Here is a 422,756-nt window from a genome sequence, read left to right on the forward strand (position 1 = left end):
TGACCCTATCCCCTCTCATGTGTTCTCTCTCTCTCTCATTCTCTCTCTCAAATAAATAAATAAAATCTTTAAAAAAAAAAAAAAAAAAAAGAGGGTTTTTTTCAACCTTTTTCCTGGCCCCACACAGGTTGTCACAGAGAGGTTCTGTCCATTTCCCCCGCTTCCCTCGCCAGCTGGAACCAGTTGCCTCCTCCACCAGATTCTGCCCAAGATCGCACTAGCACACCTGCGCCCCACCCCCCATCCCACCATCGTAGCTGGTGTGGGACCTGGAGAATTTGGGTTGCATTTGTTAGAAGTTCAGAGGAAAGGGTGTTCGCTCTGCAAATCAACTGTGTTAGCAGAGCAGAAAGTAAATGTTTAACCTGCGGAGAAGATAACTATTTGAAAACACTTGGCTACCCTTTTCTGCAGACAAGCCTCGTGCTAATTGTAAAGAATTACATGAAAATGGGCCCCACCTGACCCTGGGGCCTGCGGGAGCACCTGACAGGGAGCCAGCGAGGCAGTGCGGGGCTGTGAACACGGATCTCAGTGCGGGAGGCGCTTCACCAGCTTTCCCATAGTTACTTCCAACGAGTCGGGTTTTATAGAACATCTGCAAAGAGGAGCAATGGGTCCAGTCCCTTTAGGTCATTTTATTAGGGGACAATGGAGCAGGGCTAGGGCAACAGAGACTTTGTGGCTTTGTGACCGGCCACTGACCAGGAACGCGTCGCTGCCCTGCCCTGAAAGGCACCAGCTCTGGCGTCAGTCTGAGCCACCACTGAGGTAAGAGCCGGAGAGACCTCTGGAAACACCCTTTTCCCTTGATCCTTCCGAAGGGGGTGGGGAAGGGGATGGAAAAAGAGAACAAAAGGGCAATGTGAGCAGCCTGGGCCCTCAGTGACAGCTGGGCACAGGTGTCCTGTCCCCTCGCCGCTGCTGGTCAGAGCCGTCCTCACCCTTGGGGCTCGGCACAAACCTGCCCCCTCCCAGTCTTCCGCTGTCTCCCCAGTTCAGGCGTCACGGCCTCCAGCCCCTTGGGCAGCCCCCACGCCCTATGGCACTGGCTCCCTGAGTCTCAGCCAACCACATCGGCTGCTTGGGTCCGTGGTCGGCGCTTGGAGGCAGGACCCACTTCTTCATTTGTCTCCCCTGCCCTCTCCCCACCATCTCTGAGCTCAGGGACAGCGCTGAGCCCAAGGTAGATGCTCAAGAATGTTTGCTGAGGTGGAGACAATGAGAGTTTAGAACCATAGGAAAAGACATGCGAGAAATCTGCAGGACTGATGTGTTGAAGAAAGTGTGATGTACTCTGTCAGGGTCAGGGTCAGGGCCAGGGATTCCTATGAAAGCACCTTGTTTGGAAGTTGGAATGGTACCTTAATTGATTCAGTTAAGCATGAGTAACTTCACCTGCTCTGTGCAAGTCACCACGAGTGCTTCGGTTCTCTAGAGCTGGGTAAAACTACCCAAACCTAATGGCTGAAAATCCAGGTCTGGGTGGAGAAAAGTGAGGCCCCCCCAGGGCACAAGGCCTAGGGAGGTATTCACTCTCAAGGTCAAGCAAGGACAAGCTGGGTCCCTGAGAGCAGAGCGCCTCCTTACATCATGTGCCCTAGGTGCCTTCTTGCCTCATCCTAGTCCCCACCCTGCTTAAAACAACCATTTCAACAAGCCTCGTGGTCCTGCGGGTTGAAAGGGCTCAGCTGGGCAGGGCTGCTGGTCTCACCCGGGCGGGGTCTCGGGATCTCCTGAGGTTGCAGCTGATTGGCAGCTGGGGCGGGAGTCACCTGGAGGTCCTGCCAGAATGCACCTGCAGCTGCGTATGGTGCACGTGGTCTCTCCAGACGGACAGTCCGTCTCACGGGGCGGTCAGGCGTCCTGACAGTAAGTGCTCTCAGAGGGAGGAAGGCGAAGTTGCCAGTCCTCTTCGAGGCCGAGCCTGGAACTAGCACAGCCTCCTTTTGGGGGATGCGGTCTCAGGAGCAGCGCAGATCCGAGGAGGGCCAGGGACGCACCACCTCTCCACAGAGAACGTGATAAAGACGTTGCGGCCGTTCTGACCCACCATGAAGAATTAGAATAAACCATTTCCTAATTTCAAGAGGGATTATAGAAAGAGGAAGGTTGGATGACCCTGGTCGGAAGCCAGGCTTTGTCACTTTCGCTGAGTCTCATTCTTGTCATGTATAAAATGGAGATACAAATACTTGCCCAACAAATATCTATTAAATGCCCGCTATGTGCCGAACGCTCCGGCAGGTACTGGAAATACGATGGTGAACGGGGCAGTTGACCCGACTCCTAGTGCAATTTTATTCTGTGAGAAATGGATTGTTTAAAAAGGAAATATATAAATGGGACTAAGTTCTATGAAGGAAAGGAAAAGGGTGTGGAAATAACAGATTGGGGAGGAGGGGCAGTGACCTTATCCAGAATGATGACAAAAGGTCTATCTCTTGGAGGTGACATTAAGATGAGATCTGAATGCTGAGAAGGACTAAGGACTGAAGGGAGCTGGGAGCCAGGGAAGGAGCTGAGGGGCTGGGAAGGACCTGGGGGGGCAGGAGAGGAAGGGAGGAGGCGGGGGGCAGGGGAGGAGCTGAGGGGCAGGGGAGGAAGGGGGAGGCGGGGTGTAGGGGAGGAGCTGAGGGGCAGGGGAGGAGCTGAGAGGTAGTGATACTTTGAACTGAGAGGGCGTGAGAAGGCTTGCGGAGGGAGCACACTTAGTCATTGGTTTACCACTAACCCTGAAAAGTAAAACAAAGCATCAAACAATCAATTTGCAAGTACATTATGAGCACAGAATGCCAAGGAGTAATAGCTCTGGGACTGAGAAGTATTTGGTATTGACTATTCTTATTGAAGGCTTGAGTGATGGGGCAGAAATAATCCCCCTGATGTTTTTAAGAGTAATAGAGCTGAAGCTTTGCTCTCCCCCAAAGCCCTGATCTCTTGAGGGTGTTCGTTCTGCATGTGCCCACACCCCAGGGACGAGGGTGGTGGGAGTAGGACTTCAGAACCATCTCCCCTTTACCTTCAGGTCACCCCGTTCTTGTGGAGCCCTCAACATCCGGCTGTACCAGCCTCCGGCACGTGTCCTCACCATCAGCTCCTTCCCCACTCACTGCCCCACTTTCGTCCTGTGCTGACAGCTGGATCCAGCGGTCCAGTCTTTCTCTGCACCCCAGACCTTTCCACGAGTCCATCATCTGCCTGTGTGCTCCATCCCGCTCAGGCCTTAAAGGTCCTTATTCTTCCACCGGGCTTCACCCACCTTGCCAGACTCCCCACGGCTCCTCCTGAGCCTCTTCATCGCGAAGAATGGCTCCACGGAGGAAACAGCAAACATCAGGGGCCCTCTCTGACCTTCTCACTCCTTCCTCCCACCTCACAGGCTCTTCCCTGGTTCAGGGACCTTGCAGCCAATCGAGATTTTTTCTGTGAGTTTCTTTCTGGCTTCCTTTTCATCCCAAGAAATTCTTGGCATCATGCACTTTTGAGCACCGCCTTGATGATGCCCTCATCCTGATCCTTACACCAACTTGCCGAGAAGCCACTTCTAAATAAACCCCTCTGTATCCCCAGTCCCCACCCCCAGTTCTCTCTCAAACCCCACCACCCAGCCAGGTTCTCAGCACCAGCATTCAGGATTGCCCATTCTCAGGTCCCACCTTGCGGCCCTGTCGGGAACATTCCCTCCCTCGTGATCCATTTTCTCAATATGGCTTTCAGGGTACCACTCTTGGTGCCCCCCCCCCCTTACTGACTACTGCTCTTGCTCTTTTGCTGGTTCTTCTTCTCCCAGCTTCATTTTGGAGCGTGCAGGGCACAGTCTTTGGTTTTCTCCTCGGTGTCCACGCTCCCAACTATCTCCCCTAGTCTCATGGCTTTAAATAAAATTTGTATGTTTGTTGCCAAGATGTAGCTCTTTGCATATCAGTGACCTACTCAGCAAACATCTCAAACTCAACATGTCCAAAACTGCACTTCTGGTCTACCCTCCCCCCAAAATTTGCACCATCCTCAGTCTTCCCCAGTTCAGTTGGTGCTAACTCTGTCTTTACAAGTTTCCAATGAAAACTCCTTAGAAACCAAAATTCTCTTAAGCTCCACATTCTAACTTCAAAAATATATCCAGTCCTGGTTATTGGGAGAAGTTCCAATCAAATAGACTCTTGTGCAGATGATAAAATATAAAAATATAACTGCCTAAAGGCACTGGAGAACAACCCAGAGCAGACAGGTTTTGGAGGAGAGTAGATGCCTGAGAGAAGGGAAAGATGGGTGTTCTCCAAGGGAAGGCTCAAATGTACACCAGGTAGGGCCGCTAAAAGTCCAATAGCAAACTTTAGTCTTGTTTGAAGAACTAAGAGAGAGCGTTCATGCATGTATCCAATACCTTCTATGATGAGGCACTGTTCTCAGGGCTGGGGATGGCAGTCAGTGAATGTCCAACTCTCAAGGAGTGTGGGGAAGGTTGGCAGAAAATAGGGAACAAGTCTACTTTATACAGAGAAGTGCTATAAAGAAAATAACACCTGGTAATTTGATAGCATATTTAGAAGATTGGAACCTAGTAACAAAAGGAGTAGGACATGAGATTTATAAGGTATACAAGGACTGGATTCTGTTTGAAACCCTGTAAGCAGGTTGGATTTTATTCTAGCTGCAATGGGAACATAGTGGATGGATAAAAGCAGAGAAGTGACACGACTAGCTACAGATGTTTTTCAAGACCTCTCTGGTTTCTGAGCGTAGGATGGGTTGTGAGAGCACAGGGCAAGAGGGGAGGCAGGGAGATGAGTTGGGCAGTTACAGTAGTCCAGGCAAAAGGAGACCATGTCTGGGACAAGGGTAGGGCAACAAAAATGCAAGAAGTTCTTTGAATTTTGATTTTGTATGAAGGTACCACCAACAGGAATTGCTAATATATTGGATGCCAAGGGTGAGGTAAAGGGAGGAATCCGTGGTGAATATGGTCTTGTGCCTGATGTACCACGGCATGGTGACTCAATTCACTGAAAGCCTCAAACACCCATACCAACCAGTCTTCTAGAATGTGTAGGTGCTCCCCCAAGAGGTGTCTCCAGATTCCCATCCGTGGGGCTTCTGTAAGAAGCACCATGTAGCATGTGGGTAGCAGGCTATATTCAATTCTGCAGTTAGCAAGAAAGGAAAATTACAGGCCAATATTCTTCATAAACATAGATGAAAAGACCTAAACAAGTATGAGCAAATCAAATTCAGTGATAACTTTCAGCTTCTAGTTCCCCGTATCAGGGGCTTAGAAGGGGCCACTCCATCCCAACAGGTAAAAAGCTAAATAGAGTGAAAAATGAACAGCTCTTCTTGAGTCCGTAAGAGAGGGGAGAACACATTCCACTTTCTCCCAAGGCTGGAGGAAAAGGCAGATACAGCGAGTCACAGCTAACCAGAGCCGAGACTCACAAGCAGAAACCACAGAAGCAACCAGGGCCAGGGAGGAAATTCTGAGCTCTACTTGACAGATGGCTGGAGGCTCAGTGTGGACAAGTATGAAGTTGAAAACTCCAGGGGGATTCAGTCCTAAGAGAGCCTCCAAAATATTGAGATTGACTTCCAGGAGCTCAACCGCATTCCCACAGTAAATATCAGAGGGAAAAATATCCCCTCAGGCTTCCAGCAGGGGGAGTGGAAAAGGAGCCCCATCTACATATGTCAGAGAACCCTGTTCTTCCCTGCCCTCAAGGGAAACTAGTTACCTAGAACCTGACTGACTTGAGGGGAGGGAAATACCCAATTCCATTCTAGCCCTGGTGTCCCACTTAAAGGGGAGAAAAAAAAACTGAGAAATACTTGTGAAATTTACAGCCCAGAGGCAGAGCCTCACTAGAAAACTGAGACCTAGTCCTGGGACCATAGAATCCTTCCCTTCTCCCTACACCTCACCTCACATTACTAAAGGCCTATTCACCTGGTACATTCCTGGTACCAGCATATCATGTCTGAATAATAATTTAAATTATAAGGCATACTGCAAGGCAAGAACCACAATCTGAAGAGACAGAGCAAGCATCAGAACCAGACGTGGCAGGGATGTTGGAATTATCGAGCCTGGAATTTAAAACAACCATGATTAATATGCTAAGGGCTCTAATGGATAAAGTAGACAGCATGCAAGAGCAGATGGGTAATCTAAGCAGAGAGCTGGAAATCCTAAAAAGAACCAAAAAGAAATACTAGAGATCAAAAACATTGTAAGAGAAATGAAGAGTGGCTTTGATGGACTTAGCAGTAGACTGGACAGAGCTGAGGAAAGAATTTCTGAGCCAGAGGAGAGATCAATAGAATCCTCAAACACTGAAAAGCAGAGAGAACAAACACAGAATATCCAAGAACTCTGGGACAACTACAAAAAGTGTAGCATATGCACAATGGGAATTCTAGAAGAAGAAGAGAGGAAGGAACAGAAGAAATATTTGAAAGAATAACGACTGAGAATTTCCCCCAATTAATGTCAGATCCTAAACCACAGATACAGAAAACACAAAGAAAATCCAGTGGAGTAAATGTCCAAAAAACCTACACCTAGGCATATTTTCTTTAAACTACAGAAAATCAAAGATAAAAAAAAACTCTGAAAGAAGCCGGGGGGTGGGGGGCGGCGAGAAACAGCTTCCCTAGAGAGGAACAAAACTAAGAACTACATCTGACTCCCCCTCAGAACCACATGACCAAAAAGAGAATGGAGTGGAATATTTAGCGTTGAGAGAAAAAACCACCAACCTAGAATTCTGTGCCCTGTGAAATTATCCTTCAAAAGTGAGGGAGAAATACTTTTCAGACAAACAAAAGTCGAGGACAATTTTTTATAGTAGTTCTGCCTTGCAAGAAATGTTAAAAGAAGTTCCTTAGAAGGAAAAAAATATTGATCCAAAACTTGGATCTACATAAAAGAAAGGAAGAGCATCAAAGAAGAAAGAAGTGAAGGTTAAATAAAAAATTTATTTTTCTTAATTGATCTAACAGATAACAGTTTGTTCAAAATAATAATAGCCACAATGTATCCAATCATGTTTGGTTTCGTGTATATCATATATATGTATACTATATTAGTATATACATATAGACTAGTATATGTTAATATATAAGTAAAATGAATGACAGCAATGATATAAGGGATGGCAGGGAGGACAATTATTTCATTACTATAAGGCAGTCACACAACCCAGGAAGTGGCACGGTGTTATTTGCAAGTGGATTTGGATACATTATAAGTATATATTGCAAACTCTAGGGCAACCACTAAAAAATGTAAAAGGAAAAGTATACCTGATCTGCTAAGAAAGCAGAGAAAATGGAATCCTGTAAAATGCTCAATCCGAACAACAAAAGGCAGGAAAAAAAGAGTGGAAGACAAAAATAGGAACAAAGAACAAGGGTAACAAATGGAGACTAGAAAACCCTAATATCTAATGGTAGATAATAATCTACCTATATCAAATTCAGTGATAGATAAAAAGGGTAATGCATCATTATTAAGTTGCATTTATTCTAAGAATGGAAAGTTGTTCAACCTTCTAAATTCAATCAAAATAATGTACTACATTATCAAATTCTGCAATCATCTCAGTAGATGCAGGAAAAGCATTTAATAAAATTCAATACCCATTCATAACAAAAGTATGAATAGTAGGGAACTTCTTTAAACTGAGAAAAAATGCCAAAAAAAGAAACAGAACAAACATCATAATTTAGTGGTGAAATATTGAAATCTTTCCCCCCCCTTGAGATTAGGAATGAGACAAGACTGCCCACTATTCCCTTTATACGACATTGTGCTAGAGGTCTTTGCTAGTGCAATAAAGTAAGGGAAAAAAATTAAGGATAAAGAAAGAAAGTAAAAAACTGACATTAGTCACAAACAACATGTTTGAATATTAGCAACTGAAAAGATTTACAGCTAAATGAATTCAAGGTCACTAGATATAAGGTCAATATACAGAAATCTATTGTACCAGCCACATACACATAGAAAATTAAATTCAAAAATGATATCATTTACAATAGCATCAGAAAACAACATGTCCAGGAATAAATCTAACAAAAGATGTTGTGAAATCTATACACACAACAAAATGCAAAACAGTATCAATGGAAATTTTAAAAGACCTGAGGGAGGCAAGGAAGGAAGGACACATTCATGAATTTGAATAGTCAATATTATAAAGATATTCCCAAACTGAATTATGGATTCAATGCAGTCCCAATAAAAATTCAGAAGTTGTTTTTTTTTTTAATGTGTGTGTCTGAACTGACAAGTTGATTTTCAAGTTTATGGGGAAATGATGAAGACCAAGAACAACCCAGACAATCTTAAAGAAGCACAAAGCTAGAGGTCTTATAAGACCAGATGTCAAGATTTATTACAAAGCCATAGTAACCAAAGCAGCATGGTATTGGTGCACTTACAGGCAAACAGAGCAGTGGAGTGGAACACAGGATCCAGAAAGAGATCCACACGTATGGAGTCACTATATTCATAACGAAGGTGACACATCCGTGCAATAAGAAAAGATACCCCTTTCAATAAATGAAACAGAGTCAATAGGATATCCATGCAGGAAAAGCGAATCCTAGCCATTAACAAAAATGAATTCCAGATTAATTGGAGATCAGCTTGTGAAAGGAAAAACCAAAAAAGCTTTTAGAAAAAAAAGTACAGGAGAAATATCTTCACGGCTACAAAGTAGGCAGAGAGTTCTTAAACATAACGTTAAAAGCATTAACCATGAAGGAAAAAAATTAGAATTGTTTTTAAGATTTTATTTATTTGGGAGCGAGAGCTCAAGCAGGGGGCGGGGGGAAGAGAATCTCCAGCCGACTCTGCCCTGAGCACAGAGCCCAATGTAGGACTCAATCTTGTGACCCTGAGATCATGACCTGAGCGGAAATCAAGAGTCAGACTCTTAATCGACTGAGCTACCCAGGTACCCCCCAAAATTAGAATTTTTTTAAATTTAAAGAGGAAAATTTTTAACTTAAAAAATAAAGTTAGACCACTACAAATTAAGAACTTCTGGTCATCAAAAAAGACAAAAACCAAAAAAACCCCACCATTCAGAGTGTAAAAAAAGGCAAGCCATGAAGAGTGACAAGGGAGTCATTTCCAAAATACATAAAGAATTCCTATGAATCAATAAGAAAAAGACACAATCTGGTAGAAAACTGAGCAAGATACTTGAGCAGATGTTTCACCAAAGAGGCTACCAAATGGCCCAAAACATATGGAAATTTCCCAGACTCATTAGTCATTAGGGAAGTAGAGATTAAAACCACAATGAACACTAACACGTATCCACTAGCGTGACTACAGTTTAAAAGACTGATCTTACCAAGTGCTGGTGAGGATGTTGAACTGACCTCTCATACGCTGCTGGTGGGGGTTCATCGGTATCAGCCGTGGCTGAACATATTCTCTGGCTCAGAAATCTATTCCCCGTTAATGGTTATGTACACAATATGTTCTTTAAAATGTGTAAGAATGTGTATAGCAGTGCCATAAAAGTTGGAAACAGCTTTGATGGAATTATTAAATAAGTTGTGGTATATTCGTGTAAAGGAATAATATTTAGAAACGCAAATGAACCACTGATTACTACACGCAAGCATAATATTCAGTGAAAGAAATTAGACACAAAAAGACACTGAATGGCTCCATTCTGATAAAGCTCAAAATTAGAAGTCAAAGTAGTGGTTACCTTTTGGTTGGTAATCTATGGAAGTACAAAGGGGGTTTTGGGGTGCTGGTCATTTTATTTTTCTTTTGGTTGGTTACATGGACATGTTCCCTTTGTGAACATTTAGTGAATTTTACGCTTATGATTTGTGCCCCTTTTTGTACTTGTGTAAAAAGCTTACTTAAAAACGATTATTAAATCCATAACAAAATAGCTGATCCATCTGATGAAAAGAATAACCAGAGAAATAAAGTTCTTAGAAATTCAGGGCGCCTGGGTGGCTCAGTGGGTTAGGCGTCTGTCTTCAGCTCAGGTCCTGATCCCAGAGTCCTGGGTTCGAGCCCCGCATCAGGCTCTCCGCTCAGCGGGGAGCCTGCTTCTCCCTCTGCCCCTCCCACCCCCACTTGTGCTGTCGCGCATGCATGCCCTCTCTCTCTCAAATCTTTAAAAAAGAAAAAGAAATTTAAAATATCATTATTGATGAAAACATTCAGTGGACCACCTGAACAATAGAATGAGCATGGTTAAAACCCCCACTGGTATTCTCTAACAGGACTCAGCAAACTTTCTCTGTGAAGGGCCAGACAGTTAATATTTGAGGCATTGCGAACCATAGTCTCCACCACAGCGGTGTGACTGTCATTACAGCCCGAAGCAACCGCGGACAATATGTAAATGAATGGGCGGAGCTGCATGTAAAAATCTAGCTCGTAAGCCATACAAAAGCAGGTAGTGGACAAGATTTGCCACGTCAGCTGTAACTCGCCAATCCCTGGTCTCGAAGATCAGCCGAGGAAACCCCCTATCATTTAGAGCAGACACAAGCGGAAAATTTAGAAAAGGTGAAAAAACAAGAATGATAGACCCAGGAGGTAAAATATTAGTTCTGTTAGACTTCCAGAAGCAGAGGGGGGGAAAAAAAAAAAAAAGAGGCAATAAACATGGAAGTAAAGGTTTAATATTCAGACTACAGTGCCCACCGAGTGCCCAGGGGGATGAACAAGAGAAGGTCCACACCTAGATATTTGGGGTGCAGTTTCAGACCTCCAGCATTAAAGAGGAAATTCAGAACTGTTCCAGAGAGAACAAAACATTTTATCAGGCTCGGCCTGAGAGTCGGGCTTACCTCAGACTTCTCTGCAGACACATCGAGTGCTGGAAGGTGCTGGAACAGTACCGCAAAGTCCTGTGGGAAAGTGCTTTTGATTTGGCGGTGTAGACGCAGGCAAACCCACAGTGAAATGTAGGGGCAAGTAAAGGTACCTCTGCGTATGCAAGGAGTCCACAATGTATCCTGTGTAAAATGAAGATCTCCAGAAAGTTTCCTGGAAATCCGGATAGTCATGTATCTCAGGTACGCTGTTGTAACCAAAATGTGGGGCTACAGACACGGTTAGTTGCTTGTCCTACAACCATTTCTCCTCCTTTTGCTAATAAACCCCAATTTTCTTCAATACAAGATGGCTCAGATTAAATATTAGTCTGAACCATTTGCAGTAAATGCATTCTCTTTGCCACTGATCAGTTAGGGGTGGGTGTATGATGAAATTCTGGCCTGTGAGATATTGGGGAAACTTCTAGAAAACTTCAGAGCAAGCTCTTCCTTCCTGATAAAAGGGAACACACAGGAGAAGACAACTCCTCTTCCCTGCTGCTCACGTCGCTATGTCTGCCCAGGGAGCTGGGCACTGGGGCTCCGATCTCTAACATCAGGGAACAAGCCTGAGAACAATAGACAACATGAGGGCTATGACAGAGTGGAAAAATAGAAAGCACCTGGGTCTCTGATAATATCTGAGCTGCTTAATTAACCCAGCCTGAACCAGTCTACCTCCAGAATTCTTGGTACATGCGGTAATAAATACTCTTTTGTTTGAGTCACTCCTAGTTGGAGTTCTTTCCCACCAACTGGCCTCCAATTGATGTAAGTAATGAAAAAAGACTGGACAGCATTTACCTATCTACATGTTTGTAAAACTGTGCCTCTGGGGCCTAGGCAGGCCGCCCATGGAAGGACCACGGAAGTCATGCTGAGGCTGCTGAGGAGAATGGGCTGCAGGCTTGGGGCCTCTTTGGTCTAGACAGGCAAAATCTCGGAGTAAATACTATCAAAATCCACTAAGGATAAATATCATTGATAAGATCGGGGTGGACTTGGATGCCACATTCTGAAATGTTGGAGCAACAAAAGCATAAATGTGAGGCCCTGCATTAGTGGCCTGAGCTCTGGGGAGACAGTCTAGCTGAATCACTAAGACCTCTCAGGACTTAAGACTGTTGCCATCCAGCCAGGACTTAGAAGAGCAATAAATTTCCCTGCCCACTGTTCTATAAGCACCTGGGTAACATCATCTACAATACAGGAGCTATGCATTATTAAATTCTGCAGAACTGGAATAAGGTGGGCAAGTGCCAGGCCATTGTCATTAGACCACTAACTATTCTGCACCATTCAGGATCCAGTGAGTGTACAGACACGGACAACCCCAAAGCCATTTCCTCAAGGGCCTTCTACTGAACACTGAAGCCATTAGAAACATTTTCTTAGACAGGTAACTTTGATTTTCCAGTGATGCCCCTTGAGGACTCGCCAAAAGGTGTGTCTCACGCATGGCCATGAAGTCATTTTGTGTTTGTACACCTACCAGTACAGTGATTCTCAACCCCGGAGGCACAATTGAATCAGATGGAAACTTTTATTAGTTGGGGGGTTGGGGGCTGGACAAAGCTCACTAGGTGATATTGATGGGCTTCACAAAAGAAAATCCCTTTGCTAGGAAATAGGTTGTGTGAGTTAAGCATGTGGGCCCAGGTACACTGAGGTTAAGTGTTACTGGGAGAGCTGGGTCCTATGGAATTCCTATAGTTGTTTGGGTAGGAATGGAGATCAGATCTTGGGTCTATTTGCTTGCAAAGCCGACGGGCTCAACAGGTAGGATACACTTCTTCCTTGCATCCTCCTCAAACTGTCTCTATTTTGTTGCTGTTGTTTCTGTCCTTGATATTTTATGTGGACTGGTATAGAACCCAAAAAATCAGGCATAGCTGAGAAATACAAGCAGTTCCCATGTCAGGAACAAGGTATTTTCTAATATTTCATTTGTGAGTTGGTGCTTTGTTGTATATAAAGGGTCAGCAAATGGAGGACTGCCCTTTCGTTTTTAATTGTTGCTTTTTCTGCTTCTCTCAACTTGACCATGGAGCAGGCCTCCCACACTTGCTGCGTCCTTCATTGCTTATTATTCAGTTCACACACAGGGATGTGTGGCAACTGGCGTGTACCAGCTCATGGGAGCTAATTGTCTGTGTCTCTTCCCAACTCTGCATTCAGTGACATTACATTGGGAGCCTGAAATTGGCCATGGTGGCCATATTTGCACCATGAAAATCAACAAATGCTACAAATCAGGGCTTTTTCCCCCGTGAGAGCCAGTTATTCCGCATTCCCCAGCATACCACTGAGTTCACGTCTTCATATTTCAGAAAGCACATAAAACAAATGAAGAAAATACTCTCCATGGTGAAGAGTTGACTGTGTGCATTTATCTTTCCTGTTTCCTGTCACCCCTCCTAAATCATGGTAAACAACAACCAAGAAAAGGTGTAAGTCAATGACAGAAGAGGCAGACCACTGGCCAGAGTGGTGCATGGGATACCTCTTCAGCACCACTTCAAAACTCCTTGTCCTAGCCACAACAGCACCAAGCCAGAGCCGGGAGGGCTTTAGCCAACTTCCAGCCCGCAGCACCTGACAAAGTCTTACCTCCTCCCCAGTCTTCCCTGAGGCACGGGGTACCGCAGGCGCTCCTGGGCTTCTAGACCCTGGCAACCTGCAAGTGTGGGGCGTTCAAGCCTCATAAGGTAAACCTTTGACTAATGAGAGAGATGGGGCCGTTGGACCCCTCACAGTCTGGTCCCGCTGTACTCAATGGGCCGGCACATCCTCGTGTGGGTTCTCCCTCCTCCTGATGTCCCTCCCCTGTACCTGGAGTTCCACTTTCTAGTAAAGTGGTAGCTCATTAGCCTTTGCCTCTCTCAGCCTGGACTAGGACAGAATTTATGGAGGCTGGTGAATAGATGGTGATGAGGTAGCTGCTGAGGTCCAGCTGACAGAGCTTAGCAGAGAGCATAGCACAGGGGTCGGAACCCTGTGGAGGAGGACTGGTCTATCCCCAGGGACCCTGGATGCTCAAGAATAAGAAACACTGTGCCTGATGGAAGGTGGGACAGAGAAGTAGACCAAAAGGGTGGTGGAGATGGGGGCCATTTAGTGCAGTCTGTAGCTTTGGCCATGGGTCAGCACTCTACTCCAGGCAACTCAAGATAAACATGTGGTCAAATGAGACCAGGGAGGATTAATCCATGGTATATGAGGACATTCAACAAAACAGCTAGCCAGGACTCTTCCAAAGGTCACTATCAGAGGGAAAAGTCTAGATTTAAAGAACACAAAAAGAAATGACAATGCAATGCATAAAACTTCATTGGATCCTGGTTCAAAAAATGAAAGAGAGTGAACATATATATGCCATTGGGATAGCTGGGGGAAACTGAATATGCAATGGATATTAGATGACATGAAATTTGTGTACATTTTTTTAGTTATGATAATAGTATTGTGGATATGTTGGGGAAATGTCCTTACTTTTAGGAGATACACGCTGAAGTGGTTAAGGATGAAGTGACATTATGCTGCAACTTGCCTTCAAATAATTCTGAAAATAAATGTGTGTACATAACACAGATATATACATTATACACACAGGCACACACCCTTAGAGATAAAACAAATAGATTAACCTGTTATCAGCAGTTGAATCTAGGTAAAGGATATCCAAATGTTTATTGTACTATTTCAATTTTTCTGTTTTTTAAAATTTATAATAAAATGGGGATGGGGAGGCAGTAGACTGATGGGTTCAAGAATCTGAAGAAATGTTTTCTTTGTAAAAAAGAAAAGCCTACATATGTACATACACATATAACTTCACACAAATACATAAATATATCATCAGTGCTTTTTTAAAAAGGATTTCTTTATTTAGAGTGCATGTGAAAGCGGGGTTGTGGGGGGCAGAGGCAGAAGGAGAGAGCGTCTCAAGCAGGTTCCCCACTGAGCAGAGAGCCCGATGTGGGGCTCGATCCCAGGACCCTGAGATCACGAACTGAGCCAAAATCAAGAGTCGAACATTTAACCAACTGAGCCACCCAGCTGCCCCATTATCAATGTTTTTTAAAAATACTGTCTTATTTTTTGCTTTCCTTTCTCATTTGACTTACTTTTCTCCCTCTCCTTTTCCTTCCCACTTCCCTCCAGCGCCAACATTAGTAACTTATATTAGCAATCTACAGTAAAGCCTGTCTTAATTTTCCATGCTCATAAAATCATATACAGACCAAAAAATGCACATGTAAGTACACATTTGCATATATACACATGTAAGAGGTTTTACACTTTATTTCACACACATGGTGTTATTTTCCTCTTAAACATTCTTGTGGGTTTAAATGATATTACATCGCTACTTTAATGTGAAATTTCCTTACCACTGGTAAACTTAAGGCCCTTTTCCTGTTTGCTGGTCTTTCTGATTTGCACTCTCATGAACGCCCTACTCACTTCTCTATTGGATTGCTTCTATCAGCTTTTTATTGTCAATTTATAAGAGCTCTTTTTATGTAATAGATAGAAATAACTTTTGTCATCTCTATTGAATATTTTTTTCAAAACTATTGTTTGTTGACTTTGTTTATAAATCATTCACCATACAAAGGTTTTTAATTTTTATATATTCAAATATGTCTATCTTTTTCTTTTAAAGTTTTTGAATTGTCAGTCTGGTAAAGAAAGTCTCCGCACTCCTAGATTATCCACAGAGTTTGCTAGGTTTTGCTTCTTGTATTTATTCTATAATACAACTGTAATTTGTTATTAAACAGAATATAAGACAAGGATTCACTTTTATTTTCTTCTAGATGTTGGGTGAATTGTGCCAGCGATATTTATTAAATAATCTTGTCCTTTCCCAAAAATTAACCACCACTGTTGTCATATGTACGTTCTCTTCTGGCTCTAATTTCAGATTCACTATTCTGATTCACTTATCTATTTGCCTGTTCTGAAACAAATAACCATATTATTTTCACTGCAGTACCCTTATTGTGTGGTCTACCACCAGATAAGACAAATTTCCCCTCATTAAGCTTCTCTTTTTACACATTCTTTTTTTTTTTTTTTTTAAAGATTTTATTTATTTATTTGACAGAGAGAGACACAGCGAGAGAGGGAACACAAGCAGGGGGAGTGGGAGAGGGAGAAGCAGGCTTCCCGCGGAGCAGGGAGCCCGATGTGGGGCTCGATCCCAGGACCCTGGGATCATGACCTGAGCCGAAGGCAGACGCTTAACGACTGAGCCACCCAGGCGCCCCTTTTTACACATTCTTGACTATCATCTAGGATTTATTCGTTCATAGAATTTTTTGGATTATTTTTGTCACTATAAAAATTCCAATGGCATTTTTTTTATAGAAATAGAAAAACAATCTTAAAATCATTTGAAGCCACAAAAGACCCTGAACAGTCAAAGAAATCCTAAGAAAGCACAAAGCTGGAAGCATCATACCTCCTGATTTCAAACTATATTACAAAGCTGTAGTAATCAAATCAGTGCAGTATTGCCATAAAAACAGGCACAAAGAGCAATGGAAGAAAATCAAGAGCCCAAAAATAAACCCTCACATCTATGGCCAACTAATATTTGACAAGGGAGCCAAGAATATTTAATGAAGGAAAGATAGTGTCTTCAATAAATGTTGCTGGGAAAAGTGGAGATACACACATAAAAAAAAAAATTAAACTGGACCCCTATCTTACACCACTCACAAAAATTAACTTGAAATGAATTAAAGACTTAAATGTACAACCGTAAAACTCCTAGAAGAAAATACAGGGAAAATATCCTTGACGTTAGTTTTGGCAATGATTTTATAGATATGCCCCTAAAAGCACAAGCACCAAAAATAAGTAAGTGGGAGCTCCTGCACAGCAGGGAAATCATCAACAAAATGAAAAGGCAATCTACAGAATGGGAGAAAATATTTGCAAACCATACATCTGAAAAGGGATTAGTATCTAAAATATATAAGGAATTTATATAACTCAACAGCAGAAACAAAATGAAAAAACAAATAATCCAATTTAAAAATGGGCAAAGGACCTGAATAGAGATTTTTCCAAAGAAGATATTCAAATGGCCAACAGGTACATGAACAGGTGCTCAATATTACTAATCATTGGGAAAATGCAAATTAAAACCACAGTGAGATATTACCCTGACCCTGTTAGAACGGCTATTCTAGGGGCACCTGGGTGGCTCAGTCGTTAAGCATCTGCTTTCGGTTCAGGTCATGATCCTAGGGTCCTGGGATCAAGCCCCGCATCAGGCTCTCTGCTCGGCGGAAAGCCTGCTTCTCCCTCTCCCACTCCCCCTGCTTGTGTTCCCTCTCTTGCTGTCTCTCTCTCTGTGTCAAATAAATAAATAAATAAGAATGGCTGTTCCAAAAAAGACAAAAGATAAGTACTTCCAAGGACATGGACCAAAAGGAATCCTTGGACACTGTAGGTGAGAATATGAATTCATATAGACACTATGGAAAACAATATGGAGGTTCCTCAAAAAAATTAAACAGAACTACGGTATGATCCAGCAAGCCCACTTCTGTGTATTTATCTGAAGGAAATGAAATCACTGTCTCAAAGAGATATCTGCACCCCCACGTTCATTACAGGATTATTTACAATAGCCAAGATCTGGGAACAAGCTAAGTACTCATTGATGGATGAATGCCTAAAGAAAATGTGCTACACATATACATACAGGTTTCCTTTTGGTTGTATCTGCTTAGTATTGCTTTACCAACCCATTGCTTTCCACCGTTTTTTGCCATTTATCTTTAAATATGTATACCTTGTATTTAGCTGGCTTTATTGGTTTTTTTTTCCATTTTTAAAAATTCCCATATAGTTAACATACAGAGTTATATTAGTTTCAGGTATACAATACAGTGATTCGACAATTCTATACATTCCTCAGTACTCATCATGATAAGTGTACTCTTGATCCTCTTTATCTATTTCACTCATCCCCCCCAACCCACCACCCCTTTGATAATCATCAGTTTGTTCTCTATACTTAAGAGTCTGGTTTTTTTTGTTGTTGTTGTTTTTTGTTTTGGCTTGTTTCTTGTTTTTTGTTGTTTTTTTAAATTCCACATATGAGTAAAATCATATGGTATTTGTCTTTCTCTGATTGACTTATGTCACTCAGCATTGTACTCTCTAGCTCCACCCACGTTGTTGCGAATGGCAAGATTTCATTCTTTTTTATACAGCTGACTTATATTCCATTGTATATATAAACCACATTTTCTTTATACTAGCTGAGTTTGGTTTTAAACACCGAATATGACAACCTCTGTCTTTAGTGGTAGGATTTAGTTCATTCATATTTAATATAATGACTGATATACTTGATATTATTCCTTCTGTCTTTATTATTTAAAGTGTTGGTCGTCCTGTACATTTTTCTTATTTTTGCATGTTTGATCAAGTTGCTAGGCATTTCATCTTTCCTCTTAAAATTGTTTCAACTTTTTTATTTGCCATTGTCAACTTGGGCTGCTATAACAAAATACCATGAACTGGGTGGCTTATAAATAACAGAAATTTATTTCTCATGGTTCTGGAGGCTGGAAAGTCCAAGATCAAGGTACCAACACTTCAGTGTCTGGTGAGAGCCGGCTTCTGAGTTTATAGATGGCTGTCTTTTCATTATGTCCTCACATGGAAGATGGAGCAAGCTAGGTCTCTGGGGTCTCTTTTATTAGGGCACTAATCTCAACTGTGAGGCTTCACCTTCGTGACCTAATCACCTCCCAAAGGCCCCACTTCATAATATCATCACCTTGGGGATTAGGATTTCTATATATGAATTTTGAAGGGATATAGACATTCAATCTATAGTATTAGTATAAAATGAAACACATACCAAAAATTACATAAAATGAGTATATGACAATGAATTTATACAAGTGAACACCTTGTAACCACCACCTCAGTCAAAAACTACCCCACAAGTCTCTCCAAAAGGCCTATTTCTTTTAGTGTAAAGGACCAGACATTGGGCAGTAGAGTTGCACATTACTATTGAACTAGGTTGGTGTTAGGGGCTGAATTGTGTTCCCCACAAAATTCATATGTTGAAGTCCTAATCCCCAGTACCTCAAAATGTAACTGTATTTGGATATAGGGTCTTTAAAAGGATAATTAAGTTAAAATGAGGTCATTAGGGTTGACCCTAATCCAATATGGCCAGTGTCCTTTTAAGAAAAAGAGATTAGGATACAAACAGAAGAAAGATCGTGTGAAGACACAGGAGAAGGCAACCATCCACAGGCCAAGGAGAGAGGCTTCAGAAGGAACCAACACCTTGATCTCAGAATTCCAGTCTCCAGAACTGTGAGAAAATAAATTTCTCTTGTTTAAGCCACTCAGACTGTGACCCTTTGCTGTGGTAGCCCTAGCAGACTAATACAGTTGGTCATTATATCTAGACCTTTTCAGCAGACAGAGCTAGAAAATAAAAAAGCAAATACACACACATTTTATTTCCTTTTCTCTATTCCATTTCTATCTCCCTCCTTCCCCACTGAAATCCCTGGTTTTCAAAGTCATAAGGGATGTTAGAATTAGAATGGCCTATAATTAATCATTTATTTTATCCTGTGTTATATGTACAACAACCCCAGAATAGTAGTATTATTAGGCTTACTAAAAACATTAAATATTTTTATATCCTCTCCCACCCCACCCCACCCCTCCCCCCGCCATCATGGTAGTTTGACTATATTGTCAGAGCATCTGACCATTATGCACTGGATGTGTTCTCTCTTTCCCCTCAGTGGGTCTACATCTTGTGGGTAATTATATTTAATGCTTACCTGGTGAACCTCCCATTATTTGAGGTGTCTGAAGTTTGCTTTCTAGTAGGTTCTCAGGAAGGGCTCATGGGATCAATAGTACAATTTATCCATGATCCTTACACTTGAAAGTTAGTTTTGCTGAATATAAAATCCTTGGCTCATATTTTCTTTCCTTGGATTGCAGGTTCCATCTGTTTCATGGGCATGTCTTTCTTGAAGATTTCCATCGGGTATTGTTCTGCTCTTTATTCTCTCTCTCTCTTTTTTTTTTTTTTTTTTCCCCAATATTTTTGTATGGGCTTTGGCCTTAATGCTTTTCTGTTATTTATTTTTATGGGAAATTAGTTCTGAACTTTAAGAACGACAAAGGGGTTCAAAAAAGTTTTCCTGACTTCACAGAGTTCCCTCTTTTGTTTTTTGCAAGGTGCCCAAAAGTACCATGTCTCATTTTCTGGGCTTTGCTGCCTATGTTCCTCTGTCCTGCTTTGACCTGGATCTTTCTTTCATTCCTTTCTCTTGTTCCTTTCCTGCTCAATCTTTAAATTCCCAGCCTTTTCTCCCTCGTGTGGGACCCCTTCAGTTCTTCTTACCACAGGCCTCTTACGCTTACCTCTTTAGAGAGGGCAGACCCCATCCTGGTATCAGCTGTTGCTCTCCAGTTTTCCCACCTTCTTTCCAGTGGGTACTTCCTGGCATTTGGGGTTTGTCCTGTACTTAGATTCATTAAATGCTACTCCATCTTTTCCTCCTCCTTCTTCCTGTGAACTGATGACAAGCAAGTCTTATAGTTCTTGGTGTTTCTCCCACTCAGGTTTATTTTGGGGTAGATAGAAATGATTTAATATTGCCTAGTTTTGTTGTAAATGTTGTCCATGGATTTGGGGTTTTGCTATATAGTTTCTCTCTGTTTTCACATAGACTTAGAGAAATTGATAAACTCATGTATTCATGAGTCCATACTAATAAAAATGAATGGATCAATGAATAGTTGGGGAAGAATAGACAAAGCTTCTAGGCAGAAGTCCAGATAATTTATGCAGAGGCTCCACTTTCATTTATATACCCTTGCCATATTATAATCAGAGTGACGCTTTACCTCTGTAATCTTCCTCCCCAAAACCCATAACCCTATCCAGTCGTGAGAAAAACATCAGACAAATTCCAGTAGAGCAACACCCTACAGAACACCTGACCGGTCCTCCTCAAAACTGTCAAGGTTCATTAAAAACAAAGAAAGTCTGAGAAACTGTCCCAGCCAAGAGGAGCCTGAGGAGATATGATAACTAAATGTATTGTGGTTTCCAGAATGGAATCAGAAAAAGGACATTACCTTAAAACTAAGGAAATCTGAATAAAGTATGGGCTTTAGTTAATAATGATGTATCAATATCTGTTCATTTATAGTGACAAATATACCACACTAATGTAAAATGTTAATTACAGAAGAAACAGCATGTGGGGTATATGGAAACTCTCTGTACTCTCAATTTTTCTATAAATCCAAAACTATTCTAAAATAGAAAAGTTATTTGTTTAATCCAGGGGCAGGAGAAGGGTGCAAATGTATAAGAAAGGCGTTGCTCAGATATGAAGAAAAATCAAATGTAACACAATTTTAAGGAATTGACAGAAGGCAAAAATGGGGAATCCATTTGAATATTCCCTTTTCCCTTTGAGTGGTCCAGGAAAAATGATGGTGGAGCTATAGAGAGGGAAATACAATCCTTGTACCAGACTTGGTTCTTTCATGAAAAACATTTGCATCGTCATGTTAACTTAAATGCCGTTTACAGATTTCAATCCTATAAGTTTATGTGTGTAAAATGTTAGCGTTTTTTGCAAAACAAAAGGAAATCTACAACTCAGAGAAGTTGGAAAATAGAAGGAAGCCGGAGCAGTGGGAGATGAGGTAACCATCTCATCCCACAAAGAAGGAAGTGGACAGCACTGTTTCTAGCTGATAGAACAAGAAATAGAGAGTTCTGTCATTTTATTTATTTATATATTTATATATTTAGCAGCCCTCTTGAGGTATAATTTACATACCATAAAATTCACTCTTAAGTGCACAATTCAATGATTATTAGTAAATTGACAGATCTGTGCAACATTTCTCTCAGCTCAGGAGAAGCCTTCATGCCCATTTGCAGGTGCTCCCCATTCCCACCCTCCAGCTCCTGGAAACCACTCATATTCCTGTCTCTATTCATTTGCCTTTTCTGGGCATTTTGCATCTGGGGAATTATACGGTATGTGGTCTTTTATGTCTGGCTTCTTTCACATGGCATATTTTCAAGGCTCCTCCGTGTGGTAGCGTGCGTCAGTACTTCCTTTTTATTGGTGAATAATATTTTTGTCTGAATATAGCATGCTTTATCCATTCATAAGTGAATATACATATAGGTCCTTTCCACCTTTTGGTGATTATAGATAGCGCTTCTATGAATGTTCTCGTGCAAGTCTTTGTGTGGACATATGTGTTTGTTCTTCTTGGGACATGTTTAACTTTTGAAGAAACCTCCAAACTGTAGATAAGTAAGTATATGTGTATCGATACAAACTATAAAAAAAACTAAAAATAATATAATTATGGGGGGGGGACCATAAAGCTACTAAACAATGACTTCATGGTTAAAGGGATTGCCTGTGAGGAGCAGGACTGGGATGCAGGTGGCGAGGCACTTGATCCCTCTGTGCAGCTTTATTTTCTGCCCTTGTACATGTGTTACCTCAATTTGAATTTTAAGTAAAAGATAAACAAGTATGTGCACATAGACCAGGAGGGAAGCCATGGGAGCTGTGTAGGAGCAAGACAATGGATCGGGGTGCTCCTGCCAGAGATGAGGGAAAGGAGATAAATTCTAGTGGTCTTCAGGGGGAATATCTGAAAAAACTAGAAACTGTTGAATGTCATCCTATGCTAGTGGTGTTGGAGTCACACACAGTCATCGTGATCATTCACAGTCAATAGGTAATGTCAACACTGAGAAACCTCTATGTTTAGGATTCAATTTTCTAATGGCCTGAGTTAATTAGAATTCTCTAGACTGAGACAGCTCCTCTGTCTCATATCGTATCATGTAAAATGACAGGCTTTTCGGTAGACTTCCTTTGTGTGCTTTTTAATCACTGCATTATTTAGATATTTTCAACCCAAGGATGCATATTCAGGTAAGAGTAACTCAGATATGGGGTTTATTTTTCCCCATCCCAAAGAGTGTAGGGATAAGCAGTTTTCCAAGGCTCTGGGGCCAGACCCTGGCAATCCTCTTGGCCTTCTCCAAAGAGTCTTAAGATGGCTGCAGCAGCTCCAGGCTTCACATCCTCACATGACAACATTCAAAAGCAAAAAGGAGGTGAGAGTTTCTTCTAACATGTCTCTCTCTCCTATCAGAAGGAAAGTCTTTTCCAGAAGCCCCCAGCAGACTCTCCTTTATCTCTCATTGACTGGCATGGGTCACATACCCATGCCCAAGCTGCAGAGGATGAGTTGGCATCTGTGGATGGACAGATATAGTAGTCTTCTGGGGCTGCCATTACAAAATAGCATAGCCTGGGGGGCTTATGCAACTGAAATTTATTTTCTCACAGTTCCGGGGGCTGGAAGTCCAAGACCAAGGTGCCAGCAGGGTTGGTTTCTGGTGAGAGCTCCCTTCCTGGCTTGCAGATGGCCATCATCCCACCTTGTCCTCACACAACCTTTTCTCTGTGCATATGCACTCCTGGTCTCTTCTTATAAAGACATTAGTCATATTGGATTCGGGCCCTACCGTTTCGACTTCATTTAACCTTAATTGTCTTCTTAAAGTCTCCATTTCCAAATACAATCATATGGGGGGGGGGTTAGGGCTTCAATATCTGACTGGAGGAGGAGGAGACACAATTTAGTCCATAATCATGGACAACCAGGATCACCTGCCCAGTTACCAGATTGTGGGAGACGATTCTGGCTATGGTTCTTCTCTGAAATAGTCTTTATGTATACACACACTTGTGCTTTTCTTTGTTTTCATTTTATAACAATAAAGATCTTGAGGGGCAGGCAGTGTTTCTGGCTTTCTCCACCAGAGCTGTGAACTCTTCCCACTGTCTTCTCTAGCCCAGAAACCACCCTCTGCCTATCACTTACCACTGCTCACGAGGGTCTTGACTTTTAAGCAATGCAACATCAGTGTGTATTTAAATGCCATCCATTATCATCAAACAGTGACATTTACTTCATTTGTAATTCGGAAAAAGAAAACACATCTCCAAATACAGCAAAGAGACACTCATATCAAAGATAATGGACCCAAACAATTGTCGTCCCTTGTATTTCAAGTTTGAAGAACAGAGCTAATAAAAGATTAAAGAGAAGGCCCAGGAACTGTAGGAACAAGTTGGAGCAATCACTTGTCACTTGAGGTTAGCACAGAAGTTATTTTAACAAGATATTACTTGCAGAATTTCCACCATAAATCTTTTATTAAGTCCAAGAATCTCAGTCAAGACCATTTTCCATGCAGGGTTGTCAGAAATAATGCTCCTTCATCCTTCCCTTTAAAATCTGAGGATGAGAGAAGCTAAGTGCTGAACCAGCTGACCTTCACATAAACCTAATATTATTATTGATTTTCCTCTACTCAAAGAGGCAAAATATATTTTTTGGAAGCGCCCATTAACGAGGCTGTTTGGATAAGCCTGGACAAAGCCAATGAGTATTTATTTTGCACTCCGATTTGCTTGGAGCAGAAGCCCCTGGTTGGGTGTAATAAGCCTCAACACATTTTGATTGCTCTGTATCACCCCTGGGCACGGTAAAGAAAGGGCAGCGGAGACAGCCTAGTCAGAGGGTGAAAAATACTGTAGAATTCCAGCAACCTTAGCAGGCCCTGCTGACCTTCCCAATTAGGCAGGATTGTTTATTCTGAGAGATTTTAAGAAAGAAGTCCTGGGTGCCTGGGTGGCTCAGATGGTTAAGCGTCTGCCTTCGGCTCAGGTCATGATCCCAGGGTCCTGGGATCGAGTCCCACATCAGACTCCCTGCTCAGCGGGGAGCCTGCCTCTCTCTCTCTCTCTGTCTCTTATGAATAAATAAATAAAATCTTAAAAAAAAAAAAAAAGAAAGAAAGAAGTCCTTACTCCTGCTCGGTAGCCCCACTCTGGCATTTCATCTAACATTTCCTCCCCCTCACACCTAAAAATCTGGTTCTGTCCACTGCAAATGTCTGGATTCTTTTTTATTTTAATTGCATGAGGATGTCCAGCTGCTGTAGCACCATTGGTTGAAAAGACCATCTTTCCTCCATTCTCTTGCCTTTGCTCCTTTTTCAAAGATCAGTTGACTAGTTATGTAGGTGTATTTCTCTCTAGTCTGTTCCGTTGATCCATTTGTTTATTCTTTCCCCAATATCACACTGTCTACAGCTTTATAGTAAGTCTTGAAGTCAAGTAGTGTCAGTCTTCCAGCTTTGTTCTTCTCCTTCAATATTGTGTTGGTTATTCTGGGTCTCTTGCCTCCATGTAAATTTTAGAATCGGTTCGTTGCTATCCACAGAACAGCTTGGTGGGATTTTGACATCCATTGCAACTGGAAAGTTCTCTCTGCATCAGTCATGTTTTTTGCCTTTACTTACATCCTTTTCATGTTTAAAAAACAAAACAAAACACACTTTCGAAGAAAGTGCCAGACTTCCCATTTCTTTTCAAAGCAGGAAGTTTTATTGGCCTTGATTTGGTACAACAAAGTCTGGGACCAAAACTTAGTCCCCAAAGGCCATTGTGTGGTTGTCAGCTTCACTGAGGGAGGTGGGCTTGTAGTTTATTATCAGTCAACTGCCAACATCTTCTTATACATTAGGATCACTCTCCTGGAATTTAAGACTAATTAAAATAAAAATCCATCATTTAGACACTGGGGATATTTGAAATGGAGCAGAAATAAACACTCTAAAGAAATCTTATGTGTAATATATAATTGATAGTTATCTTCTTGGCCTTTGGTTTAAAAAAAAAATACCGCTAAATAAGTTGTTAATGTTCTGACACATGCCAATTTGTTTAGGTTTTTCCAAACTCTGTAAATCGGATAATTAAAATACATGGTATATTAAGGCAGTTATTGGGGGGGCACTTTCAAAATAAACCAGTGGAGACTGGAGTAGGTAATAGAATGCTTATGTTATGCTACATAAAGTGATTTTAAAATACTTTAAATTTTAACACTGCGGGTACTTAATGTGGACTGAAGCCCAGCAAGAACAAAATTCATTAGCCATAATATTTACCTAAAACGTGCCCCATCTTCTGCTGTCAATGCCTGCCAATTCTGAAAGCAGATACGCGTGATTCCTACAGGTCTCTGCAGTTCCTAGGACTCAAAACTTACGGATTGTTTGAGTTTTGTTCTGTTTTAATGCTTTGAATAACACAAACTTTTGCACCTATCATACTGATAATGAATACAGTTTCTCATACCCTGATGGTGGGGGATAAGTTGGAATGATCTCTATAGAAGACAATTTGGTGCTATCAGTCAAAAATGTAAATGCACACACCCTCTGACCCAGCGGTTCTGCCTGTAATGATTGCTCCCACAGATCGACTCACAGACATGCCCAAAGATGTATGGACAATGGTATTTGCTGAGACACTGTTTGTAATAGCAAATAATTGGAAGCAAACTCCATGACCATCAATAGGAGCCTGCTTAAAAAAATTATGGTACATTCATAAAATGAAATACTGTTAACCTTTTATTTTAAAAAAAAGTGCAGAATCTCTGTATGTACATAGAACTATCTTTAAGATGCTCTGTGAAGTTTAAAAGAGTAAGTTATAATGTGTGTAGAATGCTACCATTTGTGCAAAAAACACACTGTGTAAACTTAGACTCTATCCCTGGAAAAATTCCTAAGAAACTGCTAACAGTTGTTGACTGTAGGGGGAGAATCTGGGTGGGGGTGGGGAGGATCTTCCCTTGTATAACTGTTTGTAGCTTTGAGTTTGTATAGTGTGCCATTTCACCTGGCATAAAATAATCATTTGGTTAATAAGATATAATTTAAGTAAATTTATAAATTTAGAGTAAATTTTAAAATATAAAAATAAATAACATAAAAACTAAATCTAACATGATCAATAATAAAAATAATTATCACCCCAGATCCCCAGCACCCAGAATTAACCACTTATTTATATTTTGCCATATTTGCTCCCTGGTTTTTGCCTGTTTATTATTGTTAAAGATTATACAATTCATATGAACCCATTGTCCTTTTTAAAAAAATTAAACCATCCCAGATAAAGCTAAACTCCTTTGACCTTCAACACATCCAGACACGCCCTCGTGCCTCACCAGGGGAGAAGCTCCTGCGGGTGGTGCTCAGCGTTGTACTCCTAGGTAGTAATACTCTTACCGACCTGTCCCTCTATAGAAAACATTTTGTACCTTTAAAATTTTACATAAATGATGTCATGGAATAGTCCTCATTCTCCAACTTAATTTTTTTTACTGCAGTTCTATCTTGTGAGGTTCATCCATGTGAATGGATATAGATCTTGCTCAGGGTTTGCTTTTTCAAGATAAAAATTTCCATTGCTAACTTGCCTTCTAGGTATGTTCTGGTTCTATTCATCATAATGAGCTTCCATTCATTCATTTCTTGAGCACACACTTACGGTGCACCTGCTAGGCATAAAGCACCATGGGGATAGGAAGATGCAGTTTCAGAGGATGGGACAGGAGGTCAGGATGGGACAGGAGGTCAGACACGGACCGCACACCTCTCCCACGATGTGGAAAGTGCCTTCAGAGGAGGCATGATGCCTTCTGTCTGAATAAAACTACCGATTGCTTCTGGTTGGAATAACTGTTGTTACTATTATCATTATATGCAGTGTCCTGGGCCTTGTTTGTACGGTTTATGTGGATTTTCTCAGTTAATCTTTCCAGCTCTGTGAGGTGGTGCTATTACTCGTCCTGTTCTATAGACTCAGGAAAAGAGCCTCGGAGAAGTTTAAGTAACTTGTTCATGGTCACCTGGCTAATAAGTGGTAGATTAGCTCTAGTCCTTTCAAGAACCCTTCAAAGTGGATATAATTCTCAATTTACAGCTGAAGAATCAGAGGCTCAGAGAGGTTAGAGCGCTCCCCCTAACCAAGTCACTCCACTAGTGTTTCGTACGTCTGTTCCCTGAGTCTACACTGTCTCCTGAATCGAGTATACTTGTCCTGGCATTCAAGGCTTGCGTTGATGAGGTCAGGGTTAGCAAGCCCTGCCCCCACAGTGGGTCTGCCAGAGGTACAGGACAAAATACAGTGCTCTGTCCTGGTCATAGGCAGGCACCCGCTCCACCTGCTGCACTCAGGTCCTTGCACGGTTTATGATCCCTGACACCCAACCCCTCACCCTATTCTTAAACTTTCTTCCCTTTCCATGTGTTTAGTCACATGACTTCTTCTGACTTGAGTTTTTCTTTCTCCCTGCCTGTGAGTTTCACCTTCCAAATGTCTTTGTAGTGGCCAAAATTTCTCTTTGAATGACATTTTACATGCCGCGTGGTGCTCAATCTCTATCTGCATCCCATTGCTCCCTCTGCAGAGCCATCTTTCTGTCCCCCCATAGATAGCCTGCACAATCCATGTGGTCCCAGGGGCAGCTCTTGTTCCCTCACACCCACCAGAGACCCAAGACAAGTGCGCTGAGGCCAGTGGGAGAACCCCATATCCCTAGCCACTATGGTTGGTTCAAAGATGGACACTTCATCTAAGTCAGGCCAATTAGAGTCTTTCCCAAACTTTTCTGTCTTTGGGATCAGGAGCTGTAAGGAGAATGTAAGTTCAGCGGCCAGCTGCCATTCACTACATGGAAAGAACACGCTTGGGAATAAAAGCAGCTATAGGCAAACAAGTGAGAGGGAGAAAAAGTGACAGAACTCTAATACCTTTATTTGAACTCCTGGATCCAGCCATTCCTGATTTCCCCCAAGATTTCCCAGTTACAAATGTAAATATATTGCCCCCCCTTTTTTAGTTGTGTTTTATGGCTTGCAGCCCAAAGAGTCCTGATATATATATATATATATATATATATATATATATATATATATATATATATATAAATACTTTATAAATTCAATTTTTATAATATTTTTTTAAGATTTTTTTATTTATTTGACAGAGAGAGACCCAGCGAGAGAGGGAATAGAAGCAGGGGGAGTGGGAGAGGGAGAAGCAGACTTCCCGCGGAGCAGGGAGCCCCATGCGGGGCTTGATCCCAGGACCCTGGGACCATGACCTGAGCCGAAGGCAGACGCTTAATGACTGAGCCACCCAGGTGCCCCTATAATATTTCTTTTGAAATACAAACAGCAAGACTTTTATAATCACACAGAAATTAAAGCCAGGAGCTATAGATGAAGATTGCAGTATCAACAACAGCAATCAATTGATTTCTTTATTTTGGGTTCTTAATATCAAGAGAATCCTGAGTCAAACAGTTAAGTAGCTACAAATGGTAATACTTTTAAGCAGGTTACATAAACACCTCAGGCTGGTCCCCTAATTTCAAAAGCTTGAAAGAGGAGGAGGTCAGTTTTGAGAACCATCAAAAGTATAATACAATCATCCCCACAGTGGTGGAAAGTTTAAACCGGTGAGAGCTGAGTGTTAAATTTTGCGGAATTTTGTTGCCAATTCTTAAATCAGTACAGCTTGGAATTGGCTATGGTGAGAATATTTACACCAGGGAAATTAGCAAACACTAGAAATCAAGGCAGGGATTTGTTTTTCCCTATGGAATTGGTTGTTAAACATTTGCTAGCACGCTGTTGGCTCCTGTTTCTTTTACATTTTTATTACAGTGTTACATACATACAATACAGTACGCAAATCTTAAGGATTCTCTTGATGGATGGATTTTTACTATATATGCACCTAAGTAACCATCATTCTGATCAAGAAATAGAATGCCTACAACACCCTAGAACACTCCCACACTTGTTGTTTCTTGTGTTTTTGATTCTAGACATTCTGAGACAGATGTGTTTTGATTTGCATTTCCCTGATGATGAGTGATGTAGAACATCTTCTCGTGTGTCTGTTGTCCATCTGTATGTCATCTTTCGAAAAATGTCTATTCGGGTGCTCTGCCCATTTTTAATCAGATTTTAATTAATGGGTTTTTTTTGGTGTTGTATAAGTTCTTTGTATATTTTGGATACTAATTCCTTATCAGATGCATCATTTGCAAATATCTTCCCATTCAGTAGGTCACCTTGTTTGTTTTGTTGCTGGTTTCCTTTGCTGTGCAAAGGCTTCTTATTTTGATGTAGTCCCAATAGTTTAATTTTGCTTTTGTTTCCCTTGCCTCAGGTAACAGGTGTAGAAAATGTTTCTACAGCTGATGTCAGAGAAACTACTGCCTGTGTTTTCTTCTAGAATTTTATGGTTTCAGGATTTATATTTAGCTATTTAACTCATTTTGAGTTTATTTTTATGTATGGTGTAAGAAAGTGGTCCAGTTTCATTCTTTTGCGTGTAGCTGTCCAGTTTTCCCAGCGCCATTTGTGGAAGAGGCTGATTTTTCCCCATTGTATATTCTTGACTCCTTTGTCAAAGGTTAATTGACCATATAAGCCTGGGTTTATTTCTGGGCTCTCTATTGTGTTCTATTGATCTATGTGTCTATTTTTATTTTTTTATTTTTTTATTTTTTTAAATTTTTTTTTTTTTTTTAAGATTTTTTTTATTTATTTGCGAGAGAGACAATGAGAGACAGAGAGCATGAGAGGGAGGAAGGTCAGAGGGAGAAGCAGACTCCCTGCTGAGCAGGGAGCCTGATGTGGGACTCGATCCCGGGACTCCAGGATCATGACCTGAGCCGAAGGCAGTCGCCCAACCAACTGAGCCACCCAGGCGCCCTGATCTATGTGTCTATTTTTATGCCAGTACCATACTGTTTTGATTACTACAGTTTTGTAGTGTATCTTGAATTTGGGATTGTGATACTTCCTGTTTGTTCTTTCTTAAGATTGCTTTGGCTATTTGGGGTCTTTTATGGTTCCATACAAATTTTAGGATTATCCTAGTTTTGTGAAAAATGCTGTTGGTATTTTGATAGGGATTGCATTAAATCTGTAGATTGCTTTGGGTAGTATGGACATTTTAACAATATTTGTTCTTCCAATCCATAAGCACGGAATATCTTTCCATTTGTTTGTGTCCTCTTCAAGTTCTTTGATCAGTGTTTTATAGTTTTCATAGTATAGATCTTTTACCTCCTTGGTTAAGTTTATTCCTAGGTATTTTATTATTTTTGGTGCAAATGTAAATGGGATTTTTTCTTAATTTCTCTTTCTGCTACTTTACTATTAGTGCACAGAAATGCAACAGATTTCTGTATATTAAATTGTATCCTAGATTGTTTCCAGTTTTTAAATAAAGCTGGTATGAACATTTTTGTACATTCTTTTGGGAGATAGATAAACTTATGCCTTTGGGTATGTCCCTAGTCACAGGAGATATGCTTGCACAACTTCAGTAGATTATGTCAAATAGCTTTCCAAAGAGATTATAGCAATGAACTCTCCACGAGCAATGTGTGAGGGTCCTTATCCTCACCAACAGGATTAACGACCTTTTTGGTCTTAGTCATTCTAGAGAGTGTACGGTGATGTCTTATTATGATTTTAATTTGCATTTCCTGGTGAGTCGAGCATCTTTTTATATGTTTATTTGCCATCTGAACAGTATTTTTTGTGAGGTAATTGTTCAAGTCCTTCCCTTATTGACTTGTAGGGGCTCTTTATATATTCTGGATACAGATTCTTTGTCAGATATATATGTTGCAAGTATCTTCTCCAATCTTTGTTTTGCCTTTTCACTCACTTAATAGCATATTTTGATGAGCAACAGTTCTTAATTTTAATTACATCTCAGTTTTTTTAAGTTCTTAATTTTAATGAAGTCAAATTTGGCAAGCTTTTCTTTTGTGGATAGCATTTGTGAGAGTGTGTGTATCCTAAGATATTTTTGTCTAACCCATGATCATGAAGCTATTCTCCTCTGTTTTCCTTAGATAATACATTGTTCTATCTTTTCAACTACCTCCATGTTTTGTCAAACATGGGTCAGACAGTAAACACTTAAAATTCACTAGTTCCAAAACCACCATAAGACAGCATTATCATAATATAAACTGTAACTGCCCATTTGACTAATTTTGTAGTCTAGGAACATGTATCAGGTAGATGCACTTGAATTTGCCTAGCCTTTCATTGGGTACAACATATGGGTTGTGTGATTCAGAAAAAGGCCAGTGTATAGCTATAGTCTCCCTTACAGAAAACACATTTATTAGAAGTTTATACCTATCCACAGGAATGATCCCAGAAGCCTTATTCCAGGCTCATCCTGTGTGACTGAGCTGGTAGCCCCACCTAGTTAAAATTGGACTATTGCACATTTGTGTGGACGTGATGGGTTTTAAATTAAAGCCCTATAAAACTTGTCCCTAATCTATTCTAGACGTAAATTTTAAGTCAAATACTTGATACACCATTGGTGATTCTAGCTTAAAACCACTGCCTGATATTTAAGTTGTATAAAATTCAAAAGAAATCTGCTGCAGTCATCCACCCTTGGAAGCTCACCAAAAGCCCCTTGACCAGCCGGAAAATCCCTTTTGATGACAAAGCAGATATTACACTCCACTCTCCATGACCAATGGAAATCATGCCTGCCTTCTAATCATGGGGAGATCTGTCTTTCTTCATTGTGATGATGTACATAAATTTATAACGTTCAATAAACCATGCAGCAGCAATCAATACCGATTTACAGCTGCATTCTCAAGGAGTCTTTAAATATTTATGCCATTGCTTTACTTAAGTTACTCACTGAATTATCCTGTATGCAATCCTTATGCATTCAACCAAACGTTGATTAAATATCTCCTACTCTGTTTAGTGCTTCTCTATTAGAAAATCACATTCTTTGAAATAGCAAACAGGCAGCGAGCAAACCAACCCCAGGGAAAGCAGGATGAACAGAAGGACAGGGTGCTGGTCTGATGTTGTTCTCAGTGCCCGCACATATGCTGGGGGGCAAAGAGCAGTAGAAAAGGAGATGAAAGTGAGATGTACTAGTCACCCAATCTTACGAGAAGGCTCTTTTACTCAGGAGGAAACTGAGGTTTTGGAGAGTTTGAATAACTTGTGCAGGATCACACCACAACTTCTGGGAGGTGGGAGGTGGAGACTGGGATTCAGATGCAAGGTTCCGTCACTCCAGATCTGTGCCTTGTGCATCCCGTGGTGGCCACGTGCTGGGAGAGGGGAGCAGAGCCAAGGCTGCCTGGGACAGCTTGTCTCAGGTCAGGTGTTTCTAGGTGGATTGCAGTGGATTTAAGTTTGAATATACCTAAGGAGCTTTTGTTTGTGTGTAGGGATCCATAGATTTCTCTCTTGCTGAGTTTTATGGTGTAGGCTAGTGTTTTTGCTGATAAATGTGTGTGGACGGGCTTTTCAATTTCCTTTTCATTCCTGGAGATATTATTTAGTACATTTCTTTGATGGCTGGCGATGCACAAATCGGCTTTAATATCAATAATGTACCATTTGGAAAACATTCAGTTTCTAGGCCTGCCAAAAAAATATCCCTCCGTGTCAGAATTTATTGAATCCAATCCTAGGAGGCTGTGGGAGAGTGGAGTTCCTTAAGCAGAAGAGTAAACAGATGGTCTTTGGAAAGCGCTCATGTTCTTAAGCACTGAATTAGTTTTGGACAGAATGGAGTCACAGATGCCAATGCTTGTTGGCCAGCAGAGTGGTAGCAGGGAGACATCAAAACTATCATGACATTCTTCAAACCTTTGGGCTTAATGTGAGCCTCAGTGATCTGAGAGAAATGGTCCCAAGTTGCCAGGTGCCCCTTGGTTGGATAACTCAGGGAGAGAATGCATGACTGGCACACAGTAATGGGACACCCCAAAGGTGCTTAGAGCAGTTGAGAGCATTTGATGCCCAACACATCTTCAGGGCCACCTCGTCTTTGGGCCGGAGATCAGTAAAGCTGTGACTGCTAGCTGTTGGCCTCATCCAAAATGGTAACCCCCAAAATGAGCCCACTGGTACAGCATGGCCTGGATTCAGAAAGCTCTAGTTGCCACTTCATTCAAGGCATCTGCCTCCAAATTAACCCTTCCCTCTCTGGCTCCTTCATTCTCCTCCTCTTTGGGGCTCTTTCCCCTCCATCGTCAATGATCCCCTCAATCCACCTTCTTAGCGTGGACATTCTCACTTGATCCCGAGGCCCTGTCCAGTTCCACCTCTAGTCTCTTGTCCCTCTGTATCCGGTGCTTCCATTTCCTCTCCACACATCCCCACCCGAAACACCTAAGACCTGGCTTCCCTCCCCAGCACTCCACTAAAACCACTTCCTCAAAAAACACTGAAATCCCCGTAACCAGTACGGAGCCTGGCAGACCACAGGAGCTCGGTAAATATATGTCGGATAATTCAGCCAAGTGACCTTTCTACAACTTCTCTTTCTTCACCTGTTCTACCTGGCTGAGCGCTGCTGGCCACCTGTGTCCCACTGATAACCCATTCCCTGGCTCCTGGGGCCCTGAACCTCAGCATTCTTCTACGTCTCTGGCCAATCCTGGGCTTCCCATTCAGGTTCCCCTGATCTTTCCAGATCTCTGACCACTTCTCTTCCCCAATGCTCTCTTGACAGGAGCCATCATCATCCCCAGGCCAGGATTCCCAAACTCCACCTCCTTCTCACTGATTTTTATTTTTTTTTTATTGAGGTGAAATTCACAGAACATAAAAGGAACTATTTCAAAGTATACAGTTCAGTGGCATTTAGTACATTAACAGGGCTGTACACCTACCCCTTCTACCTCTACCAGAAATTTTCATCACCCCCAAAGGAGATTCAGTGCTCAGTAGGCAGTCATTCTCCATCCTGTCCTCTCCCTTGCCCCTGGCAACCACTAATCTACTTTGTGTTTCTATGGGTTTACCAATCTGGAATACATCATATAAATGGAATCATACATGTGGTCTTTTGTGTCTAGTTTATTTCACTTGGCATAATGTTTCCAAGGTTCATCCATGTTGTAGCGTTTGTCAGGACTTTGGTCCTTTTTAATGGCTGCATTATATTCCAATGTGTGGATAGATCACATTTTTTTATCCATCTGTCGATGGACGTTTGGGCTGTTTCTACCTTTGGACTAGCTTGATAGTGCTGCTGTGAACATGGTGTGCAAATTTTCTTTTGAAACCTGTTTTCCATTCTTTGGGGTATATACCTAGGAGTGGAATTGTGGAGTCATATAACAATTCTATACTTAACTTTTGCAACCCTGCTCTGGTCACTTAGGTCTGCCTGGGGAGGTGTGGGGCACGTCAGCACTTCTGGGGAGATCAGTAAAGCTGTGACTGCTAGCTGCTGGCCTCATCCAAAATGGGAACCCCCAAACTGAGCCCACTGGCACAGCATGGGCTGGTTCAGAAGGCTCTAGTTGCCACTTTGTTCAGGGCATCCCCCTCCAAATTAACCCTTCCCTCTCCGGCTCACTATTGTCACTGCACAGTGATGAGTCCAGGGTTGGCCTTGCACCCTCTGCCCCAGCCAGGCCGTGCTCCTGCTGGTGGTCCTCTTGCCAGCAGGGGCCACCATTCCTCCAGTTTCCTAGGCTGAAACCCCTGCGGGAGCCAAATTTTCCTGAACCACTGCTTTTGTGGTCATTCTGGGTTTTTTCCCACCCCGTGCTCCAAATTCTAACCCTCAAGACCATCCCAAGGGGATCCCTATTTTATTGACTTGTTCCCTCACCCATTCATTCAACCACCCTCTATTAAGACCACACCATGTACCAAGAGCCACAGAAGGTAAAGTTGTAGGAAACTACTACTAAAGGGCAGACTTTCTAGAGGCAAGAAAGAAGGGCCAGGGAGAGGCAAAAGGAAGGCTGTGAACTGTGTGCTTCCTGAGCAACAACATGCACCATCCACGAAAAGCACTCCCCAGCTCAGAAGGTGCCTCTTGAGGTCGGAGAATGAAGACCCTGGCTGAATGGAAGTGGAGACTTCCCTTGGGAAGTATGGGGAGCCGATGAAGGTGTTGAGAGGAAGGATGGCGTTGTCATGGCATGCTCCAGGAGGGCTCGTAAGCAGTGGTGTGGAGCATGACTCTGGGAGAGCCCACTTGTTGGGCCAGCATTTCCCACTGTAGGTTCCTTATGACCTCAAAAGTGTTACATGAAAAGAGATGCTGAATTTTTTTTTAAACTCTGAAATAGTATGACAAAATGTTAAGACTGAACGCGGGGTGATAGGCACCAGCGTGCTTCTGCCGGACTCTATGCTTAACGTGTGCTTGAAATGCATCACAGTAATCATTTTTAAATATAACTCCAAAGAGGGATGATTGTGTATGTTTGGGACACACCGGAGTGAACAAAGTTAAATTGAGTTATTTACAGCAAGCTTTCTCAGGGCCTCTGGAATTCAAATGTGGACTATGAATTTCCATAAGATGACTGTCATTCTCCAACAGAAATCTTCTTCCAGATCCTAAAGCTGATCTGCCTAGACCAGTGTTCTGCCTGTTCAGAGCTTTACATATGTCCCCCAATATCTGGGGATATTGAAAGTTAAGGCATTCTTGGCCTCAAGGATCTTAAAGTCCAGGGGGGAGGGGGTGTTTATTAACAAATAATGAAAACCCAGAGTCTATCAGGATCCAATAAAGACACGTGGCTTACTTGGTGCAGGCTACTTCGTTATTTGGCCTCTCCTTCAAAACAACACATTTTAAATATTTAACAGTTGGAGAGATGGAAGAAATTCTTTTTCTATTAATAGGAAGAGGATAGCCTTTCTTTATGGTTGAAATAAGCAACTCATTGCATGTACTGAGCATAATGTTAGAGTCTATTTGGCTCGGTCTTTCCTTCAGCAGGTTTTTGAGACCCCAAGCTGGAGAACATTAGTCCCTCATGTGTACTAAGCATAGAGGTGTTCTGCATGGAGGTAGCCAAGGAGTCTCATTCAACACGCACTGGAAAGTTCTTGTTCTTTCTTACATTGCTGTAGTGCCTATTTGCACTTTAGTTTGGTTCTGCGATTTACCTAACTGGGCAAGTAGTATTGAGGAAGTGGGGTCATATTAGACTGTGTGAGATGTAGATAATGGGAGAGATCCCTCATTCACGGTAAATGGAGCCACGCCACACACTATTATGGATTCAGAATGTTGGTGTCCTAAGACTTCCAGGTCTAGGTAGCTGTCACAGGTGGGTCTCACGTAGAGGGTGTGGCCTAAGGTTGCTCTGGGCCTTGCTTGGGCCAGGTGCAGAAATCACTCAGTGGGTTGGCACAAGCAAGAATTTTTCCATTGCACTGGGTTTCTCTTTTAGTGAAAATGGAACCAAGTTATATTTCACCTGTTGGGTAAGGAGTCTTATAACTAACTAGCACTGATCTGTGATTGATGCCAATGATATTTTATAGAAACTGGGAGTCACTCCTATACCGAATCCCTCCTCCTTCCACTGTCATCAGACTTTTCCCTGGACACACAACCACTGAGAAAATAAAAACTACACTTCCCAGACTCCTCTGTAGCTACCTGAGGCTATTTAAGTTCTAGTCAACAGAATGTGATTAGAAGTAAAGTTGTACCCTTAAAGGGAAGGGACAGGCCCTCCACTTTTCCTTTGTCCCCTCTACTGGCCAAAATAAGGACATGGTGGTCAACTATCTCGACCATGGAGACAAGGGCAACGCACCCCAGGGGCTGTGGAACCACCGGAGAGAAAGAGCTCATACCCTAATGACTCCATGGAGCAGAGCTGCATTCCTGCTCAGACCTTGACATACATGAGAATAAATACCTGTCTTGGTTAAGCCACTGGTGTTAGGTCTTTGTCACACACAGCTGGAAGCATGTCCTAGTAATGCTGACCTCTTGGAAGCTGCCTGGCTTGTGGCCCCCTTAATCCCTGCACAATGGAGACATCAAGGAGGGTGTGAACGACCCTCCTCTTGGGATTCAGGAAGCCTCTTCAGAGAAATGATATTTGACCGGGTCTAGGAGGATATGGAGCTCAGACGATCTGAATAGGGGAGAAGAAATTGGGACACCCAGGAAGGAAAAGGGATGATTCCCTCATCAATTTTTTTCAACAGTTCTGGGCAGATACACAAGTCCCCAGAGAAGGCCAGAAAAGATGTGGAGGAATTTGTGAGCAGCAGAATGCCTGTTCAAGCTAAACCAGTGGAAAGAAGTCAGGTGGGTGTGGTATCAATTAGGAGGCTTTTGGCTGCAAAAAACCAAGACCCCTTCACAAACTGAAGTCACTGGGTCATAAGACACCAGAATCAAGGTAACTAGGACATCAGGCCTGGTTGACCAGGCAGCCCCATGCCACCAAGATCCAGTGTCTTCCCATCTCTGTGTCCACATCTTCATCGTGGGTTTCCTCCTCAAGCTGGCTCACTCATGATTGTAAGCAACTTCTTTGCTCACCTTCCAAGGGAAAAAGTCCTGGCTCTCTTCCAAGGGAAGAACTTTCTCAGGAGCTATCAGAAAAACTCAAGTCTCAGTGGCCAGAATGGAGTCTTCAAGGTGGGGAACGGATTACCTTTCGGTGGGTGTCGGCCACCCTTGATCTGGGTCAGTTCCTGACACGGCTTGCTGTTGCATGGAGCGAGGGGCTGGTGTGCATGGGAGGGGGGGAGGGGGTAGTCAGCCCCAATGTGCCCCTAACATTTGCTTAAAGGATATGGGGCCAGAATTTTGAAATAGTTCCAGCTAGATAGCTCTAATCCTCTGAGACAGGAGAGAAAGTCTTCAGCTCAGAGTCAAAAACCAGGAACTTCACAATTTACCTGCCATTAGGTCCCTTCTTCCATTTCAGCTGAAAATGTCAGCTCAGGGAGGGAGAGGAGAAGGGAGAATTAAATGTGTAAACAAGGTAGCCCTCTCCTGGGGCCAGGGAAGATCAGGCATTCGCCTGGAGGTAATGTTGAAGGTTAAATACAGAAAGAAAAAAAAAAAAAATAACACAGTACACAATTACAGTTGTTCATTCTTCTGCTTAAAATGGAGACTAAAGGTCACAAATCAAATCACCACATTAAGTGCAGGAGTCACCTGCCTCCAATCACCTCAGTCCCTTTGTTAGCTCGTGACAAAGGCGTCCCTGTTCCTGTTAATTAAGAAGGCCAGGGCTCTCTGTGGCTACAGAGTCTAACAGGTGAGAGACTTGGGGCCCTCTGGTTAATTGCCCCATTTGAAGCCATGGGCTCCCAGGCTGTGAGCCAAGGTGGCCACGAGGCCAGGGCATCTGCCACACTGGGTGAAGTTGCATTGGTTTGAAGCAGGAAGAGAAACAGAAGTGTGCTCCCACCAAACTAAATATATTTGGCATAAAGCATTGTCCTCCCTTCTGAGGTTCAGTCCTTCCTGTTGCACAGTGGTGGAAATGCCCCTGTTTTCTGAAAGGATGGGGACTGGAGAAGGTGAGTTTGTGATTTGTAAATGTCTTCCCGACTTGAATAAATAAATGTCAGCTCAAGGTCAGTGCCTAATATTCTGTGTCCCTGATCACACTAGCCTGTGAAATCCATGTCTGGAGCCACTAATCAGGTCTGCCCTTGATGTGGGAGAGACTTCATCTGTGCCCCCCTCTCTGTCCCCATGATGTTCACTTTTGTTCTCCTAGGCGTGGCTCACAGTAGCAGTTTATCCAACCAAATCCCACACTCAGCCCTTCTACAGACTAAGTAATTCCATGCCCGGGACCAATTCCCCCGCTCCTTGTTGACTAGCCTTTCCCCTGTATTCATCTTTGGCTTTTCCCCTCCATCAGCCCCCCAGAACTAGAACACCCACAGAGCTGAGCCCAGCACAGGCACCACGAGGCAGTGCTGCCTGGGTACCCGGCTGGCCAGTTGTCCCGCTCCTTCCCTGCCACCTCCCGTTGTCCTCACCATCACCCCCAGGTCCTTGCTGGCCTCGTGCCAACTCAGCCTCCTGAACGGCCCCTTCTCAACCAGGAGACCGGCAGCCCCAGCCCCACCGAGCTGTGCCCCTCCGTTCTGCTCCTCTCTCCACCCAGTATCCCCAGCCATCCTGGCTGTGAGGAGAAGCGGTCTTCAGTTCAATTCTGTTTTTCAGGGCAGTTTCCTCCCAAGTTCTTAGGACGCAGATACAGTATCTCAGTTTTAAAAACAGCCCTACGGTCCCAAGAAAATGTGCTATGCACGTTTGCAGTGAACGTGCTATGTCCCCAGCAAGTATCCAATTTATGCGGAGGTCACATACATGTGGATTCTGGATTTTCTGCTGCTTCATCTGTCACCTGTCACCTGTCAGCTGCCGGTCACCCAGTGCTACAGTGCCACTGTAAACCACACGTCTTCCATTCATCTCAATTCCACGTCTGGCAGGCAGAAAGCTTTCTGTGGAGCATATCTATAAAACTTGGGGTGAAGAAGAGAGGAATCAGTCCGTTAATTTGATCAGCAGAGGCATCTGTAAGTAACCCTGAGTTACTGTGAGCTACAGCTGTGAGTAACTGAAAACCGACCCAGTACGTGACACAAATCTAAGTGTTGGGACGGTGTCTTCTGGAGTGGCCTCCTGAGCTCATCAGATCTCCTGGAAAATGGCCAGATGTCTACTTCTCTTTAAACAGCAGCTCCGTGGTTGAGTTTGGTTTTAGATAAATCAATGCTGGGTTGAGTAAATGAGATGATATTAAAGAAGAATTAGAAAGCATTCTAAACCCCATTTCCCTATGAAGCTCATGAAAGTTGACGCAGGGAAGTTACTAGGAACCTCCATTAATGTCACAGACAATACCCCGGCACATGCTAAATCCTGTCCCCCAACCCTGGGGCCACTCCAGAAAAGACACCTGATTTCAATACGACCTGAGAGGATGTTGGTCGTCTTGCCCAACATAAGAAATAATATTTTGGAAATGCCAAACCTGTTTTTTTAAAGAAGTTGCAAGAGCGCCGTGATAAGCACTCGTTCACCCTTTACCCGCACACCTGTATTCATCATCTTAGCCACATTTGCATGCACGTGCATGCTCTCCCGTTCTCTCTCTCCCCGTCTCATGTGCTATGGACATGTTTTTTTGCGGAACTAATTGAGAATAAGTTGCAGAACCATGACCTGTCACCCTTAAGTATTTCTGCATAGATTTCATAAGAACAAAGACATCGTCTTCTGTAACCGCAGTATAATTATCAAATTCAGAGAAGTTTACCCTGACACAGTGCTGCCATCATAGAATCCATACCCAAATTCCCGATCGTCCCAAAAATGTCTTTTAGAGCAATGTGTTTCTAACCCAAGATCCAACCCACAGGCACGTGTTGCATTAGCTATCTTGGCTCTGGTTTCCATTAACCTGGACCGCATCTGCAGCCTGTCTGCCTTCTGGGACGCTGACAGCTTTGAAGACAACAGGCCAGTTGTTTTGTAGTGTGTTCCCCGATTGAAATTTGTTGGATGTGTTGTTAGATTCAGGCCATGCATATTGAGCAAAACTGCCATACGAGTGACAACTCTCCTAGACACACGTGTTCATCCCCCTGTTGGTGACGTTGGCTCTGATCACTTGGTTAAGGCACTGTCTGCCAAATTTCTCTACCGTAAAAGGTACTTCTAAACAACCTTTATGAAAAATAATGTGTGGGGAAATTCTTTGAGACCACCATTCAGAGTTCTTGGTTAAATACTGGAAGGAATAAGCGTAAGTTAAATAGATCACAATCTCTGCCATTAAGTTCAGTCTTGCAGAAGACAGAGATAAACACCACATATGATGCAGCCTGCAGTCTTCTGAGGAAGGAAGCAGGAAGTGAAATGAACAAATTCATGAGTTTCCCATATACAAAACCAAACAAAATAAATGTTCTGATAGAGGCCTCAGCTAACTGCAGGTACCAAGGGACCAGGCATCTAATTCCAAAAGTCATGACTGAGAAAGACTTCCCAGAGACATACAAAAAAAAAGAGAGAGTCTGTAGGCAAATATTTGCAATTATAACAATCAAGTCACAAAAGAAAAGGTGTAAATGAGCAATAAACATGAAAAGATGCTCATCAGTGTTCAGAGAAATACGCATTAAAATAATGAGTTTTAACCCATCCCAGCGTCAAAACTTAAAAATGTCGGTAGCACCAGTGCCAACAAGGGCTTAGGGAGGCTGGTGGGAGTGTGAACTGCTACCTCTTTGGAAAGGAATCTTGCAGGTCTACTAAAATGTTGAACATCCACACATTTTGACCGAGGTCTCTATTTGAATCATTCCCTGAGATCAAGAAAGATGTCTGAAAAACAAGTGTAGGCACTAGAAGTTTAGTCCATAGAACAAAACTCGAGAAATGTCAATCTTTTATTTTTCTGAGTGAAATCTAATTTTGTCAGCGCCCTGTGGATCAAGTTGGCCCGTGATTCAATTCCAGTTGTTTTGGGAGTTTCACACCCTTCCTAGAGTCACCAAGGGCACTAGAGGTCTAGCATGATCCAGAACATTCCTAGACTAATCATCTGGTCTCCAGACCATGTTGGTCTTCACGGTGCAGATCATGGCCCAGGAGGACAGAAGCTCCTCTGCTTCTCTGCTTGGGCACAAGGGCTTTATATGGCCTCCCCAGGCATACCCACAGCCGTCGGAGGGAAGGGTCCAGGTCCCAGCACAAACCCTTCTGCCCTCCAAGTGTCAGAGGATGCTCCCAAATGCTTTTACCTCCCAGGAAGTTTCTTTCCCATGTTCCTACAGAATCTCTCAACCAGGGCCCTCCCCACATCCCAGAAAAACCTGGGTGGAGGGCCTCAGGTTGCCATGTGGTTACTAGGCCACACCAAAGCTACCAACAGTCCTTATTTGTGTGAGCGATGGAGGCAACCTAGACTGTGAACTCCCTAGGGGGGGCTGTGCCCTTTTCGTGGCACCATTCAAGTGCAGGGTCTAGAAGTTGTAGATCCCCAGTCCCTGTTTGTGGAATGAAGAAATAAAAGGATGGATGGAGAGAGAGATGGAGGATGGATGAGTGCACGTGTGGATGAGTAGATGGCAAGGTGGATGGTGAATGGCTGGATGGATGGATAAGTGTTCATGCGAGTGAATGGATGGGCAGATGGATAGGTACGTGAGCAAATAAATTTGGATGGATGAACAGATGTATGGGCTGGTAGATGGGTCCATGGATGTGGGGGTGGGTGGATGGGTAGATAAGTATATGAATGAGCAGTTGGATAGATAGATGGAGGGATGGGTAGGTGGGTGAATGGATGTTTGGATGGGTGGAGGGATGGATAGATAGATGGAGGGATGGGTAGGTGGGTGAATGGATGTTTGGATGGGTGGAGGGATGGGACGGAAAAAATGTGACTTAAAAGTTTTCAGCGCACACTATCTTTAGGAAGGCCAGAACAAGGACTTCCTTCTCTCTAATCCCTTTAGAGTAAGCAGTGATCCACCTAAAATTCCCCCTGGCTTTGGCCAGTCTAGTGTAGCACTTGTTCCCTGAGGTCTGGCTCATTCACTTTGGGGCTCTGAGGGATTCTCAGTGTGCCTGGGGCCCCTGCTCTGAGCAGCTCACAGGTAGCACAACAGACCTCATTTAGAACATGCGACACCCAGGCCACACCTTGCTGACTACATGCTGCTTCACAGAGCAAGATAGGTGAGATGCACTTGTTGGATAAATGAAGGAATCTCTTGGTGAAAATGTAAATAAATCACCCCTAATTCTAATTCTGCCATCCAGAAACAGAGTTATAGTTACCAATTTTGTGCATAATTTTCCATTATTTTTTAAGTAGGCTCCACGCCCAGTGGGAAGCCCAACACAGGGCTTGAACTCATGACCACGGGCTGAAGACCTAAGCTGAGATCAAGAGTCAGGTGCTTAACCGACTGAGCCCCCCAGGTGTCCCTATTTTTCCATTATTTTTAATTAGCACGTGTATTTCAGTGCAAAATTATATACCACTCTATCATCAATTACTTTATATAACGTATTTTGAATAATTCATTTCATTCAATGTTCTTCAAAAACATAATATGCCATTACATAAATGTACCATAATTTTTTGAGCCAGCCTCCTTTTTGTTGTTTTCAATTATTCGTTATTATAAGCTCTACAATGATGGACACGCTTACAACTCTATTTTTACAAATATTCAGAATTATTTCCTTAGAAGAAATCCCAATTTGCAGAATCATGCCATCAAAGGATATACAGACTCAAGGCTTTTCTTGAATCGTCCTCTAGAAAGATGGTGCTAATTCACACTCCTACCAACAGAGAGAGAATCCGTGCATCTGAGCCCTAACCTGGTCTGGTTTTTAAGCACAGAAGCAAGTCGCAATGTAAGATCTGCCTCTTTTTTACAGAGTGCAAGAACCCTTAGTTGGCTTGCTGGTGCTTCTCAAGAGTAATTTTCATTTCTGAAAACACTCCTAGTGTTTCAAATGCCACCACCAAGGGTGTGGTTCCTCATTAAGAGTGATAACGTGCTCCACGTGTTGCAGATTGATTGGTGTCTGAGCAGGGAACAGAAAGGAAGGGAACTGAAGTCTGCTCTCAGATAGGTCTGCACAACGGGGGTGGGAAGGCAGAACTGGGCTGGGCGGTTGAGGCAGTTTTACTGAAGGCAGGATAATGAGCATCCACCCATTTCTTATTTCTAATAAATTTTCTCCAACATAAAAGTAGTAATCTTCTCATTAGAGAAAATTAAGGACATAAAAGGAATGGGGGCATGGGTTCTCACCCGTAGTCCCACTCCCTAGGAACAACCAGTATAACATTTCATCGAAATTCCTTCCAGGATTTTTTTCTGTGCATAGCTTATTTCTTTTATGTGGTTGCACTAATACGGTTTTCATTGGCCAACACACTATAAGCATGTTTCTATCTTATTACGAACTCCTAGTAAACCTAATTTTAGTAAGTGTATGATATTCCTTCAAGTGGTTGGGACATAGCGTAACCCTTTCCCCACTGGACACACAAGTTACATTCGGTTATTAACAACGTGGCACAAATGTTGGCATGCGTCCATATATCTATAATGTCCTTGCTTTAATCACATCTGATGATAATTGGAGAATTTATTTTGGGGGGGCAAAAAAGGAACATCTAGAGATGCTGAGTGCTTGGCAAACAGTCAAACAAGGGTAGAAGTTGGTCTTTATCCTGTCCACCAATGGGATGCCATCTTGGGCACTTTTCAGCAGAGTATTGTCAAATTCTTGGGGGCCCGGTGCTATAGGCCAGTAGGTTAAATCCCGCCCGGGGAGTCCCACATGGCACTTGAACGCAGTGCAGCCACCAGAGCCGTAGGGACTGTGCTTTCATGAGACCACGTGCTTCCTATGGATGCAATTAAAAGAAAACACTCCATCTGGTTCTGCAGCAATTCCTCATTTCTGCTTATTAACTTCTTTGGCAACTTTGACTTTCCAGAGAACCAGCACTGTACTTTTGATGACAGTCATTGGGTTCAAGTGCATAACTGGTGTTTGACAGCCTTCCTCTCCTCCAGAAGTGTGCTAATGGGTGGGGCAGGAGCGCCTAAGGAAGTGCAAATCGTTCTTCTGGAAGGTTGTTCCTACCCACTCAGCATTGCTTTTAATGTGAAAAATAAAAAATGCATGGGCTGAAGAACAGAAGTTTAATACAAATGACAAACATAAAAAAAAATGGCCAGTCTCACTAATAATCAAAACAAGGAGGGATGCCTGGGTGGCTCGGTTGGTTAAGCATCTGCCTTCAGCTCAGGTCACATGATCTCAGGGTCCTGGGATCGAGCCCTGTGTCGGGCTCCCTGCTCAGCAGAGAGCCTGCTTCTCCCTCTCCCTCTGCTGCTCCCCCTGCTTGTGTGCGCGCTCGCTCTCTCTGTCAAATAAATAAATAAAAATCTTTAAAAAAAAAAGAAAACAGTAATATCTTTATTACAGTAATACTGTCACATCAGACTAGTAAATACTAACAATGTATATTGTGTCGTGAAATGGATACTTAGACCAGACTTAGGCTAGTTTAATCTTTCTTTTTTTCTCAAATATTCTTATTTATCACCAACTACATACATATAAATGAGCGTGAGTGGCAATTCATATGAAAAATGAGTAGCATAGGGGCGCCTGGATGGCTCAGTCAGTTAAGCGTCTGCCTTTGGCTCAGGTCATGATCCTGGAGGCCCTGGATCAAGACCCATGTCTGGCTCCCTGCCCAGTGGGGATTCTGCTTCTCCCTCTCCCTCTGCCCCTCCCCTTGCTCATGCTCTCACTCAAATAAATTAAATTTTTAAAAAAGAAAAGAAGGAAAAATGAGTAGCACAAAGTAGCATAAACTCACTGTGTACCAGAAAGGTAATACTCTCACATTCTATGCAGGTCCCCAAGAGATGGTGAAATGACCAAGGCTCTGGTTATAGTCCAGCTCCAGCGTCCCTGAGAACCAGTTAGAGCCTCTTTGGGGATGTCAGTGGGAGAAGCCATGAATGCTTCATGGGAGTAGGACTCACCCCAGTCGGGGTATCAGAGTGTGGTGTGGGCACATATTATGGGTCCAGCAAGAATGAGCCTGGGGGAGTGGACTGCCCTCTCTTTTCTGCCATAGAGCTCACCATAACTCACCCCTAGCCATCAGGGACAGGTCAAAGAATACCTCTGTGAAGTGAATTGAATATTCTGAGCCATGAAGTGCAACGAATACTCAGAGCTGATGCAGGGAGCAGAGACCTCATCAGCCCATGACCCAAGGAGCCAAACACAGGAAAGACTCATGCAGGCATCATCAGATTTACAAGGATAAGGATCCACAAATGAAGGGATCCACAAAATAGGGAACAAATGGAATATTACTCAGCCAAAAAAGGGAATGAAGTCTGACACATGCTACAACATGGTGAAACTTGATGACAGTATGCTAAATGAAATAAGCCAGATGTAAAAGAAATGAATATTGCATGCCTCCACTTATATGAGGTTACCTAGAATACTCAAATTCATAAAAAGTAGAATGGAGGTAGCCAGGGACTGGGGGGAGGTGAGAATGCAGAATGACTGCTCAAAGGGTACAGAGTTTCTGTTCACAGGGACTCTGGGGTGGCTCGGTCAGTTAAGGGTCTGAATTCAGCTCAGGTCATAATCCCAGGGTTCTGGGTTCGAGCCCCACATCGGGCTCTGCACTTAGCAGGGAGTCTGCTTCTTCCTCTCCTCCCCCCCGCCCCCCTCTCAAATAAATAAGACTAAAAAACAAAGTTTCTGTTTACAGTGGTGACAAATTCTGGAAACAGTAGGGATGGTGGCACCGCATTGTGAAAGTATACTTAATTGTGCCACTGAATTATACATCTAAAAATGGTTACAATGGCAAATTTTATCCTATATATATTTTGCCACAATTTTTAAAATATTTTTTAATGCAGAAAATAAAAAGGTAGTGAAAGAGCACAAGGCATCTTGGTGGCGACAACCCTGCACTCCTGTCTCAGCTCCCACTGCTCTGATCTGTGGTCCTCCACATTCAGTACTTAGCCGGGGTTCACCCTCCACCCCCGTCTTAGAGGACCCCTTCACCTCTCCTCTCGTTGCTCGTCCAGTTTCTTGTCTCTCAATCTTCTTTTATGTTAACTTTGTTATTTTGGTAACATACAAACTATGAGAACTTTCTGAGAAATGTGTGTATGGGATGTAAATTTTCTAAGACTTTGCAAGCATGAAAATATTTATTTTCTCAGATTTGATTGATAGGTCAGCTGGGTAGAATTTGGGGTTGAAAGTCATCCTTCTATATTATGAAAGCATTGCTCATTGTCTTTGAGCTTCCAGGTTGCTTCTAAGCTAAGAAATCCAAAGCCAGTCTGACACCCATCCCTGCGAATATGACTTATTCTCTTGTATTGGGTTTATTTTATTTCTTTTCTCTGTGATGGCTCATAGTTTGTCCTCAGTGCCTTGAAATTTCATGATGTGGCTCTATCATGATTCATGGTAAATTTGTGAGCCCTTTCAACCTGAAATCTATCCTTTCATTTTGAAATTTTTTATTGGATCAGTTCACTTGTTATTTTTTTCTATTTTCCCTCTTCCTACTCTCTGAACTGGTCTACTAATTTTCTAATCTTTCTTATTTTCCATCCTGTGATCTTTTCTCTTTATTTTTGTGAGATTCCTCAACTTTAGATCCCTATTCTGGGTTTTTCATTTCTAGAAGGCTTTTAGTCTTCAAACAATCTTTTTTTATTGGCTGGGTTTTTAATTATTCATTTGTAGGAGTTCTCTATATAATCTGAATAGAAGCCCTTTGTGTAAAGGTGGATATTTGCAAATATCTTGTCCCATTCTGCGACTTACTTTTCCATTCTCTAAATGGTGTCCTTTGGAGCGCCTGAGTGGCTCAGTCAGTTGAGCATCTAATTCTTGATTTCAGCTCAGGTCGTGATCTCAGGGTCTTGGGATCAAGCCCCATGTCAGGTTCCACACTCAACAGAGAGTCTGCTTGTCGCCCTCTCCCTCTGCCCCTCCCCCTGCTCATACACTCTCTCTAAATAATCTTTAAATAAATAAATGATGTCCTTTCAAATTAATTAATCTTTTATTTTTTAATTAGTGGGTTCTATATGTGTATGTCCTGTTTGTTTATTTTTTTAAGATTTATTTATTTGGGGGCACCTGGGTGGCTCAGTCATTAAGCTTCTGCCTTTGGCTCAGGTCATGATCCCAGGGTCATCGGGAAGCCTGCTTCTCCCTCTCCCACTCCCCCTGCTTGTGTTCCCTCTCTCACTGTGTCTGTCTCTGTCAAATAAATAAATAAAATCTTTTAAAAAGATTTATTTATTTGAAGGGGGAGGAGGGGCAAAGAGAGAGGGAAAGAGAGAATCTCAAGCAGATTCCCTGCTGAGCACAGAGCCCAATGTGGGGCTCAATCCCATGACCCTGAGATCACGACCTGAGCTGAAACCAAGAGTCAGACGCTTAACTGACTGAGCCACCCAGGCTGTTTAAAAAATCTTTGCCTACTTCAAAGTCATGACAGTTCCCCTGTGTTATCTTCTGGAAGCTTTATTATTCATTGTTCCTTTTATATTTAGAATTATGGTCCAACTGAAATTGGTTTATGTATGATGTGAGGTAGGGGCCAACATTTCTGTAGTTTGCTTTGGCCTCTTTCTGCCATGTTGGAGACTTTTTTTAGACGTCTGGTAATCCTTGGTTACCTTTACATGCTTAAACATGAGGACCTAAAAATCTGCTTAGAAATTCTGAGTGTGAAGGTAGGGAATGTCAAATACAAACATCCTGGAAGTTGATCTAGAAGTTCTGCACAGTAGTATCTTTATAGTCTTACCTCCCATGCTGGACAAACTCCCTAAAGAAAATTCCTTCAGTCTCCAGCCTGGAGGTCCCTGCTTGGCTGTCCATGTCCCAGGAGTCTGGGGAGGGCCCCAGAAGCCACCCTGCATAGGTTCACTTAGACTATTATGTGTGATAAACACCCCATCCTACCTGGATCTAATGGCCTGATGCACAGTTGCTCAGCTTTACCTTCTCTAGAGAATAATGTCCAAATGCATGCAAGGTGTAGGGCAGTGTGGGACTCACTCCATGCCCCACCAACAGAGCACGGGAGGAAATCTAAGGTTCTAACTGCTTCTGGAACAACTTTCAGCTTCCCTGAGACTCACTTGGTGCCACCTACTCTTGCATGTTTTGAGGATCCGGCTGCATATGCACCGAATGGCTTTTCTGCTTTCTCCACCACCGGCTGCAGATTCAGTCTTCCCAAATCTGCTAAAGCAGCTACCACTTGTCCATCTGTCTCCCAGATTCCCAGATTGTGCTGCTGTGCTCCTCTCATGTTCTTGCAAGTTTATGCCTTTTAAAAAATATCTTACTGTAGTGGGGGCAAAGGGGGGGGCAAAATTAGTGTCTTTCATCTGCCATCCTTACCTGGAAGTTGGTTTAAACTCTCTTTTAAAGAAAGCAATGAATGATGGACACCAAGAACCTTAGACATGTTCATACCTTTTCATTCTACTTTTTTACTTCTAGGCATTTGTCCTGAAGAAATCATCAGAAATATGGACAAAAGTATTTATCTTGATGTTCATTGCAATATTATTTATTTATAAAGCCAAACATGGAAAACAAACTAAATGTCCCTCGAGAGAGTATGGAAACCGATGGTCCATCCATATGACGAAATAGTAAAAAGTCATTAAAAATAGTATCTATGGGGCGCCTGGGTGGCTCAGTTGGTTAAGTGACTGCCTTCGGCGCAGGTCATGATCCTGGAGTCCTGGGATCGAGTCCCGCATCGGGCTACCTGCTCAGCAGGGAGTCTGCTTCTCCCTCTCCTGCTCCCCCCCTCTTGTGCTCTCTCTCTCACTCTCTCTCAAATAAATAAATAAAATCTTTAAAAAAAAAAAATAGTATCTATGAAAACTATTTAATGATAGGGGAAATGTTCATAACATAATCAGTAAGTGCTAGAAGGATATAAAACTATATGTTCAATTTCATCCCAATTCTGGAGAGGGAGATAAATGAACAGAAAGAAGCCCCCCGCCCCGCCCACTGAAGAGGGGGGAGGGAGGAGGACACGGAAAAGGAGAAAATACAGGAATACCATAATTTTAACCACAGTTCTCTTTAAACATTTATTATTGCTATAATCAGAAAAGCTTAATTGTTTTAAAATTAAAATAGGGTCCTGCTTCGTTTCAGCCCTTTCTCGCCCTCAATTTGTAATCTGCTCGCGTGTCTCCAGGTGGTGCCTCAGCCCTCCTGCCTAGAACAGACACTTGCCTTCTGACTGACTCCTACTTACCCTTCAAGCGCCATCCTCTCTTAGATTCCTGTCCATTGCAAGCTGGCCTGTGAATCCGCTCTCCAGTTCCTAAGCCCCGTGGGCACATCTTTATCAGAATGCCTTGCACATTGTTATGACCAATGGTTTTATTTTCTACAAACTCCCAAAGGGGGGAAGCATGTCCCGTTTCCCTCTGTGTCCTTGGCCCCAGGCCAGGTACCTGACACTGAATAGGGCTTCACTAAATGGCCATCACAAGTCTTTGAATGGAACAGAGTTGATCAGATAGAGTGAAGGAATAAACAGCATTTTCATGGACTGTTATCTTGGCCTTGAGTGTGCATTAGTCTCCACGGCTATGAAAAGCCTAACCTGCTGGACCTTGCGTGCCACACGCAAGATATCTATGTTCATCTGGGGACACCTACCCAAACTACAGTTACAAAGTTTAAGAGGAAATAATCTGCAAGCATCTGTAGACTGGCCTTACAAACTAATCTCAGAGAGAAATGGCAAACCCCACAGGCCCCAGCTGCAGTTGACAAGAGTAGCTCAAAGCACAGGGCTCTGTAATAATTATCATTATTTAACGTCATTCCACAAGGAACCATTAGAGGAACAAGGCTTGAAATTAGAGTCAAATGATTCCCCCTTCTCTTCAATCTATACACACAAGACCCCAGCAGCACAGCAAGAGGGGTGGGAAAGCTATGCTCAGTTATACTGTAATTATTTCTAACTCTATCTCCAACCCCAAAATACCATCTTGTCACATGGCTTGTCATTTTTGCATGGCTCAGTCTATCATAACTTGTCATATTTTCCCAGCTTTTATTGCAGTTTTCATGAAGCACATGTATTCCTGGTAGAATAATGACTTACGCTGGGAAAGTCTTTTTAAAAGCTGCTGCAACTTCGTACTGCCTTTGCTCCTGCAAATTGGGAACAGATCTTTCCCCCCGATGTGAATCTACTGTGGCTAGGACATGAGCTTTCTGTAGTGTCGGGGCACTTGAACAGCCTTGCCTAGAGCCCAGTGCCATCAGCCAGTATGAGGCACATGGACACTCTGAGGGTCACATTGAAGGGCAAAGGACAACAGTCTAGACAATCAGGCATGGGCCACAAATTCTCCAGGCAAGTATGCATCTCTAGCGGGCTCTGGTGTGGCTCAGGGCCACCCACCCCCATTCCCTCTCCTAATAGCATTCCAGTCTTCTTGTGGGAACTTACTCTACTTGTGGGACTGTAGGAAGGCCTTGCCTTCCCTGAGCCAAGGGGAAGACAGGTGGCTCATGCTAGGCTCTGAGGCTGAGGCCTTGCTGAGTGCAGATCTTGAGCAGGTAGACCAGTTGTCCAGGAATGGAGAGCTTCCCAGCATTCCTGCCCATTGCCACAGTTCTGCTTCCATCCTCCCACCCCTCCAACAAATGTCCTTGGTTTCTGGCTATTTCTGAACCAGGTCTCCAGTCTTCCCATTGATTCTGGATACTTTTCCAATAAATTCTCCATAAGTCCAGAGTTAGTTTCTGTTGCTTGCAGCCTGGGCACCCAGGCTGACCCACTTTTTCCTCCTTTTTCTCAAGGCCCTCAGAGGCTGCTGAGAAATCCTGAGCCAGGGAAAGGCTGTGATAAAGCCTTTTTCCCCTGGATCAGAACTGCAGGGTCCCATCGCCCTAGACAAGGACTCCTTAGGAGCCTTCTGGACCTCCAAACTTTACTAACCCTCCCTCTTCTCCCATCTCATCAGCAGCCCCCTCTGCTGGCTGATGGTCACTGGTCTGGCCAGTGAATCTTGCTCAAGCTGTACTCACCAACTAGAATGACCACCCCAGATGATGTGGGACACATGCCCCACAGAGCCGTTCCCTTTGACCCCAAAGGGACACAACTGCCCCTGCACAGCCCTTTACATACACCTCTCGGGGCACTTAGCACGTTTGACCTTCTGTTACAGCTGTGTCCAGAGATGTCCTTTCAACTCCCCAGCAGGAATGATGTGTCAGCGAGCTATCGGAGAAGCCAGGATCTCCCCAGCTTTGTGCTGCTGCCGGCCGTGTTGGTGTAGTCATTTGGCCGCATCTACAGATAGACTCAGCCAGGCACCGACAGAGTCCCTGAAACAGAGGCCAGACCCATCCACTCCAGTTCCAGGATGTCTCTGTTAAGAACATGTGCCCATCTTGCTCAACTTCTCTTACAGACCTGGACGTGGTTTTCCATTAAATGTCAAGTCCAGTGGTCCATCTTGATCAGAAAGGGCAGGCTTTCACTGCCATTAAAAACATCTTATTGAAAAGATGGACAGATTCAATAATAGAGTTAAAAGGTGATTCAGTTCAGAGCCTGCACCTGGGAGATAGCACCACTTTCCACATAATAAAACTCAAAAGGGCTCAGCTGAGCTTTCAGCGCCCCCCTCCCTGGCCCCTCTGGTGCACGCACACACAGACATGTGCGCACATGCACGCACACACGTGGGCACACACAGGGAGCCGGCGCCCAGCTGCAGCTCAGCAGGACCCCATCCCTCCCACGCGTCCTAGCTGTCCGCCCTCCACCACTGCCTATGCTCCATCTGAGACACCTTCTTCCCATCTCCACCCAGCAGCATTCCTCTGGTTTTTCAAGGTCCCCTGTTGAAACCCACCACTGCCGCAAAGCCTCCCCACCACTGCTTATCTAAGCGAGTCCTGCCCCCCTTTCTTCCAGTACCTTTTGTAGCCCTTTGATGGTGCTTACCAGCCTGCTGTATTTATGGGACTGGTGGTGTCTCCTGCCAGATCACAGGTTCCTCACCTGCAAAAAGGGTAGAATCACAGCCCCAGCATTGCTGCAAGAATTAAATGAGCTGATATGGACAAAGCACTTAAACAGCTGCTATACACGGCAGTGTTCTCTGGCTCCTGGGCGCCCCTGAGAGCCACTTGTCTCACCTACATGCTCTCGGTCGGTTCTCTTGGGCTGGAGAGAGGAGGTCACTGAGGCACGCAGAGATCACATGCATGCCCCAAAGATGAAGAGTCAGGGGGCTCACAGGCCTGGCTAGCTCTCAAGTACACCTTCTTCCCTGCCCACTTCTCCACCAGGGCTAAGACCATCTCTGACTCTACCCAGCGTCAGGCCCTCAAGGGTTGCCTTTGTGAATTTTGAGGGAAGAAATGATCATGCCAATCCACTTTTTTTTTTTTTTTTTCAAAGAAATCCCCCCCAGTTTAGGAATGCATGCCCCAGCTTAGCAGAGCTCCAGGAGACTTTCCCACCTCTGTGCTCCCACCGCCAACTCCAAGCAGCTTTTGGTACAAGATGGGCCAAAGGAGATCAGGCAGGGGGTGAAGACCAATCTGGATAATTGAAAGCACTGTGGAACTTTCCAGAGTAGGATGGAAGGAGGCTTTTTTCTCGCAGAAGGAAAGCCTTCTCCAGGAACGGGCACCCAGGCATCCCTGGGACACGAAGTCGAGCTCCCCGGTCCAGGAGACGTCCACCCTCAGCAACCCCTGCCAGAGACTTCACAGACTGCAGCGCCCGCAATGGGAGGGACCTGCTGCAAGGTTGGCCTTCCTACTCTCCTCTGCAGTGGAACATGCTGAAACACGTTTGACTCAAAGCTTCCAGAAGCTGTTTTGCCTGCATCGCCTCAGGGAGGATGAAGCCAGGCAGGTCCTGGGAACATGTGGATGTGCCCCAGGGCCAGCTTTGCCAGGACGCCAACACACTGCCGACTACCCAGCAGGATTCTGCTCCCACTCGTACAAATTACACACGCCTGCCCACGGGAGACATTATGTGGGATCCCCAAGATTGCTGACTCTTCCTCTGGATGCCAACAGGGACAAATGAGGCAGCTGGAACAGGGGAGCCAGGCGTTCATCGGCATCTGGGTTCTTGTAGTTAGAACAGTGCATGTGACAACAGCTCATGGGACAGAGGAGTCCTGTAAGCCCACACACTGTCCAGTGAGCGGGATTGTTCCAGCCGGCCAGGCTGGCTATGGAGAGAGCAGCTCCGTGTCCCTTCTGTCAAGACAGCTTCAAGTTCAACTCGTTCAGAATTGTTGCTTCCATTCCAAAAACTAAGATATGACCTACCTCTCTCTTTCTCTGTCATTCTCTCTCTCTCTCTCTCTCACACACACACACACCCCCTCACAGAAACATTATTTCTTAGGACATGACTAGCAGCTTCTTCATATCAATTGTTACCAAAGATTAGGATTGCCAGGTAAAATAATAGAACATTGAGTAAATTTGAATTTCACACAAGCAACAAATAATTTTTAGTCTAAGTGTATCCCAAATATTGTGTGGGATATACTTATACTACAAAATTAACCTTTTTTTTTTTTTTTCCTGAAAATCGAATGTAATTGAGCATCCTGTACTTTTCTCTGCTGAATCTGGCAACCCTATCAAAAAGCTATTATTTCAACCACAGTGCAGATGTGGCCCCAGAGGAGGCAAGGGTGCTGGGAAATTCCACCCTGGAGCCTAAGTCCATTGAGAAATACTTGCCATTCATTCATAGCCTGTCCCTTTGGGGGTCACCAAGCCTTGGTTGGATCAGAATAGGAAAGATGCCATGGAAGGGTGGACAGGTCCTGCTGCTAAAGTGCTCCATCCTTAGCCACCTTCCCTGGACCCCTTTGTCACCGCCACCCCCCACTGCCTCATTTGCCCAGTCCTTACCCATGTGGAAGCCACCATGCCCTCCCATTCGAAAGACCCCATGCTGCTCCCAGTGGTCGTCCCTCTCATCCCCGTCACACCTTCATCTCTGGGCATCTCAGCACCCTCCTGGGGGGTCTTTCCCTTATGCCTCAGCCCGATTTTTCTATCCCACCACTGCTGCTCTGCTGTGCTCCCTGAAGCACAGCTTGCTCTCATCATGCACTCCTCTGCTCAACAACCTGCCTTGGCTCCCCACTGCCCACTAGATAAGATGTACATTCCTGAGCCTGGCACTCAAGCTCACTCTAGCCCCACTGCCCACCTGCTGTCTTCTCTCACTCTTTCATGCCCCCATCATCTTCCAGTGCTGTTCCCTCATGACACTCTGCCTGGAGTGCCCACCATCCTTTTCTCCAAGGACCCAGTTCTACACATTCATCATGGCCCAGGACATCTCCATTCTCTGAACTTACCACTCTCTGCAAAGTGTCTTTCTGTTTACTCGTTGGCTTGTTCATCATCTGCCTCTGCGCCTCACCTCCACTATTATGTAAGCTCCATAAGAGCAGGGACCTTCTAGCCCAGGCCTTATGGCAAGTAGGGAAACTTAGGAGACATGCTCAAGAAATGCTTGTTGTTGAATGAATACAAAGCCACCTCTTCCAAGAAGCCCTCTTTGATTTCTCCCAACTGTCTTATGATCCCTCCATTCTCAGAACCCAGGCAGCACTGGAGCAGGCCTCTCTAATTCAGTGATCATTTCTGACTTGGATTACAGAGTGTGTCTTATTCCTCCCACTGGACTGCAAGTTCCAGAAAGAGCAGAAACTAAGTCTTATCCTATGCATTCTGTGCAGATTGTGGGTACCCCATATTTTGAACAAATGCATCTGTGAAAATGTGAATAAGTACAGACAATTGGCCTAGGTCTCTGGGACCCATAGGATACGTTGTGCAAGGACGTCAAGGCTCAAGCTCTCTGCCCCAGTTTTCCCCAAACAAATCACTACTTCTCCCCCCAGGCTGGCTGGGATTCCAGACCTTCTGGCTTCACCTCCTAGTGTTTTTGATCTGCCCTGGCCCGTGTCCCGGCCACAGGCAGCAGCAGTACTCTGGGAACAGGGAATCCTTACACATATGATCCACTCAGGGGAGAAGAGCATCTGTGTTTGAGGGGGGTATCACCACCTGATTCACAGGTCACAGCTCCCTCAACCCCAAAAGTCCTGGGTGAGACGCAGCGGGAGTGGGAGGGTGAGTGATGGGGGTGGAGAGCAGCACTTGTGGGAGCCCTGGAGAGGGTTCGGCGCCCACGGACAGAGAGGCCTTGGGTTGCACTTGGTAAATGCATGCATCTCCTGGTGAAAATGAGCACTCTGGGCTGTCTCTGGTACCCGTTCTGGAGCGTCGATGGAATGCACACGCAGGTCCATGCAAATCCACACCCACACCCCAGACCACCCAGCAGTTCCACTGCTAGAACAACACAACCATCCCAACCACTGCAGTCAATGTGCCCCTGTACTGGGGAATCCAAGGGGAAGATCACCAGGAGATGTGTCGATCTTTCCCCAATTCATTCATTCAACAAGTATTTACTGAGCAATTACCCACCAGGGATGGAATGCCATCCTACGCCCACACCTTCCCTGTATGATGGCGATTCACACCCCCGCTTATTCTATAGAAAACTGCTGATTGAAAACGATGCAGTGTGCCCAAGGCCACATCGAAAGTATGTCCAGGTCTACCTGATTCCCACATGCTTACTCAGTGTCCACCATGCCTCTTATTAGTCTCTCATTGTGTTTTGTATAAGAAAAATGTGTGCTTCGATGTGCTCTCCAAGTGTATCTAGATGCAGGTTTTAAACTCAAAGGAGAAAGCTCCTTTCTTTCCATGATCCGTTTGGCAAGCACATCCTCACATGAGGTCCCAGGAATAGCCTGCTGGGGATACACATGAGCAAGACCTGCCCCCTCCTCCAGCAGCCCACACGCCATTGGTCTGACCCCTGGACTTTTCTTCTAACCTCTCTGCAAGATTGGAATAAAAATAGGAGTGAATGATCTCCTAGCAATAGTTAGTGAATAAACCCACATGTCACCCACACAGAGAGATCTCGTGTGCACACACACACTCAAGGAAATGCAATGAGCATCATTTTGTTTTCATGCCTCTGTTTTGGTTTCAGTCGTCACAGGCTAGGATTTTCCTGTTGTCTTTTTTTTTTTTCCCTCTCCCTTCCTTTCTTTATTTCCCTGCTATGACAACCCTCTTAGAAAAGCATTGGAATATCAGGGTGGATGAGAGGTATCATTAGAAGTGCATTGATATTATTTAAGACAGGGCTCATTAAAACAAAATAATAAAGATCCAGATGATAGCAAGGAAAGCAGGTTGTCTGGGTGCCATGGCACAAAATACTTCGTTAGTGTTCCTAATTAATACTAACAACTGTCAGGAAATAAAAATATCACACCCTTTAAGATATGCCTGCCTATCAGGCGCTGTTCTAGCTGAAAAGCCCCCGTGTCTATTTCACCGTGATCCCGTTCAGAAATAATTGGTGTGGTTTGATTGATAATGTGGATTCCTCTTTAAAAGAAAACACACTATTTTTCATAATCAGAGCCAGAATGCATAATGAGCAGGCGGGTGATGCCTTCAGCATCAGGTCTGTCAAAGCGTGCGGTTATTTCCATATTGATGCAAACTAAGATATTACACTCCCTCATTACGTTGACGTGGCACATCTTTCAACAGTCAGCTCCGAATCATACATTCCTTGCAAACAAAATTACCTTCATTTTCTCCTTTGGTTCAGCGGAGCTAGCAGTTAAAATATGCCCTAACAAGCTAATCAACTAATTTTTAGAATATGTTGGTACCGTTTAATATTCTAAAAGAAAACAAGAAAAAGTTGCTAATGGGTCTGCAGGCACAAACAGAAATAAATAGACAACTGGTTCATTGAGCATTAGCATACTTAAGTTTGAGCCAGTCACGGTGGAATTCATTTTGCAAGTCAAAAAAGCAGTATCTATTTGTATCCATAAGCCAAACAACCTCATTTACTCCATACATACTTGAGCAGATAACCTTGGCATGAGAGTAACAAGGAGAAAGCCTTCTTAAAGAGTGGTGTGTTCCCTGAGGGGGAACCAGCCCAGGAGAGGAGCTGGACTTCACAGCCTGGGGTTGGCCTCCTAGCTCTGCCACAAAGAGCTCAGAGGAACCCCAAGGCCAGGTGCATCCCAAGGAAGAGGATGAATGGAACTTTTTATGGTGATCATCAGTGAAGGAGCCTGGGGACACCTGTCAAGGGCCCACACCTGGGGTGGCCCCAGATTGGCCGAGAGGAGTCAGCAGGCCCAGACAAATCTAGTGTATTAGCTCAGGCTTCTATAACAAAATACCACAGACTGTGGGGTTTAAACAATAGATATTTATTTCTCACAGTTTTGGAGGCTAAGAAGCCCAAGATCGTGGTACCCCCCCACACACACACACACCCAATTCTGTTCCTGTCTTCCCTCTTCCTGGCTTGCCTTCTCACCGTGTTCCCACATAGTGGAGAGAGAGCAATCTCTCTCTCTTTGCTCTTCTTATAAGGGCACGAATTCTATCATGGCGGTCCCACCCTCATGACCTCATTTAACCCAAATTACCTCCCCAAAGCCCTATGTCCAAATACCAACAGGTTGAGGGCTAGGCCTTCACCATATGAATTTGGGGGGGACAATTCAGTCCATAGCACCTGGATTTAAATATCAGAGTCCTTGGGATCTCACCAGCTGTTTGACCTTGAGCAGGTGCCTCAGTGTTCTCACTGTAAAGTGGGGGAGGGGGGGTTAAATGGCTCCCCTCCTGGGGCTGGAGCAAGGGTTAAGTGTAGTAATGGATACAAAGGGCTTAGTACATGGGATGCCCCACTTGAGTGTTAGCCAGGGTCTCCCACTCCTCCTCCTAGTACCCTGCTCTCCGGGCAAACTTCACCCCCATCCCATCCCCAAGTGTGCCCAGAAGGTCCCACCTTCCTGCCTTTGCTCATGCATGCCTTCCTCTGAACTGTCTTCCCTTCCTCCTCCCCCATCTTCCACCGACCTGAATCCTGCCCATCCTCAGCTTTCAAGACACCAGTGCCCCAAATCCTTCCCTGGCCCCCACATAACACACGCACCAACAAACACACATCTCCCCTGACTTTGAGCTCTGATAGTATTTTCACAAAGATTGAGTGAGTGAGTGACTGTCTCCATCCCCTGAGCTGTGAGGTCTTGAGCATGAGGACAGTCTTGGTTTTTTTGGCATCAACATTGGACATGGTGCCTGGCACGGAGTAGACATTCGGCCCATGTTTGCTGCATAGACAAAGAACGGGCAGACAAACAGGTGGGTGGATGAAGGCATGGTCCTTTATGTACATTTTTATTATGGTGCTCCCTTCCTTCTCATTGGCTGTCGGTCAATAGTGTCTATTTTCATCCCTTTCACTGTACTGTCCTCAGGAGGCCCCTCCCACCCTGCCCAGTCTACACCCGCTGTTCCCTGAGCCCAGCATGCCCCCCGTTTCCACTGAGTACCTGACACTATTAGAATGTGGCATTACCTACATGTGGGGAGATATCCAACATCTTCAACAGTCCTTATGACACCAGCGTGGACAAATAGGACAGACACGGGCAGATATGCCAGATGGAGGCGCACCGGCAGCATGCTAACCATGCTTCTGGGTACCTCCCCCAGTGAGGCCCAGGCAGGGCGAGGGTCAGGCCTACCTCTCTGTCCCCAGCACAGTGCCTGGCACAAAGTTAAGTGACACTCCATGGAGGCTGGATGGAGCTCACTTGCCCCATGCTGGCCAGGCCACATGGAGATGCCGGGTGCCCCTGCCCCTCCTATGGCCACAACTGGCCAAGACCACCCCCAGACCACACAACAAACCCTTCTTGTCCTCAGCCAGCCCAACCTTGCTACATAGCAAAGATCAAGGAGTGGCACTTTCTTTCTGTCACTGATCCCAAAAGCTACTTTTTACAAAATTCTGAAATGACATATAACCTGCTAGGCAGTAGTTCATCATTTCCCCCCAGGGATCTTACTATGGTTTATGACTCAGTTATATGAGAGTAATATGCCTCCCCCTTTGCCTGGCATTTTGCAGATTCCACAACACCCGCACATCCATTCCCCAATGGTCCCATCATGCTTCACCTCAGACCTGGTACTAATATCCCTACTTTCCAGATGGGGAAGGCTGACCTACTTGATGTTGCGTGAAGAACTTTGGCCAAGAACTTTGCTAGGAGGAGCTGGGGTCAGGACTTAAACACAGGTCTTGGCAACTAAGCACACATGCTCACCTACCCCCCAAGGGCTTCTCTGGGTTCTGTGAAGTCTACTCATCACTTAGCAAATAGCTTCTGAATATCTACTCTCTGCCAAGTCCTGTTCTGAGAACTGAGGGGAGAAAGAGCCCCTTGGGCAGGAAGGAGACTGATATGTTCACAGGGAGAAGGGGGGTTCGGCTGCTGGAGCAAGGACCACAGAGAGATAGGAGGGGAGTAACAGGGAAGAACCCAAGTTGACTTTCAGATCAGAAGACTTTTAGGAGATTTGCGTAATTTATGTCCTTTTGAGAACCACCATTTAAGTTTATAGATACAGCCATGAATTCTCCTCTTTTGAAGAAAACCAATAGGCAGAAATTGCTAACCCATAACCCACAGTCAAGGAGAAGTAAGAACCTCATGCACTGGCTGGAAAAAGTAATTTTCAGAGCTTATCACTGCAACCACGGTTTCAGAAAGTGTTTGTTTTACATAGACACACTTGTAAAGCTATGCAGGTGTCACTTTTTAATAAATTGGCAAAGACGAAAGGGGATGAGAACATGCCTTTGGCAGGGAGGTGAGAAGCCAGGGGTCAGAGGTGCACAGGGTCAATACAGGAGGTTACGGGGAAAGCCTGTTTTCTTCAGCAACAACAGAGAGCCCCCCCTTCATCCCAGCTCCTCTCAGAAATAGGCCCTCTCTGTGAAAACCGGGAGCATCATTTAGAAGGATTCTATTTCATTTGGTCACCTCACTAAGGCAGGGAGGTATCATCCTATTTTCACTTTTCTGAATCCTAAAAAAAAAAAAAAAAAAGGACCAAGCTTTAGTTTTCTAGATAGACATGAGAAATTGTTATAAATAGCCTCTCTCAAACTGCATTTAGAGGTCCGAAGACACCGAAGTTGCTGGAGCTGGAACACCAGCAAATACACTTTCGGATGTTATGGCAACAAAACATGTTGCCGACGCAGAAAACATACGTGGCAGTGTTGCATGCAGGCTCACTCCGTCCTTTGTGCAGGCATGACCTCAAATACCCACGTGTGAAGGGTTGTCAAGGAAACGGCAGCTCACCCTCTGGACCAGTGAGACAAAGTGGCCCCAAGCATCTGAACGACCAGCTGGGTGGGTGAGGGTGAAGGGAGGCAGAAACCCGGGTAGGAACAATGCGGCCCACAGCACCCACGGGGACGTATCCGTCCTGAGCCCCTGTGTGAGGCCCTGGAGCCGGGGTGACCATAATGGAGACTGGGGCTCAGCCCTCAGGAGGCTCCCAATCCAGCAAGAGCCCCTGGAGTGAGTCCAAGTCACCCCACTCAAGGAGGTGTGGCCAGTGCCGGGACAGGGGGAGCAGAATGGGGGGGGGGTGGTCAGAGGCAGGAGCAGTGACCCTGACTGAGGAGCGCGGGGAAGCCTTTCTCAAGGATGTGGACTCTCAGTTAGGCACTGAGGGAAGCACGGGACTCTGCATAGGGATGGTCCAGACAGACGGACCATGTTTCGCTGCACTGGAGTGTGTTCGTGGGGTGGGGGCGGGGGAGTGAAAGACACACCTGGAGAGGCAGATGTGAAGTTCAACCTCGATCAATAGCTCCAGGACACAAACTGTACAGATTTGTGTCTAGCTGATAAGATTCTTTGCAGAGATAATGCTTTTTTAAAATGCAGGTTGTAGCTTCTTGAGGGTTACTACAAATCTTAGAGATTCTGATGTTGCATGTTTCTAAATATTTTGATGGTCCCTTTTATTTCTCGACTTGTATATGGCAGCACAGCAAACGCCTGAAAATCAGCATCCATAGTAAGCTTGGGGAGTTTTAGTATGCAGCATTTGGGGGTTTTTTGTTTGTTTTATAATCAAATTATGCTATTTTTTAAAAATCCAGATGGGGTGGGGATGAGGTATTAATATAAGAATCACAGGTTCATTATGGAAGGGGAAGCACTGGACTCGGGCATCACAGAGAGAACCTCCCCCATGTCCTGGCTATGCAACCATCAGCCATGTGTCTCCTCCCGGGTTGTAGAGATGCTCGCAGTGACCCTCACGTGTCATCTCAGAAGCCATGCATGTGTCTCTCAGTAACAATCACTCCAGACAACTGGAAGATGTTTGAGCTTGATCCAGATTACATGTCAGAAAGATAATGGGACTGGATGTCAGGTAAATCAAGGTGAAAAGAAACAGGTCTGCCCTGGGCTCAGCCTTCCTGGGGTCTGGTCAGGTTGAGAGGCACCTTGGGCGAGTTTCGGGCTGGGGATTTGTATGCTTTGGGAGCAACCTGGAGGCAGCCACACTCACGTCCAGACCTTGGGGCCCCAGTTGGGACCTCGAAGCTTTTGCTGCAGGAGATGAAAAAAATGTGCTCTAGCGGCCGGGGCAGATAGGTGTAGGGGTGCCATCTTGGGCACAAGTGGAGAGAGTCACCGAACATGCCCAGTGGCAGCCAGGCCCTGCTCCTGCCTTACTCCCAGAGCTAGTTAAGTGTCCACTGGAACAGACCCACCCAACAGCATCTGCAAACTCGCCAAGGGCTCCCACCCTAAAGCACTGTGGCTGCTTTGCTCAAAGTATACTTATTGACTATGGCATTCTGTCTTGTTTATTAATTAGTTCATATTTTCAAAATGCTTTGATGATGAAAAGAGCTACTTAGGAGTTGAGTTTCTATGGTTATTTCTGCTGTTATTTATATAATGCCACACAGACAATACTACGCAGCCCTGTGGATGATGGTGAGCTTCAAACAAAGAGCAAGTCCTGCCCCAGCAGAGTTGGAAGATTCCAACACAATAGCAAAAACAAAATGAAACAAAACACCAACAAAATGGAGTGCGGATGAATCAGACTTTTCTGAGCATGATGACTGGAAATCAGCAGGCAATTGAGGGATTACACAGCTTCAGGCAGTCCAGAAGCTGGTCCGAAGAGCATTCATTCCCTGGACAGCAAGGCGTGGGAAGCATCTGAAATGAGAAGCCCTTTGTTGCTCTTGAGGCTGCACCCGTGGAGCCCATGAGGGACCTCACATACCCCAAGGTTCTCATTCAGAGCTTCATTTGTCTTGTTCCCATTCTTAGGGATGGGAAAACTGAGGTGAGCCCACACAAGAGAGCCCCTTTCCTCTCCCCATCTTGCCTTGACAGAATGACCTTGGTGTTAACCCAGTATAACGAGGTGGAGAAAATAGTCTCCTGCGATAAATTAATTGACAAATCCAATTGGAACAGAAGCAAAGGTCCCAGGAACCTGAGGGGTGTGAAGCTTCCCTGCAAGGGTGGTTGTTGGAGGGGCAGGGAAAGAAGAGGCAGGACAGGGTAGGCAGGCAAGAAGGGGGCAAAAGGCTATGCAAAGCACAACGGGGTGTTCTAGTAACTTCTGAAGTTGCCATATTCATCAAGTGCTTGGTGCAAATGAATCTTTAACAGAAACCAACAAAGGAGATTGAGCTTTGCATATAGGTGATAGGGAAAGAAATAAAATGCAATGTGCCAGTTCACACAGGAGCACATGAAGGAAGCTAAGGAGAAGATGCCACATTCTCACCGGTATGGTCTTAGGGGTTCAAGCCAGGTTTACCTAAATTCCTGCCTGATGGAGAGGCCCAGCCCTCATCAGGTGACACCAGAATCTGAGCTCCAGAGAGCAGGGGCCACATCTCCGAAGGGGGATTTGCCAAGAAGCCAACAAAGCTTAGCTTCAGGGCCTCTCACTCACATAGGCCCATTCAGAGGCAGTGGGAAAGCCCTAGCAATTTTGTATTTGTGAGTGTGTATTCTTTTAAAGAGGGACCCCCAAATTGCCTGAGCTTTGGATCACGTAAACCTAGGGCCTCTTCTGCTCAACCACCTTATTCACCACTGTATTCTCAGAACCTACTACCACTGTGCATGGTACACAACAGGTGACTTAAATCTGTGTGCTAAAGGGGTACGTAGATGGAAGGAAAGAACATGAATGGATAGATAGTTGGATAGAGGAAGAGAGGGAGGAAGGAGACATGAATGAACCATAGATGGTTGGATGGAAAGAGGAAGGAAAGGACAGATGGAAGGAGAGATGGACAGATGGATGGAAGGGAGGAAACATGGTTAAAAAGATGGATGAAGAAAGGAGAGAGGTAGAGTGGGAAGGAGGAAAGGATAGATGATAGGAAGCTTGGCTGCATGGACAGTTGGATGGATGGGTGGGTGGATAGATGGATGAATGGATGCAGAGGTAGGCAGATGGGTAGATGGGTGGATGGGTGGGTGGGTAGATGGATGGATGGGTAGATGGATGGATGGGTGGGTGGGTGGATGGATGGATGGATGGGTGGGTGAGTGGATGGATGGATGGTGGATGGATGGATGGATAGATGGATTGGTGGGTGGATGGATGGATGAGCAGATGGTGGATGGGTGGATGGGCGAATGGATGGACAGATGGATAGGTGGATGGATGGGTGGGTGGGTGGGTGGATGGATGGATAAATGGATGGATAGGTGGATGGGTGGCTGGATGGGTGACAGATGAGTGGATGGATGGGTGCACAGATGGGTGGGTGGATGGACAGATGGATGGATGGATGGACAGACAGATGGGTGGATGGGTGGGTGGATGGGTGGATGGATGGATGGATAAATGGATGGATAGGTGGACGGATGGGTGGATGGATGGGTGGACGGATGGGTGGATGGGTGGTTGGATGGATGGATAGATGGATGGACAGACGGATGGGTGAATGGATGGATAGACAGATGGATGGATAAATGGATGGATAGGTGGACAGATAGGTGGATGGGTGGCTGGATGGGTGACAGATGAGTGGATGGATGGGTGCACAGATGGGTGGGTGGATGGACAGATGGATGGACAGACAAATGGGTGGATGGGTGGATGGGTGGGTGGATGGGTGGACAGGTGGGTGGGTGGGTGGGTGGACAGGTGGGTGGGTGGGTGGGTGGATGGATGGATAAATGGATGGATAGGTGGACGGATGGGTGGATGGATGGGTGGACGGATGGGTGGATGTGTGGTTGGATGGATGGATGGATGGACAGATGGATGGGTGAATGGATGGATAGGTGGACGGATGAGTGGATGGATGGGTGGACGGATGGGTGGATGGGTGGTTGGATGGATGGATAGGTGGATGGGTGGTTGGATGGATGGATAGGTGGATGGACAGATGGATGGGTGAATGGATGGATGGACAGATGGATGGATGAATGGATGGGTGGGTGGATGGGTGAATGGGTGGATGGATGAATGGATGGGTAGATGGATGGATGGATAAATGGATGGATAGGTGGACAGATGGGTGGGTGGGTGGATGGATGAATGGATGGGTGGGTGGACAGATGAATGGATGGCTTCATGGACATATGGGTGAATGGGTGGGTGGGTGGATGAATGGCTGCATGGAGGAATGGGTGGACGGATGGTTGGGTGGACAGATGGGTGGATAGGTGCTGGGTGGGTGGGTGGATGGAAGGGAGAGAGGTGTAGATGAAACAGTGGTGGCCAATTTAGAACTGAAGAGAAATTGAAAGCACTGACTAACATGCCATTTTAATTTGACTTGTGTAATGCCAAAAAATATCTTAGCTGGAAAGGTCCTACAAAACCATGTAGCTCACATTCCTCCATTTTTATACACGAAAATACTGAGATCTTCATATAATAGAGAATTTCCAATACAGAACTACCCACAAAGGAAGAAGTGCTTACAGAGAGGCCTCCACAGCCACAGATAATATCAGCTGATATTCAGAGCAGGGAGAACAAGCTACAAGTTCTGTTTATATTCCTGGATTCACGGTTTGCTGTTTATTTTTAAAGTTTCCATCTTGATGAGTTCATTAACCACCATTAGCAAATTTAGAAATGCTTGAATTTCAAGAAGAATGTTTTCTCTCTCTAGCCTACCATGACATAGCAGGGCCTTAGGAGCAGCAGGAAGTGTCTTGTGTTGACATTTCTAATGGAGTTGTAACCAACAGCAGAGGGTTCCTCATTCACACCCACAGCTCCATGAAGAGGTGAACCAAAGGTGCTAGGGTGCTTGAATACTCTTCTCTGATTATTTTGCCCTTTGTTCCTCGGTCTTGAGAGGAAATAGGAAGGCTCCGAGAGAGGGGAAAGACCCCCATTTGCTAAGATTTGGCATTTAACAAAGTGTTAATAGTGATCAGCCATCCATAATAACCTTCAAAAGCTCTATCTGGGAACTTGTGCTTTAGTGGATTGAATTGTGCAACCCCCCCAAAAGATATGTCCACAGATCCTCAGAATGTGATTGTATTGTGATTGTATTTGGAATAAGTGTCTTTGCAGATGTAATTAAGGTAAGGATCTCCTGATTAGATCATCCTGGATTGGGGTGGGCCTTAAATCCATTGAGTGTCCTCTTCAGAGACAGAAAAGGAGACACAGAGACACAGGGGAGCAGCCCGCGGGAACAGGGAGTCAGAGATGGAGCCATGCGCCATAGCCCAGGAATGCCTGGGGCCACCAGAAGCTGGAAGAGGCGAGGGAGGATTCCCCACTTTGGAAGGAGCGCAGCTCTGCCGACACCTTGACTTCAGAGGTTTGGTCTCCAGAATCATGAAAGAATAAATTTCTGCTGTTTTGAGCCGCCCAGTTTGTCGTATTTGACGCAGTAGCCCTAGGAAGCTCGTACAGATACTTTCTGTACTTTCTGTAAGTTGACTCAAATAAAAAACCTCTTTCCTCCTCCCCTGCTTCCTCCTTTGGTGATAAAATGTCTGTCTAAAGGAAATGGAAATTATCCAAGTAAAATGGTAATTGTGATCAAATTCCTTCTTCCTCCAAGAACTAAAATCCCAACTAGCTAGACAGATGTAAACATTTGGAAAAGATGGTTCTGTTCCTGTCTTTGCTGGATGTTCCCTACAGCCTTGGTCCCTTTCCATGTGTGCACAATCAGCCTGACACTTATTTGAAATGTACATTGGTGTGATTGTATCTAATAAAGCATACATTCTTAATAGAGTACTACCACGCCACATGGTACCTTGTATGTGGTAATTATTCAATAGTTCTGTATTCTACCAGATATGGTTCAAGTGACAGTCACTTCGGAAAAGGTACCTGCCCCCTCCCCTTATTCACCAGGAACATAGAGAAGCCAAAATTTTAATTTAAAACTTAGAGAAAATACGTATTCCTCTGGAGGAAAATAATCCCATTTTACCAGAACCATGATTTCCAAGTTCAAAATTAAATACTTTGATTTGGAAAAAAAAAAAAAAGAGAGAGAGAGAGAAGAAATCTGGGATAATTCCCAAGTCATCATGCATTAGGTACATTTAGCAATAGCATTAAGCTTGAAAGCAACTGTTAGAAGATTCTGACCGCAGTAACCAGAGACAGAATTGTAGCCACTACTGGTTGAGTATGGGCTCCTCAAAGTACAACACTGAATCCTCTCCCTACATAAGGGTTCACAATCGGGAGGGACTCTGCCCCGCAAGGGATCTTCAGCAATGTCTAGTGACATGTTTGGATGTCACAACTGCAGGTCGGAGGTAGAGGGTGTGCTAGTGCGTACAGGCCAGGGGTGCTGCCAAATCTCCTGCAGTGCACAGGACAGCCCCCCACACCCCGGAATGATCCAGCCCACAGTGTCAGTTGTGCAAAGGTGAGAAACCCGGCCTCCCTGTGTCGTGTAACTCCTGCACAGACCCACCAACGGTCCCCAACAGGCCCAGCCAACAGCTAAGGACACTGAGTTTCAAGGACAATAAGGGGCGCCTGGGTGACACAGTTGGTTAAGCTTCCAACTCTTGGTTTTGGCTCAGGTCGTGATCTCAGGGTCTGAGATCAAATGTGGAGTCTGCTTAAGATTCTCTCTCCCCTCTCCCTCTCCCCTGTCCGCTTGTGTGCTCGTGTTCTCTCTCTAATAAATAAATACATCTTTAAATAATAATAATAATATGCCCACATTCCCATGGCAAGTTCGGAAATTCATGGTTTACTCTACAGGGATAGATAACAAAATAGCAATTGTTTACCAATCATAGGAACCTGGAAATGGATTAACGACAGCAAGACTCGACAGGGATCTTTGGTTAAAGAGACACAGTAATTTTCATGGCTGTACATGTTTCTGGGTGTTGACCATGAGCAGATCCTGGTACCAATGGGGGAACGCGTTCTTTATAACCTGCCGACCCATGTTTGCCTCTTCTCTGATTTTTTTTCTCTGCTTTATCATCCATAATTGGATAACTTTTCTCCAATTTTCTCCTTGGAGCAGTGAAGATAAGGTTTCTGTTTAATCATCCTCCTCGAAGCACTTGCAATCAGGCAGGATATTGCTGCTTTTAAAATAAGACAATGACATTTAATGACTTTCATTTTTTCCTATACAAAAGATTAATTTATATGCTGGAGCCATCGTTTCATTGGAAAACTCACCCTATTCTTTGTGAAATGCTGCAATATGATTAACAGCTCAATCCCACCCTTATAATTTTGTGGCTTTCTCTGCTTCTATTTACCTTCACAGTCTAATTGAGCCTTTGCTTTTGCATTAGGATAAACTTAGCCAACGGAGCAGAGCAGTGGGTACCTCCAGGGGGCGCCACAGGAATCGGCCTTCCCGTCTCCAGGCATTGCTGGCGGGTCGCCAAGACAGGATAGTCACGGTGAGTGAATGGGACGCTTGGGACCTTGCCTGGAGGCCCGCTTAGCCCAGCCTCTATGGTCTGACCCTAACACCCCCACATGTCTGTTGCTTCGTTCCACACACCCTCAGCTCTGGCCACACCAGGCAGCTCCTTTTCCCCAAAACATCCAGTGCATCCCCATATTTCCACATCCCTTTTCAAGATTTTCCCTTCTGCCTGACCACTTTCTCTCTCTCTTCCATTAAAATCCTGTCTACCCTTCAAAGTCCATCCCGAATGTCCTGTGCCCAAAGCCTTCACTGGTTCCACTGTAGAAGTGACTCACTCCCTCCTGGACCCACACAGTCCTTTCTATTGAGGATCCTGTTTCCTTATGCCTTTTATCATGGTGCAAACAGCCAGCCACCATTTGGGGATCTCTCTCCTGGTGGCCAACTACCATGTTGTCACAACAGCCCTGAGCTGCTGAATCATCCGTGTCATGTTACAGATGAGGAAGTCAAGAGTTAGAGAATGTCAATGTTATGTTCTCGTTCACACAGTTATTAAGAGGGTGTGGTGAGCTATGGAGTCAAACTCTGAAACTTTTTTCCTTATAAAACTCAAGAGCGGGGCGCCTGGGTGGCTCAGTTGGTTAAGCGACTGCCTTCGGCTCAGGTCATGATCCTGGAGTCCCGGGATCGAGTCCCGCATCAGGCTCCCTGCTCGGCAGGGAGTCTGCTTCTCCCTCTGACCCTCCCCCCTCTCATGTGCTTGCTCTCTCTCATTCTCTCTCTCTCAAATAAATAAATAAAATCTTAAAAAAAAAAAAAAAAAAAACTCAAGAGCCCCTCGCAGTACCGAAAGAGAAGAGTCTGAATGAAAGTTTCCCCAACAGAGAGAGATCAACATGGCCACAGTCCGATGTCTCGTGTGGGCCACCTCTCCCAACACACTGCAAAGGGTGGGCCATAGTCCTCCCCAGCTCTCCCCCCAGTAGACCTGTTTCCAATTAGAAATTACCACATTAAACATGCAGTGGAAAACCTTCTAAAATGGTGCCATGAATCAATGTTAGTAAAATGTGTTTATCTCTCACCCACAACGAGATTTTCCCCACCAAAAAATCACATCACTTCATGTCTCAAGCAAAGAGAAAGGGTTCAGCCAATCCTCAGGCCAAGTTCCAGCCTCAGAAACTTGCTTCTAATTCTTCCTGATGTTAATGGTTAGTGTGACCTGTTTCCTAAGAGAAAAGATGCCCTTTTGGGATGGAGTCTTACAGTTCTGGTTGTCCCTAGTGCTCATAGATGACTTGATTCTTTGTGACAACTTCTTGGTGCCCCCAAAGCTACACATTACAGACACTAAGAATTCTTACTGCAAATTGAGTAGATGCTGTCAGGAAAAAGACATCAGAGTTGTAACAGTTTTGCCTAAGAGTGACTGACTCATCTCTGGTGCAGAAAGCCCACACCCGCCTCTCTGTGCTCATTCCCGGATATGACATAACCCAGTGATTACAGATAGACGAGTAGTCCCATCTTGCCTTCCAATGCCCCCCCACCCCCCCCGACACAGAGACAACTTTAACTCCACCCTGGCTTTCAGCTTAGTGCCACCCAGTATAAAATACGCCCTCCACCAGATTGCCTGTGACCCAGAAAATCCTGACAGGCAAAGCTATAGGAGCCTTGGGGATCATCTTTTCAGTAACTCTTGACCTTTTTTGGGTTCCAGATGCCTTAAAGAATTTGGTAAAACAAAGCTCTGGCCTTCTCCCCAAAAGCACACATACACACAGGCTTACAGTTTCAAGGGGTCTCCAGACCTACAAAGCCCAATCGTGGAGCCCCATGGTTGAAAACCCATGATCCAGTCCAAGAGAGACCCAGAAAACCATCACAACTGGCCAAGATCTTGCAGCCAAGGGCAGAAATAAGGCAAAAATTCAGATCTGGTGTCCCTGGGGCAGTACTAGTGAAGCTGCTCCAGGCTGCCCCCAGTCTCCCCCCATGGTCCCTCCCAGCACCATCCCCCATCCTCGGACTCCCCTCTTCCATGGTCATGGACCCCAATGACATGGGGTCATTTATTAAGTTTCTTAAAGTAAGCTTTTTAATGAAGAAGGACACACATGCCAAAAAGTACACAGCTCAGTAAATGTTCACAAAACAAGCACACCAGCGAAATCAATGCATAGCACACTCTGAGCATCCCAGAGTCTTCCTGACACCCCCTGGCAGTCACCCCAACCGGGGGGAAAAAAAAAACACTATCCTGATGGCTATCACTCTAATTAGCTTAGCTTGTTTTTGAAGCTTTATATCAATGGAATCAAATAATATGTGCCCTTTCGTGTCTGGATTCTTTCCTCAAAATCATGTTTGGGAGAGTCATCCATACTGTTATATATAATTATAATTTGTTCTTTCTCATCACTGTAGAGTACTCCATGGTATGAATATGCCACAATTTAATTTTCTGTTCTATTGTTGATAGACATTGAGTTATTTCCAGTTTGGGCTATTACAGATTGTTCTCCTGTGAACTTTCTCATGCATGTCTTTTGATAAATAAGTGTACTTAACTGTTTTGAGCATATACGTAAGGTATCGAAGCACTGGGTTATGGTCTATATATATGTTCAAATTTAGTAGATAATGCCAAAAAAAGTGGACGCCCCAATTTACATTCCCACCAACAATAAATAAGAATTCCAATTGCTTCACATATTCTCTAACACATGGTAGTATCGGTCTTTTTTTTTTTTTTTTTAAGATTTTATTTATTTGACAGAGAGAGACACAGCGAGAGAGGGAACACAAGCAGGGGGAGTAGGAGAGGGAGAAGCAGGCTTCCCGCTGAGCAGGGAGCCCGATGCGGGGCTGGATCCCAGGACCCTGGGATCATGACCTGAGCTGAAGGCAGCCGCTTAACGACTGAGCCACCCAGGTGCCCCAGGATCGGTCTTTTTAATTTTAACTCTTCAAATTGTTATTTCACCATAGCTTTAAAATGTATTTCCCTGGTGATTAACACAGTTGAGCAACTTTTTAGATATCTATTGGTCACTTTGATATTTATTGCTTTTTTGTAAAACATTTATTCAAGTCTTTTTGCTCATTTTTCTATTGGGTTCTTATTGGTTTGTGAGGTTTTTAAAAATATATTCTAGTATGAGTCCTTAGTCAGATATCTATATGGTAGATATCTTCTCCTGCTCTGAGACATGACTTTTTAACCTTTATTAGTGTCTTTTGGTGACCATAAATTCTTAAATTTTAATGTAGTCCAACTTTTTAACCCTGTTCTTTATAATTAGTCCTATTGGTTTCATGTTTTAGAAATCTTTCCTAAGGCAAAGGTCATAAAGATATCCCTAAAATTTCTTCTAGAAGACTTATTAATTTATTTTTCATATTTAGATGTATAATCCTATCTATGGAATTGTTTCTGTGTACAGTATGAGATAGGAGTCAGGTTTCTTTTTCATATGGATACCCAGTTGATTTAGTATCTCTTGTTGAAAAGACATTTTTCCCCTAGTGTACTGCAATGCATTCACCTTTGACATAAACCACTAACCTTAAATGTATGGGTCTATTTCTGAACTCTACTCTCTTTCATTAGACAATTTTTTATCCTTACACCAATGCCATGCTCTCTTAATTATTGTAGCTATACAGTGAGTTTTGATATCTAATAATATAAGTCTTCTAACTTTGCTCTTCTTTAAGATTATCTTAGCTTTTCTGGGCTCTTCCATATAAGTATGAGGATCAGACTGCAATTTCCACAAAAATCTTTCTAGGATTGGATTCAAATTGTGTTGAATCTATATTTTAATTTGAGGAAGATTTAGTATCTTTATAGTAGTGAATTTTCTAATCCATGAACATGGTATATACCTTCATTATTTGTCATTTTTAATTCCCTTCAGTAATATCTTGTGCTTTTCGGTGTTGAAGAATCACATATCTTTCATTAGATTAATTCCTAGAAATTCAATGTGGGTTTTTTCATTGTATGAGGTGGGGGGTGGTGAAAGGGGCTGGTGCTACTGGAAGTGATTATTTTATTTTATTTTGTGATTTTTTTGTTGTTGCTGCTGTAAAATATTACAATTTATTTTTATATATAGCCTCCGTATCCAGATCTTGCTAGGCTAATTTATTAATTCTAATAATTTATATATTATTTTGTGTTTTCTACACTATTATGTTGTCTATAAATAAAAATAATTTTGTGTGGGTTTTTTTTGCCTTTTTTTCTTTTTCTTACCTTATTATGCTAGTCAGGACCAACCAGTAAAATGCAGAACTTGTGGTAGTGGACATCCTTGTCACTTAGACTATTTCAGAGAGAAAGATGTTTATATTTTACCATTAAATATGATGCTTTACTATAGGATTTTTATTCAATGTAAGAAGTTCTGTTCTTATTCTCGATTTTTACTTTTTGTCACATGCTTTTATTGCATTTTGTTTTTCTCCTTTATTCTCTTAATGTGGTGATTACAGTGATTAATTTTATATTGACTTTGCATTCCTGGATAAAACCGACATAGCTTTTATATATCGTTGTATTCTATTTAGAATATTTCGTTTAAGATTTTTATGTTCACAAGAGAAATTAAGCCATAATTTTCCTTTTTTGTAATGTCTCTATCAAGTTTTTGTGAGATTATGCTAGCCTCCTAAAGCAAGTTGGGGAGGGATTGCTTTTTCTAAATTTTGGTACAACTGGTTGGCTATATCTTCCTTGAATGCTTGAAAGAATCCACCAGTGAAGCCACCTGAATCTGGAGCTTTCTCTGTGGGAAGAATTCAATTACAGAATAAGTTTCTCTGATAGACATAGGACTATTCAGATTCTCTATTTGTTTTTGAGTAATTTGTAGTTAAGTGTTGTTTTGCTGATTTTCAAATATTTGGGAATAAAGTTCATAATATTACCATTAATATCTGTAGGATCTATAGTGGTTTTTTTTCAGTCAAGATTTTGGTACCTTGTGCTCTCAGTATTGCTAGAGGGTTGTCAATTTTATTAGCCTTTTTGAAGAGTGAACATATGGCTTTATTCTGTGTTTGTTTTCTATCTTATTAATTTCTGCTGACCTGAGGCTAAATTATCGTCTTTGTAAATCTCTGGTTTCCCCTAGCTAAGGGTGTCGCCTTCCAGGTGTCCAGTTCAGAGTCTGGAGTATTTACTAGGGCCCCTCCTCCTGCATGTTTCCTGAATACAAACGTTTCCCACCCTAGTACCATAAAACTGCCAATAACTGGCTATTTTTTCAGCCACTTCATCTTTGATTCTTAGCATCTTGCTCTATTTAACTGCGCCCTGTGTAAATGCCTAAAGGTGAGAACCATCAAGTATTGGGCACACTTCTGTTCACTTCTCTTCTCTTCTCTTTGTGATCTTGACTCCTTGAGTGCCAGCTGCCTAAGCAATCTCAACCTCTAATGTTTGCTTCCCCAGCCCTGCAGGATTGCCAAAATTTCTGCTGGCTTCTCTGCCTCTCAGCAAGGGCCTTTTAGCAAGCATCTCAGCCTCTTGTCACAACCAAATATCAACAAAGCACCCAAAAGGAAAAGAATGTTGACCTGCCCTCAATGATCCCTTCATCCTGAGACCTTTCCCCTCAATCCTGGCTGCCTTCATAGCTTTATGATGCCTTCAAACAGATGCTTTGGGGGCTCTTTTTTTTTTTTTTTTAATTTTGTGTTGTTTTTCTAGTTGTTCCCATGGGTCTTTTGGTCTGATAAAAGCAACTCCAACAAACACAGAAGGAGAAATCTTGTTTTTATTTCAGCCTGGAATTCAGGATCCAAACAACCATCCAAGGCCCCCACTCTTCCTTCTAGTTTTATCTCCTAGCTTCTCCCAAAATGTGAAAGCACTCTACTTTCCCTCTCAGCACTTGGTCCTGCTGTGTTCTTTATCAGAAATGCTATCACTTGCCAATTCCACCTGTCAAATTCTTGGTCATGTTCCAAGACTTGTCAGAAATGTCACTTCCTCGGCATCTGACTCTTGGTTTTACCTCAGGGTCATGAGATCGAGCCCCACATAGGGCTTCGTGCTCAGTGTGGAGTCTCCTTGGGATTCTTTTCCCCAGCCTCTCCCTCCCTTTCTGCTCTCCCCCTACTCACACGTGCTCTCTCTCAAATAAATAAATAAATAAAATCTTTAAGAAAACAGAAATGTCACTTCCTCTATGAATCCTGTCCTTATCCTGCCAGTTAAATGTGATCTTTTCCTTCCCTGACATCCATCCTGCCACTGCGTTGTCTGTGGGACACTGAGATCCTACCCTAGACTACAAGTTCCTTGAGGGAAGGACTGGGACTCATTTACCCACCTGCAGTCAGTGCTAAGCAGGGGACTTAGCCCATTCACGTAGACTCAATGGCTACATTATCCCATTTAGATCTCTAAATTGAGTTGAAATTTAGTATCACGTAGTAGTTAGGAATCATGTATCTAAGTGGCAGAAACCCAAATCAAACTGGCTTTTACAAATGTACATATTTAGATACTTATATATATATTATATCTAATTTATATGATATTACATTACATTACATTATATTACAACGTATGCATGCCGAGAAGGCAGAAACCACAGACTCCTGTTGAGGTGAGAGCCCAGAAAGAAATACATTGTCAAAACCAGTTCGTGAGTTACACCTGGGGACACAGCTGTTCTCTAGTGAATTGAAAAGAAACACCTTTGCAGCCAACCTACTGCTCACTTTCTAGGGCTGGTATCCCACAGAATTCCACTCAGTGAAAACCCAACGCTCTGTAAACTGCCTGACTGAATAAAGCTTCTGGAACCTTCTATGATCATGATTCCTGCCCCAAGGCCACCACAATCAGCTCTGTACAACAGCTGTTTCTTTCATAAAGTTCCGAAGCCTATTACTCTATCTTGACTGAATCAACTTCAACAGATAAAGAGTCTTGGCTGTCTGCCCTCCCCACTGAGCATTAGCTGTGGTCTGGGGAGGATTGGCAGTTTCCTCCTCAGGGAGCTGTGACTCCAGGGTCCTTTGGTCATTTTCTGTTCCTGCTCCTGGGATGGGGCTGGTGCCCGCACTCACCTTTAGCCCTTCTTACCAAGAAGATGTTCTACACGAATATTACAAGTGCAGCAGATTTGTCTCAAAGCAATTTGCTTCTTTTACCAAGGAAAATGCTATTTTTAAGAGGAATGAATGATAATGTCTATGTGCATAACCTTTAACACAGTATCACCATATCTAAGAATTTATCTTAAGGAAATTATAGTAGATGTGGGCAAAGATGCATGTACAAGGATGTTCACTGAAGCCTCATCCTTAATAGCAGAAAGAAAACAGGCAAAGAGCCTAAATTTTCATCAGTAGTGAAAAGACTACAGAAATGGTGGTCTCAGCTGAGTGATAGAATCTTTTGCAGCCACTAAAAGTCACATGCTGAGATAGTTGCTGACCTGGGCAAGTGTTCAAAGTAGAGTAAGTGAGAAAAGGGCCAAAAAGCAATAAAGTCTAGTTTGCTTTTTAAAGGATTAATCTTTATGTATAAAATACACGTTGAGCTGGTCTAAAAAAACACACCAAAATATTACTGCTGGTTATTGCTGCGAAGCATAGCAATGGTTGACTTTAGGGTTTTGTATACAAAGAACTATCATTTCATTTCCTTCTTAGGGGACAGGGAAACTTCTACACCCATCCAAATAGCCAGTGCCCCAATCACTTCACTGGACCACAGACACATCTGTTTTAAAGAATCTGCTTCTGTTAACTGGGCTCCTAAGCACAATTGTATTTTTTAAAGCATTAATATTAGCCTTGAACGTGGTTTTATTGGCAGCAAAAAAAAAAAAGTAATGCTATAATGTTGGGAAGGGACCAACTTCCAAGACCAGAAGCAGGCTTTTGAGGCCAAGAGTCCCAGCTTGGACATAAAAGCCAGAGGCAGGCCTCCCATCAGGCTAGTATTTGAGACAGCTTGTCTTCAGCTGCTAGAGTGATGGGTGATTTCCCTCCTGTTTTCCATACTCTGAAATACAGTTCCATTGTCTCTACAATAATACATTTCCAAAGGATAAAATATGTGACCTAGATGAGGCTCCAAAGGTCCCTTCCAAGCCCACAGTCTGCTCCGAGGTGATGCAAACCCCAGAGAAGTTTGGCCAGAAAACCAGAGAAAGTGGAGAGGGACTCAGACTATCAAGACAGCTTTGTGCAGGAACCCACAGGTGATGAAAGGCACCAGACGGGAATTTTCTCCTCATTTAAATATGTGATTTTGACTCTCCCTGGATCCCTTTATTTGTTTTTCCTGCTTCTTGCTGCATCTTAAATTTGAGCATTATTTTAAGCAAAGTTGTTGTGTGTTAATTTACTTTACCAAACGCACACGGAGCTGTCTCAGGAGCTGGCATGATAGATGGTAACTGCGCTGGCTATTGGCCCCAAAGGCAGTAATTTGTGTTTTGAAATTCCTTAATTATATATGTACACAGCAACTCTAATAGCCCCCATAGAAGCACTGGGCCCGGCCAGAGTCCCTAAACACTGTCGCAGAAACAGGAATAAAAACTTATAAAGGAAGAGCTTTAAATCAGTAATGGGGATAAATTGTATAAAAGAAAATCTGTAATGTAGTATACAAGACATTCTAACCACCACATCTATAATTACAAAGAAGAGTAAATCACTAAAGATTGAGTGTCCTTGATACAATAAAGAAGAAGAATTTACTTTTAACTCGGAGCTGCCATCCTGATGTTGGATGACCCCCCCCACCCCAGCTAACCCTTGGGAAATGTAAGAGTGACAATGGAATTCAAGTTTCAGAACTATGAGGAGAGTGCGGGTAGCTTCCATGGGGGTTCATATCTTATTTTTTTTAACACAGCAAGACAAATAAATGAGCCACTGAAATGATCGTTAATATGAGAGTGCTTCTAGGTAAATACCCGAATTTTAAGAATAAAATAGCAATCCCATTTTACAATGTACACAATGTACATACAGTGTAGCGTGTATGTCTCTTCACAATGCACAGAGCATTCTCACATAGAGCTGTTGGTGTGGGCTCACCACAGCCCCATGGGCCCAGCTGGGCAGACAGCATTGCCCCATTTTACAGAAAAAAGGAAACCAAGGCTCGGTAGGTCAGTGCCAGGCATATGGTCCCATGGTCAGAAGTGATGGAGCCAAGGCCAGAAATCAGGTCCTGTGAGCTGTTCCCCACTGTGTAAGGGCCTTTGATGCAAAGAACAGGAAAGAAGCCATGTAGGGGTCATCTGTGCCACTGGGGACTGGTCTAGGCAGGATGGCTGGCAGGGAGGCCCTCAAAGACTGCAGTTGAGAAACTGGCTAGCCCAGTGAGAAGGATCAAGCCCCTATTCCTGTTACTGGTCCCATGTCCTCCATGGAAGTGCGGACAGATCCCAGTCTTGCCACATGGGTGACACACTTAACACTTTTCTAAACAACAGTTTCCCCTTCTTTGCAGGCAGGTAACTCATAAAATTGTTGCCCTGCATAACTCACAGATTGCTATAAAGATGACACGTGAAAATTCATGCCTAATATGTAGGCCCAGCTGAACTGTTGGTTCCGTGGGAAGAGAAATGGTGGGTCTTGAATTAAGCATGTGGAGGTGCTTGTGAACCACAAAATCTTCACACAGCTGAAGGGCTGTTGTTATCATTTCTTCAACAAATAGCATTGAGAACATATCACTCACTCTGCACTGTGCTAGGTACTCTGGGGGATGCAAAGGATCAGGTGAGGTGCATTCCCCATCCTTGGGGAGAAAAGCGTAAGGCAACGAAACAAAAATGTCCTTAGCCTGTGAGTGTCGACAGCAGCAGAAACCACAATACCAAGTTGTTTGTCAGGGATGCAGGAAATGATCCTCAGAAAGAACTTTGGAGATGAGTACAGGGTGAGGTCCCAAGGGACTGAGGAGGAGTTTGGGGATGAGGTAGTCCCTCAGAGATTATCCAAGCCCTCATGACTCAAAGGTGGGCCAGCAACCAGCAACAGCATCATCTCCTGGGAGCTTGTCAGTGATGCAGACTCTCAGGGCCAGCCCAGATGGAGGAACTGGGCTTCAAGAATGTGTTTGAAAATACCAAAAGTGCCCACGGTGAGATTTTGCTTTGCACCCATTAGGATTGCTATTCTGAAAGTAGAAGAAAAGAGGAGAAGGAGAAAAGGAAGGGGAGGAAGAAGAGGAGGAAAAGGAAGAAAACAAGAATCGGTGAGGATGTGGAGAAATTGGAGCCCTTGTGCACTGCTGGTGGGGATGCAAACTGGTGCCACCCCTGTGGAAAACATAGAATTATCATATGATCCAGCAATTCCACTTTTGAGTTCGTTCCCAAAGGAATTGAAAACAGGGTCTCAAACAGATGTTTGCGCATCCATGTTCATAGCAGCATTATTCACAATAACCAAAAGGTGAAACAACCCAAATGTTCACTGACAGGTCAAAAATAAACAAAATATGACATCTACGTACAACGGAATATTATTCGGCCTTAAAAAGGAATGACATTCTGGCACAGGCTAGAACATGGATGACCCTCGAGGCCATTACACTGTGTGAAATAAGCCAGTCACAGAAGGACAAATATTGTAGATTCCACTTATATGAAGGACCCTAGAATAGTCCAATTCAGAGAGACAGAAAGTAGAGTGGTGCTGGCCAGAGGCAAGGGATAGGGGTCATGGAGGGTTGTGTTGAACGCGTCCAGAGTTTCAGGTTTGCAGGATGGAAAGAGTTATGGATTTGGGTGGTGGTGGTGGTTGCACAACAGTGTGAGTGTCCGTAATGCCACTAAAGCCTACACTGAAAAGTGGTAAATTTTAGTTATGGATACTTTACCAATTAAAAAAAAAAAGACATTCTATAAAAACAAATACCTAAAAGATCCCCAGTGCCATATGTAAGGAGCTTGGAAGTTGCCACTCCATCCTCACAACCAGCAAAAAGATGAACAAATTGCATGATCCACAACTCTTCTCAGCTCTGTAAGAGAAGTGAGGTCATAGAGCAAACTGCTGCCCCCCAAAATTGGAGAGACAGACAGGTGGATGCGGAGAATCTCAACTGAATGTAGCAGAAACTGCCACAGAACCCAGGGCAGGTAGGGAAACAGGAACTGTGCTCGACAAACTGCCGGAGGCTCAGTGGGAACAGGACCCAGAGTTTAAAAGTTCAGAAGGGCCCAATCATAGGAAGGACCCCACACTTTCATGAGTTTTATGTCCAGGAGCTCTGTCAGGTTCTCACCGTAAATATCAGAGAAAAATCCCCTCGTGTTTCTGGTGGGGGGAGGGGAAGATGAAGTTTTTTGAAATACGCCAGAGCAGGTGGCGCCTGGGTGGCTCAGCTGTTAAGCGTCTGCCTTCGGCTCAGGTCATGATCCCAGGGTCCTGGGATCGAGCCCCGCATCGGGCTCCCTGCTCCACAGGAAGCCTGCTTCTCCCTCTCCCACTCCCCCTGCTTGTGTTCTCTCTCTCGCTGTGTATCTCTCTCTATCAAATAAATAAACAAAATCTTTAAAAAAAAAAAAAAAAGAAATACGCCAGAGCACTCTTAACAAGGCCTGCCTGCAGGAGAAACTAGCTAACCAGAACTTAACTTGCTGGGGTTTATCAGAGGCGAACTGACCTAGAGGAAGGGAAATACTCAACTCCAGTCCATTCTAGACATCCTCGCTCACCTAAGCAAGGAGGAGAAAACGAACCGAGAAACACTGTGAAGTTCACAGCCCAGAAACACAGGCTCATTAAAGGGCCCTCCCCCACCACCACCACCACCACATTACTAAAGACCTATTTACAGCAATTCCTTTTACCCAGTACATCACATCAGAATATCAATTTAAAAATTATAAGGCATACTAAAAGACAAAAAACACAGTTTGAAGAGACAGAGCAAACGTTAAAACCAGACATGGCAGGGATTATCAGACAGAAAATTTAAAACAGCTATGATTAATATACTAAGGGCCATAATGGATAAGGTAGACAGCATGCAAGAGCAGGTGGGCAATCTAAGCGGAGAGATGGAAATCCTAAAAAGAACCAAAAACAAATGCTAGAGATCAAAAACACTGCAAGAGAAATGAAGAGTGCTTTTGATAGACTTAAGAGATTTAACATGGCTGAGAAAAGAATCCCTGATCTTGAGGCTATGACAACAGAAACTCCCAAAACTGAAAATCAAAGACAGAAAAAGACTGAAAACAGAACAGAATGATCCAAAACCTACAGGACAACTACAAAGGTGTAACACATGCACAGTGGGAACAACAAAAGGAGAAGAGAAAGAGATAGGAACAGAAGGGATATTTGAAGCAATAATCACTGAGAATTTCCTCCAAATTAACAATAGACACCAAACCACAGATGCAGGAAGCTCAGAGAACACTGAGCAGGAAAAATGCCAAAAAACTACACCTAGACATATCATTTTCAAATCACAGAAAATTGAATATAAAGAAAAGACCCCAAAAGAAACTAGGAGTAAGAAAACCTTGCCTACTGACAAGAAAAGTTAAGAATTGTGTCCAACATCTCCTCAGAACCATGCACGCCAGAAAGAATGGAGTGAAATATTTAAGTGAGAGAAATGAGAGAGAAAAAAAAAACACCAACCTAGAATTCTGTACCCTCTGAAATTATCCTTCAAAAGTGAAGGAGAAATAATTTCTCCTTTTGCAGACAAACAAAAATTGAGGGAATACCTGCCTTGCAAGAAATGTTAAAAGAAGTTTTTTAGTGAGAAGGAAAATAATATATCAGAAACTCAGATCTACATTAAGAAAGGAAGAGCATCAAAAAAGGAATAAGTGAAGGTATAATTAAAACATATTTTCTTATTCTTGATTGACCTAACAAATAGCGGTTTGTTCAAAATAACGGTAGCAACAATGTATTCAATTATATATCCTTATGTATATATCTAATATATCTATTACCATATATCTACTATTTGGTAATCAAAAGGAAGCTGGAGTAGCTACAGTAATTTCAGACAGAGAAGACTTCAAAGCAAGGAAAGTTATCAGGGATAACAAAAGCATTACATAATGATAAAGGAGTCAAATATCCAGGACCTAACAATCCTTAATGTGTATGCTCCTAACAACAGAGCATCAAACTATGTGAGGCAAAAACAGATAGGACTGCAAGAAGAAATAGATTAATCCACTGTTATAGTTGGAGACTTCAACGCCCCTCTATCACAAATGAATAAATCCCACAGGTAGAAAATTAATAAAGACATAGTTGAGCTCAACAACACCATCAATCAACTGGATATAATAAATGTCTATTGAGGGTCACCTGGGTGGCTCAGTCATTAAGCGTCTGTCTTCGGCTCAGATCATGATCCCAGGGTCCTGGGATCAAGTCCCACATCGGGCTCCCTGCACAGTGGGAAGCCTGCTTGTCCCTCTCCCACTCACACTGCTTGTGTTCCCTCTCTCGTTGTGTCTCTGTCAAATAAATAAATAAAATCTTTTTAAAAAATAAAATAAAAAAATAAATGTCTATTGACTATACTATTTCATTCAACAACAGCAGAATACATTTTCTTTTGGAGTTTTTTGGGTTTTTTAAGAGAGAGAGAGCAAGAGCATGAGCAGCAGGGAGGGGCAGAGGGAGAGAGAGAGAGAGAGAGAATCTTAAGCAGGCTCCACATTCAGTGCAGAGCCTGACACAGGGCTCAATCTCATGACCCTGAGATCATGACCGAAGCCAAAATCAAGAGTTGAATGCTTAACTGACTGAGCCACCCAGGCACCCCCAGAATACACATTCTTCTCAAGCTCACATGGATGATTCACCAAGACAGATTGCATTCTGGGCCATGAAACACACTTTAACAAATTTAAATGTATAGAAATTATATAATACCTGCTCTCAGACCACAATTGGATCAAACTAGAAATCAGTAACAGAATGACTGGAAAATCCCAAAATGCATAGAGATTTAAAAACATACTTATAAATAACACATGGGTCAAAAAAGAAATTTCAAGAGAAATTTGAAATAGTTTTAACTAGATAGAAAGGAAAACACAACTAATCAATATTTGTGGAATGCAGGGAAAGCAGTACTTAAGAGGGAAATTTATAGCATTGAATGCATATACTTTGGCAAGAAGAAAGATCTAAAATCAATCAAGCTTCTACCTAGGAAACTAGAAAAAGCAAATTAAACCCAAAGTAAGTAAAAGAAAAGAAATAATAAAAACTAGAGCAGAAATCAATGAAATTGAAAATAAGAAATCAATGGAGAAAATCAATGAAAACAAAAGCTTATTCTTTAAAAAAGATCAATATAATTGATAAGCCTTTAGCTAGGCTAACCAAGAAAAAAAATGACTAAGGACACAAATTACTAATATCAGAAATGAAAGAAGGGACATCACTACAGATTCCATGGACATTAAAAGGATAATAAAGAAATACTATTAACAACTCTATGCCCACAAATTTGATAACCTAGATGAAATGGACCAATTCCTTGAAAGACATAATCTGCCAAAACTCACATAAGAAGAAATAGGTAATCTGAATAGACCTATATCTATTAAAGACATTGAATCAGTAATTAAACTTCAGAAACAGAAAGTACTAGGCCTAGATGGGTTCAGTGATGAATTCTATCAAACAGTTAAGGAAGAAATTATACAAATACTCTACAATCTCTTTCAGAAGTTAGAAGCAGAGGGAATACTTTGTAGCTCATTCTGTGAGGCCAACATCATCCTAATACCAAATCAAAGACATAACAAAAGAAAACTACAGACCGATACCTCCCATGAATGTAGAAGCAAAAACGTCCCCAAAAATATGTATTAGCAAATTAAGCCCAACAATATATAAGAAGAATTATACGTCTATACATTCAGTTATCAGCTGTGCAGTCACAAATGTGCCGAAGCCTGGGGAGGAGAAGCCCAGATGATCAGACCTGGGCCAGCTGAGGAGCCAGAGAAGAGGGACCGCTGAGGAGGTTCTGGAGCTGGGGCCAGGACAGACACTGAGGGAGGTCCACCAGTCACTGAGACCCTGTTGGCGCCCAACCTCTGAAGGGTGCCACTCTGACCTTCCCACCTAGACTCCCCACCCTCAGCTCTACCTCTTTCGACCCAGACTGCGCGCATGGCAAAGCCAAGCCGGGGGAACCATGGAAAAAGCAGTGGGTGTGGCCTTGAGGACCTGGGTCTGCAGGCCAGCTCTGTCCTGGGCCATCTCTGAGCTAGAAATGTCAAGGCCAATGCCAAGGTCACACTCAAGTTGGTGCATATACCAAGATCCACCCAGGGTGGACCCCAGAATGGACATCTTCCCTCAGATTGCACAACAGGCCACGCAGGCTCCCTCGTGTGTGCTAACCCCTTGCACTGTGGGGCCTGGGCCCACTCCTCTCGGACTCCCTCAGACACAGCCGCGTGCCCACAGTTCCTTGGTAAACAGAGGCAGGATGACCTATGCCCGAAAACAAGAATGCTGAAACAGGACAGAATGGGGCCCAGCCGGCCACAGAAGTTGTCCCATCCCAAGGCTCCATAAGCCCCGCCCCACCAGCCTCTTCTCCCTTCCCACCAAAGCTTCCAGGGGCCCGGCTCCCATCTGACCCAAACCCCAAGACCCGGTGGCCCAGAAGGCAGGAGGTGCCGATCAAAATCGCTATCACAGCTCATTTAGCCTAATTGTGAGTCTTCACAGAGAAGAGGGGGGGGCTGAGGCGGGCGCTGACGTGCACAGTAAATCTTTTCTGCAGAAAGGGGAGAAGCTTCCCTTGGAAATTAAGGGACGGCTGTTGACAGGCCGGACCATCAGAACGCCAGCTGCCTAATGAAGCAATAAAGGCCTTTGTTCTCCCCACTCCTCGCTGCCCTGCTCTTACATGTACAATTATTACAAAAATCAAAGAGAGGAATGTTGCCTTGAGATATGATTTCCATATTGGTATGGATTTTATTATACAAGCCATACAATACGCGCTATTATCATTTTGATTATATGTGCCTTTCATTTGCACTATTGGACCATTATCTGCAGTACATTCATTACATTATAAGAAACTGGAACTCTATCCTTAAGATGAATTGTAAAAAAGGATTTCTATTTTTGCAGATTGATATTTCAGGGGAGAACATTAAACAGCAAACATTATTTGTAAAGTTTGGTTTTTTTTTTTTTTTTAATGTAAACTCTTAAAAGAAGGAAATAACCCTGATATTTCTAACAGACAGAAAAGCCCCAGGCTAGATGCAATAAATGATTGCAATTTAGAATGCGTGTACTATTAGGGACTCCTGATTAAATTGTAAGTTCCTTGAGAGAAAGGAAGTCAAACAGATGAAGCTGGGGATTCAGCCTAGTGCCCGGGTGAGAGCAGATCTGGTTCTTGGAGAACAGAAAGATGCTCTGGCCTCCGGACCGGGAGGTCAGGTCCACAGAGAGCAAGGGAAGTTTCAGGGTGGGGTGGGGGAACGGTTATCCCCGAGTCTGGGTGGGACGCTTGAGGTCACCAAGTTCATTTCTCCTGATGGAGATGCCCAAAAGAGGGGTCATCTTGCTGTGATACAGGAAAGCCAGGTGAGATCTCTTGGAGGGGCTCACATGCCCCCCAAGGTGCCCAGAGCATCGGCCAGAGAGGCACCAGAAGGAGAACTGGGGAAGGGAAGAAAGAGCTAGAGAGGAAAAGCAGAGGAAAAGAGCCGTGTAAGATTGGTGCTGGCCCCTCACCCCATCAACCAGAAGTGAAACAGAGCCCAGCCTGGTGCTTCCAGCCAGGGGCCCAAGGGGGCTGCAATCCAGCCAGACTCAAGCTCAGACTGGGCTCTGCTGAAGTCTAGGAGCTGTGTGTCCCCGGGCAAAATCCTTTACCTCTCTGACTCTGTTTTCCCTATCGATAAAAAGCAGCTATGGGGCACCTGGGTGGCTCAGTTGGTTAAGCGACTGCCTTCAGCTCCGGTCATGATCCCAGGGTCCGGGGATCGAGCCCCACATTGGGCTCTCTGCTCAGCCGGAAGCCTGCTTCTTCCTCTCCCACTCCCCCTGCTTGTGTTCCCTCTCATGCTGTCTCTCTCTCTCTCTCCCTGTCAATTAAAAAAATAAATAAAATCTTTAAAAAAAAAAAAACAACTGATATCTAACTTGGTCAAGGGTTTGCTAGGATGATCCAATAAAGCTATAGGTTTGGAAAAGCCCCTTGAGAAGAATGCTGTTTACTACATTAATAATATAATTTATACACTATTACAAATGTAATTACTCTTTCCAACTCAGCTTTGTCTAAATTGCAAGCACCATCCGTTATTCAGGCCCCAGCATGAATGCCACCTCCACCTTGGGGCCCTCCTTGATTGCCCAGCCAGAAGAGCCCTGCCCTCCTCCCCCACACATGGCACTTTCTTTCTCTTCAATCACTTCTCACTTCTGCCCTCGTCTTAGATCAGAATTTTCAAACTTCAGTTCACTGTGCATTAGTAGTGGGTCATGAAATCAATTTTGAGGGTAGCAACCAGCACTTACTCTTTTTCAATAAAATAGTCTAGAATAGAAAATAAAGCACATCACACAAAGTGAAAGTGAATATTGCTTCATGAATTTTTTTCCAGACAGTACATGAATGTGCGCTGGGTCACATGTAGTATGTGTTTCTTCTGAGGGGCACAGTTAAAAAGTTTGAAAGCCACCACATCAGAGTCTGAGCTCCCTGAGGGCAAAGCTCCTTCCTCGTCAGCTTTCTGTCCATCCAGGTAGCACAGGGCCCAGCCCCTGACTCACTCACGGCACAAGGCCCACACGTTTGTTGAATGAATCTTCGTTACTGTAGTTTCTGTATTACTGAATAATGTACAGACTGGACCTGTGTGGGGTCAGGGAAAGTGCGCGATTACTGTCTCAGCTGATGGGAAGGTCCAGCTTTTTATGATCTGCTCCTGCACAGGCAATTAGAACTCTTTAGAAACGGTTTTTCCACGTGCATCAGGAATCACCCAAATACTCCCGCCTCATTAGCTGCACGCCAGAGAGGATTAAACATTCTCCTCTTCTGTTGCTTACTGCAGCCCACTTGGCTATGGATGGGGCTGACTCAATCTTTAGAAGATCCTTTTATACACCGTTATATTGATTTTTAAAACATTTTTAGTCGACACAATGAAAAGCTCACCCAGGGGTCTTCCTTCAACTCTGAGTTGAAATCCATACCTTAACCCCTCACTGCCCGGATCCCACCTTGCCGTAGAGTGACTCTGGGGGCTGCTGGAGGATGAGACTTTACTCATGTGGTTCTGTAACCCCTTTTAGGATAAATATATTGATTTTTTTAATAAACATTTTCATTTCCCCGTTCCCTCCAGCTTCCTAATTGCTTGACATGGAGCCTCTTGGGGTGTGTTGCGTGTTGATCTTTACCTAATTTAAAAAAACAAAAAACAAAAAACTGATTTTAGAGCTCATAGCTCTTTATTTATGTGAACGTATGTCTCAAGTACAAGTTCATCAATTACTTTAATTCCCAGTAAATGTGGAGCTGGGTTTCCAGTGGTGCCGGAAGGTCAATGCACCCTTTTACCTTGCTTTAAATCTTGATGGGGGTTGGAAGTAAAGGTTCTCACCCTTCCTCTGCTTTAGCCCACTGCCAGGCCCAGGGCCCAAGCCGGCATGGCTCCCTAATTCCCCAGGGAGGGCAGGCCAGCCTCAGGGGCAGTCAGGGAGAAGGCGGTGCTGTGGAACCTCTTTACCTTTGGGACATCTCGTGCAGCTTCAACCTCTGCCCAGGGGCTCAGGACATGTGGCAGCCTTGCATTTAGTGTCCCCAGCCCTCCACCCTGTGCAGATGGTGTTCTGCCCACACCATCTACATTGAGTGGTACATACCACCTGCCCAGCTCCTAGCCCTCCCCTGCTCTCCCGAGCCTACCTGACAACCTTCTCTGCCCCACCTGCACCTCCATCCCCTGGGCTGAAACCCGGAAATCTTAGACAGCTGGAGAGGGGGAAGACACAGCAGCATGCAGAGGAGTGAAGCTGGAAGCCCCCAACCATCCTGTTACTGAGGGCCTACCACGTGCCCTGCTGCAGTGGGGCTGGAAGGGTGAGATGGTCATGGGACCCCTGAGAGTAAGAGCAGCGTTCAGGCAGAGGTAAATACAGGACTCCAATGTAGGGTTCGGGGGGGCTTCTGGAGATGGTGACCCTGAGCTAAGGGTTGAAGGGGAGTGCAGGATGGCAGGGGGATGCATCAGAGCCTTTTAGACACTGCCAGTGGGATGCTGACTCAGACAGGAGGGTGCCAAGTCTGTGGAGTCGGGGGGGGGGGGCAGTGGGAGGCTCGGTAGACCAGCTGGATCTCAGAAGAGATGGTTGGACCCTGGACTTGGGCTCATCTGCGTGGAGGAGGTCCTCCCAAGGGACTAAGCAGAGGGAGCTAGAAGAAGGATTCAGGACAGAGGCACGAGGGGCCCAACTTTAAAGGGCCAGCCTGGGAGGGGAGCCTGGGAAGGGGCAGCCACGGAGGCGGGCAGCCTGGGGGAGGGAGGGCAGAAGCCAAGGAGAAGGAACACTAGAAGGCTGCAGGCCTGAAATGGCACAGACAGGTCAAGGGACACAAGAATGGAAGAGTGCCCTTGGGTTCAGCAATTATGAGGCAAGAGCGGACATCATTCACAAATATCTCTCCCATTCAGCAGGTTATCTCTTCATTTTGTTGATTTCCTTCGCTGTGCAAAAGCTTTTTGGTGTAATGTAGTCCCAGTTGTTCGTTTTTGCTTTTGTTGCCCTTGCCCAGGGAGGCAGATCCATAAATCCTTTGCTAAGACTGATGTCAAGGAGCTTACTGCCCACGTTTTCTTTCAGGAGTTTTATAGTTTCAGGTCTCACATTTAGGTCTTTAATCCATTTTGAGTTTATTTTTGTTTATGGTGTAAGAAACTGGTTCAGTTTCATTCTTCTGCATGTGGCCATCCAGTTTTCTCAACACCATTTGTTGAAGAGACTGTCTTTTCCCCATTATATATCCTTGCCTCCTTCATTGTAGATTAATTGACCATATAACTGTGGGTTCATTTCTGGGCTCTCTATTCTGTTCCATTGATCGATGTGTCTATTTTTGTGCTAGTACCATGCTCTTTTGATGACTACAGCTTTGTAGTATATCTTGAAATCTGGGATTGTGATTCCTCCAGTATTGTTCTTCTTTCTCAAGTTTGCTTTGGCTATTTGGACTCTTTTGTGGTTCCATACATATTTCAGCATTACCTGTTCTAGTTCCGTGAAAAATGCTGACAAGGATTGCATGGAATTAGATTGCTTTGGGTAGTGTGGACATTTTAACAATATTAATTCTTCCAGGGACGCCTGGGTGGCTCAGTTGTTAAGCATCTGCCTTCGGCTCAGGTCATGATCCAGGGTCCTGGGATCGAGCCCCGCATCGGGCTCCCTGCTCCACAGGAAGCCTGCTTCTCCCTCTCCCACTCCCCCTGCTTGTGTTCTCTCTCTCGCTGTGTCTCTCTCTGTCAAATAAATAAATAAAATCTTTAAAAAAATATTAATTCTTCCAATCCATGAGCATAGCATGTTAATATCCAAAATATATAAATGACTCATACAACTCAATAAAAAAGCAAACAATCCAATTAAAAATGGGCAGAGGACCAGATTAGACATTCTTCCAAAGAAGACATACAGATGGCCAACATACCAACAGCATTTTTCACAGAACTAGAACAGATAATACTAAAATTTGTAAGGAAGAGCACCTGGCTGGCTCAGTCAGTTGAGCATCCGGCTTTTGGTTTCGGTTCAGGTCATGATCTCAGGGTCATGGGATCGAGCCCCACATCAGGCTCTATGCTCAGCAGGGAGTCGGCTTGAGATTCTCCACCACCACCACCCCCACTCACTCTCTATCTCTCTCTAAAACAAATAAATAAATCTTTAAAAAATTTTTTGTTTAGAACTAGAAAAGACTCCAAATAGCCAAAGCAACCTTGAGAAAGAAGAACAAAACTGGAGGAATCATAATCCCAGATTTCAAGATGTACTACAAAGCTGTAGTAATCAAAACAGTATGGTACTGGCACAAAACATGAAAAGATGCTGAATGTCACTCATCATCAGGGAAATGGAAATTAAAACCACAATGAGATAGCACCTTACACTGGCCAGAATAGCTAGTATCAAAAAGACAAAAAACATCAAGGTGAGGATGTGGAAAAAGGGAACCTTCATGCACTGTTTGGTGGGATTATAAATTGGTGCAGCCATTGTGGAACATAGTATGGGTGTTCCTCCAAAAATTAAAAACAGAATTACCATATGACCCAGCAATTCCACTTCTGTGTATTTACCCTAAGAAAATGAAAACACTAATTCAGGAAGATATAGGCACCCTGTATTTATTACAGTGTTATTTGTAATAGCCAAGATATGGAAGCAACCTAGGTGTCGATGGATAGATGAGTGGGTAAAGATGTGGTATATATACAATAGAATATTACTCAGCCCACAAAGAAGAATGAAATCTTGCCAACATGGATGGATCTAGAGGATATTATGTTAAGTGAAATAAGTCAGACAGAGAATAACAAATACTACATAATTTCACTTACATGTGGAATCCAAAAAATAAAACAAATGAACAAACAAACAAACAGAAACAAACTCATAAGTACAGAGAACACACTGGTGGTTGCCAGAGGGCTAAGGGGTGAGGGGATGGGTGAAATAGCTGAAGGGGAGTAAGAGGTACAAACTTCCAGCATTTAAATAAATAAGTCACAGGGATATAAAGCACAGCATAGGGAATGTGGTCAATAATATTGCAGTAGCTTTACATGGTAACGTATGGTAACTACACTTATTGTGGGGAGCATGTCATAATGTACATAAATGTCAGATCAGTATGTTGACACCCGAAACTAATATAATGGTGTATGTCAACTACAATTTTTTAAAAATTAATTTAAAAAAGAGACAATCGTGACCCTTGACCACAGTTATTTGACCAAAGCAAGGAGAGCAAAAGCCATGTTGTTGTGTTGGAGAGAAGATAGAAGCAATTCAAGCTGTTTCTAAGGGTGCATCAGGACAGCTGACTCTCAGGGCTCCCGGTCACCAATCATTGAACCCCCACTGAAAGGAAACTTGACCTGTGATTTGCCCAAAAGATTGGCTGCTGCACCAGTCCCCTGGCTGGCCTGGGTCATCCTCACCCTCAGAACTCTGCCTTCTTGCCTTCATTCATTCGTTCTCTCAACCAATATTTGGTCATTTCCGCCCATGTGCCGGGCAGCAGGGAAGGGGACAGACACATTCGTGCCTGTACAGAGCCCACAGGGTGTGGGGGCTGCCGCTGGGGACTAAAGCCAAGTCAACAGGACCATAGAGAGAACCCAGTGCTGTGACAGGGAGGCAGGCCATGGAAAAATAGGGGGCACCCACCTCCAACCCAGGGGCTCAGAGGAAGCTCCCAGAAGACCAGGTGCATGAGCAAAGGTGGAAAGAGTGCATGTTGGCCAGGGGGGCATGGCTTTGGGGAGGGCTCAGGCAGCGTTTTGACATCCTAGGAGAAGTTCTGACGGCAGAGTGGGATGGAGAAGGTAGCTGTGATGAGGTTGGAGTGGGGAGCAAGGGCCTGGACCCGCTAAGGTTTGGATTTTGTCCTTAGAACATAAGGAACCAGCTAAGCGTTTTAAGATGCTAGGTGACATAGTCAAATGCACATTCTTTAAATGTCATGTAGACCAGGGGTCAGCAAACTTGTTCTATGAAGGACCAGAGAGTAAATATTTTAGGCTTTATGGGCCAAGAGGCAAAATCAAGGTTATTATACATGGATATATATAACACGAAAAGAAACAAATTTCCACAAAATGTTTTATTGATGAATGTTTGGTATATTTTTGTAGCACGGGTCTACAACTGAGAAGAATGGAATTCTTTTTGGGAGGATAGCATTTTGCTAAATTGAGGTTCATAGCTAGCGTTCCCTATCATATTGATTGCATATGTTCATATGTGAAAATCATTCTCAGCTCCCACAGTAACAGGCAGTGGGCCCAGTGTTACAGCTCGGGCAGTGAAAGATGTGAGAAAGTCCTTGGCCCTCTAGGGAAAAAGGGCCCATGAAGCTGCGATCCTGGGTCAGGGAAAGTCAGCCTGAGGAGGTGTCCAGGAAGGCTTCTCAGAGGAGGCAAGATTCAAGCCGAGGTTCAAGGTCAATGAGGACAGTGCAAGGCCAAGGTGGGCAGGGGGATTGGGGGTAGGCAGAGAGAAGGGACAGTCTGCTACCAGGTGGAGAGTAAGTTGGAGGTTGTAGCTAGAGCACCAGGGGCTCATGAAGAAGGGATTGGCTCTGCAGAGTTCACAGAGCAGGACGGGGACCCAGAGTCCCCCTAGGGCTGAAAAGCCTACCACCCTATTGTAAGCAGGGAAAGAGTCTGCTCAGATGGACTTCTTGGAAAGATCTCTGGGGCTCCAGGATGGAGCAGGACCTGAGGGGGCTGGGGTCAGGGTCCAGGTAAGCAGCTACAGTCTTAATGGCGACGGGCGGCCTCGGGCTGCAGAGGAGGTATGTGCGCCCAAGGGAGAGAGCAACGCTGTCTAGGGTCTAGCAGCTCAGCGGGTCCCGGTGGACACGCGGCCATACAGGGCTGAAACTCAGAGGAGAGGACTGGACATGAGACACCCAGCTGGGGGCCTTCAGCAGAGAGGTGACCAGTGACCCCTCAGGAAAGGCATAGGGCATGGAGGCAAGAGGGCCAAGGAAGGAGAGCTGGCCCTCAGAGAACAGGAGGAACTGGGAAGGGAGGTCAAGGAAGGAAAAGTTTGCCGGAGGAAGGAGCACTAGCAGGGGGCCCAGGCCCCACGAACAAAGGAGGTGCACATGGTGCCCAGCACCCAGGAGCTGCGCGAGACGGTAATGTCTCCAGCGGGAGGGAGTGCACAGAATCACAACAGGGGGCAGACAACTATTTCCAGAAGCTTGCCTTTGAAAGTAAATTAAGATTCTGGTGTGTTGAAGGGCAGGTGTGGGCGCCGGCGATAAGCCAGGAGAGGAGGAAGAAAGGTGGTGGAAGAGAGATGTGCCACACTTTTTTCTTTTTTTAAAAAAATTGATTGATTGATTGATTGATTGATTGATTTAGAGCAAGCAAGAGGGGGTGGGGCAGAGGGAGAGAGAGAATTTCAAGCTGACTCCAAGCTGAGCATGGAGCCCAACACGCGCTTGATCTCACAACCCTGAGATCACAACCTGAGCCAAAATCAAGAGTCAGACGCTTAACTGACTGGGCCCCGCAGGCGCCCCTGTGTGCCACACTTTTATGTTAGACCCTCATCTTATGCCAGATGCCCAAGTGATCCGCAACCTCAGCACGGCTGTATGAAGCTAAAGAACCAAATCTCATGAGATTTGTTTCTCCCAAGTAGCAAAGGAGTATGCCCTCCTTTTTTTGTTGTTTTTTTCTTTTTTGAGACAGAGTAAATTTTAAAACTTAAAATGCCCCTCTTTTTGCTTTGGCCACCAGGAAGCTCAGCGCTGAGTCTGTGGGACAAAGTAATAGTATGTGGAAGAATGAGACCTGCAGATTAAACCTTCCCCGCCTTAGCCTTATCACACACTTCTGCCTGTCATTCTCTGTGGTCTCTGATTTCATTTTTTTATTTTTTAATTTGTGTCTATGTTCCATTGTTTCCTTCAAGTCGGCTGCTTCAGATGTTCTGTGGAACAGGGCAATGTACCTGTAAGGGATTTTGTTTTTACCAGGACCCCTCCCAGAAACCCTGGTGGCCGGGGAGTGAGCCGAGGCCCTGAGCTTTCCAGGCTACTGCAAGGTGCACCGGGGACGGGGCTGTCTGAGCCCTGCTTGCATCCCCATGACCCTCCCGCTCTCTGAGCCGAGCTGCTGTTCTTCTATTGCCGCTTACATGTTGCAGAGCAAAAAGAGGGAAAAAGCCAGCACGATTTCTAACTAATCTTCAATAAGTCAGATATAGGGTTTTTTTTCCCCCCACCTCTGGGAAGATTGTCAAATGAAACAATGTGGCTTTGAGCTTCTGACAGATGCTAATGAATTGTTGTTTACATTTTTGATTTACTGCCTAAACAAAGATAAGACATGCTCTTGAAAACACATTGAATGCACAATCCAAACACATCCATTAAATCTGTCACAATAAACATGACAGCTTTCTTCTAACCTAACAACTGGCATGCCTCATTTGCATATTAATGAGAAAACTGGGATCAGCCTGCACAAATTACTTATATCTCATGAAGGGGCTGCTCCTGATGACAGCGAAGCACTTGGGGGTGTAAATACACCAAGTTAATACCTTTGCTGTTTTGATGCCTTTCCCTGTTCATTGCTTGGGCAGCCCTGGAGTCCGGGATTGGTTACCTCAGGCAGCTCTGTGGGTTCAGGGATCCGTGATGAGCCTCAATGTGGGCTCAGAAAGAGCTGAATCCACCTCTAATTCTGTCAGCACTCCAGGGACATTTACTGAGCATCTACTATGAGCGGGTCAGCGCTTTCCGACTGAGGTGCAAGTTTGACCATCAGTTGTATGAGGATGAACCAAAAGCAATATATTAAATGTTTATTGAGCACCAACTAGGTATGAGGAGGCTTCACCTGCATCATCCCATTTAAACCTCACAGGAAGCTTTCACGCAGAGTTGACGGAAGCAAAGGGGCACATACCCCCCACTACCCTCCCTCACCGGCCATAGACATGACTAGTCAAGACCAGACCCCTCCAGCAGAGTGTCCAATCAAACTCCTAGTCCATCCACACAAGACTCCAGGAGGCTGCCGCCATCTGCAGTGGTCTACACAGGCAATGAGACCCATCAGTATCAGCCTTCCAATGGGTATGACTACTGCCTTTAGAGAACTGAGGAAAGACGAAGCCAGAAAGGTTAGGGGCTTGCCCAGGTCACCCAGTTGGTAAGAAAAGTTGAGATTCAAGCCTGGATCCTCCAGCTGCCAGCCCCGTTCTCTCGTCACTGATGGCCCACAGTTTCCACAAGCACCTCACATTCCCACTCTCTACATGGCTCCACCTGGCCCGTGCTCTCTGGTAGAAATCAAGTTGGTTATGACTGAGATATCAGCAACAAGATAACTCAAATTTAAGTGGCCGGGAAAGAGGATCCTTCCGGGGAGGGGAGTCCAGGTGCCAACACGACACCCTGCTGACTTCTTCAGTGTCACCACTGCTGAAAGTCTGCCCTCCCTGCACATCTCAGACAGACTTTGGTTTGCAACCTCAGTCTCGGTGACCTTGGGCAATTTACTTCATTACTCTGAGCCTCACCTGTAAAAGGGAAAAAACAGCGCACTTTCTACCGCTGTTGTGAGCCTACAAGAGATCTTGTTCTAGAGAAGGGCCTGGTACATAGTACGTGCTCAATACCTAATGGCTAAAAAAATGCCAAACCATCAGAATCTACTGACAACAAGACCCCAGGTTACAAGGTGGAGCAGGCCAAAGGCATTCCATAAGAAAGGGATTCTCTGGGGCTACTGCCACTGGGCATTTAATTCCAGATTATTCTATCCATTTCATTTCACAAGGGGAAAAAATTATATTCCAATTAAACTAAGATGCAAATGGAAACATATCTAGTGCTGTTTCTCTTCCCCTTCATTACTTCTCTTTACCATTTTTTTTTAAGATTTATTTATTTATTAGAGAGAGAGAGAGTGCGCATGCGAGCAGGGGAGGGGCAGAGGGAAAGAATCCTAAGCAGAGAGCAGGGAGCCCAACACAGGGCTCGATCTCAGGACCCTGAGATCATGACCTGAGCCGAAATCAAGAGTCAGAAGCTCAACTGACTGAACCACCCAGGCGCCCCTTCTTTTAACTATTTCTTGAGGTTTGTGTACTAGACTCTGCACTGGGTGCAACATGTTATAGAAGGAAGCTCCTACAATGGACCCCAATGCCCCCCACCTCCTAGTTTTCACACCCTTATGTAATAATCTCCTCCCCTTGAGTGTAGGCTGGACTTGAAAGCTTGCTTCTAACAAATAGGATATGGCAGGGGAGGTGAAACCTCACCTCCAGTATTAGGTCATAAAAAGACTGTGGCTTTCATCTTGGACTCTCTCTCAGGTTGCTCAGCCTGGGGCAACAGCTCCTGTGTCATGAGGCAGCCTTGTAGGGAAGTCTACATAGTGGGGAACTCAAGGCAGCCTCCAGCGAACAGCCAGTAAGGAATTGGGCCCTCATTCCATCAGCTCCTACCAACAGCCACAGGAGAGAGTCAGTGTGGCCGCAGAGTGGTGGGCTCCCCTCAGTCGAGTCCTCAGATGAAACTGCAGCCCTGGCAACAGCTTAGCTCAGCCACACCTGGGTCCCCGACTCACAGAAACTGTGAGATCATACATGTTTGTTGTCCTCAGTTGCTAAATGTGGGGGTAATTTATTATGCAGTCATAAATAACTAATATATATTAAGAGGAACCACATGAAATTGCTGTTTATTAAGTTTAAAAAATAGTTAAATATCAGTAATTTTCTATAGGTCAGACTAAATGCTTTCTCCTATTTACTGCATGTAACATCCTGCAAGCTGCAAACGTGCTATTGAAACTCACTCCAAAAATATGGAAATGGGCTCTGAGAGGCTAAGTGATTTCCCAAAAGTTACAGTCTCTATGGGCTGCAGCCAGAATGCAAACCCATGACGTCACGGCCCATCTTTGCAACTGTACCGCTGATAGAGGGACACAGACCACCTCCTCTGTGCCGGGGACCCTGGCAAGCGCCAGGGGACAAATGAAAGGGCCACCCTCACCCCCATTAACAGAGGGGCTTCCCAACAGGCTTTAAACAAAGAGAAAGCCAGAAGCAGTGGAGCAGAGTTGATTTGGGGGTCCCTGCAACACCCTCACGGACCGAAGGGTAGACATGAAACACACAGACATCTCAGTGTAATTATCTTGAACCGATCAGACCTGTGACATTTCTGCAAGGAGGCCAGTCCTGCCTCGATCCCTCCCATCTATTACTCACTATCTCACAATTATTTTGCCTTTTCTAATCAGCAAGCAGGCTTTTGAAGCCCGTTCTTGAACACATTTATCATCCAATACTATGTGGAGAGAATCAATTTTATTTTCCCTTGCTGAGCCTACCAGCATCTCGTTTGTAATTAGAGAAGTGCGAGTGAGGAAAAGGATTTGTTGTTGCTAAATTAGGTGAAATATGCTCATCCTTGGAGTGTCTGGCGTGTTTGTGACGTGCCCTGGATTGCTGGCCATGGGCGGGCTCAGGCTGCCCATCACCTTCCTTCCCTAAATCAATATCCGTCATCATTTTTCCTATCCAAGTCACTTCTGGAATTGTCTTCTCAGCCCTCAGCCTGTCAGAGGGATCCACCAATGGAGGGAGATGGTTCCCAATCCGTGAGATCAGATTGACTGGACATTGATCCTGCCGAACCCTAGCAGAAGCTCTGCTGCCAGGAAGAAATCAGGCACGGGTGGCAGAAGCAGACTCAGTGACACCAGGCGAATGACAAAACGCTGGGAAGCAATGCCACTTGGAATGCTCCACCCGTGTCCGAATGGGCATTTCCATGGGGAACAAGAGGGCTCTTCGAATCACAGTTGGGTCCCCTGGGGAGCAGAAAGGAGGTTCCATCGCCTTGACTCTTGGTGGCAGGAGAACTCCTCCACTTGGCCTTGAAAGGAACTGTAAAGAGCTGCTATGTTTGAGGTCAGGGTTGACCCGCAATATGACCCAATCTGTCTTCTTACTGCCCTCTTTCTCACCCCAACTTCCCCATAAAGAGTGGACAGCTGGGCTCGGGAACCACACCTCTTATGGGCTCTTTATCTGGGGAGTGTGGCGGAAAGGAAAAAAATGGGAAACACGTCCTCAGACATCACAAGAGAGGATGATCCGGCCGCAGACTTCCCCAACCCCCGCCTCCGTTTCCACATTAAAGTCACACCTGACAGCTTGCCCCACGGAGAAACCTCATAAAAATTAAGATATTCTAGATATTCTAAGGAAAATGAAATATTGAAGAATGGCTCCCTGAGCTGATAATGGTAGCGCATTTGAAAAATAGACCAGAGCACCGTGTTTAAAAGCCTAAAGTCATAAAAGGTATTATGAATGGATGGATTGGGAACCTCTAGAAGCAGACTTCATTGATGTCACCATAAACGATGAATGCTGTCACTCTTTTTTATATATAACAAGAGGATATGCTGCTGCATCCAGATCTCATTGTAGAAACTGTCAGACTCACTGAAATGGCATTGCATAAGCTATTTATGACGATATGCGGGAAAATACAAGGTTAAGAGATCTTTATCTGCTGTCTATGGAAATGTGCTTCCACACTGAGGCGGGTACATGAAATAACCTTCGGGAGAACCCATGACATTGGGGGGAACTGACAAGTGACTTTAACCATCCGAGACACAGCTGCATCCAAATTATGTTTCTGCTCACCCTGATGCCTTAGTCTCAGGAACACGAGTGTTCTAGCTTTTCTCTATGCATCCCTCTCTTGAAATTTTATGACATTCGTTGGTGTGACAGATTCACAACAAAAAGTTCATGCTCCCCCCTTCCAGAAAGTAGAGAGGTATCTGGGAAGAGCTGCCCAGTTGGGAACCCCATTTCCTGGCCCCCCTCGCCTCAGGCATGACCACGGGGCTGGTTTCCACCAATGAAATGTGAGTAGAAGTGTGTGGGAGTCGCTTCCAGGCCACCATGTTTTAGAAGCAAGTGTGCTTCGGGGCGCCTGGGTGGCTCAGTCGTTAAGCGTCTGCCTTAGGCTCAGGTCGTGATCCCAGGGTCCTGGGATCAAGCCCCGCATTAGGCTCCCTGCTCGTGGGGAGCCTGCTTCTCCCTCTCCTCCCTGCTCGTGCTCTCTCTCACTTTCTCTCTCTCTCTCTCCCTCAAATAAATAAATAAAATCTTTAAAAAAAGAAAAAAAAAGAAGCAGATGTGCTTCTTCCAAGGTCTCTCTCCCCTTCCAATGCCTGCAGGCAGAGGATTCCCAGGCCCTAAAGGCTAGTGCAATTACAACACCAGAGAACCCTGAGCCTCTGGATCACCCCATGAAGAAATGGCCCCAACCAACCTTGGGCCACCCACATTGTCCTTTACATAAATGAGAAGTGAACTTGTATTTCGCTGCTAAGCCAAATGAAATTTAGAGTCTGTTTGTGACAGCAGCTAGTGTTGTCCTTACTGATAAAATTCAGTCCCTTTCGAAGGGTCTTATTCATCCAACGGATGGGAGGAACCATGGTGTGGCAGTTCCAACAGGCATGGAGTTAAGACCTGCTCCTGCCACTGAGCAGTTCTGTGACTTGAGGTACCTAGGGGAAATTGCTTACTTTCTCTCAACCATCATATCCTTTTTTGTAAAATGAAGATTTAAAAAATCTTGACCCTTATTCATAATAGCCAGAAAGTGGAAGCAACCTAAGTGTCCACTAACATGTAATTGGATATGGGGCGCCTGGCTGACTCAGTCAGTGGAGCATACAACTCTTGATCTTGGGATTGTAGGTTCAAGCCCCATGTTGGGTGTAGAGATTACTTAAAAATAAAATTTAAAAAAAAACAGGTAAATGGATAAACAAAATGTGGTATATTTTCCTACAGTAGAATATTATGCAGCCATAAAAAAGATGAAATTCTGAAACATACTACATCGTGGAAAAACCTTGAGGACATTTATGCTAACTGAGATAAACCAGACACAGAAGAACAATATTGCATAATTCCGCTTACATGAGGTCCCTAGAGGAGTCAACTTCATAGAGACAGAGAGTAGAATGGTCGTTGTCAGGGGCTAGGGACCAGAAATGGAGAGTTACTACTTAATGAGTACAGAGTTTCTGTTTGGGAGGACAAAGAGAGTTCTGAAAATGGATGGTGGTGATGGTTGCACAACAATGTGAATGTATTTAATGCCACTGAACTACCCACTCAAAGGGTTGAAATGCTAAATTTTATGTTATGTGTATTTTACCCAACCGTTTTTTAAAGTCTTAAACTTCTTAGGGCACCTGGGTGGCTCAATTGGTTGAGCTTCCAAGTCTTGATTCAGCTCAGGTCATGATGTCAGAGTCGTGGGATCCAGTCCCTCACCCCCAAGTCGGACACCCCACTCAGGGGGAGTCTGCTTCCTCCTTCTCCCTCTCCCCCTGCCCGTCCCCCAGCTCCCTCGTGCACACTCTCTCTCTCAAATGAATAAATAAATTTATTTTTTTAAAGATTTATTTATTTATTTATTTATTTATTTGACAGAGAGAGACAGCTAGAGAGGGAACACAAGCAGGGGGAGTGGGAGAGGGAGAAGCAGGCTTCCCGCTGAGCAGGGAGCCCGATGCGGGGCTCGATCCCAGGACCCTGGGATCATGACCTGAGCTGAAGGCAGAAGCTTAACGACTGAGCCACCCAGGCGCCCCTGAATAAATTTTTAAAAAAAAATTTTTTTAATGAAGTCTTGAACTTCTGGGGTTAATGTGAATATAAATCAAATAGTATATGTAAGGTGCTTGCCACAGAGTGTGGTCACACAATTAAAGCTTTTTTATAGTGGTGATTATTGTATGCATTAAGAGCCTACTACCTGCCTAGCACCATGGTAAATTCTGGGAACACAACAGTGAAGAAGACAGAGATGCCCCCACCTTCACAGTGCTGGGGGAGGGCAAGGCCAGGTCAGCCCCAGAGCACCAGCAATGTGGCCTCGTTGGAAAAAAGCCAGTACTGGTAGGAGGGGCCCCAAGTCAGCCTTCATGTCTGGGAAGGCTTCCTGCTGAGGCCTCAGCATGCATGGACCTGGGAGCACTGCGGAGACAACAAGCAGCTTGCTCAAGGGCCCCCAGTATGGTTTCAGATATGCACCTGCCACACGTGCATCCTTCTCACCCAGGGTCCCCAGCTCTGGCCCAGCTCCAAGGACACAGTAGGCTCTCCGAAGTGTTTCTCACCCTCTGTTTACTTCTCTGTTGCCCTCAGAGTTCTCAAGATTTCTATTTTCAAGTTCTAGTCTTGAAAAGCCAGATAAATATATAGATATACAAATATAACACACAGCAACCATCGCAAACAAACTTCCTAACTCAGGACTCAGAATTTTCTGGGAGGAGAGAGAAGTGCCACCACTAGAAGGCCTGTCCCTGCCATCCGCCAGGCCCTCCTGGGCTCACACGGTGGGAGGAACGATTAAAATTCCGTAGGAAGATGCTTCAAAGGGAAGCAGAGGAGAGCGCCCGGCCCAGGCTGGGTTGGACCCGGATGGGGGTGGGGGAGCAGAGAAGGCAGGGTTCCCTGGGGTCCGTGCCTGTCCCGCATCCTCACTTCGCCAGTGATCCCTGAGGACGCCCCTGCCCGCGTGGCCAGCCCTCCTGGAGCCGCTGCGCCCCAGGATGCGGGAGTCAGGGACCCAGGCCGGGAGGGTGCAGAGGGCCTCCTGCCACAGGGGGCGCTGTCCTCGCAGGGATGCGAGCAGCCCGAGGCTGCGGGCAGCCGGCCGCCCCCCCACCCTCACCCGGCCAGCCCGAGACCCGCGAGAGGCCTCCACCGAGGCTTACCTGAAACGGTGAACTCTCCCGTTTACCCACGACTATTTAAATCGAGTTTCCATAACTTCCCAAATCCTGTTTCTTCACCACTGGGAGCTAGCTCAGAGAACATGGAGTTAGGAAGCATCGCAGTGACTTAATATTCTCATTTGTGGGGTCACCCCCCCCAACCCGACACACACACACACACACACACACACGCCCTGCTTTTCCTGGGACTGAGGGGTATCAGTGGTAAAGCCAGGCCAGTCCCGGGCACACTGGGCCGGTTGGTCCCCCTGGATCACTCCCCACCTCCCCTGCACCCCCATTCCCAGCCGTGGCTACACCTGCTCTTCAGGGACTGAGGGAGTCTCTGGCCTCCCCTGTCACTCACCCTGCTGCTGAGAGCGCTCAGTCGGCCACCCTGTCTGAGCCCTCACCCTCCTGGGGACCCACCCGAGCTTCCCAAGTGCCGGCTGGGGGGCGGTGGGAGCACAGGCAGGGCGGGGTGGTCATTCAGCAGGAACATTCCCATCCACAGATGTGGGCGCTCTGCAAGGGGCCCCTTACCCACATTTTCCGTCACGCCACTGGCCTTTGCATAAGCAGTGAGTGTTGGGTTTTTTTCTGGTGATGCACTATTTGCAACTTAATATCAAAATAGAAAAGGTGGTGGGCAAGAAGTTTCTAGAAAACACGGTGCTTTCTGCCTTCCTGTTCTACCATCCTCCATTAGGTCTTGTTGATTGTGGTACAAGGGAAACAGTTCATTTCACATTCTCTTCGGGATTCTTAAAGCAGCTCCCCCACCCACCGCCTCCCCCAGAAACAACAGGCTGGGCCTCCGTCATATGCCCAGGGAGTCAGCCTCTCAGGGCCCGGAGACAACTTGTTTAAGGGGAGAAGGAGTAAGAAGGGGCAGATGCTGTTTTAGCAAGCGGACAGGAAATGAGTGTGGATTTCCTGCTGGAAACCTTTGCAGGCAAACGGAGCTAAACTCTCCCACTTTCAACGATCTCTTTCCCTTGCTTTCTCTTTCTGTCAATATGCTATTATCTTCAGTGACTCCTGCCCTCCCAAGAAAAATGAGGCAGGAAATAGACAATATAATGGGAAATATGGCAAATGCACGTTTCCTGTCAACAATATGCCTTACTAATAGATCGTCAGATGAGTATTTTATTAGAACAATGATTATGACAGCTACAGTATTTCCAGAGACAAACTAGGGCGGGTCTGGGTTAAAGGAACGTGGTGGGGCTTTGCCAAGAAACAGCATGGGTTTGGGGCTTTGCCGTGTATCTGGGAGCCAGAAAACCTACCTAATCTAATCTTAGATCTGGCTCTGATCACTGTGTGGCCTTGAGCATGGACGCAGACGCTCTGTCTCCTCCCTTTCTCGGTCTCTGGTCTGAGGTTGCTGACCCTCCAGAGGCGGGAAGATCGGGGAGCCCCAGGCAGGTGACCCTCGAGATGCTGAGGGTTCCAGAGGCTGCTGGGAGGGGCCGTCGCCCGCAGCCCGGCTGTTCTTCCTGGCTCTGACTCCTGGTTGCAGGGTGGCTGAGCTCTGCCACCACCAGACAGGTCCCCTGTCACAGTCCCACCGAGCTGGGGCTCCACGCCCAGGCCCATGTCAGCCGCCCGCAGCCCACACAGAGGGATCCCAGCCAGGAGCACAGATGTCTTCAAGTGCGGTGGGAGGGGGATGTAAAGGGCAACGACTCTATGAAGATGCTTCTGTTTTGTGTGTGCTTCCTTTTCCATCCTTGGAGCACCCAGGGTGCCTCAGAAAGCAGCCGGCATTGAACCTAGGTTATGAAGGAGGTTGCAGAGGCATGATGATGGGGGACCAACTCACTCCCAGAGCTAAATTTGGAAACTGGGCCCTTGTGGAAGTACTTATCACCGTTGAAAACATCATTTGTATGATTTTTGATGAATGCCCCCACCCCTGTCACCCCTCGTGGGACGGTGCATTCCATGAGGACAGGAGCCGGCTTAGCTCCGCTCATCACTTTTCTCCAAGCCCATAGCAGCGCCTGGCACCTACTAAGTGCTCCATAGACATTTCCTGAATGAACGAATCCATGAATGCATGAATGAGATCACTGAGCATCAACCCTGGTGAGGTTACAGTTAGGAACAGAGAGTCTCCTATCATCTCACTCACAGAAGGGACGGAAATCTACCATGTATCCCCAACCTTAACACTCAGGGTATAATTGCCTTTCACCTCCCCAGAGGCAGGATAGGCCTCTTTCTCCAGCCTGGGGGTGGATCACGTACCCAGAAATCAGTGATCTCTGTGTTTTCTTGCCTCTGGAATTAATGAGCTGTAGGGTCCTTTTGCCAGGGAGAGGTGGGAGAAGGCAGGGCAGACTGGTGGCTCGCTCTCTTCAGAATTTAGAAGAATGAGCAAAAGAAAATGACTGTGCCCGGGATTCAGAACTGTGAATTGAAATGAAGAATTCGTCTCATGAGTACAGAGCCAAGAAGAGAGCAAAGGGCAGAGAACTATTCAAGTCCGTGGGGATCTTAAATTTTCCTAATAGCAAATCTATTTAAAAGGCTTAATCATAAAGTGAGGATTGCCTATGCACGTTCAATTTCAAACTTCATCAGATTCTGAGACGATAAAGCCATCTTCATCAGGTTAGCAGAAATATAAAAATGAAAGAGGCAGGGAAGAGGGAGATGGTTTGAAGGTTTTATTAAAAAAAAGGAAAGAAAGAAAAAAAAAGGCAGAAGTTTAATCTCCAGAGCAGAGTCTATAAATAGACCCAAAAAAACAGCAAGAAATGAAAATTGATAGTTAAGCAAAAACAAGAGTTAAGTTCTTAAAGAACAAAAAGATTTTGTACGGCAATCAACTATTTAATTTATGGAACCATTTCCAGATGAGTCAATGGAATGACCAGAATTGAGTGCCCGCGAACGGCACTTGCCCCTTACTGACCACTTGTGTTCTGTGAGGCAGCCCCCTGTGCCCGCACATTCCTGCATGCATCCTTCTGAGATGCAGGGACCCCAATGCCCTTAGGGGAAGCCAATCCAATTCCTTTAACTGGTTAACAAGGTCCTACTACATCCAAAGATGGACTAGGCTTTTAGGGCCCCCAAAAGTGAGCTAAAAAAAAAAAAAAAGACAGTGTATGTCCTTTAGGGATTTATTACCTGATAAAATGGAAACAAGTACCCCCCAAATTGTAAATCGTGGCAGGAGAATTACTCCATAAGAGATATACAAAGCTACATGCTTTCTTTTTAAGAGAAAGCAGTTTAATCTCAATCAGAAAGGCAATACAAAAAGAAAGTTAGGAAAATAGAGATCCCACGGAAGAAATTTTAAATAATCTGTAAACCACCAACTAGAGGTAATTACTGTCTACCTTTTAACCTATTTCCTTCCAGCCTTTGTGCCTATATAAAAATATTTATGTTTTACAAATTGCCTCCATTGTTCGGACATTATACCACATTCAGGTTCCCATGCCAATGGATACTCTTTGAAAACACAATTTGTATATGATTGCATATTTCATAACGGGGACACACTGTGATATATTGAGCCACGACACTCTTGATAAACATCTAGAGTCAAGATTCCACACTGTTTCCATTCGGGGAACATATAAGTAACACCGCAGCACATCGTCTTACGTAGGAGTCTCTGATGACATTTCCAGTGTTTTCCATAAAATAGATGCTTACAAGTGGACTTATTGGGTTTATGGAGAGAATTATAAAATCTTCTGATATATATGCCAAATTGGATTTCTGAATGATTGTATCAATTTAGACTCTACAGGGAATATAAGAGATTGTCTGCTTGCTGCCTGCTGGCCAAGTTTGGGTGCTATCATTGTTTTAGAATCTTGTACTGTGAAATTTTTAAAGTAGAAGAGGTTCTTCCCAATTTGTGCAATCAGGAGTTCTCCTGGATAAGGAGGGTTCAAACTGGGAGGATATCGTGGTGGAGAGATGTGGAAATGGTGCTCTGGGTGGAAGACCCTCTGAGCAAAGGGTCAAGGGTGGAAATGAGGTTCACATTCCAAGAACGGTGGGTGTCCAGTGTGGCTGTGTAAGGAAGGGGTACAAGATGGACTGGACAAAAAAGCTGGACAAACAAGAAGGGACTTTAAAAAGGGCCATTGTAAGTGGGCAACTTGCGGTTCGCTCACAAATAATGGGGAGACATGGAAGTTTGGCAGGGCCATGCTGTGAATGGCGCTTCAATCCGGAAGCTTCCTCTGGCCCGATGTGTTGGCGAGACAGGAGAGGAGGGGAGCCAACTGCATGGAGATCAGTCCTGAGCAGCTGCAGTGGTCCAGGGAGGAAGCGATGACAACCACGTCTTTGGGGATGGATAGAGACCAGGAGCGTTAGTGTTCATGCATGCTGACATAGCAGTAGATCGATATGTGTGTTTTTTCTCTCTGCCGCAAAGCTGTTAGCTCCCCAGGGTCAGGGATTGGGTCTCACTCTCTTTTATAGAGTTCCTAGCACCATGCACACCGGATGCATTCAATACATCGTCACTGAATTGAAAATGATGGCTCCATCTGGTTTCATTCACTCAAGAAACACATAGAAACATCAGATGAGCCAGACACTGGACCTGGACCTCCAGAAGGAGATGGCATCTTGAGGCCAATAAATCTGCATCTGCCCCTTCTACCTTCGGCCCCATAGGCACAGGCATGAGCAGGGAGGTGGGGAGTGATTTGGCTGGCTGGCCTCTTGTAATGGTGACCATGGCCATTGGCGACCAATACATTCTTTCTCTGGGTAAAAGCCATAGTCAGAGGCAGTGACTCACATGGAGGTTTTGGTTCAGTATTTGTTCGTTGTTGGTCAAAGGGGGCCACTAACTGTCCTAAATGCTGGCAACATGCAAAGGGCCCTGAATTGCGGGGGTGATGGTGGAGAGCAGAACGGAAGCTGGCTGGCACAGAAGGGAGCAGGAGAAGGTGGGAGGAGGGCGTGAGCTACAAAGAAGCAAAGGAAAGGGGCGCCTGGGGGGCTCGGTCGGTTAAGCATCTGCCTTCAGCTCAGGTCATGATCTTGGAGTCCTGGGATCGAGCCCCGCGTTGGGCTCCCTGCTCAGTGGGGAGTCTGCTTCTCCCTCTCCCTCTGTGCCTCCCCCCTGCTTGTGCTCTCTCTCTCTCACTCTCTTTCAAATAAATAAATAAAATCTTAAAAAAAAAAAAAGCAAAGGAAAGAAGAGCAAGCAGTTGTGGAGTCAGGTGCAGGTGGACGTGGGGAGAATGTGCTGGAGACATGGAGGATGGACTAGCGGGAGGACAGTAGGCACGTGAGGCATGAGCCTGCACAGGGAAGGGCCAAAATCAACCGGGGTGGGGGGGCGGCTTTCAAAGGTTCCTAGGGAAGTCAAGAGGACCCAAAGCAGATCCCTTGCTTGAATTGCTTGAGGAAGTCACCAGCCTGTCGCCCCTGGTTGCCAGCTGGGCCCTGCCCACAGAGGAGTCATGCATTCTGGAGCAGCAACCCCACTGCATGGGCCTCGCCTCTTGGAGAGGCTCTTGGGAGCTTAACATGAACGCAGAGAGGTAGGACTTCCTTCCTCCTCTACTCTGGCTGGGTCCAATCCTGTGACCTATTTCTGAATCCACAGCACTGGACCCTTTTCAGATCACATCATTGTCTCCCGTCGACACCGCCTGTCTAGTTAACAAGTTGATCGTGTGCATTATCTCAGTGAGGCCAGCAATGCTGGCCTCATTTCCCAGATTAGGAGGGGTATACGACAAGATCCAAACCAGGCCCTCTTTCCATGCTCTTTCCATGCAACGCCCCACCTGCTGGAACCCAACCAAGATCTGATCTCTGAAGGGAAATGTTGCTTCAGTTCCAGTTTTCCCCAGAGGGGACCTTGTGAGATGTCAGAGGAGCAGTCCTGTTCCCGGGGACTGGACTGGGACAGTGTGTGGCAGTGGCAAGAAGTCTTTGAAGAGAGAAAAGGAGACATGCTGAATCCACGGAGTACGGTTGATGGAAAGGAAAGAACACATCATCGATATATGATAGAATCAACTCAGTGTCTCCAAACCTGAACATGTCAGCCCCCTCGGTCTTCCCCTCCAGCAAAGCCTCCTCCACAGCAGGAGCCCAAGCAGCCTCCTTCCCCACCTTCACCTAATCACCCCCTGGCATGACTCCTCCCTCCCCCTGAACCCCTCTCAGTGTGCTCTCTTCATCCTACCCTGGTCCAGATTCTCATCATCTTTCCCGTCACTACAGCAAGCTCCCTGGTCAAGGGCCTCTCATTCTGATGGGGGCCCGAATCATATAGATTCCGGGAAAAGTTCAGATCCCTCCCTACCACCCACCCACCACCAAGAGTCTACCATTTTTAATAAGGCAGGTAACTGACACTTGGAGAAATATTTCCCTGGTCTCCCCACTTTGGGTCACTTCTCCAGTAAAAACCCTGCAGGGACTCCTGTCCCCGAAAGGTGAAGTCGAGCCTACAGTACAAAGCCTACCAGGGCCCCATCTCCACCACTTCCTGCCAGCCCTAAGTTCTCAAGTTGCTCTGTCACATCCCAGCCCGTCCTAGCCCCCGAGGATCCTCAATCCATGGGTGTCCATGTAGGTCTCAGTTCAACAGCAGCTCCTGAGAACGCCTTCCCAGACTAGCCACCCCACCGATGAAGATGCCCACTCCCTATGCCTTCCCCCTGTGTGGTCCTGCCCGTGGGCATGGTTGGAGTCTGTCCAGAAGAGCATCCCAGTCACCTGCTGGGCTGTCCTGGGCCCGTGGGCTCGGTCTGGACTCAGCACGTTGAACAAGCATCTCAGGTGATTCTGTTGGAAACTCAAGTTTAAGAATCACTGCACTTTGCCCTTAAAAGCAGGACCCTGTCTTAATAATTAGAAGAGCTAGCATGTATTGAGTATCTACTATGTGCTGAACATTGTACTGAGCACTTTACACAAATGAGTTTCTCTGATCCTCGCAACAGCAATTGATTGCCCTTCATTTATAGGTGAGGGAACTGACCCAAGTCAACCACTTGAGTAAAATCACCCCATCGCTGTGTCACATCCCAACAGGGCAGATAGCACTCAAAGAGGTCATGTCAGGAGAGTTATAAGGGGCAGTTCACAAAAGTGGAGGCAAAATTTAAGGGAACCAACAAGAGATGGTACAGTCTCTCAGGCTAGTGACGGCACCGTGCCCTGACCAACCTTAGGCCTGAAGGAAAGAGGGAAAAGCCTCTGGGACCCACAGTGGGGTAGTTATATGCAGAAAGCCTCTGGAAAGCAACTTTAGTCTACAGTGTGTGTGTGGGGGGGGGGGTGCAACCAGAAAGGAAGGAACTGAAGAACCTTCCCCCACTCTCCTCCCATGTCACCTCTGGTCAGTGCCTCCCACAGGCTCAGGTTGACCAGAAGCCAGAGGGCAAGAATGCCCACGAATGTGGGCCATACAGACCAGCGCCCCAGGGCACAGAGCAGAGTACAGTGGGGCAGAGTGGGTCTGGAGAGCCATCTGGAAGATCCAGCACAATCCCACAGCCAGCAAGTGGCAGTCAGAGCCGGATTGACATCCATATCCTTCATCACTGCCCTGCTCCATCCTGATGACTCCAGGAGAATGTGGTGCCTCGGATTCCATAGGGTCTCAGTGACCATTTGTCATTTGATTGAATGAATGAATGAATTCCTGAATTGCTAAGTGGGATGCATCTGGATATTGGAATCAAACCTGGGGATGAAGCTTCACCACTTACGACTGTGTGGCTTCATGTCTCTGAGCCTCAGTCTCCTCATCTGTGATTTACGGGTAATGCTACCACCTCCCTTAGAGCCCTGGTGTGAGAAGCTTGCGAACTAATGCATACAAAGCACCAGACACTGAGCATCAATAAATGCTAACAATAGTTATTATTAGTGATATAACACATAATTGAATGCAGACATTGTGTTAGGGTGATCTAGACTTAGCCTGGTCGTTTGCTCTACTCATCTGATATTTGACAGAGGGGCGGTGGGGAGAGAGAGGGAAGAGGGGTAAATAGAAAGATTCCCCCCCAGTATCAAGGGCTGGCCAACCCCTGTGTTTTGTTCTATGTATGAAGAGCCCCCTCTAACTTCATTAGTCATAAGCACGGCATCAAGCAATAAGTTAATTTCTAACTGTGGCACTTGATAAATTTTCCATTTACCTCATTAGTTTTTACAGCCTGCAATATTGGTGAGAACACTTCCAATTAACCATATGGGAAGCTTCAGTATGGAATCACAACAGTTTTTTTAAATGTGTTATTTAACCAAATAAGAATCACAGCCCCCAGAAATAAAGATGCTTGGTACCAGCACTGGAGTCCCAGGGAAGAGGCTTCCAGAAGGCCTGTCAGTTGGGGTCCCAAGTTGAGGGACTTACCTAGAGGGGAGAGGTCTGAGATGGGTGCTCCCCCGCCCATTCCCTGAGCTGGGTGCTCCCCCTCCTGTTCCCTGAGCTGAGTGCTCCCCCTCCCATTCCCTGAGCTGGTGCTCCTCCTCCCGTTCCCTCAGGGCCTCCGGGAAGGAACCAGTAAGGGAACTCAGAGGCCTGGCATTGAGGTCAGACTGAAACTGCATGTCAGGGGACTCCATTCCAAAACCTAACCAAGAGCTATAGAAGCTCCTCCTTGGTTTAGTTAGTAAGCATGTCTCAACTTCTCATCTTATGTGATGATCACGGAAGTCTGTGCAATGGGAAGTGAGCTCCCTGTTTCATCGCTGGTGACACCAAGAACCAGAGGGATTCCAGGGCTGCCATGATCGCGTGGAAGTCCACGGTCAAGCCAGGGCTCAGTCCAGGCCTTGCAAAGCTGACTCCTCTCGCTGCATCAAGGAACGTAGGACAGGTACAGACTGGGAGATCTGCCTCATTCCTCATGCTTTCCCAGGGACTGTGCTTCCTGCAAATTCTCTGCTATCAACTCCCCAGGCCCCAGACGGAGCTGATGGTGAAGGCTGGGCCACCAGACATCTCAGTCCCCTGACGCCGTGAGCGGTCCAAGCTGTGGGCGTAGGACCAACGTACATCCCCAGGAGTCTTCATCCTGGACTGAGAGGATCTGGAATTCTGTACTTGGGCTAATCTGGAGAGGCCAGCCTGGAGGTGATGGCAGCCTCATTCTTGACCACAAAAGAGAACTCAGTAAGGGTTGGCATAGCCGCCATGCAGGGGCCAACAGGTATGGGTGGACTGTGGGGAGAGAGAAAAAGAGAAAACTGTTGGCACCCTGATGACGCCCAGGATCCAGACATCCCTGAGACCAGCTCTGCCCCAGCGTGTCTCAGGTTTACCTCTGCCAACGCTATGGACACCTTCCCCTGCAAGTGAGCAACAGATTCGGGTTTCTGAACTCTGTTGTTGTCGGCTGTGGGTGGAGTGGTCAGTGGGACTCCAAGCTGAAAGACTCCGGTTCTGGCTCAGATTCAGTGGCAACCCAAAGGCTGCTTCAGCTGCAGGAATTGAATCTGCTCAAGTCCACGTGGCTTTAAGAATTGGGACCTTTCTTATCCCCAGGACGAGAGATCCAGTAGGAGGTGAGGTGCAGACTGGTCCATGGCTCAGAAGGCACATGGGCTCTCCATCTTTCTGCCCTCCCATCCTCAATGTGCTGAAAGGGTCACTGCTGTTTGCTCTTGGACCCATTCCCTGCTCTGCTTGCATTTCAGGGAACTGTAATTCCCAGGATTCTGGGACGGTCTGGCCAATGGAAGGTCCTGATGGAGGGTTGGAGGGCAGGTGGAGGAGCAAAGTCAGGGCATTTCTCTTCCTCTCTCTGTGCATTCCAGTGCATCCCTAGCAGTGATTGACACTCTGTTGTGTTCAAGCCCCACCCCAGACAACTTTCCCCCTCTCCTCCTCCCCATCCCCCCAGTCCTTCCAAGAGGCTTTTGCCATAATTCTAGATCCCAAGTCCAACTTCTGGGCTCTCATAACACCCCTTTCTCTTCCATCCTTCCAGTCCTAGGAGTGTTAACACCATTCTGCAATTGCTAACCTCTGGGGTGAGGATGGGGTTGAGGAGTGCCTCATCATTGCATTTGGCCTGTCAGCTCTTCCATCACCTATGAAAGCAATCCCTGCATTAATTTTCCCTGTATTAAACACATAGAGTGGCTCTTGTTCCCTGGCTAGACCCCAGCTAAAATAATGGTCATCCTCGAGTTTTGCTTTTATGGTTACAAGACAGCTGCTGCAGCTCCAGCTATCACATCCTTTACCCCAGCTATGTCAAAAGTCAAAAAGAAAGACAATTTCTCCTTGTTTGCTTCTTCTTTGCCAGGCAGGTAAGCCATTCCCAGAACTGGGCAGAATTGAGTCAATGCCCACACTCTAGCTGGAAGAGAGTTTGGGAAATTGAGTAATCCAGCTTTTTTAACTCCTCTAATGTGAGATGGGCTCTTCAAGCAAGAAAAGGGGAGCTGGGCAATGGCTGCTGAGTGAGCAACCAACCATGTCTACCACACTTACCTGGCGTGTGACTGTGGCCAAGTCACTTCCTCTCTCTGGGCCTCAGTTTCCTCATCTGAAAAATGGGGCAGTTTGGTGATCAACAGTGTCCATATTCTTTAAAGCCCTTGTGTTTCAAGGATGTGCCTTAGGGGCCACAGTGGGGCCACTGCCGGGGACAGGGAAGTGAGGACTGGGCAAGTGTGACTACTCCCCCCCAACTTCAACAAAAACAGCCTCATTTGATCTTTGTAAAAAATGAAAAAAATCTACTGGGTTCGCCGATTTCTCATGTCTCTTGCAGCTCTCTCAAGGACCTGGATTCAAAGTTATAGATCAATTTATAAAAACGAGAAAATAACCAGGATGATGTTCTTGCTAAGGATGATCCATTAGCTCTGGGGGTTATTCATAATAAACTTTGGAGGTTGATTAAGCTCCTTGGCTTTTTGCCAACCATTAACCAATCCGCATGATGTTGCCGACTCTGTGCCATGGAGCAGAAGACATTCTCCCTGAGATATTCTTGACTCCCTCTGTTCTCTTCAATTATGAGAAGGCAAGCCCCTTACATATAGACAATTATTTAAAACTATTTATCTTGCACAGAGGAATTGATCTTTGCAAGTCTTTCTCGCCAGCCTTGACATTGACGAATCGCCTCGGAGATGGTCTCAGAAAGGGAAGACATGCCTCAGATAGATGGCTCTTCTCATCTTAATTTTTCCCCAGAGGGTCCTCTCCGTTTGGAACCTTCCTTAGCGCCCTTGGTGCATTTAACTCTGTGACTGCATACCACAGAGAGCACCCACTTTCCTTCTGCTGCCAAAGGCCTCTTACGGCTCAGAGGTTCAAAGGCACGGGCAGGGAAGACAGGGAAAGCCTGAGAAACCTCCAGACCTTTGCCCACTTTTGCTTCATCCTCCACTGAGAAGAACCACCACCACCGACAAGTATCCTCAAGGACTATATTACTCCGTAACCTGCACGATCAGAAAACAATTCTAGCCCCTCAATCTGTGTACGCTTCACACTCTCTCTCTTGCCTGGGTCTGTGGGCTCCCTGAGGCTGTCCTGTTCCGTTAGCACCCACTTTACAGATGAAGAACCTAAGGCCCAGAGAGGCTAAATGCTTAAGTGTCTCGCCCAGCGTCACGCAGGTGATAAATGGCAAGGTCAACGCTTGAACTCAACTCCGGCGATTCTGAGTCCAGTGCCCACACGAGGACAGACACACAGGAAATGCTCAGTATATCCCATTTCCTCCTCTACTCTTCCTCGCTCCCCATGGCTCTGGGTCGCCTCCGTGGGTTCAACGGAGATGGCACAGGTGGGCCAAGGGGTCCCAGCCTTCTTGCAGATCTCTGAGAATTCGCTGGATCCTGTGTTACATGCCAGCTTTTCTTTTTCAGTGACTCGTGTGAAACGGAAGTCCGTTCTGTCTTAGGCTGCTCAGGCTGCTGTGACAAAGTACCATAGACTAGGCGGCTTATGAACAGCAGAAATCCACTTCACTCCATTCTGGAGGCTGGGAATCCGAGATCAAGGTGCCAACATGGTCAAGTTCAGATGGAAGCCCTCAGGCGTGCAGATGGCGGACTTCTCGTATCCTCCCACGGTGGAAACAACAGTGAAAAACAAGCTCTGTTCTTATGAGGGCACTAATCCCATGACCTCATCACCTCCCAAAGGCCCCTCCTCCTAACACTATTCTGTTGGAGGTTAGGTTTCAACATATGGATCTGGGGAAGCACAAACGTTTAGCCCATAACACAGTTTTATTATGAAATATTCAAATAACAGAGATAAAATACTACTACTAATAATAATACAAATAATGCAACTCAAGTCCTTAAGGAACTCACCTCTGATTCCAGGCTCCTCCCCAAAGTCACTACTAGCATTTTGTACTATGGATCCTTCCAGATCTACTTCCGTACGTTTATGAATCTGTGCATATAAAAATAGCATACAAAGAAATATGCATTTGAGGCTTTTTAATTGCTGGGATTTTATTACTTAAGTGGTATCATCCCATACACATTCTTCTGCAATTTGCTTTACAGAATGTTCCAAATCAGTATGTACTCATTGGCCTCCTTTGTCATTTTTCTGCAGCTGATAGTCCAATAGTTAGTATGGACGTGTTGTGGTTTGTGTAACTAGTCCCTTAGTGATGGACAGAGGGATTTTTCCAGCGTCTCACTATTAATAACAGTGCTGCAATGGGCATCCTTGTCTTGGCTTCTTGCACATGAATGAATATTTCTCTGGAGAAAAAAGTGAGCCTCACTGGAGGAAAAAATAAACCCTAAACTAGGTTAAAAGAGAAGCCGATTGGGAGGCAGTATTTGCAACACATAGGACCAAGTATCTGTAATCCGATTATATGAAGAAGTGCCTTGATTTCATACTAAAAAGACCAACAACCCAGTAGAAAAATGGGTGAAGAATACAAAGAGCAATTCACAGAAGAAACAACGAACGGCCGATATGCATAAGAAAGCTTGCTGTACCTCCCGAGGAGTCAGGAAACAGCACAGTAAAGCGACAGTAAAATAGCTTTTCTAACTCACCAGATTGGCCCAAGTTTTTAGTTGGGTAAGGTCAGTGACTGGCAGGGATTTGGGGGGAGGGGTACTGTCGCACACCCTCAGAAGCATCGTTTACACTTTCCAACGTGCCTACCCGCCCACCCTGCCCCTGCGATGTCGAAGGTCAAAGGCAGGCCCACAGGGGCCTGGAAGGGAGTTGGCAGGAGCCGCATGCTCGGTGGAACAGGCCAGGGTGACAGTGACCCAAGGGTTCCTCCGCCGTCCCTGGCCACAGAGAGCAGAGCAGCATTTTTCTACCCCGCGCTTGATCCCTAGGCCCTTGAGCAAATGCTCATGGTTCCCAGTGGGGACAAAAATACTACGGGCTGGGAGAGGCATTCCCTGGGGGGGAGGAGGTGGTTCTGAAGACCACGGACACAGTGAGCATTCCTGCACGTGCTTGGTTTACCCCGAAACACCGCAGTCCGGCACGGATGACGGGACTGGGTCCAGAGCACCCTCGGTGTGTTTCCCCAGTCCGAGCAGGGCTCCCCGCTCCTCCTACACATCTGCAATCTCCCCGTGTCTCTGGGCAGTTTCCCAGGGATGAAATGCATCCCCGCGGCGGGCCTGACATCACACCCTACCACCGCGCACAGATGTGGCCTTGATCTAACACCCCACCTGGCTCCCCAAGACTCTGCCCCTTACAAAGGACTTGGGCCCAAAAGGCATGGGCTTCAACTGGCTTTGCCACCAGATCATTGTCCTCGGACCTTCTGCTCCTCCCCTTGCCAAATCGCTGGAGGATGGCAGTCCGGCCCGGGGCCCATGCAACAGTCTTGAAAACCCCATCTTGTTCCACTTGAGTCATATCAAGCCTTCGAAAAGCCATTTAGGGGCTTGGTTTATGAACTTGAAATAATTCAGTGACAGTGACTCAGGGAGCAGAGGTAAGAGCCAGCCTTGCTATTTCTAAATGTTACAGGCCTTTCCAGTAGGACGGGCAAAGATAAAAGGCAGCTCTGGTCATAAAGTCCACTTATGTGAGTGGAATGACAACCCATGAAGTCGAACATGAATAAACAGCCTGAAGCTTAGCAGGGCTGCAGCTCTCCAGCTATGAGGGCCTTGGGGTGCAGAATGGACAGACACAGGACTCGAGAAAAGTTCTTTCCTGGGCCCCCAGGACTAGCCTGGGGACTCCCCGGCATGCCCAGCCCACTTGTTCCGATGCTCCCACAGCCCCCCTCCCTCCCAGACGCTCCCTTCCCCCACCCCCCCGACCAGGAGGCCAGAAATCTGGGCTTCAGATGTATCCTCACTGCCAATATTAGGTTCTCTGCAAAAATAGAGTGATCTGAACGATCCCTGTAAATATTTCCTATTTTTAATAACATGGTATCAATTTGCAAACAGAGTAATGATCTCTGTTACTTTTCAGGAAATTATGTTTAATATACTTTACTAGAGCCAAGGAAGAACAATTTAATTGAAAGAGCTGCTTTGAACCATATTTAACCTCAGATGTACTAAATGGAGTGTCTCAGAGATAACTTATGGTTTTTAATTTAATGTAAACTATTCCGTGCATAAGCACTGTGTTTTTGCCACTCTGATAACGACTGGTTTGGGTTTAGGAACTAGTTTTCCCATCATCTCGTTCCTCCCACGAACACTCTGGTGAATGATAAACCCCACCAGGAGGTTTTCCCACATAGAATCTGAAAGAAAGGGGCCTGCAGGCCAGGCAGACACATCTCACAACTGAAGAGGATCCCCTGGTTTTTGAGAAGGGCCCATATTTCACTGCCCAGGCTGATGCGGTGCCTGGCTGGCTCCTTCGCCGTGCTGATTAATGGATTCCAGCCACCGTACCAGCACTTTAAATGAAGTTTCGTGCTCACCAAGATTAATTGCCGAATGAAAAATATTGAAACTTTATTATTCACATAATTCATTTGAGGGGATGATCCCAGGAAAATGTAGTATGTGGTTGAAGTTCATCATTTGACAGTAATCGAAGGGAAGGAAGACGGAGAGAAGCAGGTGCTGGGCGGTCACAGCCCCACCGCCTATGTTGCCGGGGGGACGGATGAGCCATGCCAACTGGCGCCAGTGTGTTTAAGAAAGCTGCTCGTTGGGGGCGCCTGGGTGGCTCAGATGGTGGGGCGTCTGCCTTCGGTTCAGGTCATGATCTCCGGGTCCTGGGATCGAGTCCTGCATCCAGTGGGGAGTCTGCTTCTCCCTCTCCCCCTCTCTCGTGCTCTCTCTCTCTCTCTCAAGTGAATAAATAAAATCTTTAAAAAAAGAGAGAGAGGGGCGCCTGGGTGGCTCAGTCGTTAAGCGTCTGCCTTCGGCTCAGGTCATGATCTCCAGGTCCTGGGATCGAGCCCCGCATCAGGCTCCCTGCTCAGCAGGGAGTCTTCTTCTCCCTCTCCCTCTGCCTCTCCCCACTGCTCCTACTCTCTCTCTCTCTCTCTCTCTGTATCTCTCTGTCTCAAATGAATAAATTTAAAAAAAAAGAGAGAGAGAGAGAAAGCAAGCTGCTTACTCAGACCATCATATGGTCGATCAACACTTGCTTCTTGGGTCTTTCCCCAGCACAGGCTGTGACGATCCTCTGGTGGCCAGCCTGCTGCCCTGTTTTAGTTTACTCATCTCTCTTCTCTTGTCTATCTGTGTTGGCTTGTCAGAGTGGGGCCTTTATTGTCTTTTTGCCACCTGGGCATCTATTGCCCTTATTTGGGTAAGACGGCCAAGTTCGCCTTGTGAAGCTGTGGGCTCTGCGCTGAGCTGGGACTCGTGGGGGAGAGAGCCTGTGAGCAGGTGTGAGCCAGCTAGACTGCCTTCTTCTGGTCACGGTGGTTTGCTCAGAACGGATGCACGACCGCATCGGGGCCAATGCCGGGCCGTGAGTCTTTCCCCGGGAAGGCTGGGACCTAAGCTGACCCTTTTCCTCTCCACGGTGAAGGCTGAGCATGCAGGAGGCTTGAGCAGCAGAGGCCCTCGTACCAGCACCATGGGGGACCCCCACCTGACACGTGGGAGAGGCTGGGTCCTGGTGACCTCACCTGGGCCCGAAGCTAGCTCTACTTCTGCACCCTGGACTTTTCAGTCTTGTGAGCCTGGAGTCTGTCTTTGCTTAAGCCAGACTGAGTGAAGTTTTCTCTCCAGGAACCTTGGTCTGGAGTGAAATAACAGAAGGACAAAAAAATGTCAGCCAGAGGGCATTCATTCCAGTGGCTTCTGACAAGGTAAGGGTTAATTCCAGCCCCCTAGAGTCCTGGAACTGCCCTGTTACTGTCTGTGTCTGTTCTTAAACCTCCCTTCAATAATTTATGCTACTTGATAGCCTGTCAATAAATTCGGTTTCCGCTTAAGTTAGCTGGGTACCAGCTTCGGGTGCTGGCAGCTAGTGGTGCCCGATACAACACGGAGGGGGTCATTAGGGACAGTCCGCTGTCTCAGGCTGCAGGTGCCCCGGGGCCTCAGACACCTGGGATCCATCTGCAGACCAGGATCTGCATGCATCGCTGTGGACAGAGCTCAAAGACAGCCAGCTGGGTGAAAAAATCATGTTGCCGAATGGTAGCATTGAGGAGCATATTAAAAACAACACAAAACACTATAAATTGTTTACAGATGCATGTACATGTAGTAAGATTCCTAAAACTGAATGGGAAAGAGGCACACCAAATTCATGTCAGTGGTTCCCTTGGAGTCGAGGGGAGGTATACTAAGAAGATGCCTCTCTGAATTTTTGGACCAATAAATCATGAAATGAAATGAAAGCCGTCCTAGTACTCAGGAGCAGAAGCAGTTGGCTGAGATCCTGGGGGGGGCCCCTGGGGGACGGGGTAGGATACAGAGAGGGACCCTGGCGTCCGGCAGGTCACAGCACAAGGACTGAGGGGCAGGACAGCGCAAAGCCAGGAGGCAGAGTGTGCGCTTGTCATCCAGGAGGACGGAGAACATGGAAGAGCCGGGAGAAAAGATGACCACTCATGGCTAGAGGGTGAGCACGGCGAGGGGCAAGACTCCAGGACGGTGTGGTCATGGTCTGAAGGACACCTCATGTCTGGACATGCAGATCGATTTGCAGAAGGATACACCAAAGTGCCTGGAAACACACACCTTACTCTCTAGTCTTGTTTTAACCTTGCACATTTTAAAAATAAAAGCCAGGGAAAACTAAAAAAAAAAAAAAAGTGAACAAGACTGAAAAAGACAAAGAGGAAAATGACCACCCATAATCTCATCATGCAGATATAAATAACCACTTGGAACATTTTAATGAGGCTCCTCCTGTCTTGGCTACAAAAGATAAATATTCTGGGGCGCCAGGCTGGCTCAGCTGGTGGAGTGTGTGAGTCTTGGTCTCGGGGTTGTAGGTTCGAGCCCCGCGTTGGGTGTAGAGATTACTTCAAAATAAAATCTTAAAAAAAAAAAAAAAAAGGATAGATATTCTCCCTGAGTCAGGAAGCAGCATAAACAGAAAGCGTTTTACACAAGGTTGGTGGGTTACCCTTTGTGCAGTGGTTTTTCCTTTGGAAACAGGTTTGTGGCCATGAAGGACACAAAAGATACAAGAGCAAACACTTGGTCATGTTTACTGTGGATAGGCCCTGCTTTATATATGCTAATCCATTCAATCCTCACAACCCTACAAGTAGGTTGCTATTATGAAATCCCATTTTACAGATAAGAAAACTGAGGCCCGGAGAGATGACATGGCCCGTCCAAGGTCACACGACTGATGCATATGTCTGGGTTTCTAAACTGCGAAGTCTGGCTCCAGGGGACTTTCCCGTGATCACCCATAGCATCGCCTCTCAGGGAACCTGACGTCTGCAGAAAAGTCACAACGTGTGGCCCACGCTTCTCCATCTGCACGAGGGAGGTGGGTCAGCACCGTGAGCCCACTCTACAGGTGAGGCTCAGAGCTTAGCTCCCACTGCTGCCGGGGCAGTTCTGGACGACTGCAGACCCCAGCCTTTCCCTCTGCCTGACCAAGGGGCCCTCCCGCTGTCCGCCCCATTCAGCAGGCTCCTTACTGTCACTTGAGGAATTTCCCACGCTGAGCCCGGCAGCCAGAGAACACTTTATTTCTTTTCACAAGCCTCCTTGGCAGCAGCCAGCCCAGAGGGTGACACAGACCCCTTCATTCCAGCCCTCCTCATGCCAGCAAGTTCATCTGAGCGCAACTTTGTGCATCCAACCAGTGAATAATAAATTTAATAATTAAAGAATAATTAATTACACCTGAAACTTCTCACTTGGGGGTACAATTAGCCTCTGGCACCTTTAGAATGAGTTGCTAGTGACTAATTGTGCCCTCAAGGAGGCATTTGTAAGTACAATTAATTGTGCACAAAATTGAACCCACAAATACTTCCCAAGTATTTAATGTTCCCAACATAAAAATTATTCCCACAAAAAGAGTTTGTTCAAAATCCAGACCTTTTTATTTTGTTTTAAAAAGAGAGGGCTGTGGCGGGTTCCCCAGCAGAATCCAGATGTGCCAAGGTCCTCGTGGGAGGTCATCCCTCCGCCAGCATGAGGGTCACCTGAGCCAGAGGCTTGCTGATGTGGGAGCCCCAGGCAGCCACAAACAGCCCCCAGCCTTGGCTAGTGACTCGAATGAAAGCGCGAGAAGGATAAACCAAGAGTTAAGGGGCAAGCCTTCCTTCTTTGTCTCTTTCCGGCTGTTCAAAGTCCACCCAAATTGGAGGACCAGCAGCCAGTCTTCTTGGTCCTGCCCTCACCTTCTGAAATGCACCTGCCCGTAGCTGGATCTCAGTCAGTCCCTGTGGAGCAGCCTTCAGACGTGAGGCTTGAGGTCGGGGGTTGGACCCACTCTGGCCATGTCACTCCCCGCCCCAGAGCTTCAGTGATGCTCCAGAGATGCAGTCCCGCTTCCTCAGGTGCTCTCCAAGGAACAAATGAACTCAACAACTTCCCACCATCTGTTCCCAAACCTCACACTATTACCTAACTACCGCCCTCCACCCCAAAATGGCCATCTAACTGATCTCGGTTCCCATCCTATGGTTTCTCATCCTATGCTGTCCGTCCGCCTGGTATGCCCTGCCATTTACACATACCCACGCGTTCGTGCGTGCAGACGCGAGACAGATGTCCACATGCGTGCCGACAGGCCCATACACGGAGGTATGCCCGCACACACAGACATACGCACAGACACACGGACATATGTAAATGCACGTTTTTATACATATTACCTGCAAATACACACTCACCTATATACACCCACACATACCCACAGCATATGCATGCAGACACGTATACACACGTGCTCTGCTCGTACACATGTACACACGTATACTCACACATATATGCACATCCACACCCATACATCCACATACACCTATGTGCACACACACACACACACAAAGACGCACATGCATGTGCACACACACATGCACGCACACAGCCAGGCATCCTCATCTAAACCATTTTATCAGACTCTGCTCCAATGCCACGTGGGCCGCATTGCCTCCCTTCCCCAGCTTCCTCCCGGAGTCGGGCTCTCTCCGCTCCTGGACGGCTGCAGCTCTTGGGCCTTCTCTTCCTGTGACCAGCTCTGACTGCTCTCTGGCCTGGAAGGCCCTCGGGACGGGACCGGCGACAGTACCCGAGGTGCATCACCATGCCTGATGCACGCCACGTGTCCCATGCGTGTTTGGCGCGTGAACGAATGAATAACAGAATGAACAAGGAAGGAGTCTGGGTCCTTGCACTTGCGTGAGAGTCCTTCTGGAATCCCCGTTGGAACGCAACTGTGGAGGACGAGGAGGCAGGAGGCACGAGGCACTGGCTGAAGTTGGCCCAACAAGTAGGAGGAAAGACCAGTCAGGGAGCCACTAGTTAATTCCTCCCATCTGGGAAGGGAGTCCCCGGGGGGGGGTGCTCATTGTTCCTCCAGCAAAGGAGAAGGCGGTGCCCTCACCCCTGGGCAGCACTCGTCCCAACTGGAGAGATTCCTCCAAGCAATCCAAACTTCCCTGAGCTCCTGCTGCGCTGGGTGCTGAAGGGGCTCCCAAGGTGACCACCGCAGGGTTCACGGTCTCAGCGGGGAGATAGGGTAGGAAGAACCTCAGAAGGTGTACATGGAGAAGGAGAGCGTTCCAGACAGGAGGCAGACGTACGGGGTTGGGAAGGAAGAGATGACAGATGATGCCGTGGGGAGTTCTACGTGGATGGCCTTGAATGAGGAGTTTGTACCGGGCTTGGTAACACTGAACCGGGGAGCCACTGAAGACTCCAGAGGAGGAGAGCCCTCAAAGCCAGCAGAGGAATTTGGGCTGACTTTGATAAGTAGGGATCAGCAGATGCATGGCCTTCTGTCTGTGATCTTATTCCTCCTCGTCACCCAGTGAGACACTACCAAGACTTCCAAATTCCACTCGGGCGCCACAGCTATTCCAAGATGGCGGAGGAGCCCTCTGGGAGTACCTCAGAGCCTTTGGGTTGCTCTCCTGTCCTCCAGACACCGGCTCCTTGGGAGGGAGGAACCTGATCTTGGCTTTCTATCCCCTGGGCCAGCCAATGTTTGGTGAGGCAATGATGGAAATTTCTGAAACCAAAGGTGGAAAAGAGCATACCCAAAGATGGTGGCATTCTACTCACTGCTTACAGTCTTGCTGCAAGGGAGGAAAAGCTGACAAGAATGGCTTTACAAAGCCGAAAGCTTTAGCCTGGTTGTTTTCGTATTATTTCTAGAAGGCGAACCCCCTCTGAGGGCACAAACATTTTGTGCCCTGGGTCTCTGGTTAAAGAGATTTGCATTTCTTTATTAGATTTTCTTCTTGATGATCCCTCAGTATGTTGCTCCATTGTTTTCTGGTGCTAGTATGGGGTCCTAGAGGCTGCCAATCATCTAGAAGCCCCTGGAAACTAACCACAGAGCAGAACCATCTGCCATGTTTCTCGTTTGCAGTTTCAGGGCACTGAGAACTTTAATGAATCCTGGGTATGGGTTCAAGTGCAAAATGGGGCCAGCCTGCTTACAAAAGCCTGATACTCTGTGACGTTCTGCCATTCACCAAACCATAGGACACATCTTTGAGATGACAGACCCTGGACAGGATGCTCCAGATACAAAAAGATGGGTAAGACAAAGTCTAATCCCAGAAGCTCCCAGGCTTGAGGTGAGGATTCCAAAGCAATGGGAACAGGGCGACCGTGACAGTGGAAAACCCTGGGCGGGGAACACCTACTTCCACCCAGGGGGGCAAGCAAACCTCCCAGAAGAGGTGTTCTCTGAAACGGGTTCTGTCGGATGAGTAGGAGCTCAACAGAGATACACTGGGGAGATTGGAGATAAAGAGGGAGGAGAGAAGAGAGGGAAAAGTTAAGGGCAGGGAAGAGGGGGGAGAGAAAGAAAGGGCATTCCCGACACACAGCGACAGCCCTGGGAGGAGCCGCCGAGATTGCGGGTGTGGGACCTGGGCACACGGCCGCATGCCACGTGTAGTCATGGCAGCTGTTTGTCATGTTAGAAGCTGCTTCACTCATTCACGGGCTCATGGCTTCCTTCATTCACTCCAAAGGCATTTATTGAGTACGTACGTCGGGCCAGCCTCCAGAGAAGGCCTCCTCGAGCTCGAGCTGTCTGCCCAGTCCCTGCCCCGTGAGCCTTGGTGGGCATTCCAGGCATTGGCCAATCAGCGACCCTAAGGGACCAATCCACAACAGCCATAGAGCCACTTCCCCTTGCAGACTTCAGGATCAGAACCAGCCACCTCTGCTTAACACCTGTGTGTGGCTCTCTGCCACACTCTTTCCCCGTCCCCGGCTCATCCAGTCCCCATGACAACCCTGTGGGCTATGTACTGTGATTTTCATAGAGCAGACAAAGCTCCAGCTCAGAAAGAGAGAGTGCCCAGGGCCAGTGCTGGCTCTGGAACGAGGTCTGCTCCTAGATACCCACGTACTGCGTCAGGCAAGACAGCGTGGGAAGGTGTGGGTGTCTGTGTTGTGTGTACATTGAGACAGAGACAGAGGCTCAGGCTCGTGAATCAAAACAAGAGTCAGTTGGTTTTGCCGGCTCTCTGGCCCATGGCACCCAGGACAATGGCTACTGGTCTAAAGAACTTTCTTTTCTCAGTTGCTGTCTGCTCTTCCACAAAACAATAGAAAAGGGAAAGGCCACAGGGAACCTTTGATCCACATATAAGAGAAAACCATGACTTGCCGATGCTTCTCGCTCCTAGATGTTGCCGTGTGGCCTGGTGTCCCTCCTCCCAGGAGCTTAACTAGGAGTATTAAAAAACCTGACCAGGGGCGCCTGGGTGGCTCAGTCGGTTAAGCATCTGTCTTCAGCTCAGGTCATGATCCCAGGGTCCTGGGCTTGAGCCCCACATTGGGCTCCCTGCTCAGCAGTGAGTCTGTTTCTCCCTTTCTCTCTGCCCCTCTGCCTACTTGTGTGCTCTCTCTCAAATAACTAAATAAAATCTTAAAAAAAAAAAAAACCTGACCAAGGACAGAATGTGCTGTTTGCAGAGCAGTGTTTTCTTCTGTGCGCATGCCTTGGAAAAGGAATAGGATTGAAAAGTTCACAAATCAAACCCAGCCTTCCAGCCCTTCAAGTGAGACGGTGGGAAGCCTCCTCCAGACCTCCCAAGCCCTCCCCAATCCCTCCAACTGCACCCCAAGCTCCCCTTCTGGGGCAGCTCAGTTCTCCAGGGCAGCCTAGAGAGAGATTGCACTTAGGAGGGTAGGTCAGCCCTGGCCCCGAGTGCCAGCGACAGCAGGTGATCAGAGGCCCCTCCAGCCCTGTAGTTGGCCGCTGCGGAGGTGCGAGCTGGGGTGCACCCGATATCTGATCCCTCTCACAGGCGGAGCAAAGGATGCTTCCCTGTCGTGGGTGCATACCATTTGTATGTGACACCCTCCGCCTGGGTGCCCAGCACAGATCTGTGTATCTCCCTGTCTGACCCTCAACATCTCAATTTTCGGTCTGTGTTGGAAGTCCTGTGTAATTAGGAGACTTCCTGCTTCCCGTGAGACAGGCCTTCTGGGCAGAGTTTGTCATCAGAGTGTTAGAGTGGCATTCTGCTAACTACAAGAATCGTGATTTTTAGATTGAGTTAATTAGAATATCTGTATGCAGTGTTCCCCCAAGATAGTTTGCATCACAGTAAATAAACCCCCATCTGAATTCAGAGACGTGACCATAGGTTTTATAAATACAAAATTATATTTATGGAAAGCCACGGTCCTCCAGGGGCCCTTCTCCAGCCCCCTCTCAACCTACTATTCAGAAATAAGCCGGCTTCTATGGGAGGTAAATTCTTTTCCACTCTTTCAGAAGAAGCAGCTAAACCTCAAAACTCACCAGTCAAGATTCTTGGCACCCCTCTTTGCTAGAAACGTCTCAGTAAAAAAAAAAAAGAACATTGCAAATGGCTTTCATTGGGTGTGAGAGGGATTGTCACACCCTGACAATGGAGTGGATATCACTGGTATAAGCCATTTGGAAAGTCTTTGAATAATAGGAGTCAAAGCCTTAAAAATGTTCAGTCTTGGGTTCATAAAGCACAACTCCCTCGATACAGAGGTATACTGTGCAGCCCGAAAGATTTATATAGTTCTCTAGTAAATTATTAGGAAGATGTTCATACATTAGAGGTGAACGTGTGTGTGTGTGTGTATATATATATATATATTTTATTATATATGCACATAAGGAGATATTTGGAATGTCAACAGTAATTATCCATGATGGATTTGCCTGATAAGTTTCACTTCGTCATATCTTTCTTTTACCTGAATCATTTACATTGAGTGGGCATTTCTTTTACCATTAGGAAATGGCATTTCATCTTGAAAAAAAAAAGAAAGAAAAATACCCAAGCAACACAAAATAAAATTTGACAAAAAAAACAAAAAACAAAAAACAGTGGAAAATGTGCATGCCTTTCACCTAGTGGTTTCACTTGTGGAATCAGTTCCAAGGAACCATCTGAATGCAAACAAGGCTTAATGGCATAAAAATATTAATTGCGGCTGCATTAATATTAATAAAATTGCCAATGACTTCGATGGCAACCAAAGGCATAATTTATGGCACAGTCACATGATGGGATCTTATATACCGTTTTGGAGGTTTTTGAGGAATTTGTACTAACATGAAAAATACACTTATGTCATAATAATAAATGAAAAGCAAGATGCATTTGCCCTAAGAATGGAGAACCATTTAGGAAATACAATATTGACTTGATGAAGTAAATTAAACACCTAGACAAGTTGAAAACAGACCCCTCCCGGTCTCCGATTTCCTTCAAGATGATCCCAGCACATTTTGTCTGAGCTGAAATTGTGTCAAGCCTGAAATTCCTGTGATGTCCTTCTGGGCTCAAAACTGTTCCTTTACAGGTAAAGCCGGGGGTAACTCTGTGCGATGAACAGGCTTCTCCTTCAAGTGTGTTGACAATACCATTGTTAGTGAATAATATAAAATGCTGCTTCTTCGCACTTGGGCAGCTCTCCAAAACCGAAACGTCTCCCTGTTTTCTTTGCTGCTCAGTGACATCTAGATTCTGAAAACGGACAGCTGCACCTGTTGTACGAGAGCTCCCACTCGGTGCCCTCTTCAGTCTGAGGCATGCAGCTCATTTGCTTGGGGGGTCAGGTCTCTCCCTCTAGTCCCCACCCCCACCGCCACCGCCGCGAGGAAGGGCTTCTGCCCAGGCCCGCCCACCCGGGAATCAACTGACTAGCATGTCCCTGTGTGCGGAGGACAGCACCAAGAGCCTGGAACTCACAGAGTGGGCAGTGCCAATCACAGGGGCTTCGTTCCTACACGGTCAGCAGGTGTTTTTTGTACTTGCTCTCTTTTAAGCCATGACCCTGAAAAGACATCTGGTGGGTTGAGAATGGAAAAGATGGCAGCTACTGCACTTGGCTTGGACTTCATTCTTTTCTAAAGATTTATTTATTCATTTTAGAGAGGGGGGAGGGGCAGAAGAAGAAGAAGACAAGCAGACTCTGAGCTGAGCGGGGAGCCCGAGGCGGGGCTCCATCCCAGGATCCGGAGATCATGACCTGACCTGAAATCAAGAGTCGGACGCCCAACCAACTGAGCCACCCAGGCGCCCCCAGTCTTTTTTAATTGTAAAAGTAATCTGTACCTGTTTTTATACCGGAATGTGTAAAAATTACATAAAGTAGTCAATGAAGGTAGATCCTCAACTGTCCCACTATCACCTCCCAGAGTGTGGCATAATCCTTTTGGAAATCCATTCCCATTCTACTTTTTAAAAAGTGCTTATTTCTGATTACAGAAGTGGTGGGTGTTCCTCTCGGGATGGAGACGAACACACAGGGATACACAAAAGTCAACTCGAATCCTGATGCCCACAGATTCCTGTTTTGATCTCTATCTTCCAGCCTTTATTCTAGGCACATATGCCTGAATTACTGCAAAATTATGATCACTCTATAATCCTACGATCTGATGTGCCCTTTTGACTTGATATGTCACAATCATTTTCCAATGACACTAGATATTCTCTTATGACAAAATTCTTATTGGCTGCAGAGTATTCCGTTGGATGACTATGTTGTTTTGTCTGTCCTGCCCCTATTGTCGAATATTCAGGGTGCTTCTATTTCTTCACTGATGCACGTCACACTGTGACAAACCACGTGTGCAGGAGACCCCGAGAGCTTCACAGGATACGCTTCCAGACGGGGAAGTTCTTGGACAAAGGGTAAAAACATTTTTGAGACTTTTTTTTAACTCTTCTTTTACTTTTAATGATGCTTACAAACACCTGCCGTTTAACTTAACCATTTTTAAGTGGACAGTTCGGTGATGTTAAGTATGTTCACATTGTTGTGCAACAGATCCCTAGTTCTTCAGTGTGCAAAACCGAAAACTCTGTGCCCATTAGACACTAATTCCCCTCCTCCTAGCCCTTGGCAAACACTTTTTCCTTAGTGTTTTTATGACTTTGATTACTTTATAGATCTCATGTGAGTGAAATCATACAGTATTTGTCCTTTTGTGTCTGCCTTATTTCCCTTGGCATAATGTGCTCAAGGCTCATCCATGTTGCAACTACAGGTGTCAGAGCTTCCTTCCTTTTTAAGGCTGGATAATATTCCACTGTAGGGATGGACCACATTTTGTCGATCCGCTCATCCGTCAATGGACAACTGGGTTGTTTCCACCTCTTGGCTCTTGTGAATAACACTGCAATAAACATAAGTATGCAAATATCTCTTCAAGATCCCGCTTTCAATTCTTTGGGGTAAATATCCAGAAGCAGAATTACTGGATTGTATGGTAGCTCCATCCTCTTTTCCACAGAGGCTGCATGCACCGTTTTGCATTCCTGACAGCGCACGAGGGCTCCAAATTCTCCACATCCTTGCCAACATTTGTTGTTTTCTGTTCTTTCAATCGTGGCCACCCATCCTAATGGGTGTGAGGCGATCGCTCATTGTGGTTTGATGGGTATGTATTTCTCTAGTGTTTACTGATGTTGAGCATCTTTTCATATGCTTGTTGGCCACTTTTTTTTTTTTTTTTTGAGCCTTTGAGTCCAAATTGCCAAAACTTTTTCCAGAAATGTTGTGCCAGTTGAAACGCTCACCAGGAACGTGAGGGCATTTCTCCTTGCTTCTAGCCAACATTGAATGCCCCTCAAGTTTTAAACTTTCCCCCAAACAATGTAGATGAAATATTAAGCAAGACATTTGCATTTGCCTTGTAATGGCAGCAGCTAAATGCTATCTCTGAAGATAAAATGTCTGTGAGCTGGGCAATGCTGACCTCAATTTTCTCCTACCAGTAATATGGGATCCAAGTCTTTGTTTTCTTGGGCTTTCAGTATCCTTTTCCTGTTCTAAACAGTTGCCCGGCTCCTGAGTTTTATCATTAAGATTTAAATTGCAATTGGATTTGGGGCATTTTGAGCATTCACATCAAAGATTGCTCCAGAAAGAAGCCCTCGGGTTTGAGTGACAAGCTGAAGAAAACCTTGCCTTGTTATGCGTGGTCCTCCACACGGGCCCATTGTCTCACTCTGCTGTTCCCGCCAACTCCTCCATAATACAGGAAAAATCAAAGCCTTAAGTAGTAGGAGGTTATTTCCAATGGTATTCTCTCTCTCCCTTTTTTTTTAAACAGAGCAGTTCCTTGTTAATAAATGAAATTTATTGAAAACTCTTTTGAGAATCCTCAAGAGTAGACAGAGGCTGGACAGTCTGTTCCCGGCCACCAGTGGTGACAAGATGAAAGCAAGAAAACAGCTCTCTGTCGGCTACTAACGTCCTCCCAAGGAGCCCTCTTTTTAAAATTAGGGTTTTGCACATTTCCCAAGTGTATCTTCATGTGAACTTGAAAGTTATGGCCACTTTTCAGTCTGGTCATCCCCTAGGAGTTCCACCCATATTCACTTGAGCCAAGGGAACTCGGGGACTTCCAAAACGCAGCAAAGTGCCAGGCTTTCCCTGATGAGTATTTCCAGAAACAGCAGGGTTGGAGGGTGTAAGGGCCCCCCAAGTATTCCTGAAATCACTCGGCAATTTGGTAACAGGCAAGAGTTTTAAGGAAGAGCCATCCGCCACGTTTCGTGGTATCGGCAGACCTATCACTCATTCATTTCTAGCCCAACTCATCGTGAGAAAGTATGTGAAGCATATTATGGAAATTCATACAAAAAAGAAACAGTGGACAAAGAAGTTGGGTGCTCGTCAGGGTCCCAAGAGCACACAAAGGCACACTCCAAATAGGATCATTTGAGGAGGGTTTGATTATAAGAACGTGGGTACAGGGAACCCCCATGAGACGGTGCAGCAACCGAGGACTCGCCACCTGTCACCGCCTCTAGGTCCAAAGGGTAAGGAAAGGAAGAAGTTACTAGAACCCAGAAAGGGAGACATGTGGAGTGTCACAAGGAAGCCTGAAAGAAAGGAAGTATTGACACCTGCTACGACACACGGATGAACCTTGAAAACATTATGCAAAGCGACAGAAGCCGGACAAAAGGCCACATGGGGTATGAGCCCACGTATAGGAAATATCCCAAATGGGCAAATCCACAGGCACAGAAGGTAGATTTGTGGCTGCTAGGGGCTGGGGGAGGGGGATACGAGGAGTGACCGCTGATGGGTTCCAGGTTTCTTTCTGGGGTGACGAGCATGTCCGGGAACGAGATAGTGGTGATTGTTGCACAACTTTATCAATATGCTATAAACCTCTGCAATGGTGTACATTAAAATGTTGCAATTTATGGTATGTGAACTATATCTTAATAAATTTTTAAAAAGAGCAGGGAGTATGACCTTTGGTAGAAAGGCAGAGTCAGCCCAAGACAACCTCGGGTGGTAGTATGAGGAAGGAGGGGAGTCTAGGGGAATAAGTGCACTGACCTCGCTTTCCTCCCTCCCTCTGGTTGACTATGGCTCCCCATTGGCCAAACCCAACCAGAAGCCAGTGGGCAGGTGAACATCGGTGCAATGTATACGGGCCAGCCTCCCATGGCAGAGAGCAGGGTAGGAAAGGGTGCAGAGTGGATCGGGAGGGCCAACGGAAGACATCTGGCACAGCAGAATGAAAGGAAAATGAGAATACATAAACAAGACAAAGCCAGGAGCGGTGAGAGTGTACACAGTATCTCCTATAAGGTTCTCTCTAGTTGCTAGAATTAGTTCCGATGTGGGATATGAGCTTCCTAGCAACTAGCACAGACAGAGGAATCTACCAGGAGGGAGGTGTGTGGTGTCCACTGAGTAAAAACAAGCTCCAGAGAAAGACATTCCACCGAAGGGTGGACACAGTGACATATGCTCTCCATTGAACAGCACACTGCCGTTCTATGTGGGAAAGATGCAAAAGGAAAGCGGGCACAGAATTTGCTGCCACTCTCTGCCAGCTCAAGACTCACAAAGACTTCCATCCCTACTCGCCCCTGGCAAGCTGCTTCTCCCTTTAAGGGGCCTCTCAATACGGCAACCACGGAAGGCGCCGCTGCCCTGGTAGGTGGTCCCGCTCACTTGTCAAGGGCCCGGTGCTGCGGTCAGACTGCTTGAGCTGAAACCCAGGCTCTAACAGTTAATTCTCTATGACCTGTAGAAATGGACTTACTCATCCCGTGCCTCAGTTTCTCAGTCTGTAAAATGGGAATAATTAAAATCCATACCTCACAGGGTTGTCGTGAAGATTAAGTGAAATAATTCATGACAAGGACTTAGCCCTGCTCCTGGCATACAGTAAGAGCTTAATAAATGTCTAGGTAGACTCTGTTGACTATAATGATCTAACAGTTGACGAGCCCTGCATGATCATCTCCTTTCATTTGCTCATTTTTACCGGGGAGGAGAAGGAGGCTCCGAGAGGGGCCTGACCTCCCCCAAACCACATGGTTAGAAGAAAGGCAGAGAGATGGAAAGAATCAGGCTTCTGGTCTCATTGCGCTACGGTGCTTCTCAGCCGTGGCTTCAGTGTCTATGTTTTGCCTGGGAACAGCTCTCTGGGCAAGCCACGTGCACGGCAGATGCAGAAAAAGCAAAAATCTCAGCACCGAGTTCCTAGTGTGTGTGCAGGAGGCACTCAGGACGCGCTCGTGCCATGAATCTGTGAGGTTTTGTCACCGGGAAGAGCACACCAGGAGCCTGTGCCCCGTTCTCTGCCTCTCTGGTGCCTGATACAGGACCCTGCCATAATGAGGTGGCTAGCAAGTATTTCACGTGTATTAATCATTAACATCTGTGGCTACTGATAAATAGCTACATGGGAAGGGCCCAGTTGGGATTATGGCCTGTCTCAGAAGTTTAAGTCCTCAGCCCACCTACAAAAGGCCACGTCAAGACACGGCTGCAATCTGCCCAAAAAGTCTGGCTTGCCCACAGTGACCTGGCAGTGAAAATGCCATTCAGGTGACACATGACCTCGTCCCAGAGATTATCCTTGGGATAATGCCCATCTGTGATGGGTAAAGGTGTGTCCCCTCAACTGACATGTCAGGGGCTAACCCGTCACCTATGAATGCAATCTTATCTGGAAATAGGGTCTTTGCGGATATAACCAAGTTAAGATGAGGTCATCCCGGATGGGGGTGGGCCCTGACCCAATGACTGGTGCTGTCCCTATAAAAAGAGAAAACAGAGATGCAAATACAGATACACGGGGAGACAGAGGCAGAGATTGGAGCCATGCATCTACCAGGGACGCCAGGGATGGCCAGCAATTACCCGAAGCTGAAAGAGGCAAAGAAGGCTCCTCTCAAGCCTTCAGAGAGAGCACGGCCCTGCCAACCACCTTGATTTCAGATTTCTGGCCTCCAGAACTCAAGAGAACAGATTCCAGTTTCAAGTCACTTAATTTGCGGTCCATCCCTGTTCTCACATTTCCTGTCGATTTCAGCCGAAGGAGAAACTGGACGGGTAAGATAGAAATTATACCAACAGCATCTACCCCTCACTGAGCTCCTATTATGTGCCAGGCTCTGAACCAGATGTTTCCATAATTTATCTCTTTGCATCCTGTCAGTAATCTTATGAGCCAAGTGCTCACGGATTCACGGACACACAGTTATGGACACTCGCCACTGAAACTTCCTTAGCATGGGTTCCCCAGAAGCAGAACCAAGACAAGGTCTTGGGGGAAGGGGGTTTATTTGGGAAGTGATCCCAGGAAGCAGGAGTGAGAGTGTAGGGAGGGGGAATGGGCATCAGGGTCTCGATGATCCTGGGAACTCTGCAAAGTGTACAGAACCCATTTCAGAGCTATACGTCCAAAGAGCAGGAGCCCAGAGCATTTACTCACTGGCTCTTGTCCTCCTGATGTCAATTGCTTGTGGGAATCTCTCTTTATCTCCCCTGAACTTTGGGGCTGTACCTAAGTGCAGGTGAATGTGATTCTTTGATATGGAGAAGGCCTGGGGCAGAATGCAGGCTGCTCACGAGGTGTGTGCTGTCAGGATGGGGAAAGCCTGAGCTTGCATCTCACCATGCACCTCATCTGCTATTAAAATCAGAGGTGGGTCAAAAAGATTTGGGGGGAGGGGTGTGCGTCTGGCTATTTGCAGGGCCCAGTGCAAAATGAAACATGCAGGGTGCCTTGTTGAAAAATTATTAGAAATGTCAAGATGGCAGCTACAGAGCGTCAGACCAGCACAGAGTCTTTCTAACTGCTCAGATTGCAGCCACGAAGCCGGCCTGGGGTGGGGAGCCCAGTGGCGTCTGCTCTAAGTGCCTGCTGGGGGCCAGCACCAAGTGAATGCTTTTACACATGCAATAATAAATGGTAGTTATTTGTATCCTTCCTTAGTCACATCAAATAGTCCTCTTCGGTAGGAATAAATTTAGATGAATGCATGTTGCTTCGTAGGCAAGGACTCCCTAAATCCACACTAGCTTTACCACGTGCTGGCTGAGAGCTACCTTGAGCCAAACCTGTACAACTTTTAATCCCAGTGCAAACGCATTTGGCCAAACCCTGAGCGCTGCATCACCGTGTTGTTATGGTTTTCCTGATTATCATCTATGACATCAGAAAATCACAAATTTCTTGTTAGGCTGAGATTTCACATAAATGGGGGTTTCTCTGCCTTACCCAATCTAACTCTGCCAAAGTGCCCCAGACATGGCATATCATTTTTTCCTATCATCAAAACACAGATTTGTCAGATCATGGGGCTTACGTGCTTACAGCTTTATGAACAGTAATTTCTCCAGGCCCCAGAGAGCTGCACACCCTCCCTGATCCAGGCCCGCAAATACTGAAGTTACTGGCTCTAATCTGGGCACACCCTCAAGTTCCAAAGAGAAGCAGGAAGATGGCCCAACGTCTGCTCAAAAAGCCTGCACACCTCGGGGCGCCTGGGTGGCTCAGTTGGTTAAGCAACTGCCTTCAGCTCAGGTCATGATCCTGGAGTCCCGGGATCGAGTCCCACATCGGGGTCCCTGCTCAGCAGGGAGTCTGCTTCTCCCTCTGACCCTCCCCCTCTCATGCTCTCTCTCTCTCTCATTCTCTCTCTCAAATAAATAAATAAAATCTTTAAAAAAAAAAAAAAAAAAGCCTGCACACCTCATAACAACCAGAAGGAGTGTGTGAACCTCAACTGGATCCTGGGTCCAAAAAAAAAAAAAAAAAAAAATCCACAAAAGACATTTTGAGACAATTGGGGAAATTTGAAAATAGTCTGAGAATGAGTGCTTCCCAAACTCTTCGTGGTAAAGGACCAGTGTTTGGTGGTTGTTTTTTGGCATGACTCAGATCCATGCTTTTGTAAAATATAATAAAAATGAATTTCTTGAAAAATAAAATTAAAAATATATGAAATGTAAGCTCAGACCATTTATTAAACTGAACAGATCTAAAATTGCCCTGTCAACATGCTATGTACGTTTCTAAAAACCTGCTCTCAATTTTGTGATTTAGCTTTTGCTATAGACCTATTAGAAGAGGTCTGCGGGTTGGCCCCCAGTGTGCTGACCACATATTGAACAGCACTGAATTGAGAGCCCTGGTATTAAAAGGTATTGTTGGGACGCCTGGGTGGCTCAGTTGGTTAAGCGACTGCCTTCGGCTCAGGTCATGATCCTGGAGTCCCGGGATCGAGTCCCGCATCAGGCTCCCTGCCCGGCAGGGAGTCTGCTTCTCCCTCTGACCCTCCTCCCTCTCATGCTCTCTGTCTCTCATTCTCTCTCTCTCAAATAAATAAATAATAAAAAAAAAAAAAATTAAAGGTATTGTTAATTTTCGTAGGTGTGATGAGATATTAGGATTTTGTAGCAGAAGATCTTTATTCTTTAGGACTTACATGCTGGAGTATTTAGGGGTGAAACATCAGGATGTCTGCAACTTACTCTCACACGGTTCAAGAAAATAGTATCTATGACTAGAGAGAGGAAAAAGCTAATCAAATGTGACAAAATGTGAACAACTGATTCCAATAGGTGGTGGGCTCCTGGGTCTGCATTGTACTATTAAATCAACTGTTCTATAGGGGCGCCTGGGTGGCTCAGTTGTTAAGCATCTGCCTTCGGCTCAGGTCATGATCCCAGCGTCCTGGGATCGAGCCCCACATCGGGCTCCCTGCTCCGCGGGAAGCCTGCTTCTCCCTCTCCCACTCCCACTGCTTGTGTTCCCTCCCTCGCTGTGTCTCTCTCTGTCAAATAAATAAAATCTTTAAAAATCAATCAATCAATCAATCAACTGTGCTATATATTTGAACAGTCTTGAAATGAAAAGTTGGAGGGGGGAGAGAAACGAGCAGACCACCACTTCATTTCTTCCTGGCACAAATTAAATGTGAGGGGAAGCCTCCAGAGAGACACGGGCCCCGGGGGCGCCAAGTGCACTCACCTTCCCACATCCCAGTGAGCACCAGGCAGGCCGGCCAGCAGAGTCAGGGAGAACCGGAGAGGCTCCCCAGCCCTGCGGTGTCAACCCGGGCCCCACAGCTTGTCTGCTGGGAGGCCTTGGCCAGTGACCCAACCTTGGACCCTCAGCATCCTCACCTGAAATGCAGGGGCCTCCCCAGCTATGTGAATAATGACGCTCTTCTGGGACCAGTGAGTGTGCCATGAATGTGGCTATGGGCAAGCACGGGTTCCCCTGACTAGCTGACCTGATGAACATGGCCCTTATTTGTAGATTTTCAGGGAAAAAAAGACAGATGAATGATTTTTTTTTTTTTTAAGTACAGAGTTCCCCAGGGAGGACTGACTCTCACCGGTCAGCTCCATCATTAGAGCATTTTGCAGAGGACTGAACTGCAGCTACATCGAGAGTTTTAGACCCTAAAACCAACTCTAGTTGGAACTAAATAATTTCCTTTGATGCTGGAACTCTTTTCCCCTGTGTGCAATAATTCCAGGAGGCCGACCATCCCCACTCCCCTGCCCTCCTTGGCCATTCCCAGCGGTGGCCCCACCATGGATGGCCCCACCATGGGCCCAGCTACTTGGGCTGAGTCAGCGTCAGTGGCTGTAGGACTCTGGTGTTACTCACAGTTGCTCACACGTCTCAAGGCCTGGGTGTCACGGGCCTGCCCCGCTGCAGGAAAATTAACATTCCAAGGGGAGGGTCAATGCTGGACATGTGACATCACGAGGCCAGGGGACTTTTTAGACTCATGTTGGCTTCAGTTTGATGCCATGGGCCCCTGATAGAGAATTCTAGGCTTTCCCACGCTGTGTTCCACTATGCAAGAACTGGGCCTATTTTATCTAGTATTTAAGTTGGTTTCCCAAGGTGGTTGAAATGCAGTGAATTCTGAGAGTTTGAGAACCACCGTGTAGCGGCGCCTGGGTGGTGCAGTCAGTTAAGCACCTGCCTCTTGGTTTCAGCTCAGGTCACGATCCCGGGGTTGTGATCTCAGGGTCGTGAGATCGAGCCTCGTGTCAGGCTCCAAACTCAGCGAGAATTGTGCTTGAGATTCTCTCTCCCTCTGCCCCTACTGTTCCGCACACGTTCTCTCGCTCTCTCTCTAAAATAAGTAAGTTGTTAAAGAAAAAAAGAACCACCTGCACATTAGCTCTGCCACTTGCTGGCTGAGGGACCTCAGACTAGACAGTCAGTAGTGGCTACATAATTCGTGGGGCCCAGCGCAAAATGAAGATGCAAGTCTCCTTGTTCAAAATTATGATGAATTTCAAGAGGCAACTGCAGAGCATGAAACCAAGCATGGGGCCCTTCCGTGTGGGGGGCTTGTGTGACTGCACGGGCCGCAGCCCACGGATTTGGCCCTGCACCTAAGCCTCTCGGAGCTTCATCTTTGTCACAGATGGCAGTGGGGTTTAATCCGCACCTCGAATTAGGGTGAGGATTAAATGAGATGATACTTGGGCCAGCGCAGCATCCCTGTGATCCTCTATCCCTGGAGGGAGGAACCAGCTCAGGTGAATCTTTGTACCAAGGGCCCAGCCCAGGCCGGGCATGGAGCAGACCCTCCTTCAATGTTTGTTGAGTAGAAGTAGCTCAATATGTTTGTTTATTTCCTCCGTATGTTACATTGCAGATTCACTCATTTCTGTGGATCTGCATGCTTGTTTTTGTTTTCCTAGGACTAGAGACACTGTTTTTTCAAAGAATTCAGGCAGAGTGTGTGTGTGTGCATGCGCGCGCGTGTGTGTGTTTAATTAAAAAATAAGTGATGGAGGAAAAAAGTGATGGGCTTAAACCCAAATGCCAGTTAAATCTTGAAATGGAGAACTTCACCCACTCTGATCTGTACCCTCACCCACAGGGCAGGAGCATGCGGTCTGAATGCACTGTAAAGTACCATGTACTCAGTGATTAGATTAATTATGAATCACAAAGTGATTATATATATAGCCACAAAGAGCACAGCTATGTTACAAAATAGAGGCAAAATTCCCACCTCCATTCAGGACAGTGACTGAGAGCTTCAGATAATTGTGCTTCTGAAGTGAGCCAGGTCCTGAACAGCAGAGCTCTGTGAGTGACTAGGTGAGGGAGCAGTGGAGCCCCAACCCCAGCCACTCTCGCTGCACAGACCCTTGAAATACTCAAGTGTGCACAACTAGTCAATTTTATTGCACAACACAGTTCCAATAAAAGGACCCACTATTATCTAGGGCCACTATCTTTTTTTTTTTTTTTTCTACAACCGTTGGTTCCTGGAAATGAAACAGGAGAGAGATAGGGAACTGAGAAATAAGGACGTCAGTTGGAGGTCTGTGATTATGGCAGAGGGAAAGCTCCAGCAGCGGGCCTGTCCCAGGGGCCTTTTATAGCCCCCCCCCCCATTCCCAGTTCCGAGAGACATCAAAGTGGCTCCGAGGGAGGCACAAAGCCGGGAAGGAATTATGCCTTCCTGTTCAAAGGCTCCTAAACGGGAGGAAGAAATGCTTTACCACTCCATGCTTCACACTGGGGCTGTGGATTTCATTTCCTTCACTACTTCTTGAAAAACTTTGTATCTTGAAATAATTTCTAAATTTACGCGTAAGTTGTTAGAACTCCCATGTATCCATCACCCTAATTCACCAGTTTTTAACATTTTGCTACTTTTGCCTTATGTACGTATTATTTTTTCTGAACTGCTTGCATACATCATTTCTCTTTGCCCCTTCCCTCTTTAAATTATAAAAATAATACAACAGTGGGGCTCCTGGATGGCGCAGTTGTTAAGGGTCTGCCTTTGGCTCAGGTCACGATCCCAGGGTCCTGGGATCGAGCCCCACATCGGGCTCCCTGATCCGAAGGAAGCCTGCTTCTCCCTCTCCCACTCCCCCTGCTTGTGTTCCTGCTCTCGCTATCTCTCTCTCTGTCAAATAAATAAAAATTAAAAAAAAAATAATATAACAAGGTTGCACCTGGGTGACGCAGTAGGTTGAGCGACCGTCTCTTGGTTTTGGCTCAGGTCACTATCTCAGGGTTGTGATCTCGGGGTCATGAGATTGAGCCCCACATTGGGCTCCATGCTCTGAACAAGAGTTGGCTTGGGTTTCTCTCTCCCTCTCCCTCTGCTCCTCTCCACCTCCCGCCCCACCCCACCCTGCTCTCTCTCATTCTCAGATAAATAAATCTTTAAAAAAAAATGTAACAAAAGATATAAAATCTTTAAAGATAACCTCAAATCCTACCTAATACTAATATGTCCAGTTAAAATTATTTGATTCTCTTCTCAGTTTGCATATATGATTTTTGTAAAGCTCAGGTGTCTTGAAATACATTCACTGAGTCATCCATCCATCTGCCCATCCATCCATCCACCCATGAAATACTTAACTAAGCACCTTCTATGGTCCAGGCCCTATACAACACATCAAACCAGCACATAAGTTCATGGTTATGAAATGTGATAATAGTCACTGAGGGCAATTCTTGCCCTCTCTGTGCCATTTCACTCCTAAAAAAAAAAAAAAAAAAGAATCCTTTGCCCTAAACCAGGGATGTCAATATGGTTGGGGGTTTTGTAGTATTTATTAATCATTTCCCACCAACTTACAAAAAAAGTACGTTAGGTGGTTATAGTAAAAACAGGTATACAACCCTCCAATTAATAACCAGCAAGTCAAAATAAAAATCAGAAACTCCTTCCAACCGTTTCTCAGTCCCGTTTTCTGAAGGGCAGGAAGCGCTTCTTGTGTTGTCTATCATCACCAAGCAAGAAGATTTTACTCAGCTTTATTGCCCATAATTTGTATTATCAGAACAATTGTTTTCCAGATATAAAATTATATGAAAATATTTAAGATGCCTCTTCCAACAACACCCCTCTTCCACAGCAAGTTCAGAATCCCTTTTCATAGAGGAAGGGAGATATTTCCTGGAACATGACAATAGGCTGCTTGGTATCCTTGGGCATTACATTTTGACTTTGAGCTTCCTATGAGCCAAGGCAAAAAGGAATCATGATGATTTACACTGTTTTAATTATCTGTTAAAAGCAAACCATTAGGGGCTCCTGGGTGGCTAAGTCGGTTAAGCGTCTGCCTTCGGCTCAGGTCATGATCTCAGGGTCTTGGGATTGAGTCCCAAGTCAGCCTCCCTGCCCAGCCTCCCTCTCCCTCTGCCCCTCCCCACAGCGCGTTCTCTCTCTCTCTCTCTCAAATAAAATCTTAAAAAAAAAAAAAAAAAAGCAAACCATTAATTCTTCAAGAGAGATGAACTTTATTTTCTTTTGAAGGAGTGCAGAGCAGAGATCCAGAAACTCCCATGGGTTAAGGGAGAATCTGAACCAGCTCTTCCTGCCTGCCCCAGACTCCTTGTGTGTGTGTGAGTGTGTGTGTGTGAGTGTGTAGTGGCAAGGGTGGAGGAGAGGGTGGCTGAAGGAAGTGGACTGATGGCCTGTGGTAGGACGGAACCCATGGCTTCCTGGAGGACGCAGAAAGCACCTGAAAGTTAAGAAGTCCTGTGTATCCATGGGGCAGATGGCCCTGTGGGAGGGGTTGGGGAGTATGCTGTGGAGGACACTGGCAGCATCTCAGAGAATGGGCTGTACCAGGCCTACAACAGGAGGAGAGTGGTTATGGCCCCAGGAATAACGTTCCTGCCCTGTCTGTGCTGAGAGCTATAACAGTTATACCAGCTCTCGCACTGCACCACTGGGGCTCCCCGGGGCCAGCTCCCTCATCTAGAGAGCTAGGACCCCTCCCCCAGAGCCTTAGGGTTGGAAAACACCCCCCATCTGAAACCCAAATTTGAGTGCCCCGAAAGGAAGAGACTCCCCGAACAGGGGAGAAATCACTTTGATAAGGAGTTTGAACTTTATGCATCAAAAGAGACCCGTGAACCCAAAGAGCTGGTTAACCCAGAAGAAGCAGAATCCAACCAGAAGACACCAAGTTACCTTTCTTTGGCAACATCAAGTGGGAATGGAGGCTCCTAGGCAAATGAGTTCCCCAGAACAAAGAAAAAGCTTCCTCTCTACATGCCTGAGAAGTGTGTGCATTTCAAACTCCTCCCACTTTGGAAGCTTGGTTAATGAGATCACCTGAACAAATGAAGCATTCCCAGTGATTGGGTTTTTCTCTTTAGCTCAGACCACCAGGAAAAAGTGATTCCAGCTCTTCTACAAGGAAAAAAATAGTGTTAGATGTAACCTTTTGAACTCTATATTAATTCTTCTTCCTCAGTATGAAAGTACTATGTGGAAGCCTTATTCTCAGTAATCAAAAGTTCATTGTCTACTTTCTAGATCACAGCTTTTTTTGTTGTTCTGAAACTGATTCTCAGGAGCCTTAAAATCTACTACCCATCTTCTTCTTTTTATTTTGTGACCAGTGTGTGACAATGCATTTAATTTTTGGGCTTTCCTTTTTTTTTTTTTTTTAACCCCCCTCTAAAGATTAGATTGCAGTCACATTAGTAAACAAAACAAACAAAACCATTCAAATAAGATGCATCTTTAATGTTTCAAAAGTAACTAACTGGGACGCCTGGGTGGCTCAGTCGGTTAAGCGTCCACCTTCGGCTCAGGTCATGATCCCAGGGTCCTGAGATCAAGTCCCACATCAGGCCCCTTGTTCAGCGGGGAGTCTGCATCTCCCTCTGCCTGCTCTGCCTGCCACTCCCCCTGCTTGTGCTCTCTCTCTCTCTCTCTGACAAATAAATAAAATATTAAAAAAAAACAAAAGTAACTAACTTCACCTTTTCTGAGTCCATGCTAATGAATGTGTATCTATGTAAATAGAAGCCCTTCTTGAAATGGGGGAGAAGAGTGGTCAAAATCAGGCAGACAGGGGTCCAAGCCTACCTCCTCACTCCCCAGCAGTGTGACCTTGGGGAAGTCAGTAAGTCTTTGAAGCTCAGTTTCCTTCATCTGTAAGATGGGAATAATACTAGTATCTCTTGTAAGGGTCTGCTATGAGGATTAAAGATGCATGTCCATGGCTTAGCCCAGTGCCAGGCACCCTAGTGAGCCATGGAGAAACATTTGTTGCTACTATTGTTTTGTTTTGTTTTTTTAAGATTTTATTTATTTATTTGACAGAGAGAGACACAGCGAGAGAGGGAACACAAGCAGGGGGAGCGGGAGAGGGAGAAGCAGGCTTCCCGCGGAGCAGGGAGCCCGATGTGGGGCTCCATCCCAGGACCCTGGGATCATGACCTGAGCTGAAGGCAGACGCTTAATGACTGAGCCACCGAGGCGCCCCTACTATTGTTATTTTTATGACTCTTCTTTTTTATATCTGTCAAAATCCATGTTGGAACACCAGAAGTTGAACCTGACGATTAAACAGGATTAGATGGGAAGAGATCATGGAGATTACTGGAAAATTAACGTTTCAGTATGATATTCTACAATGCTAACACAGAGAAATAAAAATTGGTAAATAGCATTTATTCTGTAAATTAACTGAAATGTACTTAAAATATTTTCTCTGTATCTTAATGTTTTCTTCTTACTGAAAAATACCTTTATGCCTAGTAATAAAAATAAACCAAGAGGTTTGTAAGACAAAAGCTAGTTTGCAACATTTAAAAAATATTGTGGTATAATGTATATAACATAAAATTTATCATTTTATCTATTTTTAAATGTACAGTTCTGTGGCTTTAAGCACATTCACAATGTTTCATAACCCACCGCCATCACCATTTCTAGAACTTTTTCAGCACTCCAAACAGAAACTCTGTGCCCATTATACAATAACTCCCCTCTCTCCCTCCCCTCAGCCCTTGGTAATCTCCATTCTACTGTCTCTGTGAATTTGCCTATTCTAGATAGCTCGTATAAGTGGCATAATATAATATTTGTCCTTTTGTCCTCTGGTTTATTTCCCTTAGCATAATGTCCTCAAGGTTCATCCCTATGAGAGCAGGTATCAGAACTTCATTCCTTTTGAAGACTGAATAATATTCCATTTCACATATATATCCATATTTTGTTTATCCATTCATTCTTGGATGGACATTTGAGTTATTCACACCTTTTGGCTATTGTGAATAATTCTATGAACATTGGTGTTCAATTTTTTTTTTTTTTTAAGAATTTATTTATTTATTTGGCAGAGAGAGACACAGCGAGAGAGGGAACACAAGCAGGGGGAGCGGGAGAGGGAGAAGCAGGCTTCCCGCGGAGCAGGGAGCCCAATGCGGGGCTCGATCCCAGGACCCTGGGATCATGACCTGAGCCAAAGGCAGACGCTTAACGACTGAGCCACCCAGGCGCCCCCAATTTTTTTTGAGACCTTTTCATTCTTTTGGGGAAACACCTAAAATTGGAATTACTGGATCATATAGTAAATCTGCGTTACTTTTTGAGAAACTACCACACTGTTTTCCATAGTGCGCACACCAATTTACGTTCCTGCCAGCAGTGCATATGTTTGCTCATTTCTCCACATCTTTACCAACACTTGTTATTATGGTTTATAATAGCCATCCCTATGGACGTGAAGTGGTATATACTGTGGTTTTGATTAGCATTTCCCAGATGATTAGTGATGCTGAGCATCTTTTCATGTGCTCATTGGGCGTTTGTATATCTTCCTTTAAGAAATGTCTGTTCAAGGAATGCCTGGGTGGCTCAGTTGGTTAAGTATCTGCCTTTGGCTCAGGTCATGATCCCGGGGTCCTGGGACTGAGTCCCCCATTGGGGCTCCTTGTTCATTTGGGAGCTGGCTTCTCCCTCTGCCGGCCACTCCCCCTGTTTGTCTCTCTCTGACAAATAAAATCTTAAAAATAAAAAAAATGTCTGTTCAAGTCTTTGCCCATTTTTGAATTGGGCTGGGTTTTTGGTTTGTTTTTTGGAACATTAAAAAAACAATTGGAGTTTGAAATAATTCACATGCTGGGGTTAAATGGGTTTAATATTTTAAAATACAGGGTGTCAAATTGAAATGAAAAATAATTTTTGTCTCTGAGGATGCCTTCTTTTTAAACACTCTCCAAACAAGAAGAGTGAGGTTGAATTCCTAAATTAATCGCATTCCTGTTAGACAAGAAAACGAACAAGTGATAGGAAAAACCAGCTGACTTTTTGTGGTTTCTGGGAGAGAAGAGATGGCCACTCAGAACCAATGATCATCTGTGAAATAAGGAAGCATTTGTGCTTTAGTTACGGTCATTTACAGTTTATGCCTAAGAAACAAAACCACCTGCTAGCAGCCCAGTAGCCTGGGGGTGGGCGGGTCCAATCGCCCAGAACTATCCTAGGCCCCATGACCTTGAGGCAACACTGCTGAGGGGAGGAGGGCCCTGACGATGTTTGTGACGATTTGGGGTCGCCAGAAGATGGAGACAACTGGGAGGGCACGTCTGGGAGTTTTTCCGACTGAACCACAGACCCAAGAGCCACGTAGCTGGGCTGGCCCGGCCTATTTAGGCCGTGTGATAAACATCTTAGTTACTGAGCTAGCGGGTGTGAAATGCCTGGGCCATCACTGTGGGAGGTCTTCCATCGAGTTTTAAAACCTACTGTTTGATGATGAATCATTAGAAGTCAAGCGCCCCCCCCCCCCCCCAAGGCCGGCCGCACTTGCCACGTCTGGGTGCACTTTAGCAAACCAGCAGTGAGCACCTCTCCCCTGCTGCGGGCCGGAGCAGGAGTTTTTAAAAAATGTGAATAGACGGACAGGCCCAGAGCAGCTTCCTTCGGGATGCAGGAAGGGTTCCGCGGCTCCGCGGCCCTTCCTCTGGCCTCCAGGCCCTACCTGACGTTTTCTCGGCTCCGTGGGGTGTGGTGCCCTGCCGGGACGCCGGAGTCCAAACCGAGCGTCTGGGCTTCCAGAATGGTCATGCCTGCGGCCTGCAAAGGCCCGACCTCACGCCCCTCCTCATGCCTTTCCTGCTCAACATCTCAATCCAGTTCGTAACATCTCAATATAGTTTTAAAACATCGACACTGGGGGCTCCGTTCAACCTCCACGGGGCTCTTGGACGGCGCGCGGCGACCTCGGGGAAGTGAGAGGAGTTCGAGGGGCTCTGGGGCGCAGGGGGAAGAGCCTTCCCAATCCTTGGCCGCCGACTCCCTTCGCAAACAGGGCTCCAACGCCTCAGGTCACGGGCACTGAATTTAATCCAGGTGCGGCCAGCGCGCGGCCTGATCCCTAGCTTTGGTGTCCAGACTGTAACCTCGCGGCGTCGGGGCGCCGCGCAAGCCCAGGACCCCTACTCTCGGGCCCCCCAGGCCGCCGCGCGTCTCCGTCCCGCGAGGCCGGGAGCTCCCACCCAAAGCAAGGCTTTTAAAAATAGCCCCGGCGAGATCCAGGCAACAGGAAGGAACATTTTTTTTTTTTTTAATGTGTAAAAAATGTTTTGCTTCTTGTAGGGAACACAACCGCTGCAAGTTCCAGCACACAGGGCCCCTCCCGCGCACCCACAGCCATCGCCGCGTCTCCGGCAAGGCGCGGGCACCGTCTCCCGGATCCGGATTTGGGGAGCGCAAGTGCCCCCTGTGGCCGGCCCGCGCCTGACCCCGCGGGCCCGAGAAGGCAGAAGCAGCCGGCGCGCGGCCCAGGAGGAAGTTGGAGCCGCGGGGCCGGGAAGGGGGCAGGTCGGCGCCGCGGGCCAGGCGGGGGCCCGATGGGGCCAGGGCCACCCCGGGGCGCTGCGCCCAGGCCGGCCTGGGCTCGCGTCCCCCCACGTGGCCGGCCGCCCGGGGCCCCACGTGGAAGGGGCGGAGGAAGAAGGGGAGCGAAGGGAGGGCCCGAGTCCCGGCCGCTGTAGCGGGACCCCCGCCCCCGCCGCCGAGGCCCCAGTTCTTCGCGAGGGCCTCCCGGGCGGGGCCGGGCCGGGGAGTGCCCGCCGCGCCCGGCCCCCTCGCCCGCCAGCCGCGCCTGTGTGCACTTTCGCGGAGCCACTAATCCCCCGAGAGAGCCGATTTGTAGTGAGGAGTATCTGTAGGGGGCGAGGCCGGCCCATGTGGGGTTGTGTCATTGGTTTGCAAAGAGAGACCCCGCCTTTACCCAAAAAAAAAAAAAAAAAAAAAAAAAAGGAGCGAGGAGTGAGCGAGCGGCGACCCTCACCTCGCCTCCCGCCTCGCTCCTGCGCAGCCGGCGGGCACCGGGCGACGCGGCCGGCGCCGCTTCTTTCCCTTTCCCTTTCTCTCCGTTTTCCGCCTCCTTCCCCGGAGGAGAAAACAAATAAAGAAGAGCAAATAGCCGGGAGGCGCAAGGCATCCAGGACGCTCCCTCCCCCGATCCAAGTTGCAATTAGCATCCTCTTGGGGGTGAGCGCGGCGCGGGGCGAGCGCGGGCCGGGGACCCCCAGCGCAGCCCCCTCCCGGCCAGCCGGCGCGGGGCTGGGACTGGGGTGGGGAGGATCGGGAGCCGGGTGGGCGGAGGAAGGGGGTGGGGTGGGTGGGGAAGTAGGAAGAGGCTCGGCGGCGAGGGGAGGAGGAGGAAGGGAAGGGGAGGGGTAGGGTGGGGAGGGGAGGGGAGAGACAGGGAGGGGAGGGAAGGGCGGGAGGGGGAGGGGCGGGGAGCTGGAGAGATTAAGTTTTTGTGTGTGTGTCCCTGTGTGCGTGTGTCATTTTAAGGTGGCCCGGGAGCGGCCCAGAGAAGCCGGCGGCGGCCCGAGGAGCGAGGGACCGAGCCGGGAGCCATGCCGCGCTGAGGGGGGGCCGCACAGCCGCCGCCACCGCCACCGCCGCCGGGTGGGGTGGGAGGGGCGGGAGCCGCCGCCGCCGCCACCGCCTCCCGGGTGGGCGCCCTTCGCCGTGGACGCCGGCGGCCCGGGACGAGGTAAGAGGGGCCCCGGGGGAGGGCTGGGGCCGCTGCCGCCCCCGCCTCACCTGCGGCCGCGGGCTGGGGGCGCCGCGCCCGCGCCTCACTGCGCCACTCGCCGTGTTGGGGGGGAGGAGGAGGGCGAAGGACACGGAGCCGGCATCCGAGGACATCTTTGGTCTGCGCCCCCGTGTCCCCGCTTGGCGCCCGGGGGTGGGAGCCGGCCTGGAGGTCCTTGCCTGCCGCCCCCCGCCGCCGATCGCGCCCGCCGGTTGCCGTTTGTGCCAGGATTTTTGTTGTTGTGATGAGAGTTGATGAATGCGAAGTAGGCGGTCACCTTCCTTCCCATCAGGATTGGTAAAAAAAAAAAAAAAAAAAAGAAAAAAGAAATCCCGAGCGCGGCGGCGTCCGGAGGGCAGCGGCGGCGGCGGCGTCTCGGCGACGGTTTCCTAGGCGCCCCCGGCTCCTGCTCCCCGAGGCCGGTGGGTGCGCGCGCGGGGGCCGCCCGCGACCCAGGCCGAGCGCGCGGCGCGCCGCGGGGACAATACGGCCGGATCCCCCGGGACCGGGAGTCCGAGCGCGCGGGGCCTTAGGCTTGCGGGGCGGGGGTGGGGGGAGAGCGGGGGTCCGCGGGGAAACCGGGGCGCGCGCGGCTCAGGGCCCCCAGGGGAGCGGCCCCTGCTGGCCGGGGATCCCGCGCGGCGCCCCGGGAGCGCAAGTGAAAGAAGGGAAAGGAGGCGAAGTGGAACCCTTTTGTTTTGCCGGCCCCGCATTGTTGGCTCCTCCGGGCAGCCCGGGCCACATCTGCCGCCGCCGCCACCACTGCCGCGCCGGGCTGGGCCCGCCAAAGTCGCAGCGGGGCGGGGGCCCGGGGCTGGCCGGGCGGCGGGCGCGGGCGGGGGCCCAGCGGGCCGGGCATTTCCTCTGCCCGTCCGCGCTCCCGCGGGCACCACTTCCTCCTCGCCCGCCGCCGCCGCCGCGAACCCGGTCTGCCCGCCTCCCCCTCCCGGGCTGCACTTTTCGGGTGGGGCGAACCAAAAAGAAAAAGTTTCGCAGGAGGGGCTGGCGAGGGCGCGCCCCGGGCGGCGGGGACCCGGCGCGGCGTAGCGACAGCCGGGCCGCCGCGGTCGCCTCTTCCTCCTCGTCCTCTGCGGCGTAGGACTGACCCGCGAGGCCGAAGGGAAGCGCCTTTCTTTCTCTCCCTCCCGCTCTGCCCAGCGCTCCGGGGCAAGTTGGGCAGAGGCGCGCGGGAGCCGGGCGCGCCGGGGCCTTTCTCCGGCGGGAGGCCCCGCGGCGTAGCTGCTTGCCCGCAGCCCACGCAGCGTCCTGGTGCTCGGAGGCCGCGGGCCCGGGAGCTCGGCGCGGTCACCGCCGGCCGCGGCGAGACACACACGCGCACACACACCCTCCGGTGGCTCGCTCTCGGCCGCGGCGGATGGTCACGGACCCTGAGTGTGCGTGTGCGCGCGAGTGTGTGGGGTGGCCCCCCCCCGCCGACCCCGAGTACTTTTTCCGGAGGCAGCCCCAAGCAGCAGCTGGCTCCAGGGGTCCCCATGTTTAGTATTTTACAGGGGAAAGGAGGAATTTTTCGTAGAAAGCCCCGCTCACTCTGCGTCCTTGCGGTGGCCTACGTCGTCATGCCGGACTCACTTGCCCTATCCAGGGTAAACAGATCTCTCTGGATTTTTTTCCCACCTTTTTTCTCCAAAGATTGGAGATCAGGTTAAGTTCTTCGAGAGTCAGATATGAGTGGCTTGAAGGGTAGACAAGAGAATTGTATTCTATAAATATGCATTGGGAATTTAAAATGCTAAGTGCCTTATTTGCAATTCTGTTGGATATTCTAGAGACTGGTATATTTTTATCTGACATGGATAATTTGGAGGGGACGTATATTTTGGTTAGTTTACAAAGTGGTTCTGCCTCCCGACTTTGGCGAAATATATTAAACTCTCCTACTACTTTTTCAAAGAAGGTTCTCTACTAGGTGCTTGGGTTCAAAGACAGTTTTAAAATTACCTCGTGTTCAGTACCTGAGACTGCTGTTCTGCCTCTAGGGCTCTCACAGTAGAACTAGTTAGTTTTCTTGTACTTAGGAGAATTCCAGTGTTTTGAAAAAATTTTTAAATAAATCCTTTACATTTTGAAGTAATGGTACTTTAAAGGATCTTGTTTTTATAATCATTTGATTTCAAAGAGTACTTCTTACAGCAATTATAAAGTGATATTCAAAATGCTAATTAAACACTTTAAGTCAGAGCAGCTTTAATATTGAAACAATTTCTTTTCTTTTTTTTTTTTTAAGTAACAGGGACTATATCCTAGAGTTGAAACACTAAAAATCCTTTTGTCTGCCATCAGATCTCTGAACCACAGTGACACTCTCCTGTAAAAAAAAAAAAACAAAAAAACCCTGGTGCCCTTTTTATTGCCCCCCAAAGAAAAGTTAATGAGATGGTAGGTTTCAAGCAAAAAAGCAGACCCTCCTTCTTGCAAAATATGCTTACAGTTGCCATTGAAGTTGTATGTTAGCCGTGAATGCACTTGCCTTTAATGAAGCCAGTTTAATCGTTCACACTTGATCAAGTATAACAGGACCAAACAAAGGAAATAAGCCAGCATATTTCTGTAGAGCGTTGAGGGGTTTAGTGTAAGTGTTGATGTCAGGTCACCCCCTCCCCCCACTCTGCCCCCAGTACAAGGGAGTGAGGGTTGAAGGCAAAGGGAATTTATGGCACTGATTGGTTTTTCTGTGCCTCAGGGGTAGGGGACCCCAGTTTGTCCCTGTACAAAGCAGTTATTAGAGGGAATTTTAAAATCTTGGCTTTAGAACTCGTTTTGAACCTGACAAGGTGCTTTTTGGTTTAATCCTTTTTACTGTTTGGGAAGATAAGGCTGGGGGGGTGGGTATGTTGTCTCCCTCATTTCTAACTGTACCTTAATAAGGCTGAGTGGAGGGTGGTGTGGCTCTGCAGTTTGAGCTCCAAGCCCTGTGTTATTTATGACTTCACTTGGGATCTTTTGAAACTGACCCTTGAAAGGGTGTTCTCCTGGGGGAGGGGCAGGGTGAATTACCTTTTCTTAACTCTGATTTTTCTAAAAAACTTCTTTGTCCCTAAAATGTATTTCTTTGCTAGGCACAAGTTGCAACTTATTCTGGGACTTAGTCATCAACTCAAAGAAGAAATATTTGCAAAGTGTGTCTTCTTAAGGTTAAGAAAGTAAAAAAGTTTGGCTACTTAAAAACAAACACTACTAGCATTGTAAAAATACACCAGTGACATACTTTGCGAGATATTTTGGCCTTTTAAGACTCAGGGCACACCTGTTCCTGCCCCGGAAGGGTCGAGTTTGCTTTCCTTGGCATTGTTCATCTGGTCGTGTACACAAGATGAAACAGGAAAACTTGGCTATCGGTATAATCATTAACTAGCCAATCAGTTATCCTTTCAGGGAATAATCGATAACTTTACTCTTGACTTTTAAACCACCACCCCCCCCCCAAAGAAATTGCATCTCTAAGTCTGGGAAGTGTTTTAAAGAGAGATGATGAAACACAGCCACAACAACAACGAACAAACAAAACTACAGAGTCAACCCGCATCTCTTGCAGCATTCGGCGTAGCTAGCTACAAGGTCAGGAAATGATGAGTGTATAAAATCAGAACTGAACAAGCACTGCCCGGGGTTTGAAAAGGATATTGTTGGGAACTGTTTAAAATACTGAAGCAGAGGGAGCTCGGGATGGCTCACACCACTTGAAATCCTTGAGATTCTCGCGGATTAAAAACAAAAAGGGCCCAAATCTCAGGCACACCCCTCCTTTGAGATCTAGCACCAGATTGCCATTTACCAAAAGTCCTTTTCCTTCGTGAATCACTGTTGAATGCAGTTACACCCTCTGCATTTAAGGCTTTCCCTAAATGGAACAAATTTAAAGGGGAATGGCCCATCCCCGTTGTCATTTTTTTTACCACTGTCATTTCAGTATAGAAGGGCTGTCATCATAATGTGAGTGCAGCCTGGGTCCCTCTGTGAATAATCTTTCTATCAGTGACAAGCAGCAGGCTAAGTGTCCCGTGTCCCTGATACAGGCCACAGACATATAGTCATAAAGTACATGATCAGGAGAGGAAATTTATCTGTTGGGCAGGGCATAACTCAGGTAATATTTCCAGTGCATGGCTGATAGTTCCATCACAGAGGCTGGAACACAGGTTTGTAGTAATTAAAAAAATGGGAGTGCAGTTTGCCCAACCCTTTGAAGAGAAGTACTTGGACTTAGCAGAAGTGACTCGGTATAGTGAAATATCGGGGTGCCTTTTCCTCCAAGATCTTCCCGTGAATCGCTAGCTCAGGAATGCTCGCGTGGACTACTGAAAAACTTTTAGTAGGCACATGAAAATGCTGGAATGGATACACTCTGAGGCCACACTGCCTGGGTAGATATCAGTTTTCTCCCTTACAGCTGGTGAGCATGTCCTAATTCACACTGCTGCAGTTAAAGTTACAGCACACTGGGAAAGGAGGGAAAACGCAAGGCTTCTCCCCACGGACGAGCTCGAGAAGTTAATTTTTTTCTTCAAGTCTGTGTTTGATGGAATATGTATCGAAGATGTATGAAAGGTTTTTTTTTTTTTTTTTTTTTTAAGCCCTATCTCTGGATTTGGAAAATTATACTTAATCATTGCTAAAAACTTCAGAACCATTTTCAAGGTGTTCAGTGTTTCTTTTGATCATGATTTAATGGATGGCATCCAAAAGCCATGAATGTGATTCAAATGATCCTCACAAATTAATGTTGGGGCAGAATCTGCAGTTTGCTTTTTAGCTCTCATTATCGATGTTTAAAGCCTAAATTTATGGCTGCACTTGGGCATTCAGGACTTCCCTGCTGAAAAGAAGGACTTTGCACATTGTGCAAAAAAAAGGGGGGGGGGGGGACTCACAAATGAATACAGAATGTACAATAGGGAGAGAGCCTGGCCATTGTTTGTGTGGAATGTTGACAATGGGAGCCAAGGGGCAGTTTGGCCTTCATTCTTCCAACTGCTCGAGAACACAGAAACTTCAGGAGCTGCGGTCGGATGGGAACCAGAGGCACATTTATCTGCCTTTGCCTGGCATGGCAATGTGGGCCACTGGTCTACTCCCTTTCCAGAGTTTTCTTAGAAGGTGGTCCCTTTTGGACTGCTAGGGACCTTTGTGCGCTCTTCTCAGTAATCTGCTTTTTTGAGTAAAGATTCTAAAAGCAGAGAGAAGGGTTCTTCAAAGAAAAGTGTAAAAAGCAGACTCCCCCCCCCCCCCCCAAAACACAATGTTAAGAAATCCTACTCAACCCTTACCAGAAATTGAGGAATTTCAAGTCGCAAGAAGCTGTTGTGTTTATTTTTATTACTCCTTATGCTGAAGTAGTTTTTAATCTGTTTGTAGTGTTAGGGAAAGTAGAGCTGAAGTGAGTATTTGTTGGGTTTTCATGTTTGGTTGGACAGCTGCTGCCATTTTTGAAAACAGTCCTCTGTATGCATCTTTCTCCCCATTCACAGAGCCCTCCTGCTTCCATGTGGGAACTGAGGTTCCAGAGCGGAGCCGACTCTATAGTTCCAAGTGGCGGGCATTACTGTGTCCTTTCTCTTTTGCCCCTCTACCCTAAGTGGAACAGTATAGACATTGACTACCGTTGGGGGCTGATGCCTGTTCTGATTTTATCGAGGTACCCTTGGTTTAGAACTTGAGGGCCACTTGACCATTTCATCTGTATCAAGCCTATCCCTCCTTGAGTGAATGTTTCAGAGATGATCTGATTTAAGTGTTTCTGTAACTAAATTTAACAGATCGTGGCCAAAAGTTGGCTTTTAATGTTCACAAAACTTCTGATAAAATGGTTGGGTTCTTATTCATGGGGCAAGTGATGCCTTTGATTTTATGGGGAATTGTGACTTCTAGATAATAACAGAGCCTCATTCTTCCCAGTGGTATTTAGAGGATGTTAATCCCCAATAGCTGTTGTTGTCTGAATTTGGTGGGCTAGTCTTTGGTGGTTGTTTTCTGGGAGTCCAAAAAAGTCTGGGGGGCTGGATGGTGGTGAAGCGGGGGAGGGTGGTGCTCTTCATCCATTTGGTTCTTAAAATCTTTCCCACTTCTAAAATGCAAAAAAAAAAAAAAAAATGCACCTTCTTTTGTGTTATTGCTTTAACTCCCTTCAAAAGCAATCTATTGATCAGCAGAAATGTGCTTTTTGCATTAAAATAAGCCCTTAATTACGATTTGAAAGACACTGTTACTGGCTTGAAGATTGATTGGAAATAGTGGCAATATTTCTGTCTCTCATTCCAGCCTACATAGTGGCAGGGACTGGAAGGGCCTTTTTAAAAGATGTGTAACTTAGGTGGCGAGCGGGTCTTTTCTGCAGCATCGGGGCTAGCCAAGGGGTTGTAAACTCACTGCGGTGCTCCAGCCAGGCCTGAAATCTGGCCTCCAGCAATCTGTCCAAGCCCAGGACAAACAAAAACTTCATTATGGAGTCAAGGAGTCCCAGGAAGTTCCTTTGGAAGGAACTGTAGACCAAGACCGCAGAGGTCAACTCCTCTGGCCTAATGGGATTTTTTCCCCTCCAGTATGGCAACTTAAAAAGCCTACCTAATGTTGAGGCCTAGATGGCCCAGTCGACCTGGAAGTGCTCATAGTGTTCCTGCCCCAGGTGTGGGAGGGGGACAAGAGGAACTGCAGGTGAAATTCTTTTGCTGTAGGGGGTGTGAGGCTGGGAAAGGGTTTGTGCACCTTTCCTGTTGAATGTGCTCTGTCTGGGACTTTATTCTTTTGCTGATGGATGTCTTTTAGTGCGGTAGGCCTAGAAGCGCAAACAAAGTCACAGTATGTCATCTGCGTGTTCAGGCCCAGGTGGGCTAGGGAGGGGGTGGGGGCGGTGCCCAGTGGCTCTTTTGGATGGTGGGAGAGCCTGCAGTAAGTTGCAGCTCCCAGGCCCAGCCAGCAGTGAGCAGCGGGAGGGCTCTTGAGAGCTCTTGACACCCTGTCCCGGAATGGTTGAGGGGACTGGGAATGTTCTGCCTGGAGGGGAACAGCCTCACTTGGTCACATGGGCTTGCTTTGCTGGGAGGGACGGAGTCCTGGTGACATCAGGGAAGCTTTGCTGGAGAAGCTGCTGGGCCAGATGGTTGCATGGGCTCCTAGCACCGGCTGAGCTTGGCAGACCGCTGTGTGAGGTGTGGTTAGGTGGGACAAAGCTTTCCAAACACCGGAGACCACCAGGGCAGCCCTCACTTGGGGACACTTTCCTAATGAACTGGGTGGGGTTGGGGAGAAACGCTGCATTTTCTTTCCAGTGGCGGTGACAAATATTGTTCAAGTTTTTTTCTATCTCTTCTCCAGACTTTGAGCTGTGGTCTGCAGCGCTGGCCGATTGCTCCATCTGCCCTTCAGGGACGGGATGGAGCAGGAGGCCCAGGGTGGATGCCAAGTGGGAATGATATTTCTCCCCAGGAGCACTCAAGAGATGTACCTTATTCCTTTTTCTCAGCGATTTCTGGTTATGGGCTAGAAGTCACTCCAGGAGGGCAATGAATAAAGAGTATTTTTTCTGTACAGATATCAGTATGCACATATAAGTGCCTACACGTAAAATCTCAGAATGTTTTTGATCTTAAAACCATTTCGCAGTCATTAATTTTCGCGAAGCTCCTGCGGGCTAGGTAAACAGAGCAATTGCTATTTTGCCCGCCGCAGAAATAGTGAATCACCTCCCCCAACTCCTAAAGAGGCTGGTGTCCGCCTCTGGTTTCCGCAGCGCGCTGGGGGTGTGGGGGCCCCGGGAACCCCCACGTTCCGCCCAGACGGACCACAGGGCGACTTCCGGTCTCCTGCTTGACCTTCTGATGCCGGGAAGGCAAAGTTGGGCCTTGGGGGAAGCCTGGCCGCCGCACCTGGCCGCCGCACCTGGCCGCGCTCTACCTGGAGGGGGCGGGGTCTGGCCGCGTTTCCCCGCGCGCGCCCGGACGGCCGGGGTGCCCCGCCCTGCTGGAAAGACCGGCCTGCCGGCGTCTGCGGTTCCCGGGGTGCCAGCACCCCCTGACCTCTGGGGCCCGCGGACCTGCCGGCTCCCGCCCTCCCCTCCGGGCCCGCGCACCTGGGGCTCCGCCCCCCGCAGGCCCGCGTACCTGGCGGCCCCGCCCCTCCCCCTCCGAGGCTCGCGTACCTGTGCCCCCCTCGCCCCCCACCCCCACTTGACACCGCCGGAAGCGCCCCTCCTCTGGCGCTGGCCCTTTCACTTGTAAATAGCAGCCGTTTCTCGCCGTGGGGAAGTCCTCTGGAGGTGATAGAAATGGCCCCTGCCCCCCTGTGCCCACTTCCTCCTTCCTCCCACAGGCCATTGTGCGGGGTCTGACCCCGGGCGGCGGGGGTCCGGCCGGACGCCGCCCACACCCGCAGAGACCTCCGCGCCCTTCCGGGTCCCGGGGCGGGACGGGGAAGGAGCCGCGAGACGACGCAGGACCCCAGGTGGGTCCCGAACCCGCGCCCGAGGCCCGGGGCTGAACCAGGTACCTGGCTGGACCGTGCCTGAGGCACCCCCACCCCCCAGCGATCATAGGCTCCAGGAACCCCCAACCTCCTTTCTGCCCCCACTCCCACCCCGAGGGGACAGGGAGGTTCGTTGATCCGCGATGGCGGCGGAGACGCTGAAACGGTGAACGGCCGCATCCTCACGACTTGGCCCGCTTGGCATCCGGTCCCCTGGGCGGTGTTGGGGCCGCGCTCCTCTTGCATCCAGTCTGGGCGTCTTACTCGTGCCAGCTACCCGCGGCGCCAATTGCTGCGGGAAGCAGCGAGGGCTACCCAGGCCTTCCCCAGAACCCACGTCCAGGACAAGTGACCTTACTGCGCTTGTCACAGTGTGGCTCCTGATGGGCCAGTGAGTGCAGAGCCAGGATGGTCTAGGGCTTTTCCACTTTGCACCCCTCTTGTCCTTGCTGGAAGAATTTGTGTGTTTGATTCTTCCTGTTCTGGCTGACTTAATTTGAAACTCAAATCTACCCCAGGCCTTTTAAGTAGTACTCTTATTTTTGTTAACAATATAGCTATGGTTTATGGAGCATTTACTTAGTATCTTTGTCACTCCCACACTTGATGTATTTGGATTTGATCTTCACAGTAAGGTGGGGTGATGTCAGGTGCCGGAGGCACTTGGGTGACTTGCCTGTCACCCCTTGCCCCAAGTGGCAGAGCTGGGATTCGGATCAGGCTGTTGGCAGTGGGGTTCTGGCAGGATTCCTTGGCAGAGGAGGAACTCCTCCTGCATTGGGAGCCTGTCCTGTCACCCTGAGAGCAGAGGGGAAGTGAGAATTCCAGGCTTACCCCAAATCTGGCACGTTCTCCCCAGGATTCAGATGGGCTTCTCAGAAACAATCCTCTTTCTCAGGCCCGGGTTGACTTCCACATCACATGGGGCTATGAGAAGTCTGGCTTGTTTTAATTTCCGCCTTTGATTAGTGATCTTTTGTTAGGATCTCACAATCTAATGCCAGGGAGGAATTTCTAGATAGTTTCCTGGACAAGGCCTGTTTTAAATTCCCTACACTTTTTGGGTTAATGAACAGCATGGCTCCTGATCAGAAGCCTCGGGCAGGCTTCGCAGTCAGGGGCCCCCTTGGATGCATGGGGAGAGTTCTGCCCCTCTGGATCACGGACTCACTGTCCAGGCAGAGAGTAGACATCCCGAAGGACTTCAGTAGTCAGGCACTGTGCTGTTTCTCCAGTCGTGTTCCTTCATTTACTCTCTGATCCTCTCCCTGGTAGAAGTGATGGTGTTTTACCGGTGAAGAAACCGAGGGTCAGGAAGGTTAAGCAACCAAGAGAGCCAGAAGTCTAGTTAGTTCCCAGTCCATCCTGAGCTGGTTTCTCTGTAATTGATTGAGACTTTGGGCTTTTGGTTGGGACTTGGGTACAATTGGGGATGGCTTTGCAATGATAGCCAAATTAGACCCCTTCTGTGCTCTCGATCTCATTTTCTCCCTTGCTTCCATCTGGGTGTCTGATGCAACCACCCTACCCGCTCCCAACACACACACACACACACACACACACACACACACACACACACACACACACACACACCTCTTTCACAGTGCTTAGGCTCTTTTGGTGGTAACATTGGATTTAGTGGCCAGGTATCATTTATCAGACTCAGATTTCCAAATTTGTGGTCTAGGTTAGTGATCTCAGAGTTTTTCAAAACCAGCCCCCCTTCTTCCTGGGGTGTGCCCCTTTCTTGGGGAGGGGCTGGAGGTGGTGGGTGGGACGCTCCTTTCCCCTCACTCTGGCTGCTGTACACTTTCCAACAGGACTCATGATGCACCTCTTATAACGGGAGTTGCTTCCTGGGTTCAACATGGGGGCATCTGGGAGAAGAGACTGGGAAGATGGGGAGGATTTCATCTGATTGGAATAGTCTGTTTGCACCATTCCTGTAAAAACCAGCCAGAAACTTGATTCCGCTGGGTAAACCTCCTTTGGGTGGCTGCCCTGCGTTTGTGTTGGCCTTAGCAAGGAATTTGAAATCATACTCCTGAACAAAAGGAGCAGCCTTCTTTTCAAAGAGTCCATCAGAGAATTGAAAGGGAATGGCACAAAGTTGGGTGTGTCCTGAAATCCGGAGAGGAGCCTGCCTGGGTGATTAACTCACCTAAAAGGCACCCAGGGCAGGTGACGCGAGAGCTCTCACTGACCTTGGCTTCCTTTAGGGTAAGATCCCCCAAGGTGAAGATTTTACTGAAAAACAGGCTTTCCTCTACTGACAAGATTTCCTTCCTGCCCTGCCGTGCTCCTGACCCTTTCGGGAACACGTGTGCGTTTGGGAGATGCCCGACATGGCTGCTCTGGCTCCAAGGCCCCCCCCGTGGGGCTGGGGGCGGCTCGGGGGGTCTCACTCAGTCATTGCATTCTGCCTGGTCTGCAGGGCTGAGGGGAAAGGCCAGGAGGGGCGGTGTCTCTTGATCAGCTGGTCACTGTAGCCCCGATGTGCTGGCTCAGCTCTAGTTTAGGTAATGATTGTATTCTTTCTATTTTAAGTCCCCCGTGCAGTTTTCAAACAGGTCTCCATTCTGCTTCACTCCCCACAGAAGAGGGGCTGTGGTGGGGCTCGGTCGGCCGCCTCGGTGGGGCAGGAGAAGGGAGAAGCTGCTTCGGGCCACACTGCCTGGAGCGTGGATGGGGCTGGGGTTTCAGGCTTCTCTGCGTAGATGACGCTCCGATGTCCCTTGTAGCTTTGTCCGCTTTTCCTGGCTGGCCCCACCATGCACGTTCTTGACGGGAGCCAGGGGTCGTGGGTGGCCTCCGAACCGGCCTTCAGATCTGCGCTGTAGAAGCTGTGTGTCTCTGTCCCGTTCCATGTTTCAGGATTCCCTGGCTCTGCACAAAGGCCCCTGAGCTTGGCATCCAAGTCCCTCCAGCAGGACACAGGGGCCATCTGATTAGTGTCCCACATGCCCGTGTTGGTGCCGTGGTGAGTACACCAGGTTTCCTAAGACCCGATTTTTCTCCGCCTTGGCCTCTGTGCAGAGTTCTGTTTATTCTCCTGCTCTTCCAAGATGCTTGTTGCTTTTCAGTCAGGGCTGAGAATTTTTTTTTTTTTTAAACACACATCCTTTCTTCTCATTTCTCAACTAAGCCTGGGATTAAGAATGTGGCTTCAGCTGACAAAAGCCAGGAGATTTCAGAATTAAAGTTGGAATTCTATCTGTAATGATGTCTTCCTGAGTATTTAAGGAGGACTTTGAACCGTGGGTAATTTTTTTTCCTTCCTAAACTGGCCAGATGTGCTCCGAGTCGTGGGCAAAGGAAGCAGCTCCACGTGATTTGAGTTTTCTTTGTGATAATTGTGAGCTTGCCTTATTTGAGTCCCCTGTGTCCCAGGGGCACAAAGGGAAGAGGCTTGTGACTGGCCCCTGTTTGGGTTGTGTTCTTACTGTGTGTGTCACACGGGCGTGAGAGCTTCGAAACTGCCTCCCCCCCCCCCCCCAGCTCAGCAAAACCACTTGAAACGCACTTTGCAAGTATAACTCTAGTTCTTTAAAATGTTTCTCCACAAGAGAGATTAAAAAGTTGGGTTTTTTCTTTTGTTTTGTTGTGATTCCTTTCATCATCTGGGGCAGCGGCTGGCAGGCTGGGCAGGCTGGGGGAACCGAGGGAGAGGGCCTGGTAGGAGTCGGGTCTGGTTTCTCTTGTTAGTGGGGGAGGGGGCGGGGTCAGTGCAGGGACCACTTTTTGGCCTTGCCTGAACCGGGGTGTTTTACAACCTGGTGATCACTTGGCGTGGCAGGCTCCAGGGTCAGATCCAGAAGCTTTGCCCTGGGCCATCCCAGCAGCCCACTTGGGAGCCCTGGGTTACCTGTGTTCTCTGCCTGTTCACTTCCCGTGAGGGAGAGGAGAGGTTCCACAGAAAGGTCGTGAATGTCATCCTTCCCAGACTGATGCTGGGCCCAAGGAGAGCCACCCCATCCTCAAGACCTTAGGAAAGGCAACAAGATAAATACGGACTGATCAGATGGGACAGATGGTTCGAGAGAGTGTGTGGCAAAGGAGGCAGGGAAAGCTGCTTGACTGCATTTGGGATTTACTGAGGCCTCGGAGAGGACTTACCGTTTCTGAATCAAAAATGAGGATCAGAATTATAAACTGCTTGGAACAGGCCTGACACACCATAGGTATTTGTTAAATTTTTAAAAATACAAAATGTAGACAAATAAATCATCCACTTCTGCCTCGAGGTGCTGTGTACCTGTTGGAGCAGGTTTCCTTGTGTGTCCCTCACACCGCCGGGGTGGAGATCAGAGAATCCTGACCTCAGCAGTGGAAAGAGGGGTTCCCCTTGGGTGTTGGGGGACCGGAGAGAAGGCTCCCTGGGCTTTGAGATGGGGCTTGGTAGTCACAGATGGTGGGCTGTGTCCTAGGGGAATGGCCGCACAATGGGTGGGAGGTTTTATCCTTTGCACACGAAGGACGGGTGAATTTCATGGAGCCTGGTGAAGTGCTAGGTGAAATGGGTGTGTAGTGAATAGTGTTTGAGGGTGGGAGATCCAAATCCTGGTGCTGTTAAAAAAAAAATACAGGGATATAAGGGTGGTGGCTGGTTAAGTTAGGGAGCAACCCATCTTCTCGATGATTCCTGGGGCCAAAATGATGACCCAAAAACCACTCAGGTTGTTTTTAGACTGGAATGCTACTCTGTATTAGGTCACTCTGAGAAATGCCCAGTAAAATATTTACTTTCTATTTAAGAGCTACTTTCCCTTACCAGAGAAGGAAGAAAGAGTAGTCCTCTGCCTGAGAACGGCCCACATGGGGGCTCGGGTCCCCCCCGCTGCAGCTGCCCTGGACAGGTGGGGTCCACTGGAGAGCCAGCCCCGTGTTGAATTCAGCACCACTGAGTGCTCTGCACCTTCTCTACAGAGCTGATGAAGCACAGTGCAGGTGGGCCTGACTGGCCACATTCCGAGGGGAATTTGTGTAGGAGAAGGCACTAGTCAGCCCCCTTCCCTGTCAGCATTCGCCTTCACATGCTCCCATCCGATCTCCCGGTCCCGAGCGGGCAGTAGGAGGGTTGGTACCCGTCCTGGAGAATGGCTTGTTGGGGTTGCCTTCCTGGCACGTGGTGGGCACTTGGTCCGTAGCAGCTCTGGTGAGTGGCCCAGGTCCAGCTGGGTGACCAGCTTGCTGCATGTGTTCCTGCCCCTTGGCCCTGGAAATAGGATGGTACTTGCTCATCTCCTCCCAGGCAGTCATCCACTCATGGGGACCGACTGGGTGCCCACTAGGGCCCGGTGCCGGGTGGGGCTGCACATGACTGCCCGGGGGCAGGGTTCCTGCTCTGCATTTCGTGTTGGGCTCCAGGTTCGAGTAGTAGGGTCCCGAGAGCATGAAATGGTGAGGCACAGCCTGGGGGGACTGTGTTCTGGGAAGATGTCCTACCGGGGTCCGTGGAAGGGACAGTTTGTTGCCTTCAGGGTGGGCTGGTCATTTCATGGACCAGCAGTTTCTTTGGGTTCAATTCATGCCATTAAAAAAAAAAATCTCCCTTGGAAAGCAAGATGGTCCTTGAAAATGCCCTTGGAAGGCAGCCGGTGCTGGAATGTGAGGACATCTCAGGGGTCAGGGGCCAGAATGTCATATTTCCACATTTGCAGATCCTAGGGAGTGGTGTACAGTAACTAAAGGCTAATGCACGTGGGAAGGGGCTCAGACATTAGCTGGTGGTTTGACCACCATCATCATCATCATTGGTGGTGGTGGTGGTGGTGATGGTCTGAGAGGAGTGGGAACCATGGGTAGTACCAGGAGCTGTGGTGGGTGGTAAAGTAAGTGCGACTAAAGTTCCCTTCTGCCTCTGCCTTTTTCAAGAGATGCGCTGCGTGGCTTGCTACATCCCTGTAAAACATCAAGCTGGAATTAGAGGCCTTCCGGGATCACGGAGAGGTCCTTTGTGCCCTGCTGCGTCAGCACAAGTTGCCAGCAGCCCTCAGCCCACCCCCACCCCAGGCCCTGCTCTGGCCTGCCCCATGAGTGGAGCCCATGGATTCCGTGCGTGTGTTTAGCGGTAAGAAGCTGGCTGTGGGCTTGGTGGTTTTCACATGAGTGATTCATGCAGTCCCCAGGGAGGGCCTGTGCCCAGGTGGTTTAAGAGGGTGGCCTCCGGAGCAGGGCTTCTCTGGGGTGCCCCCTGGCCAGAAGTAAGTCTCCTAGAGCTCCACCCAGCATACCTTTGGAAGAAGCTCCAGGTAGGGCTAGAACAGCTATATTTTTAGCAAACTCCTCCCGGTGGTTCTTAATGCAGCCAGCCCAGAACCTGCCAACTGCACACAGATTATCTTTCTTTAACAACAAACCACTCCCCAGCACACATCCATACACTTGAGTCTAGTTATTGAACATTTGGCACGACAAATGATTGAAAGATTTTATATGTCTTGAATAACCCCCTCCCCCTCAAAATCTGAATGAATAGATTTGGAAATGGAAATATGGATTTCTGCCCAACCTAGTCTGATTTTTTTTTTTTTTTTTTTTTTTTTTGGTTTAAGAGGGATTCTCCACCCCTTAGAATAGCACCAGGCTTTCCTAGGGACAGGAGGGAAATTCTGCGTGTACCCGTTAACATTGGAGCTGGTTCCATACTCAGATGCACTTGACATGGAACTCTCTTCTGACCGGTCAGCAGTGTCCGCCGAGGGGGGCTGGGCTCAGTGGCACAGCCTGTTGGCAAGGGGAGAAGTTGGTTTTACAAATTACATTTTAGTACAATACAAGTCACTTTAGGGAAGCACACTTTGGAAATCTGGGCACACAAGTCAAGGATGGGTGCAGCGGCGGGGTCGGTGACTTGCACACTGGCCGGTGTGAGCGTGAACGAGATCAGCACCAGGCACATCCGCCTCGTTTTGCAAGTGAACAAGTCAGCCTCCAGGAGCTCTTCTGAGCCGATGGTATTATTTCCCTGTGTCGCCAAACACAGATTTGGGGACAACACCTTCTGTTTTAGAAATGTAAGTAAACACATTTTGTGGCAGATCCTTTTTATCTTAATCAGTGGATTTATTAATTAGTAGGCTTCACTGAGGCTGATAGCTTATGTTTCCGTATAGATGACAGCTTACCTTTATTCTGTTTGTAGAAACACCTTGTCATACAGGAGCTTACTTTGTTTTTTAGTAACAACCCTAATGAGACGGTGAGGAGGTGTGGTTACCTCCCACTTGCGGAATCCGCTGAGGGATCTCACAAGCCACGTGGATGGGCTCACGGTTCATAAATGATGGAGCTGGTTCTGACCTGCCTCTTCTCCACCAATACCAAGCTGTCTGAAGAGTGGCTTTGTATTCAGATAACCCAATTCTTTTTTTTTTTTTAAAGATTGTATTTATTGGAGAGAGAGCACACGCTGTGCACATGCACACCTGTGCCTGAGTGGGAGGAGGGGCCGAGGGAGAGGAACGGGCAGACTCCCCACCGAGCTGGGAGTCCCGATCCTGGGACCCTGAGCTCATGACTGGAGCTGAAGGCAGGTGCTTAACTGACTGAACCACCCAGGCGCCCCTCAGATAACCCAATTCTTTTTTTTTTTTTAATAGATTTTATTTATTTGACAGAGAGAGATAGTGAGAGCAGGAACACAAGCAGGGAGAGTGGGGGAGGGAGAAGCAGGCTTCCCGCTGAGCAGGGAGCCCGATGCGGGGCTCAGTCCCAGGACCCTGGGATCATGACCTGAGCCAAAGGCAGACGCTTAACGACTGAGCCACCCAGGTGCCCCCAGATAACCCAATTCTAAGGATGAGGGTGTGTGTACAAATTTGAAGGCAGGGTGGGGGTGTGGGGACGTCCACCGAGTTTGAAGAATCTGGAGCCTTTGTGTGAGTTCCAGGTGCTAGGGTCAAGGTGAGCTTGAAGGGGGGGGCATGCATGGTGTCCTCAGATGAGTGATTTAAGGGGCTTCTTACTCCTTGATCTGAGGTTGTTAACTGTGGTCTTGAGCTTTTTGGCCCTTTCTGGTTTGGGTAACGGCTTTCTGGGGGAAGTTTGGGATACCTTTTGAATTGCACACAGAGATATTTACTGTGAGAGAAATTCCAGCCATTACCTTAACCATTACCTGGCCAAGTGGCACAGGGATAGATGTCCGAGGCCACAATTCTGTTTAAATACGAGAAGTAGAAGCCTTTGGGTCCTAGCAGTTTCTTTGGGGGCTGCTTTTGGACTTGGGTTAGCAAAGAAACGACTTTATGATTTATGGTGTTTATGAAGACTAGCGTACCTATCTGTTTTCATATAGACATCTTAATAGAGATTAAATACAGAATAAAGCAGAATGCATGAACGAAGATATTCCCATAAGCAATATTGTAGTGTTAGGCAGTGTAATTATGTTTTGTACACTTCCCAATTAAGCAGTTATGCATTACTGGAAAAACTACCTTTAAAGATTTAGGAAAGCTTTATAATTTTGTATATCAAATAAAAATAGATGTATCATATTTTATGCATAGGGTTTTAAATTTTTACATTCTATGATAAAGTAACTCAATTTGGATTGATTTGTGGAAATTTATGCAGTGACACCGAGATGAATTTGCTTTTTCTGAAAATGGCCTGTTGAACAAAAATCTGCTTCTTGAGCAAATAGAGCTCCTACTGCGCGCCAGCCTCCAGGTGAGAGCAGGGAGGGTTTATCCTGAAGTTCAGCAATGCACTGGTGACCTTGCAAGAGCTGGAATGGGCGCGGGGGGCTTCTCTAGGGCATGGGTGGGCGGTAGGTCATCCCTGGGCTGAGGGGTCAGGGACGCCGAGCTGCTGGAGGAATTGAAAGACATTCATGGTGCTCTCCTATGACTGAGGATGTGCTGTGTAGAGCTTAGGAACATAACTTCCAGATGTGCACTTAGGGTCCCAGGACACCTGCCCCCCTGGTGAAGTCCTTGGGAAGTGACCCCACTTCCTTATGCCTGAGTGTCTTCACAGTGGGGTGGTGGGTGCTCAGGGAATCTGTGAGGGCAAAGTGACTTCATGTATGGAAAGCCCTTGACATGCGCCTGGAGGAAGATCTCCAATGTGGGCATTACTATTATTATTATTATTATTATAGTAGTAGTAGTTAATGTTGGAGTAGAGAGAATGAAGTGTGGGAGTGGGAAGGACTCTAGGTCTGAAGAGGCAAAGAGAGGGCCCAGAGGGTTGCGGGGTGGCCCTGAGTTCAGATCACCACGGCCAGACATGTTTTTTTTTTTTTTTTTTTTTTTAAAGATTTTATTTATTTGCGCGCTAGAGAGAACGGAGGGAGAGTGAGAGGGAGAAGCAGACTCCCCGCTGAGCAGGGAGCCCGATGCGGGGCTCAGTCCCAGGACCCTGGGATCATGACCTGAGCCGAAGGCAGATGCTTAACAACTGAGCCACCCAGGTGCCCCAAGACATGGCATTTTAGAGCGATGGCCGTGGTGCCTGGGGGACTGGACCCGCTGTGGACTCGGTGGATGTGGGGGGTGGGGGAGCTATCAGAAGGGTGTTTGGTGCTCAGTCTAACAGGCCCAGGTGCCTGACGGGTGGTGGACAGACAGGAGGACAGTGGGTCAAGTACTTGGGCTGCATGCACGGTGGGTCACTCTTTGGGGGTCTGCTCAAGGACTCAGGCTGCAGGGTGGGTCCGTCATCTCTAAACCCAGCTCATTTTACACCAGAGCTTGAGTGTCAGTTTCGCTCCGAGCTCCTGCACATGACCCTGTTCTGTTCCTCCACAGAGAAGCCCAGGTGCCAAGATAGGGCTGAAAGCTATTTTGTCACTGTCACTATATCCTCTGCCCCCCCCCCCCCCCCGTCGGTCATCTTCAGGGCCAGGGATGGTGGTGATCCTCTCTAACAAAGGGGCCAGCAAGGGAAGGCTCAGGTCTTGTCCTGGCTCTGCCCTGAGCTTGCTCTGTGACCTTGGGTGAACTCCAGCGCTGCCCCACTGTTTTTCCTTCAGTGGGCGTCCCTGGGTTCTCTGGATTGGGGCACGCCTGGGGGTCCCAACGCCTTACTGATGGGGACTTATTAGGCTGGGTGTGGCCTCCGGGGGCTCTCGAGGGCTACTGGCTTGGCCCTTGTATGCCCGTCCCACGCTTCCCCAGGATGACAGTGGCAGCCCTTAGCAAGGGTAGATCCAGTCCTGCTGGGGATCTTCCCGAAGGGAGCAGCGGGGAGGGGCTGGGGGGAGCCTGTCCATTCCTGGCTTGATCAGATGGGTTTGCAGTTAGATTAAAGGGACCCTGACAAGGCTCAACTTTTTTAAAGGGACCTCCTCCGAGGATCGAGGAGTCTTTGGGGTAAAAGCAGTCAAGCACGGTACTTGAGGGGAGTCTCATTTCTCCTTTCCCTTGCTGGAGGCAACAAAAGTGTCTTCCCTGACAAGATTGTTCCGAAGTGCGGCTGAGTTTCAGGGACGCTGCCAGTGTGTGTGCAGCGGGGTCCTTCCCGCCGATGTGGAGACCCTTCTGGGGGTTGGGGATTGGGACCGAGGTGATTTCCTGGGGGGCGCTGGAGGCTGGGGTCACCGCTCTGGGACTGCAGTTGACTGCCCAGGGGAGGATGTCTGTTTTGTTTTGGTCTTTCTGGAGATGGAAGACGTTGAGAAACTTTCACGTAGGTGTAATTTACATACAATAAGATTCACCCTTTCCGCCTGCTGTTCTGTAAGTTTTGACCAAAGATATGTAAACACCACGTGGCTGCAGAACCAGTTCCATCACGGAGGAAAGTTGTCCTGTGTTAATGGATGAAATCGCCCCTTTTTGTTAGTAGAAAGGCCAGCCTCGGAAGTTTGGCGAGGTAGGTAGATGTGTCTTGTGAGGCGCATCTATAATGTCCGAGGTCTCACTTGGCTCAGGGGGACTCTCCAGTCACAGCAGATAGAGTTGTTTGAGGGGCACGCACCCACGCCATCCCAAGGATGTCTGAGACTTCAGACATTTGGCCCAGGCTGGGCAAGATAGATCCAAGGTCAGTCCCTGGAGTTGGAATCTTGTCTGCCCCATGAAACCCCCAAAGGTCCCCTTTTCTCTCCCCAGAGGGGTGAGTTCCAAACCCATACATACAGGCCAGGGTGCTTCTCAGGCCATTGTCCCCAGGCTTCCTGGGGACACGCACACAACAGCTGCTCACCCTCCTCCACACAATGTCCTGCCAGCCCCTCTTGGAAGGTGCCCGGAGACAGGTGCTTCTCTGTCCACCCCGGCTGCTGGGTCTGGGTCCAGAGGGATCGGGAGTGACCGCCACGTCACTAGCCGCTTCCTCTGTTCTCCTCCTTGGGGAAAGTGGCTTTGGAGCAAGCAGCCAGTGTACTTCCCGCATGCTGTGGTCATTCTGTGTTCTGTGACTCCTGGGGACACGGGGCGGTGGGGGACTCAGGTCCCCATTTGCCTTACTGCGGTGGTTTGGGGAGAGCCTGGAGGGCCTAGAGGACTTTGCTGTGGGAAGGTCAGTGGCTGCCAGATCCACCGGTGGATCACTCCCCCGGCTCAGCATCCCACCCCCGTACCTCTGCGCCAGGTGGGGTCAGGATCTCTCTGAGGAGGGTTATTTATAATGCGGCAGTGCAGGCCTGCAGGAGGGCGCCCCCGTCACACTGCATGGGGGCCCAAATTGACCGGCTTTCTTCGTAGTATTTAATACTCTCCTATTTCCGTTCACTTGGGGGGGAATTTTATGAAATGAGCCTGGGAATTTTTTAAATTGCTAGCTGGGGATCGCTGCATTTATTGATTTTTCCGGTTGCTGCTGGAAATGTCTTCAGTGCTGGTTCTTTGCTTCCCCACTAGGGCCCCAGCATATGGGTGGGTGAGAGCACTCCTCATGCTGGAGGGGCCCACAGCGCATCGTGTGTTTGTGTGTGTGTGTGTGTGTGTGTGTGTGTGCGCGTGTGTGTAAACTCTTTGATGCCTGTGAGCTCAGATTCAACCTGACCTTGGTCCTGGCCTGAAATTCATGTCTAAGCATCCTTGTCCTCTTGGGGGTGGTCATCTGTGGGCTGCCATCCAGTGAGTGGAGGGAGACACAGGTGCATATAGGATTTGGGGGAGTAGCAGGAAGGTTGGCATCCCATGTCCTGGTGGAGCTTCAGAGGCCAGTATTGTCCCAGGCTGGAAAGCCTGCAGGACCTGGCTGCAGCAAGGTTCCCCGGGCACACGCTGCCATGACAGTCTTGTGACCCCAGTTCCCTGCGCAACCCTTGGGGCCGGGGGGAAGACACCTGCGCAGGGCCTGGAGGCAGTTCTTACGGGAAAAGTTGACTGCATACAGATAAGAGAGAAAAGTGTTTTCTGCCCCAAAGGGTGTCAGTAAGCATGGCTGCTCCATCCACAGCAATCAAAGCTCTCGGTGGATCGTTTCCCGTGGCCATGGTGCGCAGCTGTGAGCGCACAGTAGGACCGTGGTTCCAGGCCGCCCAGGGCCTTCCCAGGGCCCTCCGTGGGCTCCGCGTCTGTGTCCACAGGGTAAATTCTAAGTGAGAAGCCACTCCCTTGGGTGGATCCTGACATTCCAGCTGACTTGGAGGGAAGTGAATGGGCAGCCACTCCGCTTTGCCTGAGGGGTGAGCAGCTTGCTATTATTGTATGCCCAGGCCCAGCTGGAAAATAAGAACATTCTTGAGGTGTGCACGTTGTCAGATGACTATTTCAGAGGGAGCCAGTTAAGAAAGGCCTTTGCCTGTGTTCAAGAATACTAGAAATACATTCCTTTGGTAGATAAATAATAATACAGCTGCTTTTTCTTGAGTACCAGGAATGTGCCAAGGAGGAGGATATAAAAATAAATGTATCTGGTGCATCCGTAATAATAACAGTGAAGTTCCTCTCACGGGCTGAAAGTTCTTCAGTGTGTCGGCTCAGGGCATCTCAGTGGCTCACAGGGACACAGCTTTTGGGTGACAGTTGCTGCATGGGAACCTCAGTGGGACTGGAGACAAAAGCCCCTTCCTTCACCAAGCCAGCCATCCGAGTGAGTCTGTGGATGTGCACAAGTGGGTTTGGGTTTCCTGAGTCGTGCGTCTCACACCCAAGAATCGAGGTCTCGCAGTGAAGCTTCGAGGCCCTGGAGGTGGACAGGCACTTCAAGAGGGTGGTGATTTCTGAAGACACATTTCCGTTTACATTTAGGTAGTGGTTTGCTGGTCTAATGTTTTTTTTTTTTTTAACCTTTTGGCTTGGAGAAATTTTCCCTCCGGTTATGGTAATTTTCCTTTCCTGATATGTAAATTGATTACAGCAGCTCTTTCAAGTCTTGCTCATTTGATTATCCACAAGCCTCCTTCTGCCTCTTATTTAAACTTATTTTTAGCACAGTCCTTGAAACCTCAGTGTGAGACTGTCCATCTTCTGCTCTCTCTGAGCTGCCGAAGGTCATTTTAATCAACCACATCCACCAGTTGCCTTGCGAGTCATGCTAACGTGGGAGGAACGGGGCCTCCTGGATAAGACCTGGTCCGCTCGGAGTGCGAGCTTGCTTCCTTCCAGTCCCGGCAGGACAGGGATGGGCGAACTTGACCAGACCAGCAGCTGGCCTGGATCCGGCAGCTCCATCCACACTGGGGTTCTACGGGCGGGAGGCAAACACAGCCACCGTTGACACCAGCCCACCCCGAGGTGGGCCAACTCGTGACAACCTGTCAGCAGCCTGAGCACGACCTTGTGTCATTAGGTGTCTATCTGTTTGGGGCTTGGCCGATGGTATGCTTCAGATTAATGCTGATTTACCAGGATTTGGTAAATCGGGGGGGGGGGGGCGCAGGGTGGCCCTCAGCCTGTCCCCCCTGGGGCCTTCTCTGCCATGGATTCTTATAGGGCCACCTTCGGTCAGCAGCCCGGTGACTCCCGGGTATTTTCTGAGCCTTACCTCAGTAAGAATAAAAACGTTTTTTTGGTGCTTGATTGGATTTGTTTGCTAGAAGATTAGTACAAAAGCAGGAAGGAAAAAGAATGTGTGGTGGAGGTGATTGCTAGAGACTGGCAGAAGGTTATTTACGGATTTTTGCTGACAGTCCTTATTTAAAGGACTTCCCTGTGAGATTTATGAAGCCTTTCCAATTTATTGTCTTTCCAAGTAAGGTAAGCAAATAAATAGGTAATTCTCTTTTATTATAAACCTCGCCAATGTTAGATTAAAAATAAGAGGAAACCGGGCTCTGTTTTTCCAGCCCAGTGTGTTTCTGGAATTTGGAAAGCATCTTGGAAAGCTTTTTTGTTTTGTTTTTGGCTCAGGCACACTGTGCATTTAAAAAATAAAGTCTGACCCTTGATATTGTGTGTGCTGTTCACCATCCTTGAAGGGAACCGGCTGCTGGCTGCCTGGTGGGGGTTGGAGACAGTGGGGACAGGGGGCTGGATGTTGAGGGCCAGGGGTTCCCAAGGCCCTGCTCTGAGTTTGGTCACTGCGGCTGTGCCCAGAAGTGGAACCCCCATCTGTGCAGGCCCGCATCATAGCCCTTTGTAAAACAGATCCCGTTCTGATCAAACTGGGGCTTTTCCTCCTAGACCTTTCTTCTCTCACCTTGATTTCCCTATCCCTTTTTCATTTTAGACCCCTTCTCTGACATTGTTGGTGCTTTCAGTGTTTTGGTGAATTGTGATTTGGGCACCATTGGTATGTTAAGACCCAGATGGGGAATTTAGATTTTTAGGAACATGAGACTTGTAAAAAAATAAACATCTCCTATCTTGAAGGTGATGTCCCTGCTGAAGATTTGGGTGGGGGGAGTTTGGTGACCTGGCCCCTCCTAACGCCCCCAACTCCCCACCTCTGCCTACCCAGAGCAAATTCTGGCTTCTTGGAAATCACTCTGGCTTCTTTCAAGGCCACAGGCAGCACCTCTGGGGAGACATCCTGTTAGCCTTTGGGGAGAATGTGTTACATGTGTCTGTCCCTAGAGGTCTGTGGCCGAGTGGAGCTATTTTGGAGGGAGTCGTAGTCAGTGTTTCGGCTGGTGCCTTTTAACAGACTGCGGGGTCTGTGTTCCTCAGCCCCTGGCTGGTGGCAGGTGCACAGTGTGAGTTCAGGGAAATCTCTGCAGGGGACGGTTTCAGGAATAAATCACACCTGCGTAGGGAGGCTTGGAAGGTGCTGAGAAGGGTAACTCCTGAGAGAGTGGGCTCCGTGGGGTGGGGCTTGCTCTCCTTGTTGCCTCTTCCTTCTCTGAGCACATGGAGGGGGAGTGGACCTTTCCTCATTTCAGGGCTACTGAGCTGTGGCGGTGGGGGTGGCCCATGCTGTGCTGGGTCTGGGATGGCAGCCTGAACAAGCCTGACGTGGTCCCGCCTGCAAGGAGCGGACCTCACAACCAGAGGGCAGTGAGCAAGCTGGGGAGCCAGGCAGGGGAGGGGCAGGGTAGTCCAGCACTGGGACCCAGGCTCCCGTCCACATACACTGAGGTCAGGGAAGGCGTCTTGAAGGAGGTGGGCTGTGGGCTGTGAGTTGCAGGTGGCTGTGAGGAGGGGCTGCCTGAGTTCCCTCCAGCTTGTCCACCCTGGAGGCTGCCCTGTCTTCCACCTGGCCCCATCCAGCCCCATCTTTCTCATCGCTGTCTGGCCCTGACATCACCTGGGAGTTTTGACAAGAGGTCTGAGCCCAGCCCCACCCTCAGAGGTTCTAAGTCAATGGTCTTGGGGTGGGACCTGCCTCGGGTAGTTTCCAAAAGCTCCCAGATGATTCTAATGGGCAACCAGATAGAAAGCCACTGCCCAGCCTATCTGCTCTCAGCGGAGGCCACTTGCTCCTTTCTGCCGGTGTGCCAGAAGGCATGGGCCTACAGACTGGGGGCTGGGCAGAGAGGGGCTTCCCGGAAGCACAGCTCCTCAAACTCGGGTCCGACATGACAGGTGCACCAGTCCTGCAGGGCCAGACACCAGGTGACCCAGAGCCACTCACCACCAAGTGTCAGAAGCAGGAGTCGCCGGCCAGTTTCCCATCGCCAGGTGAGAGTCTTTGGGGCTGTGCCATTCCTCTGCGAGGCTCTCCTGGAGTGAAAGTGAGGTCAGGTTTGCAGGACAGGTGCCTGTGAGCACGTGAACGGGGTTGGGGGAGCCCTAGCTGCTGGGATCCCAGCTGCCGCAGGGCCCCTCCTGCGTATAAGTAAGGAAAGCTGCGTCTCCTGCCTCTTGAGAAGTAACTTCGGGAGCGTCCAAATCTTCCTGCCTCGGTCAGTGGTCAGTGGGAAGGAAAGCAGGCTGTTGCCTAGGAAACAAAGCTGGAGGCTCAGGGCTCCATGCCTGGGGGTGGGTGTGAGCCCCAGAAATGGCTCTAGTCAAGGGGATGGGATGGGGTGGGGAGGGTCTTAGGTGCATTTTTATAGGAAAAGAATCCAGCTCTGGACAGTTCTCAAAGGAGCCTGGGACCTCATATTGTTCAGAACTCCTGTGTGGGGTTCCTTGTCGTCGGGGGTGGAAATGGGGAAATTTGTTCTGCCCACTCTCTGGGACAGGAGGGAGAGAGAGCGAAGGGTGCGGGGTGGGTGCTGAACGGGGAACTGGGGAAGCCCTGAGGAGCTGCCAGGATTTGTCTTGCTTGCAGGTCATTGGGCTTTGGTGAAGGCCCTGGCGTGGGGGGATGAGGGGTGCCGGGGCCGCGACGGAGGAGAAGTGAACACAGGTAACAGTGTGATCCCTGGACCAAGGAGAGGCTCTTCTAGCTGGGCTAAGTGGGTGGCGGCGCACCATGGCCCCCTGTGGGATGCGATCTAGCTGCGTCCCCTTTATTAGGAAAGGGAAAGGGTTTGAGATTCTAACAATCCCAAGATCCTGGGCGACTGGGTGGTGTTGGGATGAAGCCATTGGGGGTTAGTGTGGTGGGGCAGGGGCAGCCGGCCAGCAGGCTGGGCTAAGAGGCTGCAGCTGGGGCCGGGGGCAGGGTTGTGCCAGACTTAAGCCCCACTCAGCGCGTCCTGTCGGCTGATTCCCTTCCCTGAGCCCTTGTGGGTGCAGAGCGGCACCTGGGGTGCTGGGTCCTTCGCCTCCCCCAGCTGGGTATCTGGGGCTGCTGTGGCAGGTGGCACGGTTTTCTAGCCGAGTCTTTTGCGATCTTTCCCCTCCTTGGGAACTTGGCCAGCGACCCCCTCACTGAGGCGTCTCCAGAGGTGCTGGGCCATTAGGATCCTAGGGTCTCACAGATTCCCCAGTCCCTACCTGGGGTTCCTGGATGGACCCTGAGCTCAGAGCTGGAACCGTGGTGTGTGATACCCCCCTCTAGCCACCTGGGTGAAGGGGGAGGGGTGGCAGGAAGCGGAGGGCCCTGAATTCTCCATGGGGGTCTGTCTTGAAGCCCAGATCCCATTTCACCATATTCCTCCTGCCCCGTTGGCCTTTGCTGGGCAGGTCACGAGTGGCTTTCCCCTGGGTGCACTGGAGTTGAACTCTCTTAATCTGTGGACCGTGGCATGAGGCTCAGAGCCTCCGTCTCCTTGTTCTCAAGTTGGGAGTCCTAACGCTTTCGATGGCGAGGCCGCTGGACTAGAATAGTGATGGATTTAAGAGTTCCAGCTGCGTGGGTCTGGCCGTTGGGGGCTCCCTGGATCCTTGGACGCACAGCAAGTGGAAAATAACGTGCTTGTGGCTTTCAAATGCTTGTTTTTGTTCTTGCTGTTGACATGCTTTTAAAATCTGATCTTGGTTCGTGCTTAAAATCATACCCGTGAAGTCTTAAATGCTTTTTATGTGCCTTTCTTTTTGGAACCAAACTTCATTGTCCATGCAAAAGAAAAAAACCCCACAAACTCCTGTAAGCTTGGCCACGGCCAGGAAGTCTGTGCCAGGCACTCAGAATTCAGTTAATCACGTGTTGATTCCCACATGTTAGGCTCCAGGAGGAATACAGTAAGAAGGGGCCACTTCCTTGTCCGCACAGAGCTCACAGTCTGGAGAGACTACGCTACGCTTGTTTTTTAAGGAAGCTATTAGACTTTGGGGTTCTTTTTTGCAAAAACCACTCTGAATTTGTTCATTGGCCAAGGTAAAAACGTCATTTCAAAAGACCAGGCCAGTCTTTTTATAGTGGTTTATCGTTGACAGTTGTGTTTAGATGTGTTCTAAGGACAGCCTACCAACAACGACCCCTGTTTTCAGATGGAGGAGACGAAGAGCTCAGAGGAAGCGATGGCTCTGTGTGTGTCCATGTGTTTTCCTGTCTCCTGCTCACTGCGCTCTTGAGTTTAAGAAAGTGCTAGTGAAGTCACTACTGAGGTTTAACCTAGGGACCACAGGATTCAGACACAGCATAGAGGGTGGGTGGGCAGCTGAGTGGGGCCCTGGGGGAGTCTGGGCCCGTCTGGGCCTGTATCCCATCCGTATCCTCAGACACTTCCTGCACTTAATGCTGGGGGCCCTACTGAGATGGATCGAGAGGCAGGAGTCTGCCCCGGGCAAGAATGTGACCAGAAATCTGCGCGGCATCTTTTGTGACGACTGACCCACCTGCCGTACACATATTTGCACGCGCCAGACACCTGCTATCAGGTTGAGCAGTTTGAGCGGGATCCAGGGGTCTAGAGCTCCTCCACTGGCTTCACTCACAGTCCGGGGAGCGGTATATGGGCAGCATGCCCAGGGCCAAGTTCAGACCCGCCAGCCATATAAGTAGACCCTTTGAACGGAGTCATCCGTTTTGATTTTTCTCTTGTGGTATCTGTCACTTGCTGGAAACAGTTTGCTTTCTGGGGCTGTCATTCAAAGCATTTTGTGCCGTACCATTAGAATTTTCAGAGTGTTTGCTGATTTGCGTTTATTGAAACTAAATTCATTAGGATGATGTGAAAATAGCGCTCAACTGTTTACCAAATCGGATTCTTGTTTTTGATGTTTCAGTACATCATCTGTTCTTACTCGAATGTTGTGGAATTTGTTGGTAAAGTGTTATGCAGATGAAAATCCATATTTTAGTGGAGTGGTTTTTTTTTTTTTTTTAATTCAAATGAGTTTAAAAGAATATTCTATCCAAGGTGCTTGATTTGCCATTTGAAGCGGAGCCTATATGGACGTGAGGATACTGGAGGATGGCTTGGTCTGTCTGTGAGAGTTGGCAGACGGGCTGGGTCTCAGCGCGGGTGCAGGTGCTGAGTCGGGCTGGTTGGACCCCCCCCAAGCTGGGTAAGCTCTGGCAAGTCACCCAACCCAACACGGGGGCTGCGCCCCCCAATCTGTGAAATGGTGAGGTCTGTGCTTCTTCCTGGGTTGTTGAGAGACTTCAACAGAAATACCTTTACTTCCTTGGTGTTCACACCGTTTTAATATCTCCAGGATTGAGCCGTCACGAAATGGATTGCGTGCCTTAGTTGAATGAACAGTATTCTTTTTTTTTTTCCTCTTCTAGTGTCTTATGAAATAATGCTGAGTATGAGATTTGATGGTATCTTAGACTTGATGGACATGAAAGCATTTTTGCAAACTTGAAAGTGTTAGGGTTGGGCCTTTTCCAAATAAAACTTAACTTTTTAAGTTGATCAGTGAAAGTCGAGCTACGACCACTTCCACTTCAATGCCGTGGTCGTGTGGCCCCAGGAAAATGGAAGGGATGCGTTTCTAGAGTTGGCCTCTCTTTTCAGGTTTGGCCCCATGGTCTGATAACTTTGGACTCTTGTGTTCAGGTTTGGCCCCATGGTCTGATAACTTTGGACTCTTGTGTTCCAAAGTAAGCCTGTCCTGAGGCCGAGTTGGCAGTGTGTGTGGTGGAGATGACCGGATGTCCACTGCAGTCCACGCTTCCCTTCACTGGTGGGGACTGAATGCTGGAGTGGCTGCTTGGCGGCCACCTAGGCATCTCCCCGAAGCCCCCGGACCATTCCTGCCAGTGAGTCCTGGTCGGGATAGGTGCCCCTTCCCAGCAGCAGTAGTTCAGAAACAAGTGTTTACCCACTTTCTCTTTTTCCACCCTTGATTGTCCAGCAGGAGATCACCTAGCATCCTGGGTCCCTGAGTCACCCTGTGGAGAGTTGCCCATGGTCAGGAACATTGATCTTTGTGTGATACAGAAATAAGCGTGTGTTGTGTTGAGTGGATACTCCGTTCTGGGTTTGTGGAAGCCGTGTGAATGTAACTAATACCCTAGTTTGGGAAATCAATTACCTTGATCATCCATCCAGGCCAACCCTGTGTCACACTCTGCCTCCGTGATAAGGTGGCCGCTTCTCCCAATCGTCACCTCATGGCCAGCTCCTGCCCATTTATGTGCTTCGTCCTGGAGATTCCGTCTCCCACCCCCGCCCCCCATCTTGTAGGGGGCGCTCCCGCTAGGCTGTGAGTCCCTGAGGATGGGCATTCTTGCAAGGCTCCCTGCCTCACACCTGCCAAATGCCATCCACCCCAGTGCTTTGGGGTGCAGCCAGGTGGCCCTGAGAGTGGATTGTCCATGTTTGGAGAAATCTAGAATGAAGTCTTGGGTGGTAAAACTATAGCGGGGACCTGGTAAGGGGTGGCAGCCATGAAGAGGTGCCTCTCTGATATCTTCTGCTTCTGGGAATGGAATCGACTGGTGGCCCCAACTTTTGTGTTCTGCATCTGGAATCCAGCTCGGCACTCACAGAGCCTCAGCTCCCAGGGGCTGCCCCCAGCTGGGGCCTGAGCATGGTGGGGTTGCCAGGCCTTCCTTCCAGCCTTCCTTCCTTAAAGATCTATTTATTTGAGATTGGGGGGGCGGTAGATAGGGGCTCGCAGAAGGAGAGGAAGAGCTTGAGAATCTCAAGCAGACTCCCTGCGGAGAGTGGAGCCCGACACGGGGATCAGTCTCATGACCCTGAGATCATGACCCGAGCCGAAATTACCAGTTGGACACCCAACTGACTGAGCCACCTGGCGCCCCCAGGGCTTTCCTGTAAGGCTGGGGATTCCTCCTAGCAGCCAGCTGACGCTGGCCTTGAACTGCACAACAGGTGGAGATTTCTCCCACCTGGACTCCTTTCTTCCCTGTTCCTCTGCAGGAGTCCAACCCGAATCTCCCTCTGACTCCCTTCTTGCGTTCCCCAAGAAGTCTCTTGCATAGCTCATTTTGTCTGGCCTTGTTTTTGGAGGACCCAAACTCTTGACACATATCGAACTTTATAAAGTAGGTCAAAGGGACAGTGCCCAGGAATTTCGTCTAGTTTGGGCAGCAAGCCATACTTCCTTTCCCAGTGCCGTTTGCCTGACTCTTAAAATGCGGGGCCTGTGCTCAGTGATTCCAGGCGCAGCCCAAGTCTGAGCACTAGGGTTCCATCTGGGTACGGCTCCATTACCCTTGCCTCGCTGTTCATGCCTCTCACACATGCTTTTATTGTCATTTGCCCGCCATCTGGGTGAAGCATCTGGAATGACAGTGGAGTGGGTGGCCTTTCAGAGGGTCCCCGTGCTGTATTCCCCCCGGGAACTTTCATTTTCTATACTTAATCCTTTAAAAGCCTCTTGAGTGATATGACAGGCTGGAACGTCCAGCCCATGAGTGTGACCTGTGCTGGGGATCCACCTTGAGACAAAGGAGTCCCGACTTTGATAGGACATGGCCCTTCCCAGCAACAGCTGGGTTACGGCCGTGTGGCATTTACGACATGTTCCAAATGGGCTCTGGGTAATCGTTTGGCACTTGGGGAGCTATTTGTGGCCAAAAGGCTGTACTGCCCCTGGAGAGGCTTGGAGAGGGAGGGTCCGAAAGCCTCTGGCTGCTCTGGCTGCTCTTGGGGTTCCCCTTGCCTGCCTCGAGACACCAGAACCCGCACAGTGCAGGTGAGCCCCCTTGACGCTGTATTCAGACAGTGGCTCTTTTCCTGAGGGGGGCGGGGTTCTGTTTTATCAGCCGGCATGAGCACACAGTCCTAAACAAGCCCCCAGCCCCGCCTCCTTGGATTCAGAGGTCCATGGACAGAGTGAATATTACTTGGTTGCAGGTTGTTCCCACACTTGGACTTGGGCGGATGTTCTACCTGGGCTGCCCAGATTCCCGAACTTGATGGGGAAATGGACCCTACCTCTCAGGGTTCCCGCGGGCCTCATTCCAGAGACAGGACTCCTGTGGATTGACAAGCATGAAAGGCTCCCCAAGTGGACACGATTCTGCAGTGAACACATGTACCCACCCCCACCCAAGGGCTAAGGCGCTTTCCTGCCCTCTGCCCATCAACCTTTTACTTGGCAACGTTTCTTGGCTACCTTTCCAGGTCCTGCTCACCTTTAACCCTGAGTCTCTCAGCGTGCATCTCATTACCTGACATGGACTTGCTTGTGGTTCCTCTTTGTTTTGTTTTCCTTTGAGGTGAAACTTTGGGAGGTGTTCGGGGCGTGGGGGCATGCAGTAAAAGGAAATGCATAGATCCTAAGGGGGCCAGTCACTTCGTTGGCAAATGCACACACCTGGGCCCTCTCAAGATCCAGAACACGGCATTGGTCCAGAAATGCAGTCCCCAGTCCTGTCTCTCTGACCACCTCAGCATCCCCAACCTCCGCATGATTAATTTTGCTTGTTCATGAAACCAATACTATATAACATACATAGATACGTATGTGTTATACATTCGTATATATTATACCACATGAAACCTTTTTGCAAAAGCCTTTTCTAATTCATAATGTTTTTGAGATACTTGAATTGTTTTAGCCTGGGTCAGTCACCTGTTCCTTCTTAGTGGCTGTGTAGGATTCCATTGTAGGAATCTGCCACACTGTTTACCCATTTACCTGTTGATGGATACATGGGCTGTTTCCAGCTTTTGGCTATTCTGAACAAAGCTGCTATGGATCATTCTTGCACATGTCTTTTTATGGACCTACATTTTCATGTCTCTTGGGTAAATTCCTAGAAATGGAATTAGTGGTCACAGAATAGGTACATTGTTTAGTTTTCTAAAGCAGTTATGAAATTTTATAGTGCTACCCATCTTGTAGGGAAATGGAGCTGTTTTTTAAACCATTTAACAGAAGGTTGGCTTTCTGCTGGAGGGTGGTGCAGTGGGTAGGGGGGACGAGTGGGTGGGGGGCATACTCCTCTCCCTTTGCCCCTCCATTAACAAGACCAATGCAGAGTCTATACCCTTTGCTCCGCTGGGGGTGGGCTGTGGAGTTCACTCGCTCTGGAAAAAGTAGCCATGCCGTCTGTATTTAGAGGCGGCCTGCTTGTCTTGGCTTTCCCTAGATATTCAGAATGATCACTAATAGCCCCTCTCATGCCTCTCTCTTGCCCTGTGGTCTCCCCTCCCTGCCAGACACTGTGTTCAATGAAGCGTGAGGGTCAAGGTCTTTAGTTCCTGGTTCTCAACATCTGTGCCTACCTGTTTGCATTTCTGGCTGCCTGCACTTGATTTCTGGAGCCCACTGATAAATCACGGTAGTAGCACGTGCATTTCTAGTTTTTTTCAGTGTGAAGATGCTGGTTAAGGGGGTGTTCTGGACCCCTCCCTGCAGGTATGCCACCTTGGGAGCTGGGCCGTACAAAAACCCAGCAATCCGGGCGTGCTGGCTGTGGCCTCGGGGAAGCCTCTCCAGGTTTTTCTGGGGCCAGTACATTTGAAGCCCTGGTTTATAGGGCCACTAATGTGTCCGTGAGTGGATTCCATTTTTTATTTATATCCTACCTCTTTCGAGAAAGTACTTTGAGGACTCGAAAATAGGCTGCTGTGTGAGATTGGGGAAGGGCCAGAGTTGATTTAAAAAAAATGCAAATACAGCAACCATAAATTTCAGGACAGTTGGCCGTGAACAGCTCTCTCTGAGTTTAGGGAGACAGCATGTGCCCTTGAGCTGATCACAAAGAGAAATGCTCCGTTTCAGAGAGTTGTGTACAGGGATAGAGAGTTACCATCAGCCAAGGTCTGGTAACCTATCAGGCTGCTTGTGCCTGGGTCCACCGGAAAAAGTCAGAAGCATGTTGAGGGACAATTTAGAGGAAGCCGTTCTGTGAGGAGCTCTCGTTCTAAGGTGGTCATTTGATTTGGAATGGAATTTTTTTTTTTTAAAGGTGAACTCTGCTTTTTTTTTTTAATTAACATATAATGCATTATTTGTTTCAGAGGTACACGTCTGTGATTCAACAGTCTTACACAATTCACAGCGCTCACCATAGCACATACCCTCCCCAGTGTCCATCACCCAGCCACCCCATCCTTCCCATCCCGCCCCCACTCCAGCAACCCTCAGTTTGTTTCCTGAGATTAAGAGTCTCTTACGGTTTGTCTCCACCTCCAGTTTCGTCTTGTTTCATTTTTCCCTCCCTTCCCCTATGATCCTCTGTCTTGTTTCTCAAATTCCTCATCAGTGAGATCATATGATACTTGTCTTTCTCTGATGGACTTATTTCGCTCAGCATAATACCCTCTAGTTCCATCCACGTCATTGCAAATGGCAAGATTTCAATTTTTGGATGGCTGTGTAATATTCCATTGTGTGTGTGTGTGTATTATATACACACCACATCTTCTTTATCCATTCATCTGTTGATGGACATCTTGGCTCTTTCCACAGTTTGGCTATTGTGGACATTGCTGCTATAAACATTGGGGTGCAGGTGCCCCTTCAGATCACTACATTAGTATCTTCGGGGTAAATACCCAGTAGTGCAATTGCTGGGTTGTAGGGTAGCTCTATTTTCAGCTTTTTGAGGAACCTCCATACTGTTTTCCAGAGTGGCCGCACCAGCTTGCATGGAATGGAATTTAAAATACTTCAAGGACAAAGCCAGTTGATACGGACCAGTTGAATTGGACTCTCTCCCAAAAAAATACTAATTCTGCTGGGCTTTTGATAGGTGGTTTAAAGATGATAGTTAGAGGAGTTTAACTTCCTGCCCTGGAACCGGTGTATAGGGGAAACATTGGGATTACTCTCCGATCTGTCAGACACAGAGGTGGACAGATGCAGAGGTTAGCCTGGTCGGAATCAGGAACTCCCAAGTGGTAGGGCGATGATGGGGGCGAGCGGAGTTTGAGGCGCAGGTGGGACATGCAGATGGGGAGGAAGTGTCTAGAAGGCAGGGGGGTGAGGTGCACGTGGAGCTCCTGCCTGGGGGAGACGGGTGGAGGAAATGGACTTGGGAGCATCTGAATGGGAGTTCAGGCAGAGGGGTAATCTCCTTCCATGCCTGCTTCTCCAGCACTGGCATTCTGTTCTTGTTCCTTGTTGGAAGTCCTTGGAGACAAGGTTAGGTTTCATTTATCTTCAAATCTGCCTTTCTTAATAGTACCTGCTTCTCAGTTGGCGCGGTGTCCGAGTGCATAGGGTAGAGGGGGTGTGTGTGTATGTCGTGGGGCAGCGTCTACCAGCCGGGAAGCTAGATGGCAGCTGAGAAAGGGCTGTTGGTTTTGACCATCAGGAGTCCACACCAGCTTTTTTGAACGTATATGTTAATATATATATGGAAGTAAATAAATCTACGGTCGTGGGGGGAGGTGATAGGAAGGAAAGCTTGACAGCAAGGCTCATAAAGTAATGGCGGAGCCCCAGAGAGTTGATTGGGGGAAATTGGCTGATTACTTCTGTGGGCGAGGCGTGGGGAGACGGGAGGGTGAGTGGTGTTAACTGGGAAGTCTCCTCTGAGGAGGAGGCTGAGGGTGCAGGAACCACGCAGAAGGGCCAGTGTGGCCAAAAGGAACAAAAACATTTTACCGAACGACGGCCCCGCTGAGTGAGCATTTCAGTACACCCGCATTTTCCATCTTCCTCGTTGGTGCCGCGGGTCAGGTTGTGGGGTCTGGCCTCAGGGCTGGTGTTTCTTGGCCCTTCTCATCTGTGCTGTGGGGCCGGAATTTGCTGCCCAATGAACGGAACTTTACCTGAGTCCAAAGGAAAGGAGAAATCCCGTTTGCAATGACTCTTCCTGTTCTGCACTCTTGATTTCTGTCAAGCCCTGGTCACTTGAGAATTGGCTTTCATGTTCATGATCGCCTGTTTTAAATGGAATTAGAACTTGAGTTAGAGGGTCTTAGTGTGTCCGGGTGGCATTCTTTTCCCATACCTGTGAGAAGATGCTTCTAGGGTCACATGGTTGGACATGGGAAGAATGTACCTGCAGGAGGGATTGCAAACTACAGCCCCAGTTTGGGCTGTGGTTGTCACGTGTGTTCTAGTCACCCTGGTCCTCTCCCAGACTACCCACCACACTGCAGTCTGTTTGGAAGGCTCCCCTGGCCTCTTGCTTACCGCCCCCCCCCCCCCCCCCAGCAGCTTTCCTTTCCCAGGAAGGAGGCACCTGTTGAGGTGTTGGGCTGGGCTGTCTTCTGTTTGGTCTTGTTTGGCTTTCAAACCCTCTGCCTTGATGCTTCTTCAGATGTTCTTAGGATCCTCTTCCAGCGTTGGTTGTGGGGGGCTGACTTTCCCATGCCTCATCATATTTGGATGAGATGCCAAGAGACTGGCAGTGAAATCTCCCAAAGTCTTAGACTCTGAGAGCTCCCTGCTCCTTTTGCTGTCATCCCTGCTGGCTGCAAGACTCTTCGGGTGTCAGGGTTCAGCAGTTAGGGAGCGTTTGCATCCCCTTTGGACACTTGGTATGTGACATGCTTGTTACCCACGTTTAACTGACTTGAAGATATTATCTGTTTTCTTTCTGAGCACTTGCTGTTTGCCAGGTACTGGGGAGGCAGGGTTGAACCAGGCTTCATTTTGCTTATGTTCCTGGAGATAACTGCTCACTTTGCTTTTTACGAAAATGACACTTGCTACCTTACTAAAGTAAGGGAGACAGGACCCCCCACCCCACCCCACCCCACCTTGCCTTCAGAGTTCCACGTTGATATTGACAAGGTTTACATTCTTTAGCTTGAGGAGAGAGGGCTGGAGTAGAACGCTTGTCTGTATCACTAAGGTTTCAGAGGAAAGCTGTATCTGTGCTCTATGTTTAAATATAGCACGGTGTTTGCTACAGAGTTGGAGAATAAGCAATTGAATATGTAGGTCATTGACTTAGGAGAATGAGTTCGGGGTTTTCTTTGCATCTGATTTAACACTGTCTTACAATTGGGCCGTTGATGCCATGCCAAAATTGGGTGACACAGAGTTCAGCGAGATATCTGGGAGGGAAACTGTAGGAATCACAGGAAGATACCTTTGCCCCCTTAAGGCGTTAGGGGCGTGACTTGGTGCTGGGCCCTGTGGTTTGCAGCCAGCCATGGGGGCACGAACCACGCCGGGGTAGCCTGAGGAGGGACAGAGGAGGGACGGAGGGACAGGCCGGGGCCTGAGCAAGTCCATCAGGAGCAGGGGCACGGAGGCTACACTTAATCAGGATAAATGCCAGCAGTGTGTTTTAATACGTGCTTGATTCAGAACGTGCTGCTTGGAATTGCATATTTAAAAGGAAACTGCCATCCCCTTTTGAAGGTATGTGACATTTAAAAGATCTGTAGCAGAAGGTAGGTTTGACAGCTTCGAATTATATTTGAAAGAGTTTTTCTTTTAAGAAGGAAAATGATTGCTTCTATTTTAAATGTCATCACAAAGACATAAACACGTTTAATCAAATTATATATTTAATTTATGTAGAGTGTAATTTTTATTTCTGTGGAAGAGTTGCTGGTTATTTCTTCAGCAGCTTTGAAGCTGGGCAGTGTTGGGAGATTTGAAAACATTCAGCTTTTTGAGTAAGTGGCTATTTAGGGTTTCTAGAAGCAGAAAAAAATAGTATTATTATTGAAATCCTTCTCAGCTGTATACTGTATCTAATGGCACAAGTTTTGGGGAGAGGGAGATGTTTTTGTTACTGTCTCCGGGAGACATTAAGGATAAACTCCCGTTGAAAGAATTGAAAAAAGTGTAGCTCCGAAGACAATAAAGGCAGAAACCGCAAAGACGCTCCTGTCATTTTCTTCCTTGGGTCCTTTGAATCAGCGGGGAGTTACCGGCGAGCGTGAGGAGGGAGTATGCCGGCTCTCCTTAAAACGGAGGCAACGGGGGACAGACAGAATGCCACAAAAGACCTTTAGGTTGATACGATGTGATTACGTTTTGTCCCAGAAGGCTGCAAAAGCAGGAATGTCGCTGTGGGTCCGGGCAGACAGGTGGCTCCCCTGACCCCCGTGATCTGCTGGGACGCTTCAGCTCCAGAACTTTCTTTGAGCGAGCTGGGTGTTGGAAAGTGGCCAGCCCGGCGTACAGCCGTGTGTATCAGCTGGGGACGGTCTTGGCCTGTTCCAGCCTGTTGCCGGTAGTTTCGATTTAGCCAGGCTGGGTCAGCGAGGCCTGGATTTAGTTCCCCGCCAGGGTGCCCACTCACCCAGCACAGGCCAGCTCCAGGGGCTGATTTTTCTCTCCCGTCCTTTCCAGGGCTGCTGGGCCAGGGAGGGTGCCCTCTGTCACATGTGACCTGGAGAGCCCCGGGCATCCACAGCAGCTGGGAGAGAGAAACCAGTCAGTTGTGCCTGTTCCCAGGAAAGAACTTACAGAGCAAGCATCTTTGCTGACTGCAGTGGAGGAGGAGAGGCTGGCTGGGCTCGTGGGCCCCAGGCAGTGTGAAAATCCTGTTCATAGGGCTGGCTCCTTGGGGCTCCTTCTTGTAAACACAGCAATCCACAAAAGAAAGGAGTTACCCTATCTATCTATGGTCAACATGAGCCCAACTAAACAAAAACAAAAAACCCAGGACAAACTGGTTGTTATTTTTGTAATTAAACTTATTTTGAAGTAATCCTCCAATCCCATGTAGCTGTAATAATACCCTGTCTAGTCTCCCCCAATGGTTACCTCTTGCAGAACAATAGTAACAGTTAACACAACCAGGAAATTGATAGTGATGCATCCCCAGATAGCCTTCAGATTTCCCCAGCATTCATGTGTTTGTTCCGGTGTGTGTTTACTTCTGTGCGGCGGTGCCACAAAGTGTCGGTTCCAGCATGCCCCGCTGTGGTCAAGGGACAGAACAGTCCCACTGCCCCAAGGATCTCCCCTGTCATCCACTTATAGCCGCACCCTCTTCAGGTGGCCAAGACCTGGCTTGCTCAGAGAATGTTCTAGCGTTGGCGTGTCCTGCCCTCTTCCCAGTCCCTCCCGCTGAGAACCACGAATCTTTTTTTTCTTTTCATCTAATTTTGTCACATAAGGATGTTACATACATGGAGTCAGAACATGTGGCCTTTTGGGATTGAATTTTTTCATGGCGTGATTCCCTTTGAGATTCATTCAAGTTCTTTCGTGTATCCCTGGTTTATTTTATTGATGAGGAGTATTCCATCCCAAAGATTTCTGACCCAGTCTTAGACCAGAAGTGGGTAAGAAGAAACCCACTGTGGGGACCTGAGTGCTGAAGCCCCCTCCCACCCTCCCTCCACCCAGTTGCTTGATGTCAAGAGGAACTGGGCATCACTGGCCTCCCTTTTGCTCGCACCCTGTCTCAGTGACCGGCCGTACGGTGACGCGTGAGTGGCTTCTGCCACGTTGGCTCAGCTGGTTTGGGAAACCAGCAGAAAGAGCTGCTTTCCCCTTGGGAGTTTTGTTCATCTGTGATGTGTGCTTTTGCATCGTGCTCGTTGACTGCAGGATGTGAAGACACCCAACTTGGGATAATGGATCATGGAATTTTGAGGTTTTGTTTCTTAGCAGTCACGCGGTGACAGTAGCGACACGTTGGGGGGGGCGCGTAGGCTTGATGCACGAAGGAGGGGAAGGCAGTGTCTGTGGGGCTTTGGGAGTCAGCGTGGGTCCCTGGTGGCTTTGGCATGCTTTCACGACGACTGTAAATGCACACGTGCTGGGAGCCTAAGTTCAGAGGGACACATTTGAACTGCCGTCCCTTCAGGAAGCCCAGGCGCGGTGCATTGTTCACATAGGTATGTGTGTATCTACACATTCATCTCGTAAGAGAGGACAGCCCTGACCCTCGTGACATCCGTGCTAAAAGCTTGTCTGTACTTTCAAAATTAATGAAACACACTGAGTAATTAGGTGTGTGTGGAAGAGAGTTCAGGATTCCCAGGATTATTTACCTGATGTATGTGAGTCGATACGTAATATTTACATGCCCCTTAGGGGCTCCTCTGTTCCTTTTCGTAGATGAGACAGTTGGGTCTGACTTGCTGCTGGTTGTAGGCGATGTTGCCTGATCCGGCACCACCTGGTGCTTGGGGTGGGGGTCATGCAGCCGGCGGAGGGGCCCCTAGGCTGGGCTGGTACTTGGTTTTTCTCTCCTGGTCCTGGATTCCTCTGGGTTAGGAGTGTCTGGTGCCTGTATTAGGGATCAGTGCCACTGGATGATCTGAGCCGGGGTCACAGGTGAAGAGGCTGTCCCGTCTGTTTTGGGGCTTTCGTGTTCTGACGACATGTTGGGGTGGGGAGTGGAAAGGACCAAGCCACGCTTGATTTTGCCAGGTCATCTGGGTCTTGGTTTTCCATCGAGATCTCATCTGACTCTGATTTATTCTTTTCTTTGATTTATTCTTTTTTTTCTTTTTTCTTTTTTTTAAAGATTTTATTTATTTATTTGACAGAGAGAGACACAGCGAAAGAAGGAACACAAGCAGGGGGAGTGGGAGAGGGAGAAGCAGGCTTCCCGCCGAGCAGGGAGCCCGATGCGGGGCTCGATCCCAGGACCCTGGGATCATGACCTGAGCCGAAGGCAGATGCTTAACGACTGAGCTACCCAGGCGCCCCTGACTCTGATTTATTCTTAAAAATAAAGCTTGTTGCCGCTAAAGTACATTCTGGAGCCATAAATTAATCCTCAGTTAGACCTTCGGTGCCTCGCTCGTGTTTGTATTTGCAGTTTCCCCATGTGCTATCCTCTGTCAAACGCGCGACCTTGTAAATGGATTTTAAAAAGTAGTCTTTCCTCTGTTGCAGGTACCACAGCGGCTCCATTTGATGGCAGTGATGTACTTCATTTTATACTTAAATCCTCCCTGAACCTTGAGGTTTAGGTTTGAATAAATTTGCTTTGAAATAAAAAGGGAACCCGATTTCCCGCAGGCTTTTTTTTTTTTCTTTCTTTCTTTCTAGGACTCTGGATTCTTGAATTTACCCAGTCGTGTCAGTAAAGAAAGTATTTGTGAAATGCTAGGGTTCCCGGTGTGCCCCCAATCCAGCTCTGTGCGCCTTACCTTAGCTGCAGTATCACAGGAATCCCCACAAACGAGGTGCTGACGGTCACCTCCTGGGCTCAGCGGAGGAAGGCATCCTGAGGATGAACAGCTTTTCCAGGACCACACACCCTCCTTCCAAGGCTCTTAACTATGGGTTGGTGTCCGAGTTTTCCAGCATAAAAATCAGATTGCGTCCCTGGGGCATGGCGCCGACCAGCTAAACCAGTTACAAAACAGGCGCAGCCGTGATTGGCTTCTGTAGCGTGTAAAGGGGTGGGGGCGAGGACACGGTGTTGGGGAGAGAAGGGGTTACCTGTCCGTGTGAATTTTACCCAGCTTCACTGCCCTGCTCAATATTCCACATGGAGCCCACTGATCGTGTTGATATTGAAAGCTGATCACTCTTCGTGTAAGTCATTCTTTAGGGTTTGAGGACTCAGCTCTCATCTTCAAGTGCTTCTCTGTGCTCATTCTTCTGCGGTCTGATCTGTGGCTAAGAACTTGGCCGAGCCTGCTGAGAAGTCAGCCCTGTTCTCACCCCTGGTGCCGCGTCTTTCTCCAGCGGCCCGGGGATGTATGGGTGGCAAGCTCCCCATCTGAGCCCAGGGATCCCCCACCGTGTTGGTGCCTCGCCCCCGCCCCCCCAGTGGATCCTCTCAGGTTGCTTGGCCACTGGAATTCAAACTGAGGCATCAGAATTACCAAGAGGGACACCCTGTTACAGATTGAATTTGCACAAGGATGTGGGAGACACCTTACTTGCTTCAAACTCACCTGGGTAGTTGCTGCCATGACCCGGGGACTCCCGTTCTGTGCTCCCAGCTTCAGCTCCCTCCCTCCTGACGGAAGAGCCCACAGCATCCTCACTGTGCATTTTCAGGTTGTAGGACATGGAGAATGTAGGGGAGTGTGAAGAAGATGAAATGATTTTCATGATCTTGAAAGACTTACACTTAAAAAATCACCTTTAATCTTAGCATAGAGAAGTAACACTTTGGTTGTGATTTCTGTCTCTTACATGTAAGTATATACAAAAAAAAATAATAACCATTTAAAGAATATTTTAAAATTACAGTTGGATTATTCTATGTATTTCGTATTTCTTTTTCCACTTAACCTATAAGTATTTTTCCTGTGTTAAGTATGTTTTAATTTTTTTTTAACTACATAATCTATTGATACGGGTTTTGTAATGCATGATGTATAGGTACAGCAAAGAGATATCTGTTGTGTTTCAGGAGAGAGAGTTATCTAGCTATTAAGGGGGCATCTTAGATGGTCTCTTATTTTTACGTAAATACCGGTCCCTTCTCTGACCCCACCTCTAGGGGTAGAATGGGGTGAAGGAGGAACTCTAACTCTTCAGAAACGGAGCCCTCCTGTTCCCACCACAGTGTGTAGGGTTGTTTGTCTTGCTGAGACTTCAACATTCTACTTTCTCCTCAGTGGATTTTATTTTAAAGACTGTCAGCCTGTAGGTTTGGTATTGCGGTGGTACTGAGCATCAGGAGACCCCTCTGCTTCCCGTCAGACCCTGTGCCCTTTGTCACTTGGGGTTTAGATGGGGTGCCTGGAGGAGAGGAGCTTAGATACCACCTCTTCTCGTTGGAGCCCGCCACTCTACCAGGGAGAAAACCCAGGCCAGGGCCTGCTTTCCAGATGCCCTGCTGGGCTGGTGGTTCCACCAGGTGGGCTCTGTCCTCACTCCTGGCATGTTCCAGGCCCCCCTACACAGAGGGGTGCCTGCCTCGGCCTCCAGGTTTCCTCTTCAGTTACTATTTGGAACCATGAAAAGCCACCTACGGGTGTCTCTGATTTGCGATGTGGGATTATCCGCGTTCCTCCCTTGCTGGAAACTGGGTCCTGGTACATTCAGCAGAGGCCTCCGTGGGCCGGGCTTCCTTGGGAGCCAGGCTGATTTGAAAGGGGTCCTGGCCCCCTGGCAGGGATTCCTTCCACTCCTCTGGTCTGTTCAGAGTTAAAGAGGCAGCTTCATGGCTTGTCTGACTTTTCATACAGGCTTCTGTGAGTCGGGGGTCAATCGGCTCAGGCCAGCTGCCTTCCCTCCCCTGGCCAGCTGGGCAGTTTGGGGTGTGGGAACTCAGCTTGAAGTCACAAAATGACGTCACTGTATGTGGGGGTGGATGCTTACGGATCTACTTATTTTCCCCCGAAAACCTTGGCCTTTGCCAGGCCTGACCAGCAGCACCATTTATTGATTTGCTTTCCGTGGTCATTTTTACGGTTGTCTCCAAGCCGCCTACCCGCCCCCCCCAACCTGGCACCCCCGTGTCCTTGTTTATTCCCTCAGTGGAATAGTGGCTCAGGACGGAGCATTTCTGCAGCACCTAGCGAGGGCTACAAGGCTTTGCTGTCCTGGTCACCTAGCCTGTGTCAGATGTGCGGGCTCTGTAGTGCACAGAAGTAAAAAGCTGAAAACAGAGCAGAGAAGGGGACAAATTAATTGACTACATCTGAGACAACACTGAGAAAATATCCTATTTTGTTTTCCTTAAAAACATGGCAGAGTTCCAAGACTCCCCTTAAGTTTTCCACTGGCGGTCCTAGTTGAAGACCAGAGTTCTAAAATCTTGGCTGTTGGTGCTTTACTTTCTTAAAACTTAAAACCAGCTGAACATATTTAATATTACAAAATTTCCATAAACATTCGCCACAAAGACTGTGTATGTAAAGTTTCTGCCTGGAGGGCTTTCTTCTTACTGAAGTTGACGCTCTTGGACGTCGGGGGATTATAACGAAGTGTTGATTTGACCCGAAGTGTTTCTGCCAACGTGGGCTGTGTAAGGACCTGGAAAGAATTAGCTTGCAGGGTTGTTGGGTTTGTTTTTTTTTCTTCCCCTGAATAAAGGCTAATTGTTTCAAAGCTAATTAATGTGGTTTATTTATTATGAGGCAATAGTAAGTGGAATTGAGTCCTGGGGAGGGATAACCTGGCTGCGCTGGGGTGAGAGCATCTCGATCACACCGTGTTCACTCTGTCCTGTCTGACGTGCAGGGAACATTTTGCTCTCTGGTGGACATTGTCCTTTGCTTGCTTTTTCCCACGTAACAGCTAAACCAGAATTCTGTACTGCTCCATGCCCGATGGGCTGGGCCTTTCTGGGGTGAGTTAAAGTCTGGGCGGCTGAGGGGTGGAGGCACTGTTCGGGGCCACTGGGGCTTACGTATCTCGGTGTTGGCCTGGCATCCTGGTTGCAGGGCAGATCCCACCTGTGGCCCAGTGTGCTCAGAGGCAGAAGGTTACGCCACCAGCTCCCCCACCCCCCCGTTGGCCCTTCGTGCCCCGACCTCGCTCCCCAGCAGCTCCCCAGGCGTGTAGATCACCTGGCTCTGCCCAGTCTGCTGGGGGAGCCCTGGTGCCATCTCAGTAGTCTTGTGGGTTGCTTTGCCCCACACATCCTCAGAGGGACCCTGAAGAGTGAGGGTCACAACTGGTGGTGGACGGTCTCACCCTCCCAGTGAGAGACCAGCCGAGGTGGCCAGGGCATGAAGCGGGCTGGTAAGGAGGACCGGGTGTGGACACAGAGAACCAAGTGCCCTGCCCTTGTCGTTCTGCAACAGGGGCCCAGGGTGCTCGTGGCATCCTGCGAAACACTCTCCGGGTGCTGTTGCATGTGGCCTCTGTGGGCTTGTGTCCGTCCACTTGGCTGGAAGGACTTGTGATCTAGGCAGGTCCATTTTATGAGGTGGGCATTTGGTTTTTCCCTGAGCTTATAGGTTCCACGTCTGCCTGAAGCTTTTCCCTGTCTGTCGCCTTTGACCTTGAGACGGTTAAGAGGACCCGCTGTGGATATCAGGGAAAGCCCCTGGCACCCCTTTTCCATGCCCTCACATCCCTATTGCGGTCCCATCACTAAGGGTCACTGCCCTCTCAGACTGATGCCCCCCAACAGTGACAAGGGCCCAGGTCTGCAGCAGGAAGGGAGAATAGACTGAAACAGGTCTTGCCTGGGGTGGACCCACGGACCTTCAGGTCACGGTGGGCTCCCTCGGGACCTCATCCAAGGCCCTTGAGAGGTGGGGTGAGCCTTCTCTGGAGCTTTGGCTTGCGTTTTGTTTCTGTGGGCCCCTCTTTCAGCGGCCCCATGGGCCAGTCTTGCGGGCTGGGCTGCCTTGTCCCGAGGCGCAGACGGGCAGCAGGAACCGGGGTCGGGGGGGATGCTGCTCGCAGCTGAGGAGAGGTGGGCAGTTCCCGGAGTGGCGACCTGTCATGTTAGCACGGCTCCGTCGTCAGTCTCCTAACGGTGGGCGCCCTCCTGAGAGCACCGGGTGGCGGCATCTGTGCTAAGGGAACGTTGACAGGAGGGAAGGCTGGGGTTCTGGATGCTTCTTCACCCAGTCTCTTGTTTCTGAGCACAGCCTTGCCACGGGACTCACTGAGGTGAGGGGCAGGTGGGATGGGGGCATGTTGGTCTCAGTGACCCAGCTAGGACTGTTGCATTCTTGTGCCAAATAGGAACCATTTATCTCATGGCGTGGGCAGAGGTGGGTTTGGTTTTTAGAAGATGCTAACAATGGTGACCTTGTCCTGGAGCCAAGTGCTAAATCCGATGATGACTAGCATTTTCTGAGTAGTTGATGTACCCTGGCCCTGGGCTGGGCTTCCTTCTGTCTTTGAAGGGCCCTATCCCCCGTGAAGCAGGTGCAGTCTCCATCTCAGGGCAGAGTCCTAGGGGGTGGGTTGGTCCTCCTCACCCACGGAGCCTGGGATTCTCCTGTGTGGTATCTTGCTAGTGCTCCGTGCTCTTCCCCTGGTCCCTTCCCAGTGGCCCTTTATTGCAGTAAATTCACGATTGCCTAAGGGATGATCTTGCGGGCTGCTCTCAGGTTTTCTGTTTAAGTGGTAAATGCCGATAGGGTTCCCTGGATCCGAGAGGAGGCTGTGGACGCTGTGAGCTGGTTCCAGATGAGGCTGGTGCTCTCCAGGAGCCTGGGCCGCCTGCTCTGTCCATATCTGCCACTCGAGGGTCTTCTCCCTTCTAATAATCGCCCAAGCTGAGCTGTACCATAGCTCACTGGCCGGCCTGGGGACGATGAGGCTGGGGAGGGGGAGGGGGAGCTCCACTTAGGACCAGCGGGTAAAGCGGCTCTCATTACTCATGGCAGGACAGTAGGACGGGCATTTTAAAGCCTAGATGACCCAAATGTGAGTCAGAGCAGAGAATCCAGGTGGGGTTCAGACAAGCCCCAAGTGGTAACAGGAGCCATGCATCAAAGCCTGAGATGCAAGAAGTAGCACGAGAAGAACTCACCCAGAGCAAGTGCAAGTCAGTGGGCATTTTGTCCGTAAACGATGCCTGCCGCAGCTGGGAGGATGGGAGGGCCCAGGCGGAGCCGCCCGTGTACCCTCTCCTTACTGCAGTTTGGATGCCTGAGGGCCTTCGGTGCCACGCAGGACACAGGAGCCATTGGGAAAGACGGTTGAAGTCCAGGCAGGACGGGTCCTCCCAGAATGAGCCAGGACAGAGCGCTTCGGCCCCCGCCTGACCTCTGTAGGCCTGACCTTGCTCCCATCCTTTGCAGATTTCCCAGGTGCTCCTCTCAGAACATTTCAGAAAAGTAGTCTTACTATGTACCTAACAGTAACTTTCATCTGCCCGACTACATGTGGGAAGGAACTAGAAATCCAGGAGGAGATCCTTCTAGGCCACATGTCCTGAATTGTCTTTTCCTATGTGTACAAAGCCCCAGGACACGGCCTGGCTGAGATTCCTTCAGCGTCTGGGGGCTGCATTCCTCGGGCGTGGGCTGAGGCCCCGTGCACGCCTCTCGTCACCCCACAATATGGGCGGAACACATTTGCCTAGTGCTCTTTAATGGCTTCACCCAGGTTGATGGTACGGGCCAAAAACCGGAGCCTTTCTCGCCGGCTCGACACGGGAGCTGCCTGGCATTCGCCCGCTGTGGCCGGGACACTCAGTGGGGCAGCCCGCTCGGGCTCCTGAGGCTGCCTCTGTAGGAGCCGTGGCGACTGTGATCAGCGATGTCGTATCCGTGTCTCGTTGCACGCTCCTGGAAGTTCGTAAATCCTGGCGGGTGTGCGCGGCCCTCCCGCACGGGGTGCCGCCCTCAGGTATCTTCGGAAACAAGGGCTTGTGGATTTGTAGCCTTTCTCCCGCTCCAGTTTTTAAAAGTACTTCTTACCACCTTCAAGTAGCAGTGGACACTGGCTATCAAGATTCCGGCAGTCTCCCAAGCCTTTTCGGTGTTCTTCGTCGGCTACATAAGCCGTCCCTGTTGGCTTGGGCAGCCTGCAGGCTCTCCTGAATTTGTCACCTCCTCTGTGAAGGCTTCTAAATGGCCGAGTTGTCTGTTCCCTGTTGAATTAGTTTCGCTCTGAAGCATTATCTCAAAGTAAGACTGTACCCACCAGCGTGAACGTGTTAGTGTATTTCTCTTTAAGCTTTGTTTAAATACAAGAAGTAACTTTACACACCCTGCTCAATTTCACTTCCCCAATAACTTTTCCTTCCCTCCCTCCTTTCCAAAAGGGACCTCTTCCTGTTATACAGTCAACCCTTGAACAACATGAGGGTTAGGGGTGCCAACCCCTCTGTGCGGTCAGAAATCACATAGAACTTTGGACTCCCCCAAAACTTAACTATCAGTAACCAATGACTGACTAGAAGCCCTTAATCACAATCTATAAACAGTCGAATGACACGTTTTGTGTGTTATTTGTATTATAGGCCGTATTCTCAAAGTAAAGCAAGCTAGAAAAAAAGAAATTGTTAAGAAAATCATCAGAGAAAATACGTTTACAGGACTGTACTCCATCAGAAAAAAATCCACATATAAGTGGACCTGCACACTTCACATTCGTGTCATCTGAGGGTCAGATGTACGTTAATTTCCTTATGTTTTTGGAAATGCATCGTTTACATGTATATGTATCTGTAAACATTCAAGTGTCTGTTGTGCAAAGCACTGGAAACAAAGAAAAAGGAAGCTTGCTTGTGACCTACTAGGACGAGCAGTGCTAGACTAAGGAGATAGATTCCATTATGCAGGTAGTTAAAATCAAATATTTGATTTTCGACTGTGTTACACACCTGGAGAAATCTAGAGATGAATGCGATCAAGACATTTAACACTGAAGAGACTTGGAGATGGTCAGGGTATGGAACAGCCTGGCAGCTGGAGCAGGAAGGTGATCTCAATGAGATGGGTTTTGAAGGGTGAACAGGAGTTTGCTAGGCAAGCTCTTGCCTCCTGAAAACTTCAGGATGGTTCCTAGATAGAGTAAATGCTTAGTTACTAAACATGAAACGTAATTGTGTCGTTAGATGCTCAGCACTGCTGAGAGCCTATGGCTGCTCTTCCGTCCCCAGCACGTAATAAATTAAGGCTGACGTGTCTCCGTCCCCTCCCTCCCACCCCTCCTTAAGTTGGAAAGTTGGGGGCATAAGGTGGTGTGGGAGTGGAATTACTTTTTGACCTTTGGTATGATAACCCTGACTATAGAGGTCCCCCTTCTTCTAAGTAGTTCTTCAGAACCATGCCTGCCCTTGACTTGGATCTCGCTGTGGTGTGGGAGCTGGCTGATGTCGGAGCACCCAGATGCGCTGCTTCATTACACTGAATAGAAAACACAAGTATGGCTTTCTTTTCAATGGGCAGTGCACAGACCTGGGAGGTCCAGTGGTTCCTTTCTCCGACTTGCTGTGTAATTGGGCAGGTTATGCCACAGGATTGGATCCCAAGAGATGACCCCATTGTTTTAAAGGAGGAGAAAGTGGGGCACCTGGGTGTTTCAGTCGGTTGAGTGTCAGACTCTTGCTCTGGGCTCAGGTCTTAATCTCAGGGTCGTGAATTCAGGCCCCTCGTTTGGACTCCACGCTGGGAGTGGAGCCTACTTTAAAAAAAAATTAAAGGAGGGAAAAGTATATTAGGAAACTCTAGCTCCCTAAGATTCGAATGGTTTGAAAAGTAGAGCGAAGCTAGGAAGCTGGTTTCCGTAATTTCATACCTTTTTAAAAATATTAACCAACCATCCGAATCCTGATTGATTATAGGATGGGCCTGGGAATGGTCAGGGCTGGCTGCAGCAGTTCATTTCCGGGACGCGCATACCTCTCCTTTCTCACGGGCCTTGAGAAATACTACCTTGAAACACGGACAGTGTGGTTGCATGAAAACTGCAGTGGTGCAATCCTGTCTGTTCGTCATGGGAAAGTCCCCGAAAAGGCACTCGGACACGCTCGCCTGCGTGCTTGCCTGTCCTGCCTGCCCCAGGGGTACCTTCCCCACCTGCCCCTCCGACGACTCTGTGAATAGGAAGTGGTTCAAGTAGGTGATGACCCCACAGTAGATTTCCTCTTCATCCCTTGTATAGTAAAGTAAATGTGAGTGCTGTTTAATGCATCACCTCATTTCATATTGCATTTGCCGAGAAAGTGCCATTTTATTGAACATTAGGATTGAATTCTTAACTGAGTAATCAATTTCCGTAGTAAGTTAAAATGCCTTCTATTAACGGACAACTGCAACCGTTAATCAGAGTTGCAGCGGATTAATAGTTGTCAGCATTTATGCTAATAACACTTATAAACCATGGGCTTATGAATTGCACTTTATACTTCCATATTTCTCCAACAGTTGGTAATACTTTTTGCTTGAAGGTATTGATTGTGTTGTCCCTTTGCTCGCTACTCGGAGATGTAAAGAGATGTAAATGACATTTTCACGGTGATGACACAATATCACCTTCTGGTCTTGCACACTTGGCTTTGTGTCAAAATAGATGGAAAGGGTTCATTTGTTCTGGTGCTCTACTGTTTAATTTGATCTGGTGTGTGACTGAAGCAAGACAAATAGTATTTTTAATGAAACCATTTAATAACCTCTGGTAGCTTAGAATCGAAGGCATTGGAAAAATGCAATTAAGGAATGGCTAGATGTAAACAACAGAGAAAAAAAAAATCACTGCTTCAGCTCCTCTGACCCAATTCATTGTACTTTCAGACTCTCATCGCCTTAAATGGTTTTGAACCAATGAAGCTGGATTCCCTTAAAAAGACGGACAGCCCATCGTGTGAGCTATAGTTTGTGGACAGATTTATATTGGTGAGTTACTGTAAAATATCTCCAGGTAAAAGCTCAGGTTTTTTAAAACACCTCTGGAATGCGTTTTCAATTAGTTGATGACTATGGATCGCCAGCAGGCTCTGGATGTTTCATTGGGATGTCTAATAGCAGGATTCTATTGATTGTCTTTCAATTAATTGCATCTGGTATTTTCATTTATCAAAAGCAAAATACATGTAATTAACTCTGAAGCAATATAGTTCAGTGTAAAGTGATTGTTTCTGCTCTCGCTGCTGCCACAGAGATAAGTCAACGGAAATTATACTACTAGGAGACTCAAGGCAGAATGGAAGTCGTGTTAGGACTTCTCGACGTATTAATTACAAAGAATAAAAATGAATTAGGGAAATAGTCTCATGCCACCCCAAAGACGCTCGAGTGAAAAGGTGGATGGATGTCTTTAGAAAGACAGCAGCTTGCTGATGGAGGCACATCTCTAACGAGCTTAGATTTTTTAGAGCTACCAACCTCTAGGATGTCTTGAGCATGAAATGATTTTTTTTCTGGTGGAGTTGATTGGGGATGTGGGTGTGCGCGGAGGAGAGCATTCAATTTTGCCTGCACTCCCTCAGAGTGTGGCTGAGAAAATCCTCGATCGATGTAGTTCAATCCTTTACCCAGAGCAAGGTTTGGAGGTCCAGAGTCTAGTCGCAACACGCCGCTTGCCATTCTTTACAAAACCTGCATCCTAACTCAAAGTCTCAAAATGGCAACTTCTCAGAAGTGATTGATGTTTATCCTGCTGGAAAAAAATGTTTTCTCCTTGAGCTAACAGCGTCATTTAAAAGCAAGACAAAGAGTGTGAGAGCAAATTTTTTCGGTTTCCTTTCTGTCAAACGCCTGGGAGTGTTGTCCAAAGTGTTGGATAGCATCTAGCCTCTGGTTCGGAGAGTGGGCAGGTGCACCCCTGCGGGCTTGGGCCCACCTTCCTCGGAGCTGGGCTCCATTAGAGACCTGCAGTGCAGTATTCCTCTGTGAGCACCAGTGGGCGGGAGGCTGAGCACAACCACGGCCTGAACCTAGCTAGCAGAGAGGTTTGTGGCCCAGGGAAGTGTCTCACTGTGTGTCCCCCGCCCTCCCCATAGGGTAGGATCAGTTGGAGATCCTGACCAAAAACTACCTGGGACCTGGGCCTCTTCCAGGCATTTGGAGGTCTTCTTACATGTGAATTCAGTAGGTGGGCTACGACGGTCCCCAAGATCCCCTGCCTGTTTTAAGATTAAATTTGGTGTGGTAGTCCAGAAGCCTCTCCCGGGATGACCCGAGAGGCCTTGCCCGACCAAAGGCCACAGCAGTGTGTGTAGTTGAGAGGATTACTTACCAGAGGACACTCCATGTTCTTGGAACAATTCTAAGAATCTGAGCATTGGGGAGGGCGAGAGGCTAGGAATATTGACCATTCTTTGGGGGAAAGGGGCGTATTTATTCGTAAGTCATGATGGCCACTCTCAGTCATAGACCTTCAGTTTTGCCTTTCAAGGCCAACATTAATTCTTGTCTTTCACCCATTCTTCTAAAAGGAACTTTTCTTGAAGACTCTGTGCTGGAGTCTAATCTAGGATTCTCAGGCAGAGAGATGATGTTACAGAATCTCTGTGGGCCTGGGGTTGGTGGGGTGTTGGTTTCAGTATTGGGTGCTGGGGCCAAAGATGGTTCCAGGGGCTCGTGGCGATGGTGATGGAAATCCAGTGGACTCCCTCCCACAGGCGTCCAGTTCCGTGTCCAAACACTGGTGGTGCCTCGTGTCAAGTCCTTCACTGAAAGGAAAGGTCCTTGAGGCTCCCCTGCTGGCCAGGGGAACAGCTCCGTTGGATACCCAAAACTGGAAAGTAACACTTGGTACATTTTATAGACACCACAGGGTTGGAAAACTATTTCCTCTAAGATAGGAATGTGGGAATTCATAGTAAAAGATGAAATGGGCTTTTTTTTTTTTTAAATATATATCAAAAATGGTTGAGTAACAGCATTTTCATTTGACTCAACCTGATAATTGAACCACGGCAGGCTCCTGTTTATCGGTGGTTTTGATCGCAGTGAGAAAAGCATTCACGTTGCATAAAATGCATCTGTGTCAGAATGCGGTTGCAGCACAGCTCCTGATAACCGATTTTTCCTGAGAACCGAGCGTGCTCAGACATTGGCCTGAAACACTCGTTCCCACTTCTGTGTTTGGGGCATAATTTGGGGAAACAGTTTTTGATAGCACCTTGGAGGTGCTCAAGGCGTTTGGGACCACGCTGGGGTCGACCATAGTTGGAGCGTGGCCCTTGTGCTGGGGGAATGCACGTCTACAGCCAAACCCTGTTGGCCCCGTGCCCAGCATCCTGCTGGGAGTTTACCTTTGCCCTCACCACCCTCACAAGTACAGGGTGGATGGAGTTTCCCCGCACGTCCCTAGAGGCATGTGTTGGCTCTTGGAGCTCTTGTCTGTGGCTCGTCACTGTGCCCAATAGGTTGTACCCCGTTTTTGGCAGCCGCCCAGTCAGCCCCACCTGTGGTCCACATACAGCAGCATAAGGGGTATCTGGCATCCCAGCCTGAGGAAGGACCACGTGTTGATTTCAACCCAGTAACTCACCTGCTGAGGTCTCTGGTCTAGACAAATCGTGTTTAATGTGGGCAGAGGAGAAGGAAGTAGATGTTTTGCACAAAACTCACGAAAAGCCACAGCCTCAGAATGGCAAACCTCTGAGGCTCCAGAACTGTTTCTACAGCCTTTCTGACCTTCGTATTTTTGAGGACGTCCTCATTTAAGAGCGTTGTGTGCCTGGTATTCTAGACTTCATTATTTTGGTTTATAGCCTTTTAAAAATAAATTTCACATGAAACATTTCAGTTTTCTTCCTGCAGAGAGGCTCATTTTGTCATCATGAATGAATCATGACATACGAAGTTTACATCTTGGCGTTTTTTTGTAGTTTTGCTCTTCGTTCTGTATGTTGTTACTTGTTAAAATGAAAACCCCAAATGCCCTCTGGTTTGCTGATTTCTCTTGGAACCAGAACTCGTTCTCCATCAGTTCAGATGGGTCGTTGTTGTTCTGGAACTCTTTGGTTACTGAGCATTAACACTTGCAGCAGCCCCCAGTTACCTTGTGATCGCAGCAGAAGTGGTAGGGAGGAAGAGGTGCTTTCTTGTTAAATGTCTACAAATACGTGGAAATGCAAATCAGAGCTCTCAGCCTTTATTCCGTAAAATGATGGCAGGGTAGCGGTGGCTGTCGTTTGGCAAGGACGTGGCAGCGAATCCAGCTGCTTGCACCCAGAGTAGTTTGCGCACCGTGTTATTCTGACAGATCGTAATAATGATGTGCAAGCTCAGTCCGCTTCACAAGCCCCCCAGGAATAGTGGCAAGCGGGGGACCCCAGGGCACCGATGGGGCTGTGCCTGGTGGGTGGGGAGAGCCTCACCCGCGCCTGCCATGGGCACCAGGCTGAGCCGGCCATCTGCAGTGTGGCTTGAGTGGGCCAGCAGGGTTCCATGAAGCCCTCTGCCTGGTCGTTGGGGCCTCTGCCCTGTTTCTGCCAAGACTGATTTCTTTCCCGAAAAACAGAAGGGGGAAGTATTGTCCTGCTCTGGAAACCAATAGCTTACACCATGGGGTGGGTGGGTTGGTCCTGGCACCGTGGCCTCCAGGGTCCTCCTGTGCTCTTGGCCTGCACGAGGGACATGGGATCCTGCTCCAGTTTTTCGGCGAGGCAAGACTGCCAACATCAGAAACAGCAAACCAGAGGGCCTTCTATCTGTAGGGGAACTCTCTGGATGAGAAACAGCTAGGAGGCTGAGATGGGGGGTGGAGGATGCTGGTGGGGCTTCAGTCAGCTCTGCGGAGAGGGGAGGAGGGCCCCAGCTGGGCTCTGGGTGCTTGGGTCTTGTTTGGATTTTATTTCCTGAGCCGCGGATCCAAGCTCACATGGGAGCTGTTCTCTGGGAGGTGTTGATTCAGCCCGTGTTCCTTCCTCCCGAGAATCTCAAAATCCTACTGTGGCTTCTGCGTAGAAGCGCAGAGATCATCCAGCCAAGCCCCCTTGTTTCTGTTTCTCAAGAGTTCCTCCTTATCCACACCACACGGGTCCAGCCTCCCGACTCGTCCTGTTGGGTTTGTTTTCTGCTGTTGATCCTCTTGCCCACCTCCCACTCCTCAAGACTGCTGGTTCTAATCACAGCCGTTAACCGGCCAAGGAGACGCAGAACCAAACAGAGGGTCTTAATTTTCACTCTGTCATCCGTGTGTCCAGAATAAGCAAGCCTGTCGGTTCTTCCTGGGGTTCCTGGCCACGGTGGGTCTCTGCCGAATTGCACTGCAGTTGGAGGGCCCGGCTGGGGAGAGATGGCTCCCTGCATCCCTCTGCCCTGCTGGGACAGGAGTTGTGACACTGTCATGCTGGGAAACGGGGATGTGTGGCCCACCTCCCTTTCCAAGAAAAGCGAGGATCTCTTTGCTGGCACGCGGACCTGTGAGAGAATAGAGCTGGAGACACTGACCGTGTCACCCAAACTCTGGCTCCCCCTGCGGAAACACTACAACACGGTGACTGGCCGTGCCCCTCTGGACTGAGTGGTGACTCCTGGGGGCCACGGCTCTCTGGTATGCTCTTGTTCTCAAGTGTGCAGTGAGTCTGTCCCTCCCCTCATGCTTGGTGCATGTGAAGTGGGGGCTGACCTCGGGCGGCTGCTCGCCCCCGAGGGTGTGGCCATGGAGCCCAGAGAAAGCGCCTGGGAGGCCGGCCGTGATGGATGCCCAAACAAGCCCCAGACAGAGGCTCTGCTACCCCGGTCCCCCCAGTGGACTGGGGAACAGCAGCCCACGTTCTGGGACAACCGGAGGCAATTGTCAGTGGACAGATTCTTGTCCTTTCCCCGAGGCCTGAGGCGTGGGTGTTAGCGGGCGTAGGGAGGAGCGGAGGGAGGTGATGGCCTGCAGGGTTAGGACTCTGCTGGTGGAAGGAGATGATACTTTGTTTACACTAAATTTCATAATAAGGATTATGTATGTTGATGTGTGAGTGGGTGAGGAAGTGAACTTTCTCATAGGAAAACGTTGGGATCTCTAATCAGGCGTTCCGAGGGTGATTAACAGGAGAGGAAAAGGTGGTTTTTCTCCTGCATTTGTGCATAGGGCTTGTGTGTCGCCCTGTTACGGCGCCTTCTAGGATGCGTTAGACCAGTAACTTTTGAACCTGGTCTGGGTTGTAAGTAATTCCTGTTGTGCCCCCATCGAGGTTTTCATGGAGGGACACACGCTGCCTCCCCAGGTTCAAGTTTGTTCAGAACACATTTGCTTGATTGATCCATCCATCGATCGATCGATTGATTCCTTTAATTTTGGCAAACTCGGCAACTCCCACCTGGCCCCATGCTGTTAAAAATAGTCTTCTTGGTTAACCGAGTGCATTTGCAATTCATTCTTTCCACGTAGCAATTAAGATAATTTCCCCTAGACTTATACCGGTTAAGGATAAATAGGAGGTTTTAAAAGAAGATGCAGTATAATTCCTTGGTTTTTGCGTGGGGGCACGTGAGTACTACCTGAGGATATGCGCCACGAGTGGACTCCTGTGCAGGGGGTGAAAGCGCTTCCTGGACTTTATCCTTAGAAGCAGCCCGACCAGTGACATTTATACATATTTCATTATGTGGGTTCTTTAGGCACGGGGAGCCAACAAATCAATTTCTCAGCAGTGCACTGTTGAAAAGAACCGGCACCAGCCTGTGGGGTAATTTGGAGATGGCTGTTAAAATTAATTACATATGGCAAAAAGATAGAACATTGGGAGGAAAAAGTTAGCGTGCGGGGGTAAAAACACGCACCGTGCGTGAGGAGCAGTTCTGAGCATCTGAGCCCGGTGCTTGATTTCCATTTCTTCGTAAATGCACACTGAGAACAGTGGCTCCCACAGAGGACCCCAATCCCCCAATCCCAATCTTTCTCCAGGCAGACAGGATCGGGTGTCCCCGCGCCAGCTCCTAATGGGATCTGTTTGGGGTGGGCCTTGATTTGGCGGACTGTGTGGTGCCGCCTTTTCATAGCGGAGATTTGCAGCAAACGAGTCTCGGTGGTAAAGCGATCTGGTTGCTGTGCCTGTAACCCAACCCCTTTTCTGTGGTCGCCTTCCCTCTTCCGGTTCAGCTATACATTGTTTAACTCAAAGGAAACCTTGGTTGGCCTGGACAGGGTGTAACCTGCAACTCCTTGAAAAATTCAGCTGGAGCAGGGCTATCAGTTTCCATCGGGCGCGGGGTGAGGCCGTTCAGATGGCTGGCTGGTGCTTTTGCTCCCTCTTCCCAGGGCAGCTTGGGACGAGGGCGTGGCAGGTCAGGTTCACTGGCATGCCCCTCGGGTTCCGCCAGTCGGGGCAGCCTCTGCGGACTGAAAACTCATGGCTGCTACCACATTTCGGGAACTCAGGACCAGGAGGTCTAGACTCCGTCAAGCTGCCCTTGGCCTCTTGGCCTCCTCTGCATCTCTTAATATGATCATCTACTGGGACTGGCTTTGCTGGGTCCTCACCTGGCTTCCCTGAGTACAGGAGGTAGCCTGGGATGGGCTGTGAGCCCTTTTAGTCCTTGTTAGCTCAGATTCTCCCTGGGAGTTTAGTCCCTGATCATGCCACGCCTTCAGATTCTATCAGGTGAAATTGGATAATAAAGGTTAAGGAGCAGTGCTCTAATTACATGGAAACTTCCAGAGTGATAACCGCAAGCTTCCTGAGGTAGAAGCCATGCCCACGGCTCCCATCATCTTCATTTTTCTGTACATGGTCCACATGTTCTAGATTCCACAGGAATGTTTCTTGAATGAGTGGATCCCAGGCTGTGGTGGGGCCGGGGAGGGGTGGAATGGCTGGGCCCATGCGGGAGAGCCCGTCCCAGCATCTGTCTGGAAGGCAGGGTTGGTTCTGCATTAGCTTGGGAGTGTTTTGTGCAGACAGAAGGCAAACCAGCATGACACATACCTGCCTAGGGGGAGGTATATGTGTTCCGGAGCTTTCGGAGGCGGGGTGGGGAGTTTGAACTCAGTGTGGCTCGTGGTAGCCTCGTGGGCACGGGGGCTTCCTGGATCCAGCTGCCATGACCACATCTGAGCAGGGACTGTGAGGACCGCCAGAAGGCCCAACTGTGGCTCCCAGAGCCTCGTGGCCCCAGGCCCCTTAGGACTGGAGGACAGATGGCCTGCGTATCAAATTCCTTCGCGGACCCAGCGTGGTGGCCGCCTGCTTGCCTGCCTTTGGAGATTGGGAAGCCGGCATTTCCTGCATGTGGAACTGACAAGCCCCGGCCCCACATTGTTGAAAACCTTAACTCTGAGAGTCCTGGCTTTTCATAATTCAGTCGAAACTCCCTGCTACTTCCTAATTACAGCAGAAGATGACCTCTAAACCGCGAGGTAGGGTTGCAACTTCCTCTAGGAAGGAGGATTCATATTGATTTGTACTCTGATCTCCCACGGGCTTAAGTGGCAGCACCGCAGAGGCCTGTTTAAGTCCGGAAAGCCTTCTGCCTGTGTGTTTAAACAGAGCAGATTGATGCACCGTTCGCCTTGGCTGGGAAGCAACCCAGCTCTTTAGCATGGAATTGCATCCTAGCAGCCGCTCCCTCCAGCAGCCCCATGGCTTTGGCACATCTTCCGCATGTTTGCACGGGAAAGGTAAAGAAAGAGTCCAGTTGCAGAGGCAAAGACTTGGCCAAAGCCCTGGTGATGGGTGGGGGGGAAGAGTCCTGAGGGCGGGGCCAAGAAATGGCTGCAGGGCAACCTGGGCCACCCCTGATGGCATTGACCTTGGGCAGGTAGGAGCTTCCTGTGCTTAGTGCCTCAGGCTCCCCCTCTGTCGAATGGGGGTGAATAGTAGTGCTTACTCTCAGAGTTGGGGTGTCCAATGAAACTCATTGAGGAGGGCTTAGCCAGGTACCTGGCCCATGGTAGGGGCTTCTGAGGGATGACTGCTGCTATCCTCCCATCATTAGCAGCTTCAGTAAAGAGCTAGCCATGCCGTCGGCTTGGGGGGCAGCCCTGGTGACCTGCCCACGGCCAGAGAGAGCACACCTGCGGTCAAGGTTACGTGAACGTTTAGCTGAAAGGTGGCTAGAACGCTAGACTTCTTGCTCGCGACAGTTCTGTCGTGGTTTCCTCCTGGGATTTTGGAAGTGAAGCATACCTCCCCCGGCATCCCCCCCTCCGTCAACCTCGCGGTGACCTTTCTTCATCAAGGAACAAAGGGTGTGGGCTTCCCCGAAGTCTTTCTCATATATGCACATTGGATTTGAGTTCTTATTTTTGTGAGGGTGAGCCGACCTGAGCCGAGTAAGGGAGGGGAGATGTTGGAGTCAAGGTTCTGTGCCCCTATGTGATCAGCAACCTGGAGACCCATTTAGCAATGTGGTCTTTCACTGGGAGCGGGTCGTCCCTCTTCCATCAGTGGCCCAAGTCTCTGTGATTTGCCTGCATGACCAAACGTGAAGTGTGAGGCCAGCAGTGGTGGGTCAGCCGTGGAGAGGGCCAGCACCCAGAACTGTTCGGGGAGAGGCCTGTGAGCGGGGCCACTTCGCGCAAAAGGCTGTTTAATCGATTCAGGTCACCAGGTTTGGACTCCTGCGTTTTATGGCAAAGTCTGAAAATGCAGATTTGTAGCAACCAATGTTAATGAATTCAGACTGTTTGAATTTCACACTGAATAATGGCTGGAATTATCAGAGCCAGGGGCTTATGAGATCCTTGGATTGTTGTAATCTTTTCTCAAGATTCAATTGATAGCATGATGTAATACCACATTACTTTTATTAACAGTCCTGGTCATAAAAGAAACACACCTATTAGGATAGGAGAATTGAGTAAAAATAGTGGTAATAACAAGACAATTTGGAATATGTAATATATTCAGTAAATTTCAAAATGCCGCATCTCATTTGAAATGCAGTGTTGTGCCCGTAGATACTGAATGCAATACCTCTGTACCCTAGGGCTTCCTCTTTTCTACATTAAAAATATTCTATTTAAATGCAGATTTTGATTTGCAATCTAGGAAGAAAATTCAGGAAGTATGGGAAGAAGGACAACTCTGCATCTATTACCAATTTTGGTTCCATGTTATTCTTGCTCTTACTCTGCCTGTGCATTTCTCCCTCCCCCACTCCTCCTCCCAGAAGGTAGTTCCTGAAGGCAGGAGTAAGGAAGAGGCACAAAGTTTCAGAGGATGACCATGTTGTTACACTTTGGTCTGTCTGAGAATTCTCTACCACCTACGGCCTCCCTGGCCAAGTTGAAGAAACACAAAGGCCCCCAGATTTCTTTACAGGGTCAGGAGCCTGGGAAGTTCTCCCTCTAAACTGAGCTAATTACCACAGAAGGGGATGAACACCTGTCCTAGGAGTCTGTTAATACTTAGCCACGTTGGTAGCATTGAAGCTGTTTTCATTTCAGAATCTATTGCTGCTATTTGTGTGCGCGCGCGCGCAAGTGTATGTATTTATTTCTGTTGCTTGTCCACATAGATTCCGAGTGCCTTTCTCATCACAGAAGTGACTTGTTTGATGTCGAGCTTCGGTTACCAAAGAAATGGATTTATAGCTTTTGACATTCTACTCTTAGAATTAATTAGGTGGCTAATCATTATAAATACCATTTACTTTTCCTGTTGTCTGCATTTAATAGAGCATCTTCTGCTATATGCACTTGTCAGTTTCAAACTGAGTGTTGTGTTTGGGCTTTTATGATCTGCCAAGGGAAAATGAAAGTAAATTCTTTATAATATGCTAATTGATCTATTTGGGAATTTTTAGATATAGACAACATCTGTGCTTGCCAGTAACACAGTTAATAGCTTCCGTTCCTCAACATAGGAGAAGGGTTTCACGGTCTGTGTGTGACCTTGCTGAGACATACCGTGTCTTCCCTAGGGCCTTGGCGGTGTGGAATTTGGGGGGGGGGGCTTTTCCAGGTTCCTTGGAACTAGGCCTGAGCCCCTGTAGAATCCTGTTTTGAGGGTGCCTCTGGCCAGAGTGTGCTGGGATTGGTTCTGGGAAGAATCCAGGATGGCTGGCCCCAGTCTTAGGCCCCCGTAACCCACATCCAGCCTAGACCAGACTGGCTGGAGTGACGGGTTCAGAGCAAGTTACCTTGAGCCCTGGAAGTCCTCAGAACCCTCTGCCCTCCTAGGTGATGCTGCCTTCCCTGGTTTTGCTTCCCCTCCGGTTTTGGTAACTCAAGAGCCCCCCCCCCTTTTTTTTTTAAATAAAAACTTGTTGGTAGTTTGGGGATCCGGGAAGTCCCAGCTTTCCCAAATGGAGAGTGAGAAGCTGCACCTTTCCGTGCCGCCCGGAGGAGGAGGAGGAGGAGATGCTTCTGGTTGAGTTGGGGGAGGCAGGTTTCTTCAGTGAGCCCAAGTGTCGGGGCTTGGGGCTTGGGGCTTATGTCGCCGCTTGCCCTTGCTATGGAAAGCAGAGTTGAAAGTGACTTTATTTGGAGCGTCAGGGAGGCCCAACAGTAATGACAAGTGAGAAGGAAGCCTGATGCGCTGAGTGTTCTGTGCATGCCCATCACTCCCAAGCGCATGGCCTCATCTGGTCCCGTGTATGTGGCTGGTCCTGTGAGGGTTGCAGGGGGAGCTATCCTTATTTATTCTTAGGATTTTAATGGATAATGGAGGTTAATTGACTTCTCTTGGGACTTGGAGGAGCAGATGTGGGATTTGAACCCAGGTCCAGGATTGATCTGCACACCTAGCCTGTTCCGCAACCCCCCCCACTCCCGACAGCTCAGACATTGGGTATAAAAAGGTTTAATATTGGGTGTTCTGATCAGCTGTTGATTTGATAGCTGTTCTATAATCTCTATATACCCCCAGGTTTGTGTACAAACAAACCATCTCTAAGACGGGCCTCCCACTGGGCTAAGTGCTCACAGTCAGGTGAGCTTGTTGAGTTTCGTGTGGGGGGTTCGGTGCTCCTTAAGCCCACCTGCAGGGTTGGCTCCAGACAAGGACAAGTCCGTTGCACATGGCAGTAGCTAGGCCTCCAGGCTGGACCGGCGCCGGCAGGGCGGCTCAGACCTCAGAGTCTGTGTCTCTGTTCAGCAGAAGCAGACCCCCAGCTGTCTCACCGCCACTGGGAAGATGCAGCTGGGGTGTGGGCCACGTCCGGGGAGAACCTGAACGGGGGGCTCTTCCAGCCCCACTCACTCCCCGGCTTTCCTACGAGCTGTTAAACACAAAGATTCCAACTGAATGATGTGTTAAGGGCCACCCCTACCCAGGCACTCGGCTCAGTGCTGTGTATTCTCCTGCCACGGCTAATTCTCAGCCACCAGTGATGGCGTCTGGAAATGTCCTTCCAGCGTAGGTAAGGATCAACCTTGGCTTTTGGGGTGATCTGCCCAAGCTTCGCTGGCCGGTTCCCAGGGCTGAACCCCTCCTGCTTCCGGTCAATCCAGTGACGATGGCTGAGACCTCTTCCGTCTCTGGCTGAACTTGAACACTCGGGGGCACGTATGTCTGCACACGGGCACACGTGGGGTGTGGACCCCACTTGTGGCACGTCAGCCCCAGGGGTGCCTGCAGCTGGACTGAGTGAGGGATTCCTCATCTGGGCGCTCGCCCTCGCTGCCTCTTCGGGATCGGCTTTGACAAGTGCAGCCTCGTTTTAGCCTCCGTGGTCGAGAACCGAGGTCTTGGACAAACAGCTATCCGTCTTCACCACTGGCTGAAATGTTTATAGAAGTGGAGCTGGGGGATAATCACACGGTGCTGCTGCCTTCTCCTTTCCCCCAGGTTGATGAGTGGGGGGCATTTTAATTTGAGACTAGTAAATTTTGTAATTGGATTTAAAAGAGGAAAACGGGTAGCCCTGGTTTACACGTTACCTTTACCACGGGGGCAATGGGGGACGCTCTCATCAAGTATGGATCAGATTATTTTATTATGCCAACATTAATATTGGGAGCACACACATAATCTAGAGTCAGCAGGTTCACCCACTACTATCTCATTAAATTTTCAGGCAAAAGCTGCAAAAATTAATTGGAGGCGTGTAATAGTTTAGAATGTGAGCTGGCTTATGGTAATATAAATTATATGAAGAGAAGACAGTTTTATATACTGAGAGAGAGAAAACTGGTTTACTTTAATGAGAAGAGGCAGAAATGTAGAGCTATTTTTTCATTACAGATGCACTCTAAAGTGTTTGGACTTAGTTGATGAATAGAGTTAATTCGCTGCTGTAGTTCCTATAATTCATGTTGCACAGTTTAATGACTTCTAGATAAAAACAGGATTGAAATGTTAATTTCTCTGAAGAAATTGGGGCAGTCTTGTATATCAGGCTTTCCCCCCTATTAAACCACTAGTTAATTTCACCAAACAAGTCTCTTGGAGATACTTCATGCTACATAGACTTTTGTATTTCTTACCTGGGTTAGCTTCGTTGTTTTTTTTTAAACCTTAATGTATATGATTGTCTCAGATGAGAGGATTTGTCAGGCAGAACTCTGATAACTTGACCGAGAAGAGGTGTCTCTCCACATCGAGCTCTGTAAACAGCCACATGCCTTAATCTAACGGCTTAATCTGGTGGCTAATAACTTTTTTTCTTGGCTCTTTGGCTTATGGGTTTGGGCGTGTGGCTCTGTTGTCCCTGCTTTTGAGTTGGGAAGTAAGCAGTATTGATCAGTCACTGTTGGATTCCTGAGGCTTCAGTCTTCAGTCACACAGGAAATTTTATCATCATTACTATATTTTATTTTGCATTTGTGTTTGCTTTTCCACTTTTCATAATTCTGGGCTTTTTTTTTCCCCCTCATAGAGCAGATTCAAGTCTGAGTTCAGTGTCTTTTCTTCCTCTTTAACCTACTCTCAGAAAAGAAAAAAAAAAAACAGGAAATATGAACTGTAGTGATGAAAAGTTAATTAGTAGTGGTGCTGTGTAATTAAGGAATATTCAAATGTTCTTACTTATTCCCGGATTTGTTGTTGTGATAACCGTAGTGTGGGGTTTTTGTTTTTACAATGGGAACAAAGAACAAAGTCACAAGTATTTACAAGGGGGAGGAAAGAAGTGACCCCCCCACCTCCTTTCTCTATTCTGGTTCACCTCTGGGCATGCTGTTCAAAGGGCTTCCAGGAAAAGACTCCATGAGGACCTGACAAGTCTGACTTTTAATTTCCAGGGGGATGCAAGGACCCCTGCTCCCCCCACCTGGTTAGTGACCGTTGGGCCCAGACAAGACTATGTCCTGAGAGTTGGGACATGGGACTGGTGGATGCTGGTTACCGGTTTTAGGGTCTTATCCATTGAACTTGGCTTTCTGGGACCTTCCATCCCTCTCTCTGCCTTTGTCCGTTAGGGACCTTCTTACACGGAGTGATTTGGTACTTACTCTGAAATCTGTTCGTAGGTGTGCGGCTGGTACAGAGCAGTGGTGATACAGTTGGGAAATGTAACATGCGCAGAGACCCCCACCCCCACCCCCCAAACGCCCACCCAGGCTGCTCACCTCAGGTCGCCATGTGATCGCCTGGAGCCTCGGCGTCTGCGTCAGCTGCCCCGGGCTGTGGGCCGGACTGGGTCTGATGGTCTCCTGGCCCCGAACACCGTGGTTACCGAGCTCCTCCTGGGGGGAGCGGGGGTGCCTCACCCTCGTTCATCTACTCTGCTCACTTGATGCACTTAGTTGACTCCATTGTTTTGCCTCCAGCTGTCCCCTTCACAGCCATGAAGCCTCTTCTGTCCCACGGTGGTGACGGATTACCGTGTGTGTACTTGACCCCAGCTTATTTCTTAGTTTTCTTACTCCTTTGAATTTCAGGTGCTTTAATTTAAGATTCCCTTAAGGGGCTGTGTCAGCCTGGCACCGTTGATATTTTAGATCATTTCCTTGTTGTGAGGCTGTCCTGTGCTTTGTGGGATCTTTCTTAGCACCCCTGGCCTCTGTCCACCCGCCCTCCCTGCCCCCATGTGACCACCAAAAATGTGTCCCGACGTCACGAAATGTGCCTGGGGTGGAAAGTGCCCCCCGGTTGAGATCACTGCTTTAAGGGGCGGATGTTTACTCCATGCGTGTTGTCGCGGGGACTGAGCCCGGAGCGGCATTGAACTCCCCCTACCGCCCTGCCCGGGGCGGGTTCTGCAGCCTTCCCGCACACAGCGTGCCCTCCACGCCTGTGCCCGCACGTCGGAGAGGTGGGCTCCTGCCTCACCCTCGGCTCCATTAGACTCACACGGGTGTTCATGACTGTGCATCCGACAGACGGATTTATCGGTCACCTTGTCACGGCGGCATGTTGCAATAGCTTCGATGCTCGTGTCCCACTGGGGCTGGGCCGCCCGAAATCGGGACAAAGCGGCCCTGGCAGTCTGCGCTGCACCGACCGAGTCGTATCGGCGCGAGCACAACTTACCGCCTGCTTTTCCCTGTTTCTTTAACTTTTAATTGAAACCATTTAGTTACCACCCCTGCTGCTTGGAATCTGGGGACAATTAGGAGAGTCCCATCTGTCCTTTGAACCGCATTATATTGCCTTTTTTCTCGCTATCTCAAGAAGACGGCGGATTTTCACAGCACTGTCTCTGCTTCCCCCTGGATGGCTGCTCTCTCACTTGAATGACTTACGGCAACTCTTTAATTCAATTATTTTCTCCAGTGCAGGCTTCGAGATGATTTAGTTGAATCAGAGGGCCCGGACTTTCCGACGCAAAGCTGTGCCTCCACGCCGGCTGTAGGCGGATTGTCAAGTTTTCACGGAGAGTGAGGGGTGCATCCCCTGCCGCTGCCCCCCTCCCCACCCCCCACCCCAAGCTTCCTGGCACAAGCCCCTGCTCACCATCTCAAAACATAGATTGGAAATGGCAGATGCCATGGGCTTTGCCAGTCTTTCCCCCAGGCAAGGAATTATCTGTCCGGTGCTATTAGGTCAGTGAATTCCTACCCAGCTGTGGCTGAGAGAAGGGAGGGGGGCGGGGCGGCCTGGGTGCCGGTCGGGAAGGCCATTTATAAATCTATAAATGTGCTAAACAACCCACTCTCCTGCTTTGCTATTTGACTTTGAATTAAACAAAGTGTCATGAGTGGGAGGTGTATCTTACAATGATTTTAACCAATTTGCTTTCTAATGTGGAAAATCTGCCTAAAATAGGACCTGCTGAAGTGGTTGATGGGCCCTCGGAGGGGGTGTGGTGGGCGGGGTGAGGAGGGGCGGTTGGGGCGTGCGCCGTTCTGGTGAGCATGGGTGATACCGAGCATGCCTTCTGTTTTCCTTGTGGGCCCCAGGGTTCCTGTGGGTGCGCCCTCCCCACCCCCCGATTACAGGACAGGTGCAGCGAAGGACCCGTCTTTCGAAACAATGGGGTGTTTTGAACCCAATTAGAAGGGCACAGGTGCTTGCTGAGAAGGCAGGCCAGGGGATGGCTCTGGTCCTAGCAGGTCGTCTACCTGCGGGGTTGGGCTGAGAGAAAGACAGGAGCAGAGACACTGAGATACTCAGGCCCGGGAGTGCCGGGGTCCCCTACCTTGGGTGCCGTTCCTAGACCGCCCAGTGGTCAGGCCGGGCCGGGCTGCACGCTGCCTTTCACCTGCCACCTGTCTCTCCGGAAGGTGCGCTGTGATCTGGTGCCGCCACCAGTGCCCCTGGCGTGAGCATCTCACCGAGGGGTACTCCCAAGTAAAGGTGGGGGTGTTTTAAGTGCCCTGGCTCGTAAACGCAGGCCGCCGCTTGCATCCGGCGCTGGTAGGAAAAGCAACAGTCTGTACCATTGTGTGCCCATGCAGAGGCTGGGCACCTGCCACTGGAGCGGTCACCACCTCTGCTCCACTCCAGGGCCGTCCGGGGGCCTGGCTCTACCCTAGAGCCAAACCCAGGAGCCGGACACTCTGCCGTGTGTGCGTGTGCATGCGCATTGGTGTGTCCATGGGAGGGAGGCTAATAAGATAGTGTCAGAGGTTGTCAGAATCTTCAGACATGGAAACTAGTGTCGCCCCTTCCAAAATAGCACACGTGCCTTTTGATCTAGTAATCTCCCTTCCCCACCTGGTGCCAAAAAAAGCTTTACTCCCTCAAGATGTCTTATCGTGGTGTTATTTAATGGCATAAAAGATGCCTCAAGCATCCAACAGTGGGGAAAATAGCTAATTCTTTTAAAAACGATGCCTTCACAGTTTGAAATAACATAAATAGAAGGCTTGTCTCAGAGTGGAAAGATTTAATATTGAATGTACATTTACAAATTAAAACCATAGAAAATACTCATGGGAAACCTGATGAATATTTCATAGTGGTTATCTTTAATTGGTAGAATTTGGGTGATTTTTTTTTTTTCTTTTCCCCATTCCCCATCCCAGTGTTCTGTAATGAGTATATGTTGATTTTTTTTTTTTTTTAAATAGGGAAAAAAGTGGTGGTCATCTGTTTCCAGAAGGATCATATGCTTGGGGAGGAAGGGGCAGCGCAATGCAAGATTTATAAAGGCAGAGCTGACTATCCTATCTCCCTGATTCTCAAGATGCTGTCTGTGTTCTTTCTCCTTGTATTTCTTAGAATGTGGAAGCATGTATGAACATACAGAGGGTTTGTGTTGGCTTACCAAAAAAGAATCCTGCCATGCTTGTAGCCCCATTTGATACGACAGATCTCGATCCAGTATTGCCCTTTGTCTTAGGGTATATGTGCAGATGCAGGATTTTGTCGGCGGGGTCTGCATACCTGCTAGGTTTTAGGTTCCTGTAGGTTGGCCCCAGCCCCACCCCTGCAGGACAGTGTATGCGAGCATCCACCTGACACTTCGGTAGCTGTGTGGCCTTGGGGAAATGGCTGATCTTCTCTGCGCCTGTTTTCTCCTTAAACACAGGGACAGCACTCCTATTTTGTAGGCTTCTTAAGGACGAAGTGAGTTAATGCTCGTAAATTGGGTAAACCAGCACCTGGAGACCCAGTTTCCCATGTATGTTGGTTTCATCTGTTGTTATTCACATCCTCCTGGTTTTTGTCACCTCCAGTATCAGTCTCCGTCCGCTCCGTGTTTGTCATCACATATGCGGATTATGATGCATTAAGCGTATCATTCAGTTCATATTACATATTCTTTACATTTAGCTGCCCTAATACATCATCCAGTACTCTCCAGCACATGCCTTTGACAAATTTCTGTTTTAAAGGGAAAATTGTGTTCTGTTTGTGCCCACCCCTTCCCCCTCCCCCTGCCCACACCGGCAGATGTTGTCTGTCTGTAACAGGCATGGTTTGGGTTGGATCTTCAAGGCCTGTTGCACTGGAGCTGCCCCCTGGGACGAGTTCATTAACGAGGCTGCCGTGCCCCCAGGTGTCCCACCAGCAGAGCAAGTGCAGAGGTGGAGCCCAGCCAGAAGTGTTCACGGTGGGGGGGCTGATGGGGGGGGGTCGTGAAAAGCGGGCCCACAGGCCAAGATAATTCTCCTCCGATTCGATCTCACCCAGTACGGGGTTCCCCTGAGCAGCCAGCCTGCAAGTAGTGGTTTTGTTTCTTGTCAAGGCATTTATTAAGTGCCTGCTGTCTGTCAGGGGTGGACCTAGGACTCTGTGCAGGTCAGTCTGGGAGGCTGCCAGGCTCCAAGGTGCTTTGAGCTGTGTGCTTCCCTGCTCTCTCCTGAGGTTCTTGCAGTTTCCATCTGCTCCCTCTGGGCCTGGGACGCACACTTTGCATGGATTCAGAAGAAAGGGAAGCAGACGAAGCAGTGGCCAGAATAGTTCCAGGCAGTCTGTTGGTGGATGACAAGCTCTGGATTGACAAAACCGTCATTTACTAACTCCCTGCTAGACCTGGGCCCCCCTTGGGTCAGGCCACTACACCTCCAGTTGACTGTTCTCAGCTGTGGTCAGCCTTTACAGAATCATTTCACCAATTCTACTGGCATATTTGGTATCCTGAGTTAAAATTTTTTGCTTCAACCTCTGATTTGTCAGAAACTCCCAATGCTTAAAAACAATCCCATTAGTACTGTTTGTTTTTCTTTTCAATACTCTGGTTAAAAAAAAAAAAAACAGTTTTTATTCTGGTTCTAAAGTTTGTTGTCAAGAGTAAATATTTTTGAAGTTAAAAAAAATGTTGTGCGGCATATTATCAGGCTCAGAAATACTCTGTGGGTCTCTGCCTCTTTGAGGCTTCCATTATAACTATGCTTTGTGGGAGCTCTTACTCATATTCCGTTGACTGTTCAGGGAAGGTATTAGAACACCGCTTTCCTCGCTCCGCTTACCAACTTTATGTATCGGCAACCACACCGTCGAATCCCAGCCTGGAGTCAAAGGCATATTTGATAGGCTATGAAACTAAAATGGCTTATTTGATATTTTATCCATTTTGATCATTTTGCTTGATGGGGCTGACCGCTGACCTCTAGGGTAGGGTGGGAGAGCAGAGTCCTGTGCACCTCCCTTCCAACTGGGGCTCCATGTTTGGGGCCTTTCTCGAAGGTAGACGGGCTTACACAGCAGTGAGAAATGGGAACTCCTAATTTTGTGTGTATTTTCAAGAAACTCACCGTAGTTGGGCCTGACAAAGGACTCTGGGTTTCTAGCATTCAGAAACCATAATTTCTTGGAGAGGGACCTTTTTCAGAGGCTTTGCCTCATTCCATGCGGTTGAGAAGGGAATGGGCAGCAGAGTCCTGAGGTTATCTGGGTGATTTAGGCTCTTTACCGTGTTGATTGATGAGCGGTGCTCCAACCCTGGTGGGCTTATGTAGCTGTGGTGGGCGGCAGGCGCTCGTGAGCAGAGCAGGACCTGAAATGGTTACCAGGTGGGACTGCGCCGATGCTGCCAGTCCTTGGTTGAGGGGGAAAGATACATGGTTGGCGTATTTTAACTCTTCCTTCTGTGTCCTGGCTTTTAATCCGCCACCGCTCGCCTGTGCAAGCCCTCCCTCCCCCTTTCCTTACCCCCTTTTTCGTAACCAGCAGCAGCGACCCCCGCCTCTCTCACCAACTTTCTATTCCATTTGTCTTGGCTCTTTTGTTACTCCCACTCACTGACTGCTGTACCGTTCTGTGAGCTTCTTGAGCGACTTGGCTGCATCTTGACACACAGGAGCTGCTGATGATGTTTGGACAGGCATCCATGCGGCTCTTAGTCTCATTAGGCAGAAGGGCAGAAGGCAGATAGGAGGTCTGTTCTCAGGGGGCTCTGCAGCCTGAGTGTGGGGTCAGATTCCAGAGCCAGGGGTCAGCTGCACCTCGACCTCTGAGAGCTCCCAAAAGCCCAGTTGAGATGGAGGGGTTGGGAAAGGCCTCTGGGGGACCTGGGGCTGTTGAGTGGAGAGGAAAAACACCTTCCCTCAGAGCACGGTCCTGTCAAAAAGGGAGACAGGTTGTCCCAGAGGGTGGAACTGGGTGGGGAGACAGGAAGCATATAGTTCTTTTTAAACCTAAAGAATTTAAAAAATAACATGACTTGCCCAACCATGAGTCAGACCACCTGTGTCCTAGAGAGCTACCCCACGGGCCGCCTGTCCTAGTCTACGGGGCTGCTGCAAGATGCAGGCGTCTGCGCTGATGCATCTAAGATCTCCTGTACCCAAATGCCTCTGAGGTGTCTGGCACACTCCTAGACGCGGGCGCTCCCTGGTTAGTCAAACAGAAAGACTCCAGAGGAAAATAAAAAGAGGGGATGCAAGGTATCCGGCGATGGGCTGATAGAATTACAACACGATTTGGCTTGGGATCCTTTAGCAGACAGACTCCTCCTTTACGGGCCCAACAGGACATCCCTTGTCGTGCCTGGAGGTTGCATGTCTAGAGGTTTCTTCTTTTCTTTTTACCTGTGTTGGAAGGGCCCACTGGCCCTCACAGATGCTTCTGTCCTCAACAAGGGACTGCCCGGGCCCAACTTCTCAGGGTTGAGGTTAGGGCTGGCCTGCTCACGCACTCATCAGACTTGCTTATTCAGAAAAGTGTGTGTGTGTGTGTGTGTGCGCGCACGTGCACCCACGTGTACCCATGCATGCCAGGGACTGTTCTGGGTTCCATGGTTACGGTGACAAGCGGTCACTGGGCTTCTATGCCAGAGAATGAGACACCCTGATGGGTTTTCTTGGGAGGTGTGTGTCAAGTTGGGATCATGTTGAGTAACCACTGGGGTGGGAGTGTTGAGAGCAGGGCTCTGGCGCGGGGGTGGCCACCCGGGAGGTCTAGGCCGAGGGGGAGCTCCTGCAGAGCCCCAGGGCCACAAGCAGCGCGGCTGGGGCAGCGGGAGGGGGAAGCAGCGGGCCGCGAGCACTTGGCCGTCATACAACGACCTGCTTTTAACCGTCAAGCAGTGGGAGCCATTCGGACAGATTCAAGGACCATGTGATAAGATCAGATTTAAGTTTTTAGAAAAAGAGCCAAGCCCCGGCCCTAGGTGTGTCTGAAAAAGGGCTCAGAAAGGGGCAGGCCCGGAAACCAGGAGACCCCTGGGGGGCCCCACGTAGCCGCTAGCCGAGCAGATCTGTGCTTCTGGGAGGCGGCTGCGATGAAGCCGCCAGGAGCGGACTTGCACGAGGCGTCCTGCTCAGCAGTCGTGCGCCCCCAGAGCGCTTCGGAGGCTCTTGGCCCGGGTTTCAGAGGGAAAGCTACCAGCTCTGCCTGGACGCCAAGGTGGAAATGGTCTCCGGTTGATGGGATCTTGAGAAGGGCTCAATCCTCCACCGAGCACTTACCCGTCACTGCTGGTGCACACGGGGCTAGCCCCCCTCGCCATATGTCCCCATCGCCTCTGTCATTGTCATTAAAGAGAGGCAGACACGTGTGGGAAGAGCTGGGCTCAGGCTATAATGACTTTGTCGACCATCTTTCCAGCAGCTGAAATTGCTGGCGGGGCAGCGCGGGAATCTTAGAGGAGGGAGCTTTCGCTGATAGAATTATGCTGTTAGTAAAAATGTTGGCGCCTTTTCTCCACTTTCCCCCTTAGCCACTAAAATAAAACTTTATCTTGGAGCTCGGCAGCTGTTTGCAGTCTGCCTCGTGTTTGCTCCTGATGAATTGGCGTCGCAGGCTGGGTGGTGGGGATGGGGGGCTAGCAGGTAATTGCTGCTGTGGTCCGGGGGGGTGGGGGGTGGTCCTGAGCAGAGACCCGGGATGCTGGAGCAGCTCCAGGCTGGGTCATCTTTGCATTTTGCCCAGTAAGCTGTTGCTAAGGAGAGGGCTTTGTTTGCATAGAGCCGGGGGAATGTTCAAAGGAAGTGCACTTTGGCAAAGATTTGCTGACGTGGCGAAGGCAGAACTCTCCAGGCTTGTGTGTCAAGCACGGGCAGTAACAGGTGGAGAAGTCAGCACCTGTGGGGGTGCGCTGAGGGCAGCCTCGGGGAAATGTTTCTTGGGATCACGAGGCACCTTGGCGGGAAGGAGCCCTGGTCCTGCAACAAGGCAAGGAAGGGAGGGGGTGACGGGTGGGAGGGGGGCATGACGGGGCCGCTTCTTGGGTGGGGCTGGGACCTGCTTTGTGTTTGCCAGGCCCAACCTCTGCCAGAGGACAAAGGATGGCAGGGAGAGGGTTGGAGGCACTTCTGAGAACCTCACTGGCCGGACAAATTCTGCATGGGCTGGGACCACTGTCAAGAACTTGTGTGGGCCTTCGGGCTGGGGAGGTAGCTTCAGGAACCACTCCCAGCAGCCTCCCTTCCCAAGGAGGAGAGGCTATGGGGTGGGTGCCAACAGGACATGAGGAACTCCACCAAGGGGGTGGCCCTCCTGGGGCGGGCAGTGGCCTCCAGAGCACCTCCCTCTCTGCCAGGCTCTTTCTCATCAGTCCCCTTTCCTCGTGGCTGCTGTGGGCTCCAAGTAGAAGGATGGCTGACTGGCCTCCCACGCAGTGCCCTGTGCCTGTGGCCCCAGCACCCTGGGCTAGGGGACCCGCAGAGAGTGGATGCGCTCAGAAGGCGCCAGTGGTGTGGCTGGGCTCCTTGTTTGCTGCAGGATACGGGGCAGAGGACCTTGAACGCCCTGTTGTCTTCTGCCACCTAAGCGGTGGTTTTGTTAGGGTGGGCTTGGTAAAGTGATGTCTTGTCTTCTTGCGCACATGGGGAAACTGAGCCTCAGAGAGTTGGGTCCTCACTCAAGGGCCAGAGCTTGAGGCCAGCTGCCCGGGCTGGTGGCCTCCCTGGTGCAGGACCCGAGGCTTCGCGGCGCAGCCTGATGTTCTTGCACCGGCACATTGGGGAGACTCGTTTGCTCCCGAAGCTACATTGCGAGCTTTTTTGGAGTGACTTGGTCATGCTGTCTTCAGGTTGGGAATGTGTGCTGACTCCCGTGGTCTTACGTCTGTGTTTGGTGGCAGATGGAAACCTTCAGTTTCAGGGTAAGAGAATAGTCTAGCCATAGTGAGTGCTACCTTTAGCTACCTTCCATCTAACGGTGTTCAGCTTCGGCTGGTGGGATGCAGAGATGACGAGGGACCCCTGCCCTCTGGTATGTCTTTACAGGCTGGTGGGATGGCCACCAGCAGAGAGACGTTCCCTCCCCTGTCCCAGGCAGACACCACCCTGTGTGGCTCAGGGGAAGGGACCCTCAGATCTGACTTTCTGGAAGCCCTGTCCTTGGAGAAGCAGCTTCTGAGCCAGACTTTCTAGCAGTGAGAATCTGACGAGTAGAAGGTGATGCTGAAGCCAGCTGGCCTTGTCCTTTTGAAAACTGGTGAAGAATGATGATAGAATGCCCCAGAATTGCCCCGCCTAGCCACCACAGTCTGGTCACAAGGGGAGAGGCAGAATTAGCTGAAAATGTTACCTGAGGCAAGAGATACATTAAATTTTTATAAGAATCAATTGAATAATGGAAAGTTGAGGTTAGTTACAGAAAACGTTTTTTGGGGAACCTACAGGCAGTTTTCTGTCTTTGCCAGAGAGAGCCCAGTCAGGCTGCATTTAAATGGGGTGGGGGGGGGTGTCATTTGCCTCTGAGGAGCTTAGGATTTTTAAAAGGTATGATTGCCCCGGGGCCTGTGAGCTGATGCCCTGGGGAGAGAGGGAGACAGTCCTCTAGGCCACGTAGGGGTCAGGCTTGGCCCGTGGGCCACCAGGGGGCCTGCTCCGCTTTGGGACCTGGGCTGGTTCTGGCATTCGCTGGGGGCCTGTAGAAACGTCCATGTGAAGTGGTGTTTGCGTGGATGGTTGGTGAATTCTTGAGTGCTGCATCCTCCACGTGCACGCTCTCTGTGCAGCCCGAAGGCCACGGCCTCACATGCCACCTTCAGTGGATGCCAGAGATGGGGCCCAGGGTTCAACTGTTTCTCGGCCTGGGTGGGGGATGGGCTGACTCCCCAGCTCAGACTGAAGGAAGACGCTCAGGAGATGGATAGCCATTTCTGGTTGATCTCTTCAGGCCTTTCCAGAGCAGTGGGGCCCCTGGACCCCAGTCTGCAGATGGCAGGGCAGGGAGGCCTCTCCTGGCTTTGTCTTCGCTCATCACCAAAACTTGGGGGGGGGGGTCCTTGTTCTCTCTGACCCTGCCTGTCCTTTCATCTAAAGCCACAGACATGCTGTGAATCTTTATTTTTGGTAGTTTATCTTTGAGAGCAATAAAACCATGTCACAGTAATTTAGGTCCTGTGGGGCAAACAGTGATCTAAACTTTTTATTTGATGTAATTTCAGGCTTACAGAAAATTGGTAAGAATGGGTGTCCAAGAATTTCTAATTACCCTTCCCCCTGACACCCCTGAATGATACTTTCCCACATCTGCTTGTGTTCTCTCTCTCTCTCTCTCTCTCACACACACACACAGCAGCCCTGTAGTTGTTTTTTTTTTCCTATGACTTGCAAATATGCAACAGAGAAGTGGTTAGGGATAAAGAAGTTTTTCCTAAATATCAGCACAGGGGTCCGAATCAGGAAATTCACATGGATGATCATATTGTCTTGTTGGACCTCCTGTAGATTTTGCCAGTTGTCCCAATAACCTCCTTTATTGCAAAAGGAAGTTTGATTGCCACACTTCCTTAGTTTTCTTTCCTCTGGAGCCGCTGCTCATCTGCCCTTGTTCCGTGGCGGTGATGTTTTCAGGAGAACAGACCAGTTAGTTTGTAGACGGAGCCCTCCATTTAGGTTTGCTTCACGTTTTCTCCTGATGAGATTCAAGTGATGCACGCTTGGCAGGAGTTCCTTGGAAGTGGGCATGTGTCCTCCGTGCTTCCTTTTGGGGGCCCCGGGTGATGCCAGCTTCTCTGGTTCTGACATCCACTGATAACTCTCGCCTGAATCAGTTATTATGATGGTTGCCAGTTGGTAATTCTCTGACTCCATCATTTCTGCCGCATACATTGATTCATCTGTTTCCCACTGTTAACGAGAAGCTTCCCCTTTCCCTTTGCGTATTATATATGAGTCTTGATGAAGACTCCTGGGCCCTTATTTCTTTCCGTGGGTTAGATCCTGTGACTATCACTACGCACATCGATGCCCAGATTGCTTCGTATTTGGCCAGCAGGTGCCTCTTCGGGCTAACTGCTCTATCTTGTGCCTCTTGGACGTGTCTCTCTCGTCGAGCATTTCCTTCCTTTCTGGCCTAATCTCCTTTCCTTTCCCCTAAGTCATCCTGTACATGATTTTGTGTATCTTTCCCTTATATACCGTGTCTGGGTATGGACTTGGGCATGGGCAGTGTTGAGTATTTATTTGTGGGTTATCCATTTGTGATTCATAGTCTGCACGTAGAAGTGTGTTCCTGTGTCCATGAATCCGGAGGCCGTTGCTTTTTGGCTTCTCTCTGGCCAGCAGAGCCTCCCCCGTGTCGACCTTTGGGGCGCAGCGTGAGACCCAAGTCTGGCCCTTCCAGATGGCCCATGGCTAGGGTTCCCTCAATTCAGTAAATAATTTATGACTTCAGCTGCTGTGGGCATGGGTTTCTTCTTTTTCCCACTTTTTTTTAGAATTATTTCTTGTGTGCATCTGGAGACCTTTCTGGCATTGGAGGACCGAGTTCGTTTTAGGAAAGATCCATAGGAGATCATGTTTCTAACGAGGACGGTTAGGAGAGCACAGATGTCAGGCCCTGTGGTGTTAGCAGTATTCTCAGGTCTACAGTGGTCAATCCCTGTCCGTGGAGAGAGGTCAGGGGAGCAGTGACCAGGGGCAGAGAGAGGCCGATCACTTACCCACACCTGCCCCGGCCCAGATGTGCTGTTGGCTTGCCCGTTCTTGGTTAGAAAGGGGGGAGGCAGGTGACAAAGGTGGACTTCTTGGTTGACGGTGTAGATGTATGTGTGTGTATCTCCGGAGCCAAGGAGCCTTGGGGTGAGGGTGGGGGGGGTTGGGGTGTCTCTTTAGAAGTTTGACTGCTGTTCCCTTAAATAGAACTCTGTGGAAGCTTGATTTATCTGCTCCAAAAAATACGGGCCCCTTAGAGAAGTTAAGCAGAGTACAAAATGCCTTCATGGTAGTTAAATTTACACTCTGTTAAAATGATTTGTGCGCTTTGCAGTAGCTGTGGTATTAAATGCCTAAATATACGGCAGAGTTAACTTGGAAGAACATTTTATTTGACGTGATCACTCAAACGCTCAGGTACAGTATCAGAGGCATTTAACGCCGTTACAGGAATTTTAAAATTCTGCCCCAAACATTCAAAATCAAAGGGAAGGAATATAAGTACTTCTCCACAGAGTGCTTCATGCTGGAAGTGGTTTCCATCACGGGAGAAAGGCCTGTGGTTTCTAAATCCGTCTCCCTGCTTTCCATCTGAGAAAATGCCTGGTCAATAAACTCGCCATTGAAATAGTTGTCCTATTTTGGAACTGATTCTATTCAAATTAACAACCATTATAAATATTTTGGTCGTCTTTTGTCAGGAGAATAAGTTTTCCTCTGGGAATAGGCCATTTGGTTCTTATTGGGACATTACAGGAGAATTAATAATTAAGGGCATGCTAGGATGAGGTCCACCCTTCTATTTGGAGCCAGGACTTGATTTAATTTTCTAAATATAATGGGCTGTTTCAAAATGGTCTTTCCCCATTGTTTCTTCAGATCTTACTGAAACCAGCCCACTATTTGTTTGTCTCCATCTGTAGAAGGAGGGTCTGAAGCGCAACGTGTCCTTGAGACAGAATGGCTGCGCCCCAAGTTTGGAAGGGGGTCCAGCAGGCAGATGAGTTGATCACTTAAGAATATTCTCTAGCGGGGCGCCTGGGTGGCTCAGACGGTTAAGCGTCTGCCTTTGGCTCAGGTCACGGTCCTGGGGTCCTGGAATCGAAACCCGCATCTGGCTCCTTGCTCAGTAGGGAGCCTGCTTCTCCCTCTCCCTCTGCCTGCCGCTCCCCCTGCTTGTGCTCTCTCTCTCTCCCTCTGTCAAATAAAAAATAAAAAATCTTTAAAAACAAAAAAATATTGTCTAGCGCTCCTCCTTATCCCCGTATGTGGGAGGTACCGCGTGTGCAGATCCTCCACCCACCAGAAACCAGGTGACCCAGAAACCCCACTCCGAGCTTTCAGACTCCCCGTGGAGGGCGGAGAAATTCAAACTCACCAAGGGCTAGAGCTTGGGATGCTTTTCCCCCAGTTTGTTGAACAGCCTAGAAGGAATATTCTGGCCATGATCCATGGTGGGAAAAACAGTTTGAGAAAGAAAGAACACTCTCGTTGGAAAGAGTCAGATTAAGTTGTGGGGGAGACACCAGGTCCCCCAAGGTATCTAAAGAAATGCTCGTGGGTTCTCCCTCATGAACTAACACCGGCTCTGCGCCCAGGAAAAACACGCTGCCTCAGCCTCGTGTCTCCTCAGCACTTTCCGGGGGTACTTGGAACCGACCCTGCTAGAGGGACGGGCTTGTCAGGACGCGGCCAGGACAGGGTTAATATAGCTGCGGAAGTGGAAGAATCTTAGGGTGGCCGCAGAACATCTAGTTCTGGGTGATGGGGTGTCCTTGGGAACACAACAGGGTTCAGCTGCAGATAATTGATAACGAGACCTGGCCTCTGGCAGACCAGGGACCAAAAAAAAAAAATCCTGGGCACTGTTTGGGCCCAGTCGTCATTGCAGTAAGAAAGAATTCCTAGAAGCTCCCTCGGTGGATCTTACTACCCGAGCCCACACGTGGCCTCCTCCCGCGAGGAAGCTTCTGTTTCTTTTCTTGCGGGAGTTGTGCCGCGGTCCGAGCAGGCCTTCCCCTGTGGGCTGGGGACTATATGGCGTCAGGGTGGCCGTCCCTCTCGCAGTAACACATCCACACCGGGCTGGCCCCTGGGTCCAGATTCAGATTGGCCCTTGAAACAGTCACCCAAGAAAACCTTGCTCCCAGGGGTTGAGGACACAGAAGAGGCTCCAGGTGGTGGCCCCACTAAGTGCTGTAGGGGTGACCGAGGCTGGACGCAGGGTGCAGAGGAATGGAGGACTGGGATGTCTGCAGCTAACCCGGGTCCCCTTCCTTCCAAGGGGCCTCCCATTGGTCCCCCAGAGAGTCCCTTTTTGTCAGAAATCCCAAGCACAGAACTTGCCAGAAGGTGTTGCTGGACACAGCCTTGTTCTCCGATCCCTTCCGAAAGTTCGGAGTGTGCCTATCAGCGTTGGCTGCCAGGTGTCGTGAAGGAGACGGGGAGCTGTCCTGCGGTCCCGTGGAGCTCGGAGCCCCCGGCAGGTGGTGCTTCCTGCCCCGTCTCCACGCCTGTCACTCTCCTTTCCCACGGGTCTGCATGGCACCTACGGGTGCCTCGGTATCCCCACCAAGGTCAGAAACGACCAGTTCCACCTCGACTCGGCTCGCACATGCTGGAAACACGGGGTGTACTTTGCACCCTCCATCTCATTACGTGCGTCTCAAAAATGTGGCTTTTCTTTATGCATATAAACCTGCATTCACAGCTTTTGCACAATCGATGGCTTGTTTTGCTCTTACAATAGCTACATTTTGGTGGTAGCAGTCCCTGACACATACTTTATTTTTATTTAACTTATAAAACCTTTGGGGTGAGTGCCTCTGTAAACATAAAAGCTTTCATGGAGTGCAACAGCCCTGGGTTTTGTTTTTGTTTTTGTTTTTTTTCTTTGCAAAATGGAGGCGTGACGCAGCTGGCCTCCGAGCGGTTGGGCTGACCTGTTCGTTCACTACAGGAAGTAAAAGTTCGGATGACATCACCGCAGGGTTATTTCTTGTTATTGTAATTAATGGAGCGGCAGGAAGCAGCAAGACCGAGGATTCTTGGCAGAAGCGGCAGTTTCAAGGGGGAAAGGATGAAGAGAGGGTCTGGGAAGGAAGAAACCTTTCTGGACGTTCTAACTCTCCTGGGAAGGAATCTGGAAATCCGTAGGCAGTTCCTGAGAAATGAGCTGCCTCGGGCTGGTGTGGATACAAAACTCGCAGCCCCTGCCACAGCTCTGTTTCTCTTGTTCTCTCGCGGGCTCGAGGCTGGGTGACCTGGCTGGCCTTCGGTTTCATGAGGTTTCTTTGTGCCAGACATGTCGTTTACGTCGTCCAGTGGGTGGGAGGGCCCGTGGGCAGGCTCTGCCTCGCAGGTCCGCGTGTTTCTTCTGCTGAGGGGTAGGGGGAGCCGAAAGGAGGGTGGGTGGGAGAGCCAGGAAGGGCTGCGTGGCAAGTTCCCAGGAAAAGGAGCAGAGGGGTGACAGTCTTGCTCAGGACTGAGCCTTCCAGACCTTCCAGACCTTCCAGACCGGGGAAGAGAGGCTGACTCCCCGGCTGGGATAAGCTGCTCCTGGTGCATGAGCTGGCCCCAGGTGGGAAGGCTCTGCTAAGGACTCACGGCAAGGGGGCCTTGGAGGTGGGGCTGGAACCCAAGAGTCCTGCCCTCTGGACCACGTTCCCCGGAGGCCACACAACACTGTGGGCCCTCACAAGCGGACAGGGCATGTCCTGTCGTGTCATGTTGGAGTCTAGGATGCACGTGCTCGGGTTCATTGTTGGTCTGGACTGGGGAAGTGGCTCAGAGGTGGGTGCCGCCTCTGGTGTTCTGGTGTTGGGAATGGTGTCGAGAGGATGAGGGAGCTGGAGCTTGGAAAGAAAGCAAGAAGGGGAAGGAGGGAGTCTCTGGAATGAGTGGTGAGACTTGGGCTGCTTTATCCATCTTTTAAAAATTTTAATGAAAACAGAATATACAAACAGAATAGTGCACAGATCTTAAGTGTACAACTCAAAGAGTTTACACAGCAAATACACTGTTGAACCCCCACTAGGGCAAGCTCAGAAGTCTCCATGGAGGAGCCTCCCGCCCTACATCCCTCTCCTCAAAGGTGCGATTTGGACTTACCTGAGATTACCTTTGCCTGTTTTTCACTTAAAAATGGAATCCTGCAGTTTGTACCCTTTGTGTCTTGCATTGTGTGAGATTCGTCTGTGTTTGGTGTGAATGGTATTTCAGTTTTTCCTACTGCTGTGTAATATTCTGCTGTCTGAATATACTTCAGTTTATTTGTCCATCCTCCTGTTGATGAGCATTTGGGACCTTGTCGCCCTGGGCCATCCCCGGGTGAGAGGCCTCTCCGGTTTGGGCAACACTGAGCATTGGCTCTGACATCCCACCCAGTTAGACTCTGCCTCGGCCCCCGGGCAGCTGACGCGGAGGATCTGCCCGGCTGATGGAGGCATGAGCTAGTTCCTACTTAGGAAGGGCCAGGGCCGTGGGCTGTACCGCGCAGGGCTGCCTCGAGGAACGGGAGATCCCGGGAGGACTGGAAGGAACACCTGCCGTGGGTTTCACAGCGTGTACTCGGTTGGTCCCCCTGCGTGGGTATCCAGAGGGCAGCGCTTACCGTAGGCTTTATGGCCGCTTGCTGGGTCATTGCCAGCAAGACCCCAAATCGTCTCCGTGGCTGATTGTATGGAACCCCTTGTCTCCTCGGGGGGTTCCATCGCCTTCCTCCTGGTGAGTGCCATATTTGTAGTGGACCCACCGGGCACCGCTGGTGTGTAGTGTGTTTGTGGTGTCTGGCACTTTGGCTTGTGACTATTACAGCCTAAAACTGCAGCCCCCACCCCCGCCCAAGAAAAGCAACTTTTGACTCAGGTCTGAGTTATATAGAATATTATCTCAAGAAATTGTCTGGAAAATAAAAAGAATGGAGCCTTAAGCTTGTTTTTCTAGGTACCGAAGAGGTATTTCTCTAAAATTCAGAATTACGAAGTGGCACTCAGGCTTAGAAGGTCACAACATTCGAGGTTGGAAGGAAGCTTCTGGAAGCCCCTGGTTTTCTAAATGAGACAACTGAGGCCCGAGGTGTGCCTTATTTCCAGGGATAGAAAAGCATGTGAACCATGACATATATGGATTTAAACTATTGGCCAAATGGCCCTTTTCCTTAAGATTCATAGTGAGCCATCGTGAGGGGAAATGTTTGGGGGAGCTGTTACCTTCCTAGCTCCCTTTTGCGGGGACGGTGTAAAAAGGAAGCGGGGGGTTGAGACCAGCTGGCCAGTGTGAATCAAGGCTCATTCTCCCAGGTGGTGGACACAGCCTCAAGACCATACCCCAGGCACCAGCCCCAGCTCCTTGCCCACTGTCCCATGGTGGCGAGTGACACAGACTGACCCCACAGGCCCCCAGACTCATCAGCAGTGGAAGTCCTTTTCCTTAGTCTGCGGCAAGGCAGGATTTCATAAACTGTATGAACAGTGCTGAACTTGTTTTCAAGTAACTGTTGGAAAGAAAGATCATCGCCTCGCCAAAACGTTTAGCAGAGTAGTAGATGTCACTAGACCATTGACATTAAAAATACACGTGTGGATTTGTATGTAATGCTTGTTAAAAACAAACGATCATCGGGCCGAAATTTTTCTTTAGCCTAAAAACAGTGATAATTAGGAGAAGTTCCCTTATTTCTAGCCAGGTGCCATCCTGGCCCAACATCCCCGCCAATCTTGTGCCAAGGGCCTGTGGTTGGTGGGGCCTTGCACATCCACGGTGCTAAGAGGTTCTCAGACCCAAGGGGGTCATCCCACCTTGTCCTGAGAGGTCCTGGCTGGAAGGACTAGACCAGACTTCTGCTTGGTGGGAAAGTTTTGTCCTTCTGGCCGCACGTGGACTGCGCGTCAGCCATCGGCTTCCGCGTCGCTTGCTGACTACTGTCCTGTCCCCTGATGAGGAGGACCGACCGGTGCTAAGGTCACCCGGCAGCTCTCCACCCAGGATTTTGTACACACCCCCCAACCCCCACCCAGGGGACTTGTGCAATGCCTGGAGACATTTTTTGTTGTTATATTCGGGTGAGGGATGTTGCTGGCATCTAGTGGGTGGAGGCCAGGGATGCTGTGAATCATACGAGGCACAGAACAGCCCCCCACAGAATTCCCCGGCCAAATGTCCACAGTGCCAACGTTGAGAAAGCTCGTGGGGTCCTCAGCATCCTGGGGTGTTGGACAAGTTTGAGGATTCAGGTCCAGGAGACTATGGCTGGAATCCCGATCCCTCGGGCAGGTCCCTGAAACTCTGGGAGGCTGTTCCCACATGTAAACTGTGGGGGGTGTGAGCACAGCCTCCAGCCCGGCCCTGGCTGCACGAAGTTGTCTCAGTTCACCTACTTGTCACCACCGCCTGTGAGCCCTTACGCCACAGCAGCAAGCCCAGATGCTTAGCCCTTGTGTAGGACAGACCCTAATGAGCCTGTAGTCTACAAGAAACTTAATCTTTATTTTTCTTCTAGGAAAACATGTCTTAGCCATAGTATTGCGGATCCAGTGTATGAGTCGAGGCAGTTGATTTGCCACAGAAAATTGTTTGCCACATAAAATACGGTTCCTGATCCCACTAATATGTCCATTTTATGTAGAGAGCCCATTTGAAAGAGATGTGAGAGCCATTGAAGAAATCAAATGCTCTTGAGCTTCTTTGTGGGCACTGCCGACATAGAGATTAGGAAGGAAAACTCTCGGAAATTGACACAGTGGCCCTCGGAATTGCAAAACCAGGAAGGAATCCTGAGGATGGTTTCTCAGGCAGGGCTTGGACGTGAGGGCTGGGCCAGCCCGTCTGGAAACGCCAGGGCTGTGTTCTTTTTCCGACACAGTGTTCTTGGACTCTGGAGGTGGGATCTCAGCTGCTTACCATTCTGTCATATCTCTATTTATTGCATCCAACAGTTTAAGTAGTGGCTTAAGTAATGATTGCCAAAACTGTAATCAATGTTTTTGTTAATGATTTGGGGCCTTGCTTGTGAGATAATTAGCCCCGAAGCACATGTCCAGGGGGATCTACCAAATCTCTGAGACTGGCTTTTTTATTGATTTGGGTTTTCAGGCCCTGGAAGGCCAGGTGGGAGAGACCCCGGCTGCCCCGTGTCTGCTCCACTGTGTTCCCTCCAGAGATGTCTGGACCGTCACTAGGGCACCAGCAGCTCCCTTTGGCAGCTGGAGGGGGAGGTGTTATTTGGGGGGCTGCTCTCCCTACATACCGTGAGGAGTGCAAGTGGAAGGCTGGTGTGCGGTGGACCCAGAAATTGGCATCTTAACTTTGCTTCTGACATCCCCCCGCCAGCCGGTTGCCTTTTCTTGCAGGACAAATAGGGCCGCTCCTGGGTTCTGTTCTGGGGTTGGGTATCTGGCCACGAACACTCAGCGCCCAGGCCCTGAGGAGGCCGTGCATCCCGTGGACGTGCCAGCCCCGGGCCGACCACCCTCGGGGTGTGGAGGGGAGGCGTCTGTCCTGCCCGCTCGTCTCCCGCCAAATGCGCGGACTTCTACATCTGTACGCAGCCGCCTGCTTTGGCTCGTCCTCAGTACATACTGCCCGACTCCGCTTCCTGCGCCGGCAGGCACGGCATTTGGTAGACTTCTTTGCAAAGGTGTGGTGTCTTTCTGTTTTGGAAGCATTTGGCAGCGGGGCATCCATTTCTGGGTATCTACGAAGTAGATCTTTGCTGATCGTTTTGTTATTGAAGGAAAAGTTATTGGAAAAATATTGGACTGTTCGCTCTGGTTTTGGAGATTTATCGTCTAATCTGTCATGGATTTTATTTTGCCATTATTCTCCTCATGGCTCTAGTGAGCCTTGCTTCTTAAAACCTGGCTGCCTGGTCCGTCCTCAGGCTGCCTGGCCAGCAGTCCTGGCCATTAGCTCTGTTTTAATTTGAGTCTCGTGAGTTTTTTTCACTGCCGTGTTTCTGGTCTTACTTCACTTTTGGGGAGGGATCCCCCTGCCTGGTTCCAAGAATCGGACTGCGAGTCTTCAGCATGTTGGATTAATTTCCTGTTCCACATCAGCTCAAGCTCACTACACAAACGACCGATTTGTTAGCAGCCTTTACCACTTCCTCCGTCAGTGGCGTTCCGCATTTATATCCTCGTTTTTCCATTCATCCCCCGAAGCCTTGGTTGGCCCTCTAGTCTGGTGCCGAGGACTGGCCACCTTCAGCAAGCCCGCAGGTTTACGGAGCCTCGCCCACGCCAGGCCCCCTCACCTGGGCTCTGTGAGCCTGACCGCCGCTGCCCAGCCTGTCCACCCGAGCTGAGGTCGGGGCAGGCCGATGCAGGCACAGGTCCACAGAAGCCCCTGGATGCTGATGGAAGATTGCTCGAACACACAGAGCAAGGGGTGGGGGCAGGTACTCGCCAACAACAGGGGATCTGCAGCACTGGGGACCGTGGGTCACTTTTCCCTTAGGATTTAAATTTTTTCAGTATATTTTACATTTACATTTTAGAACAGGTTTAGATTTACAGAAAAATTGAGAAGATCATACAAAGATTCCCGTATGCCCTGTACCCGGTTTTCCCTATCATTGAATATATTTGTTATAATTAATGAACCAATATTGATACATTATTATCAACTAAAGTCCACGTAGTTTTATCTAGAGAGAGTAACTTTTCATATTTCTGTATTATTCAGTTCCTTCAGGTGTGTGTGTGCATGCAGTGTAATAAAGGAGATACTCTGCCTCTGATTTATATTCAGCTTTGGGGTGGGGGGTGTCAGGAGCAGGCAAATGACAAAAGATTCTTTCTGAGAACCTCCATCAAAAAGGGGGTTTGGTCCACAGAGTCTCCCATTTCCTGATTCAATAGCAAAACAAACAGAAGTGACCATGTCCCGGCTTAGGAATTCCATGGTGGAAAATAGAATTGTCCAAATGGAAACTTTGGGCAAGTGCATGCTGGGTGAGACTCATTGTTCAGTATGTTTTATAGATTAGACTTACCCGATTCTGATTTTGGAGTTTTAAACCTCCCAGAACCACAATGTTGCTGCCCTGTAATGTGGGTGTTGTTGGCAGAAGGGCCTCGATGGTTGGGAGCCGGTGGGTGGTCACGACACCGTCAGGCTGGGGGGGCCCGGCCCTGGGGGCTGTTTGTCGGGAGGACAGCGGGCACCTGCTCTGCCTGGGCCCTTCGTGGCCATCCCTGCATTTCATTCTGGGGGCTTGTCTCCCTGATCAGGATCTGGGGTGGGCGGTGGTCAGAGAGATGAAGTGAGTCCTCTAGGGTCAAGTAGTGGAGTCCAGAGGAGAACATAGGCCTCGTGCAGAGGGAGACTGTTTTTGCTGGTGTGTTTGCTGAAGAGGGCCTGGCCATCACAGAGACCAAAAGCGGCCCCATTGGAGAAGCCCAGGCCCCAGTCCTCGCTTGCTGGGCCAGGGGAGTGAGCCTGGCCTCCAAGTAGCGAGGGAGTTGGTGGTGCAGTAAACACCTTCTAAACCCTCCTAGTCCCACATGTCCTCTTCCCCAGGGCCAGGCACTCGGGGCCCAACAGCAGTGGGCCCTCTCTTTGGCAGGTGCTGGTAACCCAGCTCAGCCTCTGTGTGCAAGCAGAGGAGCCTGGACAGTTGTCTCTGCCAGGGCATTGAAGCTCTTGGAGCCTGTCCTCCTCCCCCTCCTCCTCCTCCCCCTCCTCCTCCTCCCCCTCCTCCCCCCGGGATGCTGGGCATTCTCCATGCTGTCTGCAGACGAATTCCCGACCCTTCGGATACTCGCTGCTTACTGTGCTTCATGCTCCATTGAAACTTGTAGCCTGTCTTAGGAGGAAATACTCTGCTTTTCATCAGTCACTAAACCTTAGTTACCCAAAACATAAATAACATTTTCTTTGCATCTTAGATTTTTACAACTTACTATTTTGAGGGCAATGGGATACAGGTTTATAAAAGTGCAAAATAACTTTTCCTCTGCTTTACCTTATTCCCTCTGTACATGTGTCCTTTTAAGGCAGATGAAATTTCAGATTCCTGAATTTGGGGACAGTCCTTCTGTGGTGCTCTTCTGTATCCAGCAGGGACTCAGTGGACATCTGTCGACAGGACAGATATGTCCTCCACACACCAGGAAAGTCATTGGGGCATGAAGCACCTCAGATCTCCTGCAGTCGGGCCAATGCAAGCTGCTGCCATGTGATCCGATTGACCTGGAGACTGTCATTTTCCTCACTTTGTTTTCTGGTTTCTTGTTGGACACACCAGCCCAGGTGAGATACACCTGCTTATTCTCAGTAGCAGGTGTCTTCCGATGTTGCTGGAGTGATGCCTCCTGAGGAAGTGGGCAAGGAGTTTGGGGGACCTGACTGGACACCGATCAGACGCTTCTGGGGTCTGTAGCTCAGTGGCTCCCAGGGGCTGACCCTGCCCTTGGCGGCTCCAGAGGTGGGGCCCTGGTGCCCCATGGTCAGGGAAGGCAAGCTGACGCCCCCCCCTCCCCCCGAAGCACGCCATGTTTTAGGACACGTACACCATGATTTAGTAGCTACAATGGGCTGAGTGTGGAAGTGGCAAGAAGTTTGAGAAATGGCACTTATAGAAGCAATTCCTCTTTTTAAATAGATGTTATTTATTTTATTTATTTATTTTTTAGAACACTTTGAGAGGTACAGTTAAGCTGAGAAAGTAGCATAGAGTTCCATTTATTCCACACCCGGGTTCCCTATTACTAACATTTTACATTAGCATGGTGCATTTCTTGCAATTGATGAACCAATATTAATATGTTATTAACTGAAGTCCACCTCTTGTTCAGATCACCTGGTGTCTTTTTTTTTTTTTCTCCTGTCCCCGGATTCCCTCCAGATACCACATTACATGTAGTCATCCTGTCTCCTTCAGCTCTTCTTGGCTTTGACAGTTCTGAGGCATACATTCGTGTATTTTGTGGAGTGATCCCTCTGTTGTGGTTTGTTGGATGGTTTTCTCATGAGTAAACCAGGTTATGGGTTACGTGGAAGCCATTTTTCATGGGCTTTGTAGGTGAAGAAGGGCAAGACTCTTTGCCAGCCCCTAACAAGTTGCCCCATTTCATTGGTGAGCTGAGGATGTGAGGTTCTCTCCCTCAGATCTTGGGTCTGGGGACTCCGGGAATCAGCGGCCTTGCCTGTGTTGAGTTCACTGCAGGCTTTTCTGTGGGGGCTGGCAAGTCCCTGCTTCTCCACTGCACGTGCTCTCTGCGGGCACACACCGACCTCCTCTGGGAGTTGTGCCATCTCTTCGGGTCCCCCTGAGGTGTATGTGAGCCATTACTGAGGGCTACCGCGCGCTGGACCCTTCCTCTTACATTTTACAAATCCTGGTAGTTCCTTTTATGGATAAGGAACCAAGGTGTGGAGGGCTGAGGTGGCAGGTCACACAGCTTTCCAGTTAAGTGGCAGAGCTAGAATTTTAAACTGTGTTGGCGCTCTGTCCTCCCAGCGCTCACGCGGCACTCAGACCTTGTGTTGTGGGACAGATGGACGGAAGAGGTGCCACCCAAGGTCTGCATTTCTTGGCCACTTTCTAGTGCCTTTCCATGCATCTGCCTCCCCTGTTAAAACTGCACCCCAGAGGCGTCTGGGTGGCTCAGTCAGTTAAGCGCCTGCCTTCGGCCCAGGTCATGATCCCAGGGTCCTGGGATCCAGTCCCACATCAGGCTCCCTGCTCAGCGGGGATTCTGCTTCTCGCTCTCGCTGCCACTCCCCCTGCTTGTGTGCACTCTCTCTCTCTCTCTCTCTCTGTGTCAAATAAATAAATAAAATCTTTAAAAAGAAAGACTGCACCCCAAAGGCAGGGAGCCCTGCTTCCCCACCCTATTCATCTCCTGACACCACCCAGCACCAGGTGTGCACCTGACAAGTGAGAAGGCGGAACATTCTGACCGGAAGGTTTTTAGACGGCCCTGCGGGTCCTGCTGTCTTGGCTCTGCCTGCCTCCAGAGCGTTACTTCTCACCCTGCTGGGGTTCGGGTTTTGGCCCGTTGCATGCTAGAGGGGTAGCTAACTGCACAGCCATTCGACAGCCAGGTGCTCAGAGTCAGGTGGATGATGACCCCCCCCCCCTTTTTTTTGACAACCTTCTGTAACAAGCCAGGCTGGTCCAAATACCTAGAAGAGAGAAATGAACATTCCTGTCTTCAAATGGAGGCTGAACGAATGTTAATTTAGTCTTAGGCCTTGGTAGGATTCCATTTCTGCTGGGGCTGGCCAGATCCAGCTGGTGTGGGTGCTGTGGACTCTTCCCTTAACGGGACTTCCCACTTCTCCGGGGCCCTCGCTTAGTTCCCAGCTCCGAGACCCACAGAAGTAAAACCCGGGGTGAGGGGTGCTGCTTGCACAGGGGTGTGGATTTGCTGTTTCACTGGTCTAGCATCCTTTAACCAATCCATGCCACGACCCTCTCCACGATCTCCCGGCCCCCGGGGGCGTTAGGAAGTACAACGGGTGACGCCAGTCGCCTCGAGCCGTGGTTCCTCTCCTGTCTTTTGCTGGAGTTACTTAATAGCCAGACATAAGTTGAATTAAACTGTTGACCCTCCCCTGGGTTGTTTAAAAAAAAATTTTTTTTTAAAGTGTTCTTATGCCCACAGAGAAGCATATAAACTCTGAATGTACAGCGCAGTGAGTTGTCATGCCAACGAGGTTGGCAACCCTTGTTGGGTTTTGAGCTCAAGCAGAGTCCCACAGTCACAGGACTTCCATTTGGGTTCTGATGCTGGCTTGGCCTTTCTGGAAGGGTCAGATCCCTGAGTCAAAGAACATTCCAGATCATAGCTCATGGCAGGGAGAGTGGCTTTCCGTATGAATTTTGTTTGTGTGAACAGGAGCCTGATTCCTCCCCCCCCACCCACCCCCACCCCCCCGCCAGCAGCTGAATTGGTGAGATCTCTGGGTGGTCTGTGAAGCCGCCTCCTGAGTGACCCACCGCTTACGTGGAGGGCGGGTTCCCGTCCCGGCAGTGGGGACAGCTGGTGCTGGGCATTTCCTTACCAGCTCAGGCTGCTTTCATGTCGTCCATGAAGCCATAGTGCTTACCTGGGGGCGGTGTTTCAGATAATCATTGGAGAATCGCTCTGCTCATTAAGTAGTAAAACCAGTGGGGTAGGGACACCCGGTGAAACTCAAACCCTAAATATGCAGAACTTGGCCAAGAAAGAAGAAAAGAACAAAACTGGCTTTGAGCTGAGTAACCAAACCAGAAAGGTTTCATTCTTCTGTCTTCCTGTGACCTTGACCACAGACCTCAGGCTGCATCCCCACTTCCTCACTCCTGGGGCAGGGAGGGGTCCAGGGTGACAAAAGACAAATTGGAGTGGTTGGAAATGGGGAAAATCAGCCAGCTGGATATACTAATACTCTCTCTGGTTTTCAAGAAACTGGCTTCTGATTTTTGTTTCAAGTTCTCTGTTTAAGTTGGGGTGCTCCTCCCTTGAGGGTTGGAGCGCCCACCTTTTTTTTTTAAGATCTTATTTATTTGGGAGAGAGCACGTGTGCGCACCTGCATGAACGTGCAATGGGGGGGCGGGGCAGAGGGAGAGAGAGATTCTCAAGCAGACTCCCCACGGAGCGTGTCATGGGGCTGGAGCCCAGGACCCTGAGATCATGACCTGAGCCAAAACCAAAAGTCAGACACTCGGCCGACTGAGCCACCCAGGTGCCTCTGAGCTCCCACGCTTTGAAGAAGGATTGGTGACCCTCCAGTGCTTACTTCGAGCGTGGAGGGAACTCCTCTCCCAAGCATGCCCCCAAAGTTGTTTTTTCCCCCAAAAGCCTGAATTTGGGGAGTTTGGAAGAACTGCTTGCCTGTTTCCCTGATGGGTAGACTAGAAGGAAACTTACCTGTTTGTGCCCCGCCCAATTCAAATTCGGAAAAACACCAACCAACCACTGTCCCAACAGCACAAGATGAGGGTGAGGAAAACCAAAGCAGCCCACGGGGTGGTGGGCATCCCCAGCCTCGCAGGCAAAGGCTCCTGCTGGCACAAAGGTGTCTTCTGCCCTTGAAAGCATGGCAGGGCCTGGCCCCCGTCGATAACACGTGGCTTTCACAGAGTTGGGCTCCAGCTAATTGCTGTACCATACAAGCTATTTATAAATTCATTGCCCTGGATGAAAATAAAAAAGCAATCGACAGTGATTTTTTTTTTTTTAATGCATTTTAAATCACTGGGTTCCTACAGGAAGGCAGAGTTGGATGATTAAATTACAATGGGCTCTAAAGCTTGGGGTGTCCGAGGGCAGCACCCTTACTTACAGTGATGCTGTGGGAGTGGGGTGCATGACCCCGCTGCAGGTGCACATCCTGGGGCCCCACCCCACCCCAGGCCGGGTTTAGGGAAACCTTGTCCTCCATACAGTGTCTGGCCTTGAGAACCGGTGTGATAGAGCTGTGGGGATGCTGTGTGTCCGCTTGACACCTTGGTTTACTTTGGAAGTTTGTGCTACGTGAACGAATTTGCAAAACTTTCATTCCCAGTAAAGCTGTCGCCGATAACCAAACACAGCAATAACTCAGGTGATGGACTTAAACCGCTATTGAGTTTGCGCCATCCGCGAGTTGATAAATCTGTAGAGCTTCATTTGGTAGGAATCAGCAATTTTATGTGGCAATTAATTGTTAACTCTTGGCAGGGAGCCGGAGGCCTAGAATTTTACCCTGGTTTTGTGTACGTTGAGAGGAGCGTGGTAGTTTTGCCACAGCTAGAGAGGAGTGGGTGAAGGCCTGCGAGGGAATCAGCGGGCTGGGCTGCTGGCACGCACGGCCTTTGTCCTCTCTCGCTGCTTCCTCACGTGGCCAAAGCCAGGCTGGGAGCAGACTTTCGCTCCCCATCGCCACATGAAGGGCCTCGAGATACGTGTGTGTGTGCTATGCAGGCTTGTAGCTTCCGGAGTCACAAATTATCTGAGTTTTCTAAGTATGATGTTGCTCTCACTAGAGCTATCCACCACGCTGGTTCCACATCAGAAATGAAGATGTGCTCGGAGAAACGCGTAATTAGCTTTCCAGATCTCTTCGTAAGGAGAAGGATGATGTGATAATTTGCTCATTGTTCCTTCTTGCTTCAACCACTGTGGGATTGTGCGGGGCCAGTGTGGTGGGCCCAGTGCTGCTGTGGGAGGCCGCCTTTGGGCCCCCGTCTTCCCTATAGGGGCCCCGGCCTGCAGTGTGGCACCCCAGAACCATCACCCGGGCCACAGCTGTGCTCACACCACCACCCCCGGGCCCCACCAGGAAGCTGCAAGGTGCTCAGTGCCCCCCATCACTAACGACACCCACAGCCCCGCTGCGTGTGGAGAGCCGGCCTCCGCTGTCTGTGATACCCACGACAGCTCTGCAAAGTAGAGGACACGTCCCCATTTTACAGAAGGGGAGATTAAAACAAAACAAATAAATCAAAAAAAACAGAGATTTTGAAATCTACAAAAGCAGAGAAAGTTGTGTCCTGAACACCCACGTCCCCGGCAGCCAGCTCGGGCCCTCAGCAGCCGATGGCCACTCTCGTTGCGTGTGCACCCCCACACGTCCCACCGGGCTGTCCTAAAGCACACCCCCGCCGTCATTTCGTTGCGATGGTAAGCACTTCAGTTTATATTCTTAAAAGATAAGGGCTCCATTTAGAAATCCAGCAATAATGGCATTATCATGCCTAAAGAAAATTCAGATAAGCCACTCCGATGCCCACCCCCCTTCGCTCTCGTTCAGGGTGACCTAATTACCTAGAGGTGAGGGGTGTAGACTCCGGGCCTCAGCTGCCCCCTCCCTGGTCCCTATTTCCCTTTGCCAACAGTGGCTGTGCCTGGGAGCTGGCAGTGGGGAGGAGAGGGGAACCCCCCAACTTTCCTTCCTGAAGCAGAAACCACCCCCAGGGGCTGTGGGGGTGCCCCCCACCCCAGTGTCCGGAGTGAGAGCTTTTTCCCTGCAGCGCGTGTCTGGTGCTGCCGGGTCCACCAGAGGGGGCAGTTCCCCCGGAGGTCCGATCAGGAAATGTTGTTTCAGTGCTTGGCTGGCCTAGCAGACAAAAATAAGATGTTTGCTTTAGCAATTTGCTTAGTCCTGAAAACATTCCTAGACAATGCCAGGGCCTTAGTTGAAAATAGTATGCTCAGCTTGTTGGGATGGTCCCAGGAAGGATGTTTTGAGTGAAAATAAAATGATAAATACCATGGCTGTTCGCCTCCGCAGGAATCCCGTGAGAGTTCAGGATTATAAGGGCCACGGGGAACGTGGATCGAATAGGGGCTGGCTGCGGGTCCCCTCGGGCACGCCTCCTGGACAGGCCAGAAGATTCTAGAACAGGGATAAAAGCCTCTACAGATGGGAGACTGCACGTCCTTCCCCCAATCCCCTTTCTCCTTAGCACCCCTGCCCGTGAGGGAGTCTCCCGACGGGCCTGCAGCCCGGGACGGCACTCCCAAGTCCAAAGTTGGGGTGGGGAGCTCCTCTGCAGGGGGCCTGGTTCACACCCGGGGGTCAGCCTTTTCTTGACTGTGAGAACTTCTTTATCCTTCCGCAATCTCCTTTTGGCTTCCTCCCCTCGTCGGTCATGGTTCTGCCCACACAGGATACACTCGATCCTCCTCCTGCATGACTGCCCTGCACATAATCACGGGCCAGGATCGGCTCCAGAACTTTCCCTTCCAGGGCGTGGGCATGGCCGGTTCTTCCCCAGCAGTTTCAAGTCAGTTGCTTGCTAAGAACAGGGTTGCAGGTCAGCTGTGACAGACACACGCACCCACACACACATGCACACGCACACACACGGCAGGGTGGAGAGTAAGAACATGGCATTTCCAGTTAAAAGCCATTTGTGACCTTTTCTTTTTTAAAAAAAAAAAAAACTACTCGAATCACTTCCAGTGATTTGGTTTACAACCTCTGCCTCGGGGTCAAGGTAGCAAACGCTGGTAGGTATAGTCCATTGTGTTCAGACGGGCAGCCCGAGTAGCCGGAGCGGCCTCCACGGACGTGTCCTTCGTGGGCTCCCTTGGCAGTGTTCGGGGGAGTATAAATATAGCACACGATGCTGTAAAACTAAGTGGCTGTGTGCTGCCACGTATGTTCGGACCCTCCAGATCGCTCCCTCTGCAGAAGGATGACTTGGAAAAGTGGTTCACAGCGGCCAGCACGCCACGGCTCGAGGATTATGTGGACGAGACCTCTGTGCCCTTGGCCCCCTAACCAAGCTCCCAGGGGCTGGGGCGGCAGAGCACGATCACGGGGTGCCAGCTCTGGGGTTCACCAGTGAAGGCCGGGGTAAGCCCCCGTCTGTCCCGAACCCACCCCATCTCCCCCGCAGCAAAGCCAGACCCACACAGGCTCCCAGATGTGCCCTTTCCTGGCTCTCGAGCCCTCAGGGTCCCAGTGAGCCCAGACCAAGGCTGGCACCTTCTTCTCTGACCCCTGGCAGTCCCTGCGGATGATGGTAGGCAGGGCGCACTCCAGCATTGGTGGCCAGTCGCCTGGAAGGGCATGCTGGCCTCGGGCTGCGGCCCTTCTCGGGGTCCAGAATGGCTGTGTAATCAGGGCAGGTCAGGGGTGGCAAGTGTTGGGGTGCAAACGAAATTTCATCTAAATCCTATTGGGTGGTTTTTTTTTTTTTAAGATTTTATTTTTTTGGGAGAGAGTGTGCATGAGTGGAGGTAGGGGCAGAGGGAGAGGGAGAGAGAGCCCCAAGCACACCATGCGGTGCCCGATCCCACGACCCTGAGATCATGACCTGAGCCGAAATCAAGAGTCGGACTCTTAACCGACTGAGCCACCCAAGCACCCCAAATCCTGTTATCTTTTGAAGTTACGTAGTATGTTTCTTCCCATTTTTTACTACAGTTGTCCACATAGCTGAAACTGAAGTTTAAATTCTCAGTCCTTCAATGAGAATGCGCACCCCCTTCCTCTGCACGTAACAACGGCTGGTTTTCTCCTTAATCAACAAACCAAAACTCAGCAGAATCCTGAAACGACTTAGCATTTCTATTTATCCCTGGACTTTTTTTTTTTTTAATTCTCCTTTGGGTCAGCAAACTGCAGAGAAAATTTACTTACTGTGGCATACAGTGCGTGTGTGTAGTTAAGTATCTACTCCCAACGTGGGCTTGAGCTCGCAACCCTGAGATCCAGAGTCGCACGCTCCACTGACTGCGCCACCCAGATGCCCCGGTAGTACGTAGTTTTTAACCAACTGAGCCACCCAGGCGCCCATAGTACGTAGTTTTTAGACCAGACTATATAAACCTCCTAATACCCTCCCTGGTGGTGAAGAAACATTTTAAGGGTCCCGGAAGACTGACAGACCTGGGGAAGTGGAGTTTGGTGATCATGACGTCTGTGAGCCTTGGGCTGCCCTGGCTGTGCGATCTTCCGGTGTGCACTGTGTGGTTTCACGTTTTAACAAGGGGATAATTATGATAACAGCGCATGCTGTGCTGTACGAACACGCCCATCCTCGTGCTGGGTGGTTAGTAAGGAGAGGCAAAAAGTAGTGGGGAGAGGGTGGGGCTGGTCTTCAGGGGCAAGGGCAGGTAGGTGGGATGGTGTGTAAGGAGGCGTCTTGTGGACACGTGCCGCATGGACAAGTGCGGGTTCAAGTGCGGGGGTAGCTGCCCAGGGAAGAACTTTCTGTGTCACGTCTTTGGGAGATTCCTTGCGCCTGTAATTCTCGAAAGTTGGACACCTCTGGGAAGAACGGAAACAGTAAGTTAGTTCCTGGCCTCCTTCCCTCCTGGCCTGGAGAAAGAGGCTCATTCTTTCAGACGAGGATGAAGCCGGGCACCCTGCCTCTGCCCGCTGCCCAGGGGTTAAGCTCAGGTAATAGCCCAGAGTTTTGGCTCAACAATCAGGACGTCTCTAAAGCTCTGTACCTGTCCGTAAGGAACAAACAGAACATGAATTCCAGAAGGCCTCCACGTTGTACGGGGTTCCAAAGAGAAACCTGAAGTGGGCCCCCAGTTTATGAAAAGCACCAGGCCTGAGTCCTGCAGTGGCTGAGCTGGCCTCTCCTGAGCCTGTCCTCGGGGCTTGTGGGCAGGAAGCGGGCCGGCCAGGCCGGGCTCCAGCTCTGTGACCTGTGTCAGTAATAACAAAGACCAGGCCAGCCTGTCGCCCGAGGGAACAGGATGGGCTTCTCAAGGAGGGATTAAAAGGTAAGTTGGATCGTGGACAAATCAGGCCAACAGGCTTAGTACGCTCAGGTTTTGTCAACAGATGAATTTGGCTCTATTTTAAGCCATGTTATGTACCAGGACTTCCTGTTTTTCCAAAGAAACCTCTTGTTTTGGTTTTTTGTAATGATGGACTTATTGAAACGTTTGCTATTCAAGAGACCCACGTTGTTTTCCAACCAAAGAGTAAAACTGGAGATTTTGTGGCCGGGAGAGGCGACACAGACACACCAAGAACGTCATTCCCCCAAAGACTGCTCATTCAGGAATATTTTAGCCTCGGTGGCTGATCAGTGAATGAACAAAGAGGTAATTGCCAGTCAGGGTCCTAGACGGATTTCATAGCTCAGAGTTTGGCCTCTTGTTCAGAGGGCGGCGGGGGCTGGTCAGAGGACAATTGAAAGGGGTTTTTTGTTGTTTCTCCGAGCTAAGTCGAGCCATGTGTGTCTCTTTCTAGGAGCACTGGTCCGGCCAGTCAGGCCCGCGTAAATCCCACTCACTTCCTGCCGACCTTTCGACACCGACAGATGTTTTTTCTTATAAGTGTCATTAGGGCTCTCTCTACTCGCTGACCTCATCACATTTTAGTGGAGCCATTTTCCCAAGTTTTGTTTTTCAAATTCCGTTTACCCCATCCTGAGTTTCCCTCTGAGAATAAGATCACCCCGTCTGTTCTTTCTGCCACTTTCTGTTCTGCCTCTTGGACCTGGCCTAGGGAGCTGAGCCCATCTGGGTCCCGCAGCGCTGGGCAGATCTGCAGCCGGAAGCACCCGATGCCCCGTGACCTGAAGGAAGCTGTGGCTTGAAGAAAATGTCTCATGGAGACTCACAAACCAGGAATGCAACAAACAGCCCACTATGTCCCTGTGAGAGAGAACCTTCCAGAATCTCTAGGTATTGCACGTGGATATGTGCCATGACTGGAGCTCATCAAACACTGCGAGCCACGGGTGTGACCGGGAGGTGGGTCCCTAGTAGGTGACATCGTGGCAGCCTGTGTGACCCGGACAAGTCCCTGCCCATGGCAAGGGTTGGGGGTGATCGTGTCGGAGGTCCTAAACCCATGAAAGTCTGAAGCTGACATCCCTAATCCAAGAGAGCAGACCACCACTCGAGCGGACATGGTATCTGTCCTGGAGGCTGGAAGGTGGTGTTGGTGTTTTAGCCTTTACCTGAAACTCACAAAGCAAGCACGGCTAGGAGACCAGCAAGTTACTGGGGCACCCGGGTGGCGCAGGGGTTTAAGGATCTGACTCTTGATTTCCACTCAGGTCGCGATCTCGGGGTCCTGAGATTGAGCCCCGAATCAGGCTCCTCGCTCAGCGGAGAGTCTGCTTGAGATTCTCTCTCTCCCATTTCTCCTTCTGTCATGCGTGCTCTCTCTCTCTCTAAAATAAATAAATAAATGTTATTTAAAAAAAAAAAAAAAGACTAGCAAGTTACTGGAGGGAGTGAGCCTTGAGCCGTAGTCCCTGACCCCTTGGGCCCTGATCCGGGCTTCCTCTGGGCTTCCTCCTCTGAAGGCGTCTGGGCTGGGGGAGCACCTCTGTTCTGCGATCACCTGGGATGCTGGGGACTTGCCCGAAGTCATCCAGAGCCGGTTTGACAACTGAGGTGGTGCTGATGTGTTTGCAGTGTAGACTGCAAGGTTATTTCTTGACTTCGGCAGAGTGGAACTTGCTGGCGGGCTGCTTCTGTGTGTGGTGGGTGACTTCGCTCCCGAAAGCACCTAGAACAGTACCTGTCCCACATGAAGCGCTCTGCGAGTGTCCCCGGTGCTCAAGTCACAAACCTCCCAGCCGTTCAAGACTGTGCTGTGGGAGCTCCCCCTCCGAAGGCTGGGTGTGATTGTACCTGGACTCTGTTTTCCTAATGAGTTTACAAACCAGTCTGTCTTTGTTGTACTCATCTGTTGGCTTACTTACGGGGTCTGGAGAGCCCCACCTTGGCCGGGGGCAGGTGGGGGGGTGTTAGTTGTGGTTTAGGACTGCGGTAATAGCTAAATGAGATGTAGCTGTCACACACGTTTTCAGCCTGGCTCGTACGGCCCAAGCTGGCTCCTGGGCTTCCAGATCCTTGTACCAGTCATGCGTCTGCACGGCTGCTGGTGAGAAGTGTCACGGGGACCCTAGGGGGTGAGCAGAAACATGGGCTGGGAGTGACCCAGAGTCCTTGAGTCTCACATTCTTCATCTGTGAAGGCAGCGGTTTGGATTTGGTAACTTCTCAAGTCTCAGAATGTTCCAAAAATGCCGTGGTTCCCAGAAAACATCGAGGCCCACACAAGTGTGTGTGCGTGCGTGCGTGCGTGCACCACGGCTCCACTCCACTCCGTGCCTTTCCTGCCCTTTGGGCTCTGGGTGGGGCTTGCTGATATCTCAGAGCTCCCATCTGTCGTTCACGTTGCAGGAATGGGCTGTGTGTATGCTCTGAAACTCTGCAGACTGCCTTTCATGTTACCTGCACTCTTTTTCCTCTGATTAGGAGAGCTCAACTGTAATAGGAGCTGCAGGTCAAGGACCACTTCTGAGAATAGGAAAGCAGGAGGGCCTGTGTATCCAGTGAATTGCTATGCCGAGGGGGGCCTGGAAGGCTGCATTCTTAATGTGGGGCCCGGCCCTTGATAGATCTTGTTTAATGTCCCCAGATTTATGGGTGAGCATGAGTCAGAGTGGAGACCCTGGGGTGCCTCCGTTAAGTCTGTGTGCGTGCTGAACGCAGCCTGGAAACGTACTGTAAGCATCTGGGGTAAGGCAGCCCCACTGCCGGCTTTCTGTTCTCCAGGCCTGTGGGCATCGCCGATGCGAGGAGAGTGTGTCGTGTACCCTGGAGTTCACAGACCTCGCGTCAGCGTGGGCCGCCGAGGACTGACAGTATTCTGGTGGCTTTCTGTTAGCGTTCCCCATCTTGTGGGTAATGCAAACCTGATGCCAGTGCAGTACAAGGGTATCATTTTTTTTCTCTCTCCTGTTGAACTACTGTATCAATGACTGTAATGTGTTCGAAACCGTGCATTCCCAGATTTGGGGAGCAGAACACGGTTTAAAGGGAAGGTTAGGGCATTTATCTCTTTGTGTCTCTCCCTGAAAACACAGGTCTCTTTCAGGAGGCGACTGCTTGTGTATTGCGGGAGTTGGGGGGTGGGCTGGCAGCCCCTTCCTTCACCCGCCTGGCCCATTCTGATTGCCCGGCATAGCAGCCGCTGGGGCCCAGCACCGGGGCGGGGGGGGTCTGCATTTATTGAGTTTTCGGGCACACGGCTGGACTCAGGTTGACTTGGCATTGGTGTTGTGAACAAAGCCAGGGTTCTTGACAAATTGCATGGCCGGGACCCCCACCAAGGTGGTCCTGAGCTTCCCTGAGCATCACTGGTGCAAGATCCTAGAGGATTTATTGGGGCAGCCATCCCCAATATCATCAGTAGGCATGGATCAGTCTGCTAGGGCCACCATAATAACCAAGTACCGCCAACCAGGTGGCTTAATCAACAGAAGCACATTGGCACGAGGCTCTGGAGACCAGAAGTCTGAGAGCAGGAAGTCGACAGGGTTGGTTTCGTCTGCGGGCTGGGAAGGAAGGACCTCTTGCAGGCCTCTCATCTTGACTTGTAGATGGTCATCTCCTCACTGTGTCCACACATGTGGTCCCTCTGTCTAAATATCCCCTTCTTAGAAGGACTCCAGTCCTATTGGACTAGGGCCCACCCTAATGACCTTGGTTTAACTTGATTACCTCTGAAAGACTGTATCCCCAAATAAGGCCACATTCTGAGGTACTGACGCTTCTGACTTGAATGTCATTTTTGTTGTTGGAGAGGGGGCATAACTCAGTCCGTAGAGCAAGACACTTACACCTGATGTGACTGTGGGCAATTAGCTGAAAATGTGTGTTAAGCTTTGGGGTGTTCCGATACGGACAATAAGACCATAAATACGCAGTTTGGGCGGCAAGGATGGGCGTTCAGGAAGCTGCCTTCCCTCCCCTAGAGTGACATCTTGTCCCATTTGCACATTTTGTCGGTGCAGGGACATAAACATGGTGTCCAGATATCCCACCTTCTCCGAGCCTCCCTTCCTCTGTCTGTTCTTTGCCTGGGGCTCCAAAGTGTACAGCGCCCCCATAAGTCAACTCAAAACAGATTTTTCAAAGGCGATCACCTTGTCAAGAGTTCTTTAGTAGGATTTCATGTAAAATTAGGATCTTTGGGCATCAGCACACGGTGAGCTGTAATTGTCTAAACAGGTGATTGTATTCACGTGAACCATCTCATGGTGACCCTGTTTGTGAAGAACCCAGTTCATTAGGACAAGGATTCACACCTCCGGAACATTCTCACAGGGAATATTGCTGCCTCCTCCTCCTATTCAAGCAAGCTCTCTACACCAAGGGATATTTTAGCCATAGTTCAGAACATTCTGGGCTACAATAAATGTAGAAATTGTATTGTTTACCCACCAAAGACTTGGAGAACAGATCTGGAGCGCCCCCCCCCCCCCCCCCCCGTAACACCAGGGAAATTCTCCAGGAATACCTTACTACAGAAAAACAAAAGGAGCTCTTTAGAGGCTCCCTTCTCGAATTTGATCAGCAGAGATGAATCTGTGTGACGTAAGTGTCACCCGCTTCTCCCCCCTACCTGACTGCCAGCCGGCCACCCTCCTCTGGTGCAGTCATGGATACAAAGTCTGCCCCGCCCCCCCGGGTTTCCAGTACCCCCCCATCTTCCATATTAAAACCATGTCGAGCAAAATGAATTAGCAGCCAGTGGTTTTATTTCATTTTGTTAAATAGCGACATCTAAGATTAAGATTCTCCTTTTTGTGACTCAGGTTGAAAAGAGAAGGTCTGGGAAGACCAGCTTTTCAGTCAAAAGACCTTCAGAGTTAGGGACGTCCGATTTCCTTAACCCTGCCGCCTGAGACGGGGCACCAAGGGAGCCTGCAGATGCCCCATGGCTCCAGCCAGTGGCTTTCCCCGTAGAGAAATGTGGCGATGGGCTTCGGGCGTTTGTAAAGGTCTAGATGTGGAAGAGCCATCGTCAGAAAGGAAACTCCTTACTCTGTTCCTGAGGTCTGAGTTGACTTTCCTGATACCTGCCCTTGTGTAAGAGACACCTCATTTGAAATGAAGGATGGGCCACCCTCAGGCACTTGGAACACTCCTGTCCCAGGACGTGCCTGCTGATCGAGTCTTGAAGTGTGGGCCCCTCCGAGGGGGCAGCCATAAGCTGAGTCGTGTGACGCCTTCCCTGGGCGCTGGGCGCTTTCTCCCGGGCCGGGCCGGGCTGCAGGGTTGCTCGGGGGTGTACCTGGTTTGGTCCTCCACTGGCTACTGTATCCCTCCGGCACCAAACTTGGGAGGCTGGCTCACCCTGCTCCTTCAGGCAGGTGGGCAGGTTCAGAGTGAACTCTTTGAGCTGTTTCTTAGAGGTCATCTTTCCAGACACCAGCTTTTTGAAAGCGAACAAAGGGACCCAGCCAGCCATCGTTCAGATTGATAACTTTATTTCCAACAGACCGACTTGAATCCCCTCTCCTGCCAGCCTCGGAGCTGGTGGGCCATGCCTGGCAGCCTCTTTCTGTTTCTCCTGGGCCATCAGGTGGCCCACACGCCGTGCTGGGTTGTCTACCCCAAAGTGGGCAGTCGAGGACCCTGCTCCAACTCAGTGTGTTTTGGAACATGATGGGAAGGGGCTTGTGTCAGATGCAGAGAGCAAAGAGCAGGAGAGACTTCTAGGATGCTTCCTGGAGAAGACTGAGTTGGGGGCGAGGTGGGACACCCCGGCGCCTGAGTGTGGGGTTCTTCAAAGACCTGGCCTGCCAAGTCATGCTGCCCAGCGGCATCCTGTTGCTATGGCAACGCTGGCTTTGAAATGGGGCTAGGAGAGGGTGCTGGTCTTAGGGAGCTGTGGGGATTGGATGAGGCATGTGCGTCACCCCTACTTCAGTGTCCATGAACGAAACCAGCGCCCCCTCAACCTGAACCATCTGGGTGCCCACAGGTGCGGAGAGGGAGCTGACTCACTGCATCCGTGTGTGGGCTGCTTCGAACGTGGTGGTCAGAGAAGACTGGTGGGGTCAGCTCTCCCTCTGCTGTGCTCACTTAAGGGGCCCAGGGAGAAGGCCCTGCCTGCTGGTCAGAATTCATTCCCGAACGTGGTTGGAAAAATTCATTTGACCTCCCTCTCTGTTAGTGTCTCCCAAAAAAGTTGTGTATTCTGAGGTCATCTGTGTCTCACAACACACTGAGGCTGGGGGTCAAGGAGAATCGCACAATTACCAATTAACCAGGTGTACGTGGTACCGAGCCTCGTGGTGGAAACCTTGACACGCCTTTGCTTGGTTTCCACCTCTTCTTTCCTCTCCTTAGAAACTACATCCCTGCCAAGTTGTTTTCATTTTTCATCACTATGGCTCATTCCTCACTGATGTGTCTTTAAACAAGAAGCATGGGCGTAATGGAAAATCATCCTTCAGGGTGGCCATGCCCTTCCTGGATCCGTGAGCCACCTCATCGGCTCACTCAGCTCTGAAGGTGGGGGGGCCTGCCTGGGTTCCCTTTTCCCCAGGTGCTCATGGTTCTAAATCTAAAAACATCCCTGGTTTTAAGGTTGATTGGAGGTATCTGTTCTTTTTGCATCCGGAGATTGAGGGAAGGTGCGGTGTGCCATCCTGAAATCAGCTCAGACCTTTCCTTCTGGAGGTATCTGGTTTCATTTTCTCCAGGTTCTTGGTAGAGCCCAAGTTGGGGTTGAAATGAACAGGGTGAGTCCCAGCATAGCAGCTCAGGGCTCTGGGGCCTGGGAAGGCCACGCCGAGCGAGCAGTGCCCTCTGCCGGCCAGAGGGCCCCATCGCTGGGCGCCAGGCCTACTCCTGGGAAGGGTTAGACCAGGAGACAGTCCGCCCCACACTGCTGGTTTCCCATTAGCTTTGCAAATGAACCAAGACTGCAAAGAGCGTCCCCTCACATGCGGATTCCGGACTGCACGGTGTCAAAGAGACAAGCAGGCTGGGATCTTCAGAGGGGCAGCAAAACAGTTGTGTCCCCTGAGGAAGGCGGATGTTCCAAGAGGGCAGCCAAGGAGGCAGAGGTCTTCAAAATCTAACATTAAGATTTTTTTTTAAAATTCAAGATCTTGCCATTTGTTTGCCAACTAACTAGTTCCATAAAATTGTCCTTATTAGGCATTTAAATACAGATGCAATTCATATGTTAGAATAAGCAAATAATCCAAACTGCTTTGAAAGTGTTAAATCTTTACTCTCCACCCTGTTCCTCCCCCATCCCACCCTCCATTCAATAGGCTATTTTAAAGTTTGTTTATTGGGGCGCCTGGGTGGCTTAGTCAGTTGAGCATCTGCCGGCTCAGGTCACGATCCCAGGGTCCTGCTCAGCTGGGAGCCTGCTTCTCCCTCTCCCCCCACTCATGCTTGCTCTCTCTCAAATAATAACTTTATTTTTTTTTTAAGATTTTTTTATTTTTATTTTTAAGTAATCTCTACACCCAGCGTGGGGCTCGAACTCCCAACCCCATGATCAAGAGTCACATGCTCCTCCAACTGAGCCAGCCTGGCGCGCCCCCCGGTAGGCTATTTTAAAGTTAAGCACAATGTTAGCGTACACTCTCTGACCGCTGTCCCCTGGTGGCTTCTGCCTTGGTTGCCCTCCAGGTCCAGGCCCTTAGTGGCCGTTAGTTAGCGGTGCTTTTGCTCTGCACTGAACCACAGCAAATGCACACGGGTGCGCTGTCTTATCACAGGCTGCAAACGTCACCTTCAGGTGACCTTTGGGGCACCGGAGTGGCCACCCCAAAAGCCTCACCATGCCCACGGCCCCTCTGCAGGCCTTTCATGAGAACTTTCTGACGTTCTGGTTGCTTCCTCTGTATGGTGTTCACTTTTATTCGCTCAGATGCAAATATTCTACAGTAATTTCTTACATCCAGTATGTAACAAAAGAGGAGTTACCCGGTCATAATGGAACTTGAGGAGGCTCCTCCCTTCACCCTGCCCAGGCGAACTTCTCAGCTCCAGATCTGAATTGTCATGCCCGAGGAGGGAGAGGTCAGAAAACTGGGGAAGGAAAAATCCCATCTGTGTTCCCGTGGTTCCTCGGTCTCAGCACCATGGGAATAAAAGGTGGTGGTTTACGTTTCTTAATTTAAATGAAAATTTGTTTATTTGCCTTTATCTTTTTTGTTCTGTTTGCTTTTGTTTCTAAAGACCATTTTATTATAAAAATGAATATATTAATTTTTGCAGCATACTTGTAAGTGAAGTGCTTTAAAAATGTGTGAAAATTCTGAACACGGGAGAGTCTCATTTCCTTCAGCGTGGGAAAACCAACACTTAATTTTCATTATGACACAAAACAACCAATTAGGAAAATCATGAATCGGTGCTGTTCCAGTCCTCTATTCTTGGTGATAGTTGTTAGCAAGTGAAAATATTGAGAATTCTTGAGTTTTGCATTTAACGCCGGGAAAGGTATTTTCATGTGCTAACAATCGTAACCAAGCAGAAGGACTTGCCCGAAACTGTTGGCGGAGGAGCTGGTCTCAGCACAAGTGTGGCTTTGACATTTGCTCCTTCTTGGGGGCAGCCTCCGGCCTGACAGGACTCACGCCCTGGCCCTGGGCTTCCTCGTGCTAGAAGACTTACTTTCTAGGTGGGTGACCTTAACAGGCTCTTCACTCTTCATCTCTCTCCCTCCCTCAGAGCCCCAGGGAATATTTTGCTGGGGGGCCGGACGGAAAGCCTAAAATTCCAGGCCCACAATTCCTTAGCCTCACATCCAAACTGTAGAAAGTTCTGGAACCTTTAATTCTTTGGTAACCCATTTGGCAGCAGATTTTTTACCTGGCCTGAATTGTTGAGGGTAATTGTATCCTGTATGTTCATCCAGTTGGGTGAGCATATTCTTGTGTCCTGGAGCAGAAATTCTAATGATTGATTTGGGGGTCTACCATAATACGGTGTAAGCACTCTATGGCTTCTTAAAGATCCACATGCTTCTGACTTCTGAAGCTCGCCTGGCCCCTGGGTGCTGGATAAGTGTGGTGGGCCTGTGCTAATGGCACGTGATGCTGGCCAGGCACTTCTGATGATCAGAGGGTGGGGCCCGTGGAATTGATGGAGGGCATGTGACCAGGGTGTGGCGGTGTGACCCTGTCACCCTCGGGTCGGGCTGCCAGGAGTTCCCTGGGGGAAAGGTGAGCAGCCTTACCAAACGGTGTACGGGTCTGGCTCCAGGAACCAGAGTGAGGCTTTAGTCCTGCCGCTTACCTCTGTCTGGGGCCTGGGGTGGGCGCTGTGGGGCTGGGAGTCACCTCTACACTTACGATATGCCACTTGATGTCCGAACCATTGGTTTCCCCTTTCAAAAAAAGAAAAGAAAAAACCTTAAACATGCCCAAAGCTACTGAGGAAATAATCCAAGAGCAGTAGTAGGTCTGAGACATTTACAAAATTGACTTCAGTGAGCTTATTTCCCACAATTGATCTTCCCCCCCAAAGCTTCCTTTTCTTCCTTAAAATGCAGTTTTAATAATTTTGTTGTTCATTGTGCTAGTATGTCAGCCATTTCCCGAAGGCTAAGCCAGTGTTTTTCCCGTTGATCCCTGACCCCTATAGAATATTTCTTCAGATAGACTTTACCGAACAAAACCCAGATCCCCTGTACAGAGGATTCTACCCAGCCGTCTCCCCAAGAAAGGAATCTGTTGTTCCAGTTTGGCTTCTGAAAATGCTGGAACAGGTCCTTTTGGCGGTAGCCTGAGGACCACTTGACTCCACTGGGTCTCGATGAAGAGTCGGGAGTGTTCTGGGCAGTTGGCCTCGGTGGATCAGCATTGTCAAGGCACTAAATATGCTGACCTTGGCCTGCCAGCAGGTGCTGCCCTGCTGGGTCACTCCCAGGTTGGTGAGCAAGCCTGTGGACATCACTAGAGCCTTGTAGGATGGGGCAAAGGAGACCTGAGGAGTGGTGCCATCATCCCCTCGGGGATCCCAGCTCGGAAAGGTGGGAGCCATTGTTGTACCCACGCTGTTGGGGGGCCGTGGGGGCCTTTTCTCCTTGCATTGGATCATCTCAACCTCTCAAGCCGAAACTCTAACCCCCTTGCGGGCAGAACAGTGCAATATATTGAGGACTCATCGTACAACTTGGTCTCTCTTTATTAACATAATGTTTAAGTAGATTTCCTTAAAAAGAATTGAAGGCGATTGCCATGGTTTTAGAAGAATTTTCATTTGGAAAGACATCAATTACTGGGTGTAACTTCTTATCGTCTGCCTAATATTTATGGAGACTAGGAATTAGAATAAAGAAATTGAGGGCATTTTTTAGAACTTGTGATTTTACGAATGTAAATGAGTAAGGACTCGGGGTTTCTGTGCGTTGTGGAGTTTGGTCCGGGCAGGTGGGCTGTTAATGGTCCTATTCAGTAAAAATCAATCCACCCAGATTTTAGACCTTGTTGGATGAGGGGAACAACCCATTTCTCTTGTACTCGCTTTTGGGTGTTTGTTTTGTGTTTGATAAACAAGCAAGTGGTCATAAAATGAAGTGCACTTCCTGTTTGCTGCCCCTTTTAAATCTCCAGTTTCTCTTGGAAACCCACGGGGAACACATCTCCCACCCTTGCAGATGCTTTCTGGTGGAGACCAGAATCTAAGTATCTTTCTCATGCAGGCATCTTTCTCCTTCTACAATGAGCCAGATTCACTGACCCCAGACCTTTCAGCCCTGGATCACCCCTCATCTCGAGCTAATAGAAGGTCAGGTGGGCCCTTCTGTGGTTTGCCCTGCAATTTTAGGATCTCCCTTTTGGAGGAGAAGACGACGGTGGTTTTTCTGTAAGATTTGGCATTGGTGATCCTACTTGTGAGAAGACCTGACTTTCCTTCTGACCCTTCTTGAGTTCCACTGAGGTCGCCCTCCCAGCCTCAGCCGGAGGGAGCGGTGTCCACGGCTGGCTACCGCGGGCAAGGAGCGTAAAAACATCCCTTTTTTTTACAAACACGGAGCCTGCTTCCCCTCGGTCATTACGCAAGTAGGTTCTAGAATTCTGCTCCCCCCTGTGACAACACCATGACCGTGGTTCGAAGTTGTATGGTTTGCACTAAAGAGGGACAGTGGGACACATCCCCCCTCCTTTTTCTCTTCTGTGTGTACCTCGATTTGTTGTTAAACACAGACTTGAGTGATGATAGTGGTGATCAATTCAGGGGCAGAAAAGGGCCTGATTTGTGAGTGGAGACTGGTAGAAGGTAAAGGTGGATGGTGGCTTTCGCAGCGGGCGCTGCCCGGGGAGCCCAGGGCCGGCGTGGAGGGCGCAGGGTGCCGGCCATCCCCGTGTGGACACCAGCTAGAGACCGAAGCTCGTGGCTCCGCTCTGAGGAGGGCCTGTCCCTGTCATCAGGAAGAGGGGTATGCTAATTAAGTCCTCATAAATAGCTTGCTCCCCGGGAGAGCCGAGGAGGAAAATGTCACATTTCATACATTCTTGCTTCAAAAGATATACTGAGGGGAAAGGGACGAGGCTCTGTGAATCAGCGGTCACTGCCACGAGGTCCTGACCGGGCTCTGCCTGGTGGCCTTGTGAGTCTAAATTCACTGTCAGCATGGGCGGGAGCCACAGCCAGAGGGGGCCCCACAGAGGGGCCAGCATAGAGACCACCCCACCCTCCCCCACACACACACACCCAGCCCCAAAAATACCCAGACGTGGGAGTCCATTGCCCTTTTTCTTCTTCTTTTTTTTTTTTTTAAATAATAGGACGCAGACTATTTGTGTAAGGCGATGCCTGATCTTTCCTTTGATTGCATAATCGAGATTCTACTTATCAATTTTTCAGGACTCCATCTAATTATACAAATTAAAATTCAAAGGAAAGCAAAAAGAATGATTAGGCCTCACTTGGGGAATGGGAGGAGGAGGGTGTGAAAGCTGGCTTGCCTAGGATGATAATGCTGTCATTTTTCATCTCTAAGGCACTTCACAAATATTAACTAATTAATTCTCTCACCCCTCGGCTAACACGAGGTTCTGACTTCACACGGGCATGGAGGAGAGGGGCCACACTGCAGCCTGATGAGCAGAACTCGGGACCCAAGCAGATGGAAATTGCCAGGCCGAGCTCTGGGGCCCGGGGCCACCCCGTGGGTGTCTCGTGAGCACCAGCACTTGTGTGCAGGATTGAGGCCTTGCTGTCCCTCTGTCTGGGACTCTTGTCTCCAGTTTGCTTGAGTTAGGAACCCCTTTCGCTCCGTGCCTTTCCTAAAGCCCAGTAAAAGCAAAACCAGAATTTTTTATAACGTGTCCATCACATCTGCACTGGGGACCTCCCAAGTGTTGGTTGACCCACTTGCTTTCGGACAACCTTCATCCCCTCCCTAGTCTGGTGTGGCCAGTGCAGGTTTGGGGAACTCCCCAGGTTTGGATAGGGCTTAGTATCCCTGGGATGTTGCATTAATTATTTATGTGACTGGAAATTGTGCTTTTTCCTAGCTCTTTTAAAAAAAAAATCGTGTAATTATTGCCATAAATCTTTGGGGTGCGCCTCATTGCTGGGAAATAAGCCATTAACTACCAGGAAGTCTGCCTTCTCCTAGTCAGACCTGTATTCTGACCTTTGATAAAGTAACTCCCAGCGTTTTTGCATAATTGATGACCATACATAATAATCCTCATTATTAACCCTGGAGCCTCACTTTTGTCTTCTATCCCCCCTCATTTACTGGGTAACTAAGGACAACTTTTTCCTGTGCGTGTGCATGTTGTTAAAATAAGACCACAGCAATGAGTCAAAAAAGCTCGGACATTGTCGGGGGCAGATAGTGACTTGTGGCCTCAACTGGTACGTTGGATGAGCAGGAAGTGATGGTCAGAGCCTTCCAGAACACTACCCCCCCAGCCTCCCTCCACAAACGAGCTGGGCAGCAGCTCCCCATTCCTCGGGTGGCATGTGGCTCTCCCTCTGGAGACTCCCGCAGCCCTCAACCCAAATGGGAGCCACCCCTCCTCTGCCTCATTTCTGCCCGAAATGCCGCGGACGGGCGTGGGCCCGGTCGCCGCTGCCCGGTGTCAAGGCCAGCAGCCTGGACACGGCCGTCACGATGCCATCTGTGGCTCCCTCCAGATGCCAAGGAGGCCCAGGAAGGTGGCCCTGGACCAGCACTTTGCTTAAGTGGTTAGGTGGCGCGTGGCTTCCTGCCCCATCCTCTTACGGTGGGGTCAGGGCCAGGTGTCGTGCTGAGCAGCGGCTCTCGGGGGGAAGTCGCGTAAACTGCCTGGTGGAAGGCCTTGAGAGAACTTGTCCTGCAGCCCCAGCTGGGTGTCTGTATCTCAGTGCCAGTGGGCCTGGGACCTGCCCCCCCCTTGAGGCTCCGCCCCTCTGTGTTCAGCACAGGGCAGGCCCAGCTGGCCCCATAGCGTGGTCTCTGGCGTCGGAGTACGAATTAACAGCAGTTCAGGTTGTCGGCAGTTGGCGTGGACAGCCCTGAAGTTAAAAGCAGGAGCTCTAGATGCTGCCGTTTACTGCTTGCAGACGCAAGTAACAATTGTCTTGTGCGTCCTCTCCCTTCCCGTCTGAGACGGAGGGTGGGAGACCGGGACAGCAGACTAGAACAACCTCCATCTCCCGTGTTGGAGGGAAGAGAGCGAGTGCTGGTGGCAGGTCCCCTTGTAGGAAGGGGCAATAAAATCCTGAATGACCTGTTGTCCTTGCCCCCAGGCTGTCCAGAGAGTAAGGATTCTTTTCTCCTTGTTTCAGGGTTCATAGTGGCGTAATGCCCGCAGACTCCTGCGCGTTCCCCTAAGTTCTTAGAGGACCGCTTTGCCTTTTGAATCAGAGAGTTGCAAAGTTCGATAAAGAATGGCCCTTGTGGATAAGCACAAAGTCAAGCGACAGCGATTGGACAGAATTTGTGAAGGTAAGAGCCAGCGTGATTGGCGGTTTGTAACCAAAGGTGCGTAGTCCCGCCCTGGAACCCTCGCCCCGCTCACCGCTGACCCGTGGGGACCTGGTTCCCGGTTCAGACTGAAACCCACTGCAGCCAGAAACCACCCCCGGCCCTAGCACCCCCCGCCCGGGTCCTGGGCCGCGTGGTCACCAGACCTGACCTGCGCGCAGGGGTGCCCGGCTCCCGGGGGAGGGGGTGGGGCTAGGAGGACAGCTGGGGAGGGAGTGGCCCTCCATCTGTTTCTTGCGCACACCCTAAGGTCACCCTGCAGATGGGAGGACACCATGTCACAGGGCCATCTTTTTTCACTTTCTGAGGTTCTGGACTTTTATCTGTTTCCAATTAAGGTATTCCCAGTGATGAATTCCCAGATACTCCTGAAGAGCCCAGCGTTGCCCCTCATTATGTGTTCACATCCCTGGTATCTTTGAAAATGTCTGGAAGTGTTTTATTCATGAAAGGGAAAATAAACATAATTAAAATCTAATGGAAACCTGGGGACGAACCTCTGAGATGTTGATTAAACACCATCCCCTCCTAATTAGGGAGCGGGAAGAAATCCAGAGCGCACGGCCTCGGGCGTGGGGTTGAGCGCTCCTGGCGGCCATGGCCGCGCTGCCCACTGGGTCGGCCCGGCCTTGTGACCGGTGACTTGGCTGCAGGGTCTGTGATGGGGGCTGCAGAGGGGAGCCCCCTGCCACCCCCACCCCCCCGGCAGGGTGGGCTCGGCAGCTCCCCCACCCCGCACGCGCTCGCACTCTGCTTGGACCACCAGCTGCGCACATGGAACGGTTGGTCCAGCCACACGGGGTGGAGGCGTCAAGGACGTGTTGTACCGGGTGACTGTGTGCCCGGCAGGAGCTCCGTGACGCCAGAGCGTAGCACTGTCCACTGGCCCTCCCACAGCCCTGGGTTCTGCTGCCGTGTCGGGGGTTTGGGATTTAAAGGTTTTGCTAAACATGGCAGAAGTTTGAAACCTACAGAAAGATCGATGGACTAGAAGGGACACTGAGACTCCCTTCAACTGCATGTACCAGTTGAGAACATTTGCTGTCACTTGCTTTCCTGTATGGTGATACATGTGTGTGTATGAATGGATGGGTGGACTTTCCAGAACCATCGAAACGAAAGTTGAAGCTGTGGCAGTTCACTCCTAAGGACCTATGGCATGTGTCCCCTTTTAGGACCTCTCCTGATGTAAACACAGTGCCATAATCCCCCCCCCCCCCCCCCGCCCAGGGGACAGCACCTCACTGCAGCATTCTCTAATACAGACTGCCTATTTTCATTTTCCCCGTGCATCTGTTTCCAGCTGCTTGGTTTGTGCAGAAACTCATCAAGGGACCCATTTAGTTGTCATGTCTCCTTGGTCCCCTTCGTCTAAACATTTTTTCTTGGCCTTTTTGACTTTCAGAAGCACTGATACTCCTTGAAGAGCCCAGGCGAACTGTTTGGTTGGTCAGGTCCCACCATCTGGGTTCACCCGATCATGTGGGGATTTATTAAATTTACTTTTCACCTCTGGTGGAAAGGTGCTTCGTTTCAGGTTACTGTTCGGAAAACTTAGTGAATCAACTCTCCAAGGCTCGTGGGCAGAATGCCTGTGCTGATTTCGCCTCCATCCCCACCCCACCCCAGGATCCCAGGATTTATCTAGACGTACCCCATCGGGGACGAGAATGGGATTGGAGAGCCTGTGGCCTTTCCCCTCTATATTGTGAGGGCTGTCCGCAAGGGCAAAACCATTGACGGCTCTTTCAGACCCCCTCTCCCGAGCATGGTCCATCGACCTCCCACCCACTTTTTATAACTGAAATTTCAGTATCTGCTTCATCCGTGAATGACATTCCTGAGCTGGTTGCAGCTACAATTTTTAAAATTTCTCAGTAGGTGCCATCAAGACAGACATGTGAAATTCACTTACTCGGGTGTTACTTGTAATCCACGATCCCAGACGTTGGCTTGCTGTCCCGTTCCGGGTAACAGCTGCTGTAAGGTGGTTCGTTTGTGACCCTTGTGTTGAGGCACCGACTTAGCAGGTTTTTCGGGCCGGGACAGGTGGTGCTCATTTCCCAGCTGCGACCAGTGAGGCGCAGAGCAGTCGGTCTGTGTGCCCCTGAACCCGGGCAGTCTGCTGTTGCTTATCTGGTCTTTCTCTCAGATCAGTTCCGTGGATTCAGTTCCTCCTGAAGGCCTCATGCGTCTGCATCCCTGGCTTCTGACTGTTACCAGTATCTGTTCTGTAAACCCGAGCTGACTGCTCTTTAATATTCTTCTAGAACGTCCATCACGCCCCGCAAACTATGGTCTCCTTCCCTCTGCCAATGTCCGCCCCGCCCCCCAGGACTTCCTATAGCTCCTTGTTTTTGATTTTTATGATTAAAAGTATGAAAGCTGCCTTGCTCTGTTGTAGCCGCTCTGGGTTCATAGGAACTTTGTCATCTCGGCTCTTGGTCTCTGGGAACAAATCTCCAGAATTCTGTCCTCCCGCCTACCTCAAGACCCCAGCACAAACCCCGGCTGTGGGATCCCATGCCAGACAGGCCCTCCTGGGTCCCACTCCTTCCCCCTCCCTCACTTTAATGAACACTTTTGCTCCAGCCTAGCCAGTCTGGTGGAATCTGAGTATTATCCCTGCACGGATGCTGCTTCCAGAATTCCTGCCTGCCTTCCAAGGCCCAGCCTCTTCCTCCTGGAAACCTCAAGGTCTCCCTGTGGCCACTCCTAGCCACTCTGCCCTTTGTGGCTCTGAGTCGAAGCCAAGGGAAAACGGGGTAGAGGGCAGAATCTGACTCGGGCTGCACCTTCTCATTCCCCTCCCCCCCCACCCCCCCACCCCCACGGGATGTTTCTGTCGTGCTTTAAGCACAGAGCAGAGTATAGCTTTGCTTCTCACCAGCCGGTCTTTGGGACTCCATCCAAATCAGTTGGAATAATGGTCTTTCAAGCTGACTTAAAAGCCAGATTTTAATCTTTCTTTTTAAAGTGACCGCTCTATTTTGATATCTATAGTTTGTTCTCTGCTCTCTCTAATGCCTGATATCAAACAGTCCTAGAGTGCTGTTGTGTAAGAATTCTTACGGAGCAGGGTGTGAAACAGGCACTGATCAGGGCCAGGCTGCCATCTACCCTTTTCGGTGTATAATTTAGGTCTTGGTTTCCCACTCTGTTAAGTTTGCTGGCATAATTGATATATTGCATTTGCGAATTGCACCATCAGAGTTTCACTGTGTTACTACATCATGGCAGAGCTGGTGTAATTTTGCCCCAAATATCTGTTGGTCAGAGAAAGGGCTTACTATCATTCAGTATTGCAAAAGTAGCCCAGAAAAGCATTTTCTGGAAAGCATTTTCTGGGTTTGTAGAAGGGTAATATACCAGAATGGCTTTGCTGATGACTTTTTGTTAGAACATCTTATTATGGGTTATGGTAGAATAAATCACTAAACACCATCCTTTGCTGTGGCTATGGAGAATGTAATTTGGAAAATGTAGATATTTCATCTTACTTTATTTTGTTGGAACGTCTTACACACGTGGAAAAATGGTCTTGGTGATTGCATGAGTTGAGCTGTGATTAGCACCCCCTTTGTAACATAACTCAGGAGAGGACTCTCCCCTTCCTCTACAGGAGAAAAATGAATGATGGGAACCTCCTTTTAAATAAACCATCCTATCCAACATGTCTTGTCTCTAGGATATTTTCATGATGAGCATAGAGGTAGAAGGAGGTGAGAAGGTGGGCTGGTTGCATGGACATGGGGAAAATAGAGACCAACTGCTATCCGTTGAACACAGGAGTAGTTCTACATTCTGGGAGTCTTTCTATGTCAGTTTCGTCACCAAGGAGGACAAGAGGAGTCAGAAGATGTTGCACAGATGAGGTAAAAGAAGACTTTCCTTCAGTGGCGTTCTCCTCTTCTCAATGGGATGAGCGTGTCACTGTGAGAGAGTACTACATCTCAATGCAGCGTGCCCCTAAGAAAGTTTATTCATGGTCCCAGAATGTTCTAGAAGCAAAGATGTCTCCGAGCCTCCAGGTTTTCCACATGGCTGAGGTGGTAGAGGCATTGGGGCGCCTGGGGGATCTTCCCTCACAGCAGCTTTCATTCCACTACTCACACCCACGGGAGCCCATAGAGTGGGACTGGCTGGTATTTCCCTACAGATAGGGAGGAGTCAGCGGACTCAGACCAGAATCACTTCGTCTTCTATTTGTAGGCTATTTTGTTGTACCTGTTTTGGTCTTGAAAGCACTGACCAGCACTTTGTACAGAAACCGTGTTGAAACTGGCCATCTCTAGGTAGTCCACAATCGTTTCTAATAAATACCCATTTTTAAATAGCCCCAAAATGTGGATTTTAAAAGGGGGATTCATAATGTTGCTATACATTATAATTATATGTTTGGCTCAGGCAATTATGCACATTTCCAGTAATTATGTGATTAGCGATAATTACATTAGCTATGTAAATATACAATAGTCAACTAGACATGACTTTAAACTCCAAGCATAGACAAATAGACCGCAACAATGTGCTCCATGTAAAGGATCAGTAAAGGAAGGGAGTGTGGTCAAGTTGAAGCTTAATGGAAGTTATTTGCAAGGGATAAAAATCCACATTTTCCCTTATCTGGTCATGGCTCCTCCCCTGGAGTGCCCGCTGTCTGTCAGCTAGGGATTGGGTTCCTAGAATTGCACACATTCAGTCAGGCCCTCACTTTCTGCAGATGAGAATCAGGTTAAGTGTTTTCTTCTCTATTGCTACTCACCTGTAAAATGCAGACTTCAGCGTCTCTTTGCACTTGATTCACCAAGTGGGCTCTCTCGCTGCAGCTGCCGGATTTCTTTTAACTCCCCATGTTTCCACAAGCAGCGTGTCAGGGCCGCCCGTTTCCACCTGGGGTGTGGGGGTGTGGTGTTTAGCTAGCGGCTGGTGCTTCTGCCCTCTTCCCCCAGCACAGTGGATCTTGCCCTCCCTCAGGTTGGCAGCACCCTGTCTCTGTCCGGGTTTGGGATCAAACCTCCCGGGTGCCCCGGAGCCCCCAGCCTGCTTTGCTCTGGGTGCATTTCATTTGGTCACAGCACCTTTGAGGAAAGGCTATTTGCTTTCGGGCTCAGTGAACACCTCAGAGGAACCAGGGTTCCAACGGACCCAGGCCTAGTCTCCTTGGAGTAGGTCCAAGGGCAAGCAGAGCAGTCCTGGCTTTTGCAGAGCCAGAGACCTGCACACAGTGCCCCCACGCCAATGTGGAGGATGTCCCTGGGCTTAGGTAGGTCCCAATTACAGGGATTTGAGGGGACTATGAAACCAGAACCCCAGGATACGTTTGGCTGCCAGCTCTTTGTACTATGACTCCTTTTCAGAACCTACGAGGGATACACTGAAATGAGGCTCCTGCTTCTGATTAATTTACACTCAGGCCACCAACCCATGATTTTATGAACATCCTGATGTTAATGGGGCTCTTGCTATATAACAAAGCTCAGGGTCTTTGGCATGCTCTCTGTCTCCAGGGAGGCTTCAGGTGCCCAGCCGGGTCCAGGCAAGAATTCGGCTTGGCGCCACCAGCGGGGCTGTGAGGTCGCAGGCGGAGGGGGGCGTGTTCTGCGTATCCATGTGCACCTGCTCCGAGTGATCTCCACTCCTCCCTGTCCCTCTTGCCATGTTACTCGCTCATTGGAGGGACTGGGCTCGTTTCCCACGTCCTGGTTGGAGAGGTGTGTGTGCCGAGAGGGTCCTTCCCGTTTGCACCCTGGAATGGGTGAAGCAGATTCCCGAAGCAGGGTGGAGAGTCGGTCTTTTCACCTCCTGCAGTTGGCCTTGGCAGACCATGTCCTGACGGCCATCGGGGCCCACGTGCTGACGCCGTGCACGGCAGGCTGAGGCAATGTGGACTGTTGCCGGGCAGCACTGGGTAGCGGGGCCGAGGAGCCTCCTCTGATCTCAGCTCGGGGCCTGCCGTGCACGGACCCTTGCAGGACCCTCGCCAGGTGAGCACCTGTGCCCCGGCGTGGGTACCGCGTCCTGGTGACTGCGCACACCTGTCATTTTTCCCCATCACCCAGTATGTGCCTTGAGGGCAAGGACTGGCTGTCCCCATCGAGTCCTGTGCCCTGTGCAGTCACACCCGTCTGGTCACTGTGTTGAACGAACAAGCATGTGATGGAGAAAAGGACATGTCAGGAGGGACAGGGTTCTGTCACCTTAAGTGAGAAAACCATGGGCTGTCTCTGCCAGTTGATGTAGTCCCTGGATTATTTCGGTGGTCTGCCCTTAATAGGGGTCGATTTCTTTGGACTTATGGACAAAGGGACAAAGAGTGAATGAAAGAAGCTTCCTGGAGGTAGGTTATTTGAGCTGGACCCTGGTGAATGGAAATGATTAGGGCATCTCAAAGGTGAGAGGAAGGAATTTGGGAATATTCTGAACCCCATACGGGGGAAGGGACATAAAACACAGATTGTGATGGAGTGAGGGGTGGCAGCGTTGGGGTGGGTTGGGGATTACCCAAGATGCTGAGATTTTGCAGGATTTTTGCTGTTATTGGAGGTTTTTTACAGAGAGGAAGGAAGGAAGTGGTTTTCGTCTAGCGCCTGCCTGAGCAGACCTTGTGTGGGGAGTTGTCAGCTTTTCCTGGTAATTTTTGTCCTGTGGCTTTTTGCCCAGGCCTGTATCCCAGCTTGGTGTCCCAGCACACACTTTCTTCCCTGCTCCCCCTAAAACACACCCTGAAAGAGGAATGGACTTTTTGCCCCATCATGAGTGGGAATCAAAACTAATTTTCATAACACAGCTGTCATTTTATTTATAATCTAGTTAAGAAGTCAAGACAGGAGCAACATGCGAGCCTTTGTTTTCCCTTTTTAAAATGGCTAAATCTTGAATTACGTGCTGGCTGGGACTGTTTTGAGGACCGCTGATCTTGGAAGGGTTGGTTTGGTTACAAGGCTCCGTTTCGGGTCTGGGGTGCACTGATGATCTGAAGCCTCCATCTTTCTACTAAGAAATGGGGAACGTGCATCACGTATCCCAGGATAGTCGGTGCTGTCATTCCTTTGAGGACTGAAATGACATCCGGACATTCTGATTTTCTCTTTGCATTCGTGAAGATGTGGATGCAGGCTGCCTTAAAACCCCACTACGGGGTCCTGTCTGCTCTTTTACCAGCGCACTTGGGTCCCCCACCCCCTCTGATTGAGATGAGCCAAGTAAGTTATTTCGATCGGGGCACTGGGGGAACAGAAGGACAGAAAACTTGAAAGGCAGGAAGCTGTTTTTAAACATAAATTCTAAAACACTTGACAGAAACACAACAACCAACACAGCCCGTACACATTGGAAAGTAGGAAGCAGGATGTCCTAGGCCTATTTTTGGCACTGTTTCTGCCGGAAGACAACGCGTAACCCACTGACTTCCGCAGGGTCCCCCAGGAGATGCAGCCTGTGGATGGCAGAGGTGCGGGCGCTGCCGGGGCTCCGTCCTGGCATCCAGCGGGCACAGGGAAGCTTCTAGGGGGTTCTCATTTCTGCCTTCGCTTTCGGAGCTGCCGTGGTCTCGTGGCCTCGAGGGCTAGAGGAGGACCGAGAAATGGAAGGCCAGCCAGCAATGCTCCAAAGCTGGGCCTGGCTGCCTCCCGAGGAGGGGCGAGCGTCGGTGGCCACCAGGCGGGCTGGAAACAGCAGAGCTGTTGAGGGACGGGCAGTCGGACCCGGCGCCCTTCATGTGAGTCCACACTTCAGATTGGCTGACTCCACCTCCTACCTGATATATACGGAATTCATTTATGAACGAATGTGAGGCTAGCCTTCCATGCAGTTTCCTGGGTCACCGTAGTGGCTGGAACATGAAGTGCTTGTTGGTGGTTCGCCCAAGGACTGCTCCGTGGAAGGGCTGGCTGGCTGGCTGTTCCCTCCTTGATTTTCTTCCCTGTTCGTCTGGAACCTTCCAGATCCTCTCTCAGCACTGCACAGGGAAGTGAAGAATTGGCTCGGGGTGGGTGCTGCTTACAGCCCCGGGGGTTGCTATTCGGGTTATTCTGTATGGTCGGCTTTCGCTTGGGTTCATTTTGTCTGCAAGAGAATTTGGCTTGTGTCTCTCTCAATTTTCAGAAGATGGCTTTTTTTTTTACTCGATGCAATTTTCTGTAGTGAAACTCTTTGCAGGATTAAAGAGTTAAGTCTTTGAGACTCATTGCTCTTTCAGAAATTGGTCCCATCTTGCTTTATTTAGTCAACATGAGATTTTCAGAAAAGCGGCTCTCTCTAAAAGACTGCAATGTGCTTTAAAAAAAAAAAAAATCTGCCAGAGTGTTTAGGAAAGTGTGAGTCCAGTTAACAGGTGTTTTTACCTAACACAGGAGAACATCTGTCATAATATTTGGTGCCTTGTGGAGCCGGGGCTGCGGAGTTTGGGTGGCTTCCAAGCAGAATGGGTTGGGTGATGGCAGGGAGACCCGGGCCTCCTCGTTCCGGTGCAGAGGGAGGCGCCCACCCCGCAGCTTCTCCCCCCACTGCTGCCCTGCCTCTGGCATTAACCTTCTGCTCCTTCCCAAAATCCCGTTCGTGGTTTCTTAGGAGCTGTTGGGTACACATTCTTCCAGACAGTCCTGCTTCCATTGGAGAACGTGAACTGTGAACGTGATGTGCGAAAGCCAGATGAGCCCCTTGAGCTACCCCCACTGCAAAGAGATGCTGCGCAGGCAGCTCTCGGGGTCCGTGCACCTGCCTCTGAAGGGATGTGTCTGCAACGTGAGCGGGGCCCCTGAGCGCTAGAGCCACTGGATGTTATGTTTCCTTTATTACAAGAGGGGAAGAAAAGGAAATGGCCAGAGGGGCTGACCCGAGGCCTCAGGCAGTTTCCCTCATCAGCTCTCAGCAGGGGGTCCCCGGCTCCAGCAGCAGCACCGGCCCCCCACTTAGAGGGCTGGCTGGCACAGTCCAAGTTCAGGAGTGACTTTCCAATACTCAAGTAGTTAATTTTATAGGTGACCTTGTCAATACTTGGGAGTTTGGGAAAATCTTAAGCAAATAATAGGATTACTGTGTTAAAGAGGTTTCCTTTTCCAGCACCGGGCAGAGCTACCCAGGGTCAGTGCAGGGGATTCTGGAAAGTGGAGCGTTAGCTTTGGGGTTTGACCTGCATCCCACACCCTATGGCCCTGGGCAGGGCACCCCAGCTCCATCTCCAGTGTCTAGGATGGGACATAGTCATACCTGCTTAATAGAGTTGCTTATGGGCGGAGCACCTAGAGCAGGGCCCGCCTGGTACAGACATTCACAGAGGTGGACATCCTCTAGTAAGGAGACTGTAAGAAAGACGTCATACCAAAGATGCCTGGTTTCTGGTCACCTCTGAAGGGTAAGGACTGCGGTTGTCCATCCTGCCCAGCCAGACACATTCTCTGGCCAGTGGTGGAGGAAGAGGTGACAATGGGGCGCATTCCCCAGAGGGGCCTAACAGGCCCCTTTTGGCCCCAAAACCCAAGACTGAAAGGGGAAGAGGTGACGAGGTAGGTGTGGGCAGAAGCTGCTCAAGAGTATGTGTGTACGGCTGAGGGGTGTCTCCCTGACCCACAAGTTTGTGTCCTGGGCTCCTTCTGAGAAGGGTCCCCGGTGAGACGCTGCATCCTCCCCAGCCCGCTCCTCTCCAGAGGGGAGGAAGCTCTGAGCGGCGCCCAGAGGAGGGACAACATGCGCGAGGTGGGCCAGGCTGGCCGCGCCGGAAATGATCTGCTGTAACCAGATAGCGCTGTTTCCATTTGGTCTGGGGCTCTGTAACGTCCTCCCGTCCATTTGCATGTATCTGAGTGAGCACATCCTCCAGCTGCTGGTGAGACGCGGAACTGCTGTCTTGGTGTGGCCAGGCCCGTTCCCTCCGGCCCCTGCCCAGCCAGGCCTTTCAGCCCCTGGGAGCGCTTGTACCAGCAGAGGAAATACAGAAATGGGCGCCAGCAGCTGTCCTTTATACGTGGAAACTCAGCATTTGGCAGTGTGGCTTGTTAGTTTTGTGGTTTTTTTTTTTCTTCCCATGCATCCCAGGAGGTGGAGGAGGATTTGGGTCTCCTCTCCGCCTGCCAGGGAATTTTTCCAGATAACTCGAGGCTTTGTTGGTATTTTAGAGTCAGAAATGGGGGCGGTGGTGTTCAAGTAACAGCCTGGGGTCCTGGGCTGCATCCCCGCCGGTTGCTCATCCGTCAGTGGGAGGCCACAGAGCTCCAGCTTTGGGGGAGTAGTGCTGGTTTAAACAGAGCTTGTCCCAAGTTGAGTATGTGTGTTCATCAGGACCCAGGGAGATGGGGTGGAGCACGGGCTCCCCTGAACCCGTCTTGCATTACCATGTACCTCCAGTTCCTGCAAATGGATTTGTACCTACTCTCCTCTCCCACGGTAAATTTTCAGTACTCAGGTCAAACAAAAGTTTTTTTAGCAACTGGGATTTTTAAGTGAAAGATTCTGATTGAATCCGACACTGAGAGAGATGTGGGTGAAGACCCCACTCTTGGGTTTCACGGCTGCAGATAGGCACATGATCTCGGTTCTAAACGTTCGCACTGGACACCGCGATCACGAGCTTTTGTTCTGTTGTGAGTTCTGTGCCCTGGGGCTCCCACGGTCGGAGGAGCGGAACCTGGGGCTTAGTCTGCAGTGTCGCTTGTCGCTTCTCTCGGACCCTTCGATATTTATTATTAGGAAATGTCCTATTGCTCCTGATTGGGGCGTTCCTTTATCTAGATTAAATAACTGCTGTTGTTTGCGTGACTGCACCCAAAGCCCCTAGTGAGGGAGGTAAAACTCTTAATCCATAGGAATATTGGAAAATCGTCTGCAAAATCTAAGCCTGCCCGAGCCTGCTGGAATGACGGTTTCCCTGTGAACAGATTTAAAGGGAGGCACACCTCAGTTGCAGCCACTTCCCGGTTTTGCTTCATAATGTCGGGGTTTAGTCGTTGACTTCTGTGGCAGTCTTAAAATGGTAAATTCTAGGGGCACCTGGGTGGCTCAGTCGTTAAGCGTCTGCCTTCGGCTCAGGTCATGGTCCCAGGGTCCTGGGATCGAGCCCCACATTGGGCTCCCTGCTCAGCGGGAAGCCTGCTTCTCTCTCTCCCACTCCCCCTGCCTCTGTTCCCTCTCTCGCTATGTCTCTCTCTATCAAATAAATAAAATCTTTAAAAAAAAATTTTTAAAAATGGTAAATTCTAGATTACACACAGAGGTGTTTTTTGGTTTGTTTATGCCTGGCAGCATGAAGGGAATCTGTGTTTTACGATAATAAAGAATCCGTTTGGACTTGAGCTATGTAACTCATTTGATTGGTAACCAGAGTCCTCAGAGCATCTGGCTGCAGACCTGGCCCATTTCTCAGGGCACCTCGTGTTCTAGAATTGTGCATGAGATTCCCCCCACCCCCATTTTATCCTGCCTGCCTGTTCACATTTAATTTGTTCTTAGCAGTGTGCAATGGATTAACATTTCATCAGGGTGGATTAAGATTGAATTGACATTAAAGCGGTCTTTTGCTATTTTCCTTCTGTCACTTTTAGGCCATCGTGGGCAGGGGTGGGGGGAGGCAGTGCTCATCCCAAAAGTATCCTGGTGAGGACCACGGAGATAAGCCAGAGGTTCGGTGTGAAAGTAATTGCCAGTAGTGGGTCCAGAGGCCTGGCTGGAGCCCTCAGCCGTGTTCTTCCATCTAACGAGATGTCACATGGAACAAAAGCTTTAGGGGTTTTATTTAGCTCCTAATCCCCACGCTGAGAGAGCCGAGGTCCATGTGAGCTCACTCCCCGGGAGGGAGGGGGGCTGGCAAGCCTGGCGCAGCCTCCTTTCTGGGACTGGTGCTGCCATTGGGGAGTGAGGCGAAGTTACCGTGAGTTGTGTTTTGTCTACTAATGTTTCGGGGGATTAATAATTCAGCCCGTACTTTGAAATAGAAAACCCCCAGTTGGTCTTTCCTGCCGTCTGGGAAGGGCTAGAAGGCAGCGGGTCTGTTGGGATGTGTGTAACTGAAGATTTATAGAGACCGGCGTCCTCCCCTGCCTCGGCCGCCGTCCCTCCTTCCCGATGCCGGTCCCCAGCCGCCAGGTCCATATTGGCCGGTCCCAGAGCTGGGATGCAGCCGGGTGGTACGAGGGCCCCTGGGAGGTGGCCAAGGCTCCGGCGAGGAGCAGCTCCCTGGCGGACGGCGGCGCCGCGGGACCCTGGTACGAGCCACAGGGCGCCGTCGAGCCCTACTTCTACCGGGAGGCCTTCTTCAACTCTGTCGCTGGAAGGAAGAGCCCGGTCGCCGACTTCGCCTTTTACGACAGCAGACAGGCAGTGATGTCTGGCCGAGGTGGCCTGCTGCCGCGGGATTACTACGGCGACGCGGCTGGAGCCGCTCGGGCGCCCAAAGAGGCTCGCCACCCCCGCGACCCGGGACTTGGCCGGTCGCTGCCTGATTACGGAGTGACGGGCAGCAGGATGTCGTGGGATCAGGTGCAAGGCCGCGTCCCCGCCCTGCAGGAGGCCGGGCAGCTGTACCGGGATCCGGCGGGTAGAGGGATGGCTCAGGGGCCGCGGACGCAGAGCCGGGCCCCGTCGCCCACGCGGTGTGCAGGGGAGCTGGCCGTCGGCAGGTACGCCACCGGGGCCCCCGCCTACCCAGCCAGCCAGCTCTACAACGACGTCGGCGAGAGGCCCGTGGATTCTGCCCCCGCCAGGCAGGCGGCCCCCACCTGCCTGGTTGTGGACCCCGCCGCAGCCAGCGCCTCGGACGGCAGCCCGGGGGTGGCCCCAGGAACCCTGAACCGCGGCTACGGGCCTGCCCGGGGCAGCGCCTCCTCTCTGGCGGCTGATGAGAATTACGAGGCGGACCTGTCCTCCTTCCAGGGGTTCGGGGGCAGGAGGAGCACGCTGCCCGAGTTCCTGGCCCTCCTGCGGGCTGAGGGGGTGGCGGAGGCCACGCTGGTGGCCCTGCTGCAGCAGGGCTTCGACTCTCCAGCCGTCCTGGCCACCATGGAAGACGCAGACATCAAGTGCGTCGCGCCCAACCTGGGCCAGGCCCGCGTGCTGAGCCGCCTGGCCGGCACCTGCAGAACCGAGATGCAGCTGCACAGGCAGGGCCGGGGGGGCCCCTCGTCCCGGATGCGCTCCAGCAGCTTCAGCCATCGCGGCGAGCTCCACGGTGACTTGTCTTCGCTGGGCGCCTCGGCCTTGCAGCCCCAGCCCGTGGGGCCTCTGCAGGCGCCATCCCCCCGCGCGCGAGACCTGGCTCGCCGCCCCTCCAGCGCACCATCCCAGCACCTCCTAGAGACGGCGGCCACCTACTCTGCCCCGGGGGTGGGCGCCCAAGCCCCCCACTTGCCCTCCAACTCTGGGTACAGCTCTCCCACCCCCTGCGCCCTGACGGCACGGCTGGGCCCCACATACCCCCCGCAGGCCGGGGTGGCCTTAACTCACCCAGGCCCCGCCACCCCCCTTCACCCGGGCCCTAGAACCGCCTACTCCACAGCATACACGGTGCCCATGGAGCTGCTGAAGCGGGAGCGCGGCGTGTCCGCATCTCCCCTGCCCAGCCCCCATGGCAGCCCCCAGGTCTTGCGGAAGCCCAGTGTCCCCATGGAGCCGGCCACGCTGCCGCCAGCCAGCCAGAGCCTCCACACACCTCAACCGCCCTACCAGAAGGTGGCCCGGCGGACGGGGGCCCCCATCATCGTGTCTACCATGCTTGCTCCGGAACCAAGTAATGAACCCTCCCTGCCCTTACTCGCTTGGGACGTTGAGGGGACGGTGCGGGCAGAGGTTTGAGCACAGGACGGTGGGTCCTCACATTTTTGCTGCTCTCTTGTCATGCCTGGAGAGACCAGACCCTACACCCTGATGCACACACACGCTCCCACGGAGCCAGCTAGCCAATCGATACAGGTTCTCTTGGGTGAGACGGGTTTGCCATTCAGGCCGACCCACGGGGATAGCTGCATGGCTTCCCTTTCCCTGGTCCGGCCCCAGCCGATTAGTGACTCTCCCCGTATTTACACAAGTGTATTTCTGGGAGAAACCCAGAAATCGTCAGAACAGAATGAAACCATCGGCTCATGGGGGGTGGCATATTCTCCAGGTCACCTTCCGTGGCTCTGGAGAAGCGGGGGTGTTTATCCAGGGCCTCCCACAAATTGTGCATCACGCACTTGCCACGAGAAGTGCGTTGTAGCGTGGAGACGCACCTCCGAAGGGTCTGCGCACAGCATCCGAGGTTGGAACCCCCGTAGGGCTAGAATCGGGTGTGCTTCCAGGCTTGGGTGTTAAACAAAGCAAGATGACGAAATCCCTTAGAACTCCCTGTTTCAAAGACAGACGTAGTCTCATTTGGGGAAATACAGTTGGGAATTCTGTTTACTTGTAGGTAACAATAGATTTTCAAGTTGAAGAAAGAAAGAACCGTCCTGGGTGGTTCTCTTCAAAACAGAAGACAAGTGTCATTTATTACACGTGTTTCCTTGGGTATTGTGGGTAAAATTCCAGGTGGACGTCCTCTGAACAACACTTACTTTGTGTTTTCACAGAATCTTTCCTGACAACTTACTGACAAATCTTTACTGACGACAGTTTTTTTCCTTTTCTTTCTTCTTGCCGCCCCAGTTTAGAAAACTGAATCCCTTTCAAATGGAATTTTTTTTTCTGAATAACTAGAACTCCCGGGTAGAGGGACTGGTGTGAAAAATAAGATGTACCTTTTTGAAGATACCCCCACGTCAGCTGTGGGGTCCTTATCCTGAAACCCTGAGGGGCTGTAACTGGCTCTTCTATCGCATTTGTGAGGCTGCTGACCTCGTGGCTACCAGGCGGCTGAAATGGCTAGTGTGGCTTTTTTTAAGTTTGATCATACAATGTATTTGACTTTTTTTTCCCCCCACCATCTCTCTCTCATCAACGTGCGGCAGGAGAAATTCAGATGGGCTCGCGCAGAGCGTATGTACCTTCTCCCTTGCAAACATTCCTTCTTTGCAACCAACTAATTTGCATGGCAATGACATTTGTTGCTCCAGTAATTTCATCTGATAATGGCCGGGCTTGCAAAGCGGATCTGAAAACATATTCCTTAATTATGTGTTGCTAAGCAACGGGAGGGTTTGGTCATAATCACAGAAAGATTATCTCCTCATTGAAGTCCTGGAAAGGTTTTGCTGAAGGAGGACCTGTAAAATTGCCTTATTTTCTTCTTTCTTCTGTTTATCTTGCGCTGCCTTCTCTACAGAAACATTCCCCGTTATTTGGGTGTGGGGTTGAGGGGTATTATTTAAGTTGTTTGGAGTATGATTGTTAACACACTGTTTTGCAGACCAGAGGATATTGATTTTTGTTTCATTTGCGTGGCAGCCAGCCAGTGCCGCGGAAGCCTGCAGTCGGAAGTCTGCCAGCAAATAAATTTCTCTGTCAGATGATCTATCTCGTAGCGCTCGTTCTCCTCCTCGATCCTTCTGCTACATTCAGTGTGTCATTCTGACCCTCCCCCAGGAGCGGTGTCGGGGACCCGGGGGTAGGAACTTGGCTTCGTCTCCCAGAGCTTTCAGCCTGTAGAACTGGCATTTTGGGGGGTAGTAGCATCCACAGCCAGATTTGGATGTGTTGGCTCCTATCGCCAAGCCCCCGGTGGTCGCTTTGCCCCCGGGAGGGTAGCATTTACGCTGAAGGGAAGCACCCCGGCCCTAACGTCTGGGAGCCCGCAGCTCCCGTGGGGCAGCCCCAGCTAGCGTTTGCTGGCGGGCTGAGCTGGGGGATGGCCGTCCTCAAATCCAGCTCTGGCCATCACAGTCATTGGCCAGCATGAGTTAATGTTCATTTTGGTCTTCACCTAACTCAAAAAGTTTCCCTCTGATCTGGAGGGGCAGGGAATGCTCGAGAAGGCGACTCTCTTCTCCCTCCTGGGAGAGGCAATCTGTAGGTTTCTAGTGGGTTGTGTGTTTGGTTTTAAAAGTGCCTGGTTTTACTTTGACGTGCTTTGGGTGTTTTAACACCTACTTGCTTTTCTCAGTCCGTGAACTACCTGCTTCACCTTGGTTGGCTTCGTGGGTGGAAATAATAGGCTGTTTGCTAGCCCATGGACCAGGCAGTTGGGGACGGCCAGATGAAGAGGGCCCTCTGTGCAGCCCGCCAGCCCCCATGTGACGGGGGATTAGCTGCACATCAGACCTGGGTGAGTGTCGGCATCCGGTGGGCCTGCTGTCCCTTACACACTGACCTGGCTGACTGTGGCGCAAGCCACAGAACCTTCCAGCCGCGGCTGCAGCCCAGCGCTGCCCCCTCCCCCGCACCACGTGGAGCCCGTCTGTGACCGCGCAGCCGGGCTCATCCTGTCAACAGCAGTCCTGCAGCCCGGCCGGGTTTTCGTCTTCCCCAAAGAGAGCAGGGCACAGCACCCGCTGGGGGTCACCGCGAACACAGCCCGCGCTCACGGGTTCAAGTGAGAAATGCTGTGTGGCCTGCTCTGTCTGGGGGTCTGTTGCCTTCCAGGCATTTTTCTGGATGCAGTTGGATTCATTCAGTGTTGTGATCCCCGTCTAGTAGCTGGGGCCACTGCCCAAGGACCTTTCAGGGCACATCCAAGGCCCGTTGGCGCTGGGGCTGTGGGGAGACGGGTGGTTGTCACCGTGCTCCCAGTTATCGGGGCTGGTCACGCGTGTGGTGGCGTTTGATGAGGTGCCAACACATGGTGTGGGCACCTGGCCTCCTGGGTTAGGAGAAAACTCCTGTCTCCTCAGAATCAGAATGGAGGATCGGGCGCATGCACACCTGGGGATTCTTTCCCTGTCCTTGGCTTTCTTGGAGGGACCCTCTGCACGTGAGGGTCGGTGCTGGTAGGAGGACAGAGGGGCGATGCACGGGGCTTGAGGACTCGAACCGTCAGGCGGGAGGGAGGACACCACAAGGCCCCAAAGGCACCCAGAGCCAGCCGATCACACCCATCCCCTACCCGAAAGTAGAGCCAGCCTGGGAGGGGTGGAATGGGGATCTAGGGACCATGACCCTGAGCTGGCCCTGCGGGGAATCAGGGTGATGATATCAGCCCTTCTGCTGAAGAGCTGTACTTTGGCGAGATCTTGCCCTTTGACTGAAGAGAGGTAGAGAGCAAGTAGGGCAATCCTTACGCCCCTGAACACGGAGCACAGACCGGGTGAGGCCACCTAGGAGCTTGGCTCTGGCTCAGCTGTGTGCTGGGCCCCAGGTCAGACGTTCGATGCCCACAAGTGTGTAAGACCGCGGCCTGGGGTATTGTCAGGGGGGGGGGGGGAGCAGCCCTGTGGAACAGGGGACACACACGGGGGCCTTCGGGGAGCCTGGGACAGTTGGGGACGGCTAAGGACATGGTGTGCACTGTAGGGAAGGGCTGAGGGCTGAGCTCAAACTCCGGAGCAGCCACCAGACTGTGGACACGGTGAGCAGGCCAAGGGCGAGGACGCGGCCCCGGGTGGCACGAGGGAGCTAAGACCTGTGCGCACGAGTCACGGCCTGCGAGGCAGGGCTGCCGCTTTGTGACTCCCTGGGGCATCTCCTGGCTTTTTTTTTTTTTTTTTCTTGCAGATTGTTTTATACCTCCATGGCCAAGAAATTCCAGCCCCATGGGCAGGAAGGGGACTTGTCTGAGGCCACTCAGCCAAGACTCTTCTCTCTGGCCAGGACCCTCTTCTCTACGGTCACCTCCCTTACACTCAAGCTCAGGGAGCACCTGTGCACGTCAGAGCTGCTGATGGCTCAGCCTTCCCAAGCAAGTAAAACACCTAAAACGTGTTCCGTGCCCATAAAATTGGCAAGCACTTGATCTGTCCTTCAGGCTGACCTCTGTGCATGTGTTTGGAGTCAAATGTGGCTCTTTGGTTCATGTTTCTCCAAATGCAGGGTGGCCCCCTTAGCGGTCACCTGCTCCTGGTCTCTGCATTCAAGGCCCCAGGTGCAGCCATTCCCCACCCTCTTAGGACCCCCACAATCCCCACCCTCTGTTGGAGGTCACTGGACTGACCTGTCATTCCTGGCCTTCACTGTTGACTGCTGTTTTCCCAGAGTGGGAATGATCATCTCCTACTTGTCAGTGTCCAGGAGAATTTGGACTTTGGTCGTTTTCTCCTTACTGGACTAAACTCAGAGCCTGAACTTGATACCACCCTTTGTTCTTGTAGCTGTTTTTACTGGGCAGTGTGAATTTCTCCGTCCTTACTGGGTTGCTAGAAAACCCTTGCACGCCGGGGAATAGGACTTCAGCCCAGGAACATAAGGTAGTTGAATGTATGCTGTGTGTCTTTTGGTGACCGTATTGTCTTCTCTGTTTCTACTTCCATGTCTGTCAAAGGAAGGTGGGAACTGAACCTGCCTCGTGGGCGTGTGGGGATGCAGCAAGCCTAGGAAGAAGTAATTTGAGTGTTGAGGTCCTTAAACCTGCGTGGCCTTGGCCAGAGCCTGGGCCTGCTCCGGAAATGGTGCTTTTCTCATCATCATCATCTCTTGGTCACTTCTGAAGCCGGGCACAGTACTCTGGGCCGAGGGGCACTGCGGGGCTAGAGGCCAGGCCTGTCCCCCAGCTCTGGGTTTCTCAGAGCAGCCTCCTCAGACCTGTTGGCTGTGCACTTGGTGCTTCTGTCCATGGAGGACAGCGTCCGAGGGGCCTGTGGTCGGGCAGCCTGGAGAAGACCCTGCCGCTGGCTGGGTTGGGGCATGAGGGCCACTCTGCCGGGCCTAAGTCCTATGAAAACTTAATGGGCCTTTCACAAAACTGGGTGTCTGGGAATTTGTCAACTTCTTGTACAGTGCGCCCTCCACCCCCGCGTTGATGGCTCAGACCCCGTCCGCAGGGGTGTGTGTCAGTGATCATTCAAGGAGTGTGGTCTGGGACTTGGGGTTTGAGAAGCCCCCACCCCTTTGGGTAAGGTGGGCTCTCTCGGCCTTCTTGGAGGGCTACCGGGTCAGCACAGGGTTTCTGCCGAATGTGCCGGAAACAGAGAAGGTGGTTAATGAGGTTAGTCCTGGCAGTGTTTCCTGCGGAGTTAAAGGAACTGACTCGTGTTTTCATGGGAAGACATGGAGCCTAGTCCACCCTGGGACTGGCCACCTCTGGCTGAGCTCCTGTCGCCAGACCCTCTCTCATGTGGCCTGAGCAGGCCCGAAGTTGCCCGGGACAGGTTGGTCGTGCCCTCTCTCTAGATGGGCATTCTGTCTTCCTGTTCTAGAGAGGGGGGGGCCTCGCCCACTCTCACGGGCCCTGCCTTCAAGGAGTGACCTGGCAGGCTCGGCTTTGGCTTCCAAAGAATAGTTTGTGTGTGTGGTTTTTTTTTTTAATCTCTCTCCACCCTTAGACTCCCCCAGGGATGACTGCCTCTCCAAAATCTTTAAAAGAGGCAACAGTCCCAACCACACAGCATGGGCCAAATTTTTCTGGAAGATTTACAGAGTTGGTGGCACAAGGGGCTGAGCTGAATCCACAGTGGGGATGAGCACTGGTAGGATTATCTACCCAAGAAAGGGGGAAGCTGATTGAGCCCTTCACCGTGCTGCTTTTTCACCTGACCTATGTTCTTTAACTGCATTATATTTTACATGTAACATTGTATAAGTTTGAGGGGTACCGCATGTTATTTGATATTTATATATGGCACCTCGATTGCGGATGTAGCAGTATTTATTGGGTTATGTAATTATAATACAATATCGTTGTCTGTATTCATGGTCTGTATGGATGACACTTGCCGCAAGTTTGCATCCTGAAACACTGTCAGTCTTGTGCATGCCCCCCCCCACCCCTCAGCCTCCACTCCCGTCATTCCTTGGTAACAACCAGTTCACTCTCTAGTTTTTACAGGTTTACCCTTTTTAGATTCCTCGTGTAAATGATATTGTACGTACTTGTCTTTCTCTGACCTCTCCAGCGTAGCATGATGTGTTCAAGGTCCTACCTGTGTTGTTGCAAATGGGAGAATATCCTCCTTTCTTGTGGCTGAATAATATTCTATTGTGTATGTACATCTCCTCTTTTTTATCCATTCATCTGTTGATGGGATTTGGGTTGTTTCCATATCTTGGCTGTTGGGTATAATGCTTTGATAAACATGAGGATGCACATATCTGTTGAGATCCTGTTTTCGTTTACTTTGGATATATACCTGGAAGTGGAATGGCTGGATCGTATGATAGATGTATTCTTAGTTTTTTTTGAAGAGCGTCCATACTGTTTTCCATGGTGGTTGGACCAATTGACATTCCCATTAATAGTGAACATGGTTTCCTTTTTACCACATCCTCGCCAGCACCTGTTGTCTGTTCTTGATGATAGCCATTCTAACAGGTGTGAGTTGATATCTTGTGGTGATGTTGATTTGCATTTCACTGATGAGTAGTGATGTTGAACATCCTTTCATGTATCTCTTAGCCATTTTGATCTCCTATATGATCTTTGCCCTACACTGTGGTTCTCCAACTGCCACTTGGCTTCATTGACCTCAGTGCTTGACCTGGGTCTTCATGGACCATGGAGCTCAGGAAGCAGACAAGAAGTCTTCACTGGCTTTTGGTATCAGATATGTGCTTTGCAAATATTTTCTTCCATTTCTTGGCTGTCTTTTCACGTTCTTGATATTGTCCTTGAAACACAAGTTTTAATTTTGATGAAGTTCAATTTATGTACTTGTTTCCTTTGCGTGCTTTGCACTTTGGTGTCATAATCCAAGGTCATGAAGACGTATGCCTGTGTTTTCTTAGAGTTTGACCATGTTCGCTCTTACATTTAGGTGTTTGAACCATTTTGAGTCCAGTTTGTACGTGGGTGTGAGGTAGGGCTCCAGCTACATTCTACTGCATGTGGATATCCTGTTGTTCCAGCACCCATATGCTTTTGCTTTCAGGGGAGCCGAGCTAGGTGAGGGGGCCCAGACTTGGGCAGCAGTGGAGGCATATATTATATGTATTGTATCTGGCAACCAATCATCCAAAGCAGATAGACATTAAAAAAAAAAAAAAAAAACCAACATATATTAAAAGAGAAGATTTTCAGACATTTGGAGCTAATTTCTTGTCCCCAAAATTATATGAAGCAAGAATTCTAAAGCTGTTTCATAGGAGTTTTGGGGGGTTTTTGTTTCTTAGATTTATGAAATAGAAGTAACACTTATAGTCCGTAATTGATTAGCCCATGTTAGCAGTATAGAACCTAACAGACATGCTGTTGTGTGTTTTCCCCATTCTGAGGCTGGCTTCACAAAGAACTTTCTAGTTGTTTTTCATGTAAAGGAAAAAAACAGTCTGTTCACTTTTTCTTGCTCCCTCCGCTGCTCAAGGAACAGGAAGGTACACACTGCAGTTAAATTTAGCCAAATAGCGGTACGCAGTGTATGAATAAAACAACTTTTTTGCCAAATTGTTGGGAGAGCATAAAATCAAACCTGTAAACGCCCGTCCCCACTGAGAAGGTGGGCGGCTCTGGGGACATGTTCTCCTGAGAGCAGTTGAAAATTGATCCCTGGAAGGGTTTGCCAAATGTGAGTGAAAGAACTTGTTGTTTAAACAAGATTGCTGTGGGTGGAAGGATCCTGGTAGGCTGTCTGTGCGAAGAAATGAAGGCTCAAGACAGGTACTCTGACTTCTGGGTCCCAAATGCAAGTACCTGAAGCGCTAGCGGGGCCCGGGGGGGGGCGAGTGCTCTCCCGGTACTGACGATATGAAAACATCACGTCCACAGGATGGGGGCGGGGGGTTTACCAGGATTGAGAGCATCCAGGACCAAATCAGCCCAGTAAATTACAGTGTGACTGTCACCATTATGGAGCATTTGAATTCCTGAGTAATTCCCTATTAAGATGAACACTCTTGAGGCTCAGAGAGGTTAGTACTCTTCCCCAGGTCACACAGCAGGGCTGGGACTTGAAGCCAGCCTGTCTGACTCCGAACCAGTGATTCGTCACTGTACCATGATGAACCACCAAGCACAGGGCTTCAGGGTCACATGGGAAAATCAGCGGTGGTGTCAATCTGGGAAGAGGAAACCAGCCCAAGCTGGAAGCTGAGGTCTATGTCAGCAAGAACAGGGTAAAGTGGGTGATTCCAGAGGAGTCCTGTGGTGCTCTGAGGCTCATTTCCCAAAGTGTGACATTGGGGTGTTGGGCTCCACTCATCCCCAGAGACCTGAGGCTTTGCTCCTGGCCCAACTTGGTGTCCTGCCCACTGGTCTGCCGCAGAGCCAAGCCCCTTTCCTCCTACCCTGCTGCCTTTCGGGAGAGCAGAGGAAATGAATTCTTCTGTGTCCTTAAGTGGAGTGTAAATGTTCTTTGGTCCTAAGAGGATTAAGCCTCCCTCTGGGGAATGGTTCTAACACACAAGCACAGAGTTGAGCAGAGGGAGAAATAAGCATATAAGGAAAGAGGAAACTGGGTGGGAGGCCAGAACGCAGAGCTTTCCCTGCAGGCTTGTGCCCAAGGAGGTGGGCGTGTCTCTCCAGGCTTCCTAGCAACCCAAGTAAAGAGGGAAATGAGATCACTTAATTCACACTGTGCCCAAGATGGGACTGATGAGCCCATCGCTCCGGAGCGCGGCTGCAAGGTGTTGCTCTTGTCCTTGCCCACCTGTCCAAAGAATCCGCGTCAGCTCTAGATGTGCAGTTTGCGTCCTCTGTTACCTCCCCACTATGGCCCAGCCTGCCCCTCTCCATTCAGGGGTTCCGTGACTCATGACCGCTTCCTGTGCATCGTCTTCTAATTTTTATAAAACGTTAGTTAAAATTTTCAGCGGGCCTCACTTGGTCGCAGTTGCTAAGCTCACATGTGCGGGTTTGGGGCCGGCGGGGGTGGGGGGGCTGCCGTGCCTGCAGCTGGCCTCTGATTTCCCCTCCAGGCTGCCTGCCTCTTCCCCGGGCCAGCGCCCCCGCGGGCATGGCCAAGTCCAACAGGAAGTGGCGATTTTCCTCGTTGACGGGGCTGCGCCTGCAGAGGTGGCCACGGTCGCCAGCCTCCCTCCACGGACGGCGCTCAGAGCTGACCTCTCAACCCACCCAGCTTCCCCACTGGGGATTTCTCTCTCAGACGCGCTTTATGTGATGGAATAACTGTGACTTTGTGATGGGTTCTCGTGTTGCCTGTGAACTGGGCTTTGAGCCTGGAACACTTTAGAAGTCATTAGGTTTTAAGGAAAAAAAAGTCACGGAGGAGAAGAGCAGGGAGGGGATATCCCACCAGCTGTTGCGCTTGGGAAGATCAGCTCCCCGGCCGCCCTGGGGCCCGAGGGCAGCCAGATAGCAAGCCCGTTACAGGGTCTTTAGAATCACTTTTCTTTTTTTTTTTTTAAAGATTTTATTTATTTATTTATTTGACAGAGACAGAGATAGCGAGAGCAGGAACACAAGCAGCGGGACTGGGAGAGGGAGAGCAGGCTTCCCGCCGAGCAGGGAGCCCGATGTGGGACTCGATCCCAGGACCCTGGGATCACAACCTGAGCCAAAGGCAGACGCTTAACAACTGAGCCACCCAGGCGCCCTAGAATCACTTTTCTTTTTGGTTTTAGGGCCACGTGAAAAACAGAGTTAGCTGAAAGCCTTGGGCTTCTTCCATCTCCCATCCCGGCCTTGGTGGCTGTCGTAGCTAAGAAACAGGGCACCGTTTTGTTTTTATGGGCACAGGGCCCGGGCGGTGTGGTCAGAAGAATAAGCCTGGGTCTGCCAGGCTCCTGCAGGGGCCTTTCAGGAGGAAAGCACGGTGTCTGCTCCTCGGGCGCCGACGGAGCCCGGGAAGGAGGCGGCGGCCGAGGCGATGAGCAGGAAGCGCCGGGCTGCCCGGCACGCAGGGGCTGCCATCCCGTAGGGGCAGCGCCGTTCGCGGCTGTTCTGCGTTCACGGGTCGCCTGAGCACCTGCCTTGCTGCTTCCTGCTGGCCTTTGGAAGGAAAGGCCCTTCCAGGCACCAGAGAAGAGTGCGGGGTGTCCTCAGCCTGGGCAGGGACCCACCCCTCCCAGGGCCCCCCTGGCCCCGCTGTACCCCCGTCCCTGACTGGCCGTGTCCCGGGCTGTGCCGCAGCACCCCGCTGGGTGCCAGGCCCCCGTAAGCGCTCCCCTGGAGACAGGTTGGGGCGGGAGAGTCCCTGCTCTGGGGGGGTGACCGCGGCCCCCTGGGGATCCTGCGGAGCCCTGGCAGCCCTGCGTGAGCCAGCAACGCGCGCCGACGGCACCCAGGCCGGCGAGTGGGCGTGCAGAGCCTGCCTCCACCAGACTCTTCTGGCAGCCGTCCCTTCTTTTCTCATCTTTATTTCATTTTATTTTTCTCAAACATCCCCTTCTGTTGTTGCCATGGGCACATTTTTAGAACTTGAGAAGTACTCACATGAAACCCCCCCACACACACACACACACACACGCCGGCAGGTAGGGCCTTTTCCGGGAGTCCTGCAGGGACAGCGCCCCCCCCCCCGGCCTCGGGGACCCAGCGGGGCCCGCGCCGCCCCTCCCCAGGCTGGGGCAGGATGCCCAGGGAGGGCCCGGGAGCCAGGCCCACGTCCCGGTGGCCGGGTGCTCCGGGCAGACGGGGGGCACAGAGTCCAGTGTCCCGACGGCTCGGGAGAAGGCTGAGCTGTGGAGAACTGTGTGCCTGGCTTGCAGCCTTTGGGGTGACTGCTGATGTTTGCACCCACACGAACCCCAGCAGCTGCTCTCCCCTCTGAGACGTCGTAGAGAAGCAGCGGCCTCGTGAGTGCCGCCTGGGTTGTTGACCGCTTTGTGTGGGTCACACCACTTGTGAGGATGGTTTCGCACGTTGCCGGCGTGTCGTCCAGCGCAGTGAATGAGCTAAATGATAAACGACCCTCGGCGCAGGGACAGGAGGTGAGCAAGGAGGTGTTCTCAGGGGCCGCTCTGTAAAGCTATTCCGGGCTCGGCTAGGTTGCCCAGAGCTTCTGCCAAAGGATGTGGAACTCGCCCCCCCCCCCGCCCCAGGCTAATTGAAAGCCCAAGGAAACAGACATATGGTAACTGGTAAACACCCTACACACTCAGAGTATTTTCTAGGAAAAATAGTTGTGTGGGGAGCCCTGGGCAGCGAATCCTCGCTTTTCTCTCCTCCGTCCTCTGTCGTTGAGGCCTGATGGCTTGACCATCTCTCCAGTTACCGTTTAGGAGTGACAGAACTGTGTCGTGACCCCCGCCCCCCATCTGTCCAAGGCTGGTGGTGACTGGCTGTGAGAGATCTACCACACTGAACAGCCAGGCCTGGCTCTTGGTCTTGTCACTGTGGCCCTGAGGTGGCCGAAGCTCACTCCTCTGGACTCATCCTTCCCCTAGGCCTTGGGGGGAGCACTTCCTCCTTCCGAGCCTCCATGTCTGTGATGCCAGAGGCCCGTGGACTCAAGGTGCAGAGCAGCTGGGATCTGTGGGGAGGCCACCAGCAGTTTGCTTCCTGTCAGGATGGTCTTGGAAAGCATGTGTTGGGGGGTCCGGAGGCTGATGCCTTTAGGGGCAGAGAGGTCAAGAGCCAAGCAGGCATTTTCTGGAACAGGTTTCTTATCAGCGAGGCCCATGGGTGTATGTTGGGTCTTAGGGCACTTTGCGGAATGACCTTGTGTCCCTAAGAGTGGCCTGGGGGATAGGGATCAGGCACCTGCAGCTTGCTCACCATTCTCTGGTGTTCTGACTTGTCTGGATGCATCGTTTTAGTCTCCATGGTTCTGAGGCTCTAGGGGGCAACCAGCAGAAAGAGGGACTTGAGTGGGCCCCGGGCGAGGTCCCAGCCTGGAAGGTACCAAAGGAGGGGGAGGGGTGTTTCTTCTTTTGGTGCCACAAGATCATTTTGGAGGACACTTACCACCCTGAGATTCATCTCTTGGGCCACAAAATCCAGAGTGACCCCCAAGGGAAGGGTCCATCCCTGCTGTGAGAAAGGATGAGGATTCTTGATTTGATGGTCATGTGTAATTGACAAATGGCCAGTGTTTCGGTGGAGAGGAGAACTCGAAGGCCTCCCCGTCTCCTAAGCTGGGATCACCTGTCTGTCATCAGTTTAGATGTGGCCCGGGCCAGGGATCTGTGGCTCTGGCCAGTGCCCAAGGCATGCTGGGAAGGTTGGGAGGTGAATTGTGACCTTGCCCAGATGGGAAGCCAGTGGGCCCTTGAACCTAGGGGGTCGGCTATTCCCGAGCCCAGTGTCTGCCCAGACCACATCCCTCCATCCCATCCTCCCTCCTTCCTCGCTCCAGGACCACACACATGAGACTGCCCTTTGGGGAAATCCAGAACAGGAAGCATGTTTTAGCACAAACAGAAGCAAAACCTGGCATCCTTGGCCGATTTGCTGTGGAAATGCGTCCCGCAGCGGCCTGCTTGGTTTTCAGTCTTGTCCCTGTGGCCGTGAGTGGGTCGACCTCTGTCCCCTGAGCCCATCCCTTCCCCAAGACCTTGGGGCAAGCACTTCCTCCTCCTCTGTGTTTCTTTTGGAGGGTCAGTCAGGAGGCGCTAAGTGGTGGTGTTCAGCCCACCCCCCAGTGGAAAGCACCTGTTTCAGGAGCTTCTTCAGGGCAGAGGGATTCACGGTGGAAATCCAAGGAAGGATTTCAAGCAAGTGATCAATGGTTCTTGGTTTTGTCGTGAAGCTCTCCTGGAAAAAGGAGAAGTTTCTGTCCCTTTTCTCTGTTCAAGGCCCCCGCTGTGGTGTGGACACCGTACAGTTCAGACTGCTGACTCAGTTTCCCTGGGTTGCTCTAAGGGACCAGTTAAAGCAACCATGAATGCTTGTCTTTCGGGAGGTACAGAAGTTCTCCTTTTCTTTGAACTGGATGATGTGGTTCCCACAAGTGTAGACACTTGCTTGTCTTCCAGAAGTCAGCACACACATGCGCACTGGGCTGACCGCACTCACCCGGCAAGCCTCGGGTGGGGAGGGGGCAATGGCCCAGGCTCGTGGGGGCCTCCTGCTTGGCCGGCTTTCTGACCAGCTGTGACCTGAGCTACAGAGGAGGTGGCCTGAAGCCACTTCACTACGAGGGCCATGACTCATTAAGATCCATGTTTTATTTAAGAAGCTAATCTCCTTATCCTGTGGCCATCTCTCAAGTGAACCTCCGGCCAACTTGAGAGAACACTAAAATCAGAGCTGAGGAGTGGCTTAAAACCCGGCCCCTCCGTGGGACGCAGCCAGCCCTGTGAGCAGTCCCCTTAGTGGGGGTCACCCCCAGCAGCTCAGAGGGCCCGGTGACGCCAGGTCTCCCCACACTCGCTTTGAGAGAGAACTGAGCCCGTACCAGTCAGCCCGGTGCCGTGTGCCATGCAGTGCTTACGCGGGTGTTCACAGCTCGGTGGAAGAACATGGCCTCGGGGGACCCGACTGCATCTGAGGTGAAGGGGCTCCCAGGGCACGGTGTCTGCACTGAGCTCCCCTCCTACCTGGTCGTGCCACTCGTCCCTAGAGGGACTTGGGGCAGCGCCTGGAGTGGCCGGGGGTCCGCACAGGATGGCGTGGCCACTTCCTTACCTTGGAAAGTACTTCACTCCTTTTTATTCCCCAGTGCCATTTTTAAGCCAGGTTGTTCTGTTTTGTCTTGATTCCTGCTGTTTTTCCAGCACCTGGCCTGGGGCTAGTCCTTGCTCATGTTTGAGTTGAGTAATTTTCTGCCGGGCAAGCTCCTCGATGGCCCGGTGCAGGGACACCGCGGAGCTCGGGGCAGCTGGGCCCGTGCTCTGCCCGCAGGCTGCTGCTCGCCCACCAGGCCCTGCACGCACCGTGCCTTCCGGGGTCCGGTGCCGGGGAGTGGAAGGTTGAACGGCTTCCTTCCAGACAGGAGGCGCGACCTGACGCAAGGCTCCTAGGGCTTAGCATCAGGTGGGGGTTCTGGGGTGTGCCGAGGGAGAAGTCCAAGAGCTGGCGGCTCATCCAGAAAGTGAAAAGACAGGAATGCTGTTTCAAAAGGCCATGCCAGGGTCTCCACTGCCGGTGGCCGGGCCTCGGGGAAGGGCCCCTCTGAGTCTGCTGGGGGCAGAGCAGCTTGGTCCTTCCCTGGGGGGGGAGAAAGGCACCCTGGCCCTCCGACAGGGGCGCCTGTGATTATGAACCCCATGACTGACATGCCCACAGCTTTGGGGCGCCGACCCCGCACATGTCTTCTGGGTCTTAAAAAAACAGACTTGATTCATCCTGGCACGGCCTGGGGACCAGCTTCCAGGGGTTTCTGCAGCCTCGGCGTGGGTCATGTCCATGCTGCTGTCTTTGTCAGGTCGCAAGGCACACACACTCCCACACCCGGCCTTGCCCTCCTGAGCACATCAGTTCACTGGCGATGCTCAGAGATGAATCTGGGGCCTCCTGGCTCGCAGGAGCTCTGCGCTCGGCTGTGGCGGGACAGTCTGCAGTGCCCCCCACCCGACCCCCATCAGCTGGGCCGGCAGGGCTTGCTTAGTGGTCCTTCCTCCCAGGTGTCTCACACCGCAGAGCGCACGTGCGCAGGCTCCAGTGTGAGCGTGGACGGCCCGATGCCCACCCCGTGGGGTCTCGCCGTGGAACCGACGCCGCATCGGTTCTGCTACGGGATGTAGTTCAGAGCAAAGTCCAAGGCCAGCCCATTTCCAGGGCTGGGGAAGTTCCCTCCACCGCGAGGGGGCGGCAAGGCCATGTTGGGAGGGGCCTGCGTTCGACACAGGAGGCAGGTGGCCCTGGGCGGTCCTGGAACAGTGCGGGACGCAGCGGAGGCTCTCCACGGTGAAGGAGGTGGGTGCAAACCAAGGCACCCGCTCTGGGGCCCAGCAGAGCAGAGGGCGCTCCTAGAGCGACAGAGGAGGTCGCAGGAGGAACGAGACCTCACCCCGGTCACAGGTCTGGAAGGGGTGGCATAGGAGGTCCAGCTGCTCACCGAGGTCTGAGCCTGGGTTGTGGGCCTTTTCTTCCTTACCCTGGGACCTCCCTACATCTCCTGGCTCTCTTCTGACCTTCACCTTCCTTTCCCAGTTTCTAGAGGGGATTGGGCTCACTTAAGCATGGCAGGCAGATGTCACCCAGCCTTGCAGGGGGCTCGCTGGGGCATCGTGATCATCAGGGACTCGGAGGCTGAAAGTGCTGAGATCCATTAGTGATGTCTGCCATGAGTGCAGGAAGGGAAGAGTGCGTGTGTGTTTGCATTCCTGGGGCAGGTTTGCTTTACTTTCTCCTCTTCGGTGCTGACACACCGAGGTGCATAAGGGCGCTCCGTTCCAGCCTGAGCTAAATTTTGAGATGCGCTGATTTAACTCCTATGCTAGAAAAGTTGCCTTCCACAGTCGGCCCCGAGTAAAACTCACTTTGTGTTCCTGGTTGTGAAGCAGCCCGAGGAAAAGCTGTCCCTTCCGTTAGCCGGATTCCCTGTGCCTTTGGAGCTCCTGGGGTTGCGGCAGCCTGTCTTCCTCTGCGGGCCCCGAGACCGGCGCCAGGCCCGCCTGCCAGAGCCTGTCGAGGGTGCGCAGTTGGAAAGCAGTGAGGCTGCGCCCCGCTCCTGGGGGTCCGCGTTGGAGAGGCGCCGCCGAGCGGCCCAGGAGCTGCGAGCTGCTGTTGGTTTCCGGGACCTACTTGACTTGGGCGTCATCACCGCCCCTCGGGCCGAGCAGGCCTCCCCCAGCAGCCTGTCTGGGCGTAAGACGAGCCTCGAAAGGAGAGACCACCAGAGAAAACGTTGGGTTCTCCGTGCGCGGTGCGGGTCACATCCGTGCCCATGGCCGAGTTCTCAAAATCATCCCGCGGCCTGGGCAGGACGGGGACACCACCGAGAAACGCACGTTTGCCCGACGAAAAGACAGACAGTGACATGGACACGAAGATGAGGTTTCTAACAGTAACCGTGTTTTTTAAACCTGGAAATAGTACCACACTTAGCAACACACATTTTATTACAGTTGCTGTCTCGAAGCCACTCACTTCCGTCTTCTCCCGTGTTCCTTCTCGTGAGAGGCAAGGGTAGCTGCCGTGGGCGTGGATCCTGTCCCCGGGCCTCTAGACATGGGGACAGTCACCGTGCCTTTGCTGGCTGTCCAGACCCACCTTCTGAGCAAGCTCCAGCCAGCTGCGTGGCAGTTGGGGTCGAGACCCCATGGCTGACAGTGTAGGACAGTTTTTACTACGTGGATGAACCGTGTTTACAAGCAGGGGAGACCTGTCTCAACCAAGGCTCCAGTCTCCTCCCCTATAGGCGGGGTCCGGAACCCTGTGCGCTGGGGTAGATGCTGGACGCCCACCCAGCACAGACATGTCTGCAAGTTGAATGCCGAGTCTCGGGTATGGGTTCAGTTATGACCCGAGATCGGCATCCGGCCCCCAGTTTGGCCCCAGTCATGGGTTTCAGCTCTAGATTGTGGGAATGCAAGCCTGTAAAATGGGCCCGTTATCAGACCCTAGATCTGATTCTGCGTCTGGCCTTCTAGAAGTCGGGACTGCTGAGCCCAGCCGATGAGGGTTGCTTTGTGCAGGGTTGCAGGAAGTGGCTTTTTAATGGGGGAGCACCTGCATTTAAGGGGAAGTTGTTCTTGGGGCGGGGCAACATGATCAGATCCCCATGAAGTCGTCGTGGCTGGAGAGGCCGTAAGTGCAGACCTGAGTGTCCTTCCCCACCCCCGCCGGACCGCTGGGACTCTGTGTGGTCGCGTCTCCTCTTCCCACCCTCAAACACCTGCCCATGAGGACGGGAGCCCCTTCTGCCTTCCAGACCACCTTGCAAGATCTGGATGCTGATGACCCATTTGATGGGCTCTGGGGCCTCTGGCTAAGCATGCAGGACAGTGCGTTTTATCTCTTGGTTCTTCCCAGGTACTTAATTCCAGTGTCAGCTGCCAGAACAGCTGGTGCTGGCCCAGAGAATCCCAGCAACTGCCTTCAGGCCCCAGAGGCTCCCAGCTGGGTTCTACCTGCAAGGCCTAGCCCGTGTTCTTTGGCCCCGGAGCAGCAGTGAAGATCTTGGTGCGAATCTGTGCTGCTTGGCGCAGGCCCTTTCCCCTCTTGGTCACCCCAGCATACTTGGCTAGTCCCTGCCAGGTGAGCAGGGGGTGACCCTGAGCCGGTGGAGCGGTCGCTCGTCACTGTCACCCGCGATCCTGGCCGGCCCAGCACAGGTGTTCGAGGACTGTGGTGTAGGGATGGATGCTTCAGCAAAATCTGGTCAGTTGTCAAAAGAGGCCTCTGGCTGTTGGTCAAACATGATTATTATGGCCACTTTGCTTTGGGGTAAAACTGCTTCATTTGTGAAATCTTGAAACCGCAAAATCAAAAAAGTCCCCGGCAGGTTGGTTCTTAAGTTGGCAAACAACAGAAACCAACTCAGATCTTCAAAAACAAGGCAGAGTTCTGTAGGAAGCGTGTCAGCTGAACCTCACACAGCATCCAGGAAAGCCAGAAAATGGGTCTCAGACACCACAGGGCCGCGTTGTGTGGCGGGATCGGCCCGTTTCCCCCTCAGTCACTCTGCTTAGGGACGCCTGTCCCGTTAGGCTGCCTGCCGCCCTGTCAGCCCGTGTTGCCCAGGGAAGAAGCAGCTCCTGAGAAATCTGGTGCTGCTCAGATAAGGTGGCATCTAGGTTGGTTGACCAGAGAGCTGCCGGTGTCCTCCCTGGGGACCTCCCTTTCCTCCCTCAGAATCCATGGGCCCTATGGACTTGTCTTCCCCTGGACCATCGGCCACTCCTAGCAGAACTCCAGCAACGCGGCCTGGTGTCATCTTTGTTTTCCACTGGATGTCTAATTTCACAGTTTATGTGCAGTTCCAGCTGTGAGTAATACGGGGCCCAAGGACGGCCACGGGAGCTGGCCTCGAGCTGAGGCACCGCGTCCCTGACGGCGAGCCGGCCCTGCTTGTGCAGAGGTGAGCCTAAAACCAGCAAGTAATTGACGCCAGGGGAGTCGAAATGGCCCTGCAGAGTCAGTGCTGGGCAAGTGGTTGGAAGGGATGTGCTGATAGATTTTTTTTTTTTCTGTGATGTGTCCAATGGCAGCTGGAATTGTCCTGAAATAGAAGGCAAGTTTGCAGAAAGGGAGTCGTCGCTTTGACTAGGGGGCCACCAGGACCTTCGGCCCCTCATCATCAGCAGGTGTTTCCTCGGGCTGTTTTGGGTCCCTGGGGCCGTGTGAGGTGGCTCTCGTCGTTCCCTGTTGTCCCTTGGTGTGGTCTGTGGTCACCCTTGGCTCTGTCTCCCTGTAAGTAAGATGGGAACAAGAGTAACACAGCGGGCTTCTGAATGTCAGTCTCGGGGTTTGAGCAGCGTCTAGTAATTGCTACCCTAGCTTCTGGTCGCAGACCTCAGTGTTTAGTCCGTTCTTGTTAAAGATATTTGTGCCTTGGCTTTCTCCCCCAAAGTCCCTTAAATGGTTATTTACAGTAACATGTCGGTTGCATCCTAATATACTAAAAATTACTGCAATTGTCAGAAGCCCTGAGAGATGCATCGGTTGATGTGAGGCGAGATAGGAAGTCTGTTTACAGCTTCACCTCACTGGCGTTTCCTGGGGTCTTGTGGGAACCTCTGCCCCAACTTCTGCAAGGCTGTAGGGACAGCGGGTGCTGGGCGGGGTGTGGCTTGGATGTCGCTGGATTCTCTGCTGTGCTGGTGGACGAGCCTTCTGGGCCGGGGGGGCATGTATGGCGCGGTCCCTTCGTCAAAAGAAGCAACCTCGGCGATGCCTTGGCTGAGCTTTCTCTCATCCTCAGTCCTGGGGTTTCGTGCGGCCCCCTACACCTCGTGCAGGACACACGGGAATCTCACCGCTCCCACCACCCACGCAGCTGTCCGTGCTCAGCATCCATCCCCAGCAGAACCCCCTGTGCCTCTCCCTTTCCTGCTTTCCCATACATGGCTTGCAGCCCGTATCTGAGCCCGGGGCCTCATCTGGGAGCCCCTGGCTCTCACGGACGAGCCTCAGCTGCATTCTGCATGCCCAGCCTGAACGAGGGCAAAGGGTGGGTTTCGCCAAAGAGGAGGCGACCCAAGCCAGGGAGGGGGGCGATCGCTAGGCAACCTGGAGCTTGTTGCCCAGGTAACGGGATCCATGCACTGATGCTGTGGATGGACATCTTGTGATGAGGCCCCTCAGCCTCTCCAGATGTCTTGGATGGCTCTAGATGCCTGCCTTGTGCCTGCCCATCATTTTCCTCTGTGGTTGCTTTTTAATTAACAAGTTGGATTTCTTACCATGATCATGAACTGTGCAAACGCTGTCTGATTAACACTCTTGCCATCACCTTTGGAGTCAAGTCAGGATGTTCTGTACCCTGTAGGAGGGACAGCCTGGGACAGGTGGGTAAATCTGCCCCCATAGTCCAAGACCACCAGTCCCATGGGGTCCTGACCTGGGCTTGGCAGCAGCTGTGGGGAAGCACAGAAGAATCTGGTGGAAGAAGACGGGCCCTTCGGGATTTGGTCAAAGTCTCACCCTTTTCTTGGCCAAAAGGAAGGGCCGAGGTGGGAGCTTTAATGTGTGCCCATCAGGTTGCCCCCCCCTTCAGCTGCCTACTCCAGGGGGCACTTCCCACTCTGTGCCTCGGGGTCCTCATCTATTAAAATGGACGGTGATGAAATGGGAGGCTATAGGCAACCATGTGAATTACTGTCCCTCACTTCCCTCTGCAGAGTTCAGGGGTAAAAGGCGGTGGGTCTCCAGGGGTCCTGACTCAACGGCACCCTTGGTCTTTGGGGAAGTCTCTCCATTCACACACACCCACCTTGACCCCTGTGGAGCCCGCCTGCCAATTAGGCCAAAAGAACGCTAGCAGAGTGCTCACCAGGCCCCAACAAATAGCCTTGGAGCCCCCGTTTTCCCACCCGGTACAGAGGACATTTGGGGCTCCGCTTCACTTGGACGTCCTGCTTTGGGGATCCGGGCTCTGGGTTCGGCAGTGGTTTTGTTGCCACTCAGAGGCTGGGAGGGACTGATCCCTCGTGAGTCCCAGCTCAGGATGGAGCTACCCCGAGGAGACCTGCACCCTGACCCATTCGGAGGCCAGGACAAAAGCCTTTCCTCGGCTCCTTGTTCAAAGAGGTGATTGTCCCGAGCTGGGCAGCTGTGGCGTGGGAGTGCCATCCCAGGGCAGAGGCCACTGTGCAGGGGCCGTGTGGGCACCACGGGGACACCCTCCCCACCTCCCTGTCCACTGCTAGTGGGAGCCCGGACGCAGCTCCAGGTGGGGATTTCTCTCCGCTTCTTACACAAGCGTGTCACTGCGTGATGAGCCCTGGCGGTCACATGGGGGCTTCACGTGTCTGGGGCCCCCACACCCCGGTGGCCATGGCAGGCTGCCAGTGGACGAGCCCTTCGGGAGACCACGCAGCTGAGTGCAGCCTGGGCAGACGGGTCCTGCTTTTGTTGGCTGGAGCCTCTACCCGATGCCTTGTGGTCACACGAAGGCCAGTGGGCCAGGCGGCCACCAGCGGCAAGGACAAGTAGATTCTGTACAGAAAGAAGAGCCTGGCCTCGGTGTGGCGGCCCCTGTCAGAGTTCGTCCTGACCTCTGAAAGCGTAAGACGCACGGAAAGCTCTCTGGCTTTGACTCGTAGTCTAGGACACTGCGCATCAGATCGGTTGAGAAAATGGCACCATCTCGGTGCCACAGTCCCTCTGGAGACACCAAGACTTGCCAGCATATGGATTTTGCCGGGCTCCTGCAGGCAGCCTGGTGCGTGCACCTCGTGTGGCCACGTGGCCCAGGGCACGCGCCCCCACTCTGTCCTGTGGGTTGGGGGCGTCCTGCCGCCCCTTGAGCCTCCCGTAAGCAGCCGTGCTGGTCCGCATGGAGCACAGAGCAGGGAGGACTGCCTCTGCTCTGTGCTCCCTTCACCCCCCCCCCAAGTTGTGGGGACAAGTGTCCTTTGTTTCTGTTGGGCAGCACCAGGACCCAGCACCGCTCTGACTGGTCCTGGGACCTGAGAGCGCAGCTCGCTCTGCGGTCCTTAGAGAGATTCTCTTCACTCTCCCAAGTCCCCAGCGAGCTGCTGGCCTTCACACACGCCTCCCCACCACCGGGCCAGGTCAAGAGGGGTCCTGAGCTGAGCCCAGGGTGCCTGTTTCTCCAGAATGCTCCCATGGGGTGCGGGAGCCATGACCTGTCCCTCTGGTTTCATTTTGTACCCCCTCGTGTTTGGAAGGTGCTGGAGTGGGAGGGGAGCCCCCTTGTAGGCCCGGCTCATACTGGCAGCAGGTGCCTGAGGCTGGTGTGTCTTAAACAGATTCCTTGGCCCGAGTTCCACATGGCGATGGAGTTAGCTCTATGGTGGTTCCTGTTCGCTACACTTGAGATTGCTCACTGAGACCCAGGTCCCCCTCAGACGTCCACCCAGACAGATGTTCCCCCTGGGTCTCCTTGGCTTGCCCCAGAATCTTCCCCCGTGACTCCAAAGGAGCCTGTGGTCTTTGAGCCCAGGGGAGCCCAGGCGGCTTCGTGGTCCGCCCAGGGAGTAGGGAGGGAGCTCTGGGGTCCCCCAGACCTGATGGATGTGGGTAAGGGGGAGCACTGTCCCCCAGTGTGGGACAGGCCACTGTGCCCACCCACCAAATCACCCTCCCATCCTCACAGGTATCCGCCCCCAGATCATGAACGGCCCCCTGCACCCCCGCCCCCTGGTGGCGCTGCTCGATGGCAGAGACTGCACCGTGGAGATGCCCATCCTGAAGGACCTGGCCACTGTGGCCTTCTGTGACGCACAGTCCACTCAGGAGATCCACGAGAAGGTGGGCCCCACCCCCACCCCGAGGCCGGGGTCACCCAGGTCAGGTGGCTGCCATTCAGCGAGGGGTCCCTCAGGTCTCCCCGGGCTGGGCCCTCTCACCCCCCGCCCCACCCTCCCTGTCTGCGCCCCCCGTCACCCAGAGTCACAGGCAGACCCCGAAGCACAACCCCGGGCCACTCGCCTGGGGGAGCGGTCACGCCCACCCCGCGTCCTCTGCGGCGGGTGCAGGGGTGATGGGGCTGGGGCGAGGGCTCCAGCTTGCTCTGCTCACCCCGTCACAGGTTCTAAATGAAGCCGTTGGCGCCATGATGTACCACACCATCACCCTCACCAGGGAGGACCTGGAGAAGTTCAAGGCCCTGAGAGTGATCGTGCGGATAGGCAGCGGCTACGACAATGTTGACATAAAGGCCGCTGGCGAGCTCGGTGAGTGCGCGGGGCCGCGGGGCGGCTGTGCGGGGGCCGGGTGGGCACAGCTCCAACACCCAGGCGGGAGTGAGCCTGCTGGGCCCTGAGCCCCTGCAGAGGGGACCCTGTGAGTGGCCACAGGTCAGTGTTAGCTGGTCGGGACCCACCACCCGGAAATGCCAATGCTGGGTGCACAGCTCAGGGCTCGGGAAGTGGGGGCGTCGGGCATCTCTAGGTCTCCTCCAGTCCCGGCATGGAGACCTCCTCCCAAGGGCTGCTGTCCACCCAGAAACCTGCCCAGGTCAGCGCCAACAGGGTGGACCGAAGCCCAGCACCTCCTGCCCAGCCCTTGTCAGAGGGGCAGGGGTTCCAGGGAAAAGCAGGGGCAGCAGATGGACACCCACAGGCAGTTGCCCAGCGGTAGGGCCATGGCACTGTGCCCACCCCCCGCCCCAGCACCTGCTGTGGACTCCATGTGCGAGGAGTGTCCACAGAGCATTGATGGCAAGCGACCCTGGGCTGGCCTGCTCGCCCCGTGAGGGCCCAAGGTCCTTCAGAATGAGCTCCTGTGCTCACTGTCCTTGATCTGTGTGTGCGATGTGCCAGGGCGGCTCCCGGGTGCGTGGGCCCGTGCTCCACCTGAGTACTGGGGTGCCCCAGGGCTGCTAGCGGGTATCTAGGAACTCAGACCTCTACAGTCCCCCAACCTTTGGCTGTGCTGAGGCCCTGGTGGGCTCTGTGGGCCAGTGGTCCATCTCCCTCCCTGCCCCAAGTCAGCCTCCCCGCCCCCACCGAGGACCCGGTGGGCCCCGGCGCTCCAGGGGCGGGCTGAGCCGGCGTCCTACCTAAGCGTGCACGCCGTGGCCTCAGGCACTTCTGGCCTCCGCTTCCTCCTCCAAGGTCCTAGCCTGGGGTTTTGAGTAAAGGTCCATGGTTTCTTCAAGGGCTTAGTTCCCTCACTTGAATTGGGGGCAGGCGCTGGGTAGAGGGAGCCTGGCTGGTGCTGAGTCTGGTGCTGCTTCATGGTGGTCCAGGGCGCTCTGAGCGTGTGGATGCGGCAGGTGGGGTCGTCCCACAGGTGAACCCGAAAGGAAGAGGCAAGAGATGGTCATTCCCCAGCAAGATGCCTTCTTCCCCTCCCCCATCCTGGAAGTGAGGGGCTGGGTGGCAAGTGGCTCGGAAGATCGACCCTATACAAGAGGAAAAAGGGCGGCATCAGAACCCAGACTCGTTACAGGGTCTGGAGGAAGTGATGGCTTCCTGTGTCTGCCCTGAGCGCTCGCTTCTGGCCTCGGGGTCCCCCTGAGCCTGTCTTGGTTGCAACAAAGAAACTTGGGTGGACAGGGGTCCTTCCTCGTAAGCATGTCTAGCATTACCTCAAATTTTCCATCTTTCCTGGGCACCAACAAGAATATTTTTGTTTGAAAACAAATGTTCTTTGTGCTCTTGGTAGAGCTGAAATCCCAAGTTCAAACAGCGATGGAGAATATAGTTTTAACACACTGAGAGGGGGGCGGGGGGGGCGGTCCTCAAATGCTTCCCTGCACCCGCCTCCTCATCTCTCTGTGTCCGCCCCTTGCAGCCCAGGCTCTGGTGAGGTGTTCGTGTTGTTTCCTTGATGGGAACCAGGGAACTTCTTTCCAGGGAGAGATGGGAAGGTCTCCCAAGCAAAACTTGCCATCCCTCCATTTGCAGAAGCTCCCCACACAGCTGGCCTGGGCCAGGAGGGGGACCTCGTTTCCCTAAAACCAAAGGTGCCCCGCTCCCCCGGCTGCCCGGCTGCCCTTGGCGAGGGGGCCCAGGCGGAGGAGATGCTGTTCCCAGGGGCCTGCCGTTTTGAACAATGGAAACGTCAGCTTCCATTCCAGTCAGTTGCCATTGATCCTGGTGCGTGTGGAATTTGGAGAAGGAAAATGGGCCTCTGTCCTGTCTCCAGATTGCACTCCGCAGATGATTCTGTCCCCAGACTTCATGCAAATGAGAACAGTGGCTGTAGGTGCTGCTTGTCTCCGGGGCCTGCAGTGTGGCCTTTCTGGGAGGATGCTCCCTTCCCAGTGCTCACGGGAGCCTTTGCATGAAGATGGCGGGCCCGAGGCGATGCTTGGGGTGAGAGCAGGGCGAGCTCAGGAAACAACTGTGTCACCTGCCTGGAGGAGTTAGAGGGATTCGGCCTCTGCAGTGTCTCCCCAAGAACCAGGGAGCCAGGGGGAAGCCGGGGGAGGTGGGAGGTTGCTGGGGGCGTCTCACCTTGTGAGCTTCTCTAGCAAGCTCCTTTATCTGGCTTCCAGTTCAGAAGGGGTGACAGCAAAGAGTGAAACCATTGACGGGAAGAGCAGCTCAGCCACAGGGCTCAGGCCTTGGGGTGAGGCGGCCGCGACTCTTGCCCTGCAGGTGCTAGAAGCTTCTTGTCATGGCCTTCAGAGAATCGCCCTGATGCAGACCATGACCTCAAGAATGGTTTAGAAAGAGTCCCACGGCAGGAGGGTTGTCAGGGCTTTGGGGTTTCAGAGGAAGGTGCCATTGTCCTTGGGGCAGGACGGTCCCCGGGGCTTCCAGCAGCCCCTCCTCCAGGTTTCAGTCTCGGGCCCCTTTCAGTGTCTGCAGCCGAGCAGCCACCATGTCAGAGCTCAGGGGTGCAGGCTGAGCAGTGTCCCTTTGCGCACCCCCCCCGGGGATGGGCAGATGCGATGCTCTGTGTCACACGGACCCGCGTGGGGACCCCCTCCTCCAGCGCGTCCCCTCCGGTCTCGGCTCCCAGGGCACAGCTGGCCCCAGGCCCGGGGGGTCGGCTGGGTAGTGGCCGAGGGTCCACTGCCGGTCCCTCCTGCTGGGCTCTGGCCAGAACACCTCCGGTTCCTCAGAGGACTGGAAACCATCACAAAACCCTGGCTCTGGCGCAGCCCAAATTCTAGGCTGGCCTGTTTCACGTGGAGCGGGCTCCATTGTGGCTGTTTGCAGAACGAACTTCCAGCTCATGGAAGTTTCAGCAGCCTAGATCTGTCGGACACTTTGTCCCCCGGCAGGTGGCTGGGGCCAGGTGGGACCAGGTGGGACGATGTGCTCATGGGGGCTTTCCCTCTGAGCTGTCTGTCCTCCTGAGGGGGGTCACGGAGACCCTGGACCTCAGGGCAGCCCTTGTGGGGTGGTCACACAGCTACTAGAAAGGGGGTGCTCAGCATGGGGGGTCCTGTGTTCCCTCCAGTGAGCCACATAGGCTCTGGTGCTCTTGTCCCCGCTGCCGGGCTTGAGAAGGTAGAGAAAGGCAGGGCTGCCTTCTTGGAGGCCCTGCCCCTTGTGTTCCTTGGGTCCCAAACCTGGGATTAAAAGGTGGTTTTCTGAGCTCATCTGACTGGTGCCTGGATACCTCTGTCCGTCAGAAAGCTGCTTGCCTGACAGGCCCCGTGTTCTCTGCCACAGCCCAGCCGGGCCCCCTGTTCCTGCGCCCCTCCCACGTCTGGCAGACATTTGCGTTCTTCCCCCAAACACCCTCCTACCAAGGAAGGTCAGTGCCTAGCTCTGCCTGCTGGAGACCGTGGGGTGGTTCTTCCAGCAGCCCCTTGGCCCCAGAGCCTGGGGGCCCGCCCTCACCAGCTGCCCCTAGCCCTAAATGCCCTTCCAGAAAGCAGGGCGGTCCCCCCTGTCCGCTTGGTGTTCTTTTTGCCCGAGCAGGATCGTGGGCAGGGCCCACTGAACGGGCGTGGGGCTCAATTCAGGCATCAGCTCCATCCTGGCCCCACCCGGGCCCGTGTTGAGGGGCGGGTGTTGGTTCCTAATTCTTCCATCTTGCCCTTTTCCAAAACGAGTGTTCACATGTTCATCACAAGAGACTTAAAATACCGTAAACAAGAAGCCAGTCTCCGTGCCCCCAGCCCAGCCCCAGGAGGAAGGTCCGGAGGGTTCGCTGTGAGGAGTCTGGTCTTCTGGACACGACCCTGGGGCGGGGGGGGTCTCTGCATGCTGGTTTCCTGCTGTCCACGGCGGACGCGGGGCAGGTTTCCAGCCTCTTGGCTGCTCACCCCTCCAGCTGCCCACTGCTTGCTTCCCGGAACACAGGGTCCAGAAGCAAAGGGTGGGCGGGATGTGGGGTGAGTGGGGGCCTGGGGGTGCGGTGAGCCTGGGATGGATGTGGGGGCTGGAGGCCCCTGAGCATCAGGCCCGAGGGTCCATGTCTCCCAGGTGACGGGCAGGCCTCAGAGCCTGACCTGATGGGACCACACGCCGAGTCCGTGGCTGAAGGGCCAGCTCCGCCTCCCTGCCCCTCAGCTGGGCGCTCGGGGAGCCTCGGGGGTCCTCACCCGGGGGCCGGGCCCTGTCCTCCCCAGGCATCGCCGTGTGCAACATCCCGTCCGCGGCCGTGGAAGAGACGGCCGACTCCACCGTCTGCCACATCCTCAACCTCTACCGGCGGAACACGTGGCTGTACCAGGCGCTGCGGGAGGGCACGCGGGTCCAGAGCGTCGAGCAGATCCGGGAGGTGGCCTCGGGAGCAGCCCGCATCCGCGGGGAGACGCTGGGCCTCATCGGCTTCGGTAGGTGCAGCTGCCCAGCCCGCCCCCCACCCACCGGTGCTGGCGCGGGGACCCCCCCACCCCCACCCCGGCGAGGAGGAGCCCGGGAACGGCCGGTGCCCTGGGAGCTGGCCTTCCCTGTCCACCGGGGGAGCCAGAGGCCGACAAGGCAGCTGCCCCCTCTGGGAGGTGGGTCTGCAGGGCTGGGTGGGGAGCAGGCGGCGCAGGGACGGTCCCGGCCGCTGGGCAGCGGGAGGGGCTGTGTGCCCGCCGATGGCCCTGGGCGGGGGCTGCTGCAGGTGCCTTGTGGAGAAACCAGCAGGCTTGGGGCTCGAATGGGGGCTGGTGGCTGAGCCGAGATCTGGGCCGTGATCAAGGCCCAGCCCGTGGAGACCCTCACATGCCAGGCCAAGGTGGCAGCAGGGAGTCCCTGAAGGATTTTGAGCCGGAAGGTGGCACGGTCAGGTCATCAGCTTAGAAAGTGGCCCCATGAGCGTCCTAGGCGGGTTACCAAGGACACGGTGAGCTGTGACGGAAAGCAGCCTGATGACATGGTGTTGACAGCACAGGGGCTCGGGGGGGCTCGCTTTCCTGCTGAGTCTCAGCCCCGCCACTCGGCCATTCCGTGACCCTGAGGAAATTCACTGACCTCTCTGCCTGGGTGTCCCACTCTACCTCGGGAAGGGCGTGCCAACACATGGCTGCCTCTTAGGGTTCAGAGAAGGCACGAGAAGCGGGTGGGGTGGGGAGCAGGTGCTGGGCCTGGCCTCCAGAGGGCTCCCCAAGCTGTCACTCGACCCTTAGCTCAGAGCTGTTTCCAGAAAACCAAGGGTCAGGACGCCTGGGATGGCCTCTGGGTGCCAGCCTGAACAAGGTAGAGGGAGCTGGGTTTCTTCGGGGAGGGCGCGTCTAACTCCCCAGGGTGATTCAAGAACGCAGGTGTTAGGGGTGATCACACTCTCGAAGGCATTCCTCTAAACGATTGACGAAGGAGTCCTCTTCACTTTTTCTTGAGTGGACGCTACGAGCGACCATAGGCAACGCGGGGCGTCGTGTGGGGGCCGCAGCGCCCTCTGCTGGTGCCCGGGGCCTCCCGCGGCTCTGCGCAGTGGCCCCTGGAGATGCTGCTTAGGGCATGGCTCGTGTTCTCACCCCTGCAGCGGCTGAGCCCTCTGCCGTCCTTTGCAGTCCTGTGGTTTGAGCCCCGTTCACTTGAGACTAAGCGAGCACGCCTCAGCCCCTGCTCCCCGGGCTCTCTGACGGTGAGGTCGCCGTGCTGCCTTTCAGGTCTGTCTGTAGCCTTCCCCAGTGCAGACAGGACTCCGGACGGGAGGAGGCCTAGTCGAGGCTGCCTGATGCCTCCCCCCGAAAGCGTTCGGTTGCCTGAGGCTTCGCTGAGAAGCAGCACCCGGAGTGGGAGGCGGCCCAGCCCTGAGCGTGGCCCCAGCCCGGGCTGGTGGTGGGATGGTGCTCGCGGACAGCCAGCCAGCGGCCACAATATATATATATTTTTTATATTTTTCAGGCCAAGACAGTTGGCTTCTCCTGCAAGGCTCAGTTTTGATCAAGTCAGTAACAGCATTAAGTCACTAGGTCTTGTAGAAACTTAGGAAACCCTCATGGCTAACGGAGAAGCTAGTGAAAACATGAGGGTTAGGGGACTGATGAAAAGGAAAAACTGGAAAATGACACTCGGGCCCCGGCAGCCACAGCCGGGAAGCCCCATCTCCAGGCAGAGCGCGTTAGGATGCGGAAGTGAGGGGGGCGTTCTTGTGTGGGCTGAGGGCATGGGCTCGTGTGTCCCATGCTTCAGGGACGTCGGGTGTTGTAGGCCACTGGTGCTCTTCTCCAGCTTGTCACCTTTGTTGTGCCTGTCTGTCCACTGGGGTGTGTGGCTACGGTTCCCAGTTCGCTGCATCCAAGTGGTGACACCGAGGAGGGAGGACAGGAGGGATAAGCCCGCACCGGTTGCCCTGCCGCTGGCCCTCCAGCCCGCAGGAGTGGGGGACAGTCCACCTCCACGTTGCCCTCGTGTGGGCTTCCTGTTTGGGAAGGGACACCTTCCCTTGTCTCCTCCTCCTTCCCCGGCCCCGTTGAGCAGTGGTTTCAGACAAAGACGATTCTGCACGCTTCCCAGAGGAGCCCATTCAAGCATCACGCAAACCACTTTGTTTTCAAGCCGAAAACAGCTCTGGGAAGCCGGAGGCGCTAGCCGTGGGGTTCCGTGGGCTTGTACAAATGACAGCCACTTCGGAGACAGGCCGTCCTGTCCTGTTAGGTGGTGTGGGCCGCTAACCTGCTAGAGAGAGGGGCCTGGGGCTCCCCCAGCAGGTCAGAACCAGCCTGCATACCTGACCGGTACGTGGCTCCCCCTCCCCATCAAAGTGAGTCTCCCGCTCTGCAGGGGGCCCTTCCAATCCCTGTGCCCCTTCCGTGAGCAAACCCTGTGCTAATTGGCAAGAGAATGTTCTCTGTTACTGCCCTCGCTGTCTCAAGAAAGGACGCTCAGGTTAAGAAGCCTGCTGTGTACCCAGAAACCTCGGGGAGAGAGCAATGAGGATGGGAGACTGTGGTGCCGGCTGGAACTGGGGGAGGGGCACATGGCATTCACTAGAACATTCTCTAGCCGTATGTTTGAGAAGGTCCATCCCAGGAGCTTTAGCGCGCGCGCGCACACATACACACCGCTGCAAACAACAAGCTCCCCGCTCCTCACCCAGGAAGCCAAGGAGCCGGGCTGGCTGAGAGCATCACCCAGCTTTGGGCACGCGGTTCCCCTGGCAGCGGGGACAGCTGGGGCCCACACAGGGCGCGGCATCCGGAGCGCTGGGCGGCAGCAGACGGGACTGCGGACTCGCTCACCTGGACGCTCTCTCTCTGCACAGGTCGCACGGGGCAGGCGGTTGCTGTTCGAGCCAAGGCCTTTGGATTCAGCGTCATATTTTATGACCCCTACTTGCAGGATGGGATAGAGCGGTCCCTGGGCGTGCAGAGGGTCTACACCCTGCAGGACTTACTGTATCAGAGCGACTGCGTCTCCTTGCACTGTAATCTCAACGAACATAACCACCACCTCATCAATGACTTTACTATAAAGCAGGTAACTGGACATAGATACCCTCAGCCCCTGGAGACTTCCAACCCAACAAAAGGGGGGTAGGGGACGGGAAGTGGTCTGTGGACACGCGCGTGGAAAGGGAAGACCACCCCCAGGACATCAGTGAGGGGCCAGGTGAGGCCCCAGCACGGGATGGGCCACGTCGACCCGGGACAAACGGGGGCTGGCCCAGGACCCAGCAGGGACCTGTCTCAATCAGGTTTGGCCTCCCAAGAAGCAACAGGCAGGTGACAGGCCACAAGTCCAGCCTGCCCGCCTTATGGCCCTCTCGGAGGCGGCACAGAAACCCACCCGACTGTCGCCGGCACTCCCCGCGCCCCTCCCCTGCCGCACACGCACTCAACAGCTGGACCAGCAGAACTCCTCGGTCCGGGCCGTGGCTGGCTTCCTGAAACCTCCGGGCAGGTGCCTTCCAGCGTGGTGGCATCTAACGGCTTGTTTCCTCCCACAGATGAGGCAAGGAGCATTCCTAGTGAATGCGGCCCGCGGTGGGCTGGTGGATGAGAAAGCCTTAGCCCAAGCCCTCAAGGAAGGCAGGATACGAGGGGCAGCCCTCGACGTGCATGAATCGGAGCCTTTCAGGTGGGTCTGCTGGGCTGCTGACCCGATCGTTAGCCGAGCTCCCGGCCTCACACCGGGAACTCACGGGCCCTGCTTCTAGCCCTGACCGCGCCCCACACTGTGACCGCGGGGCACGTCCCCGGAGAAGCGGCTCCTGGGGAGGAAACCAGAGACCTACAGCCTCTGCTCTAAGGGCTGTGCTGTACTTGGAGTGTAAAAGGGCCGGGGGACCCACGAATGTCCGAAAGGAAGAAAAATGGTGTGTTGGTCTAGAGAGGAGTGGGCTTCATCTGTCCCCTGGACCGCGGGTTCTGCTTAGAGGCGGGCCCTGCCGATCCTCCGGAGATCCTTCCTCCTGCGTCCCCCATCCCTCCTGACACTCATTTAGAAGGTCTGATCAGTATGTTCTTGAATTCCCAGCCTTTAGGAGACGTACTAGCCACTGTTCTCTACACAGATAAACTGGTCAGTGTGCTGCATGGCCACCAGCTCTCTCTTGGAGTAGGTAGGGAGCGATACTCAACTCTTCTCATTTGTTGTGTTTTTGGACATTTATCTAGCTTTGCTCAGGGTCCCTTGAAAGATGCACCGAATCTCATCTGTACGCCCCACACAGCTTGGTATAGTGAGCAAGCCTCACTAGAGATGCGGGAGGCAGCCGCCACCGAGATCCGCCGGGCAATCACAGGTGAGCCCGCCCGCCGCGGCCCCGCCAGCCAGCGCCTGGCGGGAAGGACGGCCGGGGCCCTGCGGCTCAGCTAACACGCCACGGGGCTTACGGAGGCCTGCTACTCAGGCAGAGGAGGTTTTAGGGATCGAGTTGATTACATTTGGAAGGAGCTGGACCCAGTTCATCTAAGCCCTGAACTCAATTTCAGAGGAAACGGATTCCTCTTCAATCAGCCAGCATAAGCGTGCGAAGTGTGGAGGGAGCCAGGGAGAGGCTCCTTTCTGTTCCTGGGGGAGGGAGGGGGGGCTGGAGTGAAGAGCGCAGGGCACAGGCCCCGCAACGCTGCACCTTTTCTGAAAATGGAAGGGCCGGCCCTCTCATTCTAGATAAGAGACTTTACACTCAGATTTCCATAGTTCAAACACGGTAGGGGGTTCCCCCAGCAGCAGCTACTGAGCATGATCTGTAACTCACTGTGACCTTAAAAAAATACATCTGATTAATTTTAATCCTCATATTCCAGGTCGCATCCCCGAAAGCTTAAGAAACTGTGTGAACAAGGAATTCTTCGTCACAACAGCTCCCTGGTCAGTAATAGATCAGCAAGCAATCCATCCGGAGCTCAACGGCGCCACGTACAGGTGAGAAGCGGAATGGCACCGGCCTCGCTGGAGGGCTCCCCCTGGAGAGGGGAGGAGAGATGGGGAAACCCCCGGAGTCTCCCTGCACCAAGTCTGCTGTCCTCGCAGATGTGCCGCTGCCCAGTTTCTGTGGAGCAAACACAACTCTTGGGATACAGCCTAGAATTGGGGTTCCTATTTATAAGGAGCGGGAATTGGGAGTGCATTCCCCAAAGGGTCTGAACACTGCGAGGAGTCCCCCTGCATTCCGAGCCGCTTCAGAAGCAGGCGCCTTCTGCCTGAGAAGGTACCGGGAAGATTTTCAGGGGAAAGGGCCTGCTGGTGAATTTGTTTGCTCCTTTGAATCTTCTGGCCCAGAGCCCACACAGACCCATTTCCCATGGTCTCTCCCCCACCATGGCTGGGCTTACAGGGAAATCAAAGTCCGGCCTTATAAAGGAGCTGCAGCCTTGAATTCCAGAAGGAAATCGCGGTCTTGCTTACTGTAACCCACGGTGGCCCCACCCCTGGCAGTATTCACTTACCGGCCAGATCATTGTCCCCTGGGGCCTAGCCTTTGCACTGTGGGATGCATCGCGGTGGCCCTGGCCTCCACCAGCACTCGCAGCCCTAATAACCGAAAATGGCTCGAGCTGTTGCCTCACCTCCCCCGTTGTGAAGCTCGGCTCTGACCACCGGGCTGGGCGGGGGCGCGGGGGGTGGGTGGAACTATGGTTGGTGTAGGAGGACCCACAGGTGAAGCCTCAGACTCTGAGGAAGTCATGCGGTTTTCTTCCTGGGTCTCGTGGCTTTATTTACATTTCGGTTTGCCGTCTTCTATTAACGTCCCACCCTTTTTTCCCCTTTTAATAGTATTTCGGTATCATCACTTGAACCTGCCTCGGTCCCAGGTTCCTGTTCCTTATTGTTGGCAGCCTGTCCTTCCAAGGCCCCATCTTAATTCTTCCCTTTGACAGACCAAGCCTCCCCGGCCCCTTGGAATAGGGCTTATGCTCGAGGGGCTGCAGCTCACCAAGTCCTGGGGAGTCCTTCATTTCTGACCGACCAGTGAGCACTTGTACAGGGTGCAGGGTGGGGAGCCACGGGTCAAGGGTTTGAGAATGTCGAGAATGAGTCTTTTAATTCTAAAGCACCTGCCTTCTAAGTCCGTTTTATCCGAGGCATGTTTCAATACCCGGACTCGCATTTGCATAAGAACCGCATGTTCTGTGGGGGGCTTAGTGCCACGTGTCCTTTTGCGCACAGCAGCTCGTGTGGCCGTGCGGTAAGGCCGTCTCCGCCAGCTCACCTCTTCCCTGGCTGCCTCCGCCCCCGAGAGCACACAGCTAGCTCGCCTAGGGTCTGCTCTGTTGGGAAATCATTAAAAGCATCGATATAACTCATGAATACTTTCTAAGGCAGCCGGACAACCTGGGGAGCCTTTTTTTGTACAGAATGTTTCCCAAATGCAGTCGTGTCCGTGGACGTAATACGGGCTGTTCCTGTTGTGTGAAAGCTACAGTCTGTGGCAGTGTTTTGATTGGACTACATAGATTTTGTTGTTTAGGAGTTAAATGTCCGAGTTTTAGATTTTTCATGTAGATCTCTCCTTGCTTTGGGGGGTAAAGTGACTAACCTATTTAAAAACAACAACAGCCCGACGTAGGCAGAGCCAAGGGCTCGGCTCCTCCCTGCTCCCAGCTTACTGGCCCTTTCTCTGTGTGCTCCTCAGATACCCGCCAGGCATCGTGGGGGTGGCTCCCGGCGGACTTCCTGCAGCCATGGAAGGGATCATCCCCGGAGGCATCCCGGTGACTCACAACCTCCCCACCGTGGCACACCCTTCCCAAGCTCCCTCTCCCAACCAGCCTACAAAACACGGGGACAATAGAGAGCACCCCAATGAGCAATAGCAGAGAATGACGAACGGTCATCATTCAGATAAACCTGGGACCAAGAGACAGTGAAAACTAGATGAACTAAGAGAAGGACTTTGACCGTCTTTTTAACCGATTCCGGACCTACGCATCATTGACGCTGCAGTGTTAGGAGAGCGGGAAGCCGAGGCGTGGGAAGGCTGGAGCTGGCGTCTGGTGACGGAAGCGCTGAAAGACTAGGACGTGATTTATTAACGACCAACTTCTGTTATTGTGTGTTACGTTCTTCATCTGTGCATCCAATCACAAAGAATAAATAGATCCTTTTCCTTTATCAGCCCCTTGGGCACAGCAGGTCCTGAACACCTTGCTCTAGAATGTTGCATCAGGAGTTCCAAACGTCAAATAAAAAATACTAAGAGGAAATCCCCCTCCTATGACTCTAGTCCCTTCGGTCCATGGGGGCTGGTGACCTCTCTTGCTGATAGGAAGATTAAATTACTACAGAGAAGGGGGAGAAAACTGTGTGCCCGTGTTAGACCACCGCAAGCGTACAGAAGTCTCTCTCCCATCTGAACTGCGTACTGAGCGGGCGAGTTGGTTGTGAATTCAGTGATACCCTCTTGATGATGCAAAAAAAGGAAAAAAAGAAAAAAAAGAAAAAAAAAGAAAAAAGTATTAAGTTTCACAAGCTGTTTGTACTCAAATATATTTTCTCAGTTTCAGATCCTCAGCTATTTTATTGAGTGGAAAGTCTTGAGCTAAAAGAGTTCAAGAAAAATAATGTTGCATTTCCTTATGTCTCAGGAAACACTTTTTATGGTAACTTGTCAGATTGTCTATGAACAAACCCACTTTTTTAGACATTGATAAATCTTCTTTTCTTCACGTGATATTTTATACAAGAACACTTCAGGTGTGTTATTAGATGTGACTGATTTTAACAAATCCTATTAGATTTGTATCAACTAGTTACATGTTATATTCATAGTCTTTTGTGAATCATCGCCTTTTTGTTTAAAAGATGGCCTATTTTGAGCCTTTGTATAGGTACATTCCTGTTTTTGTGACAAAAAAAAAAAAAAATCCTTTAAAACTGTCCCAAACAGAAAAATAATGGCTATCGGAAGTGTTTTGTTTTAGTGTGAGTTACCGCTACTGTGTCTGTTTATTGTAAAGGTGGACATTTAGCATTCAGTGCAGTTTTCAATAAAAAGTAATAAAAATTTGTTAAGTTCTGAAATTCAAGTACATCTCACCCAGGTAAATGTTCTCTACTTGAGATGTTTTAAAGGCAAACTACATTCTCAATTAGCCAGTTTTCAACTCGTGTTCCTCCCGGGTTCGAAGATGAACACTTTTCCATCTGCCCATATGCAGGCGATTACCTATGATAGCTTAACCCAGAAATCAGAAAACCACCCATTAAGTCCATCGTTATCAAATCATGACATCCTCAAGGTGAAATAGTGGGTTGGAACTAAGTCGATTCAAGAAACAAAATTGGTCAAGTTAGAGAGTTTTGATTTTAATTTACCCAAAAGCAGAATTACCTGGCTCAAGCATTAATGCAGGAAGGGAAGTGAATCTCAAAATTCTTTTAAATGATATTTACAAAGAAATGTTGCAAAATAATTAACATCAGCCATTTCCATATGCTAAGAACTTTAAGTTGTTGATTTAAAGGATTTTTCCTTCTTGAATAGCATTAAACCCTTTTGTTCTAGTGGTATCCGCACTATCAACCCATCCATCAGGTCCAATTCCAGGTACCCAACTCCCTGTCACTCCTTTCTCCTCCCCTTCCCATGAAGAAGACGGGGGGAGGGGCTATGATGGCGCCTTCAAACATCGACCTCCTCCCTCATCTGAAGGTGGTGGCCCCATCCCAACCCTCCCAGAAAAATTACATCAAGACAACCTCCTATGGTAGAGATGGAGCACATGGTTACTGACTGACCCATCACTCCGTTTGGCCACTAATGGGAAACGGAATGGGAGCTGAACGTCCTCGTTACATAACCAGGATGTTGTCAATGAGGGCATGACCACACATGCGCAAAAAGGAGATTCCCCAACTGCCTAAAGCAAGCAGTGTTCCCGTAACACAGACGGAGTCTGGGACACGGTGAGCCTAGAGTCAAAAACAAAAAGGCCAGTTCAAATCCATGGTGCACCTAGGTTTTGTTTAATTAGAACAGAAAACACCACACTGTATTCTCCCTAAAAAAGAACCATAAAGTTAAGTCCATACAGGTAAGGTAATGACTGTCCAGAGTCAACCAAGACCTCATCTTTGAGAAAGGACTGCATACTCTATCTCGGGACAACAATTATGGCTGTTTAATAGTTCAAGAGCTTAACATAGCATTGATTCAACATTTTGGCCATTAATGGCCAATCTGCTATGAAAACCATTTAAAGCCCCATCCCTGTCTGGAGCCTAGGAAATGCAATGCTCTACCTTTCCCACAGGGAAGAATGCTGTACCCGTTAAACTAGGTGTGGTCAGGATCACTGATCATAAATAAATAAATAAAGAGGCACCTCAGGGGAAGCAACACTCAGCAGACCACCACACACAGGCTAAGTACTGAGCCTATGATTTCTGGACAGCATTGACTGCAGTGTAGACCATAGTGACTAGACGCTTCTCTCAAACGTTTCTCTTTGGCTTCTTCAATTGAGAGGGTAGTTTTGCTTAACAGCAACTAGAATAGGATCTGGGCCCACTAAAGAATTCTTCCTATGTATGGAGAAAAGTTTACAGAGATGCTATGCTAAGTAGAACGACAGCCTTCTAAAAACTTAGTTACTGACCAAAATGAAAGCCAACCAGAGAGTCAATTTGTAGGGAAACCTAGCCACTTAGAACAGTAACATTTACCATTATTACACCAAAACTCATTTATATGAAATCAAATCGCAGAAGTTTCCTGCAAGTGTTAGCACACAGCACAAGTGATCCTCTCATCCTGGGAATCTCTGCACTGTTCCGAGAGGGAGAAGTAACTACAGACCTGACATCTCACGGGTGTTTTTCTATGTTTAGTATTCCAGCACCAAATTAGAGGCTGTGCACATTTCAAACACCATCTAAACAGAACTTAGAAGAAAACAAGAAGCAAATATTTAAAGGTTTTTCACAGCCTTTTCATCAAAGGGAAGGAACAGTGTGCGTGCGTGTGCGTGTGTGCGTGTGTGTGTGTGTGTATGGGGCTGCTTTCCAAATTCCTTGCCACATCAATAGTCTACAAAGTGCTTATCAGGACACTAAGTCTTTCATGTGTTCCTGAGATAGGTCTGAAATTTTTACCCAGTATTGAACATATACCTGAAGTGGTCAAATAATACTTTTTATAAAAAGATTTCTATCTAAGATTATAAGTTTTAACTTTTAAATAAGAATGGCCACAATTAACCAACATGCAAAAATTCTCAGACTACTCTGAGAAATTCATTATACAATGCATTTCCACCTTACTGCATTTTCAAATCTTTATTCTATACTTAACTGATTCCCAATGAGCCCAAGCAAAGGCATGCCTTTCTAACACGATTTGCTTAAAGCAGAGTTGATGATACAAGGAAGAATCCAAAGACCCTCTGCATGGCAATTTGGGAGTATAACATTGTCAATTGAATCAAGTGCGCAAATTTCACACAATTCATTTAGTTACAAGTGGGCCTGTTCCCCAGGCTCTTCCCTAACTTACATCCGGGGAATGACGACTCACAGAGAGACTGCCGCCCGGACTCTGGGAGAAGAACCCTCATGTTAAGGGTGCTCTTCCAAACAAATAAATACCTAAATACTGAAAAGGGGCATATCAGAAGCTTAAAAAAGACGAAATAATAGAAACCAAAACCCTTTCCAAAACAAGGGAATGACGTCTGTATGAAGTTCACTCAAACAATTCTTCCTTTCCTTGCAGTTTGTTCCTTAAAGATTTGACTTCGTTTTATTGGGCATGACAGGAACTAAATTATTAATAAAATAAAAGCTTGTTTTTATTTTTATGTTTTGCTGTGGATAATTTGTACAAAAAGTTTCCAAATCTCTAATGAGCTCTAATGAGACTCAACGTAAAGTGGGCCTTTTAAGATGGAAGTAGAATGCCAGGTTCTACTTCAAAAAGAGTATCTCAAAGGAACAAAGAGTCATCTGCCATGTGCTTTTGGAGGTGCCCGTGCTGGAAAAAACTTCTCAATAATATGAAGATGCTGGTACAACTTGTCCTATTACACAACTTCTTACACAACCACATGCGTTACATTTATAGACAGATTTACAATTTGAAAGGAAAAAAGTTCTGTCTTAATAAAATTAGTTTTTTTTTCTTTTTTTTACAAACTGTAGTCCAAACAAAGTTCTCTGTCTCCTCACACAGCAGATACGTCATCTCCATTGGGTGTGGATTAGAAAAGCCCTTCCGGGCAGATCCTGGCAGATCTGGTTCCTTCCATGCCTTGCGCTCTGCTTGGAGCGTGCACCACACTAGCTTGGGGGTCGCCACAGAGCTGATACCCTGGTCTTCTGCTCTTTGATTTTTTTCATTCATCTTCATCATCTTCATCTTCCTCTCCATCTGACAGGGACGTACAAGGCCGGATCTGTCGGTAGCGGTCAAGCCATTTCTCTACCATCTGCGTGACCAGGGGGTGGTTCCGCCGCCGAGAACTTTTCTGCATGGCCACCAGCACGCCCCCTTCGGTCACACAGCAGTCCAGCCACTCCCTGAGCAGTTTCTCTTGCTGTTCCTCATTACCTAGCTTTTAGAGGAATGTGAAGAAAAGGGGAAATAATACCACAGATCAGAGACCTGCTAGGAAAAGTCTAAAGAAAACATAGCTGGCAGGATTACTAACGAAAAGGTCAAAGCAACAAACTTTTCACGTGGTTTCAGTCTCTCATCAATTTTATGATAAAACCCAGTTTCCCATAGTTAAACATAAAAACATCAATGGGAAAATTCACAGGAAAATCTCACAGGGGGAAAAACCACCTCCTAATGAGTTAATTTGTTTGAAAGAACAGGAAAAACCAAATGTTACCTAATACACTGATCTTGGCAAAGAAAAGACTAGAAAAACAAAGTCTCAGCTTCAAACACATGACAAGGTAAGTTTATTCAGTAAAGTCTTTACAGAATGAAGTTATAAAAATTATGTTCTACTAATGTCCTGATTATAAAAGTTTTATAATAACTACTAGTACATTAAATAAAAGAGCAATAGTTTTGTAAGAATATGGGTTTTCTGAGCGTGTTCTTTCTACACAGCCTCACCACCCCTGCCTGGTCTACACCTCCCTCGCCCCTGCATCTGCAGTGGTCTCCTAGCTGGCGCTCCTGCCCCCACCACTGCTCCGGGCACCTAGTCTCTAGGCTCCACACCGAGCAGCCGGTGGTCCTCTACCGGACAAATGGGCCGTGGGCTTCCCAGTTTGCCCAGAGTCAAAGCCAAGGCTTTAAAAGGCTGTTGGCGAGCCCCTTGCCATCCCTGAGCCCCTCAACCCCCTTTCCCCACAAACCACACCGGGGCCCTGAGGTACCCTCTCCCTACAGCTCTCTTCCCACATATCCTCCAAGACTCCCTTCTCTTGAGGGGCTCGTTTCAGGCGTCATCACCTCAGACGCCTCCCGTTACGGCCCGATTGCAATCATGAGCCCTGTGCCCCCCATCTTTCTAGTTTTTCCCCTTGGCAGCAACCCCCGCCCCCCTGCCTCAGTTCCCCTCACGGCAGCATCTGCACCACACGACCTACAGAGCAGCTCAGGAAAGGTACGTGTCACAGGCTGGCAGAGCCGAGGGCCGGGGCTGGCGGTGCGGAGAAGGCCGCGGGGCGAGGCGTCCCGGGCCGGGTTGGGGCGGCATGACCATTTCCAGTGGTTCACCGGAGCGCCGCACCTCTTACCCTCTTACCTCCTGAGCAGAAAGAAAGTGCACATGGAGCAACTTCCTCTCGCTGTCGACCAGGGGCAGGAAGGTGATGGTGACGTCGTCATCGGTGTGGAGGTTAGCCCCAGCACCCCGGTTGCCGTAGCCGTCGTTCTCCATGGCAACCAAAGCAGAAAAGTGGCCCCTTGTATAGCCCAGAGCGATGGGACTTTTCCAACAAAAACTCTGTTCCCACAACAAAGGCAAATAAACACCTGGAGGGAGGAAAGAAAATCCCCGTGGGGTTACCCGATATGGCTGCAAGCTGCCTGGTGAGGAACAAGAGACTTCTAAAATACTCTTGAATAACGGCTTACCTTGAAACCGAGTATATCCTAAAGTTTCTCCCCGGAAACTCTTATAATATTTTACTCCATAAACTATAATTGGTCGTCTAAGAATATGTGCAAGTACAAAAATGTGTGTCTGTTCCAAACTTGCTCCAGGCTGTACGGAATAAAATAAAGAAAGCAATTTCTCTTTAAAACATTTACTGCCGCCCTGGAAAACTACTGTGCAAAACACAATGCTGCTCCCCTTCAGTATACTAGACCAATGCTTTTTTTTTTTTTTTACTATTATTAATATTGCCAAGCTAAAGAAGCGTAAAATTCTTCAAACAGCAAAATCCAATGAAATAATAAAAGAAATCTGCAAAGTCTATGCAGACAAGTATCATTCACTATCCAATCTCAAGAACCCAGCGGATTTGCTTAAATAGTGATCCCAGGAACAAGAGATTCAGATAGCAAGGGATGCTGGAGTCATTCCATGGCCTCCTTGTTAAGTCACCTGTGAGAGTACGACCCGACAACGAGGTCCTCCCCAAGTAAAAAGATGAACTGTTAGTTCATACAAACGTAAATGGCAAGAATACGGAACAGGTCTACCACCCGTCTATGAGGATGCCGACACCCCTTTTTCAGGAAGTACGTGTCACAGATGTAAAACAGCCACTGTGACATTCACACGGTTCAAATAAATGATGGTGCTTTCTGCAAAGAAAAGGAATGGTTTGTTGTGTGTATATCTGAACATTCAGCATAATGAATGTGCTTCACAGAATAAAACTAGTATGAAGCTAGAGTCTAAGAGGAACCACTCTACGTGATTCATTTTTCTAAAAGTTCATTCCCAGGTTAATTTTAAAGAAATCCTTCCACCTGTCGGCCATGGCACCTTTCCCCTGGCACACGTCACATGGAGAGCGAGCCTCACGCAGATCACCGCTTCACCCTCCGGGCCTGACAGCGGAGCGCCAGCCCAGGAGTGCCCGCCACCAGCTCAGTGATCTCGGTTCAGTGCCCGCTCAGACACAGAACAGGAGCTAACCAGGAGGCAGATATAACAGGCATAAAGCCACCTTCCTAAGAGGACAATATAAATGAAGAGCAATATGAAAAAAGTATAGAAGCGCTTGGAATCATCACAGTACGACTTTCATTCTGATCGTTTCTAGTCACTTAGTGTAAGAAACACGTTACTGCCTCTGTCCTGCAGCGCGGACTCACCTCTGGTCAAAGAGCTGACAGACAGCAGTCACGGCCAGAACCCAAGTCACCCAATGCCAAATCAAGCACTCTTTCGTGTATACCATAATGCCTCTAACATAGCTTACGCACGTAAATCCAGGATTTCGAGCATGTAGCCTACTTTTCTCACAGAAGCAACATGCCTCGAAGCATTCTTACCTGACTAGCAAGAGAGAGTATAAATGCCCAGTCTTCTTGCCACTGTTCTTCTCTCAAGGAAAAATGTAAACCAAAGCTCTGAGAATACCATGATTCCCAATCTTTCCAACGTGTATAAAACCTGAAAAAGCAAGACAGTAAAAAATAAGCCTTCTATAAATGTTCCATTTATTTAATGTAGTCTTTAAGCAATTCACGTAAAGAGATCAGCAATTTTATTAATTTTACCCACTTTGCACTATATTTTCAAATTAAAAATGCCTACCTTCTGCTAACAGACATCATTTAACACATTCTTACATAAAATTTCAGTCACCACCCATCAAGTTTTCATCAAAACTTTAAACACTAGTGATGAGAACAATTTCAATTGTCTACTATTGGTTTACAAGTTCAAAAACCAAAAAAACACTCAAAATCATCTGAGATGCTGGATACAAAGACAATACATTTCTACATTACTGTATAGTATTCACTATTTGGTCATTGTATAAATAATTGACTAGAAATAGCCCATGTGTTCACAAGAGTATCAAAACCACTTCCAGAGCAAGGCCCTAATTCTCTTCAATTCTATGAAGGCTCAGAAAGATGAGGAAACTATCAAAGAGAAGCCTGAAGCTAGCAGAGGTTGGCTTATGAGGTTTAAGGAAAGAAGCTGTCTCCAGACATCAAAGTGCAAAGTGAATCAGCAAGTGATACAAAAGCTGTGACAAGTTCTCCGGAAGATCTAGCTAAGATCATGAATGCAGGAAGCTACACCAAATTTACAACAAATTTTCAATGTAGATGAAACAGTCTTCTCTTGGAAGATGATGCCATCTGGGACTGTCCATAGCCAGAGAGGAGAAGTCACTGCCTGGCTTCAAAGGACAGGCTGACTCTCTTGTGAAGGGGCTCATGCAGCTGGTGACTTTAAATTGAAGCCAATACTCACTGACGATTCAGAAAATCCTAGGACCCTTAAAAATTGAGCTAAATATACTCTGCTCTATAAAAGAACAACAAAGCCTGGATGACCGCACATCCATTTTCAGTATAATTTACTAAATATTTTTAAACACCTGATGCCTACCCCTCAGGTAAAAAACTCCTTTCAAATTATGACTGCTCACCGACAACGCACCTGATCACCCAAGAGCTCTGATGGAGATGGACAACCAGACTGTTTTCATGCCTGCTAACACAACATCCATTCTGCAGCCCATGATCAACGAGTAATTTCAACCTTCAAGCCATTATTCCAAGTAAGCCTATAGCTGCCATATACAGTGATTCCTCAGACGGATCTGGGCAAAGGAAACTGAAAAACTTCTGGAAAGGATTCACCATTCTGGATGCAACTAAGAACATTCCTAATTCATGGAAAGAGGTCAAAATAACAACATTTACAGGCATTTGAAAGAAGTTGATTCCAACCCTCGTGGATGACTTGGAGGGGTTCAAGACCTGAGTGGAGGAGTCACTACAGCCATGCTGGGAACAAGAGAGCTAGGATGAGAAGCGGAGCATGGAGATGGGACTGAAGCGCTGCAAGCTCATACACAACTTGAACAGATGAGGACTTGCTTGGGATGGACGAGCAGAGAGTGGTTTTTTGCAATGGAATCTAATCCTGGTGAAGATGGTGTGAAGACTGTTGAGATGACAACAAAGGATTGAGACTATCGCATAACTTAGCTGATAAAGCAGCAGCAGGGGTTGAGAGGACGGACTCCAATGTTGAAAGGAATTCTAACTGTGGGTAAAATGCCATCAAACAGCATCACATGTTACAGAGACATCATTTGGAAAGAGTCAATCGATGCAGCAAACTTCGCTGTCATCTTAAGAAACAGCCACCATCACCCTGATCAGTCAGCAGCCATCAACGTTGAGACAAGACCCTCCACCAGCAAAAAGATTACGACTCGCTGAAAGCTCAGATGATGGTTAGGGTCTCTTAGCAATGACATATTTTTAAAATTAAGGTATGTGGAGTTTTTAAGACCTAATGCTATTGCACACTTGACTACAGACTAAACTTTTCTATGCACTAGGAAACCAAAGTTTCCTTTGGCTCACTTTATTACGATACTCACTTTACTGCAGTTGTGTGGACCTGAACCCACAGTATCTCCGACGTATGCCTGTACATATTATACATCCAATCAGGTCACCAGAGAGGCCTGCCAGCCAGAGAGCTTTTTAATTTTTTTCAGGTGCCCTCAAATTCTTCCTCTCTTGCATTATGCTTTTATCTATAATTTAGCTCTCAAAAAAGTGATTAAATTGCTTTCATTTTCAAATTCTAGAGAGTACTTTCATTGAATAATGTTTACTATGTACTTACTATGTGTCAGGCTACTGGAGGCACTAGATCTTCCACAGTGAAACACAACAAAATCTCTGTTCTCATGGAGTTTATATTCTAATGGACTTCACATAAACCCTAAACACTGACAACAAAATTCACAACTAGTAAGTGCTCAAAAATTACATAGAGGAACTAGGGTAGTAAAGTTTTTCAGAGTAAGGCCATTATCATTATTGTGTGAGCATTCAATTAGGTGTTAAGAGGGGGGAAAAACGCATTTTAATTAATTTAGCTTCTTTCACAGCCTCAGTTTTTCTCATTTATGATAACTGAGATGTATATACAGAACCAAGAAAATACCATAGGTCAAGACCAGTCACATACTTGGGTGGATGCTGGGTAAAAAATATTAGTCAAGTATTGTATATATACATACAGGATTCCTCACTATCTGAAAGTTTGCTTTGTACCCCTTCACCTTTACGAAAGACCTATATTAGCGCCTGTTTTTGCTAGCCGAAAAGAAATCTGAAGAGGATTTTCACTTCTACGAGATGGTAACTGCATCTTTGCTTTATGCCAGTTCAGCTGACAAAAGGTTTCCCAGGAATGCTCTTTCAGATAGCAGGGAACCCTGTCTACAGAAAGGACATTTCTGAGATAAGTGAAAGATGTAATGTGGACCGTATATTGGATAAGAGTCCTTGCTGATTTTCTTAGATTTGGTAATGAGGACTTGGCTGGGTAAGAGAATATCCTTGTTCTTCAAGATGCACACTGACGGGGGAAAAAGCATCGTGATGACTTAAACCAACTGGCAAAGGGAGGTGCTTACATATGTAGAGATGAAGCATATGTGGGTAAAGGTTAACAACTGGACATCTAATGAAGAAAACACTAGAGTCTGTTGCACTGATACATTTTTTTTAACTTTACTGTGGATTTCAAAATTTGCAAAATAAAATGTGATCTGAAGACTATGTGCCTCAGGAAGAAAAAAAAAAATCTTGTAATACAATGCCAACATAATCTTTTAAATTTCAACAAAAATATGGAATCATAACACCTAAAAATATGAGCAAAGACCTTATCAATATTTAACTTCAAATGTTTCTATTTAATAAGCTCAGCAAAAAAGTCTAAAAGCCGTCAAAATGTTCAATGTGTCTCAATGTGCAAAACCAAAGCTTTCCCCCTAGCTTCCACAGAAAATGTAACGGCAAAAAGTATCCTAACACTGTAAGGAAATGATTCAGCGAGAGCACGCCTGGTTTCACACGGAAGGATGCCGGCTCACCAATGTGAACAGTCATGCAGGCTGTCATGCAGGGCCTTCCGAAGCACCGAGTCCTTGTCATAAATGCCCCAGGTAGCTTGTAGCACGGAATCGAGCAAGCAGTCTCCTGCAGTCCTGTTCCAAAGCGCATAAAGTCGACTGTCCAAACGTGTAGCCAATTCCAAAGACCAGTTTATAATTGGTGATTCTTCTTCTAACTCTACATAAGGAATTTAAGTAACATGTTCATTTTCATGCAATTTAGGACTATTCATTGGAGGAAAGAACCCATTCTCTAGATATTGGTAAGTTTATGTGTCATTTACTATTAAACACCTAAATAAATCTGATCAACTGAAATACAAACCTTCTGAGTAGTTGAAACATCTGTGGCTCTAGAATAATTTTCTCAACTTTTAAATTCTTTACTATTTGCGAAGAATGCTTAACATGGAAATATACCCATTCTAGAATAGGAAGTAGAAAACTAAGGCTTAAAAACTTTTATACCTTTATTCCATCACAGTTAAGAGCCGTGAATGAGCATTCTTAAATATTTTTTTCCAGCTTTATCGAGATATAATTAACAGAATGAACATTTTTAACAGCACAATGTGACATTGCTCTTAAGGACTTTACATTTTCAATTAAAGTAAAAATAAAACAAGTCAACCATACACTGAACTGCTCCAAGCCTTACAAAGCAAAGCGTTTATGGAAATTGAACTAAATCACATTCATTAATTCCACACTTACCTTTCTGAACATCTCTATCAAGCACCTCATCAAATAATTTTTCTTGGACTGTTGGAGGCAAGTCTTCAATATCTACAAAGCAAAAAACAGACTTAAAAGATTTTCTTATGTCTCATATCTTAATAAATTTGATACGAGCATCTAATAGTGATTTCCCCTAAAATAATTCCCTTGCCGGGGTGCTCTCTCACTCGCACTCTAATAAATAAAATCTTAAAAAAAAAAAACACACAAAAAATAAAAACTCCCTTGCCAGTGAAGGCTAAGGCTGTCAACTGGTTTCTCATAAAAAAAAAAAAATGCATGTATAATGTGTGTGTGTATAAATGTAACATAAAAGATTTCCTTTCTATACTTCATTAGCAAAACTGTTATCTAAAAAATATAAGAATATCTCGACCAATAATTACATACAACTATCATCAAAAAGATAAGAGATAATAATGTTCGTGAGGATGTGGAGAAAGGGAACCCTTGCGCACAGTTAGTGGAATGTAAATTGGTGCAGCCACCATGGAAAACAGTATGGAGATTCCTCAGAAAGTTAGAAGTATGGGGCGCCTGGGTGGCTCAGTCGTTAAGCGTCTGCCTTCGGCTCAGGTCATGATCCCAGGGTCCTGGGATCGAGCCCCACATCGGGCTCCCTGCTCGGCGGGAAGCCTGCTTCTCCCTCTCACACTCCCCCTGCTTGTGTTCCCTCTCTCGCTGTGTCTCTGTCTGTCAAATAAATAAAAATTAAAAAAAAAAAAAAAGAGGTATGATCCAGCAATCCCACATCTGGGTATATATCCAAAGGAAATGAAAATAGGATAATGAAGAGGTACTGAACTCCCATGTGTGTTGCAGCATTACTCACAATAGCCAAGATATAGACAATGGATGAATGAATAAAGATGGGGGGGGGTGTAAAATGGAATGTTGTTCAGCCAAGTGAAAGAAAGAAATCCTGCCATTTGCAACAAGGGCAATGAGGGCAGTAGGCTAAGTGGAATTAGCCAGAGAAAGACAAGTCAAATACTGCACTGTACCACTTCCATGTGGACTCTTAAAAAAAGTCAGACTCATAAAAACAGGGTAGAAAAGAGGTTGCCAGGGGCTGGGGGAAGTGAGGAAAAGACAGATTGGTAAAAGGGTACAAAAACTTCCAAGCTATAAAATGAATAAGGCTGAACACCTAATGTAAAACCATGGTAATTGTATTTTATAACACTGTATTATATCACTGAAATTTGCTAGGAGAATAGAACTTACATGTTCTCACCAAAACAGATAAATAAACCAAACATGTGCGACGATGGGTGTGTTAAGACGGGGGCAACCCTTTCACAATATATGCATATATGAAATCACAATGGATACTTGAAATATTTGACAATTTTATAGGACAATTATCCCTCAGTAAAACAGAAAAGGAAAAAAAAATAGGGCTATCTGAAATTCAAGTTGATGAAACAGTAACAACATACAAATATTTATCTGCCCCTGTCTCCCCCCACTCTCAACCTCTGCTCAGGCCTATTGTTTTCAGACTTTAGAATCTTCTTATAAAAGTTAATGAACCATTAATTATTGGCACACAGACCCCTGTATTTGTCATCTTCCTCAAATTCTCCATGCTTTATTCAATTTACCAATGGAGCAGTCTACAGTAAAAAGTATTACCCTTAAAATTTAAAAAAAAAAAAAATTAGGCTATTTTCAAGTCAAAATAAAAATCTAAACATCACCAGAGTAAGTTTAAGTATACAGAGAGTGCATTTCAAGTGAACTTTGTCTTTTTTTTTTTTTTTTAAGATTTTATTTATTTGAGAGAGAGCGAGCACAGGAGGAGAGTGAGAGGGAGAAGCAGACTACCCGCTGATCAGGGAACCCGATGTGGGGCTCGATCCCAGGACCCTGGGATCATGACCTGAGCCAAAGGCAGACGCTTGACAACTGAGCCACCCAGGCACCCCAGAACTGTGTCTGATTTTAAAACGCTTAGTTATTGGGGTGCCTGGCTGGCTCAGTTGGTTAAGCGTCCAACTCTTGATTTTGGCTCAGGTCATGATCTCAGGGTTGTGAAATCAAGCCCCACGTTGGGCTCAGTGCTCAGCGTGGAGTCTGCCTGGCCCTCTCCCTCTGCTCCCCAACCCTGCTCGTGCTCACTCACTCTCTCTCTCTAAAATAAATTAAATCTTTTAAAAAAAAAAAAAGGCTTAGTTATTATCTCCCTAACATTTGTAAATTCCCCTGTTCATGTCAATATAAAAGTTCAAGACACTGAGAACCAAGATGGAAGCTTTATTTTAGAAACTTCTGGTGTTTGGTGCGTTTATTCGGTGCCAAATGACAAAAAGCATCCTGGAAGACATTTCTGATTGTCACTGAATTGAAAAATGAAAAGCTGCTTCACAAACACAGTAGAAATTAATATAATGAGTGAAGAACATAATGACACTTGCAAAAAAAATGCCAGTGTCTTTTGATTCAAATAATCTGATTCCACCCATCAAAAAGCCAGTGTTCTAATCCTATCTGCTAATATACCAATAACCAAAGCCACATAATTTTAAAATAGGTATGAAAAAGGAAAGAAAAAGTATACCGATATCATAAACTAAACCTGAAGAGAAAAATAAATGGGTAAAGATTTTTTAAAACATCTAAGGCCCACATAGAAGTCAGTTATTATCAGCTGCTATCTTCCTGCCAGATCCAAAGCATAAGTTTATGAGGAACCCTGTACTGGTCACTTCCAGGATAAAGAGGGTAGTCAAATTATTTAAAATGCACATATAGTAGCTAAGTTATCTGCTTTCTAACAGAAACAATTTCACTCACACATTTAAAAAAAAGGAATTATAATAAAGTGAACATTTCTTTTCACATTGAAATTTGGAGTTACCTGCTGGCAATGTAAATGTAACAAGGTCAGTTAGAAAATAGCAAGCAAAATCCCCCTTTCTCTGATGAAGAGAGGCGGCTATCTCTCGCCGGATCTGCTCTGTCAGTTCAGGACACACCATTGCTGGAATACACTTTGCTGCTTGTTGAGACACCTTAAACACAAAAGAAACTTTCCTCTGCATCTCATTTATCATTAACAAAAGCAGAAAACAACAGTACTTAAGAGAAATTACCAAACCTTCTCAGTAACTCAGGGTGTTGTTTGTTTAATTTTAAAACAGATTAGGGATTATTTCCTCACCAATGGAAACATGTTTCAGTACAACTTTCCATGAAAATAGCCATAAAAATGCTTTACCTTCTGACTCTGGAAATTCACTTCTTAGGAATTTATCCCAAGGAAATATATAAAGATTTAGATAAAAACTTATGTAAAATGGTGTTGTAAACAAAGGTTCATCCTAGGACAGGGAGGGAGGACACAGAAAACCACCTAAGTAAGACTAAGCATCATGCCCACAATAAAAGCATTCTTAAAAAACAGGAAATTCCAGCTCACGGAGAAAGAGGAAAGTACAAACACTCTTCTGCTGGGTTAAGAATACTTCGAGTACCCTGACGTGGAATAAAGAAAGCATGATATTTTTAAAGGGTTAGTTTCCACTGACCTCAAATCCCTCCCCCTTTGTTACAACTCTGAATATTTAAAAAAGCAATTGGCTTCTCCAAGTGTAGAATAGACAATGAACCTTCGAAGTATAGCCAGCCTGAAAGGAATAAATGTGAGCAGTGATGTAGTAGTGAACGCTACAACAGAGAACTTCTAAGCAAGGGCATGGCTAGAAACTTTCCTTTTCTCTTTAATGAGCGATGGCAACAAATGATGCAAAGATATTATTTTATATTTAAGTTGTATTCCTTTTGTGGAGCTCAAGGTAACTGCATACGAAGAATCCTGAAATCAAAGGTATCTGCTGGAGAGGAAATGAGTCTGGTGTGAACCCTGAGTGAACCAGTCAGCTCTGTTCTCTGTTGTCACTACAGATCAAAGCCACAAACCTGGACAACCTTCCCCACCCTTTACCTCTAGCCGCTTCAACCTTATGACTCTCAACCATCTCCTTAGGTCAGTAATTCTTAACTTAGGGCACATGAACTTGGGAAGGACCTGTGAACCTGAATGGGAATTTTCATTAAATTTAAATCCTTCAGGGGTGCCTGGGTGGCTCAGATGGTTAAGCGTCTGCCTTCGGCTCAGGTCATGATATCTGGGTCCCAGCTCAGCAGGGAGTCGGTTTCCTGCCTCTCCCCCTACCCACGCTCTCTGTCTCAAATGAATAAAATCTTTAAAAAAAATTTAAATACTTCATTTTCACTGACCTCCTGTCTATATTTTTTTTAATAGTTTCCTTTTTTTTTTTTAAGGTATTTTTTATTTGACAGAGAGAGCACAAGTAGGCAGAGTAGCAGGTAGAGACAGAGGGAGAAGCAGGCTCCCCGATGAGCAAGGAGCCTGATGCAGGGCTCCATCCCAGGGTCCTGGGATCATGACCTGAGCCGAAGGCAGTCGTTTAACCAACTGAGACACCCAGGTGCCCCTCTCCTGTCTATATTTAAAATGCATTCTCTTATGTATCACAAATCTAATACTCTGAAAAAACTATCATTTCAATATAATTGATTTCCATTGCAATCTTACTTTTATTTTAGGCATTTAAAAAACAGTATTATGAAAAGGAGTTCATAGGTTCCACCAGACTACCAACAGAGTCCATGACCTAAAATCCAATTAAAACCCCTGCCCCAGGGGTGCCTGGGTGGCTCAGTCGTTAAGCGTCTGCCTTCAGCTCAGGTCATGATCTCAGGTCATGATCCCCGCATTGAGCTCCCTGTTCCGCGGGAAACCTGCTTCTCCCTCTCGCACTCCCCCTGCTTGTGTTCCCTCTCTCGCTGTGTTTCTGTCAAATAAATAAATAAAATATTAAAAAAAAAAAAAAAAAACCCTGCCCCAGATACATATCCCCCAAAATATAATGTTCTCCTAGTCTCATCCCAAAAATACTTAGCTCTGTGCTCTCTCTGCAGGCACAACCCTTACTTATTTAGTCCAATCTCCCTACTGGCCCCTTCAATTCTGTCCTCTGGAGTGCCCACTCCACTGAGATGACATTCCACACCCAATTTGGTTCTTTCCCTGGAAATCCACCCCGCTCTCACCTCTCCCACAGTGCACCACGATTGGTCTATGTGTTCCAGAGAATATGGCAAAAATGATGGTATGTCACTTCCTAAATTAGGTTCCATCTAGAAGACCCTGAAGCTTCCACGTGGATCACTCTAGCGTGCCCTCTCTCTCTCGGATCACTTGTTCTGGTGAAACCTGCCCTCTGGAGGGGCCCACGTGACCAGGATTTGAAGCCTCCCGCCACCAGATCCTCTCACCCCAGTCAAGCCTTTTGACAACTGCAGCTCTGAAAATGTGACTGTAAGCTCATGAGACCTTGAGCCAAAACCATTCAGCAGAGCAGCTCCTAGATTCCCTACACTCAGAAACTGTGTGAAGATAACAACTGTTGTATAAAGCTGCTAAATGGAGGTGATCTGTTAGGCCGTAAATAGTACCCTGGGGTTCTTTTGCCTTCCCACTGTTAGTCCCCAGATGCTCTTAGGAGGTCAGTGACTTAGTCCCTCCAACTTTCTCACAGCCCTCTACCAGGCCGAGGGGAGTCCAGGAACCCCCCAAAGGACTTGAGCCTTGATTCACAGCTGCCCCCTCTATCCTGCCTCCTGCCACCACCAGCAACTACAGCCCCACACGCTGGCCCTGCCAATACACAACGCAAATATAGCCAGACCTCAAATACTACAGAAGCTACTGCTAACTGTTCCACCCCCTGTTCCAGAACTCTGGGCCTTCTTAGCACATGGCTGCTTTTTGAACAGTCCCTTTTTCTATCCATAGTAAGGCTGCCCCTTGTTTTCACCATGACAATCGCTCAAGCCCTTCCCTTCCTCTTTTTGGTGCCTCTGGCGTCACTGGACTCTTAGCAAACTGAACAATGGCTAGCCATTTCAATCACGGTTTCAGGTAACCTTCATATTCCTTAATCCCTCCCAGTGCTTTGTACATAATGGTTCCCAATATTGGCCAATCTGAATATGCAAATATGCATATGCATGCCACAGAAGACGTATAGTGACAAAATTTGAATCTACAACTGATCTGACTCTCTGCACTCTTACTCTATTTCTCTTATCATTAAAAGAATTACCTGGATAATATGGTCGCATCCTGAATCGTTCATCTGCAATCCTTTGTGACATCTACGAAGTTATCTAAGCCCAAGAGCTCAGAACCAACTTGACCCCTCTCTCCCCATGACTCCCCACATCCAGTCGATCCATTCAATCTTGACTCTGTCCCCCCAGCTCTCTCAAACCAGCCCACCTCTCATACTGCCCCTGCCACTCCGTACCAGCAGCGTGCCTGCCAGCAGCACCAGCACCACACCGTGCTGCCCTCCTAGGCTCCCCCCTCTCCCATCCACAGAGGCCAAAACACTCTGATCTGATCTGGCTACTCCCTGACCCTCTCCCTAACACTCTGCACAGCCTCTTCACTGCCCTAGGAACAATCTTCCAACTCCCGGGCCTACATCATCCTTCACAATGCTTCCCTTCCCAGTTCCCAATCACCATCACAGGCATGCTGAGGACCTGCAAGTGCCCGACCTCACCACAAACACTACCACCAGGGCCTCTGAATAAATGGTTTCCTCAACTTCCCTCTCTGCTCCACCCACTTATGAGGCTAATTCCTACTTCTCCTTCGGATCTCCACTACAATGTTACCTGCTCTAGGTAAGAAGGTAAGATACCCTAAAACACTTTCTCAAGTACTCCCACAGCACCTGGCATTTACATCTATGAGAACACACTCTGTACAGAATTTCCTGTTTATTTCTCTACTTTTCTGGATACGCACTGAAGGAAGAGCCAATGTCTTCACAATTATATCCCTTTCTAGCACCATACCTAGCACACAGTAGGTACTCAATAAATATTAGTTAAATGAATGAATGAAAGATACATCCTAGTGTTTTTTTTAATCAAACTGATGATTCAAATCTTGTGGCAAAATGTTCTATTTTAAAAGCCTAATACCCTTAGGAATTATATACTGTTGAAGTCTCAAGTTTAATGTGAATTTACAAAGGGAGTAAAAGAAATCTAAAACATTTAAGAACAGTTTAGAAAAACACTACATCAAAAATGAAAACTAACGAACACATTTCCTTCATATAAAACGTTTAACCAGAACGCCACACTCACCTCAGTAAGCAGTATTGCTAGCATATCCTGCCTCTGAAAGCGTATAGCCAGATGCACGAGAGTATAGCCGACATCAAAAGCAGAAGGGCGGTTCAGGAGGCGCACTTCGTCTGCAGTGAGCTGACGTGCGATGTCCCCGCCTGATGACTTGTACGCTTCTATAGCAGCTAAGTCACCTTCTACAACCCCTAGAACAAGCAGCAAGATAGAAAAGAGTTTATTTCTATTTTTCTTCCAAAAGCATAAACCTGTTGCATTCACTCTAAACCCTTTTAAGTGTTTCTCTAGGATTTCTGGACCCCGGGACAACATATTTAAATGTCCTAAATATTAAGGAAAACCGATGTAATCCTCTCCCTTTAATTTCTTTCCAGAACTAGAACTACCTATTTAGGTACTTACCTTCACATCAGCGCTGGCTCCATGCTCGAGGCTTAGAGGAATCATTAGAATATATTAATTGGATCAAAGAGATCAGTAATCCTAGTATGAGAAACTAGACTTTACAGAAGACACTAAACTCCTGTCTGGTCCTGACTCTGCAGAAACCAAGGAGACGGGGATGTGCCTCCTGTTGGCTTTGGGCTCTTGCCCTTTACAACTGCATTTTTTAAGCTGAATCAAAACAGATGCTGAGCCTTCCATATTGCTGTTTAGGTATGAAACAATTCAGAGCAATTAAAACCATTTTCAATATAAGTTAAAGTTAGCAACATTTTGATTTCAGAACCTCTCAAAGCCAAGTCTTCCTTACACTCATTAAGTATTAATACAGTAAAACTTGAACCAGATGAGTTAGAACAAAAAATATGCTAAAATAAAACATTACAAACCAGTTGGGGGTAGAGAGATAAAACAAGTATCATTTTTCCCAATCCATAAAGAACTTTCTGTTCCCACTAACCCATTTACTAAACTTAACACAAATTAATATTAGGTGAAGACAGTAATCCTATTTACTAAGCAGTACAGTACACATCTATGAATAAATACCCCTGGCAAATATAAAGGTGTAGATAAGCTTCAAATTTAACCACAAAGAGTGTTACACACACACACACACCTCAAGACTGAAGGACCAAATAATTTTAAGTGTGTCCTAAGTTATATCAGGAAAAATTTGTTTGTTGGGTAAAATGCTAAGACCAGCTAAAAATATTCTTAGTGTATTTTTTAAAGAACCATTTTTTAATTGCCATCTTGAATTAGGAATTAGAGAAATAAGGGCTACTCCTTGGAGTATAACAGATTGGTACAATGCAACAATTTCTCCCAGTTATTAAAAATAGCAAAACTTTAAAATAATTCCCATGTTCACTGAACACCCATGACATGCAAAGCACTGTGCTAGGCAATGTGAGAAACACAGACAGTACAAACATGATTCCTATACTCAAAACAGTCCTTTCTCATCCCATTTGTGGACCATAAAAGGCCAGCTTCAGAAGTTTTCAGACTCTGCGGTCAAAGATCCTTTCTGCAAATCTAGACCCACTCCCCATAAAAGGACACCCTGCCGCCGACACAGACATTTTTCAGGTGAAGAAATCCATGATATCAAACGAGAACACCTTATTACAGGAACTTTTATTTTCATGGCCACATAGGTTAATACATTCTTCACTATAAATGCCTAAGTACAGCTGTCACTGTGTACCACCCCCACTATGGAAAGGGCTTTAACACACTCTTAGGAGGCCCAGTGCCCTGGAGAAGTCATCAGGGCTAAAACGTGATACGGCTGGCAGGAATCTTCTCCAAAGGGCAAGCCTTAAAAACAGACACAGAAAGTCCTACTTGAAATAAAAACAAATCTATGGTTAAAGAGTCAAGTACACAAAGAACTCTAAAATTTCTCCTTAATTTGTTTTAATAACAGATGAGAATAATCAGAGAGAGCTCGTAACTTTATGAATAATCTAATGTAGTTCCTCTCTTTAGAAGTAAATATGCCCTGCTCTGTTTCCTTCCCTGTACATGTATTTCCGTATGAAGGCAACTGCTCTTCATGTTGGTCCTACCAAAGCTGTCACTATTCTGGGTGCCTTCAGTATCACTGCCCCTTATACAGTTTTTTAACTGTAAAATATTTATAAAGTGTATTTATAAAATTTCTTTATGACATAAGAAAAGCCACCCAAGGACCAAAAAGACCGATCAATTTACCTGAGAAGATACAGAGGAAGACCTGAACAGAACATGTATACATCTGTGTACCTATTTAGGCACGTGCATGCGCACGCACACACCCACCTTCTTTTGTTTCTCAAAGACAAAGATGACTGCCAACCAACTTCTAAATCACCGTCTTCACTATTTTTAGCTAACTCACCATATAGCTGATATCTGGAAGAATCTCATCTTAGAAAGTCTTGCTTAAGAATTCATTTCCTCTGTCATGTTTGTGAGGGATTTCTGTAATTAGAAACTAACTAGCATAATCAAGGGGGGGAGGGTAACAGACCAAATAGCACAAGGAAGTTGACGAACTGTGCTTTGGAATTATGATTTACAATGTCACACAGTCTGCCTTCAAATTAAGCGTTTTTTTTTTTTAAATACGAATAGAACTTCAAATGGTGAACTGCACAGTATATGAATTGTAGCTCAATAAAGAGGATACATATATATAAAAAAAAAAAAAAATGATTTCTATTCGTCCAAATCGAAAATACTAAAACAATTACTTCCTTCAACCCCAAACTCTGCACTGAACTGCAGATAGGGCATGCTGCCGCTCCCCAGCATGGAGCAAATCCAGGAGGGCAGAAAATGAGGATGAAGAGAATAGAGAGTTTGTACTCTATTCTTCACAGCACAAAATCCTCCAAATCTTCTAGAACATGAAAAACACAAACATAAGTACAGGCACAAAGTAATATTTTAAAGAAAAATATATTATCATCTAATGTTTTGGGAACATACGATTCCATTCTTTTCATTAACTATAATTAAGAACTTAGTTTCGGTTACCAGTGAGTTTTCAGCTACAGAGACAAAGTACATTTATTACAAATTTCATGAGACTGTCACTGAACAGTCCAAATGTTTAGTCTATCTTTATGACACATTGTTCAAAGACAGCTATTGATTAACGTGTCCACAGTTTCTTGACAGATGGGTTTTCACTGCAAACAGGGTATTTAAAAGGATCTGGCCCATACTCAGATAAGGTAAAGCTTTAGCTACCAAATGTTTTCTACTTAGGGGGGAAAAAAGTGTAAGATTATATGCAAAACAACTTACAAAATGTCTTTTGAGTTCTTCACATAAAATTTTATCACCTCTAATATCAGGGTATGATAAAGGAAAGTAGGAAGAGGGGAGAAGAGCTGAGAGGTAGGAAAAGACAGCAAAATAAACACAAGGGATAAAATCTCACTTCATGTAACCATGACCAGGAAAAACCAGAACAATTCCAACGGAAGAGGTGATGTATACATGCTTCCTAGTTACTGACCTCTCACACTGCCTCCAAGAGAGTAACTGAAGCGTCTTTCTTGTAATGTTTTCTGAAAATTTAATAAATGTCTATTACATGTTCTGTCCCTTCTTCTTCCGTGCTATGAAGGCAAATTAAAAGGACAGCTGAAGACACTCTGAGATGAACTTTATAAAACTAACCTACAGTATCATCATACACTCAAAACTGACTGAACGAAATACACAACCAACTAAGCAGTGGTGCATAATTACAGATAATGCAAAGTGTTAAAATACTTTTAAAAACATTAAGACCTAAGAGTAAATGAAAGTTACTACGTCTTACAAACTATAAAGTTTAAAAAAAAAAAAAAAAAGTTCATATTGTCCTAGAAGCTGGGCCAGGAGTGGAATTTAACATATTTTGAAGCCACAGGTCACAACTCACTGGGGACTTCACAGCTACTATGGAACTCCGTTGGTTAGAATATGGAGCTGGCTCATAGATGTTTAGAAAACAGACTTATTTTTTCCCCCATATATGGCACAGTTTTCAAAGTTTTGCCTTATTTTCTTTTATGACATAAAATCATAATCGTAACTAACTTTGAAAAGAATGCCAAATGGTAAAAAAAAGCCAGGACTTACCTGAGCCCACATGGGCCAGCTCAACACTACCCTGGAGTTCTATGGTAGCTGTGACATCACAGCATGCTTTATGCTGTGGGGTCAGGGTGGACTTGGAGTCAGCTGGCACAATTTCAGGAGCCCTTAAAGAGAAAAGTTAGTTTTAAGTGGTAATGTTCACAATGTGCTTTACCATGGTCAGTAGAAAGATGCAGATGCGCTGGCTACAATGTCTGGATAGTTGTCTTCTACCCTGAGTTTAATTCACTTAGGTGGTTTTGCATATTAAAAAAAAAAAGAAAGAAAAAAAAAACTATACCACCCAGTAATACTTTTTCTTTATATTCCTAACCATTTGGCTATAGCTGGATCACAAACTTGGCTTAGATATTCATATTCATAGCTAACTCCTTCAATATTCAAATATGAGCTGCTTTTTAAATAAAATGACCTCAATATTTTTAAGTGTATCTTCAAGTAGGCACAAGCTCAGTGGTAATCTCAGGAACAGTGTAAGCAGCCCAGACCACCTCCTAGAGGCATTATTCACATAACCAATGGCAGCAAGTGAAAAGGTACCACTTCTATTCCTAGAATAGTGCTATAGAACAATAACCTTTTCAAAAACTGAGATGAAAATCACAAATTGGAAATAAATTCTTTAATCTATTATACTATATCAAGATGAACTTCTATTCAATTCAGTCAATAAACTCACTCCATTATGAAAACATCCTCTTTAGAATAAAAGATTCAATGATAGAGAAGTCAAAATAATCTCTAACTAAGGCTTTCAACTACTCTATTATTAATCATGACAAACTATGCCAAATATAATTTATACTTTGGAGCTCTTACGTCTTTACATCTCTGATTAGACTGTTAACAACCCAACTGCTGTGGAAATATAAATCCCCGAAGTCATGAAAAAATACCTGAATCGATAGATACCTTCAGAAGAAAGAAGATCTCGCCATGCAGGAAGAATTATACTGCTGAAAGCGCCATGGAAGGATTTAAAAGAACAGGTCACAAAGTTATCTTTGGGAAGGGGATCAGAGATGAGGGCCAGTGTTAACAGTTAAAGAAGATGAACGTGAGTTCGAATTACAAAGGTCACTGAAAATATTGCCCAAAGAGTCAATTGAGGGGATATTAGGTTCTTAAAAACCTGGGGTTCCAGTTATATAAAACAGTATATGTCAAATCCACTTTCACCACTGAAATCAAGTCCCAAAAGTTTTCTGACTGCAAGTAAAAATTTTGCCTGCAACAAGGCCAAGTTATCCTGGCTGAATCTGAAACCAAATTTTAGATTTTTAGAATTATACCATTTTAGGTAGGCCTGGAGGGATTATTGAATAGTCTAGTCCACTCTCTTTTACAAGTCATGCAAGACTTAGTTTACAAAAGGAAAAACTCTTATGACATATAACATTACACTGTTCATAATATGTCCATGTAACTCTTCTTCTAGCCAAAGATACTGACAGAATCAGGACAGAATCATCAAAATGGAAGAGATGTTAAAACGTTACTTAGTCCATCTTGATAAGGTTCCCAGGTAGAAGCACAAAACAAGGAAGTTCCTATTATTTGCCATTGCTAGACAAAGTTCCACAGCCTCAGTAAACTCCTACAGCCACACAAGTATCCATATAAACGGAGTGGGAGATTTTCCTCAAAAGTTTCAGGCCCATCTATCCAACAACCCATTAGACAGCCTCACTACCATCCTGTCTAAAACTGAACTTCACATCTCCTATGCTTAGGAAAAATGATCCAACCCCAAGTGTCCAAACCAAAACCCTGGACATCTTTCTTAACTCCTCTCCCCTCAGCCCCCATATCAATTTTGCCAAGTTTTGTCAATCCTGCCTTTTAAGGCTCTCTCAAATACATCCCCCACCCCATCTCTACTGCCTCTATCCTAGGTCAAGACTGCACTCTCCCTCACTAAGATTACTGTAATGTTCTCTTTTAAGTGGTTAGCTTGCCTCTAGTGCTGTTCTCTTCCAATCTAGTCTCCATACTATGACCGAAGTGTTCTTTCTAAACTACAAATCTGATTAAGGCAGTCTTCTTCGGAATGTTTACCACAGCCCTTATGTTAAAAGCTAAACTCCTTAACCAGGTCCACAGGCCTTGAAAGGTCCAGCATTACCCCACAGCATCACCCCGGAGCTTCCACACTACACATCAACCCTGCTAACTCCATCAGTTTGTCTAATGGGTCTTCACACACGCAATTCCCTCAGATCAAAACATTCTTCCCTCTTCTCTTTAAGGTTTTGGCTTAGATGTCATTTCCTCCTTAAAGCCCTCTCCAGATCTTCAAATGAGATTAAGGTATACACTCCTCTAGCACCTTATCCTTCCTCTACTAAACTCATCACACTATATTGACTTACTGAATTTTATCTTCCTCTACCAGAGCACAAGCTCACGGAGAGCCATGACTTCCTTCACAGTGCTTGGGAAAACACTCTATGAATATCTAAGTGTGAAAATAAATGGACCAATAAAGAAAAGGCAAAAACTAAGTCAATTTTGGAAAGCAACTGGAGGGTGGAACAGGATGAACACTTGCCTTATCAGATTTTTAAATACATAAAGCCATAATTACTTAAGCGAAAGTATGATACTGATGTAAAAAACAAACGTCAAAATAAAGAGCCTCAAAACAAATGATGCAGAATCATTTTATGCATAATAGAACCACCCAAATCCATGGGGAAATAATTTATTTAAAGTCATATTAAAAGGGACGCCTGGGTGGCTCAGTGAAGTTACATGTCTGCCTTCGGCTCAGGTCATGATCCCAGGGTCCTGGGATCGAGTCCCGCATCAGGCTCCTTGCTCAGTGGGGAGCCTGCTTCTCCCTCTCCCTCTGCTGCTCCCCCTGCTTGCGCTCTCTCTTTCCGACAAATAAATAAATAAAATCATAAATAAATAAATATTAATGGAATTTAGAAAACTTTAATTCTTAGTTCAATCTGAAAGACTGTGTAAGACAACAAAGATAAAGTGTCATTAATATAATTCTCCCCACACTTAAAAAAGGGGGGAGGAATTTGCAGGAAATATGACTGGTACAAGTTTTTAGTGTAAGTATTATTTATATTTAGACTTCATATAACTTGCTAAAAATAACAGAAAAATGGACAGAAGACAAAAATCAGCAATTCACAGGGAAAAATACAAATTACTAAACAAGACAATACGCCTCCCTTACTAATAAACCCCAGCAAAGACCCAGCCGCAACGTCGCTCTGACCCCACTGATGGGGTACAATCCGGGCAGTTCTTCCAGGCAGTTATTTACCAATATGCGTATGTTCATATCGTTTGATCATGTAATCCCATTTCAGGGAATCTAAGAAAATAGTTAGAAATGCTGATAATTTTGCTTATCAGAATAAAAAATGTTCAAATAACCCAAAAGGCTAAGTAAGGGGCAAGTTAAAGTATAGCAACTTAATGTCCTGTTACATTCATTTTTTAAAAGATGAAAACATTTTAATTACTTCAAAATATAAAGTTCAACAAAAAAAGTACAATTTCAATTACATAAAAATAAGTAAATGTAAAAAAACTGAAAATACACAATAACATGACACATTTCTTCTAGACACAGATGCTTTACACTATTATTTTTTCATAGCTTATCTCTGAAATATTCTACAATGAGCATGCTCTGCTTTTATTATTTAAAATGAACCCAACTCTCATATACTGTTACAAGAAGTCAGTACCTAATGTCTAAACTTGATGAAACAAGAAGACTGATGTGTCCATCCAGAGATGAACAAAATGTGGTATATACATATTATTCAGCCTTAAAAAGGAAGCAAATTCTGACATGTGCTGCAACATGAATGAACTCTAAAGACATTCCACTAAATTAAACAAGCCAGTCACAAAAGGACAAACACCGCATGATTCCACTTATGTGAGGTACTGGGAGCAGTCAAATGCACAGGGACAGAAACGAGAGTGGCGGTTGCCGGGGGCTGGGGGGGGGGGGATGGGATCTCCGTTCATGGATACAGAGTTCAGTTTTGCAAAACGGAAAAAGTTCCAGAGAGGGATGGTGGTGATGACTGCACAATATGAATGTACTTAATGCCACTGAACCGTACACTTAAAAATGGTTATGCTTGGTGGGGCACCAGGGTGGTACAGTCAGTCACGTGTCGACTCTTGGTTTCGGCTCAGGTAGTGACCTCAGGGTCCTGACACTGAGCCCCGTGTCAGGTTCCACGCTTAGTAGGGAGTCAGTGCTTGAGATTCTCTCTCCCTCTCCCTGCCCCTCCCACTTGTGCTCTCTCTAAAATAAATCTTTTAAAAAAAATGGTTCAGATGGCAAATTTTGTCACATGTATTTTACCACAGTTAAAATAAATTTTTAAAAAAGAGAAAAAATGATACAAGGACACAATTCAGACATATTAGAGGTGTTGTTTCAAACAATATCACCTATGTAGTATTCCTCCCTCCCCCCCAAAAAAAGATAAAATATTTTAATTTAATCTATTAATTTCCAAATTGAGTGTCATTCTGTGAAAAAATTGCCTTGACTCTTTGAAAATGTTTATCTCGGGGCACCTGGGGGGCTCAGTTGGTTAAGCGTCTGCCTTCGGTTCAGGTCATGATCCCAGGATCCTGGAATCGAGTCCCGCATCGGGCTCCCTGCTCAGGGGAGAGCCTGCTTCTCCCCCTCCCTGACGCTCTGCCTACTTGTGCTCTTTATCTCTCTGTCAAATAGATAGGTAGAATCTTTAAAAGAAAAGAAAAAATGTTTATCTCATGAAAGAATAAACAAAACCAAAAACCATCTGAGGCACCGTTTAGAAAAGAGGGGCCTAACGCGAGAACACTAATAGCTAAAATGTACAATCCTTGATTGAATGGGATTGGATCAATAGCTATCAGTGAAACTGAATATGGACTTTGAATATTAAATTTTCTGGATAATCATATTATGTAGTTATGCAGGGAAAATGTCTGTTTTTAGGACATACATGCTGAACTATTTAGGGGCAAAACGTCACAACATCTGCAATTACCTCTCAAATGGTTCAGGAGAAACAGAAAGACAAATAGAGAGTAAATGTGGCAAAGTATTAACAACTGGAAAATGTAAGTCAAAGGCATATAATATAGTTATACTTCTAACTCTTCTGCAGGTTTTGAAATTTCTCACAATAAAAGGTTGATGGGGGAAAAAGCTGTCTCTGCACAGCAGGACTGGGAGTGAAAAAAAGAAAAATTTGTTTTTCTTTATAAACTCTTCCCTCTCTACCGCTTGATTTTTTTAATAGTTTTCTTTAATAAATGTTTTAAATTAAAGTTATTTTATGGTAAACAGTAAAGTTCGCTGAGTCTAAACACATCTTTTTATATTTAATATTTAAACAATACATTTGGATTTCATAACTCAATGTGTTCATTTAATATAATGCTTTTTAAAAATGAAAGCCTTTACTAAATCAATAATGCATATTCAAATGTCAGTACCACAGAATCAAAAATCACCTGACGGACTCCCACTCTCAGCATAAGGAGGCACATTATTAGTTGGCAGGCCAGTGTAATCAATCATTTCTAAAAGACAGATATTGCGTCTCAGACTAAAGGCAACCAGAAGTATGCCACGGGGGCTCTATTTCTGCCATTCCCATCCATTTGCCTTAAGAGACACACTCATTCCTAGAAACTTCTTTCTCATCCCAGGTGTCAGGAAGCACTTTCAAAAGCCAGAATGAACTGGCCAGGAGAAACAAAGTATGTGCATGTTCCCTACTGATCGGAGTCTTTGACATTGCTGAGAATTATCACAATTTTCTTAAAAATCGTAACATAAAATTTTTATATCCAGAGTTCCAATCACAAGAGAAAATCCTTAGAAACTTGAAGAAAAACAAGACAAAAGCTATCTGAAGAGATACTCCATTCACAGTGCTAAAAATAATTCTATTACCTATAACATCAACTACCTTGGATAGGAAGGAGATTCACAAGCCAGAATGTGTATGGAGTGAAGACACCTCAGTTTTGGTAGCTACACACACGCGCCCACGTAGGAGCATCACAGAGAGTTAGCCAAGGACATACAAGGCATTGCCGGCACTCCAGCAGCTTACTTTCCTTTTATGGATACAGTGCCAAAGATCTGCTGCAGGAGTCTGCATGTATTTTGGATTCTATTAAAAGCTTTCAATAGGATATTTTAACAAACCATTTTTATTTTTTTATGCTTTTTTTTTTTAAAAAATGTGATGGTTTTAAATGTCAAAGACAAATTAAGACCTCCAAGAGGTTTTTTCAGGTTCTACCTGTATTAAGGAAAAAAAGCCAAGTATTAAGGGAAAAAGGACTCTAAAATCAGAAGAGTATCTTTCAGTAAAACACTCAGTCTCGTACCAATACAAAATCAAGTTCATACTCAAACAAAATGGTTCATTAGCATCCTGGAATAAATCCAGCACTTAAAAAATAACCATAACCTAAAATCTATCAGAACAGTGAACAATTTCATTAGCTCCCTCTCTGAACTCCCAGAAGATGATCTCTAAAACTTAAATATTAGAACAAAGACCTGCTACTGGGCTACCAAGTCAGAAGTGACGATGGCCGCGAAGGCGATCCATAAGGCAGAAAAACTTCTCAAGGTGGAAAACAGATTGTCCGAACAGCTGTAGTATACCAAACTGAAAACAGGCAAACACAAGCAAAGCAAACATACTACAGAAATGTCATACTAAAAACCGTACAAATAATGTGACCTAACCATGCAGCCCCATCTTGGGGCTCAACAATCAGCTTCATTTAGGCATATTTATTTAGTTGACTTGGAAAAAAGGCAAGATTGAAAACATTAATATTCACAGTCATCAAACATTATTCAAAAGTTCCTGTAACAGTACTCCTTTCAAACACAGAGCAAAAACAAAAAAAGAAAACTAACTAAAAAAGAAAAACCCACTGTGATTAAGAAATATGTATCTACTGTTCCTGGCACATAATTACTAAAACCCCTGTAATTTTCTCAGTAAGATCCCTAGGGGCATCTTTTGTTAATAAATTTAGTTTTGTTCCCAGTTCCTGAAATTGCTCCGGAGACATAAAGGGAAAACCGAATGTCTTTTGTTACTCATAAAACAAGTCCCTTTCTCCACTTCTGAGTTTATGTTAATGAGGTGACTTCTGGAAAACACCTAAGGATGGGGGCTGGTTGCCAAGGGAACCAACCTTGGGATTAAAGGGTTGGAACTTTCAGCACCATCCCACTCCTACCTCCTGGGAAAGGAGAGGAGCTGGAGGGTGAATTATTCACCTGTGGCCAATGATTTGATCGATCTTACCTGTGTAATTAAGCCTCAGTAAGCTTGCGGGCTGCTGAACATGCGGAGGTGCTGGGAGAGTGGCAGCCAACAGGACATCGAAAGCCCCTTCCCTTGCCCTCTACATCTCTTCCATCTAGTTCCTGAGTTCTAGCCTTTTATAATAAACTAGTCATCTAGTAAGTAAAAGGTTTTCCTGAGTTCTGTGAGCAGTTCTACCAAATTAACTAAACCCAAGCCAGGATTATGGAAACCTGTGATTTATAACCAAGAGATCAGAAACACACATGACACCCTGGACTTGATATTTGTAATTAAAAAAAAAAAAATGCTGTTCATATTAATTTCCTATTGCTGCTCTAACAAATTACTACAAATTTAGTGGCTTAAAACAATTCATATCTTTTATCTTAAAATCTGGGCAAGACCAGAAGTTCCACACGGCTCTCACTGGGCTAAAACCAAAGTGTACTCCTTGGAAGGGTCTAGGGGAGCCTTGCCTTTTCCAGCTTATAGAGGCTGCCAGCATTCCTCAGCTCACAGCCCCGCACCACTAAGACCTCTGTTGCTCCACTGTCATATCTCCTTCTGTGACACATGTTCTCCTGTCTCCCTCTTGTTTATAAGGACCCTTATGATTATGCTGGGCCCACCCAAACAACAGGAGGTCATCTCTCTCCATTTGAGGGTCCTTAATTTAACTACATCTGCAAGATCCCTTTTGCCATGTAAAGTAGCACATTCATATACTCTGGGGATTAGAATTCAAATGCCTTGGGGGGCCAGAAGGCATCTGCCTGTTACACTATTTCAATCAGTTGTGTAAATCAGAAAAGGCTGGGGGGGGCGGTGAAAGCAAGCAGTAGTGGGCACCTAAAAAATACAACTTTAGACACTAATTCCTCTCCCTAATAGCATATTTTGCAAGATATTTCATGTTTTGTGCCTTCAGGTAAGTCATCAGTAAGGTATCTCTGTGCAGCAAATTAATTTTTAAAGCCAAAGAACACCAAACTAGAGAATAGAAGCCTCTTCCATTTCTTTCCTTACACTAATTTATATGCCCTCAGTTTCCTCTAAAGTTAAAAAGTCAGCCACAAAGACATCTTAATAAATAGGTAAAATCGCCATTGTATCTTACGTCAAAGATTTCCTTTTGTTTTGTTCTGATGTGGTACTGTCCTTGGTATACATCACCTTATTATCACTGCGGTTCATAGTATTTCCATCTCTCAAAAACTAATTGTACAGGACTTTTTCTTCTGTCGAAGTTAATAAAATTTTGTTTGGATTATTGTACAACACTCATTTGACCAGACACACTATATCTCTAAACTAAATAATAAAGTCACCATTAAAAAAATTACCTTGAACATGACATTTTGCAACACATTTGTTTTTCCAGAAAAACATTTACACAACCTTAATAGTTTACTTCCTTGAGAAAAACCATTCATATCTATAATTCTTAATAATGATACCAAAATAAACAATATTTTTAAATGTAATAAGCCTATACCTTGCTAATTTTTGTTAAAAATGACAAAAGTAAAAAAAATTTAAAAAATTAGAAAATACAATGAAAAAAGAGTATTAGTGAAAGCAAACAGACAAACATATTCTGACATGTTTAGCACCATATTAAGTCATAGGTGTTTCTACAGTTGCATCTGGCACCCTGGAGTGGCTATGTAGGACACGGTACACGGGCAAGGGGCCAAAATACAACTGGCGTCAGGGCAGAAAATAACAGCCACAAATATTGATTTTCAATACAGTTATGAGAAGAGGGGAAATATTTGATCAAATAGAACTATCTTTGCAGACAACCCGAAAGAAAAAGTCAATTCTAACATATTTCCTATGTTTTAAGAATCATGTAAGTTATGGGGCGCCTGGGTGGCTCAGTCAGTTAAGCGTCTGCCTTCCGCTCAGGTCATGATCCCGGAGTCCCGGCATCAGCCCTGCACCGGGTTCCCTGCTGAGCCAAGAGCCTGCTTCTCCCTCTCCTCCCTGCTCATGCTCTCTGTCGCTGTTTCTCTCTCTCAAATAAATAAAATCTTAAAAAAAAAAAAAAAAAACCTGTAAGTTTTTAGACACATCAAAATTTTGCTCAGGAATACCCCAGACTACAATCCTCATGATTCCATTTCAGCATGCTCACTGATAAGATTCTGATTTAGCCCGTAAGTCAGTGATTCTCAACAGGGGACACAAACGAAACCAGAAAGGGAGAGAAACCATAAGAGACTCTTTTTTTTTTTTAAAGATTTTATTTATTTATTTGACAGAGAGAGAGACAGCGAGAGAGGGAACACAAGCAGGGGGAGTGGGAGAGGGAGAAGCAGGCTTCCCGCTGAGCAGGGAGCCCAACACAGGGCTCAATCCCAGGACCCTGGGACCATGACCTGAGCTGAAGGCAGACACTTAACGGCTGAGCCACCCAGGCACCCCCCATAAGAGACTCTTAATCTCAGGAAACAAACTGAGGGTTACTGGAGTGGAGGGGGGTGGGAAGGATGGGGTGGCTGGGTGATGGACACTGGGGAGGATATGTGCTATGGTGAGCGCTGTGAATTGTGTAAGACTGATGAATCACAGACCTGTACCCCTGAAACAAATAATACATTATATGTTAAGGTATTGTTCTCCTAATAGGGAAAAGTCACGTTGGCTCCCACTGGGTCAAACCCCAGGGGTAGTTTGTAAAGTAAAAAATACAGAAAGCTAGGAAGAAAGTAAAAAATCTAGAAATTCAGAAAAGCATAAAGGTCTATTTGTCCAGATCTCAGTTTCCACAAGGGCTTACTCGCTGAATGACTTAACAAATGCCTGAATGCCTGCTATGTATCAGACACTGCTTTAAGTACTAGGATACAACTGTGAAGGAAACAAAACTCCTGGCCCTCACCAAGCTTAAATTCTAAGGAAGAAAAGAGACAAATAATAAAGTGGAAATTAACAAGTGTTGTAAAGAAAATTAAAACCAGGGGAAGGGGATGAGGACAGGGCTGAAATTGTAGATACAGCAGTCGGGGAAGCCTCAATGAGAAGGGAACAATTGAGAAAAGAACTTAAGCAACTAAATGAGCTAATCCTGCAATCCAGAAAATGAGAATTCCAGGCAGAGGAAAACAGCAAGTACAAAGGTTTGAGGCTTATTTGTAGAGAAGAAAGGTGGCCAGAGTGGCTAAAGTGAATGAGTGAGGTTAAGAGCAACAGATGGGAGGGGGAATGGGGAGGGGGAGGAAGGTGCAGGACACAGATGAGGGGGCCTAGAGTGTCTTTGAGGGACTCTGGCTTTTACTCTGAGCAACACAATCACTGAAGAGTTCTGAGCAGTTTTAGAAGAGTAGCTCCTATGTGGAGAACAATTTGTAAAAGAAAAAAAGGACAGAGGGGATCATGGTTTGGACCAGGGTAGTGAGAAGTACAGATTCTGCATGTATTTTGAAGGTAGAGCCAGTAAGATTTTCTGACAAGTAGGAAAGGAGTAAGAGAAAAAGGAGAATCAAGGATGACCGAGGCTTTGGGCACAGCCGGTGGGATGATAAACTTGTCATCAAGGGAGAAAGGGGACTATGAAAGAATAGGTTTAAGGGAGAGACCAGTTCAGTTTCAGCTTCGCTGAATTGGGAAGAAGTCGGAAATATCAGCTATTCAAGGGAAAATGTGGTGTACAGGACTGGTTACACAAGTCCAGGGTTCAGGAATACAAAAAGTTATCACCACGGATTTAATCTGGGATTCTTATGTGACCCTGTTTATCTTTTCAAGGGATCAACCTGGGTCACAAATTAAAATGTTCTTCTAAAGGGCAACCGATCCAATACAATAGCAGAATTAAAATGGTGTGTTAGGTAGTGCTGCCCTATTCTCTAGGGACATCATCCATCCAGCAGGAAAGGCAGTCTATGATTAGCACCAACATGACCTCCCAGAAAACACCTGGCACCAAACTGCAGACATTCCAGAGACAACTGCACATTTAAATTCACACCTCTGCCTTTACCATCCTGGTTCCTACCCCCAGATTCCACTTTCATTGATGTCAGGTCTTGGCATCACTGCCCCCAACGTCCACTCACCACATAAGATAATAATAATGACTTAGGCGAAACTTACACCCAACAGTCATGTAAAAAAGAAACTTGCTCAATACTGCTGGCACTTCAGTTTACTTTTGCCTTCTTAACAACTGAATCCTCCTCAATCCTATTTTAACAAGCTACAAAGGTTGAGACTTTTTCCAATTTCAAAGGGGTTGTCTCACATTTTATACTTAGTATAAATTTATACTCAGTAAATATTTTATACTTAGTGTATATACTTCAGAGATGATTTTTTTTAGTAAATGTGTTACCAAAGGGACCACAGAGATGATTTTCTTAAATGCCTAACATGGACAAGCCATAATATACCATATCTAATGAAATCTGGAGAACATAAGGCAGGCAGAAAAGGGGAAGTAAAGGTTAATGTTCAGTACATGGGGGCTTCTGTTAATTAACCCAACACAAGGTAAACAAAAAAATGTTTTACACATATTTCAGTGATGTTTACAAATCAGGATAGGACTACCCAAAAAAGACACGGTCATAATTGGTACAACAGTTCAAAACCATATTGTACGGTGAAGTAAAAAATATCTGTTGAAAGGGAAAACAGAATGCACATTACTAAGAACTAAATACAATTAATACTTAGCCCTAAGAACCTAGAAACTCTGGAGTGGGTGGGAGTAGGGACTTAATGATAAAGAAACTGGTAGATGAAAAAAAATCAAATACAATATTGGTCCTGCTGGCATGAGTTTTTGTTCCACCTTTAAAATGAAATCACAGCCATCAAAATGCGAAGAGGTACAAGGATGGTTATCCCAAAAGAAATAAGAATATGTGGAGGGGCGCCTGGGTGGCTCAGTCGTTAAGCGTCTGCCTTCAGCTCAGGTCATGAGCCCAGCGTCCTGGGATCGAGCCCCGCATCAGGCTCCCTGCTCCGCAGGAAGCCTGCTTCTCCCTCTGCCACTCCCCCTGCTTGTGTTCCCTCTCTCGCTATATCTGTGTCAAATAAAAAAAAATTTTTTTAAATCTTTAAAAAAAAAAAAAAAAGAAATAAGAATATGTGGGGCGCCTGGGTGGCTCAGTTGGTTAAGCGACTGCCTTCAGCTCAGGTCATGATCCTGGAGTCCCTGGATCAAGTCCCACATTGGGCTCCCTGCTCGGCGAGGAGCCTGCTTCTCCCTCTAACCCTCCCCCCTCTCATGTACTCTCTCTCTCTCATTCTCACTCTCTCAAATAAATAAATAAATCTTTAAAAAAAAAATGGAAAAAATAAAAGGGAGCAACAAAATGAGAGTAGTCATAAAGAAATAATAGCCACATAGACAAAGTTATATTGATTGGTCTAATTTGTGTTTCAACAAGAGAAAATATTTCAAAGAAGTTCTTAACCTGAGATCCACTAACCTGAAGAAACTATGAACCTCTGATTTCTAAAGGATTCTATGACCCCAACAGAGGTGAGTAATTGTCACAACGTACTTCATTTCTATCTGTAAACTTCTGTGTACTGTAACACGACCTTGTACTAAAGGTATGCATAGTGCATTACCACCTGCAAAAATGATTTTAAGAGTTTCCAAAAGGCACCCAGGTAATTTAAAGACAATCACACCTAGATACAAAAGGTCACATAAGCTTCCATTTATATATGGAATATCCAGAATAGGTAAATCCACAGAGACAGAAAGCAGACGTGATTGCCAGGGACTTGGGAGAGGAGGGGAGGTAGAGTAACTGCTTAATGGTACAGGGTTTCCTTTTGGGGTGATGAAAATGTTTTAGTACCAGACAGATGGTGGTTGCACAACACTCTAAATGCACTAAATGACACTGATTTGTTCACTTTCAAAATGGTGAATTTTATGTTGCAACTTTGGCCTCAATAAAATAAATCTCTTTGTACCTCCTTTAAAAAAAAAAAAAGAAAATTATACCACATAGGGTACCCCAATTTGGAGGGAAAAAAAAATCAATGGGATGAAATGGAAAAACACAGATAGCCTAAAATGGCTCAGTGTGCTTTCATCCCTAGTCCTCAGGATAGAAGAAAATTGGAGCCAAGAGTTACTAAGTGCCTACTGTGTTTTGGTGTTCAGAAGGACTCACCTTCTTGGACATTCTTTTTGCCGGAACAAAACGAAAATAAAAAACTCAGATTTCTTGAAATCTACGCTTAGGACTTACAAGTTCATATAGTTACGTCTTCCGTTCTTGGAGCTATATTCAGGGAGGATAAACAAAAGAAATTCATACTGGGAAAAAAACATACACATACAGCTAAGCTATAATACAGGCTTAGCTATTGTTCCACACAACATTTAACTTGAGTAGTCCCTCCAAATTATCCTTTACAAAAATTTTCTTTACAAAACAGAATGTCAAAGTAAGCACCCCATCCAAATAATTTAAGTCATAAAATTCAAAAAGCTAACCTACTCAAAAAGAAACAAAAAGGCACAGGGAGTCCAATAACTCCTTTTGTGAATTACATCACAAATATTTACCTCACAAGGTCGAAACTAGAGAAAACCCTGCTCTCACAACATGTCCTGGTCTTTCGACAGGTCTTAACCAGTAACTGGGACCAATATCCAGAATTTCTTTAGGAAGCACTAAAACCACAAAATATACAAATCATAATTTGAATTGTGGAACTCAGCTGGCTACATGAAATCAGTTTCATAAAATGTGCAAATATTAACTACATGACATTCACGTTAAATTAACATCAGTATTTTCAAGGTCAATATTATGTTTGTTCAACTTCTTGGAGTCACATTTTTGTGATATTTTTAACATCTGACTAAAGCTTCTACCATCACAAGATGCTCACACTGTTTACAAACACTATGAAGCAGCAGCTGGTGTTCCTCAGTCACATCCTGTTACAATAAATAGAGGAGCAGCTTTAAACTCCAGGTATATTTTTCTCCTACTGATGTGTAAAAAACTTTGCTTTAACTTAAAAAGTTTTTCTCCCTAATGACAGAAAGACACACAATGAAATGGAGGCAATTTAGAACAAAGTTATAACAAGATCACAAATACAGAGATTCTCATGCATGCATAGTGGGAGTACAGCTATCATGCTGAATGACCGAAATGCTAAATAATATTGACCCTGCTTATATCTTTCATGTCATTTTTAATACCTTTTCCTATCCCATTCAAAAAATGTAGAAACTTACCCACACAAGCATTGAGGAATAGCCAATCGGTCTTTTTCATCCTGTTTTTAATTTGTTTCAGTTTTTTAAAGTCCACTTCAAGTTCCTCCTTGCTGCCAACAGCACCAGCCAATTCAATCCTCTGAAAATCCATTTTCATTTCAGAGTCCCGTTTCGTAGTGGGAGGCGATCTTCTTTGGCTGTTCCCACTGCTGCAGCTTCCCCTCCACCGAGCTCGGTCTTGCTCATTTATTATTGAAGAAGCCTCTTCAGTCTCTGCCAACTCTATTGCTTCAATATTATTAGGTCTGGGATGATCGCAAACAACACATTTTTTAGCCTTGGCCCAGTTTTCATATGTGCAAATAGAACAAGTCCAATGCTGGGTCCTTGTGTTCGGTTTATTTCTATCATTGTATTCCTCGCAAGGATCAAGAGAAAAAGCAACTGGTCTTGAACCAGATCCTGAGGATTGAGGAGATTCTGTGGGACTCCTGGTCCTACGCTGGGATAAGCACTGGGTACATCTGATTGCTCTTGGCCAGTTCAAATAGGTGCACATGTGGCATGACCATTTATTTGCATTTTCCATGCTGTACGAGGACTTAACCCTGGGTCTTGCACTAGAGTCTGGACATATCAAAGGACTACTTCCTCCTTCAGTGCTAGAAGGATCCCAATCTCTACCAACATCACTTGAACCACTTTTAAATGGATCTTCTGTAATAATTGTTCCACTTGGTCTTTGGGCACGACACATAGTACACTTGATCGCAGATGGCCAGTTTTCATACGTACAATATTCACAAGCCCACTTAATTCCACGTTCTGACATTGTGCTCTTCTTGAAGTGAGTTATGTCAGGCAGGAAGCTATAAATAATTAGGACATGGTTATTAAAACAGTAACTACATAATTCCATCTCTGTGCCCCAAAAGTACCCTTCAACTTATAAAATATAAATCTCTCAAAAGAAGCCTGTAAGATTTAGCAATGAACTATCCTTATTTTTCCAATTTCCATTAGAGACACCAGAGATAAGCTCCCAAAGAAAAAATCTTAGACCTCAGGGATTTAATGAAATTGTACTTTAGAATGCAAAAGAGATAAGCAGGAGATAAAAGGGAGGTTTATTCTAAGAGGGAAGCAAGTTAAAACAGAGAAGCCGCTAATAGAAATGTTTAATTTAAGCCAGGTCATCACCATCAATTTAGAAAAGTAACAAACAGCTAAGATTCAAAGAGAAGGGAAAGAACACAAACCAAATAAACACATAACCATTCTCAAATTATGAAAACTTAGATTCTTATGCTCTCTAGGTACAGTATCGTTCTGTTTGATTCACTGAAGAATTCAGAAGATCAAACAAAGTCAATTCTATTATTTTTGCTAAGGAAGAAAAAGCAGCTTAAAGGTGCTACTTATCCACTGCTCTTAATAAGCACAGGCAGAAAAGAAAAATGTTGAAGAGTAATCCTTACAATCAGAAAATAACACTGAAATACAGATTAAGTTCCTTGATAGCCTACACCTTCAAAATCTAGTTCTGTCTGGAGCACAAAAAAAATAAAAACTGTACATCACCTATTGGGACAATAAAATTGCCGGAACGTCCCTAAGATAACTACTAGCATATTCATGCCAATATAATTTTGAATATTCATACTTATATGAAAAATATTCAATATTTAAAACATACTCAAAATTCAATTCATACTAAACACATATTCAATATTTTAAAAGGTTCCCAGGATTCTACACTGGGCTTATTACTAACACTACACTAAAATGAATACTTCCTGATTTAATGCCAACTAATTTATGAAGTAACTTCCACAGCAAATTTAATAATTACTTACTTTAATGGCTGCCACTAAAGCCATTTTCTTATATCCCTTCTCAACTAAATATCATCCTGCCACCTATTTTTAACCAGAAAAGTGAAAAATCCTAGGCAGAGTAACAGAAGCTTTTGCCTCCCTTTCTCAGAGATTTTTCCTGACCTGAAAAGCTCAATCTTTGGCTTTGTATGTGTATTATTGTGTCCCTGTTTGCCAAGTCCTCACTCCATTTATACTGTGAACTCCGTTAAGAGGACAAATTCACTACAAGAAAGGCTATAATTTATTAGCCAAAATAAAAATCACACTTACTAAGGTTTTAGTTTCCATGCTATAACCTCCACCTTGCACATGGTAGAATAAAAGTATGGTTTATAAATCAGACCAAAGACAAGATTCAGTCTTCAAGCTGGCTCAGATTCTGACTTCCTCAGTAGACGCTACGGGCAAAGCGTGCTAAGTGGTTCTGACTGTGAATAGCTAGTCCTGTAAAGGAAACCAAAACTGAGTTTCAATGGAAGCCTGCTAACTTTATCCAGAAGTATTTATTTTTTTAAAAAGCCTTTATTTTAATCCTACTCATTTCTTTTAATAATGGACTACTGTATTTAGCACTTTAATAAATTAAATTTATTTAACAATAAAATTAGCTAACTGATTGGGCTGGTCAGGACAGGAAAGACATTTTTCTCTAAAGCCTTAAACATGTGTGTATATGCACTAATGGCATTGTTAATATTAACTTAGTAGTGTTAAGTCAGTTCCTACCCATATTACTTGTTATTACTGAAGAGAAAAAGGTGGTGTAAACCAAGTAAGCAGAAAAAGCAAAAAATAAATATGGCTTGTATTTAGCCTGAAGTCTTTTTCTCCTTCAGCAACTGTATTTTTTCCCTAACCCACCTTATTTATATTTATATTGCTTAGATTTTGAAATTTACTTTGTACACACGGATTACACACACTCTAACACCAGTCCAAAAGTGTGTTGAAGAGCAAGAAACTATAATCATATAAGCATCCATAAAATGGACACTCTAATTTAATGGCAATTTTCATATTCATTAGGCAGTTTCTTCCTTTAGTTTCTCAAGAATGAAATATAAATAAGTTGCTTGTGCTATTGGAAAAAAACATGATCAAGTAGAAACTTATGACAAGAACAAATGACGTAATTAATATATATCCAGGGCTACTATAAGTAATTTCAGTATTTCATTTAAAATATTCACATTCAAAACTTCATGCTTGCTTCAAATGACATATCAGATAAAGGGCTAGTATCCAAAATCTATAAAGAACTCATCAAACTCAACACCAAAAGAACAAAGAATCCAATCAAGAAATGGGCAGAAGACATGAACAGACATTTCTCCAAAGAAGACATCCAAATGGCCAACAGACACATGAAAAAGTGTTCAATATCGCTCGGCATCAGGGAAATCCAAATCAAAACCTCAATGAGATACCACCTCACACCAGTCAGAATGGCTAAAATTAACAAGTCAGGAAATGACAGATGTTGGCGGGGATGCGGAGAAAGGGGAACCCTCCTACACTGTTGGTGGGAATGCAAGCTGGTGCAGCCACTCTGGAAAACAGTATGGAGGTTCCTCAAAAAGTTGAAAATAGAGCTACCATATGATCCAGCAATTGCACTACTGGGTATTTACCCCAAAGATACAAAAGTAGGGACCCGAAAGGCTACGTGCACCCCGATGTTTATAGCAGCAATGTCCACAATAGCCAAACTGTGGAAAGAGCCAAGATGTCCATCAACAGATGAGTGGATAAAGAAGATGTGGTATATATATGCAATGGAATATTATGCAGCCATCAAAAGGAATAAGATCTTGCCATTTGCAACGACGTGGATGGAACTGGATGGTATTATGCTGAGCGAAATAAGTCAAACAGAGAAAGACATGTATCATATGACCTCACTGGTATGAGGAATTCTTAATCTCAGGAAACAAACTGAGGGTTGCTGGAGTGGGGGGTGGGGTGGGAGGGATGGGGTGACTGGGTGACGGACACTGGGGAGGGTATGTGTTCTGGTAAGCGCTGTGAATTGTGCAGGACTGTTGAATCTCAGATCTGTACCTCTGAAACAAATAATGCAATATATGTTAAGAAAGAAAAAAAGAAGAAGAAGAATGTAGCAGGAGGGGAAGAATGAAGGGGGGGAAATCGGAGGGGGAGAAGAACCATGAGAGATGATGGACTCTGAAAAACAAACTGGGGGTTCTAGAGGGGAGGGGGTTGGGAGGATGGGTTAGCCTGGTGATGGGTATTGAGGAGGGCACGTTCTGCATGGAGCACTGGGTGTTATGCACAAACAATGAATCATGGAACACTGTATCTAAAACTAATGATGTAATGTATGGGGATTAACATAACAATAAAAAAAAATTAAAAAAAAAAAATAAAAAAAAAAAAATAAAAAAAAAAAAGTTAAAAAAAAAAAAAAAAAAACTTCATGCTTGCTTCAGTAAGTCTTACTTTGATTATGTTTACAGGCTCAACTAAACAGCTTGTGACCTTACATTATCTTAGCTAATCTTCATGGAACTAATGTGCCAGCACAACATGTTTAAATGTCCACGTCTGACAAAAAAAAAAAAACACTACCATAAAAAAAATAGAGTCATTGTCGTATATGCCTGGTAAATAGCCTCCCTCTTTAAAAATCCAGGTTAACTAAGCAATACCAAAACCATGCTCCAAAGTTTTAAGGCAAGTGCATTATATTAAATAATGATGTATACGGTATCAATTCTATGGGAAATTGAGACTGTAGAAATACCGTTTTTTAGGAACTGAAAACTAAAACTCATTGGAGAGGATTATCTGAGAGCCATTTGTACCTGCTGTAATCAGTAAATGGAATGGAAGAGTAAAGATAACTTTGGCTCAACTATATGATTTTGCATTATTGAGATGAAATTAACACTAAGTACACGTTTTCTTCCAGATGTCAAAAATCCCCCCAAAAACATAAAATTTTTTTTAATAGCAACCAGCTCTGAGAATTAATATTATACACTGAAATAAAACTGTTACTAAATATCTCTTAAGTTAACATATTGTCATATACCCAAGTAATTTAATTTACAAGTCTAATTTTACATGTAACAGACTTCTAAATTCTATCCAATGAATCATACTTCAATTAATTGGTACAATAAAAAGCAAAAATAAAATCTGCACAATCTGGACCCTCTTTAAGGAGAACCAGACACAACTTCTACTCTTCAAACAAATATTCCTTGGTTCTAATGCAATACCAGCAATTCCCATCCTATGGACCAAAGAATCCATGAATCCATTTGTGCATCAAGCTCTACCTGTAGACAGACTCAATAATGTCTCCAAGTCTATCAAGCAGTCCTAAACTGATCAATGCTTTTGATTATATACTTCCCACTTGAAATAATAATAAAAACCCAAGTATTATGGTATATGGATTAATGATCAGGGGAAAACAGAGGCTAGCAACTGAACATTTTTTATACTGTCATGCTTAATAATGAATTAATTAGACCACATTTGTGAAGCATTACTAAACACTGTAGAAGAAATAGATCTCATTTAAAGGCAATTCCTCAAAATTGTAGCTACTCCACAACTTCTCCCAACCACCTACTAAAACCCTATGGAAAAAAAACTGGAGACGTGAAATAATCCTCATCATGTATAAACTCCTTAAGAAAGAGAGAAGCAGGGTGCCTGGGTGGCTCAGTTGGTTGCGTCTGCCGATGGCTCAGGATGTGATCTCAGGGTCCTGGGACAGAGCCCCAGATCAGGCTTCCCTGCTCAATGGGGAGTCTGCTTCTCCCTCTCCCCCTCCTCCTGCTGTGCACGCTCTCTCACTCAAATAAATAAATCTTCAAAAAAAAAAAAAGAAAGAAACAGAGAAGCCCATTTGCCAATTAGTTTCAAATGGTTAAGTCATCCAAACAACGGACTAATAGCAGTCCTTAGGGTTTTGTATTAGCTTTATTAAATATGAGTCTGTATTCAATAATATAAATATTAACTCATTAATATAAATTTTTGATATAAATATTAACATAAATCTATGGAAATTTATAAATGCTCAGAAAGCATCTTAGGGGAACACAGATGAAAGTTAAAATTAGGTTATTCCAAGCATGCTGAATTTTCAGGTTCTGTTACAGTATCACATGGTAATTCTGAACTATAGTATTGATATATAAAAAGTACTACTTAACTCTTAAGCCAAAAATCCCACACAGTCATTCCCCTCTTTTCTCCTCCACATCTTTCTACATCACTGTCCTTCCTCACAACAGTCAATAGAAAAAACAACTGGCCTTGAGCGAGATCCTGAAGATTGATGGTACAGTGAACCCTCTATCCATAAATCTGACGTCATTTCAGGGCTCCAATACCTTATCACATCCTACATTAAACCTCTTCTCTTCCTCTCACAGCAAACTCTTAACCCTGACTTCTCCTGTATCCATTAAGGACACCATGAGGACCTCTGCACCCAGCACAGAAACGCAGAATCCTCTTGAATTTTGCCTTTCCCCCCACCAGAGTCTCTCTGATGGTTTCTGTCCAATCAGTTCCTTTCTTCCCATTTCCCACTGCCATCAACCCTTCTCAGTTCAGGTCAGAACTACTCTAATAGCCTTCTAAGCGCCTTCCCTTTCTAAATCCACCCAGCTTACTGTTACCAGAAAAATCCTCCTAATAGCAAGGCACTCTTTCCGAAGCAATTCTGCAACTGAATGAACTCCCAACTCCTTCCAGTAGTCGCACACAACACCCACCTCACGGATTCGCTCCCAAACACCGCACACATACCCCAGCCTCATGCACGTACCAGCCCCACCCCGCCCAAATGATAGGCACTACCTTTACAAACACAAGCATAACAGATACACATGCTCAACTTGTGGCAAATCCCATCCCTTCTTTAAAGCTCAGGTCAAGTCTCATCTCTTGTGAGTTTTTTCCAAATCACTTCAAGTACACTCCAAACCATCACACTTCTACCGGCATTTGGAACTAACTGTATTTCCTCCTGGGGCTAGTTTCCAGAATATTGATTTGCGTGTGTGTGTTTCCTGTATTCTCAGTTTTCAATCAGGTAGCCAAGCTTTCGAAAACTGCGTCTTTTGTTTTTTGGGTTTTTTTAAGATTTTATTTATTTGACAGAGACAGCGAAAACTGCGGCTCACGGGCACCTGGGCAGCGCAGTCTGTTAAGGCGCAGACTCTTGGTTTTGGCTCAGGTCATGATCTCAGGGTCGTGGGATTAAGCCCCACATCAGGTTCCACGAGCAGCATGGAGTCTGCTCTCTCTCTCCCTCTGCCCCTCCCCACCCCCGTGCTTGCTCAGTGCGCATGCACACATTCTCTCTCTCAAATAATTAAAAAAAAAAAAAAAAACTGTGGCTCAGGGCATCAAGTGGCATGGAATGTGGACCAGCCCTATGTTTAGTAAAATCCACAGAACAAACCACATTGAGTGTACTGAAAAAAGACAGGAGTGGAGCTTAAAGCAATCTCAGGCAAAAAGAAATTTTAGAGGATGGGATCCACTCCTGTGGCAAGACCTCAGTAGACAATGTCCACCACTAACAACTAGGTACCAAACCATAGGCACTCATGAGCTGGTTAATTGTTCATGCCCTGCAATGTAAAGGATACAAGTCCTTTGTGTCCTGTAAAGGTCACAAAAACTTTTACGATCATTAAATACCCTCTGAAAGTACTAAATCTATGTGAAATTTTGTAAAAAGTAATCAAGAATCAGATCTCAAGGGGTGCCTGGGTGGCTCAGTCGGTTAAGCTTCAGCCTTTGACTCAGGTCATGATCCCAGGGTCCTGGGATCAAGCCCGTGTCAGGCTCCCTGCTTCCCCCTCTCCTTCTGCTGCTCCCCCTGCTTGTGCTCTTTGTGTCAAATAAATAAAATCTCAAAAAAAAAAAAAAAAAAAAAAAAAAAAGGGAAGCAGATCTCAAAAATGTGCTGCCCTTCCTCCTACAGAGAGATCGCAGTTATCGATGTAACTTACTTTATTAAACATACTTGCTAAGGTCCCTTCCCAATAATTTGTGGGCAAGCTGGACAAAGTAAATTCAGTTAAAATAACAAAATTAAATTAACACCTGCCATGGTGACCATGGTCTTACTAGCACTGTGCCTGATTAACTGAGCCCATTACCCATACAACTAGTACATCTAACTTCATTCCAACCAAACCTAAGTCCCTGAAATATAACAAAGAATATGAAGTTTACATTTTAATATGTGAACATTGCAGAATCAGGAAGAACTGTAATGAAAGCTACAATTCTAATAGTTTTTCTTTCAAACTACTTAGCAATCCACTGATTAGAGCTATAGACACAAAAATTTACCCTATGTCAGGACACCTGGGTGGCTCAGTCAGTTGAACACCTGCCTTCAGCTCAGGTCATGATCCCACAGTCCTGGGATTGCGTCCCTCATCGGGCTTCCTGCTCAGCAGGGAGCCTGCTTCCCTGTCTGCCTGCAGCTTCCCCTGCTTGTACTCGCTCTAGCTCTCTGACAAATAAATAAAATCTTTAAAAAAAAAAAATTTACAATATGTCAAAACTCTTGCACAAAACAATAGTAACGCTCTTTTAATCTACTCCCTATTTTTTTTTTTTTTTTAAGATTTATTTACTTGAGAGAGAGAGAGAGCGCGCGCGCAAACAAGCAGGGTGGAGGTGCAGCAGGAGAAGCAGACTCTCCACTGAGCAGGGAGCCCGGCGGGGAGTTCGATCCCAGGACCCTGAGATCATGACCTGAGCCAAAGGCAGTCGCTTAACCCACTAAGCCACCCAAGCACCCCATACTCTCTACTCTTTTCAAGAGGAATTCTACCTCTTTAAATATGCACTAGGGCTTTATCTGTAATCTTGCCTACTTCCTCTATATTCTTCAGTTCCTACACATATACACATACATATATACACACTACATATATATATACACACACAACCTATACACATACATCTATATGTACGTACATATATACACGCATGTATCTTGAACTACCATACTACCCATTTCAGCATGGTTCATTTGGACAGTTTCAGAGACTTCACAAGTCAATCATGCACACCCTATTATAATCCCAAACAAAACGAATGTAACCTAACAACCCACAGAAGTTACCAAAGGTCTACAATGCTCAGGGCATCTAATTAGATGAAACATGACAATGATTTTCTTAAACATGAATGGAAGTGGGTTAGCTCCAAGAGTGCATTATCAACCCAGCATTTTAAAAATAACATTTGCAAGAACTACAAAGATGCTACCTCATTCAGAATTTGATTTCTTTCACTATCCTATCTATTCTCTGTTCACACTAAACACATCAATCCCAATTAACAAAGTATCCACAGAAACCAAGAGTCATTACTATACCTAAGCCCAACTAAAGGCCATCTTTTTGCCAAACACTATGGATGCTTTTTGTGTGATATTTCGAGAAAGGAGGGGTACAAACTTGGAACTTTTAGATAATCAGTGAGTTCTGATGTAAAAGAAAGAAAAAGATAGGGGCGCCTGGGTGGCTCAGTTGGTTAAGCGTCTGTCTTCGGCTCATGTCATCCTAAGGTCATGATCCCAGGGTCCTGGGATCAAGCCCATGTTGGGCTCCCTGCTCAGCGGGGAGTATGCTTCTCTCTCTCCCTCTGCCCCTCCCTCCTGTTAGTGCTCTCTCTCTCTCTCTCTCTGATAAATAAAATCTTTGAGGGGCGCCTGGGTGGCTCAGTCGTTAAATATTTGCCTTCGGCTCGGGTCATGATCCCAGGGTCCTAGGATCGAGCCCCATATCAGGCTTCCCACTCAGCGAGAACCCTGCTTCTCCCTCTCCCACTCCCCCTGCTTGGGTTCCCTCTCTCGCTGTCTCTCTCTCTCTGTCAAATAAATAAAATCTTAAAAAAAAAATAAAAATAAAAAAATAAAATCTTTGAAAGAAAGAGAGAAAGAAAGAGAGAGAGGGGAGGGATGTGAAAAGCAGAGGGAACCAAATGGATGAAATATTCCAAGGCAAAACCAACTCAGAGCTACCATATATTTTTCCCAATACTTCAACTTTGCTCAAATTTGTTATTTTCCCTAACTTCCAATCCACTAAAGTTATTTTCATTGAAACACTTATTTATATGGGGTGCTTGGCTGACTCAGTCAGTAGAGCATGTGACTCTTGATCTCAGGGTTGTGAGTTCAAGCCCCACGGTAGGTGTAGAGATTACTTAAAAATGACATCTTAAAAAGAAAAAAAACTTATTTTATAAACCCAAGTTATTCACGAATGTTATTTATTAATAATGTAAAGTCATTCAACTCAATCATTTTTCTCATGATTCCTAGTGTAATGACTAACAGGAAAATAGGATGGGGATTTTGTAATTTAGGTTTACACTGCAGGGATAAGGAGAACAAGTAGGCAAAGGTTTAGCAAAGGGCAACCTGGGAAGGAATGCCAAAGACAGCAGAAGGCTAACGGCACTGCTTACCCAATCATTAGAGATGGATGAACGTCTAAGTCAACTCTGTCTTCCTCACAATTTTGTCGGGATCAGCCTTGTCCAACTAAGAAAACAGCTAAAACTTAAGCATTTACAGCATGCTACACATGTTCTAAGCACTGTGCATATACATTAACTACTTTAATCCTCAGAACCCTATGAAACAGGTACTAGTATTGTCTCCAATTTTAAGGACTGGAAACAGGAACAGAGAAGCTGAGAAACTTGCCCAAAGTCACAAAGCTACTAAGTGGCACAGCAAGGGATTCTGGCTCCAAAGTTGGTACTATACACATTACATAATAAATACACATTTATACTGCAGCCCATAGTCACTTATTCCAATTATCCAGAATCTGGACTATTAATGAATGGCAATGAGTTTCTCACTAAGCAGTCCCTTCCTAGATGACTATGACAGATTATGTTCAAATGAGAAAACTTAGAAAAACTTATTTAACACACATTAGGCTCCAATTTTTGCTTTTTAAAATTACACAGAATTGGGCGCCTGGGTGGCTCAGTCGTTAAGCGTCTGCCTTCGGCTCAGGTCACGATCCTAGGGTCCTGGATCGAGTTCCGCATCAGGCTCCCTGCTCAGCGGGGAGTCGGCTTCTCCCTCTGCCTCTACCTCTGCTTGTGTGCTCTCTCTTTCTTGCTTTCTCTCTCTCTCTCAAATAAATAAAATCTTTAAATTAAATAAATAAACAAAATTACAGAGAATATTCCCACAGCATATCTAGATTGAGACTACTACAAGATCTTTAAAAAGTTGAGCAATAAGCAAGACCTTACAAAATTATTTGTAAGGGGCACCTGGGTGGCTCAGTCAGTTAAGCGTCTGCCTCTTGATTTTGGCTAGGTCATGATCTCAGGGTCGTGAGACTGAGCCCTGCTTGGGACTCTCTCTCTCCCTCTGCCCCTCTCCCACCTCCCTCTCTTTAAAAAAAAAAAAAAGTTACTTATAAAACAAGATATACTGGGGTGCCTGCGTGGCTCAGTCGTTAAGCCTCTGCCTTCGGCTCAGGTCATGATCCCAGAGTCCTGGGATCGAGCCCCACAATGGGCTCCCTGCTCCGTGGGAAGCCTGCTTCTCCCTCTCCCACTCCCCCTGCTTGTGTTCCTTCTCTCACTGTGTCTCTGTCAAATAAATAAATAAAATTTAAAAAAAAAGATATACTAAATTTAGCATCTTAAATCGAGTAAAAAAAAAACCACCTGGGAATATTCACCATGGTTCTCTACTATAAAATACCTTAAGGGATTTTTTGGGTTTTTTATTTTCTTATTTTGTTTATTTTTTATTTTGTGTTTTTATTTTGTTATTTTATTTTATTTTTATTTTATTTAATCCCTGAGAAAGAAAATATTATTAAAGCCAGCCTGGGGGCATCTGGGTGGCACAGTTGAGCATCCTGACTCTTGCTTTTGGCTCGGGTCATGATCTCGGGGTCGTGGGATCAAGCCCCACAGTCTACTTGAGATTCTCTCTCGCTGTCCCTGCCCTTCCCGCTAGTGCTCTCTAATAAATAAATTTTGTTAAAAAAACAAAAAAACAGCCTGACTTCCCTTAAACTAATACACTAATCCAGATTACTAAAGAAATCACAGTATGTCGATTAAAATTATAGAAAAGGCTTCCATTTTCATTTAGACGACCGAAAAACGGAGGATCTCCCCAAATGACAGATGTGTATGAACTGCAGCGCCTATACATACGTGTCCCTTTTTTAAAGGAAAGCAAAGACTGTGAGATAGCAAGTAAGTCAATTTTATCTTAGAGCCTCAACTCTCTCACCTGTTAAAAAAAAAAAATGAATTAAGATAATCTTGAGAATCTCCATCCCACATACTAAACTGTAATTATCAAAGAGTCTCAATATTCTTCTATGTAAAGACTCACTTTCAAATCTTGTTTACTGAATTTTGCAAATACTCTATTTCCAGAAATAATGAAGCATTTTCTTAACTTTTCCCTCCTCCATTTGTTATTAAGTTCTGGTAGGCAAGCCCAATTTTTAAAATACATACTAATATTAAGTTAATGATCACTTAATAGATGTAAGCAGTATCAAAAATTTATTCTTAAAATAAAGCTATCAAACATTCATATACCATACCACCTATGAATTACTTGTGCCAAATAATAATAGTTATCAAACCTGAATAAGATCAAGCTTCCAGATCTAATTACCGGTTTACAGGATTATAGGGGAATAGAACTGATTCCATGGAGATGCAATCAGCAAACTCCTGTGTGTGGGGTTGTGTATTAAAATTTAAATACATGTTAAAAATTAACTTGAACACTGATTTGTTATTAAGAAATTATTAAAATTTTAAGGTGTGATTAACAGCGTGGTACCTATGCTCTTAAAAAAGTCCTTTTCAGGGGGCGCCTGGGTGGCTCAGTTGGTTAAGCAGCTGCCTTCGGCTCAGGTCATGATCCCAGGGTCCTGGGATCAAGCCCCGCATCGGGCTCCCTGCTCAGCAGAGAGCCTGCTTCTCCCTTTCCCTCTGCCTGACACTCTGCCTACTTGTGCTATCTCTCTGTCAAATAAATAAATAAATAAATCTTTAAAAAAAAAAAGTCCTTTTCAGGGCACCTGGGTGGCCCAGTTGGTTAACCATCTTGCCTTCAGCTCAGGTCATGATCCTGGAGTCCCAGGATCAAGTTCCACATCAGGCTCCCCACTCTGCTTCTCCCTCTGACCCTCCCCCTTCTCATGCTTTCTCTCTCTGCCTCTCTCAAATAAATAAATAAAATCTTTAAAAAAAAAAAAGTCCTTTTCAGGGCAGCTGCTGAGTGGCTCAGTTAGTTTAAGTGTCCAACTCCTGAATTCGGATCAGGTCAAAATCTCAGGTTTGTGAGATCGAGATCAGGCTCAGCACTGGGCATGGAGCCTGCTTAAGGTTCCCTCTCTGTCTCTCGTCTGCCTCTCACCCCCGCTCCCTTTCTTAAAAAAAAAAAAAAGAGTCCTTTTCTCTTACTGAAAATATTTACAGTGCTGTAAAATGTCTAGAATTTGCTTTAAAATACTAGACTGGGAGGAAGTAAGAGGAACATAAATGAAACAAGATTGGCCATGTGTTAGTATATGGGTGACACATACATGAGAATTCATTTTTCTAGTCTATATATATATGTGTGTATGTGTGCTGGAAGCTTTTCATAATGAAAAATTTTAAAATCTATTAGGAAGGTAAAAATGCTGTTCAAGACTGAGAATTAAGGCTCAGACTATTAGAAAAAGAGCAGGAGGAGCTCCTGAGTGGCACAGTCAATTAAGCAGCGGACTCTTGGTTTCAGCTCAGGCTGTGATCTCAGCGTCCTGGGAAGGAGCCTCACGTCGGTCTCTGCACTCAGCATGGAATCTGCTTAAGATTCTCTCTCTCCCTCTGCCCCCGCCCCCCACGCGCGTGCTCTCTTCTCTGAAATAATAAAATCTTAAAAAGAAAAGAAAAGGAGCAAGAAGCAGTACACTGTATAATATTCAGACTGCTACTCAAACCATGGTCCAGGAGCCTGTAATAGTCTACAAACTGTTTACCAGTCTGTAGAAAAATTGACAGTAAGCATTTTCAAACTTCTGTAGTACTTTTACAGAATAATTTTATGACTATTGAGTCTAATAATAAATAAAACATTTGTGTTTGAGAAGCAATGTTAAAACATTTGGAAAACTTACAAATACAGCTTCTTTCTACAACTTGTAGGTACAGTTCATAAAATAAAGAAAATCTATCAAAATATGAACCAAAGTTTATTTCATCTTAAACTTGCACAGGTGAATAACACACAAACTTCAGAAAACTAAAAGTTAAAAAGTGATAAAAAACCTGTCTTTCAATGTCTCTCATGAACAAAGATGCAAAAATCCTCAAGAAAATATTGGCAAATCAAATCCAACAATGTATAGAAAGAATTATACACCACAAGCAAGTGGGGTTTATTCCAGATATGCAAGTCTAGCTCAATGTTCAAAAAATCAATTAATGTAATCCTTCATATCAACACACCGAAAAAGAAAAAAACCACAAGATCACACAAATACATGCAGAAAAGGCATTTGACAAAATCCAACAACCATTCATGGAGTGGGGGGTAAACTCTCAGCAAACTAGAAATAGAGGGGAACTTCCTCAACATGGTAAAGAGCATATACAAAAAACCCTACAGCTAACATCATATTTAATGGTGAAAAACTAGAAACTTTTCCACTAAGATCAGTAATAAGGCAAAATATTCCCTCTCCCCATTCCTTTTAACATCAAATTGGAAATTCTAGCTAATGCTGTAGGAGAAAATTTAAAAAGTACACAAATTGGGAAGAAAAATAAAACTGTCTTTATTGACAGATGATAGGACTGTCTATATAGAAAACCCCAAAAAATCAACAAAATGACGCCTAGAGCTAATAAGTGATTATAACAAGGTTGCAGGATACAAGGTTAATATACAAAAGTCAACTGCTTTCCTATATAACACAATGAACAAACGGAATTTGAAATTAAAAACATTATCACCATTTACACCAGCATCCCCCAAAAGTGAAATACTTGGGTATAAATCTAACAAAACACATACAAGACCTATATGAGAAAAACTATAAAACTCTGATGAAAGAAATCAAAGAGGAACTAAAGAAATGGATTATTATTCCATGTTCATGGAAGGGCAGACTCAAAACTGTCAAAATCTCACTTCTTCCCAACTTCATCAAGAGATTCAATGCAATCCCAATCAAAATGCCAGGAAGTTCTTCTGTGGGTATCAACAAAGCAACTCTAAGTTTATATGGAGAACCATAATTTCCAGAATAGCCAACAAAGTACTGAAGAAAAAAAAAAACAAAGTCTGAGAACTGATACCCCTAACTTCAAAACTTACTATAAAGCTACAATAATCAAGACAGTGTGTTATTTGCAAAATAGACAAGTCAATGGGATAGAACAGAGCCCAGAAAGAGACCTACAAATATAGTCAACTGATCTTTGACAAAGGAGTAAAGGCGACACAATGGAGAAAAGATGTCTTTTCAAAAAAAAAAAAAGAAAAGGCACTGGAACAACTAGACACCCACATGCAAAGAATTTACTCTAGACACAGACCTCACATCCTTCACAAAAATTCACTCAAAATGGATCACAGACCTAAATGTAAAATGAAGAACTATAAAATTCCTAGAAGACAAAATAAAAGGATATCTAGATGACCTTAGCTATGGCAATGACTTTTTAGATAAAATACCATGAAAAATACTTTCTGAAGTATTTCTTACTACAATTAAAAACTTCCACTCTGCAAAACACACTGTCAAGGGAATGAAAAGATAAGCCAGAAAATAGGAGAAAATATTTGCAAAAGCCCTATCTGCTACAGGACTGTTATCCAAAATATACAAAGAACTCTTGAACTTTAACAATAACAAACAATCCAATTAAAACATGGGCAAAAGATCTAAACAGACAAACCTCACCAAGGAACATCTACAGATGGCCAATAAGCACATGAAAAAATGCTCAACATCCTAGGTCAAGAGGAAACTGCAAATTAAAATAACAATTAGGTACCATTACACACCTATTAGAACGACCAAAATCCAGAACACTGGTAACACCAAATGCTAGCGAGGACATAGAGCAACAAGACCTCTCATTCATTACTGATGGGAATGCAAAATAGTATAGCCACTTAGGAACAGTGTTTGACAGTTTACAAAACTACACATGCTCTTACCATACAATCCAGCAACTGTGCACCTTGGTATTTACCCAAAGCAGTTGAAAACTTATGTCCACACAAAAGTCTGCATACAGATGTTATTCGTAACAGCCAAAACTTGCAAGCAACCAAGATGTCCTTCAGTAGGTGCGACACATGATCTGAGGTGAATGGATAAACTGTGGTACGATGAAATACTATTCAGCACTAAAAACAAGTGACGGATCAAGCCATAAAAAGACACAGACGAACCTTAAATGCCTATTACTAAGTGAAAGAAGCCAATATGAAATCACTATATACTGTGTAATTCCAACTACATGATACTCTAGAAAAAGCAAAACTAAGGAGAGAGTAAAAAGATCAGTGGTTGCCAGGGGTTGTGGGGAGGGGAGAATGTCCAGTCAGAGCAAAGAGGATTTTTAGGGTTGTGAAAATATGCTGTATGACACTATAATGGTGGATACTTGTACATTCTATGGGTTTTGACATATATAGAATGACAACACTAAGAGTGAACCTTAACGTAAACTATGGAGTCTGGTTGATAATAATTCATCAACTGTAACAAATGTACCACTCTGTTGTGATTGATATTGGGGAAGGCTATGCATGTGTTGGGGCAAGGGATATAGGAGAACTCTCTATACTTTCTGCTCAATTTTGCTATGAACCTATACCGCTCTAAAAATAAAGTCTGTTTTTTAAAATCTGCTTAATGCTTCTTTTTAAGTCACTAATACACAGGAAACATTTTCTTTAAAAAAAAAAAATTAGGGGTGCCTGGGTGGCTCAGTCGTTGGGCGTCTGCCTTTGGCTCAGGTCATGATCCCAGGGTCCTGGGATCGAGCCCCACATCGGGCTCCCTGCTCGGCGGGAGGCCTGCTTCTCCCTCTCCCACTCTCCCTGCTTGTGTTCCCTCTCTCGCTGTGCCTCTCTCTGTCAAATAAATAAAATCTTTAAAAAAAAAAAAAATCAGCTCTCAAAGAATGATAGTTTTAAAAAGGCTACAGTAACTTTTGGTTTGAACCTAAAGCTGTTCTAAAAAATAAAACCAAATTTGAAATATAGTCACACCTAAAATCTTAAATTAAAAAAACAAAAAGACACAGAAATTAGTATGAAAGGCTCCCAGTGACCAAATCTGGATCAACTTGAGCATCACCATAAACAATGACAATTTTTTTTTTATTTTTTTAAGATTTTATTTATTTATTTATTTTAGAGGAGAGAAAGAGAGAACAAGCAGGGGAGGAGGAGCAGAGCGGGAAGGACATGGAGGGGAGAAGAATCCCTCAACCACACTCCACGCTGAGCATAGAGCCAACCAGATGCGGGGCTTGATCCCAGGACCCTGAGATCATGACCTGAGCTGAAACCAAGGGTCAGGCACTCAACAGACTGAGCCAGCACCCCGACAATAAAGATTTTAAAACACTGACTAAAATAAAAATCTGTAAGTCTACACAGACACTGATAAACACACAAATAAGTAAATAAGAGAAAGCTCCTCCTTACAGTAAAAATCCAACTAATAAATGCAAAAAGTAACTGGATTAGAAAATCACCCTTTGGGGGCGCCTGGGTGGCTCAGTCCGTTAAGCGTCTGCCTTCGGCTCGGGTCATGATCCCAGGGTCCTGTCCCAGGTCCGCAAGGAGCCTGCTTCTCCCTCTGCCTGCAGTTCCCCCTGCTTGTGCGCACTCTCTCTGACAAATAAAATCTTTTTTAAAAAATGACAAAAGACTGCAACACATAATCTGAGATTTTCTTTTGCCTTTATAAAGAACATTAATGGACTAAGTGCCAAATTTGAGTAAGATTTATAGAATCTTGGGGCACCTGGCTAGCTCAGTTGGTAGAGCATGCAACTCTTGATCTTGGGGTTGTAAATTCGAGCCCCATGTTGGGTGTAGATATTACTCAAAAATATATAAATAATAAAACCTGCATCTTAAAAAAAAAGATTTGTAGACTCTTATTAAGAATTTCATAATATCATGCAATGTTAATTTCCTGTTTTGATCATTATATTGTGGTTATGTAGCAGAAAGCCTGTGATTTTTAGGAAATATACACTGAAATACTTAAGGATAAAGGGGTATCATGTCTGCAACTGATTTTCGAACAGTTCTGGGGAGAATATATATTTGTTATTTATATATATCCACATCACACAATAAATCTTACTATTTACAAAATACTTGCACATACATTATTTTTATCCTGATAAAAACCATGAAATAGGTATAGAAGAGTCCTTTTATCAGAGAATAAATCTGCCTCGTATACCCTAAGCCTTTCTCAAGAACTAGCCCTTCTTTCCATCCCTATCACCAAGCCCTAGCTCATCATTTCTTTCCTCAACTATTTTTCTAACTGGTTTTCCTACCTTCTTACTCCACATCTCTACCAGAGTGGTCAAAAAAGGAAAAGAGGGGCACCTGGGTGGCTCAGTCAGTTAAGCGTCTGCCTTCAGCTCAGGTCATAATCCCAAGGTCCTGGGATGGAGCCCTGCATCGGGCTCCCTGCTCAGCAGGGAGCTTGCTTCTCTCTCTCTCTCTCTCTCTCTCTCTCTCTCTCTCTCGCGTGCATGTGCGCGCAAATAAAATCTTTAAAAAAAAAAAAGGAAAAGAAAAAAAAATCTGATGTTGCTGTTCTGCAGCTCTGAAATTTTCAAGAGCATCCTACCAAAGTTAAAAATCCTAAACAGGGTATCAAAGGCCCTTCCTGACAGGTCTTTTAAGTATCTGCTCCACCACAGAAACACAAACACACACGCGCTTCAAGAATATCCTACAGTATTTTCCTTTAGTGATTTACTAGTGCCTTTCACCAAAGTGTTAAGGTGAAATCTACTTTAATCTACTATGGACAGATCAGTTCCATCTCTTGATATTTATACTTATTTCTCCCATATACAGGAAAATGTACTGCACTTCTTTGACGCAAATTCAAGTCCCTCTCCACCTCTTACTGAATCTCGGATATTGGCGAAATGATTAAGACCCAAAGGTCTTCATTGAAAAAAATTACGCTAATAATGCCACACCTGTCTTTAAGTAGGTACTAAAACCAATAACCTCAAGATCCACATCCCATAATTAATACTACCAACAATTGCCAGCTTGAAATAACACCACCTTAAATTATGTATGGAGATTTAGGCCACAGAACACTTACATTATTTCCCTTAATCCTAAGAACCCTCAGGTATTCTCCCCTAAGATACCCTAGAATCTCCCTGAGGTACAAGTATATTCATTTTAATGACAAGGAATCCAGGGCTCCAGGAAAAGTAAAATGACTTGCCCAGGGTCACAAAGCTTTAAGAAGTAAACCCCAAATTCTGACTCCGGTTTTTTCTCATTAGTGTACCAGAGCCTTCCAGGATTACACAAACATTTCCCCAGAATAAAACATGAGTATTAGGTGACAAGACAGGCTGACTGTAGCCACTGTCTCTAGCTACCACAAAGCACGGACACTGACACCACCTCCAAAACAAGTCCCAGAATCTTGATCTTCCTCCAGAATCCCCTAGGTGTGAACCCCTAGTCCCAGGCACCATCAACTCTCCTGTCGATTACTGAAAAGCCTCCCCACTATTCTCACTGCTTTCTAATCTATCCACCATCCTTACATAGAAGCCAGATGGATTCTTTAGAAATGTAAACCAGATCACAACACAAGGATTTAAAATCCTCTAATGGCTTCCCAATCCACTCAGAATAAAATTAAAAGCAGCCTTTCTTAAAAATCTCTACATAAAAATGGAGTTCATTCTGTTCCCTTTTACCAGCAAGCTCGATCTCACGTTAAGAGTTTTATATTTGAAATCTCTCCTGCCTTGAACGCTCTATCCCCAGATTTTCATATGGCCAGCTGTCGTCACTGAGATCTAGGTTTAAACACTACCTCCAAAGAAAGATTTTCCCTGACCACTCAGTCACATCCACCAAATCACCCTGCTTGCGTTATCTGCATGGCACTTACCACTATCTGGTTTTTTTCCTTGTTTGCTCCTAGGCTGCCTCTCCATACAGGAATGTAAATACAAGTCTTGTTCACCTGGGTATCTCAACATCCAGTATGGTTGCTTTTTGAACAGTGACTAGGTCATTATTAAATGTTTTAATTTCAGTAGGCTTTGTAACAGTGTTTTATATAATCTACTTTTTGAAAATCTTAAACAACTTCAGAACACACAGTAAGTGCCCAAAAATTAATCTGCTAGATGAATTTATATAAAAACAATGCCTTCAGATTTTCAACTTAATAAATATCCCCCATATATCCCACCATACACACAAAGAAAGACAGAGACGGAGGGGGGAGACAGAATTCTCTCTTCCTATCTGTGAAGATGATCCATACTGAAGAGGATCACTCCACCTTTCTAATTCCCAGCCCCACAATACTAGCTCTGGGGAAAGTGAGGTAAGGACTGGATAGGAGTGCCTCAGCAACCTCATCCACATGCTTTAGCTATCCTGAAGCCTCTGCTGGTCCTTAAACAGGACATGTAAGTAATTTTCACGTCTCCATACCCTCACACACAGGTTTACTTCTGCACCGGACGCTTGCCCCTTCCCAACCCCCATCTTACCCAGTTTCAGAAACCTATTACTTCTGCAAGGACCAGCGTAAATGTTCCCATCTCTGTAAAGCCCTTCCTGACCCATACCTAACCTGTGCTAATTCACTCACTTCTTTACCACTTCATAGTACTTAGTTTTGTGAATTATGGTTTGTTTCCAATGACTGCCTGTGGAAAATTCACCTTTATGTCTCTATAAACAGTGTTTGCTCTGCAACAGTCACTTACTCATCATTTAGGAAATAAAAAGCAACAAAATATTCTACTGGTATTTACTGAATGGATAGCATTTCAAAAAAAATTAGTCAAAAATTGCAAATTACTGTAGTTCCCATGTGAAAACAAACTTTAGCTTCACTAAACACCAAAAAACGAGTTTTTATAATAAAAATTTATAATAACATATTACCCACCCTGACCAAAAAAAGCAAAGGATTTAGCAGTGCTTTTGTTAAAAATCACAGAAATGATGTCCTCCCTTCAGAATCCCAATCAAAGTGTACTGCTGCAATTTAACAGAGATACCATATGACCCAGCAATTCTATTCCCAGGTATATACCCAAGCGAAATGAAAACTTATGTCCACCCAGACACTTGTACACAGTTATTCATAGCAGCATACTTCGTAACGGCCAAAAAGTAGAAACAACCTAAACGTCCGTCAATCAATCAATGGATAAACACAAACAAAATGCGGTATATCCATACAATATTAATTATTCAGCCATAAAAAGAGTACCAACACATATTAGTTACAACATGATAAACCTTGAAAACATTATGCTAAGTGAATGAAGCCAGACGTAAAAGAGGTCATATTGAATGACTGATTCCACTTACATGAAATGTACAGAACAGGCAAAACCATAGAGACAGAAAGATTAGTGGTTCCCAGGAACTGGGGCAAAAGAGGGAATGACTGGCTGATGGGTACAGTTTTTGGGGTGATGAAATGTTCTGGAGAGTGGTGATGGCTACGCAACTTTGTGAATACACTAAAAACCAATGAATTATATACTTCTTTTTAAAAGGGTGAACCTCAGGGCACCTGGGTGGCTCAGTTGGTTAAGCGTCTGCCTTCGGCTCAGGTCATGATCCTAGGGTCCTGGGATCAAGCCCCAGGTGGGGTTCCCTGCTCAGCTGGGAGCCTGCTTCTACCTCTGCTTCTGCCCCTCACCCCCATTCCCCAGCTCACACAGGCACTTCTCTCTCTCAAATAAATAAAATCTTAAAAAAAAAAAAAAAAGTGAATTTCATGGTATATGAAATAAATTTCAATGAAACGGTTACTTTAAAATTAAGAAAAAAAGTGGAAAGATATGCAACTGATTCCCACAAGCTTTATGCCTGCAAATATTCTTTTATTTACGTGCATTCAAGCCACATAAAATTTTGACTTACCAAATGGTGAAAAGCCAAAATTATGCTGTGTTGATTAAGGAGAGAGTGAGACAGCCTGCCCTCAATATAGGAACTATAAAAATAAAGGAAATTAGTTTTTTCATTACTGAAAAGTTAAATTCACTAGGCAGCTGAAAAATTATCAACTTTATATTCAATTTACCTGACCAACATCCATTTTAAAATTCAAAAATTCAAAAAAAAAATGTTTTTAAAGATTTTATTTATTTGAGAGTGAGAGAGAGAAAGAGTGCGTGTACACAAGTGGGGGGGCAGAGGGAGAGGGAGAAGCAGACTCCCCGCTGAGCAGGGAGCCCAATGTGAGACTAGATCCCAGGATCCTGGGATCATGACCTGAGCAGAAGGCAGACGCTTAACCGAATGAGCCACCCAGGCGCCCCAAACTGATGGCTCTTGTCAAAAATTGCATCTTAACCAAAATACCACCCTCCCAGAAAGCAAAGAATGCTTACTGATCCAGATTTCTCAAGTGGTAAAATTACCGGTATCAACTCCATGGAAGTGCCTTTTACAAATGCAAATAGCCTACGTAAAAATGCTTAATATGTTTGGAAAGTTTGTTAACAGACTAACTTCAGCTTCGATTTATGCTAAAAAGGTTTCTGAAGCTTAAAAAACAGTTTTTATGTAAACTACTTTCTAAAAAAAAAAATCAATTACAAGGAAAAAATGTTTTGATGAACTGGAAGAAGAGGACACGTTTCCACATACATGCAATGGATAAATCAAGATTGTTTACTGCTAAGAGATTATATATCCATAAAATACCAAGCCTCCTACTCACACACACAACAGAAACATTTTCCGACTACATCAGCACCCACCCATGTACTATATAATTATACATGTTATCCTTGGTATACGAAAATACTATGGACCGGCTTGTTTGTGTTTTCTTCCAACAGTGTTGACAGGTAACAGTGAATCACACATTCTCCTGTGTCTCATCCGCCTCGTGATCAATGACACACACTGCCAACATCTGAGGTTAAGGATGCAAACAGACTACAGATTATTTTCTCCTTCTCATGATGCTAAATGCTACCTGTAGACAAACATGGAATGACCTCCCTTAGTGTTACTGGTGCCAAACTCAAACCCAAGTAACTGCACGAGACTCAAATCTGAAGTAAACTACAGAACTGCAGTACTTATTTTTATTTGAATGATACATGATCATTACCAAATCGTTGCGCATTCTCTACAGGAAGAAAACCACACTAATAATAGAAATAAACATACTGACAAAAAAAATTTAAGAGACAGACATAACTTCAAATATTTTATTTCATAAATCATCAAAATCCCAGAAACCTCACAACTTAGAAGACTACGAACAGCATATCCTAGAACACTTCTATAACCAAAAATACTGTCAGATCATGTATCCATATTTCAGTGCTGAATATACGGTCCTCACAGAAAAAGAATTCATACCCATTTCTCAGAGGTCTTAAAATCTAATTGGGAAGTAGAATAAAAACATAAAAAGATATATTGAAATCCAGCCTAGCATATGCTAAGAAAAAAAAAAAAAGAAAAGTCCCACACAAAAAAAAGAAGTGAATAAATCCCTTGAGGTTGTAGTCCGAAAGGCTTCTCAAGAGACAGGACTCAACTGGGCCCAAAGTAAAGAGAATATCCATGAATACTGCGGAAGAGGGTTTCAAACAGAAAAAAAGGCACAAAGAAAGGCCAAGAGGAGGGACTTCACAGCAGCAACTAACAAGTTAGTTTGGCTAGAACTAAGAATCCACAAAGGGAAGAAAAAAGAGTTAAGACTGAAGTGGATCAGGGCCAGGTTACAAAGAAACTTCACCACCACACCAAGAAGCTTAAACCTTACTTTGCATGTAATGAGCGTGCTGGAAGTTTTTATGTTGTGAGTGAGGGGATGAGAGTGTTAAATTGTTCAAGATATTATTTACCCAAAGCATAAGCAAGCACAAATATTCCAAATGAGACTGCACATCACTGGGAGAAAATGTGCTCAGAGCCCAGGCCTAAGAGTTTATTACTGGGGGAGAAAGGAGGCAGCAGCAATGCTCAAATAATAAAATTTAACCAAGTTAAATAAAAACCTAAGTGCTCTACTTTTCCAACTCCCATTTAAAGTTTCCACTTATTATAAAAGCAATGTAAGGGTAAAGCACACTGAACAGCCCTCACTATATCAATTACACATAGTAGGCAATTTACCTCAAATACTGTACAACTGGGTCGTGAGTTCCATAACTGTTTTAACCCTTAGCCCTTAAATGTGATATGCCGTAACCCTTATCAGTGTACAGAGGCGGATTGGGGCCGTAAGTTGAGAATACACAACCAAGAATGAGTTCATCATACTAACCCAGGCACATTTCAAGAGTAACTAAATGAGTGTCTCAACGCTCTGAGTGTCTCAATATTCTGAAGCATTAATAAAAGGTGTTGAAACATCAACAGAAATAAAAATCCCTCATGACATTCAACTATCCTCCCCAAAGATTAAAATGTGTCAGTACTGTCCTCTTAGTTTCCCTAATAGCCCAATAAAACCAATGTCATGAAATTTTAGTGTAAGTGAATGCATATCTTTGAATTACCTCATTTAATTAATAATAACCAGGAGACGAGATTCAGCTTTATTTTTCACAAACACAGTTTATGTGACTTTTCCAAGGCCCTTGGCACAAACCAAGATCAAAAATTTTTATGGTTTCCCCTGGCGTATGATTTGTACACTGAGTCATCCATGTTTGATCAAAACAGGGGTACCCTTGAGGTCGCACGAGTGATAAAGTCAACTAGAAGACCACAGGGAGAAGAACCACTCATTATATAAGGTTCCCAAGACTTAAGGGTTTCTCAGCTGTATTCCTAAAACAATATTGTCGTACCTTAAATGTACTGACAATACCATAAATCATACCGTGAGGAAAGAGACCAAAATACAGAGTAGAGACGATGGCCCTTAACCTGACAGTCCATGGAGTTAATGGAAAAGGACAGAAATCGACAGAAACTCAAAATTCTCAGTCAGAGTGTTTCAAAACACCAGTGTATCTCAAAGATAATGGGCCGGTTCAAACTTCCAGGGTGATCCCAAACTGCCTGTCCCTTGCGCTTAACGCCAAGTATTCATTACAGTCCTTTTGTCTGTGAAATAACCCATACCAAACCACTGCGGAGAAAATAACAAGATACTTGCACTGAACAACTGTTACTGCGAGCGAGGGGTAGACAATCCGTCCCCTAGTTCCAACTCCTCCTCCCCAGCCCAGCCCCGTCGCCCCCACCTCTATTTTCGTAGAAATGGCACCAACCGGAGGCCACCTTGGGAGGCAGAGAGGAAGCGGCTAAAGGGCCGAAATACAAGTTTGGAGACCAGCACCAACTTGTGGAGATGGAACCAAGTATTACGGCCTATTGCAGAGCAGGAGCGAAGCCCCACTCACCCGCCCGTAGGTGGCAGGAAAAGAAGTTGGGGGGCGGGAGGGGGGAATCTGGCGGAAGAGAGGTGGCAAGGCAGGCAGCGCGTCCAGCCGCGGCTGTTCGATGGTCGGTAAACAAGCGCGGCGGACCCACCCTCCCAGAGCCCCGGGCCTGTCCCCGCACGGAGAAAGCCCAAGATGCGAGCGCGGCGGCGGCCGACCGGGCCCCTCGCCTCGCGTCGCCTCCCCTCGCCCGCGACACCAACCCCAGGGGGCGCGGGCGGGCGGCCCCGGAGACCCGGCGGCCCGGGCGCCTTCAGGGAGCGAGGGGCCGAGCAGGCCGCAGAGGGGGCCGCGAGGGGCCTGCAGTGGGGCGCCCTCCCGGGGCCCACTTACCTGGCGGCGGCAGCTCCTCCAGCTCCTGCTCCTTCTCCCCGTCCGATGCTCAGCGCCCGGCGGCGGCGGCGGCGGCGGCAGCGGCGGCGGCGACTCCCCGAGCAGCCCGCGGCGACGAGCCGAGCCCGGCCCCTCTCCGCCTCCCTCAGTGCCGCCGCCCGCCCCGCTGCTGCCGCCTCCGCCCTCTCCCCTCAGTCAGGACATGGTCTCCGCGGGCCCGCGCGCGGCTCCCGGCTACCGGGGGGCGGGGGGCAGGGGGCAGAGGGGGCGGAGAGCAGGCGCGGAGGCGGGGGGCGGTCGGGAGGGAGAGGGGGGGAGAGTGGTAGGGGGTCGGCCTCCGGCGCTGCGGCTCCTAATGGCGTCGGCGAGTGGCCCCGGAGCCAAATAAACCCCACGGCGAGCAGCACAACGTCAAGGCCCGACCCCGCCGCTCGCCGCCCTGTCATTGGCCCGGAGGCCGCCAGCGGCGCAGCCAATAGGCGGCCGCCTCTTTCCGGGCGCAGGAGGCGGGCCGCGGAGAGGTGACGTCATGCCCGCGCCCGGCCCCGATTGTGAGACAGCTGCCGGCCGGGCTGCGGGCCCTGGGCGCTTTGCGGGGCGCGCCGAGAGGCGACAGGGCGGTGCGACGTACTCGGGGCAGGGGGACGCAGGCGACGCGCCGGGGGCGGCCCCTCGGCTGGCCGGCTCCCATTGCCCTGTTTGTGCTACCGATTCGCCCGACTTCCAAGCCCAGCCCTGGGTCTCAGGGCTCCCGAGTTATTCAGTGACAGATTCTGCCTCGCTGTAATACAAACTCTTTATAAGACATCTGGGAAGATCAATGTTTAGGGTTTTACAGATCTATTTTTTACAATGTCTATTTTTTTACGTAAACCCTGCCTTCGAGGCGGCTATCCATTTCTATGTGTGTATGTATATGTTTGTATGTTACATACGTACAGATGTGCGTGATGAAGCCGTGGAATTCTATGCCAATTCTATCGCAAAATAAAATTTTTTTAAATCTAAGCCATGGAGACTTTGCTTTCCGCTCTCTTCTACTGTCTCCTAGCTCTCTTACGGTTGCCTTTTCTGTAGCAAGGATTACCTTTTCTGTAAATTGTAAATTTAAGGCAGAGGCTAAATTACAACCCTGGAAAAAGTACTGCCAGGAGAGTTCCCAGAGCCCAAGTCTCAAACAGAGTATGTTCTGTGGTGATGTATTTTGTATATTTCTTCTTTTACTTTAAATATGGCCAAATAGTTAAGTCATTTAGCCTTGTGCTAAAAGCCCGTGTGTCAAATTTTTCCAGCTGGAGAGCTTTGTTTTTCTTAGTGGGACTTGGCCTTGAGTTTTTCATACTTCAAATTTGTATTTCAAGAATCTGGAAGACCATAAAGTGCAGCAACTCTTTAAAAGTTGTAGACCTCTTTAAGTTATCTGTTGAAGAACTATAGCACTGTCAAAGGTCATTAGCAGTTGTATTGGACACCTCAGCTTCAATAGGAAGGATTATTGAGAGTTTAATTGGATTTGTGAAACTGGGAGACTTCATTTAGTCAAACTATTCATGGTATTATTTTCATAAAAAGTTAAGGCTATGTGTATAGCCTTACTATGGCCACTAAAGAATAATACCTTGTAGAGCTACCCCTCACCAACGACCTTTGATAATGTTGGTATACTTTATCCTCACAGCCATTCCTGTGACAGAGATTTTCAACAATCCTCATCTTCCCAGAACATTATTTGGTCAAAGACTTGTCAATAAATTGAGTTTAAACGGCAACAGTCATTTGCCTACAAAACTTAACACATATTCTCAAACACATAATTAAACAACTGTAGATTAAATTAAACAGCACATTACTATGTAAGAACAAATGGTTCAACCAACATTTCGCTTTGAAAGTATTTTAAGAGCTTCTGAGTACCTCCAGCTTCCCCTTCCTGGACCTCAGCTGCAAACCACCTCACCTAGGAGTCAACAAGAACCACAGAATTCGGTGTTTTTGTTTAGTTTGAGTTGTAGTTGATTTTGTTAAGGGGATCTTCTTGGGGTAAGGCTTATGAACTCTTCACTCAAGTTAGCAAACGTAAAGTAAGCACCATGTGCCAAGGAATGAGAAGTAGACAAAGATGAGTAAGACACATTCTGTGTCTGAAGGACTACAGCATAGGAAAGAGAGCAAGACAAAAATAACCATAATTATAATAGGAGGTGGAATGTGCTAAGTAAATTCAAATGAAAATTACCTTGTAATTGAGAGGAAGAGCAAATCCAAAAATGACTCTATGTTAAAGCTGGAAAAAAGTATGCACTATTTAAAAAAAAAAAATAAAGTTCTTTTTATTAGAACTCTTGTACTAAAGTGTAGGGACAGTATAGTTTTGTTGACAGTTTGTTTTGGCTTTTGGGTGTTTCCCAAATAACCCGTAGAAAATAAAATTTCCATTTTACTTATTGCGAAGGTCTTGAATGCCAAATGATGCATCTGTACTTAATTCCTTTACTAGTTCAAAGCCATGGAAAGGTTTTGGGCAGGAAAGTGCCAATACTGGAGCTATATAACCTGGAATGTCTGTGGGACAAACTAGGGTAGAACTAGAAACAGGGACAAAGAAACCAATTAAGAAATAAGACCCCAAACCAAAGTAGCTGTTGGAATGGAAAGGAGGGACAGACATGAAATAAGGTGGCAGGAGAAGGGTCAGGGTTTGCCAGTGTCTGAATCTGAAGCAAAAGAACCAAAAGTCTGAGAACCCTGGCTGATAGTGGGATGGTTAACAGTGTGAAACACGGGAGAGGAACTAGAGAAGAGGAGATCAGGTATGTCCAGATCCTGGGCTCAGGAGGAAATGTGTAGCAAGCAGGGGAAATGCTGGTCTGAAATGTGATAAGCCAGAGCTGAAGATAAACGTCAAGGGCCTATCTATGTAGAAGTGACCACTACAGTCATAGGAGTAGGAAACAAGAACTCTAAAGGAGGAGAAAAGACTGGTTGAAAAGACAGCAGATTAAAAAAAAAAAAGTGTTCTCAAAGCCCAAGCGGCAGTAAGCCTCAAGAACATGGTAATAAACAATGTCCGATTCTAGAGACTTCAGAATTAGAACAGAGAAAAGGTCACTGGGTTTGACAAACAAGAGGCTTAGTGACCTTCTAGAGAACCATTCTCAGTGGGATGGTGGAGAAAGAAGCCAGATTTCAAAAGCTGAAGGCATGTGTGGGCATTGAAGCAGTGAGATTACAGGCTACCAGTCCAAGACGTTTGCCAATGTAAAGAAGGCAGAAGATATAATAATAGACACAGGGAGTAACAAGAATAAGGGAAAGGTTTTGTTTTCTTTTACGTATTTTTTTAAAGAATTAGTGTATCTGTGTACTTTTGTAAACAGAGAAGGTAAAGAAGGAAAAAAGTGATTCAAATCCAGTAGGGAGGTAACCCAGAACACAGTGCTTTGTCTTGGCAGGCAGAAGGGCCCATACTTTCTCAGAAACAAAAGGAAAGACGACATGAAAAAATAGTGGTGCGGGGAGATTCTGATCAGAGGGAGGTGGTAGAGCAGACTCCATAGGCTTTCTCCTCCTGCAGGCAACAGGCGCGGGTCACCTGCTCAGGGCCGGGCCGGGAAGCTGGAGGAGAACTGAGGGATGTCGGGACGAAGGTTGGGAGGAAGCAAACCAAGAAGAGTGGAGAAAGAAGAGCAACAAGGAACCACTTTCTCCAACAAGGTTGAGAAGTCCGGAGTCAAACCCAGAACAGGGGGGCCAGACCTCAGAGGCCACCTAGGGGAGATGACATTTCCAAATAAGGAAAATGAAAGGTACTCTGCTGAAGGAAAGGACAACAAGTCCAGCTTGCTTAGGGTCTGTCGGGCATCTGTGCTTCTATGAAGCAGGTTTTATAAAATTAGTGAGCTTCCCTCAAAAGAAATGCTAGAAAGTTCAATTGTTAAAAGAACAAATTCTCAGCCATGTTGCAGAAAATGTCAGTTGCATAAACTGCAAAGTATCTTCCACTTACTATATGTGATCAACATGATTGCTCAGTTAAAAAAAAAAAATCTCTTTACAGTAGAAAATGCAATATAATAGTGCTGCTTGATCCATTCTTATGCAATAAATGACACTGTTTTGTGGAACACAAGATTATAGGATTATCCTGTGCCCGTCCTGGACACCAACCACAAACCTGCCTGGGATAAAATCTCTCATGAAAGGGCCAAGTATGTGTGTAAGGCATCAAACAGAATACCACTCATTTGATTTAACCAAGTCCTGGCCAGGCTGGGACTAGTCTCATCTCCATGGGTAAGAATTTAGGCTCATAGAAACAAACAAACAAACAATTTAGGCTCATAGAAACAAACAAACAAACACCCTACATCTAGATAAAGAAATTTTCATAAACCTCAACTAGGTATCCTTGGGAGTTAGAGGCACTAAGTTATGAGAGAACTGAAGTTTTTTTTAATCTTTTTAAGAAGTCTGGAGACATCAAATACCTGAAAGGACTTCCCTTGTATTTTTCTCTGGACCTAGAAAAGTTTTGTAAGAGGCAAAATGTGAGGGTGGAAAGAATGTGAACTTTGGAGTCAAACAGACCAGAGTTTAAATTCTGCTCTGCTGCATATCTATCCTGAGCCCCCATTTCCTCATCTGAGAAATCCAGGGTTGCTCTGACAGTTAATCAATCAGAGAGTCAATGAGATTAGAGACAAAAAGTCCCAGCAACAATCCTAAGTATTGGACAAATGTCAATTTCCCCGCTTTGTGTTTCACTTAATTCAGATAACATTTATTGAGGAATCATGCTGTGTCAGGCACTGTGCTGTGTGCTGGTCACTGCACCAAGGGGCTAAGAGTCGGGGGGCAGTGGGGAGCAGTTCTTCACCTGGAGTCCCCATACCCTGTAGGGGTCTGTGACTGCAGATGGGAAGAAAAGACATCTTCAATTCCACTAACGTTTAACTGAAATGAAGAAATTACATTAATTACCAACGTGAGTCAACAAACCCCAGTAATATTAACAAACCTGTGGCTTTGGCACCATCAGAAATCACAGATTTCTTAGAACACATTACAATTGCACATAGCTCAAAATACACGTTATTCCCATCACAACTGTAAAACCATGGTGGCCATTACACCCGCCACTAGCTTCTTAATGTGTTATTTTAAAAGCACTTAATGTTACAGCTTTTTTTAACATTTAATAACAAGGAAACCAATTAAACTTAATAGAGTTATCTCATTTATGCATTTAAGAAATTATTCTGAAATGGACATGACCTTTAAAAAAAGGTTGAGACCTGCATCTAGTTAGGGAAGGTTGAATTTTTTTCATTTCTCAGGAAAAGCAAACTCCATATAAAATAATCAGATTACTTATGTTCCAGTATAGGACACAGAATAGGCAAGCCATGCCATCCCTCGGAGAGTACAAGTGCAAAGGAAAGGCTGTATCTTGCAGGTAAATATGATTAGCTCAGCAAGGAGAGAAGAGGAGGCAGGGACATAGTGGGGAAGATGAGGAGAGATGGGTCCCACTGAGGAAACTCTGAAAAAGTGAAAAGCAGGATTGATATCTGGTCAACCTCAAATGCGCTTTAACTTTAACCCCTTTTGAAGTATTTTTACCCAGTTTATAGTGTTTACAAGCAAACATCTTCCCATTCAGTGCTGACAAGTTAACACTTCCACCACCACCCCTAACACACACACACACACACACACACACATAGAGCAGAAATAAACATACTGATCTAGAATCTAATACTTTCTTATGTGTCTTATTATATAATACTCATGGAATTGAAAATATTTTCCCACTCTGCCAAACACTAAAGTGATAAATTATCTAAAAAATTAGGAATGCGACAATATTTTTCATTCCTCTCCTTCCAAACATTTCAGAGACCACAGTCTAAAAATACTTCAAAATATATGAAAGCATTCATGATGTCATTCAAGTATTTCTTAAATGAATAGGGATGAGTCAAGCAAATGGTCTCATTGGCTTCAAAAACAATATGTAGATTCAAATTGTGGACCAAAGAGAATAACCTGTATTGTAGCTTCCTGGCTCGGAGGAAAGCATGAAGTTCACAATATTTGGTTATCTTCAATGTAGAATATTTATAGTAGTTAGAAATTCACAATACACAAGCTACAAGTTAAAAGGGGGCTGGCAGACAGAAATGTAGTTTTAGGACCAATATAAAAATTATTCAGTTGTTCTATGAAGGAGTAAAACATGAATCTGTAACTAAGAGAATCACTGGCTGGTATTCATACGTTACCTGGAGCTTTAACAGCTTTCACAATGAATAAAAAGTATCATCTCTGTATGTGAGATATTTTGACGGTTTGGGGCACCTGGCTGGAGCATGTGACTCTTGATCTCGGGGTCATGAGTTTGAGCCCCACGTTGGGCATAGAGGTTACTTAATAAGTATATATAGATATTTTGACTATTTGATTCACTGTTAAATCCTGAGTACCGAGAACAATCCTTGGCACATATAGGTGCTCAAGAAATATTTATTGAATGAATTAAATTCACTTTCTTGCTTTTATACTTCAGGATATTGCCAACCATCATTATTCTAGTTCCAAAGCCTAATGCGTTGAAATTTCGTTCAAGAACTCAGAACAGTTTGGTATTTCCTTTTGATTCTTTTTTTTTTTTTTTTTTTGGTTTGTAATTTATATATCTTATGCAGTATCTTGTGCAAAATTTTAAATGTCAAGTCTTATAAGTGAATGCAGATGAAAATTATATCTAACACATTCACTTTTACATTTAGCAATCTTTAAAAAAACAAGATATATTTTATGAAATTTGTCAAGGATGTAGTGGGCTTCAGAAGATTCATGGATGCCTTGAAATATAAGAAAATCCTCTAAATGGTTTATGCAGTTCCAGAGGGAGGGTCTATAGCTTTTATCAATTCTCTAAAGGCATTCAGGACCCAAGAAAACACTGATTTAGGCTATATTTCATCATTTTTTAGGCAACAATAATAATTAGTATCTTTAGGATACTTAAATTTTCTTTTTTAAAAACGATTTATTTATTTGCGAGAGAGAGGGAGCGCACACGCAAGCGAGGGGAGGGGCAGAAGGAGAGAGAGAATCTCCAGCTGACTCCCTGCTGAGTGCAGAGCCTGATGCTGGACTTGATCTCAAGACCCTGATATCATGACCTGAGCCAAATCAAGAGTGGAATGCTCAACCAACCAAGCCATCCAGGCACCCCTAGAATATTTAAATTTTCAAAGCACTTTAACATCCATTTTCCTACTCTATCCTTATCAGTTTTGTCAGGTAGGTGTTATCTCCAGTGATTGAAGGGAAAGCCAAGGGACAGAGAGGTTACAAGACTCTCTTTAGGGATTAGAACACAGGCCCCAGAAGTTATAACCCAGTAACCCTGCCCCAGACTTTTTCATCGACCTAGCTGGGCCCCAGAAAACACAGAGCTTACCAAGGTTTTCATAAAACGTGTGGATTAAAACTAAATATCAGTGCCTTCTCTAATTTTGAGATTACTTTTTTCAAGAAGCAATCCTAGCAAATAGAATTTACCAGAAGGATGAGAGATTACTGGCCTCATTGCATTTGTGAAATAAGAGTCTTCCTAATTGTGGGGCAAATGAGAAATAGCATAAGCACCCAACCTGAAACCAAACTCATTCAGTGATGAACTTGAAAAAAGAATGTGCTCAAACTGAGTGAATTTCTCACCCAACCTTTTAGGATGGGTAATTAGCATCAGCTTCAGAGCACTTTGTTTCCGGAGCCCTGCCCAAGTCCCCTTGAAATGTTAGGGTCAGCAGGCAGGACAGTAACGGGGTAAGAAACAAGGAGATAAGGGAGTTAGCTGGAGTCCACGTGCACTGCAGGGTGGGCGGGTCTGGGGAAGAAGATGCTGACTCTTAGGGCCCACTCAGTACTCCACGCATCTGCCCTGGACCCCACAGTGGTAAGACCACCACTTACAAGTGTCTGGGAGCTCAGGCAGGATGTCAGCAACCTGCCTTGAGACCTCATTGAATTGTACAACTACCTTGCAGAACTACATCCTTCCTCTTTACATTCTTGTGAAAATGTAAACAATTTACAACTCTAGTGGTAAAAAACAAACAGCAGGAAAAACTTAAACTGTCCAGGGCCTTGCTTTAAATCTTACTCATGTTGAAAACATTTTCTCAAAACAAGTCATAGGCAAAATAACCATGGTCCCCATGCTTAGCGGTTGTCATTAGAAAACTTGCAAATCAATGTCCCAGGCAGAAACAGCACGCTCCAATGGGAAAATTGAAATTCTTTACAAACGTGTGGGCGAGGTTGAAGAAAACTAACAAGGATGGCGAAACAGCCCTGAGCTGGCAGGAACCCGAGCCACTACCAAATCCTGGGGAGGGACCATTGTAGGGAGGGCCACCTGGCAGGAGCCTTCCCAGGGTAACATAGCCACTGTCAACCTAAGGCCCAGCAGGAAACATCCAGAGTAAACATCCTGGTGCCTCTCTCCTCCCTCCAGTCTCTGGATAGGGCTTCCCACTGGCCAAACCAAACCAGTGACCATAAGGCCAGGGAGCCATTGACACAGCGCTCACAGGCCAGTCTGCCCCGGGGGCACAGAGCCAGTGGGTCTGGAGGGACAAATAAAAGCTCTCCAGTCAACAGACACTAGAACGCATGCAAAAGAATGGTTACTTCCTGGGGCGCCTGGGTGGTTCAGTCGTCTGACACTTGGTTTCGGCTCAGGTCATGATCTCACGATCCGTTGTGGGACTGAGCCCCACGTCGGGCTCTGTGCTCAGCACGGAGTCTGCTTCAGATTCTCCCTCTCCCTCCTGCGCACTACCCCCCTCTCTCTCAAATAAATAGATAAAATCTTAAAAAAAAAAAAAAAAGCATATTTCTAGAACTTTACTTGGAGGCAACAACTATCACTATTTTGAATCCATTTGCCTAAGCAAAGACTTTTCCACCCAAAGACAATGTATTTTGAGAACATCTGAATTTCCTTTTGCTACTTCAGCATGGTTTTATGCCATAAAAAAGAATCACGTTAATCCATTCTAGAGCTGAAGCTCAGGAAAGATGGATGTCAGCGGTGGTCCAGACACCTTCCAGAGAGATAATGGAGAGTCATCAGGGAACGTCTTCCTAAAGAGGTAGGAAAATGTTTAAGTCCATAAAGTTTCTCTCTCTAGCAGCGTCTCTTTGGACTGAAATGATTTATCACAAAAGGTAAGTTTTGTTGGAGCCTCCACTGAATTTAATGCCAGTCATCCTCATATGTTAAACAATTAAACTGTATTTCCACAGCAGGCGGATATAAGAGACTTTCCTTTTATGATTTTGTCTTATGGTATAGCTTTGAGTCTGTCTGCAGGATTTCCATCACTGAAATCAGGATTAGAGATGAAGAATCTCTTATATTATCAAGTAGGAAAGAATTACGTGAAGAAGCCAGCTCTAACTCAGAGATAACTATATTTTAATAAAGCAGAGAGATTCATAAATGACATGTAGCTTTGTGTTAACATAATATTCCTGAAAGCTTCGCTAATCAGAAGGGAAACCCCCCACGAAGAAAGCATTAGCAGTTTAATCACCAGCTTGCCCTGCACAACAGATAACTGATAACATAGTGGCCCACGGTCATTGTAACTGAAGCATGACGTTTTTCTTGCGTTGCTCTGTTGAGAGACAACGTCTGTCACCGTGAGAAAGAAAGAAAATGAATCTTCCCGAGGGAGGCATACTCTTGCTCAAGACCTGAGAAACAGGGCACCTGGGTGGCTCCGTAAGTGAAGCGTGTGTCTTCAGCTCAGGTCATGATCTCAGGGTCCTGGGACTGAGCCCACGTCAGGCTCCATGCTCGGCGGGGAGTCTGCTTCTCCCTCTCCCTATGTGCTCTCTCTCTCAAAAAAAAAATGGATAAAATCTTAAAAAAAAAAAAAAAGAGCTGAGAAATAGACCACTTAAAAAAAAAAAATACATTCACTTACCATCAGAAAGCCTCAGGTACTGTATAAAATTGCCTGAGCAGATGTTGCACTGTGGTGTGGGTCAAGAGAAAGGAGCTTTCTTTGTTGCAGATTAGTTTCAACAGGAAAAAGAAAAGAAAAAAAAAAAGGTAAGATGTTCGTTTGGAAATGTTTTCATTTTGGCCCAGAACTTAAATTAATACCATTGTAACCAGCCCATTATTATTTCCTTTCTCGCATGCATGTTTAAAAAAATTATTTTGTCCTAAAAAATACAAAGTTCTGTATAACTACAGTGAAATCCTCTTTTATTTGACCGTACAATACCAAAGCAGATGAAATGGGAGACTGCTTAAGTTAACATACACAAAAGCAATAAAGATGATAGAATCTACATTCCCCATTGGAACTTCTCGTCTGAATTTTAAAAAGCTAGAATGAGAACATTTTAAAATATAGTTTCTCATGGCCCTAGGAGTTAGGTATTGATTTATTTTCCTGAGATTTATAGCCCTCATAACTTGAAAAGAAAACAAGTTTGCAGATTGTGGCAGAAATTGTTAGAGACTCTTTCCAACATCTGTTCCCCTTTCTCTCTGAAGCAACAGAATATCGGTTTCTAACAAAATTGTTACTCAGCTAATGCCTTTCCTGTATTTCCAAGTCTCTAGTATAGGTAGGTGTGGCCATGTTATTAAATTCTGGCCTATAGTGAGTGTGTGTGAGTGTGTGTGTGTGTGTGTTGTGAGGGATTTGATGGGGATTTCCCTCAAAAGGAAGGAAAGAGGCCATTCAGCTCACCCTATCTTCCTTCCTGGAGTATGGTTGTAATGGCAGGAGCTCCTGTGGCCATCCTGAACCATGAGGTGATTTTGAGGATGGTAGAGCAGAAATATAGTCCATGCATGGTCTGCCTTCTACCAGACAGCTCTTACGTGGAAAAGATACATCTGTCTTATCGAGGGCACTGTTATTTGGGGATTTTCTTTTGCAAACAACCTATTGGAATATCCACTTCCTGATGTGGAAGAATTGCTCTTGTTCCTTTTCCTGCAGCTTTACATTTTTATTATCTAACACTCCATTTTTTTTTTCTTTTTAGGCAAGAAACCCTAGTGAGTAACTGAAATAAGGAGGGGAAAAAGATCATTGCGAAAAGTGTTTAATTCTCAGAAGATGCCAGAGATAACTTTCCCAAATCTCTAAAAATATGACAATAAATGAAGTGTCTGTTTCAAAGAGAACTGAATTCATAAACATTACAGTTTAAAAAAAAAAAGAGGGGGATTCTAACCAGAATATTTTTTATATGACATTTCCAAAGCTTAAAATAACTTCTAACTAAAATTGAATCTTATGCAGGCAGATTTTAACCAAAAAGCTTGTGCTATTGCACACTACTCACAACTCCTTATGACCCGGATACAGCCATGGGTGGGATGACAAGGAAGGTGACACAAAGGACAGATGTGGTACCTGGGGCGTCCTCCTTCACCTCAGCTTCTTGCTCAGATGTCTCTTTCCAAAACCCCAACATCTAAAATTTTAACTCACCCGCTTTGTATCAGCATCACTGCTCAACACTTTCTATCCCTCTTCCATGCTTTCACTTTTCTTGTTAGTACTACCACTAACATACATAACTTTATATATATATGTAAATATATATACACACCATATGTATACAGCATATATATATATATGGATATGGTATCTAGGTTCATACAACTCCAGATAGGGAGGGTTCAGGTGCAGAGAGGCCCGGCGGCCAGCCTCAGGACATGCAACCAATGCAGTCACGCAGGACTTGCACACAGGGGGGCCCACACTTGGGGTCTAAAGCTCCGTGGTTGGTTGCTGTCTTGAATTGCTGACTTAATTTTATCTCTGCATTTGTGTTTTATAAGTGAAGTCTGATGGGTTAGTGGAGTATGCTCCTGGATTCACTCACTGTCTAACCGCCCTCCACCTCTTCCCATCCCTAGGATAGGAGCTCAGCTGCCCAATCCCCCGTCCCAAGTAGTGAGCACTTCTGCCTTGCTCTTGGCAGGATCCTGGGTGCAGGCACCCAAAGAACCAGGTGGGTCATATATGCCCTGTGTGCCAAGTCACCAGGCAAGACCCCAGGCAGCTATGGGGTTTGGCATTCACCCCACAAAAATCCCCATGGCCAAGAGAACGTGACATTAAATAGGAAATAAAGAAAGCTGTGACTGATGGAGAGAGAGAAATCATGGGTGAATCAGAAAAAGGCTTTTGAATGAGGAACCTGCGTTTTCACATTGCACTGGGCCCTGCAAATGACGTAGCCGGCTGCACCTGGCACCGAAGGGAAAGGGGCCAAGGAATAGACTCTACACAGGGTCCTGCCAAGCCTACCTAGTCCTGCGGCAGGATGCCCCTTAGCTGCCGCCCTCCACACCCTGCCCCTGTCTGCCAGCAGGTGCCAAGCGCAGGATGCACAGAGCCCCCAAGCTTTTTCCAGTTCTGGTCAGCGAGGCAGGGGTCAGCGCCTCCTTCAGCCATGTGTCAGGTTCATCCCGATGCCCTTTTGGACCAAGATCTGTCCAGATGTGAATGCGTGGAGGCAGCGGTGTGCTGGTAAAGGTTTAAAACCCAGCTCTCTGGGAGTGGGAGCCCTGATTTGCAGCTGCCACGCTGTAAATATTCACACAGGGCCAATTCCAAGCTCCCTATATTTGATAACCAGTTCATAAAATTCTTGAAAACTTAACAATTGGCTCTCATCAATGAGCGCAAGCAGGTTGCTGCCCCTTACTTCGTGGAGGGGAGAGGAAAGAGAACTCGCTGTGATTTCATCTATAATCTGGAACAACATGGGCAGATAATTCACAAGAAAAAAAAAACCCCTGAAGAACCAGCAAATGAGAAAGGATTCACAAAATGATTATGAAAACATAAATAAAACAGAGGAGTATATTACTTTTTAAAAATCAGACTGGTAAAAATGCTAAATCTCAGGTTTTGGTGAAATGCGTGACTGGCAAGAACGTAAATCTGCGCAGACAGATTTGGAAAGCACTTTGACGGCATCCAGTAAATTTAAAATGTATATCAGGTCAGCAGCTCTTCTCCAGGTTAGTTCAGGGAAACACCCCCATGAGTGCAAGGATGTCCACCCCAATCATCACAGTGGGTGCCCTGCCCCATCATCCAGCTTCAACAATCATCAACTCACGGCCAGCCTCGTTCCAATTTTCTCCCCACCTGCTTTCCCACCTTCCATATGATTTTGAAGTCAATCCCAGACAGCATAGCATTTCATCCATAAATATTTCTGCATCCCTGAATAAAAGACAGAGACCTGAACAGGCTTTTGTTGGGTATGGGGGAGAGAAATTCCAGCAGAGTAATCAGAGAAGGGTGGATAAAAAGGCAAAGGTACTTTTCTGAGCGCTCTGGAGTTTGGTTAATTCAAGAGTAATGTTACAAGTGCATTCCCTGAGGAAATTGTCCCTGTTCCCTACCAGACACAGCAGGCCGAGGGGACAGCCTTCTGGTGCTCGGCAGATTTGAAGGTCAAATAGAATCTGTGCTAGGTAATCAGCTTAGTGGATAATACACTAAGAACTGACATTTGCATGATACTTACAACCTTCCAGTGTAGGGGGTTGCCTCCTGTTTTCATAATGTCTCCCTTGATTATTACACTTTATTGTCATTATTTGAAAATACGTACCTGATTAGTGATACTCGGTCAATAAAAATGCCGAATGTATAAATAACCACGTGAGAGGTCTCTAAAATGGCAGTGACCTTTGATTGCTAAATTCACTCCCACCTCTAAACTTTTGTCTCAATGTAATATTTCATACTCGAAAAAGTTATGCTAATAGCAATGACTTTCCAGATTGTTTATCAACGTTAATCAAATCCTCCTTTCCAAATTGCTGCTTTGGTCTGTGATTTGTGGAAGGAGCTTCAGAATTGTGTTTTAATCCGAAAATGAATAGGCCAGAGGTTGAAAAGAAGAAAAGGAAAAATGAGACAGACAATTTCACATTTTAAGAGGTGCTGTATCAAAACCTTAGTAAACTGCTCTATATTTAGTTTCTGATTAAGTGCTAGAAAACTCCCAGAATACAACAGAAAACATCATCTCTACATGGAACATGGTTTCATAATTCCTACACGCTACACATAATCCTCAAAACTGTCTCCTTACTCACTGTCACTCAGTACAAATCATCACTGACTCATTAGATCTTAAGCAGCAAGCAGCTGGTGGGGAAGGGAGAAAGAAAGTGCAAAGGCACTGTGGTTACCCTGAAAACACAAGTATCTGCTTAGCTTTTCAGTAACATTAAGTCCACAGCTCGCCCTAAAGCCTGTGCTACCATCAGATTGAACCTCCATCTAGAGCAATGGCAAACATGCATGAAATGACTGGAATGGGACACTGTTATACTCCAAGAGCAAAAGATGCAGAGCTGTTGCGACTCCATCTACCGGGCAAGAGCCATCCTCCTCAATGGAGCTCTCCCGATCCCAATCCTTAAGCCACTTTGTACCTTTCCTCCCTATAATCTGCAACTCCTGCCCGTCTTTTATAAGCCCCTAAACAGTCTCTTTATTGTTTTTGTTTACTTATACAGTCATTTGACTTCAAATTTTCATTATGGTATTTAGAGCCAGGGTGAACTCACCTATTTTATGGAAATAAATGCTTGCCATTCACCCTGGCTCATCTCTTGGCGGGTGAGGGGTATGGAGAGGATGGGGAATGCTCCCAACATGTTGACTCTCCCTTCATGGTCTTTGTCCAGCAGCAGGAAGAGTGGGATGGTCCAGACTGAGGCTCTGGGGTCACCCACCTATAATACCAGCTCATGATATTGAGCCAGACACTGCATCACGCAGCCTCTGCTTACCCATCTGTAAAATGGGAACAATAATATACCCAATTGAGGAATGTGTGTCACCCTGACCTTAGAAGCATGATGGAGAGGGCTAAACACAGGACTGAGCGTCACAGAAGCTCCTACAGCTCCCCCTCAAGCCTGGATGCCACCTCCAACTCCTTCCTGCCCACGGCCAACCAGCGACTTCCAACCAGGGACTTCTCCCTTAGCCTCTTTTATAAAATAAATGGGTTAGAGGAGGTCATGAATAAATTCACTTTCGGGTGTAAAATTCTAGTAAGTCCTTCTGAAATGACTGACCCACTGTCCCTTGTTTTTACAAGACAATAAACAGACCCTAGAGAATGTGAAATTCTGATCAGATAACAGAGCCCTTGCTTCTGTGCGCTAAACCTGCACGTGGAGGATCCGCTTGAAGAGCTTTGCAATGAACAAACCCAGAAGGGGCTGCTGGACCCCTGATAGAAAACACGGTTTGTGTTTACAAAGCCAAGAGCAGGTGACCTCCTTTCACCTGGCGAGAAATGATTTTTATAGGACATCACCGTGATCTCTCCAAGTCTGTGTCCTTGCTTTTCTGCGTGGAACGGACAGCCCTCCCTAAGGGCTCAAAGTGGGTGAACTCATGTATCCATTAACCTTTATTTGTACCACATTTGACTGTTTGCAAAGCACTGTCACAACCATTATCTCCCACGGGAGCCAATTCGTGCTGAGTCTAAATCCTTTTCCAGAAACCCTAACTATTCTGGAGAATGTGGGTATCTCCAACCCCACAACACTGAAGCACCTCAGCTGGGGCTCCCACCAAAAGATTATCATGGCAGGTTTTGAGAACGTATTTTTTCCAAGTACATTGTTGTGTCTTTTGAATGTGCATAGAAGATGCCATATTTCATGGAGTTTAATATGTGTATTTTTTCACATTTAACGTCTTTGAATTCATGGTGCAGCTCACAACACAGCCTTAGCTTTCTGTCTTAACCCTGTGTCCTGGGTTCAATAGTGTCCTCCAGAAATTCATGTCCAACTGGAACCCTGGAATGTGACCTTATTTGGAAACGAGGTCTTTGGAGATGCAATCAGTTATGATGAGGTCATACTGGTTTTTTTGGGTGGGGGGGCCTGATACCGCTATGACTGGTGTCCTTGGAAGGAGAGGAGAGGACACATAGAGACACAGAGACACAGGGAAGAAGGCCATAGGACAATGGAGGCAGAGACAGAGGTGACGTGTCTGCAAGCCAACGGGCACCAAGAATTGCCAGCACCCAACAAAAGCTGGGAAGAGAGGAAGGATGCTCCCCTAGATTCTTTGGATGAAGCATGGTCCTGCCAACAACTTGATATTTGATTTTTAGCCTCCAGAACTGTGAGAGAATACCTTTCTGTTGTCTTAAGCCAGTCAGTGTGTGGTCCTTTTTAGGAAAGGCTTCGGAAACTAGTACACCCTGCAAAGTGTGTACATGCATGTGGGGACACACACACATACTCAACACGCACGTGGGTTTGGTTTTCATTTCCATTTCCACACTCACACGGGAAGGATGAAGAGAATTACCATCTCCCGAGCTGCCAGGCTCACACTGTGCTAACTGGGCTCGAGGAAGCCAGCTCATGAATTCCTACAACCCCACACCATCCGTACCCATTTACAAAGGAGGATCTGAGCACAGGGTGGCTAAGCTGGGCTCCACCATTAGATCCTGGCAAGGAGAAAGTCACGTGTTTTGAAATGAAAAGCACTGACCAGGCAGCCACAATGTCAGTCTTCTGCTCAGTACGGGACAAAGAGTGTCACGGGAACCCTCCTTAAACTCAATGTGTTGAGTGTTCTGAACTTGTCTTTAAAGGGTAAACGTTTGCCTCCTCCGTCTGCCCCACAGTCTAAAGGAAGAGTCAAGCGTCTAGGGAGCAGTAACAATGGGAATAAACCATCCTTGGAGCTGAGCTTCAGCTGGGATTCTGGGAGCATCTCGAGAGGCCAACGCCCCCAGGCCTCCCTTCCTGACAAGTCCCTAGCGCCCCAGGTCCTCCCGAAGCCAGGATACCACTCCCCAGGGCTGCCCTGCTGGTTTTAGGACACAGCAGGTGGAATGTATTGCTATTTGCATGTGGTTCCTTTTCAAGACAGAAGGAAGACAGAGAGGAAGGGAGGGCTTAGCACAGGACCTGGAACCTAGCAGCTTCTGTCACTCCGCTCTGCAGGACACCGAGCTGCTTTGTCATCACTACAGAGAGATCTTTCCCAAGTCTTGACAGTTGGCACAAGAGGCCCCTTCCACGGCCTCATACGTGACAAACACACACACACAAAGCCCATAGGTTAAAGAGTACATGGTGTTCAGGCCACTTGGGAGCCTATGCTCAACGATGGCATGAGCACAGGTCATGACTGGAAACATACACACCCAGGACACGCTAGTCAGGCCTCAGGGAAACCTTTCTCTACAGTTCCTGGCTGCTCTCCTTGAAGAGAAGGTGGCTGAGCCCCATCACCCTGGAGATCTGTGGTTGCGCTGTTACCAACGTTGGAGACAGACACGATTTCCAAGGAGCAGAAGGGATCTGGCCAGGGGAAAAGACTGAGAAAGACAGATTGGCCAATTTGTCGAATCTTCAAATAGCGTAACTACGACAGAGTCTTGCAAAGAACAGCATCATTCCCCAGTAGTCCTAGATGCCTTTTTGTCCCTGTTCCTTCATTTCCTAATTCAGGATTGGAAGGTATTCACAAATGAACAGAGTCTTCACCGGAGTTGCTCATGGTGGCCTAGGAACACCGTGCAATATTATACAATTCAGGTCATTCTGAAATGTGTTCATAAGTACATCTCAACGTAATCTTGTGAAGTACAATGCCAGTTATTTACCTTCCTCTACAGATCTAGCTATTGCTTGAAGAGATGGGGAAATTTGCAATATAAACGATAGCAGTTTATATGGTGAAATTTAACATGCTGTAATCTTTTCTGCAGTAAAGATAATTTGTCACAAGTAATCCTAGACAACGCTTGATTCTGATATATGAAACCCACGGCTCATTTCTGAATCTAACTATTGCTTTAATAATTTTACTGACAATTTCAGTTGCCATTGCTTCACCAGAGTAAAGTTTCTCCAAATTGAAATTTAAAGATTTTCTTTTTAACTTGAGAGACAGAGAGAGAGAGCACGTGCAAGAAAACGACAGGGAAGGGGCAGGGGGAGAAGCAGACTCCCTGCTGAGCAGGGAGCCTGGTGTGGGGCTTGATCCCAGATCACCAAGATCAAGACCCGAGCCAAGGGCAGATACTTAACTGACTACCACCACCCAGGCGCCCCTCCAAATTGAAATTTAAATTAAAAAAAAAAAAACTACCCAAGAACTACAATGACTCAAAGTTGTCAAAATTAGTACTACTGTCAATAGAACACAAATTATCTGAAAATTTTGCCTATAACAATATAAATAATGACTTTGCTGCAATACAGGAAAGAAAAATAAACATTGTAGCACAAATACAGAATAATTTGTGAATTTTGTCTTTATCACTCGCACAAACATAACCAGCCCATTAACAAAGCACCTAGACGTTTACAATAATCATTCAGTTTCTTTGATATTTTTGCTGACTTTCTGCAAGTAAAAGCCATGGCTTTATAAATAGAAATTTTTTGTTGTTTTGTCATTATGAAGACATATTTGTTGAGGCAGGAGGATAGAACATATTTTTATGTATCAGTTGGGGGACTTGTTAATGACTTTTCAACATTGGACACATGGCATGTGGGCCTCCACTCCCACTCCCGCCCTGGGCCCTGCCAATGGTGGGGGAAGGCCTGTGCTCTGGGCCTCCAGTTTTGGCACATACATGCATGAGCGGTGGACAGTTCCATTTTAAATCACAGGAGCTCTGATGCATCTCCGGGGGAGGCGCCCCTTTGGCCAGAGGGCTCGGAGAAAAGCCCCTCTAGGGGGTATGGTAGGTAGAAGCTACTCCCCAGAGGATGCATTTCTTCAGTACATCCTTCTCCTCCCTCTGGGTCATTGTACAAGTCACTCCAAGGCCCCAGGTACTGGCTCTGGGCCTTAAGAAAGGGTAAGACCAGGAGTTGGCCAATGGGCGGCTGGCCAGAGCTAGGACGAGCATCCGGGAGTGGGTGTAAGTGGTACAATACAGGAGGAGCTAGAGTGGGGGGAGTCCACATGAGTGTAGTCAAGGCGCTGCCCAAAACAGATGCTAGGAGGACCTGACGTTCCCTCCAAGCCCCAGGAGCACGAATAAGGGTGTACTGGGGGCCGGGGGGTGACTAAGAGCAGACCTAAGTACAGAGGCTCCAGAGCAGCCCCTGACATCCGGCGCAGCACTGGGGCCATCTAACTCAGGCACTGCAGCATTGGCTGGAACCCTAGAAAATCTGGTCCACTCTGCGCAGGTGAGGTGTCTCAGTCAAGCACCTTTGGCGGGGTGAGATCGCTGTCGCAAACATGGCACCCGAGCTCCACCTCCTTCACCAGGCCACGTCCAGAGAGGGCATGAGGGTTCCTCCAGTGTGTCTCCAACAAATGCTTGCACACCCTATGAAACATGGTTGTCCGGTGGCTCAGCGGTGAAGGATCAGGGTGGAAAATCTGGAGCTCTAGCGCTCCCTTCCTGAGGCTGCATCAGTCTCCCCTGACTAGGGGTAGGTTCTAGCCCCCCACAGGGGGGAGAGTGTGCTGGGCATGGCTGAGCCTGCCTCTCAGGGGAGCCAAGGAGTGGAAGACAATGCACTAAGCAGGTGGTGGTGAGTCTTTGGAGATTTCTAGTCCCCAGCCCCGAATCCAGAGGGACTTGTCAACCTCGGCCGAGTTTGCAGGGCCATGTCATCTGGCAGCTGTGAGTTCAGCATCCTTTTATCAAGGGGGTTATTTGGTCGTTTTAACAACTGATCATAACTCAGTCAATTGTCAGAGTCAAGAGGCTGATCAGATCTGGGTCTGAAGTGGATGCGAACCACGAAATCACCTCTCAGATGTCACCGAGCAGCTTCATCTACACAGAACCCAAACCCACACAGAACACCCCATCCCCTCTCTCAGAAATCGAGCGTGTCAGCATTTACAGGCCATTTCCAGCACCATGGCAACCCACACACAACACATAACAGCATCTGGAGATTCTAGACCGTCAGCCTGGGGCCCAAAGCAAAAGACAGAGCTGCAGCATTTAGACTAGCTCATTCACTGAAGGAATTAAAATTAAGAATTTAAGACATGAGGGCCTGATAAATTCTTGACTTGATGACAATTTTTCCCTCACGTAATCTAGAAGAGGAAACAAAACTGTGTGTCTGTTTCGTTCTGACCAACCGGAGTGATGGATAAGAGGCAGAGAAGAAGCAGGGTCACTGCAGAGTGGCCAAGACGCAGCGCCCTCACCAGGCATTTATCCAGGGTTCTTAAGAAAGCAGCTCTCGGGCGCCCGGGGGGGCTCAGTCGGTTAAGCGTCTGCCTTCGGCTCAGGTCATGATCCCGGGGTCCTGGGATCTAGCCCCACATCGGGCTCCCTACTCATGGGGAGCCTGCTTCTCCCTCTGCCTGCCGCTCTCCCCTGCTCATGCTCTCACTCCCTCTCTCTCAAATGAATAAATAAAAAAACTTTAAAAAAGAAAAAAAGAAAGAAAGCAGCTCTCAAAAGATGTAGAGGAGAGCTGCCTATGTCTCAAGGGCCTGGAAAATCCTGGCTCGGCTCCTACATCATTTCTGTGAAGAATGGTGGCGTCCAACAGCAACAAGGCCACACAAGGACTTGGTGGGGACGGCGGCTGCCTGCAGGAAGGGGAGCTGGGAGGTCAGAGGGGCTGTGCCAAGGCCCTGTGGGCCAGGCCTCTGCAGTCTGGGGGCCTCGCCAGGCAGAGGAAATCTGCAGCAGTCTGACCCCCAGCTCCCAGCTGCAAGAACACTGCACACCCCAGACCATCTCTCCTTCCTGGTCCCGGGTGGCTGGTGCCTTGCCCCAGAGGCCGCTGCGGACACCGCCTTCACGCTCTCTACCATCACTTGGTCACCTTGAGCTCGTGTGTCCTGTATCCCTCCAGGCTTTGGCTCTTGAGGCTCTAACTCCTGCTGTTATCACTGCTGAGGGTCCCAAAGGTTACAGAAGGGTTTTGCCGAGACCTTTGTTTATAGCTCCTCCTAAGGCAGCAAGCAGAGGAGTCTGTCGTGCCAAGAAAGAGAAGAGTGACAAAGACATGCACAGAGGAGACCCAAGGCAGTATTATAACCACCATGATTGGGGCGCCTGGCTGGCTCAGTGGGCTAAGAGTCTGCCTTCGGGTCAGGTCATGATTCCAGGGTCCTGGGATCGAGCCCCGCATCGGGCTCCCTGATCAGCGGGGAGCCTGCTTCTCCCTCCCCCTGCCGCTCCCCCTGCTTGTGCTCTTTCTCTCTCTCTCTCTCAAATAAATAAAATCTTAAAAAAAAATAATAACCACCGTGATTATGCTTTCCAATATTTCTCTGATCGTAAGGGTTGTCCTCGTGGAGTCAGCACGCTAATGACTCCCTTCCAATCTGTGCAGGAGGCTCAGGAGCTCTTAACACATCCAGCCACTTCCCTCTTGTCTGCTCAGGGCGGTTGTTAAGCTCTTGACCTCTGACCTTTGGACTTATCGGGTTCTTGAGTTTGTCCCTGGATGGTCTCTTGTTAGCCTCTTCGAGCTGATGACACATTGGACAGTTTATCTGGCTTTCTGCTGTAACATTCTCCCACATCCCACCTGACCCTGGCTTCTCAAGGAGAGAAACAAAAGTAATCCTTATTTCCGGGGCGCCTGGGTGGCTCAGTCGGTAAAGCATCTGACTCTTGGTTTCAACTCAGGTCATGACCTCCGGGTCGGGTCATGCGATCAAGTCCCGTGTCAGGCAGGGAGTCCGCTTCTCTCTCTCTTTCTCTCTCTCCTGCTCCCTCTGCCCCTCCCCACACTCATACTCTCTCTCTCTCTCTCAAATTAATAAATGAATAAAATCTTAAAAAAAAAAAAAGACTTCTTACAGAAGACCTAGAAACTACAGGAAAAAATAAAGAATAAAAATTACCTACACACCCAAACCAACAGAGAATCGCCAATGACACTGTAAGGAATTTCCAGAAATGTGTTATTTGAATATACCATTATTGGACTTGGTGTGTGTATGTTTATGTATACATTCTGAGGTTTTTTTACTCGCATTTATCATCTCCATATATGTTTGTGTATGTGCGTATAAATTTTTTTTTTTTTAACTAAGCTCTACGCCCGAGTGGGGCTCAAACTCACAACCCTGAGATCAAGAGTCACGGGCTCTACTGACGGAGTTAGCCGGGTGCCACAATTTCTTTGGAAATACTTTACTAACTAACCACGTGAGATTCTGTTTGAGGAGTATACCAGCAGTCGCCACTCCCTGCTGCTGGCCATTTAGGTTGCTTCTGAGTTTGACTTTTTGTAGGAAGAAAGACCTTTGAAGGTCTTCGCCAATGCTCTTGCTTCAACATACACGAGAGGGTGCTCCTAGAGCACACTCTCCAATCCCAATTCCTCCGCGAGAGAGAGGGAGTAGCTCATCCCATTGCCCAGAGTTTGACTCTAATTTAGATCAACATTTTACCAAAGATCAAGGTCACCAGGCCTCAAAGGTGGGTGCCGTGCAATTCCTCCCTCACGGCCTGACTCAAATGTAGGCCGCCATCTTGGCTGTGCTGCTGTGCGCCCTCCCCTGGTGTAAAGAACCCTGGGACTGTCATTCATGTGGTTGTTGGGTGGGTGGACATGAAGTCTGTTCTACCTTGTCTCACTGCACAGTACACCTGCCCATGCGGAGGCTATACCTAGATTAGGCATGAGGGCAAAGGGAACTTTAGCCCCAGGACTCCTCCTGTCCCCCAGGCTTGGGGCAGCGGGAAGGGAAGGACAGTAAAGGAGCAAAAATATATTTTTTACTTATGTGTTATTCTCTTTCAGCACTTTAATGCCCTCTCTCCCAGCAGATGTCTAAATGTGGACTCCTTATCTCTTGGGATGCTTTGAGGGGTATGTGGCAGGGGTAGGGGGTTCGAGACCCACCCACACCTCCAACCCTACCCTTGACGTCACACAGGTCCTGGGTGCAGGTGAGGCACTGTCATGCTGGACTCTCCCAGTGCCCCTGCCCCCAGGCCACTGCCCCTCTCCTTCAGGGGTACAGTTGGCACCGTCTGACCCTCCCAAGAGCTTTTCTGAGTTTATCACGAGTACACCACTGGGCGATCTGTGCAATTCTGCAGGCACCAGAGGGCTGAGCTGGCAACCTCCCTTATGGCGACCACCCACTGCCTAGGTGGTCCTGTCAGTTCTTCCCTTGGTTTGAGAAAGGAAGGGAGTGGGGAGACCACAGCACCCACTCACTGCGCACAGGCTGGCAGCTCTTCCCAGCCCATCCTCATTGTTGAAGCTTGCAGAACCAGTTTGTGCACCACCCCCACCCCCCCCCACCCCCCGCTGCTGCTGGGATGAGTCCCATTCCTTTTTCTGGAATGTGGACACTTGTCACTCACTGTCCTCTCTTCCTAGACAGGAAGTTACATAAGCAAATGAGACCACATTTCAATCAGCTGTTGAAAAGCATTTGACTGCACTCATTGCAGAAAGAGCCTTCGTTTTGTCGTCATTGTCAAGGCTGTTTTCATAGCTGGATAAGTAAAACACAGAGGAAAGCCCCCCGAAGTGGAGATTCCATGTAAGTTTCTGCGACTCCATGGTCACCAGCCCCAGAATTCTGTTCTCAGCAGCAGGGCCGTGGAAGGAGCCAAGTGGGCAGAACGGAGCAGGAGACCCAAGCCACAGGTCCAGCTGGACTAGGAGGGCTGGCTGGAAGTGCCCAAGGAGTTTTGTGCCAGGGCCCCTGGAGGCGGGACTGCAGGGGCAGGTGGAACTCCGCCTCACCGAGAAGTCACGGCTCAGGCCTGGTGCACAGTGTGTGTTCAGGGTTTCGAGTCCCACATTAACTTTCAGACAAGAGACATTTCAGTACCATACACTGCTTCCAAGAAATTTCATACGATCACTATGAAGACAAAACAGGACTTTTCCCCAACAGTCTTAAAATGAATTCTGAAGCAAGAACATGAGAAATTCAGTAATGTTGGGAATAATATTTTACAGCTCAGAGGGCCAACTTTATATTTAAAAACTCTGCTAGATCCCTGGAAAACATGAGTGTAGCAATAAAAACATTATAAGAATAGAAGAATCGGGATATAATTTCATTTAGTTCTTTATTAAGCAAGTAAAAGATATTAGGAGGGCTTCTAGGTTGAAGTGATGGATTGAACACATGCATCTAACTTCACTTCCCCCTGAAATCTCCAATAAAGGGATTGAACAAAGAAACAAGTGAACAGAAATAGAAACCAGTAAGGACAGAGAGAATAGGAGAGAGAAACAGTGACCACATTTTGGAAGCTGGACATCAAGCGGCCACTGACTTAGGAGACCCAAGAAAGCCAGTTCCTACCCAACAGTGAGGACAGCTAAGAGCCGTTGGTTTATATGCAGAAGCTTGAAAACGCACTGGAATGGGCAATACCAGGGACTTCCAGAAGTAGAGGAAAGGCAATGTGCTAAAGTGAGGGCTGGCTGGAAGCTATTTGGTAATCACATGGATTCCTAGATGCCCTCCGTAATCTATGTGGCTGCATGACAGCCCCATCCCAAGTGCCATCTTGGTAAAACAGGACCCAAACTAGGGGATGGCAGGAGCGCTCGAAGGTGTGGGCGCCATACCAACTGCATATGAATGTTGAATACGGAGAACTCTTGCCTCCCCCTGAACTCCTAGACGGCTGGCAACTAGGCTGTCCCTCTCCACAGAAAGATTGTGTCCTGCGGAATCTGGCTAGCCATGACAAAATATCTCAGGTAATGGGCAACAGGAGTGCCCCCAGGAAGTGGTCCACCTGATCACCCTAGGGAGGAGCATGCATACAAGTCCCACTCATACACAGAGTATCCAATAAGTGTTTGAGTTTCCATTTCATGATCAAGGATATAAACCATCTGAGAAAACCCATTATCTAAGGAAAGCAAAAGAAACAGAAAAAAAGAATTTGGTGGAAACAAAAACTATGCAGAGAAAAGAAAATTAAAAGAAAAAGCGGTCAGTGAGAGATAACAGAAGCTATTACATCATGAAACAAGAATAAGGCACTATGAAAAAGTTATATGCAGAGAACAACATCTCTGAAAAACATGAGTGCACCAATAAAACACTCGCCAGAGTCCTAGCAGTGCGTTAAGCCAAGAAAAATAGAAAGGCATAAAGATCAAAAGGAAGAAGTAAAACTGTATTTGTAGACAAAATGATTATTTATGTGGAAAATCATAACAAATCTATAAAAATATTATAATCAATGAATTTAAACAAGAATACAAGGTCAGTATACAAAAATAATTGTATTTCTATACAGTAGCAACAAATAAATTGTTAAAAATTTTAATACAGAAAAAAAGGGCAAAAGATCCCAATAGATACCTCACCAAGGATGATACACAGATGGCAAATAAGCAAGTGAAAAGACACTCAAAATTATACCTCACTAGGGAACTGCAAATTCAAATGACTACATATCTAACCATACGGCCCAAATCCAGACCACGGGCAACTCCAAATGCTGGTGAGGATGTGGAGCAAACAGGAACTCTCGTTCACTGTTGAGGGGAAAGCAAAATGGTATAGCCACTTAGGAAGACATTTCTTACAAAACTGAACACGCTCTTACCGTGAGGTCCTGCATGCACGCTCCTTGATATTTACCCAGAGGAGCTGAAAATTTATGTCCACAAAAAAACTCGCACACAGATAGTTACAGCAGCTTTATTCATAACTGCCCAAACCTGCAAACAACCAAGATGTCCTTCAGGAAGTAAGTGAACAAACTATGGTCCACCCAGACAATGGGCTATCAAGCCATGAAAAGACAGAGGAAACTTAAATGCATATGACAAAGAGAAAGGAACCAATCTGACAAGGGCACGTACTACACAATTCCAACTATAGGACATCCCGGAAAAGGTAAAACTATGGAGACAGTAAAGAGATCAGTGGTTGCCAGGGGTTGAGGTGGGAGGGTAAAAATGAACAGGGGACACATAGGGGATTTGGAGGGCAGTAAAACTACTCTGATGATACTATGATGATGGATACATGTAATTACACATGTGTACCAACCCACAGAATGCACAACACCAAGAGTGAACCCTAACATAAAATATGAACTTGTTGATAATGTGTCAATGTTGGTTCATCAGTTCCAACAAATGTACGACACTGATGCAGGGTTGTTGATGGGGAGGAAGGCTGTGTGGGGAGGAAGGAATGGGAAGGAGGTACATAGGAATTTCTCTGTACTTTCTGCTCAATTTTTCTGTGAACCTAAGACTGCTCTAAAAAATAAAGTCTATTTGGGGTACCTGGCTGGCTCAGTTGGAGGAGCATATGACTCTTGATCTTGGGGTCATGAGTTTGAGCCCCATGTTGGGTGTAGAGATGACTTAAATAAAACTTTTAAAAATAAATAAAGTCTATTAATTTTTAAAAAGTACCATACTGTGTTCTGTTTAGGGAGTCCTTTCCGCACTTAGAATGCTCTCCTGTAGGGGCATCTGGCTGGCTCAGCTGGAAGAGCATGTGACTCTTGATCTCAGGGTCGTGAGTTCAAGCCCCACGTTGAGTGCAGAGATTACTTAAATATATATTTTTTTAAAAGAATGTTCTAATATTTTTATGGTTTTGATTTTCATATTTTCATCCTTCAGGAATTTATTTTGGTTAATAGAAATTAGAACAGGGATTCTGTTAAGGGAGGGGGAGGGGACAGGAGATGGGCTGATAAAGGGCAGGAGGGAATTCACTGGGATGATGGAATGTATACATCTGACTGGGTAGTGGTAACATGAATATATACCTTTGTTGAAGTTTATCAGCTGTGTATTTTTTTTAAAGATATATGCATTCCATGTTTATTTCTTTTAAGTTTTTATTTTAATTCCAGTTAGTTAACATAGTGTTATATTAGTTGCAGGTATACAATATAGTGATTCAAAACTTCCATACATCACCCTGTGCTCATCGTGACAGAGGCACTTCTTAATCCCCATCACCCATTTAAACTGCCCCCCACTCTGATAATCATCAGATTATTCTCTATAATTAAAAGCTGTTTCTTGCTTTAACACACACTCTTTTTGCCTTTGCTTGTTTATTTTGTTTCTTAAATTCCACATATGAGTGAAATGATATGGTATTTATCTTTCTCTGAATTATTCTGCTTAGCATATTCTCTCTAGCTCCATCCATGTCATTGCAAATGGCAAGATTTCATTCTTTTTTATGGCTGAATAATATTCCATTGTGTATATATACCACATCTTCTTTATCCATTCATCAGTCAGTGGACACTGGGCTGCTTCCATATCTTGGCTACTGTAAATAATGCTGCTATAAACATAGGGATGCATGTATCCTTTTGAATTATCGTGTTTTTGTATTCTTTGGGTAAATGCCCAGTAGTGTGATGTGATGACCAACATCTTTTCATGTGTCTATTGGTCATCTGTATGTTGTCTTTGGAAAAATGTCTGTTCATGTCTTCTGTTCATTTTTCAATTGGGTTGTTTTTTGAGTGTTGAGTTTTCTAAGTTCTTTATATATTTTCGATACTAGCCCTTTATCGGATAGGTCATTTGCAAATATCTTCTCCCATTCCATAGGCTGCCTTTTAGTTTTGTTGATTGTTTCCTTTGCTGTGCAGAAGATTTTATTTTGATGTAGTCCCAATAGTTTATTTTTGCTTTGTTTCCCTTGCTCAAGCTATACATTTTTAAATCCATGCATATTATTTTATGTAAATTATACTTCAATATACATTAAAGAAGCTTACTAGAAGATTTAGAAGATAAAATTAAAGAATTTCTCCAGAAAATAAAAGGACAAAGAAATTTAAAAATAGTCAAAGAAAGGATTAGAAAATCAGAGGACCAATCCGGGGACACTACTTACAAATAACATGAATGCCCCCCAAAAAGAGAGAACCAAGACGGTAAAGGGGATGGGAGCATCAAACAATAGAAAATGTCCCAGAAAGCATTCTATATGCATATTATAAATCTTAACTCTTTATTTAACCTCCCTATTTGGGAATCATTCCCAATGTCAGTATGTAAAGGCTTGTCTCACTATAACCACAAGGTATTCCCTTATGGAGTAGCTCATAATTACTTAACCAGTTCCCTAATGGCTGACATTTATGCAGCTTCTAATCTTTTGACATTTTAAGTAATATCGCTAATATCATCTTCATACATTCATCATTTTCCATGTGAGAGTATATCTCTAGGAAAAATTCACGGAAGTTAAATTGCTCAGTCCAAGGAAACATGCATTTTAATTTTAATTTAATTTTGCCAGACTCCCCCTTGCCCCATAGAGGTGGTACCATTACGATCCCATCCTGGTGTGACCCTTTCCCTTAGTCTCAGTAATGCACAGTACCAGAAAGCTTTTTCATCCTTGTCAGCATCATATCGTGAAAAACACGATATCCCACTGTATTTTAATTCTCTTTTCTCAAATTGAAGTTTTTAAAAGGTGTTTTTGGGGGCACCTGGCTGGCTCTGTCAGTTAAGCACCTGACTCTTGATTTCCGCTGAGGTCATGATCTCAGGGTTGTGAGATTGAGCCCCACATCAGGCTTCATGCTGGGCATGAAGCCTGCTTAAGATTCTCTCTGCCTCTACCCGCCCCCCTCAATCAATCAATCAATCAATCAATCAATTAAATAAATAAATAAATAAAGGTGCTTTTGTGTTTAATATCTGGGAATGACCAGAGCAACAAAACAAATAATATTGGATTAAAATGCAAAGGATAAAATATCCATGAGTCCATGTGGATACAAACTATTAGCTGTGTAAGAAAGTAAGTATGAGAGAAGTGACAACTCTTTCTTACAGAAGAATTCCAACAAATAAATGTAGAAGGAATGGGGGAATGGTAACAGGAGATCACACTTAAACATTACATTATGGGGCACCTGGGTGGCTCCGTCAGTTAAGCGTCTGCCTTCCGCTCAGGTCATGATCTCAGGGTCCCGGGATCGAGCCCCATGTCAGGCTCCCTGCTCAATGCGGAGCCTTCTTCTCCCTCTCCCTCTGCTGCTTCCCTGGCTTGTGTTCTCTCTCTCTCTCTCTCTGCCAAATAAATAAATAAAATCTTAAAAAAAAAACAAAACATCACAATAATGACTGCTGTAGGCAAATTCACTGATGGATGCTAAAATTAATAGGTAAAAGTTTAGAAACAAACGGGATATTTGCATAGTCTCAAAAATATCTGACCCAAAAGATTTCAGCATTTCTTGTTTGTTTGTTTGTTTTTTTAAGATTTTATTTATTTGCGAGAGAGACATTGAGAGACAGAGAGCATGAGAGGGAGGAGGGTCAGAGGGAGAAGCAGACTCCCTGCTGAGCAGGGAGCCTGATGTGGGACTCGATCCCGGGACTCCAGGATCATGACCTGAGCCAAAGGCAGTCGCTTAACCAACTGAGCCACCCAGGCGCCCAGATTTCAGCATTTCAAAGGGAAAAATCATGACTTCACAGTAGAGAAACCCAGCAGACGCCACTTCAACCAAGGGATCAGGGTTGACATACCCATATCATGTATTCTTGATGATGCACTGAGAAGGGGACCTCATCCCATGCATCCTTCCCGACAAAGCACAACCTCAATCCAGTCACAAGAAAACACCAGGCAAATGAACACTGAGGGGCATGCTCCAAAACATCTGACCAGTACTCCAAAAGTGCCAAGGTATGAAAGTCAAAAAAAGACAGAAGACCTGTCACAGATAGGGAGAGACTAAGCAGACAAGACAATGAAATGCAATGAGGGTCCCAAACTGGATCCTGAACCAGAAAAAGACATGAGTGGGAAAACTGATGAAATATGAATGAATTCTGTACTGTAATTAATGGTATTATAGTGAGGTTAATCTCTTTAGTTTTGATAATTGTGCTCTGGCTGTATAAGATGTTGATATTAGGAGAAGCTGGAGGAAAGGTACATGGAAACTGTATTATCTTTGCAAATCGTCTGTAGGTATACAGTGATTTCAAAATAAGTGTTTTTTAAAGTTATTTGTTTTCCCCTTTCTGCTCATATACCCTCATTTTTCAATTTTATTTTCTGCCTTTTCATAAGAATTTTTAGCAATTCCTTCTTACATTAGAGAAAACAGGCTTTGTCATATGTACTACAAATACTTCTTCCGTCATTTGTCTTTGATTTTGTTTTTGATAACTTTTAAGGCAAACACTTGTTTCATTTTTATTTAGACAACTGATTAGCCTTTCCTTTCTTTGTCATGTCTAGAAAGTTATTTCCCCACTTGGAAACTTTTCTTCTAATATTTTTATGCTTTTCTTTTCCACATGTAAACCTTTCTTTCTCCTGAAATTTATTTTGGGATATTTTTTCAAAAATGGCTACCTAGTTTTTTTTCAATATTTCCACTAAATTATCCACCTTTTTCTCAGTGGTCTTAAAGCCCGCCTATATTATATACTGATTTTTTAGTTTTAATTTTTCTAACAAAGTAGTCTCTGTGCCCAACATGGGGCTTGAACTCACGACCCCAAGATCGAGAGTCCCATATTCTACCAACTGAGCCAGCCAGGTGCCCCTATATTTTTTTCTAATTAAACAAACTGCTTCTGAGGTTTCCATAAGTAGATACTCAAAAAGAGCCAGGGAGACTCAGAGAAGGAAGTATGATAAGTGCATTTTATTTTTTTTTAAGATTTTATTTGTCAGAGAGAGAGAGGGCACAAGCAGGGGGAGTGGCAGGCAGAGAGAGAAGCAGGCTCCCTGCTCAGGTGTGGAACTCGATCCCAGGACCCTGGGATCGTGACTTGAGCTGAAGACAGATGCTTAACTGACTGAACCACCGAGTTGTCCCTGAAAGCGCATTTTTAAGCTACTAGTAATTCTAAAGATTTGTTTAGTAGACCATGAGGTTGTTGACTGTGAGAATTGATTCATCTCTGCATATAGCACAGTCCTGGCAAGAATAAGAAACCAATAAATGTTTGTTGAATGAGCAACTGACTGAGTAAACAGGTTGGGAGAGGTGAAAGAAACTATGTTGTTGAGAGCCTATTGTGTTTCCAGTGCTTTACATTTGTTTTCTTTTTTACCTCCATTTTTTACCCTCACAACAGTCGAGCCAAGGTACTCAGCTGGTGGTGAGGGGTGGAGCTAAGATTTGGCCTTCACTGACAGTCCACCAAGCTGCCCAGGACCTTGGAGAGGCATCACCAGCAGCCTGCCCAAAGAAACTTCTTCCTCTAGCTTGGTCTAGGCCTAACCGCTTCTGTTTGGGGCTGGCCACCCACCCCGAGTCACTGCCTGCCCCGCTGCAGAGGTTGACTTGGGCCAGGCCAGTTCTGCTAACAGGGGCGGGATCCTAGTACAAGACATGTGGAGTCTTCTGGAGTCCAGAGGTCCCAATCTTCAGGGGAATAGCTGCCATAGCTAAGTTGAGGGACCCAGGATTTTATGTGGCTAACCAGGAGTCTCTTGAGTCAGTCCTGGGAACCATAAGAAGCAGGGTCTCAGATGGGCACAGACAAAGTGTTGGGCAGGCTGAATTCTAACCAGAAGCCCACTGCTGTGAATCTTGTACAAATCCTTAAACTTTCTGAGCCTCATCATTACAGTGGGAATTTTTCCTTTATAGAGGTAAAATTTACAAACAGGGGCATGCATAGACTTTACAGTACAATTCAATGAGTTTTAACAAAGAATAACTAAAACCCAAATCGAAATACAGATTATTCCATGGCTCCAGTGAATTCCTTGTCAAGTCCCTGACCTTAACCTGTGGTTATGCACTCATTGTCTATCCTTAGAGATGATTTTTGTCTTCTTAGACTTCCTATCAACAAAATTATACAATATTTACTGTGTTGTTTCTGGCTTCTTTCAGCATATTTTTGAGATTCATTCATATTGCTGCATGTATTGTATTTCATCCCTTTTCATTCATGTCCATTCTTGTATGGACATACTACCACCTAGTCATCCCTCCACCTATCTAAGGACAGTTGGGCTGTTTCCAGTTGGTAGTGATTATGATAAAGGTACAAAGAGCATTTTTGTTCTAGTTTTGATAGACACAGATTTCCATTTCTCTGGGGTAAATACTTACAGGATAGCCACAGAAGCACCCCACTTGTATCTCCTTCAAGAGAACCCACCGCTCGGGGCACAGACGGCTGACACCCCAATACTTCCCCCTTGGGACCCACCTCCCCCAGGTGCTCCCCAGCCAATGACTGAGCACAATGGGCACTTGGGCCCGCCCATTCCTGCAGGACCCAGGACCTCCCAATGGGTGCTGGGGATCAGAGCCTCCCAGCTCCAGCCAAGACACTCTTAGAGCTACACCGAGGGTCGAGGCTCTTCCCACTTGTTATGGGCTGCACCATGTTCCCTCAAATTCATATGTTGATGTCCTAAACCCCAGTACCTCAGAGTATGACTGTATTTGGAGATCAGGTCTCTAAAGAGGTGATTTAGGTAAAATAAGGTCATTAGGGTGGGCCCTAATCCAACCTGGCCGGTGTCCTCACAAGAAAAGATTAGGATACAGATGTGTGTGTGTGTGCAAGTGCGAGTGCGCGTGCGCACGCACACACGCACACACAAAGGAGGGACCACATGAGGACACAGGGAGAAGGCCATGTGCAAGCCTTAGAAGAAACCCAACCTGCCAATGTTGTTCATTGTGGACTTTCAGCCTCCAGAACTGTAAGCAAACAGATTTGTGCTGTTTAGCTCCCCTGGTCTGCGTTGTTTTGTTTCGGCAGCTCAGGTGGACCAGTCCACCACCTAGCCTTCCTCCCTGCCCTCTTGGTGCTCAGGACTTAGACCTGCCTCACCACGGAGGGCTCCCCGCTTCCCAGCGCCCTGCCCTCATCCTTCCCAGGCATTTCCCCCAATAAATCTCTGCCTATCTGACCCTATCTGCTTCCTGGGGGACCCACACTGACACAACCTGACTCATGCACCACCCACATTTTGGGGAGGTCGAGGCAATGAGGCCAGGTCACCTGAGCAGGTGGTTGGGTCCACAATGCTGCTTTGCAGCCTGGAGGTAAGACTCAGATCGTCCTCTCTTGCCCAGGCAACCCTGGGGCTGGAAGGTGCAGGACACGCCAACGCTCGGACAGACATCGGGTCCTCCCGGGCCTCAGCAGCAGGGCACGAGCAGCAATTCCAAAGCAGGAAGGGCCTCAGAGGAGCCTCTGGAATGAGGGGAAATGGAGGCCAGGGTGGTGTGCTGTGACTGAGGTCATCAAGCACATGGGCCCTTCCTCTGGCTGACACAGGGACAGAAACAACCTCCCGCCCCCAGGGCTGCCTGCCTGAGTTTGGGGCGGCCCTGCAGGTGTGTGGGCTCGGCAGAAGCGCTGGGCTCCCTGCCCACAGCCACGCCCCCTGCTCGGGGCCCACCTGCCCGCCTGCCACGGCTGTGAGGGCCCCGGGGGCCGGTCCCCGCGCAAGAAGGGGACAGGGTGGGCGATGGTCAGAGCAAATGCTGTGAGGCCCTTTCAGGGCTTTTCTGAGCTACCGCCCAAAGGTGGAGAAGGAGGGAATTTTGCAGAGAGAAAGCCAGGGTCAGAGTGAAGAGAGCACAAGGATGTGGTGGTGGCCGGAGGGGCGAGGTCTGAAGGCTTCAGTGGGAGAGAAAGGAGGGAGGGAGGGAGGCCATGCTGCTCTCTGGGTTTTAAAACACTTTCCCACACATTAGCTCTTTGATCTCCTAGCCACCCTGTGAGGAAGGCAGGTAATTATCCCCATTTCACAGGTGCAAAGACTGCAGCTCTGGCCCGTCATGTACCAGGTGTCCGAATGTTTTTTTTTTTAATATTTTATTTATTTGAGAGAGAGAGAGAGGGAGCAGCAGAGGGAGAGATAGAAGCAGACCCCCACTGAGCAAGGAGCCCGATGTGGGGCTTGATCCCAGGACCCTGAGATCATGACCTGAGCTGAAGGCAGATGCTTAACTGGCTAAGCCACCCAGGTGACCCTGTCCTTCCTTTTTTTTTTTTTTTTTAAAGATTTTATTTATTTATTTGACAGAGAGAGCGAGAGAGCACAAGCAGGGAGAACAGTAGAGGGAGAGGAAGAAGCAGGCTCCCCGCCAAGCAGGGAGCCCAATGTGGGGCTTGATCCCAGGACCCTGAGATCATGACCTGAGCCGAAGGCAGACGCTTAACCATCTGAGCCACCCAGGCGCCCCCTGTCCTTCCTTTTTAAGCTAATATTCCAGCGTATGGCTGGGCCACATTTTGTTTATCCCTTCCTTCGTCAATAGATACTTGAGTTGCTTCTACCTTTCAGCTGCTGTGAATAATGCTGCTACGAACACAAATGGCCAAATATCTCTTTGAGACTCTGCTTTCAATTCTTTGAGATACACACCCAGAAGTGGAATTACTGGATGGCATGGTGATTCCATGTTCAATTCTTTTGAAGAAGTGCCAGGCTTGGTGGCCTGTGGTCACAGAACAGGAAAGTTCCATTTGAAGGCGAAGCCCTTACTCAGCCAGGATCTTCACAACTATTGGAGACGGTGTCCACGTTGTGAGCATCATGGCAGACATTAAACATGGACTTCAACCGCATTAACTGGAGACCCACAACTAATGAAGAAGTTAATCCTATTGTTTCGGTAGCTGACTAACCAGGTTAATAGTGGTCATGCCAGACTGTCTGACACCAAGGATTCCTGGAGCTATAATCAAACACAAAATGCAAATATGTGAGCATATTAACAGTGATTGTGGTTAGGAGGAACCTAGAAGTGATTTTTTTCCCTCATATATATGTATTGCTCTTATCATGAAAAAAATTAAAACTATCCTATTATCTGTAGGACATTTTCTAGAAATACAATTTTTCAACTTTTCTCCTACTATCTCTGTATTCCACCGCTGTTCACTTGATGTAGTTATTAACCAATTAGTCATAGCACACTTGCTTCATTTGCTAATGTTCTTAAGGAAATGTTCTCAAAGTCCTTAGAGTTTAGTAATTTTTCAAAGCTTCATTTATCAAAATGACATGTTTATAATAAAATAATAAACATTCCAAGAAGAATGTGGAAATTATCCAAAATTCCACACCCAGAGAGAACCTCAGTGATCATTTTGGTGAATATTTCTGGTTTGTACAAATCCACTTTTTAATTGATTTTATTTACTAGTTGTTTTTAAAATGGGTTATATATATTTAAATATATATTTATAAGATTTAAAAATCAAGCTTCAAAGTGCACAAAAGGATACACAGAGGAAAGTGCATCTTCCTTAACAATAGATCTTGATACCTGTCAGTAAATCTGTAGATATGTCTGCTTCCTTAGAAAGGCAGGACCGTAGTCCATGCTTTGGAGGTACTCTAACTGATTTCACCTGCGCTGGCTGAAGGACACGCTGCTAAATTAGATTCTCTCTCTCGGGCGCCTGGGTGGCTCAGTCGTTAAGCGTCTGCCTTCGGCTCAGGTCATGATCCCAGGGTCCTTCTCCTCCTACCACTCTGCCTACTTGTGCTCTGTCAAATAAATAAATAAAATATTAAAAAAAAAAAAGATTCACTCTCTCCACTCTGTGAAATCGCATACCACATGCAGATGGGTAACCTCTCTGAAATATGCCATCAAGGCTTTTGCTTTTGAACTCACCTGAATAAGTCTCATTTCCTGTCCACTTCCAGCACCTCTTTGCCTCATCAAGCCCGGCCTCATGGATTTCAATGAAATGCCGTCTTTTGCCGGATCTCGGTATCTGCTTTCCAATTTAGCACTACAGTTGAGAAATAAGTTGGCAAGAAAGAGAAAGATCACTTACACACACTGAAGGTTTTTATCTTTCTCTATGTCCTGCCTTCCCACGGGGCTGAGGCCCTTGCAGCATGCCCAGCGAGCAACACCTCTGACCGTCCCAATGTACACTTGCATTCTGCAAGTTCATGACAAATTGGATGGGAAGAAAAATCCAGTTGGGGCTGGGTGTGCCTAAAACTGTTCAAGCATCTAGCACATTAGGAACAATCTTTTTTGGAATGTTGCCTCCTCTTGTTCAAAAGGGCAATCACTGGCATGTGATGTTGTCGTTTGCCTTCTTTGTTTTTCGAGCTGATTCTCCACCACCCCCGGAAGCAGCAATCTGGTCTGTTTCCTTAGCTAAATATTTCTCCTTTTCTTCCTCAAGGGCACATGTACCCACACACATTTGAATTGGGGGCCACTCCTATACCCAGGCTGCCCTGTGGTTTGGAAAGATCAAAGAATAAAAAGGAATAACATGTACCTCAAAGATTCCTCGAACTTCCTGGAGCTGATAGGAAAGCTGAAGAGGCCTTGGCCTGTCAGACAAGGTCCCCTGTGTGGTCAGCATGGGACAGGTGCCCCGCCGAGCCCATGGGCAGGGCCAAGGCCGGGGATGGAGCTAAGTGAGGAGATGGCAGCCACACGTCTCCGTGTGCCCACATGCATAAATGCCCAAACTCCCACCTCTCACATTTCCCATCTGCACAGTGGGCGTTTTCCAGAGCAATCACTTCCCGAATCACAGGGGGAAGGACAGCGGGTGGATGCCTGGCCCATTTCAGAAGGAAGTCGATGTTCAGGGAATTCGTCATTGTTGGTCACAACGTCCAAGACTGTGCAGGAAGGCCTTAAACCATCCTCATCAGGGGGTGCCCAGGCTCGGGTAAGGGAGAGCAGCAGCTTTGGGGAAGACCATTTTCTAGCTGGAGTCACCTTGCATCTCTCAAAATGGCCCTGTGACCTTGACTGAATGGTGGAGTGACTAGAGCCACAGCCCAGCTGTTGAGTTCTGGTCGCGGCTCCACCACCGAGAAGTCCTATGCCCTCAACTCATGCCAGTAATTCCATCTCTCGGGGTCTGTAACTGTATGCTGGAGCTAATGGTAGAAACTCCTAGTCTTCCTGAGGGTTAGAGAACCCAAGCACGTGGCTGACGCCCCAGAGGGCTTGACAGATATTCACTATGGTTACTCTCCTGAGTGCACCACCCAGGGACCAGCCAGACCTGCCATAATTACAAGAAACCAGGGACAGAAGCTGCTAGAAGTCTTAGGTCGATGTGCTGATAGACGGGGGCTTTGCTACTTTTGCTCCAGACGCAAGATGTCAGAGCTAGGCCAAGTCCCCGAACCTGGCTGTCCTGCAGGAGACACTGAGGAGCTTACAAGGCCCGCAGACCCAGCCGCTCTGCAGGTGATTCTGACAGGTGGCCAGCCTCGTGGAGGACAGCTCAGGGAATGGAGGCCGGGTGTGGGGAGAGGCCTGTCCAAGGGCCTGCAGGCAATCAGTGGCCACGCTGGGCTGGCCCCCCGTTTTCTGGTCCTCGGGGCCCCACCGTCTTCCCTCTCCTACAGGGGCCCCTACAGCCAGGAGGCCCCATGGGAAAAATCAAGGAGGATGCCTCATGTCCTTTGAAGTACTTTCTTTTTAAACCCAGAAGAGAGAAAGGTGCATTTTCTGCCAACATACTTACTCTCCTTTAAAAGAAAGCAAACTTCATGGTTTTAGACATAGCTGAATCCAAGCAGTAGCTTCACTTGCCTCATGAACAGAGAATCCCCTGGCTGGTGGGCTGTGTTGAGACCTTTTTAATTTAGAGGATTGTTTCCCTGCAACTCGGGAAGATATGTGCTCAGCTCCATTTTAGAATTCGCTCTTTTCAGGAGGATAAATATCAGTCTGTCGTTTTGAAAGGGAACATATGGGCGTCAAATGACCATCATTTTCTTTTAATGGCAGACATGTGTTAATGAATATGGAAATGTCCAGAGGTGAGGCTGGTGAAGCTTGGCTGTTGCTGGGCTGGATTTCTTTGAAATACTCTTTGCACCAGATGGCGTTTGGGCTGCCAGAGACTGAAGCTTGGAGGAAGAGGTCTTTGCTTCTCCCTCCCCATCCTCAGGGTGGGTGTTGGGGGTGGGCAGCCCCAGGGAAGAGTTCTGTTGGCGGACTTCTGTGCTCATAGGCTGCGCGCCGCCCCCCCACCAGGAGAGAGGGCAAGGAGACACATGGGCCTCTGAGTCCAGATGATTCCTCCCACGTGGCCTCGGCCAAGTGGGCCTATCGTCACCACAGGGTGTAGGTGAGGCCACCTGGGTGACGTGTCACGTGCCCAGAGCCTGGCAGGCAATGGGTATGTTGTGAGTGAGAGCAGCTCTGGCCGCCCAGGCCTGGACTCCACCCACTGGCCTGACCTGCTTTGGGGCTGAGAAGCTGGCTCACTGCCGTGCTGTGCTCTGAAAAGGGAACGTGCTGGGCCACGGCCTCAGCGTAGCAGGAAATAGAGCCTACTTGCCACCCTGTCATTACTGGCCGAAGAGCTCCTCCCGGGCTTCTGTCTCCCCTCATATGGAAAGGGCTGGACGGAGGTGCCCCCGGGCTCCTCCTGCCTCAACAGGCTGTGCACTCAGACGGCAGGTTTAGACCGTAATGAGCAGTCAGAGTTGGGATGGCCAATGGGCCAATGAGCTCTTCCACCATACCAGTGGCCCCCACCATGCTCTAGACCAGTTAAATGGGAGCCCGGTGGTGGGTCCAGGGTGTTGGAATGCTGCTAATGCCCCCCTGGGGGATGACAGAGAACAGCCAGTGTGGAGAACCACTGATAAGAGAAACGTCCTTTCATGGAATGGTTAGGTAAGCCTCACAAATCCAAGGTCAGTGGTGTTCAGGTATGAACTTGGCACAGCTGAGCTAATTGCCCCATTCTGGCCAAGTTCTAGGCTGTTATACAAAGGCAGGGTTTCAAAGCTCAGCCAGCAGGGCCTGCTCCACTCCCCTCGTCTGGGGGCAGATTTGTCTAGGGGTCTCTGGGGTCAGAGGTCAAGCCTAACATGGGCTGTGATCCTGGTGGGGTGGTTTAGCACCTGCCCACAGGCTATGCCTAAAAGGGTCCTGGTTCAACAGCACACCCACCCATGGGCTAGAAAGGGCAGCCTGCCGTCAGATGGGTCCAGACTCTTTCTGACAGCTGGGTCAGCCAGGCTGCAGCCCCTCACCCCTTCCAGATCTTTGATGGTCAGCAAAATGCTGAGGACAGGTCCAGTGATTTAACAACTTCATAACCATCCATCTACTGAGGGCTGGCTCAGTGTCTGGCCAGTACTACCTACTTCACGTGCATTACCCAAATTCTAACTCCCATGGCGTTCAAGTGAGGCAGCAGGTATGGCCCCTACTTTGTAGATAAAGAAATAAGCTTGGTAACTAGCTCAAGGTCCCATCGAGAAGAAAGTTGCTAAGCCACAACTCACTCCCTCATGTAATGGGCCCAATTGCCCCTGATCCTTCTGCCAAACCACCCTGCCCCCAGCTCCGCATGTGGGCCTGAGGCTGCAAGGTAGGGGAGCCCACTGTCCAGACCTGCATCTGCTGGTGCATGAGAGGCTGGGGTGCAGCTCCCTCTGTGTCTAGTTCTTTCAGCCGTGACCCCCTGTAGCAAAGCTCAGCTTGACTCCCAGGGACTCCTGCATCCTGCTAGGACACTGCAGCTTCTAGAAGACCGATTTTCCCAGTGAAAACAACTAGAAAAACTAGGCAGCACACACGTATGCATGCATGCACGCACACACACACTCACACTTACACATACCCTCTCTCTCTCTCTCTCTTTGAAGGCATCTGAGAACTTCTGAGACAGCCACGACTTAGACTACTAAATAATCAAAAGAAAAAAGGAAGAGGAAAACAAAATAGGTAGGATAAACGGAAAATGTTAAAATGGCAGATTTAAATCCCAATATATCATTATATAAATGTAAATTGACTACATGCTCCATCCAAAGAACCTTTATTTTTAGAGGTTTGAGGTGGAATGGCACGTTCTTAGGACTGATGCCCATAACGCTCTCCCATCTAAGAATGCACGGTTTATTATTATTATTTTTTAATGGAGAGGAAGGGACTTTGAAAGATATTAAGTACTCTGGACAATAATGAAATAGGTCAACAAAAGGACATGTAGAGAGGTCAGACATTTGAGGTTGAAAGCTGTCTCGAGCTCAGGTGGCAGAGACACACTCGCGGCAAGGAGACCATCACGAGAGCCACCAGAGAGAATGGACAGATCGTGCTCAGAAAACAGCCTGACAGCGGCCTGATCAGACAGAAGGCAGGCAGCTAACACCTTCCTGAAGAGCGGGGGCGGAGGGGTGGGCAGAAAACCGTACACCCAGCAAACATATTCTTGAAAGATGAAAATGAAAACAAAGGCATCAGATAAACTCCCACCAGAGCCTCCCTGAAGAAAGTTCTGAAGGACGTGCCTTTGGAAGCAGAATGTGATCCCAGCAGAAAGAGCCAAGGCGCCACCAGGAGTGGTGAGCACAGGACTCCTGGACAGGACCCTCTTCCTCTCCAAGAATCTTCTTCCAGTTCCCAGTTGTACTGGCAGCTTCTCCCCCTTGTCTCCCAGGTGAGCCTGCTTTCCATCAGCGCTTTTTCACTGAGAGCAGCTCAGAGAAGGACACAGCTTTCGAGAGCTGTGGTTCTCAAGAGCGATTTGGAGGCTTTTTCAGGGGGCCCACAAGGTCCAAACTATTTTTATAATAATACTAAGTTATTTGCCTCTTGCCCTCCTGCTCCTTCATGAGTATACCGTGGGGTTTTCTAGAGACTGCATGACGTGTGATATTGCAACAACTAAATGTAGAGGCCAATAGGAGCATTCTTCTGTCTTCTATTAAGCTATATATCAGGGGTGCTCAAATGGCTCAGTCAGTTAAGCGTCTGACTCTTTTTTTTTTTAAGATTTTATTTATCCATTTGACAGAGAGAGCACAAGCAGGGGGAGAGGGAGACAGAGGAAGGAGAAGCAGGCTTCCCTGCCAAGCTGGGAACCCAATGCAGGGCTCGATCCCAGCACCCCAGGATCATGACCCAAGTCGAAGGCAGACACTTAACTGACTGAGCCACTCAGGCACCCAGCATTTGACTCTTGATCTCCACTCAGGTCTTGATCTCAGGGTCATGAGTTCAAGCCCTGTGTTGGGCTCCATGCTGGGCATGGAGCCTACTTGAAAAAAAAGTTATATAGATTTACAAAAATGTAAAACAATGCCACTGTTCTCATTAATTTTTTTGATTCAGAAAATAAAGCTATTTCTCATAAAAGATATGCTGTATTCATGTTAATGGGTTTGTTGTAATTTTAAGATGAATTGATGATTTTTTTATTTTTTGTATTTTTAAGTAATCTCTATGACCCATGTGGGGCTTGAACTCACAACCCTGAGATCAAAAGTCTCACACTCCACTGACTGAGCCAGGCAGGCACCCCATGAATTGGTGAATATTTTAAAATTTCCTCAAAGTATAACACTCTTTAAGAAAATACCACAAAATCTAGCACTCAAAAACACAAAATTTACAATGTCTGGTATCCAATAAAAGATTACTAGACATGTAAGGAAGTATGAATAGGTGACCCACAAACAGGAAAAAAATCATTAGAAGCAGACCCAAAAGTGACTGGCTTAGTTGGCGTGGGCTCACAGAATCCGTCATGGCTTATACACCACCCAAATGGAGCCCTCATGGTTCCAGAGGCTGGAAGTCTGAGATTGGGGTGCCAGCATGGCTAGGTTCTGGTGAGGACCCTCTTTCCGGTTTGCTGGCTGCCATCTTCTTGCTCTGTCTTCACATGGCAAAGAGCAGAGAGGGGATGCAAGCTCTCCCATGATTTTTGTAAGGGCACTAATCTCATTCACCAGGGCTCCACATTTACTACCTCATCTCATCTGAATTACCTCCCAAAGGCCTCACCTGCTAATACCATCACGTTAATGCACAGTTTCAACATATGAATTTTGGGAGGACACAAGTATTCAGTCCCTGAGAATGAAAGGGATGACTAAATTAGGCAAGGATATATACAGCTATTATAAATATGCTCAAAGATCTAAAGGAAAGAGGAATCTAATGGGAGAGAAACTGAAGATATTTTTAAAAGACCCCAAATGGAGGCACCTGGGTGGCTCAGTCGTTAAGCGTCTGCCTTTGGCTCAGGGCATGATCTCAGGGTCCTGGGATCGAGCCCTGCATCGGGCTCCCTGCTCCATGGGAGGCCTGCTTCTCCCTCTCCCACTCCCCCTGCTTGTGTTCCCTCTCTCACTGTGTCTCTGTCAAATAAATAAATAAAATCTTTAAAAAAAAAAAAAAAGACCCCAAATGGAACTTCTAGAGATGAAGATTATATCTGAAATAAAACTTTTACTGGATAGAACAAACAGCAAATAGAATACTGCACAAGAAAAGATCAGTAACTGGACATAACTACAGAAACTATCCAAAATGAAAGACACAAAGAAAAAAAAAAAAAGACTGAAAAAGAAAAACAGAATCTTGTGACCCATGGGATGGGAGCCAGCAGTCTGAGGCTTGTTTCATTGGAGCTCCAGAAGGGAGTGGAGAGGGCAGGACAACTATCTGAAAAAATAACTGAACTTTTTCAAATTTGATTAAAAACTATAAACCTACAAACTCAGAAATTTCAATGCCTAAGCAAGATAAACACAAAGACAAGGACACCAGAAGCACATTATAATCAAGTTGATGAAAACCAGTGATAAAAAAAGGAGATCTTAAAGCAGCTAGAGTTTAAAAAGAAAAAAAAGGCACATTAGGAAAAGAAGAAGATACAACAATTGTAGATTGCCCGCCAACTATTTAGGCCAGAAGATAACAGAAAAGTCACTTTAAAATACATAAAGAAAGAAGTCATCAAAGTAGATGTGTATACATAGTGGAAAGACCTTTTAGAAATGAAAGCAACATAAAGACTTTTTTCAGACAAAGGAGAAAAAAAGCCAAGAGAATTTATTGATAGCGGAACTGATCTATGAGAAACGTTAAAGGCAGGGCACCTGGGTGGTTCAGTCGGTTAAGCGGCTGCTTTCGGCTCAGGTCATGATCCCAGGGTCCTGGGATCGAGCCCCACGTCGGGCTCCCTGCTCAGTGGAGAGTCTGCTTCTCCCTCTCCCTCTGACTGCCTCTCTGCCTACTTATGCTCTCTATCTCTCGGTCAAATAAATAAATAAAAATCTTTAAAAAAAAAAAAAAAAGAAACGTTAAAGGCAATTTTTTCAGACAGAAAGAAAATGAGATCAGATGGAAATTTGGATCAACACAAAAGGAATGAAGAGTGCCAGATATAGTTCATATGTGGATAAATATAAAATTTGTGGACTTCAGATACAGCTGTATTTTTTAAAGGGAAATTTGTAGTCTTAAATGTGTGCCTTAGAAATGGGTACCATTATATCCATCACGGGAGGCAAAGGAAGCAAAAAAAGGTCAAGAATATGTGAAAATCAAGTAAGCAAATAGAGATAAAAGCACAAATGAAATAAACAGATTTATCATTTTTTAAAATCAACAGTCAAAAGTTGTTTTTGAAAGTAAAATATATAGACTTACAGTAAGAATGATCAAGAAAAAAACAGAAACAGCACATGCTACCAATATTGACAAAGACGACATAACTACGCATGCAACAGTTATTAAAAACACAGTGAGAGCCTTGTCCAAGGAAATCAATATCCACTGAAATATTTAAGGATAAAAGTAGCGTGATATCTCCAACTTGCTCTCAATGAATAAGGGAAAAGAAAACAGCAAATGGGACAAAATGTAAAAAATTGTTGAACTCTGGGTAAAGAGCACACAGGAGTTATCTGTACTACACGTGCAACTCTATTAGGATGAAATTATATAAAAAGTCATACAAATCATGTAATGATATCATAAACAATTTTATGTAATTTAAAAGTTAGATGAAATGGACAAATTGCTTGAAAAAGTAATTTACCAAAACTGACACAAGAAATATAAAATGTGAATAGTCCTGTATCTACTAAATTGAATTTTGAATTAAAAACTCTGAACACAAGATACAAATATTCTGGGTACATATGGCTTCACCAGAGAATTCTTTCAAAACAATTTAGGAAGAAATAACTCGAATCTTACATAAACTCTTTCAGAAAATCGAAATAGATGGAACAGTGCCCAGCTGATTTTGTAAAGCCAACGTAACCTTGATTTCAAAACTTGATAAAGACATTACAAGAAAATGACAAGTGAAGGTCTTTCATGAACAATAATGCAAAATCCCTTAGCAAAATATTAACTAAATCCAGGGATAAATGGAAAAGATAATATGCCATTGAAATTTACAAATCAAAGATTGTTTTAACATTTAAAAATCAATCAATGTTGTCTAACCAAATATGGGGAAGAATCACACGCATTTGATAAAATTCAATCATCATTCATAGCAATAGAAACTCTCAGAAAACTCAGAAGATCATAGAAAGCTAAGAAAACTTCCTCAACCCGGTGGAATATCTGCAAAAAGCCCATCATAAGCATCTTATTGAGTGTAAATTATTGAAAACTTTCTCCTTGGGATCAAGAATGAGACACAGATGTGTCCTACCACTGGGTGGCTCAGTCGTTAAGCCTCTGCCTTCGGCTCAGGTCACGATCCCAGGGTCCTGGGATCGAGCCCTGCATTGGGCTCCCTGCTCCGTGGGAAGGCTGCTTCTCCCTCTCCTGCTCCCCCTGCTTGTGTTCCCTCTCTTGCTGTCTCTCTCTGTCAAATAAAATAAAATCTTCAAGAAGAAAAAAAAAGAATGGAACGGAAGAAATAAGACTGTCATTATTGGAAACATGATTGTATGTATAGAAAAATCAAGAAATCTCTAGATAAGCTCTTGGAATGATTTAGCAAGGTTGTTGAATACAAGGCCAATATCAACAAAAATCAATTGTATTTCAACATACTAGTAATAAACAAGTAGAAATGAAAATTTTAAATATTACTGTTTATATTATGTGTGCATGTATGAACCCACATGCACGCATACACACACACGTGTCTTAGAATAAAACTAATGAAAGATTTGCAAGATGCCTACAGTCAGTACTGCAAGAAATTAATAAAGATATAAATAAATGGTTTGTGGGTTAGAGACATCCTTGTTACAAAGATGCAAATATTCCCAATCAATCTATAGATTCAATGCAATCAAAATCCCAGCAAGACTATTTGGAACATGTGGAAGTTGACAAGTTGATCCTAAAGTTTATATGCAAATGCAAAGAGCCAAGAATAATGAAGATGAACAAAATTCCAGGATTTTCCACTACCAGACATCAATAGTTGTCATAAACTGACACTGTGATAAACAGGCCCCTAGTACAACAGAGAGATTAGAAACAAACCTGCATTTGGGGCACCTGGGTGGCTCAGTCGGTTGAGCATTCAAATCCTGATTTTAGCTCAGGGGTTGTGGAATTGAGCCCCAAGCTGGGCTCTGTGCTTGGTGGAGAGTCTGCTGGAGATTCTCTCTCTCTCTCCTTCTCCCTCTGCCCCTCTCCTCGCTCTCTCACTCGCTCTCTCAAATAATAAATAAATCTTAAAAAAAAAAAGAAAAAAAGAAACCTGCATTTGATTCAACAGATGTAACAGCGGGGTGCTACAGGGAAGGGTTATCTTTAATTACTGGTGCTGAGCCCGCTGGATATTCAAATGGAAAAAATAAATTTTGACCCTCAGATCACGTAACATACAAAAATTGTGCCCTTACTTCAGACAACATGCAAAAATCAAAATATGAGAAGTAAAAATAAAGCTTCTAGAAAAAAAGCAGAAAATTTTCATGACCTTGGAATAGGTAAGGATTTTTTTTTAAAGATTTTAAGTAATCTTTACAACCAACATGAGACTCAAACTCACAACCCCAAGATCATGAGTCACACACTCCCCCGACTGAGCCAGCCAGGCGCCCTGAGATTTCTTAAATAAGATGCAAAAACCCTTAACCACTAAAGGAAAACAGGTGGTAAATTGGGTTAGATTAAAATGTAAAGTTTCTGTGCAGCAAAGTAAAAAGGTAAGTCACTGAGTGGAAGAAAGAAGATATTTGGTTATATATATATTCACATACACACAACACACCAACATATACAATATGTACACATATACATACTTGAAAACTATGTCTGGAATATACAAGAACGCTTACAAATCAATAAGAAAAAGACAACAGAACAGAAAAATGAACTCAAAGAGGAATTTCACACAAAAGAAGTTATTGAATAGGGGCACCTGGGTGGTTCAGTCGGTTAAGTGTCTCCCTTTGGCTCAGGTCATGATCTTGGTATCCTGGGATTGAGCCCCGAGTCAGACTGCTTCTCTTTCTGCCTCTGCTCCACACCCCCACTTGTGTTCACACACTCTCCCCCTCAAATAAATAGTCTTAAAAAAAAAAGGTGAACAGCCAGAAAACATGCAGAAAGGTGCTCCACCTCCTTAGTTTCCAGGCAAGCACAACTTCAAACCACAATGGTGGCCGCTCTCACCACCATGGCTAAAATGTCTGAAGCTGACAATACCAAGTGCAGACAAGCATGGACCCTGGAGCCCTCCTACTTGGTGGTTGGGAGGATACACTGAGGTGACGGCACCGAGGAACTGCTGGCTGTGCCTCCCAAAGCCGACCAGGTACGTGCGCCATGACCAGCAATTCACCCTGAAATATATACCCAAAAGAAATGCAGACAGAGGTCTACCAAAACCCAGGACAATGTTCCAACTGCATTATTTGCACCCCCATCCCCAAAAAGTCTCAAATGTTCATCCACGGTCGGACTGCTGTACTCAGCCACACTGATGAATCCGACAAACATAATGGCGGGTGGAAGAAGCAGACAAGCTTATGAACAGACAAAACTAACTGATGGTAAACGTCTTCGCTGGGGCTGCTGTAACAATAGCATAGACGGGGGGCCTGCAAACAGCGGAAATGTACAGAAACGTACGGCTCACGGTTCTGGAGGCCTGAAGTCGGAGATGACACGCTGGAGCAGGTGGGTCCCGGTGAGGCTCCTCTTCCTGGGTTGCAGGCTCTCTCACAGCTTCTTTCAAAAAGTCCCTGATCCCTGGGGTGGGGGATGGGGTAGCCCGGTGATGGGTATTAAGGAGGGCACGTGTTGTGATGAGCACTGGGTGTTATACACAAATAATGAATCGTTGAACACTATGTCAGAAACCAGTGACGTACTATATGCTGCTAACTGAACTTAATAATAAAAAAAAAGGTATCAACAAACTCAGGGGAAAAAAAAGTTCCTGATCCTGACACGAGAGCCCCACCCTCATGACCTCATCTAATAACCCTACTCACCTCCTAAAGGCACCACCTCCAAACACCATCCTGTTGGGGATTAGAGTGTCAACATAGGCATTTGGGGAGGACCCAAGCAGTCAGTCCACAACAGTGAGAGAGGTCAGGAAGTAGGAGGAATGATTGAGAGGGGGACATAAGGGGGCATTCCAAGGCACAGGTATGTTCTATTTCTTTTTTAATTGAGGTGTAATTGACAAATAACATTAGAATCAGGTGTACAACATAATGATTCACTATATATTGTGAACTGATTCCACAATAAGTGTATTTCTTGATCTTTGTGCTGGTTTCACAGGTATGTTCGCTTTGTAAAAATTTAACAAGCCATATATTTATAACGTGTGTCCTTTTCTGTATATATGTTACACTTTCATAAAAATTTACTCCAACAAAAGAGAAGTGACCAGGGAAAGAGGGAGAGGGTGGGGAATCGAAAAAGAGAGAGGAAGAAAGGGAGAGCAGATGCCGAATCTTCCAGCTAAGGAAACGGGGCTGACAAGTGGTCCCGCCAGGTCTCCGGGCTCCTGGAGCATGAGTCCCCAGCATTGGCCGCAGCGAAGTGCATTCACACAGGATTTGGTGGGGACAGATGGCTAGAGGAAGGTGCCAGCGATCTCTCCTGCCATCCCCCTTCTCCTGAGGGCTTGGATGTCACTCAGCCTCACTCCTAACTCTGTGCCCACTCTCCCCGGGTGGGTGGACATTTGCGTGCCAGCCTCCGGATAAAGAATGGGGATTAATTTGATCCTGCACCTGGGTACCTCTGAGGGGGCAGGCCTGGGGAATGAGCAGGTGGAATGCGTGCGTGAGCTGCAGAGATGTGGCTGACCTCCACCTTGATCCAGCTCCTCTGATCCAAGCTGGGTCAGGGGAAAGGAGCGTGCTGCTCAGGGAGGGGTCACCGAGTCTACAGCTGCTCAGGCGAGGCCCCCTGACCCCTGCCTGCTTCTGGCCTGCCTGCATCTGCGGGCCAGGACACCACAAAGGGCATCGCAGGCTGAGCTGAGGACAGCCAAGCCTCCTGAGCGGGGTGCCAAACCCCGTGGGGGCTCCAGAGTGAATGCTCCAGCCCGTTCTTTGTTTACTTCAATCTGGGACAAATGTGGCCGAGATGATCTCTATTGGGCTAACATTCTGAGTCTGTGATGGTCTGGAGCGGACGCTGCTGAAAGAGGAGGCAGGCAGCCTGGGTTCTGGATCTTTCACTGGCTTGGTGACGTGCGGCACATCACATGCTGCCCTTGCCTCAGTTCCCTCTTTGTGCCATAAGGGGTTAGCATCCTGTGCTGCCCAGTGTGGTCGTCACTGGCCGTGTGGCGTGTGGCCATTTAAATCTAGATTCCAATTCGTTACAAATGAATAAAAGTAGGGGCACCTAGGTGGCTCAGTCGGTTAAGTGTCCAATTCTGTATCTTGGCTCAGGTCTCCGTCTCAAGGTTGTAAGTTCAAGCCCCACCTTGAGTGTAGTGATTACTTAAATAAGTAAATCTTTTTTTAAAAAATGAATAAAAGTAAAAACTTCGTTCTTCAGTTGTGCTAGCCCATATTTTAAGTGCTCAGTAGCCACACGTGACTCGTGGCTCCTGGTGTGGACAGTGCAGATTAACGTTTTCATCAGGACTGGACTAGACCAAGCTGTGGTTTCAAGACCTTTTCTATTACCCAAAGCCCAATGTAGTCAAGAGATAAAATGGGGGGAGGGCAGTGACTGGGGCCCTAGTGGTTCTCCCCAGGTAAGTGGAGAACATTCCATCTCTCCCATCTGGAAGGGAACCTGCTCGGGGTTTTGACCAGAAGAAACAAGCTAGAACAGCATTCATCTAGATAAGCTGAGGAGAGCAGAATGAGGAGGAGGAGAGGGATGGCTTTACTGGGATAAAAATCCTTGCTGGGCACCCTGCATAACAATTCATACTGCTCTTTCTTGGATCCTCTCGGCTTAGTCTCATGGCAACCCTTTGATGTAGGCCGGGCTGGGTATTAGCATCAGCCCAGTTAAAGGATGAGTAAACTAAGGCCCAGAAGGTTGCATGGCTGAGATGGAACCCACAGCCTGTAACTTGGTCCATGTGTGGTCTTAGACCCAGTCCTCACGTTACTCCCTCAGGCTCAATATCCCTTTGTGGGCTCCAAACCTACTCGACGAGGACCAGCTCCCATGTACTATGGAGAAGGCCTCCATGTTCTAGCAACAGTGGGCCTTGCCCACCACGATATTCTCCCTCACACATTCAGTCACAAACTACCGGTCACTATGGATAAATAAACCGGGGTACATTCAGACAGTGGAACTTTATCCAGTGTTAAAAAGAAATGAGCTATCCAGCCATGAAAAGACACAGAAGAATCTTAAATGCCTATGACTGAGTGAAAGAAGCCAATCCGAAAAGGCTCTGTACTGTATGATTCCAACCCTATAATATTCTGGAAAAGGCAAAAACTATGGAAACAGTAAAAAGATCAGTATTTGCCAGGGGTTTGAGGGGTGGGATGAATAGAGCGCAGAGGATTTTTAGGGCAGTGAAATCATTCTGTGTGATACTATGTGGTAGATACGTGTCATCATACATCATACATACATCATACAAACCCATACACTATGCATCACCCAGAGTGAACCCTATTGTAAGCTACGGACTTCGGCTGATGATGCCATGTCAGCGTAGGTTCAGCGAAGATAAGAAATGTACCTCTCTGGTGAGGGACATTGACAGTCAGGGAGCCTCTGCATGTGTGGGAGTAGGGGGTATACAGGAACTCTTTTCTGCTGAGTTTTGCTGTTAACCTAAAATTGCTCTAAAAACATAAAGTTAATTAAAAACAAAAAAAGTACTGGTTACCCACTGAGCACACCAAGCTGCCTCCTGTGTCCCAGTCTTTGCACCTGCCATCCACCCCCTCTTGTTGGCCTGGCCAATCCTCGCTCCCGTCTTTCTGACCTAGATATACCTTCCTCCCAAAAGCCGTCCCTGACCCTCCTTTGTACTATTCCTATACTTTGAAGATGCATCTACCGTTTCACATATCGCATTGTATTCTAGTTTATTTCACAGTTATTGTCCCATCTGTGCTTCCCCGTGGGGACTAGAATAATGCCCGACACACTGGAGTGTCTCTGTGTTCTGCTGTGGACTGTCCTGAACCACGCTGCCTCTCTGTAACAGACTCTTGGAAGATCTTCCAAAGCCTCTCTCTGCACACCTGCCCCATACCCAATTCTTCACCGACGTATCCCTTACATCCTTACCAATGATTAACCAAGCGACTGTGTTAGCTGCTCTCTAGAATTCTAGATTGGCAACTCCTTGACAGTTGTGAATCAGCAAGGGTTTTATAGTTGCAAGGAACAAAAACTATTTCTAAAGTTAGCAAGAAAACAGGAGGATTCGCACACTGTCAGACACGAGCCGGAGAGCCAGGACCAGGCTGGGCAGGAACTGGGACATCTCCAGGGATGTCAGGAGCAGGAACACTGCAGGCCCTCCCTCCAGGCTATGGCCACCAAGTGACACAGCTTCAGCCCCCTTCTGACTCTATACACCTCCCTCAAGCTCAAATTTCACCCTTTGCCACCTTACTCTTTCAGAGCAGGGAACTGAGGTCCAGGAAGGTGAGGTGTTTTGCTCAAGGTCCCAGCATCGTCAGGATAGGTTTCTTCAATCACGTAAAGGTCAGGGCTCATTCCACTGTGTTGCATCGCCCTCTGTGCTGATGGTGGGATGCTGGGGAGCCCGGCCTTGGGCCCTTCCTTGGTGATCGGATGTCAGCTGGTTTGTTCCATTTGGGAACCCCTTTTGCCTTTTTGGTCCACAGATCCAGGATGATGGCAGCTTGTTGGTACTGATAGGGTGAACTGCACTGTGCGTCACGTGATTGCCTCATCTTTAGCAAATGTTCAGCATTAACACCCAGGCTTTTCCTACTTGTATCAGCTAGCTATTGCTGCCTAACAAGTCATTCCCAAAAGGTAGCACCTTATAATAATAACCTTTTATCTTACTCGTAGTTCCACAGGTTGGCAATTTAAGCTGGACTTGGCTGGGCAGGTCTTCTGGTCTTGGCTCAGATCCCTCACTTACCTGCAGTCAGCTATAGGTAGACAGACAGATCTGCCATCTTGGCTGGGTGCTCTCCTGTGTTTGGGGGTCAGGTGGCTGTAGACACAGCCTATGATGGTTTTGGTTGGGACAACTGGGTTCTCCTCCCTGATGTTTCTTATGGTCCAGCAGACCCTCCTAGATTTGTTCTCATGGTGGTAGAAGGGGTGAAGAAGGACAGCAGAAACACAGAGGCTTCTGTCACATTCTATTACCCAGTTTATTACCGAATCATAAGGTCAGCTCAGATTCAAGGAGTAGAGAAATAGACTCCACCTCTTAACGATGAGAGCTTATATATTATTGCAAAACTCATTGCAAAGCCTTATTCATAATCACCAAAAAGTGGGAGCAATGCAAATATTCACCAACTGATGAATAAACAAAATGTGGTATATCCATACAAAGTAATATTATTGGCCATAAAAAGGAATGAAGTACAGATCCCAGGACCCTGAGAGCATGGCCTGAGCTGAAGGCAGACACTTAACCAACTGAGCCACCCAGGTGCCCCAAATTTTAATCATTTTTGATTAACTTTCATCTCTTTTTTTTTTTTTAAAGATTTTATTTATTTGTCAGAGAGAGAGAGCGAGTGAGCACAAACAGGGGAAGTGGCAGGCAGAGGGAGAAGCAGGCTCCCCGCTGAGCAAGGAGCCCGGTGCGGGATTCGATCCCAGGACCCTAGGATCATGACCTGAGCTGAGAGCAGACGTTTGTTTAACAGACTGAGCCACCCAGGTGTCCCATGAACTTTCATTTCTTATACATAGAAAATCTTGATAATTTACCCAAAAGTGAGATTTTAAGATTTTAAGAGTCTCATGCTCTACCGACTGAGCTAGCCGGGCGCTTAGATTTTAAAATTTTAAAGCCATGTAATGATTCTTGTCCTCAATGAGCAATATTTGAAGTAATACAGTGAGCTTTATTGTTGGTACTCAATAAAAATGATTCCACTGGAAGAATTTCTAAGTAAACATTAGTGATTTCGTGTAGATAGTGTTTGTGTAAAGCTAGTAAGGAAATCTAAAATTCCGGCCAAAGTTTAGAATATTTTCTGGATGTTTGATATCTCATGGATACATTATCTGTAAACAATACAATAAAATATATAAATCACGAACCATGAGAGACTATGGACTCTGAGAAACAAACTGAGGGTTCTAGAGGGGAGGGGGGTGGGAGGATGGGTTGGCTTGGTGATGGGTATTAAGGGCATGTTCTGCATGGAGCACTGGGTGTTATACGCAAACAATGAATCATGGATCACTACATCAAAAACTAATGATGTAATGTATGGTGATTAACATAACATAATAAAATTAAAAATAAAATAAAATATGTAAATCACCTAAATCACTAAATCTTTTCTTTAAAAAGCACTGCATTTACTATCATACCAAATAACTATCCAAGAAAATTAAATAGTGTATCTTACGAGCTGAGAACCTATAAATTGAAAATCAGAAGAATATTTGGATCCATGGGCAGTCTGAGGTACTAAAGCTACAGGAATAGTTTGGAAATTGAATTGAGTCTTCAATTTTTTCTTTAATGGAAATTATAGTGTAGGAGTAGTTAACATTTGTAAAATGAAAACAAAGAGATGTGATTTTAGGAAATAATTTTCGAAGAGAGATGTCAGTACTTTGAGTACTTTGTTGAGTTCTACAAGAAAGAAATGTTTTGATTATTGAAGTTGATAAATAGAGGATGAGCATAGAAAACTGGTAAAAGAAAACCTGAAAGGGGCACCTGGGTGGCTCAGTCGTTAAGCGTCTGCCTTCGGCTCAGGTCATGGTCCCAGGGTCCTGGGATCGAGCCCCACATCGGGCTCCCTGCTCAGCGGGAAACCTGCTTCTCCCTCTCCCACTCCCCCTGCTTGTGTTCCCTCTCTCGCTGTGTCTCTCTCTGTCAAATAAATAAAATCTTAAAAAAAAAAAAAATGAAAAAGGAACAGAAGGTATTAGAAAAACGAAGAAATATGATATGTCTTAGAAAACAACAATGTGGCAATTCCTAGGAAAAAAACTATTAAATTGTCCAATAAATTACATGAGAACATATTTGCTATTTTATCATAAAAATAAATGAGCATAAGGGTGCCTGGGTGGTGAAGTCGGTTAAGCGTCTCACTCTTGGCTTCAGCTCAGGTCATGATCTCAGGGTCATCAGATCGAGCGCAGAGTCAACTTGAGATTCTCTCTCCCTCGCCCTCTGCCCCTCCTGCTCATTCCCTCCCTCTCTCTCAAATAAATAAAAATCATTAAGATAAATAAATAAATGAGCATAGTAAGCTTTGATGCGTTTTAATTGATTTAATCCTGAAATTGGCCAACTGATGTTTGCAAAGCTTTGTGGATTTTAATTAAACAAAAATTAATAAAATTGAGCCAACTTATCTGACATTCTAATAAAGCATTTGTAAGACAGTTGATAACAGAGATTGGCTATATAAAAATGTCACTCTGATAAAGGCTAGAAAAATTCCAAATGCAGATGCTGTGGGTTTAATAGAAACCGAGAGAGTCCAGTGTTCAGAGCATAATTGTTGATAAAAATTGATTCTCTACTTCCTGAGACTGTCACTGGATGCTATTGATTTAATGAGAAAGCCATTGGAAAAGTTTGATGCAATCCCTAAGTCAGATAGTAGCCCAGACAGGGGCGCCATTTAGCCAGCAACAGCTGTGATGAGCAAAAGATCACACCAGCAATTTCTGAACTTCAATAAATGACTTGGAAATTACTAGAATAATGTGATGAATAATTTACATTACAACATATACCCCTTCATTTTTATCTATCTCTGTCTATATGAAATGTCTTTATCTATCTTGTTATTTCAAAAATAAAAGAAAATATATTACTTTATTATTTCCATATTAATTTATATTCCACATCATTGAATACTTTTAATATCATCCTGCCTGTGGAATAGTGAAGTAGGAATTATCATCATCCGTGTTTTTATTTTTCCCCATTCTTTATTCTGTACATTTTCAAACATACAGGAAGAGTAGGAGTATAGCGAAACCTCGTATACACACGATCACCTAGATTCAGTAGTTGTTGACCTCTGCCATATTGTCTTTCTCTGTATACATGATTTTTGAGCGATTTGAATGTGCACTGCAGACATCATGACTTTTCACTCCTAAACAGACAGCCTGTATGTCCTAAAAATCAGGAGATTCTCTCACATAACTGTAATATCATTATTGTGCTCGAGAAAACTCACAATTTCCTAATATCATCTAACCGAGTCCCTATTTAAATTTTCCCAAACGTATAGTTTTGTTTTTTGTTTTCAAAGTCACAGCTAATCCAGGTTGTTGTGTTTCTAGAATCTCTTTTAGTCAGATTGGTCTGTCCCCCCATTGACACGGACTTTTTCTCTCCCCGCATTGACACGGACTTTTTGAAGAATTTAGACCAGTTATGCTATAGTGTCCCATGTTCTAGATTTGCCTGATTGTCTCCTCACGACACTGTTTACTCTGTCCCTGTGTGTTTCTTGTGTACTGGAAGTTAGGCCCAAAGACTTGGTTGGATTCAGGTTAGAAAGTCCGAACATTCCACAGGGCAAGTGTGCTCGGAGTCCCATCACATCAGGAGGCCCATGATGTCATGGAGGGGTGACAGTGAGATCTCTACAGTGTAGACAGAGCATTTTGAGACAACCAAGGGCACTGCAACATGCACAAAGCACTACAAAGTAGCAAGGAATTACTTATTTCATTGGGGTGATAACGGTGTGATTGTGTAAGGAAATGCCCTCATTTCTTAGATAGACACGCAGAAGTATTTAGGAGGAGGCAGTTGGATGAGATGTTGGGAACATGTTTTGAAAGCCCAGAGCAATAATTTGTTGAAGGAAAAGAGGAAGATTAAGCAAGGGTGTCAAATAGTTGACAATCCTTGGAACCAGGGCAGGAAAAATCTCTACCCATCTTTGAAAACTTTCATAGTGGAGAAAAAAGAAGGAATGAATGATTTTGAGATGGTGAGGTGCAACACGGCCAAACCCAGATGCCCCAGATTACTGATTGCGACCCTGGCCGCCGGGTTTTGTCCTTGCTCCGGCAGCAAACGAGCTTTACTCAGAAAGCAGAGTGAACGTTTCCAGCACTGTTTGAAAGGGCACAATACCTTTCATCAGTCTTAAATTGGTAAGATCCACTTAGGCTTGTTTGCTTAATAAAAGGTCACAAATTGTTTTCCAAAATGGCCAAAGGTGAAGTTGAAAACAAGTGCTGTTTCTAAAAGGCAGATTTTGTTCTTGGAGGAATAGCGCGTACCCTCGGAGCACATCTCCAGTGTGGCCGCAGGACGTCGTTCTGGGAGCCGCACCAGGCCTTGTGTTTGAGCGCAGTTGACAGAAACCCACTCTGGTCTTGGAGGAAAACCCAACCCATGAAAGAAACGATACTCACGAGACTGCTTTCCAGGCCCTTCCAGGTTTCTCCAGGGACTGCCTGCAACTCCCTTCAGAGATGGTTCTGGCTTCTCAGGGCACCTTTCCTAGGAAGACATTAAAATGAGGTCCAGCCAGCTGTAAGGTAATTGCTTCTGTGGCGATTTACAGTTTACAAGGCATTTTTATGCTTTTTTCTTTTTTTCTTTGACAGCGCACAAGCAGGGGGAGGGGCAGAGGGAGAGGGAGAGGCAGGCTCACCACTGAGCAAGAAGTCCGATGTGGAGCTCGATCCCAGGACTCCAGGATCATGACCTGAGCCGAAGGCAGACGCTTAACCGACTTAGCCACCCAGGTACCTGCATTTTTATGCTTCTTAGCAATCCCCTCAACTACCCTGCAGGACAAGCAGCATCACACTCAAGCCCATTTTACGGATAAGATAAGAAAGGTCACCAGAGGCTGAGACTTCTTGAGACCACACTGCTAATATAGGGGGAAGTTGGTGTTGAATGGAAATCTCTCAATCCCCTACCTGGCCTTGACACTATGTTGATTTTGTGCCTACCTTGAGCACCGTATGATGGCCCTAACAGGCTGAGGTAGGAAACTCTCAAGAGTGTTTTCAGGACACATGCAGGTTAAAGAAGTCAAAATGTATACAAATAACTTCCTCAGATGATAATCTTTGTCTTATTGCCTATTCTTCAGGAACAAGTACATCTACGGGGCAGTTTTATTTGGGTCCCCTTGTTTCCATTCAACAGTCAAGGAACAGGTATTTATTGATACCCGCTCTATGCCAAGCTTGTGCTGGTGCCAAGAATTCAGAGATGACTCAGAATCTCCTGCCCTTGAGGGCTCTGTGTGCTACGGGGGAGTTATTCATACTGAGAACTCTGTGTGATGTACTGCGTGCTCTATCCAGATACCTGCCAGGTACCCGACAGGTGTCGGGAACAAGTACTCAGGTTGCATGAGCCTTCCAGGTGAGTCAGAGAGCTTTCCTAAGGGAGGTGACATTTGACCTAGGCCTTAAACGATGAGTAGGATGTGACAGATTGAGAAGATGGAGAACTTTTTAAGGATTCAAGTTGCATAAATCTCACATGTGCCAGCTACCTACCTTGGACTTACTGTTTCTAGAGAGCAGTTAGGTATGGCCTCCAAATTCCTCCTACACACCACACCCTGAAACTGTCTAAAAGGTCTTTTAGATGGTCCACATTTTAGTACAGCTAAAGCATATCTGTTTCTTTTTCAAGATTTATTTATTTGAGAGAGAGGGAGAGAGAGAGAGAGAGTGTGTGCACACATGGTGGGAGGGAGAGGGAGAAGCAGACTCCCCGCTGAGCAGGGAGCCCAGTGCAGGGCTCGATCCCAGGACCCCAAGACCACGACCTGAGCTGAAGTCAGACGCCTAACCGACTGAGCCACCCAGGTGCCCCTAAACCACATCTGATTCTAATCAATCAAGACCAGCGACTAGGAGCCTCGAGCTCTACCGAGCGGTATCCACAACTGGTTGACCACAGCAGATGTATCAAGCAAGCATATATTTGCTTTAGAGTCAAACACCTCCAGACCTGTTTGTATGTATGTCTACACCTGTTAATACTCAACACAAGGTAAGGTTACCCGAGCAGGAAGGATACCACACTGAAGAGTAACAGCAAGCAGGACACGTGAATCTAGTTCTCTGCAAGATCAAGGAAATCACTTTTACAGTTTAATACCCCAAAATCCATTTTGTAGGAAGCACATTTGCCTTAGGGAAATATTATCATAAATAACTACTTCAGTTTTGAATCACTTTCAACCTCAGAAGGCCTTTCTTACGTGCTTCTTAGAAATTTAGGAAATGGGTTCCCAACAAAGAAAAATAGAATTGGCTCTAGTTGTATTAGGAAAAAAATCCGTGCCAATGCAAAACAAAATGTAAGTACGTGATTTCATCTGGAAATGAGATAAAAGTTGAATGCAGGGGTGGGAGGAGCAGGATGGCAGAGGAGGAGGAGACCTGGATTTCGTCTGGTCCCAGGAATTCAGCTGGATAGGGATCAAGCCATTCTGAACACCTACGAACTCAACAGGAAACTGAAGAAAAGAATAGCAGCAACTCTCTAAACAGAAAAGCGACCACTTTCTGGAAGGTAGGACGTGCGGAGAAGTGAATCCGAGGCGATATTCGGGAAGATAGATGGTGGGGGGAGGGAGCCTCCGTCGGTGGCTTCTGGCAAGTGATAGAGCCACGGAGCACAAAATCGGAACTTTTAGAAGTCGGCTCCGCTGAGGGACGTCGCTCCCGTGGCTAAGGGGGGGGGGTGGAACCCTCGCTGGGACACTGTGGTCACAGGACCCTCAGGGTCACAGGAAGACTGGGGATGCCTGAGTGCGGCAGAGCTCCCAGGTATCGGAGTGGGGATACTAGAAAATACAAACAAAGGTGGGGAAAAAAGTCACCTGCATTGCCCTGACATCAGGACAACACTGTTGATACTTGGTTGAATATCCTTCCAGGTTGTTTTCTATCAACAGCAGTTTACCTATTTTTCCCCCATAAGTTTCAGACCATGACTTACACACCACTTGGAAACCTGACTTACTTCACGTTCCTAAAACCTATCTTTCCATGGCAAGACATCTTTTTGACTTCTACATCAGTATTTTTAATGGCTATTTCTTCTGTGGGTGTACCGCATCTAACCATTCCACTACCATTAGCATTAATTTCCAGTTTTTTGCTGTTAAGGCAAATACTATGGTGAATGTCCTTTTGCTAAATCTGAGCACACATAGAAAGCCACTTCTCGGTATACATTCTGGACCATGTGTGGCACCTGGCATTCGAGGGCACATCTCCCTGGTGATGTTCTAAGGCCTCACTGCTAGAGAGGGGGTGCCCCTTCCCCCATCCCCAGGGGTCAGAGTAAGTCAATTTGGATGTGCCCTACGTCTGGACTCTCCTGCTTTATTTAGGACATCACGAAACTCACTGTGAAAAGAAAGACAATTTAAGCGAAATCCCAGAACTTTTCCAAATCTGTTTGCCATCAAGTTGAAAAGTAAACATTTTCC

At 47.3% G+C, this 422,756-nt stretch overlaps 2 protein-coding genes and 2 long non-coding RNA genes across 12 annotated transcripts; 2 read left to right on the forward strand and 2 right to left on the reverse strand.

The window, feature by feature from the left end:
* Positions 1-144,469: 144,469 nt before the first annotated feature.
* LOC144382527 (uncharacterized) lies at positions 144,470-146,029 on the reverse strand. Its single transcript, XR_013449565.1, has 2 exons — positions 145,982-146,029; positions 144,470-145,148 (listed from the first exon to the last, which is right to left on the reverse strand). It is a non-coding gene; the product is annotated as an uncharacterized LOC144382527 (long non-coding RNA).
* Positions 145,109-301,418, forward strand: CTBP2 (C-terminal binding protein 2). 6 transcript variants are annotated; one of them, XM_036103076.2, is made up of 12 exons: positions 146,321-146,395; positions 160,323-160,518; positions 194,431-194,532; positions 252,586-252,745; positions 288,277-288,431; positions 288,712-288,856; positions 293,161-293,367; positions 296,232-296,446; positions 296,916-297,046; positions 297,586-297,713; positions 298,219-298,336; positions 300,048-301,418. In XM_036103076.2, the coding sequence occupies exons 4-12, from the start codon at positions 252,688-252,690 to the stop codon at positions 300,226-300,228; spliced, it is 1,338 nt and encodes a 445-aa protein (XP_035958969.1). In that variant the 5' UTR covers positions 146,321-146,395; positions 160,323-160,518; positions 194,431-194,532; positions 252,586-252,687; the 3' UTR covers positions 300,229-301,418. The 6 variants fall into 6 exon arrangements, with proteins under 6 accessions (XP_077933122.1, XP_035958972.1, XP_035958962.1 ...); XM_036103069.2 differs by lacking the exons at positions 146,321-146,395; positions 160,323-160,518 and adding an exon at positions 145,812-145,931; XM_036103077.2 differs by lacking the exon at positions 160,323-160,518 and having other exon boundaries at positions 146,310-146,395.
* Positions 180,767-185,333, forward strand: LOC144382526 (uncharacterized). Its single transcript, XR_013449564.1, has 2 exons — positions 180,767-180,924; positions 185,207-185,333. It is a non-coding gene; the product is annotated as an uncharacterized LOC144382526 (long non-coding RNA).
* A 281-nt stretch (positions 301,419-301,699) lies between the features above and the next one.
* ZRANB1 (zinc finger RANBP2-type containing 1) lies at positions 301,700-364,323 on the reverse strand. Of its 4 annotated transcripts, none has more exons than XM_036103067.2 (10): positions 363,940-364,323; positions 338,021-338,871; positions 319,373-319,560; positions 315,039-315,192; positions 312,152-312,223; positions 311,417-311,615; positions 307,824-307,944; positions 306,450-306,579; positions 306,118-306,347; positions 301,700-304,965 (listed from the first exon to the last, which is right to left on the reverse strand). In XM_036103067.2, exons 2-10 carry the CDS (start codon positions 338,832-338,834, stop codon positions 304,747-304,749), a joined length of 2,127 nt encoding a protein of 708 aa, XP_035958960.1. In that variant the 5' UTR covers positions 338,835-338,871; positions 363,940-364,323; the 3' UTR covers positions 301,700-304,746. The 4 variants fall into 4 exon arrangements, with proteins under 4 accessions (XP_035958960.1, XP_077933123.1, XP_035958961.1 ...); XM_078076997.1 differs by lacking the exon at positions 363,940-364,323 and adding an exon at positions 340,153-340,171; XM_036103068.2 differs by lacking the exon at positions 363,940-364,323 and adding an exon at positions 323,444-323,565 and having other exon boundaries at positions 338,021-338,149.
* Between the last annotated feature and the right edge of the window lie 58,433 nt (positions 364,324-422,756).

This window comes from Halichoerus grypus, chromosome 7, assembly GCF_964656455.1.
Source record: "Halichoerus grypus chromosome 7, mHalGry1.hap1.1, whole genome shotgun sequence".
NCBI classification, from domain to species: Eukaryota; Metazoa; Chordata; class Mammalia; order Carnivora; family Phocidae; genus Halichoerus; species Halichoerus grypus.

Coding starts and splice junctions, on each gene's coding strand:
- CTBP2 (XM_078076995.1), top strand. CDS start 264,842: ATGCCGGTCCCCAGCCGCCAGGTCCATATTGGCCGGTCCCAGAGCTGG. Junction 288,432..288,711: donor CTCAGGAGATCCACGAGAAG/GTGGGCCCCACC, acceptor ACCCCGTCACAG/GTTCTAAATGAAGCCGTTGG. Junction 297,047..297,585: donor CATGAATCGGAGCCTTTCAG/GTGGGTCTGCTG, acceptor ACATTTATCTAG/CTTTGCTCAGGGTCCCTTGA.
- ZRANB1 (XM_036103067.2), bottom strand. CDS start 338,834: ATGTCAGAACGTGGAATTAAGTGGGCTTGTGAATATTGTACGTATGAA. Junction 311,616..312,151: donor TGATAGAGATGTTCAGAAAG/GTAAGTGTGGAA, acceptor TTCCTTATGTAG/AGTTAGAAGAAGAATCACCA. Junction 304,966..306,117: donor ACTTTCTTTCTGCTCAGGAG/GTAAGAGGGTAA, acceptor TTCCTCTAAAAG/CTAGGTAATGAGGAACAGCA.